The sequence below is a fragment of the Saccoglossus kowalevskii genome, chromosome 19 (assembly GCF_978046115.1).
Source record: "Saccoglossus kowalevskii chromosome 19, keSacKowa6.1, whole genome shotgun sequence".
NCBI lineage: Eukaryota > Metazoa > Hemichordata > Enteropneusta > Harrimaniidae > Saccoglossus > Saccoglossus kowalevskii.
Window position 1 is genome coordinate 6,828,195 of NC_140659.1, and position 576,716 is coordinate 7,404,910.

General features: G+C 35.6%; 14 protein-coding genes and 2 long non-coding RNA genes across 28 annotated transcripts in view; 6 read left to right on the top strand and 10 right to left on the bottom strand.

Moving 5' to 3' along the window:
* Positions 1-28,970: 28,970 nt before the first annotated feature.
* LOC100378789 (protein NDNF-like) lies at positions 28,971-100,299 on the bottom strand. 2 transcript variants are annotated; one of them, XM_006825018.3, is made up of 6 exons: positions 100,270-100,299; positions 92,887-92,992; positions 48,702-48,801; positions 40,538-40,744; positions 39,669-39,787; positions 28,971-31,985 (listed from the first exon to the last, which is right to left on the bottom strand). In XM_006825018.3, the coding sequence occupies exons 4-6, from the start codon at positions 40,729-40,731 to the stop codon at positions 30,619-30,621; spliced, it is 1,680 nt and encodes a 559-aa protein (XP_006825081.1). In that variant the 5' UTR covers positions 40,732-40,744; positions 48,702-48,801; positions 92,887-92,992; positions 100,270-100,299; the 3' UTR covers positions 28,971-30,618. The 2 variants fall into 2 exon arrangements, with proteins under 2 accessions (XP_006825081.1, XP_085350047.1); XM_085493921.1 differs by lacking the exons at positions 92,887-92,992; positions 100,270-100,299 and adding an exon at positions 55,106-55,233.
* On the top strand, positions 99,192-105,821 carry LOC100378641 (ragulator complex protein LAMTOR3-A-like). Of its 3 annotated transcripts, none has more exons than XM_085493923.1 (6): positions 99,192-99,257; positions 100,042-100,076; positions 101,298-101,356; positions 102,595-102,728; positions 103,190-103,253; positions 105,529-105,821. In XM_085493923.1, exons 1-6 carry the CDS (start codon positions 99,249-99,251, stop codon positions 105,600-105,602), a joined length of 375 nt encoding a protein of 124 aa, XP_085350049.1. In that variant the 5' UTR covers positions 99,192-99,248; the 3' UTR covers positions 105,603-105,821. The 3 variants fall into 3 exon arrangements, with proteins under 3 accessions (XP_085350049.1, XP_085350048.1, XP_085350050.1); XM_085493922.1 differs by lacking the exon at positions 99,192-99,257 and adding an exon at positions 99,265-99,393; XM_085493924.1 differs by lacking the exon at positions 99,192-99,257 and adding an exon at positions 99,265-99,393 and having other exon boundaries at positions 102,595-102,672.
* Positions 105,822-114,127: 8,306 nt separating this feature from the next.
* On the bottom strand, positions 114,128-141,442 carry LOC100369552 (long-chain-fatty-acid--CoA ligase 1-like). Of its 3 annotated transcripts, none has more exons than XM_085493914.1 (21): positions 141,382-141,442; positions 137,087-137,248; positions 136,301-136,415; positions 133,121-133,188; positions 132,511-132,612; positions 131,759-131,858; positions 130,719-130,891; positions 129,699-129,731; positions 128,866-128,917; positions 125,866-125,939; positions 124,802-124,879; positions 123,553-123,687; positions 122,232-122,317; positions 121,150-121,204; positions 120,704-120,799; positions 120,265-120,426; positions 119,600-119,716; positions 119,212-119,355; positions 118,025-118,126; positions 115,892-115,963; positions 114,128-114,989 (listed from the first exon to the last, which is right to left on the bottom strand). In XM_085493914.1, the coding sequence occupies exons 2-21, from the start codon at positions 137,237-137,239 to the stop codon at positions 114,852-114,854; spliced, it is 2,055 nt and encodes a 684-aa protein (XP_085350040.1). In that variant the 5' UTR covers positions 137,240-137,248; positions 141,382-141,442; the 3' UTR covers positions 114,128-114,851. The 3 variants fall into 3 exon arrangements, with proteins under 3 accessions (XP_085350040.1, XP_077866001.2, XP_085350039.1); XM_078009875.2 differs by lacking the exon at positions 141,382-141,442 and adding an exon at positions 140,682-140,846; XM_085493913.1 differs by lacking the exons at positions 125,866-125,939; positions 141,382-141,442 and adding exons at positions 126,271-126,344; positions 140,682-140,846.
* Positions 141,443-146,513: 5,071 nt separating this feature from the next.
* Positions 146,514-228,505, bottom strand: tcf7l (transcription factor 7-like protein). 5 transcript variants are annotated; one of them, XM_085493471.1, is made up of 12 exons: positions 228,175-228,505; positions 228,008-228,092; positions 227,707-227,819; positions 208,333-208,407; positions 163,570-163,723; positions 162,089-162,197; positions 159,142-159,171; positions 154,249-154,458; positions 153,159-153,312; positions 152,483-152,648; positions 150,771-150,843; positions 146,514-149,613 (listed from the first exon to the last, which is right to left on the bottom strand). In XM_085493471.1, exons 1-12 carry the CDS (start codon positions 228,358-228,360, stop codon positions 149,304-149,306), a joined length of 1,665 nt encoding a protein of 554 aa, XP_085349597.1. In that variant the 5' UTR covers positions 228,361-228,505; the 3' UTR covers positions 146,514-149,303.
* Positions 228,506-256,830: 28,325 nt separating this feature from the next.
* LOC102808476 (vesicle transport through interaction with t-SNAREs homolog 1A-like) lies at positions 256,831-273,512 on the bottom strand. The gene is made up of 8 exons (XM_006811779.3): positions 273,396-273,512; positions 271,118-271,176; positions 267,979-268,089; positions 266,619-266,705; positions 265,917-266,001; positions 264,173-264,243; positions 263,542-263,603; positions 256,831-261,612 (listed from the first exon to the last, which is right to left on the bottom strand). The coding sequence occupies exons 1-8, from the start codon at positions 273,487-273,489 to the stop codon at positions 261,522-261,524; spliced, it is 660 nt and encodes a 219-aa protein (XP_006811842.1). The 5' UTR covers positions 273,490-273,512; the 3' UTR covers positions 256,831-261,521.
* Positions 273,513-277,500: 3,988 nt separating this feature from the next.
* Positions 277,501-283,722, top strand: LOC100369402 (large ribosomal subunit protein eL34-like). Its single transcript, XM_002730953.4, has 6 exons — positions 277,501-277,580; positions 277,749-277,819; positions 278,008-278,021; positions 281,282-281,361; positions 282,688-282,791; positions 283,586-283,722. Exons 2-6 carry the CDS (start codon positions 277,755-277,757, stop codon positions 283,665-283,667), a joined length of 345 nt encoding a protein of 114 aa, XP_002730999.1. The 5' UTR covers positions 277,501-277,580; positions 277,749-277,754; the 3' UTR covers positions 283,668-283,722.
* A 30,337-nt stretch (positions 283,723-314,059) lies between these two features.
* On the top strand, positions 314,060-320,364 carry LOC102810210 (NAD(P)H pyrophosphatase NUDT13, mitochondrial-like). Its single transcript, XM_078010141.2, has 5 exons — positions 314,060-314,303; positions 314,990-315,147; positions 316,665-316,790; positions 318,911-319,022; positions 320,019-320,364. The coding sequence occupies exons 1-5, from the start codon at positions 314,060-314,062 to the stop codon at positions 320,036-320,038; spliced, it is 660 nt and encodes a 219-aa protein (XP_077866267.2). The 3' UTR covers positions 320,039-320,364.
* Positions 320,365-354,863: 34,499 nt separating this feature from the next.
* LOC102810422 (uncharacterized) lies at positions 354,864-365,811 on the bottom strand. The gene is made up of 3 exons (XM_006817778.3): positions 364,270-365,811; positions 363,287-363,388; positions 354,864-357,745 (listed from the first exon to the last, which is right to left on the bottom strand). Exons 1-3 carry the CDS (start codon positions 365,258-365,260, stop codon positions 357,570-357,572), a joined length of 1,269 nt encoding a protein of 422 aa, XP_006817841.2. The 5' UTR covers positions 365,261-365,811; the 3' UTR covers positions 354,864-357,569.
* A 799-nt stretch (positions 365,812-366,610) lies between these two features.
* Positions 366,611-383,929, bottom strand: LOC100367069 (poly(U)-binding-splicing factor PUF60-like). 4 transcript variants are annotated; one of them, XM_085493831.1, is made up of 14 exons: positions 383,822-383,929; positions 382,185-382,260; positions 381,435-381,541; positions 379,427-379,538; positions 378,862-379,079; positions 378,047-378,319; positions 377,558-377,685; positions 376,970-377,038; positions 376,244-376,346; positions 373,326-373,430; positions 372,740-372,902; positions 371,913-372,127; positions 370,393-370,582; positions 366,611-369,801 (listed from the first exon to the last, which is right to left on the bottom strand). In XM_085493831.1, the coding sequence occupies exons 5-14, from the start codon at positions 379,045-379,047 to the stop codon at positions 369,692-369,694; spliced, it is 1,542 nt and encodes a 513-aa protein (XP_085349957.1). In that variant the 5' UTR covers positions 379,048-379,079; positions 379,427-379,538; positions 381,435-381,541; positions 382,185-382,260; positions 383,822-383,929; the 3' UTR covers positions 366,611-369,691. The 4 variants fall into 4 exon arrangements, with proteins under 4 accessions (XP_085349957.1, XP_085349956.1, XP_085349955.1 ...); XM_085493830.1 differs by having other exon boundaries at positions 379,427-381,541; XM_085493829.1 differs by having other exon boundaries at positions 379,427-381,547.
* Positions 373,692-374,800, top strand: LOC146730249 (uncharacterized). Its single transcript, XR_014927444.1, has 2 exons — positions 373,692-373,921; positions 374,542-374,800. It is a non-coding gene; the product is annotated as an uncharacterized LOC146730249 (long non-coding RNA).
* Positions 383,930-386,253: 2,324 nt separating the features above from the next.
* LOC100366916 (SPARC-like) lies at positions 386,254-423,675 on the bottom strand. The gene is made up of 7 exons (XM_006817776.3): positions 423,534-423,675; positions 423,181-423,243; positions 408,079-408,109; positions 390,186-390,413; positions 389,089-389,246; positions 388,456-388,639; positions 386,254-388,192 (listed from the first exon to the last, which is right to left on the bottom strand). The coding sequence occupies exons 2-7, from the start codon at positions 423,229-423,231 to the stop codon at positions 388,164-388,166; spliced, it is 681 nt and encodes a 226-aa protein (XP_006817839.1). The 5' UTR covers positions 423,232-423,243; positions 423,534-423,675; the 3' UTR covers positions 386,254-388,163.
* A 2,503-nt stretch (positions 423,676-426,178) lies between these two features.
* Positions 426,179-428,734, top strand: LOC146730250 (uncharacterized). The gene is made up of 2 exons (XM_085493627.1): positions 426,179-426,399; positions 427,050-428,734. The coding sequence occupies exons 1-2, from the start codon at positions 426,239-426,241 to the stop codon at positions 428,599-428,601; spliced, it is 1,713 nt and encodes a 570-aa protein (XP_085349753.1). The 5' UTR covers positions 426,179-426,238; the 3' UTR covers positions 428,602-428,734.
* Positions 428,630-430,979, bottom strand: LOC146730251 (uncharacterized). Its single transcript, XM_085493628.1, has 3 exons — positions 430,560-430,979; positions 430,347-430,443; positions 428,630-430,212 (listed from the first exon to the last, which is right to left on the bottom strand). Exons 1-3 carry the CDS (start codon positions 430,833-430,835, stop codon positions 429,758-429,760), a joined length of 828 nt encoding a protein of 275 aa, XP_085349754.1. The 5' UTR covers positions 430,836-430,979; the 3' UTR covers positions 428,630-429,757.
* Positions 430,980-442,656: 11,677 nt separating this feature from the next.
* LOC100370948 (uncharacterized) lies at positions 442,657-500,560 on the top strand. Its single transcript, XM_002733452.4, has 2 exons — positions 442,657-443,095; positions 497,633-500,560. The coding sequence occupies exons 1-2, from the start codon at positions 442,774-442,776 to the stop codon at positions 500,335-500,337; spliced, it is 3,027 nt and encodes a 1,008-aa protein (XP_002733498.3). The 5' UTR covers positions 442,657-442,773; the 3' UTR covers positions 500,338-500,560.
* LOC146730252 (uncharacterized) lies at positions 484,231-485,231 on the bottom strand. The gene is made up of 2 exons (XR_014927382.1): positions 484,902-485,231; positions 484,231-484,408 (listed from the first exon to the last, which is right to left on the bottom strand). It is a non-coding gene; the product is annotated as an uncharacterized LOC146730252 (long non-coding RNA).
* Positions 500,561-504,578: 4,018 nt separating the features above from the next.
* Positions 504,579-576,716, bottom strand: part of LOC102802539 (NACHT domain- and WD repeat-containing protein 1-like) — a 140,199-nt gene continuing 68,061 nt past the window's right edge. Inside the window, exons 3-20 of the mRNA XM_085493593.1 lie at positions 548,387-548,472; positions 547,362-547,478; positions 545,243-545,342; positions 543,744-543,849; positions 542,393-542,544; positions 540,809-542,090; positions 526,863-527,017; positions 523,863-524,162; positions 522,973-523,206; positions 518,336-518,925; positions 517,720-517,822; positions 516,979-517,058; positions 516,046-516,313; positions 514,913-515,071; positions 513,971-514,392; positions 510,894-511,089; positions 507,957-508,178; positions 504,579-507,356 (exon numbers count right to left, since the gene is read on the bottom strand). Of these exons, the coding sequence (XP_085349719.1) occupies positions 507,106-507,356; positions 507,957-508,178; positions 510,894-511,089; positions 513,971-514,392; positions 514,913-515,071; positions 516,046-516,313; positions 516,979-517,058; positions 517,720-517,822; positions 518,336-518,925; positions 522,973-523,206; positions 523,863-524,162; positions 526,863-527,017; positions 540,809-542,090; positions 542,393-542,544; positions 543,744-543,849; positions 545,243-545,342; positions 547,362-547,478; positions 548,387-548,472 (4,823 nt within the window). The 3' untranslated portion in view covers positions 504,579-507,105. The remainder of the gene's footprint in view (positions 507,357-507,956; positions 508,179-510,893; positions 511,090-513,970; positions 514,393-514,912; positions 515,072-516,045; positions 516,314-516,978; positions 517,059-517,719; positions 517,823-518,335; positions 518,926-522,972; positions 523,207-523,862; positions 524,163-526,862; positions 527,018-540,808; positions 542,091-542,392; positions 542,545-543,743; positions 543,850-545,242; positions 545,343-547,361; positions 547,479-548,386; positions 548,473-576,716) is intronic.

Below are 576,716 nucleotides of genomic sequence, written 5' to 3' on the forward strand. Positions count from 1 at the left end.
GAATTAACAGCAATGTTCATCACAATAATTACTAAAGTTGTATGACTCAATAGTTAAATACACAATGTCCATCAATATACATGTAGCGTAAACACAACAATAACTATAGTGTTATGAAAATCTCTCGTTGGGTAAATACAACAACAGTTAACTGGTACAACAACTCAATAAAATTCTGCATGAACTTTAGTACAACGTACAGCCTAATAAAACTATACATGTCATGAATGTACCAACAGTAAAAGCCCTAACCCTAGTTAACTGATTACATGTAACCTCTAATATTCACTTCAGACGAACATCACACAGATACGCACAATCTTTGCTGTCTTGTAGGGCACAACACACGAAATTGCTAACTTTAACAACAAGCCAAACGAAAAACGTCCCTCCAAGCGCAAAGATTCAAACACACAAAAATCATACAGTCGCGCGTGTACATGTGAGTAACGGAACTGATCACTGTTCGAAATCGTATGACAGTTTGCACAAAGTTAACTTTTGTTAGTCAATAACGAGTATCAAACCTGATCTTCAAGTTCCTTACGGTAACGGCGAGTCCCTCAGTGGCGTACTGGTGTCGATCACGTCAAAATAGCGGCGAAACCCTCACAACTGTAGCGGCGGAGCGTAGGTCCCTTTGACTTTCAAATCGCCTCACGCGTGTACAGTAGTTTCACAAACTTGACAAAACCAGTTCACTTCACTCGCCCACAACTGCTTCTATCAGTCGTTCGACTCGAAATACTCAGGCCCCACGGGTACCTGTCACTCAGCAGGGACTTCAACTCACAGTCCCATCGGCGATGGCCTTTTCTGGTCGCGCTGATCGGTTCAGGCCGCGTTTCAACCAGTCAACTCGGGACGGCGTGGTTCCACTTTAACGAGCAGCCATTGTTCCCCCGTCTTCACTACGCTGACGTCATCCGTTCCACGAAGTGATCACGTGATACTCGCATGTCAAATGCATTCACTCAGGAGCAAAAATAAGTTTCATAACTCTATTACGGCTATCCCTGTTAGTATAGTGTATGCAAAAAGCACATCCACACAAATCACTGCATGTCATGTCCGTCTGACAATCTATAAAATGTTCTAATTACACAATAAAAATACAACTCAATAGTGTCAAATTTACCAGGCGACACCCTCCCTCCCCAAAACATGTCATCCCCTCTCCTCCACTCCCATAGCTAACCATAAAACAGCTAATGGGAGAGAGAGCAAGGGAGGACATGTAACTAACTAACCCTCACCGGGACCGTCTTCTCATGGTGGATGTACCACTGTACTCTTCGTCGTGGCTTTAAGTAATAGCTGAACTTCATCTTAATACAGGTCTGTTACATCATGGCCCAATAAGAGTGCATCTGCTCTTCCCTGGCAATCTGGGAGTCCAACCTGCAAGTAACCACCCTAGCAAACAAAAGTGTACCAGGTATACTCCCTCAGGAGCGAGGCGCAAATACATGCAGTTGTACAGTTACACAATCACACATGTCCACAGATATGACCAAGGGTTCACCAAGGGCGATCCCAATAAGTGTCTTTGTGTCTCCACATACCAATGACTCTGCAAATAAATACAATGTTCAACGTCACACTAGCCTGCTCCCTAGGTACATGTACATTGCACCAGTCGTCACCACTTCACTATATTGTGGTCCATCTCCCAACTTGTTGAGCCATATGGGAAGGATAATACCAACTCGAAACCTCACAATACGCTGAACTACAACGTGGTCGGAGATAATACCACATATGCGAAGTCCCACTCTCCTCTCAGGTGGGTGTTGTCATTCGGAGTTGCTCAACCAAATCCTCATCCTCGACAACCTCACTATACGACAATCTGGCGACATACATATACCCGTAGCAGGTAGGCATGTTCCAAACGTATCCCGATTACGATTAGTAACACCTCATCGGTTGTCTATCACTAACCGTCGGTAATAGTATTCCTCTCCAATCAGATACTGCTGAATTACTATCCAATGCAAGTAGATCTGTCAGGGAATGTTGCAAATTCTGTACATGTCGAATTCCATATCTCCTACAGCTCTTAGCATCATCTGGCTTACTCAACTTATCTTCTCTCGTGGTCCACAGACTAGTGAATGGGAGATGATTAGACGCTTGTTTGTTCGCTACCCTGGCTAAAGCTATCTTCCGTGAACACCCGGGTAATTCCCACGGGCACACACCGGTCTTCTCCCGCGTTAAAGGATAGAGTCGCGCCCCAAGCGGTTCACCATCAACCATTCGATCGTTCGGTATGAACGTTGGTGTGGCTGCATTCAACCTAAAATCCACGGTGTGATTCATGTCACTAAAGCCATAATACTGTGTTCTTCGTCTATTTCTCATAGGGTATCTCCTCCCTGTCGTTACATCATCTGTTGGTGCCTCAGTTGTCGTTTCACATGGCATCACTCTTTCTTCCGACATTACATCAGCAGAACCATCCATGTTCTCACTATTAGTATGTGCCAATTCAGCATCTTGGCTGGATCCAGATGCCTGGCTCGCATCCCCAGTCACGCGGTCTTGGTCATGTACTGAACTTCCCACACTCTCAAGGACGACAGTACCCTCATCCAAAGTGCCACTTCCAATACATGGCATATCAGCGGTTATAGTCCCGTTGTCACTCACTGTATTGTCAAGGCTAACAGTTACGATAGCTGGTGATGCATCTATTTCAGTCACAACTGAACTATCAACAGGTGGCATAACTGTCTCATCCTGTGACCGGTCAGTCTCTTCACTGCTACTATTAGACATCGCCTCTGTCACAGGCAAACCACTTTCGCTATCTCTCGCTCGTGTTCTCTCTAATAATATCAGATCATCAGAAGAACTCTCTATTTCGGTGTCGCTAGACTCTCTGACCACTCTATTGGTGCGCCGAGTGCGAGTCCGTCTGCAACGATTCCGTCTAGGTACGTTTGGTGTACGCATTGGACGATCCGGTGGAACTGCTGGCAGGGCATAGCATGGCATCAACAAATTACGATGAATCGTCCGGCGCTTCCCTCCACTCTCTGGCTTCAGCACGTAAACAGGGATGTCAGGATTCACTCTCTTGACTACCAAGTAAGGCTCATGTTCCCACTTGTCTGCAAGTTTCTGTTTACCTCGGATAGATACATTGCGTATCAAAACACGGTCGCCAGGTTCCAAGTCGGCTTCTTTCGCCTTTTTATCATACAGATATTTGTTCTTCCTCGCTCTGTTAGTCATCTTGCTCCCCGCTATCTTATACGCTGTCTGTAAGTCTCTGCGTGCTCTCTCTACATATGTTTCATAGGTGTCTTTGTCCTTGTCACTCGGCTCCAAACCTAGATAGATATCAATGGGCAACTTCGGATGCTGTAACCTACCAGTAATGATAACACTGTCCTCAGGACGAATAGTAACAGGTTTCTTTATCAAGGCACGAGCAGATCCCATATGACCGTTAATACCAGCAAAGCAATGTCTAGACCTCAGCTTATCATATGTCCTTTTCCCAGGTGTAGACATCTTACCAACTTCATTGTGATTCTTCTTTCTACTGTCCGCAGCAGCTCGCATACATGGCTCCAACACATTTGTACCCAATGTTATTGGTACTCGATTTCCATACTCTGTATCTGGAACTACCACTACCACGGCATCCATGGTCTGCTCTACACCATATATCGACGGTGGTAGTCCTAACTGTACTTCCAATAGTCCCAATACTGGCACAGCTTGGTCACTAGCACCCAGTATTCGCAAATCAGCAGCAGACATGTCCAAGGGAAAACCAGAGAAATGAGCATCATAAAACCACTTACTCAATGTAGTTACTTGTGAACCTGTATCCATTAGACAACGTGCGCTATGGCTGCTCACTGTGATTACTTCCTCATATGCCGGTCCTACGACTCTGCGACGAATATCTGCCTGCATCAGTTGCAGGTTGGGGGTGGAGTCATCTACACTCAGGGGTGTCCTATCATTTCTCATTCTTGGGCGGTTACGTTTCCGCTGTCGAACTCTTCTTTGTTCATATCTCGCAGGCTGGTCACGCGTCTTGCAATCAGACTCACCAGAAGTGGATGTTGTCTGTTTAGCATTATTCTCCTTTTTCTGAGGGCAATTCCTTGAGTAATGTCCCTTCTCTTTACAATAGAAACATCTCTGTGCCTGCTGTTTCTTGTCTGGACAGTCTCTGGCCATGTGGTCTGGGTCACCACACACATAACAATGTCTAGGCACTCTGGCCTTACCTTTATACTGTCTCTTGGAACCGGGGTCATCATTTTCCCGTGTAAAGCCTGTTGTCTGTGTGCCATACTCAAGCGTTGATTTGACTTTCATCTCCAACCTATCCAAGCGTTCAATAACAGACGATAGCGTTGGTTTCAACTGTTCAGCAAATTCTCTAGCTACTCCACTCACAACATCTGTTTCGCTAAACCGCGTCTCACCAGAGTTGTCTTGTGCCTGCATGGCATCATCAGTAGCCATCAGTCGGGTCATTGCGGGTTTCGACCGTGACAGGGGTTGGCATGGTTGGCGTCTCTCATTAACTTCTTCCTGAGCTTCTCTCGCCAGCCCTACCATCTCATCAAAATCATACACTCTGTTTACACGATGTCTGATAGCGTCCCTGACTGCTTCATCTCGCAAACCTCTCCAAAACGTATTTCTCAGGCGTTGGTCCATGGCCGATTTAAGTATACCACCCTTCCGCTCTACTTTGTTTAACTCTTCCTCTAGTCTGTTAGCAAAGTCAGCAATGGTTTCTTTTTCTTTCTGTAGCCCCTTACTATAAAAGTTCGCCAGAAGTGTCTCAGTGGATTGAACATCACCATAGCGCTTGCGTAGCTTTCTCAGTAACTGGTCAAACGTAACATCAGGTCCCATCCCGTCTATGAGCCGAACCGCGCCTCCTTTCAATGAGGCTCTTATTGTTCGCAGCATCGATATGGGGGACTCTTTATTACCATGTAAGTACGTCTTCACCTCCCCTTCCCACGTCAGGAAGTCAACATCAGATGTTCGACCAACATCTCCAGAAAATGTACTCAACTTGTGTCTGTCTCCCAGATATACTGCTGTGTAGCTACCATCTCTATCAGTGCAGGTATCAACCACAGCGTCATTGGTACCACACCTTCTACCATAGGGGCCCAATGACATTTTCTCATTCTCTAATTCACGATCCAAGCGGTCGATATCGTTCCCAAACAAATCTGAACGTTTAGTCTTCCCAGTACCTACCATAGTTCTAGATGACTCAAGTCGCTCTCGTCTAGTGGGTGTATTCTCTCGGCTACGCCCCCCTCGTACAGAACTATCGTTGTCACGCTCATAATCAACATCCCAGTTTTCACCAGCGAGTCTAGACTGTTCTCTATGTCTCCATTCACACTGTTCAGCTTCTCGCTGTTCATACCTTTTCTCTATCTCTTTCTGAAATTTCTCATGTCTCTCATCCTGCTCTGCATGCATGGCCACCATCCAAGCCTCTCTTTTCTGTTGTTCATCTAACAACCATTGACTCTTGGCTCTGTTTAAACGTTCGTCCTCTTTGAGTCTCCATTTTATTTTCTCTTGATCAATTCTGCGCAACACTTCTCTTTCTCCACGTATTTGTGCAAAGCTTAACGACCTATCAGCAGTGCCTGTCCTGTCTGGTGACGTATCTACGGAGTGTCTCTCGCCACCATCGCTCACATCACCCCATGCTACCTTGTCCTCCATTATAGTAGCAATACTACTCAGCACTGCAAAATGTCTGCTCCTGAAAAAATACTCAAAATGATCTCATTAACTAACAACTGTTTACCACTCAGACTGGATACTGGATACAATCAAAATCCAGTCAATGCCTAACACGTTGGGCGCCATTTATCTGTCACACCCATAAGTTGCCCAAAACTAGATTAGCTCAAATCACAGGTGGACAGATAGGGAAAATTTATATGAAGGGCAACTAACTGGTATCTCTACAATAACAACCAGGGATCTCTTACTCCGGTCGAGACAATTCGACAGTCCAGTGGTAAACCGAGGTAACGACGTACATCGAATATTATAATCAAGGAGACATTCACACCATTAATTAACGACGCAGACAGGTCAAGTAAACAACAACTTCTATTCAATATTCATAAAGGCGAACCAAAGTCAACAGTGGGCACATATAATTATTTGTACATAACACAATAATTGGCACCTCGCTCACTGAAGTATAAACTAACAATAATATGGTAATAAACACTACAAATGCATGAATTGGCAGTAATACACACAATAATAATCATTTCCGGTTAACAGAATTAACAGCAATGTTCATCACAATAATTACTAAAGTTGTATGACTCAATAGTTAAATACACAATGTCCATCAATATACATGTAGCGTAAACACAACAATAACTATAGTGTTATGAAAATCTCTCGTTGGGTAAATACAACAACAGTTAACTGGTACAACAACTCAATAAAATTCTGCATGAACTTTAGTACAACGTACAGCCTAATAAAACTATACATGTCATGAATGTACCAACAGTAAAAGCCCTAACCCTAGTTAACTGATTACATGTAACCTCTAATATTCACTTCAGACGAACATCACACAGATACGCACAATCTTTGCTGTCTTGTAGGGCACAACACACGAAATTGCTAACTTTAACAACAAGCCAAACGAAAAACGTCCCTCCAAGCGCAAAGATTCAAACACACAAAAATCATACAGTCGCGCGTGTACATGTGAGTAACGGAACTGATCACTGTTCGAAATCGTATGACAGTTTGCACAAAGTTAACTTTTGTTAGTCAATAACGAGTATCAAACCTGATCTTCAAGTTCCTTACGGTAACGGCGAGTCCCTCAGTGGCGTACTGGTGTCGATCACGTCAAAATAGCGGCGAAACCCTCACAACTGTAGCGGCGGAGCGTAGGTCCCTTTGACTTTCAAATCGCCTCACGCGTGTACAGTAGTTTCACAAACTTGACAAAACCAGTTCACTTCACTCGCCCACAACTGCTTCTATCAGTCGTTCGACTCGAAATACTCAGGCCCCACGGGTACCTGTCACTCAGCAGGGACTTCAACTCACAGTCCCATCGGCGATGGCCTTTTCTGGTCGCGCTGATCGGTTCAGGCCGCGTTTCAACCAGTCAACTCGGGACGGCGTGGTTCCACTTTAACGAGCAGCCATTGTTCCCCCGTCTTCACTACGCTGACGTCATCCGTTCCACGAAGTGATCACGTGATACTCGCATGTCAAATGCATTCACTCAGGAGCAAAAATAAGTTTCATAACTCTATTACGGCTATCCCTGTTAGTATAGTGTATGCAAAAAGCACATCCACACAAATCACTGCATGTCATGTCCGTCTGACAATCTATAAAATGTTCTAATTACACAATAAAAATACAACTCAATAGTGTCAAATTTACCAGGCGACAAATAGTTTCTCAGTTTTGAACAATCACCCAAACGTTTGAATTTTCTCATTTAACATGCGTCACCGTGTTCACCTTCTGTTTGAAGAAATCTGTTAGATTCAATGATGACGTTAATCATATTCGATGACGTAGTGCGGGTTTACAATCTAGTGTCCGGAAGAACACAACACTCAATTCACGGTTGTCTGTATCTGTGCTGGTACATATCTTTCAAGATCTTGGACGTCTATGTCAGTAATCCACTTTTGTGAATCTGTCGACACCTGCATTTGTCATAACATCGATCACGATTCGCGAACAGTCGGAAATTACTTTTTTTTTCAAGTAAACTTCCAGTATTTTCAGCCAAGATTATGGCGAGTATTTTTTCGCCATTTTTTTTAGATATACTGTTTACTATTTCAAACTGTTATGCAATTCTTGTCTTATTCTATGGGGAAACATGATTACATATAGTATTAACTGAGAAACAAAAAGATAAACAAATGTATAAACTACCTACAGATCAGATCATTGCACTTGTATGGACGATTAGTAAATCCGGTTTGGACGAAATTCGACAACGGGAATCTGTGTACTCACATCCAAATATCGTAGATACCGATTAGGTTCAGATCTCACACATACATCATACATTATGCCAAACTTGAACACGTGCAATTATTTTAGTGCTGAAAATTCATCAAAAATCAAGCATTTCTGCTATCCTGCAATCGTATGCATGAATATTTCGTTTTTCACTCGTATTTGTGTCAACCACTGATCAAGTGAGGTCATTGCTGGCTAAACAAACGCGCACAGATAACACAAACCAATTGTGAGAAATGTACACTATTCAACACCTGATTCCATGTTTGCCTGAATAGTTGATTCAGTAAATAAACATTCTACGCTGGGTTTAGTGTTCTTCAGAATGATTTAGGTCGTAATATTCAGTTACACGGAATGCGTTTAGTGTACACACATATGACTCTTTCATAATAACCAAGATGACCTCCGATCTACGTCACTAAACATAACATTGGGCGACGCGCCCATGGAGTTTGAAAGTGACCAGCTTCAGTTTTATGGCAGTGTCATTAACATATCACTCACTTTATCTCAAATATTTTACCAGCAATCACGGGCAAGGTACTCAGTATTTTAACTATGTTCTCTACACACAATCTTTGATTGATGATGCGTTACTGCATGTAACAGCTAATATGATTACCCACCTACTGTCCTGGGGATTTTTATATTCTGTCAATTTATATTAATGCATGCGATACAATGTAATTATTTTCGTGGACTTCTAAAATAATTGCATCGGTCGATACTTGTACTGTCTTCGTGCATACTTTGAGGTATCCTCGTATTAACCTCATCGTGATAGAAGAATAAATAACATTCATCTGAAATTAATAATTCCCGCACGACATAATTAGGTGCAATTACAAAAAATATCGATTTCACATTGTCATTATGCAGACCAGCATCAAGTTGCCTCCATATGGTGTCATCAAAGCGTGAAGCTTCTTATCAAACATGCAGTGGTCGTTATGGAAAATACCTGGTCGTAAATAATGTCTCATTAATATTTCAAGACAATTCTGCATGCTTTAACACAAAAATACTCACCTTTCTAATACATATGCTATTTAATTTTCTCTGGCGTGGCTTGGTCTAACATGACATTTCGGAATTTTGTCTCTAGAGTATAAATGAATCATAATGGATGAGTTACGTGGAAGTACGGGATTCAATGGACCGAACAATGTGTGCATTATTTAGAAGAAATCTATCAATGTTATTGCGAGTAATACGACACGCAAGAATAACGAGTGTCATATTTCGCGATGATTGTGGCCTGATGTTAATAATTAAATACCAATAAATGGCGCTGTATTTTACAGAATTTACAGACCTAGGTCTACAAACGGGTTATTGGGGACATGTCCCTATACAAGAATTGATATATCCTGTGTGCGCATATTTAACACGCGTTTCATTGTGTGGTGTCCATAATTTCCTCTCTAATAGCAGGAACAAAGCCGTGTCAATTTGCAAACTATAATGCTAAAAAAATATGTATGAGATCGAAATATGATACTCGAGTTACTGACACCGGATGTACCACACGTCGTAATTTGTGTGTCGCTTCAGGTTGTTGCGAAATATAGTGCTCCATTACATACGCAGACTTAGCATTTGTGTGTGATATAGCACCGGACTACTTTCAGACTGAGTGTACGCGGTCTGATATGCCACTACTGTAAACAAGTATTTTATTGGCCATGTACAACACGTGTGGTATACAAAACAAAAAACAAACATGTACCACTTTAAATTGATAATATGTCTACATTGTTATATCGTTGTGTCTATGTCAGTAGAGCCAAGAGTGGACACAACCTAGCGTATACATCTGTGTAATAATTTCTAAAATATGCAAATTAGATAAATTGCAACAGAGACGTTCAGCTCCAATAAATATATGATACCTTGGTATTCTCAATCTGGGATTCATGAATCCCCGTCTGTCTCGGACGGCTGCTATATGGAGAATCACTCGTCAGCGATGACGTCATACTTCTTTGAAATTAAAAATCGTGTCTCAACATTAATTGTGTGTTTTTTTGGTGACGATAAAATAATTTCATAATTATTCGGTGTGTGATAATAAATGACTTCATCTGATTAACGAGATTACGTTATTTACTAAACGTTGCATATCAAGTGTATAGCACACGTATGTTGTAAATTGACCCACAAATCGTTACCTGGGCGTGAGAATTGTATCTCTCTTCGTATAACAATGTGTTCAGATTCAAACATGTAATCGTAAGCAAACTTGTCCAGGTTGTTGAATTAAAATGTCATCTATCAATTATTACATATGTTTACACGCACTGTTGCTGATATTGCTGTGGATTATTCTTGATATGTTGATACTCATCTGAAATACATCGTCGAAATAAAAATCGACAGTGAGGAATCATTTGATGAAGGATTTCCCCGCCGCAAACACGCCCATAACGCGTGAACTCAAAATGATTTAAAATGTCAGGCATAAAATTATTAATGGTTTTGACAAATACCGGATCAACAGTCATATATAAACAATAATAATTTACGAATTTACACAGTGAAATTACGATCTCTATTTCCGCGTTCATTGCCATCGTCGTAAAAGTGAAACCCTCAACGTCCAAGTAGGCGTCACTGTCGCCGTCCAACAAAATTCCTAAAGCTTCGTCTTGGAGTTCATCATGTCGTCGCACACAATTTGGACTTGGCAATTTTTAAACCACGGATTTCGCGGTCTGTCAGCTTGACACTTTTAATTCGTAGCAAACGACTCTGCTACAATGGCACTCGATGCTTTTGTTTTCAGTCTGTCGATCACCATTGACCTTTAAACATCTGCTTTACTGATTGGCTAAGTCACCCTTGCACTTGCACGATTCTGTGGCACGCATTTACACGACTCGAGTCGCGCCAGTGCGCAAACTAGTCGTAAACACGCATGAAGTGTGCATAAACCCGTCATGACTGCGTGCCATGCCGGAACGAGAATTTTAAAATGTTCAAAAGTTTGGTCACGACAACATTTTTGAACTATGCGCAAACTGTTCGTGAACTCGTCAGGACGATGCGTGCAAGTGCGTGGCAGTGCGCGCCATGCCACGACTCTCACGAACTGCCACAAATAGTTCAAGAACAGCTCACGTCCGAATTGCGCAAACTCGCCGTGCCAATGCTGGAAGTGCGTAAACTAAGCGTGAACTCGTCATGCCAGTTCGTGTCAATGTGGACACTGATGGGGGGTCTTTTATCATGGAAGTTTTTCTAAAGAAAGTAAATATCCAGCGTGATTCCCAGCAGTTTCTTGAAGCTTGCTTTATTGTTGTACCCGAAAGCGAGCGATTTCTGATTGTAATGCAGTAGATGAGGAAGATCTTACAGATGCGCTAGATAACTGTCATTGCCGGTAGTTGCCCAGTGTTGATAATATGCGTGAAATTATTTTGGAGATTGCTCACACAAAGATAATACAGGAACTTATGTTTGTTGCAGACTGTTGGAGAACAATACTTCTACCACTTTTCAATACCATTTGTAGCTACAATATCAACAAGTTCTATGAGGACAAAAAGCCCACTCCAAAGAAAGTTATAAAGCAGTTACATTTTCCTGACCAAATGAGAAGATAGTGGGGAACCATTTACAGAGGTATATACGTGAAATTGATGGATCATTATTGAAGAGCTTGAGGATCCTCTAAACATCTCATTTGTCAAGCTATCTGGTATAAGCCGTCGTCCAGTACACATACCTGCTCAAATTTACTGGAACTGCCTTCATCATATGACAACTATCCTGACTTTCGAGCCGAATTTAACAACATTTTGAATGCTGGTGTTTGGGTGATGGACATTATTTAGAAAGAGAAAATGTTGCATTGCACAGAAAGTTTATTTTCACTTGCTATCATTCTTGTGATGAAATTGTTCGTATTTGGCATATTACTTTGCTTGTTTTTTGTTTTACCCACAAATAACCGATTGTTCAGTCATTAATGCAATATTTTTGTCGTTTATCAATAATCTCGGAGGCATGAGAATCATGCTATCAACACTAGAGCAGTTATAACAGTTACATTTCAAAATACTGTTGCGTTGTGTTACATAAAACGTTTATAAATCACATACTTTGCTATCAGTGACCATTAGTATTAAAGGAAAGAAGCATGCCTTACCGTTTTTTCTATTATAAATCCTGTTTTATCTACTAATATCATGTTGTTCGTTTCTCCTCTTGTTATGGTATTGAATTTCAGTGACTTTTACATAGATTCATGTCTTGAATCAGACGTTCAGTTTTAGCTGCATTTACCACATGTAGGACGTTGGTATGTTTTACTTTTACTGTATACTCTACTAAATGCGTCACTGAATTTTTAAATGTTGGTGTTTGGATATTCAAGTGTTATTTTATTTATTAATACAAATGAAATATTCGTAATTCATCTTTTCCAGTTGCGTTAGTCAGTGATGCAATCTCATATCTTACATTTTATAAAGCGAAGAACAAGTCCCAAATTCGTCTTTTGTCTATAATTATTATCAAATTTTTACCCACGATGTGTATGAATATTTGTTCAAATCACACGGTATATTATGATCACAAACATGATTTTTTACCACAAAAAATACTAATCTCTTTGATTGAATTTGTTTATATACAATTACATCAAAGTAGCTATTATTTGAAAACAACGTGCATAAATGACCACAACATCTACTCCGTCATTCGGAACAATTTGGTTGCGTGTTGGACGCATCCTATGTGCGTTCCATACTGAAACTACCTAGTCGAATTCTTCCTGGAAATAGTTAAAGACGGTATAGTATAAGTATTCTCGTAATTAAACATTACAACTTGTGTTCACACTTGCCTAGTAAAATTTAATATAATTTGACATATTCTCGATTAGGATGAATTGTCATGTTTTGTTGTGGTGATTTACCACTGAAAATGCGGTAAAAACATTAAATGTTTAAAGAACTTCAATTAAGTCATAGCTAACTCATAAAAATGAATTAAAAAAACATATTGGTTAAGAAAATCGACATAAAATGTGGAAGTTGGTGATGAGCTTCAAAATCACATTACAATATATCCATGGCTACTGTAGTTATATTTTAATACCCTCAATGTTCATCCTTACTATTTATTTTTTGTACCTGAATCATTGTAGAAAACCATTTTTATCCAATGCAGTAACATCAAAATAAAATATTCATCCAGAATTGACTGTTTTCTCTTCTCAATATTGCCCACCAGGACAACCAAGGTTGAAATAACGGGCTATCAGCTGTTCCCTGTCCATGTCAATAATGGCAGTCAATAGTAGCCGTGACAGTAAGTCGTGCACACGAGATAGTAAGTCGTGGCCACGAGATACAAAGTTATGGACACGAGATACAAAGTCGTGACCTGAAGATGGTAAGTCGTGGCCACGAGATACAAAGTCGTGGCCACGAGTTTTAAATTATTATTTTATTTTCATGTATGTTCCTAATAAGCTTTCGTAGCAGATGCAGTAAAAAAAACATGTTTGTTTTTTTAGCTCCATGGTTGGAGGCATTGCTGTTATATTACTAGAGTCAAGCTAGCGACAATTCAACCGCCGGTTCTGTATCTTCATGGCTCAACGGATACAGCACATCCTGTTCTAATCAATCAAGCCGTCCCACCAATATCGCGATGAGAATATATATTACTGACTCAAGGTTGCCTACCGTGTTGCCTTTCACAATAACTTTGCAAGTCAAAAAAACATTTATTGTTCAGTAATTTTTTATCAGTTTCCTTTATGACGTCGTGTGTATCAGCCAGCTTTACGAACGAGTGATATCATGTGATAACGTTTTCTTTTATTACACAAACAACTTCGAGTGTAAACCGACAAAGAAATCGAGATTTCACAAAACTACGCTCACAAATCCTATGTTTATCCATGCTATGAATACGACCGTCGGTGGTTTTTGAAATTTGCAGACATATTCCCCTTCTTAACGATATTTTTTCCAGTCCTCATTATTATGAGTTATTATCATTACACCATGAGTAATCGTATTTCTGTCTGATATTTTTCATCGCAAAATTGAAATAGTATCGTAGCACGATTTGGTTTTCACTACATACTATTCAACCATGCATATACCAGTGACGTATATTGTCGCGTTCAGCATGACAAATCAGTCAGTGATTTTTGACACTGAAAATTACTGCAGAGAATGATATGCATTCCAAGCAAGTGATAAACCACGTTATTAGTATATAATAACTATATATAATATATATAATAAAGTTTTGCTGCGGGATCTCGGTGTTTAGATCAATAACTCAGTTTGGTCAAATACCCCACTGTGATACGATGTTTGATCTCAATATTGGTTTCCTTAATCTCAAGTTAATTTGCTGGTACCATTGAAATATAGTCAACTCGAATTATGGATTTCGATAAAAAAAATATATTCATCAATATATAATATTTAGCTATGTACTATTTTCAATTGTCCAAGAATCCAATTTAGAAAGTAATTGTGCTTCATACTAATAGATGAATAAAACCACCAGCAAGGGAGTTCAATTTTTTCTCATTGAAATTTAGAGTTGTACAAGCAAATACAAATTCAATATTCAATACAGGCTATACTTTGGTTCGTCTAAAGAATTTCTTAGCAAAAATAAAGAACCTATATTCGTTATAAATGTCTAATAAATATTTACATCGGCGTATTTCGATAAATTCAGTTCAAATTAATATCATAATGATTTATAAAAGTCGATCCTAGTAATCTTAGTCGGGCTATTATTTGATCAGTTGTTTTGAAAAGACGTATTTATTTAAGCGGGACACGCATATTCTTTATTTGATTTACACACAATTATTGTTCTAACTGATTAGATTTTTTTTCGATTTTTCTACATTTTCAAATGAATAAATATTTTTGTTTGAACTCTGAAGACAGTGCAATGAAAAACAGCTCATGCTACTTTCGAATCGAGTAGGCGTGTTATAAGTGTGATAACACCGACATATTTAGGTGTTGTGTATCTCGTATTTACACATTTTATTTATCTTAGCCCATTCAATCGTCCCCAATGTTCAATTGTCAAATCCAAAGTTATTACATTATCACTAATTGATTGTGAATGAACCACATTCATGAAATAAACGAATGAAATTCTGATATTCTGGCATTATTTTTGTGCTGGAAGGATCTGGATATTAAAATGGGCAATCCACCGGGTTTTTATTTACATAGTTTAATGAAGAGTGGTATATTGAATAAAAGACGAAGGGTGCCGCGATCAATTGAATGAGAATTTCAGAACCCGGCAAAATAACAATGTAATTAGAAAAATGATGATATTCAAATAAATCTATCTCTATATATATTGCAGTAAACACAATTATCTGTCGGGCTGTTTCTGAAGTGTAATATCATTCATGTTATGAGTACGATTTCCCTCACGCATAGTATGTATAGAAATGCACTGAATTATTTAATGTATTGACTGGGGCTATTTAATTAAGTCATTCTCTATAATTTACTGAACATGTAATTTTATCAGTGTGTATATTTTCAAGAAGATGTGATGTAGGACAGTATAACTATGATTATATGTTATTAAGTTATAGATAACGCTCTATTTAAAGGGTGGTGGTCGTCGCGCAGCGCGTGTTCGAATGTCAAGTCATTGGTTACGTGGCTATGATTCCCATATCGAACAGGACGCGACGACCACCGTTGGTGGGTATTTCCCCTTGCTAGTGCACAATCTCACAGTCAGCAGGCGCACAAGTGATTATAAAATAAATGCGATATTTACTATATGGGGCCGCCATCTTGAATACGACATGAAACTAAATAAAGAGACAAGTTGTGAAACGCGTTTTTCAGATTCCGACAAATCAGAAACAACTACCAATCTTTCACAGCATAACGATTCATTGGGGTAATATTAAGCCAACCGCTAACAAAATTTGGCCGAATTCGTCGTTTTTGTGTGGAAAAATCTTTTGTATACGAACACCTAATTACACGAAGAACATTTTCCACTGGGGTACTAGAATTTGAAACCGAAATTGTTTTTTTTCATTATGTCAATTATTATCGGCATTATTATATATTTGAAGTTTTTATCATAAATATTTGTATTTTTGTTTTTTTGAAACATGTGGTCGGTTATACAGTGGTTGACGATGGTATTGAAAGACTTAAATCATTATTTATGAAATATCATACTGTCAAGTAATATTCACATATTTTGCCTCATACCTCAATGGGTTGGCGATTCAGATTCAATGCTTTTACAAAGCTAGTTATTAAAGTGAAGCACTACATAGTATTACGCGATGCCTTTGAGTGATTTATGATGAAATTGTTTGCACGTATCTGTTAATCGACTTAATTAGCTGATTACTAGCGAATGGCTGTGTTATGTCTGACATCGTTTAGGCCCATGCGAGGTTCTGGGCGGAACTTGGTTCAGTGATTTGGAACTAATTACGAGATAACCGTCGCTATTCGGACTACTATTTCTGACGATTGGTATTCGCAGTTATTAATATAGTGAACGATTAATCAAAAGATATGACGTGTTCAGTACTTAGTGTGATTGGCTGTATGATTGAAGGTTACGCCCTAGAGTCTTTAAACTGCTTTGTAATTGGTTAAGGTTTTGAAAGTGAATAAATTTGTTTTAGTTGGTCTTGGCGAGTACACCAGGACAGACGGAGTCTTGAGACGCAGTCTTGAGGCAGTCTTGAGACGCAGTCTAGGAGAGTCTTGGGCCAGCCTTGCGATAGTCTTGGGGACTTTTCCCCAGGGCGCTGTGTCTTATAGAGTGCTCGACTGACCGACGAAGACGAGAGTTGAAACGTATTTCGTTGTGTGTGTCTTATTTGACTGTAAAGTTTAAGTGACTTTCCCGATCCCGTACCTCAAGGGGACGCGATAGAGAGACGAGACGAGATTTTCCCCCTGACACGTGTGGAGAACCCTAGAGGAGAAGAATCCCTCCCTGATAGATTCTGAGCTGTCTAACAATATATTAGCGCCGTCTTTATATACGGTAATTAATGTTTCATTCCAGTTTGATCGTTGATGAGTCTTCTCATTGTTATCACCTATTTCAAAAAACATTAGAAACATTTACGCATGCGCAATTGCGTGCATATAGTACAGCTTTTTTTCTTATTCATTTATTTAATTTAAATTTTATTGATTTTTTTTGGTATTTTTAGCTGCTCCATAATAATACTGTCGTGGTATCATGTATATCACTTCCTTATTATTTTGGCCATTTCTGTGTACATTACGCGTAAGGAAGTTTATATTGATTTGAGTCACGTAAAACATGTTATAGCTAGAAGTATAGTATCAACAAAGTATCCTGTGGTTTATGAAATATGACAAAGATAATGTTCAGAAGTTTGTGTGCAGCAAATTGAATTAATTAGTTTTGATTATTCTGCATTTACATGCAAAAATATAAAAATATTTTCCAATAGCATAATCCCCGTCAGTCATTTTCTGTGACGAATTAATGAAAACGTTATAGGTCAAAAGTGGTCACATGATCGTTTGATGAATATTGATATTGCCTATCCCATCGTATTTCTTGCCTCTACCGGCCTTTAATGTAATAACTTCCGGGGCACCGATTGTTGTTTTCTCTCGAATTGATAATACAGTTATGGTTATTGGCTTTGGCTAATATCAAGCATTATCGCCATCAAATGGCTGTTATTGACACTTGAGACGATAATTTTTGACGTTCACCCCAGGCGAGGCCAATAACTGTATATTGTATTGCACACTATGTTTTGTTTGTGAAGTGAAAGACAATGTTTGCCCGATGTATTGTCTGATAATTGTATCCGGTGACTGGGATGATGAAAACACAGATCCAGCTTTGGAGGAAACAATAACCAGCCTAAGATTGCAGTCAATAACTTGGTACCAACAAATGTATATGCGAATGAAAGTCTATCGCTAAGCGGAAAAACTTACCTTGCACAAACATTAGTATACTCTTGTTCAAAGTGGAAGATGTAGAAATTGGTAGAAGAAAAAAAATAGTGCCTCTAGTGTTTATTGTTACAACCAAACCGAATGAGTTTTGATGGATGTCTTGTCACTTAAAGAATCGTATTGGAGAACTAAAGACCACCAAATTTGCAATGGCAATTTTTACTGGGAATCAAATGGCAAAACATCTATACAGAGACGTGTTTGAACATAATAAATATCCGGCAATACTACAAATTGGACCCGAAACTTTAGTAGTACAAAAAATTTGGAAAATTCTGGGTATCGTGATATCAACAAACAATTCGTACCATCCCAAAGAAATCCTCGGATAGAACAGATAAACCGCACTTAAATACTTAAAGGACGGTGGTCGTCGCACCGCGCATGCGCGAGATATGGGTCTCATATGAATAAAGATGGCGACGTTGACTGTAGCGCAGACCAATGAGTACAAACTGAGACGTTACCAAGCTTTACGTCGCGCCCAGGTCAAAATTCGTACTCGCGCATTGAATTGTAGAAAAACCAATGTTTATCAACACAAATGTCGCACATGCGCGGCGCTATAACCACTGCCCTTCAACTGTATTATTACACATCTACAATTGCACTCAACGTTACTGGGTATACACAATAGAACAATAGAACCGTAACTATTGTAATTGTTGTTATTCAAATTATATATATTACATTTTTGCTAATATAAAGTAGTATTGCCCATTTTGAAGAGTCGAGAATAGGAATAGGAATAGAAAATGATTATGTAACAACTGGTCGATATTGAATATGAAATGTAGTCAGTTAAAGTTTCAAGTAAGCGTGAATAAACATCGTGTTTCACAACAGGAAATGGGTTTACATGTGAGCGAATCATGTACACGAAGGATTTCTTCTTTTCTATGCATTAGCGTGGGACAGTTAACGCCCACGAACGTATTTATGAGAGTACGTTGCACTTTGCGACCAGAACGATGCTTCAGGATACTGTTGGCATGGCGTAGTTAAGCATTGTTTATCAGTAGCGCGGCGATAAAGACTTTCCGTTTTCGACATTAGGAAATTCTTTCTTGTTTATGCAGTAAAATTTATTGTAATTTGTTAAATTTAAGTTATTGTTCATACATAAGTTATTTAATATAGCAAGTTGTATTTTGCCTGTAATATTATTGTGTAAAATTATTCATGGGAGCATAGGGAATACATTTCGTTATGAATTATTCTTAATATAAATTTCAGAATTATCTTGTCAAAATCTGTTTTTTCAATGTTTTCACAATGTCGAAAACGTATCGTAGTGTTCAGTGTTGTTTTGTTTTTTTCTGAAGCGACCATTCGAATCCACATTGCAATATTTTAGTTTTTGCCCCGTAAAATATGGATAGGTTACTCATAAGTGAGGAAACGAAATTGGTGATACATAAACGAATGTTAACTGTCCGAAAGACGTGACCAGCTTTTGTCTATATAACATTGCAGATTTATTTGCCTAGCTATGTAAATCGATTTGACCAATTGTTGTTCGAGTTAAAGTATTAGAGTTAGAATATTCTACAGTCAATTAATTTTCAGAACGTAATTCAGGCACAATCCATAGTTGAGTTGCCTTGATTATGTTATTTTTCTTGCCATGTAGTCCTAAAATTGTTTATGTTATTTACTGATGCCCCGTCTGGCATCTAAAATATTAGTACCACTGGAGGTGATGTCCATGAATTCCTTTTTATTTTTCATTTTATTTTTTATGTTTGAAATCCTTCTGGAAATATTCTTATTTTAGAAAGAATGTTGTATTTCTTGGATTTCATCATTGTCATGTATTGTCAGATTTAATTATATTTACTTGTATAGGGTCGTGAGCGATTTATAGATTATGGCATGGGATTTAACTTTTGGGGTTGGACGAGGAGACTTGAGACGTAAAGAGGGCAGTCTTTGACACTAAAAGTAATATCGCAAAAGTGACGCAAATGGTTTTGACAACTGAGATTTGAATCGAAGGAACGTCGCACTGTTTGAGACAGAACTAAGTCTAGAGTATGGCGATTATCTGCATGAGTGATTGCTAATTGTGATTCGAGTGGTGTTTTTCAAAGATACGCCATTTGAAATGATGTTTGACGAATTTTCAGAATTGTGCCAAAGCCTAACCTTTGAAGAGTAATGTAGTTTGAATTCATGAACAATGTTAGGTATCTGTTTAACAGTAAATTATTTGAAAATATATTTTTTGAGACAACAGCGCCATCACCATTTAACAATAAGATTTATACATCGATGGGTATTAGCGCCGTCGAGTGTTGAGTTTTGTTATTATTATTATTATTATTATTATTATTATTATTATTATTATTATTATTATTATTATTATTATTATTATTATTATTTCTATTGAAACACCTTCCCTAATATAATGGGGTAGTGTTTCTAGTGTGAATTTACGTATTAAGAGATGAAAATTGTATTTATTATTTATTAACAGATATTTGAAATATTTTTGAATCATTGATCCCAATAGTAGTTCGATTTACATGTATTTTGTTTCTGTGCATAATCGATCTGAATTCAAATTCGTTATGAATTGCTCCACGATTTTCAAACCCGAACGTCAAATTTGCGAACAGGCGTAGATTGCGCATTTTAGTGATGACTTAGCTCAGTGGTCATAAAAAGTGTGTTATATTTGCAGCAATATCCCACTCTTTCCTATCCATGGGGTTTAATTCCACAGTAATCTTATGGTTAAACAACATTTTTATATCAAGTGTTATCAATGTCACTTGTCTGATGTAGACATCACGTTTTATACAGAAACCTTTAGATGATGATTCGGAACTCAGATGTGATAACTACATTAACTATCATTTTTTCATCTATGGCGACCAGAATTTAGTAATGAGTTTATTTAGTAATGAGTCAATTAACAATTGACAACTTAACTTAACGTTCTAATTGTTTTCCAATAGTTCTGTATATTTTGAAGTTAAGTTTTAGTTTATATCAATCAATCAATAAGTACACAAAGGAAATTAGATATTGTTTTCCCAATTACATTTTATGATGGCTGATTCTAGTTTTGAACTTGAAAAGAATAATTACTGTGCATATTCTACATTAATATTACTAGCTAGGACTTTAAAGGGTGGTATTGTTTTTCGTGTTCAGTGACACAAAATGAAAATCACACAATACAGCAGAAGTTTCATGAAGATTTATGTCCAATTTAATGGAATTTATTTCTTCTCATTTTAAATGTTGTCCATATCTTCAACTATTTGATAGATTTAGTCTGTATATCCTTTCCGTTCTTAGATTATATAATAAAACAGTGTTGTCTTGGTTATCATGTCAAGAATACAGCAAATACTTTTTCCAGATTGTGCTATTTGTTGTAGTTGGCGATGAGAAGGCACCAAGAAGAAACAAACGTGTTCCTAGTACTCCATCCAGGGTTCAGATTTTTAATAACTAGCCCGACCTGTTATGTTAAATGACATTGTATTACTATTATTTGTAATATCAACGGTATTTGTAATAATGGTCAACCCTATTTGTAATAACGATCCGTTCTATTTGTAATATTGATCAACCCTATTTGTAATATCGATCAACCCTATTTGTAATATCGATCAACCCTATTTGTAATAACGATCAACCCTATTTGTAATATCGATCAACCCTATTTGTAATATCGATCAACCCTATTTGTAATATCGATCAACCCTATTTGTAATAACGATCAACCCTATTTGTAATATCGATCAACCCTATTTGTAATAATGATCAACCCTATTTGTAATAACGATCAACCCTATTTGTAATATCGATCAACCCTATTTGTAATATCGATCAACCCTATTTGTAATAACGATCAACCCTATTTGTAATATCGATCAACCCTATTTGTAATAACGATCAACCCTATTTGTAATATCGACCAACCCAATTTGTAATATCGATCAACCCTATTTGTAATAACGATCAACCCTATTTGTAATAACGATCAACCCTATTTGTAATAACGATCAACCCTATTTGTAATATCGATCAACCCTATTTGTAATAACGATCAACCCTATTTGTAATATCGATCAACCCTATTTGTAATAACGATCAACCCTATTTGTAATAACGATCAACCCTGTTTGTACTAACAATGAGATGTGGATTTGTTCGAGTTACGAACATCGACTTACGAAAACATCGCCTATATTTTTGAAGCCACGCCCACTTTTGTGAAACCACACCCAACTTGTAACTTGATGTTCAATTAACAGTTAACAGAACTTCGAGTTACGGGAAACATACATTTTGTTTTTTGTTGAACGTCCACATTCAGTAACTCGAACTTTAAATAACAGATAACCAAACTTCGAGTTACGGGCAACATATATTTTTTGTTTTGTTTAACTGTCAAACTCGAACTTAATTAACAGTTATTTAAACTTCGAGTTATTAACTAGAATTGAAATTACCAGTTAACTTCGAGTTACGGCAACGTACCGGAGCGAAGTGTTTGAAACTGTGTCGTATTATATTTTGGCATTCTGTTTTCGTGTAGACTCCAATGGTTCATGGCAACCAAATTATTGGCACAGCAAGCCAGAAAAATCCTTCTGTATACTTTTCGATTTTTATCACTGTTAAAACCACTCCCATACGATGTTTATTTTAAAATTTTCGACACCAAAATCCTCCCTATTTTGACTTATGGTGCTGAAATTTGGGGTTTTCAAAAACACGACCACTTACATTTCTTGGTGTTGGTTGGTACAAGTACCAACAACAGCGTGCTTGGAGAATGTGGAAGATTCCCCCATTTGTCTGCATACTGCAAAACGTTTCATTAAGTGTTGAACGAAATTAATATGTATGGCCAATACTAGTTATCCAAAAAATGATACAATTTGCTATACAATATTGAACAGTCAGGTAATAGGACGAGACATACTTGAATTTATGATCTTAAAAGTTTACTTTTTACTTGCATTATGACTTAGGTTTAGTTTGCACAGGAAGTCAGCAATGTAAATGAATGTATTAATACTTCTGTGACAAGGGTTATTGTTCTTTTAACTTAAGAGTGACGGGCAGGTATCTGCTTGTTATACAAACTTGATACATATTGTCTCTTTAAATCTACCCTTTAATCGGAAAGATATTTATTTTCTGTTAAAGTCCATACCCATATACAACCTTTAGCGCGTTTGCGTTGCTCATCACATTGCCTAAGAATAGAGAGAAAGCGGAGTACTCTTGAGAGTAACCAGCGCCTATGTGAATTTTGTGATCGTAATATACTTGAAAACAAATTCCATTTTTTACTAGTATGTAGTTTTTACCATGAAATCAGAAACCGTTATATACCACATTTTTATTCTACTCCGCCGAAAGATACAACCCCAAATTAATCACTTTTACAACGTGTTGCAGCTTTTGTGTACCAGGCGTTTAAGTTTAGAAGGGTTGCCACTGAAGTATTATTGTAACTGGGAAAAAAGAATACTCTTGTGATATGTACTAACCTTTTGGAGGACCGATGGCCTTTTCTGGTAATAAAGATCCAACACATTTTCTATTATATATACTATTATATATTATATACCAATTTCAGTACATAATAATAATAATCAAAACTTTATTTACAATAAAGATAACAGTATTGGCTATTACATTTTCAACAATCATGAATAAAAATAACTATCTTTCATTTACTAACAAGTTCTGTATAGGATTAAATACATAATATGGGCGAGAATGAGTATAATTTGTAGACATTTGACTTTGGTATTATTATATTGTGTTGTTGTTATCAAAATAAAACTAAATACATAAGACAAGTACATTTAACTCAAACTGCAATGTGTTTTTTAAAACCAAAATTGCATCTGAATCACATCCTTAACAAAATTGTCTGTCTTTATTAACAATAATTTAACATAAGTTAAACGATATTACAATCTCTGATAATACAAAAACATTCTATTATGTTTTATACATTAAGTTTAAAGCTGAGGCTCTAAAACAAATTACACAAGATACTTATACGAAATGCTTGAATGCTTACACTCGAATATACCTCTAAAGTTGGAAAGTGTTATTTTATAAACTAGATAATTTGATATAATGTAGCAATAGACTTGAAAATGTTTACACACATCAATATAGCGTATCAAATGACAAAATCACAAACATGTAAATCAACTAATTTTCTGACCTGGATAACAAACGAAAATGATATGTTTACACATGATGGTAATTCTAGTTTTCATATGCAGGCAAAAAGAAACAAATTGAGAATTAGTTCGAAAAGGCTAATCTGCCAATATGATTTCTATTCACATATCAAATTAAATAAAGAGATATATTCAAGGAATTATGTAATTACTTTTATTTGAAAGATAAAAATCAAAATTTCGAGCCGCCACCTCCGATTATCAATAATAGTTTATTGAATTCAATTCCCTGCGCTCACCTGTACATCTTTACAACTTCTTGTCGACATCTTGCTGGAGCCTGAAAACCACCACAGACCGAAACAGAGGCCGGAGTCGTGATACTTCTTCATCGGCGTCATTCCATATTTTCATCATCTCCAACTCTCTTTTATCATATAGCGGTTCATTGTAAATTTAATATAATCGAAGTTATCATAACTGGTAATTAAAATTCTAGTTAATAACGCGAAGTTTAAATAACTGTTAACCGTTAATTAAGTTAACTGTTGATTGAACATCGAGTTACAATTTGGGCGTGGTTACTAAAATATGGGCGTGGTCATTTTAGTAACTCGATGTTCGTAACTCGATGTCCGTAACTCGAACAATTCTTCCATCCGTTCTATTTGTAATATCGACCAATCTTATTCGTAATACCAGTTCTATTTTTCAAAACAACCCTATTGGTATACCAATATTAACCGTATTTCTAATCCAAACCCTATTTGTAATAACGATCAATCTTATTTGTAATGACCGATGAGTTGGTTTTTATATGGTATTGTTTTTACATTGATTGTAGAAACATTTTGTAACTAAAACAAAAATGTGAGCGTAACGATTCACTAAACAATGAATCTTCTTTTTTACCTCCATGGCTGAACCACCACATTTCATCCATGTAGTCAGGCTGGTGCTTTTCAAGAAGAAGTCAGCAAGAAAGACAGAAATATTTGCAAAAAATATAGAAAATCGAGAATATATAGTTTCCCCAGATAAACGATCCTGGTAAAGATCCACTGAACGTATCTATATAGTAACTTTCCATGCTATCAGGCTGGTGCTCTTCAAGAAGAAGTTGTTCGTAAGAACGTCACAAAACGCTGGATGGACAATCACATATTTCATCTCCCCTTTGTTATCTTTGATTACAGTGGATCAAAAACTTGAAACTCTCAAATTGTTTATTTTAGTTGGACTAAACAACAATAAAATTGCACAACCTGCTCACGTTCAAGTTATTTGGTTAAATGTTTAATCGTTTCTGCTCTTCAGACCTGCTGACACACATTTAGTTCATGTAGGTCTATGCCTTTGCTATTTCATTTCAAAGTCGATTAATTACAAATACTTGGTCAAATACCAAGATGTGATTTTTTGTTTGTTTTATGTATGTAATTCTGCACTAGCCGTATAGCATGACTTGTCTGGGTGTATGATGTATGTGATATTCTAATCGACTGCGCAACCAACGTCAGTAGGCTCGTTCAAAGTTTGTTCATGTTAGGGTCGCCGTCTCTCATTCAAACAAATTCTGCAAATTAATAAAATCATTTTCAAATTTCACTGTTTCTAATCAAATATTTACCTTCCATGGAGTGATGTGATAGATATATTCTGAGGACGATTTTAGTTATTATTGTATGACTGGCTATGAACGAGACAGTTGATTATATAATGTAATCGGATATCAAAGAAAGCTTAGAAAGAACTCCCATGTGCTGAGAGTATTGGAGACACATTAAATATAATTCAAAATTACTTATCAGAGATAGTGATAGTGATGGAAAAGCCGAAAACTAATAATGCAAATCAGAAAATTAATATGAACAGATTTTAATGGAAAACTAATGAGGTCTGCGCAATGTAACAGACCATCTATGTACCAAGTTGTATTGAAATGTGATTGGAACCAAAAAAAATTATAAATTAATATGCTTATTAGGGAATTAATATAAACAGATGTTAACCCCAAACTAATCAGGTTTGTCCTAGAGCATCTTTGCACTGAGTTTCATTGAAATGGAATAATTAGTACTTTAGATATCAGTGTGATAGCTTAAAAGTGGTTAATTATGTAAATTAGTAATTAATATGTACAGATTTTAACCCACAATTGTCTATTGTCCTACAGCATCCATATACAAAGTTTCATTGAAATGTGATGATTAGTACTTGAGAAATCAGTGTGAAAATTAATTAATTATGCAAATTAGGTAATTAATATACACAATTATTTACCCTAAAACTAATCAGGTCTCTTGATAGTCCTAAAGGATCTATGTACCAAGTTTCATTGCAATGTGATAATTAGTACTTGAGATATCTGTGGAAAAGCTGAAAATTAACTAATTATGCAAATTAGGTAATTAATATGCACAAATATTTGTCCCAAAACAATCAATCTCTGCATAGTCCTTGAGTATCTATGTACCATGTTTCATTGAAATGTAATGCTTACTACTTGAAACATCAAAAGCTGAAAATTAATTAATTATGCAAATTAGGTAATTAATATGCACAAATATTTATCCCAAAACAATCAATGTCTGCATAGTCCTTGAGTATCTATTTACCAAGTTTCAGTGAAATGTAATGCTTACAACTTGAAACATCAAAAGCTGAAAATTAATTAATTATGCAAATTAGGTAATTAATATGCACAAATACTTATCCCAAAACAATCAATCTCTGCATAGTTCTTGAGTATCTATGTACCAAGTTTCATTGAAATGTAATGCTTACTACTTGAAACATCAAAAGCTGAAAATTAATTAATTATGCAAATTAGGTAATTAATATGCACAAATATTTATCCCACAACAATTAATCTCTGCATAGTCCTTGAGTATCTATGTACCAAGTTTCATTGAAATGTAATGCTTACTACCTGAAACATCAAAAGCTGAAAATTAATTAATTATGCAAATTAGGTAATTAATATGCACTGACATCACCTTAAAAACTATCAGGTCTGTGCAGTGTCATATGACATCTATGTACCAAGTTTCATTGAAATGTGATGATTAGTACTTGAGATATCAGTGGAAAAATCGAAAATTGACTAATCATTATGCAAATTAGGTAATTAGTAATTAGGTAATTTTTACCCAAAACTAATCAAAACCAAGCATTAGTTCAGAGCATCCATGTACCAAGTTTCATCAAAATCCAATGAGTGGTTGTTTAGATATCAATGGAACAGCTAAAAATTAGCTTATTATCATGCAAATTAGGTAATTATTATGCATGAAATTTTACCAAAACCTAATCAAATCTGCGCATTAGCTCAGAGCATCTATGCACCAAGTTTCATCAAAAACTGATGTATGGTTCTTGAGATATCAGTGGAACAGACGGACACACACACACACACACACACACACACGCACACGCACACGCACACACACACCCACACACACACACACACACACACACACACCCATACAGACACACTAACCGCCAAGACTCCCATTTTGTGCTTTGCACATGGGAGTCAAAAATATCACCTTATACTGAAACGACGTCTTTTGCAATTCAGTGGAACAATTATTGTCTTTTAATGTGTTCCCATTTACAAGTTGGGTTCTTAAGAGAAACAAATGTGCACGCAGCCTAACGTGACGGGGTTAATTATATCGCCCTAAATGTATGAGTGACGCATACACGTCCTAACTTTACACCCACCCTACCCCGACCACCATCAGGCAATACCAGCTTCGCCAGCTCGCATGACATTTTCCCGTACACCGATTCTCGATAAACGACGCTGTCTCGATAAAATAGAAGGAAAGACATGCTCGCAGATAAATACACACACAGGAGATTACCAACGTGTAATAATGGAACGAAGTGAAGCGAATAATAAAGTTACGAGAAGGGAAGACATGAGAAGGTTCGTTTGAAATTAAAAATAAAATATTTACCATCAAAAATCTACTCCAATGATCACTGCGATAAAGAATTAATCTATGTATTGATGTAAGGCTTGGCACATCCCGTCAAAGGCTTAATTTTTTAGCATAATGAAACCCGACTAAATGCCACATTTAAGACCCAGCGACACGTCCAACAAAGCTGACTTTGGCTAGCTCCAACTTCATTGGCCAACAAAGCTGACTTTGGCTAGCTCCAACTTCATTGGCCAACAAAGCTGACTTTGGCTAGATACAACTTCATTGGCCAACAAAGCTGACTTTGGCTAGCTCCAACTTCATTGGCCAACAAAGCTGACTTTGGCTAGATACAACTTCATTGGCCAACAAAGCTGACTTTGGCTAGCTCCAACTTCATTGGCCAACAATGCTGACTTTGGCTAGCATCAATTTCATTGGCCAATCACTGCGATGCTGATCTTACCAATATGGCGTTTTATTCAATTGTTTTACGTCACGAAATGAGATAAGTACAACATCAATAAAATTGAGTGATGTTATATCACAGTGGTGTCGTTTTTGTTTGCGGTAAATATTTAATTTGTATTTTTAAACACGACGGTTCTGAATAAGTGTCTTCTCCTTTCGTAACGCGCTTCTTATGGCTTCGCCCTTCGGGATGGAATTCACCGAATCGAACCAAGCACGTTGGGTCTACACATTCTTATTCAAGCGCAAGCCAACACACATTATCACGGTGTAAGCGCCAGGGGTATCTCTCTGCATACAACACGCGTGACATAAAAAAAAAACACAGACATGATAGGTTACTGGATTACCGACTAGTTGGTTGTATTTTAGATAATAATCCACTAAAACGAAAAGTCACATTGTATACAATGGTGGTTCGGTATACTCGAACAACCTATGTTATAAATAAGAATCACCTCTCTACAAAGTGCATTCATTATATCGGAATATTTTACATCGTGATTAACATACATGAACGTTCTTGAAATTCTTTTTTATGTGGAAAAAAACAATTCGACAATACAACGCTACAATTCGTTCAAGCGAGTGTATATTAGATTCGGATAAAGAATTCAACTTGGGCCAAAGTTACCAAAACGAACTTAATAATTACACTCTGCATACTGTATTACAACTGTCTTTATACTGGCGTAAAATAGTAATGACATTTTTGACATAGTTACTTGGTAGCGAAATGTTGAGGTCATTCTCTAGACGCACTTCTTAACACATAGATGTAGTATAACGACATAATCACTCATAATAAATACAATGAAGGAGAATACTCTTCCGGGGTTGAAGGTCGCCAAGATGGCGGGCCAAAAGGTTCATTTTTTGAAGGTAACGCTGGGATTTACTAAGCTCTGGTGCAGTCCATATCTATCGCGGTTAAATAGACTTAATAATTAATAAATAAAGTACTGCCAAGTTTACAATGACAGTGAAATATTTTGAGACCAGCTGCCCAACATAGCAAAGCGGGCATTCAGCGTGGCAATTACATAATCTTTGCTGAGTTAGGTCACGTGATTAAATGACGTCATTGATATATATGTACATCTTCTTTAAAACATGAAATCTTAATTTGGAGGGGGTTATAAATTTGCAAATGTTTGGACGACCACTCTACTGTATTCGACAATTAAGCAGTTCGTGTCTGGCAGTTTCCCTATTTCGCCAATTGCACCGCATACGGCGCTATTCAATCGCCCCGCAACATGAATCATTCTATCATCCAGTAATTGCTTACTTCTTATTTTGCAACCGCACATTTTCCATATCCGGTTGGATTACGTAGGTTCAGTGTTCTTTCTAATCATCGGATCATAAGAAGCACAGCTTCATTGAGAGCAGTAAACGCTCTCGCGATGCACCCGCGCAATGGCGCCACCTACAGTTTGTTATTGTTTTCACAAACTCTGGTGGTGTATTTGCTAATTACAACAAAATTCCCTATTGATATCTAGGTGTTCAGTTTAGGGAGGTCACATTTATAATGTTTATTCTCTCTTACTTTCTCTGATGTTTGTGTGAACGTAACACAAACGAATAGTTTTCAAAACAAGACGAATGTTTGTAGTTCTTCAGTTTCCGTAATAATAGGTAAGCATCACATACAAGTTATTACAATACACTTGGAGCGAAGTGACGCGCATTGAGCTAGGATGATTCGAGAGTAAGAGAAAATCAGATCGTTCTGAAAAAAAACAGTCCAATGAAATGGCGCCATTTTGAATTGGAATTGTCAACACTTTTCACAGAAGACAGCTGAGTAGCAATGACAGCTGGAATGCAGATCTCGGTAAACATCATAGACCTTTGTTGCCTGTCATTTGTAGTTTTCTGTCCTACTCCATGAAGCAAAATGTAAATTCAACCATATTTGTACAAATATGTTTAAAGCACTTATCCATCAGAAATAATTATGTAAACAAAAAGCATTGTTTAGCACTGGTCTTTCGTAGTGACCCAGATACTGTCGTAAGGAAGGGTCTCTGATCCATAGCTATCCACATACACATCAAACCTGTATGTCGTGCCGGGTGACAGTCCGCTCACCATTTCTGACATAGGAGCAGTTTTGCCATTGGAGTTTCTATCGTTATTATGGCGGCAAAACATTTTTTCAGTCTTTTTCCGCAGCTCGGGACCATGGCAAGTATTCGTATTCGAAGAACGTCTGGTCTCTTGCTTAATCTCTCGCTTGTATAAGCAGTACAGTGCCTTTCCCTTGGTAGCCAGCCAAGCCAGAGTAACAGAATCACATTTGCGTCCCCTCTCAAATTCTATTATTCGCGTGTCGTCTGGCATGACCGGGTAGGGGTACTTCGAAAGTCGCCTGGTAGCTAATACTTTAACTGATGTGGGGCGCCTCCTAGAGTTGGATAATTTCACAAAGTATTCTCCAGGTGTCACGTCGTTGAACGTTATGTTACTCAAATCCGCAATGTCCATACCCTGCACCATCTCGTCGTCCTTCCAAATTTCTGCATGAACTTGCGCCGAACACGGATGAACGGTGAACAACAAGTGGTCGGTGTGCTCAAAGACGCGATATCGAAAAGACTTCGGCGAATTGGACTTTTTCACAGAGGTTGTGACAAGCTTCCCGTCTTTCATGTCTATGATTTTGTGTTGATTCCTTTTCTTTGTTTTCAAGCTAACTCCAACGTACGTGCTGCTGTAGTTATTGACTCTATTCACGACAAATAAGTCGAAGTAATACTGTTTACTCGGAAGTAGATTCAAGAATGTGTGCTGCGTCTTCGTACCTACACATTCTATATGGTAATCATGCTTCCGTATCTCTCTCGATTTTTGTCTGTACCTCCGTTCGATTTCGCGATGGCGCTGTATGATTTCCATCTCAAATTCAAACCCAAACCCGAAGTTAGGTGGAAGCGCGGGTGGTGGTTCAAGTCCGTAAAAACTCTGGAACCCGCACAGCGAATCAAAGTGTGTCTTGGTGTTGGCAGTTACGCAATACTTTATGGGTTCCTGATGCAAAGCGTTCGTCGGCGAAGCCTTCCATCCAAGCGTTACACTATCTCGGTTAACCGATGCCACGTCCAACCTGGGGTCCGTGGGAAGTTCAGGGTAGGGTCGATCGGAATCAGGTGATGTCGTGGCATATATATACACATTGGTATCTGTTTCTGGTGACCGAATTTGAAGCATAAATTCTCCAGCCGGAGAATCGTGCACAAGATACGTTTCTCGCTTGAACCCAATATAACTTTTTAAAATTAGATTTGGGGAATCTGTCCTTAAATTGGGCATCTGTTCTTCGAACTCCTCAGCTATATCATCTCCTGACAAACAAACAGAAAAATAAAAATCAATTAATAAATAAATTAAAAATTATGATATTATGCGATGTACCCGATAATATGATCTGGGGAACAGCGCCACAACTCGGTAATAATCCTTCCCACGTTTTGCAAAATACATGAAAGAGCGCCACCTTGTGTCTGCTTTATGCATCCTACATGTTAATTTTCGTTGGGTATATAATCCAAGTTACGAAACAGGTGGAATACATTTTGTTTTGGTTTTTTGTTTGTTTGCTTTTGTTTTTTATTTATTGTTTTTTCGTATGAGTGAATCATTTTTGTTTTCGTTTATTATTTGTTTTATTTGCTAGCAATCTGCCTAATGCAATTAGTTCGGCATTTAATTCGGTCACATTGCAAAGGGGGTGATTAAGATTGCTAAGTATTGTTTAATCTACAACATAATAATTAATAATAATTGTAATAGTGTGTTTCAAAGTGTGTTCGTTAGTATTTTGCTAATAAGTTTTATTCTACGGTTTAGTATGTGTGACTGACGCGTCCATCATCTCATTGGATTTCGAAGTGAGTATCTAAAGCTTCTTGTCTAATACATTACATTATACTGCAGGTCAACTTATTCCCCGGTGGATCTCGTCACTGCAAATTGTGACAGAGTTCATATTCAGTTGACCATAGCGGCGCGTTGTGAACAGAATTCCAAACAGCCGAGATAAATTACATTTTTTTTATGTTCTGGGTAGATAACTCAATAATCCGCGATAAGACTACGCATCAATTATCTGTCATTTTTCGAAGGTCAATATCCGCCTTTTTACGTTGCTGAAGACATTGACCCTTTTTTTCTTGGTCGGCGGCCAGAATATCATCAGTCGATAGCCTCACTGGTTTTCTATAAATAGCACCGCGTTTGATGTTGTACGTGAACCTTCATTGTTCTGTGTGTGGCGTTCTGGGAGTCAACAGATGAGGGCAGTAGACTCAAACGAGTGTCTGATCTGGCAGTGCCTGGGAGGAAATTGTAACGATATCTACGTTGCAGGTTGTGTCGTGTTGATACAATTTTGCCAGGGCATGTGCCGTGTCGGTTCGACAGTGATGTTTTGCAATATTTTTTTACTGCTCATAGTGCATCATATTCGTAATGCTTACTGACAATAGTTTTAGAAGCAACAGTGACATGCCCCTGGGTATTCGTAGTCGGAGTCCATGAAATATATCCTAGAGCGTACAATTAGGTTTATCGCGATCATAGCTGCAGTTCTGTAGCTCGATTGGTTTCGCTGTCGCGATCAACGACATGGGGTTACAAATTCTCAACCGTAGAACGTGGAAATCAGCGAAAAAAACAGTATCATACTCTCACAAGAACTCAATATGTGAAATATCAATAAGCTAATATGTGCCATCAATCTCGGAAAATTATAAAATTGTTTTGTTTTGTTTTGTTTTTCAAAAAATACCCGAAATGTAAAACGTAAATATCCCAAGCTCGATCGCCGAAACAACCATACTACCAAAGTATGTAGTATTACGTATGTGACCTTGACTGCAATAAAAATAATATCAATGAATTTTTAAAATAATGTGACCTTGATATGAAAGTTATCATCATTATATAAAAACAAATATTTTCAGAACATCTGCTGGGTTCCCTCTACATAGTGGTTTCAAAGATAGCGATTCGATACGCAATAATGTACATAATTTATGGCAATTTTGGTTGTTATTGTTTAGTCTCGTCACGTACAAACACCCATGTAATCAAACAGACGTCTGGGATTTCCAGAATAAATGTTCTATAAAGACAGCGGCACGAAGCTTTATTGCGTCACTGTTCAAATAACGCTCAGACCATTCCATTTTCGGCTCGGTGCACTCGGTGCTTATAGTATCAGACACCCCATTCTAATTGGTATCGATCTGTCACGTGCCTTGAGTGAACGAATATGAATAAGGGTTAGACTATTACAAACAAGGGGAAGGTATATTCTGGGAATATTGCATATTCGACATCTACCCACAATAGATGTGAAGTTGATAAGCACTTTCGAATATAACAAATACCAAAAAAATCACAAAATATACCTCCATATGCCACCTTGCATCCCTCCTCGATTTAATATGACCAACCATAACTTTAGAATAGTCATCACTCAAAAATAAAGTTTGATTTGATTGGTTGTCCAAGACAATATATGCAAATCAGCTACTTAACATGCAAGTTAGTCGCGAGCAACTCAATATACGAGTTTCTGATATCATGGACAGTATTAGACGTGTCCGATATATGTAATTGGAGGAATGTAATAACACGATTAGTTACGAACCAGATAAAAAAGATGGTGGAATTGATAACGTACAAATGGGTCATAATGTGACTAAAATTGGCTAAAATCCAATCGAATATAATCTCTTGACCCCAAATGTGTTCGAAGCCAAACAGTGATAATCGGGGTCAATTTCAGTTCGGCACCCACATCAACGCCCAACCCCCAACCCACCTTAACCGGATAGGTAGCAATATCGGAATTACAGAGTGTCTGTTGTCAACTATTGAATTGCTTGATTATACTCTGAAGGGATCGGTTTTTAGTAAAATAAGCACACCAACAGACAAACCATTGCATTGATTTAATGACTGTACAAACAGAGTAGTATATATTCCCAGCCGATATGCAGAGTCATACCGTAACTAGGCCAGCCCAATTACCGTCGGATTACGAATTCGGTGAAAACCGAACACCGTGGAGACTGGAAAAATTATTAATATGAAGCGGCATTATTATATAAGCGATTTTAATTAGGACTAGTTTGGCAATATGTATTCATGTTTAAATGGTATAAAACAATTCGTATATATACTGTATGATTAGGATTTACATATCAGTGTTCAGATCCAGCCAAACTCGATGCGTATCATATATATCAAAAGCCCCGACTGACTGATGCAAACCTAACGCGCTGGTTAAGTTGTCAGCCCCGAAGATCCGCCGCCGCGTTAACGGCGATACACATATATCAGCGGGTAATTGAAACATGCGGTACGTTCACACAGTCGTGTTGCGGCAATTAAAACTGCGGTTCGAGCACGAAACCACGAGTTAGCTGCTCACAGTGTCAATGCTGCTGTCGCCACTCGTCAAACAGTGTGGGAGAAGTACAGTCTACGCCACTCCCAGAATGACAAACCAACGCTTTTGATATTCTATTAAAACATAGTGAGAATACCAATTAGGCCACAATGAATTATCATATAGTTTCTCTTTTTCCTTTTAGTTTTATTTCAGTTTTCATAGTGCGTCCGTTTTTTCCACCTTTCTTCCAATCACCTGCACACTTTTACGTTTGTGCTCCCATCTCATCGTCAATCGCTTTTCTAAAGTTAACAATAAATATATACCCTCCAAATTCACCCTCATTACACGTCACACACACACACCCGCCCTCATCTATATTATTGTTCCTATCTTTTCATATCTGTGTGGTGCGATCTTGCATGGCGGCACACAGAGCGAGGAGCGAGTGACGAAATACAACCGAGTGGGTGGAAAGAGGGGTGGTTGGATACGTCACCAAATCGGTATCATTCGATACTTAAAAGTTGAGTTAATACAGCTTTCTGCAAACACGGCAACTGTTGTCTAATCACACATATTCTAGATGAAATGCGACACTGTGAAGAATTACACAAGATAAGAAGCCTTGTAGTTTTTTTTTAAATTATATTCCATTCATGGGTTCTTCCAATTAGAAGTTATTACAAATGATAATGGGTATTTCAAGAAAAAAACACAGTTTAGATGAAGATTTAGTCGCTTTCCCGGTTTGAGGTGGCGACTATGGGTCTGAAGGAGACGCATGGTTGCGCTGATCGATTATGGATGATATGTCATCTCAATATTAAGACTAGACACCCGCTCCTCGAGCAACCGTAATTAAGACGTTGACACCTTCCAACGTTCGTACGAAAGATAAATATTACATGTACATATCCACTCAATATTCTGTATGTCAGCGGAATTGCTTTGATTTTGATAATCGCCTCAGACATTTCCCATCAATCAGTTGGCTGGTCACAGCAATATGTCTTTGTTCTGGGATTTCAGGGCCGTATGTAAAATAAATATGATAGTTTGTAGCCCAAGATAACCTTAAAGAATAAGTCCGTGCATACTCGGTGCATGGCTAAAATCAGGTAAACCTTGGCAATATGATTGTGACGGTGCGATACGCACTAAAGCAGTTTTCAAACATGCATACAGATGTAATTTACAGGCATTATTCTACTTCGCGGATCGTTAGACAAATTAACATATACATATATATATGGCGTAATTTCATTAAATACAAAATAGTCAGCCGCTGTCCAGTTCTCGTTTCAGGCTACACGGGGAGTTAAGCACATACTCGGGAGCGTAAAGTCTCATGTCCTTTGTTTCATGCCGCTAATGACCAATAAGAAATTATCTGTGATCGTTATGCTGGTGAAATTGTCTTGCGAAACTTTTAACTAGGCCTCAGTACGTGTATAATAAGCGAATAAATGGTGCCTGGCCAGACTCGGCCAAGCGACTGTTGTTTACATTTAACTAATCAGAGTATGACTCATTCTTCATCCCAGAGTTAATAGGATGTTTGTATCGAAAATCAATGCCTCAGAATGGTCGTATCGTCCCTAATGACAATGCGTCCCACGATGGCGTAATGTGAGTCACTTTTCAGGTTAAAAAATATGTTTACTCAACCTTGACTTGGTTTTCATGGATTAATGTTTCTATTCTATTCTATTCTATTCTATTCTATTCTATTCTATTCTATTCTATTATTCTATTCTATTCTATTCTATTCTATTCTATTCTATTCTATTCTATTCTATTCTATTCTATTCTATTCTATTCGCATTGATTCGCATCGTATCATATCGTATTGTACTTTGTGGTATTTTATGATATTTCATTTTATTGCAAAAACGATAACATTTTACACAGAATGTTTTGCAGTTGATAAATATTGAATGTTTAACGACCCGAGTAAGTAAAATCCAAAACTTTGCAAGTGATGAGTCATCGGAGAAAATTACAAAAACACAACGTATACAATTGGTTGACAGTAATCAATTCTGCGTCAACTGTGCTCGTTTAATGGAGATATGAGCGAGAATTGATCACAACAAAAACACAGCGAAGTAAATTGTTCACGCGATGTGATCTCATTAACTGAGTAGACAACAGTCATATGACAAATTACCGGAAATATGTTTGAATAATATTTATGCTGTTATATCGAATAAAATCCAAATAAGTTCACGCATATAGAGGCGCTCGGTAGACTGTGACGAAGTTACCACCCACGCAAGTTTTTGCTTGACATTTCATTTTTGCAAAAGCAAAAAAAAAACGTTTCCAAAGAGATTACTAGATTTTGGACATCAATCGAATGCATATCCTCAAGGGGGATCGGTCTAACAGATTTTTACAAAACACGCGGACTCAAATTTCACGGTGTAACGGCTTCATTGCACACGAAGATTTGAATGTGAAACGAATTTGTGTTCTGTGGATACTCGAATACAAAGTGTAACCGGCATAAAATGATCAATGCAATAAAATAAAATGGCTGTGTATATTTGTTTTACCAGCTTATTAGTTACACAAATTAAACTATAACACATAGTCATTATACGTTGCGGCGACACAACGTGATGTAACTAGAACCAGTAATTAGGCATAATGTATTTTCTTTTCGCTACACGTGTCTTCTGACGATTCTTGCTATAGCGTTCAGCGAGTTTATCATCTGCTGCGATTTATCGAGTGTCACTGGGGACCCGTCAACATTAATCGATTAACCTCACTACGAGCTTACATACATGACTCATGCTTTGCGGACAGCAACGTAAGTGCGCAAATCGATCTGGAAGTTGTGTCAAGTTTACACTGTTCTAGAAAATGTCCACGGACGAGGCTAATCAAATCGTGTAATTTGCATAAAACGAACCCATATGTAACTAACTATTTGAAGGTTGTTTTTTTGTTTTTTTGTTTTTTAAATTTTTTGTGCCAGGCGACAGTTTTGGACATTGAGTGTCACTGTTGTCTTTCCTAACTTTTTTTGTAAGTGCAAATTGCAAGTGCTAGTGCTGACACATAGTTCATTTTGCCACAAAAGTCATATTCATGTTTGGGACTACATGACAAGGCTGTGTGGCCATCTCTCTGTCAAATGGCATTTTTGTTAATGCGCTATACTGAAGTCAACCAGGCTCGGTCAAACACAAGCACCTGTGGACCTCAACCAAGGTTCCCCCAAAGTCGCATTCGTTAGTGAATGAATCTGAGCCAGTGGAATTGGCCTTCCCATTAGATCTGTGGCACACTCACCCAGGGTGACCCTTTGATGAGGTAGGATTTGAACTTGGGTTTACCGATCATGAGTCTGATGCGACAACCAATATGCTACCAGTGACCGGTTTGGTTTGCATGTAGTTTCATGACTGTTGGATATCGTTTTGTGAGTTGATTGGCAACACCTTGAAACGCAAATGTCCGTTAACTTGTTAATATTGCGAAAACATACATGCAATTCCAGAATCTTTCTGAACAGATGTCACAAATGGTCCCTTAACTAGTTACTATTGTTCAAGTATACATGAAATGTACAGATGTCAAAACAGGTCCCTTAACTCGTTACTTTGACCTTTCGCAGTAGCTCCTCTCTATGTGATTTTAATTCTAAACGCAATCTGATTCATACTCAAACGATTTAAGACATTGTCACACACTAAACTAATCTAATGGTGGTCAATGCATATTCCACACAATTAAGCGATCAGCCAACAAGCTTTTAAGGAATTGTTGAAAGTATAATTTTGTTCCACAAATAACAAAAAGATTCGCTAAAGCTAGAAAATTAATGACATCATCACAAAATGAAAAAACCATGACAGACATGACCTAAGGTACCTATCGAATACCAAAATCATATTTTCAAAAAGCAGTCGGAAATATAATTCTTTACAAAAATATTTGCTAAAAATATGGAATTAATGATTTGGTCACGAAATGAATGAATTTAACAACTCATGTAAAATAGCAAAGCAATCGGTCGAAAATATCATTTTTTACCAAAAATGTGATACCTGTGGTAATCGGATTTATTTTCTTTTTTATTATGGGTCAGTGGAAACCGTGAATGTGAAGGACTATTTAGGTAGATAAGAAAATGCACACCCACGTGTAGCCTTTTATGGATGGATGAACGGTTCGTGACATCGACAGAAACATTGAACTTGTGTGACCTCTTTATTTCGAGTGTACCTTTTTTTCAACTTTATCATCCAACGTTTCGGTGTAGACAAAATGTTACCCGATTCGTGTATATGTTTTTTTATTTATTTATTTTTTTTTTCGTTTATTTTAAATTATTTTGATATAACAATTATCATGTTGGTCGAAATGTAATGATGCAATTAATTACCCTAATTGGATCATCCGGGTTCTTCGTATTTAATTGTGTTAAGTCCATGTATATGTATAATGTCCACGTGCAAATACTACGCTTTATAAAGTAAGGTCGAATTGCATGTGGCCGCTTGACCTAAAAACGCCAGACATTAAAACCAGTCGATGAGTCATCCACCGCCATTTTGAATCCATAATTCGGCATGGCAATTTACTTCAAGAAATTAAAATAAATTACCTGAGGGTTCTTCGCTTTCCTCGTGTGGCAACAGCGACAATTGCCATTCTAATAATGCCGCACATGGCGTGACTGTAATGGATACCGGTGTGTTATCTTCATCAACTGAAAAAAAATACCTGGAAAAAAATTGACGAGAACGTTGTTCGAACTTCTTAATCAACCATTTTGAGATAGGCGTGCGATAACCTACGAGCATTCTACGAGCATATCACATATTCTAACATAATTATTAGCAGGAAAAATACTATTAATTGAGTTGTTAGTTTACTTGATTGCTTGACTTTTCAATTATCCTCATAAAGGTCTCACAACAAAAGTTCGAATCAACCGATATAATAAGTGTTGTTGCATTATTGTTAACTTGGGTCAGTAATACGACGGGCACGTGACGCTCCCAGTGGAATAATCTTAATGGGTATGCAACACATACAGCGATCATTAGGTTTTGCGGTTTCGACCGCAATGTGAGCGCTGTGATACGTGAAACCAAGATTAAACTCGTATAATCGCAGTTATTTTCCACCCGGGGCGATACAATTGAAAATGTGCGTAGACGATTTGTCTGCTACTTACACAACGCTCTGTACATAGTTTGTGTTACTCAGCACATTCTAATAATTTCCACCCAAAATATACCGTTTTTATTTAAATGTCTTTAGATTAGATTATTTGTTCCAGCATCCGGGAAAAATCAAAGCGCCACAGTCGTCACAACGCGTCGCGTTGGACATGGGTCGTACGCAACGTGTATAACACAACGTTTAGTCACGCGGCTTTCTAACCCGCACTAGGCGGTGATTGTGACGCTTTTAATCGAGCAACTTAAATAATAACAAATATCTTGAATAGTTATATTTATTTTTTACCTTTTAGTGGTGTCTTTAAATATATATGTTCTGACTTCAACTCCGTCAGGCACTGTACCCGTGTCGTGGACAATTTCTGCATGAGATAGGAGAAAGTGGTGATCTTTCCTCCTCGGGAGTTCTTGGGCTTCGGTTAATAAGGTGGTTAAGAAGAGGGATAGGAAAGTTGCCATAATTGCTGTGATTGGGGACATCTTGCTACAACACCTGATGGAAAGATCAAAATGTGACATTAGCCAGTGTAGAAAGTTGTTATAAGTCAGCACAGGGACTATGATGATTTTGATAATAATAATCTTTTAATTATGAAGATTTTGATTATAATAATTATATTATTATTATTTTTTCCATTAGTTATTTATTTCTTTGAGTATATATATGTGTCTGAATTTGTCCTTTTGTTATTTGGACACCTATATGTTTCTTCATTTGGGATGCGAATCATTTTCGTACATTTTTATCAAAACAAACTTTTTGTACTTTGCAACTCAAAAAACAAGTTTGATAAAGTAAAAATGTAAAAATGGTCCAATGTTTCGATTTATGTATTTGCATACTGTTTGTCATTCAACTCCACTAATTAAAAACATTCAAATTAATATATAAGTAAGTAATAAGCGTTGAAAACACAAAATGCACACTTTTGGGACAAACAAAACAAAAACATATTTTTATTCGAAATTAAATATTATTTTTAGAAACCTAGGTATGTGATAAATGTAATCTTCAATGAAATACATAGGTTTTAACATTATTGTTAATTGACATGGGTCTCTTCCTTAAACAGTTGTTTCCTTGTGTACTGTTATGTATCCATTGATCATTAATTAAGTGTTGTGTTTCTTTTATACATCAGTCATTCATTTTCCTGGTACCTATGTGTCCGCATTAGTCAATTCTTTCTTTAATTATTTATTATTTCTCGTTACTCAATTGTTTTCTTGGATACCTATGTTTCTCTATTAGTCGTTATATTTCCTTGGATACCTTTTTGTCTGTTTTTGGCATTTTATTTCTGTGGATATTTATATTTCTGTTTTAATCAATTAATTTCTATGGACATCTATGTTTCTGTGTTAATCATTTGTCTTATTTGATACTTATGTTTCTCCATTAGTCATTATATTTCTATGGATACCTATGTTTCTGTTTTAATCATTTGTTTCATTTGATACTTATGTTTTTCCATTAGTCATTATATTTCTATGGATACCAGTGTTTCTGTTTTAATCATTTGTTTCATTTGATACTTATGTTTCTCCATTAGTCATTTTATTGCTTTGGATACCTATTTTTCTGTTTTAATCATTTGTTTCATTTGATACTTATGTTTCTTCATTATTCATTTTATTGCTTTGGATACCTATGTTTCTGTTTTAATCATTTGTTTCATTTGATACTTATGTTTCTCCATTAGTCATTTTATTTCTTTGGTACCTATGTTTCTGTTTTAATCATTTGATTCATTTGATACTTATGTTTCTCCATTAGTCATTTTATTTATATTGATGCCTGTGTTTCTGTTTTAATCATTTGTCTTATTTGATACTTATGTTTTTCCATTAGTCATTTTATTTATATGGATACCTATATTTCTGTTTTAATCATTTGTTTCATTTGATACTTGTGTTTCTCCATTTGTCATTTTATTTCTATGAATACCGGTGTTTCTGTTTTAATCATTTGTTTCAGTTGATACTTATGTTTCTCCATTAGTCATTTTATTTCTTTGGTACCTATGTTTCTGTTTCAATCATTTGTTTCATTTGATACTTATGTTTTTCCATTAGTCATTTTATTTCTATGAATACCTATGTTTCTGTTTCAATCATTTGTTTCATTTGATACTTATGTTTTTCCATTAGTCATTTTATTTCTATGGATACCTGTGTTTCCGTTTTAATCATTTGTTTCAATTGATACTTATGTTTCTCCATTAGTCATTTTATTTCTATGAATACCTATGCTTCTGTTTTAATCATGTGTTTCATTTGATACTTATGTTTCTCCATTAGTCATTTTATTTCTTTGGTACCTATGTTTCTGTTTTAATCATTTGTTTCATTTGATACTTATGTTTCTCCATCAGTCATTTTATTTCTATGAATACCTATGTTTCTGTTTTAATCATTTGTTTCATTTGATACTTATGTTTCTCCATTAGTCATTTTATTTCTATGTATACCTGTGTTTCTGTTTTAATCATTTGTTTCATTTGATACTTATGTTTCTCCATCAGTCATTTTATTTCTATGAATACCTATGCTTCTGTTTTAATCATGTGTTTCATTTGATACTTATGTTTCTCCATTAGTCATTTTATTTCTTTGGTACCTATGTTTCTGTTTTAATCATTTGTTTCATTTGATACTTATGTTTCTCCATCAGTCATTTTATTTCTATGAATACCTATGTTTCTGTTTTAATCATTTGTTTCATTTGATACTTATGTTTCTCCATTAGTCATTTTATTTCTATGAATACCTATGCTTCTGTTTTAATCATGTGTTTCATTTGATACTTATGTTTCTCCATTAGTCATTTTATTTCTTTGGTACCTATGTTTCTGTTTTAATCATTTGTTTCATTTGATACTTATGTTTCTCCATCAGTCATTTTATTTCTATGAATACCTATGTTTCTGTTTTAATCATTTGTTTCATTTGATACTTATGTTTCTCCATTAGTCATTTTATTTCTATGTATACCTGTGTTTCTGTTTTAATCATTTGTTTCATTTGATACTTATGTTTCTCCATCAGTCATTTTATTTCTATGAATACCTATGCTTCTGTTTTAATCATGTGTTTCATTTGATACTTATGTTTCTCCATTAGTCATTTTATTTCTTTGGTACCTATGTTTCTGTTTTAATCATTTGTTTCATTTGATACTTATGTTTCTCCATCAGTCATTTTATTTCTATGAATACCTATGTTTCTGTTTTAATCATTTGTTTCATTTGATACTTATGTTTCTCCATTAGTCATTTTATTTCTTTGGTACCTATGTTTCTGTTTTAATCATTTGTTTCATTTGATACTTATGTTTCTCTATTAGTCATTTTATTGCTTTGGATACCTATGTTTCTGTTTCAATCATTTGTTTCATTTGATACTTATGTTTCTCTATTAGTCATTTTATTGCTTTGGATACCTATGTTTCTGTTTCAATCATTTGTTTCATTTGATACTTATGTTTCTCTATTAGTCATTTTATTGCTTTGGATACCTATGTTTCTGTTTCAATCATTTGTTTCATTTGATACTTATGTTTCTCTATTAGTCATTTTATTGCTTTGGATACCTATGTTTCTGTTTCAATCATTTGTTTCATTTGATACTTATGTTTTTCCATTAGTCATTTTATTTCTATGGATACCTATGTTTCTGTTTTAATCATTTGTTTCATTTGATACTTATGTTTCTCCATTAGTCATTTTATTTCTTTGGATACCTATGCTTCTGCTTCAGCCATTGCATTCTTTTGGATACCTATGTTTCTCCAATACCAATTTTATTTCTATGAATATTTATGTTAATTTATTAGCCCTAAATATGTCTCACGAAAGATATTAGAGGACAGGGAACTGAATACATAAATCACTTGAATGAACAGTCTCAATCCTCAGTACCAAGGACGCCCACCAATTCAACACGTGCCTGTCTGTGGCACTCAATCGTTTGCCTTGACCACCTATAAAGTTCGAATCATTTTGTTTTATAACGTCTTACACACCAATAAAGAAATATATCAATATTGCGGAAATTAATGAGCCATGATGCTCTAAAAATAAAATACGCGTCTCCAATATTCGCTCGTAAATGTCGACTTGTATCATTTGTGCATTATTAAAGTATGATTCAGCCTTCGTAATGTTGTTAAATCTCACTATATAAAGTCTATCGAACTTTTAAAATAGTCACGACTTTGCAGCGAGAATATTCCCGCCTCGACAGTGTACTCATATAGTTGATTTATGTCCGATCCCGGGTGCTCCGTCATGTGTCCAATTTTCTGAAGCGTTGTGTCACCATTTGCTGATCATGTGGAATTGCTGCTGATGTGACGTGTCACAGATAAAGAATACCGAGAAGACAGCAAGTAGACGCAAGATGCTTTTTATTTTATTAAACGTAGGTGTGGCAAGGAGGTCATGTGTCATTTAAATAAATGTATGTGCATATGGCGATTAAAAATCGATAATTTTGACAAGAACGATTTATATTTAGAATCAGAATCTGAATATTAATGGTAGCGCCTTTGGGAATCAATTGATATAACCGCGTTAATAATTAACATTAGGGTCATAAGTGGCGCATGCGCGTATGGTAATTTCACCAGAAATGCAAGCTGGCATTATTCATTCTTGCATTCATCATGATGTGTACATGTAACGGGGTTTGTTCGTTTATACCATTCATCTGTGCGAATTAAAAGACATTCTCCTTAAAATGAAAATGTGCATGTATCCATGAAAAGATAACCAGCATGAGTTCTTTTTATTAATCGTATGAACTTGTAAATGGCGACATTGTGTCGGTTGTTACGATACTCATCAACGTTAAGTTCACTGTTACTCCATCTGCACACTTGAGAAATTAACTTACAGAGTGTATGTTGCAAACGAAATTTAAAAAATGTCACAGAAACCAATACACCTTGAGCACGACCTTTTGTTGTCGTATGTAACACAGCATGCCACATCCGAAAACGGATGCGTATATCTGGCAGTGTTCTACGTACATATCTGATGGGCGAAGTTAGAATAACATTTCAGGAGACTCTACACTCACGAATAATGTCTAACACGTTGATTCAACCTCATAAATTTACAATAATATTCAAATGTGATTTGATTTCATTAATTAAAAATACTAGACAAATATTTAATCTCCTGTTGGCGTGGGATAATGAGAAGACGGCGGAAAGTCTGGTGATTGACGCGTATAACATGACGGTCGGTTACCAAGAGCGAAGTTGGTTGTCATAGTCACCAATAACAATTAACATAAAACTTGCGCACAGTATAAGCGCACTGCATACCGGTGACGTGTTATATACACGGATGGTCGGCCACTAAGGAGTTGTTCTCCTTTGTCGCGTGGCAACAAGAAAACCTGAATTAATTAGTTACATTTCGTATTAGTAATTTCAGTCGATGATGGAAATCATAGTTTGCCGCCTTTCACATTCCCGACCGTTTAACGCAAAGCATTATGGTTCTCTCGTGAAATTGAATTTACCTCGGCATTTTTATAACGATTTTCGGTTTGGTGTCGACATGACGATAGGTAATGAGATAAGTTACCATGGTAACGAGTACGCGTGTCATGTATTCAATTATTTTATCATCTGCCCGTCCAAAGAAGGAGGAGTATCAAACAAATAGCGCAAATTATTTTGTACATATGCTCATAATTTTAAAAAGTCGTTATTTTAGTTTGTTGCCGTGAGCTCCGTATTTGGGTTTCGCGTCGTATTAAAAATATATGCGTTGATTGTCTTTACTGTTTAGGTTCATTGAATGTAACGATATAAATCTCTTTAGTTCGATACAGACCCGTGATTCAGTCAAGCCGTAATAATTTTCATCAAGACTTAATACATGCGGGGTATCTTTGTTCTTGATTGATGTTCAATGTCCACTGACAGTAATCGTACAGCTGAATTGGCTAAACCAATCAGCTTGTGAATAACGTGAATTGCGCCGCGTGCGTTCAAGTTGAACACATGGGAGCCGCGGTCCAAGCACATGCGCTCGAGCACACGACTACACAGAAACTAAATTTGGGACGCCCCCCCCCCCTCCAGTGTGAAGTCAGACCTTCACATACTGAAAAGTATCGAAATGTGGGAAGCTATCCCCCCCTCCGTACATTAGTATATTTTTTTAAATCATTAATAAACAAATTTTTAAAATGTTCAACGCCTTGATCTAATAATATCATTTGCGTTTGTAAACTTTTTAGTTCAATATGACGTAACACACAATTAAAACGTGAGCCTCTCTATGATCGACATAGCTCCGCGCCACTCGCTCAGCATCTTACCTCCTATCGAAACAAATGTTGAAATTTATAATTCTGAGCATAAACCTCGAAGTTATACTGAAGCGAGATGGTTATGGAAGCGTTCGTCAAGTTGTAGCAGCGTAAAACCTTCATTCATGTATATATATATATATATATCTGATGAATACTTACATACCAAGAGCTGGACTGAGCGAAGAACTGCTTTCATTAAGCCAGATGAGTGGTCATCAACAAAACGGCGAATAACCGCGGACAAAATTGATTAGCTGGAAGCCGGAGTATTGTTTTAAGCCGCAGAACATTAATACACTCGGATTTTGTGAATTAAATGCCTATGGTATTTGAAGACAGAGACTTGCAGCCTGAATGGACGAGGCGATGAAGTTACTGTGAAAACTCCCAGACTTCCTTAGCGAAGACGACACATGATGGAAAGGCCTTTTGTACAAGTTATAATGAATGGCTTATACCAATTCAACATAGGGTAGGGTGGAGTATTTCATGAGGGTCGCGTTGACTGTCGAATCAAGGTGACATTTTCCATATTTGTCGTCTGTCCAGAACTGTTCATAACAACTTAATTAATTCAATACCTACAATTAGGTCACTCATAAGTGTCTCAGTGACGTCAAAGTAATACCAACGATGTCTCGTTGTTGGTTACCATGGGAACATAACCTGTTTAATTTCTTCGGACTCCACTTTGCCAAGTGGCACACAAACACACATATACATGTTGTCCATGGCGTAAATATATCCTGATATTATACTATTATTTATGAATTTGTCTTGAATACTCACAAACGCCGGCACACTCCTTTTATTCGATCGCGCATACAAATTGTAGCAGACATAATTAGAGATAAATATAAAAAATATCAACCAAGTATGGGCCTCGCGAAAATTATTCAGTCGTTCAACTGCAACGAACACAATTTCGCTCTGATTCACCTTTGACCCTCGGCGCTTGTTATTTCAACCTACGGATTACATTTTATTGATAGCGTCTCCTCTCAGATGCGAATGCAATAACGACAGGCGCCATCCATTTAAACTCCCATTTCATCATACAGAATATTCCGTATTTTCGAAATTCAATTTCTAACGGGGAAAAAGGACGTGAAAAAAAGCCTCCTGGCAAACCGTGCCGTGCGAAACGTGATGTTGTAAAGGAGGAATGGTCGCCTTGACGCGCAGTGTTCGACACGGGTTTTATACGACGTACACAGCGCGTGTCATATAGACATCTACACGAAACTCAACACTCCGCTTTAGCGGGTATCAGTATGACGGAGAGAGGAACACCTTCGCAGTGAGCATGCATTTTCTACTACAAATATCATTGGGTATTGGAGACACACATTTGATCAAATTACTGAGTTATAAATTACTTCCGTTTATCAAATTATGCACATCCCTAATTCGAGGTCAAAAACTCGGGGTCAAAGGTCAGAATGGTATGATACAAGATTAACTATAGCGGACAAATAAACCATATGTATGCTTTTTTTCATGATCTCCAATATTATTGCGAATGAAAGAGCAACAGATTCACTTGAATAGATGGTCTATGCCCGAGCTACGACTCGTCAACAGGAGTCAATCGAACTCAACTGAACTGTTGTCTACCCCTTGGTAAGGACGCAGCGTTGAATGTGCTGTCTGAGACGACAACTGTTCAAAATAGAGTCTGTACACCTGACAGTCTTAGATTACATCTTATTAGCATATAAACTTTCACTACTCAATCAAACGCCTTGATAGGGATAAATTGAACGCGGACGATCGGGGGATAGTCAACTTCAAACGGTATCAGTAGACTCTTTTAACAGATGTTGAAAATTGGGAAGTGTAGTGAAAGCAAATTCCGGGATAAAAATTCAACATTCTCTCAAAAATATTGGTTTAAATGTAAAATTAAACCAGAATCCAAAAGTAAATCCCCATAAACGCAACAGACGAACATATTTAGTTAAGACCGCAGAATATATTTGAAGTGTCGTAGACAGTGACTTAACTCGCCTTTAAATGTAGTGCTGTCGTACGCTTAAACTATACATTAATTTAATTAACTAAGAGATTCTAATTGTGTGTGTTTTTCGAAATTACGTCATTCTGTATCACCTTACCTTGCTTAGTAGTTCTCTTATAGTGATGATGTTCGTTCGAGGTTTCAACAATCTTACTTATTAGCCACGCATGTAATTTCGGTATAACTGTGTCCGTAACCTGAAAGTTGGAATAGAAGATACGGATTACACATTGTCAAGTGAATTCATCTCCTCCTCTTTGCGACTGCAGGTGTTTTTATTTTCCCCTGGTTGATGAGTTCTGCTGCTCAAAGCTGAAAAAGCGGTGGTGTTGCATAGCAATACACAGACAGCCTAGCTTGTACGCTTTGCCGGAATGAACAGTTGAGTTTCACAACGTATGGGGTTTTTTTCGCTATAAGATAAAGAATACACGTGGGTAATAGAAAATGGAGATTGTCAGAATGCTGCATGAACTGAGAAGCTAATTACTTCGCTAATCATGTGTTGGGTCAATACAAGTCTCGAGACGCCATGAAGAGTGAGATACCGATACTGGTTGACCATCCATCTACCCACTCGTCTTGGAGATCCAGGTGCCATCGATGCCTTTAACAGTTTTCCAATTTCCCTGATTACTTATTAGAAGGCGTCTCGGTGTAATTCGTGTAGCAGACTCCGCCGTCGCGTCAAAAATGCGACTAATTTCCAAGTTGATATCCACGCTACCGCTATCACTGTCTCTATTACTTTACACGGAAATTATAAAAAAGCTTGTTAAAGTGTCGTTTTATTGGAATAGACGGCATTGGAGCCTCCAAGGTCGCAACCGCCATCGAAAATGTCTTTTAGAGCCAATTATGGAAATTTAGTTATAATTAGCGAAGCACGAGTAACATTAATTAACTAATAAAGACTAAATTTGATAAAGTCTTACATATCAAGTGACAATTTAGGAAACACTTTATTTGTTTAACAGGGGTTTGCAGTAGATTTTTCTGTTACCGGAATCAACGACTTGTTCAGCCGAGCATCTTGCATATTGGTAATACATTACAGCCTCTATGTAGCTAATCGCGCTTGCAGCACCGACACTTTTATACAAGACATTTGATTCTACTGACGTAATACAACACATATTGGGAACCCTGGGGTGCAGTAGGCGGCTCAGGTTGCATTGTTCACTGACCCTTACCACATATGTATATTGCTTCTCCCATCATCAAGTACATTCCGATTTACGGAAACTCGAATCAGGCGATCGACTCGCGAGATGTTCCCGCGCATGCGCAGATTTCAGTAGATATAAATCATAATAGTAACATATACAACCAATATACTAGTACATGAACGCGTAGAAGACACGTCAAATTATAAATACATTCTGAACGACTTTTTAAATGGATAGCATCACACGAAAAGAACGCAAAGTTATTTATTAACTATTAGTAGACACCTTATTCCTATTCTAGACAAAAATATCGAACAGTGCAAATGTTTGCACCAATAGTAAACTGGGTGAGAGATAAAGCGTGCAGAATAGTCGTTCACCACGTACAAACTGCAGATGGCGTCGTTCGTCACATCAACGTATATATTCTTTTGTATTAGTTTGCTTTCTTGAACGATTTCTTACAATGGAGAAATAGCTGGAGCTGAAATTATCGTTATATTCTTTAGTCCCACTTTTTTCGTTGTATTTGGATCGCCATACAGCCATCGGAACACAGCTTGGGCATAACATGTGTTTTATACAAGTCAGATATTTCGATACTGTCCTGAAACGCGTTTCTCGGAACACGAGTGAATTCAGGTACATTGTATAACAGATCGATTGCCAAAGTCGATTGGCATTATGGGATATTAAATACTGGTATAATGTACGACACTTCACTAAATGTGTAAATTGTTAGTATACTGTGGGTTTACTTGCTCAGCAAAATAAGAAAATTAGTATATTAGTACATATGTTGTCTCAGTACAAATTGACATAGACCCTGTAAAATTACGATGATGAGTGTTACGCATGGGGTCCGGTTTCTTACTCCGTGGGAAAGGAGCGTGGTCCGGGAAAAAGTAGTAGTTATCAGTTCATAAGCATAACACCACAACTGAAATGCGGCATAGTAACACTGTAGTTGTTGGGTACTGAAAGTTATAAAGCAACAATGAATAAGTATTACCTTACAAAGCAGCGATGCTATCGCGTGCACTTCAATTTCAATTTCAGCTTCCAAAGTTGTCGCGTTAAAAGTAATTGCATTTATACACCTATTTTAAGGCGTGTCGCGGCACGTTCACAGTCTTAGATAGTATTACCTTCCGGTAACCACATCGGGTGTCGTTATTACGAGACAATTCACTCGGTATATCGCCGATTGACAGCTTTTCCAGTAATACATTTTTACGCAATATCGATTATGTTGTATTGGTGGGATGGCGCAATTTATCACTATTACCGCGTTTTGTCATGCGATCGCACGTAATGAATGAGGGGCGTCTGTAACGGAACACCGATTAATAACCGGAAGCTTTTAATAACGGAGTGTCGCAGAACCATTACACTTGTCACTCACACCTATATTAGAAGAAGCGTGCGGTTCTAAAATGAAAATGAAAATTACATTGCGATTTCATACTGATATGTACAGAAGTACTATCAAATACTTTAAACACGTATTCCAACCTGTGTAGGATTCGGGGCAACTAATAAATAAAGATTTTTCAAGCAGTCAGTGTGAGCTCGAATGTGGAAAAATGCCCCTCGTTTTAACTTCAACGTCTCCTATTTTGAATGGTTTTTCCCCGATCGCGATGACGTATTTTTGGGGAAGCCCTTTGGTATCACGAGTTGCCACTACAAGGTATGTGATTTAATTGGTAGGCTTCTTGTATTTTCTCATGAATTGTTGTAAAATGACGGAGAAAATTCGAATCATTTATCTCTCTACTGCAGTGTACGTGTTGTGCGTGGGCACGCCTGTAAGCACCTGCTCTTAGGTAAACTAGCCTAATTCGATAAATTAGACGGACAGAATAATTTGTTAAAGCTCACACCGGTCCGCTACCTTGAACATTTCTATTTTCAGATTATGTTCTCCCCGCTGGAAGCCACGGTGACGTAAATTGCGATAAACGTCAAAGGATAAAACGAAAATCCCTTGCAGCGACCTTTGTGAGGGGTTTGGGTTTTTTGCGTAGGCGGTGATTGATGTTATCTGGCATAGATAACGCGTTCATTCATAACGAGCCGCCCTGACATGATCACCCCGACTTAACCTATTTGAGTATTGCCTCAAAATGGTGGTGTTGCAGACTGTTTTAGTGGGGTCACGGTTCAAAAGTCCGATCTCCACGAGTAACATTTTGACAACTAGAATTGCCGAGTACGATTCTCAGCGTCTATTAAATTAAACCAATGTTCTATGAGAACATGCCCCATTTCCGGTTGTTTCAGGTAATAAAAAAAAAACGTACGCATCAACGTTCTGTGCAAAGCTGTACAAACACTACATTCAATCGGATCTCACGATTTCGTTACAGACAGGAAGTGTAATATTCACTTTTTTCATCGTTTACTTCCGTCAATTTCCTTAATAGCCAACACAGGTGAGTGCAGTAGGGACTAAAGATCATCACAATACTATCGATCTGTACGACTAATGACATTATGTCCATTCCAGTGAAAGACAATAATACGTATCGAGAATACTACTAGTTTCACTTTCGTTTTATTTTGATATCGAGTCAATTCCGTAGATGCATACATATTCATGAAGAATATTTTTACGCGTGAAAAATTGAAGTTGGTGGCTTGAGATGCGTCGCCTAACACATACGGTGCTACAGGTGTCGCCTTGTTCGTTACCTCCGATTCGTTAAAGACATATGCCGTCTTCATATTGAACTTGAAGACAATTGTGATATTAGTATTCCGTTCCGGAATAAGATAATAAAAATTATAATTTATGTTATCATTGCGTGGGTTAATTATCCGAGACCGTTGTCAGTGTATGTCACGCGAAACCAGGGAGCCACCAACGATCGTTAGTTACGCATGTCATTTCTGGTACATTTAGTGTCTTTAAAGATGGAATTTTCGGATATTAGAATCGACAATGACGGACCATGCTTTCTCCAGTAGATACAAAATCGCAAATACAAGTCGATGAAAGCATACTATTTCCCCATATCATACTATCGGAACAATCACCCATCGATTATATGTACTCAGAACAGCGAAAATGCGACAAACGAGATTTGGTGTATTCTAATAATTTGCATATCGATATATCGATATTACACGCGATGATATACCCAAACATGTGTTATACCATATACTTCACTAGTATTGCCAGTTGAATCGAATCGAAATGAAGCGAATGGCTATGTGGCTACGTGAAATACTAGTAATTATCTCTGCTTCACCTCGATGGCTACAAATAGGTACTTAATACAAGCTCCTCCTTAGGTTGTTTACATATAAACAATTTGTCGGTACGACAGTGTTCGGTAAACACTTGAAACGTATCGAATAACTCACTAACGCCATATCTAACACTAACTACATGACCTTTTAAAGAGAGTCATTTCCGAGTGTTGTTGTTTTCGCAAAAATAACAAAACGCACATCGGTGATCCGACAGTGCAGTCGGGACGTTTATTGTGGCTGACTCTCAAGACGTCACGGCTGTCTCGAGGGTTTGACCATTTGAAAATCGTGGAAACTGAAAATTTGTTGAGACAAAATGTCAAACTGGTCATTGAGGGGATGAAAAATAATTTCTGTTTAAGAAATTATCGAGAATACTCAACAATGTTTTGCACCAATAAAAACGATAGATTTCAAACTAAACAAACATAAACAACAACCAAGAACTGCGCTTCTTGTGCTTGAATATCCCCCTTATACTAGCCATTAGTACTTTCCTGTCGGTTGTCTTCCTCTGACTGACCATCCGGCCTCCACAGTTTGTTAGTGGAAAAAGGCCAACCGACTGGACTGTGCTTGTGGTAGGTAATGCGTAGTACGTCCATGTGTTTGCATGCTATTCAGACTCAGTCATTGAATCTGATTCCTTCTTTATCGGAATGAACATGAGCCCACCCAAATTGCTACCTTAAAAAAACAATTAACTTCCATTTCTCTGTACGTGGATTTTCTTAATTTATTACACTAGTTGTACCTTCTAAAATATACACTGAGCAACTATATATATTACTGCCGTCGAGCGCAGTAGGGGGCGCCTCAGCGAAAGCTCCACACAGAGTGCTCTCTTTCAAAGCGCTACTATGGAGCGATAAGAAGCTCGACCTTTGACCTTTGTGCTGTGAATAGACTAGATCGGAAATAGAGCGATGGAATTAAATCTTGAAAAAATCTATGATATGATATCGGGTATCTTTCGCATTTCTATTTTTGTGTCCGTCCGAGCCGTCTGTGCACACATTGTTTTGACCCTTGTGGCCTACGACCGTGCAAGACCCCAGCCGTGTCGTGTTCGTATTCTCAAATTTGAAGTGATACAAACCTGTCCCGGACGCCGAGAAAAGCGAACTCCCCACAAAAACACGAGCGACCTCTTTTGGTAATACTTGCTCGTAGTTTTCTACTTTTGTTTTTAGTGTGTTTTTTCCAAATGTCGCGAGGAACCATTTGAGCATATCAATCATCGCGTAATTATCGGCTTAGGGGGTCAGGTCCCAGTAACTACTGGGCAGGCTAGGGAGGAGCATAACGATAATGTTGAATGTGTGTGGCTGGGACAAATGCAAGCAGACTAGCTGTCTGTAACCGGATATAACATCAGTAAGACCGACAATTCGCAGGCTACTTACACGATTCTTCCCGACCTCGATGCATAGAAAAGGTTTGCAGAGTCAGATTTCCGACTAAGAACCGGGCAAAAAAATCTGCAGAAAAAGTGTAAGGGAATATTGAGAACCCGAATTGTAGTGATGTTGCCATTCTTTTAAGATCAGCTACTAAATTGGGTTGTTCCATGGTAACCTTATGATGTAGACACACGTCATAAGACAAAAACTACGAAATCAACTAGAATATGTAAAATATATTGGTGGAGTGAGTTTAATATAAATGCCGTTACATAGAGGTTCGATTTAGAGAACGTTACTCAGAGATAGTGTGATTGACTCTGCTTCAAAAATAGCAATGATGGCAAGCAAAGCCGATCCAGTCAGTACCCCATGGACGCGATTGCTTTCGCCTGTGAGTGTGGAACGCCATCCGAGCCAATTGATATTAATGCCAGTTATATTTAAGCCACTGGCATTAATAATCGGAGATGGGTGAAGTTGAAATTAAAGACGCTGCCAAGGGTGCCCTGACATGAAATTCTATGGTGACACCTAACTTGTAATCATACACTATTTAAAGATGAACAAGTTGTGAACAAATAATAAACGACGTTTCATACTTTTTTTTTCGTTTTTAGTTGAAAACGAAATGATATGGTCGTTCGAAGTAATTATAAATATCTCACCTGTGTTATCGGTTTAGTCACGTTATATGTACAGTCGAGAATACTTTTTGTAGCGGCCGTAAATTTATCCTTTATCCGCTACCATTTTTTGGGAACAGTTGCGTCCGTCGTACGCCATTGACCGGACAGTACAAGTGAGTCCGAGACCTTAGTTGTAGAGGTTACACGCGAGCGGAGTGGTGTTTATATCACAGCGGGGCACTCAGAACTCCCTAGTTCCGAGGGTAATTTGCCAAACACTGCTTCTAGTTTTAGCCAGACACTCTCTGAAGTGCCTCTTGAACGTTTTTAAAATACCCAATTCATCAACGGAAAAGAATTCTATAGTGCGCGTAAAAACTATCAGTGTGTTTCTGTAAAGTGGCTGGGTGTGAATTCCTTGACATCCAATGTGGGCAATCGACGTTACGCCAGACGAGTTTTCAAGTTTCTTGTGTTGGTTCGGATCTTTACGTGCACTTTTATGTTGATGTTAGAAAGCCTTTAGATAAACAATTCTTTTGATAAGTGAAAAGTCTAGCACTTCGCAGACCCTTGAACATTACACCGGGGGGATTCCCTCCCGATGTAGTTGCCCAGTCATCACGTCGTTGTTTACTTTGCTACAAATACTATATGTGCCTCTAGAGTTCCAACTTAAATCTGCGGTTAGTTACTTCCGGGTTACGGGAGACAAATTGCAAATTTAAACTTTTCAAGCTATCTTATTCAGCTACGTGAACTGCAGAAGTGTGATGCGTTCTAGGCAACTAGAAAACCGAATTGCTAGGTTTTGTGAGTTAACAACACTCTAAACTGCTATATATTCTGGGAGAAACATCATGCATCACATACATTGAATAATGTTTAGCTCCATGATTGAATAAATTATTGTTGACCTTGTTCTTGTCTTCGTATCTTTTAGACATAACTCTCGAGTATACGAGCTGAATGACAATCGTAATCTTCTTTATCGACTTTTGGAATATCTACCAGCATAATAACATTTCCAAAAACGTGCCCTGTTCAGTTTTCGGGGTTTTTTGCGGACTAAAAGTTTTTTTTTAATTCATGGGCATGCATGTCATTAACAGAGAGTATGGTACCTTGCGATCACACAATAACTCAAGTACTGAAATAACATTTCCAGAAAAGCTGTTAAATGTGTATTCATTCGGCAACGAAAACCGCATAGATGTTTTAATTGGTGGCTAAAGGGGCCTTTGATCCTGACGAAACATTTGCCGACATATTTTCTGGATTATAGATTAGAAGCGACTCGAATATACCGCACACAGATATATCAATAAACAACTTGAGTTGAATACTCAGTAAAGTTAGAGTAACTTAATCACTTGTTAATTAATTGTCTGGAACATGGCCATTATTGATCTTGGCAAAACAATGATTATAGTATCACGTTCGCCTAAATAGGAACTTTGGAAACTTCCCTCTGGGACATATTTAAGACTGTCAAGTCAGTTACTTGGCACGGGAACATCTACTCGTTAATACACAATCAGGCGCAGAGGCGTTAAAACAACTACGACTAGCTGTGATAATTAATTAAGAATAGTGCGTGTATCGTTACCCCGAGTTTGTCGCCAATTGTGTAGATAACAGAAAATGACGTCATCGTTCGTTTGTATAGTCATTCGCTAGTCGCAAAAAAAAGTGTTGTGACGGCATGTTAGCAAATGACCCTTACAGCGCTGTAATACAGAAGGCCAATACCCCCCGACAACTTGGCTGAACTAAGCAGCCTGGAGGCATTTGAACAGAAGCCAAATACTACTGTACGACAGACGAAAACAACAATTGTTTACAAACAGTAGACATCGTCACGCTACAGCGCAAATCGGCACTACGCTCTGGTTAGTACCCCAGAAGTCAATGATCTTGACGCTTGTTTTTAAACATTTCGCCATGTGTGGGTTACTTATAGTTTGTTCTCGGCGATTGTAACTTGTACCAACATTCGCTACAAAATCACCTCTGAGATGTGCGCCAGAAAGCATTATGTTTCCACACCACCTACCCCTAATACGCCCCCCCAATACTCCAACCATAGCTCCTTATCATCCAGAAAACGCACCAGGAAACCATGCAAAGTCAAACTGAAGTTGCCGTAGTCATCCCAGACATACCAAACCCACCCAAAGCACGCAATGAAGCAACCTAATAACTTAGGTTAGTAATGCAATTACGAAAAACCTGTGTGGTTGTTCTTAAATAACTACTCGTTTAATTGCAACTAATTGTATGCTTCCGAAGTTGGCATCGAGTCACATCCATTTAACTAGTGACGAGTCCGGCAGTTTTAGATTAAAATCATCGAGGTGGGTAGTCTAGTGTGTCAGGATTCCGAACGATTATAAAAGAAATAAGCGTGGTATGGCACCACACTGCGACAGGGTTGGCGATGATAGAGTAGATCAAAACATTTCTTATTGATCATAGAAGACACCTCCCTTTTAATTAGAGTATGCTGACGCCACGATCCGACATACCGACAAATAGAAATGGTCACGTTTATTTGACGTGGGTGATAACTTGTATATTGATAAAGGGTAAATGAATTGGGAAGCAATGTTACCGATTGTGGACGATTATGTCCAGTTGACGATATATACATTCAATTCTTTTTTTTTTTGTAATATTTCCTTTATTATTATATGTTTTATATGTGTTATCCATGAAGTCAGAGTTGTGGCAGTTGAAGCAGAACTCAGGTGACTACTGTAAAATGAATAATTTTCACTGGGTTTAAATTTCACTGATTTACAATTTCAGACATATTCAGTGGGTTTTAAATTCACGGTTTCGTCATTAAGATAATGTGTTCTATACTAAGTTTTACATATTCACTGTGTTTTAATTTAGCGCATTTCGCCAGTCAGCGAAATAAGCTAAATTAAAACCCAGTGAATAATTACCCCCTTTACAGTATCATAGGTGTGTGTGTGAAAGAGTACTTCTTGGTGGGTTTTCACTGACGTGAGGGCGTACAACAATTCTTATAGTGGTGGATGTGAGACATTTTGCACGTTCGGTATTCGAACGCCGTCGCCTGAATATTGGAGGCCATAATGGTGTTTTTTCAACACTAAACACTAATTAGTCACATGCAAACACTCTATTTTGGGTTAAATAATGAAAAATAATCTGGTTGAAGGGAGGCGCACACGTTATCCAATAATCCACAAATTCTAACATAGTCACCCCAATGGAAACAAAGGTGCATCCCTAAGGGAATGGTCATTCCACGTCATTGGATGGGGGAATTTGAACTTGAAATCCCGAGTTTTAACCATGTTACTTAGGGTGGGCATCGCCTTGCAAGATGTGGAGAAAAAATGCATCCAACGGAGTGCTGTCTGTGACACCATACAACTTTCTTTGATCCCCGTTTGCATGCGATGTGCACTCCGTAAACAGTGGCCACGTAGATTTCATGATTCGTGTCCTAGCCGTTGGGAACCGTTTAAGGGTGAACAGAAACCAACGACCCACTTGAAAATCATTTTTTGTGTGAAAACTGATCTTGTACGGCCTGGGTCTTGCCGCATGCGCAGTCGATATGGCTTGGAACGCCGAAGAAGACCACAATGTCGTCTCGATACGCCACCGCGAGTCCCTAGATCACTAAACTCCCAATGATCAGAATAAATGTCACGCGCAGTTTATGAATGAATGTTAGAAAGTCCAATACGCGAAAAAAAAACATTTCACCCCGATTCCACATCTTGGTAGGATTGGGTGCAATTTTTCGCCACATTTCTTCATCAGAATGCCCCCACCCCCTTCCCCCAACTCTCTCACATATCACACTCCTATCGCAAATTGTGATTAGGTGGCCGGAATTTTCTAAATAAAAGGTCCTGTCACAAAGATTCATAGATTCGTGTACTAGGGATCTGCAGTTGTAAGCCTTGGATTAGATTGACTTCTAACCCTATATAGGTAAATCTCAATAACGGATTAACAGGCGATTTTTTACGTTTTCAAATTTAGTAAATTGAATTACTTGTCGGCGTGATTCTATTTGTGCTTAGAACGTCGTTCTTATTAAAGTTATCACGACATCCACGCTTGTTAATGATGGAATCAGCGCCTCGGTGCCAGGTAATTTATCGCTTAAAAACACCGCTCTGTAAAGCGCGCAATATCAGGGACGGAGCGTTTATAGTTATGGGGTCATAAATAAAATGTATTCATATTTCGCAGCTGACTCGATAAGAAAATCAAAAACGTCAATTGAGAAATCAATATTTTGCAATGATAAGATTTGATATGTGTATAAGTTTTATGCTAGCTACATTATGACCGTCAATGTTAGCTATATATACTACTATAACTGCAATATACAGCGTTTCAACTTGAAGAGAATACCGTGTTTTTCTTAGATGGCGGCACTGCACTACATTCACCATTACCATAGAAGCACAGAGTAATGTTATCCCCGGCCGGATCTCTAGAGTTCAACACCAATCTCTCAAATATAACAAATATATATAAATTTGTTTGTATATAAAATAATATACGTTGCCTTAGTGAAGACTGGGAGTTAACAAAAAAAGGGTTATCACATTTTGAAAATGATAGCTGTATACTTCCCGGATTTACTCGAAATGATACGATCGATATGAATGAAAGAAAACCATAGGGGGCAAAGCGAAACAACTAAATGTCTGTATCTTACCGTTGTTTGCCGGTCTACTCTAGGCCACCGTTGCGTCCTTACAGTGTGTAGCTTGAACCGATGTGACACATTACGGTTGTAGAACTAAAAAACTGTTCTTATACACGGAGTATAATATAGCGTTTGTTGGTTGTCTCAGCACTTTGGTGTCGCACACTTTGAAGTTTGCTTGCGAAGTAGAACTAAAAAGTCGTCGAACAATGCTTATGAATGGATTAAAATTACCAGCCAACAACAGTAAAAAGAAATTAGCGAATAGCGTTGCAGCTTTGACGTCATCGTCGAATAACAGTAATCGGATAGAGACGCTGATTGTCCGCTGTATGAGAAGTTGCTCAGTCGCCGTCGCTGATCAGACCTCGCCATTCTCACGTCATTCCTATATAAGCCGCGGCTTAACTCCCCCACGCAATCCTGGTTACTGGCATTTTAATGAATGAAACCGTATTTTTGAATAGCTCGCTCACGAGCTGTCTCGCAGTCACGTGACTAAAGTCAATACAAGAGGTAATTTGAATCTCCCTTACTTCCTGACGACGAAATAAAGGAAGGAACGGACGAGTAATTATTTTTATTACCGGTTATTAAAACTATAATAACGATTAAATTGCTATTAGCACGGCAATTCCACGTGTCGGATAGCCATACCTTTAAATCACGCGTTTAGGTAGTAATTAAAATAATTTAGAGAATATTTCATCAGCGTTACCATGAAATCCCCTCATTCCCACAAATAATTAGAATATTACCTTATAATATAGATATCGATATTGACAACATTAACGAGCAAGTGTAATCAAATTATCTAAATAAGAGAAAATATATTTTTAAGCGGATCTGTATTTGTTAAGAAAGAAACATTCTGTCTGTATACTGTATTTGAATCAAAAAAATCATTTCATTTATAAACACGAAATAAGTGGTTAATATTGAGCGTCGACTAATCTACTTTTTTTATTTATAAAGTGTGTCCACTGCAGATTTAGATCGTTGTTATCTTTGGAGGTAAACAGTCTCTGAGTCATTTCACACACATATTAGTACGCACTGATTTGGATGAATTCGCGTCTGATGTGGGCCCGACAGTTTGCAATCTGATTGATCACTACAGTTTAACGCAAGTTTTTGGGATATTTTTTACTGATATATATTAAGCGAATATATTAATGGTATATACAGTCATATGGAAAAAATAATTGGGGTCACAAACAAAACTTTCGAGATAAACGCGATGTCACTTTAGAAATAATTTTCGAGATTTTTTCAAAACTTGAGATAATAAAACAATATGTCTGGAACTACATTTTGAAAAAATAAGTGCTGGTCTATTTGTAAAGACACAACAGTCTCAGTGATGCAAATACATTTGCGATTTAACGCGTTCTCACGTGAATAATCTTGCACTTCCACTTTGAACCCATCCACGTTCGGGAAACTTTACTGCGTCGTCTTCGATATCGGTTTCATAGCGACGTATACGACGATGTAAAGCGACATTGTTTGTTTCCATGAAATTCGACTAGGCGCTGTAAGATGGCTGAGACGCTTAAAGGTCGGTGGTCGTCGCGCTGCGTCCTGTTCGATATGGGACTCATAGCGACGTATACAACGCGTGTAAAATACATTGTATGTTTACACGGAATTTGAGCAGGCGTTGCGCGACGACCACCGCCCTTTAAACCGTAATTTGTTTCAGAGTATCGTGGTAATTATTTTTAAATAATGGCGGCTCGTAATGAGTGTTATGCCATTTCAACCCTGTGACAGTAAGTTGTATAATTACGGGGGTGTCTAATTAAGGAAAGGAATGTTGTGCACAGAGCAGTGTAAAAAGATCAACACATTGAGAAGATTTCTCCTTCAAATACAGCGAAGATGGATCATTTCTTGTCTGACCTTTTATAACTGCGAGGAATGAGAAAAAAATCATTTTAAAAATATTAAAGTGTTTGAGATTAATTTTCTCTGAGTCCATGGCAACAGGAAGTCATCACTTATGTAACGTAAATTGCTGACATTCCAGAAAAAATACGTCATCATCATGTCTGCCGGTACTTCACCAAGAATATCTTCAACCCCGAGATCAGATTTTCTCTTGCTTTTTTTTATCTAAATCCACATTTACTCAATTAACAGATATAATATAATGAGATTATTTGAAGTCATTGATCGAAGATTTTAAATTGCGATAAGCAACTTTAACGCGACGTAGATTTGTCCATTAAGAGCCCCTAGATTTGTCCCCCCAACACATACACACCCGATGACAGTACTTACAGGGTCACTGACACTTTTTAGATTTTAAATCATCAAATCCCCACCCCCAAAAAAACACAACAAAGTAAGTTGTTGGTCGACAATAAGTTTATCATCTGCGCTCTGCATTCATTTCATCTTTTTTCGCGCGCTTCGCAAAGTTCTATGTTCACGTGAGTTCTATTTTTAGTACATCGTCGTGAAGAAACCTTATTTGAACATTCTGTCACGAGAACCGTCAGAAAACGTGAGTGATTAGAGCTATCGAGGCGGAGAATTTATCGCCCCTCCGCATGAGTGCAACATCACGACACAAACAATTATTTGAACAAAAACTGAATATACAAAAGTAAGTCCACAATAAGTGCCGACAAGTTATTAACACTCGAAAATTGGAGGCGTTCTATTGCTGCTCTCCGATGACCATTATGGACAGCTCCTATCATTGTATAGACCTACAGGAAAGTATATGCGTAAACGGTGTCATCATGAAATGAACAAATCTGAGAGAGGTCCACATGTAATACCTATATATGTAATATCAAAGCAGTCAGATTTGTGGTTTCTAACAAGAAGTCGAAAATATCACTTTTTACCAAAAATGACAAAAATATTCACCAAAATTAGAGAATTAAAGATATCATCATGAAATGAACAAATCTAAGAGAGGTCTATACACCAAGTATCAAAGCATTCAGGCTTGTAGTTTTCAAGAAGAAGTCAAAAAAGTAAAAAGTTGACACGGACGACGACGGACGACGGACGCCGACGGACAGTCACTCATATGATAATCTTCGCTCGACAAATTCGAAAGCGGAGCTAAAAAAGGGGGTTCCATTCAACACGTAGAACCGATTCATACTCTTCGCGTAGAACCAGGCATTATTTAACACCTAGGGCAACTGTTTATCTACAAAGTCGTGTTTTTTTTTCTTCAAAAAATTTAAAAGTTTGATTCCTCTAGTTTATGAAGTAAAACTGTAACATATTTAATTAAATGTCATAAATGTACCCGAATTAACCACATCTATACTTGTAACATTGAGAATACCGGTTAGTTTTCGATGAAATCTCACTAAAAAATCCAAGACTTATTTTAAGGTTATTTATAAATCGCGTCATCTTTGAAAAATGTTGTGTTCATTAAACCTTGAATGGTCGGACATTGTGGATTTTCGAAATCTCGCCTCAATTTCAGACTACATAATGAATGTCATTTGTCGCAAATACTACTATTTTTCATTAGTCTCAGTCTATGCCCTGACAATGTCGTCAGCAAATAGACCATTTGAAAGTTTCAATGTAACGTGATATGTTTTGTCCGAGTATGTTATCAAATGTTACCATTTTTGTTCATCCTCGTTCGCAGTGTGTCGTATTCTAATTACCAAAAGAGTCCCCCAGTTATATATCCATCACACCAGGACCCTGCAGGTAAATATAAGATTTGAAATTCCGCGGAATTCGTGAAAATTTGTAATTATTCGGTGCAAATGCGAGCGTGCGCGTCATGAACGAACGCCGAACGAGCTTCAAACACCAAATAAGGCTGCGATAACAATAAAAATATACTGTAAAAATTTCATGCGCAATAATTGGTAATTTCAGTGTATATGAGGCGTCAAATACTATAGTGACAACTGATTCTCTCATTATCAAGTTGATCAGCCATGTAATACATATACGTTTCGTGTTATCTAAGTCGATTCGTCGATATGAAATTACGTATACTACACTTTCTTTGCGCCAAAGGCTTATGCGTCACTCAACTCCCCTAACGTCTCTATTGCATGAATTCAGAACAGGATGAGATGCATGGCCCGAAGCGGACGTACATTTATCATCACGACATTCGAGAATAACTTGTCTGAACATTGGACTTAGAATAGCACGCCGAGAAACTTCATGCAGACACTTACTTGATAGAAGCAAGCAAGAAGCATAGTAGCAAGCTGTAACATATTGTTATCGTAGAAACACTACTTTTTTTGCTGGCTTGGGGTTACAATCAATTGATAACAGATTCTATTAAGTAATTTGAAATCATAACACTGAATAATTGCAATTCATTGTGAATTATTATTTTTAATTGTTATTTTGATTTCTTCCTTCCTCTATTCATTCCTCCATTCCTCCAAATTAAAAGCCTTAGTTATTCTACTACCAATCACGTAATGATAGCATATTGTCCCTTGAAAATGTTATTTTAAAATCAATGGATATTATAGATGCGCTAGGTGTGAACACGCGCTTGGGTACAAGTTGCAATTGTGGTTTGATGGCTTTAGTGAGCGGGATGTAGAATCTTCCCGTGGGCTTCGCTGTTCAATAGAAATACGGATTCCGAAGGAAAAGAGTGATTTAAATCTACTGTGAACTGTAGGAGCACGTGGACGTCTCCTCGGAGTACAACACGTGTGCGAGATGCGATTATGCGAACGTTGGTGGAATGATGACATAATCGTCAAGCTACCTAATCAAATGTCAAAAGTCTTGATTAAATTGATATTGTATTAAGTAATTTAAAAAGTAGCTATAATTGAAGCCATATTATTTTAAGGAGCGGGGAACCACGCAATACATACATAACACAATGACGCGTTGCCTCCCCCGCCGCTTCCTTCATGTCTGCATGCGTCGATGACAACCATTCAAACCACAAAGGACAACGTACGCTAATCGATTCCGGAAACCACATTGATATGTTCTTTATTACCGCTAGGCTGAGAAGAATTTTGTGAGTGAATAATCGTTGCTTGAAACTAAATCAGCGTTCCCATCGGTAACACTGACGTATATGGACGACATTCAATTTCTCAACGTCCTATCAATCAATTAAGTCTTTATTCTCTGATTACATCACCCACGCACCCTCCGATGATTTGATGCAAACGAATACGGTGATAAATACATATACTTTTGATATCCCATGTCAATCGATGATTATTTAACCGCTTAATGTATACATATTCGACACAAAAAAGTGTATGTACTGAACACGTCACTCCACTTCCCTTTTCTCTGGTTCTCCCTGGGCCAAGTTTCCGGTGACGTGTTTTAATTTGGTTTTCCTTGCGATGTGCGTTGAGTTACACCGAAGTTATTATTGTATAGTTGCCGACACACGTTGAACTGCATACTGTGACGTGTAATGGTTGAGGTCAAAGTAACGTTTCGTTTACTGTTATCACCATTAGTCAGGTTGAATTTTCCAGTTACTTTGAGTTGTCTGTGACCGTGTATGATTGAGTTTTTCTGTGATAATAGTTGAAATTATAGTGTGCAGTGAGATATGTTATGTTTGTTATGTGCGATGAGATATGTTATTTTTGCTATGTGTAGCGAGATATTTTATGTTTGCTATGTGCGATGAGAGATGTTATGGTTTCTATGTGCAGTGAGATATGTTATGTTGCTATGTGCAGTGAGATATGTTATGTTTGATATATGTAGTAAGATATTTTATGTTTGCTATGTGTAGTGAGATATGTTATGTTCTTTATATGTAGTGGGATATTTTATGTTTGCTATGTGTAGTGAGATATTTTATGTTTGCTATGTGTAGTGACATATTTTATGTTTTTTATATACCTCCTCACGAGAGTGTAGTGCATTCTGGGTAATCACAGACAACCAGATGCGAGTGAGAAGAATTTGAGACCTTACCAAATCTTATGTCTGGGGAGAAATATAACCCACTGCATAGCTGTCTTAGTAAATGCATTTTTTTTTGTATTTCAATATTTATATAATACAGGTTTAGTGTATTAGATACACAATCTTTTCATGGGTAGTGTGTTAACGCTGAGTAGTGTATGTGCTGTCGTTGTCACGTGTTCTTTAGAAATATACATTCACGACACTGGTTTTAGTTTTATTGGTTTAGTCATTTCGTTAAGAAATAATACAGACTTAATAATCTGTCTAGGGTTTCCCTATAACCACACAATGTCAGTGGAAGAAGATTAAAACATATAAGAATCGAGAAGGTCCCTTTGATATGATGTCGTTTTTTACGACTTATGTACATTAGCCGATGTTCACTCATGCGCAAAATGGTCGGATTTACTTCTCTGCGCATGATCAGTTGCTTTTCACCGGATTTTGAACCTCGAGATAACTTAAACACTTGGTATGTGTGCGTTATTTGTATTTTTCACAGTTAACGAAAAAAAAATCAAGCTAAATATGCATTGGATATATAACATCGCTCGCCTGACAGGTGGTTGCTAGGTGTACGGTTTCCCGGATGTAGATCCTCCAATGTTCTGTCGCCGCAACACAAAGCATTATACAAACATATCGTTGACGTCACTGAGTATCGCGTGTCAACACATTTAACGTGGTTAAACAATTAATTGGCGTGTTTGGCTAATTTTGGAATCTTAATTAATTACTCGTTCCCTCCAAAATGGAATGTGTGTTTATCGCTGAATGCGTGTTGACCTGACTACGAATGTAGCGATTGCCGGAAGCGCGGTCGGTGTTACCGACTCGCTTCATTGCGCATTTCCTGTGGATATGTTTAATATACATAAAATAATTAAAGTAAAATTTAATTCTGCTTCGTGCAAGTTACAAATACCCAGACTTGATTCAGAATGTACGTTTTAACGGTTGTGTTCAGATGGCGTTAATGACGATGGCCTGATGATGATTGAATTTCTCGCCCAATTTTTCTGCATTTTTTTCATATATTCGTCAATATTTCTAGAAATGAACTCTAATTTTGGAGCCAACAGACAAAATGTGAGTTAATTTTGAGTCTTTAGTCCAAAAATGTGGCTATTTTTGTCTCAATCTTTTGTAGGAAGGTGCAGACTATAAACGGGACTATTTTGTGAATTTGTGATGAAAAGAGGGAACTGATGGTGTAAAGGTTAAATTGAATTAGAACGTTTTTGTTACATTAAATGTGAGAGACTGTGAGTAGATTGTTTCAATAAGTAATATTAGATAGCTTATGTTGCTTCAGCTTCCGGAATTAGAATCTCGGAAGTACTGACCGTGGACACTCGAGGGCAATGCATCATGGGAAATCGCACACACGTTTCAAGCTGAAAAAAAATATGTTAATTTAGGAAAGTGTCAGTTTTGGACTGGTAAGTTTTAAATATGTCGTTTCTTGAACACTTGTGATAAAATGTAATTCCACAGTCGCACGTGATCGGCGTGAATTGTGGGTAATCGAACGATGGCAAATGTTCGCAAGTCGTGCTCATGGAGTGCAACGCATAGCTGGAGTCATACAATAGTTCTCATGAAAAAGTGACGTTACAAATTATGCTAATTATTATGGACTAATGAACACGTCATGGTCAATTATTGTAATCGTTTTAGACATTATTAACTGGTTATTAATTTAATATGTTTCCTTTAAACTTTGGAAAGTAAAATAACAATAAATCAAAAAATATTCAAGTTATTCAGTGATATTGAACATGTTTAAAATTATAACCATTATGTAAACTAACCGTCACAGGATGAGAAGTATTTTTGTAAAATTATATATGTACTGTAAAACTAAATAAATAAGAAAACGTACAAAAATATCGTACATTATACATGCATTTTTATTTTATTTTTTATTTTAGCCAAACGTACGAATTTGTCCAGTCTTTATTTAGCTAAGAAGGCAACACTGTGAATGCAGTGGAGTAGCTAAATTAGCTACATCTTGATTTAGCAAAAATGCAGGCTAAATAAATTAACTGAAATAGCTTTCTGCTTTCCTAAAATATGTCTTGTTGCTTATAATTGAAAGGCGTTATAAGGCCGCCGTTTGTGTATATACTAGTACACAACTCTGTTAATAGTATAGTAAGTTTAGGATTCAATTCAATTATACTAAGATTTAATTAATGTGACATATAATGAAGGGAAACGTATGAGCAACAATTAATGTATGTTGTCATAGCGATAATTATAGTGCAATGCCTCATGGGAAATTGTAGACTCTTTGAATTTTGTCGTCGAAAATACGCGCGTGTATTTCTGTTTATTAAGTTCTAGTCAAATGCCGCATATGGCCGGCAAACTGTTTTAATTTCGAACAGAAACTAACAACGTGAATTGTACCATTCTGATGCTTCTTCTAACTTCTCCCATGGCAGACAAGATTAAACTAAATGGCGGGCTCCCCGATGGTCTTTATCTGCCACGATAAATCATTCTCCATCTCAGTCACCGTGACGTCATAGTTTTGAGTGCAAGGAGTCGGGACAGGAAATCCTGGTTTCAGCGTACATAGTCTGTATCTCCTTCAATTGCCTAGATTAAGTGTTTCCGACAATACTTCTTCACTCGCCATTTTGTAATAACGCGACAAAAAGTTGTTCACTGGGCAACGCATTGTACATGATGTCAGTAACATCTAAGTCCAGAGAATAGACCGGGCGTAAGACATTTTAGCAAAAGCAGCGTCAAATCACAAACAACTCAGTTTTGTTTAAATATGTTTTTAATACAATTTTAATTGTTCGGATTTAAGATTATAACTGAAACTGAAACAAAGGTAAGACTGTTATGTTCAAGTTGAATCACAAGTACACACATCCCAGAATGATCGTCTAACTAATATGTATGGTGCACGACCATGTTGGTTCACGTGACATTCATTCCAATTACGTAACAAATTAGATGTTCATGTTGTTTGCATTTGGTTCACAATGCACACATCGCCAGGACATAGTACCAAATTTTGTAATAAAGGATTTCAATTTCTGAATTTTGCGATATTTCAAATTGTTAGCATTCGCCTTGTGTAATATGCCTAATCTAGTGAATTTAACATGTTTAGCTGCGAACGAGGATGGAGAAACTGGGCAATCTGATGATATACTCGGACGAAATTTATTACGTGACACCCAAAACTCGCAAATATGTCTATTTAAATAACTTCAAATTGTTTGAGCGCATCGAATGTACTGCGATGTACAACTATCCTCAACAGCTGGTTAATAGTTTTTCGACTATGTTTAGAAGTTGTTGATTAAAAGATCAAACAAAAGTCAATGTGATCGTCTGCAACGCAGACGATATGTCACTGCTCGTTTAATAGCGAGTATATTGCTTGTAGACACCAAGTTAAATTTATCCCCCAGAGGTTTTTAACCCCGGTTCTGGATTTCCAAATATTTCAAATAAAAAATTCAACAAACAGTTGGCTGATCCCCCTCTCAAAATGTTACACAAGAGTTAAATACTTTATGATTGTCGATGACAGGATTTGCAAGCCGGGCGACCATGTTTGACCACCACGCGAACTTTCCGTCAGCACGTGCAAATTCACTGGAAGCTTTTTCATGAATTACGATGCTATGGCGGAAAATATGAAAAGTAAAACACCTAATTTTGGAAACAGTCTGAGACAAAATTAGTCTGCATATATAACTGTAACCAAAATATAATACCTAAACTACATAAACAGGACAATTGCCGCAAACAGTACTAGTACTCGTAATGGTTCAGTTCCACAGATTGAAACTCGGAAAAAAAGACATGTACACAAATGCGGTCAACTACTTCGGAATTTAGTGATGACGTACGTGGTCATGTTAGGTGATCGATTTGGCGTATGTGAGCCACCGATTTACCATTCTGCGCGTAGTACGGCGATGTACGCGACAGTACGCTACAGGGAAATACGATATAAATGTGTGTCTGAACACAGCGACAAACTAATAATTCTACTAATGCTCGGTAATGAATCATTATAGAAGTAGTACAGACACAGTCATTCTCCTCAATTACACTCTTGAGGGGTGACACGCAGACACATTTTCTGGTGGGATTGCATATTGACAGTTAATTTTTCAGAAAGAAAATCGTCCCACGAATCCTCATATTATTATATGTTTTTATATTAACAACAATACAAATATGAACACCAGCATTGGGCATGGGGATGTTCGATCTGTAAGCATCTGCGGCGTATATTCAGTTGCCAATAATTTGGTACATCCCAACGTACCAAACTCCTAGGTTATTTAAATAATTTGTCTTGTCTAATCCGAAGAAATGCGACCGGGACTAAGTGTCAGTCACCGCTAGCAGAAGTGCCACCAAATCACTGCTCAGCTAGACTACCAAATATTTTAAAGGGACATGAACTATTTTTTTCCATCATCGTCATCATTATTATTTATAGTATTCTTTATTCCATATGATAGTAAGAAGTAAGTACAAGTAAGAAAGCAAGTGGGTAACGTGTCAGGTCACGTGGGCCATGTCACATGCAAATATTCACAAATGAACACAATTTGACACTGTACGGTGCATATCCGGTAACATGTATATTCATAAATTGCGGATTACATTTTAATATGCCCTTTTTTTTATATAATGTCTAAATATTTCAAGATATAAATTCAATAAATGAAAATGGCCGCCGAGATCTCATTGTAACGAGATAGTCACGAGACTTGTTTTTGCTGCTCAAACAGTATCACCGCCATTTGAATTTATAAATAATAAGTTTGTGAATAATTTATAACATACATGCCTCATCTGACTTCAGTGTATTTGGTGGGTGTACACGAGTCGGTGCTTCACGGGGCAACGCAAAACAAGGCTTACAATTTGACATAATCAGATGATCACGCGCACACAGATCCGCACGTGATCTAATAAGAATGGCGAGATTTGTACGAGTTGTGACTAAGAATACACTGAGCATTTGTTTTAGACTATCAGCTCAGGCGTGCTGCACGAATAGCGTTTGTTGCGAATTGGAAATCTTACTTACTAAAAATAGAACTGACGTAACTATATTATCACGACCACAAACATCTTGTTTTTTTATAAGTATTTCGAGGTTCCAATAGCAGTTGAATTCAACCAGCCAATCAACCAGCACATAGCGCAATGACGTCACGACTTTAGCGGGAGCTGAACCAATCGCACAAATGGCTTCAGGTAACGTTATAATCAATGGGAGATTTTAAAAAGTTCAAATGTTAATAGGGCGTTGTTAAGCGCGTTAAACTAAATGTGGACAATGCACGCAGAACGCAGACGGTAACGACAATTTAAACACCAACAGATTTACTTTTTTAGGAAGTTTACTTATTGCCTCCCTAAAACCATTGCTGAATTATTTCAACGTCATGACAGTTACAAATGCATCTGTCGCTATCCTTGTTTTTGTTTACATGTGTGTCTATGTGTCTTCTTTTTCTTAAATAATTATTTACATGACGTAATACTTGTATGGCGTGTCATTGGCTAAAAGTTTAAAGCGGGAGGATCGTCACCTGCGCACGCGCGAGAATTGAGTCCCAAGTGACGATAACAACACACGCTAGAAACGCAAAGGTTCATGGGTAGACGCCTGTTTGTAAACAATGACACGCTATGGCGATCTGACGCATGCGCAGGTGACGACTCCCCCGCTTTAATAACATAAACAGGTATTGGCTACTCGTTATGTTAACAGTGCAGACATAGACCAGCAGACGTTCCACTAAGAGGATGAAACCTCCATGAAATAAACGAGAAAGTGTCGCTCAATGTGAAAGTCGTTGCTAAGAAAAGCAGAAACGATGCGACAATGTTGGCATTTTTCGGCAACACATGACTAATAAATTACCAAAAACGTTGCGGAATATATGACGGAACTGCAACCATGTTTGTGTTCGGACATCGAACGCGTACACCCGTTTAACCCAACATTCAGTTCAACTCTCGTGGGAAAATATGCAGTACAGTATTGTCAGTTGGGGGTCGACCATTTGAAATTATTCGGGTGGCTGGAAGATTTGTTTAAAAAAATGTAAACTAGACACCGAGAGAAAAAAAATGGCATGCAAGATATTGCAAGGAAAACATTTTGGCACAATAAAAAAAAAGAACATTCCGTGAAAATAGTGCATCGATCATACTCTCCCAGCCACCCCGTGACTTCAAATGGTTAACCCCTATATATATATATCTAACTTGATCCTAGCGTATAAAAAACACTTCGTTTGTTTGTAGTCAGTGTGGGGGTTGAGTTTAATTTCTCGCTTGTAACAACATCGGTATAAACTGCACGTGGTGTTTACTATACATTGGCCTTCTTCCCAGCCTGTATTCGAGCTTGTAGTGTCTTTAAAATTAGGGGCAGGACATTTGTCACAACGGGGAGCTCAGCGGCAGTAGACTTGAGAATAATAAACCGCGGATGACGCTATCATCCTGACTACCACGAAGTAAACACGATCCATCGGCTATTTTGTAATAGCGAAGAAAATTGTCTTGCATGATATCAACAATACTAATTGTACGTTGTCGTAATCTATAAATCACATGACACATATGGCTACGTCTACGTTCGTTAGATTGATTTGACTCCAAACCATGTGTACTTAAACGTGTCATTTTAGTTTCTATGATTTTAAGGTAATAGCGAACGTGAATTTTCACTAACTCAATATGTAGATAATATAGCAAATATGTGTATTTTTATAATGATACCCGTGCATGCGAGTTCAGCTATATAAACGTGTAATACAAAATGTCATACTAGTCAAGGTGTACTTGGAGAAAATACCAAAAGTGGTAACGTTTCCACAAACAATCTCCACACAAGTTTGTGCGAAAATCATTAATCATTATTATATATCCACGATTTAAAAGAAAATATTCGTCGATTTTCCGGAAAATCATTTTGTCGAATACTGGGAATTTTTTTCAACAAACTCGAAGTCTTACACCCCTGTAAAAAGTGACGTTTCCGTCTATCCCTAAATTATCACCACCGCAAATCCTAAAATGTCTAATAGCAAACACATCAGGCATCCACCCACTATATTTGCGCTGTAAGTCGGGCCCCAAAAATGGGTATGAATAAAAACCCCAGATAATAATTGGCTCGTCCCGTTGTTAAGAACAATAAAATACGAGAACACGACCTGTTCCATACTGAGTGGGCAGCCGCGTAGTATCTCTGGTGCCATAACAAAAACATGTCCAGTGAACGTAACTACGTTTTTGAAAGAGCGACAGGCTAAACAAGGCAATTATTTTGAGACGTGGGTTAAGTTGATGTAAAATCAGTAGTCAGTCTGCCAATCTAATGTTTATATAAATTGTTTATATTTACTTTCGGCAAGAACAAAAGAATCGGAACTTGCAAATTGGACCCATCTGGGAAAAATGAGTCCGCTAACTTGTCTTGCTCGTACTTCAGCCTGTCAGAGGCCAGAGGTCAGGTCCAGGTTAATAATAGAAGTTCTTTCTTTTTTTTAAAGTGTGAAAACAAAAGTTTAAGCAGTGGTTATAATGGTGTTTGACAAGTCACTGTTTCTTTCTTGATATGTCGGATTTCAATCACAGAAATATATTCAACACGTATTGTACGAATTGTTCATAAGGATTTATTGAGCATAGCCCTATGTACTGTCAACATGCACTACTAAACATTTCAACACAGCTATGTAAATGGAAGTCAGTGAATATTCACATTTATTGGCCTACACAAATAGGACACCGTGACATTGACCGAGACAAAGTCGAGTACAGTGGCAACCATGTACGTGAAATTGTGGTGTAAAACGGTTATTTCGGTGTAAATATTCAGATTTGATGACCCACAGAGAGGTAACATTATTCGAGACGGAGCCGATTTTGTAACCTATACGAGTAAGTTTATTTCAACTTGAATAAAAGTGAATATTCACAATTGTTGGCCGACAAAAAAGCCATACTGCCCAAGCCAGACCAAGGCAGTGGCATGTAAGAGTAATTGTGACCTAACATGTATATCTCTATAGAAGTGAATATGTAGATTGTTGACCCACGAAGAGGTCACATTTTCCGAGGCGGAGGCGAGTTAGTGACATACATGTACATATGGATTATTATGACCCAATGTTATCTCAACGGATGTGAATATTTCATATTTTATAAGACAGGACTTAGTCAGTGACGTTGTAGGATCACTCTTGTCATAGTGTCTTAAATATGGTTATCTCAACACTGGGAAGTGAATATTTAGATTTGTTAATTCGCAATCATTAGAGAAACATTGTATGAGACGGAGTCCATGTCATATGTGTGTCATTGCGACAGAGCAGTGACACATTGCCGGAATTACCTTGTTTATTGCACTTTCAATCGTTGTATATAGGTCGCGCTCTTCGCGAAGGGGAAGGAGAAGGGCAATGGTAACGCACGAATCATAACATACCGGCATTCAATCCGGGCGGATATCAAACATATTCTGTATCCGAGTAGTGCAGTATTACAATTAAACGAACAGTAAGTGTGTATTCATCCATCAATGCGAATCAGAAATATTTCTCAATTTAGATAGATATCATCGACATTTTTTCCAAATTATCATTGCGTTAAGTTGAGCATAATTTATTATGCCATCGCTTTTTTGTGACGTCAGTATCCCATTCCTTTAATTAAACTTTGACATAATCGGTCTCGGTAGGTCGCATATAAGATTCAAAGTTAGTTTGGCCTCAGATACTTCAGTTATCCGGGTTTTGGCATAGTGGCAATTACAGTATCGGAACAAGATTTTGGTCACGGGCAATTGACAAGATAGACCCCATTTCAACTAGCCAATCACTCCGTGCTCGGCGGTGTATCAGTTGAGTTGAGACGGATTATTGTTTCGAGAAAGAAATCTCCTAGTTGTCATTCTTCGAAGGTCACGCGACGATGCGAAAAATGTTTGGAAGCATATTTCCTGAAAGCTGTTATAAATTCCCAAAACAGAGTAGATGTTCAGAGAGTTTAATTTCTTATTTTGCCTTTCTAAATTAACACCAGCGAAATGATATCCCGAGTATGGACATGAAAGTTATTCTTGCCATCTCGACCTTTGACCCTGCGTCTGCATTCCTCCCTTTCCTGTCTCTACTTGTGAGGCAATGTCCATTAATGAGGTCACGTGATATACCAGCCAGTGAAATTCATTTTCACATACGTAAATCCTCGTGTCTCAGTTTTTAGGTGAATGTGAACGTGGAACCACGCGCCCTGTCCATGTTAATAACGAGATGCAAATCGGAAACTCATTTTAGTGATACCACAAAATAAAACATAGACATGTAATAATCACGACGCCGCCATTTGGTCGCCTCTCGTTGTGTCAATATTATGTGACACCGTTAAATATAACGACGACGGACAAATTCAAAAGCGCCCTCTATAAACGAGGGCAGGGAAACGGCGAAGACGTTCAGGTCACAGGGACGAATGTCTAGAAACGAAGTTCATGAAATGAAATATCAATTAATCTATTATGATGTGAATCTCGCTCTCCAAATAAAACTACGCGATCCCAAGCTGTAATTATTCAAACATGAAAAATGAGGGGCAATGTTATTAATCATCTACAGTCCGCGATGTTCATAAAATATCAGTCCATTTTCAAACTAGACTTAACCGAAATGTAATAGTTTAGAATTAGCATTATAAATAACACTCAGAAGCTGACATGTTATTATTGGACGCTCTGTAGGGAGGTATGATGTCTAGCCGTTCATATCCAATATAGTATGAGACAACTTTTCGAGGGCTGCTTGGTGGATACATTTAATATCTTATTTATAGTATAACTCAAACCAACAATATGCAGCAAGATATCGACAAATCACTTCAAATGTTCCAGAAAGTGAGCTAATATTTATCGAATAGAAATAAAATTACAGTCGAGCAGGTTATTATCGGTCGCTTAAATAATTCAATATCTATCAAAGAATGTCGCCGCTCATATGGTTCAATGAGATTGTTTGGATGTATTAAACTCTGAATGAACTTAATATTTCCGTCTATACTACATTTGGAGGTAATTTAAATGTTCGGGTTGCTATAAATATGATTTTAAATAAACTTTCTCAGTAATATGTATTAACAGATTAAAATTACAATGGAAAAACAAGACAGAAAATGCAAAAACTGCAGTCCCTGGAATTGACACTTTTCCCTTTAAATAACCGATATACTCGGGTGATGAGCATTGTTAAAATAGTGTCTACCAGTGTCATATTAAATATAGCGGCATATATGCAAATTCGCATCTCTGTTCTACACATGTTATGTTAACTCAGTTCAACAAGTATTACAATTGCGAATTAAAGACAGGCATGACTCCGAGTCGGCGGCCCGTATTTTCATTTCTGTGGCTAGTTTGTTTTGGAATTTTGCACACAGACCACACAAATAAATCGGATATATATGTATGTGGTTGAGGTAATTGATTACGAAGCGTGTGTCGCCTGAGCGGCACAAGAACAAACGGCTGAAGGTTTAAATGGGGACATAACCAAGTGCGGCGACAGTTCAAGGTTGACCTATGACAGCGCTTAATGATATCAGCGTCCTTGGTTCGAAACGAGTTTTTCAAAAAAAAGATGGCTCACATGTTGACTTCCAACATGGAAAAACTATTAAATTTCTTTAGAATAAACATGTCCCTAATGTTGCAGAACGAACAAAAATAGGTTCTTCTCAGTTGCCAAATATTTTGATTACGTGTTTCAATGAATCGGCAGCTTAGTCGCGCGCTTGGAGTGGTCAATATCAAATAAACATTGGTAGCACATAATTGAAGCCGTATGTTTAATCTTTTCCCGCCAAAGTAACTTTTTTTCTACTCCTCGATTACCGTCTGCGCAAACAAACTCTCGTTCTTGTCAACATACTATGTTCGTTAATGATGAAAAAGTGGAGGGAAACACATGAACTGGTGATTTCTGCAGGAGATTCAAAATAAAAGAGACCCCCTTCCAAAATAAAAGCTGGAAAAAAAACACTGTACATACATGATATCAGCGTCCTTGGTTCGAAACGAGTTTTTCAAAAAAAGATGGCTCACATGTTGACTTCCAATTTAGGGGGTAATGTTTTTGCTTCGTAAATATGGCATGCACAAGGAAATGTATAAAATAATACACTTGCCTTATTCAATACAGATTTTTTCCAATAAACTTTAGCTTAACCACTTCTCATATATTATATATCACTAATTTTTCTGCACGTGTGCGAGTTTTCATCTCGGGCCCGTCTCTCCTGAACAGTTCACCACCGGCCGGATATAATCAGTCTCGCATCGTGCAGATGCATTATGGGCCACTTCGAGGGCCATGTGAAATGTACTACAACGTGTTTACAATTCACGCCAACGTAACCTATCTGCTGAAAACGATGTCAATAAACCAGAAAATAGAATAAAACATCATATAGTCAAATTTTAGCCACTGACACTGGAAATTGTTGCGAGAAATAGTGAGCCGTAAGATTTTATGCTGGTAGTGAACAGCGATATGGCATAAAAACGGAAGAACGCTAGTTACTTCATAAAACGGAAGTAGTTAAATTTCCACACGCTCTGAACGATAAAAATGAGTATTCTCGATACTGATATGGCTAAAAACATTTTCAGCTAAAACTATGCTAGAACAAACGTTTCCAATGAATCTTTGTTTTATTAGCAAAATAACCGTAACTCTTTTAAGCAGCGCTTCCACTCTATGGATGTATATGGTTTATGTTGCGCGCAAGACGGAGAAAGAAGAGAAAAGGAGGAAAGGCGTACTACGGGAGGAGTGTTGTCAGTCAATACCCATGTATACAAAACAATGAGTCTAATCAGCAAACTGCTACCAAGTCAAGTGTAGGTCGCATCGACAGCAAAACATTAAACACAGCGACCACAAGAATGTAAAAGACCTAAGCTATGTAAATCGGCAGGCCACCTCGAGGAGGCCAGGGCAGACACGATGTACATTACGCGCAGAGAGAAAGAAAGCTCAAGTGACAACACGTCGAGACGCAGAACACTCTCGAGTAAATAAACTCACACGCCTGCGTTAGTTTATTATTTTTGCCCGTATTTGCCCAACCCAAACATGTTACACACACGCACATACATTGAGGCGAGATTGGATAAGTAGTCAGCAAAATCATGTAAGCCAAATTTTGATAGGGTAGATAAAAACTCCTTGTAGATAACTGCGAGCAGCGATTTCTCTTGAGACAGATCAAGGGGTTGGCCAAGTGAAATGGGAGAATACACAAGCATTCACAATTGTTTGTTTACACACAGACCGTGTCTTCTACACTATCTATGGTTTACACTATCTGTTTTCAATATAACGGTACATGTCTGTCCATGCCAAGTTTTAAAGAACTCGCTGTCTTATATCATAGACCCTAAGGTATATGCTCATATTAAATACCAGCTGAATCTTCTGACCATTCCCACCATATTTCAAAATGATACGGCGAGAAAAATTGATTTGAGTAACTTGCAAAAGTTCGCGCACCGAATTTTGCTCACCAAATTGGAGCTACCCACAAGATATCAGTTCCCTGATCAAAAATGGAGCGAATGGGGTTATATTCTGCCCACGTGATTTTAAATCGGGAGCCACGATCCCGGGAATTGTACCAGGGAATAATGGCATACTATTGTACTCATCTGTTTTGTGTTTCCAAGCGCTACGTGATTGGGTAACATTCAGTGTTAAAATTACATTGCGCAAATATTTCACCCTGTAAGATGCCGGTCGAACGGCCATTGTCATTTTACGACTTCTCGTAACCCATTGGACAGTTTGACATACATTTTTGGTGGCTGCTCTTATTTATTCATTATCATAGCGATAATTATAATTCTGCGTAGTTATTTCGGTTGATATTGCCGTCTTTTTTGTACAGATATAAATTCTTGGGCCACCATCAACTGGAATTGTTATTTGATATGCAAATTTCGTGAAGATAACTTCAAATAGACTTATAATGTCGGGTTTCAATGACATGTAATAATTTTGTCCATCATCAAAAGCTCATAGCTAATCTCGTAATAATCATTAACATACTAGTAATCCGACAAAAGTATCGCCTCCCACACCACTATTTGGCAGATAATAGACTTGCAGCACAAACGGCCGGCGAGGTCTCATTGAGTGCGAGAGCGCCACGGGAGTTGTTTTTGTCTCTCAGAGTGTTCCATTTTCTCCCTTTATCGCGTCTACGGTATCACTGAACATTTGCGTCTATGGTGCATTTAAAACACCAATAATCGTGAAAATTTTGAGTTGCTTGTTTGTGTTTGTTCGAGGTCATGTGCGTTATGAACCATATACTATGGAAATAAATAAACCAACCTCGAACGGGGCTACATCCTATTTAATTAATCGGACAGAATGTCTGCGTCCCAGAAACCAGCAAGTGGTGTATACCTTGAGATTGAAAATGGTATTTCACGATATATTGATTCGTCCAGGTTATGTAAGGTACAAATATTAATTATTATATATCTGATTAAATTAAGATAAATTTCATATTAATCAGGCACTGGCAGAGTAATATTACCTATACATCAGGCACTGGCAGAGTAATATTTCATATAAATCAGGCTCTTGTAGAGTAACGCATATTTGCCCCGTATTTAATCTTGAAAATAAATTGGGCCTTTAAGATTTTGGTTTTAAAATACCCAGTGAGGAACAATTTGTATAAAATCTTTAAAGTGCATTTTTTTTTCTTTTATTTCAGACTTAAGGTCAAGAATTGTTGGCATATTTTCTATATTTAACAATTTTCCCATTAACCACTTAGCGTCATTTTATTGTTGACGTGTGGGTGACCTTAAGCTAAGATTCTCACACAGCTTTGCAGCATATTAACTTTGCCACTTTGCAATTTATGGACCCTAGATGATAATGGCCGACGAAATCTCGTTGAGTCTGTGAGAGACGCGAGACTTTTTTTTGTAACTCAAATAGTGTTTCATTCTCTCCTGTTAGGGAACAGTGAACGCGATGAAAAATATGTCTCATGGCTTTCTCGTTCTCAACGAGATCTCGGTAACATTTGCGTATAAGGCTTACTAGCCTTAACATTTGTTACGTCTTGGATGGTGGAAATATCCAAATATCCAAATGATCGAAGATGGACATACTTCTGATATTTTGAAATGTTCTGATAAATTATTCCCAGTGATTGGGTATTTGAAAGTTCAAAACCAAATTTGCTTTTTGTTTTGTACTTGATATAACATTTTACTCGGGAAAATATCAATTATTTGTAGTCCTTTTAAATTTGCCTGAATTGCCGCTAGATAATCTCCTACCAGTATCATTTTTTTTTTTTGCCATGCATTAAAATTCGTATTAGAGCTGATAACTGCTAAAACACGTTTGCTGTGCGAACTGAAATGTATTTTGAATAAGTTAAAGTTAAATGTAAATCTGCGTTTTTACCTTGAAATCACAAATGTGAATACATGTGTAATGTAATAACTAAATCTACAGTATATATATAACAACAAGAAAACAGGGGATGAGCAGGTGTTTTTTTTAGGGACCAATGCGCGTTTACGTATTACGGCGGAGTGTGATTGATAGGGGCCAATAAGCGTTCACGTACTAACTGGATGTGATTGACAGGGGCCAATGAGCGTTCACGTACCAGCAGGGTGTGATTGATAGGGGACAATGAGCATTCATGTAGCAGATGGTTCAGATTGGCAGGAGTCAATGAGCGTTCGCGTAGCAGCTGGGTGTGTTACAGTCCATGATCTTCACAACGCTCATTCATTCATTCACTTTATCACCTGCGCTAGCGCAAAGCAGCGCGCAGGTAGTGCGTTCGGTATCGTGTGTATGTTCGCGTTATAGCGAAAAAATAAAACTTAATACTATGCATAGTGACAACAAATCAGGGTCAAGGCCACAGCATGTGTTTATGTTTTTACTCTAATAACTACATGGCAAAAAAGACAGCACCTTCAAAATTGGTACATATATTCCCTGTGCCATTCACAAGACCTAGCTACATTTGGAGTGAAAGGTTATGTATGCTCGTTATATAACTAAAGGAGAATTAGCTAGGGCCTTCAAACTTGGCGCACGTGTTCCATGCAACTCCCAACACTCAGGGAATGTCAAAGGTCAAGAGAGGAATAGCTAGGAATTTCAAGCATGATACACATAGTTTCTGTATGACTCACATGACCTGGTTAAAATTTTTGATCGACGACCAAGATAATAGTATACATTTATGTAATTTCGCAGTACGACTACAAGAGGAAAATAGCCATTGCCTTCAAACTTGGCACACATTTTCATGTATAGTCTACATTTTAAACCCGGTCTTCTAAACCCCCTGGATTGCACAATAGTATCCAGATGGAAAACCCCACGCTTTAGGGTCAGTATATGTGTATGTATGTATAATGAAATTCCAAACACATTTGAACCTTACAATGCATGTGGCACACAAAACCATTCAGACTCTCGGGACAAAAGGTTAAGGTATATTTTGTATACATGTAACTACGGGGGAAAGATAGCTATTGCCTTTAAACTTTGCACACATATTACCTGTCACGGTGTGATTTCAATACTTAAGTTTTAAATCAGAGCCATAAAATAAATGTGTCTAAATCGTAAACTGTGGATCTGGGCGTTAATATGAATATTGGAGAAATCTAGCACATTTTTCCTCTCCTCTGAGTGCTGTCTAGTTATTTGCTTTTTTGTAATTTTTCATTTTTCGTTTTCTTTTTTCTCTGTACAGAACTCAACTTCGCCCAAGCATGGAGGTTATAAGAATCTCCATGGCCCAAGTATCTACTGATCAACCCTCAGTGAAAGACAGAATGTTATCATGTACGGTTTAGAATAACTTGAATCATTATTTCCAAATATTTGTTTCTATAAATCCTTGAGAGAAGATGTGTTGTTTATCATTGCTGCAACAAGAAATGTGACTGAAATACTATTAATTCCTTGACACAACTATGTTGCGTAATCAAATAACTGTACATATTTGCATATAATTAATACTGCCACGAGGTCACATGTACAATGTGATTCAATCACCGAGCCGCAATAACTAGGTTACGACACTTGTAAACTAATATGTAATCTCATACTGGTATTATTTGTATACTAACTAAAATAAATGTATGCACAGTAAACACATACATCACTTGCATGGCAACAATAAAGTTACTCACTTTCCTTTCATTACTAACTCGACAACAAAATAAAGTCAGGGCCAAGGAAAGTAACGCTTATACCTTGTTATCTTCATTTTATTACAGGGTAAGAAAAGTAACCGTATATACCACGCCACCTTCATTTTACTGACGAGCCTGAAAATGTAACCACTATACACCATGTTAGCTTCATTTCACAGACGGGCCTGAAAAAGTGACAAGTATATTCCACGCTACCTTCATTTCACTGACGAGCCTGAAAAAGTAACCACTATATACCATGTTACCTTCATTTCACAGACGGGCCTGAAAAAGTAACAAGTATATTCCACGCTACCTTCATTTCACTGACGAGCCTGAAAAAGTAACCACTATATACCATGTTACCTTCATTTCACAGACGGGTCTGAAAAAGTAACAAGTATATTCCACGCTACCTTCATTTCACTGACGAGCCTGAAAAAGTAACCACTATATACCTTGTTAGCTTCATTTCACTGACGGGCCTGAAAAAATAACCACTATATACCATGTTACCTTCATTTCATAGAGAGGCCTGAAAAAATAACCACTATATACCATGTTACCTTCATTTCACAGACGGGCATGAAAAAAATAACCACTATATACCATGTTACCTTCATTTCACAGACGGGCCTGAAAAAGTAACAAGTATATTCCACGCTACCTTCAGTTCACTGACGGGCCTGAAAAAATAACCACTATATACCATGTTACCTTCATTTCACAGACGGGCATGAAAAAAATAACCACTATATACCATGTTACCTTCATTTCACTGACGGGCCTGAAAAAGTAACCACTATATACCATGTTACCTTCATTTCACTGACGGGCCTGAAAAAGTAACCACTATATACCATGTTACCTTCATTTCACTGACGGGCCTGAAAAAGTAACCACTATATACCATGTTACCTTCATTTCACTGACGGGCCTGAAAAAGTAACCACTATATACCATGTTACCTTCATTTCACAGACGGGCCTGAAAAAGTAACCACTATATACCATGTTACCTTCATTTCACTGACGGGCCTGAAAAAGTAACCACTATATACCATGTTACCTTCATTTCACTGACGGGCCTGAAAAAGTAACCACTATATACCATGTTACCTTCATTTCACTGACGGGCCTGAAAAAGTAACCACTATATACCATGTTACCTTCATTTCACTGACGGGCCTGAAAAAATAACCACTATATACCATGTTACCTTCATTTCACTGACGGGCCTGAAAAAGTAACCACTATATACCATGTTACCTTCATTTCACTGACGGGCCTGAAAAAGTAACCACTATATACCATGTTACCTTTATTTGTTACGGGCCTGAAAAAGTAACCACTATATACCATGTTACCTTCATTTCACTGACGGGCCTGAAAAAGTAACCACTATATACCATGTTACCTTTATTTGTTACGGGCCTGAAAAAGTAACCACTATATACCATGTTACCTTCATTTCACAGACGGGCCTGAAAAAGTAACCACTATATACCATGTTACCTTCATTTGTTACGGGCCTGAAAAAGTAACCACTATATACCATGTTACCTTCATTTCATAGACGGGCCTGAAAAAATAACCACTATATACCATGTTACCTTCATTTCACTGACGGGCCTGAAAAAATAACCACTATATACCATGTTACCTTCATTTCACAGACGGGCATGAAAAAAATAACCACTATATACCATGTTACCTTCATTTCACTGACGGGCCTGAAAAAATAACCACTATATACCATGTTACCTTCATTTCACTGACGGGCCTGAAAAAATAACCACTATATACCATGTTACCTTCATTTCACTGACGGGCCTGAAAAAGTAACCACTATATACCATGTTACCTTCATTTCACTGACGGGCCTGAAAAAGTAACCACTATATACCATGTTACCTTCATTTCACTGACGGGCCTGTAAAAGTAACCACTATATACCATGTTACCTTCATTTCACTGACGGGCCTGAAAAAGTAACCACTATATACCATGTTACCTTCATTTCACTGACGGGCCTGAAAAAGTAACCACTATATACCATGTTACCTTTATTTATTACGGGCCAGGTAAAATAAAAACAACAATCTTTTATACCACTATTCATTGGTATACTTTACTAGTAAACTCACATGTATACAATCATCTTTATAATATTTATAAATTTCACAATTCAAACTGAAACAAGGGGTTTTCTTTTGACGGATGGAATTACATTGGAACGTTTCCAAATGACGTCATTGTGCACTGCGCTCGTTGATTGGATGGGTGGTTGGATTTAACTTCCATTGACATTTATTGATATAGATGGAGGAACACCTATGTTGCGCCATGAGTACCCTAGACATAACTTCACATTCATAAAAACGTGCCGAGGAGCAACATTTAAATTCAAGGTTGGGTGATTTTTACCCGAGTTTCCACTCCGGACTAAACGAAACGTAACTATAGCAACTACTTGTAACTAATTAATAACTACATGTGTAGTAAAGCGTACCAAAAAAACCAGGGTGGGCTCAGGAGCGAAGTATGGCGATAAGACAGATCGGTCTCAAGTGCGATTGGACTTCATATAAACGAGTTAGTGTTACGCGCTTATGAAACAGAAACAAGCATTGTAACTGGAGGACGCCGACAGAGTTGTTAGGCAAGTTCTTTTAAACATTAATGTGTCACATATATACCTATCCTAGACACAAAACAAACACATTTTTACGCGGCCGTAGAGGAATACATATTGTTGAGAATCGTCATAGCGTGATGAATTGTGTCGGCGCCGCAAAGCGTGTCATTATTGCAAATAAAACTGTTGGAATCAATCAGAAAGCCGCAAACAAGCCACCCTACTGAAATAGCTGTCCTGTACTATGTCTTGCCACGGCGAAATGTAAACTGGTGTGAGAAAATGACTTCTTAAAAAGAGCAATACGCCGCAGACAGAGAATTTCCCACGCTCCGATGCGCTACTCCGTCAACGGGGGTGGACTTTGCTTGCCGAAGTCTACAACACACTCGTCATTCGCCGGTAAGCTAGATAACGGCGAATCCAGGAATTGGCACCATTAAAAACATGGCAAAATAATTAAAACTCAGGATAACTTTTGTTTAAATCTATTGTTGCTGAGATGGGAAATGATTACTCCTCTACAATTAGAGTCACCTTTGATGATATTTCAAAAACTCGGCATTTGCATATGGGACTAATTAATTGTGTGCAAAATAATGACTCATTTGATGAAAGTGTATTCATTGGTATTAATCGTGAACCTGTGGGCGACGATTAAGTACAATGCATTGTGGGATATATGTGAATCGACTGACTGGATTCTCGAGTTGAGCTAGAATTGAGTGTGTTCTCGAATTGAGCTAGAACGCGTTCTGGCGCCGCGCGCGTCCGCTATGATCCAAAGTTACATGCATGTACATTTTGTACTAGTAAAGAGACATTACATTACCATGGTTGCTTTGATCGGGAGAACAATGGAAGCGATGAGAATAGAAAACTATTCATGCTATCTGAAGGGCAAAAACAAGTCCCGTGGCACTCTCGCGCTCAACGAGAACTCGGCGGCCATATTAGTCACGTCACAAAATTAGTAAACCGACGTTTCTGAAGCTATTTTAGTATAGAATTACGAGTTTATGTAATTCCGAACATCGAATCATTATTTAGTTATCCCTTTACATGAACTTTCCGCAAGATAACACGTCTTCCACACAGTGTTGTCAAAGCACGTACAAACAAGCAGCCAGTCGGCTGAGATAGCTCCGCTGTTAGCAATGCACATTTCAATTAAAGAACAGAAGATATCATTAGAAAATGAACAATATGTATAGTATCAAAGCAATGGGACTTGCTGTTTTCAACAAGAATTCAAAAATATCACTTTTCATCAAAAATGACAAAAATCAAAATTAGATAATAACAAAGCCGACAGCGGAGCTAAAAAACGTGTGTAACTCCAAACCGTAATTCTAAGAGAAACAATATAGCAGACAGATGTGTATGTGGAAAATTCGTTGTGTGTTAGATGGTTGTATGTTCGGATATTTTCTCGACTACCAGCGAATTATAATAAACAAAATGGCGATGTATGGTGTACTCGGAAGAATATATTAAGTGGCATTTAAAATCCCAATTGTCTACACTTACGCAAGTGCCGGAATGTAATCGACATGTGCAAAAGTCTAACCTCTGGCAGAAACTCGTCATCAATTACGTCATTAACCACTTCTAGTAAAGGAAATTGGAATCGTGTACATCTACATGAATATAAATCAAACTAATACAATCACGTTGTTAGCACGTGGTAGTAGAATGGGAGATGGGCCAGTTTTTAAATTTGTCGCACCTCGAAAAAAAGAGAGAGAAACAAATAAAAAAAATGTGTGATACAGTGTCAATGATGACTGACCAACTATGGGTACGAGGTCACCTTGACCCAGTCTACTGACTTCAGATGTTTGAAAGTAGTTGGATTTATGAACGCATACATCATGGTGATAGCTATTACCAACGAAACAGTGGTTTTGATAGCGACTAAAATGTTCCTAGAAGCCATCCCATCCGACCACAAGTCGACTTTCTATGTTTTCATCATAATGATAGGAATATTGGGGTGAGCGTCAACGGTGAGTTCCCGGGGCTCGGTTCTGCAAGCCGCACCATGGCATAAGTCGGTGTAGCAACTTTTACCGAAACGCAGTACTTTAGCCAAAACTAAGTCGGACGTTTAAAATAAAAAAAAATAGCGTCGTGCCCTGTTTAGAAACAAGTACGGTAAAAACGACGTTTAGTAGCTTAATATCTCGCCAACTATTACCCTCGGTTGTGTATTAATTATTTTTATATATTTAGAAACTATACGGCGATAAAAATGGGACCATTACAATTTCGTCCCACGCATGTTCACGTGATCACTTTGTTCCGTTCATATTAGCACCTCGTTTGTGCAATAATACAAAACTATGTCAACATAACTATTTCAAAGCACTCCGATCCGTTGACGTTTATGGAGCTATTACACACGAGAAGTGGCCTTATACAGTCTCCAGAAAATTCACTTCGAGTAGTCGTGATAGTAAAATCTATTTTCAGTAGGATGCCGTCACTAGGAGGTCATGCTACCGGCGACACGATGCCGGCGAATCTTCGTGTTATTATAGTAATGTTTTAATGCACATAACCAATGGATACGCCACGATGAAAATGTTCTTTCAGCTCCGGAGTTCTTTTTTTTTTTAATAAATTAAATAATTCACAAATTAATTTCGCTTTGAAAAAAATACCAAGAACTACTGCTCGACTGTAATAGCAACTTACAGACGCCATCATCTAAGAAAAACGTCACCTTCAAAAGCCTGGAATGTAGAAATATCGCGGGAAAGTATTTTCGACTGAGTGGAGAAATATGCAGTATATCATTATTGCTAGACTATGACGTCATCAACAATCCGTTTAGCGATACCTATCACGTGACCTGGCATCTCTCGGTGTGATTTATGACCCGCGCGCACGACCTGACTAAAGATGACTTGTGACCTTTAACCTCGAGTGAAATTAATCCGCTACTTAGCGAGTGAGGAAGATCTGCGTCTTCCAACTGCCTGACGTCATAAAGAGCCCTGGCTCGAAACTTGTGTACAAATTGTCTGGCACCGGCGTCAGAATATTTTACACTTATTATGACAAATTGTCTCCAAGAATGAACTCTTGTCGCTGTGCTAATACATGCCAGTGTCATCCAAGGAGGAAAACGTTATGGTATAATGCTTACGTAACCTTCAAGGCCGCAAACGTAGATAGGAATGCGTCAGAGTAAAACGCAAAAGATTCGAGAAAGATGCATGGTGGGGCGCTACGAGCAGAGTCGCATTTAGTCACGGCGTAGTGTAATATACACCATCTACTGCGGTTAACTTAATACAACGTCCACAGCAACAAACTGCGTCGCATTCGCGTTGTTTAGATGTAACGCATTTTATGTACATCGTTTTTGAACAGTTAGAATGATTTCATGATGATATTGCTGTATTTTTGTGTGAATTTGTTTTTCTACTGATTATTTTTTTTCTGTAACTTTTGATTTTTGACTCCGACTTGCGACCAGTTTCAGGTCAAAAAACTTGGCATTAAGGACCATGTAACTGGTGCAGCTAAGTTATCTGTTAGTCGTGTCACTGAATCGGCTGCCATGATACTGTGTATTTGGTGACCATGGCAACAGTTTGATAGCGCAGTCCTGGTGGAGAAATTAGCCTCTCTGCGTGGTTCGCCACACAAAGCGAGACTTTTAAGTTCGTGACATCTGCATGATCGCCATCAGATGAGAATACAAATACTATAACCATCCCGGGAAATCACCACACGTTTTTAATGCATCAACATCCTTGATGGTCGTTCTCATTACATAAAGTGTGAGGTGGTACAACGAACCAGAAATTGAAGACCGGCGATCCGTTATAAACACATCCCGCGGAAGTTTGGTAAACACTTATTTTTACTGGCGTGAAGTGGCGTAAACCGTTACAACACACCGTATTGACTCATTCGTGATAATTGTTGTTTGGAAATGAATTAATCATTGGCGTTAGTGCACATATGTTAGTGAAGTTATCGTGGCGTTTGTAAAGTTAATTTTCAATACCGAACACATTACGGTGGAAATGAGAGAGTGCTTGATATCGTGACACCTCAGGCTATTGGATAGATTTAAGCAATTAACTGTGACAATGCTAAGTACTTCTTAGCTAGAACACTAACAAAATCAATATCGATACGGCAGTGTTACGACGCGGTTTGATTACTTTTCTTTGTAAAAGTATTGTACATTCTGTTCTTACCAGTGTAATGTGTCCGTTTGCCAACGTATCTTTGTCGATCCTAGAACGCAACAAATCGCTCTCTGTCCCGTCCGAGATGAAAATCGTGACAACAACGACGCATGGTGTTTACGTGTGGCGGTTTACTGGAAACAGTTCGTAAACACTCCTCTTCGGTTCACATGGCAGAGTGTTGGGACTTGTCAAACTCGCCAGTTGCCAGCAAAGTAAATAAAGTGGCAACTCAGTTAATGAAACTCGACACAGTTGTATATGTATGTACTCGAACGTCGCCGGAAGCATGCCCTTCTTTAAACATGTGCAAGTCTCTCTCCTACAAACCGACTGCTATGGCAAATCCGGCGATACAATCATATTATTTTGGGGTACATTTATTGAATGTGGAAGAAACAAAGCGATTGTTAATATACAGTGATCATGTTTTCGCAGATTTCGGCGTGTTTGTCGGTATCAAAGTGTGGCCCGAACAATGCATATTTCACCGTTAACTTTCTCGGCGATGTTGTGTTCTCTAGCTTTCTTCTATGTGCGCATAGCGTGAAATCCGCTGTACGTTTTATTGTCCTCGCCTTAACAGTTTTCTTTAAGTCAACAAATTTGATTTATTCGTTATTCTTTGTGTGTGAACCGTTCCTCTACAATTTTGAAAGCTCGGTGCTCTGATACGCGGCGGTGTCGGCACGTTAAAGAAACAAAATCGTCCAACAGGTCCTTCATGCTCATTCTAACCACTTCATATCGAGGCTGTGGAATTTCGTCAGGTCACACGAATGAACGCTCGGCATTCCAGTCTGCGTTCATTTGGAGGAGCGAGGTTTTGTACCGTTGCCTTTTTAATCCACGGCCAGTCCCGGCTTCATGGGAAGTTTACTTCTGCTTTACCAATCACTGGACACTGACGCGTTCCTGCAGTTGCGTCGCTCAAAAATGGAACACGCTCTGGTTGATTTCCAAACGTTGCCGTAGCAACGCGCTCATCGGCGTCACAAGACAGGTCCGGGGGTCATACACGGCATTCCTACGTGAACTATAGTATCGTTTCGGAAACCCATACACTTACTATTACAATCGGAATGGTTGCATTTACAAAGGACTGTGCATTCCTTCTATTCACTTGATTACCCGCACAGCAAAGAACGAAATACCGATAGCCAACTTTCAACGCCTGCCAGCCCCAAATTAGTGAAATTCCCCGGTTAGTTAAACTTCGGAGTAAAAGTTGAATGCAACAGTTTGACTAATAGACATATAATGGTAAGCATTGAGTCTGGCCATGCACAAATAAATGGTCTCTACATATGAAGTTTACGTCTTTGTTACTAGTATAATCATATATAACAACACCTACAGCCTGTTAAACTTGCCAAAGCAGCGTTCACTGCTACACAATGCAAACAACTCACGGAAATTGTGTCTCGGTAAACTTTTCACCTATCCTGGGTATTTTCCCACGTTTTGTGTGTGCTTGTTTATAAAAGACTGTCATGAAAGCGGCGTATCAGCTTTGACCCAACTGTTCAATAACGCCGCCTTCGAGAAAGCTCGACCAATAGAACGATGCCTTTTACACTAAGTTCATACTTGCTTCTGTATTATCCTTACTCATTTTATTTATTTTTTTGACTCCTACTTTCTTATTTGATGTTTAATACTAACAAACTCCGTTTCCTCCGACCGAATTCTCGATGGTTTTACTTTCCTTACAACAAGTCTCAGAAGCATGGGGACAGCCTTCAAGTTGCTCACCAATTCGTTCAAGTTAACTACTAGTACTGTGAAGACACAGTTTCTTGACAGTTGACCCAGTTTAAGCTCTTCCAGTATAAATATATATAAATATATATATATATATATATATATATACATTTCCAAGATTTCTGAAAGTTTTTGTTTCACACTCCTTTGTCGAAAAAAGGGTAGAATGTGCAATGTACAAGGCAAGGGGGATATTGTCAATTGACATTTAAACGGTCATTTCAAGGTCACTTGTTTGTCACTAAAAGTGAGACATGGTTATGAGAGAAAAAACGTAAAACAGTTACATTTACGCAAGACACCTTCAACTGGAGTACTTTCGACATGAATAAATCAGATACTACAAATGTTGCACTGACCTCCGTACAGTTGAGAATGAATCTTCCTCCGGGGGTCTACATCACTATGTAGATTCTAGTCCTCTAGGCGTGACATGGTGTGACAATATAAATCTATACGGTCGAGTAGAAAGTTTCCCGAGGATCATATGATCTATTTTAACTGCTCGACACAGGGAGTCGGATTCCTTTTATAACTTCGGAACATTGATTGAAGTTGGAGTTGCGGCTGGGCCACACGAGCAATATCAAGGTACCGGAGAATACAGAACATTTGAATTCAAAATGCATGTCTCTAAACGCATGAAAATGCCTTCCGCCGCACACGTTGCTATCTATATGAGAAGTCGTAGCGATGTGTTCGGCCAACGCAGCGTATGGTGGCCGCGGCACTGGACGACACACTGTGTGCCGATTACGGTAAACTTTACTTTTTTGGAACTTCAAAGACACCCATACGCACTAATTGGTGGAGAGTATTCTGAAAATCATTAACAGATAATTTGAACCAATGGTTTCCATGACTACGACGATCGACGCTGATTTTAATTCACTTCTATATGGGTGATCAGTAATTTCTGGTATTTGACGACCCCGCAAGATTTTTTTTATGACAGAACATAGATCAATCACACCATCCATGTAGTCTGATTCTATCTTACGACCAATCTACGTCAGATTAATTATATAAAATCCAACCTCACAAATGCGGGCTTTATTTTGAAAATAAAAGTTATGAAATCGAAAGTTTCTAAACTTTATGATAAATTAAGAGATAACGCGCTGCCTCCTCGTAACTGGAGACGTAATGACTTGCAAAATGTGCGGAAAATGACTGAGACAGCGATAACTGGAGGAGGGTCATCTTTTTTTTATTTGACATTTGAAATGGAGCTCAGAATGTGCTAAGCAGTGATATATTAGCACGCGTGTAATACGCGCACACGTCGCCCGTTGTGGAAGCCAGGGGCCTACTATGTAGAGACAGAGAGAGAGAGTCGTTGGCTTGAATGAAAGTGCACTGAACTTGTACTATAAGGAAACTCTAAAATACACTGACAAGAAAAATAATTTGGGTCACCAACACTATGTAATTTGTACGTGTATGCGTACCACACTAATAAACACAACTAACTCGATACGCCAGCACAGTCCCAGTTGACCGCCCAAGAACTCCTAGTACTCACGTGTTTTCATTTACAGGACGTTGAAACACGCGAAGAACTTGGATAATTGATTTCGCCCGAAGTACCGAAGTACAGGCGGTGATCGGGAACTGCTGGTTAAGCTGTGTTCGGGACGCAGACGGCGGTGAGAAAACGTCGTATCCCACGATGCATACACTGAGTGCGTTACAACAGATTATAATGCATGGAGGCGACCAGTTGCTGTCATCGTCGTTTTTTCTTTCTTTTTATAAACTTGTATGCAAATATTACGAGTATATTAATTGATGACGTAAGCCGGTTCTTCGCCGATAAGATGATACTTGCTCCAGTCATGTCTGTTTTAAGTTTTTTTTACTATTGTAATTCTAAATTATTCCTAATTTGAAAGACACATAAGCAAGCTAAATTTGAAATAAATAAATATCAAAGACATATTCATATATCCAAACCAAAGTAATTTGCTAAATATTATTATCATATATGTAATAATAATAACTTATACGTCGATCCTACGGCGAAGTGTAGATATGGGTCTCAAATAAGGGTTTACAGGGCGGTTCGTGACCTGATGCGACTATGCAGTGCATGTATGAGATCATCTGTCTCGTTTATATACATCGACGTTTTTTTTTTATATTTGCCTTATTACAAAATTTGGTGAGTGTTACTTCTAGTTCCATGGAGTGACAGACCGGTGCAATAATTTGATACATATAGATATGAGCAACTTAAAGAAATGAAAAATCATGGTCTTACCGTTGTGGCACTACCCCGGGGCACTGTGAAATTGTAATCAGGCGTCGACAAACTCCCAAAGCTGTCAGCAAAACGGTTTCCGCCCAGTACTTAAAAGATTACTGAACTGTAAGCAGAAACAGAGTTATTTGACTAAGTTTTCCAGGCAAACGCACATAACGCAGTGATGGCAACCGGGAATGGTAATGACCTGGTCTGCAACGGCGGTAATGTCACTTGACTTTAGATCGCCTTGACACACTCCGTCGGTTGGTACCTTCACGAGTTTTTCAATTCTGCCAGTTCGCGTGATGCTTTGGTTGTTAGCTCGCGATCGCGATTCAACAGCTCAACACGAAATAGACAACCACAATATTTCAGGGTACATGTCGTGACGTCATAGCGCACATCTCCCTGGAGTCGAAATCGGAGAAGGCTCGCCGTGAGTTTAGTGTGTTAGCAAAGTTGGAGGTACTAATGATGTAGAAAAACCTATCGTCGGCTTTCTCTAACTTGACGAGGTGGCGCTCTACATAAGACACTCCGCTATCAATTTAGGTTGGTAACTCAAAATAGATAGAACATGGTTGTGAAAGATCGCAGAATGTTCATTATTTGCATAAATCTGCGCATAAAAACAAAATTATGTAGAAACAGTCATGGCTATAATATACTAACACAAATTTGACAGAGAAAAACCGAAACATTTTGACACCATCACCCGAATAAACCCTTGTTTTGGCCCTTGCTGAGGTAAAATAAATAGTATTGTGAGTCACGTATCTTTACTTTATTGTATTTTAAAAAATCCAGATCCTGAACAGGATATGATTTCATTAAAGGCATTACTTACTTTACTATAATTCAGAGAGAAACGGCATCGTTCTGAACAATTACCCCCGCGAGGTCTTTTCTGGGGGGGGGGGCTTCTCGAATTATAAATAACCAACAGAATTTGCATGGCATTTCTGATTTTAAGGATCTGAGTAATAACAGCAATATTTAGAGGTCTTTTTGTTTTGTTTAACATGTTTGTTTTTTTACTTGTGCTAACGAAAAGTAACATTAAGCCCATTACAGTCTTAGTCCAGTGGGGTTATACTGGCACCACCCCCCCCCCACCATCCGCGTGTGATTCACAGCTGAGTACGTTCTATAAAATACGTGACATGTACGAAGGGGGCGTGGAATCTAAAGTAAAGAAGAGAACATGGGTAGATCAAACAACGTCGAAAGGCATCGACCCGCGACGAACCCTCCAGTGAAAAACTACGAATTGTAAGACGGTGGCATCTCACTTGATAGTATCAAGTATGGCGTGTATAATTGGTCATGGGAAATTAAACACCGAAACGCAAAGTTAGTTCGTGGTCTATTTCCAGAACATTGACCAAGCACTGTGCCTCGTCTTGGGAAATGAATGTCCTGCCCGTAGTTCATTTACATGATTCAGCCTACTGAGGGGGTTATTTGCCATTGGTCATATACTATCACGTGACTACTGACGTATTTCACGAAAATCCTATTCACTAAACAGTAAAGTCTACAATAGGATATGAAATCGTGAACTGGCGTGAAATTCTCAACTTTCCATTCAACTGTAAGGGCGCACCATTATAAACTCAGCGGTTACGGTATAACAAACTGTGCGAGCTTTGGGGTTTTTTTTTTCACATAGGACGATGCTGTTTCCTTCCTTCAACCAAACATGGATATTATTGAAGTTTAATTTTCCCTGTGGATTTGTGTTTTCAAGATTTCTCTGTCCAGATTTCTTTTACAAATCTACCCCACCTCTGAATTTTTATTATATTAGTATTCGGTTTACAAGATAGCTAGTGTATGGCCCGATACGGACTCACTGAACTCCTCAGATATTACGCTGCTACAATAAGACCCCACACCCTTACTCGTCTTTTCTTGGGCCAGTTATTGTATTTTATGTATATTTCCAGGTGAAACCAAAGACACTAGAAAAAGATTTTTCTAGTGTCTTTGGTAAAACGTAACTCAGTTGCATTGGTACTCAACATGGCGCCCTCTACGATATGATAGTGAAGATTCTCTTGATTATTGGTAGTATTACGAATATTAGTTATTTGATAATCAAATCAAGAAAACGACAATAACCTGTCAATCACAGAAAATATTTTTTCACCCTTCTATATCACAACTAAGATTTTGTTATCATCTGAACCATTCGTGCAATGACTCCTCGGGCGGACATCCGGGCATTTTCATGACTGCCTGGCAATCAACACGGTGAAAACAAAGCCGAAAACTGTCAAAACATGGTGCTTTGGAATAGTTGTTGAAAACTCCCCTGAATAGTGTGAAAAGATTACCCCTGCATGTACAACATATATACATTTGTTTGCTTAGGATTACTTCAAAGCTGAGTTTGTGTTGTTTTCTCGAATTTATTTGTTTTCACCGGCTCTTTTACCGGCGTTCCACAGCAGCTCACGCAGGGCCCATAGAAATACATGGTAAAGTGGTGCGCGTCTTAGCAACCTGGAACGTCTTGTGTCGTAGCCCCTTCCCGAGGATAATATATCTTTCTAGGTCGCGCTCTCTATCGATAAAGCGAAGGGAAAATAAAAGGCGGTGGTCGTCGCGCCGCGTCCTGTTCGGTAGGGGACTCATAGCAACGTACACAATGCGTGGAAAATACATTGTTTGTTTGCTCATATAGGTTGTAGAAAGCAATGTCGTCATAGAGACATTGTTTTCTTTTTGTAGTCGTTCGATATTCAGCTTAGTCCATATCTGGGAAACTGTAGATGAAAACAACATAGACTCTGTGACGGAGATGTGATCAACTACTGGCCCCGCATCTACATGTACGTCACAGAATGGTCTTGCCGCTAGAGAGCGCAAAATACTGGAAATGTTGTTTTGAATTTTCGATGGCACCACACCTTTAATTACAGTGTACATGCATAACCAATGTAACTGGTATTTAAAGCGAGCAAACTAGTTGTCGATAATGGCCTAACAATCTGACAACTCACGTAGCTACACACGACACATAGTGAACTGTTGCTTTCGAAGATCAGCTATTCAGAAATGCACTTACCTGGTCACGCAAAATGCGCAAGCGCACGAACGATAAACGCGCAAACGCTATCAATTCGGGAATCGGGAATTATAAAGCTCATTTGACTCATGTTAAAATAAAAATGGGTTTAATATTAACACTATGTGTCAAATTAAAAAGTCATTTATAACCATGGAAAATTGGTTCTGATTCACCTATTTTTATTTGGAAGTTCGAAGGAAAAACTTGTGGTTAGCAAACAATTTTTTTAATTATAAAACTCAATTGTGTGTTTTGTGTAATTATAAATTCAAAATGGCCGCATGAGTTGACCTAAACAATACGGGAAAGTCCATTAAAACCAGAAGTTCGGACACATCTCTATTCATTCGCGTTTTTCAGTTGCTTTTAGTTTTAAATTGTTTGTTAGTTTATAATAGCCGGTTATATCGTTCAATCATTGATGCATTTAATATTAAGATCGACCTAACAAGGATGGCATATGTCAGTCATCATTGTCATCACTATATTTATGTATTATTAAGTATTTATTGTAAACCATAGAATGAAATACGACATAGCTTTGCGTCTCGTTCGACTACAGTAGTGTAAGTCCGACAAGTAACAAAATGCAGACGCAAGCAATTCTTTGTGGCAACTATTTGGTTGTTAGGTGACTTACGTCATTGATTAGTGGCCAACCATGCCCACGGCAGGACAAGTATGTGACCTTTGACCCCGCATATAACCATTACACCTGTTTCTGTGAATACGATATACAGATTAAGGTGTGCCGTCTGGTGGACACTTCCCCATGTCTCGTTAAATGACCTCGCAAATTGGATCACAAAGGACGGGACGGCCTGGATTTCTGGTGAGGGCGCATTGCATTATGGATACACGTGTATGAGTAAAAACGGTTTCTTCAAGCCTTAGCTGGTTCCCGCTCCAAGTGTCATGGCGCACCAAATCATTCGCAGGAAACACCGGAAACCAGCGAATCTCCAAGCTCGAATCAAGGACGTTAGGCAAAATTGTTTGATCAGTGACACATTCTGCTTTGAAAGATTTGTGGAATAATGTAAATGTAATGTTAGTGTACTACAGCGTCAGCACCGATGAATTGTGCGCGCTTCCGCTTCACGATTGCGTGCGCGTCTGTGTTCAACTATAAATGAGAAATTCCGCTAAAAGAATGTAAAATAGACACAGCGCATTCTGTCATACACCAGAACTCCGCACAGTTCGATGCGCGTTACTTATCATCACTGCACAAAGCAGCTTTGCATAGAACTCATTTGCATATTCGAATATGTTCGAACTACAAGACCCTGTCGGTTAACAAAGTTATGCGTAAGTCACTCGGTTACTTTAATCACTTTATTGAGAGGTTTCACGCCCTGACTCTAAATAAAATGTTCAGTTATTTATACAAAATATACATGACTTGCGTTAGAAAATTACAATCCTTTCCTACATGCCAAGCACTAGTTTCTACTATAAATGACTAACTTTATAAACTTACTAGAACCTGTGTGTTCTATTGCTGTTAGACGCGCAAAATCGAACCCGTTCAAGCCAGAAATAGTATTGATATATTCACCAGAATACAAGATGAACGGAAATGTTAGGAAATTTTTTCAGTTAAATTAGTCTTTAATGTTTCCCAACTATATACGATAACAGAACGTTTTTTCTTCCAAGTTTTAGTGTATCACGTGCGCCATTTCACTACAGTAACATTACCTTGCAAAACATAGTCCGCGATAAAATGGTTCGTATTTGCGTTTTTACTGAGGTCTGACATTAATAAATAGTTCGGATGTCACATACGTTTTCCCCACTTTTTGTAGTACGTTTTCAGATCTAACAGGTACAAGAAAATGGCCGTGCGTAGTGAGGTGATTGACCACAAAATTGAAGGCTGCCTGTGGCAGAGGCACTATTGCGTAAAGCGCAAAGGCCTCTGGGAAGGAGATTGCCATACACCGTCTATTTATTTTGAAGAGCGGGTAAAAGCGTTCCACATTCGATTCGAGCGTTCTCAAAAAGCGTGAACAAATTCCATCACCGCTCGTGACCGTTCACCACCGTTTAACAGAAGTTGGCCCCGTTAAGGCAACGCCCGGGCGGCATGCCGCTAAACCAACTTTTAATGCGCGGACACCGCTCTATCAACGCTCGCGTCACCGCTAAACAAACGCTCGCTACCGTTAAAGCAGCGCCGGCTTCAGTGGTGCACCTCTAAGGCAACGCCCATGTTTTCGATTTGTTTCCCATTTTGTCCAACAAAGTTCGGGCGGTGTGATTGGGTCTTAACACACATCGTTCAAAAAAGCCTCTAAACGCGTACTTATTTTTGTGAAATTATACCCCTTTGCAAGTGCGTGCAGCAACTTAAAATTATACCCAATATACATACTAAAATCATAACCGTTTCCAAGTTGAGATAACATGAATTTATGAGATTTCTTCTTTCACACTTTATTTATATATTTTAAAGGGCGGTGGTCGTCGTGCCGCGCCCTGTTCGATATGGGACTCATAGCGACGTATACAACGCGTATACAATACATTGTTTATTTACATGAAATTCGAACCCGCGTTGCGCGACGACTACCGCGCTTTAAAATATTCAACTCTAAACGCGGTACAGGCGTATAGCGTCAAATAACTAAATCATACCCCTTTTACGCGTTTTTTTGCTTCAGCTGCTTACCATATTTATTCATGTGTTATGTCCATTGAGATGGATATTCACATCATATACGTAAATGCCAGTGCGCGTATATATTCACAGAAAACGTGTTTTTTGTGTAAAAAATCAGAAAACGCAGCTCAGTGGGAGTGAGTTCCGGTTGTTGGGTGTACAGTGTGTTTCTCTGTGTAGTTCCATGGTAGGATTCATAATGATTATATGCTTAACAACTGCAAACTGTAATTAGAATTTGTCGTTCTGTGTGGTACACGTTTCATTTAAATAAGACCCAAGTATAAAGAAAGCATTACGAGCACGGGCCGTCGGCGTTTCCTTGTGATCTTTAGTTAGGGTGGTGTGCGTCGCCGCCGCAAACACTCTGTCCTTGAAAGAACCTTTCTTTCGAAACGAGGCGGTAAATACAAAGCGCAATGGCATTCACGTTGCTTGTTTTTCTTAACCAGAAATAAGCCTCTTAATTATTATGTCGCTAGAATGACAGTGTGCGCTTACATTCAACTTTTTTGCCTGTTTCGGCATTGTTGCTTGAGTTGCTAATCAAATGCTCATGCAAGCTATTAAAACAAAAACGAACGGAATTTTTACAATTGCCGTTGGTGGCGAGAAACAAATTTCATTTCCAACATGGCGGAGGTGAGCGTTTACAGATCGAATGAAAATCTTATTTTACAACTGGGTGTCAGCCTTATGGTTATTATCAAGGATAATCGTTTATGTTGATGATTATGCATTTATGGAACTATTCTATTCTCCTCGCTTCGAGGAACAGGTAACTGGGCCAAAGTCCAGTCGTTCTTTCTGTTCGCTGCCGATATGACGGGATTTTCATTTTGACACACACGAATCACGTGTGTTTCTAAAAATGGCTATTACTAGCGACCTTTGTAATATGGACAACGCCTAAACCCGGAATCTACATTGCTCGGTAGTTTAACTAATCGGTTTGCCAGTGGTATTTACTTCATGATGTTGCAATATTGTTGACGCAGGCAGTCTGAGTCATCAAAAATTACGGTATATTTCTCTAATACAGGTGTAATTATAGTGGATCATAACAACCCCCGCTTTGCTGTAGGGCGTTTTTTTTAATTTAGTGTATATTGCCGACAGTTGCGACATACTAAAAAAAACACGATATAGAAAATGTTAGATACGTATGAGCAAGTGAAATTATCTAATAGTGTTCGACAGAACTATAATACTACATTGTATTTGTACCTTTATGGTAAATTTCGAAAGTTGGCAACTGCGCAGCGTGATAAAATAAAATATTACAAAATCGCTGCTGTGACCAGGTAACAAGGATGAATCCGGTAGATTAATTGCCAGCATCTAGTCAATTTTTGTCATCCAAAATTCAACTATACGTGATACATATCAACAGGAAACTCAACGAATCCCTTTCTTATATCTACAGGAACTTCACAAATATTTACGTCGACTGCTGAATAAGTGAGTATACTTAGATGGATATCAAACAACTGATCCAAATATAAACAATATTTGTTGCCCTTTTGAACTTACATAATGATGTCCATATGTGTTTACATATCACCTGCCTCTTCACCAATCCCCCCCCCCCCCCGGACACCCCATCCCTCTGCTTAAAATGGACACACACACACACACAAATAGAAGAACGTACCTGTGGTGATAAGTCAGTGCGGTCACTGAATTCCTGGAATATTTCAGCTATTGTACAAATGAGTATACAGATATAACCTGATTTGTGAGTTCAACTATTTTGGATGATGATACACCCCGGGCGTTGTCACATCTATATTTAGCCATCAACATTGCATGTTCATCTGTCAAGCTTCTTGGTGACTTAATTCCAGTGACTGGATTTAATAGTCTCACCAATGCCACACAACTGAATAGTCCAATTAGCTTCACAATGTAAACTTTATTTCCAAAATTGGCTAATCTCCGGAGAGATAATGTTTAAATTTAAATTCAAGCAAATTTAAATTCTCTAGTTTTCTCTGCGTTTACTTTATGTTCTTTATTATAACAAAGTCTCATGGATGACTTTTTCGGATAGATAGATAGATAACAGCTTTATTACAACTGTGTAGAAAATTTTACATTTTTAATTTGGTGCTCAAAATGCTATAAATTACTAAAAAGTAAGTAAGTGAAAAGTAAAATAAGTGTGATTGACAATTCTTTTTGTTTACAGTTACTCAAGTACATATAGACTGCTATAATAATATCTTTATGTTTTGATTGTAATATATATGTAATATATATTTAAACTCTAGTCGAGTATGCTGCAATTCCATGACACTATTCTATTTCTAGTCAAACTTTTTGACTTTTAATTTTTGAGTATTAATTTATGTATTAAATCATGCATTTTATATATTTATAATTTTAGAATTTTATTTTTGAAAAGACTTTCATGACTAACTTCTAATTAGTTTGGTCATCGCACTTTATAAAATTTTTAGAATTCACCGCCAATGACCACTACATAAGAGACCACACACACACACACACACACAAAGATGGACCCCCTTGATTGTGACATTGATGTAAATGTTTGTCGCTTCAAAGCAATCTTATCCTTTCTCTCTGGCCTCCAAATTATGCTTGTTTTGGTCTTTACAGCCATTCCTTTGGGATTTGTTTTTGTTCCAAAACAGTAACTAGAAATATTTATATTAACAGGGTGTCCGGGCTTCATGCAATTGTGATTGCCGACAGAGACGGCGTACCGGTCATAAAAGGTAAAAGCTGTAGTATTACCACCTGCTATTCTCTACAGTAGGTGCAAAACAAAGAAGTTAATCCATTTGTCTATCAGTCCTGAGTTTGGCCAATTAGTCTTCTCAAAATTGGAATTTGTGGTATGTGGCCACAATGACTACTTGACCTTTACTATTGAGCTTTATCACCGCATCTAACAGACCAAGAGTTTTCCCAGGAAAAGGTTGCAAAGGGGAGGGGCGGTGCATGCTGTTATCCTTCTCTGTGAATGGTTGATTTCTGAATGTGATTGGAAAATGGAACTGTACACCAAAATGTGATTTGTTAGTTGGAGCTACATTTGTTGCAATTTTTTTTTTTAATTTGTAGAGATTTATAATACTGAGCTAGAATTACTTGTAATATCATGCTATTTACCTTTCAACAGCTAGAAAAACAAATCCAAAATTTCATTTCAAGTAATTTGCATATTATTATACAAATTAATATGCCATGTATTGCATGCAGGAATTTTAATGAAAATCATGAAGATTGAGTCAAAATAAGAATGAGTATCAAAACAAGAAAAAATCTGTGAGGTGGAATTGTGTGTCATGATTTTACTCTCACCCCTGTATTCAGAATGAGGCAGGAAAATACCAGCTTTTTTTAAAAAAATCCCCGTGTGATGGGAGGAATGCCCCCCCCCCCCACCCTTTTAAGCTCCGCTGTCAACTTTGTCAAGCAGAGCTTATCATATCAGTGATTGTCTGTCGTTGTTCGTGTCAACTTTTTACTTATTCGACTTTTTCTTGAAATCTACAATTGTTATTGCTTTGATACTTATTGTATATGTACCTTGGGCAGATTTCTCAGATTTGTTCATTTCGTTATGATATCTTCAAATTTCTAATTTTGATGAATTTTTGGTGAAAAGTGATATTTTTTGACTTCTTGTTAAAAACCGCAATCCAATGCTTTGATATTATACATATAGGTACCTCAGGTAGACCTCTCTCAGATCTGTTCATTTCTTAATGATATCTTTAATTCTCTATTTTGATGAATATTTTTGTAATTTTTGGTAAAAAGTGATATTTTTGACTTTTTGTTATAAAAACTGCAAATCATATACATATAGTAACTACAGGTGAACCTCTCTCAGTTTTGTTCATTTTGTGATGATATATCATTGACAATGACTGTTCAAATAAATACAATAAGCCCGCTCGACATAAGGTCAGTGATAACTGCTTATCAATGTATTTTCTCTCTACAGTTGCAACTGATCATGCTCCCGACCTAGCGCTTCGACCAGGTTTCCTAGCAACCTTTGGGATGGCAACAGATCAAGGAAGTAAGTTGGGTTTGTCAAAGAACAAGCGTATTATTTGTATGTACACAACTTATCAGGTAAGTTAAATGGCCCTACTTCTGACAAAATTGACCATTCTAGGGTGTTTTTTAGCAGATCTGTAAATTGAAAATAAGACGCAGCCATTATTCTGAATTCTGGTTGTTTTGAAAACCTAATTTGTATATTTTCAAATAATCAGTTCCTAACTGGTCAAGTCAATGTAGACGTACATGAGGCTGGCTGGATAAGGCACACAATACTGCTTTAAACAGTTTGTTTACCGTCTGGGTGTGTGGTTATTACATGTAAAAGCATCCTATTTATGGAGTGGTAGAGGGTAAAATGTGTCAAGTCGTGTTGCTAGGCGATCGGTTTGTGATGTGCATCATGTCATGTATGCAGTATATGTTTGCGTTGGTTATGTATATCTCTGGTCAAGTACATGTTTTTCATGTCATCGCTATTCACAAAGACAGTTATCTAGATATAATGTCTGAATATGGCTTTCTCTGTGCAGGTTGTCCAGTTCAACAGACTTCCACTCGTAGTGAGTGTCATTGCAGACAGTGAAACAAATACAGGTGAATATTCATATTGACTATATCGTGATCATTATTCTCTGGAACCAGTCAGAATGGGATTTGTAATATTTATAAATCATCTTTTTAGCTCCGCTGTTGACTTTGTCAAGCGGAGCTTATCATATGAGTGATTGTCCGTCGTCCGTGTCAATGTTTTACTTTTTCGACTTCTTGAAAACTTGTACTATGTACCTTGAGTAGACCTCTCTTAGATTTGCTCATTTCATGATGGTATCTTCAATTCTCTAATTTTGGTGAATATTTTTGTCATTTTTGGTAAAAAGTGATATTTTCGACTTCTTGTTAAAAAACGCAAGTCTGATTGCTTTGATATTACATATATAGGTACTACCGGTACATGTGGACCTCTCTCAGATTTGTTCATTTCATAATGATATCTTTAATGCTGGTGAATATTTTTGTCATTTTTGCTGCTTGTTTTCATTAAGCATAAATATTTAGTTTTGACTCGTGTGTTGGGTGTCTTCAAATTGTATTGTCAGCAAAATTCTGTGGTATAAAATAATGCAATATAATAAATACAACAGTTGCCGTGTTTGTAACATGTTTCTTGCTGATAATCTAATGTCACTGAGCAGTTCTGTGGATTCAGTCGTGATTGAGGTTTCAGCATATTAGGGTATCATCAAGACACAGAATGTTACCCACGATTCTCTGTTTAACTACCCAAGATGCAATATTTGTGACTGAAACATTTTCCATTAAGACTGAGATGCACATCAGAGGCTTGAGTTAACCGTTATATTCCTTGCTTTTAAGTCCCCATTTAAACTACAGTAATCTAAAAATGAGGATTTATAATTTCATTTATGTATGCATGTGCATGGGTTCCCACCTGTATCTTTGAAATGCCTGGACAGGTCACGTATAAATTCTACATGGCCATATGCTTGTGTGTTTTTGTTTTGGGATCTGATCGAAATGACCAAAACATTGTTTTTTTAGTGTCCAAAAGTAATCCAATTATAAAATAAAACATTTCTGTCATTTCGGAACTATTTCTCAGTCGTGTATGGATGGATTTTGTTCATACATGATACATTGGACATTATGCATGATGACCTGATGCATGTTGCTTTGTTTTGCAGATAGGATTCAAAATGAGGCCATTTTGTTTTAATGAATACTGTTTCAGATCCAAATCTTTGACTCATCTAGAGTAATCAATCTACATACATACATCTTGGAATGCATGTACATGTACATCCATAGACTGTTGACGGCCCTCGCTTGATTACCGTCAGCATTTCACAAAGGCATTGCAACATTTAATTAAATGATTTTAGTTAAAAAAAAAACATTGGGCCAGAAGAACTGTTAGCAGTCTAGGTGCATCCATTTTGGAATCCAATTCAAGATGACCAAGTGACTACAGTTTCAAAGCCTAAATCAATGTATCATCAAAATCAAACATTTTCAGCGTTCCGAAAGCAGATCTCAGTCAAATTTTGTTCAGATTTTGTACATACAACTTTGCTGCATTTTCATTTTGATTTTTGGAATGATGCAAAATGGTCAACTGGTGGCCATTTTGTTTTTTTACAAATTTCAGAGGTATTACCTCCTATGAGATGTAGTGCAAAAATCAGTGCATGATATGATTTTTGTAATGATAACAACCAAAATATCTGTCAAATTTTAGTGATTCAAAATTTGAAGGGCGTTCAACAAGGGTTATAGCCAGAAAATAAGAAGTGTCTGTTCAAAATCTTGTAGTCGAGTTGTTATAGATGGCTATTTTATAAAAACTGAAAATTTACAATCAAAAGTTCGCAGGTTTGTATAAATTTACCCTGTCAAAACAAATTTTGTGTCTGTCTAAAATGAGGTGGTTGTCTAAAATGAGGTGGTTGGCTAAAAGCCTGCTTTCAACTAACTTTTGCTGACTTAGGTAAGCATTCTGCAACTCAAAGGGAAATTTATTAAATATGATATTCACCTTTTCACCACGAGTGACAAAATCTTGCACAAGGAATCAGCTACGAATGGTTTTTGCCTGAGCTGATAAGCCTTTGTGTGTGCGCCAGGCTTTAGAGAGCCAAAGTCAACTTTTGCCAACATTTTCCAAAATAAAACCAGTAACTTTCTCCCATTCTTTTTCAAAAACGCTGGCAAGACCTAAAAATGCATGTAAAACCTCAATTGCATTAATTTTCTTTTTTTTGGCCATGTATATACCTCTAAGCACATGTGATACTAATAAAGAAAGTACAGTAATCACTCAAAAACAATTTTTTTTTTCATTATCTCACAGGATTACTTCTTAACTTGGAACAGGATTTCGATGATATCCTTAAAGATCTGAAAGTAGCAATAGACGTAGCATAAGACGTTATTATAAAATATCTCTCTCTGACTGCTATAAAGCATACTACCGGTATATAAGTGAAAGCTACAAGAAGAACATATACTCCAGTTACTTGAAGATTGTAAATCAAGATACGACACCAAATATCAAGGACACAGATTGAAATATTTTTTTTATATTTAGTATTTTTTTCCCAACCAGATGGTCTCTAATAAAGAATGGTGTTCACCAACTGAGAATTCGTTTGAAGAATGTTTGATTGAGTAGCGGTAGTATTGTATGCTTATTAGTCTTATTAGACTTATAATTCGGTCTCCGTCCGTCCGTGCGTCCAGAGTCATATCTCAGAATCCCTCGGACCGATTCCGTTCATTCTTTGCATGTGTCTAGTACCTTATGTGCGACATATGCACATGCAGTGGTTTAGCGAATGGCTGACTGGCAGTCACCTTGTTTTTTTTTAAATGTTGTATTTTGGACATGCTTTGTCAGTTTTCATTCAAATTTAGTACATAGAGAACAAAAGAGCCGCCACGCAGAATAGAGAGGCTCTATATTTACGCTGAAATAGGTGAGATTCAGATTATTTCATAACGTTTAGTCGGATGTGGATGCTCCATGAACACATCAGAACGATTATTGTGGTGCAAAAAACGATTTCTACGTTAAACTGAACTGAGAAATAGCATTTGTTTTTGTAAACTTCCACTGGCAAACATCGTCTAAAACATTACTTAATATGCATCTGTTAGTTGCGTAACTGGAAGCTATCATCATGAATACCCTTAGATGTGAAGACTGTAGAGTGGTATCTGCGTCTGTCACCTGTTGTCAGGGTGACATTCTGTTATGTCAAAGCTGCAATGGAAAACGTTTTGGAAGTGAAATTGGTGATAAGAATACTGATGAATCATTGAGAATATCTAACACAGCTAGTGGCGTGATAATTAATGAGATGCTGTGCTTCATTGTAAATAAAATTGACATCCTTACGACCGATGTCATCGTCAAGCTTTGTACTGATTACTTTGTGGACGAAGAGGTTGTATCGTCCAAGAAAACCTTGTTCGAGTTATGTGGAAATGATCGCGCGCGATATATTAAACGACAAGGTCCAAATAAACGATCTAACAATATTCTAGATGAAGTAAAGTTGGTCCATGAGACGGATTTCGAGGGTCTCCCTAGTTTTGTTGCGAAAGACTTATCGAAATTACCACCAATCGACATAACGCATGTAGATATTTCGGCAGTTATGAAGGAAATGACAGCCCTAAGGCGAGATATGACGGAACTGAGAGATCAAGGAATGTTCCGGTTGGCTTCAAGCTGTGAAATACTGCAAGACGTGCAGAATTTGCGTCAAGAGATTGACGACCTTAAAAATTGACTTAAAGAGTCTCGCATGGAGTTGAACTGTATGACTGATACTACAAATGCAGTACCCATGGCTACTGATTGTTTACTATCTCCATCTGGTCATAAAACTAGTAAAGTAAGTTGCAATGCTGAACCTACTCAGCAACATTCCTCTCCATCGGTTACTTATGCAGGTATAGTTTCGTCGCATAAGTCTCATGAACTGAATGAAAGAAAACCTGTCCATGGCAAATTTAATATGAAATCACGTGACAAAAACAGTGATGGTTTTATCACTGTGAACCGTAACCGTAAAAATCAACGAGGCCCCAGAGTGGGTACTGCTGATCCAGACAAAGACTGCCATTAAAGTTGTTCATTACAATCCACCATTTACGGTGTTTATTACCAGGCTTTCACCTTTGACATCAACGGAAGATATTCAAAGCTTTGTTAAAAAGTCGCTTAACGTGCAACTTAACTGCGAAAAGCTCAAAACTAAGTTCGACACGTACTCTTTATTTCTTATTCGCAAGTATTACTAATAACAATGTCTGTATGAATAGTTTCATTCAACTGTCGTGGAGCAAAATCCTCTATTAACGATATTCATACTCTCTGTGACTCTCATGACATAGTGTTAATCCAAGAGCACTGGCTTAGTAACTCTGAATTAACACTTCTGGGGAGTATACATAATGGCTTTAATGCATGTGGAGTTTCGGCAATGAATGAAGAGACGGGAATCCGCGTGGGATGGTCGTACGGAGGCGTTGCCATCTTGTGGCGCAAATCTCTTGGCAATAAAATTAAAATACAATATTTAAATGATAACAGACTTATTGGCGTGGAACTGTGTATTGAACATAGTCATATACTCATACTGTGTGCATATTTGCCCACAGTATTGCACACCCATTTTCTTAGCTATTTGACTAAAATTTATTGTATTGTTCAAGATTGCAACGCTACGAATGCTATTATTCTAGGTGATTTTAATGCAAATCTAGGATCGCTATTTGGGCGCGAACTTGAACATTTTTGCTCAGAAAATAATATATATGTTTCGAACATATGTTTCCTTGGTTGTTCCACTGTAAACTTTACATATTACAGCGAGGCTCATGGTAGTACTGGGTGGTTAGATCACTGCCTTAGTACACCCTCTGCTCACAACGCAATTAAGAAAATACGTATTATGAATGATTTTATGTCGTTGAGATAGAGTGTGAGGGTCTGACACAATTTGAGCGCCAGCATTGATTTGTAAATTACCATAGAATTGTGCCGAAATAACGTACTGAGTTGTCGTGATCCTAATTGTAAAAATCAAGACCATATAATCGCTCTTAACAGTTATTATGCTGACATTGTTCAATCATTGTGGATAGCGGCTGAGGATACTATACCAACTGTCAAATTTAAACGACATCACGAGATTCCAGGATGGAATGACCAAGTTCGTGAATTTCATAACATTGCTAGGGATGCATTCATGGTATGGGTAAGTAATGGAAGACCTCGTACTGGACCAATATATGAATTGATGCGTAAAACGCGGGTAAAAATTAAGCTAATAATTCGAATGTGTAGACGAAACGATGAACAAGCGGGAGCTGATGCATTAGCTTATAAGTTATCACAGGGGAAATCTCGAGACTTTTGGAATTCAGTTAATAATATGACTAACAATGTTGGACCTCTACCATCTACTATAGAGGGTTGTGATGGGCAAACAAGCATTTGCAATATGTGGAAAAAACATTATGAATCGCTTCTTCAGTCTGTAACAAATTGTGAAAATAAAAATCATGTGATATCTGCTATGAATGTCATGAATTACCACGAAGATATGATGGTCACCTGTATTGAAATCAAAGTAGCCATTAATAAATTGGAAAAGGGAAAATGTATTGGAACAGACAGACTGTGCACGGAACATATCATATTTGCGGATCAAATACTGTGTGTTCTACTAGCCTTGTGCTTTACTGTATTCTTTGTTCATGGACACCTGCCAGACTATTTTATGGATACAATGATTGTCCCAATTGTTAAAGATAAGACTAAAGATATCACAAGAGTGAATAACTATAGACCCGTTGTTATAGTAACCGTTTTATCGAAATTATTTTAGTTGTGCATTTTAAATCGAATTGAAAAAATTATCGAGACTAGTGATTTTCAGTTTGGGTTTAAACGCAAGCATTCAACAGAAATGTGCATCTTCGTAGTGAAGGAAATTGTCGACTTCTATAAAAGTCACAACTCGCCCGTTTTTGCTTGTTTCATGGACGCAACAAAAGCGTTTGACAGGGTAAATCATTGGAAGTTATTCAAAAAAATACTTGATAGGGGAATGCCTGTATTCATTGTGCGTTGTCTATTGCATTGGTATCGAGGTCAAACTTTTTGTATCCGATGGGCTTCAGAAATATGTCTGCGTCCTTTAGAGTGACCAATGGAGTTCGACAAGGAAGCATTCTTTCGCCGACGTTATTTTCAATTTATATTGATGATCTCAGTACTAGGCTGCAACAAGCGGGTGTTGGATGTCATTTAGCTGGTAAAATAATGAATCATCTTTTTTATGCTGATGATATTTTGTTAGTTTCACCTTCTGTTAAATCATTGAAAAAGCTCGTTGAGATCTGCGAGTGTTATGGTGAGGAGTTTGACATTCTCTTCCACACTACTAAGACAGAATGCATGTCATTTTTTCCAAAAACTTGGGGACAGACAAGGGTCCCAAGCATGTACTTGTATGGTAAACCTCTGGTTTTTGTCTCAGTGAAAAAGTACCTGGGCTATATGGTGTCATCAGATGGCAAGGATGAAGCTGATATGAAGCGACAATTTTGGTGTATTTATGCTAGGGCAAATTTTATTTTACAAAAATTTATAAAAAGTTCAGAGTACGTTAAGTGTTTGTTATTTAGAACGTATTTATACAGGATATACTGTTTGAATGTTTGGTGTGATTATCGTACACAAATTGTGAATACTGTGCTTATAATAACGCTATAAGGTTGGTCTTTAGCCTTAAACGGGCTAGCAGCGCCAGTGGTAATTGCGTGAATAGGAATATTTTGAACTTTGAATCTCTTCAGCGCAAGGCATTATATAACTTCAGTCAGCGCCTACTTACTTGTACTTACTACGTACTTGTGTCAAGTCTGACAGTTTTTTCTTATCCAAATTTTGGACTAATCTTAGACGTTGTATTTATCAGTGTTGGTGTTTGTTATGTATTTAATATGGGACTTTTTTGGCCTGAAATAAAGGATTAATAATAATACTTGTTAGGATACATGTCCCTGACCGTCCATGAGTTCCTGAGTCTGTCCGTCCGTCCGTCCGTCTGTCTGTGCGCCAGTCTGTCTGTCCAGAGTCATATCACAGAATCCTGTGGACCGATCCCGTTCATTCTTTGCATGTGCCTAGTACCTTATGTGCGACATGTGCACATGCAGTGGTTTAGCGATTCGATTCAAAATGGCCGACTGGCAGCCATCTTGTTTTTTTTTTAAATGTTATATTTTGGACATGCTTTGTCAGTTGTCATTCAAATTTGGTACATAGATTATACATGTTAGGATACATGTCCATGATGATTTATTTCGCAATTGGATCAAAGATGGTCGACTGGCAGGCATCTTGTTTTTTTTTATATGCGGTATCTTGGACGTGCTCTGTCAGTTTTCATTCAAATTTGGCACATACATGTACTTTATACATGTTAGGATGCATGTCCATGACAATTTGTTTCAAAATCTGGTCAAGGATGGCCGATTGACAGCCATCTGACTTTTTGGCCTTACTACTATATTTCCACAATTTATGTACCATTTTCATTCGTATTTGGCACATACATCATACATATCAGTGTGTTTCATAATCAGATCAAAAATGGCCAAATAGCGGCTGTTTTTATTTTTGGTCATATTACTACTACACGGAACACATGTTTTGATGTAAATAAACAATCTGTTCTATATGTCACTTGGAACTCAAGTTTCAAGGACACGCTCGCGACAACCCCTCTGCTTTAATATGACAAGCACAAAGAGAACTTTCAAAAATTTAACGGGGACTGTGTCATTTTCAATGACTTGTTTATATCCACTATGAACAAAGTGTACAAAACATGCTTGACTTTTTGAAGTATTCTAATAAATTCATCAGGAAATTTGGAATTTTCTCCAAGAATTCAAATTCCGTATTGTTGTTCTTCTAAATATATGACATTAGATCTGTATTGTCGGGTTCAACATGTCACTGAGTAATATGTGTAGAAATAAGATAATAACTGAATTTGGTTATCAGGGAGGGGAGTCCTTGTATCCATCTAAACACTGCCAAGGTTTTCATAAGTAAAATTTACACTTATTATTTTAACTCCTGTGTCCGGAACACACAATGGGATTTTTTTGATCAGTGCATCTGTGTGCATGTATGTACATGTGCGTGTCTTTTTCACTGATATTACAAGAACCAATTATCAGACTTCAATGATGCTCTGGGATAACTCTCAGACCTGATTAGTTTTTTGGTTGAAAACCATGCATATTAATTAGCCAATATTAAGCCTTCTTATTTTTTCTAAACAGATTTCAATGAAATTTAATACATAAATGATCTGGGATAATTCATAAATCTGATTAGCTCCTAATGGCAATCTGCGCATAATAATTACCCAATTTTTAGCTTTTCCAGATATCTCAACCACTCATCAAATTTCAATGAAATTTGGTTCATGGGTGCTTTTGGATAATCCACAGATTAGATCTATCTTATATAAATGCTTCTCAAGCATTGTTGCAGATAATTGTGTCGTCAAACAAGATGCATGAAATATCAAGTCACCATATATGGTCATCATATATGATTTGATTGATTATTTTAGTTTATCAAAAGCACATCTGCTCAAATGTAAATGACAAAGACAAGTCTGTGGTTCAATGTACTTCAATGATTTTCCATGCAATAATGCAATTATTACACACTCCCACTGTACTGTCTTCGTGCATACTTTGAGGTATCCTCGTAATAACCTCATATTATTGCTTTATTATGTGTTTCTAATATAGTAAATACAATATTTATTATTTGTAATTCATGCTTCCTGTACCCTTAGGACATGGGAGTTCTTTCCAAGCGTTCTTTGAATATAGAATTGTTTTAAATCATGTGAAAAAAAATATATTTTATAAAAAAAAACACGATGTTACGTTAAAGCGTGGTGGTCGTCGCGCAGCGTATGTTCGAATTTCATGTAAACAATGTATTTTTCATGCGTTGTATACGTCGCTATGAGTCCAAAAAATATTGTTTTTACATTCACATAGCTAAATCTTCAGAATGTGTAAATTAAATTTAGCTTTGATATTTTCAAAAAAATAGTGAGATATATCTATGGATTCTAGTATGTCCAACAAATTTAATACAAGCTTAACACAAAATTATGCCAACAAAGGTGACTGAGTGGGACCCCCCCCCCAAGAAAACCCTCATAACATTAAATTTCTGTACTACTATAAAACATGTCTTTTTAGCGAGCATGTTTTTTTAGCGAGGGAACTGATTCACTAATTCAAGATGTCGCTAATGACTAAATTATAAATTCAAAATGGCCAAGGCTTGGGGATTTGTATACAGTAATCCGGAACATAAAAATCTGGGGTGCTTCTTAATTACTAGTATCCTTGACAGTTTTTCTTTGTTTTTATGAAGGTGATAACTGTGCATTTGTTTTGGCGGCGAAGGACAAGTATTGTGAAAACAGGTAATCAAGAGAGATTCGTTAAATCAACATTTTGCCATTATCATTTTACCAAAATTGCATATCACTTTTTTCAACATGTTTTACAGTATATTCAAACCTGCATTTAACAGTACTTGCCACATTTATCTCTTGCTGTTGTGTAACCTTTACAATGTGCCTTCCACAAGAGCAACATAGAGGGCACTGTTGTACGTCGTAATCTTGTTGAATCAAAGGTGCTTTCGAACACATTGTGTATCATAAATTAAGAGGGCGCTGTTCCATAATACGAGTACATTTAGTTTATGGTGCTTTAGAAAGGTCATATTATAGACATAGAAAGCGCTGTTCCATAAATCGAGAGGGTTCAGTTATATAATATATTGAACTCTTCCAACTTAGCGCCCTGGTTACTTAGCTTCAAAAATCAGGTGTTTTAGGGGGTGGGTGTCAGTTACATTAGAGGGCGCTGTTCCATTGTTGAGGGTGCTATAGTGGTTAGTTTTATATAGGCCTAGAGCATTCAGATATATAATATTGAACACAAGAGGGCGCTGTTACATAATGCATCATAGTTAAGGGTGTTTTAGAGAGGTCAGTTTCATAACAAATCTGGAAGGTGCAGTTCCATAATACTGTAAGTGATAGCAATGTTAAAGGAAATTGAATGCGAACTCTTAAGGTAGAAGCCTACTCATAAATTTAAAAACCCAGAATTTATTCATTTTGCAATAAATTGTACTCTAAGGCAATACAAGAATATTGATCTAAAAAAAGTTGGGGGTCACCAGCCTTTTTTTCGAGAAATTAATGGTTGTATTTTAGTGGAAAGTTGTCATTTTGACACTATTATAACACTTTTACCATAGGTTCCTATGGCAGAGATATTATGCAATATCTGAAAATCTAGCGTGGCGACATAGACTAAAAAAATCATATATTGTTAATTATGGAGTACTTTTTGTTGTGAATTATTTAAAAAATCTGCGTTTTAAAAAGTGTAAAAAATGCAATTTTCTTTAACATTGTGTTCTATGAAATTGTTCTAAAAATAGTTTTCAAGAAATATTAGGACACGTTTCTCAAAAAGTTAAACTGTAACACACAAAATAATGCTATTTCATTGTACCATGATTGTACATAATAAACTAATGAACATTGTCATGCGATTTATGACTAATTTTGTCAAAAATTATGACTAGGCTTCTACCTTAAGATAGCAAAATGTATTGGTTTTGAAATTGATGCAAGTTTTTACAAAAATGCTGTTTAATGGATCAAGTTCCTCGACACACCCAATCAAACTGATGTTGAATATAGCTTTTCCTAACATGACCACGGATAGTTAGCTTCAGTGGAACCATACAAATCAGACATTGACAATGACACTCTCAAACCAAAGTCTTAATAGACAACATCTGATTAGTGTTATAATGACGTAAAAAAAGTACAAAATCCCATTTTATTTGTTCGGTTACACACTTAGTAGTTCAAGCTTGTACAGAAAGTTTTAATCGAATGGTTAGTACCGGTAGTGAACATAAAACAGACAAATTTCTTGTTCAACTAATGCCTACTTTTCATGCAACAATAAGTAATACATTATAATTCAAAAACAAATAGGCGCGAATTTAAAGAGGCTGATCTGATGAATAACAATTTGGAGTTCTCACTTACACCAAAAGAATTCTTTTTTATTTAAAGCTCCATTCATTCCATGCATACTCACCAAATTTTTAAATTCATTCTTTCGTCAATTTAATTATAATCATAATTTTACATTAAGTTTTAATTTCATGTCAACCCATGAAACCTTCAAAACTAAAATATTATATTTAATTGTAGCAATCTCTTTTCAAATGCATAAAAAAAAATAACCTTTTTCCAAATTCCCCCACCCTAGATTTCAGTATCAAAAATATTTGCACAAATGCAATTCAATGTGTTAATATCAGATAACACGAATATCTGTACTTTAAATACAAGAGTGTTCGACATTTTTACTCAGTCAGATGATCGCTACTGAATCAAAAACACAGTGTTGAAGATACCGAGAATTCAGGCACAGTACAGACACTGATATGGTAAGTATTTGACATTTCTTTGCAACTACACGTACACTACTGTAGACACGATATTTTCCTAGTTACATCAATTCACTGTACATTCGTTGGATCTCCTCAGAGAAGTGAGCCCTGCAGAGCGCCCGCTTGACTTTAAAAGTGGGTGTTAACAGTCCATTTTCTATACTCAGCAATGCACTATGCACATAGATTGATTTAACCTATAAAGCAAAATGGAGACATTTCTGAGTCAGTATCATTGTGTGTACACTGTGCTACTGCTACTATGGTTTTCATAGAGTTTTTTAAAACCATGTGATTTGCACAATGTAACTCAAGATGTAGTAATTCAGCAAAAAGATTATTCTCAATTATATTTTAGCCTTTCAGCAACATTAACCTTTTCATCACCAGACTTTCTCATCCAAATTTAGTCTGCACTTTTTTTTTTTTATTCAATATTTCAAGTAAAAACCCGAATATTAGAGCCAACAGAAAAAATTTGAATCAATTTTCAGTTTTTACTCAAAAATTTTTGCTATTTTTGTCCCAATTTTCTGAAGGAACTTGCAGACTATAGACAAGACTATTTTGTGATAAAAAGCGAGAAATGGTGGTGAAAAGGTTGAACAGCAAATAGCTATTTCAAAATGTTTTAATAAACAACCAAAAGCTATCCTAAGTTTATGAATGATTAACCAAGGATTCATTTTTCATTTTCAAAAAATTACAATGAAGATCTGTAGCTGAAGGGAAATTATGTTAATTTTATTCAAATTTGATGAAGAATTTACAACAATTTACATAAAATTGTGCAAAATGTAGCAAAATTATGGCATTCAAATGGAAGATAGATTACTGGGAATAATAGATTTATGAACGGTAGTCATGGTTACACCACTGCAGGACTATTTTAGTATATTATTATCTGATAATTCAATGCTGCTGCTGTGGCTTGAAGTGGTAAAGATTGGTATTTAAACCTCCTATGAAATCAATACAATCTGCTACATTTAATTCATTCAAGAAACACAAAATTAATTCTCTGCTTACTGCGTGCCATCAAATACATTCTGTAATTTCATTTTTGCCTATCCTGCCTCTAGGGGGCGCTGTGACTCACCTGTTCAAAAGAATATAGTCCAGAGCTTTTACCAATTTTGGTGATGTCCTCTAATATGGCATTTTTGATTTCCTTAAAAAGAAAAAAAAAGAAAAAGATTGAGTTTTTAGATGTGTGTTTAATGTTAGTCCTGAATATAAAAAACACTATATTTTGGATTTATTTGATCAACAATGTCATACTGTAAAATACTTTATTTTCACTCATTTCACTGAAGGGATGCTTCAATGAAAAAAAAATTGTTTTCCTTTATTACATTTAACTCAAGAAAAATCAGAGAAAATAAATAAATAAAACACCCAGAAAATTAATTCCAGCTAAAATAAAGTATTTGATAGTACCACCTTATTGGCAAAACAGTGTTTTGTTTAGGATAAAGCTTGTTTTTGTTCCATATGATATAAGTCGACATTGAATGCCACTGTTGTCAGTCCTAAATTGGATTGCAGTGTTGACATTACATATAGTGTATTTTACCACAGAAACCAACATGACTTAGCTATATCAATGGCAACTATTATCTGTTGCTGATGATTTTCCTAATCCATGGTGGCTTTCAGCGGATGATATAATAAATCACTACTAGTCAGGCCAGTTCAAACAGACGCACCGGTACACCACAGCAACAAAAGATGAAAACTTTACACAAGGTACAGAAATATTGAAAATAATGATCTATGACAACCATTTATTTATGGTTGTCATTATGTGTAGGTCACATGCCACTAATCAACCAATGGCTGCTTGTAGCTCGTCAATTTAAATGCCTAGCAACAACCAATGAAATTTTTTAAATATTTTTTTTCTCAGGTGCTCCCTGTTTGAGGGCGTGATCACCTGGGTCAAAGGCGAGACCAGCATGTGGTCTTTTGTTTACTACTTAGCGACTGTGTACCTGTGAGTTTATTCTCTGTGTATTTGAATGTTCTAATCTTGGTGTTTTTCCAGTGATTTCTCTAGGTGCAATCCAAATACAGTAGGGTGTGTCATGTTTACCTGAGATTTGCAAGAGTTTGAGCTGGCCAACATGTTAGTTTTTTTCAAGTTGTTGATTACTGGTATGTTGATTTCCCATTTTTGGGCCATGTTTTCAACTTTCTTCATCATTTTCATATAGCAATCTTGTCATATGTTAACATTGTCGACTATGGAAATTCAATTAGTGGTATGAGCCCTGAAGTGAACAACATATATCAAAGTTCCAGAAAAAAAAATGGTTGTAATACTCATGAAAAGCTCAACACTTTAATTATTGAGATTTTATTCAAGCTTGCAGCAATATAACAGTTAGGTGGAGATTTGTAAATGCACTGAGCTACATGGCCCTCGATTTCATCACCTTTGACCTTTGTCCATCAGGGAGTTGTTCCTTTATTTTGCACGTTGCGTCACCTCTTTTCATTCATTCATAGTTTGCTACGCTTCGCTGGCTCTATTTCGCTATTACCGGTACTCTATTCATTCTGCGTTAATTAATCAAATCGTTTTTGTCTCCCGCTTGAGATCAGTTTCTTTCATAATGCCTAGAAGAGGTCACACATTGCACCGTACGTTCGATCAGTAACACGTTCAGCAACATGAACTCCAGATGAATTAGCAGTGGAACAAAGGAATATTACTGCAAGCATTATTACTCAACCCCACTCAAATGCGGACAGTTCACTGCCCAGAATGTTCAAGTTTCGGCTCCCGGTGCGGCAGTTGTTACTACGGCTATGTTTGCCCAAGTGCAGTCATCTATTTCTAATTTGACAACAACAACAGACTCAATCTACGGCACCCCAAAATACCGCGGTACGTAACCTATCACCCGAAAATCCAGAAACGCATTACCGACATAATCACTCATAATCACGAAACATCGGACAGGCTTCCTTAATAATTAATGAGGCAACGCACAGACAACAATGGCACGATAGCAGCCCCATCAACGCAAGTGCTGCCAAGAACTTTTTATCTCATAGCAATGTGTTTGGATCTCGTGGAGTAGCGTCAGATCAACTACCTCGTATTCTTGTGGATTGCAAAATTTCAACCTGTTTGTGCACCTATTTGAAAACCAAGTGACAGACTATCTGATACCCATCTTTAAAGCGACACTTAAATAAAAATACACATGATATTATGATATACCTTGTTTTTACAAAGTTCTTCAAATGTTCCTGTGATATCTTTAGAGTCAGCCAACTTTTGTATTGCATCAGAATCCGGAACTACAATACCAACCACACATGACTGAAAACAAATTGAAATATTACATTAATAAACGCTATAATTTCCCCATTATTACACACAATTGCTGTATACTACAATTAAACAACAATGTAATAACTGGTAATGCAGGGCTATTATAAACATAGGGCCAAATGAGTTGATTGCTTAATATGTGTACAAAAACTAAAAGTGGTTTGTCTAGTTTTTGAAAATCAAAGATTAAACAGTACCATCACAACAAATAAAAGTCTGATTCAATTATCCTGGTACTGGAAATATCAGAAAGGTTAATCCTGCTGTGTCAGTTTGCCATTTCAAAACCACAATAGAATATTCAATAGAATATTTTTGTAATGTTATGAGGTTATTACGAGGATAACCGAAAAGTATGCACGAAGACAGTACAGCGAGAGTATCTTTTCCTTCCAATGATACATCATGGGAATGTCAAAATCCAAAAAGTTTAAAACAGAATCAGCGAACTTCTTTGTATGGAGTCCGGTCAAACCCTGGTGGCAGCCATGTTTGCTTTTATTATTAGAGGATAAAAATACCCCGTAAAATACCACAAAATTATGGCACACTGTAACTTATGGCGTACCAGCGACAGATGTATAATAATACACTTTATTCGCTTATTTCACACGCATGCATTAACTGATGGGAATAGTGAACAGAAAATTTGTGTTATAGGTCAGTATTTATGTCGCTGCAATCCAAATTAAAGGCACATATACGAAAAAATAAACATGAAACACGAGAAAACTCACAACTCAACAAGTGCGTCTCCCTACTGCAAGCAAACGTACTCCCCATTACGAAACATCGCACTGCCCCAAAAACGACAGCATGTAAATATGAAACAGTATGTAGTGAATTCACTCTTACCATGACGAGTTAGACATGCACAATTTAAATTTCCAAAGTCACAAAAAAATATAATTCTGCACTCAAATAAAGCCTAGTATAATCATAGTCGAAACGACCTACCGAGTTACGAACTTTCTCACAGACAAATACGATCACAATGCAGAGAAGAGCACCTGACTGTAAGCATAACCTCTGGTAATTAACACTCGAGTGGATCATAGGAATTCAAACCCTACCTTGAGACTATCACCGTGTACAAACATTTGTGCCACGAAAGGACTTCTCATGTAGATGTTTTCAACTTTTTCTGGAGCAACATATTCACCCTGGGACAGTTTAAATATATTCTTTTTTCTATCTATAATCTTAAGCGTCCCATTCTGAAACAAATACATAATAATATACTCAGTCACCATGGCAACAAAATATGAATGTAAAACTTAACACAAGCTACAGAAATACCAGTCTTATAAAAATAAGTCACCCTTACAAATTAAATTTTATATTACCACATTGTTGTAAATATCGACAAATCAATATTTATTTATAATCGACTATGTGTATAATAAACAACTTAATATATCAAGTTCCAGAAAAACACTTGAGGGCGCTGTTCATACTTACGGGGAGCCACTCTCCGACATCACCTGTATGTAGCCAACCATCTGAATCAAGTGCTTCTGCTGTCTTTTCTGGGTTTTTGTAATAACCCGAAAAGATATTCGATCCTTTTGCACAAACCTAAACAGAGAAAAATAACATAAATAAAAACTACAACTTGAAATATATACAGAGTATAGGATTAAACTATTACCAGTACATGCCTTTACATTCACAGCTGATAGATGATTTAGAATATGTACATTTCACTGTGTTGTAGTTCAGTGAAGTTTATATACATAGTTTCTACTTGTATGGACCATTTGCTAGCATTGAAACAAATACACACATCACCACAAACTTCAAAAAATTGGATTTCCTGAGAATCAAACCTCACATAAATAACCCCAGAGAAAAGTGATACTGTAAAATACTTTATTTAAACTGGAATTAATTTTCAATAAAAAGTTATTTTGGGTTTTTGTATTGAATTTATTTTCACTAATTTCTGATGAGTTGAATGTGAAATATGGAAAGAAACAAATATTCGCTAGATTTTATTTTCATTGAATCATTACTTCAGCGAAAATAGCGAAAATTAATTCCAAGTGAAAATAAAGTATTTTACAGTACTACTGATTACATATTTGGACAGTAATATGCAGAACGTATTAAAATGTGAGACTTACTTCGCCTTGTCCATTTTTTGCAAAATAATTCATATCGGGCACATCAACTAATTTGACAACGTTACAGGAGACTGGAGGTCCAACATGGCCGACATTAGCATCCCCGGGAATGGTGAGAGTAATGGCAGAACCAGCTTCTGTTTGACCGTAACCTTCAAATATCTACAAAGTTATACACAATCAGTTGAGGTTACAATGCAGTTGATTCAATTTATTTACCTAGTTTGGTTATCAAGATATGGTTTTCCCGAATTTATAATGAGCCATGTGCTTATGCATATTAATGATGTTCCATGATCATATATGACCATCTCTTATGTTAGGTACATTTTTTGCTTGATAATTTCTTTATTTTTTTACAATTTACGCAAATGCTGTATCATAAAATATGACCAGGATGCAAACAAATTTGTTTTTACTCGCGAGACAAGACACTTACATAACAGCCGAAACAGCATCTCAGAAACGTCATCACGTCTGCTGATAACGGGGCCGCTCCTGTGATTATAGTCCTGACACGCCCACCAAGTAAAGCCTGCAGAAAAGTAGAAATTTTTACTTGAAGGAAAATTGAAAAACGATGATGCGACGTGGTTTTATTTATTCATTTTTTGAATTAACATTATCAATACCACAAAATATGTTCATGCTTCCAATTACATGCAATAAACATTGATTTAGACCCAAAAAACATCCTCTGAAACAGAAAATAAACATTTCTCTATGTGGTGCACTAGTTTGCGAAATTACACCAAAACTATGTATGAAGCAAAGGTTTCAAACCTGACACTCTACAACAAGGACCAAAACCATTTTTGTTGATTTTGACTTTTCTTAAATCTTTTACTGGAAATATATTCAAAGTAAAAATGTTGTTCCATTTACCTGTATTTTGCTGAATACCAGCTTGTCCCAAATACTGTCATTACAAACCACTCCTCTGCAAAAAATAGTCCAAACCAAATATTAGTGTGAAATTCATGTACTTTATCTTAGCGGGAACATCATTTTACATACAAAGAATAAAGGGCCAGGCAACACGATGTAATGTTTTTTGCAAAGTTTTCATGGCAAGATTTTAATTTTTTTTTTTTGCATTATGGTTAATAAAAGTACGTTTTTATAAAACATTTCAAAACTGAAGTAAACAATTTTTTTTGATTGATCTATACTGTAATGTTAAAATCACCATAACATTGCTAACTGACATCATACGATATGTTGGACAATCACTGTTGTGATCATCGGTAGCTGACTTTTCAGTGTCAAAATACACAAACGTCAAATTTAATTCAGAGAAAAACGACCTCCTGTGGAATATAGCAGAAATGAAATCTGCTTCTGGTTATAAAGTATTTCACAATAAATTAAATCTGCGTTATGATGAAGTATTTAACATTATGTATTTTTAGCTTATCAGTGCAATAATAGCGATGCAGTATAAGGGACGACGTCAAAAGATCGATGTCGGATAAAAAACTTAATTCCTTTAGTTTTTTCCCAAACCCCCCCACCCCCCGCTGAAACTTAATTGATAAATATTGATCACGGCGTCAGACTACATTCCCCATTAAATAAAAATTTATAATCGGACAGTAGTATGGCATAGCAGTTGGTTGTAAAAATGAAAGGGAATATACGCTTGCGCAAACTACTTTTCTGGGTTCTGGGCATGCTCTAGGTCTATGCCCTGAAATTGACCTCAATTGACACACATATCGGACCAAACCATTTTCTCTGGATGTTTTTTTTCATTTTCTGTTATTTTTGTCTATGATTGATTTAAAAAAAAAAAAAACTACAAATACTCTAAGGATTTTTTTACTTCATTAGAAAATAAAATCGTTTTTGTCGGATGGAAACTTTTTGAGGTCAAAACCCCCCACCCCAAACTAAAGGAAATAAGTTTTTTATCCGACATCGCTCTTTTGACGTCGTCCCTAAGAAGTTATGTAATTATACTGTACCTCAGTACTTGCCGTCTCTTCATATAAAGTGCGGTTTTGAAAAGTGTTCTTTTGACAATACCCGATTCATTCACATTTGACATAATCTGAAACAAAAACAGTTATTTTACATTGACTCATTCAATCTGAAACCTTTGAGTGTCAAAGTGAACTATTGTCATCGTTCATAAAATAAAAATTCATACCCCGGTAATTGTTTTCACAATTTTTCAAAAATTTTGATCAAGATCAGTAACTAATGGGGAAATATGTCCATCTGATTCAAATTTAATAAAAAAAATAGTAGAAAAATATGTAAAATATAAAAAATAAGCCAAAATTTGGGCAGGAAAAATTATGGCATTCGTAGGGTTAATGTACACTGACCGTTCATGCTTGTCCTTATTTATAAACTGTACATTAATGTGTCACAGTCGTAGATCATAACATGTCATGTTCAATATGGGACTTGCACTAAGTATGAAGCAATGTAACATACAGATGATTTTCGATAGTGTTCTTGCATATTCGCAAAGTATGTAATACATGCGTTTTATATGTTTCAATGCGGCAATAATCTGGCTCATATTTACGTAAACGAAAATTGATTGATAGGCATAAAATAAGAACATTTTCAAATGCTTGCAAAGAGCGAGAATTCATTTCACGCGAGACATACTTCATGGCATATCTATATATTTGTTGCTAACTGCCACAGACTAATTAAATATTAATGACCAGACCTACTTTTTGTTTGCCACGAGTGTGTTCACGTCATTCCCTGGGGGAGCCCCAAACGACTTGGCAGTAGTGACCCGTGAAGATGAAAGGAAGTAGATGTATTGGTTCGTTGCAAGCAAAATTCATGTAAAATGTATAAAATTTATTTTAAAATCACACCCACCAGCATTTTATGTTTGAGAAAATTACCTAAACACCTTTTTACCTATCCATTTTGTAGTTTGCTATCTTTTTTTCAAAGTCGCTCAGTTGTGACTTCACATAGTAGTTGAACGAAAACTTTGCAGGTGCGTCTCCTACCGCAGGATCTACTTTTCATTATTTTAACATTTTGAAAAAATTTAACACTCAATGTAAAAATATTTGATATATTTATTTTAAATAACACACATTTTTTTCAACAGAAGCTTAGGATATAAAAAACAAATTAATTTGAATCAAACATGGAATACCAACAATTTTGGTGTAAAATGTCGCATGTGGCAGAGTCTAGTTGCGGCTCTCTGTGGCTCCAGCTCAAAAACTCTGCAAGGAAAAGTATCCTTATACATGCAACTGTAATTTTGGGTATCAAACAACATTATTGTAACAAACCAATTACCTTATCATACACCCTGTTTAGAAGTCTTGGAACTGAAGGAAATATTGTCGGTCGTAGAGTCTTCAGATCGTCCATTAATAATTTAACATCTCCCTGAAAAAATCCAATTTTGGCACCAAGAGGAAACAACCATGCCTACAGAACAGAATACAATTTTTTTTTTTAATATTTTTGTGCCAAGTTACAGTTACCCTTATTGAATGTCACTGATGTCTCTCCTTACCTTCGAGTTATATGCAAATTGCAAATGCATGTGTTTATGGTAGTATAAACGCATCTTGCTGCTGAAACCAAATTCCATATTTGGAACTATATGGCATATGGCATTCTGGCAATTTAACATGATATCAACTAGATTCCATCATCAGCACCAGCATCTGTGGTCGGTGGTAAACTAAGCCAGAATAGAGGTTATCCTATATCATTGTTTAACTCTAGGTAGGTTTTGAACTTGGCATTATGGCAATTTAATGCGCTAAACTTAAGGTTCCTACAAAGTTGCATTTGTTAGTGAATGCAACTCAACCAGTGGATTTAGCATTTCCATTGAGTCTGTAGCAGGAAAGGGGTCAACCCAGGGAAGAGGGTCAACCCAGAGAAGGGGGTCAACCCAGGGAAGGGGGTCAACCCAGGGAAGGGGGTCAACCCAGGGAAGGGGGTCAACCCAGGGAAGGGGGTCAACCCAGGGAAGGGGGTCAACCCAGGGAAGAGGGTCAACCCAGGGAAGGGGGTCAACCCAGGGAAGGGGGTCAACCCAGGGAAGAGGGTCAACCCAGGGAAGGGGGTCAACCCAGGGAAGGGGGTCAACCCAGGGAAGGGGGTCAACCCAGGGAAGGGGGTCAACCCAGGGAAGAGGGTCAACCCAGGGAAGAGGGTCAACCCAGGGAAGAGGGTCAACCCAGGGAAGAGGGTCAACCCAGGGAAGGAGGTCAACCCAGGGAAGGGGGTCAACCCAGGGAAGGGGGTCAACCCAGGGAAGGGGGTCAACCCAGGGAAGAGGGTCAACCCAGGGAAGAGGGTCAACCCAGGGAAGGGGGTCAACCCTTTTTAATATTCAACCAAAGGTCGGATTTGAACTTTGATCTACTGATCATGAGTTCAATGCTACAACCACAGTGCTCCTAGTAACTGGTACATATAACCTCTACAGGGTGCATATAACCTCTACAGGGTGCATATAACCTCTACAGGGTGCATATAGAACTGAAAGAATGAAAGAGTCCAAAAAACAAATTACAAATTAATTTACCTGTGCCATTCTTTCATAAACGTGCGCCAACGGTAAATATGATATGTGTACATCCTCATTAGTAACCTTAAAAACACCCTGTCAGGTGTAAACAAATCAAAAAGAAATAAACAAATTGTGAGTTGATTCAAGTACCCGTAAGAACATACAAGACATTTTTATAATAAATAGTGCCCTTTAGCAATTTGAAAAGAATGGCAAATAATTGTATATATCAAGGATTTGTAAGATAATGCAAGTAGCTGGTGGTGATGAAGGTACTAAATTGATTTTACACGAATTGAGACATGACACAAAATTGTAAAACACATGTGAGTGTGTAAAATAACGGGTTTGTATTCATCTAAGGTTGCAAGCCACCTTCCATGTTCAATAAGCAAGTTGTTTGCATTTTTGAACAAGGAGACAATCTTGCTACCTTCTGTGTCAACAATCAAACCTTTCCAAGCGTCCATTGCATTTTATTACGCCATTGGGCAGAAATAAGTTTGACTGATGCACACATAGAACTCATGTGGAATGGGACCTTCATTACATACATGGATGGATATCAAAGTAGAGCTTTATTATAAATCCTTGATTGTATTTATATAGCAATTGATTTACGGTATTCAAGTGTTAATAACTGCCAGTTTATTTCTTGAAATATTTTCCATATTTTCGATTCCCATGTTAATATATAAGTGAGAACAAACTGATGGTACAGGTATACAGTTGACAATTTCTCTCAACAGTTATACTGTGTCAGATAATGTCAGGTCAAATTCAATGTCAATGTTTAAAATCATATTTAAACACAAATCAAACTTTTAGCAAAAATTCAGTTTTTACAAATTTAATGACAATTTCGGAAATTTGCCTGTGGACAGATTTGGAAAACAAACAAACAAACGTGTTTTCTTGTCTTTATCTGTTTGTTCACACATTTTGTAGATCATGATCACTGTTGCTAAGGACCAAATTAGAATAACTAGCCCTAGCAACAGTTGTTACTATGGTAAGTAATATAATAACCCCCAATATGCAGTGTTTATAGAGTTAATAAAGCAATTTATGCAAATTACCTCGGCTAAGAAACATAAAGATGCTGCCATAGCAACAATGTTACCATGAGATAAACAAACTCCTTTAGGGTTGCCTTGGTAACAGTAGTGACAACAAAGCAAGTGGGTGATGATATGAAAGAAAAGGAAAAAAAAGAATTACTTTCTGCTCAGTGACCCCTTATACTAGAACTCTAGTTAGTTGCTTACTAACAAAGGTTTTGGATTCTTGGATCAAAATGAATCACACTGTATGGTGAAAGTGTGAAGGTACTCTGACAATGTTACTGATGAGTTTAAAATCTCAAGTTGCCATGGAGATACTTGGAAGGTGACAGACAAGTTTAGTTAGGACACCCAAAAGCAAATGATTTGGTGAATTAAGTTAGTACAGTGTAGACAATTACATGTACTGCATACACAAACCTCCCATAAATGGAGTGCCCCGGAGACGTTTCCAATGAGCATTCTGTGTGTTAAACATACTCCTTTCAGAGCACCTAAAAAAACAGATTTGTAAAAATAAAACATAGAATTCTTAAACAACTTTGCAAATTCAACCACTCTTAAGTAGTGGGATTACCATTTTTGGTCTGCTACCTTATGGGGAATGTCCTCCTCACAGTAATCCCAACCCTGCCCCTCTAATACCCTCCTCCATTTCAATTGTATATACCCCATTCTGGGTCACTTATAATTATTTGGAGGGGCATATTTAATTACATTGGTGAGGGGCTGGAGTGTTAAGCTTAGGGATCAGGTTAGGGGCCTTAATTAACTCTTTCCAAAAAAAAAACACGTTTCTGGTCAAATTGTTTTTTTCAAAACAAAGTCAATATTTTTGTGTGTGCTAAGATTTAGCAGGTTACATTCAGTCGTCAACAGAGGGTGCTGTGCAATGCTGAAATACGTCAAAAAAAAAAAAAGATTGACCCATACTTTTTTTGGGGTGGTGTTTTGTTTACACCTTATTAAATTTAGTATAAACAGACTTCTATATTAATTACCAAAAAACAAACATTTTTTGTTTGCAAGAACCTCTGTAAACCCATGACACTTGGTCATTACAATCCCTTTGATAATGAGAGAGTCAAATAGCGTTTCATTCTCTCAAGTTATCATATCATGCATACTGTTCCAAATTCCATGGTTACGCAGGTCAGGGAAGACAAGAGAACAGTTCTATTTTTTCAGTCATGTTCAAGGCTCTGAAAACGGCAAAGTGGGTTTGAAACTTGTTTAAGACATTTAAGACTTTCAAGGACCGCAAGAAGAGTAAACACTAAACATAGTTGAACTCTGGTGACCTTGCCCTTTGTTATATAATATAATTCCCTTTATCATAGTTTGTTTCAATATAAATATGCATTGTCATAATTAATTTTGAATACAAACAAGTTTTGGGGGTTGAACAAACAGTGGGAATCAGTCTACCGAATGTCCTAAGATGTAAATATCTTACAAAAACATTGGTGCCTTATTTGTTTAATTATTTTAAGGGACATAATTTCCAGCTTTCATCAAAGTAATTCAGATATTTTAGTATAAAAACAAATGTCTAATTGAAAAAAAAGTGCTGCATTTAGATTAGAATAGATTCATAAAACATGCAAGATAACAGAAAATTTTAGCTGGCTTTAGTCCAAGTATTTTGTACAGGTGTCTGTCAAAAATTAATGATTCACTGAGACAAATATGAACTGCCCCATTGTGTGACTACTGTATTATATGAAAAGTAAAAAAAACACCCTTTATGAATAGCTATCATGTTGCTAGCTCTGCTTTGTATGCAAATCAACTTAAATAGTTAGTTGGTGTCCAGTGGAGGGAGAAGTCAACAGTACTGATGCCTCCTGAGAATCTACATCTTCAAACACTGCAACCTTTATACTGATGAATAAGGTGACCAAGTTTGATAAAGTTTGGAATAGAATTAGTAAAGTTATTATGCACACAATAACAATTATTAACGACGACAACGACGACGACGACGGACAAAATTTTTCCCTTAATATACTTTTCCCTTCCATCTTTGATGATACGGGCAAGGTAAAAAGCAATTTGCATAGCATATCAGATCTCTAGTTTGTTGACAATGGTAAATAGCACCATCTAGTGTCAGGTATTTTTTGAGTCCCAACTATTGTTTTTATATTTCTTTGCATACATGAGTAAACAGCAATCTCAGAACAAGCTAAAAACATAATATGTAAACAATTTATAATGTTTTTGCTAAGAAAAGAAACAAAATATTAATAAGTCGATATCCATCCCTAACCTTTTCACACATTTCAATTGAGAGCGCTTTATTTACTATTCATTAGACAAACGTACAAATACCTACAAAATACTGTAAAATACTTTATTTTAACTGGACTAAATTCTCACTGAAAAGACTTTTTGAGTGTTTTGTGTGGAATTTATTTTCACTGATTTTTGACAAGTTGAATGTAAAATATAAGAAAAAAGGTATATTTGCTGGATTTTATTTTCACTGAATCATTCCTTCAGCAAAAATAGATTCCAAGTATTCTACAGTAACTGACCTCAAAAACAAACAAAGCCTTCTATCTCAGTGAGTGTCTAACTCAATTACAGTAATCTGCTTATATTCATATTCTGCAGTTAAATTACCCATCCACAATTGTGACATTTTATGGTACATACTGTAAAACTATTCATTTTAACTGACATGTAATTTCACTATTTTAATGCTTTCAGCAATTTCACAGGCTTTTAAGTTCACAAACTTGGCAGGAAAACAGTAAATTCTATTGTTATTTTACATGGTCAGATGGATTTAATTTAGCAAATTTTACTTATCCAAAAAAATAGCGAAATTAAAACCCAGTGAATACCGGTAATTAATGCATGTACAGTATATTGGTCATGGAGTATAACTCACTGATTTGCAAGGTGGGAATGAAAAGTGCCAGGAATATTTTCCATATGGAGATAAATCAGTTACATTCTATGCTATGGGAGTGAAATGCACATTATTTTTAAGAGAATAAAGCTTACCTGTTGTGCCACTGGTATAGCAGATGGTTGCCAAGTCCTTAGGTTTAGGGGGCTGTAGATAATTTACAAAAGTAGAAATTTTGGTCAACAAAAAATAGCATTAATCTATGCAATCATGGGCCAATTTATTTTTCGGGTACCAAATAAACACATGTACATACTATACATATGTAAACAACACCTAGACATCTGGATATGCAAATGTGAACATCACCTAGACAGCTGGAAAGTTGTTCTTTTGTTTGAACAACAACAGTTACCTATTTCTAGCTACTCACTAGTAATATATATAAATCAGGTGTCATGACTCTAGCTACTCGTATTTATTTGACACTACCAACAAGCAGCCTCTCACCTGAGATAGCTCCGCTATTAGCAATGCACATTTCAATTAAGAAACTGAAGATATCATTAGAAAATAAACAAATCTGAGAGAGTTCCAGTTGAGGTACCTATAGTATCAAAGCAACGCACTAGTGGTTTTTAACAAGAAGGCAAAAATATCACTTTTTACCAAAAATAATCATCTAAATTAGAGAATTGAAGATATCATCTCGAAATGAACAAATCTAAGAAAGGTCTACCCGTCAAAGCGTTGATATGGACGCCGCTGATGAACAATCTGTAATATATGTTTTGCTTAACAAAATCAAAATCAAAATGGAAGCTAAATTTACTAAAGTGCAGCACATGCCCCTTTACTGAAACAGTGAAAAGTACATCTCTGTTGTTAAGATAAAAAAAAAAACAGTATGTTGGCTGTACATATGCAAAAAATGTCATCTTTCTCTAGTAAACCAATTTGAGTTGTATAAGTCTATGATTTTACTTACAACAGGGTCCTGTGGGTAATCCTGACCAATCACCTACAAGAAAAAATTATAGAATTAAAGATTTGAGAATTATTACTTACTGTACTGAAAATAAATTGTTGATGTTTTGCATTTAATTATATGCAGATTTATAAATCTGAATAAAGATGTCAGCATAGAGGCGCCCGATCTGATTAAAAATTGGGAGTGGCTTTGTTTGCTTTAGATTACAGAACGCCAGTGTACAATAACTCTAACAACATCTGACCATATAACTATGCAAATCACTTACAGTTCTCATTAAATCAGTAACCAATTATAACTTTACGTCACGCTACATCTGCTTTCCAATACGAGCATATTCAAATTGGTTGACAAATCTTGCCTGAAATGACATGCATCGTAGTTGGACAGATGTAGAAGATACAATGTACACTGGCGTGCAAAATTAAAAGCGATTAAAGGCGCTACGGACAATATAATCATATTTTATTCTATAAAAATTAAAACTAATAGTATAAGCAAGTAACAAACTCTTTCTTATTTTGAAAAACAAGTAGATAAATTGAACAGGAATCCCATCAAACTATATAATATCCAGGGAGACATGCATTGTCACTAGATTGTAAAACCGTATTTACTCTATTAGAAGTGCAATTATTGTATTATACAGGATCAGCTTAATGTTTTTTATTTCGGCTATAGACTCAGCTTTATAATTTTACATAAATAAATGCTATTCTTATAGGGAAAATATTGAAATGCTAATTTACTGTTTTGTAAAGTCCTATATTTTGTCAAAATCACAAGCAAAGTTTTGTTTACACAAATCAAAACTGTATAATTTTTTTTATTCAAAATGTGTGACAATAAGGTGTAGCCAATGACAAATTTTGTCCTTTTGTTCAAAAATAAACATTAAATTGTAGAAAAATACACAAAAAATTGCAAATTATGCACCAAAATATTGGCGAAAAATAAAATATGGTATGCATTTTTCTAGTATGATAATTTGATATATATTTACTACAATGATCTTACCTCCATCTCAGCAAACATGATGATTTCTATATTGTTCTGCTGTGCAAGTTCTTTGTATTCCTCAGGTAACGTTTCCATGGCTATGATATATTTCAGATCTGGAGTTTTACTGGCATCGTCTAAAAGTGATTTCACCTGTTTCGCTTTGTCTACAATAATGTACTTAATGTTACCTAGGAGTAAGAAAATGCATGTATTTGGTGAAATAAACGTCTTGTAAATGTTTGGTTTATACATTTCTTATACTATCGTAGTCGAACAAGACTGGAATTAAAAAATACTGCATTGATGAAAAAGCTAAATTTGTCTACATGCACCACACTGAAAAACTTTCTGATAATAGACTTTAGAAGCAAAATGGCCGCCGAGATCTCGTTGAAAGTGAGAGCGCCATGCAAGAGACCTGTTTTTTGTTCGTATATAGTATTTGATTCTCTCTCCTCATCGCTTCCACCATTCCCTTGTAACCATGGTATTATAGAACAATAGAGAGTCAAAAAAAAAAATGTTGTGACTCTCACTTTCAATGAGATTTTGGCAGCCATTTTTCTTTCTGTTTCATGTGTTGCATCATGGGAAAACTCCACTGTTTGCTATGCATGCAAGTCTGAAAACAATCTGATCCACAATATAGAGAAGTCAATAAGCAGTCAAAAATAGCCTTTTTTTCAAAAAATATTCAGTAAAGATTAAAAGAATTGAAGGTATTGTCATAAAAATGCATTCCTGGTAAGTATTAAAGATGTCGAGCTAAATTTGATCAAATAAAAACAAAATTGATGTAAAATATCAAGAATTGTCTTTGTACCAAGTTTGAAAGTAATTTGTCAATGCATGTCTAAGAAATAAACCACATGGTCATAAAGTTCTATCATGACCTTGAACAATACAATTTTTCTCATTAAAATTTAATTTTTCAATTTCCTATAATTTTTAACTATTATACTAAACATTTCCCAATGTCTACAAATGTTGATAACAAATTTTGAAAATTATGGAGGTGTGTTTTGTGATTTGAATTTGGCATCCATTTGAATTACCTTGGTTAATGATGTATGTACATGCATCAGATCCCAGTGTGTCATACAATGGTACCACAACCATAGAGTACATATTGCAGGCCTGCTCTGCAATCACCCACTATTAACAAATAGAACAAATTATAACTATACAATCTTTAACAAACTCCCCAGAGAGAGTAAATGGCTACAAATAAAAGTAACAAATTCAGAAGAAAAACAAAGAGAAAATCTGAAACAAAATTGAAAGAACAAAAAAAATCACAAGAGGGTTTGCTGTCTTGTTAAATTTACAGAAATACTGTGCTACATGAGTAATTCAATTTTTATAAAGTGTTCTCCATCTGTGCATCTGTCAAATGTGTTGACCCTATTTTGGCAACTTAAAGCAGAATTTCCTGCATGTCAGTGCTACATTCCATAAAAAAAATGAAATCTATCTTCAATACAGTTGAGTGGGATTTTAAAACGAAGGGGGCATCACCTGTCTATACACAGAAATCAAGCCTAACTGACAATAACCACACATGCTAAAAACACAAAGGCTCATGGGTAGAGCCTTATTTGTAAACAAAAACAACACACTATGACAGTCTGTCGCATATGCTGGTGACGACTTCCCAATTTGAAGCTACTAGTATATGTTTGATAGGGGTCCCATGCAACAAGTATCAAATACTTGTTTTTACATAATATTCTGAAACATATTGCATATAGTTGAAATGAATTAAATAATTGTGTTCTGTTAATTAGTGTATTAAGGCACTTCTCACCTCTGGTCTGTTCTTGGAGTATATCCCAATTAATGAATCCGGTCCTGGAGCACATCCTTTATGTATCAATGCTGATCCAATATACGACGCTCGCTGTTCCACCTGCAAATGTACAAACTTATTGTAAAACACTGAATTTCCCAGACAGTTATTTGTGAATTTCGCATATTGGAATTAATATTTGCTGAAAAGACATTTTGTCTGTTTTGTATGAAGACAATTTTCACCAAATTATATATTCACTGATTCATTCCTTCAACAAAAATGGTGAAAATAAATTCTGAACAAAAATAAAGTACTTTTACAGTATTCTTTTAATTAATAGGGAGCTGTTTCTGGCCCAGTTTTTGTAAAACTGCTGGTAGCTTTGATTTTCTAGAATTTTTCTCATGGAATTTTCCACTTATTACAATAACTGTCTTTTAACGCATCGTCTACTGGAGTCGTTTTTCACCTTTTTCACTTTTGGAAGCTTTCAGACGACACCGTGTTAATGAACAACAAGCTAATGAAGAACAGTACAGCATTAAAAATATTTAGTTCAGACATTAGAAAGCTGATTACAGAGCACCATAGCAACCAGACTGGATGTTCATACTAAATATCTCACCTCTCTGTAAGTGATCCATTCATATGGCTTGTCAGGTCCAGGTCGATATCCTAAACATGGACCGTTATCTGGATATTTAAAAACATGTAAGCAAATTAAAACAGATAATGACATCATAATTGAAACACAAAAATCAACTCATTCAAGCTATTATACTGATCGATACTATATATATTCAAGCTTGATAACGTTAAAAGGTAATATCTCAATATAGGAAGACAAATAATGATAATAATAATAATGAAGAGTATTTATATTGCGCTTAACCTAAAATAGCTCTAAGCGCATAACAAAAACAGTAAATTTCAATTTCAATTCAAATCAAATAGGTGAGTCTTCAACATATTACAACAATTTGAATGACAACTGACAAAGCATGTCCAAAATACAACATTTTCAAAAAACAAGATGGCTGCTAGTCGGCCATTTTGAATCGAATCGCTAAACCACTGCATGTGCATATGTCCCACATAAGGTACTAGGCACATGTAAAGAATGAACGGAATCGGTCCACAGGATTCTGAAATATGGACAGACTGATGCACGGACATACGGACACACGGACGGATGGACAGACTCAGGAACTCACGGACGGCCGGGGACATGTATCCTAACATGTATGATCTATGTATTAAATTTGAATGAAAACTGACAAAGCATGTTCAAAATACAACATTTTCAAAAAACAAGATGGCTGCCAGTCAGCCATCTTTGATCCAATTGTGAAATAAATCGTCATGGACATGTATCCTAACATGTATAACTTGAGTGGCGGACATCATATGGTAGATTGTTCCAGGTAGCGGGGCCAATATGAGCAAATGTGCGTTCATCATATGTTTTGGTTGAAACGCACGGTTTAAAGAAAATACGGATGTCCGAGGATGAACGAAGTTGTCTGGCAGGAGTATATAGTTGAAGTAGTTGTGATATGTCAATTTCTAATTATTAGATTCATTGCACAAGGTCTGAGCTGAAGCAGCATTGTTAAAAAATAATCACATACAATGATGTGGTGAAAACATTTTAAATTTAACAAATTTGTGAGCATTTATTTTAACACACAGACTAATAATACAAAAATAGGACATCTTATTTTCCTCAGGGTTGACCAAAGTTTAAGAATTTGGTGAAAGTTGAATCTGCATTCTGCAATCATTCATGTACTGTGTTCATTTGAAACCATTATGTGAAATATTGGATGGTTTGAATTTGCGTGAAGCATATAATAAGCATTCACATTTGTATGACTAGCAGGAAGCATGTAATAAGCATTCACATTTGTATGACTTGCAGGAAGCATGTAATATGCATTCAAATTCGCACGACTTGCGAGAAGCATGTAATAAGCATTCAAATTGGCTTGACTTGCAGGAAGCATGTAATAAGCATTCACATTTGTATGACTTGCAGGAAGCATGTAATACGCATTCAAATTCGCACGACTTGCAGGAAGCATGTAATAAGCATTCACATTTGTATGACTTGCAGGAAGCATGTAATAAGCATTCAAATTTGCACAACTTGCAGGAAGCATGTAATAAGCATTCACATTTGTATGACTTGCAGGAAGCATGTAATAAGCATTCAAATTTGCACAACTTGCAGGAAGCATGTAATAAGCATTCAAATTTGCAGGAAACATGTAATACACATTCAAATTCACACACTTGCAGAGCATGTAATAAGCATTCACATTTGTATGACTTGCAGGAAGCATGCAATAAGCATTCAAATTTGCACGACTTGCAGGAAGCATGTAATAAGCATTCAAATTCGCACGACTTGCAGGAAGCATGCATTAAGCATTCACATTTGTATGACTTGCAGGAAGCATGTAATAAGCATTCAAATTTGCATGACTTGCAGGAAGCATGTAATAAGCATTTAAATTTGCATGAGTTGCAGGAAGCATGTAATAAGCATTCAAATTTGCTAACTTACAGGAAGCATGTAATAAGCATTTAAATTTGCACGACTTGCAGGAAGCATGTATTAAGCATTCAAATGTGCACAACTTGGAGGAAGCATGTAATAAGCATTCAAATTTGCATGACTTGCAGGAAGCATATAATAACCATTCAAATTTGCTAACTTACAGGAAGCATGTATTAAGCATTCAAATGTGCACAACTTGTAGGAAGCATGTAATAGGGATTCACATTTGCATGATTTGAAGGAAGCATGTAATAAGCATTCAAATTTCATTTTTTAGGAATGCTCTCAAACTTTTGAAGTTTGCCAGAAAACCAAAACGTATTTCATTGGGGAGGGTTAAAGGCCCAATTCACTTGCCCCAGGCAAGTGTGAATTGGAGGTGTGGCTCTGCTAATGAGTGGTGTTAATCACTTGCATGGCCTATGACACATCCTGTTTCAGCGGTCCAACATCACATGACTTTGATTGACAGTAGTAATTATTCAAGATTAGTAGCGCATCCCATTCCCCGGTTCATGTTTTTTAACTTTTATCCGCCAAAATCTCAGCTCGTACACTATTTATTGTCATAAATACTACACACAGTCACAGCTGTGATATTCATAGTCACATGCATCCACTTTGGCACGACATAATAGACTTGTAAGTTCGAGAAAACGCGTTTTTACCAGAGATTGGCTGGAGCTGTTTACTACAGCATGACAAGCAAGGAAATAATCCCTATTGTTTAGAAGCGTATTTATAGTATACCTGGGCCTTTAAAGGGTTTATTTTGTCTAGATGGCGAACTTCAAATTTTTTTAGTTGAAACAATTGTTTGTTTTTGTATTTTCAGTTCGTCAAAAATATGTACAGGAGTGTATAATACTATACAAAATACCAATCATTGAACTTTCCATCAAAAATATCTTACTTCATGCACGGAAGTGTATAATACTATACAAAATACCAATCGTTGAACTTTTCAAATTTGGGAAATTCCTCTTCTACTTTGACGAATATTGGCTCTCATAACAGCATCCATATGATTGTAAGTTTGAGTTTTGTTTTCGTTAATGTTTTCAAATAGTTTTCCAATGCATTCTTGTCTGTTTTAAATTTAAATTTGCAACAATGGCAAATTCCTTGTACAGATCATCAAAGACAGTGAATAATAATCCCATTAAGCTACAGGATCTAGCTAAGACAGATACTTCAACTTCAAACAATCACATCTTACTAAGAAGACACTAATTAACTTACCAGACTCTCTAATTCCACGTTGAAAACCTTCGTATAACGTATTAACATCAGGGAAGAACGTAGAGATAACTTTTCCATCACAACACTTAGAATTAGTGTGCACATGATCAGAATCCTAAAATACATGAATTTCAATAAATGTTGATTTGGGTTTGGATTGAAATAACAATCCTACAAAAAAATTACAAAAAAAACCTGGTTTCATGAAAGCATAAATTTTTTTTTACTTAAAATATTTGTATGTAAACGTTTACTAAATTTCAAATGACAATTAAAATCAACTTAACCAATCATCTAATGCCCTATGCAAACACAGCAATAAATTGAGCAATAAATAAAAGAAACATGAATGTTTTCCTCTTTCTTCTCATTTAACAGATTAGAAATGTTAAAGTTAAAGTTTTCAGTGTCAGACATTCTAGCCATTATATTACTGTAGCCATTAAGTTACAAAATGGCTTTGATGGCCAATGGAAGCATCCTTTTTGAATGAAGCCCAAGGTTATTCTGGGGTTAATGTTTTATAAATATTTCATGTCTCATATTTGCACTGTTTAAAAATGCAAAAACAAAATTACAGCAATATCAGCCTCTTAGCTGGTGGAGAAAAGTAAAGGCACTAAGTGAAGGAAAACAAATTTGGTAAGTTTTTCGACCCCTCCCTCGCAATTTGTAACTGGCAACCCTTAATAATGATGGGGTAAACATTCACACATTTCAAGCAAACAAGTAATTCTTTTGAAAGACATCTCTATATACTAATATAAATTGGTTAAAGAAACTTACAGGTAATTCTATCGACTGACAGTTAATATCAAATGGAGATTTCACTGATTTTCGTCTCAGCAGTAGGTAATATACTGCTGCAATAGAAGCAGTTCCTATGGCAACTGTCTGTCCAGTAGACAGCTCTGATAACATCTTCAGAACATCACTCATACCAAAACCCTTTGAAAATAACAAATATGTAACTATTGATTATTTATGTAATGAAATATTTTCTGTGTCATCAGTGTCATTTTATTTCAACCATCGCCTAACTGTGGACGCTGAAAGAATATGAGGTTATTACGAGAATACCTGAAAGTACGCACGAAGACTGTACAGCGGAAGTATCGACAGACATGCAGCAGAGGTCGATGTGACCGCATACTGTCTGAGTGCATACTTTGATGTATCCTCGTAATAACCTTATTATTATACATCTTTTCCTTCCAAGGATACATCATGGGAATGCTGAAATCCCAAAAGTTTAGAACAGAATCAACGAACTGGTGGCAGCTATGTTTGTTTTTATTATTAAAGGACGCTTACGCACATAATCATTCCATATTTGAAATTTGCCTTTCCTTATATGGTAGGATAAAAATATCCTGTAAAATACCGCAAAATTACGGCACGCTGTAACTTATGGCATTATAGTGACTGATGTATAATAAATACAATTATGAAACCCGGAAGTACAATATTTTTAAAATAGAAAATTAGTGTAAAAGATTCTACGTTGGGTCAGGTCAGGTCACAAGTACAATGCTGCATAGAACTGGTCGTGCCGTAATTTTGTGGTAATGCACTGGGTATTTTCATCCTACCAAATATGGACATGTGAACTGCAAATATGGAATGATTACACGCGTAAGCATCCTCTAATAAATACAATGGCTACCACCAGGGTCTGACTGGACTCCACACAAAGAAGTTTGCTGATTCTGTTATAAACATTTTGGATTGCGGCATACTCATGTATCCTTGGAATGGGAAAAGATGTCTAATAATAAGGTTATTACGAGGATACATCAAAGTACGCACTCAGACAGAACACCGTCGCATCCACCTCTGATACTCCAGCTGTACTTTCTTTGTGCATATTTTAAGGTATCCTAATAATAACCTCATAATCTTGAATAATTAATAGCAATGAATACACCCCGGAATAGATCAGTCATAGTAATTTCATGTTGGACACGATTTAGAATTTTTTTTTTTTTATAAAATTGACATGGCTGGGCCAGGTTACCAAAGCAGATGGACATCTTGCAAGCGTAATATAAGCAGGTAAAAGTCAATCAAGTATTTCTACAACAATCTGTGTGCCATACATATTCAAACAAATACACACAATTTAATATTTTTTCTGTTAATTTTATAATTTGTTAAAAATTTGGCACATCTTCATAAACTATACTGCTAACTGTAAACTGCTGTGAAATATTTTATTTTGCGAACGTTGCAAGCAAGCAACTTTTGTAATTGTTTTTTTTATTATTAAATGACTCTTCCAAAATCGTAATATACCGGTGTGTCTGAAATTAAACAGGATATTCATGCATTTTTTGTATCCAAACTGAATTTCATTTGTCAAGGCTCATGTACAGAAATATGAAAGATGAAACGAATCATCATGGACATGTATCTCAACATGTATAATGTTTGTATCAAATATGAAAACTGAAAAATCCTGTCCACTTTTCAAAAAAACAAGATGGATGCCAGTCGGCCAACTCTGAATTGAATATGGAACAAACTCACATGAACATGTATTCCAATATGTACGATGTATGTGCTAAATATGAATGAAAATGGTCAATACACTTTGGAGATATAGTAGTATGGTCAAAAAGTAAGATGGCCACCAGTCAGCCATCTTTGATCTGATTGTAAACTTTATCGGTATATTATACCAGTGTATTAGTGAATATTTTATTGTGATTGGATAAGACATTGGTATAATTTATGCAAGCCAATAGAGATGCTTCAGGTATTGTTATCATGGCTATCATGGATTATGGTTTTCTATGTTAGGCTTAATTAACTTTGTGTGAAATGCAAGCAAGAGATTAATTTTCACAAAATGAGTGCAAGTCAAGGAAAAATTGGGAACTTTAATTGGTGTCCTCAAGATAGGAAGTCATTGACTTCCAAGAAATGTTGACCTTGAGAACACCCTCAAACGCTTGAAATTGGTTGACAACATTGCTAGCAAACTTTCTAAATATAAATAAGTCTTTACTTTTGTAGTATACCTATAGATAAAGGTCGCTCTGAGTTTATTGAACAATAACACGATTGTGATCTTTCACACAAGTGTATTCAATGCCAGACATTGATGGTGTCTGGATTGTGATGCAAATCTCGATTACTGAGTCTTATAATTCTTTTGCTGAAACTGAGTGCCATAAATTGTAGCTGCTATAGAATTAAGAATTATATGTCTTGAACTTTGAACCTACTCAAGTATTCAATTGAATGTGCTTTGGTGGGGTTGTACCAAATTAAGTAGGTACATTTAGTTTCCTCCTAGTAGGCTGTTATATATCTTTGTACGGCAAACTTTCCCCTGCCAAAATTTAATATTTCAGTTTGTTAATTTTGGAGCAAATAGACTTTCTTTTCCTTTCCTTTAAGATAAAAAATTGTTGACAAAATATCGAAGACAACACACCTTGAAATCAACTTTCAAAGAAGAGTTTCTGAATACCCCGGTATATATTTTTTTAAGTTAACCTTTTCATCACCAGATTTGTTTCTACACTTTTTTCTTATATTCTTCAATATTTCTGGAAATGAACTCTAATTTTGGAGTCAAAAGACAAAATTTGAGTAAATTTTCAGTTTGTAACTCAAAAAATTTGACTATTTTTGTCCCAATCTTTTGAGAAAAGTGCAGACTATAAACGGGACTATTTTGTGAACTGGTGGTGAAAAGGCTTGCTGAGCAAATACTGCATATTTGTTTTAGCATGTTTTATTACTTGCTGAAGTATGGAATTTAAAATTCAAGCTGCTGTAGAGAGTTATAGTGTGTTTGCCCTTTTTACAACACCTAGTAAGTCTAGAACAGGGATTTCAATTTAGTCTATTCAGGTCATTTAAGGTCATTCAACCAAATATATGGAGTCACAAATTTTAAAACAATCTTACAATTGAATATTGCTACATAGTTATTTACTTTGAGACAAGTAATTACAATTTTTTTTTTCTCCAGTATGAAATATTTTTCTGTAGAAAAATTGTTTAAAACTATGCAAAAATGAGATTTGTATTTTATTTCATTACAAAAATAATAATGTAAAGAATTTCTTAATAAATTGTGATCATAAGTATTCAACGAGACATGATTTTTTGTGATTATGTTACAAACAACAATTTACAGATATTTTGCCACAAGAACTCATGTTAAAATGTCATTTTCCCTTGCTGCTATTATTTGCCATATTTTGGCGAGATTGGCAATCATATGTTGTTATCAGTTTTTTGGAAACCGATTAAAATCTCGTTTTAACACGTCTATAGTAATAGATATACAATGTATTTATGAAATTTAAAAAGACCGTCTGCAGTTTAAAAAGTGAAAATAAATACGACTTTGTGAAAAACATACCTCGTTCAAGCTCATTATAATCACTATATGTAACAAAGTCAAGGCAAACAATATGTGCACTCTTTCCATGACCATCAATACGACCGATCAGACACCAGTGCTACTGGCTACTGCTGTTATTACAACTTGCGCTACATGGGTTGAACGTCCGTCCGACCAGCAGTTGCCACGTTAACACTGTCAATTGTATGGGCGGTATTTGCATATAATAAGAGGTGTGTGGACAAGTTTGGCCAACAAATAAACTAGACAGACAGTGTACAGTCGTTGGCGGAATTGAGGGCGTCTTGCAGATGTCGTTTCGACGCAACCGAATAGTTTACAACACAGCCGTGACTTCGCTTGACCCAGACACACAACGCTGACTGGGGAAGTAATTTGGAATCATCTCGTGTATCGATGTCACGGCTGTGTTTTTCATGAAAACATGAGAAGGCGAGAAGTTGTAATGACACAACCGGTAACAGTATCAAGCCCGCACTTATTTTAAGCCACAATGGGTGTTTATAGTTCATCAAATCATGGTCCATGATCAAATTAATTGCTTGTTATATTATTATTATGTCGTAAAAGGGCAGAGGTCGAACAAATCGACATACAAATAATCTTGTTGCATATTCGTGGAGGAATCAGATAGCATGCATATTATATATGTAATTGTTTAAAGAGAGAAATAATAGACACCGCAATGAAACCATACCTTCGAAAATGAACAGATACGCTAACATTCCCACACGCGTTCTTCAACGCTTACACGGCAACGTGTGGGTGAAACCATTTGTTAGTAGGAGACATTCCTTATAATACCGAGGGATACAAAAAAAATAGTAGCAGTTAACCAAATGAATTTGCTATGATTGTGTGTGTGTGTGAATATTATTTATTAAACTACAAAAATGAATTTAGATACTGTAATATCACATGAAATGCGACGTGCTGGCATTTGTGGGTATCACGTGACAAGTTCATCCGTTGATCCGCATTGTGTCAACACAGGTGGCGCTATTCAGCACAGACCTGTGTCTTATGACGCATAACTAGCCTCTGAAGGCTAAATATCCATCCGCTACCATTTTTCTCAGCGTTTCTGCCGCGGAACTATATAAAAGTATTTTTCTTGTTTTGAACACATCCTCTCCCGATTTTTAGCAAGATTTAATCTTTAATGAGTTGATACATTAAAATAACACACAACACTCAATCAGAATATCTTATTTTATTAACATTAAAATGCATGTAAATTGGGAGGTCAAAGGTCTAATTTTTCTCAATATCCTCGGGGGCGGAGCTACGTCACGGACGTTCTACGTTGCTAAGACGCGCACCACTGTACCACGTATTTCTATGGGCTTTGTGCGCGCTACTGTGGAACGCCGGTGGAGCCGGTGAAAACTCGAGAAAACAACACAAACTCAACTTTGAAGTAATCCTGAACAACCAAATTTATATATGTTACACACGTAGGGCTAATCTTGTTACACTGTTCAGGGGAGTCTCAACAAACATCCCAAAGTACCGTTTTCTGCGAGTTTTTGGTCTTTGTTTTCACCGCGAGGGTTGCCAGGCGGTAGAAATTGCCCGGATGTCCGCCCCGAGGATTGCATTGACACCACTGTGTCAACACAGGTGGCGCTATTCAGCACAGACGGTTGGTTTGCGGCGATCTGCGTGTCAATGGTTGATCCGATGATCAGTCACGACACCGTCCCTCAAGGGACGGTGGTCACGAAGAAGAAGAGATCAAATGGAAAGTGGTAAAAACGAAAGCTTTTTCACAGAATGCCAATAGCGGGCGACATAATTTACTACCTGGTCGGAATACTGTAAAATGAATAATTTTCACTGGGTTTAAATTTCACTGATTTACAATTTCAGACATATTCAGTGGGTTTTAAATTCACGGTTTCGTCATTAAGACAATGTGTTCTATACTAAGTTTTACATATTCACTGTGTTTTAATTTAGCGCATTTCTCCAGTCAGCGAAATAAGCTAAATTAAAACCCAGTGAATAATTACCCCCTTTACAGTATGCGATAAGCACCAACACATTCAAATGTCACCCTGAATTGTTGGCTGAATTGAAATGCACAATGTCAGAGTTTAAAATATTAAATTATTAATTTAAACCGCAAATTCCTAATAAGATTAATTCCTTCTCTTTCAGACTCCATATCACCGCTTTTTGCGTATGTTGCAATGCACCTCTCACTTCATCGGCAAAAGCACGGTTACGCAAGTCGATGCAACTTACCGACATGATACTAGGGGCGACGACCGGAAATATGGACCTAGTAGGCTATCATCTAAACACAAATGGAAAAGGGTTTACAATTATTTAACCTCTAGTTTGACATTTGTTTATTATATTTACCAAACAAGAAGTATCTCATTCCAGATGAGGATGTTGCACGACGCTTATCAAACAGACCGACTTAAATTGATCTTCTTTCAGTGCACGCACCTTTTTCGTTGTTCAATCCATCCATCTATCTATCCTCCAGATGCCTAGTGGCACCTCAGACTAGTAATACAATTGTAGTCTGAGGTGGCACATGGGACCTCCACCGAACGGCTTCATTCTGTATTATCTGCTGCAACTCTGGTTTCAGCCCATGACTCAATCCAGTCTTGTTTCTTTCCTTCTCAACAATGCGTGGCTAAGTTCTTATGGGTCTATCTAGTTTCCTTTTTCCTTCTGGGGTCCATGTCAATGCTCGTAAGGTGTGCCCATAAATTTCCATGTGTAACTTCATATTTTACTATAGCACTCAGTTTCTCCATTCCCATCCTGAAATAGTTCTTCATTCCTAACATGGTCTTGCCATTTTACCTTCAATATCCTCCTTCAGCACTTTGTTTGGAAAGTATTGAGTTTTCTTTTGTCACCTTTTGCAATCTTCCAAGTCTCAGATCCATATAACAGCACTGACAACACCAATGATTTAATATAAGTTTAGTTGCTCTCTTTTTGTTACTGTTCCATATTTTATTGAGCTGCATTATTCCATTACTCCCCTTTGAAACTCTGTTTTCCATGTCTCCCATTCCTCCTCCTGATTTTGTTAAGGTTTCACCCAGGTACACAAATTTGTTGACATCCTCGACAACTTCACCATCGATGTAAATTCTGTCAAATTTTTTTGCATTAATTCTCATTGTTGTTTGTCTTCTGTGAATTCACTTTTAGGTCAACTCGTTTAGATTCTGTAGATAACCTGTCAGTTTTTTATTGGATTTTTTTTTCTGGATGCTATCAGTGCCAAATCATCTGCGAAATACAAATCATCAAACTTCCATCTAATTCCCGTTTCACTATTTTGTACAGTCCTTCTCATTATCCAATTGACCACTATGAGAAATAAAATAAACATGACATATCAAGTTGCATCCTGTTTTGATGACAAACCATTGCGAAGTTTTCCATCGGTGTATCACTGCACATTTGAACTCACCATAAAAAGCTTTCACAAGACTTATTAACTTTTCTGGTATACCATACATTTTTGATTTTTCACTGTGATAATCACTGTACATTTCTGTATTTTGACGAGTTGCGAAGTTGTACACGCTGCATGAAAACCATATCGAATACGACGCAGAGCAAATACTGTGAAGCCTGACATGTGTATGGTCGAAGGAAGCGGGCGTATGCTCCCTGGTGATTTCTAATGAAAGTTCTGAATTTTATCCTAAATGGGGGCGGGGTCTTAGGTGTAGATAGGTTTAACTAAAAATGGAGACTCAAAGTTCTACATCTGATAAAAACTGTACAATGAAAACACGGCAAAATATACATTTGAACAAAATTCAATAATTTTTCTTGATTTCATATATACATCAAATAAAATGCACTTAATATGCTAGCTACCGGGAGGTATTTCCCAATTTTTTTTACATTTGAATAAAGTGTATAAATTTTGTTATACTTCTCATGACAAAGTTAATGTAAATCTCAGTTTAAGTTATACATGACTCTGGGAAGAGGAAATAACTCCATTGTAATAATCTTGAAAAAGTGTACTTTCAACTTTATCAAAACTGTCGGGTGTCAGTGCCCGCATAGACTTTCAATGTGTACCCCTAGGGGACACTGTAAATTATGCAAATTAGCGTGAGTGAGAATGTTCCAACACAAAAGTAATTACTTGTAAGTTCTGTAACTGCTTCGTCGAGCTGCCCGAATTTGGCCATTCTACTAAAGTTTGAGTGCCAACTTTCAAACTTACTACCGGTAACTTCCCAACTTATACAAGGCTCTTCCACAGTCCCTCAACACCGGTGTTGAGTAAAAGTGTGGCTCTTCCAAAGTTGTTATTTCAACTTGCCAACCTACTAACTTCCTAATTTATATTTCCCGTTGGTTAAAATAAAATGCTATATTTAATTTCATTCTACAAACAAAATATCTTGTTTATTTATTCCAGTGAATGCGTATCATTATAAAAACTATTTTCGTCTAGTATGTTACTGAACTGATCTAAACTATATGCGTGTCAATAGAACGGGCCCTAAGTTTAGATTGGACAAAAACTAAAGCGTGTTGCAACTGAAAGCTGCATGCCATTTTGTTAACTGACTGTCCGAATAATTCCCAGAACCCCTGTAATTTGAATGGATCAAACACTATTCACTAACTGTGTTTAAAAGGCGGTGGTAGTCGCGCCACGCATGCGCGAGATATGGGTCTCAAATGAGCAAACATGGCGACTATGACTGTTGCCCAGATGGCCATAGCGTGACATTGTTTACAAACAAGCGTCTACCCATGAGCGTTTTTAGCGTGTGTTATCATCGCTTGGTGAAATAATGTTTGTAGTAAATATTTTAAACAAATGTGCAGTTGAGTCGAAGCATATATACTAGGCAGAATTTGAAACGTCAAAAAAGTGTCTGTAAGGTGTTAGGATTAGGTAGCCAATCCATTTCAAATAATTTATAATAATTTTTCTTTTGTGATATGTTTGTCGCATATTTCAATCAGTGAAATTATTGCAATTCAGATTTATGACTGTTAATGTCTGACATTAAATAAAATACCACCTATTGTCAGTAACATGGACTGAAGTGTCTTTAGTTGATATCGGTGAGGGCGTTTTAATGTGTATTTAAATATTCTGTATGAAATGCTAGCAGTTTGCTATAAGTATAACAGCCTCTTCAATGTGCTCCAATATCTTGTTCTTTATGCTTGTATTGCAGTTCGTTTCCTTTTCTCGTCCAAGTTGACACTGTGAGGGAGGGGTCATTATTGTTTAAATAACCTCTAGCACTCTAAAAACGAAATATGTGTAAAGGTCGGGCAAGGATGTACTGTACATGTTCAGTATTTCATAATTTTTAGCGAAAACAATTTTTATTCTGGAAATGTTCCACATATTTGCAAAGTATGAATGCAACTTTAATCCCGGATACATTGAAAACCTTTGTTTACATGTAGATTATGAATAAATAAGACTGAATTATGATGCAATACTTTTTGTTTCTTTCATTCTTAATACATGGTCGAACACTGTTACCATATTTTTTATTTCATAATGGCGTTGGTCGACATGCAAAGTCTCTGTAAACAATGTATTACACTTGCTTGGTATCTGCTGTATTGGATCACATCAAACACAGAGCAATGACCTCTGCCCTCTAATCTGTAAAATTAATATTTACTTTACAATTTGAGAGTAGGCAATCTCCATCAAAGACACCATTTTATTTACAGTATTGACCAACATTTTTTACACACACACACACACACACACACACACACACACACGGACAACATCACAACATAGGCTCCCAGTTGCAGATAACTCAACTGAATGAAAACAGAGCAAAATTATTAATAGGGATGTTATCATTACTTTACTTCATTTTTTGGGCAAACATCTCCATCGGAGACATCAGACTATGTACAATGATTGGCTGAAAATCTAAAACTTAAAAGTAGTCATTGCTAAAAAAATGTCATATTTAAAAACTAGCAACACCTAAATTAGTCTGGTACACACAGTGAAAAATAACAACCTGTAAAAAAAAGAAGAAGCTCGCCGGGATAAAAATGCTTTGTATATCTCCATAAAAGAACAAGAGTTTAGAAAATGTTTTACTATACACATAGAAAAAACCTTGCATTGTGATCAGATATTTTTTGATTGACACTTTCGTATATATCGAAAGAGTTTTAGTCTTTCTTTCAGCCGCAACTGATTAATTGTTGTCCATGATTTATGGGCAAACACCCCCCTTGAATTATATGGTATGACCACAAGAGTTACATGAAGACCAACTGGATCAGGCCAAAAAAAAAAAAAAAAAAAAATTTTTGTTGACATGCAAGTACCCCCAACTAAAAATGGTTTGTTCCAATTGCCATGAAAGATCATTTTAAAATATCTAGGGCAGAGAGTAAAATGAAATCAATATTTCTACGCTTAGTTTTTGACAAACCATCAGATTCCGAAAAAAATAGGGGGGGGCACAAAATAGACACATTGAATCCAGATTTAGGGAACTGTACTGCTTTTAAAATTGAAATATTAAATTATGTTAGCAATTTTCCCATGAACAAGACAACCAAATTCAAAGACAAAGAGTTATCCCCATATTGCTGCCATAGTAACCTCGATCAGTATCCCCATATCTATGGCAACTCTGCTTTGTGTGGACAACATTGAAATATACTTTATCATATCACAAGTATAATCAATGCCAGACGAGCTGACAAAATTTGCATCTTTAAGAAATGTATATTTCTATCATAACCATACAAGGGCCCTTTAAACAGTGTGACGTGAGTATTTACAGTCCAGATGTTATCGCTTTTAGTGGCGATCCAAGGGCACAACTTCGTTTCCAATCACAATAAATTATACAATCTCATTAGAAACTCACACCGAGGTAGATTTCTTTAACCACCCATAGAGGGCCAATGTCAGTTTGCTACAACTCAAGAGGGCGCTGTTCACTTTTGTTAGTTTAGCATTCCAATGATAATATACTTCAAGCATGGGAAGCTTGGGAGAATAAATTTCTTTTTATATAAACTTTTATAAACAGTATTTACAAACCATCACTATGGCAACTGTGACTGTTTAGCACTTTGTTCTCTCGCAGTTTCTTCCACGTACCAACACTGTCACAGAAGTTCTCATTTTCAGTTATATTGATTTTTAATTCACCAGACTTGCCAAGTTAGTTTTTACCTCAAAAATAGACCACGAAAACATGCAGTATGGGAACCAATTAGAATATGAATAATCTTAGCGTTGGTTGCGTGCATGCATGGTTGAGGGATAGGATAGGACGTACTTTACATTTCTTGGACACACAAATATTTAAAAGATACTATATTGCATTTATGAATCAAATAGTGTACAAATGCTGAACTAGGATATCAGCTGATGAGAGTACTTTCAGATTATGCAGCTTTTACAGAATGTTTCAAGGTCATTGTTGCTTTTAAGTTATCAATCTAGAAAATCCAGTGAATATACAAAAAACAAGACCCCTTGTGTCCTACACACAAGTCCCTTTTGACCATATTTAGAACGAGCCTAATAAATATTTGAATATACACCCATATAAGGTATTTTAAATGAATATTCATAACAAGTGCTCCCCGCCTAATGTCCAGACCATATTTAGAAAGAGCCTAATAAATATTCAAATATACACCCATATATGGTATTTTTAAATGAATATTCGTAACATAATTACACATAACGGGTAGAGATTGTCTGAAAAAATCACCCACATGGAAGTAACTATTTGAAGATGCTGCATAAAATTGCTTGGTAGTTGTGATTATTCAACCTGTTCCCCAAACTAAATCTAGATAACAAAAAAAAAATACATTTCTAGGATTTTTGGCCACTTATAAAAATATTCTGTTTCTCTTTTTTTTCTGCTCAAAATTTTCAATTAGTCTTTTTATTCCCTCCCTGCTGATTACGGAAAAGTACCAGATTAGATCATTGCACTTGACTATTCAGATAAGACATAAAACTGTTGGTATGCCTATAATTGTGTATACAGCATAACCAATAAAAGTTGTCGACGCAGACAATGAGGACACACATTATGCCCATGTATGCCTCACCCCTGCAGTGTATGTTGATTAAAACGGGCATGAAAAAATAAGTTTTTTTTTTCACATTGCAAAAAGTTCATAATAGTGACAAAATCAAATTATCTTAAGAAACAGAATAATTTTTTTGGTGGCATTAGCAAAATATACAACTTATTAACTATATATGAATTTTCTTCTTTTCTTTTAAAAATAAAAATAAATTTCAACAAAATACCACAGGAATAATTGTTGTATATTTATCCAAATGAATCATTTGCTTTCCAGCTGTCCGGACACAACCATTGTTTGAACCCCAAAAATCTAATTATAGTATAATCTGTCAAAAATACCCGCTTCGGGTCTGTGAAGTTGAAAGGTCATGTCACAGGTCACCATCTTGCAGCTAATAGTTTCCTTATTTGGTAAGGTTGAAGTTAGCACATTAGCATAATGATTTGCATGTCTCTTGATGCCTCATTTTGAGTTCTGTAATGCTTTAACAGTTTAGCATAAAAGAGTCGGTAAACACAGAAATACAATTTTGCGAAGCACAATGTACTACGTCGTTGGGCGAACTTCAGCCCTATTTGTTGTCGATAGGTCCTGCGGTAAGGTCTGTGAAGCTGTAGAAATAGTACTTTGATTTGAAGGAGATAAATTTTGTGTCGTTGTAATTTCTGACGTTTTTGCATGGGACACCATAGGCATCTCAATATCTTGCGGCGACGGTGGATTGCAATCGCTTAGCGGTGACTTATCATCATCGCGTGTTAATGAGGACATTGATGGAGATGGTGAACACTGGTCTTCATCCATGTTTTCAGAAGTTTCATTACCAGAGACATACCTAATGCATTTTTTCTTCCTCCTACAAACGATAATAAAACAGAATTTCAACAATAGCGTTTTGACTGGATCTTTAATAAGTGAATGTTTTTTTTTTATCTCTTCATTGTCAATTAATGTTTCAGATTCCTAACTGAAAATACTGTTGTGTTCTGCATGGTTTCAAAATTAAATCTGACAAACGAACATTTACATATTTATAACGAGCAGTCTTTAGGGATCTGATAATACAATGCTGGATCATTTGAATATGACATATTTTGGTCACAGACACACCTCTGGTGTTTATATAAGTGTATGAGCTACTAATAGTGTAAATATAGTCCTTATACAAACATTCATGCATTAGCTAAGTTTAGAACAAAAATGCTGATCCTGTTTATACCATCAGTAGAATGAACACCCTACCCGCTACTCCAACCTCCACCCAGGGTAAAGTGAAATATTTGCAGCTCATAAAAATACCACACGATAACGTGAAAACGGAACGACTGTTGGACGTGACCTTACAAATGCTTATTCCGTGACTTTTCAAAAAAAATTCAGTGAGATGAAATAGTTTTATTTCATGAATACAAGATTTTTTGCTTACAAAATGAAAAGAAAATTTTAAATGACATTATGCTAAAAGAGATCAGGGAAAAAAAAACATAAACCAGACAGCAAATCATGCATGAGAGAATATATATAAGATGAGATTTCATCTTATTCAACTGTGCCACAAACGGCTCGCATGGAAAGCATTATGTCACTACAATCACCCGAATAAAAAAATAAAAAAAATATATGTTGAAATTTTACAATCGGTGTACTACTTACCAAAAAAAAAATCATTTCCGCAAAGTATCATAGCAACCCTTGGAGCACCTTTTTTTCCTGGTAAAATAGTGTGCCTGCTTTTATGTATTTTTTTTTTTTTTCAATGATTTTGGACCAGATAAAAAAAATTCTAATTTGCTATTGATCAAAATTTTCAGAAAAATGATGAAAAAATGATGTGGGTTTAAAAAGGTTTACGGGAGATTGAAAAGTGTTATGTGTGTGTGTGGTCGTAAGCTCATTCCCCAAACTATAGTCACATTAAAATTTAATAAAACACACATATGTGCTTTAGAAACCCTCATATTTGATAAATGCTAAGACAGTGAGCAGCTGATTTTCAATCATTGAATTGCCTACCTGCATGGTTTGCACCAGTGGTGTTGTTGATCTAAGCCAAATCTAGCTCGACACTTCTTTGGATTTGATGCTTCTGCTGGAAAAATAGATAAATCGAAAACAATGTTGAAAACAATAATGATATACTTGTACACAACATGGGTGGCCATTATTTTCCTAAATATTGATAGAGGGCGCCGTTTCAACAATGAATACTACTGAAGAATAGTTTATTTTCACTTAGAATTTATTTTTGTTGAAAGAAAAAAATTAGTGGAAAAAAAATCCACAATAAAATACTTTTTTCTTCTCACTGCTTCCCAAGTACGGTACCACCTATTGTGAAGCTACGTCACAGAGGGTTCTATGTTGCTAAGATGTGCACCATTAAACCATATATTTCTATGGGCTCTGTGAGAGCTGCTGTGGAACGCATATCAAGGATTTGCCAGTTATAATATAATTTTACATCTTCAAAATGAATTTAATTTTATTTAGTGCATTTTACTTTTCAACAAAAACAGTAAAATAGATAGTCTCACAATCATACAGGATCAGGTTTGATAATCCTACAAGGCACATACAATGTGTGTAAAATACATTGTTTCTGTGACATTTGGACACGCAACAGAACTCATATTAAATTCCCAATGAAAATATCTTTTTAATTATGTAATTAACCAAAAAGTTGAAAACTTACTCAGGAAAAAATTTATGCCTCTTTGGGACCTTTCTATTAATAGTTAAACAAATGACATTTCAAGCAAAGAACATTCTTCGAAATAAAGTAATTCTATTCAAAACGCTACGCAAGTGGATTGGTCACAGATATTCTCCATTTTCAGCAGTCTAGAATTTGCAAGCAATTTTTCCCCGAAAATCATTAAATCTGTCATGGCAACTGAAAATGATTTTCCATTGAAAACAGTAATAATTACATTACTCGGTATTAAATACACTCTCATGTCAGAGGTCACATACTTTTGCTTTATAAAAACATTTCAGAGCAGAGACCTCTGGAAGAAAAAACCTCATAGGTCGCATTTCTTCCCACTTTTTCATTTACATCCTACCGTTTCCAATATTTTATTCGGAGATCATTTTCAATTAAATGAACCAAATGCTAATGAGTGGAAACGAGACTTTCAGTTGATATCAGGCATTCCTTTGTGTACCCTGTCGACGGCGACTTCCTTGAATGCGACATAAGCAGCAACATCTAATTGCATGCAACACTTTTCATTATCTATACACCGTGATCAAAAGCTGCCGCAAAGCACAAATAAATATCACATAAACAAGCCAGAAATGATGTAAAGCACAAATCAAATTGAATTGTTCTTTTAGTTATTCAGTTCCAGGGTACAGAATTACATTCAACACTCATTTAACAAAGTTAATCAGCCACTAGGAGACTTTCGTAGAAAAAAAATAACTTTAAAGTAGCTGACTTTGAGGATTTCAGAATTTGAAACTTTTCTGAAAAAAAGCCAAAAAAGTTTGCCTTCGTGCAGAGAGATATTCATTAAATCATTTTTTTATGTTAAGTTGATTTAAAAAAACAACAACATTAATCACTTCACCATAATGACAAAATATACAATCCTCCATGTTTAATCTTCCAAAGCCTCCACACAAAAACGAACAAGATTGGTGTACCTTCACAAAACTGCAGAAAACTTCACACACAAATTTGAGACTGGAAAACAAATGAATAATCAAGTTGTACCTACCTGAATTGTCACCCTGAGATTTATCTCGTTTCCTCTTTTTTTTCTTGCCATGAACAGCGTAGTTATCTCTGGCACTCCACCCTGGGTAAAGCTGCATATGAAGCTGCCTTTCTTTTCTGGCCAATTCATAATATTTTGCCTGTTCTTCTCGAGTTAATGCATGCCACTAACAAATCAATCCACACACAAAAATACTGAATATTTTTATATTTAAAAAAAAAAATATTTTTAACTGCCATATAGATTGGTATGCAAATGAGCTACTGTTAATTTTCCGATAAGGTTATATATGGAAATAAAAAGGTAATCTACACAAATTAACTATTGCTCCTTTTTCTATTTAAGGTCATATATGTAAATGACCAAGAAAATCTATGCAAATGACTACTGCTAATTTTTCTATATAAGGTTATATATGCAAATGACCAAGGTAATTTATGCAAATGACTACTGCTAATTTTTCTATATAAGGTTATATATGCAAATGACCAAGGTAATCTATGCAAATGTACTGCTATTTTTCTATATAAGGTCACATATGCAAATGACCAAAGTAATCTATGCAAATGTGATATTGATAATGTTTTATATATGGTCATATGTGCAAAAAATAAGGTAATCTATGCAAATGAATAAATTTAGAGCACACAACTGATATAAAAGAATTTTGACTTACCCGCCTTCCTAATATTTGATTAATAGCCGCACTTTCCTTCAGCGTGCATTCGGCGACAACTTTGGCTCTCATTTCCTTCATATAGAGCATAAATGCATTTAAAGGTTTCTTGATATGAGGGGTTTTTTGTGGTTTTTGCTTCTCAGATTTTTGTCTGTAGGGTGATATTAAACAGATAGTTGGAACCTCTCTGAAAGTAGTAAGAAATTAATAATGTACCGATGGACAATCACAAAGTTAGTACATGTTACCATGGTGATGTGTAATAGGTTAAAGGTGCCCGTAAGATGATATTAAACAGATAGTTGGAACCTCTCTGAAAGTAGTAAGAAATTAATAATGTACCGATGGACAATCACAAAGTTAGTACATGTTACCATGGTGATGTGTAATAGGTTAAAGGTGCCCGTAAGATGATATTAAACAGATAGTTGGAACCTCTCTGAAAGTACCAAGAAATTAATAATGTAAACATGAACAAACACAGATAGTACTAATAGTTACCATGGTGATGTGTAACATATATATTTGAATGTTAAAGTTGCATATCTGTAGAAAATCTGACCCCTGAATGCACCATAAGGATTTAAAATTTTGTAAAAAACCCTAAAATAAATGTAAATGACATGATTACAGCTTTACAGTGAAAATTAAAGTTTGATTTGGGAATTAGTCATCATAATCTCATGTGCAGACTAGCTTCAGTCGTCCAAGATCTGTTGCCATAGCAACTATATTTATCATATAGTCTCTAAGTCAACATCAAATCTGATGGAAGCCTCAAAGTCAACATCAACTTAGATGGGAGCCTCCAAGTCAACATCAAATCTGATGAGAGCCCCAAGTCAACATCAAATCTGATGAGAGTCCTCAAGTCAACATCAATTCTGATGAGAGCCCCCAAGTTGATCTAATTACCTAAGAAATGCCTTTAAGTCAAATAAAACACTAAAAAGGGCCCATAAGCCAAACAAGCACCTCATAGGAATATTCATAAAGGCTCCCTAAGTCAAACTAAATTTAGATACAAGTCCTTAACTTTTTCTGAGAGCACCTTAAGTCAAACAAAATTGTGATTGGAACATCTTACCTGTCATTGTTTTGTTGCTGTAAATCTTGTTTTGCACCTGGAGTCGTAACGATAGCCGAATGAGGTATTCCCGTGATGGTCATACCGGGATGATGTGGAATTGCTGAATGACCAAACCTTGTCATATTTGCCGTATTGACAGTAAGGGCTGCTGGATAAGCACCACGGAATGCTGCAGTTGTCATGGGATACACTGGCTGACCTGGTTGCCTAGCAGCAAAAAAAAAAGTGTTATTAATCTATAACACTACACAAGGCATCTAAGCCATAAGTGGGATTGGAGTTAAGTACAATGAAGTTCTCAGACCCACTTGAGTTCAAATATGATGATAGATTTATATCTAATCCCTCTTCAAGAGCTCAAACCACCTATTTTTCAATTGTTACAGGGGACACTTCCCAGTGTTCTATATATTTATTACTATGAGCTGTAATGTTTTATCACAACATTTCAACAAATCATATAATAAATCACACTTTCCATGTTTCTTTTTAAATTTTATTATTCTTTTTCAAAATGACCAGGGCTCAAAAGTCTGCTAGGGTACCAGTTTTAAGATGTGGTAGTCCCATAGTAATATTGGTTAGTCAATCAGATTGAGTTGATTATTACAGCCATGCAAAAAAGTGTGAATCAAAATAAATAAATAAATGCACAAATTGGTTTAATGAGAAAACAAAGTACTGATTCACCAATTGTAAAAAATAATAGCCCCGGGTTAACATTTGTTAGTCTGTGTGTCCTGGGCTACTGTTAATTCCAACCATCTTATTTAGGACTTTGGTTAGTATAAACAATGTACAAACAACCATCTGACATTTCAGATGCTGCATTTTTACATATGACGCACAGACTAGAACTGCACACAGCCAGTTGGAAAAAATAAATTGCAATAAAACAACACGTATCGAGACATTTAATGTACCCCATATATGAGTGATATACAAGAAGACATAAAATGACCTTGACCATTGTTTTTCAACATCACCAGATCATAAACTGTCTTGGGAAATTCAAGTTTTAGCACCAACTATACATGCACTGCATATAGGTGTGTTGATTGATGATTGATCCCTAACTTAAATAGAGATGGGTTCATTGAAAGAACGTCAAGAAACCCCAACATGAAAGCAGCCATTATTTAATCACTCCTAAACTGTACTCAAGAGTGAAGGTTACTAATAATGCGTGAATCTGATTGGCTCATTGGGCTATGAGTTTTAATATATATTATATTATATCATACATATCACAACATACATCACAAAATATCATATTATTAAGTAGATTCTGATGTTCAAATTCATTTTTTGTTTAATGTTTATTGTGTAGTTGCTGCAAGCGGCAGGATTACACAAGACGGCAATACAGATGGTGAACCCATACGTGTATATGCACGTATTCCACTTACTTAACATGATCCATTCACAGGGTGACACACATAAAGAGGGATATCAATTCATGAGTGGGAACATGCTTCACTTTATAAGAACAGCCCATGTGTTATAACAACACAACCTATAACACAGTGCCCCTACAAACAGTGTACTGTTATCACAGCGTAATTAAAACCAAGGTTGATGGGGAAAAAAGCCCATGCAACATAACAACACAACCTAAACCACCATGCTATCACAAACAAACTTAAACGAGAGAACATTACATGCGGATAATATCGCAAACTATCACCATTACTGTGCACTACTACAAACAGTATGGTTACAACATAACTTAAACTAAGGTGGATGCGAGATGAGATATAATACCGATGCAGTATAATACCACAAATTATCCTCAATATAACACCATACTACTACAAACAGTACAGCTGTACAAGTCGGCATTATATCGACACATGCCAACTACTTGAAGAGCCACGTTCATAGTGAAGTGAGAATTCATCAGATTTTGTGACAGCAATTTTTCACACAATGTAAATATCACATGTAACCCTGCTGTAACAACTGTGATGCTAAAACAAATTTACTAATGCAGCTGAAAACTATGATAAATCTGACTACCAGTCAGTAGAAATTATCGCTATTGATTGAATATAATTTCACGTATAAAATCACTGTGACTCGTTTTTAACGATTCCACCTGAGGAATGCTATAAAAAACTACCGTAGTCAATGTTCGAATAAGGGAAAATGTTTTCATGCCAAAATTAAAAGTAATATGGACCGAAAGTATAGTAATTGAAAGTGAACAATCGGCTGGTCTTGTATGAACGGAAATTAGATGTATTAAATGACCTTTCCAAAATCAAAATTAAACAGGATATGCTAATCATGCATTTTTTTTGTATCAAAATTGAATTTCATTTGTCCAGGCTTATGTACAGAGTTATAGTAGTATGGTCAAAAGGGAAGATTGCAGGCAGTCAACCATCTTTGATTTGATTGTGAACATAATTGTCATGGACATGTATCATAACATGTATAATGTATGTACCAAGTTTCAACAAAAACTGACAAAGCATGCATAAGATACCACATTTTCAAAAACAAAAATGGCTGCCAGTCAGCCATCTTGGATTGAATCAGTAAACCATTGCATGTACAAATGTCCCAGATAAAGTACTAGGTACATGCAAAGAATGAACAGATTTGGTCCACTGGGTTCTGAAATATGACTCCGGGTGGACAGAGACCAAATTATAAGTCCCCAAAAATAATGTGGTGTACTGTATTCCAAATTGAAATGACCCCCCTGTAAATCGTACCCATGGAAACAAGTACAGTTACCCTCATCTTCTAATTTGCATTTTGTACTCCAGTTTTCAATTTTAACCATTCCCTCCCCAGTGCATTGATTACAGAATTTAAAGCATCCAAAAACATATAAAAACATATTTACAATACTAGACAGGCATAAAAATATTTAATGGGAATAATATTCACAACAGACTGTGAATCCCCGACACTAAAACCATCTGCTTACTGGGCCACCTAGAACACAGTTCTGAACAGTGAGGAGACACTTTGTATATCTGTTGCCACCTGACATGATAAGATTTCCAAAAATAAAACAAAAAAGCACTAACCAGAATGTATTTACAAGTAAAGGCAAGTTCAAGGAAATAGAACTTTTGAAAACAAAACCAAACACGTCATTGTTAATGATGTTGAAATTAGGATAAATGTTATTCATTCCAAAAATAAAGTAATATGGACCAAAATCATCGTTAATAATTTAGAGTGAATAATTGACTGGTCTAGTATCAACAGAAATTAGATGTATTAAATCGTAATATATGTCTGAAATTGAACAGGATATGCTATTCATGCATTTTTTGTATCCTAAATCCTGAATTTCATTTGTCAAGGCTAATGTACAGAGATATGAAACACGAAACAAATCATTACAAACATGTATCTCAATATCTATAATGTTTGTATCAAATTTGAAAACCAACAAATCATTTTTTTTAAAAACAAGATGGATGCCAGTCGGCCATCTTTGATCTGAGGGACTACCCGGTACTTAGTGTAGTAAGCTGTTTGTTTCTAAAAGTTGTGCTAAAAAGACACTATGCTTGGAGAAAGATTTAGTATAATTATTTTTGGTTACATAAATCAAGAGAGAAGTATTTTCATTTATGCGATGCCAACTTTCCAAAAATACATAATAAAACAACCATCTTTTTACTTGTTTAGGATTTATGATGATTTATGATTTAAATACAATTTTAAACACATTCATGTAAGGTAAATTGCACTGTCAAACATAAAATGTTATTATTACTTTTTTTTATCTTTATTTTCCCTGTTGCCTGATATTACATTAACAGTACTCATAAATTAAATTTTAAAATACAACACAAATTTAGCAAAATAGGCAACAAATTCATAAAATGTACCATATAAAATTGTTCACAAAATTACCAGACATGAGCTGTATTGGTTATATGGGTGAATTTAAAACAATATTATTATTTTTTCTATTTTTCAGATTGTTACCTAGAAACCCAAGATTCAGTCTTCAGTTTACAGCTCAGTTTCCTAACCCCAAAAAGAAAAAAAATTCTCGTTCAGATCCCATTTTTTGCTAGCACATCAAAACAAGATGGCAAACAAATAGTTTTTAATTTTTTGTACCTCAGCTTCAAGCAATAACCGAGAATCAGCCAAAGAGCATACATGGAAGAGACTATGCAATGCATTCTGGGAAATAAAATGTATAACATCAGGGGAAGACGCTATATATTAACCATGGAAAAGAAAACTTGCCTTGCTGGAACTAACTAGAACACAATGTGGTTCATTATAAATTTAAAGTTATTGTAGTTGATTTTTCTGAGAAAATAAAATGCATTTGTTTTTTGTGTTTTACGAGAAAGGGAGTGAGAACTACCTTTTTTCAAAGTGTAAAAGGATACAATAATCTATGCAAGTTTTTGGCTGGTCTTTGTCCACTAAATTTTGATAGCAGATTTTTTCATTTATGCGTTTACCTAAAAAAGTATTTTCATTCCAAGCAGTACTCATTTACTAGTTTCATTGTCCATTTACTAGGAAAAAACTTTTTCGGAACGAGCATGTTCTAGCATGATCTGAGTGAAGGGTACAACATTCCCCTCACTATTTAAAAATTTGACTGGAGCCTACATTAACTATCAGTTATTTAATATATGCAACATATTCGTGAATAAATTTAACAACTAATCACAAGGTAGAAATATTATTTGTGGTCAGAAAGAACATAATTCTTTCATTGTGGTTTTTTGAAATGCGCAATTGTCTACAATGCCATGCTCGATACGTGCCTAGCACTGCGGTGGAGAATGTGTGGCACTGCGTAAATACTGTGGGGCTGTGGTGGTGACCATCCTACTGATTTTGATTACCTGCCAATGATGCAAAATAATAATAACAAATATGTGTACTTACTGAAATCGTTTTGCATCCCAATAATTTCTCCTGCAATAAAAACAAAACAAATTACGATTAAGACATAATAAAGCACCAGTTCTCGCGTTCTGTTTGATGAACCAGTCCTCGCATCCTGTTTGATGCACCAGTCCTCGCATCCTGTTTGATGCACCAGTCCACGCATCCTGTTTGATGCACCAGTCCACGCATCCTGTTTAATGCAGTTTGTGCACCACCCTTTTTAGACTATCACATTTATTGTATCATGTTCTGTGTGATTCAGCTCCCATACGGGGCAAAAATACATTCAATGTTAACAAATAATAGGCAAATTTGTATTCACTGCGTTATGCGTGAAATCGAATGTAAAATCAAATGTTTTGCAGCGAAACTCATTGAATTAATTTCCTAAGAAAACAAAAAAACAGGTTTGGACGCACATTATTATATGATCTGTCACTACAATTTTAACAGATCAATAACAGAAATCAATTCTTATTTCCAAGACACATCAAATTGTCAACCAAAACTACTGAGGACAACAAATCAAAACTGAAAAACAAAGAATCAAGGAAGGTTTGAAACATTTGAAAAATAACTTTACGTAAAGATTCATTCAATCCAATTTTTCCTATTTCGTAGAAATACAACAATGTGGTCAAATCATCAAAAAAATGTTATGTTATCAAGATGGGCGGAAGATATTTATAAACCTCCATCTCTAAATAAAGTTCCAGTATTGCTATAGTAACGTATTTATCTGATACCCCACCCAGACTGACGTTTTGGAGAATGGGTAGCTAATGTCAACAGGAATGGTCACACCATTTCACAGGCGAATGTCTTACTTGTTTTTTGAGATGTTAAAACGTTGATTATTACCCTGTCATGACTGTAATAGCGTACCAGAAACCACCTGCTAAAGCAGCACCGATGGGCAATGTTTTTGAGGAACACATATTGGATAAATACAATACCAGTTACGCTCAAGTTAAGCTGAAGCTATTCATATCTACCATCATGTGGTGATTTGGTGTGTTCATTGTTAGTTTTTCTAGTCTAATTAATATGCAAAACATATTCAAGGCGAAAAAAAAAAAAAAAAACTTATTCACTTACTTGAAAATATGATATATTAGAATAACGAGAGGGGTATTTTTTCAGTTTTCTAAACATTTTTTTTCTGTCAGTGGTGGAGAATGCGTTGGTGTCTAATTGGTGGAGAATGCGTTGGTGTCTAACTGGTGGAGAGTATCTGCATTATTATTGCAGAGTATACATGGACATTAATAAAGATGTTGAGCATAAATGTTTTTCTTGTGAATAAAGACATCAAATACAAGATAAAAAGGAAAGACAAAAATTGTTCTATGATCAGAGCCCAGAACGGTAAATCTAAATTTTAATCTGATGTTTTAAAACATAAAAACCCATGAGTGAAAAAATAAATTTTGAAAATAACAGGGTTGGTGGTGGCATTAATTTTATTGAGACGCTGTAAATAATTCCCAGATTAGGGCATGTTCACTTTAATATTCAGGTAGGGGACTCAGGTGGGAAGAAAACGGGCACCCCTCTTCAAGGCACGAAATAACGTGAACAGTTAAATTTTAGTGACCTGGAATTTTTTTCATTTGAAAATGTAAGGATATTTTTGAATGACTTAAAAGCGTCATGGTAGTTCAGCACATGTTCAAAGTTTACAGTACCCTGAGAAAATTTTACGTCCATTCTCAGATTAACTCTTTGAGTGCCACATTTTCTGTAATTTTCACTGAATTCAATCTTAATTTTGGACTGAACAAACAAAATGTGACATTGTTTTTAGCTTTTGATCAAAAAATTTGAAATTTTCTGAGGAAAAGAGCAGAATATAAATGGAACTATTTTGTGGATGGTGCCCAAAGTTGACTTTAGCACTAAGAGAGTCAGATCCAAATCAAAAGAAATTGAGAAATCATCTGGTTTACACAGGTCTATCAAATAACTCCATGAGAATAAGTTGAATAAGTATTTACTAGACAGATTTTGGATTTATGAAGGGCTTCAGCATTTTGTTTGAAAAGGCTCTAATTCTCACAGAAGCATTTACAAATTAAATGTTCAAATTTCTCAAAAAAACATGTGAATTCCCGATAAATTGCTTTTTAACAGTCATAGAACTGACTGGCTTCTTACCCGACGGTAAGACTGAGGCAGATTCGCCTGGACCTTCTTTCAGTGGTTGCTTAAGTGGTCGTTACTTACTTCAAGAGTGTAGCAGAGAAAGTAAGTTACAGGTAAATCCACCACTTGTAGCAACAACGATATAGACAAGTAACAAGGATATGGAAATGAAACAACTTTGACAGCAACTTGGACAGGAAATATTCCTTAACCCAATAAGGAATACCACAAGCTTTAAGTAAAGAGACTGTGGACTATAACATAACCTCCCTGATACAAGGCAGCATACCCATTATAAAACATGGGTATTTTTGTTTGAAATAACCTTTTGAAAAAACTTTTTGTAAAAATAGTGTTGATAACTTTCTGTTTAAAAGAATGTTAGCAATTTGATAGAAAGCAGGGAGAAAATTTTCATAAAAATACTGGTTACTGCCAGGCTTAATTACTTCACAAATGTATTTAATAGCAGGCCATCATCCTGTAACAACAGGTCAAAAAATAAATAAAAAGGCTCTCAGCAGTGCGAAGTGCTGCAGTGAGACCAGCATAGGCAACCGGCTCTTAACGAAACCCCTGAATACAATTGGTTTTTGTTAAAAAAAATCAAAATCAAACCTATGAAAAATGTATATTTTATGAAAAACAATGAATTTTTCATTGCTGCAAAATAAAAATGAAATACTGATATAATATGTTCTGGCTGAATTATATTTACTACAAAGTGAATCAATGGTTCTGCTTAAACTGGGACGATACAAAGAAACAGACACACAGGTAGACACACAGGTAGACTCACCATTGCACTTGTGTGTAAACTTCCATCGGGTGGTGTATTTGGCCCATTTGTCCAGGTAACGGTGGATAAATTGGCGGCATTTCACCTGGATGCCTTGGTCTTGGCATACCTACAGTAATTGCATTAAATTGTTATTTTATATTATTTGCATAGCGTAATTAAAACTTGATATTGACTGGGAATATATTTAATCATTCTTTGCTCTATTAATAGAGCATATACTTATGTAAATTTGTTTTATGTGTTTCTATTGGAGATGCACTTCTAATAGAACAAATATGGTATACAATAAATGCAAATTTTGGTTACCGTGGTAATATGTTCTTCTGATGACACAAATGCAGTTTTAGTTTTTTTGTTTTTTTTTACATGCCAAATCAATGTTGCCAGACTTGAGACTTCTACCCCGGAACTGTTATAGCATGTGTTGCCATTATATAGCTATTATGACTCCATCTACTCTGCTAAACTGTTTTGTTCTTCCATCCACAAAAGAATTAGAATATGTTCTTTGTAATCACAATCCTCAGCAGATGCAGGTGTTCAAAAACCCGAATAAATGAGTTGACCATATACGGAATATCAAGGATGAAGGTGAAGGCTGGTTTTTGAATGCGAGGTACTCGCTTGTTTTGATGCATTTCCCATATATTTGAAATGATGCATGCCTTTTTAATTTACAAGACAATATTTTAACAATTTCAATATGGTAAATCTCTCCATCCAAAGACTAAATTGAAGTTTGTTATTAAAGCAAAATCATTTTCCCAATCTAGTCGCTATTTAAACTTAAACCAACATATTATTTATGAGCGAAATGATTAACGTTGAACTCATTAACAATTCAACTAATCAAATAGCTACCGGTATTTGAATTTTGTTAATGCAGGGCTGTCAGATAACAAAGAGGCTAGGGTAAATGACTACAGTCGTACACACAAAAAAACAAAAACTAATTTTTCTTTAAAAAAATGAAAAGATGAAAATTTTGAAGTCATCAAAATTTAGAATAAAATTTCAGTTATCAATTTAGGTACGAGACGATGTAAACAACAGCGTGTCATAGATGTCAAATTATTCACCATCCAACTGCTGTTCATGATCGTGCTGATATGATGTTTATGGAGATTAAAATGACAAGATGACACCGAAATGTGAAAACACATCGGTGCTTTGAAAGTGTTTGCTAGAAGCGCTTATACAAATTCACAGCATACAAAACAAAAAGGATGTGTGTTTTATTTTGAAATTCATTTTCAACTTCAACAGCGGCAAGTTGATCCCCAAACCATCAAAGATATACGACAGGGTTTGACATTACTCTCTGTCCTTATGTGTGGTTTTCAGTTTATTTTTTTTGTGATGATTTTGTCTCTTAGCAAACGCTTTGGTGTCCTCCGCCTCACAGGCTGTACACGCACGGTTCATTAATTTTAATTCATACTTCGAACAATAAAAATATTTTATATGCCATGACGTACCTGTTTTAGGGTCCAGCTCTAACGGTGAACCAGGTGGTGCCAGATGAGGTGGTGGAGTGGTACCGGGTGGAAAATGGTCATTGTTGTACATTAACGTTAGTTGGGCTAAAGGATTTGGGTGTCCTGCCGGGTGAACCACAGAAACCTTGTTTGTCTGAGAAAAAATAAAAACATAAAACATAAGCAATTAATGATTAATCAACACCAATGTCAGACCTTACTTTCTATAACTCTCCTATTTTGAAGACATTTTAATAGCGTAGCTCCCTAATCACCCACATTATTAACTTTTTTTACCACCAGATTTTCTTACCTAAATTTGTGTGCACTTTTTTCTTATATTTTTCAATATTTCTGGAAATGTACCCTAATTTTGGAGCCAACAGACAAAATCTTGAGTCAATTTTAAGTTTTTACTCAAAAAATTTGGCTATTTTTGTCCCAATTTTCTGAAGAAAAATGCAGACTATAAATGGGACTATTTGGTGGATTTGTGATGAAAAGAGGAGAAAAGAGGAGACTGGTGGTGAAACGGTTAACTATAATTTTTTTTTTTAATTTCTGTCAATTAGTATTTCAAATTCAAAGTGTTTTTTTTTTAATTTGCTTTTTCCATAGTGATCAAGGTACATTGTATCCCAGTAATTTTTTTAAATTATCCATATATAATTTTCACATCCTAATTTTTGAAGGGGATAATCACATAATCTAAACCAGTGTTGGCAAATAATTATAACGTATGGATTAATCCATATTAAAGCAGCCATTTTTTTTCAACCAAAATTTGTTTTATAAAATAAAAAGATTTCTGCTTATTTTGCAGGATTGGGAGTGGGCTGTTTAAAAAGATTTATTTTCAGCACTAGAAAATTGCATAATTTGCAACAATATGTTTCAAATTCACTGATTTACAATTTACCAATTTTACATCAAAATTTCTCGTTTACTTATACTGTCATTAATTTTTAAAATTCAAGAAAAATCCTGAAAATGTGTAGCAGTGAGCTAGTCACCGGTGCCTTTCACAAGAAGTCACCATGACTATTAGGAAATGTCTTCCTCTTGAACACAATTAAATCACAGAATCACAAATATTTATTGTTGTGACTATTCAAATTTTTTGTCGAGACATGATGTGAGATACAAGAGAAGTGTTATCAAAAGAAGTGAAAGATTTTGAAATGACGAAGAGAAAGGAAGCAACAACATTCACAGTTATTTTTTGTGTTTACTGTCTGAATTACACCTTATGGAAAAACACAGTATAATGTACTGTAAAATGACTAATTTTCACTGGGTTTAAATTTCACTGATTTAGTGTTTCAGGCATATTTAGTGGGTTTAAAATTCACGGTTTTATCATTTGGATAATGTGTTCCATGCTCAATTTTACATATTCACTGGGTTTTAATTTAGCGCATTTTCCAGTCAGCGAAAAAAGCCAAATTAAAACCCAGTGAATAATTAACCCCTTTACAGTACTGAAAAGCAGTGGCGATAGCGAAAGGCTATGTTGTAAAAGTTTTGAAAAAAAGCAGTTTTAATCAATTTTCAGCGAAGCAACAAACAATTATACCACATTCATCACGTATAGCCTGTTGAATTTTTCAAGTTTGAATTTATAGGGGCTACACAAAATAAAAATATTGGATGAACAACTCATCAAGACAGATATTTGTCATCACAGATTGGTCAAGTAATAGCATGGTAGAGTTGAAATTTGATTTCAAGTTGAAATAAAATAATTTTCATTTTAGTGAAACCTGCAATTGTTATTTTTAACGCTAATAAAATATCATATTTATTACAAATTCAACTTGAAAAATCATATTGCCTGTCATAACAGGATAATTTTAAATTGTGGCCATTATACACTTTATTAAGATCTCAACCACATGTCATGCTGACAGCGTGACAATAGCCGATCCCGTCCTCCCAACGAGCCATTCAGAAAAGTATATATTCCGTGAAAATTAACCGCCTCATATTTCAATAGAAGCCGGAGCTTGGCGCTCATGTCTTATACTATGAACACAAGCAACCATACGGTAAAGCGAATTGATACAGATTGTACCGTCTAAATCCAACATAAACGCAACAGACCCGTACATATGCCACCAATGAAAGGGCGAGCACAATGAAAAGAGTGTGCAAGACAGCAGAACAGAATAGTGCGAAAATTCAACAAAACTGTGAATGTCTGAACATGTTCGTGTTGTTCGAAAATTAATTTTTCAACTCAAATCAGAGATTAATACAGCAAAGATTTCTGTGGGTAGGCTCAAAACAGAACCAGAGTGATAAGGCTCTTTACATTTAAATATTGATTTCAACGGGATTTCCACTGACGATCTTTAAGTATTAAGCGTATTTTCTATAGTGTTATATATTTCATATTCATGTTACTGGTACTCTTAAGTGGGTAGTGTCATCAAATTTTACTGGCAATATATCAATTTTAGTTTTCTGAGAAAATATACTATTTTCTCAAACTCTGTATAAAAATTGAAGGAAATTACAAAGCGTGTTTTAGTATATGAATCAAAATATCAATGCAATCTCATATTTCTGTTGAAGACTCAACCAACAAGAGAGATTTGATACGATGAGTACGGTATACCACCTGTTCTTAACCCTCAGAAGACAAACAGAAGTCAAATTTTGTCACTTTTCAAAAAAAAAGACTTTCAAATTCTGATCAAGTTTTCTAAACAATGGAAAATTACGTCCATTTAGGTCCAAAATTAGCAAAGAAATTAAAGAAAAATATATAAAAGTGTGGAAAATGTTTTTTTCTAGCACACATATTCTCAGACACATTGTGTCACATGTAAACTATACTTTCTACTCAGATGTCTGGACCATTGTTTGTCTACACAAAAGAAGTTACACAACACCTCACGTAACACGCAGACTACAGCCACACAATCCTCAAAATATACTCAAAAAGTGTTTTGGGGCTTCAGCGAATTTATTCATTTTCAAAAGTATCAGTTAATTTCTGCCAATAATCCTGTGTACCAGTATATCATACATTTTCTTACCAATATTTTGTCAAATTTTTTGTTTTATTCTAAAAAATTTTGTTGATTTTGAACGAAATTAACATAATTTTTCTATTAGCCACAGATCTTGATCAACATTTAAAAAAAAAATTCTTTTTTTTGAGTGAAAAGTACTGAAACTATCACTTGGGCATTCTGAGAGTTAACAGCAACAGCATTATAGTGATTCCCATGAACTTCACGAAAGTCACTACGACTGATTTTCCATAGAGCACAAGTCAAATTTTCACAGATTTTGAGACAGAGACCGAGAATTACTATACTGTCCTAAAGTCCTTGGCAAGAAACAGAATTTTATTTTTTTCTGTCAGTACAATGAAACAAGCAGTCACTCAAAACAATCTGAAAACCTGAATTCTTCATTTACATTTTAATAAAAATCTACATCTTATTTTTTATAGGTTAAAGGTCAAAAATCAAAGGATATGCAAATAAGGTAACCTGAAATGACCTTGAATAACTTTAAATGAATAACCTAATTTTAGCTGGAATTTCTCTTTGGGGGGGGGGACTATCACTCCATCGAAAGTGAAAATTTAATAATGATAATTTTTGGAGATTGAAAATTAGACAGAATGCGACCATTTAGTGATGAGGGAAGCATTAAGCAGTCTTGTTTTGAAGAACCTGTTTTTACTTGTTACGTGAAATCGTTAGGCAAATAGACATTCTTATAGTGCTCGATTTTGTTCATTGAACGCTAACTTTGAATTTGTATGTGTACAGAAAGTCAAAGTGAATACATGTTTTTTTTTGGACAAAAATACATGAAGTGAAAATCCTTAGTGAGAGGAGGTCATGTGAGGTCAATTTGCAATAGAAACCCGCATCTCTATTGACTTTTTTCACTTGACAAGAGCCACAGCACACTGATGCGAGGGATCAAACCAACAAAGTCTCTTATCATTTTGCTTTCTCCCTCAGTAAACACAAACAATTGGGATGTAAAAAGGTGGTAAAAAACAACAAAGGATTTTTTTGAAACAGAAAGCCGTTATAATCCCACAACTGCTACACATTATTATTTTTTCAATCGCGCAAAAACTTATTCCTGACATACTCATTCTCAATTCCAAATTAACGCATATTCTAAAATATATTTGTGTTTTTTTTGTTTTTTTTTAGAACTTTCATAAATTCTATGAATCTGTCTTTCAGATATTTGATTAATCTGCAGGGGAGTTTGAATGATGAAGGAACAACTGTTTCATTTGTTAATACAGTCCATCCATCCTTCATAATGTCAGCTTCCCAACCCCCTCAATTATATTGCATTGAAAAGGTGCCAATTGTCAACAACAGACTTGTATTCCAAAAAAATAAGAAATATCAACCACAAAAAAAAGTTTTTTTTTTGTGAAATAATAAAAAAAAGTGTCAAAAGTGCAAAATTAAAAAAAAAACGCTATAGTAATTTCTGATGGAAAGTAGTGCATGCGGTTCTTCCAATGAGAACACACTGCAGCATCAAGATAAAAATAATAAATAAATTTATAAACTGTTGGTCAAACATTCTCTTACTTATTACCGTAGCTATCAACATTTTAGGTCTCATAATACATTTTGCTTGTTTTGTTTTGATTTTTCAACACTTTATTTAATTAATTTTTGAATGAATTGACATTATCTCTCCCATGCCTACATGTCTTGACCAAAAAAGAAATTATGAAAACATTTGTGCATGTTTTTTCTTTCTTTTTCTGTGAAAGGCGACAAAAAATGACTATGGCGTCCAAGAGAATAAAGAAGGGGACAGAGAGAGAAATATTGACATTGGCAACTTTTCAACTTTGAGAAGGGACGAGGATTTTTTTTTAGATTATTTTGTTGATGGGGGGAAAACATAACCTTCATTCCCAAAATTTAAATTTAATAATTTGTGTTGGCCCTTACTCATTCTGCTATTACATTATATAATTTTTCAACAATCTGATTTTTTCCTACACAGCAAAATTTGAGATTGCTGTTAAAACCGAACACATGGTAAAGTTTTGTTGACAAAATAAGCCTGAATAATTTCTTATTTTTTAAAATCTTGATGCAAATTTTGTCAAAATTTTGATCTACAATTGAACGAGTATATGAAAAAAATCAATAGTTTCAAGTGAAAAATTTTGGACCTCTCAAATAACAACTGATATCGATAAAACTTGTGATGAGGATTCACTAGGGCTGACTGATCCAATTTGATTCTTGAAGTTTTCCATTTTTGGTCTAGATCTGTAAAAAAAAAACAGCCCCAATCCACCAACCCCCACCCCAAAAGCACCCATGACACAATCTTGAAGCATATACATAAAATAATAATAAAGCATGGCAACTGAAAATACCAAAAGTCTCGTAGTAGCATTTAGTATTTATCAGAAATATACCCAAGACTGCCTCAGAGCCCAGATACAGGATACCAGCTTATCAATGCACTAATAAGCCAACACATGGCACCTCAATTAAATATTTTTACATGAAAAAATGGTTACATATTACACATACTAGATCACACCCAAGGAGATTATTTAATTATTATACAAATTTACATTGCAACTAACTTCATGAATTATTTTCAAGTATAGAGTTTCCAAGACAACCAACTAGAGTTGAACTGGAATCACATGGTCCAAAAAGGTTAATTTGAGAAATATATTTGTTGCAATTTACTAATTTATTTTATCACAAACACATATGTAATAATTAAATTGTTATCAAGTTTTAATTTCATAAGGTTGATGAGATCATGAATTATGAAACAGACAATTAAACAATGAAACAGGTTTAATTTTTTCAAAATGTGACTAGAAGATCTGCTTTTTCAACATTTTTTGTAAACTAAAACTAAAATTTGTTTGTGAAAAGTGTGAATTAATAATATAAATCTACAATTATAAAGTGTTATAAATAAAGCAAATTCAATATATAAATCCAGAGAATATCTTTAGAAATAAGAACAAAAAAACACATTCACGGTACGGTTGCACTCATTCACCATACTGACCCCCTATTTTGAGGTAGTGACTCACATTTCGCTTGGTGAAACACCTCCACGCAGACGTGAAACGAAGAAGCTCCCTTATTTCAGAGTCACCATATTCCCCGAGCATGCTGGAACGGCAATACCGATGGCTGGTCTGATGCACATCAACGCTGCTACCAACATCGATGGATTCCTCAACAGGTTTCAGTCCCATCATAACATTGTTTCTATGACGATTTGTTTTTTTCTCAAATAACTGTGCTCCAACTGATGGGTAAAATTATTTTGTTTTGGGGGGGAGTAGGGTCTATAACTCAAATCCCCTCAAACGATTTACAACGGTAAACTAAAAAAGTAAAACTCTGTCCCTAGAGGCTGCAATGAATTCCTTCAATTGCCAGAGCTAAGAGTGACTTTTCAATTCATAGTGCGACCAACGTCAGGTGGTCAGCCCACTAGAGTATTTCATTCACTGATCACATGACACAACAGACTGTCACTCAGACTCCCTATCTTATCAAATTTATTGAACCACCAGGAAAGCACCCCTTAAGTGTTCCTTTAAAAAAAATCTGCTTTCATTAAGCGGCACCATAAAATAAACAAGTCTGTGCAGGTTTATGTGCGACAAACACAGCACAATAAAAAAAGTGATACGCCATGATTCTCATAACACTTATTTAAAAAGCGAAAGTACAACAGTTGTCGGAGCAGATAAGCTTGCAGCCACCTGTCAAAAAACACGAAAGACGATTCCAATGAATGGCATAGATTTACTCAGTATAGAACATACCGTAATAAAATAACCACACCCTACCCCTCCCACTCGCTATAATAGCTTTTTATTAACCACATAGCAACTAAATTTACTCCGATAACAGATTTAATGATAGAAAGTGTGTGTTTCATCTGACTATTAAACAATTTTAGGATAAATTGTTTTCCATGGTGGGAGATGAATTTATTACCGTTGTTTGTCTAACACGACGAGCATGACAAGTTCTGCATTTCAAAACCATCATTGAAAGTGTCGCAAAAAAAAACATTAACTATTTACGATTACAGTAAACTTTTAAATCATTTAATTGTTTCCACAAAAAATGTTGGTGCAGGCATTTTAAAAATTTCATAAATGGTCATAATTTCTAATTGGCTTGATGATTTTTTTTTGGCCAAAATATGAAACAAATTTATTGAAGTTTAATTTGTTAAAAGTGACAGAAATTGACTTTATTGTCCCAAAGGTTCCAATAAAATATTTTCAAATAAATTGAAAAAAGTACTGTATTTGTTTTAATATTTAATATAACTTTGAATCTTTTTAATACAATTTTCAATTGTGTTTGAGTTAATTATTCAAAAATCTGAAAATACAGCAAACTAAGATTGATGTTTGATGATATTTTGACCTTACTCAATACAATGTTTTTATAAAAACAACATTAGACATGTTTCTAAATTGTCTTGATGTGAAAACAGACTAGTTCGTACAATTCTTTACAATTCTCCGACAAAGCAAATATATAAACACAAATTCATGAATGAAAAACACATGACAAAGTTGTAGTTTGGAATAAAGCTTTTTTCTAGAATTGGGGGTGGAAACATCTCAGGAATTTTAAAAATCCCCCATGAATTGTTTTTGAGCACCAATTTTGAATTTAGAAATTATATATTTTTTTTAAAAAAAGGTAAATTTCTGTAATCAATTGAAAATTAAGTTTGCTTGGTGCAAAATAAAAAATACATAAAAAACAGAGGTAACCCTTAACCTTTTCACCACCAGACTTTCTCGCTCAATTTTTTTTAACTTGTTTCTTATATTCTTCAATATTTCTGGAAATGAATCCTAATTTTGAAGACAACAGACACAATTTCATTAAATTTTCAGTTTTTACTCATGGCTATTTTTTTTCAAATCTTCTGAATTAAAGTGCAGGCTATAAACGGGACTATTTTGTGAATTTGTGATGAGAAGCGGGAACTGGTGGTAAAAAGGTTAAAAGCCATCATTTTTTTGTTTGTGTGTGCAACATTATGTACAATAAACAGTTTTTATATTTTAACAAGGCACCGTAAAAAACAAAGAAGAGTAAATAATTTGTGAATGCTTACAAAATAAAATAAAACAAAGCATTATCATATGTTAGTTGAATGCGATTATGTCAACCAGCAAAAAATATAATAAATCACCCCCACTGTCTATCCACCTTTTAATGAGTTAAACAAATCAGTATGACCATTTTTCTCAATTTACATTATCTGATTTTCAGAAAATTTTAATCAAAAATTGCAAAGTCAGGTAAACTTGATGTCACAAAAACGTATTGTGGCAGGAAACATGCATATGCAAATTACTATCAATATGCAAATAAGTGATATCTGAACTCTGATCTTATTAAACTGCATACACATAGGCACAGCGCCACCTAGTGGTCACATTTCAATACCAGACGATTTCAACAAAGTTAAGTAGAGGGCTCTGATTGGCTCCATAAACACAATCAAGAGATATCCAAGTTTAAGATCTAAAACGAATTCCAATAAAAATGTTAATGTCTTCAAGACTAGATATATCAATTCACACAATTTATTGTTGAATTTTCAAATAACAATAAAGTGTCTCATGATATCCATGATCAGAATTCATTATATGCTTTCTCGTGTTAATTTCCATGACAACATATTCTTCCCATGAATGCTTTTGTTGGGATATTGAATGAAAATGCAGACTCGCTTAACACCTTATCAGCATGCATTTTTTTATACAAGTCTTATTCTTTTGATTCTAGTCTTGCACATTACCTCCTCTTGTACCTTTGCTAAACAATGCCGATAAAAATGACGAATGATAAGAGTCCACCCAAAACGAAAGCGGAGAAACAGAAAATATCAAAATGTGTGAAATTCTGGATATAACACACATTGAAATATTTGAAAAAAAAAAAATGCATGATGTGATTGAAAAGACTGGGAGCTCACAGTGTGGGATTAGACACCATTTAAGTTTTTCAACTATAGAGGGCAATATCATATATATATATATATATATATGTCTCCTGTTAAATTAGCAGCATTCACGGAGGTACAACTTAATAAATAAGAAGGAAATTCCCCACTATCTTGTCCCACTATTATTTCCTGCCAGGCACAGTCGTCAACAGAAGCGAATAAATGTGAAAAATCCAAAGCTTAGAACCAATAACAGTATTATTGGATGTCGTTTTCAAACGGCAATTAGAGGCACCAATCTAAGTAAGTAATAGACCACTTTTGTAAAAAAAATTATTTGTTTCAAAGAACATTGGCAGCATAATGATACAGAGAATTACTATCGTAAGTCAAACAAAAAAAATTTGCTTATTGATGAACTGTTTCTTGATGTTTTCATTGACTATACGACAGGTTCAGTCGAACTCTTAACTGCGTTATCATTTGAAAAGGAATTGATAAGTTGGGAGAAAAAGGTTGTGAATTTAAATCAACATGTCAACTGTTGTCATGGTAACATAGGATAAAATGGCAATTCTGTTCATTTTTTTCAATTCTATATACTGTAAAGTGTTTATTTTCACTGCTGGAAATTTATGCGATTTCACAGCAATCATGCAGACAAAATTTTTGTGAAAGTCAATGACACTTTATGCCATAGAACCCCAGTAAAATTTTCACGGCTCCAAATTTCCTGATTTTCACCGACACCACAAAATTCGCCTAAGTGGCTTAATGTGACCATAGACTGTGCAGAATATAATACAGTCTATGATAAACTAGTTAGACTGACACAGTAAAAATGACATGTAATACAAATTAACATAAAACATGTGGTAGCAATATATCAGATCATTATTTTGCGGATAACTAAAAATTAATTGGTGTATGACCACAAAAATAACATTCCAAGTTCCAATTGTTTACTCAAAAAATCCAGCTATCTAGGTGTTCATCACTTGTACACATCACCATGAATCCAACCTCGAGTACTGTAGAATACTTTATTTTAGCTGGAATTAATTTTCGCTGAAAAGACATTCTGGGTATTTTGTATGGAATTTATTTTCACTGATTTTTGACAAGTTGTATTTTCACTGAATCATTCAATTAATTCCAAGCAAAATAAAGTATTTTACAGTATAATCATCTGATGCAACTACCACTACCACCTCCACGTCCCAATGACGAAGAAATGCAGTCGAAGTGACATTTGTTTTACAGAAATATTTTGTGAGAATGATTGAAAAGTATAGATATTATAGATTAGATTAACAACTAGTTTGGTATAAATTTAATACGTTACGAACAGGAAATGAAACAAAATGACTACTGTTCTAAATTACATCACCATGGCAACAGTAATTTTCAGTGGTATTACAAATAATAACATTCTTCAATAAAAGAAAGTGTCAATCGCAAGATGTGAACAAAATTGCAATATTCTGAGAAAATTTAAATAAGAGTTCAGAATTTTAGACTAATTTCAAAATGGCCACCACTCGTAAGGGATATTGAACAGTTAAACGTGCAGCGATTCTGTTTAACGTCTATGTTGATACGGTACCTATATTTCTATACAAGTTTCTTTAATATTCATGCAATAAATGTCACCACTCTTTCACAGCGATAAAAAAAAATACTGATTGAAAAACAGTCATGGCAACTTTGTGTGTTCGACTGCATTTGATTTTCGCATAAAAAAATAGCGCATTTCACTCGCATGTATATATGTTGCTATGTGTAGTCAGGGCCCCAATATCAAATGCACAAAGTCGTGATATCCACAGCCCATTAAGCTGAAACTCACACAAGTCACAAAATGGCTGCCACTAGCTATTACATGCATGTTAAGAATTTGACTTTCAAAATCTACTTTATGTGCCAATATATCAGGGTCACAGGAGTCACCAGTATGACCTGCAGCTTTATCACAACATTTTACGTAAATAAACATTACACAGTGACAAATACTGTGATACAACAGGAATAATTTTAGACGTTTTTATTCAGCTGTGATATCTCTCCATTTTCCTCCAAAAAAAATGGAAGGTTGCTCCCTAAACCTTTGCACACATCTACCCCAGCATTAATTTTACTACATACCGAAAATTAAATCATGACAATCTTCAAGAAACAGTTTTCATCAACAATGATGTCAGAGTTAATATTTTTTTTTCTTGAATCCACATTTTGTAATTATTTGACACTATGAGATAGAGAGAAGGTTTTGAATGATGTGTAGAAAAGTAGAATTGTTTGCAGCAAAGCATATCCCCTTTACAGAACAGCTCAAATGAGCATGGAATTTCCTGTACGATCCTATTTCCATTAGCAAATTGTAAGAAAACGGTAAAGATCAAATAATGCAAGAAAACGCGCACGTAAAACGATCTTTCAATTATTAAAAAAAAAAGAATAAAATAATAATAATAAAGATATCCAGATTCTTGTGAATTTTTATGGTTTTATCCGAATTTATATAGTTGTCATGGATACAGGGAGGATGAATATGAATTGGCTTCATTTGGTTCTTTTTTGACATGTCCCTCCTAATACTAAATAACATTAAGTTGAAAGTTGCTCCCTTTCACAATTGGAACAAAATATTTACCACCATTATTTACATATGTATGGTGTTCCTTCAATATACAGTAAAGGCATTTTGTCACTGGCTTTCGTTTCCCTTAGTTTCAAGTCCAAGAACTTGGCATCCTGCATATTCATGAGGATTTAATTTAGTGGATTTAGTTTAGTATACAATATTTGTTGTTATATTAGAAATGTATGCTTATGTATTTAAAATTACCAAGGTATGTCTATGTTGTTATACTATGAAATAATTTATTTTAGCTGGAATTCATTTTTCGCTGGAAAGATTTTTTGCTGTTTTGTATGGAATTCCCTGTCACTGATTATTGATGAGTTGAATGTAAAATATAGGAAAAAAGGTATAATCGCTGCATTTTATTTTCACTGGATCATTCCTTCAACGAAAATAAGCAAGAACAAGCCATGCATGACATAGTCCCCGTTAGTTATCAAATTTAAGATATATAGTTTTGTTTATAGTAATATAGCTGGAATATAACCATGTCAGGAATATGATTTTTTAACATTAAAATGATTGACATTTGTATCTGATCGTCAAACAGGTACTTGTCCATATTGAGATATATATATATATATATATATATATATATAACATGATGTATAATGAATATATAAAATTTGAATATAATCAGTGAAAGCAGGTCAGAGATATGGCTCTAGAAGTCCATTCATTAAAACAAAATGGCCACCAGACAGCCATTTTGAATCCGATCTGAAAAATGAATGATGTGCACCAGGAACCTGTAATGTCTAATATATGTAGCAAGTTTGAACGAAATCCATCCATAAATGCCAGAAATGCTTGATATTTGATGATTTTTTAGCACAAAAATGGTCACAATTTGGCCATTTTGAATAGGATCGTCAAACCAATATATCTGTCCATCTATGACATGATGTATAATGAATATTTAAAATTTGAACATAATCAGTGAAAGCAAGTCAGAGATATGGGACGAGAACCACATTCATTAAAACAAAATGGCCGCCAGTCTACCATTTTGAATCTTATCTGAAAAACAAAATTATTTGCATCAAGGTCACAAAATGTCTAATGTATATACCAAGTTTGAACAAAATCCATCTGTAAACAGCCGAGAAATGCTTGATTTTGATGATTTTTAGCACAAAAATGGCCGCCATTCGGCCATCTTGAATCAGATCGTAAAACAAATTGATGTGCATATGTATAATATCATGTATGATGTATGTGTGAAGTTTGATTGTGATTGGTCCAGGCACTTCTAAGATACAGGTCCAGACGCACAGACACACGGAGGTCAAAACACAAGTCCGAACGGGGACTACCGGTAATAAGTATTTTAACGATTTTCAATTTTTTTTTTTTTAGCTTATGGCACTTTTATTTGCTTGTTATTGAGGAAATATGGTATATACCAAGTGATGTTGGTTAAAATAAAATTTGGGAAAAACAAGTACTCACTGTGAACCACAAACAATGCAAAGAGGTAAAAATGAAACTAAGCTTAAGATGGGATAGTCCCTAGTGAGCCCCCAAGAACAGTCCGTGAGTAAAAAGGATAATCCCGAAAAAGAAAGCTAAAGGTTAATTAATAGTACCGGTATGAAATGGATGAAGTAGCAATAATGGCTGCTACTATATGAAAAGACAGAATCTTCTTCATGTATGGTTAAGCAGCGTGGCAGCATGATTTTATTAGAGGCAGAGATGCTGCAACCGCAATGTTTACTGGTAAAAGTAGCGTTCGCCCTCCACAGAAACAAACTGATTTTTTAATGGGGCTACTTAGCGGTAGGTTACAGAAGTTGATAATAGTGGTGAAAAGGCGTGGTAAGAATAGGTGGTGAATGTGGAAACCTCAGCCCTATCACATTGTTACGATAAGAATATCGGTACATGCATCATATCCTATTCAAATTTCAGCAATATATTATTGTTTTTGCAAAATATTATATTTAAACCATGGTACAAATGTGGTACATGTGCCGGTATCCCCTAAAATGAGAATCTCTTTCTTTTACTATGGTTTTAGACTGTAGAATTTGCAGGACGTCCTTTGAATTGTGAACTTGTATCACTTTCAACAAAACAAACCGTCATACAACATATAACTTAGATCAAGACCAATACATGTAGGAAAATTTTAAAAAACTTTCAGAAATTCATCAAATATCGCACTAAAATTTGTGCGAAAAATTTCCAATATGTCTGTAGGGGGGTAAAAGATAATGACGCTCAAAAACCGCATACTTATATGCAAAGAAAAGCAACATCAGTAGTTCCATGATCAGAGGGTCTTTGGAGAGATTTAACTTAAGACATAATAGATCATTCAACAACCCTAGCCAAGCTTTATGCAGATTAGAAACCTAGCAACATAAATGTGGAACAACGCAGCTAATGGCAATACTGCCCCTTGGCGATAAGTTCTCATTTTCACGGGACATCATTTTCAATCTATCATGCAAACCACACTTCCACCACTCCGATATATAATGTAACTTGATTTGTAAGCTGCTATTAGACACGCAAGTAACATAACCGTGAGTCGGCTGTTATAAATCTCACACAAAAAAACAGCGGAATTATTCAAGCTTAAAGCACACAACTCTAATATAGCCTTTCTCATGCCAACATTTTGGTGCACAATATTACCTATTTTTATGTACTTTTCTATAATATTTTGCTTTATTTTGAAATAATTTGAAATGTTACACGCTCCCGATCCAAATTTTGGCAAAATTAAAAAAAAAAATATATGGATTTTATTTTGTGACAAATGTTGGCATTTCAATCCACTATAACCATTTGTCAGACTTTATTTTGCACCATTTTTTTCATTTCTTATAAGAATACATACCACATATCTCGAGTATAATTACGTTGCTGGATTAAAACAGTTATAAAACTCCAGACAGCAAAATTGGGCCTCAAATCACCGGAACTTGCATTTACGAGTATAGGCGGCGAGCCCTGAATATTGATTAGAATTTCACACATATATGACAAAGTATGCACTCAGATTGAACCTTAATTGCAACATCCTCCACTGTACAGTAGTCAGTATTATCAATATATGTAGTCTTTGCGAATACTTTGCAGTACAACTGAAGTACGCATGTTTAACGTGGTACAAGACAAATTCATTACGTCATTTCAGACGAATCTATTAAAACATCAATAAATTTTATTTTTCAAAAACAAATCCTTCATTTTGTTATGGACACGATGACGTCAGAGCAACGTAATGAACAGTAATCAAGTTGCATTGCAGAAAAAACACTCCAAGAGGTTACGCGATGAAGTCGATCTTTGCAACAGTCAGTTCCCTGCATGATTTTGATACTAAGCTTTATGGACCAAACCCAATCACCATATCGACAAAATATTCAGATCCGACAAATTAATTTACGCATCAACACGAAACACTGGGAGTTCAACAAAAGTATCTTTAATGTGAAAGGTCACCATTATACGCTCCACTATTGTTAGTACGCATGTAACAAGTGAATTAGTTGATGTATGGAATTAAATTAACAACGACCACCAAAAAAACAGGTAGAACAGAAAATAAATGGTCTAACACATAAATTACATTACAGTTTCTTTCAAAATTGTAAAACCTACTCTTTACTATATGGATGCAATTCAGTAGGTGAAAATTATAGTGTTCGAAGGGTAGTGCCAATATTTTTAAGGGGGAAAAGGTAGTGTTTCAAGGGTTAAATCATTGATAATTCTAACAGTGGAAATTTAAAGGTTCACCGTAGTGCTAGTATTATTCATGTGTGCAAAGTATCACATACCCGATTACAAATCTAATTTCAATTTTAATGAACGTAATAAAGTTGGAAGGAAGAAGAGTAGAATTCAATGGTAAACTTAAATCACATGGTAATTCAGGTAATAAGACAGGTAAATTCAATATTACTTCACTCATTACTTTGAAGCACATCAATCCAATGACAAGAGAACGAAGATCAATTCGATTAGGTATCAAGCATGGTTGAATGAACAGGAGATGGGGGAGAGTTTTTTGAAAAAAGTTAAAAAAAAAGTGTTAATAAGTGAATAATTAATATTAAATACTGGCAATATGCTAGATATATGTAAAATTACGTCTAAGAGAATCATATTTGTTTTATTAGTATCGCATGCACTTAACATAAATGACAACACATGATGATGATGGAAATAAAGTATTTTTTTTTTTATGATATAGATGTACAAGAAACACAATTTAGATTAGGAGTGGATATCCATTGCAAATGTGCTTGTTATAAAAAACAAATATGGCAGTCACTTTCATATCAAAGTTGAAATAAAAAAAAAATGCTTTCAAATCACGAAAAATCAAAATATTGTAAATGATGGTGTGAGAGAACATATTGAGTCTGAGCTGTATTTTTCACCAATTTTATCATATTTTACGCATTGAGACATGTTACCATGGCAATCTCAATAATACTGGGCTAAAATGTAGGATAGCCAAGCATCTATGCAGTATTCCACTTAATATGCTCCTGGCCAAGGAACAATGCTAGTAATATATCATTACCCATGATGCAATTGTCACTATGTGACATCTAAAGCATCTCTCTACAAATATTTCTGATAACTGTATCCAGACAGCTACAAATAAATTCATATTTGTTGAAGAATTATTTTTCAGGTGTTCATGTATTGGTATTTACTTTAGGCAACTTGTTAGAGATCAAAAACCGTGGCTGGATACAACTTTCCAGGAAGTAGCACATCGCCCTCTAGTGGCAATACACAGAAAGTTTGATACCAAAGATGACAGACATTTTACCATCATCATTATTTGGGCGGGGCGTTGATCTTGATACTGTCAAAAAGATAAGTAACTATGACAAACTCATGGCAGTACTTTAATACAAGCAATACAACATTGAATTTAAATTTATAATATTTAAAAACGATAAATTGAAACAGAGATTGACATCACTCATCTCCTCAACTTTTCGTAATCCTCAAAATTAATTTTCTGAATGTCTCTTTTTTTTAAGGGATGAGTAGAATCCAGACCATATTAAATTATTCAGATTTTTAGTGATGATATATACTAATAGATCAATGAAATGGCAAACAGTTTGAAAGTCAGCAGTGATATGACATTTGCTCAAAATAGTACCATGGCTACATAAAAATTAAACTGATTGTTTGTGAATAACTGAGATACAGGGAACTGACAGCAATTTATGGCAACAATGTTTTTGCTTCATTATTATCAAACCAAATTTAGACATTGTCATCACTGGGAAATTCATAGCAGTCTTGTGCCATGTGGCATTAAGGAAAGTCATTCATAATAATGCTTTGTTCAAACTATTGCTGTAACTGAGCTCACACACCCCAATTTATACAACAAACCAAGTATGATTTATTGCAATTAATGATGTATCATCCAATTATACAAGTACGCATGGCACCGACTGTAGACAGACTTGATTTGAATCATTGTCATGGATACAATAACATTAACGTCTCATTTCAAACCAGATTTCTTATTTCTTTGTTCCTAAGCAACTAATAAACTTAGTTTTCAACGATACATGTACATAAAAAACGGCGTAGTTTCAATTTTTTATTTTTTAAAATGGGGAATAGGAAGTGGTCTGATTAAAAAAACACCAAGCAATGATATAATACAGAATTCCAACACAGCGACTTACCGATGATCTAACCAGTGTTGACAAGCAAGACAAATATGAGAGATTTGTAAAATTAGATACAAATATAGTGATCTCCCTGGAATTAAAATTTTCCCGAGAACGATTCACCTTTATCACCTTCAAACTAAAGCTCGGCTTCTTCTAGATTTCCATAATTCCATTTTAGACTTTATTCTGGAATTACAAAGCCTCAGAAATCCTAGTAAATTTCATTACATCCCAAGGCTAGACACGGAGTCTACAAATCTCTACGCTATGGCGCAACAACCATGTATTCCGGTCCCGATGAGTACGGGAAATTGGTACAGAAGAGGATTTACATGTAGACGTTTCCAAATATAGATTTGTTTTTTCGGATTATGCATGAAAAATGGATTTTTTCAAGAGCCGGTAATGATTTTTGTTCCTAGAGAAAGAAAGCTCAGAGCAATGCCCAGGTGTATAACTTGATGTGAGGAATTGGTCAACAAGAAAATTACCCCAAATTTAATTTACCGTCCAATTTCCTTGTATCATGCTTCACGCAAGCATAAGAAGAAGAATGCAACTATTCATTCGTTCATTTTAGTCATAGTTTGCTGATTTTGTTTTAACACTGTAATTTCAGACAACCATATAATTCATAAATCTTTTAAAGTAAATTTTCTCGTTTCTATAGACAAATTCAACAAAATTTTTAATTAAGCAGGCAATATACTACGAACCGTTCAATCATGACGATTTGGTGATTTAAGGGTGCTCCTAAAGATGATTTTATAGCATTATTAAGGATGATTTGATGATTCAATGGTGTTCTAAAAATGATTAAATGATTTAATGGCATTTCCAAATGTGATTTGATGATTTAATGGTGCTTTGATGAATGATTTGATGACATTTCAAGAATATTTTATGATTTAATGATATTCTGAAGATGATTTAATGATATTTCCAGAGAATGATTTAATAATATAATGATGTTTCCAAAGACATAATTTCCCAAATAAGACAAGAATGAAATGTTCCACTGTTAATAATGCGTAATTTTCCTTAAATCATGAAATTCAAAAAAATCAAGCGCTAATATTTGGTTAAAAAATAACCTTTCATGTAGAGAAAACTCAACTTCTTAACAGTTAACAGGGTATATATTTTTAATTCAAGTAATTTTGAGAAACAATTGCTTTGTGGTACTAAATGAATGCAGGTGATCCTAAACCTTTGACTGCCAAAGCCAAATTTTCTCATTATTTACGTAAACTTGTGTAATTTTTGTTCTGATGACGATTTGAAGCGAATAGAAAAAGATTTGGTAAAAAAATTATCAAAAACAATTTCCAAAAAAGCATTAAAATATACAAAATGTTGCACACAAATTTGGAAAAAAATGTGGCACTCGAAGCATTAAATGGTATGTTGTTTTTGCTATGCATATGCAAACCAGCACCTAGGCAGCCCCAAAACTGACTATAAGTTGCCGCCCAAGCCTACAAAAATAAAATTACCAGCTATCTGAATGTTATTATTGTAAAAATAATGTAAATCGTATTCTTTGGTTCAAAAAAAATATTCAGCTAATGTTCTCTGTAAAACAGTGCCTCCTGCACTTGACATCTGGAACCATAGAATGCTTTTCATTCAGTGAAAATACATAATTGGTCTCCCTAGACACACAGCCTTATCTTCCTGGCAGGAAGGGCTTGAACTTGGATGAGGCTTCCCAACAATGGGAGACAGAATGCTTCGCAATATTGTGTACAGAAATATTTAGAAGTCAATTTGACCTATTTATCTCAAAGGCTTGGTATATTGTGACAAGATTATTTTTCTAACATACACAAATATCACTACAATTTTGTTGCAAATTTTTTTTTGAAAAATTATTTGCATATATAAGAGAAAAGTGCGTATGATTTAGTGTCCCCCGAACAGATTTATTTTTGGGCAGGTTACTATGGTTACATCTTTTTGAAGGGAAGTGCCAATAAAAAATTAATTTTTTAGCAGAGAGACCAAAAAAGATGCGATCACAGCACCATTTTTTAACAAGACAAAAATCATTATTTTTTTGTTCCATCCTCAAAAGTGTCGTCATAGGCAACAAAACATACCAAATTACTAAGAATGAACAAGACTAATAAATGACAGAAGTATCAGTAACACACCTAAATATTTGTAATGACAATCAATTTCAAAAAATTATTTTATAACTTTCAGGGAATTAGACTGAAAGTTGACCTTTGACATCAAGGCTAGAAGTAAAGTATAAAGAAGAGTGTTTGGTTCTTATCAGTCTAGATAAAAGGTTATTGATTCCAAAACCTTTGCCATCTGCTGTCTTCCTGTCACACAGAAATACTACTGATACGTTACCGAGACAATCTTCTTGTTGTATTTGTGAATAGTTTAAGTGGTTCAATAATCCATTTTTTTAAAGATTTTAACTCAATTTTCCATGACTATGTCTCATTTTAATAAAGCATGCGATTATGTGAATGAATGATGAAAATTATCAGACTAAAAAATCCTATCTTCTGTGCTTCACAAAAGAGCTGCTAGAGGGCGCAATTGTGCATTCATGTCAAAAATGTGCATGCTGGGTAAAAGACATATTTTCTTTTAGTCTAACAGACAATATCTAGTTAAGATTAACCGTTTAAATCCATATTTTTTCCACTCTTTCGTATCAATTGATTATACACATTGGCAATTCTTCAACAAAATTTTTGAAAGAATCTAAAAAAAATTATGTATCGGTAAATTTATTTTGTGAGAGGTAATAGAAGTTGACCAAAAAAAGATAAAAGTCCAAAACAACATAAAACAGTTTTTCGGCAAAACTTGCTTGAATAAAATTTCTGTACATTTTTCTTATATTCTTCAATGTTTCTGGAAATGATCCCTAATTTTTAGGGCCAGCAGACAAAATTTGAGCCAATTTTCAGTTTTTACTCAAACAAGCAGCCTATCGGCTGAGATAGCTCCGCTGTTAGCAATGCACATTTCAATTAAAGAACTGAAGACATCATTAGAAAATGAACAATATGAATAGTATCAAAGCAATCGATCGGAATTACAGTTTTTAACAAGAAGTCGAAAATATCACTTTTTACCAAAAATGACAAAAATATTCACCAAAATTAGAGAACTGAATATATCATCACAAAATGAACAAATCTGAGAAAGGTCTACATGTAGTATCTATATATGTAATATCAAAGCAATTGAACTATTGGTTTTTAACAAGAAGTCGAAAATATCACTTTTTACCAAAAATGACAAAAATATTCACCAAAATTAGAGAATTAAAGATATCATTACAAAATGAACAAATCTGAGAGAGGTCCACATGTAGTACCTATATATGTAATATCAAAGCATTTGCACTTGCTGTTTTTAACAAGAAGTCGAAAATATCACTTTTTACCAAAAATGACAAAAATATTCACCAAAATTAGAGAATTGAAGATATCAACATGAAATGAACAAACCTAAGAGAGGTCTACCCAAGGTACATATACACCAAGTATCAAAGCATTCAGGCTTGTAGTTTTCAAGAAGAAGTCGAAAAAGTAAAACATTGACACGGACGACGACAGACAATCACTCATATGAAAAAGCAAAGTCGACAGCGGAGCTAAAAATTGTCTATCTTCTGACGGAAAGTACAGACTATAAAGGGGACTATTTTGTAAATTTGTGATGAAAAGAGAGAACTGGTGATGAGACGGTTAGGAGAATTACTAAATCTTATTTAAGTTTTAATAAATTGAAAGATTATGACATTTTTGTCAAGAGAAATATTTTAGAATGATAGAACGTAAATCTGGCTGATTAGTATATATATAACTGCTATGCAACTTAGATACAACTGCCATGGCAACTAGGTATCTAATTTACTGTGGTATTGAGCATTTAATATGTAGATATCTTGTTTTTAAAGGGACATGCTCAATTCCTGAGATTGCAGCAATGAATCATGGGAGACAATTTGTTGTTGTTTACATTATTAATTCTCGTTTTTTTTGCCATTGGTAATTTTAAATCAATTAAATTGTGTGTTTTTTTTATGCAAGAAAAGATTTGACTGAAATGATACTCTCTCACTTTTGGATTTATGATTCAGTGAAAAATAAAATCCAACGAATATACAATTTTTCCTATATTTTACATTCAACTAGTCAAAAATCAGCGGAAATAAATTCCATACAAAAACACCTAAAAGGTATTTCAGCAAAAATAAATTCCCGCTAAAATTATTTTACAGTAATAGGTCACACATTGACTGCGAACAAACACTGGACATCGAAACTTATCCTAGCAATCCTTGAGCCAGGATTAAGTTAAATCTAGTGTATTTGACTATTTCTAATGTTACGATTATCTTGCTAAAAATAGAACTGATGTAGCCAAACAGATCAATTGTAGACAATGCTTGCAGACGATAAGAATAATTTTAACTCCACCCACGTTACCTGATACTTTGCTATGACTTTTGGATAATTTGTTGTGAATCACAAAAAAGTTTATTGCCCGAACAAAGCCCTGGAGAAATTATTTCAGTCATACAATAGTAATAAATTCATCCCATTACGCCATGATTAGTGACGTCATTTGCAGACTACACGCTACATTTTTCGATAAAGTAAAAATATCATCAGTTTATGAAACAGATCAACTAAAAAATAAGGTGCTAAATTTGAAAAAAGGGGCAATGATCTTGTTTCACAACATCATATAAGTCTGATTTACTACAAAAGTATTCTACTGAAAGCAAATATCCATGGCAACAGGACAGATACAATCAATAAAGCGCAACATATTCGTAGCTGAAGCAATGCAAATTGAAGCGACGAATGCTTGTGAAACTAAAATAGGGATAATGGTTGTCATGGTTTTTTAAGAAACGTCAAACGAGTAGACACAGTAACCGATAATGGAATAGGTCAAATTTAATTTGCGAAACAGTTCAGAGGAAAACAAAAAAAATTGTTGTAATCATCAAATTTTTTTTAGGTAAATGAGCGATTGGAGTGACAACGTTCGTACAGAATATTCTCTCATGTGCACCGTTAATAATGAGATGTGTGTAACAAAAGGGATAGCAAAGAAATCAGACATTGCGTTATCATTTCTCAATCTCAACTGAGGAACAATTCACAACCAAATTAGGAAGAAGGGAAAAAATATTCTTTACGAGGTTTAAGTGTATGAGAGACTAAATCAACGCTCTGCACATTTTCATTTGAATGGAAATACAGTGGAACATCAATTTCGACATCTCACATAGGAAATTGAAGTTTACAGGTTCATCTCCTTTTTCTCTTATAAATGCACTTAATTTGAATTTGCAACCCCCCCCCCCTCCAACAAAAAAGAGGAAATTAAATTTGGCATACATCTGGGTGCTCAAAGTTACACCTATGATTGAACCATATTAGGTTTTTAAAAAAAAAATATTCAATAACTTGTTCAAAGTAATCATAGATGAGAATATTAAACAGATTGTCTATTCACATTGAATTTGAACATGTGTTGCATGACGACCTCTCCGGTTTAAGACATAGCAAAGAAAAACATGGATCACAAGTGAAAGCATGTCCAAGTTATCACATTTTAAACAAACAAGATGGCCATCTGTTGGCCATATTTGATCAAATTGCAAATTGAATTGACATGTACATGTATCCATTTATGACATGCTAAATATCAATGAAAATGATACATGGGTGACAGAGATTTAGTAATATGACCGAAAATAAAAACAGCCGTTATTCTGCCATCTTCGATCTGATTATGAAACAAAGTGACATGTATGATGTATGTTGCAAATACGAATGAAAATGGTACATACAATGTATATCTTGGAAATATAGTAGTAAGGCCAAAAAACAAGATGGCTGCCAGTCGGCCATCATTTATCCAAATGCGATAGAAATTGTCATGGACATGTATCATAACATGTGTAATCTATGTACCAAGTTTGAATGAAAATTGACAAAGCATGTCCAAAATACAACATTTTCAAAAAACAAGATGGCTGCCAGTCGGCCATTTTGAATCAAATCGCTAAACCACTGCATGTGCATATGTCCCACATAAATTACTAGGCACATGCAAAGAATGAACAGAATCAGTCCAAAGGATTCCGAAATATGACGTCGGACGGACACACAGACGGACGCACAGACGGACGCACAGACGGACGCACAGATGCATGGATGGTCGGAGTACATGTATCTTAACATGTATAATCTATGTACCAAATTTGAATGAAAACTGACAAAGCATGTCCAAAATACGACATTTTCAAAAAACAAGATGGCTGCCAGTCAGACAACACTCTTTTAAAATATTATTTGTGATGTACTCTTGTGCATCATTACGCAGACTCTCCCCTGAAATTCTGAACATATTACGGCCAAGAAGAAAACCATGATGTCAGTTGAGCGACAAGGAAGTGATTCACTTTGCGTAAAGAATAAGAAAATCAAAGGATTTTGGCCATTACTTGCAGAAAACAGAAATCATTTGTGACATACGTATTCATGAAAACAAATTCATAATAAGTTGCTTTCAAAGCCTTAACTCGAATGACTGCGAGAAAAGCTAGCGAACAATTGCTGTAGAAAGCGGAGGTAATCAATCGTTAAGACCAGCCTTTAACAAGTGATTGTGGTTTTATCTAGTCACGGAATCAACGAATATTTGAGCTGTCGCACATATAATTTGGTTCATTCTCAAACAAATACATGCTAGCTCACTTAGCCGTAAAGAGTAAAAACCATATCATTCCAAAAACAAGGTCACTAATATATTGTAGACTGCTTTAATTTCGCAAGTGAACATTTTTGCATATTTTGCGAGTCAGTGTAAATCACGAAATTTGGTAGCAATGAAAATGTAACAGTGAAATATTGTCCATATAAACGTCGTTAGATCACTAAATAGCAAACATTCTTCACAACGAAATTAGACAATTTACAATAAACTAATATATGATATATTTTATGAATGAATTTCTTTTTTTAAGGTCATTCGCAGTCGTTTAATAAAAATGTTCACAACCGTATCACATTATTATTAATTACAACACTGGTCATCAACTTTTTGTTGAGAAAGTTGGTAATAAATAACATAACAATGTTCACAGGTTTATTATGTAAAATCAACGAGCTGTAGTGCCATAGTAATATGAATTTTTTAATTATTCAAAATTATAATTTTTATTTTTAGAAGGCAACATAAAAATAATTTTGAGAAAACAAAAACTACTACATCAGACATGATATTTTATTTAGTCACTGTCTTACAATATTAAACATGGCATAATATCTCGCACTAAAAATCTTACAATACTGAAAAAATGGCCGCCATTCACCAAAACACACTAATTCGTCGAACTGAGAAAATTGCTAACAACAATTTAATAGATTTTTGATCGTTTACCCTATACAGCACATTTTTGTGTTATCAACACACCATAAATCCATCATAAAGAACCTATTTTCGACACAGGTGCTGCTCAACGGCTGCAAAAAACTGCCAAGATCTCATCTATTGCTGAACCTTAACACCGCATTAAGAAGCATGTTCATTTTACAATTCCAAAAAAAACATCATTTAATATATGAACAAATCATAATTTACATTAGATGTCAGAGTAATCCAATTTATTATGATATTATGATAAAGATGAATAAATTATTGTTTTGGAAGTCTGATGCACACTTGATAGCGAAAGAAAAAAATTATTGCACAATGACTAGATTTATTTATTTTTTTTCAATTTTTCTTTCCCAGCTTTCAGTACCATATTTACTCTATTAATAGCACATCTCCAATGGAAGTACACATGAAACAAAAAATGCATTTATTGTATAGTGGAACATTTAAATGAGTTATTTTGATGATAAACACACCTCTGTCATGCACTACCAATAGAATAAATATGGTACAAGTATTTGCATAAACATCTTGTATTTATATTACAGCTATTTTATTGCCATGATATTCTTTTTGGCAGAATTTTTTTGATACAAGTTTTCCTGACAACGTTAAAAATCCAAAAAGTAATACATTTTTTTTACAAGATTGTGCTTCTAATGGCCCGAAAACATATCACGTTTTCATCTTAAAAGCACTTCCACAGGGAATGTATATACAGAACACATACCATGATTCATTGTGATTTATAAGGTTACGAGAAGAAAAGGTAAATGCACACAAAAAAAAAAAAACAAATTTAATCAATAAATCAGTACATCATATATTTGAATACATATCAGATCGTTTAATAACTATTTCTATCAGTGGTGCCCTTTAGTAAATAAATGCTCCAGGAATGATGAAGACAGAAGTCACGTCTATTACAGTAATGACTTTGTTTATTTGTGTAGTGGTTTGTTAGCAGACAGTGAACCCCCCCCCCCCCCCACACACACACACACACACACAAAAACATTACTGATTAAAGATGTACACGGTGGTTGATCATCTTTTTACCTCCAGGACAAACAGCTATCCTATTAGCAACATCAATATTGACTGACCATATTTCTGTCCCCAGATCAGTGCTTGGATGCCAAACAATAGAAGAAACACGTATATATACTATCTCTATAAACTTGTCACCAAATGAAAGCGGCATTTGATTCCTCACTATCTTTCAGAATTACTGACGACAAACTCTGACAATTCATTCCTACAAAACTAGAAATATACATCAAAACCTTAAAGTTCATACGCAGTCATTTAATTATCGTGCACTGCAAATATTCAATAGCAACATCTTATTTAATTGTAATGTTATTTTTATTTTGTACTTCTGTAAAATCTGTATTAGAAGCTGCGGCTTCTATTAAAATGGTAAAATGCAACAGAGGGGATGTGGCTTCTAGTAAAGCATCTACACATATGAGAAATGATAAATTTTTGGTTCTCAATTATTCAAAAAAAGTGTGTGCATCTTCTATTAGAGATACGGCTTATAATACAGATTTTACGATATATTGTGTAAGTTTACATGTATTTTATTCAGTGCATGTAAACTCATTTATGGATACGCTGTTTTTAGATGAATAATTTACAAATTACAAGACAAATAGTCATCCTTTCACCAACACTGTGAACACTCGTCTTTTCAACTAAACGATAATTGATCATCCTTTAATATAAATAATATTTTTATTGCTTTAGGGCTCAATTTATAGGGAAGATGTATTCTGGCAAAATTTTAACTTTCAATAGTGCATCCACATTGAAGATTTATGTTAATCTTAATTTTAGGCTTTTTGAGTATCTGTGATATTTTACGCAAAATTAACACAAGAAGATTAAATTTATATCCTGTCGTATTTAGATTTAAAAAAATTTAATCATGATAATTCAAATGATAAAAGTTTATGTTACCAAGCATGCATACAGTGCATTATGGGAAATATTGTAGGATTGAAAACTTGCTAAAATTTTTTTTTTTTTCAATTTGAGACAGTATTACAAAGAATTGCAGTGTCCTGACATTATGAGCCAACAATGATAAAAGTAAGAAATAAACGAAATACCATCCCTAATTCGGTCCCAACCTCCTTGAAGTAATTGTCGGAACAATATACGAAAAGTTACGGACAAATTGCATTATGAAAAAGTAGATCGCTTTCAGAAGTCTGTTATTTATACCATGAATGATGGATAACAGTGAAACCGAGACACAGAATACAAACTTGAGAGCAATATTCATGGAAATGTGGCTGGAAGATACGGATAAATGAGAACCCATTATATCTTATCTTTCGTTTAAAATTCAAGTCTTTTTAATTTCATTCTTTTCTCGTCTTTACAATCAACGAGTACAAGATACAAGTACAGCAGCCTACGTACAATGAGTGATGACGTTAAGTAAATGGGTAGCGGTCTCAAGTGACACGATTTGCATTTATTCAACAGTTGATACGAAAGAAAGATCTTATTAACCTATGTTCGCCACTCATTTACTAACCCCCTTTCAAATTTACGAATAAACATCAGCCCTTACAGCAAATCTAAAAGAAATTAAACCTCCATGTCGCAAAATAAGTGTGAAAAATGATCCTAATCATTTAGAATCTTAGAGTTTAAAATTAGAAAATTCTTCCAGTCAAGAATCGCTATATAGAACACAAAAACCCTTCGTAAAAACACTAAGACATCAAAATGATATTTCTTGGTCACTAAACTTTCTGTTTGTTCTACTATAAAATATTAATTTGACATCTTTTTCAAATATTTTTAAACACAGTTCTCAAAATTGTTTGACAGATGAAGAGTTATTAATTATTTAATTAAAAGACATTCTCATCTGACACCGTTGTTACTGTAACTGTCTACTTAGAAGAAGAGGTCATGTTTCATTTTCTATGTAGGTTCCGAAAATTTAATGGGAAAAAAAAATCCAAAATAAATAGATGTCATGGCTACTTTAAAATGAAGCTGTATATATGTATACGATACTCCCATGGTGCATTTCATGGTAAGTGCACAATGGAGGTGTTATTGCCTGGAAGACATAAAAGTGAGCATTTTGTTTTGCTTTATCCCATTTAATGGCAGTATTTTAAAAATAGTATTAATTATTTTTACATATATCTTGTACAGTATTAAACGTGTACATGAATGTATTTGCATTGTACACTGGATTATTAAATATGACCTAATTTGACCACAGATACTTCTCTCATTTAACATACCATGAACCAAAACACTACTGCTACAACAAATAATTTGTCCAAAATAAACTAAACTTGGAACATCAGAGCAATATACTGACATTTAGTTGCACTATTTTGATCCTTTAGGCATATTCACTGGGTTTTCAAAAATTTGCCTGAGAAACTAGTTATATTGTTATTTTACATGTTCACATTGTAATTTAAAGCACACTTATCTTTGTTAGTGTTATTAGAAGCAGTACATATGCTGTCAACAAGCAAACCTGATTTGTAGTTTGTTTAATAACCAAACCCAAAAAACAACCGGTCACTGGTAGCATAGTGGTTGTCGCTCCAGACTCATGATCAGTAGACCCAAGTTCAAATCCTACCTTAGGCTGAACATCAAAAGGTCAACCCCTACCCTGGGTGAGTGTCCCACAGACTCAATGGGAAGGCCAATTCCACTGGCCGAGATTCATTCACTAACGAATGCGACTTTGGGGGAACCTTTGTTAAGGTCCGCAGGTGCTTGTGTTCGACCGAGCCTGGTTGACGCCAGGATAGCACATTAAAATTGCCATTTGACAAGAGAGATGGCCACACAGCCCTGTCATGTAGTCCCAAACATGAGTATGACTTCTGTGGCAAATGCACTTTGTGACAGCACTAGCACTTGCAATTTGCACATACAAAAAAAAAAGTCAGGAGAGACAACGGTGACATTCAATGTCCAGAACTGTCGCCTGGCACAAAAGTATTTAAAAAAAAAAGAAAAAGAAAACGGTCAACCAAACTAACATTTCTCTGACTTGACACTGAGGGCACTATGCAAGGTCACTGATGTTGTACGACAACTGAAAACTAGCTTGAATATGTGTGCATATCTTGAAGAGAGAAGGTCAATATTGACCATATGAGACTCGGGTCTTTTCATCAGGATATATTTGTAGCCAAAATCTCAACTGACCTTGTTTATATGAATATGAAGAATTATATTTTATACTAGCAACATGGGTTTAGGATTGTCCTGACAGCAGTCAGTTTTTTTTTTTATAATGTAATGTCAATTTAATGCAACTATAGTTATCAACAGATGTACCAAGGGTGCCAGTTAACACTACCTAATATACCAGAGAGGGAACACTTTAAAATACTGTAATTTTGCGAGGCAAATTTTATAAATTTCAGGGGAAAATCATGGCAGAGAAATTTGTACTGTGGGTTCATAGGCAGGTAGTTGTAAGTAGTGAAATTTCATCCTCAAGAACACTCGTCAAATTGCAAAAAATTTCCAGTGGCGGGAATGAAATGGCCGTTACATTATAATTTTATAACAGAGAATGCTTAGTTATCTTTTATCTGCAAAGAATAGCATCACTACAGATTATCAAAGATGCACCCTAACTTACGATTAAATCAATTCCTAAACATGCATCATATTTTTTAATCAAATCGAAAACATTTCTAGGGGATAAATTAAATGATTTACAAAATATCATGCACTTTTACAGATAATAAACTAGTACATTATTTTAACGAACAAAAATCCTTGAACTATGAACACGTCAAACACATAATTCGGATTTGTAATTTTTTTTATATTTACTTGCTTGCCTGTATTAATGTGTGCACAGAGCTCTTAGTGGCTTTGAAGAAAATGTAGTTACTACGTAGACATTCAATTTTTTCGGCTTACCATATGCGCTTTATGATGACTACTGCTTTAAATACTAGTACTCAATCTGCATGTACATTCATGGTTGACGCAGGACGCACTTTACATAAGCAGGAACCCTGTGGCAAAAGTGGTTGCCTGGGACAATACGGTAGTTAAATTTAAGGTACAAAGCTATTTTGAAAGTGAAGATTGATCTTAAACATGAAACATTTATTGCACTATTTGGCCATTAGCGTCAACGCAAGACATTCTACCAATAATAAAAACAATGTTTTAGTGAATTAGAAGGAAAAAATTACCACTTCTAATATCAAATATACAAAATGTCTGCTCATTAAAGCATTAAATCTGTTTTTGGCTGAGAAGCTTAGAAGATTAGGTCCACTAATGACAATTTTGATCATGAATTCCTGATGAAACCCTTCGGGGTGAAATCCATCACAGAGCTTTTATAAAAATTGGAAAATCTACCACAAGATGAAGCTCATAATTTTAATAACGACTTACAATTTTTTTTTTTAACATGTTAAGGTTTGTATTCGATAATTAATCCATTCACCTTTATTGCCATCTTGCATCAATTTCAACTAAGTTGTCACGTTCACTTTTTGTTAGTTTCACAAATATTAAAGATGCTTTGCCAAGCATTTGATAAAACCCAATAAATCTGTTAAAGCGAGAGGGTCATCACCTGCGCATGATAACAACACACGCTTAAAAATTTAAAGTCTCATGGGTAGACGCTTGTCTGTAAACAATGACATGCTACGGCCATCTGACACATGCGCAGGCGACGACTCCCTCGCTTTAACTGTGAAATCCATTTCAAATACTGTGGTTATAAGTTTATAACGAACTCTTAAAAATGATTAATACTCGGTAATACAATGATTGACGCTGAATTGATTGATTGATTTCTGAACTTTGAGTAGAAAATTTATTTGAAACCAAATGGATTTATGTTTTTGATTTTATTAGCATTTTTGACAACGACAATACCGTGCCACAATGGTCAAAATAAAATTCTGTGTAAACAAGCAATGCATGCATTGCATATGTTGTATAGGAGCCATATTTGTTGTGTGGGACCTAACTACAAGGCTTATAATAACACAAAGCATAGCTGTCATTTTATACGGTTATTTTTTTCAATTCAACACATAGCTTGCAGAAAGCCTCCACACATAGCCAGTATGAATGATATATACCCCCGTCAGCATCAACAGACGATGAAGCTCGGGTATGTGTCCAAGAATTTTTGATCAAAAATAAATAAGTAGTCACTGTAAAAGAAAGTTAGAAACAGCATCACAAAATGGGTAAATTTGAGAAAGAACAATCCCTGGTTACTATCCAGGAAGTTTATGCACTTAACGAGCACGAGGAAAACAATCACAAAATTGTAAAGTTGCAGACTACAAAAACTGGTATGACAAGCAAAAAGTGTTGGGTGTTTAAATTTGACTACATAATATCAACATTTTGTTTTGTTTTTTAGTGATGGTCTGACTTTAGTTTGTTGTCACCTGACTTCCGTATGTGATCACCTGATGTCAGTTTGTGGTCACCTGACTTCAGTATGTGATCACCTGATGTCAGTTTCTGGTCATATGACTTCAGTTACTGCAGTACAAATAGCTATTCATATGTTAACATGATAGTATGTTACTTTTAAATAACTACCATTACTAATTTTTCGATAAATCAAAGTAATATAAAAGTACAATGTTTGTAATTAGAGTGCGCCCTCTCACGAATGACAAGCCTATCAGAGGCACCAGTGCATTCAATGACACTGTCAAACTGACAGCACAAACAACCTTGAAAAGGGGAAAGGGTTTATAATCTCTGAAGTGAGTGGGGCCAATCACTAAATTTAATCATCCAATAATGGTATACTTGAAAGTGGTTCATATTAAATTTAATTGGCGATTCAGACAATGAATCAATGATGACTAAGAGGGACTGAAATGTAAAAAAAAATTAAATACTACACATTTATTTATAATTATTCAGACTATATGCTCATTATATTATATTATATTGAATTCCAATTTTACTAAAAACCCATTTTGCAGATTTTTTTGTCATTATTATCATTAGATCATTTTTATTGTTAGAAAGATGGGATGAAATTATCAGAAAAATTTGTTCATTATTATCGAATATTGCCAACTTTGATTTTCAATTTAGTGAATTTTTGAAAAATTTTTTAGTAGATCTTCATAAATTCAGTGTAATGTGAAGATGGTGGTTTTAAATCCTTTAAATCAAACATGACAACTCGGTAGAAGCATATAGAGGCCATGGTAGAAGACTACAAAAATTATCCACCAACCCACCTAAAGTCACATATCCTGTTATTTTATGAAGATGTATGCCCCATAAAAGCAATAATTTTCAATATTGAATTCAAATGAGTGTTTTAAGCTTTAAGATAAGAAAAAAACGCACAGTCAAACATGCTGAAAATAGTACACAATTAATAGAACACTACACACTGAGAATAGTGAACAATTAACAGTATATTATTCAATATTATCTAGGCAGTTAATTATAACAATTATTATGCCGTTTTTTTTTTTAGTAGTAGCTGCACATGATGTGTGTATATTATGTGTATTATTGATGTGCTTTTAATAAAGTAAATATGGTATTTGGGTTTATTTACGTTATAAAACCCAACACACTACATGTATATGAAATGGAATGAATGCTTGATGGGGTTGGGATCAGTCTTGCAATTCGAGAAACTGATTTTGTCTGCCCTTGCTTTTATCCATGAATTCACAGTGTATTAGATATTTTTGAAAACATACAACAAAACTAATTTTATATGCTCTAATCCTGCTGTTTTTTAATCAGTAACTCATCCATCCCAAAATATTTTGGCTTTGGCAACGCACTTTGCGCTTACAAACCATTTTTGCTATTTGCAACACTTCATAGAAATACACAGAAAGTACAATAAAATAAAAGTTGTTTCAAAAGATAAACCACAGGAGATGAAATTAATATCGCAGTATAGTAGCCATCTCATCTCCGTGGTATTGTGTGAGAATAAAAAACGAACTAATGTGTCGCTAATGTTGAGAGCTTCGCAGGTGGTCCTACACACATAATGGTGTGATCCATTCAGCATTTTACTCACCAAAAAAACCTTTTTCTCAGCGTTTTGCACTTCGTCAAAACAATACTCCATTCAGATTTTCAGAATCAAGTTGATTAACCCAGAATAGCCTAACGTCACATTTAAATTTGTCTCAAAAAACTTGTTTGTGAGTTTTAGTACGAAACAAATTGCTCGATTCAAATAATAAGCAGCCTATCGGCTGAGATAGCTCCGCTGTTAGAAATGCACATTTCAATTAAAGAACTGAAGACATCATCAGAAAATGAACAATATGTATAGTATCAAAGCAATCAGACTTACAGTTTTTAACAAGAAGTCGAAAATATCACTTTCTACCAAAAATGACCAAAATATTCACCAAAATTAGAGAATTGAAGATATCATCACGAAATGAACAAATCTGAGAAAGGTCTACATGTATTATCTATATATGTAATATCAAAGCAATTGAACTTTTGGTTTCTAACAAGAAGTCGAAAATATCACTTTTTACCAAATATGACAAAAATATTCACCAAAATTATAGAATCCAAGATATCATCACGAAATGAACAAATCTTAGAAAGGTCTACATGTAGTATCTAAATATGTAATATCAAAGCAATTGAACTATTGGTTTTTAACAAGAAGTCGAAAATATCACTTTTTACCAAAAATTACAAAAATATTCACGAAAATTAGAGAATTGAAGACATCATCACAAAATAAACAAATCTGAGAGAGGTCCACATGTAGTACCTATATATGTAATATCAAAGCAATCGGACTTGTGGTTTTTAACAAGAAGTCGAAAATATCACTTTTTACCAAAAATGACAAAAATATTCACCAAAATTAGAGAATTGAAGATTTCATTACAAAATGAACAATTCTGAGAGAGGTCCACATGTAGTACCTATATATGTAATATCAAAGCAATTGCACTTGCGGTTTTTAACAAGAAGTCGAAAATATCACTTTTTACCAAAAATGACAAAAATATTCACCAAAATTAGAGAATTAAAAATATCATTACAAAATGAACAAATCTGAGAGAGGTCCACATGTAGTACCTATATATGTAATATCAAAGCAATTGCACTTGCGGTTTTTAACAAGAAGTCGAAAATATCACTTTTTACCAAAAATGACAAAAATATTCACCAAAATTAGAGAATTGAAGATATCAAAATGAAATGAACAAACCTAAGAGAGGTCTACCCAAGGTACATATACACCAAGTATCAAAGCATTCAGGCTTGTAGTTTTCAAGAAGAAGTCGAAAAAGTAAAACATTGACACGGACGACGACGACGGACAATCACTCATATGATAAGCTCCGCTCGACAAAGTCGACAGCGGAGCTAAAAATTTATAACCACAACATGACCAATCATAAATCAATGCTTTTTCAAAAGATCTTTTGTGGTTTCTGCATCACAGTCGCATCTTGGACGCATCTTCATATCTTCGTATCGTATTTCATCACCCAATCACCAGAATATTGGTAATATAATGATTTGAGAGGCGAATTTCATGCTCATCAGTGTAACTTTTTGCGTGGAGAATAAAAAACAGAATATAAACTAGGGATGATCTAGTAGGCAGTGAAAATCTAGGATGTGGTGAAATTTTAATACAAAAATCTTTGAATATTACATCATTAAAATGGTTTGCCGTGAAGACGCTGATCACTAAGGCTACAACATATACTAGAAATTCAGAAAGTCAAGAAGTTTAAAACACAATGCACAAAGAATGATTAACAACTCGATCAGTGAAGCATGACTCTCTGAAATTGACATTCACCTTCAAAGTCTAATTTACCATAAAACTAATTTTCAATAGAGCGTACAAATTTTGTGCCTGGTACATGACATTATTTCTTTTCTTTTTTTTTTTTAAATTCCTAGTCACTAATGACGTAAGAACTATGAACAGAACAGAAGCGATTTAGGGAATGTCTTGTTGTGAATGGTTTTGATAACAAAATGCTACCTTTCATAGGATCATATTCTGGCAGAAAAAAAACCCAACTTAATTTGATTCACTCTGGAGTTCATTGTTCCACATAAACTACACATATTATAAAGCGCAGCAATACTGAGTATGCGCAGAACATACCAGATGCATGCTGGGTAACTCTTGAATCCACACTGATAGATTAAAGCATACATAAAACAGACATTTTGACTAGACTACCCTGCAACTAGATTTATTATTTTATTCTGAAGCAGGGAACAATAATGAAATAATAAATATCCAGCTTCATTGGTGCAACAGGCTGTCCAGTTATTGTGGATAATGTATTGTATTGCACAGGGTATTTAAATTTATGAAATATTTCATGTAACATACTGGGAAGAGGGGGGAGGCTTTTTTTAATTACGTGAAAGGACGAAATTCAATTTAATTTGAGAATAATTACATTTACATTATTATAATTTCAATCTGAATTTACAATAAAAAAATACCTTCAAAGCAAATGATTCTCGAGTGATGAGTTTCTTTTTTTATTTCAAATAAATCGTTTGGGGAATGACTTTAATCTGAATCATCCTCGTTTTAATTTGTCTGCATGTCAAAAAGATTACCATGACAACGGGGCTGTAAATTCCCATGGTTTTAATGATGTCATCTTTCATCACAAAAGTAATACCTCCCAGAGTATTTCTTTGCTATCTAAAGTTACATCAATGCTATGAATCACTAGCGTGTGAAAGGACCTCTCAGGCAGAATTCCGACTGTCAATCGGTATTCCCGTCAAACAGAGATTACTAAATATGAGAGTGTGTGTGGAGTTTTTGTTTATCTTTTTAACCACTAATTATTTTTTATGGTTTCCTTAGGATCTTTGCACAGAAAACAAAATCAATATAATGTAGACAAAACTCGTTTGTTTATACATTTGATTTTCGGTCATTCGTTGATTCATCCACTCACTCATCCATCGACCGACCAATTGACCCATCGTATCTAAATCGCTAGCTAAGATCAATGAGACAGGTGTGAACACCAGATAATGACACATAAAAGCATGAGAGCTTCCTTCACAGATGGTGATTCTTATCTGATTCCAACTCCCTCACCTCAAGGGTAAATCAGTCCACAGTCCCACCCTCTCTAAGTACCCACACAACCAGCTTTAATATACGAAATGACGTATACAAACAGAAAACATGTTGTCTCATCAGATATACGGCAAAATTTTTCGAAATTAAAATCAGTCAACTAATTATAATGCAAATTATTATTTTTCTTGGTTCATAAATGAGATTGCTCTTTTACTGCAATTACCATCAATTCTTAAAGGTCACACATCCTGGTACTTTCTGGGGGTATAAATTCGCTATCAATGAGAATTTCTCAATAATCCCCCCCCCAAAAGGTCACACATCCTGGTACTTTCTGGGGGTATAAATTCGCTATAAATGAGATTTTCTCAATAATTTCCCCCCAAAAGGTCACACATCCTGGTACTTTCTGTGGGTATAAATTCACTATAAATGAGATTTTCTCAATTTCCCCCCAAAAGGTCACACATCCTGGTACTTGCTGGGGGTACAAATTCACTATCAATGAGAAGAGTTGTTATTGAAGTTCAAAACCATTTAACACAGCAAAGTGACTGTGTAATATTGCAAATTACTACTATTAATTTCAACCCCACCACCAACCCGTAGAAGCCTAGCTACGTAGCTCTAACCCAATAGTACGCCATTTCAGCCACTATATAATATCAAATACATAACTTGCTACCGTGTGGTTAGCAAAGCTGATCCTCTCTGTAGCTTAGAAAAACCTGTTATCATGCAAGCAGAGCTCGAGATAGAAACATACATGGACATATGTCAACAAAGAATCATTTATCAGTCATCTGAATATCTCTCCGTTCTATTGATCACGGGTATTGTGATGTATGTCTAAATACACACGCACAAAGGCAATCTTTAGCGTTCACTATTGCCATTATAATCACTCCTGCACGTGTTTGTATCGATATTATTCTAATTCCGGCTCTAATGCTATAGTAAATAGATTAGAAAGAAAAAATAATTTGCACTAAATTTGGAATGTGCATGGTTTGTTATTGATAGAACGCGATTGCAGATCAGACAGGTTTTATAGTCTATCTGTATGTAGAAATCATACAACTCATTTAAAGTAAAATCCCTTTTTTAGGTACAGTTTGACCAAATGACAGTATTTTTCAATAATATAGATTCAGATACAAAATACAAGAACAATTGTTTTTACTAAAATGACAAAAATATTCACTATTAAAAATCAAAGTTGCCGTCATGAAATGAAAAATCTGAGTGAGAACCACCTTCCTGGCAAGGCCATATGCCTAACAGTTTTTAAGAATAAGATGAAAATGTAAACTTGATAATGACGGACAAACAGACCAATAATAAGAATAGCTCTGCTCAGTCTTCTTTGATGTTAGCCAGACTAACAATACTTTTTCATTGAATATATGTAGTATTGAAGAGAATGATCCAACAAATCATAATACTGACACAATATAACATTCACTCAACTCTAAGGTGGCTATGATCACATTTTAGATCATAAGTCAATCAGGTCACCGGTGTTGACAGGAAAAAATAAATTTCACTTAGATTATGGGACTGGCCTTTTAAAAAGAACTCACTTGCTGTGAATGATTGATATTTGTGCGAAGATTATTTTTACATGAACCCAATTAATTTTTTTTAAATGTTGCAATATGTATGTATATATATTTATATATAAGATAAGTGGCTGAAATGTCTGCTCAATATGACTGACTGTTCCATATATTTATTGTGTCGTTTACCTATTTGCATGTTGTTGTACTAGGAGCCTACATGAAGCTAAATCTGTTATATGTTTATCTTTCAGTTTGACAAGTACTATGTACCATATTTGTTCTAATAATGGTACATGATTGACATAAATAAGTCTGTATGGTTAAAATTAGTCAATTTCACACATTTTGAAGATTCAGTATATGTTAATAAACCCATTCAGCGTCATTGTCAACTTTTGGCAACAAAATGATTGTGTACAGTCTGCACAGGAAATGTTGATAAAAATTAACAAACATTTTGTTCAAAAACTAAAAACAATATCTTAAACTGTTCATATGGACCAAAATGATGATAAAATTTAGTTAAAATTTGGCAAAATATAAAAATATTTGCAGTGAATTTTGGGTAGGAAAAATATCTGACAGGCAAAGGATTAAAAAAGACTTTTGGTTTAAGTGTATGCTTATACTGTAGATAAGCTTCACATATTATGAATGCGTATCGTAAAATCTGTATTAAAAGTTGCATTTCAAATAGAAGTCGTACTCATTCTTTTTGAACAACTGAGAACCAAAAATTCATCATTTCTCATATGTGTAGATGCTCTAATAAAAGTCGCATCCTTTCCATTCAATTGTATCATTTTAATAGAAGCCGCGGCTTTTTAACACAGATTTTACAGTAATCATTATTCAAAACTAAGGCAGACCCCAGCGCCTAGAGCCTGGGTCCAGAATAGGTCCAGGTTTCAGAATATATCGATCTGGCTCGAACAATTCCTTATCAGTCTGTTGACTGTATACTGTGATATACTGTTCAAAATGACAAACATTTTACACAGAGACATTATGTTTCTCTAGGTCATCAAAAGTGAATATTATATTAACTGAAAGTCTGTGTCTGTCATTTTCCAAAAATGATATTGGCTTTCATCTATTTCATTTTTGCTAACACTGGACCAACAAATTTTTCCGTATGCTAGTCCTTTCGTCTTAACTCTTTGAAGTGTCCGACTAACACTGTATTCAGTGCATCTCTAAGCAACTATTTGCACATGTTTTTTTTTTTTTTGCAAAAGTACGCTATCATACTTTCGACATAACTGGAATATTTCGCTTTCTATTTTGCAGTGAAAATATAACTGGGGTTCCTAAGGTTGGTAGTCAAAGCGATTTAATATTCCAATGGATATAGTTCTTGCAAACTGACTCAGAAATTATCAAATCGTAAAAATTTTAACAAACATAAATTGACTTGCAAGATTATGAAATACAAACAATTGCATATTTGGTGGAACACATTTTACAAGGTTATTTACACATGAATACAGTATGAATAAAACTTCACCCATTTTATTGATAAAACAGAAGACGTTTTTTAAAAAAAAATTGCCAAAATGTGTTCATGTCCATAATTAAGGCATACTGACTTAACATTGTTATTGAAATGAAACAGATCAGGACAAGAGATTTATTGAAAATACCATCTTCTACGTTATAGCAGAAATATAACATGTCATTACTTGTGGACTCTGAGTACAGATAATTAAATATAATTGTTGCCTTTCCCCGTTCACGGACAAGAAAATTAGTTTCTTTGTGTGTTTAGAAAATGAACAAACAAGTCTCAACTTGTCTCACTACTTCAAGAGAAGCATTCAAAAGGGAGTGTGTGTTCTAAACAAGCAATGTGTATTACAAATATTGCTTACATCGTATGGAACCCATATTGAATACGTCTTGCAACGACCACTGCATTATTTTCCAATTTTTTTCAGAAATTAATAATGATTATCAAATAATGATTATTTGGTGCAATATTAACAAATACATAAAAAATATTACATTTGTTTTCACTAGTACAGTGTTACTGTGTAGTATTTGTAGTTAAAATTGCAATTTAAAAAAAAAAACCTTGAAAAACCCATCTACACTTTTATAAAATAATTTATCTTTTTTGAAGGACTCCCCCTACAGTGAGTAATATCTACTATAAATACAGATAGCTATCTCTTACATGAAAAGAGAGTTTAAGTTTCCAAGAATAAAGGTACTTTTAAAACTTAAGACAATAGACCATTTTCTGTTTTCTGTGAGAACCAGCATTATTCGTGAAATTGAACGTAAAAACAAGACAAACAATAGTCATAGTATCATAGTGATATCAAAACTATTCCCATAAATTCAGATTTTGGATGACTGAATTGAACTTTCTTTTACTATGAGTACTGGAGTTGTCATGGAAACAGACTATATGATGGTTCATTCTCGATAAGCTATGAAAAACTAGAATCAGAATTTAATCTACAAATATCAGACATTGGATTCTGTTAAAAAGTTTCTCTGAGAACAGTAACTAATTTCACAGTAAAGAATATACTAATCTTCCCCCTTGATTTTCGTGCATATACCAGACTTGGTACTTTTATAGTGTTGGCAATATTTGATTTTGCCCAAAATAGTATTGTAGCCCATTATTTGAGCCTCTGCTAATGACCTTACAAACATGTATATTTGTGTATTACGATAGGCTACATGTAACAGACAGTCACTTTGTTTGATGAAAAACTTGAATTAGTGATATTTGACAGAACCTTAGCGCTGTCACCTATGATGTTAAAAAAAGAAATTAAAAAAACACAACTTTTCAGTATCAAAGACCCTAACCCTAAAACATTTTTTAACACGTTCTGAAAAGTTGTTGTTAATGGGGTGCATTGATTTGATGCACATTGGACTAAATATACATAGAAAATGAAAATACTTTGAAAATAATCAACATTATGTGGCACAATCAAACATAGTTGACAACAAATATCCAAATTGAATTTTATGTCCAGCAATACAAACAAATCATTATATATTTGATATTGTAGTTTTTGTTCAGAAATCATGTAAATCTGCATAATTAAAGTGGTTTATCCTTTTCACCACCAGACTTTCTCAACCAAAAGTTTTCTGTTTTTTTCTGCTTATATTCTTAAATATTTTTAATAATGAATCCTAATTTTAGAGCCAACAGACAAAATTTTAAAATTGGCTATTTTTGTCCCAATCTTCTGAAGGAAAGTGCAGACTATAAACAGGACTATTTTGTGAATTTGTGCTGAAAAGAGGGAATTGGTGGTGAAAAGGTTATACCACAGAGTTAAATCAGCAATTGGTCTAGCCTAATATCCAGATAGATGGAAGTCAGCCACCAACAAGAGAACTATTTTACAGCATCTATGAAACATAATTCATTACCTATCAGCACCTCTAAGTACATAGTAATTAGTAAGTTATTCCCTAAGTTAGCCTTAAATAAACCCAACATGTATGGCCTGGTTAACAGCTTGGAATGTTGCCATATGCCTTTTTTTCTAGTCATAAATTTAAAACGTACAATTTTATTGCATAACATTGTAAGTAAAAGGTGTTGCGTAGCATACAAAGAAACGAATAAAACCCATTATATAGAGTTGAATTTATTGTTATGTAGTCTTACATGGCATTACTTGTTAAAAAGATGTATGGAAGTACAACTACTGTGGGTAATAAAAGCGTTTGTCCTACTGATCTAGTATGGTATGATAAACCAATGAATGATGGATGTGTTCACTATTCGGGGACACTGTTATGGTCAATAGCAGCACCAATGAACACAGTACGTGTTCACCATAATGGTTCAGTACAGGTCAATAGCAGCACCAATGAACACAGTACATGTTCACTATAATGGTTCAGCTCGGGTCAATAGCAGCACCAATGAACACAGTACATGTTCACTATAATGGTTCAGCTCAGGTCAATAGCAGCACCAATGAACACAGTACGTGTTCACCATAATGGTTCAGCTCAGGTCAATAGCAGCACCAATGAACACAGTACGTGTTCACCATAATGGTTCAGTACAGGTCAATAGCAGCACCAACGAACACAGTACGTGTTCACCATAATGGTTCAGTACAGGTCAATAGCAGCACCAATGAACACAGTACGTGTTCACCATAATGGTTCAGTACAGGTCAATAGCAGCACCAATGAACACAGTACGTGTTTGCCATACTGGTTCAGTACAGGTCAATAGCAGCACCAACAAACACAGTACGTGTTCACCATAATGGTTCAGCTCAGGTCAATAGCAGCACCAATGAACACAGTACGTGTTCACCATAATGGTTCAGTACAGGTCAATAGCAGCACCAACAAACACAGTACGTGTTCACCATAATGGTTCAGCTCAGGTCAATAGCAGCACCAATGAACACAGTACGTGTTCACCATAATGGTTCAGTACAGGTCAATAGCAGCACCAATGAACACAGTACGTGTTCACCATAATGGTTCAGTACAGGTCAATAGCAGCACCAATGAACACAGTACGTGTTCACCATAATGGTTCAGTACAGGTCAATAGCAGCACCAACAAACACAGTACGTGTTTGCCATACTGGTTCAGCTCAGGTCAATAGCAGCACATGTTCACCATACTGATTCAGTACAAGTCAATAGCAGCACCAATGAACGGTGTACGTATTCACTACTATACTGGTCAATAAAAGAACTAATAAATTGATAGATCTAAATCGATCAGTACTTTAATGAAGACACCTTAAAACATGGCAGCACTCCCATGGTGCATCTTACACCTCCTGTAGGTCTTGTTGCCAAACAAAATAATATTGCACAGTTATGTAAACATTCAGTCTTTCTAAGTAGCAATCTAAACCTATTGATAGCAGTCAAATGCATCATGGGAGTATGATAATGTATATAAACGCTTCATCTAAATCAGAAATAGCAACAGTTCCGTGACACAATGTTTCTTTTAATTAGAATTTCAGGATGTAATCACAGCAATGTTGACTTCCTTTTTTAGACAGACGCTTGAAACGTTGAAAGGTAGACACAACTCGATACTCTGAACCATGTTTACATTTCCCTCCTTGACCTTTGACATGACACTTTTCACTGACATGAGCCAATCATGATCTATGTACCCAACAACAAAGAAGTCATCTACTTAACTAACAGTCTACCCGAAAGACAAAACAAAAACCTTTTTCAGACAAGTATTTGTACCCCTTTCAAATGAGACTGGTACCGGACAACAATGTCAATAGTGTAATTTTCACCGCCTTCTTGTAGCGTGTCGTGCACAGAAAGGACTTAAAATCTACACAATCTGACACTTTTGGCACCTTTTCCTGAATTGATTTTCAGCAGAGACCTCCACATATTGCGTTATCAGATTTTCAGCAGAGACCTCCACATATTGCGTTATCAGATTTCTTTTCACATTACACAGACAGTGGAGACATTATTTTTTTGCTTCTACAAATTATTTCTGCTTAGTTATTTTATGCCTAAAATATATATCAACTAATTTCTTCTTCTTTTTTTAAAGATACAACATTCTTTTTCAAATTAAGTTTCAATATCGAAACACAGCAGTAATTAATGAAGTAATTAATGCAGTAATTATTGAACAGATGAGATGGCACAGTAAACACTCTCATGTAACATTTAGTTAAAAAATTTGGGTCTGTTTCGGAAAAGAAAATGTTTTTTGTTTTGAAATCATGGGATCATAAGGCAGGGGTTTTTCTAGAAAAAAATGTTCAAGAGAGAGCACACCTTGTTATCATTGGTAAGACTATATTTGTTATAACTGATCATAGTCTACTGACTGTTCCAGGTTTGGTAAGAGGGCGCAGCGCTCCTGTTCCCCTGTATGGAAGAACCTCTGATATTTATGTATACAGGACGGAAGGAACTTCGCTTGATTGCCTATTTCCACTCATTAATTTGAGAGACAATTATGGGCAAGGTGGTTTCATAATCTTGCACTCATTTTGGTCTGTTCATACATTTGAGTAAAAAATTTATGAAGAAAAACAATAATGCCAATGTTGATGAAAACAACATAATGTCATCAGTGTTCAGTTGAAAAACATTACTGTATTTAGTCTTGATGTTGTAGTTGCTATGGAACCTCTGTTCCTACACACAAAAGAGGACATACATGGAAGAGTACCAATTTCCTGTCCAAAAGGAGCCGGTTCTGACTCGCCTCCGACTAGCTGTTAGACTGGTTTGTTTAATGTCAACACTTCTTTTTATGAACATCTTGAGAAAATTCAAGATACCCCAGCCGCCCCATAGCAAATTAAAACCCAGAACAGTGTGTTAGTTATTTGTGAAGGTTTTTTATGACCACCCCAATAAGGCATTAGCCACATATCACTCACTGTTGCTGTCTTGCATAATAATGATGATGGAGCACATTGTACTTGTCAACTTTTAACTGCTAGAGATAATTTAAAGCCATCTTATGTGCTTCCTAAAAAAATAAACTTCAATAGTTCAGCCAATCAGCAAACACCACAAATCATGCAGGAACTAGTGAAATGCTAATTGGCTTGTATGCTCCCTGGGAAAAAAACTGCAATATTCAACCAATGGGGATCTGTTACTCTATTCGAGTAAAGCTGAATATTAACTTGGAAAGATGATCATTACTAAATGGGATGTTGGGACAACAATTGCAATCGTGATGAAATGAGTTTTGTGGAAAAACAAATTTCTGAGCAGGTGGGAGATGTGCTCGGAATGAGAAATTAAAGATAACATTTGAAATGTTCATAGAAAGATTGATAGAAAAAAAAAGGTTGCTACAAGCATAACCCATGGCAGCTGTAAGTTTCTGTAAGTGTAATATATGGGAGCAACAGTTACAGTAATACCTAGAAATGTTTTATTTTAACTGGATTTCATCTGAAAAGACATTTGGGCTGTTTGGTATGAAGTATATTTTTACTGATTTTTGATGAGTGTAAAATGCAGAGGAAAAAGTATTTTCACTGGATTTCATTTTTCACTGATGCACTCTTTCTTTACAGTATGTCGGAGCAGTTATGTCTTATCTATAAGTAATATATGGGATTAAAGTTTCTGTACAAGAATTACATGGGAGAAATGGTTTCTGTACGAGTAAATTTATGGGATTATGAGTTTTGTATATGAATATTATATGGGAGCAATGGCTGCCTTGCGATTAATATATGGGATAACGTTTTCTTTACAATATATGAGAGCAAGCTATTCTGTGCGTTTAATACACGTACATGAAGTTGAAAGGTGATAACTTTGAGAACAATAATTTACATAATTTTGATTCTTAAGAAATTAAAAATAAATATAGAAGCTGACCTGAACCTGATCTTCGAGATGGTCCAGGTAGTCAGCTGGCCTCAGAAAGTTAGCAGCAATATCAATGAACCTCTTCTACATGGGAACAAAACCAAAAAGAATTAACAACATTTTTTTATTTATTTATTCAAGTTGAACTCCACAGTCTTGGCCATTGGAGAAGTAGTGGTTGTTACCAATGCCAATAATATGATATTAATTAAACTACACAGCTTCAAATAGAGCAAAGTATGCTAATTTCAGCATAAATTTGGTATATACATAAAATTATTTATTGAGTTTCTGAAAGCATTGGGTCAAAGTTCAAGGTTGTAGTGGCCATTTTGTTTTCACCCCTCTCATTATACAAATGCTGCAAAACTATTAAAGCATAACAAGATCAAGAACATTAGAAGATAATCTTTAAAAAAAGTGTGAAGACAAGAATAGTGAAGAATACTGAAATGATGTCCTTATATAATAGAAGAAAACTAACTGTACATCACAGTTATCAAGTCATAAAACAGTTCTGTTCACTACTATTTTTTGGTCATCAAAAAACTTTAATAACGAAATTGTTGTTTCAGGCTAAAATTAACATTGGAATTTGAGAAAATTAATAAAAAGATATTTAAAACTTTTGATCAACATTTGTAAGCAATGTCAGATCAGTCCAAAATTAAACACTTAATTCAGAAAAATGTGTGGCAAGGTAAATCTGGTTTAAGGTAAAGATTCTCATTATTTATTTTTTTAATTTAATCATTATTAACCTTTTCACCACCAGACTTTCCCTCCAATTTTTTCTGCACTTTTTTTTCGTATATTCTTTAGTATTTCCGGAAGTGAAACCTAATTTTGGAGCCAACAGACAAAATTTAAGTCAATTTTCAGTTATTATTATTAAAAATTGTTGTTTCAATCTTCTGAAAGAAAGTGCAGACTATAAACAGGATTATTTTGTGATGAAAAGCGGGAACTGGTGGTGAAACGGCTAAGAGATGCTGCAACTTTTCATCTGTTCACTAAGCTTGTAGATACGGATAAAATGCTAATGCAGTGAAAAAGTCATATTTAAAGATTTTTAAATTCTTTCTACTACAAAATTACTTTTAAACATCTTAAATCAATTTGAATTTAATTTAAAACAAAATGTTTAAGCTAAATTTATTATCTATTATTGTCATAAAATTGCTAAAACCATTTCCAAAATGGTGTGAGAGTACAGTCAATAAAACTGACTGCCATGACTACAGTTTTTAAATTAAAACATTTAATGGGACTATTTTGTTACTGGTAGGAAGGAGACTCACCAACAATTGTTCAAAATAATTAACAGCAACAATTTTCGCAAACATGACGTGATCGAATGACTGCCGTTCAACAATGTATGCAGTTGAATTCTATGGCATTATAATGATCTAACAGAGAATAATCACAATGCTCATGCAACCGCCGATAATCGATACCATCGTAATAAACTTGATATGAAAGCTTGTGAGTATGTGTACCATACACCCAGTAATGCGACACCAATTGTACGATTCTGCCTACATTAATGAGTCAGGATTACTTTTCAAATTGTGGTCCATCTATTTGACTGAAAAATGAAGCACATATATCCATATTTCAAGAGCGTAATACGCAATTTTTCACAAAATTTTCATTTTAACATGTAAGGGTATATTTCCGGTCTACTGTAAAATACTTTATATAGCTAAAATCAATTTACACTAAAAGAATTTGTATGGAATTTATTTTCACATATTTTTTGTAAGTTGCATGTTAAATATTATAGAAAATAGGTAAATGTATATTCGCTGGATTTTATTTTCTCTGAATCATTCTTTCAGCAAAAATAAGATATTTTATAGTAATAGTTTTTCAAAATTAATGTAATCGCTAAAAACTGTTCTTTTATTTTATAGTTTTCCTGAAAATTGTTTTTTTTAAAAATAAAACTTAAAAAATCTGTGATGTGCACATTTATAACTGAGGACATTTAACTTGTGACATTTTTATTTGTAAAATTCAAACCGACAGAAATGTTCAAGAATACTCAATTTCAAAAAATATTTCAGTGTCTCTAAAGATAATGCCTGATTCACAAACAGTATTTTATAAAGTTGTTTTTTTGGTAAAAGGTTTTACTACACCCCATTTTATTTTGGTTAAAGCCCCAAACACATAATCAAAGTTTATGTAAATGAAACGAGGTGATGTGGCACATTAAAAGAATAGGTTTTCTTTCTGTAAAATCTGATATTTGATTAGAGGACAGAGATGAACTGCTTACATATCCCAGAAAAAAAAAAAACAGAAAAGAAAATACATTTTATGGTTCAGAACATTTCTGTGCTTGAAGTGTGATTCAGCAAAAGCTGCGTACATGTCACATTTTTAGTTTTGATGGCATGTTTAAATAGAAGTTGACTACGCAGTGCGAAACATGACAGAAAGGAGACTAAAACAGAAAATTGCACTTTCTGAGAAGTGGGAATTCTGTATTTGTCGCCAAACAGCAGGGTACTACATGCCTACGGGTTTCAATATTTAGAGTATGTTTTACTCTGTTACTCAAAAAGATTCATAGTTGCAATGTTTTTCTCAATTAGATGCTGGAGGACAGATAAATATGAGCTATTTTGACAATTAAACATCAGCGCTGCAAAGAAGTTTGCTCAGGTCTGGAAGCCATTGACAAACGAATGTCTGACTAATGTAAACATTTTGTTGTCTTTTGCAATAGGAATGATGGATCATGGGAGTATCGCCATGTTGTAGAGAAATGGCAATAGCTCAAGATCTAGGTAAGCATTTTAATGCTAACAGCATTCAGCGTTCACATATTACTTGTAAACGTGTTGGAAAACTGCCCATGTATATTGCTTTTTTTTTAACAAGTCACATACGCAGACAACCAAAATGCAGAATCAAACGTCACTAACTAAACTAATTTCTAGCTTCATTACTTTTCAATACAAAAGGTCAAATGAATTGTTAACAGTCGTCACATTTCTGTTACAGATTTATTTCAACTGTGGCTTGGGAACATATATAGCTATGCATGTTTCACATCAAAGCACAACGGCCAAGATCAAGGTTTTCAAGAAACACAAGTGAAATGCATAAAATTCTGATGCACGGCCATTAGTTTGAAAATTCCATCAAGAATTCAAAGTACTGTGAAATACTTTATTTTAGCTGGAATTAATTTTCACTGAAAAGACATTTGGTGTGTTTTGTATGAAATTTATTTTCACTGATTTTTGACGAGTTGAATGTAAAATATAGGAAAAAGGTACATTCGCTGGATTTTATTTTCACTGAATTATTCCTTCAGCGAAAATAGTGAAATTTAATTCCAAGTGAAAATAAAGTATTTTACAGTATCATTTGCAGCTTTCTGTGCATTTTTGTTCAAGTATTTAAAATAAAGCATATCTCAAGGCAAAAGTCAGAAATTTCTCAAGACAAAAAAAAAACATGAAATCTTTTCACTATTTCATTTGAGTCCTTCAAGACAACTAGTCAGTGACTTTCATGAAATGTCGTCTTCTTGAATGCCATTAAATTACAAAAATTGAAACATGTAGTGAATATTTAAACAGAAGGTGCATCTCTGCCATTTTTTTCACCAGATTCATAGCGATTTGTGTTATCATCACAAAAAATTGTCCTTTATATATCCATTTAATAAACCACAACTTTCACAAGTACATTTCAAGTACATCAACATCTTGGAAAATGTCATAATCTGTAAACTGCTGAAAAAATCCAACAATATTAAATTATTTAGCATGCATATACATAAAAAGACCACTGCCTGCCACCCGACCCCCCCCCCCCCAATAACCCTAAGCCTCAGACCAAACAGAAAACACGCATCTGGAATCAAGTACATCCACAACCAACAAACGACAAGGTTTATTGAACAAACCAGCTTGCCAGGTCTCACAAAATAAACCCACAAAATATCATTTAAACAATTTTGATTTTGATAGCTGAAAACTATATGTCTACATGGTCCACTATCAACAACAAAAAGGTACAACAATTGTATTAAATTTGCCAAATGTGGCAAACAATTTATCAAAAAAATGATGGCAGTCAAAAGGTTACGGACTGAATTAAAGATTATGTCATTTTCTTCATATTTCATTATTATGGGCTTACGCCATTACGATACAGAACTAAATTGGGGTCACCAGACAAGTATTCAAGGAACAGGAGTCATAACAAACAACAAAATTGAAAATTGTATTTTATCTTCAATCTTGTTGTATTAGTTTCTATAGCAAAAATATTTTTTAATATCTTAAGATTACGTTCGGCTGAAAAAATCAGTGACATTGGCTGAGAAAGTCAGTGACATGGGCTGAAAAGCCAGTGACATGGGCTGAGAAAGTCATTGAGATGGGCTGAAAAAGTCATTGAGATGGGCTGAAAAAGTCAGTGACATTGGGTGAAAAAGTCAGTGACATGGGCTGAAAAGCCAGTGACATGGGCTGAAAAGGCCAGTGACATGGGCTGAACAATTCAGTGACATGGGCTGATAAAGTCAGTGACATGGGCTGAAAAAGCCAGTGACATGGGCTGAAAAAGTCAGTGACATGGGCTGAAAAAGCCAGTGACATGGGCTGAAAAAGCCAGTGACATGGGCTGAGAAAATCAGTGACATGGGCTGAAAAAGTCAGTGACATGGGCTGAAAAAGCCAGTGACATGGGCTGAGAAAATCAGTGACATGGGCTGAAAAGGTCAGTGACATGGGCTGAACAAGTCAGTGACATGGGGTGAACAAGTCAGTGACATGGGCTGAAAAAGTCAGTGACATGGGCTGAGAAAATCAGTGACATGGGCTGAAAAGGTCAGTGACATGGGCTGAACAAGCCAGTGACATGGGCTGAACAAGTCAGTGACATGGGCTGAGAAAATCAGTGACATGGGCTGAACAAGTCAGTGACATGGGCTGAGAAAATCAGTGACATGGGCTGAACAAGTCAGTGACATGGGCTGAGAAAATCAGTGACATGGGCTGAACAAGTCAGTCACATGGGCTAAAAAAAGTCAGTGACATCGACTGAGAAAAATCAGTGACATGGGCTCACTGACTCTCCTCATAGGGGGCAAAGTATCAATAGTTTCAATAAACTTGAATAATGTAACAGCAATATAATAAATAAAAAAAAATCAATACTGCTAATATCATTAATTGTCCAATGAGAAATCAATAAACAAATTGTACTAATTAATTATTCACGTCAGAAAGAGAAAGATCCAACTGCAGCTAATTTGATTGATGATTACCAATTATACAGCGATTTTACAAAAGTATATAATGCATTTCCCCGAGAAAACCTGCACTTCATTCAAATACAAATAAATATGCTTTAATCAACTATAGAAATCATTTGCTAACAGCCAATGAGTTTTCATGGTTTTCACAGGCTAATTTACTGTAATACATGCATAAACAAGTTTTGATCGGTCAAGTTGTTTCCAATAAAAAACATCCATGCCTTTGTGAAATTCGCGATACGAAACTTCACTGTATTTGACTGATACTGAATTCAATAAATCATACACAGTAATTATAATACAGAATTTCTGTTATTTGATTCGCAAAAAAAAGCTGTGGCTCCTGCATACAGTAAACAAACAAACCTGATAATAATTAGACAAAATAAATCTTATCATAATACTGTAATAGACATAATAATAAATTTGCAGCATGAATGCAAAATACCAATTATTTTACGTGTAAACATTAAAATTTTACCTTGTTTAAGAAGTAAACAAAACACTATGCAAACAAGGTACAGAGTTTATTCAGTATTATTAACAAATTATCATGATCGATTATAAGGTTAGTTGGTCATACTGGATCGAATGACGGTTAGCACAAGATTCCAACCAGTCAAATCTCCACATGTCTAAACCATTAATTAGCAGCGCTAGTCTTAGAGTGCTTCAACCATCACCAAAACCAAAGAATTAATTACAACATCCTTTATAGTTAACAGCTGCATTTCACATTTTCTGGTTATAGAACAGAGTTACCGGTACAGTTAGCTTGACGAGGTCGCGGAGTTGCGCCCTCCGCGGTGCTCCAAACCCAACACACGAATGACAGAACGATGTAGTTTTTCACTTCCCACAACGAATTTTTGTCGGTACCAATCAAATTGCAGGAACATTAGATAGTGACAGCCATTAAAGACTAACCATTCACGACAGAGTTTATTTCCCCCCAAAGTTCATCATCTTGTTGAAACAGTCTGTGATTTTTGCCAACAATGCAAACACGACTTCGATTGACGGTGTTACCATGACCACCAAAATGAATATTCATTGAACTCATTGTAAGAGGACAGAACTTTGCGAATTCACATAATTGATGTTGCTGAAGAGACACACTATTCTGTCAGGCGTTAGTGAGGTCTGATGCCGTACGGCCAGTGAGGGCCTACTCATGCCTACATGTCAGGCTACGTTACAGTTGCAATGTTGTGATTTCCTTCGTAATCATATTACCAAATTCCATAACTATAGTACAAATTTTTAAGATCACTATACCAATGTATGATTTTTTGTTACGTCGGTGACAACGCTGATTTTACTTAATACTGAGGTGAAATATAATCCCCTGAAATTAAGTTGAGTCAGCTTGTTGACTGCTGAAGAGGTTGGTCTTCAGGAAAAAAATAAAATTGTAAAATTGACTAAGAAGCACAAACTAAAACTAAATTTCCTTCATATTCCCAAATTGTATTATACTAATGTACGATATTCTGGTGCGTCAATGATGTGCCACTGTAAATGGCATCATAGCAAATCTTATATGTCAGTGGCACGTCTGATTTGCTTAGAGGGGACGATGTTCTGGTTATATGGGAGACTACTGTAAAGAAAATATTTGTGCTTACCTCCAAACTAACATGTATGAATTATATACTAGACTCTTAAAACCTTTTTTTGATAATATACACACCTGTCATTTACTTATTCAAAAAAGCACATGTGCTTCTAATAGAACAAATATGGGAATTACAGCTTCGGACGAAATCGTGTGTAGAGCAAGTTAGAATGCTTTGAATCATATGACAAAGAACACTTTCCAGTTATTTCAGCAACCAGGATACTTACCACCATTTTTTACAATTTAAATTTTTATGTATTTCTGACTTTTTCACTATATACAAGTTTCTGGGCTGACTGAGAAACTTTAGCGAGAAGAATATAATAACTATGTACTCTGAATAATCTAAGAATGATGTTACCTTTAGAATCATTGTTGGAATAATTGAATAAATATGAATAAATACGTGTAATTAGAATTTTTTTTTATTAGGAAAGTGTAAAAATAATCCCTTTTTCACAGTTTACTTACTGTTTAAAACTCATTATTATATAGCAAATATGGGTGAACAATTTGCAACACATTTTAGAATGTAGAATATAATCTGTGACACGCTCATTTGTTGAATCAGGTCAGATTTTGCAAGATGCTGGAATCTCTGGATTTTGATTTCACTATTTTTGTTACATGAAATGAAATCCACCATGAACTTGTAGCATTACAATAGAATTCATTATTTAAGGAACAAATCTGTGAATATTGCTTAAAATAATAGTGAAATTAAACCCCATGACATAAAATGATTTTTACAGTACATAATAGTTTTGATTTTGTATTATCTATAGTTTTATAACTTCAGTTTTGTACCCAACATATTAGAAAACATATAAATTAAACACTGTTTGAGTGAGACTACTTGAGTTATCAGGGACACAAGAAATTGTTGACAACAACAACAACGATGATGACGACGATGTCGACAAAATTATAATCATAGGAAAGGTTTAACACCCTGAATATCATAATATTTGCATGCAAATTTTTGGTGCAAACAATTTTAATACTTTTTTTCCCCTGTAATTTGTTAATTTTAGACAAAATGATCATAATGTCGCAATAGCTGAAGGACTTGATCAAAATGTTTAAAATTTCCCATATTTGATTTTCTATAAGATAACTGAACTTGAATTTGAAGTTGGAAGGGTCAAATGTTAAATGGTTTAATCAAGAATCCAAGGAGAAAGTTTGGAGTTAAGTACATGTCCTTAAATTACGAGGTCACAAAAAGTCCTATTTAAGTTGATTTAGTATCCTCTAGGATTAGACAGGATTAATCGAGTAAGGATAGAGTTTCAGTTAGGTAGAGATGTCAAGTGACAGTTTGTTCCCATCCAAGGGACACAAGGTCACACTCAACCTGAACCTCAAATCCCACAAGGCAGACTAAAATTACATATGCGCATAACTGATAAGGTCTTGAAAGCGAAACAAATCAGGAAAGGGAAACTAAATTTTGTTTTAATCCCATGAACATTTTAATATTTTCTGCCAACATTTTGGTAACAACTTTCTGTGATAATTTCCTATTTACAGTATTTGATCAAAATTAATACAGAAAAATATGAAAATATATCATCATCTTAAAAAATTTTTTTTTGTCTCAGTTTTTATTTATCTATGATATATCGCATTGCATCGCAACGCAACGCATCACATCGCATCGCATCACATCATAATTTTAAATAATGTCCCCTCCCCCTGTTTCAAATGGTTCATTCCTGAGTGAAAGGGTATGCATTTCGGTATCCTTATCTATCATTCCAGCGTACCACCCCCAACAACCACCTTTTTGTTTATCAACACCCCTCCACAAAAAGTAAATTTATGGTGCCTAGAAACTTTACAATGTTCATTTAAAATGTATAAATTTTGTAATTCTATTTCTTTAATGGGAAATCTTAAACAGATATGTATTAACATGATACCTGTGAAATCTGAGCATTAAATAATAACAAAGCACACTTGAAAATGAACATAATAGCCAAGAGTCGGCCATTTTGAATCAAAGCATGAAAGAAAAAACTGTTAGAAACCGGTTTGATGTTTACTAAAATCATAAATGAAATCAGCATAGACATGAAATGTTGTAGATCAAAAACTTGATGAATTATAGTTTACACAATAAGATATTATTTTCATTGGAAGAATAAATTTAATATCGAAAATAAAAATCAGCTTCAAACTAGACATTATGAATCACTAATACACAAGTAAATATTTGCCCAATGTAGACAGGCATGGTGGCTCATTTGCATATCATGTGTTAGAATGTGATAACTACTTTACATTTTTAGACACTTAGTTGGTGATGCACCCCCCCCCCCCTTCAAAAAAAACCTGTTCAGCTGGAAAACGAAAAGTTTGATGTTAAAACAAATTTCCATAAAAGTACATTAAAGGAACATGATCTATATTTTATTGTCAATAGATGACAAAAAATTTTCACATACAAAACAATACCAAGAAATCATTTTCCAGCTATTTGCGTGTCATTATCATAAATACATACAGAATAACAAGACATATCATGATCATCATGTGTTTACTTACTTAGCATCACAAAGGCTCAGTATTACATAGGATGAGGAAAATGACGAAAAAAACTGTTCATGTCCCTTTGGATACAAGTACAGTTAAGGTGAAACAGTTGTCATGACACAGAATGAGAAGTGGAGTTATTCATTAGACCCAGGAGCCTTGTAATAAAAGATTAATGATAAATGACTGTCCTTGAAAGTCAAACTCACTGGCTCTGAACTACTAAAACTGACTTCCTGTCCATGATAGGTTTAAATCTTACCCACACCTACAATAATGTCTTATGTTATGTACTGTCAATAAAATTAATTTACCAGTACAAACGATGATATCACAAAGTATATTGCAATGTGATTTATTATAACTTCCCTCCCCCTTAATGTTTTTTTTTTATGAGAAAAGTGTGAATTGTAAATAACCTGAACTTGAAAAATCTATTTTGGTTTTGAGCCTCAAATCAAGTTGACCATTTTTATAACCAACTTTATTTTCAAGGGGGGACTGATTTTTGTTTTGTTTTTTTTGTGATGACAGCAAACCTCCATCACAACAACCAAGACAAACGTAAACATTGACAGCGCCAATTTACACACTACACAACAAAGCAGAAAGTCAGCCATAAGAACAACTTGTCTATAATATATCTCGATGAGGACTCAAGTGCTGTACAAAGTTTTTTTTAAATTTTATAATGTCACTTCTTTAAGCATCATCCTCACATGGGACTGTGGTTGTTATTGGCAACATGCGATGTACACAACGCATGTTTACGCAAAATATTAACATGTGTTTCAAAAATTTTGGTATTTTAATGAATACAGTAGATTTTTAGTAATTCTATGAGTTCTCATATAATGCATGAATGCTGATTGAACGTCAGTCGTAAAAAACAAATGATTTAATATTGGACTCTGAAAAATCAACGTCAAAATATGAATTATTCATAGGGAAACGTAGCACTGAGATACCCTTACTATGTACATTAGAATCGACTATTATTGAATGTTAATAGAACAATTTTGAACATGAAAATAACCAAACAAAACAAAACCGTGTTTGTCAAATCCCATGTGATGATTTGAAGCCACTGCAACGCTATGACCTTTTTTGTTATGTTTACGAACGATTTCATGTATAACACAGGATCTCAAGAAGTTCAGAAAATGGTTATTCTTGTCATACAGCGCATGTTTGGAAATTCATGTAAACAAACACGTTGCATGGGACCCATATTGAACACAGCTCGATTTGAAATCTGTTGCACTTAAAATGTCAAGTACATACAAAATAGGAATGGTATTTATTCACCATTTTCAGAAATTTTCTCCAATTTCGTTATGGAGCTATCTAAACGGAACATCAAAGGGACACAGAAAATTGTCCTGTTCTCAAAAGGTGTTATCAGGGTTTCTACATAGAGTGAAACTTGTTTAAACTGAACATCAAAGTGACAGACAGCACTGCAGGGCTTACCCAGATGTTATGTAATCAAGATAATGAAAAACAAGGCTTCAGTTTTAACAGTTGTTGTATATAGAAATACAAAGTTAACAGTACTATTGAAAGGGACGAGTAACCTGACTTTATCGTTATCTACATTCAGTGATACAAAACATCCAACCTCCTCTCCTCCGAGCGGGCCAAACAATTCTTCCACATTTGAATATGACAGAAGACTGGACAGAGAAGATCATGTGTATCTTTACGCTTTCATGAGCATTACGAACAAAAAAGACACCATACAAAGGGATGTTTATGAGTGGATACCCATACATGTTTAAGGTGTGAGGGTCGGTTCACTAATTAGGGGTGGTACACAACAGATTGACCCTATTCAGGGAAAACCAAAAGCAACATACTATAGAAAGGTAGAGGACGATGCCTTCTGTCTTGGAATTTATCTATTTTGGGGGAGTCTTTTAGAATTGCATCACTTGAGATTTTTTTTAATCAGCAGTTTGTTGAATTGAAGAATTGACCCAATTCTTTCTTACATGTTCATTTATGGGGAGGGGTTTAAAAAGTTAGGGGTGATCTGATGGAGGGGTAAGGAGGGTCATAAATTTCCATCTTTAAATTGTGTTTCTGTGTAGCACATGTTCGAATACCGTGTAAACATGCGTTTTACACATTGTATACTTCGCTATAGGTTCCATATCAAATATGCGTGGTGCAGTGTGACGAACCACATTCATTAGAAATCTGAAATGATTGTACCCTATCGTAAAACCTCAACAAAATAGACCTGCATCAGTATTTCCATTTTTTCCCTTAAAAATATTATCATAATAGAAAGAAGAAAATAATCAAAAAATCCACAAAGTTTTTAAAATATTGCACCAACATTTTAGAAGAAAAAATAATGGTATTCAAAGAGTTAGTCACATGACATCTTTTCAATTCCACTATAAACCCCCATTCTCTGAATAAATCTTTCACTAATTCTGTACATGATATCAGCCACAAATATAAATCACAATTCATATCTTAAGCCACTATCAATTTAATCCTAAACTCATTCTCAGAATTCATAATCCCATTCTAAATCTCCAATCTTACCATAACTCTTAAATAACTGATAACCCAAAACCCCTAACCCTATTCTTTCCAAATCTGAAAACCTCCTCAGACCTCAACCCTTTAGCTATTTTGAACTACATGATAGCACAAAAACCTAATCCAGCCAAAACCCCTAACCCTATCTTACATGTATCCCCAAATTTGCACTTCAGCTGAACTCTAAAACGCAGTCCCATTCTCAACCCCCACAATACCACACAATCCTGATCCAGTCAATCATAATTTCTAACCCTATTTTACCTAAATGTCAAAACCCCTGTTTCAGACTTCACAAGCTTAGCAAACTTAGCAAAACCCAATACCATTCTGAACCCCTGTGATACTGCAAAACCCTGTGCCCCAGTTGTACCCTAACCCAAACCTCTAAACCTATCTAACTTTAAATTCAACATACCCTAAACCAAAAAACCATTTATATCAATCCACCGTTTTTTATCATTGTTTTAGATTCTTAACATGTGTGTATCTACTGCTAAATATTTTGTTAACTAACTGACATACAGTTTTATTGTTAAAATGCATAATTGAAGAATATACATATTTAAGAATTTATTTCAAACATTATGACCTCTAATATAGAGCATGTCTCTGGTCACATATGGGAAATTATTTTAACAATCGTTAGCAAGTCTCAAGAACTCAAAAATGAAAACACTGTTAAAATCACTGATGAAATTCTGTTCTAAAATGACCGACATTTACTATTATTAGGAGTCAAGAGCCGAATCCCTTGGTCTGCCAAGAACTAAATTCCTGACAGGTCCATCCATCAATTCGAGTGGCAGTTATTTTGCATATGAATAAGGCTGTAACTGCTTCTTTTGTTTCACTAAATACTTAAAATTGACCTCCACTCAGGAAAGGTCTCTGTGGAGAGCACTAGTATGCTCCAAGGATAAATAAGTTCATTCCTATGAAACCAGGCACCTGCCAAGGCTGTGATTTAATTATTAATTATGCTCAATTTTTTAAACGATGCAAAGGAAACAAATTTAAATTAAAATTTTGATAGTGAATAAATCACAATCAGTAATCTGGATAAGTGCCAATTTCCAGGTATTAAGAAGGAAAATCCTGAATTTTTGTGTAACAGTATGTTCTTGAGAAACAATTATATGAAGTTTTTATGATTATATGCCATTGAGAAGTAAGAATAATATTTGATGTCTGCAAGTAAAAACTGATAAAGATTACCCAAATCCAAAAATGTCTAATGTATAATGTTATCAAATTTGGTGTGACAGAAGTGGATAGATGTGGCAAAGGACCCCAAAAGAAACTAGTTAGCATTTGCAATCGTACCTGTCCAGATCACTGCATATCTAACTGAAAAAGTAAAGAAATTACCATAGTTTTGCAAGAACTACAATTGTCAAGCCAACAAAATAAAAGTCTGCATTATAAAAACAATAAAACTGGTAAGATGCCTTGTGTATAATATGTATGGCTTTAATTTGACCCATAACAGGAAGGGAGACAACCATAACATATCCACTCAGAACACAACAGTATTCACCAATAATATGTGTCCCTCCCACTCCCACTACCAGACACAAAGTAGAACATACAATAAGTCCTTGCAATGGTCAGGAAGGAGAGGGTATCTCATATCAAAGTTTTACAATAAAAAATTACAACTACGTTTTTAACATTTTCAAAACTGATGAGTTTCATTAGCACATGCCGTCAGATGGCCATAGCGTGTCATTGTTTACAAACAAGTGTTTACCCATAAGCCTTTGCGTTCTTAGTGCGTGTTGTTACCATCGATTGGGACTCAATTCCAGCGTGTGCGCAGGTGACGAACTCCTGCTTTAATAATACAGCTGGTATAAAATTAAAAGTGAAATTGTTTAAACACAATATACCGGTTGAATCTAAAATTAATTGGCGAAAAATACGCCCCGTTTCTGTACCGGTAGTTCTGTGTACCACGTGGGAGAGATAGAAAACAAATTAATTAATGCAACAATATTCAGAGAACAGGTGAAAAAAAATTTGAAAATATACTAAGTCAGAATAATTAAATATGTACAGTCCCCCTATGCATACCCCTGTGGGTAACATAAAGAAGCATCAATACTGCAGACGTCAAGGTTTTCTAAAGCCAGGTAAATTTTACCATTAGTATGGCTTCTAATTGAGTTTAAATGCAAATTTAAGACTAACGGCAATAACACTCTCACATAAGAGTATACAGTTATTTGTACACTCAAAACAATCTGGAACTTTGAGACAGGATAGGCAAAAAGTGAGTATAAGTTTTGGCATTAATATCAAAATTAATAAACTAAATACAAATTATAATTTTTTCATTTTCACGATTTCAGATTCAATGTTTTGGGAGCACAAACCGGTCATTCACTTCTGTAAGTGACACAGTTTTGTTTTTACGACAGCACAGAGTAACTAAATACAGCCACCTTTGTGGCAAGAGATTTATGTCTTCCTTGGCCACAAACGTAAATCATCCATCTCTATGGTAACAAAGATTTACGAGTACAGTTCATTGAGTAGGAAACTTTTTGTTAAAGATATACTTGAAAGAGACCATACACAAATTAAACAAATTATTGGCTAAACCACGTGCTGTAAGTAGCGGTATAGAGTATGGTAAATCGTTAAAGTTTGCATTTGAAAACTTTCAGGATTTAAGAAAACTAAATTAAAAGAAATCCATAATGAGTATTTCTTTCCTACTATATTTGGCAATTGCCCCAAATTTGTGATATTGACGAAGATTTGAATCTTGTTACATTTCCAAGCATTTTTGATTTTATATGTGGCACATCAATATAAAGTTACTTGGCTAGTCAATTTGTTTTTTTAAATATCATTTTATGAACCACCTTGCTCAATTATAATTTGGTTATTAATCTATTTTCTAACAAATATCGATTCGTTTAAATTTAGGAATTCTTTTCACAAAATCGTACAGTTAAAAATAAGGCGTATAAATGGAATGAATTAAGAACAAAAATATATGTTATAAAAATGCAAATATGAAAAAAAAAGAATGTTAAAAATTGGTCAGGCTTAAAAGACTTACACAAGTAACAGGAAACTACTCTTTTCTGAGCAATTTACTAGTAATGGTCACATTATCTCTACTGTGGTTACACATAGTTACGACTTTCTCAAACAAAAGCAGAAACTATAAAACTGTGTTTACATACAGTTTTAACAAAATGTGACCTTTGTAACCTTTTGTGGGGCAATTTAAACTAAATTTAGATTGAAAACAAACCTTGAAAAAAAATATGAAGGCCATTTGTTGTTTCTGATTTGGGGGTGGGGGTGGGGGGGGGCACACATTTAAGTTGTCTACTGTCAAGGTCACAGGAAGCCATACATCATAGAATATCGCCTAGTGCAAGCACACAACTGACCTTCAAAGGACACGTTTTTGTTTTTTAGGAATAATAACCTGAGCAGCAAAAAAACCTAAAAGGTGTGCGAACACATGTTACCACCTGCTAAAAATGCATTTTTCGCATCAGTTCACTTTGTGTTAAAAAAAATGTAACAGTTTAATTTGAGGAATACTTTAACACCTACCAGAACAATAGCTTCATTTTATGTAAACGTTTCTTAAAAAACAATCACATTTTTTTCAAACTTGCATTTCCATTTTCTAGTTTTAATGAAACTTGACTAAACTAAACACAAAGCTCTGTAAATCAAAACATAAACTCAAATAAACACATTTTTCCAGTCCCTTCTACAAGTGTAAGACTTTTTTCCACCACATACCTCTGTAAAGCGAACATTCTTGGTCCTTTGCTGTTCTGTTTAGACAGGTTAGTTTCACAGCATAATTATTTCAAAATCTCTTAAAATATGATTACAATTATTTCATATTCTCTCTATACTTATGAACACACTGATTAAATTTCTCCATAAAAATTTGATAAAAAGTTACAATTCTTTTAAAAGAGAAAAAAAATCAAAACGTGGCATTGGGTTTATTTCAAGTTAAAGGACATTATAGTTAAGTCTATTTCACAAAACAAATAATATTAAACTAAGAGCGGATTGCCGCGATTAAGAGGATTGACAGATCAATAGAAAGATATTTCAGCTATATTATTTAGCCTTTTTCCCCTCAAATTCACACCTTAAATTATAAAATTCGATTAAAATATGAAATTTTATGAATTTTTCAGATACTAAGGGTATGTTTATTCATTAGTACAACTAAAACTAACCATTCAACATGTAGTATATGAAAATTACATTTTTTTGCTAAAGGTGTTATAAGCTGGTGGCTTAATAAATAAAATAATTCACACTCACCATGGGGAATTATTGGCCACAGCAAAAATAAAACATGTCTACACTATTTTTTCCAACCAACTAATTATTTTATTTTCACTTTTAGTAATTTAAATTGAACCCTGGAAGGCATAATCGCGACTGATGAAAATAACGCAAATGGTATCAGTCTTTGATCTATACATGACCTAAAACAAACCAAAATGCACTTAAACGACATCAGTAATATGCACTAGCAGCTACCGGTTTGCAAAGTAGTTATTCACGTCAGAACTGAAGAAATGCATGATCTTTTGCCAATTTTACTTTGACCTGTTCAAGAGTACTCTCACGGTGATTGAAATAAATAAAATTAATGTAATTCCAAAAGTATGACTGCAAACACAGTTCTCCGAATCGTGGTGTGTGTAGGACCCTAATTGTTAAATGGCCTTTTATTCCTAATTAGAAGCCTCTCTATTGTGGAGTGATAAGAATGTTGACCAATAGTTTCTTCATCTGACAAATATTACCTCATTGGAGTTTTAAATTTTTTGATAAAAAAATATAACACTGTAAAATTTTCATAACTAAAAGTTAAATGCAAGGAGAAATACGCTTAGGCAAATTAGCCAAACAATCCTGAGAACGATAAATCGCCATGGCAATTACGCAAAAACTATGTATGCACATACATCATCAAAACGTCAAAATTAACAGCAGTAACATTTGTATTTACCCAAACCTGTCAACAAATTTGTAGTCGTAATTTCTCATAAATTTTTACAACAAACCATTTCCAAAAATAACGATTTCAGTAGTTTTTATAACCTGCCAAATAATGGCAAGGTACACTAGCAACATATAATATGAGGTTACTAAGGTAAAATAAATTGACATGCAAATGTGAATTTTAATTTAAAAAAAAAAAAAACATTTTTGACAAATTTTAGGTACATTTTAAGTACAAATATAAGAAAGATTTGCATTTATGATTTGTTTTTATTTTATTTACAGCTGAATTTAAGCAGTTTTAAGTTGTATGGTGTTTTTGTAGTTGCAGTGGACAAAAACTCATAATTCACAATGCTGACAAGCTGTCAGGGTTTTTTTCTCCTTGAAAATATTTTATGTTTAATTAAAAACCTCCATCACCCACAGCAAGCCTAGTCTATCCGCCATGATGTCTATGATATCTAATGGTTAATGTAAGTTTATTCAGACAGTCCGGGCATAAACTAACTGAGAAATTCAACACTCAAGACTTCAGGAATTGTCAGCAGAAATAAGATAAACTCTCTAACCCGGCAGCCACTAATTGAAAATGAGAGTGTAATTTATGTGAGTGATCAAACACTGTAAGTACTGTCACAAACTGCAAAGGGCAATTACCAGTCCTGACAAGATGCTGGTTGAATTTTACTATTCAGACACGTAATTGTTTTGCTTGGTCATTTGCAAAATCAAAGACTAAGGTTTGGAAAGAAAGAAAAAAAACATCTATTCTATCTATCAGGTAAAACCGATTTTTTTTGTGCAAAAATTAACGTTGATTGTAGAAAAATGTGTGTGAAGGTATGTTAGAGTTACAGCATTCAGAATGCAGTGCCCCCAAAGGACAAAAAAAAAATCTTTGAATGTTACAACTTATAGGGAGGTTGTCAAATAACAACACAGTGACAGTGAGGAAATCCAATCCAAAGCAAATTGGTGTGTTTTCTACCCTTAACCAAACAGCTGGGGATATATATATTTTACATGTAGTACTGTCTCTTTTTAATCTTTTTTTTTTTAAATTGACTTCCAGCAACACTTTATGATTCACATTTAATTTTTCTCACATCTAAAATTAGATGCAGCTATAAGCAGAGAGTCAGTACAAATCACTGACACATGGAATGCTGAAGGTGGCAGTGTCAAATGAAAATAGATTCCAAGTGTTGAAACACAATGTCTTTAGCAAAACATCTCTCCAGAGAAAAAATGGGACTGAAACAGTAAAAATGTAAATATACTGCGTATATAGTCGTTGTTTTTAAAGTACAAAAATATATAGCATTGAAATATTAATATTATTGTTGCTGCTGTTAAAATTCAAATGAAAACATGTGACCAATGAACTTTCGTGTCCCAAAAGACAATAAAATGCTGTCCACGCACGTAATTGCGCCATAAACACTAACAAGCTGACATTTGTAGAGTTATTGGTAATTTTAAAGTTGCTAGTCTGTCCACGCGATACAGAACCGAGAAAGCTGCAGTGTTCTAAAGCTTCACACAGTGAACATGAAGCCAACACACATTGATAAAAACGTTGATCAGTCGTGTGACTGCTTTAGTCAATATATTTCAGAAAATTCGCGTAAAATTGTTATACTACATGAATATGTGACCATATATTCGGTCAGTCTATGGGTTATATGTTTTTTTTGTGGAATATCGAACAAGACAGAATGAATGACCTCACAAGTTTTAAGCATCGATCGTTGAGAAGACAACACAATGACCTCTCGTTTTTTGACAATCTACTCATAGACGGGGATATCCCTGTTTTACGGCCTCTCCACTTTCATAATATCCTTAAGACATACGCTTTAAAATATATTTCTCGACGTGAAGCGGTTTAATTCCTCTCTGTCAGTCGAGGAAATCCCCGCTTGTGTGAATTGGTGAACGATAGAGTCAGTGAGGTGTTTTTTTGAATGCAACAACCAAAGTCGTTAAACAAACATGTTTTGAACACAGTTGGCTTCCCAGCGCAGACATGCAGGTCAAGTTCGGGCGATTTTCAGACAATTTTACGTCAACGACGGTCTTTGTCGACGACGTTGTATTTCCTTAGATCGACGATTTAACCCCTCGTTGACCTGGTGAAATAGGAAACTGCGATGACTGATTCTAGGGAAAGCCAATCTGGGGAAAATTTCAAACGATCACTGCTTGGGGCTCGGTTTGAATACAAATCTTAACACTTGTAACGTACATGCAGTGTACAATAGGCGCAACGTCAGTAAAAACACCACACAAAACACCAAAGTTACCGGCAAATTGACTAATAATACCGTCATAATCGAAACAGAAATAAACTAGCAGAAACACCTACCATACTGGAGGGGACCATGGAACCATTTGGGGGGTAGGGGACGTGCAGATCGCCATGAAGTATAGGTATAGATCCAAAGCCCGGGGTCTTTGTCGCTGTATCAGTCTTGCTTCCTGTAGAAAAATATAACCGGGTCACCCGTGAGATCATTTCTAACGCCATGTTTTCAAATAACTGGACAGCACAAAACCGCGAATTAATTCACACCGGAACTCTACACATAACATGGGCCAAAATTTAGCCTAATCATGGCCTGCTAATACGATTGAGTAAAGTTTGAAGGTTTGAGTATGTACGTTACCTTCAACTGCTGGGGGAACTTTCTTCGAACCCCGGTCTTTCGACGAGCCTCCATAGTTTTGACCCGCGACGAGCTGCTTGTTACCCTATTTGAAAGAACACACAGAAATCAGCTACCAGCTAAATTCGCAAATCCCAAATGCCGACGCTCGTAAGAATTTCACGCACCTCCGAGGCAGAGTTTGACTGTGAACTTTCTCCTTCGTTCACTAGACTTGATTTGATATCGTTGAGGTCTGTCGAATCCGACACGCTCTCGCTCGACTTTTCTTCCTGTTCCCCTTCGTCTTTGAACGGAATAATTTCGTCGTTTGCCCCCAGATCGTCCCCGCCATCGCTGGGCTGCTGAGGCATCGTAACTCCGTGGGATCTAGCCGTGGTTAGGCTTCGGTTTTTCGACAAAAATACTCAGTGTATATATATATATTCCACTCAGTAGTCCAGCACGTTGAAACCGACTACAGTTCTAACATAACTTGTGTACAGACTCGGCGGCGACTGGATCACATCAAAAGCGTCACCGCGCCCTTGATTGACAGCCTACTTGACAGGATGTCAAACAGTCGACCAATCAGCTCGCGTGAATAGAACCTGACGTAATAATTAGGTATTCATATTATTTAATTGTGTACGTTCTTTGCATTCCTGTCAACAAGAAATATTATAATTTTTTTTGAAAGAAAAAAATAGCAAAGTGGCAGTGGTAGGCAACAAAGGGTGTAATGTAAAGGAATGGTGTTCCCTATCAAGTCATTGTGTTACTCGGCTAATTAACAAAACAAACCTATTTCCCGCGCAAATTGAATAAAAGTCGCCACCAAAAGTGCTCGACACTACAGTATGAATAAGTAAGCTGAAAAACTGAACGCGTGTTCCTAAGTCATTCGTTGCAGTCAGTCAGGTTATTACCATTTGTGATCAAGTTCCACAATTACGATAGTAACTAAAATATATTAAAAACAAAAACAAATGCGCTGTCCTGTACGATATTTGATGTTTTCTGTGTATTTCGAGCTTAGCGATAGCACACCCAACGCGCTCGTATAGGTGGCGTATAAACGTTGCGTTGGAAATATAACAATACATTGTAATGTTATGAATAATAAATTATACTGAATATGGAGAACAACCCAGAAATGGTTGGAGGTCAAGGTTCACCGCATCGCGGCTGTGATGTCATTCAGTAATAAATAGCGCCACAACCGTCACCACTCACCCGGTTCAGTCTATACGGTGCTATACCAGACACTTAGGATATTATAGTTCCGGTACAGCAAATTATTTTTCAGGTTCCTGTCATTATTTTTTTTTAACTACCGAAGTTACTGTTGATTTATAGAAAACAGTTGATGTTTTTTTGTGTACGTAATTTGAATGATATATAAAGGAAACAAAATAATAATAAACAACAAACAGCTGGATATAGTCGTTGCCTTTTCACTATGAATTTACAAATTATTTTCAGCTTTTAGAAGACTATAAATTTAAAACTTTGGTGTTTCTTTTCCTTTTATTTTTTTTTAATCAAGGCCACAGCTTCCCTAATTATCTCGGGCTATCGTGAACACTACTGTCTTTTCAATTACCGCTCATTGTTGTTCGCTCGTTTTTATGCTAATTTTACGTACTTGGGCAATTTGAAATTCACAACTTTTTAACGTGTTTTTTTTTAACGAGCTCTTTATACGTGGGTTGGATTCGATTCATTCGTGTTTGGCACGCCCTGACATAAACACTTTGGCGTTCAATCCCCCCCCACTCCCTATATATAGGGGGGCTATGCTTGTTCCCTCATTTATTTGACCCCCCTATCTAGGGAAAAGAAGAAAACTTAACCCCCCCCCCCTTTCACGGGCTTTTCCGATGAATTTCACCCCCTATCTAGGGAACTTTTCAGTCTAGAACTCCTTTTAAACCCCCCTTTTTTGTATATCTCGGGAAGTGTTTTGAAATACATCCCCTATTTTGAGAATCTCGGGAAAACAAGCAAAAAATACCCCCTTTTCTACGATTTTCTCGGGAAAATGTTCCCGAGACAGATCGTCAAAAAGTACCCTCTTTCCCGAGAAAATGGGAACGCGCATGCGGCCCCTATGGATCCTGAGTGGGGGGGGGGGGCGTTCAATCCATTCTCGTAGTCCGAGCGCTTGTATTATAATTCAGAACAGGCGCAATGGCATTTAATGTCAGTGAACTCGTTGTATACGTCGTATGGGACCCACATAGAACACGACGCGGCGTGACACCTGTGGCGTGTTAGGAATTCCCGTTTTTCGTCTACTGAAATGCCGGCCTCCGCAACGTCCGAACTAAATCTCTAGTTACTCTCCAACAACGGGCGCGTCGTGATAGCCTGGCAGTTCGTATTGCCTGATGTGCCATTCACAGTGACATTTCCCAATGTCACAAATGGGAACCAAAATAATAACACGTCTCCCAATTTCCATGATCCACCCAAGGCATATGTTTTACTCCCTGCTGGAATGTATAAGTACATAGATCATACTATATTTCCGCTGCCAAGTTAAAGTTGCAGTCGGTGTAATACAAAGCTACTATTTATTTAATTAATAAACGAAGCCGCATTCGTTTTGCAACATGGCACTACCGCGGTGCATCTTATACCACTGGCGCACGTGATCTTACTATAGGTATCTCCACACGGTTAGGTGACCGTGATGTCCACGATCTTACCATGGAACTACCATGGAGGTAAAAAGAGCCATCCATGGAACTACGAACCACTGATCTCACTGACTAGACGCGAACAATAGAGGGAAACGCCCAGAATAGAACGACAAATGAATGTTGATCAGACCCTAACTCGTCACTGTCTTTCACAGCAGGAAGTTGTATTATGCATAATAATGAGTGAGACGCACCATTTTGTATGGCGTCATTACCCGGGACTGGACGATTTTGTAAGAGAGGAAATTGCCGTTAGCAAAACTAGTGACTGTATAATGTGAAATAATGTCAAAAACCAAATTATGTTCGCCCATAAGTAAATAAATTATACCCAAAAAAATGAATTCCTCCAGCTTCCTTGTTTTCAAATAGGTATCCCATCCAATGAAATAATGTTAAAAACCAAATTATCGTCGCCCATAAGTAAATAAATTATTCACCCCCTAAAAATGAATTCCTCCAGCTTCCTTGTTTTCAAATACGTATACCATCCAATGAAATAATGTCAAAAAACCAAATTATCGTCGCCCATATCTAAATAAATTATTTACCCCCCCCCCAATGAATTACTCCAGCTTCCTTGTTTTCAAATAGGTATCCCATCCAATGAAATAATGTCAAAAAACCAAATTATCGTCGCCCATAAGTAAATAAATTATTCACCCCCTAAAAATGAATTCATCCAGCTTCCTTGTTTTCAAATAGGTATCCCATCCAATGAAATAATGTCAAAAAACCAAATTATCGTCACCAAAAAGTGAATAAATTATACCCAAAAAATGAATTCATCCAGCTTCCTTGTTTTCAAATAGGTATACCATCCAATGAAATAATGTCAAAAAACAACATTATCGTCGCCCATAAGTAAATAAATTATTCATCCCCTAAAATGAATTCATCCAGCTTTCTTGTTTTCAAATAGGTATCCCATCCAATGAAATAATGTCAAAAAACTAAATTATCGTCACCAAAAAGTGAATAAATTATTTACCAAAAAAAATGAATTACTCCAGCTTCCTAGTTTTCAAATAGGTATCCCTTCAGCAGATAGTTTGCGAGCTAAGATACTGTAGTTTGCGAGCTAAAGATGATTCATTCCAACTTTTTCCAAAATCGTGACTAAGTTCTGGAACCAATGATCATGTCTATTTGGTCTAAAATGCGGCACCTATAGCGATCGAATAGTGTGCATCACTATGATCACTGTGTTGATTTACCGCTGATTTTCTGAATAAAAATCACCATCTGCTCTTTTTTAGTTGTTTCATGACGGTACGACTTGTAAGTATAAGTCGAAGGCCATAATCTCACATCCCTGTTCCGGCAAAGTCAGAAAACGGAGACTAATAATTCCACCCCACCATGTATGTGCGCGATAGTCCGTTCATACGTCTTCCCGCACCTGCCTCTCGGACATGGCTGGACCGATGACGTGCGAACTTCATATATGCACCGTACATTTTGGGATCTGATACAAGATGGCCGAATGACAGCCATTTCAGTGATAGAAATTCATCAAAATTAAGCAATTCGAAACCAGAGCTCGGTCACGCATAGACAAATGTTGGTGTGCACTCTGAATATAAATGATACCTTGGTACATGTCATATTGTTTTACGATGAGACTAAAAATGACTGACTGGTTGTAAATTTGTTTTAGCGAATGCTGTTCCAGAGACACCGTGCTTTCACTAATCACGTTAAAAGACGGCGGTCGTCTCGCCACGCATGCAGACCAATGATTACACAATGAGACGTTACCAAATTTTAATGAGATTATTCCTTTGGTGATTGGAAGGTGTCGTCGACGATACTTAGTGCACGTCGCTCCCATGTCAAAGTTCGTACTCGTGATATCTATTAGAAGAGCGCATTGAGTCGTGGGAAAATCAATGTTTATCAACACAAATGTCACCCTGTAAACCTTCCAAATACGTCATATTTCACGCATATGCCCGTGCATTTGTTTGACGATCTAATTGAAGATTTAAAGCAAAAAGTACATCAAAAGCAAGCATTTCCACCATTCCAGAACCAGCTCAAATCAAACTTTACACATAATTTATACCACATCAATTTTTGAATCAAATTGACCGACTTTAGTTTGTTGCGCGACGGGGGCTGTGTCATGTCATTGACTTGTCTTATATTGTTTGTATGGCGTAATTATTTTTCATTCTTTTGTTTTAAATTGTTCTTGCTTATATTTAGCTGTACGTGTTGGTCTGTGTGTCCCCTGACTTGCGTGACCCACTAACTTGCTCGCCTCGTATAGGTGTGGATCCGCTACCTACCTGACACGTGGCTAACACAGTTTAAAATATGGCCGTAAGTTTTCTGCATATACACAGAAAAGTAAAAAAAGACATTTTTTATGAATATACTTTGTTGTGAACACAACTATATTCATTCATTCGAATCCAAACAAGAAGATTGGTTCAGTTTTGGTCAACTCGGCTCAAGGGTGGACGAGCATGCGCTTTACTAAAATAGTGTGTCTGGTATTGGAGCAAGTCGTTTTCCTTCCCAGAAATCATTGCGGCCAATACACCGAAAGTATATACGTAGAAATATAACTCTGCCTGGGAGATTGGGAGCGAGTATGATAAATGTGGATTCATGTTTAGCACTAAATTCATTAACACACCTATCCTACGTTTTGATTGAGTCCCCCCCCTCCCGATTTGGCTAGGCAGACACGGTCGCCCTATCTCATTTCACAAAACACGTGCGCATCAATTAGACAGAAATTAGGAACGGCATATTTGTCAGTACACGAGCTCATACAATACGTGTAAGTGCCGTTTGGGTGTACACATTTGGGGAAAACAGTTTTTCAACAAACGATTTTTAAAATATATACCTATAATATAGTCTGTATGTATTTGTACGAGGTATATATTAATTCAAATAATTAAAATTTTAAAAAATAGTATTGATTCAAACTTTCAATCAGTTTCTTTTAATTTGTTTTGTAAATTACAAGTGTACATTATTAGGTAAAATAAATATTTGATTTCAATTTGAAATATTTGAGCAATGAAATGGTTGAACATATAAAACAAAACTGCTAATACATCAGTGGCGGAGGCACAGGGGGTAGAGGGACGGTCCCCAGAAAAAATGTTGGGCCCCCCCCCAATCAATCAGAAACCGTTTGTGTGCACCTCAAAATGCAGGAAACAGCGTTTCAGAGGGTCTATATTTCTTAAGCGGGAGCATGCCCCGGACCCCCTAGTAAGGTCGGGCCTTTGGCGCATGGTTGGTGAGCAGATTTCGCCTCCCATGCAAAATGTCGTGCCGCCGCCTCTGTACATGTACTTACAGTAGAAACGAACAGTGGTCGTCGCGCCACGTTCCGACCTATAAGGGATCCGTAGCGACGTATACGACGCGTATAAAACATGTAATGTATTGTTTGCTTACATGAAATAACTACAGGCGCTGTGTGACGGCCACCGCCCTTTAATAACACCATGGATGTACTTGTTAGTACATCCATGATAACACTAATAGACCACCAACTGGGATTTCTTAAGGGGACGATCCCGGGGACGGATATTTCATTGTTGAACCTCATTACTGGTGTTCGTGTCCGTGCATAGCTCATGTACCAATATGACCATTTACCCTGGAAACACGCGTACCACGCTCTTGGTTTATGACGTAATAAGCACGTGACAGTAACTGCGACGGGTTTCGATGTCACGTGGTATATTTGCCAGAGTTTGGTATACTATCTGCTGTCAAGTTTGTTCTATCTCAGACTACTATTTTATAGTACTAATCCACAGTAGTCTGACTTGCTATATATCACATAGTTTTGAATAGGATGAAAAAGTACAAATTGCCACCAAAACGACGCTCAAGTAAATACTCTTGGAACCTTATAAGATGCAATATGAACGAGAACATGTAATATAACTACAATGGACTATGATTTACCTCGATCTGAACACACTGTTCATGTAACACACTTATGAGTATTCATTAGAAGGAACAGCGACATTATTTGATACGCATGCGTACTGGTTGTTTTAGTACGTACAATAACAATCACTGCACATGCGTATTAGTGGTTTTTATTTTTTTTAATATTGCTGCAAATACAACATTTTTAGTTTATGAGAAATCATAGTCGTTCTGGTCTACAACAATAATGAAAAAATACATGTTTATGTTTGTTTATATTGCACCTTTAAAACTCATTTCAGGGAAAATCCAACTACACTCAAAAATGTATCGAACACTCAAATCGATTACTAGTGCATATCGATACTATTTTATATTCCATACGGCGGTTCTTAATGTGACACGATATAACAATATTTTAACCCTGAAATCATAACCCACTTTGAATATTTCGTACAGCCAGACTTGCATACAGCCTCTTGTTTGTTTTTTTGTTTTTTTCCCCAAGAAAATTAAAAAAAAATATTTGAGTGCATACTAGTAAATAGCAAAAGCCGGATCTCCGCGTAATCCATGTAGGCCCGGCTTTCGCCATTTATACACTAAAATAATATTCTATTTTATTGGAAAAACACCCAAAACAACCAAGAAACTGTAAGTCTGGCTGCACGTATAAAAGGAAAACCCTTTATACACCCATGGTAATTATTGGTCAATGACCAGTGGCGGCGGCACCGGGGGACAGAGGGGGCGCCCACCCGAAAAAAAAATCAGAAAATAGCATTTCAGAGGGTCTAGATCGCGCCCCTCATGCAGAATTTCGTGCCGCCACCTCTGAATGACGTATACTTACTTCGATACATTTTTTACGTAAACTATTGTATAAAAGCTTATAAGGACGCGTCCACTATTTTCAACGAATTTAGAACCATTTGCTGACAGAATTCCGAGTCGCGCAATAACTGTGACCATGGAGCTTTTTTAGCTTTTTTAGCTTCATGCTGTGACGGACGTACACGTATCCACGTGGTTGGCGCGTGTTGACTTTTGAAACAAACCTAATCTAACAAATTAAAATAGAGTAAAAAAAAGTGACACGTATTTGATAGGTGGCGGTTCGTGTTGACGGACAATAGGTAAGTGGCCACCACACGTTGGTGTCGTGTTTCTGATGGCTTGTCCCAATAAGCGATGTGTCCAGTATGTATACATGAGAGAAGGGGTCCACTCAGCTTGTGGGATGCAGACACGTTAAAAAGAATGTATCTCGTAAGTCAGTTTATAAACCGAGACGAATGCGGTTGATACCGGTAACACGAATGGTCTGAAGGTAGTCAGTTTAGTTAATTTGCTGCTGTTTCCGATGCCGGAACTTACATCAATTGAATCAGATAGTTCGTCTCACGTGTGACTATTTTTCGGGGAGTGAAGGTTGATACACTCAATGTTGAACATGAAGCTAACCACTCATCTAGTCATGGACGCCGGGGAGTCAAGTCACATAGATTTCGAACCTGTGCATTTCAGTGCGTGTGAATACACCGAGGAATTGGGAGTAACCGATTTTCGCAATCACAAAAATAAAAAAAAAAAAGACCACACGCATGACTTTTTTTCGTTACAAGAATTGTTAATGAATTCTTCAAAGCTATATGACAATTTAGTGGAAGATATGGATAGAATATATTAAAATATTATGAGAAAACATTGTCTAATATCTTAGTTTACAACTACCGTGAGCGATGAATAGATATAATATTTCCACAAAACTCAAAATAGTAATTAATTTCACTATAATTGTAAATAACCAACTGTTGAAATATTGTGCAAAATTATACTTCAGATATTGTAAAATATATTCTTCTTCACAGACAGCTCTTCCAAGTGTACGGTACGTACGGCCCTCACCAAATAATTTTCGCACGCACGTTGGATCTAAAAAACAACACGACAACTGCATTGATCCTTGTCAACAGTGTCATCAGATGCATGTGCCTAACCATATACACCTTAAAAACTCAAACTAGATCAGTTGTCCGAGATAAGAGACCGTATAGTATACGGCTAAACACGATGACATTGGACTCGCCCATAATTTTCGCACGCACGTTGGATCTAAAAAACAACACGACAACTGCATTGATCCTTGTCAACAGTGTCATCAGATGCATGTGCCTAACCATATACACCTTAAAAACTCAAACTAGATCAGTTGTCCGAGATAAGAGACCGTATAGTATACGGCTAAACACGATGACATTGGACTCGCCCATTGAGTAGTGTTAATAATTTGGGTCAATTTCATTAATAAAGTCCAAAATATGGTGACGTTTAGGTAGAAGCCTAGTCATAATTTTTGACAAAATTGGTCATGAATCGCATGACAATGCTCATTAATTTATGTACATTCATGAAGCTAATGTCCCATGGTACAATGAAATACAATGTATCATTATTTTGTGTGTTACAGTTAAGCTTTTTGAGAAATGTGTCCTAACATTTCTTAAAAATTGCTATTTTTAGAACAATTCCATAGACTGAACACAATGTTAAAGAAAAATTGCATTTTTTTGACACTTTTTAAAACCCAGATTTTTGAAATAATTCAGAACAACAAAAAGTACTTCGTTATTAACAATATATGATTTTTTCAGCCTATGTCACCAGGCTAGATTTTGAGATCTTGCATAATATCTCTGCCATAGGAACCTGTGGTAAAAGTGTTATAATAGTGTCAAAATGGCGACTTTCCACTAAAATACAACCATCAATTTCTCCCCCAAAAAAGGCTGGTGACCCCCAACTTTTTTCAGGTCAAAATCCATATATTGCTTTGGAGTACAGTTTATTGCAAAATGAATAAATTCTGGTATAATTTATGAGTAGGCTTCTACGTTAACGCAACGCATGTTCGAAATTCGTGTCACCAGGCAAGATTTTGAGACATTGCATATTATCTTTGCCATAGGAATATATGATAAAAGCATTATAATAGTGCCAAAATGGCGACTTTCCACTAAAATACAACCATCAATTTTTCGAAAATAAGGCTGGTGACCCCCATTTTTTTAAAAATCAATAGCCTTATAATGTCGTGGGGTACAGTTTATTGCAAAATGAATAAATTCTGAGTATTTTAATTTATGAGTAGGCTTCTACGTTAACACACAATGTACATGTATTTACTCGCGTCGTATACGGGGTGCGTTCATGTTTTCTGAGCTAAATGGAACGAATAAGTGATTAGGAGACTTGATGAGAATATCGTGATAAAAGCCACCATTTGATAACTCAAATTTCAAACACTTAAATTTACTCCATAGTGCATATATATATATATATATATATATATATATATCTTCAACTCAGGCTTGTAACTGGATACATTAATTTAAAATATGTATTATGCGTTTTTTTTCTCCGAGAACATCGCGTGTCTTAGTCTGGAAGACGAACCATGATTTCACATTATAACCAGGTCTTTATACAGAAATCGTAAATTGCAGGTCTGGATAATTCAGTTCAATCATTGACTTCAGTCGCGTTTATTTTTGAGGCATGGTGCGAACATCTGTTAAAACAAGACAATACTGATTTCCGGATACGTTTGATGCATGCCGACAATGTCCACAGGTGAAACGGATGGATTACAACTAAATATACTACGATACTGTCATGCGGAGTTCTTGGAGACATTGTAGAAAATAATCATGTATTAAATTTAAAAATACATATATGAATTAAGAATGAAGAAATAAGTAAATTAATTAATTAATAACAATTTATCCGTCTTCTGATTAAATGTCAATTTTGATTTGAATTGATTGTTTGAATGTGCAAAATGAATGAAGCGAAGGAATTTCGCATGTAACACGCATGCGAGCATTTCAAGTGAAATTGGTATTTTCATTTTTTATTTTAAGAAACGTCATTCTTCAAGTTGGGTGAATCACATATCAGTAGTTGTGCTGTTACCATGGTCACATGGTGACCATTATATATAATGGTATAGGAGGTGTCCAATTTTATCATGTAAAACATCACCGCATTCTAAATCGTTACATTTTAAATTAACAATATGTTACTATGGAAACCGAATTCTGAAATACGAGGTGTATTGTTGCGCGATGGTTTACTTGGACGGGGGTTTTGGGCAGTTTTTAAAGTTATATAGACGAGTAACCGGGAATTCATTTTCACCGGCCAAGGCTCATGACTGTATAAGCGGCTTCAACGAAACTGTGCGAATCGATCGATGTGTTGGAAACAACGTGTTTGTTAGAACAGATTACTTTCCCAGCTGTTTACATGTGTATAACCTGTGCAACCTAAAGTTTAACTGATTTAACATCATGCGCGTATATTTAGTACCACCAAGCACCGTCCCTGCCGTGTTGAGGGACGGTGCACCAAGGTAATATTTACACATACACGATATTTGTCTTACTGAACAGTTAGTCCACTACTACCCAATGCGCTCTTCCGGTGGCAATCATGAATGCGAGTGTTGATCTGGTAGCGATGTACACTAAACATATACCGACTTTGACTCCTTGGAATCCGTCGACGCATTCAAATCATTTCCAGGAATTGTTCGATCTGCCCAACAAGTGAAGTCGTCATTTTTTGTGAATTGGCGACGCATATCTTGCGTATGCGTGGCGCGTCGACCGCCGTCCTTTAAATGTATAAACAAACAGCAGACACGCAGCTCATCGTAGGTCATTATCTTCAGTATCTACCCTTTGGGGAAGTATGTTTACATCGATTTCCCGAAGCCATGTGGTTGGGACAATGGATTGGTCCTTTGATTGGTCACACTTTGACCAACCGGGGATGAGTCTGATCATGGAGGTCTGATATACGCATGTTTTTGTGACGTTGAAGAGACGTAAATGTTCGATATGAGACTCATAGCGACGTATACAACGCGTGTAAAATACATTGTTTATTTACATGAAATTTCAACAGGCGCTGCGCGACGACCACCGCGCTTTAACGGCCGGTTGACTGTAGTTAAAGCGGAGGAGTCGTCATCTGCGCATGCGTCAGATGGCCATAGCGTTTCATTGTTGACAAACAAGTGTCTACCCATGGGCCTTTGCGTGTGTTGTTATCATCGCTTGGGAGCCAATTCCCGCGCGTGCGCAGGTGACGACCCTCCCGCTTTAAACAACCATGCATTGGACGGTTTTCATTACGTCACGAAAAAGCTTCTTTACCACGAAGACGCGATGTGTATCACAATTCCGGCTCACAGACAGAGTGGCGATGGAGATAATAATGGCGATGCAACCAAGCCCATGGAAATAAGTAGTCGTTTTCTCGTTACATAAAGCTCGCACAAATACATATACCGGGTCGTCATTGCAGTAATAAGCCTGTAAATTCGAAGTTAGACTAACATATTTTTTTCTTAAATTATCACTAGTCAGGAGTAAACAATCATAGAGGAAAATGTCATTACATTACCATAAAGAAATGAACAATGAATCTGACATAAATATCGATATCACACCGGTGAGCAGAAGGACACAAAAAAATGTTATTTTCAAATGTTCTTCACATTTTATATTAATTAAAATTACATGCACATTTTGTGCATAGTATGATTTGTATAATTATATTATTTATCAGTTCATTTGTGTCTGAAATAAAAAAAATAAAAAAATGCAACCGCTTGAATTATTGATATTTTTAATTAGACTATATGTAACAATGTAACACGCCATGTCACAGATTGTATACGCATACTTGACCAGAAATGACGTCACATCGTTTTCAGAGTGGCTGTGAGTCGGGACAGGGACGAGAAATGGTGCCTTCTATATAAATCCTCATGGTAGACGGATTCTTTAATAATCTCACAATGTATGGTAAAATATAGATATAGCGCAATAAAGTGGAAAGCCGTTGGCTAAAAACAATTTATGATAAGAATTATTATATTATATTATATTATATTATATTATATTATATTATATTATATTATATTATATTATATTATATTATATTATCGTTATATTATATATTATATTATATTATATTATCGTTATCGTTTTATTAGAAAGAAACTTATGGTGGCATGTGGCGGAAGGCCGCAATGACAGTCTATGTCTTGTACATGTACATGTACATGTACATACACGCCATCATTACGAACCTCGGAGGTGTCACTTGATACTGATGTCACATTCTCCCATATTTCAGTGCAGTTCCCAATTATCTGTGCGAGATGGGAAATTATTGAATATGAACTTTGCCATTTTTGACTTCCAGTCAAATTTTAATTAAAAAATCACTCTGTGTTCATGCCATGTGTCAGACCATTCTTCACGGTCGATTAAATCAACTTGCGAGTTTGACTTTTTTTGGCTTATACAAAACCGCCGTCAAATCATGCGTTGTTTTACCAGGCGTGAAACTAAATTAGGCCCGAAAAATCGTTACTGGTGTAGAAACCATAAACACTACAAAATGAAAGAATGTGTTTCGTAACTACAAGTAATCACGCAGATTATAAATTCAGAGTGCATAATTACCTAAAATGTTATAATTGTATCGATGTAGTTAGTGTTGCTATGCATGTGTGTACTACATCGGTAAACAAAGGGATCTGCCGCTCTGCACTTTTAGTGTTGCAACAAACATGTATTTTACTCCCATGATGCAGCGGGAGAAACTCTAAAAACGCAACTTGGCTAAAATATGGAACCTATTTAATACCTGGTTAATACCCAATGTGTCTCGCTGCGTTTGATGTTGTTTGGCGGTGAAAAACAAACAAAAATATTATTTCGTGAATTTATTATTCAAATTCGAGAGTCATAGTTTTGGGATGTATAGTCTACCAATAATCCCTGTCGTTCGACTATCGTATTTACAAAAGATGCTGACATCTGGATGCGAGGCGGCAAAATCGATCAACTTCAGATTAGTTGAAAATCAAAATATTAAATTTAAAAATTTATTTAATACTTTCCATAAATACAAAGGTATAGTGTAGTTATGTAGTTCTTCTTCTAGGTATTTTTAATCGGAATTTAACTTAAATTTATTTAAAGAAACTAGTTTAAAGTTAAATTGCTAACATTTTTCTCCATTGATGTTGAATGGAGTAACTGCATACAAATACGCGACAATCTCAGAATGCATATTCAAAGCGGACGAGAATTCGCCGCGAACGCCGATCATGTCGAAATGTTCTAATATATTTGATTTGCTCAGCTAGTGACGGATGATTTTGTAATAAGATTGCGAATGGCCATGAAACAAGAAAGTGAAATTGCTTTTGGCAAGCTGTGATGTACTTGCATGCTTAATACGAAAAAAACACGGCGACGGTCTTTAATAAAATGTCAAAAACAAAACAGAATCCGTGTATGTATCGAGGGCTGAATGAATACTTGTTTAGCCCCTTGTTTTTAGTATGCGAAAATGTTGGTGAACAAATTTGCATATCTTAATGTTTCTGTGATAGTTTATAAATTATTACACATATCATGTTACGCTTTCAGGGGGCGATTCCGACATGGCTTGAGAACCACATCAAATATTAGCTTTTTCACAAAAATATAAAGTACTCAGAAATATTAATCATTAAAAATTATTGGTATGCTACTTGTTTATTCTATGTGCGTCTCACTTGAGTTGGACAGGGATTAACAGATGTCACCAATATTCATCGCACTCGCCGCCCCATGATTACAGTGACATCAAGGCGGCGACGATGGAACCGCCATTGCGGCCCGGCGAAGGCCGTATATCAAAGTCGACGGCTACCATTAAAACGGATCAGCAGATTTACCTGACTTTTTTTACAGTGTAGTATTATTGGATGTTGTTGTTTACAAATCACAAATTAAAAGTATGGTCACCGAACACATTTTCGCACACTTGCAAAGGATGGCCAACCACCCATAGGAAAATGACATATTTACTAAGATGGTTCTTCTGGTACTAGCAAAAATACCACATCATATTTCAAAATTGTGTTCATACATAACACATAATAAAAATTAAAATATACTTATAAGATGTGTATGAATGGCAATTATGAATTATTATGAAATTCGGACTATTAACATTTGTTTTTATGAAATGATTTAACATGGATTCCCGTAGAAATAGCTACAAAATTTCCGATTTATACTTTTTTCTCTCCAAACAAGTATTTGAAATTCGTTCTCTTTTTAAAAAATGGAGTATTCGCTAATTACTTTATAGTTGCAATGCTACATATCTATTCAAATTAGGTACCATCTTGATCAACTTAAATGTGGCATAGCTTTAATATAAACTTGATGATTATACCAGTCTTACCAGTCCAAATTTTACGCTGAAATTGAAAGCATCCTAATCAAATAGTGAGTCGCTTAGTTCAAGTTAAAACCCTACTCGTACTGAATATAAAATACCCACGGTCTGTTTAAATTCAGAACCAAACCGAGAATACTTTGGGGTCAACAACGTTGGGGCCACGATGTAAAATTAGATCCAGTTGTCGTGTACATTATTATGAACTGAGTCTAATTATATTGGTATGAGACCGAAAACACAAACTGTTCACTTCCACCCACACAAAACCATTGAATCACTTGTTTACTCTAACTTTTGCAGAAATTTCCCCTTACCCCAAGTCTCCGCGGTGCATTATGGGTAATCGAAGAAGAACCAAATGAATGCAAACATTGCCGAGTATGTGACCATGTCGAGGAGTTATGTATGTTGCCATGGTGACACATTTTACATATATCGCTGAATTTCCACTGAATTTAACATTATTTCATGGCATTCACTTTAAAACCGCCGTCTCGATTATTCGAACTTTAAACGACACATCGAGTTCATGATACAGAAACACCGCATCGAGTATATGCGATGCTGTTGTGAAACATTGATATAATTTCTAGGTTACGGAAACAATTTACACACCGTAAATGAGATATCAACGCTTTGATTCACCGTCCAATTTAATAATTAAACAAGTATAACGAACACTATCAAGGCATTTGCAACACCATGTTATGTTTGGATACTCAATGTACTGCCAAATTGGCGAAACTCCCGGACTCGACTAGTGCGAAAAGGACAGTGAAAACTAACGTGTCGAGTTGGAAAATCAATAGGTGTTTAAATTAAATGGTTTGTCAGTTGCCGACAGGAAATGTCTCAAATTTAACGAATTGAAATTCAAGCTTGAATGTTGGCGTTCCCCGCCCCGAAATATAAGATCTAATTAAAAAGACCGGTAGACAAAATAAAATGATACAAAAAGCAGAGCTGGTGGGTGCGTCGACATAAAATCACATTCATGATCACGGAGTGGGGGAAAAGGCATCTACATATTTTGGCGGTGACTGTTAAGTTGGGCATATGCTGAGAATAACGAAAGAAAGTTTGTTTTACTCAGGGGACTAATGTCTTTTGTTATATATTTAATTTAAGTATATTCATTGGGAAAACAGTCTAGACTATGAAGACATTGTAAAACTTTGAGGACTTTGGTCCCAAAGGAAAGCAACGGCATTCAGGTATGTTTTGAAAAGCAAGAGGTAGGGTTACTATTATCCTCTGTCCCCTCGTCTACCTGTGATTTCAGTCCGGTGTTAGTAAAAATCAACTACAATCTTCTTATCGTTGTGTATTTGACAGATTTTTCAACGGAGTGATATTTGTTGGCACATCGAAAGCCTTTTCTGCTTGAAAGCTGTAGATAGTCTATTCAAGCGTCGCAAATTGCGAGGCTTGGACAGTGAAATACAGAACAGCTATTGTTTTCGTGTTTACATTTCAGTCTTTGATCTTACCGCGCTTGTTTATTAAATTCTGGGCGCGTTTAGGCCTCGGCGTTGCTATCTGTCTGACATTTTACAACGGCCCGGTTTTTTTTACAGGCGAAAAAAGGCGGCATTCCCATGTTCTAAAGTGTTGTTGTATTTTTAAACATATTTAGTTAACTGATCAGTAACCCAACGAACGCCGTCGAAACCTAGAATCCTATACTTCGAAAGTACAGAGGGCGGAGCTAGCCGGGAGGTGGAGTTGTCGGTCTCTTTGAAGCCGTAACCTCGTCGGCGAATATCCTTTATGTGACCAAATATGGCAATCGATCACTCCAAACACGTGCCTGACATTACTCACTAGTATATATTATGCTAATTTAAACTGATTTCCCACTTCCGGGTTCATGGGAGAGTGAGCGGTGGTATGAATACGGGAAATTTCATCAACTCCAGCGAGTTGCGCATTTTGACACATCGGTACTTCGAGTGCATGGCAATCGCACGAGCTAACTTTTGAAATGTAAAAACAGACAAAAAACACCCGTACGCAACTCATGCCCCGCAGTGATCTGAGTGATGTGAAACCCTTGCGAGAAACTTGACCTCGATTGCCTCAGCAGAACGAGTTACGTCATAATCAATAAGACCCACGGCAGTAATTACCATGGGAACGGTCAATTTAGAAACTTTAATTGGAGGATGAGTCCGTTAGACGAGTGGAGTTGTTTGAGTACAATTCGCTATTGTTTGCTTCAATGATCGCGGGTTTAGTCACTATTTTTCGTTGCCGGTACTAAAAGCTTTGATGACGACCTGCTAATATGACGTCGACGGAATGCCAATATTGCAAATCACACACAATTAGTTACAATAAATGAAAAAAATATATATATAAGGGAGGGGTGACAGAACTGCCATAACATATTGAAGATCAAAGTGAATAAAAACATAGTGGATGACGTACATACATGGCGTGCCTAACTGTGTATCAACACGAGTACACAATTTGAAGTCAGTTATCGCTCGGTCTATCCCGACGCGTGAAGTTTTTTTTTTTTTTTTTTTTTTTAAGTAATTTTAAAAATAGAATCCGAGTTAATTTTTATCTGTGCCATTATCTGAATTGAACTGCGTCTAAACTGGCTGGGTTTTATCGCCGCTGCATTGCAGTTATTGTGTAGTACGTCCAACAAAGCGCCCATAATGTTATTATTATTCCGTGGGATTTGCCAAATCTTGCGTAAAACTTGCTCTTGTATATAACACTATTTCTTATATTAATACAATAATAATAAATAAGCTGTTTATATTATTAATATTGGGGGATTGTGATTTACAATGAATAACTTTTTTCGCATTAATTTATGTGCAATTGACAAAAAATGCACCAAATGAACACTTGATCTGTACTTTAATGAACATGCTGGTAAATAAATAAATATCAATTTAAGAATACAAAGGTCAGCTCTACATGGAGTAAAAAATAAAGAATACTAATAAATTCAGAAAAAATACGCAATAATGAACTCATTCCCGTTCAAAGCGCTACAGTCACGGTCGTCGCACAGCGCGTGTTCGAATTTCATGTAATGTATTTTACACGTGTTGTATACGTCGCTATGAGTCCCATATACGCGTCGCGACGACAGGAGCGCTTTAATACTACGCGGACTGCCTTCAAGCTAAAAAAAAAACACCTTTTTTTATTACCAATAACTTGGATAAAAATTTTGGTTTGTAGTGGCATGTGTGATGGCGTGGTTAGTTTCATTAGTTAACTATAATTATTATATTGACAGTAGCGTGACGAGATTTATTTACCGATACAAATGAACTGTTAGTAGCCGTCTGATTACTTTAAAGGCCATATCACCTCGCTATGAAGCATCATGCGGCACACTGTATTGCCGTATACTGGGCAGTGATCAGAATGACTACGCGATGAGCCGCTCCCATGTCGGGAAGTTTGTTTTTTCCACTCCATTAACTATGAACTCTCACAGGATGGACACTCACACAGATGTCTTATTACGTGGAAACGACATTTTTAAAGTTCAACCTGAAAAAAGGCAATTCGCCACCTGATTAGACTATAAAGAAACTCATAAACAAAAAAGTTCACCACACTACATTATATTGTTTTACACTCATTTATTAATGATGAACGTTGTGAGTTCATGATCGGTCTCCACTAATTCAATTGTTTATTTTTTTGCCGAATACTACCCAGACCCTTATTCGGTTGGCGTTCGTTTCAGTAACGCACAGTGACGAACGCAGTGTTGTCGTCTGTTTACCTGCCCACGAGTAGAGGCCCTACTCCGTACCGTATTAAGTGTAATACCCCGTTTGTCATATAAGTGGAAAGCGATTGTGCTCAAATTGTTCATCTAAACAAGGTGTACATATTGCAAATACTACCGTATCCGTGGAATATGCTCAGTGTTAATGTGACGTCATGGACCAACGACCCTAGTTTTTCGAGGGGAAGCAGTAATATCGATAAAATGACGCAAGTAACGCCCCACCTGCGACGCAGAAATCTCGTAAAACGCGTTTATAGCAGAGTTCACTCCAAGTCAAGTTCCCGAAGACGATATAACTGCGTGACGTCACGCCGAGTATTTTAAAATTTACGACCACAAGTGAACTGCGGTCACAGGCGATCGCAGTAATCGCCACAGAAGCATGGAACAGTATAATGGGTGTACGTTTAACTGTCACTATTAAGTAGCGGAAATGTCAATGTCCGACGAATGTCACGTCTCATCGTTCGGAGTAATTCAGGAGATGAGAACACTCTGCTGACAAATCGCATAAACTCTCATCATACCGATCAAGCCGTGACGTTCGATGGTCATGTGAGAAAAAATGTCATGTGTCTGAATTCTTACCGAGAAATCCATTTTGAATAGTTCTCATTTTATGGTGCGCTAAATACGTTTTTATTGGCCAAGTTCGGCTAATATTTGTTAAAGGGGAATCTTCCAAACCCAGGGATTGCACCAAAGAATCACGAGACACTATTGTTTATGTTGTTTACAGTGTTAATCTATCTTTTGTTATCCATCGTAATTTTAATCCAGAAAGTAATTTTTTGTGAGATTAGGCTTAATTGGGGGTGCCCCTTTAACAATCTCGGATAGATCATTACCGTTGCATTTGTCAGCTTTAGTTCTGTAGCTCTTGGTTTCACGGCTGTACTAGATTAATTATTTTATTGCCGGCAGGGTTATTTCGTCCGTCGTGGTGTCATCGCGAAACGCGTTTCGCCATACGTCAGACAACATTTGACCTATCCCGTATTTAAAAAAAAAAGAACTTAGAGCTATAGAACTGATTACTATGAATTTGCCAAAATGGCAGGACATATGATGAAATGCGCTTTATGCGTTTAAATTGATCAAAACTCGCATTATTTTAATTCAACAGTAATATTTATATTCTTCAATGTCTTTACGTAACCCTAAAATCAGTTGTCATGAATGAAAACAAGTGAAAACGCCATGGTCACCGGATACGCGTCGTGTTCGAACATACAGACCCTAGAAGGAGAATATCTATGGTTCGATATGGGTCTAATGCCACGAGTACATCATCTACGAAATATATGGCTTACTTATACGAAATTCAAACACCGTCCACTCTTTTATTTTTAGATTTGTATATTATATTTTAATTTCACATACTAACAGTAAATGCAAATTACGAACATATGTGTTCATTTCAACAGGATGGTATTATCATTTTTAGTGATTCACGGGACACCATTGTTTATGTTTGCTCGATAAATCTGAATCTGTCTTCCGTTACAAGTTGCTGCGACAACAACAACGGAAAATATTTATATGTATTTTTTTTTCTAGTGTTTTGGTTGCCATGAGACATCAACTTAGACCACTAGTGGTTTGAGTGTGAAATGGTTGTAGTCGTGGCAACCACGGTGTGTGTTCGAATTTCGTGACCATAAAAAACCCATCAGATATCAGATATAACACATGTACACGTTGTTTGTGTAGTATGGGACCCATATAAACGCATACAGTCTGGCGTCTACCGCACTTAAATATATATTCAACTTTTCTTCAGATAGTTCTCAGAACGACGACATCGCCTTTTGTTCATAACTTCAACGAAAAGTAACAATGTGAATTAAACGCACGCGACACACTAGACATAGGTAGTATTAATTTGGTGTTGAAATATAACGATGGGCAATAAAACTTGCCCCGACCCCGTTTTTTATCTAAGTGAACAGATGTTTTAAATGGCACCCGGTCCAGTTAACACAAAATCGGTTGCATGGCTTCGGGGGAGCTGCAGGGCCAAATTGTATTCAGGGAGGATCGGAGACTCATCTGAATTTAACGGGCATACACTCTTAGATTGCCGTCATCTATCTGTTCCCAGGCACGGAGTATTTTTATCGAAACAACAAACTAATTTTATTTTTATTAATATTTATAAATTGTACAAGTCAAATTGTGCGAGAGGTTTCTATTGGCTGATGGAATAATATCGAATGACGTCTTTCCCCTCGTTGGAATCATCTGTTATTGAAATTTATAAATATTTATAAAAGGCAATGGGTTTATTGCGTAGAGAATAATACAACGAATGAGTACAATTTTAACAAAGAGTGGATAATTTTTAAGGGCAGTAGATCAAAATTTGTATTATTGCGGTGACTACTTCCAGATCAATTCGCGTGTTCGGTCAGGATGATTAGTTTTTGTTTTATTTTAAATACGTGAAAATTAGAATTTCTCGAAATTGATAACGTCACTGCAAAATCGTGGTGCATATGCAAACAAAAATATTTTTAAAAATGTTGCTATTAATTTATGATGGAATATATATATATATATATATATATATATATATATATATACAACATATCCTCGTCCATATCACAGTCTTGGTTGCATGCATTTACTTGAAACTTCTCTTTTTTTTTATAAATATAATAACAAGTGTGTTGTATGCCGAACCAGAAGCAAATTTTCAACAACAAAAAACAACACAAATTTTAAATTTATAACATCTCTATATTGTCTTAGAAATGTTCATGTATAAATTTCCAAATATGTAAATCTGTCCAATCATACAGGACTGAATTTGATAAGTCAGATTTTACGTCCAATGATTGGCTGACCGGACAAGTTTTTTAAGTGTTGTTTCCATCCAAAGAGACTGAATATTACCCTCGTTCCATGAATGAATTCCTGTGTCACAACTATATTGCTAAAATGAAAACTTATTTAAAACTGGAATAAAATAAACATATACCGTGAAAGTTACTCACCCTTTGCTCGCCATTGCCCAAGCGTCGATTGAGTTGTTCAAATTGTGTCCAAGGTTCCATACTGTTGTAAGAGTGTTTCTTAAAGCGCGTTTACACAGTAACCAATGTTAAAATTCCGGGCGAAAATTAAAGGCATTATTTGTTGGTGTCGTTGTCATGTCAATGTAACAGCATGAAAATAATCTCATGATCTTGTTTAAATGTAAGGCCTTGTGATTTCAGCACGTTTGATTTGAAACTCCATGGAAACATCCGGGAATTTGGCCACATCCAAGGGCGTTGATAACAAGCGTGACGCAACAGGGCGGGAAAATAATAGGAAAAGTGGAATATTTCACCCGACACGGGGATTAAAACAGATGTTATCGTCGGGATTTAATTAAATGTAGCTTAAACTTGGTTTGGTAATGGGTCGGGGCTTGTTATCATTCAGTGATGAAGAAAAACAAACAATGACGACTTTGTACCAGACATGATAACGAGTTTAATCGAGTCGCAAAACGCAGCTCAGTTTATTTGCGACGTGGTTTGTCTCGAGACTGCGAAACAATAATGCCGATGTGAACGAGAATGTAAAACATGTACACCAAGTAATAGTATTAGTTTACGTGTCAGCACCGGCTTGTATCACATGGGAAAATATCGCATGCATTATGTCTAACTCGCTTTCAATAATATTCAAAAATCCGTTTCAAATCTTCATTCCGTCTGGTTCTGTTTTCCCCGAAATCCTTGATTAGATGGTTTTATGTACCCAATACAATGCATGTAAAACATGTTCGTTTAGCCTGGGGGCAAACCACCTCGAAGCCGCCGTATCGGATTACTGGATACAGGCGAAAACATACGCTATGTATAAGGACCGGTCGTTACAAACGAAAGGTGGGGTGTTGGAAAGAAGGGAGATCAGAGGAGTAATTTGTGACAACGAACATCAACATTATGTCGACAAGACCTTAATTTCTGATTTCTCCTGAAAATCATTATTATATGGGCTTCAAGTTAGAATTAACACGTGACATTCTGCGATCGATTCAAACGGTTTTGGTGCAATATTTTATTTACTGGTATTTTTACACCCTTTCGTCACCTTTCACAAAATAGAATGTTATATTTTTGTCAGATGTTTTACAAAATTTTTATCTAGGGCTATAGCTAAGAGAAAACTATTTGCATTTGGTCCAAAATATTCAAAAAATATTATCGAAAAATACTTAAAAATTGGCAACAACTTTGCACCAAAATGTTAAAGGTTGAAACTGACCATTTGCCAGGAAGTTAAGAGCTGGGAAATGCTATAATTATAATGTAGCATCCGCAAGCAGAATATTGAAGGACGTTCACTTTTTGGGTTAATTTCGAATATTCCAACCAGCTTAATGAGGAGGGGATTTCCCGTAGAATCTACATTATTTTGTAGGAAGCAAAATCATGGAATGATTATGGAGAAGAGCTAACACACTGGTAAATTGTTTGCCGAGTGGGTCCCATGCGACGTATGTGAATTACGTCACGTGACGGCTAATACTAGTTTTTTTTTAAAGCGGGGGATTCGTCACATACGCATGCGTCAGATGGCCATAGCGCGTCATTGTTTACAAACAAGCGTCTACCCATGAGCCTTTGCGTTGTTAGCGTGTGTTGCTATCGTCGCTTGGGACTCAATTTCCGCGCGTGCGCAGGTGACACCCCGCCCGCTTTAAATTTTCTTCAATTGTTGCAAACACGTCACCTCGTGATGAAAACGCGATTTGACATTTTCCAACACCGAGAGATTAACTTGACAGCGGCATATTAAAGACAAAAAAGACGACCTTCCATCTGTCGGGCTGATACCAGTATATCTGTGTCGTCATTGGTATTCAGCGTGTTTACCTTTTACCGAAACGCGCTTTTTGTGGAATAAGATTTGCAGTGTGTATTTCTTTATAATTGGGTTGCTTATCCCATTCCCAGCTATTCATTCCCTTGTTGTCTGTCATTTGTATTTGTCAGGAGAATTTATTTGATGTGAAATCACGTATATAAATTCCATTTCAACTAATGAATTTTTCTAAATGTTATCGTCCCAATCTAATTAAAATAAGATCCTAGTTTGACTTTTTTTAATTTGTATTTAATTATTTATTTTTATTATACATTTTTTTACTTTATTTTATTTTAATTTGTTGTTTATTTGCTGGCAGTTTTTTAAGAAATATTGAAGAGTTTTTGGTAATCGCGAAACCCCATAAGGCGATGGTTGAACAAATATCAAATCACATAACAAGTACATCATAAAGAACAAACAAACACAAAAAATAATAAAAAATACACGCCGTACGCCATCAGATTTTAATCAGATTGTTATCGTCCTAAGTCGCAGGGATATTTCTTATTTGAAGCAATGGCTGAATAAACGACCCTTGACTTACGAAGACATTGTACTACCGCATACACATACTCCTTTCTGCTGTAAAACTATCGGTAAAAAGAATTTTCTGTTGAGCTAAAATACAGGGGAGACCAGTAAATTAATTCACTCTCATGCAACAATCTGTTTTTTTTTAAATCTTTTGTATTATATATAACAATGTTATGATAATCTTACTGGTAACTCATTTTATCTCAGCGTTTGTTTTAGTATGCGTAGAGGTAAACATGAATGCGTTGATTTGTTGTCTGTGCCTTGATACACCGAGTTGTCTGAAACAAACAAATACATAGCCGCAAGTGACAGACAGAATATTTTCTTTCTTTCTTTAGACCCTGACATTTCAAAATTGCTGGTACCATTTTTTGGAAATAACAAAATCAGGTGAAGGATGCGCAGTTTTGAATCACGAATGTCGTTAAATTGCGCCCTCTGGCGTTAGTTGTAAATAGCCAAAGATGGTAAGTACTTGTTTACCTGTCCTATGTCTGTGCGTCGATTCACTGACCATGACAACGCTTTTTACCTTGGTAAGATATTAGAAGAATCTGTTCAAATCCCATAGAAATGTCGCTATTTGTGGGGAGGGGTACGACAGTGGCCAGTAAACGGAATTAATTTACGCACAATTCTGGAATTGCCACCCAAATATTTCAGTGTTCCCATCAATATATATATGTTTTACTTCAGTAAAAAAGACTTGGTCATGAGATGTTCAGTCAAAAATTGTAAACAAATCATTCTCCGAAATCATTTTTCTTCAATTATTACAGTATTTTGCCCACCTCGCCCCTTAAAAAAACTGTCGCGCGGTCACACTAGACATGCAGACATGCATCATTTGCTTTGGCATAAGTATAATGATTTTCATCTTTACGCTGGCGGGCTGCACTGTGGCTTGGCGACCCGCAATTATTTACTTCTTGAACTAGAAAAAACACGGATTTGAGCGGAGAAACAGAAGATCAAAAAACTTACGCGAAACTGTGAAACGGTGCGAAAGACAATTTACAGTAAGCCGTTACGTTGTCCTAATATTGTCTCAGGCTGGGTCTGTACACAGTACATGTACTTGCGTTTGTGGTACAAACCAGCCAATCAACTAGCAAATTGCTTAACGACGCCATAATTGAAAATGTTATTCAGTTGGCCAATAGAAACCTCTCATTTCAGTTTGAATTGTGAAATTTGTTGCGCCGAGAATAAAACAGTGATAATCTTTAAAGTGAAAATGTCTATAATTATTTATTTCAGTTTTGATAGGCGTATGGTACCCGGAAATCTTTTGCTTAAAGTTAATCTTTTGTGTGTCGTTTTTAAGTAAAATGTAAAATAATACGCACGAAATGACTTTTTAACTGCTGTTCTATAGGCCGCAAGGAAAACGCATTGTATCATTGAAAAAAACACTAAAATATATCAGTACCTATTGTCATTTACACTTATTCTGTGAGAAACTGTCTCGCCATATGTCACTGATCAAAATTAAAAGATACTGAAGTTGTCCTTGCCACAGGAAACAATGACAAATGCAGCAACACCATCAACGCAAACTTTTACATTTCGCATATTAGTTTTCTCTGCTAATTGTATGATGATCTCATTATCTTGTTATTAAAATTCCATAATTTTGTATTCATTGAATGTAACTTTTTCAATGCTGAGTAAAATATTCTTTTATTGAAATATGTGAACAACGTCTCCCAGACGAGACCCAAAAGTTATTGACCTTCTCCAAAGTATATTGCCTTTTTACTGATCTACTAAAGATCTGATGTATTGTACGGAGTGTAACACTTTATTTCATATATATATGTTTACCATATTTATTTTATTATTTATTTTTATGTTTTTTTTATGACGTACATACTATTTTATATATTAATTTAACTACCACGCGTGGCCTTTCACGATTACCAAACTTTGAAAAAAAACGTACTAGCAAATTAATAAAAGTTAGAATAAAAATCAAATATGAAAAATCAATAATTAAATACGAATTTAAGAAAATTAAATATAAAATAAAACAAAATAAGTCCAACCTATCTGTCTTATTTAATCACTACTATTTAGGTATCACTCCTGATAAATGACCGTTGCTCTCTTTTTATTGTTATCTGAGATTATGTTTATCTGATACTAATTTTTTCAGGTTGTTGACCAACGGTTGCTAAAAACAACATAACAACTCTGTAACACGTTTTCACCAATGTTGTTAAAACCATTTATTTTCACAATTATGTTACTTTGAGCAATTTCACTGGTTTAAGTTCACGGGAAGGAAAACAGTGAATTATATTGTTATTTTATTATTTATCTAATTCGGTAGATTTTACTTATCAGCGAAAATAATTATTGTGTTTACACATACACCATTTAGTCTATGGTTTACAGTACCTTCAAAAAGACAAATGTTTGTTTATCATGCCACGGGTACTAAAAAACTAATCGTGATCATGTCTGTGTATTGGTGCGCCATATTTGTCGTTGGTGTCCAATATTGTAAGTATAATCTATAAACAGTGTCCTACTAGTATCGCCTGTCACTCAGTATATGCCAACCCGTGCATTTAAAGGGCGGTAGTCGTCGCGCCACGCATGCGACTTTGACTGTTGAGCAGATCAACCAGTACAAACTGAGACGTTAATAAGCTTTAATTAGGTATTTTTTTTAGGTGATAGGAAGGTATCGAAGGAGTCGCCGGCGGTAATTAGTGCAAGTCGCGCCCAGGTCAAACCTCGTACTTGTGATTTCCATTAGAAAAGGGCATTGGGTGGTGGGAAAATCAATGTTTATCAACTCAAATGTCGCATATGCACAGCGCGACGACCACCGCCCTTTATATGACAACATGCCAAGCGCAGTTGATACTACAAGGATATTCGCTAAATATCCAACCACGGTTACTAGGAGTGATTCAACTGAATGTACCTACAGCTTACGGTGGAAACCACAGACATTTTGTGACTGTGGTGCTCTGTATGTTGTATGGTTGCAACAACTGATTATCTATTTGTTTCAAATTATTGTCGATTACCGGCAAACTTTGTCAACAGTACCGACATATTTGCAAGTAGAAATTATATAAATATTTCTAGATCGTGATTACAGTCTGGGCGTAATCAAAAATATTTCAAAACAAAGCAGGCAATCATTTTTTTTTTCCAATCTTACAACAACCAGAACAATCTCAACGACAAAATCACGCTGGTTGTCACTGTAACAATTACAGCTCCAGATGCGGCGGCACGAAATTGTGCATGGGGAGGGGGGGGTCTGCTCTCCACCCCTTGTACCCCGTAGGCGCAAGTAGCCACGCACTGGAATTTTTTGGGGGCGGACCCCCCCCCCCGTGCTGCCGTCACTGAATTCGTATTGGTGCCTGTATGTACGAGTGCGTGGTTCAACATCATGAATCTGACGTCAAATCAGATCCATGTACAAGAGTTTACCGAGACTGAAATGTACAATGTCACACTGTGTGCCCTGAATAGGCATTACAATAAGCATGAAAGATACTCCGTTAGTACTTTCCATGCAATGAGTATCCGCCGCGTATTTGGGTCTCCGACCTCGGGACTTTTGTGAAATATTTGATGTTCTGAATTTGCGGTTTCACTTGAAAAATACGCAGAACGTTTGTAAGTCTAATATTTACCATTCTATTAACAGTCACTGAGTTTTTATTTTTTTGTTTTCATGAATGGATAGTTGGGTAACTTTTTATCCGTTTCTCCCACCTGAGATCTTAGCGATATTTCATTGCTTGAAGAAGGTTTTAAAATCGAATGTCTTTTCTACAAGTTTTAAATTCACAGAATGAAAGCTGAAAAAATCCGATGGTCTAGAGCATTTGTTGTTCATAAAACTGACACATTTTGGCAATGCACTTATACTAATACTACAAATAGAAGTAACCCCCCCCCACATATACACACATTGACTCCATTGTTTTGATTGTATGTGCTGTAAGAACGATCGAACTAGCTTCTGTGTAAATACAATTATGAAAGCGTGTTTAATTTCATGAATAATATCTTCTGGGCACAGCTGGCAGTAATCTTTAGAGATATATTGACTTGCTTTGCGGGAAATTGCTTACTTAAATTATGTAAAAGTCGACACTAGAGGGCGATATATGTAAAACGTAGTGTAATCTGCCGCAATCTGCAGCCAAAAATAACGAAGCTAGAGATAACACAGTGGGTAGATTTTTAGTGTTATTCTTTAAGGATGATGATTTTTTTAAATATATTTGATCCCATGTTTTAGGTATAGAGATTTATTTCTTATTGGCCCAATCAGCTGGTCATCCCCTTATTGGCCCAATCAGCTGGTCAACCCCTTATTGGCCCAATCAGCTGGTCAACCCCTTACTGGCCCAATCAGCTGGTCAACCCCTTATTCATATTGGTCCCTTGATAGTTATTTTTCTCTGTATGGCGACAAATTAGATTAGACGTTTGTATGAAGGAAATTTTGCAAAAGAAAGTGCGACTCACCGCGTCAATCGAAATAAAAAAATTGTTAGTATAAAACTGATGTTTTTCCCAAACTCACAAAATTGAAGTGATTTACAGGAATCTTTTCCTATGGAAAATAAATATTATTGAATGCAAGCAATGCACTTGTGTTTATTTCATTCTTATTTCATAAGGGCTTTTGTTGCAATCCCTGGGAATAAAGGTTTGGCCTTTAAAAATTAGAACAATAAACAAAGTCTTTGTAATTCTATTTTATTTCTCTGTATTTTTCTTTTATATATTTACATTTTTAATATAGTATTTAAACATCCTGACATCACAACATAAATTACGGATACCATGTCATGTACAATAGACATAAATAATGCAACAGTTGTGGAAAATATGGCTGCAGCTGGTAACACAACATGCAAATGGCAAAAACCTGGCTGATTTTTGTATGTTAATGGCAGTTGACACGTTTTGCATCTAGGTGACTGTGAATTTGGAGTAACTGCGGAGAAACACAAACTTCATGTACTCATTATCAAAAGGCAGACCAGACTTTCAGTTATTTATAACAGTCTTGTTTGTTTCATTTCAAAATGTGGAGAAACTGAAAACACTGGTATATCAATATCCAGAAAATATTAATGAGAGAGTGAGTTACCAAGTTTAGTACATTTACCGTAATTCTATTTTGTACCACCCTAAGTAATTATACAAGATGGCATTTGATTGGTCACCAAACAAGTAAGGAGTAGCATGATTGGCTAATTGCTTGGATTGAATAAATTAGAAATAACCTTAAAATAAATAACCTAACTGCACACAATTCTACATGTAATGTCAATAAGAAAATCAATTCCAATTGGGGTGAGATGAGGTTTATGACATTACCTTCCACAGAGCCAAATCTTCACAAAATGCACAGCAATCCTGACTGATGGACAGTGACGTGTGCAAAAATATGAATACCATATTTGTTTTATTAGAAGCAAGTTTCTAAAAGCAGCACACATAAAACAAAATTTGCATTTACCGTATTTGCTCCATTTGAAGCACATGTAAACAATTGCATTAATTTTATACTGAATTATTAAAATATGACCGATGGGATAGACACACATCGTAAGCACATGCACCACTAATAAGGCAAATATGGTAATTTGATTAAGATGGTTTCCGATGACAGTTTTCTCTATATAAAATCAACTAATACAAACAAAAAACACTTCATGACAGCTATTCTGACTGCATATACACAAGTCAAGGTCATACTCTGTATTTGTCACTATTATACTAAATATACTAAGAGCCTAGACACCACTAAAGACTGCTATGAAAAGAGCCTAGACACCGCTAAAGATTGCAATGAAAAGAGCCTAGACACCACTAAAGACTGCTATGAAAAGAGCCTAGACACCACTAAAGACTGCAATGAAAAGAGCCTAGACACCACTAAAGACTGCAATGAAAAGAGCCTAGACACCGCTAAAGACTGCTATGAAAAGAGCCTAGACACCACTAAAGACTGCTATGAAAAGAGCCTAGACACCACTAAAGACTGCTATGAAAAGAGCCTAGACACCACTAAAGACTGCTATGAAAAGGAGCCTATACGCCACCAAAGACTGCAATGAAAAGAGCCTAGACACCACTAAAGACTGCTATGAAAAGAGCCTAGACACCACCAAAGACTGCAATGAAAATAGTCTAGACACCACTAAAGACTGCTATGAAAAGGAGCCTATACGCCACCAAAGACTGCAATGAAAAGAGCCTAGACACCACTAAAGACTGCTATGAAAAGAGCCTAGACACCACTAAAGACTGCTATGAAAAGAGCCTAGACACCACTAAAGACTGCAATGAAAAGAGCCTAGACACCACTAAAGACTGCTATGAAAAGAGCCTAGACACCACTAAAGACTGCAATGAAAAGAGCCTAGACACCACTAAAGACTGCTATGAAAAGAGCCTAGACACCACTAAAGACTGCAATGAAAAGAGCCTAGACACCACTAAAGACTGCTATGAAAAGAGCCTAGGCACCGCTAAAGTTACATGTAATACATTACTGTAATACAATTTGTTGACAGAGCAAGCGTCACGAGACAGCGGCCTGTGACAAGTTTTGTTTGACTACAGATCCAATGAGTAAAGTGCTTAATTTGCACAGTCATTGGTGAGATGTAGTTAGAGGCGTATGTACATAGCGAACATCACCTCATATTTTAATCAGGCTGAAATTGGCAGTGAGAATGGCAAGAATAAGTTTTTGCTATTTTACCTTCAATGTAGGAAAATGATAGTACAACATACTAAGTAGTTTAAACATTGGTGATTGTGATGGAGGTTATCAGTCAGGAGAGGAGGAGCTCACAGGAGAGCTGCTTTCGCATAATAATGTACATGGAAATTTAAACATAGCACATAAATCAGTTTTTTTTTTTTACATTAGGTGTTACAAAATTCAAAAATGTTGTCTACATAGAATAAACAATTCTCATTTACTGTACATGAATGACATTAAATTACAACAGAAATAGCGCCCTCTAGAAGTAGTTCTTGACAGCACCACAGAGGGCGCCAAACAACAAAATGCGTTACAACAATCTGAAGTTTAATACTTTTCTAAAATGTATAATAGTGTGTATTCTAGAAAGACACAATCGATCAGTAAATTTGGAACAACGTAACAAAACTTTGGAAATACACTTGTTTATGTTCAGAACAAAAACTAAAAATAAAGACACCGTACCACACTAATTATTATAAAGTAGAAACGGGTACGGGTAATTACTTTTTTTATCAGAGACCGATGACAAAAGATCTTCTTGTGCATGAAAACAAATTCCCATACTCTAGAAGTAATATTTTTATTAATCAGGAGATACTCTCAAAACAAACAAAAAAACACATACAAATTTTGCTACTGACCACCATTTTTAAAGAACTGTTTGAAGTATTGCAATGGTCTGAAAACGTTGAAGCATATGTGGGTGTGTTTATTCTGTACCATGTATATCATCTGTATAAAAGTGATGGCACATAATGATAAACTACCATACTCACTAGGAAACGATTTATCTAAACTTAATGTAAGAAGTAAAACCTTGTTTAAAGAACCACAGTCGTCACACAGCGTGTGTTTGAATTTCATGTAAACAAACAATTTACTTTACACATGTTGCTATGGATCCCATACCAAAAATAACGTGGCATGACGACTGTATTGCTTTAAGTCTGAAAATCTCATTACATAGGAAGAGGTTTGTATTTGCTGTCATCAAATAACTATCAACTGTAAAGTGCTGGTTGGTGAAGTTTGATTTAAGGGAATTTTGTAACAAAATTAAATCGCAAACTTTGTAGCAGTGACTATTGCAAAATTATGTTTCAGTGAATGTCATTAAATTAACATATCAGGAAAATTAACTGCAGCAAAAATAGAGATTTTACATTCACTGTGAGTTCTCACAAAATGTGAGAAATGTTTCTGCTGCAAAAAAACGAAAGCTTTGATTCTAAACCTGAATTTCTTTTTTTCTAGTTGAATGTTGAAATGCTGAGCTTTAAGAAACAATATCTCATCAAGATACACTGGCATTAGTCGAATAGTACCCTGGCAAACAATATGCAGTCAGAATTGTCAGCAAAATGGTCCTGTTTCTCCAATCAGTCCTTAACTATTGTAATCAGTATAATTTTTACTGCTACGAATTGTGATTAGATGATGTAATGGCATTAATGATGAATGCATTTTGCAAAAGTTGCTTTGACTTAAGTCAAACAAATATTCACAGGTACAACTTTTATGATTTTCACCATCTCATGATATTCACATCTCTCACATAAACATTAAGTACAGGTAATCTAACATAAGGTATAGAGTTATCTACCATCAAATTTACTACAAGAGTTTAACTCTTCCACTTTGTGGAACTATTTTTAAACCTGATACCTTCACGAGGTTATTCTCATTCAAATGTCATTCACAAATTTACATCTAGACACAATTCACCATATTGGCAAGTCATGACTCAAACTCACTAGAAATCAGAAATCTACCATCATATGGGAAATACTAAAAGTTAGGCATCTAACTGATGATAATACTTTGAAGCACAAACAATATCAATATTGTAATCTGAGTTAGTATTGCTATGAACTTGAATCACTTAAACTTAAGTCACTATTTTGCCAATGTATTGTTCAATATTAACGTCAAGACACTAATCTGCTTTTGTTAAAATCCATTGAAATCTGAATACAACATTAAATCAATTATGCTTAATCACAACATGTAGGACATGCGCACACACACACACACGCATGCATTTAATCAGTCCAAGTCCAAGTACATGTTTCATATACAGTACAGTTGGAGCTTAGCATATATCTAGCTTTCAGCTGGCTTAACCTTTTCCCCACCAGTTCTCTCTTTTCATCACATATACAGGTAGTCCCATTTATAGTCTATTCTTACCTTCAGAAGATTTTCACCCAAATTTTATTGCACTTTTCCTTATATTCTTCAATATTCCTAGCAATGAACCCTAATTTCGGAGCCAACAGACAAAATTTGAGTCAATTTCCAGTTTATATTAAAAAAATGTGGCTATTTTTGTCCCAAACATCTGAAGAAAAGTGCTGACTATTAACAGGACTATTTTGTGATAAAAAGAGGGAACTGGTGGTGAAAAGGTTAAACACATATCATTAGACTTTTGAGATTAGTATCAAGAATCTAACTGAGTTTGCTAAAGCTACACACAAAGTGTTTTACAGTATTTCATCAATCACAACATATTTTTTCACAGAAGAACAGTAGATTAAACTTTACATGAAAATAAACACTAATTTCATAATTATTACATTTTATATAAATACTAATTACATTCATATACATTCATACAGATCATCATTGTGAGAATAAACCTTATTATTTCTTTGTCGTGAAGTAAATTGTAATTCCTATGACAGTGATCATAATTAAACCAATGACAACTAGAAGAACTCGGTTTTGAACTACCCTGAAAAAAGAAAAGAAAAAAAGAGTAATCAGTGATTGTTTTTTCATTTTTTATGATTGTGAGCATCAGAAAATGATTCAGGTGAAATTTTAAGTCCACAACAGACAACTTGTGAGATTTTAGGGTGTGTGACAGAACGATATGGTTGATAACATTGACAATCACCATATCCTGCGTACAACTCCAAGTGACTAAAAAGTTTGTAGTTGGCAACTACAAGTGATGCAATCGGATTGATATTTGAAGACCCAAATGACCATAACAAAACTAGTTATAAACTACATCGAATAAAATGGCGCAATTATGACAGAAATACCAAATGACAGTGAAACTTGCAAATAGGCAAAATTACAGTGCATATTTATATTTGTCTTTAATCAGCCTGCTAAAAAGAAATTCCTAATCTCGCTTTGTGATCAACCAGAAACAACACCACTGGCAGTAAAACTGTCAAAACTCTTTGCTCATCAAGGTATTTGCGGTAAAATTATATTATGAAAATTCAACTGATGGGGAGGGAGAAAAAATAAAAGGAACTGTGACACATGCATGACAAAAAAAAAATCACATTATACAAGACACTTAAATTATGACAGAACTGACTCACAATATTTGTCATGTAAAACTCAGGTGGATGGAAGAAACCTAGCAAAGACAATAAACAGATATATACAAAAATCAGCTCTGGGGCGAGGAAAATAAAAATGTCCACACTTGAAACGTAATCTCTTTGTTTCGGGGTTTTGGGTAAGTGGTGATTTCAATAACTGTGTTTATGTTATTTTTTCACAATTGCAAACTTTTGTTTAGAAGGTAGGATGGGGTGAAGGTTGAATGTTAAACAAAGAGACTATGTTTGTTGTGCCACATGCCCCTCAAGTGTAAACAAAAATGTGTTTCTGGTGATCACACACATGAGAATATATCACATCAAAAAAAAAAAAAAAAATGTCACAAAAATAAGTTTTGGATTACGGGATTGTAGTGATTTTTTGTTTTACTATGTTAGGGCAGAAGACTACTTAACTTCATGGATTGAGCCTTCACTTAATATTTGAACTGAATGCTCATTGCCAAAGAAAGTGAAAGAAATGATGAAAACAATTAAGATATCAAGATTGGATAAAATCGACTTGTTACAATGCCATAATTACAACCACAAACAGTGCCTGGGCACCCAGAATGCATCATTTTGGAAGTAGCAAAGGGCACCAAAGGATGGCAGGAATAAGGTAATCGACAGGGTTGTTGTCAATTTAATTTAACTTTAAAAGTTTTCAGTCATCTGACAACTGTGCATGACATTAGGACATTAACTTCTTCTGACATTTTTTTGTTGGCTTGTAAACACTCAAATATATTTGCTTAGTACATGTAGATAACAATCATTCTTCAGTCACAGCAATCAGTTTGTCTCTGCTTGACAATAACCACAAAAACAGATTTTTTTTTAAATACAATAAATCTGTAAAAACTACTGAATTGCAGCTATTGCCATCTTAACAGCATTTTTTCAAGATGAAATTTTCTCTTTTACCTTAGTGTTCAAACCTAAATAATATTTCTTAACAATTTGATATATTTATTACGCAGATTAATGGACAAACCTACATACAGATCCGGAAATGGAGAATACTCAAGGCAACCAACAGTAACCTGTTACGCATATGACACGGTTGAACATACACTGATGAGAGATGCAGCAAACATGACAACAGTTTAACATCCCCTCAAACTGGACACCATATTCCACATAGAAATGCAGAGGAGCTTGGCAAGTAGGAAAAGTGTACTATTTGTTTCACCACCGAATGAGTCAACTTGAGTAGGAGTCAAACCCGCAATCAGCTGGTCAGACACGCAAAGAATTCTAATCAACATAGAGAGTGGCTCTATATTGTGTGGAAGGATACAAGAGAACCAATTTACCTTCTCATCATTCCACTGAGGATTCGTGAACTTTTCCCTAAATCAGCATCTGTTTCACGTAACTATAGAGACAAAAAACCAACAGAATATATAAGGTATTGTTTTGAAGCATTCTTGCCACACGCCTGTAGTTAAGGCTATATCACGCGTAAAAAAATGAAGTTCACGTTTTGTTGAAAATGATGCACTGGTACGATGTGTTGCAATCTCTTGCGAAGAAAGTACATGGCGATACGAACATAATTTAATGAACTGATGTATACATCAAGTACCGGTATTTGTTTTTTTAATTCACTTTATATAAATGATTTCGACGTCATAATGTTTAAATCTTTGGAAACTGGACGAATTAATAGAGACCATGAATTAAAGGGTGTGATCTAAATTAATGTAGACAAATGAAATTATATTTTACATGCATTGTATACAACGCTACAAGTCCCACAGGACGACGACCACCACCCTTTAATAAGTTTTTGATTTTTTGAACTACAAATGTAGGCAATACAACTTCTCTCATTAGTGCTTCAAACTTCATAATCAAACTTAAAAAATAAATACATTGCATTCACCAAATTGTCTCACAAGAACCATCCATAACCCCTAACCTATGACTTTTAACCGTACTCACCCTGTCCCTAGCTCTTTCTATTTTCCGTCGATCATCCTGTAAATTATCTAATATATCTGCTCCTAGTTGTTCTGTAAAAACAGAATTAGAAAATGTTCACCTATAAAAAAATAGCTGAGTTCAACAGCAGAATAGCTGATCAATTTCCAGCACTGATTTACACAGTAGCCAGTAGACTCTGGTTTATTTTTGCAGTGTTTTTGGCACCGTGCAGTGGTGAAATAAGTGAAACACAAATAATTGCTTTTTATATATCCCTAAGATTTATATCAGAAACATAAAGTTTGAACTTTTTGGTCAGAGCATTTCAGAGTTATGGCTCCAGAACTGCATTTAATAAAACACAATGGCCAAACAAAACAATGTGTATCAAGGTCTTATAATGTCCAATGTATGTACCAAGTTAAATGAAATCGGCCCATTCACAAACAAGATCTGCTTGCAGGAATAAAGAAATGCTTGATTTTGATGAATTTTTAACATTAAAATAGCTCCCCATCGGCCATCTTGAATAACCAAATAAATAAATGTGCATATGTGTGATACAATGTTCATTTTATATTATTTTAAGTTTAAAGATTAACAGCCAGGGTATGTCAGAAATATGGCATTCGATAAAACAAAATGGCCACCAGTCATAATTTTTAATAACAAAGTGACATGCATCGATGTCCCATAATGTTTAAAGTGCTTCCTCTCAAATTTTGGCATTTGATGGTGCTCTTTAACTTTGGTGAGAGTCGTAAATCCGGAAACAGTCGACTGTTTCAGGATAGCTGGGCGTGGCTACAGCACAAGAAATATCCCAAATTTACTTGGATACAAGTAATCATTTTCAACAACAAAAATCAATAACTGTCCATTTCAGTGTAGGTGGGCATTTCACAGGCACTGTAATGTTTGAACAAAATTCGTCCATACATGACTCAGATCAGGTTCTGAAAGGTAGAAATGCTTGATTTTGATAATTTTTTACTACTTTTTAAAATGGCCACTATTCAGCCATCTTGAATTAGATTACAAAATAAATGGACATGCATATGTATCCCAAGATGCATGTGTGAAGTTTGAATGAAATCAATCTAGGCATGCTCAAGATACAGATAGAACCACACAGACACACAAACAGACGCACATAGATCAAAACACAAGTCCCAGTTTTTTGGACTTCATCCGAACGTGGTATAAAAATATCAACCTGCACCAGTTTTCCCATTTACCTATTTTTGATTTTCCAGCCAGCAGAAAACACAGAATTTTGAAAATCACTTGGAATGATAAAATAAATTTACCAACTGCAGTAAATAATTCACCTACGCTTGTTTCCATACCATCATTTCATAAATGAGAGAGTATAGAAACCCCTACTCTAAAAATTCAGTCGGAATGCTGCACATTTTCTTGGGGGGGGGGGGGGGGGGTTCACACACTGACCAGAAACAATTTTTTTATGCCTAAATCTTGTGATTCAACAAATCACTGAAACGTAACAGCGAAGTAATGCACTTAGGGAAAAAATTGTTGTCGTCTGTGCATGTTGTCCACATTTGAATCCTTCAAGTGCATTATCACATTCTATAACCTCGGTTCTATTTTTTTTTTGAATCTCTTAAACTACACTACACTGCTTTCTTCTATTGCACCTTTTTTGCAGCTGCTGAAAGAAAACTGATTACTGGAAGCTACAGCTAAGATAAATGCCATATGTTAGGCGTGGTGGTCATGTCAGAAGAAAAAAACATACCTGTTTCAACGGCAATTGCATAACCTTGCTCTAACCGTCTGCTTGTTCTGTCTAATCTTTCTGTGTTATCTAATAATCTGGCCCTCTGATGGAATAAAAAAAAAATACATTTTTGATGAATTCAAATCTAAAGAACTTGCTAAAGTGTAACTAAAGTGTAGCATAATGTCAAAATTTGAAAGTATGCCATGAGATATAAGCAGTTTAATATTTCATGTACTTAGACCATTACCCTGGAATGCATTTACGTAGCCGCCTCATGTTGTCTTGTGTCCGTTTAAACTGACACAGCTGGCAACAGGGAAGTTGGGATAAGGATGGCCGATGATGAAACTGTCATCTTCACGGTAACTAAATGATGATCTCCCCTGAAATCTAATTGATTGATCATTGTCCCAAAGGCAACCCTCCGAAAACTTCAAAAAGCGTTCACAACTTTTTGAGTGATATGGGCAATGAGAAAGAACCCTGTAAAAATTATGTTTCCATGGCAATCAGATTCAGATCTATACCAAAATAAATTGACTGATATGAGAGCAGCCCCTCCTAATGAAATTGTCATAAAAATTTGTTCACAACTTTTTGAGTTATTTTGCAACCAAACCATGAAACAAAAGCCGGGAAAAACATGAATATGATGAAGGTTAATAAGGAGTTTCACAATAATGTGGAAGTGAATACAAACTATTCATGAAAACTTACCTGGTCCTCTGATGTAGAGGCATCATCTCCACCAAGCAATTCAGATCTACCATGTTGTAAATCGCTGTATGCTATTCGAGAACGTTTCTGTCAGGGACAAAAGTATACTGTAAAATGACTAATATTCACTGGGTTTAAATTTCGCTGATTTAGCAATTCAGGCATATTCAGTGGGCTTTAAATTCACGGTTTTATCATTTAGATAATGTCTTCTATGCTAAATTTTACATATTCACTGGGTTTTAATTTAGTGCATTTTCCAGTCAGCGAAATAAGCTAAATTAAAACCCAGTGAATAATTAATCCTTTTACAGTATATAAAGTTACACAAATAAAACATCATGTGATTTCATCATTCAGATATGGACCCTCAATCAGGAAACCCTTGTGAACAATAAGGCCAAAAAAAATTAAATTAAAAACATGTATTTATATTTAAAGGGTGAACGTCATCGCGTCACACTGTCCGAGATTTGCATTGATAAACATTAATATGCCCACAATACAGAGTACTCTGTCTGGCAAGTGCAAACAAGTTATGATCTGGATGCGACATGTGCTAAATACTGACCTTGAGTCAAAGTAGCCATCTTTGTTAATACCCATAATATTTTGTGCGACAACCACCCCACCTTAAGTGTGAGCAGCAGTTTGAAAATTCAACATTATTCATTACAATGCATTGTGTAACAACATAATGATGTTGATGGAATTTGTCACGCGAACAATTTGGTGGAAAAACTTTGTAAAATTCATTGTGTTCTAATCTTTTGAATGCCATAATTTTTTCTGCTAACATTTTTTGCCCAACATTTCTATTTAATTTTCTTTCTTAATTAATATCAGGTCAAATGAACTGAATTTATTTTTGTTTTTTCTCTCAACATTTGTGTTTTCAGTAGAAAAAAAAAACTCTCATGTGAAAAAAGTTAATTTGAGCTTTCAGTGGGCTAAAGATCACTGTTACAAAATTTTGCATATTCCTAAACAGACATTTGCATTGCATTTAATAATTTGTTTACTGATACATGTATAGTGTCTGTTCTATTAGGAGTGTCTATGGTCGAAACTGAGTCATATTTTAATGATCCAATGTATGCAAATTATTGTTTTTGTGAAACTTAATTTATTTATTCACACATTTCGCTACATTTGCATTCAAGCACTGATTGCAGATTCATTCGTTGAGCGGAATAGTCAACTTTCATCACCAATCACAAAAATAATGTACATTTTTCACAGATTTTCCCACAAATGTTGATCTATACAACTAATATATTACAGAAAAATACTATAGGCAAAATATTGCACCAAAATGATGGTACTCAAAGGATTAAGATTGTGGTAGTTTCATACTTACAAACTCTTTTTCTAATTTTGTCATTTCTACTTGATAACTCTTCAGTCTATTGCTAAATCTCTGCCTGTCTTTGGAAGGAATTTCTCTGATTTCTAAATCCATTTGTTCTAGCTGAGGAGAGAGAAAGTATAAACGGTACAATGAATACTAGGTTTTTCTAACCTTTTGTCAATCGCCAATGATATAATTCATGTGAAAACGATCATAACAAGATTTTCCACAAGTTGGCTGAGATGAATTACAAACTGTGAATTTTTGAAAAATTATCATTTAAAAACATCCATATCAGAAAAACATTATGTTGCAGCATAGACAACAACTACAAATTTCAATTCGCTTCAAGATTCTGTAAACTATTGTGATCTTTCATGTTATTTTTTTCTGGTTGGCAAGTGACTAACAAGTTGAAAATGCGGTCCTACTAATTGACGTAAAAACACGCGTGGGACTGTCCCGGCACGGGCAGGGGCGAACAGGGAGAAATACCTAACGTGTGGGGCAGCGGTAGCAATCCTTGTACTGTATAATACCAGGTATTTGTTTATGCTCAAAATTTGAAACAGAGTGACAAATTCGAGCAGATATCTACACTTTTTATGATCGACGCCCCGCATTCCGGCGTAAATGAGCTTAGAAAGGCAATATAGTATCACCAACCGTGACTATATCACTGTATTTGGTCTATTAATAGCACATACACTTATGTAAATGACAGAAGTCAAAACAAGTAACATTTTAATGATCTAGCATACAATAAATGCAGAAATTCACTTTTAATACGGTAGTCCAAAAACAGTATTTTAAACTTGGAGTCAGCCCAGCAATAAATTTATAATCACACTAGCGGGTAGCGACAGTCTGGATTCTACGTAAATCAGACAAGGCTTGAAGATAAACTCAACATTACAAAGTTTTATGGAATGTAGTAATCGTTGTTCCTAGTAACTAAGAAATATAGATAAGTCATTTCAGGCAATGGCCATTCACCAGTAACACATGAACAAGTAGTACCGTTAAAATCCTATTATAAACCGCATACCTAATAGTAACTGCACCCCGATTTCGGCTTCAGTGATACAGAATTCTCAACAAAAAATGAAAACATGAAAAGTACCTATTACTAACCGCACCCCCAATCTAACAAGACCGTGACTGACTTTGTTTCAACCAGCTGGTACATTGTTCCTAATCCTATTCATTTGTTTCGACAACATGCCTAAAAATATTCACACCTCTTTATTGTTCAGTATTGTTAGGATGTCAAACACGCAGTGAAACTGCTTTTGTTCTTGCAACAACTTTTGTCAATGCTCCTTATGAGTACGTTTTTGACAATGAGCTGTTATCACCGAAAAACTATTAAATTATTTTTCAATGCTCAGTTTATCTTTCGAAAACAACTAATTTCTTGATTTAAAAAAAAAAAGTCATCTCGTTTTCTCATGGAAATCAAAGCCAAAAAATCGCATACATTATCAGTAAATCACTTCTGTGATTCGTTCTCCATAAAGTCGGAGACCTGTCATTAACATACTTAAATGAGGTAATTTGAACACGTGGGCACCATCCAGCATTTTAATTGGTTAATTAACGACTTGACCTATCCGGTCAAGTAACGTCTCGTGTGCATTCAAACTACATGGCCGATGTCGTATTGCATCGATCGTTTACATGTGACCAAAATTACGGTGAAACTAAGTTGAATTTTACTTGCATTTGATAACAATTCAATGAATTTATTTTTCGTGCGTTATTATAATCACTACTGAGTAATAATCTACAATTTCAACACTTCGAAAACAAGTAAGTTATTCACTTGTGAGCCAAAGCATGGCCGGATTGAGTTACTGTTGGCACCGTACTTTTAGTGCCGTACCATGATCATTTTCTACTAAGCAATGCATTAATGTTTGTTTTTATTTGAAACTCCTGTCAGAATATACTTTCTGTTACAAAGAAAATTAAAAAAATAAATGCATATTACATTAAATATACTGAGTATTTTTTTTTCATGTGAACAGTTATTTTGTGATGCGACGCTTATCGCTCTTCCCTCTAAATTGGAGTTACGCTTATATTCAAAAGATTGTACGGTGTATTGTTTGTTTTGTGCAAGTGATGTGGGAAAAAAATGACCACGCCCATTTAGTGATTGCAATATGTACGTAATAGAAACCGCACCCTGAAAATGAGCTGTTGATCCCAATTTTTTATTTGATACATTGTAATATAAACCGCGGTTTATAATAGGATTTTAACGGTATACCAATAATATTTATAAATCTGATGTTTATACATTTTGTTTGGCATCACTGTAGATTTATTAAAATGATGGTTACATAAAAATTACAGTAAGTGATACCTAGCAATACCTATATCTTACCCTAGATGTCAATTATATCCATGCATGTTAATGATGATGTGGCTCTTTGTTTACTACAATGTAGTACATTACATTTTTATGAAATGTCAGAAAGAACATTGCCACAGAAACAAAGACACATTGACCCTTTGAGAGCAAAGTCAACTTGTCACCATTCACAAATAAAACGCATATAATTTTTTTTATAATTTTTCCAAAATTTGTATCAAGACTTATAACCAATAGGAAATTATGTTCATTTAGTTGAAAATTATAAAAAAAAATATAAAAAAATATATAAAAACTGGCAAAATGTTTCACAAGTTTTGAGCGGAAAAATGATGGTGCTCAAAGGGTTAATATGCTGCATCAAAAAAAAAGTCGTGAGGAGCATAAAGTTTCTAAAGCGATTTTTAAACATGCATCATTAAATATCTGTCATCATTTATTTCATTTGTAATTCAAGTTGGACTTGTTTCGTAAAACATAAAAATATCTGTAACTATGGCGATATCAATACTTTAACAACAAACCTATTTCTGTTTTGTGTATTCGTAAATTTTAACTTTTGCACCAGGACTTGAACTTCACAAAGGTGTTAAAGAGCCTTGAGCCGATTGAGTTTGCTTTAGTTCCTTTCGATATTCCCTATATTATTCATACATCGATAATACCAAAGCAATTTTATAAATTTTGGTTTTGAAAATTGATGCTTTCTGACCTCCAAAGTTAAAGCCCTGGTTTACACAATGAAATAATTTTGTGTTTGGTACGAACCAATTCGCTAGCTTCATCCATATTCTTCTCAACAGAACTTATCATTGACCTTTTCTCACCTGGAAAAAAATATATATATACTGAAAATTGTACATTATAACAATAATATCCTCAACATTATCGTTATTCATTATCTTCAACATATGCAAATAGTAAAGCACAAAAATGAGCAGGTAGTAAAAAAAAAAACAGTGACAAATTTTTTTTCTAGCGACTTTTGAAGTATTTACCACGCTTATTTTTCCTATCAAAATTTTGGAGCAACATTTTTTCACTACATGTAATAATTTTTTATTTGATACAGAATTGATCTAAATTTGGGAATATATATGAACAATATTTGTGGATTTTATTTTGTGGACAAAAGCTGATGCTGAAGATTTCCCAAATGGAAGATACCATAGTTATCTGTCTTTCCTATATTTTTATTATAACTTGCTCTTGGGAGATTTCATGTCATTACAAAAAGATTGCAATCACAGTTATATGCGAAAATGGGTAAATGATCAGCCGAGTCAGTACTAAAAATAAAAATGGCTCACTGACAGACATCGATGAATTTTCATATATTTTCAATTATTTTTGAAATTCTCAATTTATTGGGGTGGGGTGGGGGGTGATAAAATCTTACTTTTTTTAAAACTGTGTCAGGAAAATAAAATTGCCTCACAAATGATCTATTTAAAACAAACCAATCAAGGTGTGAAACTTAATTGCAGAATACAAATCAATAAAATTGAATTAATACGGCTACAATCAGAGTATAGCAACTGTCTGTTTGTGTGAGTATAAGTGGCCCCAAACAGCATATGGGGACAACATAAAGGGAATTTCATTAGTTCAACAGCTTTTTCACATCTGTGACACTACGTTGAAATTGAGAAGTAGGTTTAATTAGTAAATATTTTCACTTCCTGTTTCGTCATGCACATACAAATTCTCACACTTTACCTCAAAATCAGAGATGTGCTAAATATTGAATTTTAAATATTTTTAAAAAATAATAATAAATTTTGAATAGTCCTGTTTTTAAAAAATAGTTAATTTTAATAAATACTTTTATTACAGCAGGATAGTGTACATCTTCAGAATCATGCGTATTAAATGTATTATCAATCAAAGGGATTATTCTCGTAATTTGAGTACTCTAAAAAATAAAAATTCAGGTTATTCTTGTTTCAATGTACATTAGAAACGAAAAATTTAAATATTTTAAAATCATTAACATCATTTTTACCCAGAACAATTTTTTCTTCTTCTGGATTTGTCTAATATATCATGAGACAGTAATTCTTTCATTCAAAATTTTCAATATTATTTTTAATTTCCTCAATATATATATATATATTATTAGTGATTCATGTCATTATTCTGGTAAATCTTAATCATGAGATTATACTGATCAGTGAGATTCATTCATATTTATGAAAGTGTCTAACTTGGGTTATGTGGCTTGTAAATATTGTTATATAATTTAGATTTGTTGGGGATAAATAATGAACAGAATAAATCCAACTTTCAATTATAATGTTTGTTCAAAGCTTGAGAATTCATATTAATTTATATATCTAATATTGAATTATTTGAAGCAAAAAAAATCATTTTATTACAGTATTATTATTAAGATCTATGAATGAAAGCTCCTCAAATGGTGAACTGTTTAACCTCAGTGATTTACTAACATGTGAGGTTTTTGATGGAGGCACTGACAGTTACAAAAAAACAGATGGTAATTATTACAATTATACCTGGATACAATGATCGTTTGTTTTTTTGGTGAATAAATAAATAAACAAAATAAATAAATAAACCTAACTTTCGATTATGTTTGTTTATAGCTATTTATCCTATATTTTATTACTTCTAGCAAAAATATCATCATCATCATCATTATTATTATTACATGTATTCTCATTATTATTATTATTATTATTATTATTAAGATCTATGAATGGAAGCTTCTCAAACGATGAACCGTATAACCCCGGCGTTTTACTAAGATGTAACGTTTTTGATGGAGGTACTGACAGTTACAAAAAACATAGATGGTAATGTCATACATTTAAAAAAAACAGCAAAAAATGTATAAATATATATACACAGTTATAACTGGATACGATGATCGATGTTTCAAAATATTATCGGATTTGAAACCACATCGACAGACGAAAAGCCCCTCTTCCGGTTATTAAAGTTGCAATAAAAATATCTTTATTACCGACAAATACAAACAACAACAACAAATGTAAATTGTCACAATAAATTATGCTATACTCACTGCCTGATAAATTTGGTATTTTAGCAATTTTCGTCGTAATTTCGGCTGTCAAACCGCCGAACTGATGTTCGTAGCTGTCGAGTAACGACGCCATGTTGGAGGAAAAATCGACCTGTGTGGTGGTTTGTGGAATGTTTCCTCTAAACGATTATTGTGAATTTCTCGATTGTTACTCATAGTCGCCACATGCATTTTTCAAATTATATTTTTTAGTAATTATATTTGTCATCTTAAAAATAACAAAATCTTACAAATTTCGGGGTTGACCATAAGAAACTCTGAAAGAGGATGGGTAGATTTCGAGAAAAAAAAAACCTTCACGGAATAAAAAGGTATTGTTTGTAAATGGAAGTTACAGACGAAAACAAATATTTGCATATGAACAAATCACACAATTTTGGAAAAAAGAAAGGCAAAACAAATTATAGCAGTATCATAAAAAAAATCCTCGTGACATTAGTTCTACCACCCCTCAGTCACTGTAACCCATTAGTTCCATTATTTGAATGAGGACAGTGGCGGCCCGGGGTGTGTGTGCAATAACGGGTTACACATGTAACATTCCCACCGAATCCTGTAAACACATAATAATGGGCAGGGCGAAGTGGTTAGTTTATTTCAAAAAAAATACCCCGTAATGTATATAAAAAAATGAATGCATGTATACCAGGGTTATAGCCTGAACAATGAAAATACTTCAGGCTGTCTACAAATTTTATCGAAACTGAATGAAAAATAACAGTTACTAGTCTGTAGCCGTAGACTTATAGTCTATTATTTTGTTGGTTATTTTGTAATTTACAGGGAATTTTCATCTTGGAAAATTTGACAGGTTTGTACAGAATTTTGTCTGTCAAGTGAAATTGTGTATCAATCTAAAATGACAAGGCGGACAGGCGCATGGCTCTAAAAGCCATATCGTACGCTATAGTGTCGTCAGAAATGTGTTCTCAACACAGACTAGCACGGTACGGTTACAATACGACTCCGTAGTTTGAAGTGCCGCATATACGTAAACAAAAACAAAGTTGTACGAACAACGATGGGAAAACATTATTTCAGTCGGGTTTAACATAACAAAGTTACAGACTGTCATTTTAGCCCCATGATCAAAATCCAAATGAATGAGGTACTCGTGGCAATCCAAATCAATCGATCAGTCAGATAATCAATCAATTGCTTTATTAACCCTAGGAAAACATAAAAGTAGCACACATGTGATAATATAGCCGAGCAAAAATGACAGATTAAACTATGAAGATCAAATTGAAATTTTTTACATCAAATTCACCTTATTCGCAGCTGATTTTATGCCCACATCAAGCAGATTCCGAATCTAGGAGCCTGATATATAAATGAATGCAGGCCATATTTAGTAATATTAACATATAATATAATAAATTTAAATTCTTATACTTTTAAATTCACATTGGATTGTTTTTTGAGGTATCATATTTTAATGCAAATGAGAGCTTTATTATCTAGTACGTGTATATACCATATTATATATACTATTTTGTCTTTGTAAACGGACAGTGTGGTTAACTTGGATTCCCGGGATGGAGTACTTTGAATAAAATATGGTACGCAAGCTGAAGTAAAAAAAACGCGTAAAAAGGGATGTTATTTACTTATTTGACGCGTATACGCCTGTACCGCGTTTAGGGTTGAATATTTTAAAATATATAAATAAAGTGTGAAAGAAGAAATCTCATGAATTCATGTTACCTCAACTTGGAAACAGTATGATTTTAGTATGTATATAGGGTATCTATTTTAAATTTGTTGCCCTGAAAACAGGTATAATTTCACAAAAATAAGTACGTGTTTAGAGGCTATACTTCAGCATGGGTACCACGTCTGACTTGGAGAACCTCCCCGGATTTGGAGTAGAGATTCGTGAGTAGTTTTGTAATTAAAATTGTTAATGCCACAGTTATTCCAGACTGCTGCAATATTGAATGACTGGATATTAAAAAAAAACGTAACAAAAATTAATACAATGATTAAATGCAATTATACCACTCTTTATATGTGTCCTTAAATGGGGCACTTCTAGTTAAGCCTAATCTCACAACAAATTTACTTTCTGGATTAAAATTACAATGGATAACAAAGAATAGATTAACTTTGTAAACGACATAAACAATAGTGTCCCATGATTCTTTGGTGCAATCCATGGGATTGAGCGGTTCCCCTTTAAGTTGTTCTGGGCATGGTGTTTATTTCTCGTAGAAGATATTTTTCGTCTTGCATCTGTTTTCAGCATTTACTCAGAGAGTACTCTTTTTGACAACATTTTAGAAAAGTACTTTTTCCTTCTCCAAGCAGTCCGCGTTTACTGGATTCGTTGTTCTTAATAATAATGCCTTTTTACTAGGAGATGGTTGTTTTTTGCCCTCATTTACAAGCAAGCGTTTTTTTTTCCCAAAAATATTTTATTCTAATATGATCTATTAAATTGATAGTACAACTTTTCCCATACTATTTAAAACGGGACGTTTGTTTTGAAGAGCGACACTCTGGATTCGAAGCTACGATATCTAGATCGACAAACTCTGTGGATGCATGATAGTCACTTTAATCACAGTCCCTCGCAACTGTTGAGAGCAATGCTCTACTGAATAAGCCAAGGTCGCGGTTTGTGATATAATGCAACATGTAGTTGAAACTCCTATTATTAAGAAAGCCTTCCTAATTAAAAAGTCTGTCAAAAGTAAGTGGTACAATGTACTTAACTCAGTACTGAAATCTACAAATACAAAATCTATCAGATATTGACAATAATGAACTAAAATCGTCACAAACGTCACGGATATATGACAAAATAAAAAACGTATTTATAAAGCATTGAATTACCCCCCCCCCAATTAATGATGATAACAGACAATACACTAATACAAAAAACAAACTAAGGACATACAAATTATTTAAAACAAATTAATTTTATTTTGGAAAACTATTTAATAACACTAAGAAATAAAGAAGCGAAAAGTACTTTAACTAAATTCAGACTGAGCATTCACAGTCTAGAGATTGAAAGAGGAAGACACAACAGAATCAAAAGTAGCGACATAATCTGCAAATTGAGTAACAAAAATGATAATTTATACAAAGAAGCTGAAAAGATTACCACTGACTTTATAAATCTGACACCTGAAAATAAATTCATAAAAAAATTTCAAATAATAACTTAACAATTCCCTTGGCACAATATCTAAAAAATAGCTTTGTCATTAGACCATATCACCTACATAATCATTTTACGGGTATTGTTAATTAACCGACTGTTAACGATGACGGCCGAGTAGGGGTACTCTAAACTTCAATCAGGAAATAAGAAAATCAGATAAATACAAATAGGTCTTGAGGGTTTCTATTGAATACAATAATTTGTATAATAATTTTATTGAGATAACACCATGTCTAAGTTATACAGCAGTATGGTCTCTAAATACACTGCGTATTTAATTCGTTGATTTCACATTGACGTCCGATGATTGGGCAAGGGAGTGTATGTTGACATTATTGTAGTGGCGGTTCTTGTATTCGTATGCTTCATTTTTGTGATCGGGATTTGTACAGCTCCAGCCTATAAACCAATGCCAACATGTTTCTGTTTTTCGATTTACTCTATAGTTATAATTTTTGTTATAGACTGTGACAGAAAATACATTTTGTATACCAACAGTCCCTGGGCTGTGGTATACCATAGCATGGCACCACTGGCACATGGCCGCATATTATATGTACTAGATTTACTACATGCATCTGTTGAGGGCGCCCAACATAAAAACCCATGATCATCAACTCAACGAGTAAATATTATTATTAACATTAATATCTATGTTTATATATTTTATTTTTTTAAGAGAAGTACATCACAGTCTAAATATTGACGAGAATATGTGAAAATACAAAATCAATGACATTTCTACGAATTTAACATTTCATAAATATTAACTGAAATCAAACAAATGGAAATTTAATTCCATAAAATGTTAAAACTTTTGCACTATTATGAATTACATTATGTAGATTGGAATACAACACCACGTTGAGAAAAAAACAGCATTATCTTTAACATTGTCTTGAACGAGGGAGAAACACAAACTGCTCTTCGGATGGCCATTTTCCAATCCCACAATCCACCGCTCGTTCTTTTTGCGGCCATCTTGGATAGGAGTAAGGATGTTTTTTTGTGTTGTTATAGAAAATCCGCCGTCATCGTAGCATATATACACATTACAGGCACCGAGATACTGAAATAAAAATAACACTTTTGTATTTAATGAATGCATGAGCGAATTTTTCGGAAAATACCGTAATAAATGTGATTTTTCCTTTCCCTAGTTCAACATGGGGCAGCGATTGCAGTACAGACGGCGTTTGTCATACAACACGAAATCAAATCGCAAACGAATGTAAGTTATGTGAATACAATTCGCCCGTAATACACTCGATTGGAAATTGATAACCGTTTGACCTTATATCAATAATTGTTGGTATGTTATAGTAATTATTTTTTTCTATTTTCATTTTTAACTACTTTGTTTTGGTTCACGCATTGGATGTCTATGAATCATGGATGTGTAATGTTGTTGTAATGCAGTTCCAAAACTCCTGGTACGTATGTTTAGGAGTTTTGTTCAGTTCTTTTATTCTTAATTCCACCCGTACGGGTCCATATTTAGTCTTATTTTAGTGGTTTGCCTGGGTGTACTCTGTTAACCCCATATTCTGTTACCCGGACCCACAATGTCCTAACATAACAACACAGCACAAGCAAGGTTAGGGGTAGCCCTGCGTACATGGATGTGTAGGGGTGATATTTACATTGGGCTTCTTACGCCACCCCAACACAGCCATGTGAACGGTCACTATGATTTTCTAAAACCCCACATCCCCAGCGGACGTGGCATGGAAAATTACATTTTTTTCAGAAACTTAACCATCCTCCATCAGTAAATGGCACCGATCGTTTCAATAACATTTAATGAACACTCGGTTTGTACCTTACGCATGTCTTGACAATTCTAAAGTGGAAAAATTCACGTTTTGTCGTCAAACTCGCATTTGTCAACAAACTGTGGCAGCCATCTTGAATCACGCGTGACTTAATAGACCATTTTCCGTTCACTGCGAGAATGACGCGTTATGCGTGAAATCGAACGTAAAAACAGGACAAACAAAGGTCATAGCGTCGTAGTCGCGTCAAACATCGCGTGGGATTCGACAAACGCGAAAGTATTTCGGGGACATTTCCATGCTTAATAATGTGCTGTCCACATTTGATGATAGGCAATTTTGATTAAGTGTCGAAGATCGGCCAGTCAATGTAAGCTACGAAATAAAGAAATTCTAGTGCAAAATCAAATCGTTCGATTTTTGCGGCAGACGTTCGACGCGCGTCTTTCATGCATCTCGCGAGATCTCGCAATTGTACGAAAAATCACCTATTGATTAACGGTGATCACGTGATACAACTTTTTCTTGACGTCACAGCCGCGAAAAAGAAATCTGCATGTACTTTCATCGAATCCCGTTCAACGAACACTAAAGAAACATGAATACAACTGTTCAATAAATATTTCATGAATTTATTATTCATTTATTGTGTATTTATTTTGAAAATTAACATAAATGATGTATTATGACTAAAATTTAATTTATTTTTATTTATTTTTAATTTTAAAAACCCATCATGCTGAGCAGTCTCCACCCATCTTTGATCACAGATGTTGTGTTGAGCTGTATATATTTGAGACACATCTGTAGCAGCTATAACCTCCATCATTAAGATTTAGTATACTTTTCTGCCAAGCATGATGGATAACAAAATAATATATTACTTTTTAAAATTAAAGTATTTTTTCTTGAAAATAACTGAACATTTAAACATTTTAGTCAAAAACCACAACAATTATTTGTAAAACAAGTTTTATATTGATTTTCCTCATAGAAAACGCGTTTTCGTCATTCAGCTCTGACGTCATAGTAAAAAGTTTTATCACGTGATCAATCTCGCGTGACCAAAATGGCGTCTCTGTTTATATACTTAAGTACTGTGTATACGCATTTTGGGCAATAAATAGTCTGTTTTAACATCCAAAACTCCCCTACAGTACATCAATTCAACAACCGAGTGTTCATTACAGTATGTTAAGGTGATCGACGCTGCTTTTGGTGCAAAGAGGTACGAATTCGTCCCGAAATGAGACATTTTGTATGACATGTGTAGTGTTTTTGAAAATGCCTATGGTCGTTCACAGGGCTGTGTATTGGGGCGCAGATAAGGTCCCGATGAATAGGAGCGCCTCCACATTCACAGACCTGAACACAGAGCTAGGTTAGGGGAAAGAGTTCCTTAGGGCCCCTCGCCCATAACTCTAATCTACTCCATTTTAATATTGTATATACCCCTCTTTGGCTCACTTGTAATTATTTTGAGAGGCATATTGAATTACATTGGGGGTGGGGGTGCTGGAGTGTGTTATGGTTGGAGGTGAGGGGCCTTAAGGAACTCCTTCTGCTAATCCTACATACAGTGCTGTGTTGTTGATCTGGAATCTCCTTCCACACAGCCCCATGCACTAGTATACCGTAAAAACTCGATTAATTCGTCTCTATTAATTTCGAACGCTAATTTTTAAATGTATCCTTTTAATTCGCGGCGTTCAAAAACATGTTTAAAATTGTATCCTATTAATTCGCGAGCCAGAATAAAGTGGATAACTCGGAATATATTGCATGAAGACATTAAACGTATACATTTTGTTTGAGTTTTTATGTTATTAGCACTTGATGTAGCCGCAATCGCAGATGATCTCCATCATCACATCCTTTCAGTTAGCAGGCAGTTTAGGTTCGGTCAAGATTTGACCTGAAAAAAATCATTCTCCCTCGACACTACAGATGTTGGGCAAGATTATTACTTAGTCGATAAATATCAAGTGTAACATGGTGCGTGGTCCTTGACGCAGTGCGTGCCCGACTATACGCCATGAATGTCGCTAGCCATGAGTCTCAGAGGCACTAAAACAACGTCCTGTAATCGTGTTCATTTGAAAACAAAACAAATCACTAATAAATTTATGAAAACGGCTCTTTGAATCGATCTAAAAGTACTCTTTTAATTCGCGCACCAAAAACCAATAATTTCTGTTTTGACGCTATTAATTCGTGCACTTGAAAAAATAATTATTTTTACTACTGCGAATTAATTGAGTTTTTACGGTAGATGATTACTGAGACTGATGCAACCAAATTGAATGCAGTATTGAGATGTCTCCTCCGTTAAGGTCCAGTTAAATGCATGCTGCGACGAAACATTAGTTGTTCTACTGTAAAACTGCTGGCAAAACACTATAGAATTTTAGGGGGGGCCATCCAACATACGACTTACTTAGGCGCGACTTTGCGAGGGGTCACTTTATCAGGAATACTTTTCTTGACATTAAAATTCCTGTCAAATACAAAGATTTGAGGATATTCACGATAGAAAACAAAATTTCACAAACTTCACTGTCACTTCTAGGAACCTGCTACAAAATTTCACTGACTCGTAGAAATTTGTTTGTAAATTAAAGTGTTTCACATTAGTCGATATCTCTCTGGATTAAACACTTGTATCTATGGTACACTATAATAAATGTTAACTCACACATGTCCACACTATAAGTTCATACAGGCTCCTCATCTAATAAGATTCTGAGTCACTAGGTTGTTTACTGGAACAGTTTGCTTTAAAACCCATCACGGGGGAAACTGCAAAACTAGGTTTTTCATCCCTAACTCCTTGAGCTTCTCATCTCAATGTTATTAAAATAAATTAGGATTATTATATTGGAATGCAATCACAGTTGTCTATGTTCATTTCATTATAGGTGGCAAGCTGGTATATTTATACACCAAAAAGAAGGGAACCGTACCATCATGTGGTGACTGTAAAATGAAATTGTTTGGGGTAAGTACTATGTTCTTGAATTCATGCATCTTGCAGTTTCTTTGTCAGCTGTTTTGTACAGTGTGTAGAAAAATTGTAGTCCTGATATCTCTTGGTTATTAAAGAATTCATGCCTTCAAACTTACATTTTTCCTGTTGGAATTTTGATATCCCTGACATTTCAAATTGAATGACTGAAAAAAAAAGTTTTCTCCTTGCATCTTTTATATGTATGAGCAATAACACAGTGTTAATGTAATTCAAATTTTATAAACAAAATGGTGTAAACCACAACATTATTGTTTTGACCTCAAGATACAGATAGTCAGAATTTTATTTTTTTGAAAACCATCTGACCTCCCCAGCAGTTAACAGGCTGATTCAACTTGATTTCGGAGGAGTGGGCTTTCTTATTTTGGATTAGACCAAAATTACAATATCACATTTGTTCTATTAGAGATTAGAGTCTGATTTAAGTTTGCTGTAGTTATTAACGCCTATTCAAAAGTACAGTGTTTATTGTGGTTAAGTGTGAATGGGTAAACTTCGTTTCGACAATGAGCCATTATCACAGTAAAAATTGTTAAATTCTTCTTCAACGCTCAGTTTATTTTTTTGAAAACTACTGTAAAACACTTTGAAATAGCTACATATCATTTTAGCGAATTTGACTCAATGAATGAATTAACTGAATCTTAACTTAGCTAAAGTGCCAGCAATCTCACTGAGAATATACTATATTCTAATTAGCGACATTTTAATTTAGAGAAATTGCGAATTAGCTAAATTAGCTAAAATAACATACTAGCTAAAAAGACGCGTTTTACACTAATTTCTTGATTAAAGAAAACAAATTTAATTTGTCTACATTATTATAATCACACCGAGTAATGATCAACAAGTGCAATACTTCAAAAACAAGTAAGTTATTCACTTGTGAAACACAGCATGACAGGATTGCCCTATTGTACCGTCGTGATCATTTGCTACTAAGCAATGCATTCGTGTTTGTTTTTTTAAACTGCTTTTAGAATATACTTTTCATTACCAACAAAATTAAAAAAATTAATGCATATTACTTTAAATGTACTATTTTCTTTAACAACTGTAATTTTTCAACATTTCGTCTATTTTAGAACCAAATTAAGGTCTAAATTAGAGCGACTCCCATTCAAGAGATTATTGGTATGCAAATTATATTGAAATTGTCTGTGTATTGTGCAGATATGTCTGTGGTAATGAAAGTTATACGGAATTAAATTGTCTTTTGTATTTGTGTCTGGGTGAAGTGCAAAGCTTTCTGCTGTCTGCAGCTAATAGTACTATCATATTCTTATTTGTTGACAGGTTATTGCTGCTCGTCCTAAACGCCTAATGTCTTTATCGAAAACTAAGAAACATGTAACAAGAACGTATGGTGGTTCTAGATGCAATAAATGTGTCAGACAAAGGTCTGTGTAAGATTTGTTACACTATAGCAAGGTTCTCCCTAGGTTATTATATTCTTTTTGGATAAACAATAGAGCCAATTCAGAATAACAATGAGTACAATAGACACATTTCATTGTTATGCAAATTAACAAATATTCTATTCCATTTTTTGCGGAGAACACTGCTATAGAATACAGGGGTTGACAAATGCAGTGTTTTCTTTGATGTCTGTTCAAATGTGATTTTCAACGTGTGAAGTTGCATATTAATATTTCAAGACAAATTACAAATGTCGATTAAAATTTTTGAATTTCTGAACAAAAAAAAACATGCCTTCACAACACATTATATCCTGTTGAACACATTTGATTGATACATGCGGTTTTGAGTTAGTTAATAGTTGACAGAACGCTTTCTTCGTGACTCGATCAAGCTAAATGATAATGAAATTTGGAAAATTCTAAATCATTTAATGATCATTATCCAAACTTGTTTCCTTGAAGAAAATACTGAGTTCCCTTCCACAATGTTGAGCTCTACTGCTGCAGGCATTTTAAATTGAAAATGTGCAGGGTCATATTTCAAAAATTAGTTTTTTCTAAAGACTTGCAAATAACCAGCCCCAGAAATTAACTTCTATAATATCAGGAGTCAAGTGTTTGCCTGCCTGCCTTGTCCACCTTAAAGTCAGACAGCCTTGAAGACACCAGTGAAATAATAGTGTAAAGCAGTTTCCAGTACAGGATTCATAAATTCAATTTTGTAATTCAATGCAAGTCACATTCATTTTGGCGTTTTCTTATTCCTATTTCAGGATTGTGAGGGCGTTTCTTATTGAAGAACAGAAGATTGTCGTAAGGGTGCTAAAAGCACAAGCCAGCAAGAAGAAGGCATAAACCAACATTCTTTGATTTGTAATTACATAATGTATTAAAAAGTTGCTGGGATAAATGTCTTTTCCTTGCTTTTTATTCTGCATAACACAAAGCTCTGAGTACAAGGACTCATCTGGGATACAAGTCTAACTCGAGACTTTATATCCTAGAACAGGAAGTATATAGGCTTTACCAGATTTGAAAGCTGCTGCTCCAAACCATCATCAGTAGATGTACAGTTTGGGGAAATTCTGAAGGACGTTCAGCATGTCCTGACAACTATCGGTATTCTACACAAAATTCACGCAGTGGAAATTGTTGACTAAATAATTGCATGAAATTGTGGTTTTACCTGATGGTTCAAAACAAACTGAACCAAACTTGCTTGTATTGGAACAAGCACAATTCAGTTAGAATTTGCTTTCATTTCTTAGTTCTGTGGTTACACCTAGGTCGTAAATGGAGTCGGGGAAAATTTGGCACTAAACATGTCAAAGTTAACTTTATCTTAGGTCATACAAATCAATGCATATAAAATGTTCTACAGTACATTAAAGTTGTATATCATTCACTTGTGCCGATGTAGCACTACCGAAAATTATTAATTATATTTGTACAGGGAAGTTTATGCAGATGTGAAGTTGGTGGATTTTACACCATTGTTCATGGACTAGTGCCGCTCAATTTGTGTTATCAGGTAAAAAATAATTAAAATGTGCCCAAATTTCTCTCAAGCTGTTATTCCAGCATAGAAGGTACCTTCCATGATCCCAGCAATATCACAGCACAGAGGCTTGTCAACTTGGTGTATACTAGTATTCAAAACTCTAACCTGACTACGAAGGGTGTTCTATGATGGCATAATAAAAGATGCTGTCGTGTATTATCGCAATTGAAATGTGCTGCTGCAGCAATGCGTACACTGTTATCACTGGCCCTACAATGGTGCATTTTTAACTCTTGAACAACGTACTGGAACACTTAAAACAAAGATTTGCTGTAAATAAAGTCTAGCAATGGAGAACATAGTGATTTGATTTAGAAGCATGAGATTGTAGGATTAAGGTAGCAAGACTATTAATTGCATACTTGTTTTCATCTTCTAATTGTGACTAAATGGCTATCAAAAGACCAAGGAAAGTATAACATCTTGGAATGGCCAGACTTCAAGCTTTCCAAAAGTGTTTTTCATGCCCATATCTGCATTTTACGATGTGTTACTCAAATGTAAAAAATTACCTTTTCTTTTAAAAAAGTAATTACGCATTCATGCTGGTGATAAGAAGTTGCTAAATTGAATGTGCCTTGTCAGTTTTATTCAAGCAACGTAGCATGCTGAATTTTAGTTTTAGTCAACTCAAACCACAACACGTTGGTAAATAATCCACGAAATAGTTTGTCTGGATACATTCAAGTTCCTCTTTGTTACCTTAGAGCTGTGAAAATTTGGTGTTAATCAGACGACAATAAGTAAAGTTATTTTTTTGTTAAGTCCTCTTATTTTGAAAAACAAACTTAGAAAACAGCAACGGCAATAAATTTCCAAGCTTGTTTATTGGCGCAACCAATTTCTTTTCACATCAAGGTTTGTTTTAACACTTATAGGGGGATCCCAATGTTATGAGGCTATTGGAAACAAAAAAATAAAGGAATGGGATAGCTATAACTCGGTAAAATCGGCAGATGAGAACACCATTGTGTCTGACACATTAATATGCAAATGACTAATCCGTCAAACAAACAGGGACGGGGACTAACAACTTAAGTACCGGTAGTCGTAAACACTCATTGCCTGGCAGATAGCTACTGATAACACATCGTAACATTATAGACTACATGAGATGGCGAAAGATCACAAGACCTCTAAATGCAGACTGGCAGAGTAGTTATTTAATTCTAAGGCTACAAAACAATCAAGCTCTCACAGGCAAATGCCACTGATGCTGCTATGTTTCCTTTCAAAAAGTCTACATTTTAACTAACTTACATAACATTCTGTATTTTGTTGACTTATCATTTGAAAATTTATAGTTCATTTCATTAATTTATAAATCAATAAATGTGAAAATCATAATTTTCAATACAAATAATAGTCACGCTGCCTTGAGAACTACATTCAGAAGAGTGCAATGGCCTTATCTGACTTGCACCCATTGCCGGAAACCATCTATAGATGTATAATTTTGGGAAAATTCTGAAAGCATTTAGTGAGTCCTGCACAAAATTTATAATAGGAAAGAGGGACCAAACCCCTATTTCAAATGGAATACTCTAAAATACTTTATTTTAGCTGGAATTAATTTTCGCTGAAAAGAATTTTTGGGTGTTTTGTATGGAATTTAATTTCACTGATTTTTGACAAGTTGAATATAAAATATAGGAAAAAAGGTATATTCACTGGATTTTATTTTCTCCTTAGTGAAAATAGAGAAAATTAATTCCAAGCGAAAATAAAGTATTTTACAGGAGGGTATGAGGGAACGTTTGTATGAGGGAATTTTATAATCATTGTCCTCGTATGAAATAACTTGAAAAATCATAGAGCCCTCCCAAAATTCAATGACCAAAATCATGTTCCATATACAATGTAGCTCAATGGGCATTGTTGCCATGTGATCTGTGTAAAAGTCCTAAAACACTTTTCACACTTTGCACCACTATTCCCCTACTTTGCACTCGAGCTTCAAAATTTACACTACTACCGTAAAATCTGTATTAGAAGCCGCATCCCTAATAGAAGTTGCACCCATTCTTTTTGAATGTTTGAGAACCAAAAATTCATCATTTCTCATATGTGTAGATGCTCTAATAGAAGCCGCATCCCCTGTAGCATTGTACCATTTTAATAGAAGCCGCGGTTTCTTTTTACAGTATTACACTACTTTGCACTCTAGCTTCACAATTTACACCACTATTCCACTACTTTGCACTCTAGCTTCACAATTTACACTACTATTCCACTACTTTGCACTATAGCTTTACAATTTACACCACTATTCCACTACTTTGCACTCTAGCTTTACAATTTACACCACTATTCCACTACTTTGCACCTCAGGTTCACAATTTACACCACTATTCCACTACTTTGCACTCTAGCTTTACAATTTACACCACTATTCCACTACTTTGCACCTCAGGTTCACAATTTACACCACTATTCCACTACTTTGCACCTCAGGTTCACAATTTACACCACTATTCCAATACTTTGCACTCTAGCTTCACAATTTACACTACTATTTGACTACTTTGCACTCTACTTTCACAATTTACACCACTATTCCACTACTTTGCACTCTAGCGTCACAATTTACACTACTATTCCACTACTTTGCAATTTAGCTTCACAATTTACACTACTATTCCACTACTTTGCACTCTAGCTTTACAATTTACACCACTATTCCACTACTTTGCACTCTAGCTTTCCAATTTACACCACTATTCCACTACTTTGCAGTCTAGCTTTACAATTTCACCACTATTCCACTACTTTGCACCCCAGGTTCACAATTTACACCACTATTCCAACTACTTTGCACTCTAGTTTCACAATTTACACCACTATTACACTACTTTGCACGCTAGCTTTACAATTTACACCACTATTCCACTACTTTGCACTCTAGCTTTACAATTTACACCACTATTCCACTACTTTGCACTCTACCTTCACAATTTACACCACTATTCCACTACTTTGCACTCTAGCTTTACAATTTACACCACTATTCCACTACTTTGCACCTCAGGTTCACAATTTACACCACTATTCCACTACTTTGCACCTCAGGTTCACAATTTACACCACTATTCCAATACTTTGCACTCTAGCTTCACAATTTACACTACTATTTGACTACTTTGCACTCTACTTTCACAATTTACACCACTATTCCACTACTTTGCACTCTAGCGTCACAATTTACACTACTATTCCACTACTTTGCAATTTAGCTTCACAATTTACACTACTATTCCACTACTTTGCACTCTAGCTTTACAATTTACACCACTATTCCACTACTTTGCACTCTAGCTTTCCAATTTACACCACTATTCCACTACTTTGCAGTCTAGCTTTACAATTTCACCACTATTCCACTACTTTGCACCCCAGGTTCACAATTTACACCACTATTCCAACTACTTTGCACTCTAGTTTCACAATTTACACCACTATTACACTACTTTGCACGCTAGCTTTACAATTTACACCACTATTCCACTACTTTGCACTCTAGCTTTACAATTTACACCACTATTCCACTACTTTGCACTCTACCTTCACAATTTACACCACTATTCCACTACTTTGCACTCTAGCTTTACAATTTACACCACTATTCCACTACTTTGCACTCTAGTTTCACAATTTACACCACTATTCCACTACTTTGCACTCTAGCTTTACAATTTACACCACTATTCCACTACTTTGCACTCTAGCTTCACAATTTACACTACTATTCCACTACTTTTCACTCTAGCTTCACAATTTACACCACTATTCCACTACTTTGCACTCTAGCTTCACAATTTACACTACTATTCCACTACTTTGCACTCTAGCTTCACAATTTACACCACTATTAAACTACTTTGCACTCTAGTTTCACAATTTACACTACTATTCCACTACTTTGCACTCTAGCTTCACAATTTACACTACTATTCCACTACTTTGCACTCTAGTTTCACAATTTACACTACTATTCCACTGCTTTGCACTCTAGTTTCACAATTTACACCACTATTCCACTACTTTGCACTCTAGCTTCACAATTTACACCACTATTCCACTACTTTGCACTCCAGATTCACAATTTACACCACTATTCCACTACTTTGCTCTCTAGCTTCACAATTTACACCACTATTCCACTACTTTGCTCTCTAGCTTCACAATTTACACCACTATTCCACTACTTTGCACTCCAGATTCACAATTTACACCACTATTCCACTACTTTGCTCTCTAGCTTCACAATTTACACCACTATTCCACTACTTTGCTCTCTAGCTTCACAATTTACACCACTATTCCACTACTTTGCACTCCAGATTCACAATTTACACCACTATTCCACTACTTTGCAATCTAGCTTCACAATTTACACCACTATCCCACTACTTTGCAGTCTAGCTTCACAATTTACACCACTATTCCACTACTTTGCACTCTTGCTTCACAATTTACACTACTATTCCACCACTTTGCACTCTAGCTTCACAATTTACACCACTATTCCACTACTTTGCACTCTAGCTTCACAATTTACACTACTATTCCACTACTTTGCACTCTAGCTTCACAATTTACACCACTATTCCACTATTTTGCACTCTAGCTTCACAATTTACACCACTATTCCACTACTTTGCACTCTAGCTTCACAATTTACACCACTATTCTACTACTTTGCAGTCCTGTTTCACACTTTGCAGCAGTATTCTACTAAATTACACACTAGCTTGCACCACTATTCCACTACTTTGCACTCCTGTTTCACACATGGCAGCAGTATTCTACTAAATTACACACTTGCTCCCACCACTATTCCACTACTTTGCACTCCTGTTTCACACTTGGCAGCAGTATTCTACTAAATTACACACTTGCTCCCACCACTATTCCACTGCTTTGCACTCCTGTTTCACACTTGGCATCAGTATTCTACTAAATTACTCACTAGCTTGCACCACTATTCTACTACTTTGCACTCCTGTTTCACACTTTGCAGCAGTATTCTACTAAATTACACACTAGCTTGCACTACTATTCCACTACTTTGCACTCCTGTTTCACACTTGGCAGCAGTATTCTACTAAATTACACACTTGCTCCCACCACTTTTCCACTACTTTGCACTCCTGTTTCACACTTTGCAGCAGTATTCTACTAAATTACACACTAGCTCGCACCACTATTCTTCTACTTTGCACTCCTGTTTCACACTTTGCAGCAGTATTCTACTAAATTACACACTAGCTCGCACCACTATTCTACTACGTTGCACTCCTGTTTCATACTTTGCAGCAGTATTCTACTAAATTACACACTAGCTCGCACCACTATTCTTCTACTTTGCACTCCTGTTTCATACTTTGCAGCAGTATCACACTACTTTGCACTCTATCCACTACTTTGCTCTTTAGTTTCACACTTTGCACCAGTATTCCACTAATGTATACTCTTGTTTCACACTTTGCACCACTATACCACAGCTTTGCACACTCGTTTCACGTTTTGCGCAACTGTTCAACCACTTTGAACTATAGTTTCACCCTTTGCACCACTATTCAAAAACTTTGCACTCTTGTTTCGTCCTTTCCCCTACTTTTTTTCTATTTTGTACTTTAGCATTTTGCAACAGTTTCCAATACGTTGCTCTCTAGCTTCACACATAGAACCACTATTCAACCACTTTGCATTCTAGTTCCACACTTTTTACCCCCATTTCTCTAATGGACACTCTTTTTGCACACTTTGCACCACTATTACACTTCTTTGTTCTCTACTTTTACGCTTTGCATCACTATTCCACTATTTTGCCCTCTACTTTCACTCATTGTACCACTATTCCACCACTTTGCATTCACGTTTCACACTTTGCACCACTATTCCGCAGTTTTACACGACTTTCCAACAACTCTGCATGCTTGTTTCACCCTTTGCCCCACTTTTCCACAACTGCATACATTCGCATTAGTATTCCACTAAATTACAATCTAGCTTGCACCCCTATTGCACTACTTTGCGCTCTACTTTCACATTTGGCTCTAGTATTACACTAATTTACACTTCAGCTTGCACAACTACTTACTACGTTGCACTCTAGTTTCACACTTTGCACCACTATCTCACTACTTTGCACTCTTGTTGCACCTTATTCAACAGCTTTGCACATTCGTTTCACGTTTTGCACGACTTTTCAACCACTTTGCACTATAATGTCGCAATTTGTACCTCTTTTCGACTATTTTTCACTTTGTTTTCACAGTTTGCATCACCCTTCCAGTACTTTGCACTGCAGTTGCAAGCTTTGCATCACTATTCAACAGCTTTGCACACTCGTTTCACGACGTTGCACGACTTTTCAACAACTTTAATTTGCACTATAATGTCGCACTTTGTACCACTTTTCGACTATTTTTCACTTTGTTTTCACAGTTTGCACCACCCTTCCAGTACTTTGCACTCCAGTTGCACGCTTTGCACCACTATTCAACAGCTTTGCACACTCATTTCACGTTTCATGACGTTGCAACCACTTTGCACTCTAATTTCGTACTTTGCACCACTTTTCCATTACTTTGCTGCCTAGTTTCACACTGTGCACTAGTATTACACTAATTACCCTCTTGTTTCACATTTTGCACCAGTATTCCACTAAATTACACACTAGCTTGCACCACTATTGCACTACTTTGCATTCTGCTTTCACCCTTGGCTCTAGTATTCCCCTAATTTACACTCCAGCTTGCACTATTCTACTACTTTGCACTCCTGTTTCATACTTTGCAGCAGTATCACACTACTTTGCACTCTATCCACTACTTTGCTCTTTAGTTTCACACTTTGCACCAGTATTCCACTAATGTATACTCTTGTTTCACACTTTGCACCACTATACCACAGCTTTGCACACTCGTTTCACGTTTTGCGCGACTTTTCAACCACTTTGAACTATAGTTTCACCCTTTGCACCTCTATTCAAAAACTTTGCACTCTTGTTTCGTCCTTTCCCCTACTTTTTTTCTATTTTGTACTTTAGCATTTTGCAACAGTTTCCAATACGTTGCTCTCTAGCTTCACACATAGAACCACTATTCAACCACTTTGCATTCTAGTTCCACACTTTTTACCCTCATTTCTCTAATGGACACTCTTTTTGCACACTTTGCACCACTATTACACTTCTTTGTTCTCTACTTTTACGCTTTGCATCACTATTCCACTATTTTGCACTCTACTTTCACTCATTGTACCACTATTCCACCACTTTGCACTCACGTTTCACACTTTGCACCACTATTCCGCAGTTTTATACGACTTTCCAACAACTCTGCATTCTTGTTTCACCCTTTGCCCCACTTTTCCACAACTGCATACTTTCGCATTTTGCAAAAGTCTTTCACAACGTTGTCCTCTAGTTTCGCACTGTGCACCACTATTTTTCTAATTGAAACTCGTTTTCACACATTACTCCACTATTACACTACTTTGCATTCTAGTTTCACATTTTACACTAGTATTCCACTAAATTACAATCTAGCTTGCACCCCTATTGCACTACTTTGCGCTCTACTTTCACATTTCGCTCTAGTATTACACTAATTTACACTTCAGCTTGCACAACTACTTACTACGTTGCACTCTAGTTTCACACTTTGCACCAATATCTCACTACTTTGCACTCTTGTTGCACCTTATTCAACAGCTTTGCACATTCGTTTCACGTTTTGCACGACTTTTCAACCACTTTGCACTATAATGTCGCACTTTGTACCTCTTTTCGACTATTTTTCACTTTGTTTTCACAGTTTGCATCACCCTTCCAGTACTTTGCACTCCAGTTGCAAGCTTTGCACCACTATTCAACAGCTTTGCACACTCGTTTCACGACGTTGCACGACTTTTCAACCACTTTAATTTACACTATAATGTCGCACTTTGTACCACTTTTCGACTATTTTTCACTTTGTTTTCACAGTTTGCACCACCCTTCCATCCAGTACTTTGCACTCCAGTTGCACGCTTTGCACCACTATTCAACAGCTTTGCACACTCATTTCACGTTTCATGACGTTGCAACCACTTTGTACTCTAATTTCGTACTTTGCACCACTTTTCCACTACTTTGCTGCCTAGTTTCACACTGTGCACTAGTATTACACTAATTACCCTCTTGTTTCACATTTTGCACCAGTATTCCACTAAATTACACACTAGCTTGCACCACTATTGCACTACTTTGCATTCTGCTTTCACCCTTGGCTCTAGTATTCCCCTAATTTGCACTCCAGCTTGCACCACTATTCTACTACTTTGCACTCCTGTTTCAGTATCACACTACTTTGCACTCTATCCACTACTTTGCTCTTTAGTTTCACACTTTGCACCAGTATTCCACTAATGTATACTCTTGTTTCACACTTTGCACCACTATACCACAGCTTTGCACACTCGTTTCACGTTTTGCGCGACTTTTCAACCACTTTGAACTATAGTTTCACCCTTTGCACCACTATTCAAAAACTTTGCACTCTTGTTTCGTCCTTTCCCCTACTTTTTTTCTATTTTGTACTTTAGCATTTTGCAACAGTTTCCAATACGTTGCTCTCTAGCTTCACACCTAGAACCACTATTCAACCACTTTGCATTCTAGTTCCACACTTTTTACCCCCATTTCTCTAATGGACACTCTTTTTGCACACTTTGCACCACTATTACACTTCTTTGTTCTCTACTTTTACGCTTTGCATCACTATTCCACTATTTTGTCCTCTACTTTCACTCATTGTACCACTATTCCAACACTTTGCACTCACGTTTCACACTTTGCACCACTATTCCGCAGTTTTACACGACTTTCCAACAACTCTGCATTCTTGTTTCACCCTTTGCCCCACTTTTCCACAACTGCATACTTTCGCATTTTGCAAAAGTCTTTCACAACGTTGTCCTCTAGTTTCGCACTGTGCACCACTATTTTTCTAATTGAAACTCGTTTTCACACATTACTCCACTATTACACTACTTTGCATTCTAGTTTCACATTTTACACTAGTATTCCACTAAATTACAATCTAGCTTGCACCCCTATTGCACTACTTTGCGCTCTACTTTCACATTTCGCTCTAGTATTACACTAATTTACACTTCAGCTTGCACAACTACTTACTACGTTGCACTCTAGTTTCACACTTTGCACTACTATCTCACTACTTTGCACTCTTGTTGCACCTTATTCAACAGCTTTGCACACTCGTTTCACGTTTTGCACGACTTTTCAACCACTTTGCACTATAATGTCGCACTTTGTACCACTTTTCGATTATTTTTCATATTGTTTTCACAGTTTGCATCACCCTTCCAGTACTTTGCACTCCAGTTGCAAGCTTTGCACCACTATTCAACAGCTTTGCACACTCGTTTCACGACGTTGCACGACTTTTCAACCACTTTAATTTGCACTATAATGTCGCACTTTGTACCACTTTTCGACTATTTTTCACTTTGTTTTCACAGTTTGCACCACCCTTCCATCCAGTACTTTGCACTCCAGTTGCACGCTTTGCACCACTATTCAACAGCTTTGCACACTCATTTCACGTTTCATGACGTTGCAACCACTTTGTACTCTAATTTCGTACTTTGCACCACTTTTCCACTACTTTGCTGCCTAGTTTCACACTGTGCACTAGTATTACACTAATTACCCTCTTGTTTCACATTTTGCACCAGTATTCCACTAAATTACACACTAGCTTGCACCACTATTGCACTACTTTGCATTCTGCTTTCACCCTTGGCTCTAGTATTCCCCTAATTTGCACTCCAGCTTGCACCACTATTCTACTACTTTGCACTCCTGTTTCAGTATCACACTACTTTGCACTCTATCCACTACTTTGCTCTTTAGTTTCACACTTTGCACCAGTATTCCACTAATGTATACTCTTGTTTCACACTTTGCACCACTATACCACAGCTTTGCACACTCGTTTCACGTTTTGCGCGACTTTTCAACCACTTTGAACTATAGTTTCACCCTTTGCACCACTATTCAAAAACTTTGCACTCTTGTTTCGTCCTTTCCCCTACTTTTTTTCTATTTTGTACTTTAGCATTTTGCAACAGTTTCCAATACGTTGCTCTCTAGCTTCACACCTAGAACCACTATTCAACCACTTTGCATTCTAGTTCCACACTTTTTACCCCCATTTCTCTAATGGACACTCTTTTTGCACACTTTGCACCACTATTACACTTCTTTGTTCTCTACTTTTACGCTTTGCATCACTATTCCACTATTTTGTCCTCTACTTTCACTCATTGTACCACTATTCCAACACTTTGCACTCACGTTTCACACTTTGCACCACTATTCCGCAGTTTTACACGACTTTCCAACAACTCTGCATTCTTGTTTCACCCTTTGCCCCACTTTTCCACAACTGCATACTTTCGCATTTTGCAAAAGTCTTTCACAACGTTGTCCTCTAGTTTCGCACTGTGCACCACTATTTTTCTAATTGAAACTCGTTTTCACACATTACTCCACTATTACACTACTTTGCATTCTAGTTTCACATTTTACACTAGTATTCCACTAAATTACAATCTAGCTTGCACCCCTATTGCACTACTTTGCGCTCTACTTTCACATTTCGCTCTAGTATTACACTAATTTACACTTCAGCTTGCACAACTACTTACTACGTTGCACTCTAGTTTCACACTTTGCACTACTATCTCACTACTTTGCACTCTTGTTGCACCTTATTCAACAGCTTTGCACACTCGTTTCACGTTTTGCACGACTTTTCAACCACTTTGCACTATAATGTCGCACTTTGTACCACTTTTCGATTATTTTTCATATTGTTTTCACAGTTTGCATCACCTTTCCAGTACTTTGCACTCCAGTTGCAAGCTTTGCACCACTATTCAACAGCTTTGCACACTCGTTTCACGACGTTGCACGACTTTTCAACCACTTTAATTTGCACTATAATGTCGCACTTTGTACCACTTTTCGACTATTTTTCACTTTGTTTTCACAGTTTGCATCACCCTTCCAGTACTTTGCACTCCAGTTGCACGCTTTGCACCACTATTCAACAGCTTTGCACACTCATTTCACGTTTCATGACGTTGCAACCACTTTGCACTCTAATTTCGTACTTTGCACCACTTTTCCACTACTTTGCTGCCTAGTTTCACATTGTGCACTAGTATTACACTAATTACCCTCTTGTTTCACATTTTGCACCAGTATTCCACTAAATTACACACTAGCTTGCACCACTATTGCACTACTTTGCATTCTGCTTTCACCCTTGGCTCTAGTATTCCCCTAATTTGCACTCCAGCTTGCACCACTATTCTACTACTTTGCACTCCTGTTTCAGTATCACACTACTTTGCACTCTATCCACTACTTTGCTCTTTAGTTTCACACTTTGCACCAGTATTCCACTAATGTATACTCTTGTTTCACACTTTGCACCACTATACCACAGCTTTGCACACTCGTTTCACGTTTTGCGCGACTTTTCAACCACTTTGAACTATAGTTTCACCCTTTGCACCACTATTCAAAAACTTTGCACTCTTGTTTCGTCCTTTCCCCTACTTTTTTTCTATTTTGTACTTTAGCATTTTGCAACAGTTTCCAATACGTTGCTCTCTAGCTTCACACATAGAACCACTATTCAACCACTTTGCATTCTAGTTCCACACTTTTTACCCCCATTTCTCTAATGGACACTCTTTTTGCACACTTTGCACCACTATTACACTTCTTTGTTCTCTACTTTTACGCTTTGCATCACTATTCCACTATTTTGCCCTCTACTTTCACTCATTGTACCACTATTCCAACACTTTGCACTCACGTTTCACACTTTGCACCACTATTCCGCAGTTTTACACGACTTTCCAACAACTCTGCATTCTTGTTTCACCCTTTGCCCCACTTTTCCACAACTGCATACTTTCGCATTTTGCAAAAGTCTTTCACAACGTTGTCCTCTAGTTTCGCACTGTGCACCACTATTTTTCTAATTGAAACTCGTTTTCACACATTACTCCACTATTACACTACTTTGCATTCTAGTTTCACATTTTACACTAGTATTCCACTAAATTACAATCCAGCTTGCACCCCTATTGCACTACTTTGCGCTCTACTTTCACATTTCGCTCTAGTATTACACTAATTTACACTTCAGCTTGCACAACTACTTACTACGTTGCACTCTAGTTTCACACTTTGCACTACTATCTCACTACTTTGCACTCTTGTTGCACCTTATTCAACAGCTTTGCACACTCGTTTCACGTTTTGCACGACTTTTCAACCACTTTGCACTATAATGTCGCACTTTGTACCTCTTTTCGACTATTTTTCACTTTGTTTTCACAGTTTGCATCACCCTTCCAGTACTTTGCACTCCAGTTGCAAGCTTTGCACCACTATTCAACAGCTTTGCACACTCGTTTCACGACGTTGCACGACTTTTCAACCACTTTAATTTACACTATAATGTCGCACTTTGTACCACTTTTCGACTATTTTTCACTTTGTTTTCACAGTTTGCACCACCCTTCCATCCAGTACTTTGCACTCCAGTTGCACGCTTTGCACCACTATTCAACAGCTTTGCACACTCATTTCACGTTTCATGACGTTGCAACCACTTTGTACTCTAATTTCGTACTTTGCACCACTTTTCCACTACTTTGCTGCCTAGTTTCACACTGTGCACTAGTATTACACTAATTACCCTCTTGTTTCACATTTTGCACCAGTATTCCACTAAATTACACACTAGCTTGCACCACTATTGCACTACTTTGCATTCTGCTTTCACCCTTGGCTCTAGTATTCCCCTAATTTGCACTCCAGCTTGCACCACTATTCTACTACTTTGCACTCCTGTTTCAGTATCACACTACTTTGCACTCTATCCACTACTTTGCTCTTTAGTTTCACACTTTGCACCAGTATTCCACTAATGTATACTCTTGTTTCACACTTTGCACCACTATACCACAGCTTTGCACACTCGTTTCACGTTTTGCGCGACTTTTCAACCACTTTGAACTATAGTTTCACCCTTTGCACCACTATTCAAAAACTTTGCACTCTTGTTTCGTCCTTTCCCCTACTTTTTTTCTATTTTGTACTTTAGCATTTTGCAACAGTTTCCAATACGTTGCTCTCTAGCTTCACACCTAGAACCACTATTCAACCACTTTGCATTCTAGTTCCACATTTCCCCCCCCCATTTCTCTAATGGACACTCTTTTTGCACACTTTGCACCACTATTACACTTCTTTGTTCTCTACTTTTACGCTTTGCATCACTATTCCACTATTCTGTCCTCTACTTTCACTCATTGTACCACTATTCCAACACTTTGCACTCACGTTTCACACTTTGCACCACTATTCCGCAGTTTTACACGACTTTCCAACAACTCTGCATTCTTGTTTCACCCTTTGCCCCACTTTTCCACAACTGCATACTTTCGCATTTTGCAAAAGTCTTTCACAACGTTGTCCTCTAGTTTCGCACTGTGCACCACTATTTTTCTAATTGAAACTCGTTTTCACACATTACTCCACTATTACACTACTTTGCATTCTAGTTTCACATTTTACACTAGTATTCCACTAAATTACAATCTAGCTTGCACCCCTATTGCACTACTTTGCGCTCTACTTTCACATTTCGCTCTAGTATTACACTAATTTACACTTCAGCTTGCACAACTACTTACTACGTTGCACTCTAGTTTCACACTTTGCACTACTATCTCACTACTTTGCACTCTTGTTGCACCTTATTCAACAGCTTTGCACACTCGTTTCACGTTTTGCACGACTTTTCAACCACTTTGCACTATAATGTCGCACTTTGTACCACTTTTCGATTATTTTTCATATTGTTTTCACAGTTTGCATCACCCTTCCAGTACTTTGCACTCCAGTTGCAAGCTTTGCACCACTATTCAACAGCTTTGCACACTCGTTTCACGACGTTGCACGACTTTTCAACCACTTTAATTTGCACTATAATGTCGCACTTTGTACCACTTTTCGACTATTTTTCACTTTGTTTTCACAGTTTGCATCACCCTTCCAGTACTTTGCACTCCAGTTGCACGCTTTGCACCACTATTCAACAGCTTTGCACACTCATTTCACGTTTCATGACGTTGCAACCACTTTGCACTCTAATTTCGTACTTTGCACCACTTTTCCACTACTTTGCTGCCTAGTTTCACATTGTGCACTAGTATTACACTAATTACCCTCTTGTTTCACATTTTGCACCAGTATTCCACTAAATTACACACTAGCTTGCACCACTATTGCACTACTTTGCATTCTGCTTTCACCCTTGGCTCTAGTATTCCCATAATTTACACTCCAGCTTGCACTATTCTACTACTTTGCACTCCTGTTTCATACTTTGCAGCAGTATCACACTACTTTGCACTCTATCCACTACTTTGCTATTTAGTTTCACACTTTGCACCAGTATTCCACTAATGTATACTCTTGTTTCACACTTTGCACCACTATACCACAGCTTTGCACACTCGTTTCACGTTTTGCGCGACTTTTCAACCACTTTGAACTATAGTTTCACCCTTTGCACCACTATTCAAAAACTTTGCACTCTTGTTTCGTCCTTTCCCCTACTTTTTTTCTATTTTGTACTTTAGCATTTTGCAACAGTTTCCAATACGTTGCTCTCTAGCTTCACACATAGAACCACTATTCAACCACTTTGCATTCTAGTTCCACACTTTTTACCCCCATTTCTCTAATGGACACCCTTTTTGCACACTTTGCACCACTATTACACTTCTTTGTTCTCTACTTTTACGCTTTGCATCACTATTCCACTATTTTGTACTCTACTTTCACTCATTGTACCACTATTCCACCACTTTGCACTCACGTTTCACACTTTGCACCACTATTCCGCAGTTTTACACGACTTTCCAACAACTCTGCATTCTTGTTTCACCCTTTGCCCCACTTTTCCACAACTGCATACTTTCGCATTTTGCAAAAGTCTTTCACAACGTTGTCCTCTAGTTTCGCACTGTGCACCACTATTTTTCTAATTGAAACTCGTTTTCACACATTACTCCACTATTCCACTACTTTGGATTCTAGTTTCACATTTTACACTAGTATTCCACTAAATTACAATCTAGCTTGCACCCCTATTGCACTACTTTGCGCTCTACTTTCACATTTCGCTCTAGTATTACACTAATTTACACTTCAGCTTGCACAACTACTTACTACGTTGCACTCTAGTTTTACACTTTGCACTACTATCTCACTACTTTGCACTCTTGTTGCACCTTATTCAACAGCTTTGCACACTCGTTTCACGTTTTGCACGACTTTTCAACCACTTTGCACTATAATGTCGCACTTTGTACCACTTTTCGACTATTTTTCACTTTGTTTTCACAGTTTGCATCACCCTTCCAGTACTTTGCACTCCAGTTGCAAGCTTTGCACCACTATTCAACAGCTTTGCACACTCGTTTCACGACGTTGCACGACTTTTCAACCACTTTAATTTGCACTATAATGTCGCACTTTGTACCACTTTTCGACTATTTTTCACTTTGTTTTCACAGTTTGCACCACCCTTCCAGTACTTTGCACTCCAGTTGCACGCTTTGCACCACTATTCAACAGCTTTGCACACTCATTTCACGTTTCATGACGTTGCAACCACTTTGCACTCTAATTTCGTACTTTGCACCACTTTTCCATTACTTTGCTGCCTAGTTTCACACTGTGCACTAGTATTACACTAATTACCCTCTTGTTTCACATTTTGCACCAGTATTCCACTAAATTACACACTAGCTTGCACCACTATTGCACTACTTTGCATTCTGCTTTCACCCTTGGCTCTAGTATTCCCCTAATTTACACTCCAGCTTGCACCACTATTCTACTACGTTGCACTCCTGTTTCACACTTTGCAGCAGTATCACACTACTTTGCACTCTATCCACTACTTTGCTCTTTAGTTTCACACTTTGCACCAGTATTCCACTAATGTATACTCTTGTTTCACACTTTGCACCACTATGCCACAGCTTTGCACACTCGTTTCACGTTTTGCGCAACTTTTCAACCACTTTGAACTATAGTTTCACCCTTTGCAGCAGTATTCTACTAAATTACACACTAGCTCGCACCACTATTCTACTACGTTGCACTCCTGTTTCATACTTTGCAGCAGTATTCTACTAAATTACACACTAGCTCGCACCACTATTCTTCTACTTTGCACTCCTGTTTCATACTTTGCAGCAGTATCACACTACTTTGCACTCTATCCACTACTTTGCTCTTTAGTTTCACACTTTGCACCAGTATTCCACTAATGTATACTCTTGTTTCACACTTTGCACCACTATACCACAGCTTTGCACACTCGTTTCACGTTTTGCGCGACTTTTCAACCACTTTGAACTATAGTTTCACCCTTTGCACCACTATTCAAAAACTTTGCACTCTTGTTTCGTCCTTTCCCCTACTTTTTTTCTATTTTGTACTTTAGCATTTTGCAACAGTTTCCAATACGTTGCTCTCTAGCTTCACACCTAGAACCACTATTCAACCACTTTGCATTCTAGTTCCACACTTTTTACCCCCATTTCTCTAATGGACACTCTTTTTGCACACTTTGCACCACTATTACACTTCTTTGTTCTCTACTTTTACGCTTTGCATCACTATTCCACTATTTTGCCCTCTACTTTCACTCATTGTACCACTATTCCAACACTTTGCACTCACGTTTCACACTTTGCACCACTATTCCGCAGTTTTACACGACTTTCCAACAACTCTGCATTCTTGTTTCACCCTTTGCCCCACTTTTCCACAACTGCATACTTTCGCATTTTGCAAAAGTCTTTCACAACGTTGTCCTCTAGTTTCGCACTGTGCACCACTATTTTTCTAATTGAAACTCGTTTTCACACATTACTCCACTATTACACTACTTTGCATTCTAGTTTCACATTTTACACTAGTATTCCACTAAATTACAATCTAGCTTGCACCCCTATTGCACTACTTTGCGCTCTACTTTCACATTTCGCTCTAGTATTACACTAATTTACACTTCAGCTTGCACAACTACTTACTACGTTGCACTCTAGTTTCACACTTTGCACTACTATCTCACTACTTTGCACTCTTGTTGCACCTTATTCAACAGCTTTGCACACTCGTTTCACGTTTTGCACGACTTTTCAACCACTTTGCACTATAATGTCGCACTTTGTACCACTTTTCGACTATTTTTCACTTTGTTTTCACAGTTTGCATCACCCTTCCAGTACTTTGCACTCCAGTTGCAAGCTTTGCACCACTATTCAACAGCTTTGCACACTCGTTTCACGACGTTGCACGACTTTTCAACCACTTTAATTTGCACTATAATGTCGCACTTTGTACCACTTTTCGACTATTTTTCACTTTGTTTTCACAGTTTGCACCACCCTTCCAGTACTTTGCACTCCAGTTGCACGCTTTGCACCACTATTCAACAGCTTTGCACACTCATTTCACGTTTCATGACGTTGCAACCACTTTGCACTCTAATTTCGTACTTTGCACCACTTTTCCGCTACTTTGCTGCCTAGTTTCACACTGTGCACTAGTATTACACTAATTACCCTCTTGTTTCACATTTTGCACCAGTATTCCACTAAATTACACACTAGCTTGCACCACTATTGCACTACTTTGCATTCTGCTTTCACCCTTGGCTCTAGTATTCCCCTAATTTACACTCCAGCTTGCACCACTATTCTACTACGTTGCACTCCTGTTTCACACTTTGCAGCAGTATCACACTACTTTGCACTCTATCCACTACTTTGCTCTTTAGTTTCACACTTTGCACCAGTATTCCACTAATGTATACTCTTGTTTCACACTTTGCACCACTATACCACAGCTTTGCACACTCGTTTCACGTTTTGCGCGACTTTTCAACCACTTTGAACTATAGTTTCACCCTTTGCACCACTATTCAAAAACTTTGCACTCTTGTTTCGTCCTTTCCCCTACTTTTTTTCTATTTTGTACTTTAGCATTTTGCAACAGTTTCCAATACGTTGCTCTCTAGCTTCACACATAGAACCACTATTCAACCACTTTGCATTCTAGTTCCACACTTTTTACCCCCATTTCTCTAATGGACACTCTTTTTGCACACTTTGCACCACTATTACACTTCTTTGTTCTCTACTTTTACGCTTTGCATCACTATTCCACTATTTTGCCCTCTACTTTCACTCATTGTACCACTATTCCAACACTTTGCACTCACGTTTCACACTTTGCACCACTATTCCGCAGTTTTACACGACTTTCCAACAACTCTGCATTCTTGTTTCACCCTTTGCCCCACTTTTCCACAACTGCATACTTTCGCATTTTGCAAAAGTCTTTCACAACGTTGTCCTCTAGTTTCGCACTGTGCACCACTATTTTTCTAATTGAAACTCGTTTTCACACATTACTCCACTATTACACTACTTTGCATTCTAGTTTCACATTTTACACTAGTATTCCACTAAATTACAATCTAGCTTGCACCCCTATTGCACTACTTTGCGCTCTACTTTCACATTTCGCTCTAGTATTACACTAATTTACACTTCAGCTTGCACAACTACTTACTACGTTGCACTCTAGTTTCACACTTTGCACTACTATCTCACTACTTTGCACTCTTGTTGCACCTTATTCAACAGCTTTGCACACTCGTTTCACGTTTTGTACGACTTTTCAACCACTTTGCACTATAATGTCGCACTTTGTACCACTTTTCGACTATTTTTCACTTTGTTTTCACAGTTTGCATCACCCTTCCAGTACTTTGCACTCCAGTTGCAAGCTTTGCACCACTATTCAACAGCTTTGCACACTCGTTTCACGACGTTGCACGACTTTTCAACCACTTTAATTTGCACTATAATGTCGCACTTTGTACCACTTTTCGACTATTTTTCACTTTGTTTTCACAGTTTGCACCACCCTTCCAGTACTTTGCACTCCAGTTGCACGCTTTGCACCACTATTCAACAGCTTTGCACACTCATTTCACGTTTCATGACGTTGCAACCACTTTGCACTCTAATTTCGTACTTTGCACCACTTTTCCATTACTTTGCTGCCTAGTTTCACACTGTGCACTAGTATTACACTAATTACCCTCTTGTTTCACATTTTGCACCAGTATTCCACTAAATTACACACTAGCTTGCACCACTATTGCACTACTTTGCATTCTGCTTTCACCCTTGGCTCTAGTATTCCCCTAATTTACACTCCAGCTTGCACTATTCTACTACTTTGCACTCCTGTTTCATACTTTGCAGCAGTATCACACTACTTTGCACTCTATCCACTACTTTGCTCTTTAGTTTCACACTTTGCACCAGTATTCCACTAATGTATACTCTTGTTTCACACTTTGCACCACTATACCACAGCTTTGCACACTCGTTTCACGTTTTGCGCGACTTTTCAACCACTTTGAACTATAGTTTCACCCTTTGCACCACTATTCAAAAACATTGCACTATTGTTTCGTCCTTTCCCCTACTTTTTTTCTATTTTGTACTTTAGCATTTTGCAACAGTTTCCAATACGTTGCTCTCTAGCTTCACACATAGAACCACTATTCAACCACTTTGCATTCTAGTTCCACACTTTTTACCCCCATTTCTCTAATGGACACTCTTTTTGCACACTTTGCACCACTATTACACTTCTTTGTTCTCTACTTTTACGCTTTGCATCACTATTCCACTATTTTGCCCTCTACTTTCACTCATTGTACCACTATTCCAACACTTTGCACTCTCGTTTCACACTTTGCACCACTATTCCGCAGTTTTACACGACTTTCCAACAACTCTGCATCCTTGTTTCACCCTTTGCCCCACTTTTCCACAACTGCATACTTTCGCATTTTGCAAAAGTCTTTCACAACGTTGTCCTCTAGTTTCGCACTGTGCACCACTATTTTTCTAATTGAAACTCGTTTTCACACATTACTCCACTATTACACTACTTTGCATTCTAGTTTCACATTTTACACTAGTATTCCACTAAATTACAATCTAGCTTGCACCCCTATTGCACTACTTTGCGCTCTACTTTCACATTTCGCTCTAGTATTACACTAATTTACACTTCAGCTTGCACAACTACTTACTACGTTGCACTCTAGTTTCACACTTTGCACTACTATCTCACTACTTTGCACTCTTGTTGCACCTTATTCAACAGCTTTGCACACTCGTTTCACGTTTTGCACGACTTTTCAACCACTTTGCACTATAATGTCGCACTTTGTACCACTTTTCGACTATTTTTCACTTTGTTTTCACAGTTTGCATCACCCTTCCAGTACTTTGCACTCCAGTTGCAAGCTTTGCACCACTATTCAACAGCTTTGCACACTCGTTTCACGACGTTGCACGACTTTTCAACCACTTTAATTTGCACTATAATGTCGCACTTTGTACCACTTTTCGACTATTTTTCACTTTGTTTTCACAGTTTGCATCACCGTTCCAGTACTTTGCACTCCAGTTGCACGCTTTGCACCACTATTCAACAGCTTTGCACACTCATTTCACGTTTCATGACGTTGCAACCACTTTGCACTCTAATTTCGTACTTTGCACCACTTTTCCACTACTTTGCTGCCTAGTTTCACATTGTGCACTAGTATTACACTAATTACCCTCTTGTTTCACATTTTGCACCAGTATTCCACTAAATTACACACTAGCTTGCACCACTATTGCACTACTTTGCATTCTGCTTTCACCCTTGGCTCTAGTATTCCCCTAATTTACACTCCAGCTTGCACTATTCTACTACTTTGCACTCCTGTTTCATACTTTGCAGCAGTATCACACTACTTTGCACTCTATCCACTACTTTGCTCTTTAGTTTCACACTTTGCACCAGTATTCCACTAATGTATACTCTTGTTTCACACTTTGCACCACTATACCACAGCTTTGCACACTCGTTTCACGTTTTGCGCGACTTTTCAACCACTTTGAACTATAGTTTCACCCTTTGCACCACTATTCAAAAACATTGCACTATTGTTTCGTCCTTTCCCCTACTTTTTTTCTATTTTGTACTTTAGCATTTTGCAACAGTTTCCAATACGTTGCTCTCTAGCTTCACACATAGAACCACTATTCAACCACTTTGCATTCTAGTTCCACACTTTTTACCCCCATTTCTCTAATGGACACTCTTTTTGCACACTTTGCACCACTATTACACTTCTTTGTTCTCTACTTTTACGCTTTGCATCACTATTCCACTATTTTGCCCTCTACTTTCACTCATTGTACCACTATTCCAACACTTTGCACTCACGTTTCACACTTTGCACCACTATTCCGCAGTTTTACACGACTTTCCAACAACTCTGCATCCTTGTTTCACCCTTTGCCCCACTTTTCCACAACTGCATACTTTCGCATTTTGCAAAAGTCTTTCACAACGTTGTCCTCTAGTTTCGCACTGTGCACCACTATTTTTCTAATTGAAACTCGTTTTCACACATTACTCCACTATTACACTACTTTGCATTCTAGTTTCACATTTTACACTAGTATTCCACTAAATTACAATCTAGCTTGCACCCCTATTGCACTACTTTGCGCTCTACTTTCACATTTCGCTCTAGTATTACACTAATTTACACTTCAGCTTGCACAACTACTTACTACGTTGCACTCTAGTTTCACACTTTGCACTACTATCTCACTACTTTGCACTCTTGTTGCACCTTATTCAACAGCTTTGCACACTCGTTTCACGTTTTGCACGACTTTTCAACCACTTTGCACTATAATGTCGCACTTTGTACCACTTTTCGACTATTTTTCACTTTGTTTTCACAGTTTGCATCACCCTTCCAGTACTTTGCACTCCAGTTGCAAGCTTTGCACCACTATTCAACAGCTTTGCACACTCGTTTCACGACGTTGCACGACTTTTCAACCACTTTAATTTGCACTATAATGTCGCACTTTGTACTACTTTTCGACTATTTTTCACTTTGTTTTCACAGTTTGCATCACCCTTCCAGTACTTTGCACTCCAGTTGCACGCTTTGCACCACTATTCAACAGCTTTGCACACTCATTTCACGTTTCATGACGTTGCATCCACTTTGCACTCTAATTTCGTACTTTGCACCACTTTTCCACTACTTTGCTGCCTAGTTTCACATTGTGCACTAGTATTACACTAATTACCCTCTTGTTTCACATTTTGCACCAGTATTCCACTAAATTACACACTAGCTTGCACCACTATTGCACTACTTTGCATTCTGCTTTCACCCTTGGCTCTAGTATTCCCCTAATTTACACTCCAGCTTGCACTATTCTACTACTTTGCACTCCTGTTTCATACTTTGCAGCAGTATCACACTACTTTGCACTCTATCCACTACTTTGCTATTTAGTTTCACACTTTGCACCAGTATTCCACTAATGTATACTCTTGTTTCACACTTTGCACCACTATACCACAGCTTTGCACACTCGTTTCACGTTTTGCGCGACTTTTCAACCACTTTGAACTATAGTTTCACCCTTTGCACCTCTATTCAAAAACTTTGCACTCTTGTTTCGTCCTTTCCCCTACTTTTTTTCTATTTTGTACTTTAGCATTTTGCAACAGTTTCCAATACGTTGCTCTCTAGCTTCACACATAGAACCACTATTCAACCACTTTGCATTCTAGTTCCACACTTTTTACCCCCATTTCTCTAATGGACACCCTTTTTGCACACTTTGCACCACTATTACACTTCTTTGTTCTCTACTTTTACGCTTTGCATCACTATTCCACTATTTTGCACTCTACTTTCACTCATTGTACCACTATTCCACCACTTTGCACTCACGTTTCACACTTTGCACCACTATTCCGCAGTTTTACACGACTTTCCAACAACTCTGCATTCTTGTTTCACCCTTTGCCCCACTTTTCCACAACTGCATACTTTCGCATTTTGCAAAAGTCTTTCACAACGTTGTCCTCTAGTTTCGCACTGTGCACCACTATTTTTCTAATTGAAACTCGTTTTCACACATTACTCCACTATTACACTACTTTGCATTCTAGTTTCACATTTTACACTAGTATTCCACTAAATTACAATCTAGCTTGCACCCCTATTGCACTACTTTGCGCTCTACTTTCACATTTCGCTCTAGTATTACACTAATTTACACTTCAGCTTGCACAACTACTTACTACGTTGCACTCTAGTTTCACACTTTGCACTACTATCTCACTACTTTGCACTCTTGTTGCACCTTATTCAACAGCTTTGCACACTCGTTTCACGTTTTGCACGACTTTTCAACCACTTTGCACTATAATGTCGCACTTTGTACCACTTTTCGACTATTTTTCACTTTGTTTTCACAGTTTGCATCACCCTTCCAGTACTTTGCACTCCAGTTGCAAGCTTTGCACCACTATTCAACAGCTTTGCACACTCGTTTCACGACGTTGCACGACTTTTCAACCACTTTAATTTGCACTATAATGTCGCACTTTGTACCACTTTTCGACTATTTTTCACTTTGTTTTCACAGTTTGCACCACCCTTCCAGTACTTTGCACTCCAGTTGCACGCTTTGCACCACTATTCAACAGCTTTGCACACTCATTTCACGTTTCATGACGTTGCAACCACTTTGCACTCTAATTTCGTACTTTGCACCACTTTTCCGCTACTTTGCTGCCTAGTTTCACACTGTGCACTAGTATTACACTAATTACCCTCTTGTTTCACATTTTGCACCAGTATTCCACTAAATTACACACTAGCTTGCACCACTATTGCACTACTTTGCATTCTGCTTTCACCCTTGGCTCTAGTATTCCCCTAATTTACACTCCAGCTTGCACCACTATTCTACTACGTTGCACTCCTGTTTCACACTTTGCAGCAGTATCACACTACTTTGCACTCTATCCACTACTTTGCTCTTTAGTTTCACACTTTGCACCAGTATTCCACTAATGTATACTCTTGTTTCACACTTTGCACCACTATACCACAGCTTTGCACACTCGTTTCACGTTTTGCGCAACTTTTCAACCACTTTGAACTATAGTTTCACCCTTTGCACCACTATTCAAAAACTTTGCACTCTTGTTTCGTCCTTTCCCCTACTTTTTTTCTATTTTGTACTTTAGCATTTTGCAACAGTTTCCAATACGTTGCTCTCTAGCTTCACACATAGAACCACTATTCAACCACTTTGCATTCTAGTTCCACACTTTTTACCCCCATTTCTCTAATGGACACTCTTTTTGCACACTTTGCACCACTATTACACTTCTTTGTTCTCTACTTTTACGCTTTGCATCACTATTCCACTATTTTGCCCTCTACTTTCACTCATTGTACCACTATTCCAACACTTTGCACTCACGTTTCACACTTTGCACCACTATTCCGCAGTTTTACACGACTTTCCAACAACTCTGCATTCTTGTTTCACCCTTTGCCCCACTTTTCCACAACTGCATACTTTCGCATTTTGCAAAAGTCTTTCACAACGTTGTCCTCTAGTTTCGCACTGTGCACCACTATTTTTCTAATTGAAACTCGTTTTCACACATTACTCCACTATTACACTACTTTGCATTCTAGTTTCACATTTTACACTAGTATTCCACTAAATTACAATCTAGCTTGCACCCCTATTGCACTACTTTGCGCTCTACTTTCACATTTCGCTCTAGTATTACACTAATTTACACTTCAGCTTGCACAACTACTTACTACGTTGCACTCTAGTTTCACACTTTGCACTACTATCTCACTACTTTGCACTCTTGTTGCACCTTATTCAACAGCTTTGCACACTCGTTTCACGTTTTGCACGACTTTTCAACCACTTTGCACTATAATGTCGCACTTTGTACCACTTTTCGACTATTTTTCACTTTGTTTTCACAGTTTGCATCACCCTTCCAGTACTTTGCACTCCAGTTGCAAGCTTTGCACCACTATTCAACAGCTTTGCACACTCGTTTCACGACGTTGCACGACTTTTCAACCACTTTAATTTGCACTATAATGTCGCACTTTGTACCACTTTTCGACTATTTTTCACTTTGTTTTCACAGTTTGCACCACCCTTCCAGTACTTTGCACTCCAGTTGCACGCTTTGCACCACTATTCAACAGCTTTGCACACTCATTTCACGTTTCATGACGTTGCAACCACTTTGCACTCTAATTTCGTACTTTGCACCACTTTTCCATTACTTTGCTGCCTAGTTTCACACTGTGCACTAGTATTACACTAATTACCCTCTTGTTTCACATTTTGCACCAGTATTCCACTAAATTACACACTAGCTTGCACCACTATTGCACTACTTTGCATTCTGCTTTCACCCTTGGCTCTAGTATTCCCCTAATTTACACTCCAGCTTGCACTATTCTACTACTTTGCACTCCTGTTTCATACTTTGCAGCAGTATCACACTACTTTGCACTCTATCCACTACTTTGCTCTTTAGTTTCACACTTTGCACCAGTATTCCACTAATGTATACTCTTGTTTCACACTTTGCACCACTATACCACAGCTTTGCACACTCGTTTCACGTTTTGCGCGACTTTTCAACCACTTTGAACTATAGTTTCACCCTTTGCACCACTATTCAAAAACATTGCACTATTGTTTCGTCCTTTCCCCTACTTTTTTTCTATTTTGTACTTTAGCATTTTGCAACAGTTTCCAATACGTTGCTCTCTAGCTTCACACATAGAACCACTATTCAACCACTTTGCATTCTAGTTCCACACTTTTTACCCCCATTTCTCTAATGGACACTCTTTTTGCACACTTTGCACCACTATTACACTTTTTTGTTCTCTACTTTTACGCTTTGCATCACTATTCCACTATTTTGCCCTCTACTTTCACTCATTGTACCACTATTCCACCACTTTACACTCACGTTTCACACTTTGCACCACTATTTCGCAGTTTTACACGACTTTCCAACAACTTTGCATTCTTGTTTCACCCTTTGCCCCACTTTTCCACAACTGCATACTTTCGTATTTTGCAAAAGTCTTTCACAACGTTGTCCTCTAGTTTCGCACTGTGCACCACTATTTTTCTAATTGAAACTCGTTTTCACACATTACTCCACTATTCCACTACTTTGCATTCTAGTTTCACATTTTACACTAGTATTCCACTAAATTACAATCTAGCTTGCACCCCTATTGCACTACTTTGCGCTCTACTTTCACATTTGGCTCTAGTATTACACTAATTTACACTTCAGCTTGCACAACTACTTACTACGTTGCATTCTAGTTTCACACTTTGCACCATTATCTCACTACTTTGCACTCTTGTTGCACCTTATTCAACAGCTTTGCACATTCGTTTTACGTTTTGCACGACTTTTCAACCACTTTGCACTATAATGTCGCACTTTGTACCTCTTTTCGACTATTTTTCACTTTGTTTTCTCAGTTTGCACCACCCTTCCAGTACTTTGCACTCCAGTTGCACGCTTTGCACCACTATTCAACAGCTTTGCACACTCATTTCACGTTTCATGACGTTGCAACCACTTTGCACTCTAGTTTCGTACTGTGCACCACTTTTTCACTTCTTTGCTCTCTAGTTTCACACTGTGCACTAGTATTCCATTAATTATACTCTTGTTTCACAATTTGTACCAGTATTCCACTAAATTACACACTAGCTTGCACCACTATTGCACTACTTTGCATTCTGCTTTCACACTTGGCTCTAGTATTCCATTATGTAATTTAATTGATTTTTTATCTTTTATCATTTCACATTATATTGTTAATATTGTGTACATATTTGATGTTACCTGCATTGATACATATTTTTTAATAGACAACCACCTCATTGAAATCATTTACTTTATCAAGTCACGGTCACAGACTAGACTAGCTCCTCAGAGCTATTTCTGTGACCGACACCAGAAAATTTGTTACCTACATTTGTTTCTCTTTACATATAAATAAATAAATAAATAAATAAATAAATAAATAAATAAATAAATAAATAAATAAATAAATAAATAAATAAATAAATAAATAAATAAATAATTAATTAAATAAATAAATAAATAAATAAATAAATAAATAAATAAATAAATAAATAAATAAATAAATAAATAAATAAATAAATAAATAAATAAATAAATAAATAAATAAATACAAATACACTTTGCACCACTATTTTGCTAATTGACTCGTTTTAACACTTTACACCACTATTCCAAAGCTTTGCACTTTTGCACGACTTTTCAAACCACTTTGCACTCTGGTTTTGTACTTTGCACCACTTTTCCACTACTTTGCACTCTAGTTTGTCACTATGCACCACCATTCCACTACTTTGCCCACTGTTTTCACACTTTGCACAATGATTCCACTACTTTTCCCTCCAGTTTCACACTTTGCACCATTATTGCACTACTTTGAACTCTGCTTTCACACGTTGCACAATGATTCCATTACTTTGCCTTCTAGTTTCAAACTTTGCACCACTATTCAATAACTTTGCACTCTTGTTTTCTTCTATTTTGTACTTTAGCATTTTGCAAAACTCTTTCACCACGTTGCTCTCTAGCTTCACACCGGCGTAGAACCTCTATTCAACCACTTTGCATTCTAGTTTCGCATTTTGCACCACTTTTGCATTACTTTGCACGCTAGTTCCACACTTTGCACCACTATTTCACTAATTGACACTCTTTTTCACACTTTGCACCACTTTTCCACTATTTTGCATTCTATTTCCACACTTTGTACCACTATTTCACTAATTGATACTTTTTTTCACACCTTACACCACTATTCCACAACTATTGCACTCTAGCTTCACACTTTGCAGCACCACCATTCTACTACTTTGCACTCTTGCTTCACCCTTGCCACCACTATTTCGCTACTTTGCACCACTTTCTCACTATTTTGCACTCTACTTTCATATTTTTTATCACTTTTCCACAACTTTGCTATCTATCTTCGCACATTGCACCTTTATTCCACTACTTTGCACTCTATTTTCACACTTTGCACCACTATTTTACTAATTGACACTCGTTTTTACACTTTGCCCCACTATTCCACTGCTTTGTTCTCTAGTTTCACATTTTGCACCCCTTTTCCACAACTTTGCACTCTCTTTGCATGACTTTTCAACCACTTTGCACTCTGGTTTCCCACTCTGGTTTTGCAGCACGATCCCACTTCTTTGAACTCTATTTTCACATTTTGCACCAGTATTCCACTCTAGCTTGCACCACCATTCTACTACTTTGCACTCTAGTTTCACAGTTTGCACCACTATTTCACTACTTTGCACTCTAGTTTCAGACATTGCATCACTATTTCATTAATTAACACCCTATTGCACACTTTGCATCACTATTCCTCTACTTTGCACTCCAGGTTTCCACTTTGCACTCTAGTATCGCATTTTGTCCCACTTTTCCACTACTTTGCACTTTAGTTTGACACTTTGCACCACTATTCCACTAATTTGCATTCTAGTTTCACTCTTTGCACCGCTATTCCACTGCTTTGCACTATAGTTTCACCCTTTGCCCCACTTTTCCACCACTTCATATTTTGAATTTTGCAAAACTCTTTCACTACGTTGTCTTCTAGTTTCATACTAAGCTCCACTATTCCACAGCTTTGCACTCTAGCTTCTCACTTCTAGTTGCACTCTCGATTCACGTTTTGCACGACATTTCAACCACTTTGCAATCTGGTTTTACAATTTGCTAAACGATTCTACTACTTTGCACTCTAGTTTCACACTTTGTATCATTATTTTTTCATAGCTTTGCACTTTCGTTTCATGTTTTGCACGACTTTTCAACTACTTTGCACTCTAACTTCGCACTTTGCGCCACTTTTCCACTACTTTGCACACTGGTTTTACAATTTTCACCACTATTTCACTAATTAACACTCTTTTGCTCACTTTGCACCACTATTCCACCAATTTGCATTCTAGATCCCATGATTCGCCGCATTTTCATGGCAACCTCGAAAGCAATTTTTGAACACAAAGATATGCAGTAAATATCAGTAAGCTGGATGTGTACCCTAAAGTATAAGGGAACTTCTGTACTTCTAATTAAATTGCATCTAAAAACAAACAAAATAGCATTTGTTTGATAGGAGGATATAAAATACAGTATATTGCATATCGTTCTGGAAACTGCAAATAATTTCAATGAATTCATGTTTGCAGTTATACTTATTATTACATTATCGGTACATTATTAGTTGCAAGTTGTTACATTATTGTTTTTTATTACAATATTGGTTAATGATACATTATCAAGAATTTATTACATTATCAGGTTCAACATGAGTTTCTCGTTTTCCTCAATAATTTTGTTGTACAGCTTTTACGTACATGGTTAGAGGGTTCATTTGATGTCGTTTGGCAAGTTAGGGAGTCACAAGGACCTTGACACCAATAACACCACTGTGTATTACTCGACATGTTAATTTCAATGTTTCGAGGAATCATCAGTTCATTGAAGAAACCTTGCCAGTGTAAAGTTGATAAAAGGTTCTCCAGTTTTGTTGAAAGAAGCAGATACATCGAGAGCGTGAAAGCAAATGACGATAAATACTATGAAGCAATAAATTGCACGAACAGTAGATTCATTATGTTTCATGGATCGTCAGTTCTTCTTGATAGAAAAGCGGAAAAGTATGTTGTGAACTTGAAATCTAGTGAAGGTAATTCATTTATAGTTTGATTATGAATCAATGTTAGATGTATTTTCGCTAGGTGACAGCAGATTATTCTGAAGGACGCCCTCTTCTGTTCGGAATGTTAAATAGTCAGATCACGTCTTTACGAAATCTCGTGTTTATTTGGGGTAGCCATTTGAAAACGAGAGTGGTTGGAGGTTTTGGTGAAAACAAATATAGGAAGAAGGCGCTGCTTTTAGTTTTTATTTTTTTTTGTATTTTGGCATACATTAATTTGATAAAGACAATGTATTTATAAAGTCAAGAAAATTTCAAAACAGCCAATTCTTTTCAATTTATTCCAGCCAAAATAAAGTATTTTACTTTATTTGCTCAATTAATGCATTTGCATAAATGATAAAAGTTTTCACCTTTTAATATTCCAGGATACAATAATGCAACTGTTGAAATACACTTCTAATAGAGCAAATATGGTGTATACTGTAAAATACTTTATTTTAGCTGGAATTAATTTTCATTTAAAAGACATTTTGGCTGTTTTGTATAAAGTTTATTTTTACTAATTTTTGATGAGTTGAATGTAAGATGTATTTTTTTTATTTTCACTGATTCATTTCTTTAGTGAAAATAAATTCCAAGTGAAAGTAAGGTAATTTACAGTACTATGGAAAAAATACAACATAATTCTTTTCTTCATTCACTGTCAACAGAAATACAATCATTCACTGCGGATCTTCCAAATTCGGCCATAGTACTTAATAGTAACCATGGTGACCAAAATGACAATTCTCTGACTTTTGCCTTGAGTGTTCCAAATACTAAGGAATTTGATAAAAGGAACCTGGAAAAGGAACTTGGAGGAACATTTGTATCGCTGTGAAAAGATGTATTTGTAATATCGGAATCAGATATTCATCTACTGACAGAGGTGAGTACAGTGTACAACTAGACAGCCATTGTTTATTTACATGAAATTCAACACTCGCACAGCAGAACGAACCAGACCTTAAAATTATGTGATTTATTTTTCTCCGTTAAAGGTGAACTTTAGTTTGAACACCTCGCCTGTCGACTACGTTATTTTGATTACAATTTTGGCTATCAGTGAAGACTTTGAGACAGCATTGTGATAAGGGGAGGTGATTATCACAACACATTGTCTCCCATGCATGTAAAATACTTTGTTTACAATATATTTAAGTTTACTTTGTACGCTAGCTACATATCATTTTAGACAGATAAACAAATTTAATTTGACAGGCAAAATTACTACAAACTTGTCCAATTATGATTAAAATTAAGCATGAATAATCAACAACAAAATTAATTGTAAGTCTGTGGTTACATACAAATTCAGGACTGGTATTTTCATTTTAATAAAGTTTTTAGACAGACAATTTTTTTCTATATCTGGCTATAACCCTGCATCTGAAATTTTCAAGGTATAATACTCCTGTTCATACTAAATTGTGTAAGTTGATGCCGACTATGTGCGCCTAACTGGCATTTCACTTTTGACATCTTCAACAGAATATTCTTGTCTAAAATCATCCTGGTCAATATTTCTGAAAAAAATATATATTATCACAATGGATTTACATACAGAAAATTTCAGGGATTATGTTAGGATTTTTGTGTTGGAATTCCAAATGTGAGAATTGAGACGTAATTGTTAATTCATCATGTGTATCTTTAACTCAAATGTAGTAAAATTAGGGTGTGTTTGAGATAATTACGGTTGAGGTAGCAATCCCTGATATATCATACATTGTAAAGTCTAGTCACAAAGATGGCGGTATTATACGAATGGTGGCCTAAGTACAAAACAACAAAACTACTAATTGATGACCTTGGAGTAGTTGTGATTCAAATTTATTTCTTCCGAATATAAAAAATATTGTAGGGTATTTCTTCCATTAGTAGTGCATGTAAACCAACATTGGGTAATTAAAATATGACTTAATGTAAACAGTTTAATATTTCGGTAATGCAAAATTGTTGAAAGTCACTGATACACCACATGGTAGGACCCCCTAAGAGATGTTCATTTCTACAAAATTGTGCAATTTTCTCTTACGAAATTAAACCCCTTTACAGTATTTTGACTTCACACAGATGTCATTTGAATAAGCGCATAGACTTAGTAGTGCATAAACAATATTGTGATCATTATTAATTATTTTTAATTATCTGGAGTGTATTGACAAAGTTTGATTAGACTTGGTCAAATGTTCATAATCTTGGTGAATGTTTACACAATGCATAGATTAAATTGAAATTAATTTGCATATTTAATAAAAAATTTAATGATTTGTGCCATTATCCAACCTTTGATCCACGAACTTCAACGGAGAATTTTTTCAATGATTTGTGTTAATTTCGCAGGCAACATCCTATGTGAGATGGCATGATGGACACCAGTATTGTCCTAAGTGTGGTAACAAAACAAATCACAGTAAATCTGGATCAAACAGAAAATGTGATGACTGTAATATTATCCACTTTCCTAAGGTTTGTAGTTATTATAATCAATTTAAGGTAGAGATGCAGTTTACCTGACAGGTATTTACAAAACTATATATTTTCGGAAAGCTTATTGTAGGAATTTTAAAATATTGTTAGTATTTTTTGTTTATGGACAACGTAGTTTCAAATATGCACAAAAGTTACGTTGAGTGGAAACCCCGGAAAACACTAAACCTGACAATAAAAACACTAAACCCGAGGTAAAGGGTGTATTATGGGTGTACCATAATCGTCCAGTGAATATTTGATTAAAAGAAAGCGAAAACATGAAACAGAACCCTAACCCTAATCCTAACCCTAACCCTATCCATAATTCGCCCTTTACGAAGGGTTTAGTGTTTTTTCAACAGGTTTAGTCTTTTTCAATAGGTTTAGTGTTTTTCAACTGGTTTAGTGTTTTCCGGGGTTTCCACTCAACGCAAAAATTAGCTTCTAAACCATGCTTCTGTTTCCTGTCAAAATTGGTTTATGGGTACATCTGTTTATTATGAAGAAAGTGCCGTCTTGAAAACTGTCTACCAGTTGTCAATTTTGCAGGGCGCGGCAGCTCAAATTTCACTCCTTCAAGTTTATGCATAAATTAACACCCAGGCTAGTTGTCTGTACGATTGTTGTAACACTGTTCAACCAAAAACAGTGCTCCGACTGCATTTTGAAGATAAACACATTGTCAATCATTTGTGAAAATTTCAAAACAAAAGGTCAAAGCGTCTAGGAGCTATTTCTTTTTAAAGTTCTGGGATGTGCACTAAAAAGAAGCTGAGATAATTGCTAATTTGCATAACAATTCACTCAGTAAGAAGTTTGCTAATGCTCATAATTAAAATGGCTGTAACAGCTAGTTCCAAATTTAAATGTATTATCGTTTTGTAAAAAGTTAAATATGGTGCATTATATGGAGATCCCGTCATTCCTGTTTTTCACCATGTCTCTTTTTTATTATTTATGTACAGCCTTGCTAAATCTTGCTAAGCATTCAAAAGAGAGAATGTTTGTACCTGTTATCTATATTTTAAAATCGTCTTTTGAGTATGTTCCTCTATTCACAATTCTACAAAATGTTAACAGTCTATAGCCAAGACTGTTTGATTAATAAAAAGCAAAAAAAACAAAATTCACTCTCAAGTGCATCTCTACCTTAAGCATTACAGTCCTGGTGCAATGTGATTTTGAATTTTGTGTAAATAAACAATGAATGTGACGTTGTGTGGCAACTGTAGCACTTCAAGTTACACTTGGACTGTACGGTAGTAGTAGTCACGATTGCTAATATTATATTGCAATACTTAAAAGGCAGTGGTATGTGTGTCCTATTCGATATGGGACTCCTAGCGACGTACACAATGCGTGTGAAATACATTGTTTATTTACATGAAATTCAACATTCGCACAGCAGAACGAACCAGACCTTAAAATTATGTGATTTATTTTTCTCCGTTAAAGGTGAACTTTAGTTTGAAGTTAAAATTCCGGTAAAAATATTTTTTTTTTCACATCATATCAAACATTTTTTATTCAATCGACAGAAGACACTTTTACAATCAGCTGCTTAAATCCTAAGCTTAGACAGCTGGTTAGCTGATTTTGCAATTTTTTATAAATATTTTTATAGTTAGTATTATTGTCTTCAATAATTTCTAAATATTCTTTGCAGTATTTACCTAAAAGCTAGGTTAATTCAAGACACTCTCAGACTGAAAATTGACTCAAATTTTGTCTGTTGGCTCCAAAACTCATAATGCGTGCCTAAGCCTTCAAGTGAAATACCAACTGTGACAGCCTACTTATTCAAATTAAAGGGCTTACTGGTTGGAAGATGTTGAACTAGCTCATTAATAGTAATTAGAATTCGCTATGATGTCACACCATATTGTTTCTAGGTTGGTCAATTTAAATTTTACCAGTCATTATGAAAAAAATATATTTCTAGAACATTAATAACAACTTTATGTCTGTGACCCATATTATCTGATTTTCTATACTGTATACAAGGTACCAATAGTGATGAATGTATTTGTATGATTCAAATCAATGTTCTTATGACAAGAATACTCTGCACTCCTATTCTACACTAATGTTGTGTTTTTGATTTCATATTCATGCAGGCTTCTCCGGTTGTCGTCACTGTTGTTCACCATGGCAACCAGTGTTTATTGGTAAGACAGCCGCAGTTTCCAGAAGGCATGTACTCGGCGGTGGCTGGATACTGTGACATAGGTGTGTATATAGCTCTTCCACACTTTGAAAGTCAGAATCAACTTTTGTCTTTGTTCACAAAATAAACTGGCATACAATTTTGCCCTTTCTGTCAACAATTTTGATTAAGATCAGTTACCAATGTGAAATTATGTACATCCAGCGTGGCAGTCGTCACACTGCGCATGTGCGACATTTGTGTTGAAAAACATTGATTGCCACACAATCCAATGTGCTCTTCAAATGGAAATGACAAGTATGAGGTTTGACCTGGGCGCGACTTGCACTGATAACCGCCAATGACTCCTTCTATACCTTCCAATCACCTGAAAAATACCTAACTAAAGCTTGGAATCATCTAAGTTTGTACTCGTTGATCTGCACAACAGTCGAAGTCGCCATCTTTGTTTACATGAGACCCATATATCTCACACATATGTGTCGCGACGGCTACCGCCCTTTAAATTTGAAATGAATATACGTATTGTGAATTCAGTAGAAAATAATCCATACAGACATGATCAAAAGTGTTTTAATATTTGATGCATGCAAGCTTCATGAATATGCCATACCATATTTATTCCATTAGTAGCGATGCGCTTATATGTATATGACAGGTTTATGGCCATAATAAGTCATATCAATGATTTATAAGATAAATGGATGCAACTTCTTTCATAACCATGTATAGTGATACATGATGGAAACCTCACAAGGGGTGAGCTCTCGTACTTTACAAACGTTTGAACCTGATCCCATTACTTGCACATCAAACGAATTTCAAAATAATAGCATCACTGAATGTAGTAAGCGATTAGAAAGGTTTGAATGTGTAAACAGATATGTGCATATCACCAAAAATAATTTGAGATGGACACATATTAGTTCGTACACAGACTCACTAATTTGCATTAATTTCTAGAAACGTACATTCATCTTACGATTTTGTGATAATCCTGATAGTATTTTCATAAGTGTTTGTTTATTCGCAACAATAATGTTTATCTCTCATTATAGGTCATTCTGGATACAAATGAATTAGAAGATGCAACTAGATGGTTTGACAGAGAAGAAATCAAAGAAATGTTACGCGTCCAGAGCAATGATGCATCATTTCTGAAAACCAACCCCAAACCTAAATTCTGGTCTCTACGTCTCTTGCTATTGCTCATCATCTAGTTAAAAGTTGGGCTTTCAATTTCAAGTAAAATTCAAAATATTTACTCTCATATTGTATTTAGTTGAATTAATTTATTCACAAGAATACAGTGTATGACACAAACCTGTACCTTAGTTTACAAAAAACATGTATGAATATTTGTAAATAAATTTAGTAAATATTGTGATTGGCTCTGGAGCTCAACATTTTCCGTATCCATACTGCATGTGCAAGTCTTCAATCATGATGTGATGTAGTGTAGTGTAGTGTAGTGTAGTGTAGTGTAGTGTAGTGTAGTGTAGTGTAGTGTAGTGTAGTGTAGTGTAGTGTAGTGTAGTGTAGTGTAGTGTAGTGTAGTGTAGTGTAGTGTAGTGTAGTGTAGTGTAGTGTAGTGTAGTGTAGTGTAGTGTCTACCCACTTATTCAAACTTTATTGCTGATTGGATGATATTGAAGTCATTAATTATACTATCTATGCCGTGACGACATCATTGTGGGATTGGCCAATTGGAATTATAACAGGCATTTTTAATTTATTGATGTTTATTTATAAAAATGATTATAACATCCACATGTTTCTACTATACACTGTAATGAGCATCAAAGATAAGGGTTTAAGACTTTGTTATCCATACTTGGAGATAAATTCCATGTGTGCGTCAATTGAACATATTTCTGACTAATGGCATCACAGAATGTAAGAAAAGTTTCGATTGCATAAGTGGAAGTAAGGTTATCATCAAAATGCTATATTTGTACACACTTTGTGACTTGAAGGTAGGACAATGGTATGCTGGAAAAGTTATTTGAAAAATCTTAAAATTAGTTTGTTGAGTAGAACATTAGGGGAAAATATGTACTAGATGTCTGGAAAGTTAACTAAGCCATCAGAAAAGTTAGCATAAAATACTGTCTGTCTTAAAAGTCAAGAAAGATTGGTAGTTAGGAAATGTATAAGAAAATATCTGGAAATGACAAACAGTAGTTTGTGAAGATGTTAACATTGTTATTAAACATGGCACATGGTATTAGAAGTAATGAACGTTACCAGTCGATATCTCCTCTGAAGGTCAATCTCCAAATTAATATTGTTTGATTTTTTAGGAAATTGTTCTGTTTTTCAGTATTTGATTCTATTTGTGAAATCAGTGTTTCTAGCTTTGAAATCTGACACTGAACAACTTTCTGTAACCAATGTATCATACTATCACACTAAACTGGCGTTCAAGTGATAATAATATAAATGTGATTAATTAACCGATATTTACTATATGAAGGTAGCCATCTTGAATATGGCTTGAAACTAAATGAAGTGACAAGTTGAGAAACAGGCTTATCAGTTTCCAAAAAATCAGGGGGAAATTACTAAACTTTCAAAGTTAAAACTTTGCTGATTGACTCCTGCGTTGGGTGATGGTTTCAGTTTTTCAAATACCCTAGGAAAGTGTTCCATGTTCTTCATGTAATGAGGTGTTTGCATGCAAAGGATTTTCCATGCAAAAATACCAATACAATCTAATTTTATTAGTGCTTGTTATTAGTCCCCGTTCGGACGTAGTCCGAAAACGGGGACTTATGTTTTGCCCTGTGTGCGTCTGTGCGTGCGTCCGTGATCACCTGTATCTCGAACATGCATGGACCGATTAAGTTCAAACTTCACTCATACATCACACATTATATGGGACATATGCACATGCATTTTTTTCATGATCCGATTAACGATAGCCGAATGGCGGCCGCTTTAAGGCCGAAAATGCATTGAAATCGCACATTTTCACCATTCCAGACCCGGATCTCAGTTATGCATGGACGGATTTTGTTCAAATTTGGTACATACATTAAACATAATAGGATCAAGTTTGAAATGGCCGACTGGCGGCCATTTTGTTAAGGAATTCAGTTCTGGATCCGTATCCAAGACATGTCTGGATTGATCAAGTTCAAACTTCACACACACATGGTACATCACGTCACAAATAGATATGTGCATTTGTTTCATGATCCGCTTAACAATAGCTGAATGATGGCCATTTTAAGGCCGAAAATGCATCAAAATCACGTATTTTCACAATTCCGGAACCGGATCTCAGTCATGCATGGATGGATTTTGTTCAGATTTAGTACAATGTGTTGTACATATGTAGGTGCATTTCGGTCATGATCTGCTTTGAATGTATATGTCACTCAAATATGAACGGAACGGGGACGTGTCATTGACAATGACTTGTTGCAACATATTGTTTATGGAGGTGTTTTCCATTGGAGCGTGACACTCCTGACACATGACATGATTAATCGAATATGTGTATAAACATTTGTTTATGGTCACCTATGAGCAGCAGGTTGCTGATCGGTGAATTGGGACAACACTTGGTGTGCATGTCAGACATGTACATGTTTTTTTTATGTCTCGTACATGTACATGTTTTATCACTTGCGTGATATTCCATATGACTTTTGTGTGATGCGCAGTGTGCAACCAAGTGTGTTTTTTTTTGCTTGGCAAACTATTCTTGTATGTCTGCATGTGCCTGTGAAGGCAATTTAGAGACTATTATTCTAAAATCAACATACTACGTCCATATAAAGCTGACACTGGTCAACTTCTCTGAAACCAGTGTTCCATACTACGTCCATATAAAGCTGACACTGGTCAACTTCTCTGAAACCAGTGTTCCATACTACGTCCATATAAAGCTGACACTGGTCAACTTCTCTGAAACCAGTGTTCCATACTACGTCCATATATAAGCTGACACTGGTCAACTTCTCTGAAACCAGTGTTCCATACTACGTCCATATAAAGCTGACACTGGTCAACTTCTCTGAAACCAGTGTTCCATACTACGTCCATATAAAGCTGACACTGGTCAACTTCTCTGAAACCAGTGTTCCATAATATGTCCATATAAAGCTGACACTGGTCAACTTCTCTGAAACCAGTGTTCCATACTACGTCCATATAAAGCTGACACTGGTCAACTTCTCTGAAACCAGTGTTCCATACTACGTCCATATAAAGCTGACACTGGTCAACTTCTCTGAAACCAGTGTTCCATACTACGTCCATATAAAGCTGACACTGGTCAACTTCTCTGAAACCAGTGTTCCATACTACGTCCATATAAAGCTGACACTGGTCAACTTCTCTGAAACCAGTGTTCCATACTACGTCCATATATAAGCTGACACTGGTCAACTTCTCTGAAACCAGTGTTCCATACTACGTCCATATAAAGCTGACACTGGTCAACTTCTCTGAAACCAGTGTTCCATACTACGTCCATATATAAGCTGACACTGGTCAACTTCTTTGAAACCAGTGTTTCATACTACGTCCATATAAAGCTGACACTGTTCAACTTCTTTGAAACCAGTGTTCCATACTACGTCCATATAAAGCTGACACTGGTCAACTTCTCTGAAACCAGTGTTCCATACTACGTCCATATATAAGCTGACACTGGTCAACTTCTTTGAAACCAGTGTTTCATACTACGTCCATATAAAGCTGACACTGGTCAACTTCTCTGAAACCAGTGTTCCATACTACGTCCATATAAAGCTGACACTGGTCAACTTCTCTGAAACCAGTGTTCCATACTACGTCCATATATAAGCTGACACTGGTCAACTTCTTTGAAACCAGTGTTTCATACTACGTCCATATAAAGCTGACACTGTTCAACTTCTTTGAAACCAGTGTTTCATACTCTGTTCATATAAAGCTAACACTGGACAACTTCTCTAAAACCAGTGTTTCATACTCTGTTCATATAAAGCTGACACTGGATAACTTCTTTGAAACCAGTGTTTCATACTCTGTTCATATAAAAGCTGACACTGGACAACTTCTTTGAAACCAGTGTTCCATAATGTGTTCATATAAAGCTGACACTGGTCAACTTCTTTGAAACCAGTGTTTCATACTCTGTTCATATAAAGCTGACACTGGATAACTTCTCTGAAACCAGTGTTTCATACTCTGTTCATATAAAGCTGACACCGGATAACTTCTCTGAAACCAGTGTTTCATACTCTGTTCATATAAAGCTGACACTGGATAACTTCTCTGAAACCAGTGTTTCATACTCTGTTCATATAAAGCCGACACTGGATAACTTCTCTGAAACCAGTGTTCCATACTATGTCCATATAAAGCTGACACTGGACAACTTCTTTGAAACCAGTGTTCCATAATATGTTCATATAAAGCTGACACTGGTCAAGTTCTCTGAAACCAGTGTTCCATACTACGTCCATATAAAGCTGACACTGGTCAACTTCTCTGAAACCAGTGTTTCATACTCTGTTCATATAAAGCTGACACTGGATAACTTCTCTGAAACCAGTGTTTCAAACTATGTCCATATAAAGCTGACACTGTACAACTTCTCTGAAACCAGTGTTTCATACTATGTCCATATAAAGCTGACACTGGATAACTTCTCTGAAACCAGTGTTCCATAATATGTCCATATAAAGCTGACACTGGACAACTTCTTTGAAACCAGTGTTTCATACTCTGTTCATATAAAGCTGACACTGGTCAACTTCTCTGAAAACAGTGTTCCATACTACGTCCATATAAAGCTGACACTGGTCAACTTCTTTGAAACCAGTGTTTCATACTCTGTTCATATAAAGCTGACACTGGACAACTTCTCTGAAACCAGTGTTTCATACTCTGTTCATATAAAAGCTGACACTGGACAACTTCTTTGAAACCAGTGTTCCATAATATGTTCATATAAAGCTGACACTGGTCAAGTTCTCTGAAACCAGTGTTCCATACTACGTCCATATAAAGCTGACACTGGTCAACTTCTTTGAAACCAGTGTTTCAAACTATGTCCATATAAAGCTGACACTGTACAACTTCTCTGAAACCAGTGTTTCATACTATGTCCATATAAAGCTGACACTGGATAACTTCTCTGAAACCAGTGTTCCATAATATGTCCATATAAAGCTGACACTGGACAACTTCTTTGAAACCAGTGTTTCATACTTTGTTCATATAAAGCTGACACTGGTCAACTTCTCTGAAACCAGTGTTCCATACTACGTCCATATAAAGCTGACACTGGTCAACTTCTTTGAAACCAGTGTTTCATACTCTGTTCATATAAAGCTGACACTGGACAACTTCTCTGAAACCAGTGTTTCATACTCTGTTCATATAAAAGCTGACACTGGACAACTTCTTTGAAACCAGTATTCCATAATATGTTCATATAAAGCTGACACTGGACAACTTCTTTGAAACCAGTGTTCCATACTACGTCCATATAAAGCTGACACTGGTCAACTTCTTTGAAACCAGTGTTTCATACTCTGTTCATATAAAGCTGACACTGGATAACTTCTCTGAAACCAGTGTTTCAAACTATGTCCATATAAAGCTGACACTGTACAACTTCTCTGAAACCAGTGTTTCATATTAATGTTCATATAAAGCTGACACTGGATAACTTCTCTGAAACAAGTGTTTCATACTCTGTCCATATAAAGCTGACACTGGATAACTTCTCTGAAACCAGTGTTCCATAATATGTCCATATAAATCTGACACAGGACAACTTCTCTGAAACCAGTGTTTCATATTATGTTCATATAAAGCTGACACTGGATAACTTCTCTGAAACAAGTGTTTCATACTATGTCCATATAAAGCTGACACTGGATAACTTCTCTGAAACAAGTGTTTCATACTATGTCCATATAAAGCTGACACTGGATAACTTCTCTGAAACAAGTGTTTCATACTATGTTCATATAAAGCTGACACTGGATAACTTCTCTGAAACAAGTGTTTCATACTATGTCCATATAAAGCTGACACTGGATAACTTCTCTGAAACCAGTATTCCATAATATGTCCATATAAAGCTGACACTGTACAACTTCTCTGAAACCAGTGTTTCATATTATGTCCATATAAAGCTGACACTGGTCAACTTCTCTGAAACCAGTGTTTCATATTATGTTCATATAAAGCTGACACTGGATAACTTCTCTGAAACAAGTGTTTCATACTATGTCCATATAAAGCTGACACTGGATAACTTCTCTGAAACAAGTGTTTCATACTATGTCCATATACGACTGACACTGAAAAACTTCTCTGAAACCAGTGTTTCATACTATGTCCATATACGACTGACACTTGACAACTTCTCTGAAACCAGTGTTTCAAACTATGTTCATATAAAGCTGACACTGGATAACTTCTCTGAAACAAGTGTTTCATACTATGTTCATATAAAGCTGACACTGGATAACTTCTCTGAAACAAGTGTTTCATACTATGTTCATGACACTGGTCAACTTCTTTGAAACCAGTGTTTCAAACTATGTCCATATAAAGCTGACACTGTACAACTTCTCTGAAACCAGTGTTTCATACTATGTCCATATAAAGCTGACACTGGATAACTTCTCTGAAACCAGTGTTCCATAATATGTCCATATAAAGCTGACACTGGACAACTTCTTTGAAACCAGTGTTTCATACTCTGTTCATATAAAGCTGACACTGGTCAACTTCTCTGAAACCAGTGTTCCATACTACGTCCATATAAAGCTGACACTGGTCAACTTCTTTGAAACCAGTGTTTCATACTCTGTTCATATAAAGCTGACACTGGACAACTTCTCTGAAACCAGTGTTTCATACTCTGTTCATATAAAAGCTGACACTGGGCAACTTCTTTGAAACCAGTGTTCCATAATATGTTCATATAAAGCTGACACTGGTCAAGTTCTCTGAAACCAGTGTTCCATACTACGTCCATATAAAGCTGACACTGGTCAACTTCTTTGAAACCAGTGTTTCATACTCTGTTCATATAAAGCTGACACTGGATAACTTCTCTGAAACCAGTGTTTCAAACTATGTCCATATAAAGCTGACACTGTACAACTTCTCTGAAACCAGTGTTTCATATTATGTTCATATAAAGCTGACACTGGATAACTTCTCTGAAACCAGTGTTTCATACTATGTCCATATAAAGCTGACACTGGATAACTTCTCTGAAACCAGTGTTCCATAATATGTCCATATAAAGCTGACACTGGACAACTTCTCTGAAACCAGTGTTTCATATTATGTTCATATAAAGCTGACACTGGATAACTTCTCTGAAACAAGTGTTTCAAACTACGTCCATATATAAGCTGACACTGGTCAACTTCTTTGAAACCAGTGTTTCATACTCTGTTCATATAAAGCTGACAACTTCTCTGAAACCAGTGTTCCATACTACGTCCATATAAAGCTGACACTGGTCAACTTCTTTGAAACCAGTGTTTCATACTCTGTTCATATAAAGCTGACACTGGACAACTTCTTTGAAACCAGTGTTCCATACTACGTCCATATAAAGCTGACACTGGTCAACTTCTTTGAAACCAGTGTTTCATACTCTGTTCATATAAAGCTGACACTGGATAACTTCTCTGAAATCAGTGTTTCAAACTATGTCCATATAAAGCTGACACTGTACAACTTCTCTGAAACCAGTGTTTCATACTCTGTTCAAATAAAAGCTGACACTGGACAACTTCTTTGAAACCAGTGTTCCATAATATGTTCATATAAAGCTGACACTGGTCAAGTTCTCTGAAACCAGTGTTCCATACTACGTCCATATAAAGCTGACACTGGTCAACTTCTTTGAAACCAGTGTTTCAAACTATGTCCATATAAAGCTGACACTGTACAACTTCTCTGAAACCAGTGTTTCATACTATGTCCATATAAAGCTGACACTGGATAACTTCTCTGAAACCAGTGTTCCATAATATGTCCATATAAAGCTGACACTGGACAACTTCTTTGAAACCAGTGTTTCATACTCTGTTCATATAAAGCTGACACTGGTCAACTTCTCTGAAACCAGTGTTCCATACTACGTCCATATAAAGCTGACACTGGTCAACTTCTTTGAAACCAGTGTTTCATACTCTGTTCATATAAAGCTGACACTGGACAACTTCTCTGAAACCAGTGTTTCATACTCTGTTCATATAAAAGCTGACACTGGACAACTTCTTTGAAACCAGTATTCCATAATATGTTCATATAAAGCTTACACTGGACAACTTCTTTGAAACCAGTGTTCCATACTACGTCCATATAAAGCTGACACTGGTCAACTTCTTTGAAACCAGTGTTTCATACTCTGTTCATATAAAGCTGACACTGGATAACTTCTCTGAAACCAGTGTTTCAAACTATGTCCATATAAAGCTGACACTGTACAACTTCTCTGAAACCAGTGTTTCATATTATGTTCATATAAAGCTGACACTGGATAACTTCTCTGAAACAAGTGTTTCATACTATGTCCATATAAAGCTGACACTGGATAACTTCTCTGAAACCAGTGTTCCATAATATGTCCATATAAATCTGACACAGGACAACTTCTCTGAAACCAGTGTTTCATATTATGTTCATATAAAGCTGACACTGGATAACTTCTCTGAAACAAGTGTTTCATACTATGTCCATATAAAGCTGACACTGGATAACTTCTCTGAAACAAGTGTTTCATACTATGTCCATATAAAGCTGACACTGGATAACTTCTCTGAAACAAGTGTTTCATACTATGTTCATATAAAGCTGACACTGGATAACTTCTCTGAAACAAGTGTTTCATACTATTTCCATATAAAGCTGACACTGGATAACTTCTCTGAAACCAGTATTCCATAATATATCCATATAAAGCTGACACTGTACAACTTCTCTGAAACCAGTGTTTCATATTATGTCCATATAAAGCTGACACTGGTCAACTTCTCTGAAACCAGTGTTTCATATTATGTTCATGTAAAGCTGACACTGGATAACTTCTCTGAAACAAGTGTTTCATACTATGTCCATATAAAGCTGACACTGGATAACTTCTCTGAAACAAGTGTTTCATACTATGTCCATATACGACTGACACTGAAAAACTTCTCTGAAACCAGTGTTTCATACTATGTCCATATACGACTGACACTGGACAACTTCTCTGAAACCAGTGTTTCAAACTATGTTCATATAAAGCTGACACTGGATAACTTCTCTGAAACAAGTGTTTCATACTATGTTCATATAAAGCTGACACTGGATAACTTCTCTGAAACAAGTGTTTCATACTATGTTCATGACACTGGTCAACTTCTTTGAAACCAGTGTTTCAAACTATGTTCATATAAAGCTGACACTGGTCAACTTCTCTGAAACCAGTGTTCCATACTACGTCCATATAAAGCTGACACTGGTCAACTTCTTTGAAACCAGTGTTTCATACTCTGTTCATATAAAGCTGACACTGGACAACTTCTCTGAAACCAGTGTTTCATACTCTGTTCATATAAAAGCTGACACTGGACAACTTCTTTGAAACCAGTATTCCATAATATGTTCATATAAAGCTGACACTGGACAACTTCTTTGAAACCAGTGTTCCATACTACGTCCATATAAAGCTGACACTGGTCAACTTCTTTGAAACCAGTGTTTCATACTCTGTTCATATAAAGCTGACACTGGATAACTTCTCTGAAACCAGTGTTTCAAACTATGTCCATATAAAGCTGACACTGTACAACTTCTCTGAAACCAGTGTTTCATATTAATGTTCATATAAAGCTGACACTGGATAACTTCTCTGAAACAAGTGTTTCATACTCTGTCCATATAAAGCTGACACTGGATAACTTCTCTGAAACCAGTGTTCCATAATATGTCCATATAAATCTGACACAGGACAACTTCTCTGAAACCAGTGTTTCATATTATGTTCATATAAAGCTGACACTGGATAACTTCTCTGAAACAAGTGTTTCATACTATGTCCATATAAAGCTGACACTGGATAACTTCTCTGAAACAAGTGTTTCATACTATGTCCATATAAAGCTGACACTGGATAACTTCTCTGAAACAAGTGTTTCATACTATGTTCATATAAAGCTGACACTGGATAACTTCTCTGAAACAAGTGTTTCATACTATGTCCATATAAAGCTGACACTGGATAACTTCTCTGAAACCAGTATTCCATAATATGTCCATATAAAGCTGACACTGTACAACTTCTCTGAAACCAGTGTTTCATATTATGTCCATATAAAGCTGACACTGGTCAACTTCTCTGAAACCAGTGTTTCATATTATGTTCATATAAAGCTGACACTGGATAACTTCTCTGAAACAAGTGTTTCATACTATGTCCATATAAAGCTGACACTGGATAACTTCTCTGAAACAAGTGTTTCATACTATGTCCATATACGACTGACACTGAAAAACTTCTCTGAAACCAGTGTTTCATACTATGTCCATATACGACTGACACTTGACAACTTCTCTGAAACCAGTGTTTCAAACTATGTTCATATAAAGCTGACACTGGATAACTTCTCTGAAACAAGTGTTTCATACTATGTTCATATAAAGCTGACACTGGATAACTTCTCTGAAACAAGTGTTTCATACTATGTTCATGACACTGGTCAACTTCTTTGAAACCAGTGTTTCAAACTATGTCCATATAAAGCTGACACTGTACAACTTCTCTGAAACCAGTGTTTCATACTATGTCCATATAAAGCTGACACTGGATAACTTCTCTGAAACCAGTGTTCCATAATATGTCCATATAAAGCTGACACTGGACAACTTCTTTGAAACCAGTGTTTCATACTCTGTTCATATAAAGCTGACACTGGTCAACTTCTCTGAAACCAGTGTTCCATACTACGTCCATATAAAGCTGACACTGGTCAACTTCTTTGAAACCAGTGTTTCATACTCTGTTCATATAAAGCTGACACTGGACAACTTCTCTGAAACCAGTGTTTCATACTCTGTTCATATAAAAGCTGACACTGGACAACTTCTTTGAAACCAGTGTTCCATAATATGTTCATATAAAGCTGACACTGGTCAAGTTCTCTGAAACCAGTGTTCCATACTACGTCCATATAAAGCTGACACTGGTCAACTTCTTTGAAACCAGTGTTTCATACTCTGTTCATATAAAGCTGACACTGGATAACTTCTCTGAAACCAGTGTTTCAAACTATGTCCATATAAAGCTGACACTGTACAACTTCTCTGAAACCAGTGTTTCATATTATGTTCATATAAAGCTGACACTGGATAACTTCTCTGAAACCAGTGTTTCATACTATGTCCATATAAAGCTGACACTGGATAACTTCTCTGAAACCAGTGTTCCATAATATGTCCATATAAAGCTGACACTGGACAACTTCTCTGAAACCAGTGTTTCATATTATGTTCATATAAAGCTGACACTGGATAACTTCTCTGAAACAAGTGTTTCAAACTACGTCCATATATAAGCTGACACTGGTCAACTTCTTTGAAACCAGTGTTTCATACTCTGTTCATATAAAGCTGACAACTTCTCTGAAACCAGTGTTCCATACTACGTCCATATAAAGCTGACACTGGTCAACTTCTTTGAAACCAGTGTTTCATACTCTGTTCATATAAAGCTGACACTGGACAACTTCTTTGAAACCAGTGTTCCATACTACGTCCATATAAAGCTGACACTGGTCAACTTCTTTGAAACCAGTGTTTCATACTCTGTTCATATAAAGCTGACACTGGATAACTTCTCTGAAATCAGTGTTTCAAACTATGTCCATATAAAGCTGACACTGTACAACTTCTCTGAAACCAGTGTTTCATACTCTGTTCAAATAAAAGCTGACACTGGACAACTTCTTTGAAACCAGTGTTCCATAATATGTTCATATAAAGCTGACACTGGTCAAGTTCTCTGAAACCAGTGTTCCATACTACGTCCATATAAAGCTGACACTGGTCAACTTCTTTGAAACCAGTGTTTCAAACTATGTCCATATAAAGCTGACACTGTACAACTTCTCTGAAACCAGTGTTTCATACTATGTCCATATAAAGCTGACACTGGATAACTTCTCTGAAACCAGTGTTCCATAATATGTCCATATAAAGCTGACACTGGACAACTTCTTTGAAACCAGTGTTTCATACTCTGTTCATATAAAGCTGACACTGGTCAACTTCTCTGAAACCAGTGTTCCATACTACGTCCATATAAAGCTGACACTGGTCAACTTCTTTGAAACCAGTGTTTCATACTCTGTTCATATAAAGCTGACACTGGACAACTTCTCTGAAACCAGTGTTTCATACTCTGTTCATATAAAAGCTGACACTGGACAACTTCTTTGAAACCAGTATTCCATAATATGTTCATATAAAGCTTACACTGGACAACTTCTTTGAAACCAGTGTTCCATACTACGTCCATATAAAGCTGACACTGGTCAACTTCTTTGAAACCAGTGTTTCATACTCTGTTCATATAAAGCTGACACTGGATAACTTCTCTGAAACCAGTGTTTCAAACTATGTCCATATAAAGCTGACACTGTACAACTTCTCTGAAACCAGTGTTTCATATTATGTTCATATAAAGCTGACACTGGATAACTTCTCTGAAACAAGTGTTTCATACTATGTCCATATAAAGCTGACACTGGATAACTTCTCTGAAACCAGTGTTCCATAATATGTCCATATAAATCTGACACAGGACAACTTCTCTGAAACCAGTGTTTCATATTATGTTCATATAAAGCTGACACTGGATAACTTCTCTGAAACAAGTGTTTCATACTATGTCCATATAAAGCTGACACTGGATAACTTCTCTGAAACAAGTGTTTCATACTATGTCCATATAAAGCTGACACTGGATAACTTCTCTGAAACAAGTGTTTCATACTATGTTCATATAAAGCTGACACTGGATAACTTCTCTGAAACAAGTGTTTCATACTATGTCCATATAAAGCTGACACTGGATAACTTCTCTGAAACCAGTATTCCATAATATATCCATATAAAGCTGACACTGTACAACTTCTCTGAAACCAGTGTTTCATATTATGTCCATATAAAGCTGACACTGGTCAACTTCTCTGAAACCAGTGTTTCATATTATGTTCATGTAAAGCTGACACTGGATAACTTCTCTGAAACAAGTGTTTCATACTATGTCCATATAAAGCTGACACTGGATAACTTCTCTGAAACAAGTGTTTCATACTATGTCCATATACGACTGACACTGAAAAACTTCTCTGAAACCAGTGTTTCATACTATGTCCATATACGACTGACACTGGACAACTTCTCTGAAACCAGTGTTTCAAACTATGTTCATATAAAGCTGACACTGGATAACTTCTCTGAAACAAGTGTTTCATACTATGTTCATATAAAGCTGACACTGGATAACTTCTCTGAAACAAGTGTTTCATACTATGTTCATGACACTGGTCAACTTCTTTGAAACCAGTGTTTCAAACTACGTCCATATATAAGCTGACACTGGTCAACTTCTTTGAAACCAGTGTTTCATACTCTGTTCATATAAAAGCTGACACTGGACAACTTCTTTGAAACCAGTGTTCCATAATATGTTCATATAAAGCTGACACTGGTCAAGTTCTCTGAAACCAGTGTTCCATACTACGTCCATATAAAGCTGACACTGGTCAACTTCTTTGAAACCAGTGTTTCATACTCTGTTCATATAAAGCTGACACTGGATAACTTCTCTGAAACCAGTGTTTCAAACTATGTCCATATAAAGCTGACACTGTACAACTTCTCTGAAACCAGTGTTTCATATTATGTTCATATAAAGCTGACACTGGATAACTTCTCTGAAACAAGTGTTTCATACTATGTCCATATAAAGCTGACACTGGATAACTTCTCTGAAACCAGTGTTCCATAATATGTCCATATAAAGCTGACACTGGACAACTTCTCTGAAACCAGTGTTTCATATTATGTTCATATAAAGCTGACACTGGATAACTTCTCTGAAACAAGTGTTTCAAACTACGTCCATATATAAGCTGACACTGGTCAACTTCTTTGAAACCAGTGTTTCATACTCTGTTCATATAAAGCTGACAACTTCTCTGAAACCAGTGTTCCATACTACGTCCATATAAAGCTGACACTGGTCAACTTCTTTGAAACCTGTGTTTCATACTCTGTTCATATAAAGCTGACACTGGACAACTTCTTTGAAACCAGTGTTCCATACTACGTCCATATAAAGCTGACACTGGTCAACTTCTTTGAAACCAGTGTTTCATACTCTGTTCATATAAAGCTGACACTGGATAACTTCTCTGAAACCAGTGTTTCAAACTATGTCCATATAAAGCTGACACTGTACAACTTCTCTGAAACCAGTGTTTCATACTCTGTTCATATAAAAGCTGACACTGGACAACTTCTTTGAAACCAGTGTTCCATAATATGTTCATATAAAGCTGACACTGGTCAAGTTCTCTGAAACCAGTGTTCCATACTACGTCCATATAAAGCTGACACTGGTCAACTTCTTTGAAACCAGTGTTTCAAACTATGTCCATATAAAGCTGACACTGTACAACTTCTCTGAAACCAGTGTTTCATACTATGTCCATATAAAGCTGACACTGGATAACTTCTCTGAAACCAGTGTTCCATAATATGTCCATATAAAGCTGACACTGGACAACTTCTTTGAAACCAGTGTTTCATACTCTGTTCATATAAAGCTGACACTGGTCAACTTCTCTGAAACCAGTGTTCCATACTACGTCCATATAAAGCTGACACTGGTCAACTTCTTTGAAACCAGTGTTTCATACTCTGTTCATATAAAGCTGACACTGGACAACTTCTCTGAAACCAGTGTTTCATACTCTGTTCATATAAAAGCTGACACTGGACAACTTCTTTGAAACCAGTATTCCATAATATGTTCATATAAAGCTGACACTGGACAACTTCTTTGAAACCAGTGTTCCATACTACGTCCATATAAAGCTGACACTGGTCAACTTCTTTGAAACCAGTGTTTCATACTCTGTTCATATAAAGCTGACACTGGATAACTTCTCTGAAACCAGTGTTTCAAACTATGTCCATATAAAGCTGACACTGTACAACTTCTCTGAAACCAGTGTTTCATATTATGTTCATATAAAGCTGACACTGGATAACTTCTCTGAAACAAGTGTTTCATACTATGTCCATATAAAGCTGACACTGGATAACTTCTCTGAAACCAGTGTTCCATAATATGTCCATATAAATCTGACACTGGACAACTTCTCTGAAACCAGTGTTTCATATTATGTTCATATAAAGCTGACACTGGATAACTTCTCCGAAACAAGTGTTTCATACTATGTCCATATAAAGCTGACACTGGATAACTTCTCTGAAACAAGTGTTTCATACTATGTCCATATAAAGCTGACACTGGATAACTTCTCTGAAACAAGTGTTTCATACTATGTTCATATAAAGCTGACACTGGATAACTTCTCTGAAACAAGTGTTTCATACTATGTCCATATAAAGCTGACACTGGATAACTTCTCTGAAACCAGTATTCCATAATATGTCCATATAAAGCTGACACTGTATAACTTCTCTGAAACCAGTGTTTCATATTATGTCCATATAAAGCTGACACTGGTCAACTTCTCTGAAACCAGTGTTTCATATTATGTTCATATAAAGCTGACACTGGATAACTTCTCTGAAACAAGTGTTTCATACTATGTCCATATAAAGCTGACACTGGATAACTTCTCTGAAACAAGTGTTTCATACTATGTCCATATACGACTGACACTGAAAAACTTCTCTGAAACCAGTGTTTCATACTATGTCCATATACGACTGACACTGGACAACTTCTCTGAAACCAGTGTTTCAAACTATGTTCATATAAAGCTGACACTGGATAACTTCTCTGAAACAAGTGTTTCATACTATGTTCATATAAAGCTGACACTGGATAACTTCTCTGAAACAAGTGTTTCATACTATGTTCATGACACTGGTCAACTTCTTTGAGACCAGTGTTTCAAACTATGTCCATATAAAGCTGACACTGTACAACTTCTCTGAAACCAGTGTTTCATACTATGTCCATATAAAGCTGACACTGGATAACTTCTCTGAAACCAGTGTTCCATAATATGTCCATATAAAGCTGACACTGGACAACTTCTTTGAAACCAGTGTTTCATATTATGTTCATATAAAGCTGACACTGGTCAACTTCTCTGAAACCAGTGTTCCATACTACGTCCATATAAAGCTGACACTGGTCAACTTCTTTGAAACCAGTGTTTCATACTCTGTTCATATAAAGCTGACACTGGACAACTTCTCTGAAACCAGTGTTTCATACTCTGTTCATATAAAAGCTGACACTGGACAACTTCTTTGAAACCAGTGTTCCATAATATGTTCATATAAAGCTGACACTGGTCAAGTTCTCTGAAACCAGTGTTCCATACTAGGTCCATATAAAGCTGACACTGGTCAACTTCTTTGAAACCAGTGTTTCATACTCTGTTCATATAAAGCTGACACTGGATAACTTCTCTGAAACCAGTGTTTCAAACTATGTCCATATAAAGCTGACACTGTACAACTTCTCTGAAACCAGTGTTTCATATTATGTTCATATAAAGCTGACACTGGATAACTTCTCTGAAACAAGTGTTTCATACTATGTCCATATAAAGCTGACACTGGATAACTTCTCTGAAACCAGTGTTCCATAATATGTCCATATAAAGCTGACACTGGACAACTTCTCTGAAACCAGTGTTTCATATTATGTTCATATAAAGCTGACACTGGATAACTTCTCTGAAACAAGTGTTTCAAACTACGTCCATATATAAGCTGACACTGGTCAACTTCTTTGAAACCAGTGTTTCATACTCTGTTCATATAAAGCTGACAACTTCTCTGAAACCAGTGTTCCATACTACGTCCATATAAAGCTGACACTGGTCAACTTCTTTGAAACCAGTGTTTCATACTCTGTTCATATAAAGCTGACACTGGACAACTTCTTTGAAACCAGTGTTCCATAATACGTCCATATAAAGCTGACACTGGTCAACTTCTTTGAAACCAGTGTTTCATACTCTGTTCATATAAAGCTGACACTGGATAACTTCTCTGAAATCAGTGTTTCATACTATGTCCATATAAAGCTGACACTGGACAACTTCTCTGAAATCAGTGTTTCATATTAGGTCCATATAAAGCTGACACTGGATAACTTCTCTAAAACCAGTGTTTCATACTCTGTTCATATAAAGCTGACACTGGATAACTTCTCTGAAACCAGTGTTTCATATTATGTCCATATAAACCTGACACTGGATAACTTCTCTAAAACCAGTGTTTCATACTCTGTTCATATAAAGCTGACATTGGATAACTTCTCTGAAATCAGTGTTTCATATTATGTCCATATCAAGCTGACACTGGACAACTTCTCTAAAACCAGTGTTTCATATTATGTCCATATAAAGCTGACACTGGACAACTTCTCTGAAACCAGTGTTCCATAATATGTCCATATAAAGCTGACACTGGACAACTTGTGTTTCATAATATGTCCATATAAAGCTGACACTGGATAACTTCTCTAAAACCAGTGTTTTATACATACCAGTGTTTGGATTATCCCAAAGAGTCTATGTACCAAGTTGTATTGCATTATGGTAAAAGGATCTTGAAATGGAACAGGCCGGCAGACTGACGTATTGAGAGTCACACGAAAAATGACAGTGGGACGCTGGGTGAGAGAGAAGGGTTGTGTTAACAAGATAATGCATTACCTTCTGTCGGTAATATATTGGTACATATTTATTTATTTAACCTTGTGTGAAAATTGGATGCACATATTTAAATCGTTTTATTCCATATAATAATTGATATTCAGAAAAGCGATGACAAGTAAACAAGAAATTGTAGATAGCCAGGTACTTGTATATGGGGCGTCATTGAGAACTGCAGCCATGCAATTGGGGTTAGTGGAATCAAGCACGTCAATCAACGCCTGGTATTCGGAATCATCTTCTGTAAAGCGATATCCCATGTATGATGCTTGTTGCAGGGCCCAGGTACTGTTTTTGCAGGTGGAGTAACCTTCAGCAAGTAAGGCCCATGCAGCTGTATAAGATAATTATATGTTAGAACATGTTCTTTTTCTGTTATTGAACGTAGTATGTGGTACAATGTATTTTGTATAATTTGGAGCAATAATGTAATTGATAAAAATGATAATAAATCAATATTACATATTGCTGCAGACGTGGCATCTACCTGATATCACTCTCAGTCGATTATCAAACTTACGGTACAAATAACGTATGGTACATTACAACTTTGTCATTTATGGAGATGCCCGGGTCTTTGTGTGCTTTCTGTTGAATTTTATTATTATAGCATAGGTCCAAGTGCGACAATGGTACGACAGATAGTATGAGAAGTTACAAGACAAATGCACACGAACAAATATCTTACTAGCTCTGTATCCACTTCTACAATGTACAATAACAGATCCATGTGTGGAGGCTTCCATTAACATGTCCTCATATTGATAGAAAATTTCAGCGGTGACGTCATCTAAAATGTACAATCAAATATACAATAGTAAGTAAACATACTTTACAATAGTAATGTCAGTCTTTTCTCTGTTTATTTAGTCCCACCTGTGTGTGTCATTTTACTATCAGACAAATGAAGTTTCGACAAACAATGTTAAATGCTTTACTGAAATTGTTCGTTATAATCTTGAAACAAATTCATATTACACAAAAAGATTGCAAGATATTCCTAAGTTATGTAGTTATGTAAGAATTAGATGTATAGTATATTCTTAAGGTAGTGAGAATGTTTGATTACATTTTTGCATAAAGAATTATATGTCTTGCACACTTTTGCCATATGCTTAAAAAAAGCCTGGGTACAGGCCAATTCGTATACATGTCCAATTGATAAACCGCTGCAGTATTTCTGGTTGAAATTTCGGGATACACAAAGTTTTTGTCTCGATATGTTGTGTTTTAACATAAAAGTAATATCTTGTTAAGTAGTTCAATACTGTGTAATACATTTGATAAACCATTATTCTGTGACAAAGCACCTCGACCCCCAGAAGCATTGTTTGTTAAAAGGGCGGTGGTCGTCGCTTCACGCATGACCGAGATATGTGTTTCCTATGAACAAAGATAGCGGCTTTGACTTTTGTGCAGACTAACGAGTACAAACTGAGACATTACCAAGCTTTAATTAGATAATTTGTATTTACAAATATATAAGGAATCCTCTCCTCACTTATTTTATTCATGCTGTTATGATGCGTCATGTCATTCTTCGTAATCAATAACAAATACCATCTCATTATGACATTGACTGCAACACTCACCTGTGGGTATATGAAAGTATGGAACGACTATTCCATGACTTCCATTCCATGCTTGCCTTTCTAATTGTTCATTGTAACCGATATGATCACCATATTCATCAGGATGTTGATCTTCGTAGTTTTTGTCAGATGTGAAAGAGATGTATTCATTTGGCTTGTTGGGATCAAGACGAGTTTCAAGAAGTCTTTCCTCAGACTGACGACCACCATTAGTATAAGTACCTGTGTTGTCCATTATGTTTAGCAGTGTCACCTCTTCCTGTGATGGATTATTGTCTGTTATAAGTCCTTTCCTGGCATTAACTATTGCTTGATATCCACCATCAATAACTGCAGAAAAATGCAAGTCGTTGGTTTGACCAGCTGCCCACCAATCAGTGGAAACATACTTTGCATACCAATAGCTTCTCCAGTCAATTAATTCGTTAGTTGGTTCCGTGCGTAAGTCTACTTCTGGTTCACCAGTGATCAGGGATACCAATTCCATCAGATCTTGGTCCATGTCATAATCAAATCCATGGGCACGGCCTATGTGATAGAATCCATCAGAATAAAGCTTTGGTTCAAAATTCGGGTCTTGCTGAGTCTTGTACAACAATCCAAGTAAAACCGTTGCAGTAGCACTGTAGGATGTTTCACAATGCACCAAAGTCGGCTGTGCCATTTCCTCCATCTTGTTCACATAATACTGAACACCCTCAATTGTGCGCCAGTATAACTCTTCTGGTAGAACCTCGTATTCAATCTCCGCCAAATGATCTGCAATTTGTTTGATAACACTTGTTGTGGGGAGTTCTTCTTCTCCAATATAATCAACTTCATTGAAGACAAAAAGACCAAAAATTGATTCAAAACCCACTTCAGATGCGTACTTGACTTGGCGGGATGTTAATCTAGCTGAACTGTAGAAATCCTTAGTGACGTGCTTTGCCCACCACGTCTTTTCTTCAGCATACTGTTGATCTAAAGACAGTGCTACTGATGGCAACAACAGAAGCAAACTCAGAAAGATACAACCATCGTTACCCATCTTAAAATGTGAGGTTTTCCAGAATTAAGATGTTGTTGTACGATCAGGACTGTGTATACGGTGTAACTGGCAACTCCACTGATCACAGGTCATATTAGGGGTTAACCATTCAAAATTATGGTGGGTGGAAGAGTATAACCATCGTAAATTTATTTTTCAACGTAGCTAACATTTGTATTTTTTTGAATGTGCCAAACGCTCTTTCCATCATCACCATGCACTGTTTTTGTCTCGCAGTGTCTAGCTTACAATTTTCACTAAATTGTCCAACCACCCCAATAAAATCAAATTGTCATTCTCTGACCTAGTTTTGTATAATTAACCTTTGACTCACGGGCAAACACAACAGATTTTACAAGATACATTAAGAGATAACAAAAATATTGTTCAACGATTTGAAAGATGATCATTTGGCTGTTTTATCAAGGAATAATTCTTGAATATATTCACCCAGTATACTTTCTAATAAAGATGTATGCTGAATTGTGCGTTTTCACTTGTGGGATGCAACGTATATTTGATTTGACCTTTGTTCACAGTGTAGTATACATTTGACTAAAGCCCTCTTTTGTTATTTGATATACAAGATTACGAATAAAATCAGTGTTATACATTCACACAAATAATATGGTAGACACAAGGGCTACCAACTCTTGAAAGTTAGTGGATAAAAAGTGCCAATGCTGCTACAAATCAGTATAAACAATGTATTTACTCTATATTTACTTAAATAAATGCAACACTGTCTGTAATGCGGGTTTTCCTTGACACTAATTATACATGTGATAGAAATAATACTGATACTTTATTGCTTATACTTTCACAGTGATAGTTTTTGATGTATTAATGACAGGTTTTCAGGAAGTAAAATTCATACTGTATTTTTCACGAGATCTCATGTTTAACACTAATTAAAATTACACGTCACATTAGATGCAACCTTCTTGTGCCATTTTTTTTAAAAATAAGAATAAATCATGAAAATATAGAATATAAAAATGAGTATATAATGAGTATAAAATGTCTTGCTATTGAGTTGTAGACTTATTCACTCTGCAGGGGTTTCACTTTTACATCTTTATTTTTCTGGAAATGTTGTGCTAATTGGTGACCTTCACTTTTATCCTGCTTTTGGCCCTCCTCTCGTGAGATGGATACTGCCAGTGTCTTATATTTGTAGAATTTATTTCTATATCCGAACATTCACGCCAGTCAGTAACCACAAAAAGTATTGGAGTTCGTCTTTTAGTATAAAATACGTATGTCAGCCAGGCTTAAACTGTATGTGGGCTTGAGGGGAGTTGACGCTTGAAGCCCCAAGCTCGACTAGCTGAAAAATAGGGCGACTTGAACATGTTATGATGGGACAAAGACATTGTTTTAGAGTCAGAGTGGTATAAATAATTAGAACCTCTGACGTGTATTCAGGGTTGAACTGAAGTATCATTCAATTCAAATGTCATGAGTAATTCTAGCTAATAGAAAACAAAACAAAGTAATGTATCATCTAGTCATGGTAGATCATAAATAATAAAAGAATGGCAATGCTTTGATATAACCGTAAAATAAACATATCATTAGTTTATTTACATCGGTTACTCTATGTTGCAGTGGTGTAACATCCTCTGGGGGATCTGAATCTTACCTTATTAGGAAATGCGAACTCTTGATAAGAAGCAATGATGTAATTTTTCACAAATAAGATTGCTGTATTATTGAAAGAATTAAGCCTAATACTCGTTATTTTTAACAAATTCGCCCAGTCCTGGTGTTAATGGACCAGAAGATGTATGTTATTACTATTATTACGCACTCAGACTGCGCGTCGGTCGATATTGCCGCTTTACTGTCTTCGTGCATACTTTGACTTATCTTCGTAATAACCTCATAGTATACAGATAATTAACACTTACAAACAGTATTTTGGTAGGGAGATTAATTTGGTCAGATAGGTCAATTAAAATGCAATATGGCCGAGAATATGTAATTTTGAATATTGTTGCTTGATAATGTATGTTGATAAATACATTTGACTATGATTTATCACGGCATGAAAACGCCGTGATTGCAATACACGTCTGAGTATTCGTTCGACGAAATGATTACATTGCCTATTACGCATGCGTATTCGTTGTTTTGGTACGTACGCTAACAATCACTGCATATGCGTATTGATAAGTTCTATTTCCCATCTATAACGCGTACTGTTGTGTATTTAGTTTATGATAAACCGTAATCCAATATGATCTACAATATGGAGTATCGAACAACAAAAATAAAAAATAGGGTTTTGTCCATATAACATATTTAATACAATGTATTACATCATTTAGATAAAGGACATCCATGAAGTGCAAATACAAAATATATTGTATTGATACACGTATTCAATTGTAATAAAATGACACTCACTTTTGAATTAAACGATTTTCCATCAATTTATTTCTAGCATTTGCGTTCCTTTTTTTCAGAAGATAACACAGGTCGCAAGTTAGATTGGAATCGATATTTGTTGCCATACCTGCCAATGTTATTGATTGTTGTTAATCGTATCTGAAATATTTCATCTCAACGGCTTTCAGAGGATAAGTTGAATTTGCAACAATATGTAAGTCAGTCTGTTATGCATGAGTGTGATATTTTCCCGATTATTAAAAAAAAACGATATGTCTTTTCAATGTTTAATTAAAATAACGATTTCTACTGCTTGGAACATAGCCAACATAGCTGAATATGGTAATTTTCCTGTGTTCTCAAAGGTACGTACAATTATTAAAATGACACTGACAAAATAAAATAATTTCTTACAACACTTAATATATGTTGTATTAATTAATCATTATTTATTCACACTGGTCATATATAGAATTCATTAAAAATACACTGATTAACCTCAAACATATACGATGACCCCAGACTCATTTAGATGACTTAAAATTTAATATTCATAAGTGTGTATCGATGGAAGCCATTTTAGCTATCATTTTAAATTGTGTATGTAAATAACATCTGGAAACATCTGACTATATCATTTATTGACCCTTAAAATCAAACTGAAAATCTTATCTGAATAGTCATCATGCATATTTAAATTTTCTCCAAGGCGGCATCATGTAGATTTTTAATCAGAGGGTATGTGAAAATTAAAATCCATTTAAAAAACATTAGGTAGACTACCGTGCTGTTCTATGAATCAAAAAGGTAGTATTTAATATTAGTTCACAAGCCAAAGTTCAGAAGAGCGGTGACAAGTAAACAAGAAATTGTAGACAACCAAGTACTTGTATATGGGGCGTTATTGAGAACTGCAGACATGCAATTGGGGTTAGTGGAATCAAGCACGTCAATCAACGCCTGGTATTCGGAATCATTCTCTGTAAAGCGATATCCCATGTATGATGCTTGTTGCAGGGCCCAGGTACTGTTTTTGCAGGTGGAGTAACCTTCAGCAAGTAAGGCCCATGCAGCAGTATAAGATAATTATATGTTAGAACATGTTCTTTTTCAGTAATTGAACGTAGTATGTGGTACAATGTATTTTGTATAATTTGGAGCAATAATGTAATTGATAAAAATGATAGTAAATCAATACTACATATTGCTGCACATGTGGCATCTACCTGATATCACTCTCAGTCGATTATCAAACTTACGGTACAAATAACGTATGGTACATTACAACTTTGTCATTTATGGAGATGCCCGTGTGCTTTCTGATGAAATTTATTATTATAGCATAAGTCCAAATGCGACAATGGTACGACAGATAGTATGAGAAGTTACAAGACAAATGCACACGAACATATATCTTACTAGCTCTGTATCCACTTCTACAATGTACAATAACAGATCCATGTGTGGAGGCTTCCATTAACATGTCCTCATATTGATAGAAAATTTCAGCGGTGACGTCATCTAAAATGTACAATCAAATATACAATAGTAAATAAACAGACTTTACAATAGTAATGATAGTCTTTTCTCTGTTTATTTAGTCCCACCTGTGTGTGTCATTTTACTATCAGACAAATGAAGTTCCGACAAACAATGTTAAAGGATTTACTGAAATTGTTCGTTATAATCTTGAAACAAATTCATATTACACAAAAAGATTGCAAGCTATTCCTAAGTTATGTAATTATGTAAGAATTACATGTATACTATATTCTTAAGATAGTGAGAATGTTTGATTACATTTTTGCATAATGAATTATATGTCTTGTACACTTTTGCCATATGCTTAAAAAAAGCCTGGGTACTGGCCAATTCGTATACATGACCAATTGATAAACCGCTGCAGTATTTCTGGTTGAAATTTCGGGATACACAAAGTTTTTGTCTCGACATATTGTGTTTTAACATAAAAGTAATATCTTGCTAATTAATTCAATACTATGTAATACATTTGATAAACCATTATTCTGTGACAAAGCAACTCGACCCCAGAAGCATTGTTCGTTTAAAGGGCGGTGGTCGTCGCTTCACGCATGACCGAGATATGTGTTTCCTATGAACAAAAATAGCGGCTTTGACTTTTGTGCAGACTAACGAGTACAAACTGAGACATTACCAAGCTTTAATTAGATAATTTGTATTTACAAATATATGAGAAATCCTCTCTTCACTTATTTTATTCATGCTGTTATGATGCGTCATGTCATTTTTCGTAATCAATAACAAATACCATCTCATTATGACATTGACTGCAACACTCACCTGTGGGTATATGAAAGTATGGAACGACTATTCCATGACTTCCATTCCATGCTTGCATTTCTAATTGTTCATTGTAACCGATGTGATCACCATATTCATCAGGATGTTGATCTTCGTAGTTTTTGTCAGATGTGAAAGAGATGAGTTTCAAGAAGTCTTTCCTCAGACTGACGACCACCATTGGTATAAGTACCTGTGTTGTCCATTATGTTTAGCAGTGTCACCTCTTCCAGTGATGGATTATTGTCTGTTGTAAGTCCTTTCCTGGCATTAACTATTGCTTGATATCCACCATCAATAACTGCAGAAAAATGCAAGTCGTTGATTTGACCAGCTGCCCACCAATCAGTGGAAACATACTTTGCATACCAATAGCTTCTCCAGTCAATTAATTCGTTAGTTGGTTCCGTGCGTAAGTCTACTTCTGGTTCACCAGTGATCAGGGATACCAATTCCACCAGATCTTGGTCCATGTCATAATCAAATCCATGAGCACGGCCTATGTGATAGAATCCATCAGAATAAAGCTTTGGTTCAAAATTCGGGTCTTGCTGAGTCTTGTACAACAATCCAAGTAAAACCGTTGCAGTAGCACTGTAGGATGTTTCACAATGCACCAAAGTCGGCTGTGCCATTTCCTCCATCTTGTTCACATAATACTGAACACCCTCAATTGTGCGCCAGTATAACTCTTCTGGTAGAACCTCGTATTCAATCTCCGCCAAATGATCTGCAATTTGTTTGATAACATTTGTTGTGGGGAGTTCTTCTTCTCCAATATAATCAACTTCAGTGAAGACAAAAAGACCAAAAATTGATTCAAAACCCACCACGTCTTTTCTTCAGCATACTGTTGATCTAAAGACAGTGCTACTGATGGCAACAACAGAAGCAAACTCAGAAAGATACAACCATCGTTACCCATCTTAAAATGTGAGGTTTTCCAGAATTAAGATGTTGTTGTACGATCAGGACTGTGTATACGGTGTAACTGGCAACTCCACTGATCACAGGTCATATTAGGGGTTAACCATTCAAAATTATGGTGGGTGGAAGAGTATAACCATCGTAAATTTATTTTTCAACGTAGCTAACATTTGTATTTTTTTGAATGTGCCAAACGCTCTTTCCATCATCACCATGCACTGTTTTTGTCTCGCAGTGTCTAGCTTACAATTTTCACTAAATTGTCCAACCACCCCAATAAAATCAAATTGTCATTCTCTGACCTAGTTTTGTATAATTAACCTTTGACTCACGGGCAAACACAACAGATTTTACAAGATACATTAAGAGATAACAAAAATATTGTTCAACGATTTGAAAGATGATCATTTGGCTGTTTTATCAAGGAATAATTCTTGAATATATTCACCCAGTATACTTTCTAATAAAGATGTATGCTGAATTGTGCGTTTTCACTTGTGGGATGCAACGTATATTTGATTTGACCTTTGTTCACAGTGTAGTATACATTTGACTAAAGCCCTCTTTTGTTATTTGATATACAAGATTACGAATAAAATCAGTGTTATACATTCACACAAATAATATGGTAGACACAAGGGCTACCAACTCTTGAAAGTTAGTGGATAAAAAGTGCCAATGCTGCTACAAATCAGTATAAACAATGTATTTACTCTATATTTACTTAAATAAATGCAACACTGTCTGTAATGCGGGTTTTCCTTGACACTAATTATACATGTGATAGAAATAATACTGATACTTTATTGCTTATACTTTCACAGTGATAGTTTTTGATGTATTAATGACAGGTTTTCAGGAAGTAAAATTCATACTGTATTTTTCACGAGATCTCATGTTTAACACTAATTAAAATTACACGTCACATTAGATGCAACCTTCTTGTGCCATTTTTTTTAAAAATAAGAATAAATCATGAAAATATAGAATATAAAAATGAGTATATAATGAGTATAAAATGTCTTGCTATTGAGTTGTAGACTTATTCACTCTGCAGGGGTTTCACTTTTACATCTTTATTTTTCTGGAAATGTTGTGCTAATTGGTGACCTTCACTTTTATCCTGCTTTTGGCCCTCCTCTCGTGAGATGGATACTGCCAGTGTCTTATATTTGTAGAATTTATTTCTATATCCGAACATTCACGCCAGTCAGTAACCACAAAAAGTATTGGAGTTCGTCTTTTAGTATAAAATACGTATGTCAGCCAGGCTTAAACTGTATGTGGGCTTGAGGGGAGTTGACGCTTGAAGCCCCAAGCTCGACTAGCTGAAAAATAGGGCGACTTGAACATGTTATGATGGGACAAAGACATTGTTTTAGAGTCAGAGTGGTATAAATAATTAGAACCTCTGACGTGTATTCAGGGTTGAACTGAAGTATCATTCAATTCAAATGTCATGAGTAATTCTAGCTAATAGAAAACAAAACAAAGTAATGTATCATCTAGTCATGGTAGATCATAAATAATAAAAGAATGGCAATGCTTTGATATAACCGTAAAATAAACATATCATTAGTTTATTTACATTGGTTACTCTATGTTGCAGTGGTGTAATATCCTCTGGGGGATCTGAATCTTACCTTATTAGGAAATGCGAACTCTTGATAAGAAGCAATGATGTAATTTTTCACAAATAAGATTGCTGTATTATTGAAAGAATTAAGCCTAATACTCGTTATTTTTAACAAATTCGCCCAGTCCTGGTGTTAATGGACCAGAAGATGTATGTTATTACTATTATTACGCACTCAGACTGCGCGTCGGTCGATATTGCCGCTTTACTGTCTTCGTGCATACTTTGACTTATCTTCGTAATAACCTCATAGTATACAGATAATTAACACTTACAAACAGTATTTTGGTAGGGAGATTAATTTGGTCAGATAGGTCAATTAAAATGCAATATGGCCGAGAATATGTAATTTTGAATATTGTTGCTTGATAATGTATGTTGATAAATACATTTGACTATGATTTATCACGGCATGAAAACGCCGTGATTGCAATACACGTCTGAGTATTCGTTCGACGAAATGATTACATTGCCTATTACGCATGCGTATTCGTTGTTTTGGTACGTACGCTAACAATCACTGCATATGCGTATTGATAAGTTCTATTTCCCATCTATAACGCGTACTGTTGTGTATTTAGTTTATGATAAACCGTAATCCAATATGATCTACAATATGGAGTATCGAACAACAAAAATAAAAAATAGGGTTTTGTCCATATAACATATTTAATACAATGTATTACATCATTTAGATAAAGGACATCCATGAAGTGCAAATACAAAATATATTGTATTGATACACGTATTCAATTGTAATAAAATGACACTCACTTTTGAATTAAACGATTTTCCATCAATTTATTTCTAGCATTTGCGTTCCTTTTTTTCAGAAGATAACACAGGTCGCAAGTTAGATTGGAATGAATATTTGTTGCCATACCTGCCAATGTTATTGATTGTTGTTAATCGTATCTGAAATATTTCATCTCAACGGCTTTCAGAGGATAAGTTGAATTTGCAACAATATGTAAGTCAGTCTGTTATGCATGAGTGTGATATTTTCCCGATTATTAAAAAAAACGATATGTCTTTTCAATGTTTAATTAAAATAACGATTTCTACTGCTTTGAACATAGCCAACATAGCTGAATATGGTAATTTTCCTGTGTTCTCAAAGGTACGTACAATTATTAAGATGACACTAACACAATAAAATAATTTCTTACAACACTTAATATATGTTGTATTAATTAATCATTATTTATTCACACTGGTCATATATAGTATTTATTAAAAATACACTGGTTGACCTCAAACATATACGATGACCCCAGACTCATTTAGATGAATTAAAATTTAATATTTATAAGTGTGTATCGATGGAAACCATTTTAGCTATCATTTTAAATTGTGTATGTAAATAACATCTGGAAACATCTGACTATATCATTTATTGACCCTTAAAATCAAACTGAAAATCTTATCCGAAAATCAAAATATGGTCTCAAGCAATAGTCATCGTGCATATTGAAATTTTCTCCAAGGCGGCATCATGTAGATTTTTAATCAGAGGGTATGTGAGATTTAAAATCCATTTAAAAAACATTAGGTAGACTACTGTGCTGTTCTATGAATCAAGAAGGTAGTATTTAATATTAGTTCACAAGCCAAAGTTCAGAAGAGCGGTGACAAGTAAACAAGAAATTGTAGACAACCAAGTACTTGTATATGGGGCGTTATTGAGAACTGCAGACATGCAATTGGGGTTAGTGGAATCAAGCACGTCAATCAACGCCTGGTATTCGGAATCATCCTCTGTAAAGCGATATCCCATGTATGATGCTTGTTGCAGGGCCCAGGTACTGTTTTTGCAGGTGGAGTAACCTTCAGCAAGTAAGGCCCATGCAGCTGTATAAGATAATTATATGTTAGAACATGTTCTTTTTCAGTAATTGAACGTAGTATGTGGTACAATGTATTTTGTATAATTTGAACCAATAATGTAATTGATAAAAATGATAATAAATCAATATTACATATTGCTGCACACGTGGCATCTACCTGATATCACTCTCAGTCGATTGTCAAACTTACGGTACAAATAACGTATGGTACATTACAACTTTGCCATTTATGGAGATGCCCGGGCCTTTGTGTGCTTTCTGCTGAATTTTATTATTATAGCATAGGTCCAAGTGCGACAATGGTACGACAGATAGTATGAGAAGTTACAAGACAAATGCACACGAACAAATATCTTACTAGCTCTGTATCCACTTCTACAATGTACAATAACAGATCCATGTGTGGAGGCTTCCATTAACATGTCCTCATATTGATAGAAAATTTCAGCGGTGACGTCATCTAGAATGTACAATCAAATATACAATAGTAAGTAAACAGACTTTACAATAGTAGTGTCAGTCTTTTCTCTGTTTATTTAGTCCCACCTGTGTGTGTCACTTTACTATCAGACAAATGAAGTTCCGACAAACAATGTTAAATGATTTACTGAAATTGTTCGTTATAATCTTGAAACAAATTCATATTACACAAAAAGATTGCAAGCTATTCCTAAGTTATGTAATTATGTAAGAATTACATGTATAGTATATTCTTAAGGTAGTGAGAATGTTTGATTACATTTTTGCATAATGAATTATATGTCTTGTACACTTTTGCCATATGCTTAAAAAAAGCCTGGGTACAGGCCAATTCGTATACATGTCCAATTGATAAACCGCTGCAGTATTTCTAGTTAAAATATCTTGCTATGTAATTCAATACTATATAATACTATTATTCTGTGACAAAGCGCCTCGACACCCAGAAACATTGATTATTTAAAGGGAGGTGGTCGTCGCTTCACGCATGCACGAGATATGGGTCTCATATGAACAAAGATAGCGACTTTGACTTTTGTGCAGACTACCGAGTACAAACTTAGACATTACCAAGCTTTAATTTATTGATTCATGCTACTGTAAAACATATTAATCATGGTTAAAGAAAAGTTTCAAGCGAAATGGTGCAAACTGGATAAAAAGCTTTTATACAAGTAAGTTATATCTGAAACAATGCAATACACAAATAACCCATTTGAGTGGCATTTCGGTAGAATTTATTTTTGCATTATCTGCAGTGATTCATCTCTTTTCACGTATTTACACATATATAAGAAATCCCCTTCTCAGTTATTTTAATTCTTTTTCTTATTATGCGTCATGTCATTCCTCGTAATCAATAACAAATACCATCTCATTGTGACATTGACTGCAACACTCACCTGTGGGTATATGAAAGTATGGAACGACTATTCCATGACTTCCATTCCATGCTTGCATTTCGAATTGTTCATTGTAACCGATATGATCACCATATTCATCAGGATGTTGATCTTCGTAGTTTTTGTCGGATGTGAAAGAGATGTATTCATTTGGCTTGTTGGGATCAAGACGAGTTTCAAGAAGTCTTTCCTCAGACTGACGACCACCATTAGTATAAGTACCTGTGTTGTCCATTATGTTTAGCAGTGTCACCTCTTCCTGTGATGGATTATTGTCTGTTGTAAGTCCTTTCCTGGCATTAACTATTGCTTGATATCCACCATCAATAACTGCAGAAAAATGCAAGTCGTTGATTTGACCAGCTGCCCACCAATCAGTGGAAACATACTTTGCATACCAATAGCTTCTCCAGTCAATTAATTCGTTGGTTGGTTCCGTGCGTAAGTCTACTTCTGGTTCACCAGTGATCAGGGATACCAATTCCATCAGACCTTGGTCCATGTCATAATCAAATCCATGAGCACGGCCTATGTGATAGAATCCATCAGAATAAAGCTTTGGTTCAAAATTCGGGTCTTGCTGGGTATTGTACAACAATCCAAGTAAAACCGTTGCAGTAGCACTGTAAGCCGTTACGCAGTGCACCAAAGTTGGCTGAGTCATTTCCTCCATCTTGTTCACGAAATACTCAACACTCTCAAGTGTACGCCAATCTAGCACTTGCGGTAGAATCTCGTATTCAATTTCAGCCAAACCATCTGCAATTTGTTTGATAACATTCGTTGTGGGGAGTTCTTCTTCTCCAATATAATCAACTTCATTGAAGACAGCAAGGCCAAAAATTGAGTTGAAACCCACTTCAGATGCGTACTTGACCTGGCGGGATGTTAGTCTAGCTGAACTGTAGAAATCCTTAGTGACGTGCTTTGCCCACCACGTCTTCACCTCAGCAAACTGTTGATCTAAAGCCATTGATGCTGGCAGCAACAACAGAAGCAAACATACAGCGATGAGGCTCTTCTTAAACATCTTTAAAATACTGGACTTGACGTTACTTGCTTACAATAGCAATGGCACCTCAATTGATGATTGTCATCAATCGAATGATAATCGACTGTCAATGACTATAGTTGCGTTCACGCACAGATCCTTAGCACGGGCTAAGAGGTCAAATTCCTTAGCCCGTGCTAAGCAAACGTGGTTGATGTAGGTTGTATTGTATATACAATCATAAGATTAAACTTGTTTGCACAGCAGATTACTATTTTCCTAAATTTTAAAAACATTTTTTATTTGTATAATAAGTTTATTCGTATTATCACAAGACATTTCTTGTGTCAGGTTACGATGTGTGTGTTTTTTTGATGTGATAGATGGATTGATTGGTCAATACCAAGGGGATGAGTAACATTAAAGGAATTTAATGAACTAGATTTAATCAACACATTTAGATTGGCGACCTGCTTCTGCAGTTGCTCAAAGTTCCACTCAGACAGTACGCCGTCGCATCGACCTCTGCTGCGCGTTGGTCGATACTACCGCTGTACTGTCTTCATGCATACTTTGAAGTACTCTCGTAATAACCTCATATTAACATGACTTCTTTGCATGAAACTTACTTTTCCTCATCTATCCTAAATTCGACTAGGTTTCCAAAGAAATATTGACACATACACAATATCATTATAAATTTGGCATATAATCGCCACTATAATATTCATAAAGCTCGAATGTTCAATCTCCTTATAGTGAAATATGTTGATTGTATCTCTTGACAGGTGTGCCGACATTAGTGACACTGTACTGAACATATTCTTGATTCATTCATTATAGTGACTTATTGTGCTATATTTTGCACAATGAAATGAAAAGCCCCCCCCCCCCGGGGGGGACTACTTCCACATTAAGTAGGTAAGGGTGTGAAGCCCACCTCTCGTAAACCAAACTCACTTCTAAACCATTTTTTTTCTATTTATATACCCACTTCTAAACACAAGTGTTTTCAGCGAAAAAAAAACAAAAAAACAAGTACTTGTCCATATTGAGAGATATTGCTCTGGAACAGCATTCAAAATCAGTCATTTTGAATACATGTATATATATAACATGATGTATAACGAATATATAAAATTTAAATATAATGAATCAAAACATTTAAGAGATATGGCTCTAGAAGCCCATTCATTAAAACAAAATGACTGCCAGTCAGGCATTTTGAATCCAATCTGAAAAATAAAATGACGAGCATCAGGAACCCGTAATGTCTAATGTATGTACCAAGTTTGAACGAAATCCACCCGTAAATGCTTGATATTTGATGATTTTTTTAGCACAAAAATTACCACCATTCGGCCATTTTGAATAGGATAGTCAAACCAATATATCTGTTTATCTATGACATGATGTATAATGAATATTTAAAAATATTATCAGTCAAAACAAGTCGGAGATATGGGTCTAGAAGCCCATTCATTAAAACAAAATGGCCGCCAGACAGCCATTTTGAATCCGATCTGACAAATAAATGATGTGCATCAGGAACCTGAAATGTCTAATATATGTACCAAGTTTGAACGAAATCCATCCATAAATGCCAGAAATGCTTGATATTTGATGATTGTTTAGCACAAAAAAGGCCACCATTTGGCCATTTTAAATAGGATCGTCAAACAAATATATCTGTCTATCTATGACATGATGTATAATGAATATTTAAAATTTGAACATAATCAGTGAAAGCAAGTCAGAGATATGGCATGAGAACCACATTCATTAATACAAAATGGCCGCCAGTCGGCCATTTTGAATCTTATCTGAAAAACAAAATTATTTGCATCAAGGTCCCATAATGTCTAATGTATATACCAAGTTTGAACAAAATCCATCTGTAAACAGCCGAGAAATTGTTGATTTTTAATATTTTTTAGCACAAAAATGGCTGCCATTTGGCCATCTTAAATCAGATCGTGAAACAAAATGATGTACATCAAGGTCCTATAATGTCTAATGTATATACCAAGTTTGAACCAAATCCATCTGTAAACAGCCGAGGAATGCTTGATTTTGATGATTTTTAGCACCGAAATGGACGCCATTCGGCCATCTTGAATCAGATCGTGAAACAAATTGACGTGCATATGTATAATATCATGTATGATGTGTGAAGTTTGATTGTGATTGGTCCAGGCATTTCTAAGATACAGGTCCGGACGCATGCACAGACGCACGCACACACGCACGCACGGAAACACGGAGGTCAAAACATAAGTCCCCGTTTTTGGACTGCGTCCGAACAGGGACTAAAAAACCAGCTCACAACTTTCGCAACCAGTGAGCACATCCGGGCGATGCTTTTTATTCAGCCTTTTCTGGTATTTGGCTTTGAATATAAGGACCTATGAAAAAGTAAATAAATGCTACACACTTCTAAACCAAAAAAATTAAAAATGACCACCCACTTTTGTGCATGTAACCCCCCCCCCCCTCCGGCGAAAAGCATAACACACACACTCTTACTGTGCCTTCTATTTTATCAGGTGTACCGTAGGTTTAAACAACAGTTTTACTTTTTTCATTGAAGGTTGTTGATCTATATGAATTTTGACTGATGTGGTGGTCTTACGTTACGCTGAAATATTTCACCAAAGCGTCAAGATTAATACTAAATTGTGACTGATTCATTTCTTATGATGCACCATTATAGACAAGAACAAATCAGGAATTGTTTCTAACATAATATTGATTAGTACAATTGTGCTGATATATGAGTATTCATTGTCAGCACAATTTTAGAAAGATTTCATACAAACACGGTTATAGAATTCAAATAGAATTCAATTCTCAGCAAAACTTTATTCAAGTCAAATCAATTTACATGTATAAAACAGAACAGTCACTCAGATTGTCTCAGAGTTGCAGCTAATTTGCATACTAATCAATGTAATGTACCTTTTCTTTAAAGACATTTGATTTACTGTATAGTGATAACCATTAGTCAATTAAAATGTTATATATTCTTAAAAATATATTATTTAATATCATTATTTTAATATATATACAATTTAAACTTGTAGTTTTGAAAAAAAAAACTTCTATAAAATCATCAAGAATTTAAATCATTTAATTTTAGACCCCCCCCCCCCCCCCCCCGGTAATTTGCATATCACATGACTACAGTGAAAAAAAAAACACGGTAGCTGTCTGTCTGTTCTAAACTAGTTTCAGCTCAGCTGTTTAGTACAATGTCATTTGTTCAAGTGTTGTTTATGCACGGCACATGTGGTTTCAGTGAAAATATTGCGAATGTAATTCAGCTTTCAGACATACTTCAAACAAATGAAAACAGAAGGTAAATATTGTTATCTAATTATATTAAACCTTAACACAAAATACAAAACCATTGTAGTTAGTGACATATATGATTACAACATACAATTCACAATATATTATTGTGTACATGGCATTCTGCCCAATAACATGTAGGCTCGTATAAAGTCAATTTTGGTTCATAATGCACATTTTTACTAATTGTACATGTAAACAAATTAGCCAAATGAATGTAGGATTTCACAATTTTTCAAAACAAAAATTTACCTTCCACAGAGTGCTGCAAATTATAATTATTTTTATAACTGTTTTTGAAAACACTGCAGATTAAATTATGTACTTGGGAGAAAATACCATGTGATGCGAAAGATGCAATGTTTTTTCACTACCTATTGCTTTAAAACATAAACATTGGCGATATGTTGTGGTTCAGTAAAACATGTATGGATTTGTAATTGCTACACATTAAACAGTTAGCTAATAGCATTGTAATTTAATGTATTTATAGATTTTACAAATTTAGTGAAAATTAATTTTCACTGATATTGGAAGAACAAAATTCACATGAAACTTAACAGTCATATACTATGCAACAATTGCAAGACTTGCAAGTGTGGTTGATATTATGTGCATAATTAATTGGCTTAATTAGTATATATATATATATTTTTCCCATAATGCACTTGCTCGGCGTAGGTTTTTCAGTAGATTGGTAAGAATTCTGCTTATAGTTTCGTACTTAGACTATATTTGACAGGAATTGTCATATTTTTAACTTGAAAATACATGCATGGAAACATAATTGAACACGTTTCGCAGGGCTATGTTGCAGAATCATCAGTCACTGCTGATTGTGTGATTAGTGTTTTCAATACGAACCTTGGACTTCAGTTGGCTACGAGTGGCTGTACATGTTTGTATATTGTAAATCTTTTGAAACAACTTGTTCAAAACTAACATTTTAATGGTGTTTCCCACCAACATTGTCAATCCTGGAAACACCGGAATATGATATAACAATGCCCAATGTAAGTTGTTATTGTTTGTGACATTTTTTAATTTTATTTTATGTGTATTGATTCTGTTGATGTTCAATTTATTTCAACATAAACAAACAATTTTATGGTGTTTCTAAATATTCATAGCTAACTAATTTTTTAACCTCTTACTAGACATTTTGTTAATAAATAATTAACCTTCAAACATTTGCACATGTTCTTCTGATAGCAATAATGGGGATGGTTAGTTCAAAATTAAATTTTATTTGTGCTTATTATATCAACAATGATCCACAAAAATATTAATGATGTATTTAAATTATTTTCTTCAAAAAAGCATATTATATGACTTATCTCTCTGGGTTATTTCGGACTCATTGAAAGCTAATTGGGTCAGTATGTCTGTAGATTGTTAATTATTTACTGATGGTTAATAAAGTCCTTTGCATACACAACTGTTCTAACACAGTCACCTACAATAATGGCTAATGACGAACGCAATATGTACTGTGGAATACTTTTATTTTCGCTGGAATTAATTTTTGGGCGTTTTGCATGGAATTTATTTTCACTGATATTTGATGAGTTTAATAGGAAATATAGGTAAAAAAGTATATTCGCTGGATTTTATTTTCACGGAATCATCCCTTCAGCGAAAATAGCGAAAATAAATTCCAAGCGAAAATAAAGTATTTTACAGTATATTAGAGCACATGCTATTCATTAATTTTTGTACTGTTTCTTTTTAAAGAAAGTGTTCAAAATTGTCAATTGCATTATTATAAAAATGAATATTTTGTGTTTCTTTTTTTCAATTTAAAAATTAATATTCCTGTCACTCAGTATTGAACTGATCTGATGAATAATATCTAAACATGATTTGTGTAATTATTATATTCATTGATTTTTTATTTTAGCCACAGCAAAAGCTAAAGTCTAGAGTCTCTAGTTTTTGTCAGAATTTTTTAGAAAAATAGAGAAAAATTCAGTTTTCATGAAGAATCAAAATAAAAGCGTGTATTTTATGATAATTTAAAAAAAAAATCTGTTGGAATCTGATCAGAATACAGTTGTATTTCTGTCTCTCATCATCAAAATTCTTGCAAGATTTGTGCTTGATTCTGATCAGAAATTTTTGGAAGACTGCCTTATTCTTGCAGGTATTCAGTAAGAAATAGTTGTACGACTGTGCATTTTATGGCAATGAACACTGATGTCCGCAGTTAGGATTTGCAGAATCCAGTACACCAATGAAAGCTCTGTATTCATCATCATCTTCTGTAAAGCGATATCCCATGTATGATGCTTGTTGCAGGGCCCAGGTAGAATTTTTACAGTTGAAATAACCTTCAGCAAGCAAGGCCCATGCAGCTGTATAAGGAAAGAAAGCATACAGTATTACAGGATGATACAAGTTAAGAATGAAAAGCTTAAAGGGTGGTGGTCGTCGAGATATGGGTCTCATATGAACATAACAATACGATGGGCATACATCTGTACTACTGTCCCTGAGTGTAACAATACGATGGGCATACATCTGTACTACTGTCCCTGAGTGTAACAATACGATGGGCATACATCTGTACTACTGTCCCTGAGTGTAACAATACGATGGGCATACATCTGTACTACTGTCCCTGAGTGTAACAATGCGATGGGCATACATCTGTACTACTGTCCCTGAGTGTAACAATACGATGGGCATACATCTGTACTACTGTCCCTGAGTGTAACAATACGATGGGCATACATCTGTACTACTGTCCCTGAGTGTAACAATACGATGGGCATACATCTGTACTACTGTCCCTGAGTGTAACAATGCGATGGGCATACATCTGTACTACTGTCCCTGAGTGTAACAATACGATGGGCATACATCTGTACTACTGTCCCTGAGTGTAACAATGCGATGGGCATACATCTGTACTACTGTCCCTGAGTGTAACAATACGATGGGCATACATCTGTACTACTGTCCCTGAGTGTAACAATACGATGGGCATACATCTGTACTACTGTCCCTGAGTGTAACAATACGATGGGCATACATCTGTACTACTGTCCCTGAGTGTAACAATACGATGGGCATACATCTGTACTACTGTCCCTGAGTGTAACAATACGATGGGCATACATCTGTACTACTGTCCCTGAGTGTAACAATACGATGGGCATACATCTGTACTACTGTCCCTGAGTGTAACAATACGATGGGCATACATCTGTACTACTGTCCCTGAGTGTAACAATACGATGGGCATACATCTGTACTACTGTCCCTGAGTGTAACAATGCGATGGGCATACATCTGTACTACTGTCCCTGAGTGTAACAATACGATGGGCATACATCTGTACTACTGTCCCTGAGTGTAACAATACGATGGGCATACATCTGTACTACTGTCCCTGAGTGTAACAATACGATGGGCATACATCTGTACTACTGTCCCTGAGTGTAACAATGCGATGGGCATACATCTGTACTACTGTCCCTGAGTGTAACAATACGATGGGCATACATCTGTACTACTGTCCCTGAGTGTAACAATGCGATGGGCATACATCTGTACTACTGTCCCTGAGTGTAACAATACGATGGGCATACATCTGTACTACTGTCCCTGAGTGTAACAATACGATGGGCATACATCTGTACTACTGTCCCTGAGTGTAACAATACGATGGGCATACATCTGTACTACTGTCCCTGAGTGTAACAATACGATGGGCATACATCTGTACTACTGTCCCTGAGTGTAACAATGCGATGGGCATACATCTGTACTACTGTCCCTAAGTGTAACAATACGATGGGCATACATCTGTACTACTGTCCCTAAGTGTAACAATACGATGGGCATACATCTGTACTACTGTCCCTGAGTGTAACAATGCGATGGGCATACATCTGTACTACTGTCCCTAAGTGTAACAATATGATGGGCATACATCTGTACTACTGTCCCTGAGTGTAACAATGCGATGGGCATACATCTGTACTACTGTCCCTGAGTGTAACAATACGATGGGCATACATCTGTACTACTGTCCCTGAGTGTAACAATACGATGGGCATACATCTGTACTACTGTCCCTGAGTGTAACAATGTGATGGGCATACATCTGTACTACTGTCCCTGAGTGTAACAATACGATGGGCATACATCTGTACTATTGTCCCTGAGTGTAACAATACGATGGGCATACATCTGTACTACTGTCCCTGAGTGTAACAATACGATGGGCATACATCTGTACTACTGTCCCTGAGTGTAACAATGCGATGGGCATACATCTGTACTACTGTCCCTGAGTGTAACAATACGATGGGCATACATCTGTACTACTGTCCCTAAGTGTAACAATATGATGGGCATACATCTGTACTACTGTCCCTGAGTGTAACAATACGATGGGCATACATCTGTACTACTGTCCCTGAGTGTAACAATGTGATGGGCATACATCTGTACTACTGTCCCTGAGTGTAACAATACGATGGGCATACATCTGTACTATTGTCCCTGAGTGTAACAATACGATGGGCATACATCTGTACTACTGTCCCTGAGTGTAACAATACGATGGGCATACATCTGTACTATTGTCCCTAAGTGTAACAATACGATGGGCATACATCTGTACTATTGTCCCTGAGTGTAACAATACGATGGGCATACATCTGTACTACTGTCCCTGAGTGTAACAATACGATGGGCATACATCTGTACTATTGTCCCTAAGTGTAACAATACGATGGGCATACATCTGTACTACTGTCCCTGAGTGTAACAATACGATGGGCATACATCTGTACTACTGTCCCTGAGTGTAACAATGTGATGGGCATACATCTGTACTACTGTCCCTGAGTGTAACAATACGATGGGCATACATCTGTACTACTGTCCCTGAGTGTAACAATACGATGGGCATACATCTGTACTACTGTCCCTGAGTGTAACAATACGATGGGCATACATCTGTACTACTGTCCCTGAGTGTAACAATGCGATGGGCATACATCTGTACTACTGTCCCTAAGTGTAACAATATGATGGGCATACATCTGTACTACTGTCCCTGAGTGTAACAATACGATGGGCATACATCTGTACTACTGTCCCTGAGTGTAACAATACGATGGGCATACATCTGTACTATTGTCCCTGAGTGTAACAATACGATGGGCATACATCTGTACTACTGTCCCTGAGTGTAACAATGTGATGGGCATACATCTGTACTACTGTCCCTGAGTGTAACAATACGATGGGCATACATCTGTACTACTGTCCCTGAGTGTAACAATACGATGGGCATACATCTGTACTACTGTCCCTAAGTGTAACAATATGATGGGCATACATCTGTACTACTGTCCCTGAGTGTAACAATACGATGGGCATACATCTGTACTACTGTCCCTGAGTGTAACAATGTGATGGGCATACATCTGTACTACTGTCCCTGAGTGTAACAATACGATGGGCATACATCTGTACTACTGTCCCTGAGTGTAACAATACGATGGGCATACATCTGTACTACTGTCCCTGAGTGTAACAATACGATGGGCATACATCTGTACTACTGTCCCTAAGTGTAACAATATGATGGGCATACATCTGTACTACTGTCCCTGAGTGTAACAATACGATGGGCATACATCTGTACTACTGTCCCTAAGTGTAACAATATGATGGGCATACATCTGTACTACTGTCCCTGAGTGTAACAATGTGATGGGCATACATCTGTACTACTGTCCCTGAGTGTAACAATACGATGGGCATACATCTGTACTACTGTCCCTGAGTGTAACAATACGATGGGCATACATCTGTACTACTGTCCCTAAGTGTAACAATATGATGGGCATACATCTGTACTACTGTCCCTGAGTGTAACAATACGATGGGCATACATCTGTACTACTGTCCCTGAGTGTAACAATACGATGGGCATACATCTGTACTACTGTCCCTGAGTGTAACAATGTGATGGGCATACATCTGTACTACTGTCCCTGAGTGTAACAATACGATGGGCATACATCTGTACTACTGTCCCTAAGTGTAACAATGCGATGGGCATACATCTGTACTACTGTCCCTGAGTGTAACAATACGATGGGCATACATCTGTACTACTGTCCCTGAGTGTAACAATGCAATGGGCATACATCTGTACTACTGTCCCTGAGTGTAACAATACGATGGGCATACATCTGTACTACTGTCCCTGAGTGTAACAATACGATGGGCATACATCTGTACTACTGTCCCTGAGTGTAACAATGTGATGGGCATACATCTGTACTACTGTCCCTGAGTGTAACAATACGATGGGCATACATCTGTACTACTGTCCCTGAGTGTAACAATACAATGGGCATACATCTGTACTACTGTCCCTGAGTGTAACAATGTGATGGGCATACATCTGTACTACTGTCCCTGAGTGTAACAATACGATGGGCATACATCTGTACTACTGTCCCTGAGTGTAACAATGCGATGGGCATACATCTGTACTACTGTCCCTGAGTGTAACAATACGATGGGCATACATCTGTACTACTGTCCCTGAGTGTAACAATACAATGGGCATACATCTGTACTACTGTCCCTGAGTGTAACAATACGATGGGCATACATCTGTACTACTGTCCCTGAGTGTAACAATACGATGGGCATACATCTGTACTACTGTCCCTGAGTGTAACAATACGATGGGCATACATCTGTACTACTGTCCCTGAGTGTAACAATACGATGGGCATACATCTGTACTACTGTCCCTGAGTGTAACAATACGATGGGCATACATCTGTACTACTGTCCCTGAGTGTAACAATACGATGGGCATACATCTGTACTACTGTCCCTGAGTGTAACAATACGATGGGCATACATCTGTACTACTGTCCCTGAGTGTAACAATACGATGGGCATACATCTGTACTACTGTCCCTGAGTGTAACAATACGATGGGCATACATCTGTACTACTGTCCCTGAGTGTAACAATACGATGGGCATACATCTGTATTACTGTCCCTGAGTGCTGCACAGAACAGCTTTATTTAATTATAAAGGAGCTGTTTTTCTCAAGTTTTTCATATTTTTTAATTCAAATAATACTGAGCCAAAATGAACACACATGTAGCAAAATGCTAAGATGTTCATGTTATGCACATACAAACAGTGCCTAGACAGTGTCATGCAAACACATGCAAACAACACCTAGATAGTTGGATATGCACATGCAAACAACACATGGAGAGATAGCTGCTTATGCACATGTAAACAACACCTAGACAGCTGGCTATGCACATGTAAACAGCACCTAGACAGTGTCATATGCACATGTAAACAGCACCTAGACAGTGTCATATGCACATGTAAACAGTACCTAGACAGTGTCATATGCACATGTAAACAGCACCTAGACAGTGTCATATGCACATGTAAACAGCACCTACACAGCTGGTTATACACATGTAAACAGTACCTAGACAGTGTCATATGCACATGTAAACAGCACCTAGACAGTGTCATATGCACATGTAAACAGCACCTACACAGCTGGTTATACACATGTAAACAGTACCTAGACAGCTGGATATGCACATACAAACAACACATGGAGAGATAGCTGCTTGTGCACTTGTAAACAGCACCTAGACAGTGTCATATGCACTTGTAAACAGCACCTAGACAGTGTCATATGCACTTGTAAATAGCACCTAGACAGTGTCATATGCACATATAAACAGCACGTAGATAATAACCATCAACGCCTCTAAAAAATATGTCATATTGGATACTGGCACTATATAAATTTCATTGATTGATTGATTGATTGATTGATTGATTGATTGATTGACTGATTGAAGAACTTACTTCCTCTGCGACCACTATCACAATGTACAATAACAGATCCATGCGATGATGCTTCCTCCAACTTATCAACATATTGGTAGAATAATTCACCAGTTACATCATCTAATACAAATGACATCAAAGAAATGCTTATAAATAACACAAACATAACAAAACCCAATGAAACAACATTAAAGTTGTGTTTCCATTATCAATTTTATGCACCTGTTAAAATTGAAACCCTGACTCCCTGGAGGGCCAAGATATGTGGGCACATTACAAGTAACTCCAGGATAATGTCCACCATTCCTGACACAATTGGCATATTTTTGTGGCACAGTCTCCTACTCATAGGGAGAAATAGGAGAGACACATAAACCCCACTAAATGCTATACTGTCCCAATAAATCCCAATATTTCAATACTTAACATACTGTGTTCTCTGTTAGAGTCACTTAATTTACAAGATCTTGCTTAGTGCACTGTCCTAGCCTCAAATCCCGGCCTATTTTGTCACCAATCATACAGTCTTTACAAACCCTACTAAATTTGACACTTTCCTGTCATATACTGGCTGGGAGTTGGTGGGGTTTGGGTTGAGGTGGTGTGGTGTGCTCTCCACTTGCATTTTAATTTTTCAATTCATAGAGCTTTGGCATTATTGCTGTGAATATTTAATTGTTTGAAATATGCAAATTTACTTTCAATTTTAATAAGGCTTCAAATTTCACACTGACAAGCGTTTTGGCATTCCATTTGGTTGGGAGTATGAATTTCTATTTGGTAACGCTTTTAAACAATGTTTAAACGTGTGTGGGTTTATAAAGATTCGTTTCTGTTCAAAATTATTGCACGCTGTTAAAATAAAAAAGCAGAATCCTGGTGAATCCGTATTTTTTCCCACAAAACATGCAAATTCAATCTATCAAATATTTCACATTATAGTCTGAAGAGCAAGGGAATTTTTCACATTATCTTCACATATCGTTTGAAGATGTACATACCTGTTTGTATATGGTAATAAGGTATGACCTTTCCACGACCTCCATTGTATACCCCCATTTCAATCTGTCCACTGTGGTCGAGATTGGATGTACAGCCGTCAGGATTGTCACACTGTTGCTGATTTTCAGACGTGAGTGAAATACAAGTATATTCATCTGGTTGACTTGGGTCCATATGGATTTCTGACATTCTCCCGTCAGAATCTTTGTTATGCGATTCTCTGTACATATCAGCAGCGTTTAATAAATTTGCTCTTTTATTTCTGACATTAACGATGGCTTTGTATCCGCCACTCACGATTGCCGAAACGTGCTTATCTCGAATTTTACCAGCTGAAAACCAGTCTGAGGAAATATACTTGGCGTACCAATAGTCTCTCCAGAGTATTAACTTATTTGACGGATCCGTGCGAAGTTTCACCTCGGGTTCTCCGGTTATAGAGGATACTAACTCATTAAGACATTCGTCTGCATCGAAATCAAATCCATGCGCTTGCCCAATGCGATAGAATTCATCCGAATAGATTTTCGGTTTGAAAGACGGGTCTTTTTGTGTTTTATACATCAAGCCGAGTAAGACGATAGCAGTTGCACTATATGCGGTGTCACAGTAAACTAAAGTTGGTTGTTTCATAGCATCCATCTTCTGAACGAAATACTCCACTCCCTCTCTGGTGCTCCACCAAATTTCAGACGGAAAGATATCAAATTCCATCCCTAAGCGATCTGCAATTTGCTTGCACACATACGTAGTTGGTAGTTCTTCGTCGCCAAATTTCTCTTCCTCTGTATGGTTATAGTTGCCGAAGATGGAGTTAAAACCGGCATCGGCGGCGTGCATCATCTGCCTTCCCGACAATCTCCCAGCGGTGTAATAATCTGGAACGACATGTTTGGCCCACCAGGTGACTTCATAATGTTCACTCGAAGTACTTGTGTACGGTGCAAATAGAATAACCGAAACAGCGATTATTACGAAATTTGGCAACATTGTTACGTTAAACAGGGTTTGAACGCGAACACGAACACGCGATTTCAATAACAGATACAAATAGTGGTGACGTGGTTATCGCGATTGTCAATACATATGCCAGACGATAGTAGGACGTTGACCTTACTAGTTAAAAGTGGGCGTTTCACGATTTTATGTTATAAGTGTATATTACGAATTATCAGTTATTGACGTGACCAAGGTAACCGTAATTTGACTTAAACTATTACCATTCACATGCAGGTACACTTGCGGACGGACTTCTACTGGATCTGACTTCCGGTCTCATTCACCCACATATATCTTATCAGTCAACACACGTCGATGAGCCAAACGTTTCGCCAGTAAAGAAAATACTTGATTGTGATTAATAACGAACGATCACCACTGATACCACGGTTGCTAGCAATTACATTGATACAAATTTGCGGCTGTAGTACCGGTACAACGATGATCACGTCGGCTTTGCGAGAGAAAAAAACTAATAAAACGTATCACAAACAATTCAAGGAACCATCTTGCTTGTTTACAACATTTCACTCATACCCATAGTGCTTTGCACTCTCAGCTCATATACAGGGATGGACCTTTCTGTAAATACGGGGGCATTATGACATTTTTGAATAAAGAATTCTCCGTCTGTTATATTTACCTTAAGTTACTGTGAAGTCGCTGATTTACCATTTCAGGCATATTCAGTGGGTTTTAAATTCACGGTTTTATCATTTAGATAATGTATTCTATGCTAAATTTTACATATTCACTGTGTTTCAATTTAGCACATTTTCCAGTCAGTGAAATAAGCAAAATTAAAACCCAGTGAATAATTAACCCATTCACAGTATTTGAAACGTTGATATAAAGAAATACATTTGAATGTACATGTACTAGGTAGTCATTCATTTACATCAGCATCATGTGACAGACTAAATGAGGGACATTATCAAACTCGCCATTTCCAGAAACGCCTATTATTTATAAAATTTAAGCAGAAATTAACAGGATACAATTAATGTTAAACTGGCAAAGTATAAATTATCACAACATGCATTTGGCAATTAGGGGAGTCCCGAATAAGTATGGTTCAATGCCAAATGATTAGCCCATTGTTTTTGTTCAATGTGGTTTTACATGTGGTTGGGTGAATCCAATGCTAAATCATTCATGTACAACATTTCTTGTATCAGAGACATGCAAAGAAATCTAATAATGGTTTCACAGAGGTGGGATTTTTCTGTTCAAATCTATAAGGCTGACTCTCAGTAAGCAGACAGTAACCAGATTATTATAAAACGCATGAAATGTGGGTACATACCTCAAGTCACATTAACACAAAAGACAACATACCGGTTATTTACTAAAACCTTGACAAAGAATTTATTGAAACAAAAATAGACAATTTAAGACAGTATTAACACGCATGAAGTTTTTCACTGTACAAGGAATAAACCACGAGTGTGGGGTAGATTTGCATACAGTCTCTTGTTATTTTTTGGTGTTTTTCATAAATGTATAAATGGGTTACAGCAAAATAAACAATGTTTTGTGGTAACTCAGTTTTCACCATTTATATACTCTTATTTCATTGGAAAAACAACAAAAAATAAACAAGAGACTGTATGCAAGTCTAGTGTAAGGGAAAATACGTGTAAAAATATAAATATACGTCATATACTGCAAAAGTAATTACTGATTATGTAAATTATATACTGAACAGGGTATTATAAGGATATCATTCCTTCAGTGACAATAGGTGATTTTCCGTTCAACTGCGAGATGCATGAAAGACACGCGTCGACCGATCTTCGACAGAGGAATATTGCTTTCGAATACCCTGACTTAATCGAAATTGTCTATCATCAAATGTGTAGAGCACATTATTAAGCATGGAAATTTCCCCCAAAATATGTTCCAGTTTGTCGAATCACACGCGATGTTTGACGCCACTATGACCTTTGTTTGTCCTGTTTTTACGTTCGATTTCACGCATAACGCGTGATTCTCGCAGTGAACGGAAAATGGTCTTTAGGGATGTGTTAGATGGGTTTTATGCTTGGGTGTACAGGATTGGCACGTAATTAAAACTTAATTTGTGGAAATACAGTAAACTTTTCATTAACTTTTTAATCTCCATAATTTTTTTAGCCAACAGTCCAATATATTTTTTAGTATTTTTATACAATAAATCAAAACCAAGTGGACATAATTTTGCTTTGCAAACCAGTCCTGAACATTACAACATGTGTAAATTCTGAAAAGTCACATAAGCTGACATTTTTATTTAAAGTGTTAACTAGACCATAAACATCATTTTTAGAGGTAGTGTTAACTTAAATTATTTGATTGTTAAGTGGTTGTATTATTAGAGTAATAATCCATGACAACATTAACTACATTTCTCATCAGGACAAAAAAACCAACAAGGTGACAGACTGTTTGGTAGAATATGAACGTATCATTTCCAGTCAAGTGGCTGAATTTATAGATAAAAATAAATCATTTGCCAAAATGAGATGGTCTAACTAATCAAGGTATTAGAGTACAATCAATTCGACAGTGCTGCAAATAGGTAAATGTATACACTTTAACCTCAATATAATGAACACCGTTATAATGAATTTCCTGATATAACGACAAACCCAATGTATTGTGTGCTTCAAAAAAGTGAACATTTCACTATAACAAACTAATTGCATGTTCCCCAACAGTGTATTTGAAACATAAAAAATACATGACTATGATAAAAACATCACATCAAATAACTCTGAATACCGACTGATATTTGTTCATAGATGTGTCTATTCATATTGCATCTCTCCGATAGAAGCATACATAAATTATAAACTGCACCAACTGTAACACAATCATTGAGTTCAAGTCGAATTCAAATTTTGTATTGAGTATGTTACTGCACATATGTGAAATGTACTGCGGGATAGAATATAATCAAAAACTTTTTTGCAGAAAAACTCACTAAATGTACACAAGGTTTCAGCATTGGCAGTTCTATAGGAGATACGAAAAAATAATTTCACTGAAGAAACCAATGAAAATTTTGTTCGTTGACCATATCATGGCAGTACTGAAAACAATAAGACTAATCTTCAATTTTGCTAGAACGTCTTTAAGACTTGACTATAAACACGTCATTTACAAAGTATATGCATGGATAGTAGCACAGTCAGCTGGCATCGGTGTCGCTGGGTGTATATGATAGAGGGAAGTTGTGCAACCAAATTTGCAGAGTTCGCAGTTTTTCGCTGATAACAAAATAACTAAGGCAAAAACTCGCGGTTTTTCAGCATTTTTGTAATAAGGACATTATTCTCTATCAATAATCCGCCCAAAACAGAAACATTTCTACTAATTCTGTTTTTTCGAAAAAACCTGCGATTAGGCTGCGAAGTAATGTTGAAGGGAAAATTTAAATGCAGGAATAGCAAAAACTTTAAAAAAAACTTCTGATAGCATTTTAATAAATATGAGGAAAGAATGAACTTCTGATGAAGGACAGTTCCGTTACGCATAGGGATGTTGTTTTCCACAATATCAGTAGTTATGTGAACAGTGTTTTATTACCATGTATGGAAATGCTTAGTCTCGGTATTCTAGGCTTTGTACATTGTGATGAGTGAACTGGCCATAGTCTAATAATGTACTATGTTTGAGTTTTGTGTTACCAGTGTTCTCACCAAGAAATGAACATGAAGCATTTTGTTCCCTTTATAGTGAAGACAGTGTACTTAAATGTTTATTATGGTTGAATTTTATTATGAATTGCAATTTTTTTACATTTTTGTGAGACAATATGTCTAACAAGTGTAACAAAAATCTGGGACAAAAAATTTAACCATATTGTGTCTGGTGAGAACACTAAACAATACATTTTTCAATCACATTGGACTCCATATCATTACGGCATGACTGTTGCACTATAAATACATATAATTCTGATGCAAAAAATAACATACCAAATTTCATGGAGGATCTGTAGCTGTTACCTTATTACATGCAGTTTTCATTTTGAAATGAATATGTTTCAATCGCTTGATAACATTACTCACATTTTCAGTCGTAGGACCACTTCACAAAATCTTTTCCAACAAGGTTTCATTTTGAAACTTGTGCTAACAACTAATAGCTATGTACAACATTTTCCAACTTAAATTGTGTGAAAAATAAACTCTGTCCAATTATTTACACGTTTTCGGTCTGTTTTGGACTAACATTAAAAATTCTATGATACACATCGGCGATAGTAACTGTTGCGTAGAGTTGCTTCCTTCAAATGCAACATCCTTTCAACACGCTCATCTAATCCGTAACTAACAGGCTTCATACAGTCAACAGAAGGTAGCGAACTATGCTCTGTGGAAGGACGTGTGAAGGCAATATAATGTAAATTTCTTGAGATCTGCTAAGAACTTCAATCTACCCTGATAGGTCCCCTGCATCAAATTTTGCTTGGTCGTATGTCTCTCCTTTCACTAGCCGTCCTCCAAACCACCGACCATTCAATGATGCTATTGCTGTTTCAGCCTCTACAGAAAAATAAGACAGGCAATTGTCCATTAAATACAAATATACAGTAAAGATTCAACGTTAAAGGCTCTGAGATTGTGTTTGCTATTCCTTGTAGTTTGGACCCAATGACAGGAATGTAATATGTACACATGCAACAATGGTACACCTAATCCCCAAATTAGGATAATTGTCTTAGAATTGCGGGTCTGGGAAGCAGAATTAAGGATTAATGCAATCCCGTTGATAGGGGTAAAACACAATCACACCACCCAAATCAAGAAATACATTTTTTGGGCAACTAAAATTTTAACACTCTGAACACCAAAGTCAACTTCAGACATCATCCACAAAATAATTTCATTTACATTTGCTCTATTACACAAAAATGTTGAGAAATTTCAATTCTTTTTAACAAAAATTTGGAACAATGTCACCTTTTGTTCGTTTGATCTAAAATTAATATTGAATTCAGTGAAAATTAAAGACTATGTGAGTGGGAACAAATTCTGCTCTCAAAAAATAAAACAGAAACGTTTAATAATTAAGAACTGTGTCTGCATTTACAAAACTGATGTAATTCCGAATGTTAAATCAAAAACAGAACTCACCACTGGGCAAAGAAAATTCCACAAATATTTTTATAATAACTTCAGCATCTTCTTCTTCGCCTTGTTTTTCTTGATAAATAATAACCCGACTAACATTTCCAAATTTTCCACATTCTTCTGTCACCTCACCTTCAAGTTCATCGTCTAAATCTTCTATCGAAACCATGTTCAGTAGAACCATCACCCTGGACTGCAAACAAAACATGTTTGAAACTTACTATATGAACCAGTGAGGCTAAGGCTGATTCCTGGGACCAGAACATAACAGAAAGGATGGCAGGTTTCAGAACATGCTGACCCAACAAGCCTGCTCTTTTATATGAATGTCAAATGATATTATTCAATTTGACAAACATTTACAGTGACTGTACAGGTTTTTTTGAACTACTTTATTGCATGCATACATACTTTTGTAATGGTGTCATATGTCACCTGATCACCAGAGTGTATTGATATGTACAAGCCATGCATGGCACAGTCCCTTTTAGTTATCAAATTTATGAGATATAGTTTTGTTTATTATAGCTGGAATATAACCATGTCAGGAATATGATTATGATGATTGTTTAACATTAAAATGATTGACATTTGTATCTGATCGTCAAATGAGTACTTGTCCATATTGAGAGATATTGCTCTGGAACAGCATTAATTAAAACAAAATCAGCCATTTTGAATACATGTATATATCTATAACATGATGTACATGTATAATGAATATGTGAAATTTGAACATAATCGGTCAAAGCATGTCAGAGATATGGCACTAGAACCACATTCATTAAAACAAAATAGCCGCCAGTCAGCCATTATCAATCCGATCTGAAAAATGAAATGACATGCATCAGGAACCCATAATGTCTAATGTATGTTATAAGTTTGTTCGAAATCCATCCATAAATCCCAGAATAGCTTGATATCAGATGATTTTTTAGCACAAAAGTAGTCACAATTTGGCCATTTTGAATAGGACCGTCAAACCAATATATCTGTATATCTATGACACGATGTATAATGAATATTTCAAATTTGAACATAATCAGTCAAAAAAAGTCGATGATATGGCGGCCAGTCGGCCATTTTGAATCAGATCGTAAAACAAAGTGATGTGCATCAAGGTTCTATAATGTCCAACGTATATACCAAGTTTGAACAAAATCCATCTGTAAACAGCCAGGAAATGCTTGATTTTGATGATTTTTAGCACAGAAATGGACGCCATTCGGCCATCTTGAATCAGATCGTGAAACAAATTGACGTGCATATGTATAATATCATGTATGATGTGTGAAGTTTGATTGTGATTGGTCCAGGCATTTCTAAGATACAGGTCTGGACGCATGCACAGACGCACGCACACACGAACACACAGAGGTCAAAACATAAGTCCCTGTTTTCGGACTGCGTCTGAACGGTGACTAAAAATAATATTCTGATTACACAATTTATCTTTGTGAAATGATAAAAAAATGAGAAATATGTTCTACCACGAAACTGATGACATCACATTTTAAACTCACCTCAGTTTTCCGAAGTAATTTTTGCATCACCATATGCCTCGCACTACTCCCAGATATTGAAACATTCTCCTGTTCACTAAGTGTCTGAGGGAGTTCATTCTCGGCTTTTTCTTTTTCTTCCTCTTTTTCTTTTTTCTCTTGAATGGCAGCTGCTGCTGCTGCTATTGTTGTTGCTGACGGTGTTGAAGCTGCAGTAGTCTTGGCTGGTGTAACACCTGAAAGGCAGAAATTATAATTTATTACAAGGCTATGACTTGTCAAAGATTTCAGTGTTTCTAATGCAAAACTGTAATTCCATTTATTTTCACAAGCTTGATGCTATCAGCAGGGTTTTTTCTAGAAAAAATAAACAAGAGAGAGCACACACAGGCGATCAACCTGAATACGCCATATCTGAAGGTTTCTGATCCGTTTTAACGGTGTATCTATCGCCATTGAAATATTTTTAGAGTAATTTTAGTGTATTTAGTGTCCAGACACATTGTCAGCTGGTGTTACTGGGAAGTTTTCACAGAAAAAAATATATTTGAGAAAGATTTCATGTTGCTCAAGACATATTATGACTTGAAAGCTCGATCGACAATCCAGTAAGAGGGCGCCAGCCAAGAGTATCAGGGCTCAAGTAAGTACTCTCTGAAAGTACCATTGCTTTCTGTGAGCACCAGTGCTTTCTGCGAGCGCCAGTGCAATTTTCACTGAACAACTTTAATTATAAGAAATAAGAAAATTTACTAAGATCAAATTTTACTGCACATTTTGATGAAAGTCACTGAGCAGGTTTGTGCAATGTTGTTCAGATACAACACTGTACCAAAACGTTGTCTTACCTGTAATAACACCAGGTGCATTTGAAGCTAACACAGCCTGTTGAAATAGCCCAGGAGATGAAAATCCAGATGGGGAAGCAGTGACGATATTTGGCATTAAACTTTGTGAAGGTAAAGCAGGTGGTGCTGCACTGCCAGTTATACCAGCTACTGCATCTAATGCCTGTAAAACAAAGAAGATCACATTTTTATGTTTTGATGTGGCAAACTTAACTATAATGGATAATACAGCTAATCATACTACCAGGTACCTACTAAATGTACTGTGAAATACTTTGTTTTAGCTGAAAAGACTTGAGGTATTTTTATGTTATTTATTTTCACTAATTTTTGACAAGTTGAATGTAAAATTTAAGAAAAAAAGTTATATTTGCTGGATTTCATTTTCACTGAACTATACATTCTGCAAAAATGAATTTCTAGTGAAAAACTTTTATAGCACTTATGGGTGTTCTGAGGGCACAAGAGTTTCAGCATTATTTGTTATATAACTATTTGTTATCGTCCTTTGTGATATTTACAGTAATTTGACATCAAGGACATTCAAATATTGTAGTAACTGGAGCTGGAAAGTTTCATTACTGACCTGAATTTTAGCTGTAGCAGCTGCTGCGGCTACTGCTGCAGCAGGTGGCAGACCACTTGGTCCAACTGGTACTGGTGGTAGATGCTGTTGTGGAGGAGTTATTGCCTGTAAAGTTAAAACATAGAATCATTTCAGTGTTCTCCCCACATAGAACAAAGCATGGCGACACCGCCATGCTTGGCGACCCGGCCGCCACGCTTGGGCTCGAACTGCCATGCTTACAACTTCACCGCCATGCTAATAGGATGCATTGTTTACGTCCATTTGACCCGCTCACACGTAGCACTGCATAAATTATCACCGTCTACGCCACGGCGGTTTGAACTTGCCGGGACAAATCAAACAGTCCCATTGTTAAACACGTGTGAAGTACAGACGCTGTCAATGGGGAACAAATTGTCACTCAAGTTGCAAACACTGAGATGCTATATGACAAAACATGTAAAGGAAAAAAAGGTGATGCCGCCCGGCTAAAACGTACAATCACCGCTAGCACAGCACAGAAACGGAAGCGTGTAGAAACACGGAAACGGCGTGAGGCTGGTTTTGATGAGTCGTGGAAAAAGACATTTCCCTGGTTAAGGTCAATTGTTCAGGTAAGATTTCGTAATTTTAGAAATAAAATGCCAGTGTGTGTATGTTTTGCCGATCGTAAGAACACCGAACATGGTAGGCCTACACCGATTTCAATCAACATCTTAGACACAAGGCTGGTATAGACACGACATGAAAAAAAAACATCACTCGTTACTGTCAACTTTTTTTTAGATTATTTATGGATATCTTCATAGATTAATGGGTACGCGTATGTTATAATTTGTCCAAGCAAAAAAAAAAATCAAATTTTGTAATCTTCCGGTCACATGTTGACCTGTGTAGGTATTTCCAAGATGGCGGCCTGTCAACGTCTTGCGAACGACAGCTGCTATCATCACGCGCTATGATCGATGGAATCCCGATTTGTATACATAATTCTATCGTTACGTTTTAATTTTAATTGAATAGTGACCTCATGTTTTTTTTCCTCGAAATTCCCGAGTCTCCTTGTCATTGACCTGACAAAACCAACATGTAAACAACATGTTTTGCAGACGAAATGCTATCCATACGGCACTGGGTTCCCGATCGTGGCACAATTCAATCGTTATGTTTACATTTATTTGAACCTCAATCCTTATTGTGTTTTTTTTTATTATTTATCATTTTTTCCCACTAGGAATGTTGTGCAGTTAATGCTCAAAGCACAACATGATTGCAAAGAGTGGATCTTCTTTATGGAACAAAGTCCCGTGCAAGTCTACGACGATCGAGTTTAACTACAGTAAGGCAGCCAATGTTTGGAGCACAACAAAGTCAGAAGGATTAGTTTAGACTAAGTTTTATGGAACAGTTCACATTAAATGACGATCTTGTCAAATTATGGTATATTATGTAAAGTATTATGTAATTTAAATAAAGTCTCTCATACATTTTAATACTGTCTTGTATGTTTGTTTTTGTGAGAGTGAATCCTGACAAATATGCAAATTAGTATGCAAATTAGCATGCAAATTCGACCGCCATGCTTGCCTCTGAGCCTGGGGAGAACACTGCATTTGTTATTTTGGTTCATACAGGTTATACCATAACACAAACCAACAATTGGGTAATAGCAAGCAAAAAATGTTGGTCAAATTGTTTGGCAAGTCATTGTTTTGCAAATATTTGCAGCCATGGTAGAATCAAGCCCAAAACTTACTTAACCAATTATTTATATTATTTATTGTAATCCACTACACGTGTGTGTTTTTATTTGGTAGGAATCTCAAGTTAAAATCTCCAAAATTAAATTTGGTCAGCTTCTTGACATTAGAAGAGGTCATTAGAAAAAACAAACAAGATGATATACACGACTGTATGTAACTTCTAAAGGTCCAAACACAAATGTTGTGGTATCTGATTTCCTTTATATGCACTTATCTTGATTTTAAATTATGAATTTTATCTACAGTACATTACCCATTTCAATGTACAATTTTTTTTAATTTAGTAAATGACACATCAGGAAAGGAGTGTAACTAGATAGGTCAAGAGAAATTTGTGTGTCAATGACACTTCATCTTGGCCTAGAGGGCATACTGCTTAACATGCACTAAGCAGAATGTGATTGAAAGTGTAGAGAAAATACAAACAAGCAGCCTATCGGCTGAGATAGCTCCGCTGTTAGCAATGCACATTTCAATTAAAGAACTGAAGACATCATTAGAAAATGAACAATATGTATAGTATCAAAGCAATCAGACAGTTTTTAACAAGAAGTCGAAAATATCACTTTTTACCAAAAATTACAAAAATATTCACTAAAATTAGAGAATTGAAGACATCATCACAAAATGAACAAATCTGAGAGAGGTCCACATGTAGTACCTATATATGTAATATCAAAGCAATCGGACTTGCGGTTTTTAACAAGAAGTCGAAAATATCACTTTTTACCAAAAATTACAAAAATATTCACCAACATTAGAGAATTGAAGATATCATCACAAAATGAACAAATCTGAGAGAGGTCCACATGTAGTACCTATATATGTAATATCAAAGCAATCGGACTTGCGGTTTTTAACAAGAAGTCGAAAATATCACTTTTTACCAAAAATGACAAAAATATTCACCAAAAATAGAGAATTGAAGATATCAACATGAAATGAACAAACCTAAAAGAGGTCTACCCAAGGTACATATACACCAAGTATCAAAGCATTCAGGCTTGTAGTTTTCAAGAAGAAGTCAAAAAGTAAAACATTGACACGGACGACGACGGACAACAGGACGACGACGGACAATCACTCATATGATAAGCTCTGCTCGACAAAGTCGACAGCGGAGCTAAAAAGGAGTCTGGTCAGTTGAGATGAATTTAACTGTAAATATCTTACCCTTCCAACCCTTAGGTACTGTCCACCTAAGTCAAATAAATTCATAGAAGCTATTGCATCTTGTGCAGATTGGTTTCTCTCATACTCTATGAAACCATAGCCCCTACAGAACAAAAATGAGCAATAATGACATTCAAATATAATAAGAACCAATAGGTATGAACATTGATTATTGATACTGTATCAATCAATAGCAATAGCAAAATCAGTTGTACTTTAATGATCTACATCTAATAAAATAAAATTTTTGATTTAAATATGTCTCCAATAGCACAAATACGGTACACAAACACTGCAGTTTAGATCAATTTAAACTGGTATCCTCCTATAGAACCTGATTAATTTATTAATCTAGTGAGGTTTTTTATTGTAACAATGAGAAATTTATTCGATTTCTCATCACATCAGTAAAGAGAAGCCAGATACATCAGAGGTGGGAAATGCATTGAGAATTCAGTTACCTTTAAGACTTTGTAATGGGGCAAGGCAGTATTAGTAGTAAAAGCTACTGAGATTGTTTTATTACATTGCCTGCTGATGTGGAGGCTTTCAGCAGGTAACGCGTTAAGCAAGCCAATGTAGAAATGACAATATGTTCTGTGACTATTTATCACAGATAGAATCCATCCATTCTTGTTCCTCTCTGATATTGAAGGTGTGAGAAGCAGAATCTGAGATTTGCGCAATCCCTGTTAATTACAGAACGCTGTTTTTTGGTGTACTTACTTATGTTTGGATGGAATAGAATCAGTTGATAGCATACACATCTTTATTTTGCCAAAGGCTTCAAAAACGCTGAAAAAAACAAACTGTATAATGAGAAGACGGCAAGAAAATGGATTTCCTGAGTGACTGAGCCAGTGTGCAATTTACAATCAATTCCTACAATGTGGTACCAATTAAACTAGTTAGCAGTAGTTGACAACGTATTAATGTTAGTTAGTTAGCCAGTCAACAGTCTGGTTTGATATTTATGTTGGCTAAGGTGATAAACTATTGCAATGCTCAATAAAAATCTGGCAATAAATTACCGGTACTGTAAAGTCTGTATTAAAAGCTGCGGTTTCTATTAAAATGGTACAATGTAACAGAGGGGATGTAGCTTCTATCTACACATATGAAATAAGGTGAAGTTTTTGGTTCTCAATTGTTCAAAAAGAATGGGTGCAACTTCTATTAGGGATGCAGCATCTAATACAGGTTCTACAGTTCATGGGCTGCTTCGTTTTTTTTTATGACAGGTCTATCAACTTTTTGAAAGTCCACATTATTTTGATGTGCAAAGAACATTTACAGCCTGTTTTTCATAATTACCTTTTGATATCCTCTTCTGACAGATCGTGATGAACTGATGCAACATATATCCTATTGTACTGCTTCGCTTCCTCCATCACTTGATCAATAATAGGCTGTGCTTGAGGCATGTTGCTAGGACGTCCCACCTACATAGCAACGATAAAAATCAATTTACAGAGTTTAAGACAGTGGGTTTTGGACTTGAATCTCACAGAGTCATTGAAGGCAATTGCCTTTCTGCCATTCAAATTAGCCTAGGTACCTTTCAATAGTGCCTATGTGATTCAAATTCTTGTGGATGGAATAACGTCACAAAACTTTTATTTCTTGAATGGGCACCACTGTACATATATTTCTATGAGCTCTGTGCAAGCTGCTATGGAATGCCAGATGAAAGGTCTTCTATGGCATTCTGAATGGTAAACACATCGCCCATTGATCATTTTTTTTCTATTTATTTGTCTATCTGTGGAAACAATAATTTCATCAAAATGTTAAGTGTATTACCTTGATATTACGTCCACCAATCATAACACCATTCATCTGTTCTAATGCCAACTGAGCTGCTTCTGGTAAATCATACTCAACAAAAGCAAAACCTTTATGTTTCATTGTAACTGGATCCCAAGACAGATTGATGTTCTTGATTGGACCAAATGGAAGAAATGCTTGCTTGATGGTGTCTTCTCTTAGTTCAAAATTGATGGATCCCACATAAACACGGCACATCAAAGCTAACGCACGCTGCCTCTGAGCTGCCATTTGTAAATTTGTCATTTGCTGTGGAAAAGTTAGAAATGCACTTTGTTGACGAGATTGATTTTAAAATCATTTTATTAAAATATGGCATACCAACAATGAAAGTGTGTGAAATTCAGAATTCAATGAGTAGCTCTGGGGATGTGGACATAAAAAACGTAGGCAGCTTATTTACTAGCTGGGTTTTTTTGCTTAGAAGATGATAATTTTTTAACCCAAAATGACAAATACGTTTGCTAAAAATAGAGAATTGAAGGCATCATCACAAAATGAACATGCATACCAAATATCAAAGCAATTGAGCTGGTAGTTTTTGAAAAAAGGTCAAAGTATTTTTGAGTAAACTGACAAAAATATTTTCTAAAAATAGTAAATTGAAGATATCGTCACCAAAATATTAAATCTGATAGAGGTCCACCATGGTACCTACATATTAAGTAACAAAGCAATTGTTTGTTGACTTTGATGCAGGATGACGAACAATCACTTATATGTAAGGCTTTGCTCTGTCATCTTGGATGACAGTAGAGCTCATAAAAAAAAGAAAAAAAAGTTTAACAAACCTGCTGTTGATGAGCGAGTGTTTGTTTCACCAGCACACTCTTGATACTTTGTTCCATTGCATATTTTTTGGCTTTTGTCAAGAAATCCTGCTGTCCTTCAGTCAACCTAGGTAACCCATGTGGACCATCTTTCTTGGCACCTGGACCCGCCAACACAGGCCCATTTTGTTCAGCAAAAACTGGCATTGGAGAGGGGCTTCTCCTTGAGAAGTTTGGATCTGTAAATGAAGCAAACAGTGTTAGTTTGTTTCCATGGTAATAGATACTCCATTCACACACAAATATGACTCCGACTTTGTACAAAAATATTCATGTGAAACGCCGAAAAGCGACATCTAGAATTTTAAGATATCCTCGCACTGACAGTGGATATGTGAATGAAGCACTGCCAACCAACTTGAATGATAAATCACATAGACCATGCTTCATTCCCAAATACAAGGTTAAATACCCATTAACACCAGAAATGTTACAAAAAACCTATTATTCAATAAACGATATGCAAAACAAGACTAGGTAGTGCAGCATTGATATATAGTTATTCAACCAACTTATATAAGTTTACCAAGAGTGTCATGGCATTTGTTGTTTAGCCTATTTTAGGAAGGCTAGTTGCAAACTAGATTTGTAGACCATGTTCGCCTGTTTTTTCATTCATGTTTCCTCCTTCTTAATAACTAGATCAATGCATAAAAACACACAGAAAAAAAAAGAGAATAGGTTGGGGGGGAAAAACATGAATGGTTAGTACAATGGGTGTATGTCGGTTAGGCCAATCTGTAGAATACTGTAATGAAAGGTGGGAGTGGGTGCAGTTGTGGATTACTAAGTCATGCCAGCTAGATATATGCAGGGATGAGAATGAGAATTTTAATTTTCAGCTGAAAGTAAAGTAGTCGGGGTCCAAGAACCGTAGTTGATCAAAACAAACAGACATTGTGCCTTTCCCGTGACCGCGCACTTGCCGATGAAGTCACTCAATTTTTTAGTTACCACTTCATCTTTCTTCCCGATTTGCATGGTCAAAGTCACTTCCTTGTCAAACCATGCCCAACGAAATTTGTTCCTAATGTCTTTATCGATCTCTCGCACAGCTGACTCATTGTCTTTAGTAACCAATTTCACCATTATCGCTGCATGAAACTTGTAAACAACGATCCAATGCAGCTAACAATTGAAACAATAAAATGGTGCCAATGATGAAAAGAAAAATGAAAGCTCTTCACTGATTGGCCAGTCAGAGCGAACCCAGTCAATCGTGTTAGATATTACTTCGAACACTTTGAAACCACTTTGGATTTTACGATTGCACTGATGAAAAGAGTCGCGAACATTCCGCATTGGAGACACCGTGAGTTGTCTCACGTCGACCATACACTGATACAGGCCTCTTGCAGCAACAATGACGCGCATTTACTTCTGGTGAATGAACAAGATTTCTATTCTTTGTGACACCCCCATAAATTTTTCTTTTCGGATTTAGATCTTTCAGAAAATCGATCCCTGGGGCTTAGAAATCCGTGGAAAATTCTCATCCCTGTATATGACCTGTTTAGTGGATTACTTTTAGCGACTTAGTAAAAAACAACATAATAGATCTCTGCCAGAGGTTGACTCTGATCTAGGTAATATTCTACCAAGATTGTAATTTTCTTTTCCAATGATTTTATTCACGGCTTTGGGTCAAGTTGAGTGGACAATTATTGGACTCTAACTCATTTAACGTAATTTATGAACACTTTATCTACATGGATGTAGTTTTGAATAAATAACTATCAAAAGAACCCAACCATGTAATTTCAAATACTGTAAAGGGGGTAATTATTCACTGGGTTTTAATTTAGCTTATTTCGCTGACTGGAAAAATGCGCTAAATTAAAACACAGTGAATATGTAAAATTTAGCATAGAACACATTATCTAAATGACGAAACCGTGAATTTAAAACCCGCTGAATATGACTGAAATGCTAAATCAGTGAAATTTAAACCCAGGGAAAATTAGTCATTTTACAGTATACAAGTACAGTCATCTTTCTAAATAATAACCTTAAATTCTCTGTAATACTAAAATTGATGGGGAGGATAGTCCTGGTTCCACTCAACTTGATACATGCTCTCTACGTTTCTAAATAAAACAAGGCCATTCCACGTCTAACAATGAAAACAAGCACAACAAAAAGTTCAATCACTGGTCGTACTTGGATACAAATTCTGAGAAGAAGTGCAGACCACAACTCATCCCTAGTCTGAAAGCATTATGTTACTTTGATTTATGATTTAGTTATTACAGACAAGAAGTTTTCGCAAAGGACAAAATAAAAGCGTTCAAACCAGGGACAAGAAAAAATCTACAGGCATCATCACTAGTAAAACCTCCATGAAATATTACATTATCAATTTTGCTAAAATGTCCGAATATGTGAAAGGCCAAAGAACAATGATTTTACTGAAGTATTTGCAAAAATAGCAGTTGAATTAAAACCTTCGTACAACACAATAATACCGAGAAAAACAAATCTTTGAGATTGTCTATGTAAACAATGGGGAGTCAATAATACTCTTGTAAACTAACATAAACGTGTAATAACAATGTTGCCTCATGGTGATTGGAGGGGTGGCCTCAGCAGGCACAATGTACCATAGCAAGTTGCGATTCTCGGGAAACTGCATCCTTCAAATCTATAACTTAAGAAAAAATGCACAGAAAGACAAAAAAAAAGAAAAAGAAAGAAAAACATAATTAACAATTGCATGTCAGTGATTGGGAATGACGCTTTTGCTAATGATAGGAAACCATGTAGTATTCACCCCTTGAAGTCAACTTTTGGCACCTTTCACTAAGTAAAGCTGCATCATTTGTTTTTATATTTATTCTAAATTTCAATTCAAACCAATTTGATCTAAACTCAACAATAAATTGTAGAAAAAAATTGTAAAATGACGCACCAAAATCATAGCACAAATAAAAGAGGACTTTCAACGGGTTATACAAACTGAGCAACATCATACAAACGTTAGTGATGTTGATAAACAAAATAAGCCTGGGTTAAGTCAAAAAACATATAATGCTAACCAATTATCAGTCAAAAAATTAATACATATAACAAAAGTATGGTACAGACACTGGTCTAACCAAACATAGGTTAGACAATGTCATACAATACTTAACAATGGTAGGGGTGCAAAGGAAAGGCGTTTTTACATGAAGATTGAAAACCTTACAATGTTGGTGTGGTTTCATGTCAAGTGCAAGAGAACTGACATAACTGGCACAAAGACTGACAACAATCATGTAAACAAATTTATGCTACTGTATAGTTACCTTTCATACCGTCTTCCAGTTTGATCATCTTTGCCTCTGGTTCACCAATATCACCAACACCAGCCGCTGCCAACATCTGTAACACAACAGTCGGGTAAGTTACAAGGAATGCGATAAAATTGAATAAATTTCAGTTAAATTAATTTATATACAACTACATCTGCATTTACCATAGGATCATTAAAAAAAGAACTAGAAAGTAACACTCTTAAATTGTTTAAAATTACAAAAGATAAACATGTAGGACGTAAGAGAGACAAAAATATCAACAATCAAAACTACATGCTCTGCTGACAGGAAATTTAAAAATCTCCAGTTTACAACCAAATTCCTAGTAACATGTATAAATATTCAACACACTGCTCTCAACTGTATTGTTTCATCTCGCACACTTTAAAACATATCATCATTCCGCATACCACCGTTTACCATGGAACAACAAGAAGACCACAGTCCAGGCGTTTTCCTGAGCAGTTATTTCGCCCATCTTGCACGGCAAATATCGCATATATATCTTTTAGTTAGAGACAAGGAAATAAAAAAATAGCAGAAACACAATTTGTTACAATATGAAATTGGAATAGCAGTCAGTTCACAACGATAAAATTGTTACTAAAATGATTTGATAACAATACTTGGAATTATGTGGTATGAATCGTGTGATAGAAATAGAAAAATCCAATAATTAACTAAGGTGTATCCAACAATACAGCTACACCCAGTCAGGATTTTATAATTCAACACACTCAATATGAACACTAAATGCTCATTTCGTAGACATTTTCTGTGACATAAACTACAAAATATAGGTCAAATCTGGAGACATTGTTTTGCAAAATTTACAGCAGTAGAGAAGGTTTCCCATAGAGCTTAAACTTCATGGAGAAATCAAACGCAATTGCCTTGATGTCCAAAAAATTTGCCCTAAAAAATAGATTTCCAATATGTTACTAAAATATTTTTTTAATTAAATTTTGTCTTCAAAATAGGATCTCTCAATTCAAAGTCCAAGCACTGCACGACACGAAATACTTTCCTGCTCGATAGACATCGCAATAAATTAAAACATTTCATTTTACGCCAACACGAGGAAAAAGTGGACACAAACATTTCACATATTGTGTGGAATTTACATCTACTGACTCGAGGGCACTTATTGTATCTATCTAAAGCGACACGTAATCGAATATAGTTAATAACTGAACGATAAACATTTTTTTGGCAACTGTTGTAATAATATTTACATGTGCTCATCTAACGTCGATGATTCATTCAGTCAGTCAGTGAATGAATAAATTAAAATACCATCGCCGGATTAGCATGTCTGATCCCTTCCAAATAATAGTTTAAATCAGTCGGCATCATGACTATCAGGTTAAGATCTATCTAAAACGATTAAAAAACTCGTGAACATTTATAAAAACAAGCAAATATAACAATTCGAGCCGAAACATTCCAGAAACTTGTGTAGATTTTCTAAATCCAAAATGGCGTTCACAAAAGGAAAAAAACCTGACAGGCAAATCTAATTTCTGCACGTAAAACGTTATATCAATCACGGACGAATTTATAACAATAGAATGAAAAAGCGTCGTATGATGTGCGGATGTCATATATTGGTATAATAGTTAACTTACCTGGGCAAAATCCCCGTTATGCTGTTCAAAAGACATCTGCATATTTAATTTCGTTTCGTTCAGATAGCGTCTTGTGGTAAATACAGTCACGTGACTTACCTCGCACATGGGTACTTGATGAGGGCGCTTGTTTAGTGGAGGCTTTGATATCAGATGCATTGGGTACATCACTTTACTGTCAGCAAACTAATAATGCCGCCATTATAGAAAATAGTTTTCTATATACAGAGCAACAACAAATTAAACTTATACAAAAAATTAGGAATGATAAATATGATTTTGAAAAAGGTACATTACAAATAAAAAAATATCTGCATATTTCTTGCCGGTTGAATTTGGCAGACATTCAGGGATAAGAGAAGAAAAACTATGTAAAATCCATGATTTTACAAAGATTACCTATTTCATTGTCAATTTCAATATTGATGATCTATTAATTGATTGAAATTCTCTCCAGTTGTGAAAACTTTATCCTTTCAAATTTTGCTTTTTTTTGCATTTTAGATTTGTTGTAAAGTCTTTTGCTCTTTTGGATATTACCGGTACCTTACTTTTGTTTGTGTACGTTCCCTCAGGGGACTGGATACTTGCATTGGTCATGATGCTGGCAATATAACAATGTACAATGTGATTTTTTTTTATTCTATATGTAAATTATGTTTTACTGTACCGATACCATAGTATATTAACTGTCAAGCAATTCTATTTTTCCACACTTGCACCTATCCTCACCAACAGATTCAATCGGTTGCATAGGTTTGCATCAGGAGTATCGGTAGGACATAAAATACCCGCACTTAATGCAAATCTCATTATGGGGATGTGCCACCCTTTGGAGGTCGTAATTTTTAGCTTTTTGATCTAGAATGGGATATAGATTTGCTTGCCTTTAGGTCCAATATCAGGTTTGCCTGGCAAGGATGGAGCCGGGGGACGAGGTCAGTTTTTTTAATTTCCATGTATTTACCCGTGTTTTAGTACATATACTTTTATTTACAAGTAGATTCAACCTATACTTGAATAAATTTGACAATTTGGTATCTGATGGGATATACAGAATCACCATTTGAATTATAATGGGGTATGGTTTTAAATTTTGAAAGCTGATGATCAGTATTTACAAATTTACAAAGTTTATAAATGGCAGCTTTTTACCCTTGTGTATCATTTGTTGTTTCAAGCACGTTATTTAATTTAGTAATGTCCCTCTGGTGTTATATGATTTACTGTAAAATACTTTTAAAATAATTAGTTTTCGCAGAAAAAGCATTTTGGCCATTTATTTTTTTTGATTTTCAATATTAGGAACATAGGTTTTATATTCACTTATTCATTCTTTCAGCGAAAATAAATTTACTTTACAGCATTAAAGTCATCACCCCTCCCAGTTTATTTAAAGAAAACCTGAATATTTTGGGCTTTGAGGTGCAGTCACCACTCCCAAAATTTTGTTTGTTGGAATTTACAATAGATTTTGTGACATAGAACATTTAAGTATCAAAGCAGTATTGTCACTATAGCTTAGCGGACAATATTAAATAGGAAAATGAATACATTTTCAGGTGATCCAGGAATTTATCTTGACAGTTCAAATGCCATACCGGTACCACTGTTGAATTCAAGACTGATGGATAATCAACAAAGGCATTGTGATTGGTCAAATGATATTAATTTCATTTCAAATTCATAAGAGGTTCAGGTTTATTTCACACAAAAAAACATTCATATTTTGAAAATAATTGTAAAAATTTTGTAAAAAACTAAAATTTGTATAAAAGTGCACCCAAACCATAGATTGGATATCCCCAAATCAAATATTGGAGTTTTGTGGGGGCTAAAATATTTGTCAGGGCACAAATTTCATCAAATCGTCAATAGGGCATTAGAGGCAAAATAAGTGAAAAACGAAAATCAACCTAAAAGTTGTTGTTTTTTTTGGGGGGACACCCTCACCAGAAGTTTTTTTTGGCGAATATCTCGCATGGAACATATGGACAACTATTGGTACATGCTTTTGAAATGCAGTCACGGTGTCCTTGGAAACCGCTGCAAAGATGGCAACAAATAGAAAGAGCAGTGTGCCCTCTAACAGGAAGGATATTGTAGGAATCTTGAATCAAAATGAAAACCTCAGAATAAAGTTGCGAGATTTTTCAAGAAGAAATAATTACCGGTAAGATTGTATGCAACTGTCTTCTGAGTGTGCAAACAAAAATGTTTTTTAACTCTTAAAATGTGAATTTTCTTTTACAAAATATTTCCTCAAACATAGTAAGAACATTTTCAAGGGAACTTTTTTTTCTATGTACGATGCATCAAAGAACACCACAAAAGTTTGGAGGGGGTAGCGGTAACTGTTTATGTCAACAAAAAACATTTAATTTCTTTAATACATTTAAACTATTCCAACACAAGAACCAGAGACAAAAAAAAATTGTTAAAAGACAAATTTTATTGAGATTATAAAACTACATCAAAACGAAACCATGCAAATGTTATTCTGCGAATGCTAATCTTTACAAACCTAAAGGTTTAAGAATTGTAAACTGAAAATGTACTTTCATGATGATAAAAAGACTAAAAAAACATTTTCAAAAAATATATATATGCAGCAATGCTTGTACAGGTTATTTTTATTGATTACAGCTCTTTAAAATGATTATACAATTTGCATAAAAACAAAAGATACTACAAGCACCACTAGAGGGCGATATTAAAGTAAAGTCAAACAAAGAGTATTTGATTTAAAGTAAAAAGCATTTATTTTAAAAAATAAATAGCTTCAACCTAGCACCATTTGGTCAGTGTATAAGCCATCATTAAAATGATACTTATAGTATATGTAAAGTAAAAAGAACTGGAAAAAATATATGTATACAGTATATATAGTATAAAAAAGCAAAATAAAATAACCAAGTGATTATGTGTATATATATTGACAGTGTCAAATATGAACTGTCCATTATAATCAGTTTCTGATCCTTGATTTTAGTTAAGATTGCATTATACAAGATACAAACAATAGCAAAATGATGCTGAAGTTGGCCCCCGTGCTTCGTTTATTTTCAAATTTTAACTGACAGTAGCGCTGTAATTTAGGATGTTATTTTCATGCATTGTTTCAGATTTCAGAAACTCGTACAAGATTTGTATTTTTTTTTGAAATACTGCATTTAAACAATGAATGAAAATCCGAAACCTGGTCCAGCTTCAGCTTCATAGTATAAATTCACAGTTACTATCAAATTGAATTCATACACCGGGTGTACTACAGTAAGTAAACAATAAAACAAACATTGAACCAAAACATGTTTGTGTGTGTTTTAAACAAAATGTAATACTGAAATTATGATGTTAATTATTGTCTGAATATACCGGAGTGCAACCCCATGAGTGCAACCTTCGAAAAAACTGGAGGTAGATACCGCACACCAAAAACCTAATGATGCTGCTCTTTATATGCACTGTGTCAATCATGTCATTCACCTGACCAAATTGGGAAAAAAACATTTTCTCTTTACTCATTGCCATGGTTACAAGTGATGTAGACAATATTCTCGGGGTCCGTTTCACTCATGATGTGAAAAAAATGGCTCCCTCAATGATGAATACACAGAGAATCGCACAACTTACATTTTTTGCTTCAGACTATTATGTACATTCCCATTATCTCATTTTGATTGTATAAGCAAGAGTTTAACATTATTTCATTTGTCACATAAAAATGAGACAACTTTCAGAATGCCATTCACATACAGGATCAACACATATACTACTCAAATAGTAAAGACTTTGTATAACAGCCACAGCAGATAAGACTATCCCATGATACATTGCAATTTAAGATTTTGATGTGTAAAAAGTGCATGATTCTCAAAAAAAAAATATCAAACAATGTATTATGGGATAGCTCACTATATATTGTGATTTGTGTTTGATGAATAAAAGAATATTTCAGAATTGGGTTTATTATTCTCATAAATCAACAGAAAAAATTTCATCCTTTGTGCTTTTAAAATTTGTTTATGTAAAAAAAAAAGATTATAATAAAATGTATTGTTACTAGGCAACCATGGATGGTGATGCTTGTGATCCTTGTAAGGGCTGGACCAAAAATTCTGATGTGGTGATTTGGTCAGAAATTTTTGGGATAGTTTTCTTTTTTTGTGCTAAATAGTGTGCAACTTCTCTCACAGAGAGTTTTATATGCAGATTCTGTGCGAATTGACGTTTCTGGACTTTGATTGAGTCACCTCGCCAGAATTATTGGCACATCCCTAAGACAGGTGGCTACTGTTGATTCAATTGCCATAGTAACATGGATGCAGAAGACGCAAGTTTCTTACAGTTCATCACTATCTTCATAAGATTCTGCAAAAAAAAATCAAAATAAATATTAATAACACCACTATTAATGAAAGAGTGTTTACGCATGCATCTTCTTTGATTGGTTGAATAATATACTCTGAAGCAATCGCAAGAACAAGATCTCTTATTAGAGTTGGTCTCAGAGACCTGGGAATTTGAAGATGACACAAAACTCTTACAATACATCTTCTTTCAGACAGATTGATTGGGCTACATGAAATACCTTTCATTTTTTAACAATAACTTGAATTCACCCCTGAATTTACCTGAAGAGACCTTCAGACAGTCGTACCATTCATCCAGTGTTAACTTAACATTATTGTCCACATCACATGACTTAAAAAACTCATCAGCACAGTGTTCCAAAGGCATTAGCGCATAACGGAAATCACGCAGATCACGGCGGTCCAATTTACCATCACCTTTACGATCAAGCAAATCAAATTTCCACTAGAGAGAGAGAGAGAGAGAGAGAGAGAGAGAGAGAGAGAGAGAGAGAGAGAAAGAAAAAAAATTCTTGTGTAAAATTAAACTTTTGTATTTTGACCCCACTACTTATACACACAATGTCTGATATGGTGAAAAAAATGTACGGTAAGTATGACAGAAGCACTGGTCACAGTACGAAATTTGTTTTAACAAAAAATTACTATGCCAAAGTAAGCTAAAAAATTGTTCCTAAGCACTAAAAGGAAAAAAAGATTATAACAGATATTGAAAGTATCCAAACTAATCCCAAATTCATTCTTAACGTAATTCACAGAATTGATAAGCTATACAAGAAATGATGATGTAACATAAAGAATTTGATAAAATGGACATGAATTGATGATGTCACATGAAGAAGATGACAAGACACACAAGAACTGATGTCATGAGCAAAACAGCTAACATTTTACCTTGGCAATTTCTTCTCTTTCAGCTACATCCATTGTCCTTAGTGAACTGTCCGGATGAATGCTTCCAAATTCATCGATTTCCTTCAAATGTACAAACCATAGCAACAGACGATGAGGGAACTGCATATACTCATCAGCTGAGCAGGGTTCCTGAGAAGCTGAAAAATGCACATTATATAAATGAGTGACAGGATACCCAAGAAATGATGATGTCACATTATATAAATGAGTGACAGGATACCCAAGAAATGATGATGTCACATTATATAAATGAGTGACAGGATACCCAAGAAATGATGATGTCATATGAGGAAGCTAACAAAATGAATGATGTCAACTTACCAATAAAGAAAATAAACATACAACATAGAATACAGCACTATCAAGCGTCCTGCCTTAATGTTTATTAGGCAGATCCAGTCAAATGGCAAAATTGCGTGATGTTGGTGAATTTTTAAAATTTCAATGGCCATTTTGAATTGGATCATTAACAAAAATTGTTCCGGAATTGATTTTGATGATTTTAGCAATAAAATGATCGCCATTCAGCTATCTTAAATCAGATTAAAAAACATATGCACATGTATAATTATATATCCCAATAAAGATGTACTGTAAATGTATTAATTATTCGCTGAGTTTTTAAATTTTGCTAATTTAAATAAAAAGGGAGCTAAATTAAATCCACATGAAAATTTAAAACATCAATACAACTCGTACAACTTAAAACCCAGTGAATATGCTCAAAAAAACTGTTAAATACTTTATTTTAGCTGGATTTAATTTCCACTGAAAAGACTTTTTTGGTGTTTTGGCATAGGCATATTCGCTGGATTTTATTTTCTCTGAATCATTCAGAAAATAGCGAAAATTAATTCTAAGCGAAAATAAAGTATTTTAAAGCGATAAAACTAAATGTCTGAAAATATATGGTTTTACAGTATGATATATCTATGAAGTTCAAACGGGATCAATTTGAGCATATCTTAGAACATGGGTGCAGATAGATGCATAGATAGACGAGGGAATCCAAGAAATGCACAGTGATGAAATTATTTCCGAAAAACTAACTATTGTGTTTAATGATGGAAACTCACCAATACATTTTCCTTCAAAAGCAACTGCTATATGCTTTCGCTTGCTACACGCCTGCAGATGCAACTTGCATCTGTTATCATATTCACGACCAAATACACTGCAGACTGGCTCGTACTCATCTGAGCATTCGGTTGGACAGCTACACGTAGTAGACGGTTCACCGTTTTTTTCTACGACAGTACACATGGAGCCTGGTGGTTTCTTGCACTTTACCTTCGCACATAGATCTGACAAGAACAAAAAATAACTCATTTTTTTTATATGTTTGCCATTTTCAGTTTTGTACTAATGTAGTTTGCAGCTTGATCAGTGATTTATGAGCAAAAATAAAAAGCACTGAAAATATTTCTTCCCGATCAGTGTTTATCTACTGGTACTTCAGAATTCAGTCGGCTGGTACCAACTACTATTCACAACTTTGGGGCTCTTTTAAAGAAAGGGCAAATCCAGAAACTTGAAGTCTTAGAAGGTACACATGCAAAATAAGCTCTCTTCAACATCCCAACTACTAAGAGATATGAATATTTCATCAATTGAAAAAACAAAATGGTACAAACTTATATATACATGGAATAAAGTATGTTGCAAACTTTGAAATTCAACACACCTACTCAAAGTGTTGGAGTAGACTATGCACTATTGTACAAGTACATAAATACAAAAGTATGTTCCAAACTTTGAAATTCAACACACCTACTCAAAGTGTTGGAGTAGACTATGCACTATTGTACAAGTACATAAGCCACACAGCAATGCAATCACTATGCGAGTGTTAGTGTTCATGGATATGAAATTTTGAATAGTATACAAAAAAACCTGGAGTAATACAACTAAAATAGCAGTACTCAACAAAGACTAAAGACCAGCTAAGACTACCCAGATACAAAAAAAAAACATTGCCTTACTGAGTCCAACTTGTAAATAACTAAATATGAAGAAGATACAGCTATCAACCTCAAGGGTTACAAGAACCCCCCCCCAATCACATCAGAGTGTATATACTCTACCCTCCAACTATAAACTATTAACTAATAATGTTTCAATGGTTGAAAAATCAAAGATGCTGATATAGCTTCTTTGTTATCAATGCACATTTCAATTAAGAACTGAAGATATCATTAGAAAATGAACAAATCTACAAGAGGTCTACCTGTAGTACCTATATGTATAATATCAAAGCAATCGGACTTGCAGTTTTTAACAAGAAGTCGAAAATATCACTTTTTACCAAAAACGACAAAAATATTCACCGAAATTAGAGAATTAAAGATATCATTACAAAATGAACAAATCTGAGAGGTCCACATGTAGCACCTATATATGTAATATCAAAGCAATTGGACTTGCGGTTTTCAACAAGAAGTCGAAAATATCACTTTTTACCAAAAATTACAAAAATATTCACCAAAATTAGAGAATTAAAGATATCGTCACGAAATGAACAAATCTGAGAGGTCCACATGTAGCACCTATATATATAATATCAAAGCAATTGGACTTGCGGTTTTTAACAAGAAGTCGAAAATATCACTTTTTACCAAAAATTACAAAAATATTCACCAAAATTAGAGAATTAAAGATATCGTCACGAAATGAACAAATCTGAGAGGTCCACATGTAGCACCTATATATATAATATCAAAGCAATTGGACTTGCGGTTTTTAACAAGAAGTCGAAAATATCACTTTTTACCAAAAATTACAAGAAGAAGTTGAAATTGTAAAGTTGACGATGGACAATCAGTAATATAAACAGCTCCTCTGTGTCAACTTTTGGTGCAAAAGTCTGGTAGTCAAAAGGTGAAAGATAAGTTTTACACACTTCATAAATTTTGTTTTAAGTTTTAACCGATAACCGATTGCACAGAAACTGTCAGGAATTGTATGACTGCCCTCTATAGGCAAATTTGTGATTTATCTTTTACTTTTTAAAAATATTTTTTTTTGTTCCAAGTGACGATTCGGTAAATTGTTGATGCTGTCCCTACCAATGATTATTTTGTTTAGTTTTTGGTGCTAAGTACAAGGTAAAAACAGTGTCTCCTAAACAAAATAATCTTTGCAATCATAAGTATTATCAGAGGTACATTACATGGGGTTTGCAACTACGGTGACATGATACCAAGATCCTGTTTCAATCTCGCTCTTGCATAAGCGTTCCAACTCAGAAAAATGCGAATGCCCAAGCCCGAGGTAGCTAGGATACTGAGATGTCCAGGTGGATCAAAATAGCTGCTCACAATATGACGGATTACGATATCTATATTTTCTGTACATTTTCGATGTATTACATTTTTTCACTATGAATTTGGTAATTACATGTTTTATTGTTTTATTTAATACAAAACGCCTATGTCATGTCAGAAGGTCGTAGCGTTAGTCTCGCTATCTACGAGATGAGACTTGAATGGGATCTTGACATGATGTCACCATACAGTACTATGCGCGTTGCAAACCCCAATGTATCTGTGGTATTATATTGATAACAGACTGATTTTAAAACAACATCAGATCCGCATCATTTAGTTTTATCATCAAATATTACATGAATAGAAATCAGTCAAGTAGAGTAAATGGCCATTACTTCTGGTTTTACAGTCTGGAATTTTTTTTATGAGTGGTGCATACCACAACGATGTACTTGTATGTAGACTGTGATATATGAATAGCCGCCTGTGCCTCATTAACATACCACTGCTTAGTTAACCAATGAATGAGGGGTGAGCCATCTGAACTTTAGGAGGAGTTACTTGTATCTAATTTTAAAAGACAGTAGTCGTCGCACCACGCATGTGCAAGATGTATGGGTCTCGCATAATCAAAGATGGCGACTTTGTACAAACTGAGATGTTTCCATGCTTTAATTAGGTAATTTTTAGGTGATTGGAAGGTATCGAAGGAGTCACTGGCGGTATGTAGTGCAAGTCAAGCCCAGGTTAAACCTTGTACTTGTGATTTCCATTTGAAGAGCACATTGGATTATGAGAAAAACAATGTTTATCAACACAAATATCCATACAGAGTTTTTATTTCAATCAATATAATATTTTTTAATGAAGTTTTTTGGAAGTCGACAATGTATGTTGTTAATAATGTATTTTTTGGCATCTTTTATGGAAAAAGATTTTGAAAAGAACTATTTTGAGGAAGGAGAGACATTTGAAGAGGCAGTGAAAAGTTTACTATAGGCTTTTTCACTTAGATGAATGAATGCGCTTCTAATAAAGGAAGGAATGAAAGTTTGTTTCTTCATTTGTAGATAATTTTCAGAAATGTGATTAATTCCACAACCATTGAAAGGATTTGCATTTACAATTTCAGTTTTGATTTAAGAGTGGCGCAAGTACCGTGGATCTGAAGTAGAAATGAAACACTGTATGACTTTGTTTAACTTTTGAGATTTCATCCATAATCTCGGATTGCGTGCAAACATGTCGGTAATTCTAACCCTTTCAACTCTTATCCCAACGGCATTTAAAGTAGGCCAAGTAAAGACCTCTCATACAAGTAGGCTACAGTAGCTCTTTCAATTGAATATCCACCCTTTCAAATTCGTTAAAAAGATTGAAAAGTTTTCACCTAGTCCAATTTAACAGAAGATAAACAGCATGGTGGTACCACCACAGTGCTATGACCAATCTGGTTCGTCTCTGCTACAAACTTTGTCCTGAGTGCCACAGTGGCATTGCTGACTTTTTAAATCAAATTTACAATTTGCTGAAAACTTACAACTTTAGTTGTAACAGTTTTGTAAATAAATAATTGTGAACACTGCACACTGAGTAGGGTAATCATCCACAATTACGATTTACAAAAATAATGTAAATGTTATGCAAATTAGTATGCACATTTTTACAGTCACAGTAGTTAAAATTTCTGGGAAGAAATCTGAATAAGCATGGTACATATCATCATGGAAAGAAAAATATTTCACATTCTACTGAGAAAATAAGTAGTTTTATAATTCACAATTAAATACATGTGTTCTGTCGATGTTATTCAGAGGTTATTGTACCATTGTATTTGGCCGACATGTGGTAGAATTAACATACATATAATTCTAAGAGTTCGCATATATTACGAGTGTCGAGGCCTTTACCTAGATCACATATTACTTTTCAATTAAAATAATCTCAGCTGTTATAAAATGGTTGATTAATGATATCATATGTTGTCTAGAAAAATGAACAATGGTAATATACAAAGGTTGGTAGACCTCTGTCTGAGGGAGGTAATGCTTTATACTCACTTAGTCAAATAACTGTATCTGGGGGTCAAAATGTATCATTACCCAGGGTTCATAGGGTATTTTGAATAAAAGCAAAATACTAGGCCATTCTGATGACTTAAGCTTCGTCTTGTGTAAAGAAAGCCTCAGTTTTTCCCTTCAAACCAGGAGACTAAATGTTTTTTCCCCATCGCACAATAAAAATCGTGGGACCCCCTCCCCAATTTGGGCGATAAGTCTCCAAAGCGGCATACCAAACATAAATAAATAGTCCCTGTTTTTTTGCTCATCAAATGCTTGCATTCCTTAACAAAATAGACATAATATACAGTCAAGGGGTGTTGGTTATTTGGTTAACAAATCCAAGATTATTATTATGTTTGTAGTGTTGAATACCAAGAGCAATAACTGAATTGAGTGTTCAAATTGGCTAAGCACCCACTACTAAACCTGAATAAATAAATAAAATACAGTGCCTTTCAAAGCACATACTTCATAAGCATTCTTAACTTGGCTGTGCTCCCAGCTTGTTTTTGTTCAACTTCAAGAAGTTAAAAAAATAAATTCCTAATAAATAAAACGCAGGGCCTTTCAAAGTTTGGATGTCTAAGCATTTTTAACTTTGCCGTGCACTTGTTTTTGTTTACAGACGTTAGACAAATAATCCTTAAGTTTTGTTACAAGTACCACCTGCTAGATGTTGCCATGGTTACATGTCAAATTATCCTGTAAAATGTGCTTGTAGCATTTGAACATCACATGGAAACTTTCCCATACAGTTAAATCTTAGGCTATGACCCTTGTCTATCACGTTATTTTAGTTTTATTTCACGCATTATGTGGTATCTTGCAGTGAATGGACAATGGTCTATTGGGCTGGTAGTTTTTAAGAAGAATCAAAAATAATTGTTGTTTACCAAAAATAAAAAAAAAAATAGTAAATAGTAGCTGAAAATAGTAAATTAATGAACAAATCAGAATAAGGTCATCCTAAGGCACCTGAACATCAAATAAAGAAATTTAGAAAGTAGTTTTTAAGAAGGAGTATAATTTCTGAAATGTTTACAGGGGGAGAATCAGTCGTACTGTAGACTGGACATCTGTACACAGGTAATAAATTCACGAAAGAAGAGCATTTATCGGCACAAAACAGATGTATACAAACAGTACATAACTTGTACATAAATCTTTGCTTGGATAGTAGGAGTCATCATTCCAATGATATTATGGTTAAGCGGACAGTTGAAGGGAGGTAGGTTGCCTTGTCAAGCATGTGAGAGATTTGTGCTGATAAACATTGATTTTCGTCAAGCATGAAAGCTGGATGCAATGTGCATTGAAAATCCACTCGACTCTTTGGAATATTCATTAATATGTTCCCAACACTAAAAGTCACCATCTTTTTTCATAGGGGACTCATATCTTGCATGCTTGGTGCGATGACCACTGCCCTTTAATAAAAGTATGTGTGGTGAAATTTCTCTGGTTAATAGCATTGTATACTACTACTGCTGTGTTCTTCCCGTGCATGAAGTGTTAAGAAACAATTGGTTATTAATATGTAAATTGCTTATAGTGTAGCATAATACATATTGAAATACAATAACTTTTATGATAAAGTAATACCGGTAGGCTAATTGTATTTATATAGCGTGTTAACAATTCATAAAAATAGACATTAAACTCTTCTGAGATGCATGTTTTAATGCATTTTAATGTTACAGTAAAACCTGTAAAAGACAACCACACAAGTAACTAGGGAAAATAATTCATTTTATAGAGGTGTTCAATTTATAGGTCTTTAAAGTGAAACCTGTCTAAGCTGAAGAGGTGCTTTGATTTACAGAGATCTCTATATTGAAACCTGCCTAAGTCAACCAGGTGCATTTGATTGAGAGATCTTTAGATTGAAAGCTGTCTAAACCGAACAGGTGCATTTGATTGAGAGATCTTTAGATTAAAAGCTGTCTAAGCAAAACATCAGATGATCTGAGAAACTTGTTTGCAGAAATACTTTATAGCAATAAATAGTGCAGGTTGATTTAAAAGTTTATAGAATAATATAGAAACATCAAACAAGTGTTGACAGAAGCTGTCAGTAATGTGATCCGAAATCTTAGGGAGAATTTTGTAAATGTCTTGAAGTACACATGATGTTGATAATGAATCTTGTGGGAATGTGGTCTGTAAGTGATCTGGTAGCAATCCACAGTCAAACTACACTCAGGAGTGAACTAGGTCAAGAATAAATTGCTGTTTTCCTGACAGTGAAACTTAAAGTCAGTCATTTGTAGAGATGCATCTTTTATGTAATTTAATGCTTTTAGTGCTACATTTTTTTTCCTGCCAAAAGTTTTGTTGAACAATTTTTTAAATTTTTTTCTTTTTCACAATTTGGGATTAAATGGACATCATTTTCTATTGGCTACAACAGCCTACAGGTCTTGATAAAAAATTTGAAACAAATTAGGAAAATATTATGTGGGTTTCATTTTTTTGATTGTGACAAAAGTTTACTTTGGTGCTTAATGGGTTAATAATTTATGACTTAAACTCGGTGTCATAATTTTGCAAATACAGAATAGAATACAGAGAATTTCATAAAGGCCTGTATGTTTTTTTTATTGAATGTTTTTTTATGAATAAATGTAAATTAGTTAAATGTAAAAAGTCACCTACAGAGGGTACACAAGCAAATCATAGAGGGCGCTGTAACAGGCAATTATACACTGGTACAGGCTGTATATTGAGCACAAGTTTACCTACAGAGAATACACAGTTATGTGCAGTGTTTTCTCACCAGCAATTAAATACATGGAATGGAATAGGGGATTTTCCGTACAATTGCGAGATCTCGCGAGATGCATGAAAGACGCGCATCGAACGTCTGCCGCAAAAATAGAACGATTTGATTTTGAACTCTAATTTCCTTATTTCGTAGCTCACACCGACCGGCCGATCTTCGACAGAGGAATATTGCTTCTGAATACCCTTACTTAATCGAAATTGCCTATCATCAAATGTGGACAGCACACTTTTAAGCATGGAAATGTCCCCAAAATACTTTCGCGTTTGTCGAATCCCACGCGATGTTTGACGCCACTACGACGCTATGACCTTTGTTTGTCCTGTTTTTACATTCGATTTCACGCATAACGCGTGATTCTCGCAGTGAACGGAAAATGGTCTATTGTTAACATCAGTCTAGAAAGTACATGTATGAGACAATTACCTATCCAAGTGAACGAGAGACAAAAAGGATGCATTTTGTTCTCGTAGTAAAGATTCAAATGTTTTTTTGTTTGATTTTATTCTACACTTATAAATTGTCATGTATATTGGTGAGAGTTTGTCTCAGAATAAAACACCTGGCCAAAAAATTGAATCATGAGGCAAATGTTTCATGTCTCAAGTCTGGTGAGAACAATAACATGTAAAGAGAGCACTATGCCATCCACAACATACTTTTATAAAATTGGAATAACGCTGCACACAAACATTCTTGAAGCAAAAATCAAAGCCCTTATTTCACAAGGTCTTACACAGTAGATGATTGTTTGACTTATTCCATGAGGCACAGATGGTTTGCATCTTAACCTCTCACAGCAAGAAGGAATTCTATGAGATTGCAAAATATCTTCAAATGACACCTATACACTGTACGTCACAATGTATTGTAACAATACACCCTCGCATAACGTGACCAAAGTAACAACAAAATATGTCTTTCATGTGTTCAACATTTGCCGCATAAATATAAAAATGCTTAATTAATTAAAATGTTTTTGTGATTTTATGGTTTAATAATGAAATGTTTTTAAAAGTTACTATTAAAAGGTAGTGGTTGCCACATGCCAAGTTCGACATGGGACTAATATCAACCTAAACAACGCATGTAAAATACATGAAATTTAAACATGCGCTGAGCGCCGACCACCGCCTTTAAGGGAGTTGCAACAGCAAGTAAAATCGAAAATTTTTGTCAATAAACAAAAATAATATATATAAAAATGTTAATACACGCGATTTACTTAATCCAAGTGAAATGGGTCAGCTACAAAATTATCCAAGATTTGCAAAAAATTGTTAGTCAAGAAATTAACCTTTTCACCACCAGCTCCTCGTTTTTCATCGTTAATTCACAAAATAGTCATGTTTATAATCTGCACTCTCCCTCAGAAGATTGGACAAAAATAGCCAAATTTTTTGAGTAAAAACTGACTCAAATTTTGTCTGTTGGCTCCAAAATTCGGGTTCATTTCCAGAAACATTGAAGAATATAAGAAAAAAGTGCAGACAAATTAGGGGGCAAAAGTCTGGCAGTGAAAAGCTTAATTCAATTCAATGGACCATTTTCCATTCACTGCAAGACTCTGCCTAATACGTGAAATTCAACATAAAAACAAAAAAGTCATAGCATCGGATTCAACAAACGTCAAAATCTCTGGAAGTATTTCCATGCCTAATAATGTGCTATACTCGTTTGATGATGGTTAATTTTTATGAGACAAAGATGTCTCAATGCTATATTTGCCTCAGATAAATTGGTATTTGGGATAATTGTAAAAAAAAAAAATGAATGTTCAAAATCAAATCATTTCAATTTTTGCGACAGATGTTCGACTCGCATCTTTCACACATTACACAAGATTAGTTTTTCTTTTCATGAGAAAAGGTTGAGAAAAATATTAAATTGAAAACATAAATTCCCAACTAAATTTAGATTAATATTTTGGAGGGAAAACAAATTTTGGCCAGAATCATTATTTGGCAATACATGGTTCAGCATTCAAAAATTAGTTTGGGTACCCAAAGTTTTTTCTTCAAACTTTCAAATAGCCAGACTTGGGAAATAATTTCCCAATATTTCAGGAAATTCCTGCATCTACAACCACTCAACCCTTTGAGCACCCTTGAGTCAACTTTTGCCATTAAAAATTTTTAAATCCATACAATTTCTTTTATAATTTTTCTCAATCTTTCATCAAAACATTAATTGTGCCCATCTGGACCAAATTTATAAAAAAAAAATTATGATCAATTTGATTCAAAAATTATTCAAAAACACCATGTTGCCCCAAAATGATGATGCTCAAAGTATCTCGCGACTTTCATTCTCAAAAAATCAAAATTTGGGTCATGTCTGGGTAAACATAAATAAAAAGTACTATAATCTAACAGACGATTAATCATTCCAAAAATGAGGTATCAATTTATCAGAGAGTTAAGTAGCCTTCTGTGAGACATTATCCTTGCCCCCTGGGACAAAGATCTTTATGAAGCCAAAGGAATTTCCATGACCTATATAATTTATAGCCTCAATGTTTACTTTAAAATTGTAAGAACAGCTTTGGTTAATAACCAATCTAAGGGTTTTATGTCTTCCAATTATCTAATGAGACATACCGCAGTAGTTGTTCACTGGCATTCCATATCACATTTTTTTGTTTCAGAAATGTTACATAATTGTCAATTTGGACACAGGTCACCACTTTTTTTTTTTCTCCAGTATGCATTATATTTTCTGACAAAAACTGTTGGCATAAGGATCCTCATTTTAAAGTACTATTTCATAAAAAATAAATACTATTTGTCAAAATTTGTTATAACTTTACACATATTTTTCATCATTTGTAACCGAATCAATTTGAGAATATAACTGAATTGATAAACAATTTTACCTGAGGAAATAATCTAAAAAATTTCATACTAGATATTTGACCATTTTGTCTACACTATTTTACTCAACACAAACAGTAAAGTAAAACATATTACTAGAAATACAGGATCTTAGCTCACTGGTTTAATGTGGAGGTCATTGTATGAACTACAAGATTATAAGTACACATCTGGTGAACGTTATAACAGAAGCTGTTATCAAATAGGAAGTACATTATTCGCAATAAAAACCTGAAAAATCAATTGGTTGCTGGGAAAGGGAGGGTAGCTGAGTATGGTTCTTCCCTCCAAAAACCCTGAACTAAAGTGAACAATAAGCATCTACCATATTAACTTCTGTCCAATCAGAAACGGCCTCAACCACCATAAGGTCGGCACTTGCCATTGCAACACTGTACATAGGCATGTACATGTACCACAATATATCTTTGAACCACTCTATAATACTGTGCAAAAAATACTTCAGTAACCTTACTTTTTTATCTGGATTGTGTGGGCAACAGCATAATAATAAAATTGTATTGTAAAAGTTGAGGAATTTAGGCAATAAGATTAAATTAATAAGCCACAGTTGTTGCACAGCGATCATTGCAACTCCTTGTGCGAAAACAAACGTTCTTACAAGAGTTCCGTATTTTGCATGGATATATCCACTGTTCTCACAAGGAAATAAATACTTTGGATGGAATTGTTCCATTCGTTTAGAAAGTATGAAACGATTACCCATATACGAGGAACACAAGATTCAGACACAAGTATTTTGTTTCTCTTATACATATGTACGAGCGGGAGACAGTGTCCCCAAATGTTCATTATGAAAACATGTTTAAATTTTGTTCTATTTTTATAAATTGTCATTTGTATTTTCTCACATTTTTGTGAGACAATTTGTCTCATGCGAGTAAAAAATCTGGACAAAAAAATTAACCATGCGGCAAGTGCTTCCTGTCCCATGTCTGGTGACTACACAGTATATTGAACATGTGTTGCAATGACTGTAGCATAATGAAAATCTAGAGTTGCATAAACTGGAGTCGAGCGCCAGTATGGACACAGACCTGTTGCATACAGAGCTTGGACTACAACCAGACACTTTGGTTGGAGCGCTAACGAGCGAGTAACTCAGTTTATTTCTCAACGGGAAAACAGAACCAACATGGCGGAGAATACAATAAACACACATAGTGGCGTAACCACTTATTGTCTTTAACTTGCACCATTTTCCAAAAGTCTAAAGAAACGCATGAGGAAAAATTACTCACTACATAATAATACAAAATTGTTGTTGGAAAGACACAAAAAATAATCTAAACTGAATATATAGTCTTTTAGATGTTCCGGAAGTCGGCGGTTACGGCTTGATCGTCTATGTTGAAGGGGCTGCATGACTATTGGAGTATCGTCAGCCAGGGATGTTGGTGTCGGGTCTCCAGGAGTCAACAATATTGGGTTGACTGAGCCAATACTTTGCGACTTTGTTTTTAAAGAAGTGTCAGTGCAACCTGTTGCCGGTGTTAGATCGGAAGGTTTACTTGGTGGTAATGGTGGATGTGTTGGAGATAGTGGAGTTTCGTCTTCATCAGGAAGATATAACATAGGGTTTTGATCGGTGTCTTTCGGATACGATATAACATTCCGACTCTTTGACACGGTATGACGTTTGCCTGAGTTGACTACTGCGGAACTTGCGGATGTTGCGATCATGGGCACTAGACTTATTGCGGTCACAGTGCAGATTGACGAGGTCCCCAACTTCAAGTTTGGGTGCACTGGTGGTTTTTACTGTAGGAGCTTTTGACTTCTCGCTAGCTTTATGGTTAGCCAAACGTTTCGTGTGTTGGTCTAAAATAAGTTTACGGTCGCGAATAGGAAGCTGGTAATTGGTAAATTGGTCTCTTTGGGTCCACATTTCACGTGCTGATAAGCCACTTGAACGTATGCGAGAGTTAACATGAGTGATTGCTATGGAGAGGGAGAGTGGCGTAATAGTTGTGCACAGTTGAACCTGACGGAGTATCTCATCCTCAACTTCCTGTATTGCTCTATCTGCGACAGGGTTTTTGTTGCAATTCTTGATGCGGCCGACCTCAATATTCAAACGGTATTTTCGGGTGGACCATCAAGGGGGCTCAGGTCAATGCAAAGTCGCAGTAGGGCGTTGCGCAATGTTTCACTGCGTTAGTCTTCTATGAGGCACGCTGTGGTGTATGACGTGACGCATTCTCTGACGATCAGGACTAATTGTCTTTCACGTTTAATTACATCTGCTGCATATAAACTGCCCACAGATTCTGGTGGATCTGAAGTTGATTGCTTAACAATTGTGTGAGGTACTTTGTTAAGTGAGGCACACTGGTGACAAGAGGTGGATACGTGTTGGATTGCTTTGTCCATGTCCAGTGCGAAAAAATAACGATGGAGGACCTGCTTCATTTGGTAACAAGACAGGTGACCGAGACGAATATGAATTGCTGTCAGGAGGCCATCTAACACCTGTCGAGGTACAACAATGCATTCACGAGATGGAACGAATGGATCAGTACACTTGACTACAAGTAAACCATCTTTGGCAATAGTAACAGTGTTGAGGTAGTGTTTGACGTCTTTGATGTTAGTTAGCTTTTTAGATGGACGAGTTCCCTGGGTGAGATGAGAATGCGTACGTCTTAAATCAGCGCATTCTAACCGGATAGTTTGCCACGCTGCCCTATTGGTGAATGGTAGGCGTTTATTTCCTGATGATACGTCTTCAACGGATGTGTTTATGACAACTGAGTCTTCCACACGTTCTACAAACGAACATATCTGACAGGTAGGGGTGGTACACTCTGCGGCATTGCGGCTGGCAAAGTCTGATGGAATATTGTCCTTGCCCGTCAGGTGGTGCACGTTGGCCTGGTAACGACTAACAGAAGAAAGGAATGTTGTTACGCGTGGGCTTGCTGAGAACTCACCCTGACAAAGTTTTTTGTACGCTTGCACACATGGCTTACTGTCAGTAAGAATACACGGTTTATGGTGGGACTGAATGATGTATGGACCAAAGTGCCTTGTTGCGATGGCAATAGAAAGGGCCTCAATTTCACATGGAAGCCATGTTGCCTGACGGTCTCGAAGCTTGGCACTGAAGAAACCTGCGAGGTGGAGCTTGTCACCACGTGAGACATACATGGTGGACCCAACACTGTTTTTTAATGGCTGCATCAGTGACGATCCATATCTGATCGTGCGATTTGACGATAATGCTAACTGAGCAACACGAAAGGAATCACGAAGCTCATCCAACCATTGAATTCTATCTTGGGATTGTTGTCCAATAGTTGCATCTTCTAGTGGAGCAACAAGAGAAGCACAGCCTGGTAACACTAGCTAGGACCTTATATGCGCCTATAAATGATCGTAGGTTGCGTATCTTTTCCGGTGGAGAACATGATGACAACGTAGAGATACGGTGTTGGCTTGCGCGGATGGTTCCCTCATTCCATACCCAACTGAGAATTGTGACTGTTGCAGGGCAGATGACGGTTTTTGATGGTGACAGTCTTAAGTCATTGGCTGCTAAATTACACAGGAGACGTCTCCAATTTACAAGAAGGTCCTCGATTTTATTTGCACCGCAGTACAGATCATCTGTGAGTTTGGCAATGCTACCATCCTCAAGCATGTCACCAAGTACGCGACACATTAACTCCTCCAACGCTGTCCCAGAGTCTGGCATTCCCATGGCTGAATGCACGCATACGCGGACACCTTTGAATGGGGTTACAACACCACAGTATTTTTGTGACTCGTGTGAAAGGGGAATCTGATAGAAGGCCTTAGTGAGATCGGTGGTGATGATATACTTCCATTGTGCAATTTGGCGTAGTGTGCTGTCCTTGTCTGGCATGAGGGCGGGTTGTGGCTTACTGTAGCGGCCAGGAGTGCGTCCTGTTAGAGGACGTGCATCAACTTGGTCAAAGGTGAGACCAACATGTGGTCTTTTGTTTATTACTTAGCGCCTGTGTACCTGTGGGTTTATTCTGTGTGTATTTGGATGTTCTAATCTTGGTGTTTTTCCAGTGATTTCTAGGTGCAATCCAAATACAGTAGGGTGTGTCTTGTTTACCCAAGATTTGCAAGAGTTTGAGCTGGCCAAATGGTTTTTTTTTATATGGTTGATTACTGGCATGTTAATTTTCTCATTTTTGAGCCATGTTTTCAACTTTCTTTATCATTTTTATATAGCAATTTCATATGTTAACATTGTCGTCTATGGAGTTTCAATTAGTGGTATGAGCCCTATATCTGTTCAACATACATACTCTTCCTACTAACTAGTATGCCTACATCTTCTGCATTCAATTGAAGGTAAAACAGTTGCTTAGCAACAACATGATCTGTTTCATAAATAGTCTGATCAACTTAAAAATAATTTCATATGATTTTATCATTTCTAATTTAAAGACGAGTGTAATATAACTTCAAGATCATAAAAATGGTTGACTTTTAATTATTGTAAAATACTTTATTTTAGCTGGAATGAATTTTCACTGAAAAGACATTTTGTATGGAGATTGTTTTTACTGATTTTCACGAGTTGAATGTAAAATGTAAAGGTATATTCACTGGATTTTATTTTCACTGAATCAGCCCTTCAGCATAAAAAACAGAAATCACCTGCAAGTGAAAATAAATTATTTTACAGTAATTCTAATTTCAGACTACATGTATGTAGTTTTGAATCACAGCCCAGACAGGAAATCATAACAGTCTGAGATAAAACACAAGTACAGTGTAAGGAAAGGTGTCTCATCACACTGGAATTCATGCTTGCTACCCACAGGAAAACTACCGGACAGTAACTACCCTTACATACAGACAGCTAATATCAACACTCATTGTCATCCCACTACCATCTGATTTTCTCTTTCTGCAAACAAATCAATAACACATTCTGTGTGGCAAAAGTAATCTAATTATTTCATTATGACTAACTTAGAAAACTAGAGTGAAGCTTGCCTATCTATCCTTGACGACATGAAATGGCTGTGGCAATCGCAGCAAAATCATGTGTGATGCAACGAAGAGTGCAAACCAGTAGCACCACACACTACCAGGCAGGACACTATGATGTAGAATATGATGTATTCATCTTCGGGTTGCAAATCCCACTCGCTGATTAGTGTACCCAAAGTAACCAAATGCAACACAAACGTGCTCATAATCTACGGAACAACACGATGGAAAAACCCATCAACTCATCCTGTTGCCTTGCATAGCAGATACAGACCACGTCCCTTTACGAGTTGAGTCATGTCGCGTCGTGTCACGTCAGAAAAGGTGTTGTGCGACAAGTTTAACTATTGTTTTGCCCACCAAAATCCTTGTGCAACATCGTACACCTTTTCGTGTAATATACAACTTCTTAATTTTTGACCAAATGAACATGAGTTGTCATTGGTTACGTCTTGATCATATATTGGGGGTCAGAAACTTTTGGAAACTATGTGCTTTTATGTTTCATTTGTTGCATTTTTAATTTTTAATTCCATTTTACCACTATACCTTCTAATACTGTAAAGGGATTAAGTATTCACTGGGTTTTAATTTTGCTTATTTCGCTGACTGGAAAATGCACTAAATTAAAACCCAGTGAATATGTAAATTTTAACATAGAACACATTATCTAAATGATAAAACCGTGAATTTAAAACCCACTGAATATGCCTGAAATGGTTAATCAGTGCAATTTAAATCCAGTGAAAATTAATCATTTTACAGTAGTATTGTTGTGAAATAATGTTATTATTATTCAGGTTTATTTTGTAAAAGGGGAAAATAGTTTTGAAGGAATGAAAGTCAAAATGCACACATTGTTTTGTGCCTGGAAATTGTGGAATTCTAAAGGGCTCTAAAAGTAGGGTGAACAAAATCAACATTGTCAGGCGTCAAAGTAGACTGCCTACTCCAGTAAAAGTCAACAATGCTCTGTCCTTTGTAATAAGTGTAAAAACATCCTGACAGTTGAAATACTGTGCTTAAGGGATGACCATTAGATACTATTGGTGAGGGGATGGTCAACAAATTTAATTATTTTTTTGAGCCATTTTTTTTTCTCCACAATGTTTTTTGTTTGATTTTTTTTTTCTACAGTTTTGTGTGCACATGTGGACTTTTTTTCAACATCACCCCCCCCCATGTAAATAATGGTCAACCCCTAATTTATTGTATGCCCACAGTCTACATGTTGGATATAATATGTAGCAGGATATAACCACCAGAAAACAAAAACTAATTCCAGTCTTATGCAAGAGGAATTTTGATAGCCGTATCACATTCATAATATAAACAGTGATTACAACTCTGTTATGATGGTATTAATTAGCCGGGTGGGCAACTGAGCACTGTTGAGTAACGCTTACCAGATCTGGTAGAGAAAATAATCCAATAGAGATCAAATAACATACTTTAACAGCCAATTGGGGGCTGTATACCCAGAACTGTACTGTTTTGAGAGATTGGAAGATTTAATGATAGTGGCATTTTAGTGGTAGTTTGGAGCAAACTGATAACATGCAAGTTCATTGCAGCTAGATTTGTTTTCGTCAGTTTGAAAACTTGTTTTCACCCCCTCAAATAGTTCAAGCCAACCCACCCCCAAATTTCAAATGGTTTACTCCCAAGTGTAATCAAATAAACCATACAAAGTCTGTGACCTGAAGCCTGACCTTTGACAGCATGTAGGACACCAAGCACCAAATCAATAAGATACATGAAATATGCAGATTCATTATTTAGGGACTGACCATTAGAAACTGTGGGTGGGAAGATTATTAAAGTTATTTTTGTCCCCCACCGAGTTCCAAGATTTTTTGAGAATAATGTTACTGTGTTGTTCTTTCGAATTTTTTCTGTCGTGAGTGTGCACATTTTTTACCTCTAAGTCAACCGACCTAAGTTTCTAATGACCAAGCTTTTAGGATTTAATTAATTCAGCCAGCCAACAGTGGTGGCAGGAACAGTAATGCCAAAATTCCCAATGTTGTTTGTGATGTAAGGATATTAATCTTTCTCACTCAGCAGCTGATCTTACTTAGTTACGATTAAACTTTTCGGGAAGTAAACTAGAAATATCTTTCCTTTATCGACTCTAGCATTAAAAAAATCTATACAACTACAACCATCTAAAATTTGAACTGAACAAATTGATGTTGAAATTCTAACATTTCTTCTCTAATATTTGTACAACACACTAAAAATAGGAGATACAAAATGGATAACTTTGATTAAGTGTACAAAAATTTGACACTGGACTTGAAAAGATTGAACACATTATTTATGCAACAGACACCACAATCAGAAAGTAAAAAGATGAAATGGAGAAAGAAACTGATACTCGACCACCTTGAAGGAAATGAGAATTACTGAAAAGGATTTAAAACAGTTACGCCTGAAGGTTTGTATAAGTAAACCAGGCCAATTAAAGCATGAAAGGGTCCAACAAAGTGTTTTGTATTTTGTTCCAGGTCACTTTGGGGTTGATGAGGTCAAGTGCAAATGTACGCTAGCATCTGATCTGGTTACAAACAGGAAGGAAATACTAGCGATTCCTGGTTGTTGTTGAATCGGTAATCGGTCGTACAAACTTACAGGCATGACTGAAACCAGAGTTGTTTTACAGACTTGTGTTTACACTTGAATCAAAGGTTGATTATCATGAAAACATTGCTTTATGCCAATTTATATAGACTTGAATGTAATTAACCCCTTGATTTCCCACGTTATTAACGCAACATTCTGCAATTTTATATTTTTCTCTTATAGAATTGTAAACAGATGGATTAAATTGTCTAGTGATTTTGATCAAAATTATATGTAAATGTACAATTTATTTTAGGAAGGGTGACAACAAGTTGCTTTTGATGTCCAAATAGTTAAAAATAAGAATTTTTTTTCTAATTTGCACACCAGCCGATGTCAACAGATAATATTATGCATCTTACCTTTATCATAGGTTTCTTGCCATTCTTTGGCCTGGTGATCAGAAAAAGAAAAAAAAAATTAATATAATAATATCATAATTATATCATACAAATACCAATCTAACTCTTATTATATGACTGAATTTTTCTATCATCAGTATTGAACAATTATCTCGAATTTTCTTCATTAATTTTCCACCAGAAGGACATAATTTGCTATTGGCTAAAGGTTTTAATTAATTTTTGAGGAGGGAAAAGGGAAAAAGATTAGTTTGTACAAAGTGACAACAATTTACTATAGTGCTCAAAGGTTTTAACCTTGCATCCAAATTTATTACAATTTATGTTGAGGCTGTGTCGATAGTTTGTTATGTGAACACACTGATGACAAGATATAAACATTGGTACATGTAAATGAATGTTTCTGTGACCCTATGTCAATGCGATTTAGTAGGTTCGTTTTTTTTACTTCCCTTTTGACCATTTTGCAAAAATAAACTGCTATAGTGTGGTATTACGTAGAATCTTTGGGAAAATAATGTTCATGTTTGCATGGTTTGAGATGCTCATTTTTAAAAATCCCTGTACTTTTATTTGTTTGTTTGTTTATTGATTTACACATACTCACTCCCTGGGAATGGGAATGGTTACAGATAATCTGAAAGTAAACAATATTAATACACTAAAAAGGAAGGAATAAAAATACACTAATCTACAAAAACAGAATATTAATTAAACAAGCAGCCTGTCGGCTGAGATAGCTCTGCTGTTAGCAATGCACATGGCAATTAAAGAACAGAAGATATCATCATGAAATGAACAAATCTGAGAGAGGTCCACATGTAGTACCTACCGGGTATATATGTAAAATCAAAGCAATTGGACTTGCGGTTTTCAACAAGAGGTCGAAAATATCACTTTTTACCAAAAATTTCAAAAATATTCACCAAAATTAGAGAATTGAAGATATCATTACAAAATGAACAAATCTGAGAGAGGTCGACATGTAGTACCTATATATGTAAATATCAAAGCAATTGGACTTACAGTTTTTAACAAGAAGTCGAAAATATCACTTTACTAAAAATGACAAAAATATTCACCAAAATTAGAAAATTGAAGATATCATCATGAAATGAACAAATCTGAGAGAGGTCTACCCAAGGTACATATACACCAAGTATCAAAGCATTCAGGCTTGTAGTTTTCAAGAAGAAGTCGAAAAAGTAAAACATTGACACGGACGACGACGACGACGGAGACGGACAATCACTCATATGATAAGCTCCGCTCGACAAAGTCGACAGCGGAGCTAAAAAGCATTAAAACAACTCCTCCTGTAAGAAAGATACATAATAGTTTTAAGCCAGTTCAAGCCAGTTCATGACTGGTCGCTAAAGGTAGTCTTATAGCCTGAGGAGAGTAAAATTACCATTCTGAAAACTGAATAATAACATTTTTTTCATATTTTTGTGCAAGACAAACAGTTCCAGACATTGATTGCCAACGTTGTCTCTCCTGGCTTTTTTAATGTGCAATTTGCAGGTGCCAGTACTGAAATAGAGCGTTTTGCCACAGAGACGTATTCTATTTTGGGTCTACGTGACAGGGCTGCATGACAGTCTTCCTAACATAAATGGCAATTTAATGCGCTATATGCGCTATGCTGGCATCAAACAGGCCCAGTTGAACACAAGCACATGTAAACCTCAAAGCATGCACTTAACCTTCGAGTCAGTGGTGCACTCGCCAGGGTAGGGGGTTTGACACTTTTGAATGTTAAACCCAAAATAGGATTTACACTTGAACTTGGGTCTACCGATCACAAGTCTGATGCAACCACCATTATGTTACTGGTGGCCATTAAACTCACTTGCCTTAACAGACTAAGAAATATACAAGAAACATTTTGGACAAGTAGGTTTAAAAATTAACGTCAAACACTGAAAGTATTTTGAAAATAAAAGAACAAGAAGATTTAGTATTGCGAACACTTTGATTGCTGACTCATCGTTCATTTACCAATCATAAATTTTCAATACCAGCAAAGCTATGTTCATCTTTCAGTGCCAAAGTAAATTTTTGTCATTAAAAAAAAATGTTGTATTTCAAAGAATTTTCCCAAGATCTTGATAAAGACTTGTAACCCATAGACAATTATGTCAATTTGGTCTAAAATGATTAAAAAAATTATAGAAAAATGATAAAAAATAAGCAAAATGGAACACACAAATTTTGGAGGGAAAATTATGGCACCCAAAGAGTATCAATAGTAGACATAATATAGTATCATACGTCCATCATGGTTATTTTTGTGAAATAGTGGAAGGGGAAGGTGTAATGAAGGTTGATTTCCAAGAGTTTTCCAGACCTTTTGCCAAACTTTCTGGCACCCCCCCCCCCCAAGACATTTTGATCCTTAATTCAGGCCAACATCATCACCAAAGCTCATCAAAGTTCTGAGGACATGGTAGTTCCCTGAAGAAAACTGGCCTTTCTAAAATGAATTAATAACTATAAAGAAATTTTCAAAGATTTTTTTTACAACAACTCAAAAACTTTCCAGACCTCAAAAAATCCAAAGACTTTCAAAGGATTTTCCAAACGCTATGGACCAGGCCTGTATCGGCATGTTGAATTAAAAGTACACATGAACTATCAACAGCAGCCACAACACAAATTGTAAGAAATTTGGGTGTGTCAACGTTTGTCACTTTTCACGAAATGTAAACCGCTTAATTTTTTTATTTATTTATAAAAATTCAGATAAAAACCTGTAGCCAATGGAATACGAGTGTCCATTCGGCCCCAAAAAATTAACAAAGAAATGTTTTTATGTATTTTTTTATATATATTTTTTTGATAATTTGATATCAAATGGACATAATTGCTATTTCTCTACAAGTCTTGATAAATTCTTGGAAAAATTATGTGGGGGTATAAATTGTGAATGTTGACAAAAGTTGACTTTGGCGCACAAAGGGCAGTGGTCGAATTTTGTGTATAGATATAGTACACAGGTAGACGTACTTTATTAAATAAAGGCAAACAAAAGACTGTCTGCCACTCTTTACAGGATAGGATTAGATTACAGACATCACAACCAGTCTCCTATAGACATGAATTACCTGTCTGGGTAACACCCACATGAAATACAGACCCCATATTTGGATAACCTCAATCATATTTCCTGTCAAACTGCTAACCACTAAGTCCAGTATCGGTTAAATGTTAGCTTTAGGATACACATCGAAACATAACTACAGACTATTGTCAAATTCTTTATTTTAGCTGAAATTAATTTACATTAAAAAAACATTTTGGCCGTTTTGTATGAAGATTTTTGATGAGTTGAATGTGAAATATAGGAAAAATGCTATTTTCACAGGATTTTATACCATCCTCAAAATACATGATATCTTGTCTAACCCAGTTACAGTACAAGTGGTGATAAGTTAGTTATTGGAAAATGTTGAGCAATTGAATACAAGTCGTATATTTTTCTCCAATTTCCATGCATTACCAATTTACACTCACCCTAACAGGAATAATGCAAAATCTCCAAAATTGATTGAAATCACTCAATAAGTTACTTCCATATGAGCATGCAATTGCTCTATACCAGGTATTAGCTAGGCTTCATCCTTTGCATATGTCTGTCTCATTATCAAGATCAAGGTAACTTCATACTATAGTTTCTGAACTTCAAATACTTTCCAAATTACTTGAAAAGCATGTCTATATATACTTTTATGTATTGTATTGATTCATAGTCTGGGTTTCACAAAGTTCACTCATGCGAGACAGTCTTGTGCAAAGTTATTCATGACTGGTTACAGGCTACCGATAATGGCCAGCTAAATGGAATTATTTTTATTCACTTGGTCAACCATGGGGTACTTCTTAAAAAAACTTGTAATTTACAAATGTAATGGCAATTCGTTTGATGGTTTGATTCCAGGCTACTCTCTTTAAATAATAAAATAAAAAATAATGCAAGTCTAATCCAAGAGTACAACTTGAACCAAACACTTATCATTTCATGGCTGCTCATTTCAATTGCACTGACAAGATGAACAAATTTGGTTTACACAGTTGTAATTGAGGAGCAAGAAATAAAGTATAGACAAGCAAACAATGTACTGCATGAAAAGATTTACTAGAAATGTTTAGGAAGTGCTTTGATGGTCTTTCGATATGGGACTCATTGTGAATAACACAACACATTAACGAACATTATTTTAACGAAAGTGCCATTTTCTAAACCAGTGTCAACAGTATATTTATTTTCATCTCTTCTTTTTTTTTTCTTAGAATAGTATTTCACTATGCTCTGTTCAAAATGAATGTCAATAAAGTTATTATTATTATTATATAAATACATTGTTTACATGACATTTGAACATGTGCTGTGCCATGACCACTCCCCTTTAACTTTATAGACCTTAGGGTCTAAGATTTAGTATATTCAACAAAAAAATCTATATTCACCCGACTTCTATTGCATTTTATATTCAGGTGAAATTGTTTGAATAAATATATTTCACTTCAGAGGTCACCACTATGAAACATCCATCACCACAATTACACAAACAAAGACCACACCCCCCTGGGACAAATGCCACCCCTGTGAAAAACGTGACCTAGAAAGTCATTGCAAACCCTTTGAGCACTATCATTTTTCTCAGCAAAATTTAGGAGCAATATTTTGTTCTTTTTATGTACTTTTCTATATTTTTTGATAATTTTGAACCAAAAAAACATAACTTACTATTGGCTACAAATCTTGATCAAAGTTTTTGGAAAATAATGAAAAAATTATATGGGTTTTATTTTTGTTTAAAGTGAAGTGCTTGAAACAGATAAATACATTTTACACCTCTTATATACGAACCAATATTGAATACAACATTGCTTGACAAATACCACCCTTATTATGCAAGACCAAGAGAATGAATGAGGTTCTTTGAACAGGAAGTCGTGATGAGAAGCATCCACAAATTAGTTACTAATACTAAGGAATGGGTGGACCTTGGGCTCCTAGTTGGGCTTTCCTAATTTTGATCCCTGCCTCTTTAAAATCTACTGTAGGTGTTAAAGGCACTCAGACTCAATTTCCGGCTTTTGAAACAGACTTGATTTATTTAGCCGTTACACTCAAAGTCTGATCTGTGATAACAGATAATGACCTCAAACTCAGTTACTTTGTCCTGCGGCATCCAATTGTCTTGCAGTAAAACACCATGTCTGAGGGGCAAGATTTTAAAAGTTTGTCTCAACTGAACTTACTGTACTAACATTGTAAGGCAGTTTTTGACCCATGTGAAATTTAAAACAAACAATCTGCAGTAATGTTTGGAAAATATGTTACACGGTTCAGAATCATATTCTCTGGAGCAATCCGGTACCCAACAGATATTGTATGCCAGCTTATTTTAAGTTCCAAATATCCAAGAAGCAGATTCCAAAGCTGTATTGCAATTTTTTTTTTTACTAAGGAGAATCAAATGCATGAAGGTATTTTGATATTTACATGAGCACACATGTTTAACCTAATTCGTTGGGGGTTCTAAGAAAACTAATATACAGATGTATTACCGGTACTAGGCATGGCAGTCCAACATTAAAATTTGAGGGACAAGCAGATTTTTGAATTCCTGATTTATTGAGCAAAGAGGTTTTGCTAATGGGCTTTAAATGCGAATGGGTGTTGAGATCGAACGAGACAGTCATGCATGGCACATGTTTTTGTTCCTCAAATAATGCTCCATTTATTTGCATTGTACCAATATCATGGTTACATGGACCAACGGAACAGTTGACAGAATCAACGGGAAAGAATGGTACACTATTTGAGAAAACAAGCAGCCTGTCGGCTGAGATACACTGCGGTTCTCAACAAAAAATTGAAAATATCACTTTTTACCATAAATGACAAAAACATTCATCAAAATTAGATAATTGAAGATATTATCACGAAATGAACAAATCTAAAAGAGGTCTACCCAAGGTACATACACACCAAGTATCAAAGCATTCAGGCTTGTAGTTTTCAAGAAGTCAAAAAAGTAAAAAGTTGAAACGAACAACGATGACAGACAATCACTCGTAGATGTATGATAAGCTCTGTGTGACTAAGTCGTCAGCGGAGCTAAAATAATTGTGTGGTTTTCTCACACCAATTGGGTGATTACTGTAAAATCTGTAATAGAAGATGTAACTTGTGTTAAATTGGTACAATGCCGCAAAGGGGATACAGCTTCTATTAGAGCATCTACACATACGAGAAATTGTGAATTTTGGGTTCTCAATTTGAAAAAAAGAATGGGTGCGACTTCTATTAAGGATGCGCTTCTAATACAGATTTTACAATAATTTTTTATACCATCAGTTACTATATTATCATACACAACTCTCACCGAATTTTCTCTTTTTTGCTTGAAAAATACTTTAATCCTCCCTTTCCATCTTTAAATGGATCAGCCCTAACACAAGATAAATTTGAAACTAAACATATGTCTATTTCAACCTCTGATCTTTGCGAACTTTTACAAGGATTCTGCAAAGTCAATAAATTCTGCTTTGTCAGATTTTGTCTGCAGCTACTAAAAGTTGAAGACTAAAATAAAACAACTTGAGAATGGACACAAATTACAGATAGCTTCTATTCTTTCCTTTATCTCAGAGACAAGGTATTAAGATTCCATCCTTTTGTGAGCTGATCTTGGAGAGCAATCAGCCCCATTGTGACTCACAACTAAGGATGTGGTAATGTCATTAATCAAAAGAATACAATCACAGTTGAAATCAATGTTTTGACGTTTCAAGGAGAAAGACTATTGGGGTCCATGTCACAGTTTTCATGTAACACATGTAATATAGGTAGTGGAGAAATAAGGCTAAACTTGAAACAAGTGATCACTTGTGAGAGAAAAAGAAAAGTTATATTCTAAGCTGGATCATTGAAATACGACTTATTTTGACCATCAACACATCTAGGGGACAATTTTGTAGGGATACTTTCCCTAGCCTTTCTTAGGACGTGAATCAATGACTTAAGAAAAATGTCAATTACTGCAAAATTATCAAAAAGTTTGAGTCATTTCCATAGCAATGAGAACTGAATAGTTTTACAGCAACCAGTTCAAAATTTATAAAAAAAAATTATAATTTAAAAATCATATCTAAATCTACACTTAATATTCAGTCAAAACATGGATTATTTTATATTCCTTACCACTCATGCCTTTATGAAATTTAGTGTATTTTTATAAAGATAATAACAAAATTAGAATTTTGACAGTATCAAAAAGATTGGCTCTCCACAATGTTTAGGTTGCTAAGGGATGGCTCATTTGAAATCGAGGAGGGGAATCTTGTAGAGAATAATGGTGAAGAGCCAAAATAGAAATCCAAAATGTTAGCGTTAAGTGCTGTGGTGTAGTGTAATGTCTGAAGACAAAATTTGATGATGTGAATACAATATTTACAGAGAACCATGTTCCAGCCTTCAAACAAAGTATTAAATGGTAACTCTCTCAGCTGAATCCATATAAATATCACAATAAAAGCTTAAATTTCCACCCTAACCTTTTCACCACCAGACTTTCTTGCCCAAATATTTCTACACTTGTTTCTTATATTCTTCAATATTTCTGGACAAAATTTGAGTAAATTTTCAGTTTTTACTCAACAAATTTGGTTATTTTTGTTCCAAGCTTCTGATGGAGTGCAGACTATAAACTGGACTATTTTGTGAATTTGTGATAAAAAGAGGGAACTGATGGTAAAAAGGTTAAAGGGGAACCGCTCAATCCCATGGATTGCACCAAAGAATCATGGGACACTATTGTTTATGTTGTTGACAAATTTAATCTATCTTTTGTTATCCATTGTAATTTTAATCCAGAATGTAAAGTTTTCTCTGCAACACCAAGCATGCAATTTTTTTCCCCTCGTGTTTAGCTTGCAATTTTTTTCAAACAGATCTTCCAGCCAGCCACCCTGATTTCTAACTCCTATTTAAAAGTGAATAACCGTGACAAAAATGAAATCTCAGCTATTGGCTTTATAACTTGTAATCAACTTTAATCAACACCATCCGGTAATAGACAATTATCATCTAATTTTTTTAAGTGTACATTACTTTCACGACACCTAACGATCACACATATTGGTAATTTTGTTTGTACGACAGAATCACAAAACATACACAATTACAGGGTAGGGCATTGTAAATTCACTTTGGCTTGGCTTATTATCATGTCTTCTCTTGAACTCATAATATATTTAAATATCTGAACATCACTTCATATAAACATTTACAGGCTTTGTTTTCTAAGGGTGTTTTGGAGTTGGATATGTCTACCCTTCTCTATTTCTAATGAACATGATTGGGTAGCAGCTTTACATCATCTACCAAACTGCTGTTAGGTAGTTTTCTCTCTCCTAGATTTCAGGCACAAATATTGAGAACCAACTCAGTACACCTTCCCTATTGCACCAAATATAGTAAAAGTGTATTGTAACAAAGACAAAATGAAGCAGAAGATTGGCAAATTATTCTTACTGACAAGTGGTATATAATTCATAAAAATTTAATCTGTTAGTAATTCATACTAGAGACTTGGAAATGTTTATTGTTTACAAATCTCAACAGCAGGATGGAGAGTAAATACCAGAGCACACACGTTTCATCTCTTCTCGTACAATATACTTGTACATCTTGCCAACCCGAGAGAATATTTACAAAATTGATCCAAAAAAATTAAACCTTTTATTGTTTTAAATGTGCTACATAATCGAGTCATTGACATATATGTTTGGTTTTTTTTAACCTGTACGAAATATATTTTAGGACAAAAACTGAAAACATGAAAAATGAGCCTCATTGGAAATTTTACCACAGGACTAGTTATAAATAATGTTTAGAAATTCATGTCGTTATATATGAAAGTACTAGGGTTACCGGGGTACTGTAAAATACTATTTTCACTGAAGGAATGATTCATTGAAAATAAAATCCAGCGAATATACCTTTTTTCCTAAAGTTTACACTCATCAAAAATCAGTGAAAATATACTTCATACAAAAAACACAAAAAATCTTTTCAGCAAAAATTCCGGCTAAAATAAAGTATTTTACAGTACACCAAAACTGATGCAGACAGAAAATATCGCAATATAATTAAAACTGATGCAGATAGAAATTATTGCACTATAATCAAAACTGATGCAGACAGAAAATATCGCACTATAATCAAAACTGATGCAGACATAAAATATCGTACTATAATCAAAACTGATGCAGACAGAAAATATCGTACTATAATCAAAACTGATGCAGACAGAAAATATCGTACTAAAATCAAAACTGATGCAGACAGAAAATATCGCACTATCTTATCAAAACTGATGCAGACAGAAAATATTGCACTATAATCAAAACTGATGCAGACAGAAAATATCGTGCTATAATCAAAACTGATGCAGACAGAAAATATCGCACTATAATCAAAACTGATGCAGACAGAAAATATCGTGCTATAATCAAAACTGATGCAGACAGAAAATATCGCACTATAATCAAAACTGATGCAGACAGAAATTATTGCACTATAATCGAACACATACTTCACTTACATGAAGTCTTACATGTCTTTGCACTAAAGTTATATGTCTGAGGAATCGGGTGCAAAAGTGTTATTGAAAAATAAACAAAACTTGTTTTTTTACTGAGTTGATCACGCTGAATTTCATTATAGAGTGCTTCAAGCATTGAGACTGCAAGGTTCTCACGGAGTACAGATAGTCTTGGCCCTAACCGAACAGACGTACATTAAGTGCCTTAGGGAATATTTGTTGCTTTAGTGTCAATGTCAGTATCCCCGACAAAACCAGTCTTTGTTGCATCCTTCTCTAAAGGAATTTAGCCCGCCACAATAACAATTCTGGATTCAATTTGTTGCGATTGCAGAAAGGATAGTAACGCAGTAGACGTGTTTTTTTCAATTTTACAAATGGAGCGACACACAAAGAAAACCACTGTTTCACATTACAGCCTAATGTTAATAGCAGGAACCCTATATTCTTCAGGAGGAGATTTCGACAGAATTTAAATGAGGCAAATGGTGACATGACAGACCCATTTGTAAATATACAGCTGTTCCAATAGACCACAGAACGTGTTAATTCTCATGTGAGAACCCCTGTGCATCAAGCTTTGACCCATGGCTTGATTGTTAAACTATATTGATCAACCTTGCGTAATTCAGATTAACATCACTAACATCCAAACACACAAATATGTTATGGTTTACAAGTACTTACACTTTTAGATAAGTGGTAAACTCAACCAGATCACCGAGAATGCTTAGTTCACAAAAAGCTTCAGCAAAACTAAGTGCAGGAGACAAATTTAAATTTTTTATATTGGAAAATTTTATATGTTTGTTATTAAACAGTAACTCAATCTTACAATGAAACATCAGAAGCATTTTTGGAAAAACAGACCGACAAATTTTGATCAGGTTTCTCTAACCCCAGGCGTATGTAACACCATGCTATGTGAACTTCAGTAGTAACCAACAAAATCTGATTCCAACTTGAGTTTAAAACCATGTTTCACTTTCAGTTGGAATTTATTTTCACTGAGGGGATGATTCAGTGAAAATAAAATCCAGTTAATATATTCTTTTCCCATTTTACAATCGAATCCATGAAAAGAAATTCCATACAAAACATGGAAAAAGCCTTTTCAGTGAAAATAATATACTTCACAGTACTTAAACAGATCCTAATGAGTGGTGGTGCATGCTTTTTAAACTAAGGATAGAGTTGACCAAATATTCTGCTTACCGGACCCCCAATATTAGAAAAGAACCAAATCCAAGTACAAAAAAAGATCACATTTGTACAACAAATATGTTCCAGTTCATTTTCTCATCAGGAGTCCCTACTAGTACACAAAAATGCTAACACAATCTGTTACATTTAAACTACTTGTAGCATAGGCATGCCAGTCACAGGATTTTTTGACACTAATTGTTTTATTTTGATTAAAGTACTGTTTAACTTGTATTTTTTTTATTCAGAAACTTGAATTGTTTCATTCGAAATAAGTTTAACATAGCTTAGTATATACCTGTAGTTTAGGAGAAACTATTATGTGTATAAATTTCTTTCAAGACTTTAATTAATTCAATTAAAAATTGATTAGGTGTGGATTTTATACTGGGATTTGTGCCTTATATTAAGTGTCCCTAGGTTAGACATGCGTTTCTCATTACCAGGGTAATTTAGCTCAACTCTCTGAATGCACACCGTACTCTTGTGTTGCAACAATGATGATTCTACTCATGTTACTACTGCATAGATGAGAATATCGTACATTACGTACTTCCCAGGTTAATAGTTATGTTTAGTTGCATGATGGGATTTATTGTAGTGAAAATAAATAACTTGGTCAATAAATGGTGCATTGTGCCAGCATGATTACGACCAGTACAAATCACAAATGCAGTAAATTTGATTTTTAGCCAAGTTATTCAATGTTGAAAGGCTTTCAACCAAGTTTGGTCAACATTAAAAGTTTAGGGAATTGATTACTCGTCGACGTTGCCATAATTTACAGATTCAATCTTGTGATATTCAATATTCAGAAACTATGAAAGGATTCATTTTCATACTTTTTTGGGGTAAGAGTTAAAGTACAATCCAAAAACTCCCAATCATGACTTTGTTGTTGCTATATTGAGGTCACAGCACAACTGGAGTCCTGACTATGTAGAGAATTTAAACACGAGAACTATGACTGGCAGTACTGTGGTGTCATGTCATGACACTGACATTGACCATTAGACAGAATACAGTTAACTTGAAATGCTACAGTCGCACTAAGTCATGTTCGATATGGAACCCATAGAGACAACGTATATAACGCATGCAAAATGTGTTTACAAGAAATTTAAATGGCATGCTGCACAATGACTATAGTGGCCTTGTAAAATAACCATGGAAACCTTGTTTTTAAATGTGTGGGAAACTGGGATAATAGTTGACACTAAAGACTCTTTATGTGGGGGTCAGAGTAGTAGCTTTATTGTTCTGCTCCCCAACTGATCAAGCTAATGCTAGTGCAGAGGAAACTGTCTCACCAATGAGCCTGATAAAACAGTTCTGTTTACAAAGTTATTGAAGTTAACAGCAGGTTTAAATGCGAGTTCGTACTACACTGAATCACAAATGGACCACCACAGATTTTACTGTACAGTATTGTTTGACAAAATTTTAAACCCTTTCAATGAGTAAATTGGCCAAAAATCTGAAAGTTGCGACATTCACGGGTTATACGAATTGAAACCTGCCATATTTAGCATTTGTTTGTGATGAAAAATGTATTACAAATTCAGCTCCAGGTAATTGCAACATGAGTAGAATAGTCATCCTATCAATTTAGAATTGGAAGGAATCTAACGGCAAGTAACAAATATCTAGTGTGCATCTCAGACCAATCTTAAAACAAGGGAGTCAGGCCATCTGCACATATGGTAGACGTCTGCCCCATGGGACTTCTGACTTGAATGCGTGTTGTTATCGTTGTTTAGGTCTGGCATCTACATACGTCACAACTCATTCACTATAACAGTATATGCTTCACATCTAATATTGAATATGTGATATAGTTCAACTGTCTAACAGAATATTCAACATGTGATTTTGTGGCATGATGAAATCCTTGGTACTTATCAGCTATTGACAGATATCTTACTGTTACATCATAATTGTTGCATTTATAATATTACTATTACTTGATATGCCGAATGCTTCAAACAAACAGTTGTCTGCAAGAAAAATTTTACATAAACTATAATATAATCAATAAATAAATTTTGTTGCCTCAATGTGGCTTATGAACATTTTGGGGTTTGATATGTGGCTGTGATTTGGCTCGAAGTATAGCCACTGTATACTATAGGTCGGAACAATTAACGAAGTCGGCAAGTTTCATGTCAGGATTGACATTTATTGAACTACAAAACGGGAAACATCAACAAATAATAATAACGATAACAATGGCCTGAGGATCTCCAGTGTCACATGACATGAAACTCAAGTTGTGATAGGTCGGTTCTAAAACCAATCACTGATCATGATAATAACGTCATAAGAATATGATATAATATGAATACGAATAATCTAAACTAAACTAAACATCAGAGCTATTGCTGCACAGAAATAATGCAGCAAATGAAATAATTATAGAAAACATTTTGATGTCTAACTAGACAATTCAACTTAACTAACACACCTATGATTTGCATCTCGCCCGACAAGTTTTGCAATGAATTGATTTAGGTATGCACTGTCAGCTGCATTGTGAGAAAGCCCCAATCAACAAGTGGGATTTGAAACTAGAATGAAACTAGAAGACTACAAATATAACATTGGTTACATCATGTGTGCTACATTTTTATGGCTCGACTGGTTCACCAGTCAGAAAATAGAAAGTGTCTGTCTGAAACTTTATCAAAATGAAAGATAGCAGTACCAAGATTATAACCACAGCCTTACGATCAATTTTTAGTAGATTATTTAAGGTTATTATGTAATTTACTGGTAATTTTCGATTATAATTGAACTGGTTTATAGAAATTTTGTCTGTAAAATTAATTTTTTTATCTGTCTGAAATGTGGAGTACCAGTCTAAAATGACAAGGTTGATAGGTAGCTGGCTAAAAGCCTGCTGGTCTTTACTCCCCATCATGAGTTGTGGTAATCGCACAATTTTATCTCGTTTGTGACAGTGGCTTCACATTTCTTCATGCGACAGGCTTTAAGACAAAAAAAAAGATTTTCACAAAATATTGTGAGAGTTTTCATTCAACAATGAGTTGGATATGTAATAACAGGGTCACTTAGATAAGGTGTATTCACATATACTACTTGGGCATTCTTTGAAGTACAAAAATGTATTACGATATTATTTAAATGGTATATATTATTTTTACACTTTCGAATACTTTTTACACAATTACTACATACAGACAGATCTATCAAACAAAAATAGTGGTTTGTTTTTTATACAAGAGAAAATGCAATATGCTTCAAGAACTTTCTTCTATGGATACGTATTTACACTTTATGGAGTTTTTTGTAATTGCGATGCTAATTTTGGACCAAATAGGCCTACTTGCTGCAGGTGCTGAACACAATTTTTGAAAAAATATGCTTTCAATTATGCAGGTTTTGTTTTGTGAATTGTTACAAAATCCGACACATACTGTAAAACCATTTATTTTTACTATTTTGATGTTTTAAGGATATGCACTGTGTTTTAATTTCACAAATTTGTCAAGGAAACAATGAGTTCTATTGTTATTTTACATGTTCACATAGATGTAATTTAGTGGATTTTTCTTATCAGCGAAAATAAACCCCAGTGAATAATTAATACATTTACAGTATACCGACAGATGTCCTTAGAACCCAAAACAATGTTGAACAGCTATGATTTGCCTAATGAATCAAATGAGTCTAATAAACATTATATTCACAAATTTGGGAACCAAATATAAATTTCTGTAGATATTTTGACCCAGACGCTGACACCTACAAATCTGGACTTTCTTGGTACCCAGTCATAAAAAGTGATTTACACACTTTGCATTACGTCTTATCTACGACTCGTAATTCGGTAATAGTGTGCCGTGCACTTCTCTTCAAACGGCAATCCAGCACGTTTTCGGTGGCAATAAAAACCCCATACCGTACATAACACGAGGATGAATAAATTGGCTAGGTATGTCAATGTGCTACAGCATTTGTAGACAACAGGATAACGAAAAATCGTGTAGTAGTATTCCGTACTATTTGAACTAAAGACATTTGGGCGATAGTACAATTTCAGAATGGTGTGCATACACCGGATAGGTACACCGGCGCCGGTTACCGATATCGCAAATTCCGACGCTTGTGCGCCCATGAATGACTCCACGAACAAATTTGAGGGGGGTCTTTTTTTCAACGTGAAGTCACACTGGAGGTGAAAATATTTCTCCTGTGTGACTGACGATCTGTAAATAATATCACTGTTGTTCAATATTTGAATATAATAAGTACTCACGCTTACAGCTGCAAGGCACAATAACAACATGATTCCGATTTGCTTTGCCATTTTGGTTTTTTGCTGAAAATGGGAACAGATTTTCAGGAACTTCAGGAAATGTTTGTACACGGAAATATTTACACATGGAACGGACAAATACAATTACTAGTATGCGGGCTGCATGAATTGACACTTAGAAATATACGTCTCTAGCCGGCTAAAAAGTAAAATACGAACGAGTGAGCGATTGAAACTTTTGGACTTTTGACTTGTGCGTGATTTTGCTAGCATACACAGAAAAAAACAATCAACATGCACCAGTCTAATAAAAGTAATATATCGTCTAGCTATGAAAGTATAATTGAACTCACATTGTTTCGACTCCAGTTGCTGTGAAATTATTCTACAAACACTCGCAACTCAACTCCACGGTTGGCAAAATACCAGCAGAAATGGAACAGACACAAGGTGGCCAACGAGACGTCTGAGTGCTCCGTTTATGCTAATATACAACAAGACAGTCGACTGGTAGCGAAGGGGGAGAAGGTGGCCTTAATGGGGTCATTTCCTGGCCGTCTAGTCGGTATCCTCGTGGTACAATGTAGTGTGTTGATGAGACCATAGGCTTATGATTGAAAAAAATGCAGTAAACATTTTTGTATAGAAACCGCGATTCAAGCATATGTTTCCGTAATTGTTTACCACACAGTGTTAATTAAACTTTAAAGGCGCCTTTTATTCCAGTAATTTCGATGTTGTATACCGCAGCCAACCAAAGAAACATTGTTTCAAGCCGATTAACTAAAATATCACCCGGGAATACCACGTGTCGGGCACATTCTCTTAACGACTTACGTAAATAGATAAAGTATTTTAAACTTTTGGGAATGAGCAATGATAAAAACAAAAACAAAAAACCATAGTTGATTTTGCAAGAGGGCGCTTTGAAATACTCGTCCTCACAACCCAAGGATCAATAATAATAACAAATAGCTTGAGCTTAAGAAAAGTGCAAAAAAACAAAACAAAAAGACAATCCAAAACAACTAACTAATTAACTAAACTAAAATAATTTTATAATCCGAAAAACAAAATTAGCTAATTGATATAGATAAATTTATCATTACTAGAGAAAATCTGCACAAACAAATCTTCCTCACATAAATTATGTAGATTGGGTGCATAAATATACAATGATTTAAGAAACTTATCCCTGTGCCCAGTAATATCATTATGTTTGCAGTGCATTATATAATGTATTTCATAAATATACAATGATTTAAGAAACTTATCCCTGTGCCGAGTAATATCATTATGTTTACAGTGCATTGTATAATGTATTTCATAAATATACAATGATTTAAGGAACTTATCCCTGTGCCCAGTAATATCATTATGTTTGCAGTGCATTATATAATGTATTTCATTCCCCAAGTCATCGTTGTTACATAAATTACATCATCTATTATCTCTATCAGTACGGCCTGTCTCAATAGGAAAGTGTGCTGAAATACGGCATTTAGTTAAAGCTATTCTATGTTTCTTGTTTTTAATTTCATCCAAATAGTTATCTAACTTATAATTACTTTTAAATGTGTTGTAATAAGTGCTTAACTTATTATGGCCAATTTTCTGTAAATCATTTCCCCAATATTTAATGTAAATAAGCTTCATCTTCTCTTTGAACAAGTCACAGAAATTTGCTTGACTGATATCTACATTATCCATTTGAGTAATTCTCAACAGCTTTTGTACAAAGGTAAACCATTGGTCATGGGTGTAAGCACTGCTTTTTTTGAATGCTGCATTAACCCTTTGCACACCATAGATACTTTGTTGCAACAATGTTGCAGGGCCCATTACTAATTTGCATATTTGTACTCCCATTACCCAAAACTTTTTACCAATTCAGTGTGAGCCAGGTAGGTTGACATGTACACAGGGAAAAGAAGACTAGGACACTGTAGTTTCATTTCATTTAAAAAAAAAACACACATTTTATTTACAATTCACTTGGTTTCTAATTTATGATAACACCGAAATAGGCACTCATTTCATCTCTGTCCGTTTCATACCAATGCCGGTCTACGCGCCCGGTAACTTCCTGTCTATGTCTAGCCATGGAACTATAAACCATGGTCTAGCGTATTTATTTGTTTCCCCGACCAACAAATCCAAAAAAATCGTCCGTAAAATATAATTTAAAAAAATCCAGTGGTTCCCCGTCGAAACCAACACCATGTCTTGGTCCTGAAAACTGGTCGTCATGTGCTGGAATGTTCACGTCGGTCCTTTCATTTGACCAGATGTTTGGTGTATTGGCGATGTCATCGACATCAGAGTCCGAGTCACTGTCGGCATCGGCATTCAACAAGTCTAACAGTTCATTAGTACCGATGTCACTGCCACTGCCACAGTTGGTATTTTGGCATAGCAATTCACATCTCAATCTCCCTTCGTCTATTTCTTCCACTGTAAAGCCTTCAAACTCAGTGTCTGAATCAGACTCATCGAAAAATCTCAGAATTGCGTCACGATCAGTTTGCGATGACAGCTCCGAGTCGGCCGGTTGTTGTTGCATCCCGGTACTGGGGCCCGTAGTCTGCTGTTCGCTCACAGTTTGGAAATTCATCACTGAGTTAAAACTTTAAACGTATCACACAAATAGTTGTGAATAATTGCATAAAAAATCCAAAAATACTCGACAGGAATTTAATTCGTTCGATTACAAGTCAGCTGTGTTTACAAACAAATGCAAATACGCAGTGGAGGTCAACTGAATGATCGTGTCTGTCAACCACTGAAAAACCTTGCATATTCCCGCCACAGTCAAATTAGTGTGTAATTTATTCATATATTCGGAAGAAGTATTCCTTATTTGGCAGGATTCTTTATTAGGAATATACATATGGAACAGTAGGGCGGGAATTACCGGGGCAACGACACAGTGATTGTGTTTAAATATTCAAACCAACGGTAATAGCATTGAACTGAGATACGTCATCAATACCTCATTAATATTCATGTTACGTCACTGATCGTAGTTGCGGACAAACAAGTGTACGCACAGATAGAAATGGCAGCGAATACGAACGAGATGTCTTTGACCGAGGACGATGTTCCGGGCGCAATTTTTTTATATTCTTTAGTCGAAAAACATTCTGTGGAACAACTGAAGAGATGGCTGAAATGTCGAGGACTCAAAACGAGTGGAAAAAAGAGTATTCTGATACAAAGGTGAGTTCGATGTTGCATTTATCTGTACGCTGAAATTTACTACCGGGATTTCGATTTGCCTATCGTGTGTACCAGAAATCGTATTTTTCAGAATAATTGTACCCCATTCATATAAAAATTAAAAAAATGTGCTGTTAGTTGTTTGAAAAACCTAAAATTGCCATGTTTTCCCTCGGAGACCAGACTTAATGTTTCCTGGCATGACCGGAAGAGCGACAGCCGGTTGTGAACGGTCACCATAACACAACTGTTTCTGGATGGTCTACGTTCGTTTGTACACACAATATTCATGGCATATTGTTGTCGGGATTTCTGTTTTTATCTGTTTTATTATTAAAAAGTCATTGTAGCCAAGTAAAAATAAACACGGTCACAGTATTTTTCTGTGATCGCGACCATGTTTACTTCCTACTACTAATGTACTGTATATTATCATATTGACACCCTGTTGAATACGTGTGAAAAACAACTAGGAAACATTTTTTATAACACTGTCTACTCTGGAAAACAACAGTCTGTCCCTTCAGCAAAGAAAATTTCTATTTACCCAACTGTTAACACAATGTTTTTATTAATGTTAGGTAAAACAAATATGGGTTAACTACAGTAACTATAGTATAATAATGTGGTGTTTTTAAATGTATTTACAGGTGTCAGAATTGCATAGACTGTGGTGCTTCACAGCTTATTGATCCTGGGATAGATGATGGGTATTGGTTAAAGACGAAAGAAGCTGAGGCACGCTCCTGTTCTACTGTTAGTGTTAATACTATTTTACCAATTAATGGATGGAAGCCTCTGTGTGAACTAGAAGACAATATGCCTATAATAACAGATGGTCATATATTTTATTATATAGTTGAAAGTCATCCAGCCAGCCAGGGTAATAACATAAATAATGACTCTGAAGATGAACTTGATTGCCATACAGCTAAACCCCTTAGAAGAGGGGAACAGTTTTACAGAAGTGGCCATGTGTTACAAGTATATGCAGTACAAACAAATGCGACATTTTATGTAAAGGCAAAAGTGCAGGCCAGCATGAGAAGTGTAAGCTATTTAGTTACAATTGCTGTATCTCCCAACTCTGGTTTTGTAAAAGAAGCTACTTGTGAGTGCAAGTCGTCCACCTTAGGAAGGTGTAGCCATGTAACTGCATTACTGCTTTATATCGCAAAATATGAAAAGTCGTCTTGTACCAGCAGACCGGCAGAATGGGGTAGAGGATCGAAGAATAAAAAAAATCCTATGAAAATTACTGATGTGAATTACAGCAACAGGAAAAAAACATCAGATGTCATGAACTTTGACCCAAGACCCCCCTCACTCCGCAATGATGAGCTCGATACAAGAGCTAAAAATGAGTTCATTATCAGCTTACAAAATTCCCACAATGCCTTACCATCAATGTGGGAAACTATCATTCCAATCCACTATGATGATTACACAATAACAGATGATCACATGAAACACCTTACAGCACAACGTGATTTACTGTTTCAAAACATCACAGTGAATGGCATCAACGAACTGACAGCAGGGCAAGGTGATAGATATTGGCACAATGAGCGACGTGTGAGAGTCACTGCATCTCAATGTAAGCAAATATTTATTTGTAAATCTGAGAGTGGTGCTGAAAGCATTGTTGGTGGTAAATTGTGGGAAAAGCCAGTTTCTACAGCAGCAATGCATTGGGGTCACTCAAATGAACACAAAGCCAGGAAGCAGTTTGAGGATAGACACCAGGATTTGAAAGTAAAGGAATCAGGAATGTGGACAAATAGCAAGCATCCAGGACTTGGTGCATCCCCTGATGGCATTGTGATGGACATGGATAACAACATAGTTGGTGTATTGGAAATAAAGTGCCCATATTCACTGAAAGCCAGTAAACCAGATACTTTCGAAAAAGACTTGAGTTTTAAACAAGTAAAAAACTTTTGCCTAGATTCAGAATTAAAGTTAAAAAGAAATCATTCTTATTATTATCAGTGCCAAATGCAAATGGGAATCCTGGAGACCAAAACATGTTATTTTGTTGTGTGGACACCCAATGGGATGACATGTGAACAACTACAGTTTGATGCCATTTTGTTTGCAAATATCAGCAAACGGCTTATAAATTTTCATAGAAACAAGCTTGTCCCAGAATTTTTTGAAATGAAAATACCACGAAGACTGTCAATGTTGTCCATTGATTAAGTACACAGAGATATGACCTGGGAAAGTATCACTTACAAGTATCATTTTTTTATTTACACATTTCAATTACATTTGTAAATAATGTATTATTTTAATTACATAAGTAATAAAGCTTGATATTTTTTGTGTTCAACTAATAGTGTTCTGTTTGTTTTCCATATGCAATACCATGATAACTTTTAATTCAGTCAGGTACCGGTAAAATTCATTATTTTTTTCTTGTGGCCGAGACAGACTAAATTAATTGTGAGCACCAGAATGACTGAATCAAGTACAGTGTGACACATGAAAGTTACTTTAGGAGTGGATTATAATGTGACTAAATATTATTGTGGAATGATAAATATACATTGCATACTTGTACTATGACAAATCAACTGTATTAATTAATAATACACTTTGTTTGATTCTTTCAGCGAACAATGGGCTCCTGAAAGTTAACAAGACAACCAGCCACAAACACCATTTGTGAAAACACTGGCTGTAGAGATAGTGGAATTTTTTTTTTAGTAATCTAAACTTTTTAATGCGTTCAATAGCACGCTCTACATGTATTCTTACTCTAGCAATCTGTTTAGTTTGAATCTCTTCAGCTGCTGACAATTTATCTCTATTCCCTAAGAATGGTGGAATATTTAGGTCTGCTTTTTTTTCAAATAGTAAGTCCCTGATTGTGAAACCCCTGTCTGCAAGGATCAAATCACCTTCGCTGAGCAAATCAAGAAAACCTGACTTCTGAACAATTTCCTTATCTGAAATTGACCCTTCAAAAGCATCAGACACATAAGTGATTGCCCCTGATGGAGCAATACCTATGAGTACCTTATAAGTAACATGGTTCTTATAACTAGAATACATATTGCCCTGCTGCTTAAAATGGGTAGACTGATAAACAAAAAATTCAGAACAATCAATTATTACACGAATATCTCTAAATTTCTTAAAACATGCTGGTAAGTTGCGTTTTACAATATCCCTTGAAGGAAACATATCACTTCTTAATCTAGAAAACTGCTTATACAAAAGTTGTATCCACGTTGTAACTACAGTTGTAACATGACCCTTTGAGATACCAAATCTATATGCAATATCCTGATGTAATAATCCTACCCTAAGTCTAACAAGTGTCAAAAAAAGTTCATTCATTGAATCAAGTTTACTTACGTTCAGGCCCACGACGCAAATTTGGAGATGCTTCTTCATTATTATAATCTCGTTTCCAAAACAGCAGTTTGTCTCGTGCTGGGCCCAAAAAGTTCCACAGGCTCATAAACTGAAGCCATGTTAAACCAGTATAAAATTTGCATTTAGCTTCATTACCCTCAACATCATTTACACTGAAATAACGTTTTTCCACTGAAGTTGGGGAAATGTGATCAGAATTTTTCAGTAGTGTTAACTCATTTTTGAGGACTGTGTTTTCAACTCGCAAACGGATGAGCAAGTCAATCTCCTGGCTCTTGAAGTCTGTTTGAACACCTTTATCAACTGTCTCTATTTTATTGTCCTTACTCGAATCTGGAGTGCACTGACCATTGGCAGGTTGGGTGGTTGATACAGCTAAATCACTGACTGGGGTCCCATTACAAATCGCTTCAGTAGTATGTGGTTCTATAAAAAAAATAGTATAAATTACAATTTAGAAGGAAGAAGAAACAGTTTATTTTGATTAATTTGTCTAATTGGACGTCTTGGAAAATATTATATTATGTCAAGGTTTACATTAAGACATGAGTGAACCTCACCTGTCATAGTGTCTGTAGCAAGAAGCAGTAGACCACTTGCTGCACTTGAAACATCCATTGGTTTTGGAGGTTTTCTTTTTCTAGAAAAACGCTGAATCTAAAATTTAAAACGAACAAAAGAAATGAAATAAACCGGATATGATTAAAGTACAGTGACTAACAGCTACAGTACTATTTACAACTCAGTGCAACTATTACTTTAAATCGTCGTACCTGCTCCCCATTGTATGTCGCCGGTATAGGATCAGGGTGCTCATCGGAAGGCCCATTTTCTGAAACAAAATGTTTGCTGCATATGTATGTATCTTTCTTAATACTTTCCACTGAGAAATCTTGTCGTCCACAAGCATGAACCCACGTCTTGCATTTGTCTAGGTTCCGGTGTGGCTTCGGAAATCGAAGAAAAATAACATTTTTCATGTAGTCCCGGTCACTGTATCGAGAGTCACTCTTACAATTTCCATGGCAGCAATGTTTTGTTGTAACCATAATGTCCAATAACAGTCCTTTCTTAGTAATGTAAGACGATGATTTCTGGACGATCCGGCCCTGGTCGCTTGCGGAAGCGAAGTGAAGTGGAAAGTAACGGCGACGACGATCCAACACTGCACTACATTGTCCGCAATTCAATATGGCGCCGGCGCATGCGCAGCCAAATTTCTATTTTTAGCCCTTACACAGATACCCTGATCAATGCTATTGATGACAGTGTCGTTTGGCCTACAGAGGTCATTGGATATTCCCGTTTAAAACCCCCATTTTAAAGCGATATTTGAACACTGTGAATGAAAAAAATACATGGATATCCAGTGGAAATACAACAGAGGCGAAATAAGGACTTGCAGTGAAAAATAGCAACGAAACTGGGATGCCTTTTTTACGGAACCAGCGACTACGGCAATTTTCACGTGTTGACCTCTGCTGGCACGCAAGACTGATTGCGATGACAGTCTGATTTTTCGACATTAAAAACTCGCCAACAAGGAAAAACAACATTTTATATAGGTAATTTATTTAAATAATGTTTCCAGTTCAGATGAATATAAATTTTATATGTATTATGCGTTTATTTTGGATAAAAACTGCGGTAGAATAAATGAACTTTCACCAAACATGCCGCTGTGTTTGTTTATTTATGCAAATTGTCACAGCTCTTCACAAACACCGTCCGAAAAACCCGTTGTACAAGAAAAGTACGAGGACAATTCGTATATAATTTTCAGTCTGAACGTACCTGTATTTCTAATTATTTTCATCAACAATTTATTTTTTCATGCAAAGATCATGGGAGATCAGAATCAACTTCTGTTTCAATCTATGAAATACCGGCCGTTTACGGCCGCATTGGGATTTTGACAGCGCATTAACGGGTGGCCTTTTACGGCCGGATTGGGTTATCTTTGGTCAGAAATAAGCGGCCGTATATGGCCGCATTGGGGCGCAAAGGGTTAATGATTGCATTGTTTGTTTTTTTACATGACATTCTTTGATATGATTTCATGACTGTTGTACAAATTTCTACCATAATTGGGTACCGTCCCAACTCCCCTCTACAGGCATTATTTGATGCCTTCTTATAAACCCCAAGTACTCTTTTGCAGAACTTAACATGAACTTTTTCAATTACCAATTTGTCTGAGAATAATATTGAAATTAAATTGTCATCATCAATCTCAGACTTGTTAGTTCTTGATCCTTTAAAAGCATTTGTCAAGAACCCACCCCAAAATCCACAACCATAAAGTATAATTGGTTTAACTAAAGAGTCAAACAGTTTACTTGCAAGACTTACTGAGTAACACTCATTAGTATCCCAGAGAATTTTAAATAACTTAAATAACGCTTTCTGAGCTTTGTCTTGTAACCTTGACGTTGCTTCATTAAATTTCCCATTAGTCTGGAAAATAATGCCAAGGTAATTGTAAGAATCAACACATTCTAGTTGTGTTCCATTTATAAAAAAACTTAAATTTGTCATTAAGACATTGAATATCATAATTTTTGACTTTTTGATATTGACTTTAAGTTTCCACTTTTGACAATACAATTGAATAGCATCAATACCTTTCTGCAGCCGTTCATGATGGCTGGTAGATAGTAACAGCAGATCATCAGCATATACAATACAATTAAATTTATAACCATTCAAATCTACTGGGTCAAAATGATTTACAGTATCGCAAATGTCATTCATAAAGACATTGAATAATAAAGGGCATAAATTACAGCCCTGTCTCACTCCTCTGTGTGAGTCAAAATATGGAGTTACTCCTCAGTTTAATTTAATATTGTACTGTGGATTTTTATAAATTGACTTGATAGCAGCATAAAATTTTCACACCAAACCAAGTCGAAAACCTTGAAAAAATCCACAAAACATGAAAAAAGGTAGTTACCAGACTTTCTAATTTTCTTATTTACATATTTTGTAATTGCACACCTTAGGATATAAATATTGTCAGTGGTACGATGGTTTTTCTTAAAACCAAATTGGTTATCCTTATCTCGCTTAATTTCTTTTAAATAGTTAGATAGTCTACTGTTTAAAATCATTGTGTACAATTTTGATAGGCAACTGGAAATGGCTATCCCCCTGTAATTGTTGCAATCTGCTGGGTTACCAGATTTAAAAATATGAGTAATGGTACTGCAGTTCCACAATGATGGAATTTTTTCTGATATGAACACTAGATTGAAAAGTTTAGTAATTGAGTTAACAATTTAAGTTGCACCATTTTTAAGCATCTCATTTAAAATAAGATCATTACCAGATGCTTTACCTGATTTAAGTAACCTAATGTGTTTTAGTACCTCACAATTTGTAAACTGAAAATCCAGATTGAGATTATTTTAATTTGACTTCTCCATTGTATTGATACTGCCATTAATGTAATTTGGCAAATTATCATCACCTGTACAGAGTTGGCTATTTAAACTCTTGAAATGTTCAAGCCATGAATCTGAACTAATGCTATCATTACCAGACTTTATGTCATCAAGATTGCCCAATTCCTCTAAAAGTTTCCAGAAGAGTTTAGGATTAAACTGCTTCAGATTCATTATTTTGTCACACAATTTTGTTTTATTTTAATCAATTGTTTATATTTTTTATTGATACTGTATCTTTCTTGTCTAATTAAATTGTCTCTTGGGAATTTATCAAGTAAATTGGAGCATTTAATTAGTCTTTTACGCATCACACTAATATCTTCATCAAACCACCAGTAATTATGCTATTAAAGTGGCTAACAGACTCATCTATATTGTCATGATCATGATTATGAAACTCGTTAATTTTCTCGTTCATTGAATAACTGGAAATAGCTTTGATAAAGTTTTCACTCCCATTATCGCCCCAAATGAATTTACCTGCCAATGGTAGAATATTACTGTTATTGTCAGTAACATGTTTTATGTTAGCAGATAGTGAGAGTGAAATGGGGCAGTGGTCAGACAGGTGATCGAGTGGCCACACCTTGAAATATTGAACATTATGAAGTAGCGTTGAACTAATAACCCCATAATCTACTAATTTAAACACCCCCCCCCCCATATTGATGACTGGTGTAATTTCCCATTGAATCACCTGGTACCCATCCATTTAAAATTTAAACAATTACTATTACAGCAAAGTTGAACCAACAATTTACCATAATTGTTAATATCCATATTACATTGATGATCCACTGGTATGTGGACTGGTAAGGGCAAGTGATCATTGCTATCATTGCTAATGAAATCATTCAGTTGGCCACTTCTAGCATTTAAGTCGCCCATAATTAGAACATTTCCCAATTTATTGAATTTGGCCATATCCTTTTCTAAAAGATCAAATATATCTGCCCATGAAATTGTAAACCTCTTGTAAATACTGGACCCTTCCGGAGATATGTAACAAAAGCAAACATACAAGTCCTTTAACCCCAAAAATGACTTTTCCATTTTTAACCATAACATGTCATTGTGACAACTTTTCATTTTGCTGATTCCCTTTTGTACTCGGTTTTTAAAAACTACTACTACCCCTTCTGAATTTCTACCTCTACTGCTACGTTTAACTCTATCACTACTGAAATCAGGAAAATCTTATCTACAAGTACTATCTAGCCATGACTCAACAAAGCCTACACAGTCATGTCTTTTTATAAAATTTAATAATACAGAGTCCTGTACTTTTCCCCCAATACCATGAATGTTCCATGATCCAAGTTTCAGTCTCTTGTACATTTAGCGTTATTAGTATTGCCTTGATTTCTGGTAACGGTGGTTTCCTTGTCAAGGTGGTGACTGATTAAAGTTTCCTCCTGGTTGTTGCTGTTGTGGATAATGTTGTTGATTATGATGCTGCCATCCAGTGGAATTATTCCACACATTAGTAGGATTGGTGTCATAGTAACCCCAATTATTTCGTTGATTGTCATAATGAACATTATTGTTATAATGAACATTATTGTTATAATGAACATTATTGTTATAATGTCGGTTGCTGTAATTGTTATTATATCTTCTTGGTCTATTTCTGTTATACTGTGGTCTATACTTCTGGTGGTAGCTATTCGTATGAAATCTATCAGTGTTATACTGTGGTCTATACTTCTGGTGGTAGCTATTCGTATGAAATCTATCAGTGTTATACTGTGGTCTATACTTCTGGTGGTAGCTATTCGTATGAAATCTATCAGTGTTATACTGTGGTCTATACTTCTGGTGGTAGCTATTCGTATGAAATCTATCAGTGTTATACTGTGGTCTATACTTCTGGTGGTAGCTATTCGTATGAAATCTATCAGTGTTATACTGTGGTCTATACTTCTGGTGGTAGCTATTCGTATGAAATCTATCAGTGTTATACTGTGGTCTATACTTCTGGTGGTAGCTATTCGTATGAAATCTATCAGTGTTATACTGTGGTCTATACTTCTGGTGGTAGCTATTCGTATGAAATCTATCAGTGTTATACTGTGGTCTATACTTCTGGTGGTAGCTATTCGTATGAAATCTATCAGTGTTATACTGTGGTCTATACTTCTGGTGGTAGCTATTCGTATGAAATCTATCAGTGTTATACTGTGGTCTATACTTCTGGTGGTAGCTATTCGTATGAAATCTATCAGTGTTATACTGTGGTCTATACTTCTGGTGGTAGCTATTCGTATGAAATCTATCAGTGTTATACTGTGGTCTATACTTCTGGTGGTAGCTATTCGTATGAAATCTATCAGTGTTATACTGTGGTCTATACTTCTGGTGGTAGCTATTCGTATGAAATCTATCAGTGTTATACTGTGGTCTATACTTCTGGTGGTAGCTATTCGTATGAAATCTATCAGTGTTATACTGTGGTCTATACTTCTGGTGGTAGCTATTCGTATGAAATCTATCAGTGTTATACTGTGGTCTATACTTCTGGTGGTAGCTATTCGTATGAAATCTATCAGTGTTATACTGTGGTCTATACTTCTGGTGGTAGCTATTGGTATGAAATCTATCAGTGTTATACTGTGGTCTATACTTCTGGTGGTAGCTATTCGTATGAAATCTATCAGTGTTATACTGTGGTCTATACTTCTGGTGGTAGCTATTCGTATGAAATCTATCAGTGTTATACTGTGGTCTATACTTCTGGTGGTAGCTATTCGTATGAAATCTATCAGTGTTATACTGTGGTCTATACTTCTGGTGGTAGCTATTGGTATGAAATCTATCAGTGTTATACTGTGGTCTATACTTCTGGTGGTAGCTATTCGTATGAAATCTATCAGTGTTATACTGTGGTCTATACTTCTGGTGGTAGCTATTCGTATGAAATCTATCAGTGTTATACTGTGGTCTATACTTCTGGTGGTAGCTATTCGTATGAAATCTATCAGTGTTATACTGTGGTCTATACTTCTGGTGGTAGCTATTCGTATGAAATCTATCAGTGTTATACTGTGGTCTATACTTCTGGTGGTAGCTATTCGTATGAAATCTATCAGTGTTATACTGTGGTCTATACTTCTGTGGTAGATATTCGTATGAAATCTATCAGTGTTATACTGTGGTCTATACTTCTGGTGGTAGCTATTCGTATGAAATCTATCAGTGTTATACTGTGGTCTATACTTCTGGTGGTAGCTATTCGTATGAAATCTATCAGTGTTATACTGTGGTCTATACTTCTGGTGGTAGCTATTCGTATGAAATCTATCAGTGTTATACTGTGGTCTATACTTCTGGTGGTAGCTATTCGTATGAAATCTATCAGTGTTATACTGTGGTCTATACTTCTGGTGGTAGCTATTCGTATGAAATCTATCAGTGTTATACTGTGGTCTATACTTCTGGTGGTAGCTATTCGTATGAAATCTATCAGTGTTATACTGTGGTCTATACTTCTGGTGGTAGCTATTCGTATGAAATCTATCAGTGTTATACTGTGGTCTATACTTCTGGTGGTAGCTATTCGTATGAAATCTATCAGTGTTATACTGTGGTCTATACTTCTGGTGGTAGCTATTCGTATGAAATCTATCAGTGTTATACTGTGGTCTATACTTCTGGTGGTAGCTATTCGTATGAAATCTATCAGTGTTATACTGTGGTCTATACTTCTGGTGGTAGCTATTCGTATGAAATCTATCAGTGTTATACTGTGGTCTATACTTCTGGTGGTAGCTATTCGTATGAAATCTATCAGTGTTATACTGTGGTCTATACTTCTGGTGGTAGCTATTCGTATGAAATCTATCAGTGTTATACTGTGGTCTATACTTCTGGTGGTAGCTATTCGTATGAAATCTATCAGTGTTATACTGTGGTCTATACTTCTGGTGGTAGCTATTCGTATGAAATCTATCAGTGTTATACTGTGGTCTATACTTCTGGTGGTAGCTATTCGTATGAAATCTATCAGTGTTATACTGTGGTCTATACTTCTGGTGGTAGCTATTCGTATGAAATCTATCAGTGTTATACTGTGGTCTATACTTCTGGTGGTAGCTATTCGTATGAAATCTATCAGTGTTATACTGTGGTCTATACTTCTGGTGGTAGCTATTCGTATGAAATCTATCAGTGTTATACTGTGGTCTATACTTCTGGTGGTAGCTATTCGTATGAAATCTATCAGTGTTATACTGTGGTCTATACTTCTGGTGGTAGCTATTCGTATGAAATCTATCAGTGTTATACTGTGGTCTATACTTCTGGTGGTAGCTATTCGTATGAAATCTATCAGTGTTATACTGTGGTCTATACTTCTGGTGGTAGCTATTCGTATGAAATCTATCAGTGTTATACTGTGGTCTATACTTCTGGTGGTAGCTATTCGTATGAAATCTATCAGTGTTATACTGTGGTCTATACTTCTGGTGGTAGCTATTCGTATGAAATCTATCAGTGTTATACTGTGGTCTATACTTCTGGTGGTAGCTATTCGTATGAAATCTATCAGTGTTATTTACAGTGATTTATCATGATGTATTTCCATTGTCAAAATGTAAAATAAAAGGCAAGATGGAGGTTTTCACATTCTCTGTAAACGGGCATATTAAATGAAAACAATACTTACGTTTTTGCTCTTTTTTGTTTGATATGCATCCAAATTTGTTAATAGTAAACCCGGCCTCCCCACTCAGGATCCATAGGGGGCCGCATGCATGCGCGTTCCCATTTTCTCGGGAAAGAGGGTACTTTTTGACGATCTGTCTCGGGAACATTTTCCCGAGAAAATCGTAGAAAAAAGGGGGTATTTTTTGCTTGTTTTCCCGAGATTCTCAAAATAGGGGGTGTATTTCAAAACACTTCCCGAGATATACAAAAAAGGGGGGTTTAAAAGGAGTTCTAGACTGAAAAGTTCCCTAGATAGGGGGTGAAATTCATCGGAAAAGCCCGTGAAAGGGGGGGTTAAATTTTCTTCTTTTCCCTAGATAGGGGGGGTCAAAAAATGAGGGAACAAGCATAGGCCCCCCCTAAATATAGGGAGTGGGGGGGGGGCGGGATAGTAAAACATATCGCTACTCCAATCCCGATACGGATAGTATTATTGTGAACGAAAAACTCAATATCTGGCGATATATGTCACAGTAAAACTCACACAAAATATATTCATGACGAACTCGTTTATATTTTTTCACTTCTTGAGGATACCAGACATGATCTAAATCTCATAGACACAACATTGTTTTCACACCAGGAAACCCACGTAGTTGTTGACATAACCCCGGTTCAGTATTATTTAACCTATATAGCATTTATGTGTTTAGACGGGGTTCGGAGGCGTTTTGAGTCCGGATAAGGCCCCCAGGACTGTCGTGGTCTGGGATCACCTTGACAAATTGTATAGATGTGCCGCTAGCACTTCCAGACCCGACCGTACTCGAGAAGGCCAAAATGCGAAAAGGAAAACCCCTTCCCATACAATTAAAAAATGTCAGTAATAAATGTCAAACTTGTAGACTAGACTTGTATCTTCCCAATAATAGTATACTCAAAATCATTGACATAATGACATCGTAAGAGCGCCGCCTGTGTTGACGCAATGCCATTAGGTTTCTAGTGCGCCCACGCGTATTTGGCAGTTTCTTTTTTTGAACTCTAACCTTTGCGTCATCTGCATTCCTTCTCGAACTATTATTGTTGATTTTGAGTAGCACCCCCACTGGATGTACACTTTCCAGCAGCAGTTTCTAAATCATTTTGAATATTTTTAACCCAAGATCAAACTATTTGACATCTTGTTAGCTTAAGTAAATAATGTTTTTGTGTGTTTTTTTCAAAACGACTTTATGATGACCTTTGAAGGTCACACATCCTGCAACTTTAATCATAACCAATCATATATTGTATCGGGATTCTATGTTAAAGCCATGGGTCGTCACCTGCGCATGCGTCAGATCAATCACTTAAATCAATATCTTCAGTATATTCATAAGAATTCCATGGCAATACAAGATACGATGTACACAAAACATTAATATATAAATACAAGACCCGGCCAAATCATTTCGTAATTGAATTTCGTAATTTCTAATGTATTTGTTAAGACCACGTTTAAAAAACAATAAAACTGAATCTAAAGTATTTTTAAAAAGAAACTTCTGTGATGCAATGCGATTTGCAGAAGATGATATCAATTGCATAGACGAAGATCGAGTTGTTCCGGCAGGTGCATGAATATGAATGAGGTTAATCAAATTATCAGTGAAAATACGGCATATTTGCTTGAATTTTAGTTTTTCTAGGTATAATAATACAAAATAAGAATCAGATTAGTGGGTGGGATTTTTGTAAGAGCAGCCGGATTTTGAATGCTGCGGACTCCAGGCCGGGCCGTATTAAATTTGCCCATGTTTCCGAATCAATGTAGTTGATTTTGCTTCATTACACAGATTATTATAATCCCCTGCAGAGAAACCAACTTTTTTTTCAATTTATGTGTAAAAGACAATTGTGGCGTTCAAGTTTTTACTGTATATGGAAAGTATAAATGTATTTAGGTGACATCCGCCCTCTTGTGTCAGGTTATCGAGCACGCCATTTGTTTTCGCCACATGCGGCGCTGTTCGATGTTACGTTTTACTAGTATGTGCCAGTCAATGTGAGATTGGAGCAGTTAGTATTCTAACCATTATTCCACGTCGACCCCTGGCCTGAGTTTGGAATAGGTAGGGTTATTCTGACTGCCAAATTATTGGTTAAATTAGGTCATGAGCTTACATCCGCTCGGTACGTTTCTTGGATAATAAAAAGGACCTAAATTACGGTCGGTGTGCTTACAATAATTTTATAAATGTATCGGTGAGTTCCGGCGACTGACTAGGTATCGAGCGCCTGTACATGAGCCCAATGTGTTGACTAAAGTGCCATGTACTTGAGGGTGGAAAAAAGAAGCTGGGAGCAAGGGTTCACGCTAATCTCACTGAAAGCACTAATCTTAATAATAAATTAATTAAATGGTGTGTTTCATTTCAATTCTAATTACGATAACCTGACGTCTTTGTGTGTACGTCGTCCACGTGGAGCATTACGTCATCGATCCCTGCAGTTATCTGAGATTACATATTTCAATTATTTTAAAATACGTACAATGCTACTACGTTTAGTGTAAACATGAACGAGTTTGGCTCAGTGACGTCGTGATGATAACAGGTTCATTGTAGAAAAAAATCATTGCACAAAATGAGTCATTCCTTCACTGATCACAAGTGTTAACAGCAGATAATTGTACTTCCACGTCAATATATTGAGTTTAAATCCAGATCCGACACCAGTCGAATGTCCTATTGCATAAATTTCTAAAAAAACAACAACAACAACAACAACAACAACAACAACAACAACAACAACAACAACATGTCAAATGTAACAGTGACATTAACTACAAAAATATTTATTTGTCTAAGGCTTAACCCCGAGAGCGTCAAATTCTACTTCGTCGCCATACATAAAACAAATCATAAATCCATGAAAGTGTTTCTATATTTCTTAAAAAATGTTGATTGAGACCTGTACTAACTGGCAATGTGAAGTTAAGTCCAAAATTATCAAATTAAAAAAATCTAAATTTTGGCGGGAACGAGTATGGCGTTAAAATGGTTAATTATGAGGCTAAAAGAAACCAGGAATAAAATAAATGTTGATAACTTGTAAGTATTTCAAATTAGTCTTGATAGTTAGATACTAGTAATATGTCCTGACAGAAGCGATGAATAACCTAAGCGCATGCGCCCGGGTTAACCTGTACGCACAATGTTCGCTGAGATTTTCATTATTTCATCTAACGAATAATGCGACATTTGCTGCAAAAATAATGTTTTTATTTTACGATAAATCATAACATATTGTTTTTTTAATGATTTTACATAAAAAACAGAATTATTTAAATATTCCCCAAATATAGCTACTAGTAATTTTCTTTTTAACGAGTTATGTCAATTTTTTTTCAATAGCTGGTTTATCCCTCGGCCTGACCCTGTAATATAATATAGGATCTATGGTTTTATAGAGAATTCTTATTTAGGCGGCTACTATGCTCCGGAATCTAGATAAAAAGTTTTCCACATGCACGTTTCGTGCCGGTGTCCCGGTGACGTCACATGCAAATGGTGGCTTGATCGAATTTCATAATTATAAATTGATTTATAATTTCAGAGACATTAGGTCTCGGGTGATATAAATAACGTTAGTCAATGTCCAGTAATTACATCGATTAAGCATGACCCTCCATACAGGGACTGTGGATTAAACTATGACGTTTTAAAAGGCGGGCGTTTCCAGGCAAAAAATGTCCCTCATTTGTATTTTTCATACTACCATAAATACCAGGATGTATGACCTCCGCGGGTCGCCATGCGCAATGAACAATAATAATAACCCTAAAGAGGGTACCATTTATGAAAGATTGACGAGACACGTGGTTCAGGTTGACATCACCCGAGGTCGCCTCGTATTACTTAGTACCAGCTCACAAATCAATCATATCTTGCTACGTGACGCCTTCGAGAAAGAGGGTAAAATACCAACACGATGCGAGCGCCGCCTCAATGGTGTGGGGATTCGTGATTTTTTTTTTACCATTTCTTGAAAACAAATTACACAATCTTTTCCTCAAACATTTTGTATAAGTCCCGTTTCTTCAAAAAGCAGACGCCCTCTCCGCATAGCCCGGGCGCATAGCCATGCATTGCATTCCTTCACGCTTTCTAGTGAGTACCCCCTCGGCTATTCGCTATATACGCACATTTTAGTGTGTGAATATAATGGTCAACAAGTGTCAATACTGGTAAGGTGACAAGTAGACCGCCGAAAACGATTAGTATATTAACTTCAAGTATTTTTTAACGTTTAACGCGAGTGCCTATTGTAATAGCCATTTGCAGGAGCACGTAGTCAAGTGCGAGGTGTATATTGCTGGTCCAGGTGTGAATTTAAGGAATACGCTTTAATTAATGGCTAAAACGGTTGTTTTCAGTGTTCTTAAATTCGCAAAAAACGCATTAGTATTGATTCTATTAAAGAGCGCCCTCGGGTGGTATGAGTGACGGAAAGTATAAGCCTACTGAAGCGATTAAAACAGGGGAGTACCGTTTTTGCGCATTTGTGAATCTCACTGTAATCGTCGAGGGTTTGGTGCATAATGTTTCCGTCATAGTATAGTGAAGTATTGACGGATGTAGCTGGGAGTTAACAAACTTTGTTGAAAGGCTAAGAACTTCGATTGATTTTCTTCGACCCGTGACGTCACGAGCAACTGTCGGGTGACCTGAAACTGTTCTCACCGAAACACTAGAGCGTTTCGGGGTGTCATGAAACAGTTCTAATTGTGACCGATGTTACATTTTCACGCGTCGTGTTATGGATTGATTCCGTACACGGGTGGACGCAACACTTTCCGAGTTGAACACGCTCAAATTGCGATTTTCTGTTGATCGGGACAAGGGTTGAAATGACAACGATGGATAGGAGACTGCCGAAGAACATCGAAATTGCCCCAAACTCCCTTTCGATCGTTTTGAAACCAACAACAGTTGACAAAGAGAAGCCACCGAAGACTGGTAGAGCCCTCTTTCAAGACCTCCAAAATGAAAACAAACTGAATTTCTGGAATCGCGAACTGAGTGAGAGCGTTCTGCAGCTCAATTATCTGGGATGGTTCGAACCAGATACACTGTTCATCCAAGGAGGGGACAAGGAAATGTCTGTTGTTCGGGAAGCTTATGCCCGACGCGTTTTAAAGCCACCTCGCCACCACACCATACAAATACTAGGTAAGTGTAACGCAACATCATCGGAACATGGAAACTGGTTCCCGGCACGTTGAATAATGTTTGTTTGTTCTCCTGTATTTTGTGCCAAATTCCAATAACTCTGACCTGTGCAGATAATGTACAACAAACGACAAGTTACTAAAACAAATCCGCACATTTTTAGATAAACATGCACGCTCGAGTTGTAAAAATTGACACGACCACCCCTCTTGGTTGCGAATGGTATCAATGGCTTCTCTATATTTGCACACATATATCACCGTAACCGAACCCCGCCGTTGCCATCGATTGGCAGATTTTTAAAAACTTGACAAAATCTACCTGTGTTCGACGGTATCGTTTTCGTCGGTTTATTTTCTTAGCGCGTTTTAAAGTAGGCAAGTCGTATCCGGATTCAACCCTCTTGAAATGGATACCGTGTTTTTATGAGAAACAATTATTTGCGGTCACGGTTTTGACAAATTAAGCTGTTCATTAATTTATTATTAAAATATTTAATATAGTTTATTAAAAAGCAAAACTCCCAGCAAATAGTGGGGGGGGGGGGCAGTAGCCTGTATATTTATTTCCAGGGATAAAAATCTGTCTATTACCAGGTGTAATAAATTTGAGGTGAATCCCCAGCTCCATAATAACAATTATATTATTGGTTGTCCCGTTTGTTTTAACTTTGCTATAAGTCAGCTTTCTACTATTTAATCCGAGTTTCTAAAGTAAAACATATCCATCAGTGCCATGCAATTTAAACTAGTAAAACACAGTCGAATAGAACTTGAAGTACCTAATTCATGTCTATTGTATGGCCTTGTACTGCTGATGTCTGTGATTTAGCCTGTAAGTTTTGCAAGGCGTGAAACAGGTCAGTCTTCTCAGTCCCTTATTTCTATCAACCCTTGTGGCTATGTGAAAAAAAATCAACGTTTGTGTCAAGACACCCTGGAATGAGTTTTCTGTGGCGATACCTCTTATAGGTAAACAGAGTGTCGTGTTTATTTAGTTGTTTTCAAAATGGCCTACTGGTACACTCTAGGTGAGCCGAGGTATTCATATTCAAAATATTGTAATGTCTCATGTATTGGCTGCTTTTCTTTTCTTTAAGACATCACAGAGGGGTGTTAAATACGATTGATGCAGGAACTACATGATTTGTATGTTAAAACTGCCTGTGGGCTTGTCGTACCGGAAGTGTTTTTTGTTGTTTAGCTAACAAAATTGGGCTTGAATTTGAAGATCTGTAAACAAATTGACTGCGTTCATTGCCTAACCTTGGTTTTTTTTTCCCATAAATACATGTACATAGCCTTGTCCTCAAGAACAGAAAATATAAAGTGTGTAGAGGTATTCCTCAGACATATGCATTTACAATTTTCTCATTTAATTGAAAACAATCGTTAGATTCAACAACAGTGTACTCATTATTCGCGTCAATCCAGTGCTGTACTTTTGAGAGATTTCTAAGGATCGAAAATGCCGTTGTTCGTCTAAACTCGACATTTCATATATACGCCTCAGTGACAATGTCTGCATTGTTGTGGACAGATTTTCTTCAGAACTTGTAAGTACTTATAAATCTCCACAATGCGTGTCAGTATGCACAGGACTTCGTACACATGTCGCTGTCGTTCTGTTTCTCTTCTTTCTCAACTGTATTAGAAACCTATTATATATTGACGACACCAAGACATAAACCTATTATATATTGACGACACCAAGACATGTTCTTTCATTCAGGGAGCTGTGTTTCATTGTAGGTCAATCTGTGAAACTTAAATTTAAGCAAAATATGTTTTTAGTATTGCATAGCTAATTAGCCATTAAATTCGTCCCAGAACCCTAATTAAGGGACACATACCATAATCAATTTAAGATGAGGATGTGTGTGTATATCAATTTTTTTTTTAACAAATGTCAATTTCACTTAGACATATTTAACTCGACTGAAATAACTAGTAAATGGACAACAATTCATTTTTATAGGGATTATCTGTGACATAATTATTCATACCTGATTTATGGTGCAACTTTTCCCCTCATCTTTTTTCTACAATTCCTTTGTTAATTTTAAAACAAAAAGATATAATTTCCCACTGGCAATAAGTCCTGATTGCAATTTAAAAAAAAAATATAAAAAAACAAGACATGGATTTATTTTGTGAAATCTTTTATAATTCAATTGGTCAGTCGCTACAATTTCAGTACTTAATTACTTTTAACACAGTCCCTCTATCATTAATTCATATGATAAAGGGACTGTGCTTTGAATTATGTTGTCATGTCAATTACACCATGGAGCTAAAAAAAGATTACACTTAAACAAAATCTCTTGTTATGTAAATTAGGTAATGAATCTTTTTGCTTAAACATTCCCAACTTTGTTGTTTGTAACTTTGAAAAAGGACAAAAAATTCCCAGTTCTGGTCTTTCCAGCTTATTACACCATACAAATGCAAAGAATGGTGTGTTTAGAAAGAAAATAACTGTTTTCAGTAGAGTCTATTAATCCCTGCTGAAAAGAATTTGTAAATTTAACTTCATAAATATGAGCCAGCACATTTAAAGTGTCTTTTCAAGGGCTGAAGACGAAAGTATTTTTGGGTTAAAGCACACAGTTGATTTATTTATTTTTGAAAACATTTTTGTGAATAGAATTAGACACAGAGCTGCATTGACTTTCACGAGTGTTTTATTTCATAAACACCATTAAATCATTAAATCGCGAACGTTTCCAGTGGCAAAAATTAAATGATTTGCAGTCGTTAAGGCGTATACCAAGAGATTAGAACATTGTCAGTGTTTTCAGTCTAGAATCTGTAAATTTCTTTTTATTTAGTTCAGCGTATGTCAGTAAATATCTATACAGTTTTGTTTAAAACTTTAAATGATGCAACATATTGAAATTTAATTTTGGAATGAAGATTTTATTAAAGTGCAATCATGTTATAAAAGTGTTTCAAAATACAGACAGTTGAACTGAATTTGTTGATTTTAGACTTACCTCTGATAAATTCAAAATGTTAACTACTTTTTTTCTCCCAAGACTGCAGAGCATTCATTCATGTATAACTTAACCCTTTCACCACCAGACTTTCTCGCCCAAATTTTTCTGCATTTTTTTCTTATATTCAATATTTCTGGAAATGAACCCTAACTCCTGAGCCAACAAACAAATTTGAGTCACTTTTCAGTTTTTATTCAAAAAATGTTGGCTATTTTTGTCCTAATCTTTTGAAGGAATGTGCAGACTATAAACGAGATTTTTGTGAATTTGTGATGAAAAATTGAATCTAGTGGTGAAAAGGCTTAACAACAAATGAAAAAGTGCATCTGTCTCTCTCAAATTGTGATCATATTGTTTTATTTTTTGGCTTGCAAACATCTGTTATGAAAGTGTTCTGTGAAAGTTCATCAAATAATAAAAATTACCTCCTTCCAACAATGGAAATAATTATGCTGTCTCAATAGGAAACTTCTCATTGATAAAGTAATGTTTTGATAGAGTGGAGAAAACGATCAAAACAGTTGTAGTTTCAATCAGTGTTGGCAGTGAACTTTGGAACAAAGGTCAAAGTTTATGCAAAATCCATGTTTGTAACTTGAATCTCAATCGATGGAAAATTTCATACATATTTTAAAATAGTTTTTGTTATTGTTTAAAGCATATCTAAAAATGTGTTGAAATTAACAATTTCTTTTGTTCATTTTTTAAAATAATTCCTTGCGCTGTCTTAAAGCGTTCTTGTGCCGCGCCGCGCCGCGCTGCGCCGTGTTCGATATGTGTCCCATGTGACATATACAACATTCGCAAAAGTACATTATACCTGACATAGAAATATCACCATCGAAGAACTAAAAAAAATACGATGCTCTCAGAAGCGTGGACGCAAGCAACTGAATTTCTGCCCCTCATGTTTTACAGAGACCCTTGAGAACGGTCGTATGAATTATCGTCCTATTACTTAAACAGATGGCCTTCATAAATAAAGGGTTCCCAATAGAGAACGATATCATGAAGGCGTTAACTTTTGTTTGACAATAACTCTGTATTCCCTCTGTCCCTGTATATAGAAAAAGGTGAGGTCACGCGAGAAGGTCAATTTCCGAACTCTGATGTTTTGTTGCTGCTCATTACGCTTCAATTCAAGTATACTGTATTTTTTTTTACAAGTCTGACAATTTGTTTGAGCATCTGTATGATGCCTGTCGGAAACCAACATCCAGATAACTGTCAATTGTTACGAGTACATGGCCAGTTTTTCTGCGTTGAGTGATAATTTTTATTGAAAGATTGGAACTAGGGATGTATTTGCTTACCTATGAATTGGCCTACACATCGTGAACAGCGTTGTTACGGTATATGATTTAGAATTGCTCTAAAACCAAACAAAATGGCTGATAATTCACCACAATCATGGTTAATATTTTTTTTAAATATTTGGGAAAAGTTTGCAAATTGTGTTTTTTATATAAATATGCTTTATAATTCTCCACAATATTTTTTAAAAACTTTTTTTTTTAAAATGAATTGTATCTCAATATTGTTTTCTTCATTGTTGAATTATACGTCTTCTAAAACTTGGTAAACATCTTTCTCACAGAGTGCATTTACTGTTGGTATGACATTTGAGAAAAAAAAAAACAATCAGTTTTCCCTATGCACCGACACTCCAACATATTTGTCTGTTTCTCAGTGAATACCATCAACTAAGCAAATAGTTTCCACTATTTCAAACATTTCAGTCGTCTAAAATCAATAGTATTTTCTTGATAGTAAAAGCAAAGTTGCTCTCTGCTAAAATTCCCGAGAGGAACTCTGGAAACTGATAAAATAACTGGGCTGTTACTACTTTACGTATTAAAAACTGATTGAACAACTGTCTGTATCTAGACAAAAATAAAACAGGTACTGATTGTCTGAATAGTTTTGAATTTCTTTTGTTCCATTCAGGTTTAAAACTCTAAATCAGAATGCCGTTGGCAGTGTTTATTTTGTCAATTTAGTGTTACAGCGTATCAGACTTGACCCTATCAATGCCAAAGTCAACTTTTGGCACTTTTCGCAAAATAAAACATTTTTTTCAACAATTTAAAACAATTATAGAAACTGTGCAAATTGTTAACCAATAGTTTGTTCACATTATCTATGGTATGTCAGCATGTGTGAAAAAAGAGAAGACTTTCCGGCATGCCTTGAATTTTTATACTTCTTAATAATACTTTGGTAAAAATAATTTACTCATTCCAAATACACAAGAATTATAATAAAAATAAATTAACAACATCTCTGATCTGAAAATGACGACGCTTATGTGGAGTACTGCAGATACTATAATAATGAATAAATTAAAGTAAAACCCAGGCTAAATCTTGTCGGCATGCCAAGAATGCTCGCTGGTGGAAATTGAATCTAGAGTATCAAGCGTAAAACAAACGTGGAGGATATGATTAAAACTGAAAAGCGGATATATGTACGATACTATTAAATCTTGAAACTCTTTTGTTCTTTTGGGATGGATTACACCAGGTTATTAGAAACGAGAATAAATTTCATATTTCCGATTGTGTCAAATGTAATCTCGTTTCTCGTACGCAATTGTGAGACTGTGCGTCCTAATCACACACAGAAGTGTGTGTATATTTTTTTATTGATCGTCAATGGTTGTTGAGTGGAAGTACCTAGTATTGGTAAAAGTATACACCATTATGATACATAATTAAAATGCTGATAACACTTTGAAATAAATAGCAGGTATGATTGTGTTGTGGGATGTTGTGCTGGTTTTTCTTTTCTCACCGACATAATAAAACATGTCAGGAGACATATGCATACTCTTTAGCCTGAGATAAATTTTCGATTGACAAAAGGAAAACAAATTGTTCATCGACTTTGTTTTTGAGATTTTGGTGCTGGATATCAGAAAAAAGAAATATATACAGATTTTAATATTTTTCTTTATGATGTGTCTTGGGAGATTGGGTGAGGGGTGTAGATTACTTCCTAGAAGTAAATTAGGGTGTTTGTGCATTTGGTGGCCGTTTTTTGTCTCCTGTTTTTAATTTATGAGCTTTTTATACTAATATCAGAATAGTTGAATTGTGTTTCCTTAAAACAAATTTTTTGTTATGCAAATGAAGGAATATCCCAATTTGCATAACAAATAAGTTTACACTTTGGTGACCTCAATTTTTGGTATTCCAACAAATGTCGATATATAAAATATGCTTTTAAAAATTATCAGAAACCTTTTTTTCTCAACATTTCACTTCCAACAAATGGTATTGTAGATGCACTAATTTTTCACACATTTCTAATTTTCTTCATCTGTGAAATTTAAAAAAAAAAGATGACATTTGGAAAAAGTGAATATATCTGAAATATAAAAATATTTGTAATCTAATTAAAATTAATCAAAAATGATTTTACAAAAAAATAATATTACACAGAATTTTCAAAATCTGTTTATCTGAAAAAAGCTTTCATTGTGCCGACAAATATTGCATGTCTGTAAAATAAATATTCGGCATGAACAAGGCACAAAAAGCATTGTGTAATTTGTAGACCCATATTTGTTGGTCGCTGACCTTCATCAGATGCTGGTGAAAAGATGCATCTCAATTTGCAGTGGTGCATGCGAGAACAGAGGTACGCTACTTTTTTCCGACACTGCAATTATAAAATTCCTGCAAGGATTTTTTTCTTTAAATAAAAAAAAGTTTTGTTTAGTCTCTATTTTATCAAATGTGTACAGCGAATGTGTGCATCAAGAGAATGCAAAGTAGTTTCTTTTTATGTCGGTTTGTATTTGAGATTCAATAGGTGTCTTGGTTCGAGGACACTTTACCGATGAAATGTACTACGTCTGTGTTTGCCTATGAGCTCACTCAAACAGCTCTATAACTTGTAGTGTTCCTTGTTTGTTCACCCTCCCTCCGTAATTAATTATTGTATTTGAAGTAACGTCATGCACTGTTTCAATTAATTATTCGGTATTGACGATGTGTAGCGTTGAAACAGGTGGCTATGATTTAGAAGAATTTTCGAGTTAAACGGTTCTGTGTACTTTTTATTGCCAAGAACATGTATTTTATATGATGGGAAAAAAAGTGTTATTTGTGGCTGTTTTGTGAGGCTTGAGTTCTTCGCACATTCTCGTAACCATGCCGACCTTTGACATAGTGGCTTCAGGCAGGGTCACAGATATTGCGCCCTCAATCACAAAAATAGCATTAAATCAGAAATCTTTTTATCTGGAAGACAGGCACTGCTGATTTATTATTAAATATAACGTGCAAACCGAACTTTGACAGAATGAATCCAAATTATAGTATCATTTCGTGAAGAACGAAGCACAAAAGATCTTTTGTTGGTGCAAAAAACATGAACCTATAATCTCCATCTGTCTGTCTGTCCTGTCGCTATAGCGATCTTGTCAGCTGTCAGAGGAACAATTAGAGGAGAATTTATTTGAATTGTAGGAAGTGGTCCCCTGTGGATGCTCATTAGGAGTGAGTTATGTGATGCCAAGACAAGCAGTGAGTCTAGCAGCTTAGGAGACAGCAGTGGAGTAGAAATACAGTGGCCTTTTCATCACAAATTTACAAAATAGTCCCATTTATAGTCTGCACTTTCTTTCAGAAGATTTGGGACAAAGATAGCCAATTTTTTCAATAAAAACTGAAAAGCAATTCAAATATTGTCTGTTGACTCCAAAATTAGGTTTCATTTCTAGAAATCTTGAAAAATATAAAAAAGAAAGTGCAGTCAATTTTGGGTGAGAAAATGTGGTGGTGAAAAGAATAATTAAGCCCCGAATTTTAGTTTTTGTACTCAAATTATAAAAATTCATCAACTTAAAAAAACAAACATTCTGTGACGCTAAATGTTTATTAGGATTTGTTTTTCCATCTGTCAATTAATATTTACATGCCCCAATGTTTCGACTATTAGATACTTGGGTGGTGAGTTGGTGTTAGATTTTGAAAAGAAATAAAAACACTTCACAGAGATAAATGGGAAAACAAATTTTACAAAAAAACAAACAATCCATGCCCATTCTAAAAGTCAAAAAAAAAGCCCAACATCTATGGTCTTGCAGTCAGAAAGTGTGGTGTTTTATGTCAAGACAGATCATTCTGTTCAATTCACCTCCATAATACATTCCATTGACTACTTCTAGTCTTAACACATTGAAATCTTTTACCCCAGTCCACTTGGGAGTATTACAGTCCTGGAAAGTGTTCTACTTCAAAGTTTGTGTCTGGTTATTTTTTGAATTGATGTACTGAGTGTTTCTGGCTTGGACATTATAATTAGCCTACTTAACCATGTTTCTGTGTCTCAGGTTCCCCTATTCAGTAGCAACATGGATACTACAGTAGCCATCTTTGTTGATGATGTGATTCAATGGAGGTCAAAGGTTACAGGTTCTAGATAAAAAAAAAAACATTCCATCAAATGACTGAACAATTTTTCTTTTAACTTATTTGAGTGCAATGGCAACAAGGCATCCTTCAAGAATCTGTATCATTTTGTGACCAAACTGGAAAGTGACCACTGGAGGGTGCTCACTATATTATATTATTCAAGCTTCATGCTAGAAATTGTTTTCACACGGAATGTTTTATGACAATTTCATGTGTAACAATGATACCAAATAAAAGTTATACCTTACTGCAAAATACTTTTTATTTTTAGTGGAATTATTTTTTGCTGTAAAAACTTTTTTTGGAGTTTTGTATGGAATTTATTTTTGCTATTTTAGCTGAAGGAATGATTCAGTGAAAATAAATTCCATACAAAACACCCAAAACGTTTATATGACAAAAAATAATCCCAGCAAGACACACTGGTTATTACCACTGGGAACTGTAGTAATATCCATAACATTCACCTGCATGCTTACCTCCCTTAACAATAGTATAGTAATATACCGGTACTTCTTTTTCAAAGTTCAGTGACTTTTCAATATTCAAATCAATGAAATTAGACCAAAGGTTGAAAATGTATGAATAATCTGTTGTAAATTTCTACTTTATTGGCAATTCAAACATGTAAGAACATAATTTTTGCTTCCAAAATCTTGTTATTCTGAATATTTTTATATTTCTTCTGTTTTAATTTTGATGCAAATAGATAAAAGTGTTGTTCAGGGTTTTCTAAAAAAATGTTGACAAAAAAAAAAAATGACAGTTACAGAAATAATTGTAATTTTTACAAGTTTGATGGTCATAATACTATTGTGATGTATAATTGAACTGTAAGTCCCTAAAAGCAGACTCTTTGTCATAGCAGAAATGCACTTAGTCATAGTATGAGGCTATCAGACACTCAGCTTTAACACACATCTGATTGGCAGCTAGTTAGCCAATCAGTAACTGTCTTATAAGTCACATGACTCATTTTGACTTTCACAGCAGTAAAAGTCAAACAGTTTTACTTACTGTTTACAATTACTTTGTTCACAGAATGGTTACGTCTTTGTAATTATTTTGTGAGTAAAAATTAATTTCCTGACACATTTCTCCGTTTAAAGAAGCATATTTTTTTTTAATTTTCATATTCATACAAATACATTTTCTGAAGTTAAAAAAAAAGGTTCAACGTCATTTAAAATCTGTGTTATTTCACGTTGAATGTTGAATTTGTAATTACATGAGCAGAATAATCCAATTAAATTATGAGTTGAATAGTGTTACGTCAAGGCAGATCGCGATACTTTTGTTTGAGCTAGTCGGTCAGTTATAAGAAATATTATAGTATTTTATGCTAGACTTATTTGAAATTGAAAAAAGACATGCATTTATATTTGTACATTTTGTCTTTGATCTGCTCTCATATTACATATGTCTTTGTCAGCACCAATTGTTAGTTAGGCTTTTACTACTCTAAAAGGAGGAACTTATCGCAAATCTTTGTCATTAATGTCCATGTACATTTGACGCCACACTGCACAACATGAACACAGGGATATTCTTGTTGAATTGTCCCCAAGATTTTTGTGCTTTTTACCTCATTAGTAGTGATTTTTTTTCTCTCATTTTATATGTATGTGACTCATTGTGATCCATAGGGATGTGCTTTCTTCACCTTAAAACCAGTCATCATCGGGTTTTGGGTTTTGACGTTCATTCATGCATTTACCTGCATACTACTTAACCCAGTTCATATATATGTGTCGCATAGAAACAATGGACGTTGACTCATCATTACCCTGGCATGCATGTGGTGGGAGGAGGGGGAGGAGGGGGGATTATAAATATGAAGATAAGTTCCTCCTATTTCATTTATTATTCTTCATCTCAGCTTTTGTACACTTTCGTGTAAATTTACTCAATATCCAATTATGCTAAAATGCTGTCACAAATCATTCTTTTGGCGATAAGCTTTTAATAACTGCCAATCAGTATTTAGTATTATCAGAGCGGTTCTTGTGAGGTATCTTTTTTATTCTTTTGTCTGTCAGTGAAATTCTGCTTTTGTTTTCTACGGGCACTTTTTTTTGCGAAGTCAAATCATGTGCAATCTCGCATTTCTAGTTGCCTAGTGGATCATCTTTGTTAGAGCAGTGCACACAGACATACTTTGTTATTATGACGTCATTGCAGCGATTAAATGTAAAAGTCAATTTATTCAAAGTTCACATGCAATCTCTGCCAAGGTTTTTTCTCTATTCATTCCAAAAGGACAAAAAAATTAGTATACATCGAAAAAAAAAATGTTTTCTAAATTATACCAAATTGCTCTAAAAACGTCTTGGTTTACTGGTAACTCATAGCTTATATACTCAGATAGTGATTTCATGAGAGACGAACTTTTGCGTAAAATTACTAAACTATAAATGTGAAAATTTTATTATCGATACTCAGGGTTATGTTTAGTACGTTACTGTAAAACCAGCTATTTTTTCTGACATTTAATTTCACTATTTCAATATTTTTAGCAATTTTACTGAGATTTAAGTTCACAAACTTTGCAGGATTTAATTTAGAGAATTTCACTTAACAGTATCAACGAAAATAGCAAAATTACATAAATAGTTAATACATTTACAGTGCTTGTCATTTCTCATTCTGCAAATTGTTTTTTTTTTTTAAATCTTGAAACTTGAAAATTAACATTTTCCCAATTTAATGGTTCAGCTGCATTTCCGAGGACTATAAATTTCACAAAACTCTCCTTGTTGCAATAACCAAGATGTGTTCACATCTACATGCCAAATTTTTGCCATTATCCATGATTAGGTAAATTTGCATATCTCTCTTGTGAAATTAAAATACAATCATATAGTGTTTATTTTATGATTTACACAAAATCAGTAATTCTGCAATAAAATTATGTTTGTATAATCTGTCTGTAATGTTAATCTTGTAAAATTAATTTGAGGTAATTGACAGTTTAATATGTTCTAGGCTATAACAAAATATATCAGTATATTGGTAGTCATGATTTTCATTATGCGTGGGGAAAAAGAAAAAAAAAATAGTAAAAAACAATTTGAAAATATTTTTGTGCAAATTCAACAAAAACACAATGAACCAAGATCATCCTCTTTAATCACTGAATCTTCTGTTTTTAGAAAATCAGAAAATTACGAATGCTATCATAGATTGTGGTAGAAATGCTACTATTATTTTGACTTGATTTCATTTTACATCAGAGTGACTTTAATATCATTTGATGTGCCATTTATTTTCAATTTTTCACTTCTGATAATTTCATTCCATTTCTTGTCATGAATATATGGGATAATTTTTTCTAATCAAGCAAAGTAGATTTTAATGTGAACCGCAGACCGCAAACTTGCGTCACCTTGCAACAAATCCCTGTCAACTTTCACTTAATTCCATGATGATCTTGTTTAGGTCTTGATTCTCACCCTCTTTGCTGAAAACAGTTCACGCTTTTAAGACATCTTTCATTAACCTGTGATTTCTCTCTAATAAATTGAAATTATTGTTTTTTGTAATTACTTAATTTGATTTTAATGCAATTGTATGTCATTCAGAATCAATTTACCAAATTAAATTCATTCTGTAGAATTTCTCTGCTGATAAATTTTCTGAATAAATTGCTTCAATATTAATGTCTGGTCTGGAGAAATATTTTCTTCTTTGTGTGGTGCAATTTTTAGCTCGGCTGTCAACTTTGTCGAGCAGAGCTTATCATAAGAGTGATTGTCCGTTGTCGGCATCTGTCATCCGTCGTCCATGTTGACTTCTTCTTGAAAACTACAAGCCTGATTGCTTTGATACTTGGTGTATATGTACCTTGGGTAGCCCTCTCTTAGATTCGTTCATTTTGTGATGATATTTTCAATTCTCTAATTTTGATGCATATTTTTGTCATTTTTGGTAAAAAGTGATATTTTAGCTTGCTAAAAACCACAAGTCAGATTGCTTTGATATTTACATATAAGTCACTACAGGTGGACCCCTCTCAGATTTGTTCATTTTGTGATGATATCTTCAATTCTTTAATTGAAATGTGCAATTTCTAACAATTGAGCTATCTCAGTTGAGAAGCTGCTTGTTCTATAATGTCAAGATTTCATATTACATGTTTCTGTAAAAACCACAAGTCAAATGTGTCAAATAAAATTCCATTGTTGTTACTTAAAATCATAAACTTTTACAATAATACGTTTCTAAGATCAATACTGTGAATCTAATAAAAGTTCCCATTATCTCACGGTTGCCGACAGCTTCGATTTTTTTGTCTTACAAATGACTCCCTGACTAGCTATATAACATTTTAAAGTTGATTTCATTAGTGAATCAAAAGGGCTCACTTGAAGTCTGGTAACCCATATAACTCAAAGAAAATAAACTGGAGTGTTATCAAGGGATGAGTCAATAAGTTTAGTGGAGGGTAAATCCCTCAATATATTAGGGATGAGCCAATAAGTTTAGTAGAGGGTAAATCCCTCAATATATTTTGTCAATTTGTATATCAAAGTCATCTTTTGTCACCTTCCACAAATGATCTAATTTTTTTTTCACATAATTTTTGACACATTTTTTTCAGAAATGTTTATCAAGATATGTAACTAATAGGAAATTATGTCCATTTTGTCCCAAATTAATGAACAAATTCTAGAAAAGTCCAAAAATGTAGCACTGAATTTATTATGTGATGGTAGGGGTAAAGCTGCACACACATTTGAAATGTTGGTCAAAGTACAAAACATATTTAATTGGACCATGAGGATTTTAGGTATTTCATACCTCTTCCTACTCCGCTTCTGTTTGCTGTGGAATATAAAGACCTATTTATAGAATTAAAAATTATCTCGCTGATAAATCACACTTAATCGACAAGGGATTAATGTTTCGACAACATTTTTTGTGTAATATTTTGTACAATTTTCTCAGATTGATTATCAATCATAGAATTTAAATATCATGTCATAACTTTTTTTTAAAATGATTATTAACTATTTTTCTGTTAGATTCCATCTTTACAATCAAGACGATTAAAATGCAGTTAGAGGCACCAGTAACTTTTAATTGTACTTGCTGATTTGCATAACATTTGCATATAATTTGCATAATTATGGAGAATTCACCACATGCTCACAATAGACAATAGAAAAAAATCGCTATGACAACCAGGATAATGACCAGCAGTGTCAGACCAGTGTGGCAGTAAAACAAAGCACTATGACGGGTCAGTCACAAATTCTATTCATGATTTGTCAACTAATCAGAGAATAATTTCCTTGAAAGCGACCTGTAACATAAGTTTTGATTGGTTGATCTCTCGCAAAATTAAAATGGTTTACAGTATTGAAGGAATTCCTCTTCCCTAGTCTGATTTTAGTCAGAATTAGTTGTTTTTATCCACAGTTGTTCACAGTGACGAAAGTTGGGTTTTTGAGGAATTAAGTTTATCGGTAGTGGAATTCTTTTTGTAGCCTAACTACATGTTGTATAAAGAATATTTTACCATATAGCCAACAACTAACTTTCCTTCACTGGTGTTTTTGATTAATGCACTGAATAGTCATCTCGTCCTTGATTGTGTTGAGTTTGCATGGCAACCAGTTTGTAATTCAGCAGTTACTAATGGCAACGATTATTGCCCTATCATACCTAACATTGTAATTCAAGAGACAAGGTTAAAAAGTTGCATGGTCACATGTTTAAACTTCGCATATTTCAGTTTAAGTCCAAACCAGGTGCTGCGCGCTGAGTGCATTCATACACGACATACGAGCCGAGATACAATGCACACTAAACTCAATTCAAAACCTGATGTGTATAATCAACAAAAGTTAGTCGACTCGTTTCAACTGGCTGTCTCAATAAGAAAATCGTAAACAGCTCACTTGTACAGAAATGTTTGTGACCCCCCTCATTGTCACATGATCTGAATGCCTAAAGCCTAGGGCAATTGAACATGTAGTATTTCCCCCCAGTATTTTTACTTCATGTGTTCGGTTTTGTCCCGAGTAATTCCTAACGTGAGTTGATCAATACTTGGCATGCTTTGTATTAGCTCCTCTCTTGTTTATGACTCTGTTTTATGGTTATTTGATCCGTGATTCTAAGACGACAACTTACAAAAAAAAAGGCCAATTCTTTGGACACTCAATCTGCAGAGGGTAGTTTACATTGTACAGTGGAAGTGCCTCCCATGCGTGTTTTATTTTTTTAGAGAAACGATGGGTGACACATTTTTATTGTTTCCATGTGTGACGGACGTTCACGTTTAAATTTTGCTTTAAAAAAGTAACAAAAACATCTTTCACACAATTCTTTCTAAAAATCATGTTTTTATGGTAGACATTTTTTTGAAGGAAAAAATAATCCATGGGCTGTGGTGAAATTTACATTCCTTTTCATAATAGTATGGTAATCCTGAAACAGATGTTGTCGGTAAAATAAAAACAAAAACATTTCTACAAAATTGCCTTGACCATGGACCTATTCAGAGGGAACAAATGATATCTCCAATTAGAATATTAATTCAATTATTCTTGTTTTTATAATTGACAATATAATTTGTTGAGGAAAGCTATAATATTTTAGGTCTTCCATCAGCAATATCAGTTGTAGGTTTGTTGTGAACTCTGTAGTGATTGGTCAGAAATGTATCCATGGGTAAAGTGAAGCACTCACAGCTGTCCGGTGACCGCTGCGAAGGACATAATTACATCTCATTTGGTAGTCACCTGCTATCAGAATTTGAAAATAAAATGGATTATGTTACCGGTATGTCACAACAATTTAAAAAACAAGTTAGATTAGAGTCTAACATTGTAGAATAGATGGTAGAATATAGCAAGTGAGAACACAAATCAGAATAGAATAGAATAGAATAGAATAGAATAGAATAGAATAGAATAGAATAGAATAGAATAGAATAGAATAGAATAGAATAGAATAGAATAGAATAGGAAAAAGTAAAAAAACAAATGTATTTGCTATATTAGTCATGCATACACTTTAGTGAGAACACAAACCGGAATAGAATAGAATAGAAAGTAGTAGAAAAAAATTACTGTATTTGTACTGTATAAGTAGTGCATACACTTATGTAAATGACAGTGATGTGTCTATGGTCAATATAAGTTAAATTTGTAATAATCCAGTATACAATTAATGAAATAAATATTTGTTCTAAATTCACTGCTATTCAAGTTGTGCTTCTAATAGAGACAATATGGTATAGAATTGATTAAATTGAATACACTAAAATTTAATGAAATACTGTAAAATACTTTATTTTAGCTGGAATTAATTTTCACTGAAAAGACATTTGGGTGTTTTGTATGGAATGTATTTTCACTGATTTTTGATGAGTTGAATGTAAAATATAGAAAAAAGATATATTTGGTGGATTTTATTATCATTGATTTTTGATGAGTTGAATGTAAAATATAGGAAAAAGATATATTTGGTGGATTTTTTTTTCACTGAATCATCTTTTAAGTATTGTCAAATAGAAAAGGGATAGGAAGTAAAAGAAAAATGAATAGTTGAATACAATGGAATGGACTAGAATAAAAATCATAAGGTGACTCAGCTCCTGAAGTGAAAAGATGCAACAACTTGGTCTTCTAAAACTCAGACACGACTCAGAAAATTGCACCCTTTGTTTTTTTCTGCCTTTGTTTACTTGAACTGCTAGTCATATAATATTCAATATTTCCATGACGATAAATCAAAATTGTATCTCCTCATTTTGATCATTATCAATAATGAGTTTAAGTATTAGGACAATTTTTATTTGAGCCAAATCAGGAATCCTACATTTACCTGTTCAATTACCTCAACATCAATTCTTTCCATATGAATCCTTCGGTTTTGTACCTGAAAGGCCATCATTATAGATTTAATGTCGGCCATAAGTTTAAATGCCTTTAACCATGATGTCATCAATCCTGCAATGGCTTTTCAAAATTTAAGTATCTTATTCTGTCTTGTGCAGAATTCATTTTTCGATAATCTTGTCTGAACTATGTTGAAGCCAATCTTGATCATTTATTTTATTTTTAATAATTATTAAATTTTTTGTGTTTTATCTCTCTCATTTACTTTGCATCTGGTTTACGGATTATCTTCACAGTTCTGATGTTGTAGAATTCTTAAAATTATATTTTGTGCTTTTCATCAAACAAAGCCAATATCTGAAAGTACATCAGAACAGAAAATTAATTTGTTATGTAACTGTTCCTGATTGATTTATTACATCATGCATGTGAGTAATCTTAGAAATGTTTTTTTTTAATAACATGGCTGAAAATTTGTATATCTCTTGCCAATCTTGAAAAAAGTTGTCATCGCTTTATATGACTTCTTGTCTTCTTGCGCTACACCACAGTGCTCGCCCCAGGGAAATTTTACCATTATTATTATTAGTAATTTGCATATCAATGGTGGCCCTAATTGACCTTTTTGCCATCCATTGCTATAGTAACCATATCTGTTGTATTTTTAATGCAAAATTATCAAGTTGAGTCTATCACATGTCAGTTGAAAGTCTATTGGGATCAGGTTTGATCAAATCCTGAATTTGTTCTCCTGCTCGCCAACATTTTAATTCCCTGGATTCACTGTAAAATGAGATATGATTGTAATATATTTTTTCATTCAATCCTGAAATCAGTCACTGATTTATTAAAATTAAATTTGAGCGAGTGGCCTTTTATGTCTAGAAATTGCAAACACAGAAATAATAAGTGTCTGAAGAACATGGCTCAGTTTTTTTTACTGCTGATCAAATTTTTTTGATTCGTGGAATTCACAAAATATATTTGTCAGTATGTCATAATCATTTGTGAATACTTATACAAAATATTTGAAATCAGAAATAACAATAACTGACATTTTACTTTTACTTTAGTTTTATATGTATTGTACTTTATTACTAACATTTTATTGCTGTCAACCAATGGAAATTATTTCTAAGGATGCAATAAATTCATTATTATTATTATTATTATTTGTTTGTTAGTATCTTTCGTCTGTTTCCAAACTTGTATGTGGATAACAGTTGTTGCTTCCATAGCCTCATTACTGTAAAAACTATAATACTCCAAAAACAATTTTTTTTTTTACTTTTTGCAAATTAAAAATCAATAAAAATAGTTTTAAACATTTGTTTGTTGCAAGTAACCTTATAGAGGATGTTGTTTTGCAATTATGTAAAAATTATTTCTTATTGTTAAAAAATATTCCCTGTTTGTGTCAGAGGTTATGTTATGCAAATATTTAGAGTTGTGTTTGTAATCTATTTATAGCGCAGATGGATTATGAGTTTGTTGATGGGGGTAACACCAGTGACCCTTTTTCTTATATATGTTAAGTCTTACAGGGTAGTCATACTTCTAAACAGTGACAGTGATTTCAATGATGTCTTTCAGGTTATAGAATAAAACAGAAGATCTAAACCACTTCAAATCTGATCAAAAATCGCCATAGTCAATTATCTGCCAGCAAACATTTTATAAGGTGAAAAGAAGCAAGTTTTTATATCAAAACGGTTATTTCAATGCCTTATTGTTTGTCTGCCAATTTATGGTATAGCTTTCTTGCATTGTATTTTTCTACAATTTCAATGTAAATTTTGAAAGGTGAAAAAAAAGAAGTTTTGAAATCAACTTCTCATATTTATGATACAGGAGTAAATAGGCATTTTCATTAATTCAAAACTGACCAAAAGTGTTGGTCAAAGGACAAGTTGGTGCTCTGGTGCTTTGCATCAAATCAGAGTTCAAATCACCTTGGTGCAAACTGCTGCATCCTGTTTCCATTGTCAAACTGTGCAAATAAAATATGAAATTCTATTTTGAGTAATCATATTGCACAAACAAAAGAAAGTAGGCCCTCTATGGTGAAATGCCAGCTGCTTGACCCCAAAGTTCAGTTTTCAGTGGCTTCAGTAAGTACATGATAATAATGTAAAAAGATCGCCCTAATATTTACAACATCCATGCCAAATAATATCAGTGTCAAAAATATTTGGTGTGGATTTATTGACTTTTTGTGTGACTCCCATTTAATTATGTTTTACCCATTGTAAAATTAAAACTAAAAGAAATACAGAGGAAAAGTGTTAAAAACTTACAAACACTATGAATATGCAAATCATGTGCTAATTATTATGTAAATTAGCCATCATCCTTGAACATAATCTTAGGGAGAACACTGATGCACCTGCCCATATTTCTTATTCACTCTTGATAAAAGTAGTAAAAACACGCTGAGATAAAAAAATGAAGTGCAGATGTGATCAGTGGGCAATGAAATCCCACTAAGGTATTCATGTATTTAAACCTACTCGGAATTGAAATTAAACAAGGTTTTTATGACGACAATAGAGATAAGAATAATAGACATTGATTTATGCTTAGTATTATTGGGTAATATTGTTAATAAGCCTTTTATTATATTACCTGCTGTGTAAATATTTCCCGGTGTTAGTTGAAACACCTGGGAATTTGAATGATATGCATACTTAATATATGTGACCTCTAACCTTTCATTCATGACTGTTTCGCAGGCAGACATTGATACTTGTTTTGGCTGTATTAGAAGCACAGCATTTTAGTAACAGACCTAGTTAGCATAAATGGTTCATTTTATATTTTCATTGCAATGCTTGCATCGCTATTGCACAGTTGAAAATATAGAAAATATGGTAGAAGTTTGTACGTTACCGATATGTATTGTACATAAATACTCATAGACTACATCATTTACTGTGCCTCATTTTTGGCAAAAATGCCTTAATTTTGTGTTCCCGCCAAAATTTAGCATAACACTTCGGTTATTTTTTCTGTAGTTTTCTGTGATTTTTTTTCAATTTTTGATCAAATTGACGTTATTTCCATTGTTCGCCGCTCGGACTTCAGAATTTGTGAAATAAAAAATTGCAGGTTAATGATCACTATAAATGTATGCAAATTTATTTTGGAAGGTCATAGGGAAGGAAAATCAAATTAAATTAAGACAAATATTCGTGGGGAGTAACTTCAAGTTCAGTTGAACTCCAAGAAAAAAAACTCTCCAAGATGGCTGCAAACTGAAAGTCTGCGTTACTTAAAGTCACGTGAAACGGGCGTGATTCATTTTGTAAACACTGTTCAATGAATACACAATAACCATGTACAAAATCACCAGAATATTGCATAACAAAATTTTTTTTTTCTTTCCTGTATTTTTTTTTTAATTTCCCGTGACAGTTCTTTAATATAGATATACCCAATTGAGTATTACTAAATCTCTATACATATTTCTGGAAACTGATTGCTTCAACTCAATTCTATCAACAAATTACCCCCAATTTTTCTAATTAGGGAGAGACAGAATTTAATTTTTAGGGAATTTAAAATGAAAAAATGAATCAAATTTGCATGTCTGATTTTTCAGACAGCCGAGCGTTCCTGCCGCGTCTCGGTACCGGAGCTTCGTCTCTTCATTTACTATAATTACAGGATCCGCCGACCTGCTCCAATGATGATGTGAAGACAAAACACCAAAAAGATGACATAATATGCTATGGTTGTCTGTATATTGGCTGTTTATGAGAGTGCTTTTCATTAGAGGACGAGAAATTGAATTGTACGCTTGAATTGGCCATTTAGTTAACGACCTAAATCAACATTGGTTGTCTTCAGACAGCAGACAATCTCGATGATGATAAGGAATCGATAGCAAATAACGTGGAGCCAATCAATGTAATGAAACAAAACAAAAAGTAACGTTTGCATACTCCCGCTTTGTTTCAGTTGGACCTGTGATTTTCTTTTTTTCTGACTAATTTTTATGAAAATTTTGTAACTTTTGGGTAAATTTTTCAAAAAATTGATTATTAATTATGAACAGGCAGACGTAACTTTTGGTTAAAAAATGAGTTTGAAATGAAACAATGAAAAGATTAATTTTTGCTCGATTTTTGTGTATAACATGTTTTATCTATTCGTAACTGCTTAAGTACATTTAATAAAGTTGATTTGCTTTATTTATTTGACCTCATATTTGTTTCAGTCAGTGTCAAGATTATATATGTACCTAATTTGCATATAATTAACATACCACTTTCTTATTTGCATGTCATTTGAATATCATAATTGTTCATGAACGATGAATAGAAATTTCATGAGAGAAAATTGTTTCCATTTGAGTTATTATGAGAATAGTTTTAAACAAACTTGACTTTTTCAACATTTTTTTCCTAAAAAAAAATAAAATTTACTGAATTTAATTAGAGGGTGAAACCGAAAATCCAGCGTAAACTCAATTTGCTATGATACACATTGCCTGTTCCCAATCCTATTCTGAATAGGTCAATCTGAGTTCTTTGCATGACCTCCGACCTTTAACCTTTGGAGAAATTTTGAAAATCAGTTCTAATAAATATTTTTACCTGGTTATACATATGATCATGTGAAATGCAGTACCCTCATTTGGAATCTTCATTATTATTTATCTCCTTGAAGAAAAATCTCAAAAAGACAGAAAGTGTGACTGAAATTTGTTCAACTTGTTAAAAGATCATTAAAATGCATAACATAATTAACATTATAAAAGTATCATCAGTGCTCACAAACGAAACCATCAGTAGCGTGCAGGAAAGCTCGTCGAGAAAAGATTCATGAATCTTTGAAGTGATATTCGTCTCCTCTCAGTATTCAGTGACCATAATTGAATTTTCAAGTGACTGTTTCTCACTGTCACTCACATACTTGGTTGCTGTCTATTACATTAATAGTTTAGTGACATAGTGGCTAAGACATTTCTCTATGAATGTGTCTACACTAATGCATGTTTCTATAAAAGTAACAAATTGACAGTTGTTTATTATTATTGGTTGGATTTGTTGGCGCCATCTTGCCATTGATGGAAAAATAGACTATTAGTTTATTTGTTTCTTGCTTATATCTTTTATTGTTTGTAGGGTTTCAATGAATTAAACTTAATCATACAACAACGAAAAATACAAGCTTAATTGTGATGCGTTGATTAGGTTTTTTTTAAGGGCTTTTTATGGTTATTCTTGTTTTGTTTAAAATATGACGAATATTTTTGGTTGGAGTCATTTATTTAAATATGAAAGCATGTTCATTTCAGATAATTTTCTTATTTATGACTATAGATTCTTTATAAATTTTTTGAAAAAAATTAGTTTTTACACTTAGATTATGTATAAAGATAGAAAGATCCAGGTTGGGCTGGAAAGATCTTGTTTGAGTAGGAAAGATCCACAGTCAAGAATGGAAAGATCTTTTTTGGGGCTGGAAGATCTGGTTTGGGCTAGCAAGATCCTGTTTGGTCCAGTTCAGGATGGAAAAATCTAGTTTCGGCTAGAAAGATTTTGTTAGTGCTGGAAAGAACCAGTTTGGCAGGAAAGATCTTGTTAGAGCTGGAAAAAAACAGTTTCGGCTAGAAAGATGTTGTTAGAGCTGGAAAGAACCAGTTTTGGCAGGAAAGATCATGTATACAGATTGCAAAATCTAGTTTAGGTATAGACACATTCCAGTATCTCTTGTCATTTCTGAAGAAGACTTTCTTCCATATTTGTTAACCTAACTCATTTTGAAGGTTAAAATCATTGTGTGTATCAAACTTGTTAACCTTGCTGGTGTTCTCATGCAAGGGTAATTGCTGTACAAAAGATACTATCAACCCGCCATTGTAAGCAAACTGTATACCATGTCTGCATTGTCATGTACATTAACTATTTTAATTCAATTTGCCAATTGAGATTGAAGTTTCTTTGAAATTAAATAAGAGCTAAATAGTCTATGATGTAGTGTAGAGCTCAGTCAAGCCTCTGACGATTCAACCTTTGTCACCTTTTAAAAAGTAATAATGATAATCTTTATTGAATTATACAGTGTATATCTTCATTGGAATCTGGATAAGGTTGTACATCGAAAAAATTAAAACATGCACTTGAATAAAAAACAAAAAACAAAAAAAAAAACATATTTTAAAGTTATAATAATTCTTGTATGTATAATTTTTTGTATATTTTTGCTAAAATGTTTATCATATTTGCATTTTTGTTAAATAATAAATCTATCAAAAAATGATTTTGCCTTCACTTGGCATCAACTTTGAGAAAACTTCTTGTAATAAGAATAAGAATAAATAATATTTGAAATATCGTAGTGATTGTTCCTCTAAATCCCTGCTCAGTTGAATTGACCCTGGATGAATGAACCCAACTGGCTGTGACTCATAGCAGGTATGACTTTCGGAAAACCTCAGTCAAGGTTCGCAGGTGCTTGCAATTCAGGCTAGCCTGGTTTCCGCTGCGACAAGGCATTAAATTGACATTATGATAAGATGCCCACTCTCTCGTGTCATATTCCAAATATGGTCTGTGATGACATTTGCTTTGAACCATATTAATACTTGCTATTGCACATTTTTTTCCCAGCAGAGACATTACTTTTAGTTGTTTGATTAATCTAGTGTTTTTATCAGAGTATATTAAGTATACATTTTTGATGAAGCCTAACAACTGTTATTTTCATTTCTCATTAAGAAAATAGTCCAGAAATTAAAAGGTAATTTCACGACTGAAATCCAATTAGATGTAGTTTGTGATAAAGACACCCAGATGACTGATCTAGACATTAGAATATGAAAAAATGCTTGGAGTATTATTAAATCTCTCGTCACAAGTCAAGAAATGCTGTAAGGTATTAACTTTTGATACAGGAAACAAAATTACCCGGTAGCCATTTTGTTTTTCATAAAAGAAGTCATAATTGCAAGGAAATTTTTGTAGACGTTTGCAAAACTTTCTCTTTTTGGAAAGATGGCGAGTCTGGATTGTCTTGTTTTTTGCGGGGGTAAGAAGGACAAATATATGGCTCACATTTTTGAAGTAATTAAGGTCGAAATAAAATATTTTTATTTTACATGGTTATAGGAACTCAAAATATGTTAGGCAGAATTAACCTTCCAATAATTTTTATTAATCGAGATTGAGAAACTGATTTTTTGTTGTTGGAACACCTCAAAATATTACAGACTAGAAATTTGTCAGCCATTGTTGGGTAGATGTGCAATTTTCCAACAAAAGTCTATTGGAAGAATTGTCACAAAAATAACAAGCAAAATAATTCAAAGTAGTAAATAATTTTCATTCCTTTGTTTTAATTTACATTTTATCACACTGCTACAAGTACAATATTAATGTTTGTAGTTTTCTAGCGACAGGTCACATCTTCCGTAGATCAATGTCATATAATTTTTGTTTTGAGTGTAGCCAATCTGTCAAAAATTAGGAAATAATCCAATGCACTGCAAAAAAACAATTTTGATTTTTCATATAAAATTTTCTGTGATCTCTTGTTATTAATTTTTTTTTTTTTGTATTCTTTTTATTACAACTTACAACTCCTATGTAAACCAGCTGTTGCTATAAAAATAATGTACAGTTGGTGGGAACCAGTCTTAACCAGCCTGAACCAGTTTGAATCAGCCTGAACCAGAGCAGATCTACCATATTTGCTGTATTAGAAGCACATTTCTAGAAGTAAACAACAAATTTCATCCTAAATCATTAAAATGTGACTCATTTTGCCCATTTATGTATATATATCGCATGCACTACTAATAAAGCAAATACAGTAATTGTTGAAATATTTTTTTTCTTCTAAAAATGTGTTTTGTTAGGAAATAGAGCAATTACTAATACAGCACACTTGGCAATTGTTGAAATTTTTTTTTTTTTTCAAAATCTGTTCCAAGAGAATTTACTTCCTTAATCCCAGATGAGATGCATAGATGTCACCATGGCAACTAGTTTATCCGAAAGTGATAATCATCTGCTACCTTATTTCTCAGTTTCTAAAGATGTTTGAGTTTTTTTCTATTGACTGCTTTGGAGAATGTGGGAATGAAAAGAAAGATAATAAGTTATCTGAGAAGAAAAGATGTGAATTTTCCTCTTTATTTCCTGTCTTCGGGAGAAAAATTCACCTGTTCATCAAATTAGAAAAGCCTAAAACACCTTTTTGTTAACAATGTGATTCTCCAACAGCTGGTCACCTGGTCGTGTTTGGTATGATGCTCATTCGTTTCCTAAATTTTTGGTGCAATAATCTGCAGATTTTATGTATTTTTCAAATTTTTTTGTTAATTCTGAACAAATTGAAATAATTTCTGATAGGCTACAGGTTTTGCATGACATTTGAATAAATTATACTGTTTATCCGAGAAGGCTGCAAATAGATTGCTAAGGCCATGAAATGGGATACTGTAAAATACTTTATTTTTGCTTGGAATTAATTGTTGTTATTTTCTCTGAAGGAACGATTCAGTGAACATAAAATCCAGTGAATAAATATACCTTTTCTCTTATATTTCACATTCAACTCCTCAAAAATCAGTGGAAATAAATTCCATACAAAACACCCAAAAAATCTTTTCAGCAAAAATGAATTACAGCTAAAATAAAGTATTTAACAGTAAATTATTTTGTGAATAATCGTTAATGATTATATCATGGTTGTGATTTTGAATCAAAATTATGCATATCGTCATGATAATTACATGAAATATTTGCTTCAAAATCGAAGAATTTCTATCGGTGAATTTTCAGAAACAGTAATCAGTGGATTAATTTGTTGAGCAGATTGGTATGAATGATAGAGATTCTCTGATACTGTACTTTATCAATGACCTGTTGAACCTGTCAGTTTTCACTTTGTCTCGGTTCTCGCTGTAATTTTTGAAGAGTAATGTTTGTATAGACGTACATATACATGGCCACACTAATTAAATTATTTGTTTCTTTGTCACATTTATACATTTTACAATACTGTAAAATACTTTTGTTTTATCTGGAATTAATATTTGCTGATGAGTTAAATGTAAAATGTAGAAAAAAAAGTATTTTCGCTGTTTTTTCTTTTCACTGATTCATACTTTCAGTGAAAATAAAGTACTTCACAGTAAACTATTTTGTGAACATCATAGTTGAGCTCAATATTTGGTTGATGGCTTGTGACATCTGATCTACTTAGCAAGACCCGTTAGAGATACCTGAGGAGATTTTTCTCATTGATTATTCCATTCTAGAAGATCGGCAGGAAAATATTAAGGCCACTGTTCTGAGTTTTGAATAAGAAAATCATTTTTTGACTAATTGTAAATTCAAAATGGCCACCATAATGAAAGTGTTTCTATGGAAACAAGCAAAGGACCTCTTTTTTTTCTCTATTTTTATTTTGTACACATTCCTCCTCGAAATAGTAAAATTTGTATTGTTGCATTTTTTCAATATTTCCCTAAAAAATGTTAAATGATAGATTCGTAAAGTGTTATTTACTTCAGCTTTCAGTGAGAATATTTTTGTAACGTCCCTAGGTTGCTTGAGCAGTGTGAACAGCCACACCTGTGTTTTTATGAAAATCACACCAATATTGTCACTGGATTGCCTCAGTATTTCATTATTCTATTTAACAAACATGAAACTTTGATTAAAAAAATGATAATTCAATAAAAAATCGGCAGACATGCATGCATAGCAAAGTTACATTTTCTCTGGCATAAAAGTTAATTTGCAACAAGATATATCTTTTGCATATTTCCTCAAAAAAAAAAAAAAAATCATATTTCACTTACTTGTCATCTGTCAAATTTCACAATTTTCTTAGATAATTGTGAACTGAAACGTGACCCGCTGTCTTGAGTATTAACAAAGTTTTTTCCCCGAGAATATTTAAAATAAACACAAGTTACTGCTGCAGAAAATATTACTACTCTGTGGTAGTGTACCATTGCAGTATTAACCCTATTAGTACCCCAACTGTAATGATACTTTACTTTTGCATATTGTAAAATGTCATCCCTGATTAATTATTATGATTTATCTGGGGTTGGCAAATTAGACAATATTGTATAAATATTTAATATAAAATAAAAAGTGTTTGTAATATTTTTTTTAACTGACTATTCATCTATACGAATGTATTGAGGCATCAGTGTCTGCCAGTCACAATTTTCTTGCAAAGTTCATACAAAAGCTTACTGATTGGCTACTAAATTTATGGAGATTAAATTTGACAATTCAATAGCGAGCTAGACTGTTGGTTTTCAATGCGAGATGATAATGAAATGAATTACCTGGTATATTCAGCCAGATTTCTGTTTCTCTTATCGCTATGGTAATGCTGGAATATCATCAATAGACAATTGAATGATGCATGTTGTAAAACGCTTCCCATATTGGCCATACAGAATCTTTTATGTGTTTACAAACAAGTTATCACAGAGCTCACAATGTATAAAATCATAATTTTTCATAACCGACTCAACGTCAATCTATTATTGATCGTTTCAACGTCAATCTATTGATGATTGTCGCAATTCAATTTTTTTTTCTCAGAGTTTATTGAACGATGTAAAGCTTATATGCTATGGTCTTATAGCTGTTGGTTGTCTGAAATTTTCAAAAGTTGAATTGAGATTTCAGTTTGTATTAATAATTCGACTCTAATCCTAATACCTGCATTGTATGTGTGTTGAAAAACGGCGCAATGGGAACGCTGAAAAATTAATGTCTTGTTACAAAAAAAACCCCACAAAAATCCCAAGAAGAAAGTGAGTAAAAAAGACTGCAATTTAACCTTTTTTCAAGCATGTAGAACAAAATCCAAATCAATGAGTTTTTTAGTTGAATGTTTCTAATGGAGTGAATATGGTTACGTATACCTCAATTGAAGATGCACTTCTAATAGAGCAAATCAAATATTCAAATTTCCTCTCAATTGTGGATGAAGCAAGATGTATTATTTATCGGGTCAGATGAAACTGAATTTTTTTGCCCGTAGCAATTGACGACTCATGGTAATTATAGAGGATGTCTGGAAGAAGTCCCCGACTCTCGTGTGTCATCCTTAGCGGTTCACTCTAAGTGTCAGCGTGTCAGCATACTCAAACAACACCAATTGCTGCGAACAGTAATCTCGTCAAAACCAGTCTGACTCGTTTTATTAGAAAATCTGACACCGATGGCAAATGTACTAATGAAAATAATAATGTCAAGTCGTCTTTAAGTTAAAACAAAATCATATTAGATTCAGCTGTCATTTAAAAAAAAAAAATCTCTACTCTTTGCGTTTTCAGTCGGCTTGCTGAATTCAGACTATTGTGATATTAAGTGATGAAGACATGTCTGCTGTTGCTTGTCAGGCTATATGTTGCCATGGTAACATCAGTACTGACACTTGCCATCGTGCCATGCCTCAGTTTCATGAAAACTATATTGTCTCTTTGATACACAAAATAAAAAGTTAGATGGTTGCCATAGTGACTGACAGATCGTGTTGTCATAGCAACAGACTTTAGTATCAGCCTGCATTTATGTAGTATCAAGTTTGCTGGCTTGTCTCAATTAAATATTGACACAGTGTCCAGTCATTGGTACTTTTTGAAAAACAGTTCACAACAGGAAGGCTGAGTGTATTTGTCCTAGTAGCACGTTCATTAAATATAAATATGACCGAACACTTAATTGTGTTGACTTATTCGATACAGATACATTAAAGCAAAATACTTGCGGGGGGGGGGGGGGGGGATCGTAATGAAAATAAACAATACATAAAGAGATTGGTCAATCTGCAAGGCATACTGAGTATTAAAGACTCTTTGTGCTAAGCTTCAAGGCTGATCAATTCTTTTGTGCAACAGAAGATAACCGCCTGAAAAGTTGGTACAATAACTGTCATGTCTCTCAGACTCGCCAAATGGAATCTGATCTCGTATTAGTCAGTTTTTGTAATTAATTTATTTAGTTGTCGCTGTCTGAGAGCGTCAGTGGGGATTACGAGACTGTGTTTGTAACTTTCTATTAAAGCTTATAATGAAGTGATAGTGTAAAATTAGTGAAAAAAAAAATGTTTTCTTTTTATTACATGTTTATGGATTATGTTTCCATGGCAACAAGTGTTGTATCATTCAAGAGTTCTTGTTTTGGGTGATTTTAGTAATGGTATTGATCTGTCCATTGATTCTGTCATTTTGATTTCAAAGTCGTCTTATTTCTATGGTGACATGCGTTTATAATAACGCAAACAGATATTTTTTTAGAATGAATTGTATATAAAAATGTGCCACAAATAATTGTTAAAAAAAGAAGGAAAATTGTTGTTTCATACTAAAATTTAGTCAGAACAGTATAAAATGTAAAAAAATTTAAAAGCTGGTTTATCTTGCGCTGTATAATCCTGTACACCAAATCTTAAACAGTTGAAGAAAATTGAACAGAAAATGGCATCAAAATGAAGCTAATTCATCCACCCTGATGTTTGCAGCATTAGAAAAAAATTGACCCAACCGCATGTTGCCACTAGTCTATGTTACGTTACATTATAATTTGCTATTGGAATACTACAGTACGTTAATGTAAATTGAGACACATTTAAAGATATTTCACTTACAGGTGTTCGTGACATTTCATGAAATCTGATGCTTGCTTATTTCTGTTTGGGGGGAAATAAAAAGTGTTTTATTTTTCTATTGACGAGATTCATCGATGTGTGTTTGTAATCTTGTTGGTTATAATAGCCTGGTGATACTGAAGCCATTATAGTACACATATCCATTAGCCATGATTATACACTATAGGGGTTGCGAGAACTGCAAGAACAGCCTAATATTGACTGGGGCAATTTTCCATTTACCTGTAAAGGTGTAAAATATTTGCTGTAAAACCCACAAAAGCGTGAGACGCTAAAGATTCCATTATTTCTGATTGTTAGTGAGGTGATTGGAAACTATATGCTTTGGCGTAGATGATGGACATACCTTTTGTTAGCTCAAAGACGACCCATCAGGGATAATTATGTTCGCGTCATTACATTTCAGACGTTAAATTGGTGATGCCTGAATATAGAGATGTTACAAAAAAATTTTGTATGTTTTCTGTTTTCGCCTAGGGATGAATTATTCAATCAACGTGAACTACCTAATGTTGCTCCAATCTCTTCTTAGTATTCACAGAAATGTAATGAATAGTTTCTTCTTTGTAGAATAGAATATGTAGATCATGTAAACATGGCCGCCACTTTGATATTTTGTATCCATGGTGACTGATGTTTAAAATTTATGCTTTCTGTTATGAAAAATTGGTGTGAGCATTTAGTTGAGTAAACTGAGATTTTCTTTCAAAGCTAACAGTTTCATTTCCTGTTTATTAATTTTAATTCTTTTCTCTTAGCAATCAGTTTTTAGGGCATGGATAATTGAAAGCCAGTCGTACATTTTTCAGAAATAATTATACATTACCTTAGATAGTAGCACCATGATTGGATATTGTTTGGTCACATGACATTGAAGTTTGTTTTTTAACCAATAACTTGATTCCTAAATTAGACATAAATTTCAAGAAAATTTGTATCTTTGCAAGTAGATATATGTTCGTTTTTGACCAAAAATTCTGATTTCAATCTCTAAAAAAAATACACAATAAGTCTATTTACCCGGTAGTTGAAAATTAGAGTAAAAAAAAAAATATGAAAATTGTAAAAAAAATAATAACATTTTGAATGAAACATTCATACTAAGAATACATTTTTCACAAGATGAACTTTGGGATGCTATTTGTTTTCAACCTGTTTGCAGATGAAAAAAAAATATCTCCTGACTGTCATAAAATATTCAATACATAGAATATCTTGTCAACTACTTAAAAACCTGAGGTTATAAATTTACAATTACTGCCAGATATCTGACTCAGAGCACTGGTGCATAAGTTAAGTGTTAGTCGAGTGTAAAATGTACGACAGACTGACATAAAAAAAACTTATTCATCTCTCACTCATACTCAGCTATACATACAAATTTCCAGTCTGTATTTCGTTGTAATTTCCAAATTTTGAAGAAATTTTACATTCTAATTTGTAGGTGAAGTGAGCATCGTTGTTTAAAATGCTAATTCTGTGACTATTAGGAAGTCCCTCGCCTTTACCGCAGCTGGAGTTCGTATCAGCTTAGCAACAAATTAAACTATCTCCTCGTTTTCGTAAATATTCTAAGATGTTAGTGAGGTGATTGACAGTCCCATCATGGTGTAATCTTATTTCCCAGGATTCGCCTCTCGGGTGCGTTTTGTAATTATATTTTAATGTCACTATACAAATGCTAACAGCGCTGTATGTTTTATAATCCTTCGCACACCTCTAAAAGCGCCAATTCTTTTGTATGTTATTCATTTTGTGCGTGTTTGAAATCGGCTCTCCTGGCGTTAAATGTGACAAGTGCAATTTACAGAGCCTGTAGTTCTTCATTGAATGAAGTTGTTCAGAAATAAGAAATCTAATCGTTGCGAAATTAACTCCAAATGAATCATCTTCTTTCTAGTGTTACCCTAGGAAGTTTATGCTAATTATTTCCGCATAAGAAACAATGAGTCTTGTGATAATATTTTCTTCTGGCATTATTTTTTACCCATCGGAGTATTTTTCAGTTCAAAGACATTTCAACAGAAAGTGAAACTTGCCATAGTTTATTTAGTTATGAGTGAGCATTTGAGATAAATTAACCAATCAAAAAAAAGAACACTGATTTATTCATCATTCAAACCATTTGATTGGCTGCATTGATTCTCTTGATAATTATGATTGGTTCACTGCTGAAATATAGCAGTGTTAGCATATTTAGTCGCAGACATCAGTTGAATTGAAGTGATGACCAGGTGCCGCAATGAGGTCGTGGTTCGCGATGATGGTATGCATGTTTGATTGCTGTTGATTGCCGGATGATTGTTACGACTCTGCTTGCGATCTCTGCATGTCGCTAACCGTTAATATGGTTGATTCAGCAGTACTTCCCCCGATGACTAAACTAATCAAACTTTCCCCTTTTAAATTACCGCTGTTCGATACGTTTCCATTGTCATTCCGTAAAGTTATGTGCCATATTATTTAAGTTGTTCTTGTGTTGCTATTCTTATTGGGCAGGACAAAGTTCATGTACGTAACAAAAATTGTCTGTTTTAATTTTGGTTACTAGTATAAATCAGCCAATCAGATCCCATATTTCAATTATTTGCACTGTTTCAGTATCTGACTCTATCAGCATCAAGTGAAATTTTGCTGCAACGAAGAACACTTTTGTGGAGAGCATTCGAGGAATAGTAACACCCGCAGAAATTAAATCGATGTCAAATACTTGTGTATACACGTCTTAAGTAGAAACTTGCCCTAGAAACAAATAACTCTTAAAGTATTGGCTAATCTCTCGACTTCTGCTCTTGTCAGACCATGGGGAATTCATGATGTCATCATTCAATTTACATATCCTCGTTCTAGAAGGTGACTGATAAATCGAGTGACGGCAATAACTCATACTACTGTTTACAAATGTACGTCATTATGCATGGTTTTCATAAAAAAGGAGGAACGGTAATTTGTTTTTTATTGCTTTGCAAGGGTCATTGCCGAAGGTAACATTCTGACACCCCAAAGCAATAATTTGTAGTTACTTGTTAAACTGTATTTGCCCTAGGGAGAAAAACTTGTGTCCTCTAATTTACTGGGGATTTTATAAATGAAGGCTCATCAAGCTTCTTTTATTAAAGTTGTTTGACATTTGCTTCTCTCTCATTAGAAACTCTGTCATTTTGTGACTGATTTCTGTCGTTTTCTCTGAATATTTTGAAACCATTTCCATATTTATGATCTGAAATTTTTAAGTTTTGACTTACTCCATTTATTGTGGTCATTTATATTTCTTAGTTGAAAATGATTTAAAAAAAAATTATATTTATTCATTTTGTAGAAATAAAAGGATAATTTTTGTTTTAAATTTTGTTCATATTTTGTAATTTATGTAACACTGAGCCAAAATAACCTTTGTGGTACCATATGAACACGTATAGAGTACTGTAAATGCATTAATTACTCACCGCTTTTCAATTTTGCTATTTTCATTGCTAAAATTAAAAAGAACTCGTTGTTTTCCCTTCCAAGTTTGGAAACTAAAAAGCCAGTGAAATTGCTCAAAACATCAAAGTAGTGAAAGTAAATGTCAGTGAAAATAAACATTTTCACAGTAAATCATGCTATGCATGGGCAAAGAGCACCTAGACAGCTGGCTACTGTAAAGGGGTTAGTTATTCACTGGGTTTTAATTTTGCTTATTTTGCTGACTGGAAAATGCGCTAAATTAAAACCCAGTGAATATGTAAAATTTAGCATAGAACACATTATCTAAATGATAAAACCCAACGAATATGCATGAAATGCTAAATCAGTAAAATTTAAACACAGTGAAAATTAGTCAGTTTTCAGTATGCATATGCAAACATCACCAAGTCAGCTAGAAAAAGGTATTTGTAGTCATCTAAAAAATCATTTTCTAGCTATTTGTATGTTATTATCATGAATAAATGCTATATTTCTTAGCAGTTAGGTATTTTTCCTGTATAAGCCGTTGCACTGTAACGTTATATTTTCACATTTTTGGAAACCAGGATGTGAATGTCCGATAACAAATTTCGCTCACTGATCAGCACTATCTCACGATTTCCTGTGACAATATTACCTGTATGAACAGCAACGCATACACATATATTTAGTATACAGTAGCGCACAACGCTGTTATTTTATCTTCAAGTGGAAACGACTGGTTTTTGCCAACCGGCCACATGTAGTACATGCCCAAAAGTGTGATGACCTCTACCTGGAATAAAAAATATAAAAAAATATTGATGAAACCTTGTAGAATACAGCCAATCTATTTTCTTTATTTGCACATAACTATTGTTAAATGTTAAATTTTCAATAAAGTCACTGCATTTTCTTGCCTAAAAAAACCCCAGGTGAATTTTCAACATGTGCAGCTGCAAAATTGTTGCTGACTACAATTTCAAGTTCTTCTATATTGTTTAAATGTACACTACACTCATTCAGAACTGTTATGTAACATTATCATTCTTGTCATTAAAAATTTAATGTTATAATCTAATTGTTATGCAAAATGATACTTATCGTCAAAACTGTCAACACCTGAGATTTATTAAATTGAATGACTTTTAGACTTAATTATACACTGATCGCGTCAGTCGTTATATTTGTATGCATTCGTAGTTAAACCTACATATTCACTGAAGCGTTCCCTACCATTTCCTGAAACTGTGATTCCAATAATGTACTTTTTAGATTGCAACCCCGATCAACGACTTTTCTTTCCCTTAGGCTTTTCATGTAATTAGGACTTTCTTAGCCAGGTACTCAGAAGTGGTTATGATTGCATCAACCCCACTATATCCTACTAAATATAAATAATATTATTTCACTTGATCCTTTTCTAAAGATTCAAAATTCATTTCCGGGTTTGCTTCAAGTATGTTAGTCTGAAATAGTTAAAAAAAAAAGTAATAAATGAGATTGTCCGTTGAGACATTACTTGGCAGTTTTGTTTTGGATTCCTGACATGTTCTTTGCAAGAAAATGAGCCAAATCTGTTTTGTAAATTACAAGAAATTACTGCACTCCCTCGTGAGCCATTCAGCAGAGAAATAATCTCTGTACGGTTTCTACAAAGTGCCATGAAACTCAACTGCTGAAAGCATTAAAATAGCTATTTCATTCATTCAATAGACATTCTGAATTTGTCGATGTGAAATGTACATAATGTGCAGGCAGGAATATACAAGTGTATGAATGGACTTTACTCAGACAGAAGATAATACACGGTAGCAGTCAATGCAAGCAATACAATTTGGATTTCAGTCGAAACTTTGATTTCTTACCATTGGCGTGACATCACCATGGAAACAAATTATTATATCCTGTAATTATTGATATTAAATTCTGTGGTTTGTAATGAAATACAGATTTAGGTTGCCCAGACGATGATTTTCCTACTAAGATGCTTTTTCATGATATTATTTTTTTTGTGCAAATTGTTTGAAAAATGACCATGATTTTTCAAAGATCAGATAATGTTCCTATACTGTATAGTTTTTACCTTGCCCATACCATCAAAGATGGAATAATGTTCCTATACTGTATAGTTTTTACCTTGCCCGTACCATCAAAGATGGAATAATGTTCCTATACTGTATAGTTTTTACCTTGCCCGTACCATCAAAGATGGAATAATGTTCCTATACTGTATAGTTTTTACCTTGCCCGTACCATCAAAGATGGAATAATGTTCCTATACTGTATAGTTTTTACCTTGCCCGTACCATCAGAGATGGAATAATGTTCCTATACTGTATAGTTTTTACCTTGCCCGTACCATCAAAGATGGAATAATGTTCCTATACTGTATAGTTTTTACCTTGCCCGTACCATCAAAGATCAGATAATGTTCCTATACTGTATAGTTTTTACCTTGCCCGTACCATCAAAGATCAGATAATGTTCCTATACTGTATAGTTTTTACCTTGCCCGTACCATCAAAGATCAGATAATGTTCCTATACTGTATAGTTTTTACCTTGCCCGTACCATCAAAGATCAGATAATGTTCCTATACTGTATAGTTTTTACCTTGCCCTTACCATCAAAGATGGAATAATGTTCCTATACTGTATAGTTTTTACCTTGCCCGTACCATCAAAGATGGAATAATGTTCCTATACTGTATAGTTTTTACCTTGCCCGTACCATCAAAGATGGAATAATGTTCCTATACTGTATAGTTTTTACCTTGCCCGTACCATCAAAGATCAGATAATGTTCCTATACTGTATAGTTTTTACCTTGCCCGTACCATCAAAGATCAGATAATGTTCCTATACTGTATAGTTTTTACCTTGCCCGTACAATCAAAGATGGAATAATGTTCCTATACTGTATAGTTTTTACCTTGCCCGTACCATCAAAGATCAGATAATGTTCCTATACTGTATAGTTTTTACCTTGCCTGTACCATCAAAGATCAGATAATGTTCCTATACTGTATAGTTTTTACCTTGCCCGTACCATCAAAGATGGAATAATGTTCCTATACTGTATAGTTTTTACCTTGCCCGTACCATCAAAGATGGAATAATGTTCCTATACTGTATAGTTTTTACCTTGCCCGTACCATCAAAGATCAGATAATGTTCCTATACTGTATAGTTTTTACCTTGCCCGTACTATCAAAGATGGAATAATGTTCCTATACTGTATAGTTTTTACCTTGCCCGTACCATCAAAGATGGAATAATGTTCCTATACTGTATAGTTTTTACCTTGCCCGTACCATCAAAGATGGAATAATGTTCCTATACTGTATAGTTTTTACCTTGCCCGTACCATCAAAGATCAGATAATGTTCCTATACTGTATAGTTTTTACCTTGCCCGTACCATCAAAGATCAGATAATGTTCCTATACTGTATAGTTTTTACCTTGCCCGTACCATCAAAGATCAGATAATGTTCCTATACTGTATAGTTTTTACCTTGCCCGTACCATCAAAGATCAGATAATGTTCCTATACTGTATAGTTTTTACCTTGCCCGTACCATCAAAGATGGAAGGGAAAGGTATATTAAGGGAAAAATTTTGTCCGGCGTTGTCGTTGTTGTTGTTGTCGTCGTTGTCGCCGTCGTCGTCGTTAATAATTGTTATTGTGTGCATAATAACTTTACTAATTCTATTCCAAACTTTATCAAACTTGGTCACCTTATTCATCAGTATAAAGTCTTCCCTGAGTTTGAACAACAGATGTCCTGTATGAAAATATCATGCAAAAATTGAGAAAATCTGATAAAATATTTTGACTGTTTCTACTTGACTGATCACTGGTGATACACATCAAAGGTCACTGATCTCAGTGGAAATATGCATTGTTGTATGTGTTTAATGAAGCAAATGATTTATCTTGTAATAATATCCTTGGTAATGTATCTCAGAATCCCATACTGGGTTTCAAAACCAACTCATGGAGAGATTGCACAGTCTGATACACATTTGCAAACCTACCAATAATATCTTTACAGAAAACAAGATGTCAGAAAATCAATATAAGCACTCCTATGAACTGGGTGCCTAAAATCTGTTTAGTTCAAAGTTATCAAATCAAAAACAATACATAAAAAATACATTAAAAGCAAAACATTTCATCCACATTTTAAAAAGAAAATTATTCTAAAATATATGTATTCTGTATTTGACAAACAGTTCATTCGACAAATGAAAACTCACAGGAATATGTTTCAGCTATTAGAACAGAATGATAGAGTTTTTATAATACTAGTTTAAAAAACGCACTTCAAAGATTGCAGTGTTTGAAGATGTAGTTTCTCAGGAGGCAACAGTACTGTTGACTTCTCCCTCCACTGGACACCAACTAACTATTTAAGTTGATTTGCATACAAAGCAGAGCTTGCAATATGATAGCTATTCATAAAGGGTGTGTTTTTTTTTACTTTTCATATAATACAGTAGTCACACAATGAGGCAGTTCATATTTGTCTCAGTGAATCATTAATTTTTGACAGACACCTGTACAAAATACTTGGACTAAAGCCAGCTAAAATTTTCTGTTATCTTGCATGTTTTATGAATCTATTCACATCTAAATGCAGCACTTTTTTTTGCAATGAGACATTTGTTTTTATACTAAAATATCTGAATTACTTTGAATAAAGCTGGAAATTATGTCCCTTAAAATAATTAAACAAATAAGGCACCAATGTTTTTGTAAGATATTTACATCTTTTAAGGACATTCAGTAGACTGATTCCCCACTGTTCAACCCCAAAACTTGTTTGAATTCAAAATTAATTATGACAATGCATATTTATATTGAATCAAACTATGATAAAGGGAATTATATTATATAACAAAGGGCAAGGTCACCAGAGTTCAACTATGTTTTAAATTTTGTTAGGAATAAGCTTTTGTTCGTTTATCAGCTATTTTCGTTTTCTCATGCTTGTACAAAAGAAGTATTGTATTATAAGTTGTGCCATTATTGTTGGTCAATTTCATTCAATGCCATTGAATTTGATGTAAATCAGTTTTTAATATTCACGTCTAAAATTGATAGAGTGTAACAAGATTAATAGTATAAGAGGTTCACTAATCTTTGTGCAGGGTGTTATTATTTTTGACATTTGCGGAGATGACAGAAAGTTCGACTCCTCTTCACGACGAATGCACGAGGTATAGTGCGGCTTGAAGAAGTCGACAACTGCTGACAGTACGCATGCAAGTTGATTATGACACTAGGATGTGCACGTATATGGTTTGTTCAATTCGGTTATGCCAACTCGTTGAATTGGGAATGACAAATTTCATTAGTTGCGCCACAACCTGTTCGATACGGGAATCATAGCGATTTATACGATGCGTGTAAAATACATTGCTTAAATCTAGCATAAAGTAAATCAAAGTTTAGGTTATATTTTATGCTTCATAAAAAAATATCTGTCATAATCAGAAATCATTAAAACTTGTTTTCATTCCCCTCTGATTCTTTCCTGCATCCTGTGAATGCGAAAATCACTTTAAGTCACTTTTGACAAAATAAACATAATTTATAAAAAAATTAAAGAAAAATGTACAACATGTTTGTGTGAAATATTTTACAATTAAACGTAAAAAATATTATAGCATTGAAACAATTTTCTACGTTAAAATGTAAAAAAAATGAGTGAACTTTCGTAGAGACAATTTTAAAATGATATTTCGGGGCATATAAGGAAACCAACTGAATGCTGTAAATCATCAAATTTCGGCTGCCTTATAAATGTCTGATTTCGTAATTTGGTGACATTCATAAGGATTTCATGTTTAAAAAGTTAAAATCTGAAAAAAAATGATGAAATTTGTAAAACATTTGTCATGCTATATGTACATTTTATTTGTGCGGGTGGGGGCTGTCTTAAAAATGTGTATATTCGCCTGAACCTCGCTTCACTTGCGTGACAGTTTCTCAGTGTTTCTCTCACTGATCACGAATATTCTTCGTGCATGATCATTTTAAATTTTCCTGCTGTGAAATAATGCCCTTCAGACATATTCAGTTTGGACTCAAGTATTTGACTTTTATAATAGGACCTGTTAATTATAGCCAATTTTACTAATTTAGATAGTCAAGAACTTGTCTATTTTTAAGAAATTGCTTTAATTACATCCATTTTGGTTATCCAAAGATACTTAAATGGACAGCACAATTAGAGGCTTTCAATCTCAGTTTTTGAGTACACTGATATCTGATCACTTGACTGCTAAACCCAATGTGTTACACAAAAGTTGTACAAAACGAACAGACCATATGCATAACCTTCAAACAGTCCTGTCCTGGTACTTTCTGGGGGTATAAATTCACTATCAATGAAAATTTTTCAATTATTTCCCTCCAAAAGGTCACGCATCCTGGTACTTTCTGGGGGTATAAATTCACTATCAATGAGAATTTCTCAATTATTTCCTCCCAAAAGGTCACGCATCCTGGTACTTTCTGGGGGTATAAATTCACTACCAATGAAAATTTTTCAATTATTTCCCTCCAGGTCACGCATCCTGGTACTTTCTGGGGGTATAAATTCACTATCAATGAAAATTTCTCAATTATTTCCTCCCAAAAGGTCACACATCCTGGTACTTTCTGGGGATATAAATTCACTATCAATGAGAATTTCTCAATTATTTTACCAACCAAAATTGTTTTGATTGAAGTTAAAATACAGTTCAGCAGTTCTAAAGTTGATGTTATATGATATTGGAAATTATTGTAGTTTCAAGCAACAATACAAGAACATATGACCTTTCAGGGGTCAAAAGAAAAAACGTTTGAAAATTCTTTGTAATTTAACGCAATAATTCAGCTTGGTAAAATGTGTCTACATTTATTGTGATATTTGAAGTGTTATCCAGATAACCAAAACATTGTTTTTGTCAGCAAATGAGTTTATAGAAACGTATTGGTCACGCATTTTTGGATATTATGCATCTGATACTTTAGTTATTAGTATTTTTCACAAAATAATAATGCAACACATTTTTCTATATAAAATTCAATCAAGACCTTTAGCCAATGAGAATTATGTATTTTTGGTGTAAAATTATCAAAGAAAATTTAGAAAAAAAATGCACCACCAAAATTTTGGCAGTAAAATTAATAAATTCAAAAGGTTGATAACAATTTTCATACAATAAATAGAAGAAACTTGTGTCAACTTTTTGGCGAGAAAGCTAGTCCTATTTTCTTTAACTTTGTAAAAATTTGTTGAATTTCAGATATATTCAAAATTTTGAATGAAATGTTTAAGAAATATTAAAATATGGAAGTTTGGTCCAAAATAAAAATGAGATACAGAAAAATATGAGCTATATGTTGTTGCTGTGAGGATGTTGCCATTGTGGAGAGCGCCTCTATTGGATCAATGACTTCATATTTCTTGCGTCAGTGTGTATCATTTCAATTTACAGATTTGTGTGTTATAGATGTCATATATACACACTTATTTCAAACAATTATGAGCATGGCTTATATTTTTTGACAAGTTTTTAATGCAGTGTATAATTTAATTGCTTTCAGCATGAAATGTTTATTGTATTCAATGCATACCTCTGTAGGGAATAAATTATTGTATGTGACTGACCACAAATTTTCGACACTTTCATGGAACAATAGAGATTCTGCAGATGTATATGTAATTGTCTTTGACGCTGAGCTTAGAACGCCAAGCTGTGCTCGAAAATTTTAAAGTTTTAGAGATATTTATCAAATTAATTAAATTAACCAGCATTCTTATGTCAAGTGCTTTAGATTAATTGTTATCACTATTATATAACCAAACGAACCGTCTGATTTGTCTCTCGCTGCCTCAGTTACGTTGTTTCTTGACGTACTTCCGAGTTAATCTCTGTGATTTAATAACCAAGTTGGACATGTGCATGTTCTCAAGTGACGAATAAGTGAAATCGTCGCGGAATATTTGATTGTCATTGAGAATAAGTATAGTTGTTCATTGCCAAATATGATTACATCATCTATATTAGCATCAGTCTGGCGTACAATATTCTCGTCATCAGTACGGTACGTGTAGACATGCTTGATTCTTCAAAAAACTTAATACAGTTCGCAGACATGTCAAAAAAATAAGACAAATATACAGTAGAGGTAATCTTCGCAGGATATTCTGTGGCAAGCGCCAACTCTCATTGGCCCTGTCAATCAAGTGCTAAATATATCCCATATATCACCTTCAAAGATTCTATTAAGTATTGTAAGATATTTTGCAGTCGTTTCAATTCATCAGTGTTCAGTATGAAACAGCTGCCATGTTACTTAAGTGGGGGAAAGTATGTACTATATATTTATCTTTGTCGCCAATGCATACAAGCATATTAAATAGTTTAAGTGAATAATTACTTCTACTAATGCATAATGGCTAAATCAATCTGATTAAAATCTGATGTAGTGTACGGGCTTTAATTATTTTGGCTATAAACTTATTTTAATTTTATTTTTTATTACTTTTGTTATTAATGCCTTTTTATTTTACTTTGATTTTGATTTTTTTTAATTCCGCCCTACATACATCTGATCCGACGCCTACGTAAGTCCCGTTCAAATCTCGCGTAAGTAACAGCCAATCACAGGCCCCCTTTTATAGAGGCTGTCGGTTGCTTACTTTTCAGTGTAGCGATACTCTACGGGCAATCTTTCTGTACATTATATTTTGCCCACTTGAATAAACCATTAATAGAAAATTGCTAGTATATTTTTATTTACAAAAGAAATTCCACAGCATTTTCCAATTTTTGTCATTACATTGAATATTTTGTTCACTTCCAACAAATGTGTACACTTCCTGATACATCTTCGCCAGCCAAGGTTCGTTTATTCAGTCATCGCTTCAATTTTACATCAAACACTGAGCATAATTATCTAGAATGGAAGCAAAAAAATAAGTAAATCGTAATGATTAGAACACTGTAAACAGCTATAGTAAACAATGCAAATTTTAAATTGTATAACGGTCACCGGCCCACGGCATCGACGCAGAAAATTGGAGCAATAAAATATTTCCTGATCAATTGCGATGTGTTCCAAATAAAAAATATTTTATTCCAGTCCAAATCAGCTCAATTACTTTGATAAAGAGTTATTGTATAATGTACAAAATGTTGATACATTTTGATGAATATTTACAGCTACGGCTTCAATACCGTAGACGGTTTTGACCCGATCGTCAACAAAACATCACCCGTCTCCAGGGCAAGCGACTGGAAAAAGACACCGGTGTTCGGTCGAACCGGTGGAAACAAAATCGTCACTCCCAGAATAACTACGCAAAGTAACGATCTAAACTCGAACCATTCGAGCCACAATATAAACATAAAAAAATGACTTTCGTTGCATTTGACAATGATAAACTTACCGAAAAGCCATGTTCTTCTCGGTCCTAACGTCGGTATAATCCGCCATTTTATGTTTGAGTGTGTTTGCCACCTGACTCTGCCCAGTGACGTCATCATGTGCGCTATAGAAGAAGGTCTGTGATTCGTTGACTAAAATCGTCGACAGTGGGTCTCGTTGAAATCTCGTTACATAGGCATCGGCTCAGATGTATGTAGGGCGGAATTTTAAAAAAATCACAAAATCAAAATCAAAGTAAAATAATAAAATAAAAAGGCATTAATAACAAAAGTAATAAAACATAAAATTAAAATAAGTTTATAGCCAAAATAATTAAAGCCCGTACACTACATCAGATTTTAATCAGATTGTGGCTAAATGTACTTTGAGTCAGCGTTTTCAATTCTGGATGTAAATTCTTTCGCTAAGTGGGGTGTGTGAGCAGGTGACGATATGATGTGTGATCCAATATTCATGCATTTTTTTTATGCCATTTCGTCTGTAATGTGGGGGTATTCATACTCATCAAAGTCAGGTGATACAATAACTTGATAATGATTTGTGGTTGTCATTTTCATGGAGTCACATGACTGAATTTATCCAATTTGATTGGTTAATGTTGAGCAAAGTTTTCAGAGGTCTGTCAATATAAATCCTATAATGGGTAGGTTTTTTATTTTTTTTAAAGGAGCAAATTTGGTTTTATTGCTTAATTCCTAAAGTAGTCAATCTGGCAGTGAAAGTTGACAGGACGAATCCTTTATGTCTGTGTATGACAGTAATGTTCACAAACTCTGAGTGATTTTGTAGCCTGCCAGTGACACGATGGTCTTATGATTAAGAAATATTAGCCTGGGTCACATTTATTGGCCTTTTAATACGCTTATACTGCACTACCGTGGTAATGCTTAACTTAGTAGTGTGTTCAGGTAAATAATTTGGGGGTGGGATTGTGGTTGGAAGGGAATCCACACAGTATCCCTTTAGCAAAAAAACAAAAATGGATTCCACTTTTGGAGAATAATTGTAACTCTGGTTCTTTTTTGACATTGGTTAAAGATATGACATGAGCTGTTTTTTGTCCACAGTTAATGTTTTTGTATGGCTTGAACAACACTTTGAAGAATTTATAAATTACATGTATACAATCATACAGTTTCATTTGGTGTACATATGTGTAGTGCAGATGGTTAGATGGCTCAAGATTGAACTGCTGTGACTTTGATTACAGAGCTCCATAGATCTTGATTTTGACCATTTTTGTTCTTGTTATTCTTTCTATATATTCATTAATTTCTACTTCCTAGGTTTTTGTGGGTCTCTGATTTTTTTTTCCTGTTGTGGTTCTCTGGATCAGAGTTTTCTCCGGGCTGTTATATCTGATGGTGTGATCAAAGTAGTTTGTTTTTTGTTTCTTCATCTACTAAATAAGCTTTGACATGCACAAAAGTTGCTGATTTGTTCATTTTTCAAAGCTTACATTTTCTTTGCTGCTTTCTTCATGAAAAAACCAGGACTCATTGATATTTGGCGATTGTGAATGATTGCAAACTGATTGGTTCTTGCAGATTGGTGTTGTATTCGTCACAATGTTGTGGGTGTATATGTTTTCACAGAATGTGTTCTTGCCAATGTTGGAATGCAGCGTTTATTTTTACTCAACAGCGTTGACATTTTTATTTGATGACCGAAGACGAGTATTAGTGTCAAGTAACATATTCCTATTGCTGAAGTAAATTAAACCCAGTCTGGTCAAGCGATCTTGTGTGATAAAACCAGCCAATCACTGCCAAGAATTATTGTGACTATGACTAAAATGAATCTTCTCCCTTTTCTCATTAAGAAATAATTTTGAATAACAATATTCAAAAAACAAACAAAATCTATTCATTTTTTTTTTCGGTTTCTTTATATTATGATAAAATTATGTAAACAAATATTTGAATTGAGTTGTGTGCAAGGTGTTTTGATTCAATGCAAGCAGCGACGGCATTTGCTTCAGCTCTAGAGAGTATGACTCACCGTCGACAGAGAGCTTAGTTTGTGACATCATCCGCACTTCAAATTGTTGAAACTCAACCAAGCAAAATTATCAGTTAATTAAAATTGAAAAAAAAAAATCTTTATGTGTCAGCTGAAATATATTTCATCTAGATAAGAATGTTGTAATTTATGAAGGAGTCATTTGTGTTGTGACATTATTTATATATTTGGGTTGTAGAGTGTTTTATGAGCTGGAAGTCTGATAGAATTTGGATCGTTTTAATAAATTTAGTCGTGATGACAGCATTTTTGGATTGATTTATATTAATTTGAATTTTAGCTATTAGTCTTCAATTTGATGTGGTTTATTTGTAATTATCATTTTTTCACCAATTTTGGGGGTTTCAATTGTCAAACGTGTATTTCTTTATCAAATATATTTTAATGTAGATCTATATAGCTTGTGTAAGCTTATTTCATATATTCTTCAATATTACAGATAAAATTTGAGTCAATTTTTAGATTTTAAATTTGGCTATTTTTGTCGCAATCTTCTGAAAGAACATACAGACTACAAATGAGACTTATTTTGTGAATTTGTGATGAGAAAAGGGAACTGGTAGTGAAAAGGTTAAAATAGGTCTTACCGATATTTCAAAAATATAGACATGACGTTCATGTACACAAGGTGATTGTGCTACTAATAGAGCAAATACGGTAAATGTACAGGACCTTGAATTCTGAATGTACCTGATTTTAAGATGAATTTTAACGGCAATAACTAACGATTTTGAAAGGCATGGAGGCAGTCAGGTATACGCATCCAAGGCAATGGCCTTTGTGAATTTTGTTTCTTTTTATACCCATATATCCCCTGGAGAAATCAGAATTATTTCAGTTGAAGTATAGACACCTGCTCTGAATACTGAAATCGGGGATTTCGTATACCGACCTGTCAGATATGACATGTCAATAAATGCCAAGAGCTGATCGGTAAGATTATTCCAAACTTGATGCACGGTGTTTTAATTTTTAATCAAAACTTTGATACCTCGCTGCTTCAGGAGAGACTTTGTTTACGTGACATTGATTTCATTGGATTGTATTAAGGGTTTACGTGACATTCATTTCATTGGATTGTATTAAGGGTTTACGTGACATTCATTTCATTGGATTGTATTAAGGGTTTACGTGACATTGATTTCATTGGATTGTATTAAGGGTTTACGTGACATTGATTTCATTGGATTGTATTAAGGGTTTACGTGACATTCATTTCATTGGATTGTATTAAGGGTTTACGTGACATTCATTTCATTGGATTGTATTAAGGGTTTACGTGACATTCATTTCATTGGATTGTATTAAGGGTTTACGTGACATTCATTTCATTGGATTGTATTAAGGGTTTACGTGACATTCATTTCATTGGATTGTATTAAGGGTTTACGTGACATTCATTTCATTGGATTGTATTAAGGGTTTACGTGACATTGATTTCATTGGATTGTATTAAGGGTTTACGTGACATTCATTTCATTGGATTGTATTAAGGGTTTACGTGACATTCATTTCATTGGATTGTATTAAGGGTTTACGTGACATTCATTTCATTGGATTGTATTAAGGGTTTACGTGACATTCATTTCATTGGATTGTATTAAGGGTTTACGTGACATTCATTTCATTGGATTGTATTAAGGGTTTACGTGACATTCATTTCATTGGATTGTATTAAGGGTTTACGTGACATTCATTTCATTGGATTGTATTAAGGGTTTACGTGACATTCATTTCATTGGATTGTATTAAGGGTTTACGTGACATTGATTTCATTGGATTGTATTAAGGGTTTACGTGACATTCATTTCATTGAATTGTACGTGACATCAATTTCTTGTGTTGACGGTGGAGTATGTCATTCATCCAAGCTCCTTTGCAATTATTTTGTGAAAGGGTTGCCAAATTTTATGGATTGTTTTAATGTATTTTCAGTGATTAAAAGCAATTTTCCAGGCATGCCCAGCAGTTTTCTTTACCTTTTTATAGTAAATCACTACCTGGCAAGTATTTTTCGATTTATTGTGTTGGGGCTGTGTTCTTAATCTCTATCATTTATTCTGAACTGTTTGGATTCACTGTATAAACCAATGTGTGCTACGGTACTTGCTATAGAACCTTCTTTATGATTGGCTAAATTTGTTTTATAGCTATAAAAATTTATCCATGATTGTTTAAATGTTCCTTGTTATAAAAGCTCACTTATGATTGGCTAAATGTTCCTTGCTAAACAAATTCATTCATGATTGGCTGATGAATGTTCTTTGCTGTATAAAAGCTCATTTATGATTGGCTAAATGTTCCTTGCTAAACAAATTCATTTATGATTGGCTGATGAATGTTCTTTGCTGTATAAAAGCTCATTTATGATTGGCTAAATGTTCCTTGCTAAACAAATTCATTTATGATTGGCTGATGAATGTTCTTTGCTGTATAAAAGCTCACTTATGATTGGCTAAATGTTCCTTGCTAAACCAAATGCATTCATGATTGGCTGATGAATGTTCTTTGCTGTATAAAAGCTCACTTATGATTGGCTGAATGTTCCTTGCTAAACAAATTCATTTATGATTGGCTGATGATTGTTCTTTGCTGTATAAAAGCTCACTTATGATTGGCTAAATGTTTCTTTCCTAAACAAATTCATTTATGATTGGCTGATGAATGTTCTTTGCTGTATAAAAGCTCATTATGATTGGCTAAATGTTTTTTCAAGTGTCATCCACTAATAAGATAAAAAATTACTCAGTATCCATAACTTGTGTACTTGATAGATAATCAATGTCAAGTTTAATGATTGCAGTTAGGTGCTGTCTTGGAGTCACACTGGATGTAAATGTTTGATTGATATCCTGTATGTTTGACATATGACTGCAGATATAGCATTGTGAATACTATACTTTTTAGATTTCACCGCCAAAATTTTGGTACAACATTTCACCAATTTCTTTATGTAGTTTTCTATTTTTTTTTAAATTTGTTGGACCCAATAGATATAATTTACAATTGTCGGCAAGTCCTAATTAAATTTTTTTTAAAAATATGTGAAAAATTATTCAGATTTGTTTTGTGAATGGAGACCAGACCAAATCCTGAGTCAGTTTGATGGCTCTATTCTGATTGGTTTAAGACCAGGTGTATATTTTTATGTTCAATATATTACTTTTTAACAAGGGTGAAAATATGTATATAATAATATTTTATAAATTTTGTGACATACTTGGCTTAAGTTGCCTAGGAAACGCTTATTTCAACTACCAGTGTCTGTGGATCTCTCAGCAGGGTAGAATTGTTCCCAATTAGCTGCATCTACAAGGTGGGATTAGATTTCATCTATCACTCTGCAAGGTAGTTTGTAGTTTCTTCAAATTCCAATTAGCTGACAAGAAGCCATGCAACTAATGATCTCTTCGTTCACCCAGGTTTCAGTTGTAACATTGTATAGTATCTTGGGACCACTTAAAATTGGCCTGATATATTTTCTCTGCTCTTTTTTATTTTAACGGGCAATGTTTCGTTAACAAAAAAAAAAAAATCCATTTAACTTTACAAGCTTTTAATTTCCACTGTGCTCTCTTGAAAAAAAATTGATGATTCTGCAGTATCTGAAAATGTGATTTTTATTTATATGTACCTTGGAGACGACGTGTTAACGTTGCCTTGCAGTACCACAGACTGATCCATAGTTATCCAGAATACAGATTTACCTTCAAGACACATTGCTACAGAAGTTGATCTCATGCTTCACTCCAATCTGTTATTTTGGATGTCTTGTGAGACCACTGTTACAGCGAGATAAGCGAGATTAGGGATTATGTACAGGGTAGGGATTAATTCAAGCGATCAGTCATCAAAAGACGTCTTTCAGCCATTTTTGGATTTCCGCTGTAAATCTCCATTCACAAAATTATTCTTAGAGGTAGCATAAATTTAGCTGAAAGTCGGAAAAACACTGCATTGTGGTTCAACCGACATTCATCCTAGCAACCATAATCATCTGGAAGTTTTACATTTCCATCAGGTTTTAGGAACCTCCTTTTAGGAAAAATGCAATCCTGTACATTTTTTTTCATTACAAAACTGTAATAAATTGAATTGAGTCAAAAAGTTATAGTGAATTCAGTGGCACTTTCTGGTTCATTTAAGGTCGTATGACAGATTTCTATATAGGTCTACCAGAGTCCAGTTTTTCTGATATTTTCAGTTGCGGTCCATGCTGTGGATATTTACAGACTACATGACGAATTTGAATAATTGATTATATTTGTGAGTAAGGCAGGCAATGAAGAATAGGTTAATCATTTCACTAACTCGGTAGATTAAAGACTCGTCAGTCATTTCCTGTTCGACTGACAGTCACCTCTCCTCAAGTTGTCACAATGAAACAGCTGGGAGAGCTGATGACAAAAAAACTCTTTCAGTGCTTCTATTTACGCGTTTCCCTTTATTACTACTTTGGCAGAAATTAAAATATCTTCTTGTTCCCGGTAGGTGTCGTTTTCGCTAGACATACTGACGGTAGACATGCAGCTTATAATCATTGAACAGCGTTTTCAGGGTTTTTGTGGTTTACACAAAACCAAACTATAACTGTCTCTCATTTTAGCAAATATTCATTATTGGTTTTATCTTCAATTGTCATAGAAGATGAACTACACTTTTTCATTGAATGCCCCAAATATTTATCACTTTGAAAATATTTGACTACAGTAAGGTTTCCTATTGAAATTGAAACTAATCTCCAAAAATTCATTCATTTATTGCAAAGCACAGATAAAAATATTATCAAATCTGTAGGAGAATTTATAAACAACGCCTTCTTAGTAAGAAATGAAAAACATGATAAGTAATTTTATCCACAATTGATTATTAATTTTATTTTATTGTTTATTGCTATATAGTGATAGAAAATGTGTATTTCTAAAGAACAATAAATTTATTAATATTATTATAATAGTCGATACAAATGGTGGTTACCACATTTATCAAAAAAAAACTAGTATTTATTGTTTTCTTATGTATCAGTTTGCTTGCAAAATTTGAAAAAAAATATACGAAATACACAGTAGCGTGTTTATCAGTGCCATGTGGTGCATACATTTCATGCACGGTATGTTCGTTAATCTGTGTAAAAATATTGTGATATCACATCAGTATGTCTGGTCACACGAAGGATACTCACTATTAATGATATGTGGATACTTATAAATTATTATTGTTCAACTGTTCTTCCAGCTGTCTAGGTGAATGTTTGCACAGCCTGGATTTCCTAATATTCTATCCCAGTTGTATTATAAAATACAGTTGTATTCTGCTATTTTTATTTTGACTGTCTATTTCATGTTTCAATCTTTTAACCATTTAAAATTTGGGATAGATTTTTTTTAAATATGCAAATTATTATACTATAAAAATGCAAATTGATGATAACCTACTATTCACAATAAATATGCAAATTGAGAAGTGCCTCTAGATCGTTGAGTTTAGCACCGGTTGACTTGTTCATTCACCTGGGAACTCGAAATAAAATCAGTTTGATCATAACCATCTTGTTCTTACAATGTCAGGGAAACTCAAATTGATTGATCTACTGTCTGACAAATAAGTTCTTAATTTAACATTCTCTCTGACTGGATATATTCTGCCATCATTTTAGTCACTGATCCCATCGGGTACCTTAGAGACACGTTCTTTCTGCCTGACTGACTCCTACTCGCGTCCCCGATTCCCAGCGCTGATGATTAGTTCCACGCTCGTCAGAATTCACCCTTAGAATAATAAGTTAAAAGTTTAGCTCTACGGAGAGCGATTCAGTAGATTATCGATGACGCATCTTTGTGTCAGTTTTCCACAAGCAGATTTCAAAATTGCTGAAATGTAGTCGGTGCTATAAAGTAGTTCCTATTACACAAAGAATGTTGACTGGAATATTCAGGTGTGATGGAGTATTATTTTGGCAGATTTCTTCTCGTGGAGATAAAAATTTTGAAACTATCTCCCGTCAAATTTTGATCAATGCACTATTCTTTTGTCTGATTGATTTATTCACTTAGCAACTGAAAAATCTTTGAGCTGAGGGGTCAGAATGAACTTCAAGTTCAGTTTCAATTTTATATCTACATTATTCAGAAAATGCTCCCGGGAATGTGTACTTTGTTTATTTCAAATATATCACCATGTTTTGCAGTTATGTTTTGTTTACTGCGAATTTTCTCTTAATTGTGTCCTTGCCCTCCTCTTTTATTACCGATGTTTGTTTTCGCCATTACGCAAATACGAAGTCCCACAGAGGCAAATTGCATTCGATACGTTTCATTGATACAGCAACCTTTTAACTAAAGTGGCTTTTTGTTTGATTGATTCATATGAAAAAACATTAATGTGCAAGCAGGCCCAGTAAAGTAAAACAATTCCTTTGCTTTGTAAAAGTGTATATTTTTACTATATTTCCATATTCTTCGTCAAAAGATCTTAAAAACGAGATTTACAGCGGTATCTAATATACCTATCCATATGTTGTGTCTTTTGTATAAAGAATAAACGTTAATACCCGTTAAGACCATTAGCGTTCATGGTTCATACTCAATGACCTGTATGTCACATGACCTAGGCTAGCCAATCAGCCATAAATACAAAAGGTGAGACAAGGTAAAACATCTGTATGTTGTTCATTACCGATGGAATACTCAATTTCTATTTTTTGAACATATTTTGGCGTCTTTTGACTCTTTACACGAGTTTGTCCATCTGCTCATTTAAAAATACTTGAAACATAGTTTCATACTTAAAAGTGTGCACACTAATTAATGCAAATTTTGAGGGTGTTTGCAGATACTTTAATATTGATAAATTATTATGATATCGCTTGTTCAGCTTGATTCATGAGAATATATGCACATCATTCTTGTTTTCTATTTTCTGAAGCATTATTAAAAAGAATCAGCATTTTTTTTGGTGCGTTTTTTTTCTTTTCAGTGAGTTGCCTCAAGCAAACATAGCATAGTGATGAATTCCTAGGGGTTTTACTGTCGTTACCGGGGCGCTGAATACAGGTGTTGGTTTCACTCTCTTGATGAGATGCCAAATGTCAAAAAACTACATTTATTATGAACGCAATGCCATATCACGTATATGCTTTGTGGAGGAAATGTGAAGGTTCTGGTTGCCATGGTTACTCAGGAAGAATTATATTCATGTTATTATTATCTTTGTCATATTGAGATTATGAAACGATTGGCTGACTAATCCTGGTAACAGATTGCTTTAAAAAAAAAAAAGTTTAGCTTTTGAGGCTATTGTACTAATTGTCATTTTTAAAGCATATTTTGTGAATGAAAATCTCTGTGTTTAAATGTTATGCAATGTATTTGCTTAGTTGGGATATTCATTATTATAAAGCATGCTCTTTGCAGGAAACTGGATGGTTTATTTGTTTTTTCAGACCATATAACACATTCATCGTACTCTTTATGTCATTTTAGAAAAATTCATTCTATTGCACCCTGGGTAATCTGGGAGGGGGGACTATAATTAAAAATTCAAATTAACGAGTATAAAAATATTGATATGAACATTATACTTCCATGCTGGATACAGATCAGAAAATGTGACAAATCATTCACAAATTCTTTGAGTCAGTGAAACATGAAACAGTTGCAGCGACTTTTACAGAATCTTGTTCTCATGAATGCTATTGACCTTTAAGCACCAAAGCCAACATTTTTCACATTCACAAATTTTAAACCCACATAATTTTTTTATTTTGTTTTATCAAAATTAACAAAGCAAATATAAAAAAATATGCAATTAAAGGCAAAATGTTGTGTTCTAGAATTTCTCAGTTCATTGTAGACTAAGTTATATGATGTATATTGTATGAAAAATTAAGAAATAATAAATTTTATTATATTAGTCAGTAACTTTTTTTCCCCGTTGGACTGTAAAATTGTAAATAAAAAATTTACACTAAATGTAAAAAACTGTATGTTCTGTATGACTAGATAGTAAACTATTATTTTATTTTTTCAATTCATTGCTCCATAATGTTCCCCTCTAAAACTGTTTCTGCAATGTTTTCATAGTTTGTATGTTTTTTTTTAATTTCTTTATCTATGTTTTTTCAAAAAATTGATATCTTATGTTTAACCCATTTCGGTTCAAAAAATTGTCGTTTTTCATAAATTTGTTTTTTTTCTAAGTTAACAAAAACTGATGAAAAATTATTTGTTTGATAAGATGATGCTGTCAGCTTGAGGGGTCAGATATGTCTAGCAGATAGTAGTGATCAATCTTCACCTCTGTAATTTGCACTATTCTCCCATGTACGAGAAATCAGTCAGCGACAGGGATAGTAATAAATTGTTATCGCTGATTCGTCAATAAAAACAGAATGACTCACAATAACGACCTGAATTTTTACATCCTTAATTACCACAAAGTAGACGATTGTGATTTCCATTTCAACACCTCGGGCTCAGTAATGGAAAAACATATTTCTTTTTTAGTAATTTTTTTGTTAAGCGATTAACAAACTTTAATAGTGTTTGCTCAGGTTTTCAATAAAAAACAATAAGGTAACTAAAAAAAAATTGCTAAGTTTCAATAAAAAAATAAAATAAAAAAATAAAAATTATATTTATATTGTGATTTTACATATTATCAACTGTTAAAAGAATATTTGGATAGCAGACTATAGCTAATATAAAATTACAACTTTAATTTTTTTCTGTTTTTTTCTTTCTTCCATATTCATATGGCATGAACATTCATGCCTTTGTTTATTCATACTTGTAAGAATTTCTCATCGGTTCAATAAATAGATAAAGATTTATAGAAAATGATTCATTATTATCGTCGTTGATCACGGCTCTCTCAGTTTAATTACGGTGGTCGGATACTTCCACAAGCAGCTTGAGTCAATATATTGAGTACTTGCATGAAACTGAACAATGTTTACCTACCAAAGTACCTCTAGATATATAGTTACCAGAGTCAACTAAAAAACGTTAATATGCGAGATCACGTACCTCAGCATTACACCTGTGTATCAGAATTGGCAGACGAGAAACACTGAGTGTATAAGCGTGCGCATTCCATCAGAAGGTCATGTAAAAGGATTCATTGAATGATTTGTTTAAAAAAAAAAGATCGTGGCTTGGTCTCCCTCAATTAGCTATACTCTAATTGCATTTATTTCTAAGTCACACTGTGAATAGAAGCACCAACCCTAGATTGATGAAAGTTTATTCCCACAAAGAAAAGAGAATTTTAAGACGAATAAAATCGTTTCTGTATTTGAAAACTGACGGTGTTGTTCAGTCGTCGTCAGGATGCAGGTAATGGCACAAAATTAATCCAAACACAAACGTTGTGCTTAGAATTTGAATTAGATTCAGTCGGTTCATCAGTTTTTTGGCGATATGTTTTATTTCAGTTGTATAAATTTCCAAACCAAATTTTTGTAATATTTGTATTTTGTACTACAAAGGGCGTAGCACCCGTCATTGCGCACTTTGCAGTTCAATCGTTGGTAATAAACTATTCAAATTACTGCTGTGTAATTCATTTGCGTCACGCGTTGAATGATTTCATTCAGAAAATAACACCAATAAGAGACAAATGAAATCTTTTGAATAAGCAACGCAATTAATCAAATTATTTCATCATTTATTGCAGATGATGAACAGTATTTGATGCGTTTTTTTTTTTATTAAAATTGAATTGAGTTAACTGGTTATTATGTTTCATTCAAACTGGTTATTCTAATTAAACTAATATGCAGCAGCGGCAGTAATGGTAATTTTGTGTCGGTTGCACTTGCTGAATGGTAATGCTTAAATTTCACTCAGCTCTGATGACTCCAGTCTGGCTGAGATTATTGCGGTTGTGAATTATAATCCAGCACTTCGAAACATATAAATAGACGTTGAATGTTAGAAACATACACGGATTTAACCGAACCCAGTACAGGATAATTGAGCATGTTTTGTCTTTATTCACAAAACATAATAAACGTCTCTTATGTCAAAGTTTGTTGAAACGAAAATTGGTGTATTGACGTTTGTTCAATGTTCCAGCATTGTCTTCACCAATGTCTGTAGAAAATGATACAGACCGAAAGTATGTTAATACTTGCAGCTCAAAAGTATTTTTTTTTTATGATAACCAATAATAAATACTGACAAAAATGGCAATATATGTGCATAGGCTACCGGTAAATTTAATTTTTGTATGTTACACAAATACATATTTTTTTTTTTCAGGTAATATCAAACAATGACATTAAAATATCCCAAAATATGCAATGAGTATACAAAAAAAATTTACATATATAATACAAATATTTATTATGAATTGAATAATCTAATAATAGGCTCATTCTCGTATTATGAAAAATAACAATGACTGTAAAAAAGTAATTCAATTTTCATCAAGTAATTTTGTGTGTGCTCTTAGTGCATCGACAAATGCTAATATTCTGGCATTTGCTGATATTTTGTGATAAAAAAAACAACAAAAACTGAAGTTGATTATAAACTGTTTACTCATCAGATGACAAAGGGATGAATTTGAAGAGCGCCATCTAAATGTAGTAGTGGCTTGATTTAGAAATCCTTTTGTTTTTTTACTTAGAGCAGCATTCATGTGTATAATATTGCTTTCTTGGTTCAGAGTTTTTGACTAACAAAAAGTTTTTTCGTCTCTCTGTAGGAGATGTGGAAGCCATTGAGCTGACACCCGTTCCTCAATCGCAGTTTGTCCCCCTTACTGAAGTCTTATGCCTCATTATCGCTGAACTAAACAAGAGGAAAATTATTGCTACAGTGGATAAGATTAAGGCAAAACTGGCAGATTGCTATGGCGATGTGAAGCTTCCAAGTGAGGAGATATTGAAGAAATCATTGGCTCATTTAATCAAAGAACAGAAAGTTTGTCACACTGGTGAAGGGTATTTTATAGTCACGCCAGAGGATTTCCTTTACCTTCGAAGTTGTGCTAGTTCGACTACTACGTCTGAAGTAAATGTAAGCCCTATTTCGCAAAACTCTAACCAATCAGGGCAGAGTTCGGAAGGACAGCCTCGTAAAACTCAAAAGACTGTGCGACATGCAGTTCAGATTTCTACTGAGAAAGGAACACACACAAGGAAGAAGGAACCACCATCTCCACGATCTAAGTCGCTGCCGCCTAATTTGTCACACCGGGATTTAAAAAACGGTGACAGTCCAGTGCGAAATAGATCCACGTCATTACAGCGAAGCAACTCTTTAAGAGAAAAAAAAGCGCAGGCAAGCAAATCTAACAACTTCCAGAGAGCCGGCTCTGTGCGGACACCGGTTGTAACAACTGGTACACATATGTCAAATGCATCTGACTCTGATGCTTCTAAAATTGCTGATAATTGCGGTAATGCATTTGGATTTGGAAAATTGTTTCGTAAAAGTTTTGGCAAGAAAGGAAAGAAGATAGATGACAACCGGAGAGAGAAAGAGAGGGACAAAGAGAAAATAAAAGACAAGGAGAAAGATACTGTGGATAATAAGGAAACTAAAGATAAAAAAATAGATCTCTTAACATTTTCTGCTCAATTTCCACCAGAGGATTGGCCGCAGGTTCTACAAGAAATGAAGCGGAAAGCAGCAGTCATAAAACGAGATAAAAACGGTGGGAAATACGAAACAAGTCTTGTTAATCACAATGGCGGATCTCCTAAAGCAAGTCCAAAGAAAGATCACGTAGTAATTTGTGATGAAGTTGAGCATATTCCGGGACCGTCCACTTCTAAAGACAGAAAGATTAAAGTGTATCGAAAAAAGGATGACAGCGACCCTCTTCCTGAAAGCGAGGCAGAATTTATCATACCGACAAAGATGTATGATGACAAATGCCGCACAAAAGCGGTTTCTGAACAATTACGGAAACAATATTCCAGAAAACATAAAGAAGATCCTTGGAAGTATCTGAGAGAAAAGGAAGGAAAGGCAATGAAGAAAAATACGGAGAAAGAGGCTGCTGTCAACGGAGTTAATGGCACAAGGCCAAAACGTACGAGCGCTAAAGAACGTCCAAAATCTGATCCCAGAGACATTCGCTTAAGAAGTATAGCTCAGATACGTACAGCAGAATATGTCAGCAAGCTTCCAACATCTGCGGATGTTAACGATGTACAACACTGGGATGACGATATACATCTTGATGTAGATTCGTCTGAATTTACAACCAGCGATAATAACAGGGTGCTATCACATCGTGCCAAGAGTAACCTACGATCTCCAAAGAAAGCAACCGCTGATCATGACTTTGAGTCATCAGATATGACACCTTCTGAGGATCTCAGAGGACGTCATACATCTCGTCATTATCGGGCAATTAAGCGTGACGCTACCAAGATAATACGGGATATTCAATCACGGGTGGATGACACTTCTGATACTTTTACTAGCGACCAGGAAGATTATGCGACCCATCATCATCAGTATCTCCAGCGGCCGCGCCCAAAATCTGATGGCTATATGCTGAGTAGCCAACAGCAAGATTATTATGATACTTCGACAACGATGGAGACAACAGAACAATATGACGATGATGATGACGATGAAGATAGAAACTGCTCCACGCCTCCACTTCCTGCTAGTCATGATCTTCTTGATTTGCCACTTCCAGACAGCTATCTGGATCATCCGGATACCTCGTTAGAGTCTTCAGAAGGATCAGTTCCTCTACCTGATGGTGAATATAACGGACAACACACTCCACTACGGTTGTCGCCAATCAAAGAAAGTCAAGAATCCCAGATGTCACTTGATCGCAGCAAAGCGTCGCAGCAATCGCTTGATGGAAGAGCCCAGCAGGTTCGAATGGAAGCGCCGAATGACTTCATCGAACATGATGAGTCACCTTCGATGTTGAGCATTGAGACTTCAGATTCAGCCCCCTCTACAGTCATCGGGAAAGATGAAATCTCACCGGCTAAGGAGAAGAGCATCCATCTACCGAGTGAAAGCTTCTCAAGCTCTGCTTGTGACAGTGGATTCAATTCTCCACGTGGTTCCATCGCATTGAGTCGCCATAGCAACACTCCAATTGAGCACATGACTTATGATCAACTGCGAGAAAAGCGTCTCAGCTACTGCATTCCAGAAGGCATTGAACTAAAAGATTTTGAGGCGCAAAAAGTCTCTTCGCACATTCCCAAATCAAAACACAACTCTCCAGACAAAGAACGACCCAGCCTGATTCCCACTGTCAACAACGGAAACAGAAATGGGAATGGGACAACACAAATTCCAAGCAAGCCACATTCATCAAAACTTGGAAGCACTCATTCCGAAATGAGAGTTGAAAAGGAGATATCACAAGCTAATCACAAGGAAATAGCGCAACCACGGCAACATGAAGCTTTAAAAGTCCTGTGAGGTCAAGTATGGCTGCCTTTTGGTCAAGTATGAAATACCTTTTTTGACATTGAATTATGCAGAATATTTCTGTCACTCTTTAAGGGAAAGATTATCCTATTATAAAACTCTGAAGTCTGTGTTTATATGATTCCACAACTAAAACAACATTTTTTCCTGAATTCTAAACTTAGATGTATATTTAAAATGACAGCATTTTCGGCAATTCCTTTTCTGATCAAAATATTTCCATAAATTAAGAATCATTGTCTGGCAAAACATTGGTACAAAATGGTCTTCTCTGAAAAGGTCTCACTTTTCGAACCCTATAAAAAAGGCAAATTTTGAAGAAGAACAAATTTTGAAATAGAAATTGTCAAAATTGTTCTTATAAGACTGTTGCCTTGTTGAAGATAAATTGAATGATTTCCTCATTGGACCAAAATTAAAGCATTTAAGCTAAAAATATCAAGAATTTTAATGTACAAATTGTATTTACTCGCATGTTGTTGTGTTTCACTTTTTATTCAAAGGTCATCCTGTAAACAAAGTTTTAGCAATTTATTTTATATTTATCCCTAACTTCTCGTAAGTTTGGTTACCTAAATGTAGTTTGTTTAAGTCGCATATTCAAAGTTCAAGACAAACTGTAAACCAAAATTACAAATTTGATAGCAGTAAGAATTTGTTCTTAGATATGGAATTATGTAACTTTTGTCCTCGTGTATTCTCACTGGGCGGAGCTACGTCACAGAACATTTTATGTTGCTTGGACGTGCACCACTGTACCATGCATTTCTATAGGCTCTGCGCGAGCTGGCGTTGAACGCCGGTCAAGGAGCCAATGAAAACAATTAAAGTCAAGGAAACAACACAAACTCAACTTTGCAGTAATTTTCCTGCAATCAAATTTATATATGTTACACACGTAGAGCTAATCTTGTTACACTGTTCAGGGGACTCTCAACAACCATCCCAAAGTACTGTTTTCTGGGAGTTTGTTTTTGTTTTCGCCAGTCATGGTTGCCAGGTGATTAGCACAAAGTCATCAAATGGCAAAAGTTCCGCTAAAAGATTAAACAGTTTTTAGTATGTGTTGTTTGAGGGTTGGTTACCTTTATGATATGTAATACTGGAAAAGTGTAGAAAAATTGTCGAGTTGAACTGAGTTACAATTTTGAGTTCAACCTGGTCTTTTTATTCATTTGCTATTTTCATGAAATGAACTGCAAAAAAATATGTGGGTGTGCAAAATTTCCTCACAATTAAAGAGTACAGAAATCTTATAAGATCCCCTGCACAATGAACATGTCTGATACGAGTGAATGCGTTTTTAATCTCTATTTACAGAGCAAAATTTTGAACTTTAGAAAATCAAAAAATAAAATGCCCCCCCCCCCTGCAACAGTTGCAAAATCAATATTTAAGTATGAAGGGGGATATGCTACAATTTTTTTCACATGAATATAAAAATTTTCATTTTCTATTATACATGGCAAGATATGGTCTGATTTGTCTCCTAGGGTGCCTCTAACGCAACAATTTATTTAATCAGCACAACGGTTATTACAGCGTTAATTTTAATTAATAATGCCTTTATGTGCCTAATGTTAACAAGCGTTTGCAGTATTTAGCCCTGTTAGGAAAGAGTTCATATGCTAAGGACATGCTACTAAATGGGAGGGGAAAAAGTGAGTTAGATCAGAAATGGAGAAAATTCCCTACCAAACAGACCTAAACAGACTTGACATCCATTGAGGTGGAAAGACGTGTCAGTGGCTTTTTAATATAAATCTGAGTTTTTTAAAACTTGGAGATGCATGTACTGGTATATTGAAAAAGAAAAATGTAAACAAATGGTTATGGAAGCATAAGTATGTGAAAAGATTCCCAGTCAACCAATAAATCCACTTTTCAAGGGAAAATTCACAACATAAAAACTTATTCTGGTATGTAAATTAAAGCCCTCATTTGCATTTAAATTTATTCTTGGAGAACTTTTTTGAATTTTTTTCGCTTTGGGCAAACTGAATGTAAACTTGAATGAGGCTGATTTTCATATTTTTAAAATCTTGTCTTGTTTCCTTTTTAAAAATCTTGCATTTATTTTGGCTTGGTCACATGTGCATCCATAGCCAATCGGTGCAATTCTTATGAAGCTAATTTCCTGTTTTAATAACCATGTTTCTAATTGGCCAGCAGTCAGATGAAATCTAATTTTTCTTCAATGAATGATTTTGTTGCATGTTTATTTCGTGCTTTACAATCTGCTGTTAATTGGCCAGTTTATGCAAATTTTTATTGAATTTAAAACATTTTTTGGGATGTGTTTTTGTAGTTTTTTTCCCAAAAAATAATAATTGCGATCTACTGCCTTCAATACAAACTTTCAATTTTAGAATTATGTGATTATTGTAGTGTTATAGTTGTCATGGTGACTGATACAAATTTATTATCAACTGCCATATATCCCTTAATACGGTGATTTTTGTTATTGTAATAAAAATGCATTTAAAGTCTTTGTGCTGATTTGTGATGTACTGATTAGAAAAAAAAATCATCTTTGTAGATTTTCATTCTCGTATTTACTAAAACTAGAATAAAGGGCCCACAGGATATTTATATGGTAAAGGCGCTAGTTTTAAAATTTTGTGTAAATAAGGAATGCGCTTCACCTACATGTATCCACAGTATGCTGTCATGACAACCACCTGTCCATCATGTTTATTAACGTATCATGACCAATGCACATTGTATTTACAGTTTCTAGTAACTGTGATGCATAGCGTGGGATTGAAAATGACAAGATGCTTTTTAAAGGGTCATAAGCTGTAACTTCTACATTCTTTTGTGTTAATAATAAACACATGCATATATAACCAGTATTTTGTTGCCTCATCTCGTGGCCGAATATGATTTGGGTTCGGTAGTCTGCTTTCTTGACTAGTCTCTGGAACCATTCTACGTTCTGTGAGAGGTAATGTACCTATGGTACTGTAGATGTATACGTCACACCTGATTTAAATTTATTAAAAAAAACAACCCCCAAATTTCAAAATGAAAAGAATATTGAGTTGCAGCTTAAGACCCCAGGTTTATTTTTTTTGGTATTCTGGACTGTTTGATGTATGTTGACAGCGCATTTGATCATGACAGTTTGGAAGTAAAATATCTAAGCCTCACTGTGGTATCAGAAAAAATGTGCTACCCTTTATTGTATATTTCATCTTAAATTATCATTAATTGATCACTTTAGTATCAATAGTTTACGAATGATGCAATGCATTATGGGAGAAATGCACAAACCTAGGTACTCGTGACTTAGTATTCTACATCTCAATGTGAACATGGTTAACAGTACCACTGAATTTTAAGCTTTCATTTGAAGCCATATTTAAGAATTTTTGTTTCAACTGCAAACAAGTTGACATCAATCATATGTAAAATATTGAATGTATATTTCGCTTGTAAAACTTGGAGAATTATCAATTTATGATTGTTGGGATTGTTGAATAACATGTCCATAATGTGCATTTATTTAGCTTTGCTAGATTTGTCAATCTGTATCACCAGAGAACTTTTGTATATTTGCCGCTGTGTGTTAAATAAAATGCAACGCCCTCTATTGATCATGCTGTGTCTTTCGTTTGTTTAATGAGAATGTTGAATGAATTGATTGCATGTTTTTTTTTTCGGAATATCAAACTGATTCAGCCCAGATTGTGTTTCTAAGGATACTCTTACCAATAGAGCTAACTGAAGTATTTCTAATCTCAGTTGACCTGAGTGTGATTCCGAAAATCCAACTATGAGGTTATTACGAGGATATTGCAAAGTATGCACAAAGACAGTACAGCAGGAGTATCGACCAACGCCCAGTGGAGGTCGATGCGATTGCATACTGTCAGAGTGCAAACTTTGCAGTATCCTTGTAATAACATTATCCATAACGTTTAGAACAGATTTAGCGAACTTCTTTATGTGGGGACCGGCCCGTTTTTTCTTATTTGGCCGCTTACGCACCAAATCGTTCCATATTTGGAATTTGCGTTTCCTAATATGGTTGGATGCAATACTTCAAAATTACAGCATGATGTTACTTGTGGCATTACGGTAATATATGTATAATACAGGTTTTCCCATTAAATGTCAATTTTTGCAGTCAAAAATATGTTTTTCATTGGCACAAAGTGTCTGTCCATTACATCTGTTTTTTGGTCAAAAATCAAGAACTCTTGTACAAAGAAGTAAAATACTAAAGGTTTTGCTGAATAATTAATGCATTTATTGCACAGCGCTGAAAAATACATTGTTAAAAGTTGTGACAAAAATGGCAAATATAAAAAGAAAAGATTGCACTATCTAGCCAACAGAGGGCGCCATCTATACAGTTCAAAGCGATACAAGCAGAACTGAGACTGCAAATATACATTATGCCAACATAATTTTTATTAAAATGGTCGTGTCTGATCTGTATTTGGTTATCTGCCAATCGTATATAGAATTTGAAATCCAAAAATTTCTTTTCAATTATATATAGTATTTGAAATTTAATAAAATAAGTGGGGTGAGCAATCCTTGTACAAAGTGTAACCATTCTTTCAAATTGTAAATAATTTAAATAAGCATAAAATGTTTACTATTGGACATATCCTCTTTAAATATTAAAAGTGAATTATAAGATTTGGAAATTTCATTGATAATGCAAATTGCATCATTATTATGCAAATATATTCATCTCTAGCGTTTCATTTACATAGAAGTGATAATAAGGATGTCATTTACATATAAAGTGCCATATAAGGATGTAATTTACATACATGTTGATATGTGTGTCACCATGCATCTAGAATGGTTTGTGAGTCTTACAAAGTTCGCATATATAAAATATACATCAACACGAGTACAGATTTAAGTATTTGACCAGCAAAGTAATATCTTCAACATCAACTGAGGGTTATACATTCTGATATTACTGTGCTGTATTCAACTATGTATGGATGAATTTAAAAAAAAGGAGATTGTTTCCATTCACCAAGTGAAATTCTCCACACTAAATCTTAAGCTCTATGCTCAAACAAAAACATAAAATATAAATTATTTCTTTAGAGGTTAATATATGTACATACATTTTAATGTAGAATCTATTAATAATGCACTTTTCCCAGTTTTTAGAAATATTGATTTTATACAAACACAAGCTTTAAGCTAAAACAAGTTTTCTTGGTGTATATTGAATGTCGTAAGACAGAGTCTGTCTCTGTGTTAACCATTCTATCATTAAATTTACTCATTTTTAATAAAATGTACATTTCCTTAATGCTGAAAGATCCTAGATTCCCTCAACTTTTATTCAAATTTGCTGCCATTTTTCCACGGAAATTACTTCAGTGACCAATGCTTATTTTCAAACCTAACTGAATAAATAACATAATTATTAACATTTTATGAAATTACTGGGGATCCATTAAGAATGTACACATTATTCAAAAAGCAAAAGTGAAAGCAAAAACATTTTATAGAAATTATATAGGTATTACAGTAACTAGATTTGTCCTGATTGGTTAAAGTGAGTTTGAATATCTATCATAGTGGCGAGCCTTATTTTGATTGGCTGAAGTCAATATAAACATGGAACTATAAACCCCAGGAAGAACAACGAAACTAAGAGGATTAAAAAAACCTTTGTCTTAGTTTATCTTACAGTGCTTTCGCTTTTGTTTCTACAACATTAGTCATACTCCATGTTAGTTGCCGCCGATACGCCCGTATCAACCGCTTTGCTGGAAACGAAAAACTTGAAAAAAAAAAATCATATCTGCGCAGTAAAATATTTCGTTCACTACGCATGCGCAAACAAGTCGGTCTGCAGGGTGACCTTCAGTGTACCGGAAATCATGCAACGGGTCAGAGTTTTAGCGAGTTTTCATAATTTTTAATGTCGTTTTTAGGTTACTTCTTGTTTTTTTCAACCCTTGAAAAAATAAGGTTGCGAAAGTTTGCGAAACATGGGGTTTGGTATGCTGTTTGTTGTCGAGATATCCCGACTTATTCCGTGTTTCCCTTCGATTGCCAGAAGTGGCAATGTGTTTTTTTTTCCTGTTCAATGTCGCTCATTTATCAGTGTTTTTGTCTTGGCGCCATTGTTTTTTTATGCTATAACCGAAACAACTCGATCACGTGATCTCCCGAAGTCGCCCGATAGTCGGAGATAAACGTTCATTTGCGTAAATTGGCTTATTTTTTAATGCGACGAAATAAACAGTCAAAATAAACATTCGACATCGCGGCAACTATCATAGTTCAAAGGAAACGAAGTGGTTGTTCTTCCTGGGGTTTATAGTTCCATGATATAAATATCTATTACAGTAGCAAGCCCTTTGTGATTTGTTGAAGTGAGTATAAATACCTATTACAGTAGCAAGCCCTATTGTGATTCGTTGAAGTGAGTGTAAATACCTATTACAATAGCAAGCCCTATTGTGATTGGCTGAAGTAAATATAAATACCTATTACAGTAGCAAGCCCTGTCCCAGTTAAATATAATAATATATTTTGTTATGTACACGTGATCAAATGGGTGGGTGATATATGAGGAAAGAAGACGAAACTATACAACTTTTAAACACTTTTACATCGGTCATTTTCAGTCAAAATATTTGTACTTTAAAGTTGTGGTGTAATTGCACATTTAAAATCCCACATATTCATACTTTGATTTGCTAAGAGTTCCACTTTTGTTGGTGAAGTGTTGGTCTTTGTTGCGAATCCCACATAAATCCACAAAACCTAGAGTATAATGCAAACTCCAGACTTCTTGTTTTTCTTTGGTGTTCCTTTGCTGTCTTTTGAAGTACCAATGGTGCCGCTCAGTGCACCTTTCTTATTGGACGTTTGGCCGGTTGTAGCAGTTGCGTTAGCTTTTCCAGCCTCTCCTGGCGGGATGACGGTGGATTTTCGACTTCCAGTTGGTGGGAGGACTACAGACTGCTTGTGTACCAATGGAGGTTTGGGTTTAATTGGCAACACTGGCCATGGATCTGGTGTCGATGCAAGAAGAATGGGAAACTATTAGTAATTGATGAATTTTGTTTAAAGATTTTCAAAATAGTCAGAAACAATGAAACAATTCTTGATTGGAACCACAGGGGGTAGCAGGCATTACATGTATATAACATCTCTGTACATGCATTGGTTTATTTGCTTTGTCAATGTTTAGTTATTTGATGAATAACTCTGGTTATTAGTTAAGTCTGATTTCAGATAACTAAACATTGACAAAGCAAATAAACCAAATGCATGTACAGAGATGTTATATAATGCCTGCTGCCTGCTGCCTGGTGTGATTGAAACATGATACATGTATTTACACCAACTTATCGCTTGTTCAAAAATTTAGCAATATAAATTTTCTTAGCCAATAGGATACATTCTTACAAACCAATTATAATATACTGATGGATGCTTAGAGATGTGAATGATACACATAGATAAACTTCAACTATTTATTCAGTGGGCAGTCATTACTGGTTGCTAACTCTAAAAGTTCAATGCATCATGGGTAAAGAGGGCAATGGTCACAATCTCTACAATACAGAATACTACACCAATGCATTTTGAATGAGCAAAAAATGACTAACCTTCATTAACATTAATATCAACTTGGCTTTGTGACTTTACATCTGTTGCTGGACTGTTATGAAGGCACAACAATGGAGCATGTCCACCATCAGCCAATTGTACTATGATATGACTGGCGTCAAATGACATCTCCAGGTTCACCACGCCAACGTGCATATAAAATGACGTTATCAATGTACCCCGTTGTACAGACCACACGCGTAGTGTGCCATCTTTGGACCCTGGGGAATGCAAGACCATATTATTACAATTGAGCATTTTATGTTTATTCTGGGAAAAAAATTATTTTGAATTTGAATATAATTTATCAAAATTTGATTGAATGACAAGAGCGCCCTCAAACATCACAACTATCTAACATTCTCAGTGCCCACTATAATCTGGCCATAAACAACTTTCCCGGAATTCAAAGATGCGGTGTTTCACATATGTTCACATACCGAATATGAGGTGCAACGTTAACTTGCACATGTGATATTGTACTTGTGGATGTACCAATCAACATGAAAAAATAAGATTGCCTTTCAGTCGACTGGCATATTTGTATTTAGCGTCATGACAATGGCAGGTGTTTTGCTAGCACCCTAGTCTCACTACTAATGGGAAGTAGTCTATACTCGCCTGATGCAGCAAAACTGCCATCAGTGGTCTTTCTAAAAGGGGTAGGTAAATATTTAATATTTAAATTTTAAAAGGCTGTGAATCAATTTAACATTGTATTGAAATATATGTATACCACCGCAGTAATCAAAAGAAAATTTAACCAAAACATTTCAGATACACATACATGGAAAGATTTCCCCTTTATTTCAAATTGTCAACGCTGTTGATCTGTTTCAATAAAAAATGTTGCTGACTGTTTATGACAAAAATTCATTATAAGATTTGCTGACCAAAATTTTGTTCACCCCTTATCCAAATCTAATTTTATAACTGGTGACTTTATCTGTGAGGCTATTTAGTGCCCTGTCCATCTCTTCTATATACCGCCCTCAATAATTCTAGCATACTCACCTGATATAGCAATACTGCCATCAGTGGTCATTCTAACACTAGTAACTCCATCTGTGTGACCATTTAGTGCCCTGTCCACCTCTTCGATATACCGCCCTCTATAATTCTAGCATACTCACTTGATATAGCAATACTGCCATCAGTGGTCATTCTAACACTACCGGTAGTAACTCCATCTGTGTGACCATTTAGTGCCCTGCCCACCTCTCTGATATACCGCCTTCTATAATTCTAGCATACTCACCTGATATAGCAATACTGCCATCAGTGGTCATTCTAACACTTGTAACTCCATCTGTGTGACCATTTAGTGCCCTGTCCACCTCTTCCATATACCACCCTCTATAATTCTAGCATACTCACCTGATATAGCAATACTGCCATCAGTGGTCATTCTAACACTACCGGTAGTAACTCCATCTGTGTGACCATTTAGTGCCCTGCCCACCTCTCTGATATACCGCCTTCTATAATTCTAGCATACTCACCTGATATAGCAATACTGCCATCAGTGATCATTCTAACACTAGTAACTCCATCTGTGTGACCATTTAGTGCCCTGTCCACCTCTCTGATATACCGCCCTCTATAATTCTAGCATACTCACCTGATATAGCAATACTGCCATCAGTGGTCATTCTAACACTAGTAACTCCATCTGTGTGGCCATTTAGTGCCCTGCCCACCTCTTCCATATATCGCCCTCTATAATTCTAGCATACTCACCTGATATAGCAATACTGCCATCAGTGGTCATTCTAACACTAGTAACTCCATCTGTGTGACCATTTAGTGCCCTGCCCACCTCTTCGATATACCGCCCTCTATAATTCTAGCATACTCACCTGATATAGCAATACTGCCATCAGTGGTCATTCTAACACTAGTAACTCCATCTGTGTGACCATTTAGTGCCCTGTCCACCTCTTCCATATACCGCCCTCTATAATTCTAGCATACTCACCTGATATAGCAATACTGCCATCAGTGGTCATTCTAACACTAGTAACTCCATCTGTGTGACCATTTAGTGCCCTGTCCACCTCTTCCATATACCACCCTCTATAATTCTAGCATACTCACCTGATATAGCAATACAGCCATCAGTGGTCATTCTAACACTAGTAACTCCATCTGTGTGGCCATTTAGTGCCCTGCCCACCTCTTCCATATACCGCCCTCTATAATTCTAGCATACTCACCTGATATAGCAATACTGCCATCAGTGGTCATTCTAACACTAGTAACTCCATCTGTGTGACCATTTAGTGCCCTGCCCACCTCTTCGATATACCGCCCTCTATAATTCTAGCATACTCACCTGATATAGCAATACTGCCATCAGTGGTCATTCTAACACTAGTAACTCCATCTGTGTGACCATTTAGTGCCCTGTCCACCTCTTCGATATACCGCCCTCTATAATTCTAGCATACTCACCTGATATAGCAATACTGCCATCAGTGGTCATTCTAACACTACCGGTAGTAACTCCATCTGTGTGACCATTTAGTGCCCTGTCCACCTCTCTGATATACCGCCCTCTATAATTCTAGCATACTCACCTGATATAGCAATACTGCCATCAGTGGTCATTCTAACACTAGTAACTCCATCTGTGTGACCATTTAGTGCCCTGTCCACCTCTTCGATATACCGCCCTCTATAATTCTAGCATACTCACCTGATACAGCAATACTGCCATTAGTGGTCATTCTAACACTAGTAACTCCATCTGTGTGGCCATTTAGTGCCCTGCCCACCTCTTCGATATACCACCCTCTATACTTCTAGCATACTCACCTGATATAGCAATACTGCCATCAGTGGTCATTCTAACACTAGTAACTCCATCTGTGTGACCATTTAGTGCCCTGCCCACCTCTTCGATATACCGCCCTCTATAATTCTAGCATACTCACCTGATATAGCAATACTGCCATCAGTGGTCATTCTAACACCAGTAACTCCATCTGTGTGGCCATTTAGTGCCCTGTCCACCTCTCCTGTCATCATATTCCATATAATCAATGTTGTATCCAAAGATCCAGATATTACATGTCTATTATGATCGGCTACGGCTACACACGTGACACCATCATCATGACCCGCAAGTATCTGCAACAAATAAGTTTCCATTCATATTTAGCAAAAGTATAATTTCAAATGTAAATGTTCCTCTAACAAATATCGGTAGTTCCCATTGTGAATACTCACAACCCAGGTCTCTCACTGATTTTCCAATAAAATTGTAAAATTGTCAGAACCTATAAGCCATAATAAAATCATGAAAAAAAAAATTTATTTGTGTTAATAAAAATTCTCATAATAAAAATAGCATAATAACACTATTAATCATTCATGAAAAAAAAATATTCTATTAAATCTTTTACTTTATTAACTGACCAAGGTCTGTAGCATACAAAGTACAGATGTAATTATCAGAGTAACTGGTTGCAGCGAAAGTATATTGCAGTATATTTTGATCCTGATATTACTTTTTGACTCAGAGCAGAGCTTTTCGGCAACCTTGCTTTGTCACTTCGTAATTTTGACTCAGAGCAGAGCTTTTTGGCAACCTTACTTTGTCACTTCGTAGTTTTGACTCAGAGCAGAGTTTTTCGGCAACCTTGCTTTGTCACTTCGTAGTTTTGACTCAGAGCAGAGCTTTTCGGCAACCTTGCTTTGTCACTTTGTAGTTTTGACTCAGAGCAGAGCTTTTCGGCAACCTTACTTTGTCACTTCGTAGTTTTGACTCAGAGCAGAGCTTTTCGGCAACCTTGCTTTGTCACTTCGTAGTTTTGACTCAGAGCAGAGCTTTTCGGCAACCTTGCTTTGTCACTTTGTAGTTTTGACTCAGAGCAGAGCTTTTCGGCAACCTTGCTTTGTCACTTCGTAGTTTTGACTCAGAGCAGAGCTTTTCGGCAACCTTACTTTGTCACTTCGTAGTTTTGACTAAGAGCAGAGCTTTTCGGCAACCTTGCTTTGTCACTTCGTAGTTTTGACTCAGAGCAGAGCTTTTTGGCAACCTTGCTTTGTCACTTCGTAGTTTTGACTCAGAGCAGAGCTTTTCGGCAACCTTGCTTTGTCACTTCGTAATTTTGACTCAGAGCAGAGCTTTTCGGCAACCTTACTTTGTCACTTTGTAGTTTTGACTCAGAGCAGAGTTTTTCGGCAACCTTGCTTTGTCACTTCGTAGTTTTGACTCAGAGCAGAGCTTTTCGGCAACCTTGCTTTGTCACTTTGTAGTTTTGACTCAGAGCAGAGCTTTTCGGCAACCTTACTTTGTCACTTCGTAGTTTTGACTCAGAGCAGAGCTTTTCGGCAACCTTGCTTTGTCACTTCGTAGTTTTGACTCAGAGCAGAGCTTTTCGGCAACCTTGCTTTGTCACTTTGTAGTTTTGACTCAGAGCAGAGCTTTTCGGCAACCTTGCTTTGTCACTTCGTAGTTTTGACTCAGAGCAGAGCTTTTCGGCAACCTTACTTTGTCACTTCGTAGTTTTGACTAAGAGCAGAGCTTTTCGGCAACCTTGCTTTGTCACTTCGTAGTTTTGACTCAGAGCAGAGCTTTTTGGCAACCTTGCTTTGTCACTTCGTAGTTTTGACTCAGAGCAGAGCTTTTCGGCAACCTTGCTTTGTCACTTCGTAATTTTGACTCAGAGCAGAGCTTTTCGGCAACCTTACTTTGTCACTTTGTAGTTTTGACTCAGAGAAGAGTTTTTCGGCAACCTTGCTTTGTCACTTCGTAGTTTTGACTCAGAGCAGAGCTTTTCGGCAACCTTGCTTTGTCACTTCGTAGTTTTGACTCAGAGCAGAGCTTTTCGGCAACCTTGCTTTGTCACTTCGTAGTTTTGACTCAGACCAGAGCTTTTCGGCAACCTTACTTTGTCACTTCGTAGTTTTGACTCAGAGCAGAGCTTTTCAGCAACCTTACTTTGTCACTTTGTAGTTTTGACTCAGAGCAGAGCTTTTCGGTAACCTTACTTTGTCACTTCGTAGTTTTGACTCAGAGCAGAGCTTTTCGACAACCTTGCTTTGTCACTTTGTAGTAATGTAAAAGATAATTATCAATATTGAGAACAGAAATAATTTAAAAAGACTCTGTATGATGATGTCTTGTATATGGTAATGTGTACAATTTCTTGCAAATTTGACATACAGATTTAAGTTTACTTGGTATTATGAACCAAATCCAAAATATCTAACATTTATTATTTTAAGATCTCTATTGAGTCAGTAATTCAGCAAATTAAATCATTTGATGTTTGACAGTAATCCCCAAAACAAATATTAGCATATTCCATAACAATAAAAAGTGCGTGTCTTGTGCTCATTCATTTCCTTGTTGTCAGTTTCTTGTATGGTTTTTTGTTGATGCAGTACATAGAAAACACAAAATACAAATTAAAATCAAACTTAGCTGAGATCCTAAATTGGTTAATATAATATCCAAGTATGAAAGAATCTGGATAAATACTGTTTGAGTTATTGTAACCACAAAACACAAATGTTATGCCTGAGTCAACAACGACGACAACAACAAGGACAGACATTTTCCCTATAAAACTTTACTTTTATCTACGATATTATGAACAGGGTAAATATATATCAAAACTACTTCTTACAATACCTTACATTATCTCAGCTAATTATCATTATTATATGTAATTATAATTATGAAAAAAATGAAGTTTAAAACTGGTAACACATGAAAATCAAGTACCCCCGGTAGTGCTAATTTTACTTCTCATAGGGTCTCATTAGTCACACTGTGTCCTTGATGAGTGAGTCCCATGGCACATATACAACTTAGATGTATTTAAAAATATATTGCTTGTTTACATGAAAATCAAAATGAGATGACTGTGGTGTGGTAACTTTATTTCTCATTAGTCTTTGATATGGGTCCCATGTGACATGTACAACGTATGTAAAATATATTTTTTTTTTTACATGAAAATCAAAATGTGATGACTGTGGTAATAATAAATTAGTTTACCTGCGTGATTTTTCCTGTTTCAATTTCCCAAACTTTTAATGACTCGTCCTCTGACCCTGTGATACAAAACTTGTTATCTTTGGTGACTGTGAAGCAAGTGATGGGTTTTAGATGGCTAATTGTATGAACTGACTTTCCATCACCGACTTGCCAAATCTTCATTCTCTCATCACCATCGCCGCTGATACAGAACGTGCTGCTAGGTGTCGTTGTCACAAAAGTTGACGGACCACTACAGGATAGGATCACTTCACCGGATTCAGCAAACCAAACTTTTATCGAGTTCTTCATGTCAGCTGAGAGGATTCGTTGATTATCAGATAAGATACGGACGGTAGTGATTTTATCACGGTGCTCAGAAAACGTCACAACAACGAACCCCATCATGACACTCCACACTTTCACTGTAGCATCTTCAGAACCTGAATATTATAAAGATTCAAAACAAGAAAACAAAATAAAAAAAGAAGTACTACTTCTGTAAATTCATTTATAAGAAGACTTCCAAACAAAATTTTCTCTAAATAAAAGCGCCAAAGTCAACGTTTGTCACCACCTTAAATTTTGTACCCCATAATTTGTTGCCATTTGTAACCAATAGGAAATGAGTCCATTTGGATCAACTTATCACATAAATATAGAAAAAATACATAAAACAGGCAAAATGTATTTTTCACTGAATTTTAGAGGCATATCATGTAAACATTTTTAATGGGAGTGTCCAAACCTCACTTCAACAGACTGAAGGATTGGACTCATAGTCAGCCATCAAAGTAGTGAAGAAACTAGCCGTAATTAACTATAAGTGGAAGAAAGAGCAGTAGAAGCTGCAGCCATATTATGGTTAAGCAGCGAGTGCTGTATGAAAATAGAGGCAGCAGACTAACAAGGTTAGAAGTCAGCACAGCATGGCTGCATGTGATTATTAAAACAGAAACTCACCAGAGACAGCAAATGTACAGTCCTCGGCTAGATCTACACTCGTCACCGGCTTCTCATGCTCCTCTAATGACTGGACAATCTGACTGATTTCCAAATTCCAGATCTTTAGAGTGCAATCTTTGGACCCAGTAATAGCATAGGTGCCGTCTTTAGAGATAGCTGATGGTAAGAAATTATAAAACTTGGAACTTAAAGGGCGGCAATCGTTGCGCTGCACATGTGCAACATTTCGCATTGATAAACATTGATTTTCCCACAATCCAATTCGCTCTTCTAATGGAAATCACAAGTATGAGGTTTGACCTGTGCGCGACTTGCACTAAATACCGCCGGAGACTCGTTCAATACCTTCCAATCACCTAAAAAATACCTAACTAAAGCTTGGTAACATCTCAGTTTGTACTTGTTGTTCTGCACAACAGTCAAAGTCGCTATCTTTTTTTATCTGAGACCCATATATCTTGCGCATGCTTGGCGCAACGACTACCACCCTTTAAACTAAATTAAATTAAATTAAGTACCCCCAGTATTCAAGCTTCTTGTAGTGAAATGTCTCTACCAAAAAAATGGAGAGGCTATAATCCCTTGAGTGCCCAGGTCAACTGTTGTCATCTTTCACAAAATAATATTTCCATATATTTAAAACCAAGAAAGCTTGGAAACATTTCTCGTGTACTTGGAGGCATATTTAAAATTAGTTCAAAATTTAAAAATAGCCTTTCAAACATGAAGCTTGGCAATTAATATTAGGGTTCTGTTTAAGATGCATAATATTCAATGCAATAGCTTTCACTTGTGTATGATAATACCAGGGAATGTATTAACATAAAAACAAATACCCTCATAAATAGAAAAGGACCTGTGAGGGCGGTAAGCAATGACAGTGTGTGCTAACCAAGGTAAGTATCTATTCAATGCAGAACCTTACAATTAACTTGTGTATTTATTAATCGTGATCATGATGTGTTTTAATAAAGAAGACACATATAAATAACCCATGGGTGTATGTGTGCTTTTTATACGTTTTCAATGCACGACCCCCCCCCCCCCTCATAAGGCCCCTCGATAAGTCACAGTTTTTACTGTCACCCGCGACTTATTTTAATAGAAATAAAATGCAGATTTTAACTCACCTACACATAAAACCTGGTCTTTATGATTATCAGGGTTAGGTTCATTCCGTGGCTGCTTGTCCAGATTCCAAACTTTGACTGTTTGATCAAACGATGCTGAGATCACAAAATAGTCATCCTGGGTAACTGATAAACAAGTAATTGGATGTGTATGGCCAGTGAACGTGTGCAACAGTTCGGCTGATTTCAGGTTGTAAACATGAACCATGTTATCCGTGGTGCCGACGATTGCATATGTACTATCATGTGACACTGTAATGGCCGAAACCTGAAACAAGATACAAAATATTGCTATATATAATGATATGAACATGATTGATATAACATCATGATTGAATTTTGTAAAAAGCTCAAAATTGTTAATTATTCATTTTAATTGATTCAGTACCCAGCGATCACAAGAAAAGTGAGATAAAAGAAAGCAGATTGTTGATCAAGCAAGCATTCACAGCGTGAATGAAACTGTCTGTCTGTCTGTCTGTCTGAAATGTCTCCCTCCCTGCTGAGCTGGTGATTTGTACAGATGGACTAAACACTCCTGTCACTAGGTGTAAAATTATTACTGTTTGGTTGTGTCTGTAGCTGCACAAACACACCGCAATTCCAGAGGTCATTTCTGAAGCTGGCTTTATTTTCACCTCATCCCAAGTCAAAAAATGTTATATGATATTATTTGGTTTATTTTAACGGAATTCAAACGTGTGCTGACTGTAGCACTTAACTATAGTGAGTCTCTGAATAATTTGAGACATCTTCTTTGACTTGATAACACCCAGAAGCTCGTAAAACGATCTAAAAGTTGTGGATTTTGTTGTCGTAAAATTATAACTAAAATTAAAATTCTGAAAGCAGGAAGCCTAGTGAGAGAAGTAAACAGTACAGCTGCTAATAATACAACTGAGAGGACAGTATTTGATTTTCCAATTAACTCACCTTATGCTTGTGTCGTTCAAGACAATGTATTTCAGTTCCCGTAGTCAAGCTGTTCAACTGAACCTTTCCGTTTTCACAACCTGGATGTAACAAAGTGAATCTTATATGTCAAAATACTGTTGTTTTCCAATGAATTCTTTGTTAAATTGTATCACACAGTGAATTGGCACAACTAGTTGTGTCACAGTAAATCATAAAGATTAGTGATGTGTCAAATGACCTCCGACACCTGGAATTAAGATTTCCATAAAATTTACATTTGTTATCAAAGTTTGAAAACATGGCAAAATATTTAGGAATAATACTGGTACTAACAAGAATACCACAGTAATGTGTGACCTTTCAGGGCGTCGTGTATAGTACCAGGATGTGCCACCTCTCAGGGGTCATGCATAGTACCAGGATGTGCGACCTCTCAGGGGTCATGCATAGTACCAGGATGTATGACCTCTCAGGGGTCATGCATAGTACCAGGATGTGTGACCTCACATGGGTCATGCATAGTACCAGGATGTGTGACCTTTCAGGGGTCATGCATAGTACCATGTGTGACCTTTCAGGGGTCATGCAAAGTACCAGGATGTGTGAACTTTCAGGGGTCATGCATAGTACCAGGATGTATGACCTTTCAGGGGTCATGCAAAGTACCAGGATGTGTGAACTTTCAAGAGTCATGCATAGTACCAGGAAATGTGATCTTTCAGGGGTCATGTTTATGGCCAAGTATTTGCATATCTTTACCTGACACGATAAAAGTATTGTCGTCTGATAGAGCCATGCAAATCATAGAAGAGGAAAAGTCTTCAATGCTTTCCAGTAATGTAAAGTCATCCAAATTCCAAATCTGAAAATATATAAACAAGAAACAAGATGAAAATACTTCATTGTTGACAAATAACAGGGAAAACTAACATTTTTGCAACAATGTATCACCAAAATTGATAGCAACAAAATCAAAACATTTTACAGTATTTTAAGTTCATATACTATCCCAATGACATAAAGGATATGCACACATTAATTTATAAAATCATTCCTGTCGTAAATAGTCCTACATCAGTAAAAAGTTCAAATTATCTTTTATTGATTTGAGTACAATACATTGCAGCATCCACAAAATAACTTTCAAGTTATTTTTGTAAGTTTTCCTGGAATACGAAGATCTTAACTGTATGAAAACTGCTATATACTACCTTTTGCAATATGATTGCCATCTTAGAAAAAAATGCTTTCCCAAATAAGATGGATACAGTTATCCATGCAGTGTGCCAAATTATGACATGTTATAATTTAAAATAATACAGAATGATATATATTAATAATAATAATAATGTACTAAAGTGTGACAAGGATATACCTTAATGGTTGTATCGGCTGCTGTTGATACGAGCACATCGTCATAACTATTAATGGCAATTGATGTGATTGGCTTAGAATGCTCCTTGAACGTATGAAGTTTTTCACCTGTGTCAACTCGATAAACGTTCAACATACAATCAGAAGACCCACTCATGACACGATGGTCGTTATGGGATATTGTCAAGCATGTTACCGACCCCATGTGACCTGTCAGCGTCAACAGGCTCTTCTCGGTCTCTAAATCCCACATCCGAACTGTTTTATCGGTTGACCCAGTAGCGATGAACTTTTCATCATGCGATAACTGCAAGCATGTGATATCACTCTCGTGTCCGTGGTAGTTGCGTATTCGTTGCTTAGAGGCGATGTGATAAACAGTTACGGCATTACTTCGTGTTGCACAGATCACATTCTGGTTATCTAACGTGACCGTCATCCAAGTCAAACCTTCACATGAAAGACTCGTCACGAGAGATTCCCTAGGATTTGGTAACCATGACGATAATGGAACCAGAAGAGGACGAGTATAAAGGTCACACCATTCCATTGCTTGCTGGACTAGGTTTTCTAAATCCTCTGGGTAATCATCTAATGACAAAGAAAAATCAACTTTTAAAATATTAACATTATTACCTAGTGAGAACCTAGTATAACTAGTATGAAGCTGAATTAACAAATATTGACCCAAAAAAGTAACTAGCATAAAAATATATGACATTACCAAACTATCAACTTAATATAACATATTAATCAATGGCAGCCAGAATCCACAGGAACATTAACAAGGTAATCTTTGAAAACTATCAACCAGTTATAACATGTTAAATAGTGAACACTGGAGTTCACCAGATATAATACCTAATATTTGAAAACTATCGACCAGTTATAACATGTTAACCAGTGAACACTGGAATTCACCAGATAATATCTAATCTTTGAAAACTATCAACCAGTTATAACATGTTAACCAGTGAACACTGGAGTTCACCAGATATAATACTAGTACCTAATCTTTGAAAACTATTGACCAGTTATAACATGTTAACCAGTGAACATGAGAATTCACCAGATATAATATGCTAATCTTTGAAAACTATCAACCAGTTATAACATGTTAACCAGTAAACACTGGAGTTCACCAGATATAATATGCTAATCTTTGAAAACTATCAACCAGTTATAACATGTTAACCAGTGAACACTGGAGTTCACCAGATATAATATGCTGAAACATGTGGCTGACAAGTTATCATTGGAAATTAGCATTAACCACCAACCAGATGTAACCAATTAATCATAGGAGAGTATCAGCGAGATATAGGGTAACTAGTGAAGACTAAAAGTAACACTATTACATATTTATCAGAAAGGTTTCAATTTGGTAGAAACAATGGATGGTAAATTCTATCTTTACATTTGTGCATATAGACTAAACTAGGGAAAAAAATTGTGTTTCATTTTGTATACAAGATTAAGATGAAAATAAAGCACACAGCATTGAACACAACATGCACCAACATGGGAAACTCAACACAGTGATAACCATACCACACTAACGGGTTTGGTGGTATGGCTGTCATTGAGTAATTCATACATGGGAAATATGTGAGAACTATTTGATAAGAATTCACATTTGAAATTAGAAAGTATCTTTACAATTTATCACAGAAAATAGTATGATTCTTTTATTTACACTTCATTTTAAAACAAATTGGAATCATTGTTTGATAGCTTAAACATTTGAGAACCAATTATATACCCTGCTCAAATTGGGATAACTTTGTTCAGACATTTTTTTGTAATTTTCACTGAATTCAATCTCAATTGAACTGACCAAATATGATATTGTTTCTAGTTTTTGATCAAAATAATAGCAATTTTCACAACATTCTTTTAAGCAATAAGGGAGACAATAAATGGATATTTTGTAGTTGGTGCCTGATTTTAGCACTCAAAGGTTTAAGAAGGTACAATGCATCAATGAAAGTGAGACTACAAGAAGAGGGAGCGAATAATGAGCAAGAATAAGGGAGTAAAATTTGAGTTGATGGAAGATGCTTTCTTTTCAAATGTGTTTCAGTAAAGATGATAGGACAAGAGGAGGAATAAAATGACAACATGTAAAAATGATTCTTACTTGTTCCTGCATTTTGGACAAACCATGGAAATTGAAGCAAAGAAACGTGCAACAAAATTGCTATTACAGTTGTTCTTTTATTTATGCTTTACAACAATAATCACCCCACAATTTGAAGATGAAAATAGTGAAGCAAATTGGGTTGTTGAAGATGAATTAAATGATAAATTGGGTTGAAAAAGGTAGAGTAAATGATGAATTGGGTTGAAGAAGATGGAGTGAATAATGAATTTGGTTGAGGAAGGTGAAGTAAATGATGAATTTGGTTGAGGAAGGTGGAGTGAATGAATTGGGTTGAAGACGGTGGAGTGAATGATGAATTGGGTTTAGAAATATGGAGTAAATGATGAATTGGTTGAAGAAGGTGAAGTAAATGATGAATTTGGTTGCGTAAGGTAGAGTGAATGATGAATTTGGTTGCCTAAGGTGGAGTGAATGTTGAATTGGGTTGAGGAAGGTGAAGTGAATGATGAATTTGGTTGCGTAAGGTGGAGTGAATGTTGAATTGGGTTGAGGAAGGTGAAGTGAATGATGAATTTGGTTGCGTAAGGTGGAGTGAATGGTTAATTTGGTTGCGTAAGGTGGAGTGAATGATGAATTGGGTTGAAGAAGGTGAAGTAAATGATGAATTTGGTTGAGGAAGGTGGAGTGAATGATGAATTGGGTTGAAGAAGGTGAAGTAAATGATGAATTTGGTTGCGTAAGGTGGAGTGAATGATGAATTGGGTTGAGGAAGGTGGAGTGAATGATGAATTGGGTTGAAGAAGGTGAAGTAAATGATGAATTTGGTTGCGTAAGGTGGAGTGAATGTTGAATTTGGTTGAGGAAGGTGAAGTGAATGATGAATTTGGTTGAGGAAGACGGAGTGAATGATGAATTTGGTTGAGGAAGGTGGAGTGAATGATGAATTTGGTTGCGTAACGTGGAGTGAATGATGAATTTGGTTGAGGAAGGTGAAGTAAATGATGAATTTGGTTGCGTAAGGTGAAGTGAATGTTGAATTGGGTTGAGGCAGGGGGAGTAAATTGGAGTGAATGTAGAATTGGGTTGAGGAAGGTGAAGTAAATGATGAATTTGGTTGCGTAAGGTGGAGTGAATGTTGAATTGGGTTGAGGAAGGTGAAGTGAATGATGAATTTGGTTGCGTAAGGTGGAGTGAATGATGAATTTGGTTGAGGAAGGTGAAGTAAATGATGAATTGGGTTGTGTAAGGTGGAGTGAATGTTGAATTGGGTTGAGGAAGGTGAAGTGAATGATGAATTTGGTTGCGTAAGGTGGAGTGAATGATGAATTTGGTTGAGGAAGGTGAAGTAAATGATGAATTTGGTTGCGTAAGATGGAGTGAATGTTGAATTGAGTTGAGGCAGGTGGAGTGAATGATGAATTAGATTAGGAAAGGTGGAGTGAATGTGGCTGGCATGAATTTGGTTGGGGAAGGTGAACTGAATGATGAATTGGGTTGAGGAAGGTGGAGTGAATGATGAATTGGGTTGAGGTAGGTGGAGTGAATGATGAGTTGGGTTGAGGGAGGTGGAGTGAATGATGAGTTGGGTTGAGGTAGGTGGAGTGAATGATGAATTGGGTTGAGGTAGGTGGAGTGAATGATGAGTTGGGTTGAAGAAGGTGAAGTAAATGATGAATTGGGTTGAGGAAGGTGGAGTGAATGATGAATTGGGTTGAGGAATCTGGAGTGAATGATGAATTGGATTGAGGAAGATGGAGTGAATGATGAATTGGATTGAGGAAGGTACGAGTGAATGATGAATTGGATTGAGGAAGGTACGAGTGAATGATGAATTGGATTGAGGAAGGTACGAGTGAATGATGAATTGGGTTGAGGAAGGTACGAGTGAATGATTAATTTGGTTGTAGTAGTTTGATAAAATAATAGACTTAAACTGGTTTGGGAGGTAGATTGAGTGATTGACCAACTGGATTGGAATAAGTACAACAACCAATTGTTAAAATAATGTTTAATTCAGGTAGAGGTAAAACATTTAAACAATAGAACAATATATTACTGATCAAGCCATGACAATACCACAACAGTAATTATACACATTAGGAAAACAAATAAAACTTAAACACACTGTTGTTAATAAAGAAATTGCATGATATATTATTGCACTCAAAACTTATGATGTGTCATATAAATAAGAGAAAATTAAATTAGAAATTCATCAAAAATATTAAAAAAATATCATATGATTACCACATTTGATCTATTAGAAGCACATCTCTAATAGAAGCGCAACTAAACCAAAAATTGCTATTTATTGAATCATGAAAATATGTTTTGACCCTAGAACAATATGTTTAATTAAAGTGCAAGCACTATTAATTAATAGAGTAAATAAAGTATAAACCCTGCAGCAAAACATAAATTATAACATTTTCAAAGTTTATTATTATTACGAACTACTAAAAATTATAAAATAATTTATGTCCCCTTAGACGACACATTATTTTTATGTTTAAGCTCTCTAACTGAATGCTTACCTTTCATTGGCAGTAATCGACCAATCAGCTCAGCAGCTAGTTGTAGTGGATCAGCACTCAATGCTGCCAAGGAGAGACGTATGGCATTACTTATTAATTCCAGTTCCGAATCTATCGTCTGTTGAAACATGATGTCAAAATCGCTAATAAGGTGATAGATAGAGGTGGCGTGTGTCTTGGCTAGCAAGTATTCAAAGTTACAAAAGGTGGCCATTTTCAGTCGTTTCAGATCACCTGTGAGGGGGTAAGTACAAGACAACCATATTAGCATAATATAACCTATTAAGATGGAAGCGGGTAGTTTCATAAGCTGTAATCAATTGTTTTTATTTTCATAATAATGTAATTTAAATAAATAAAAAATGTAAATTCATAGTTATGGGCAAGATGTAAAATGTAATCAGCTATTTTATTCGTCCGTAATTTGTACAAAGATATTATATTTTGAAAGCGAATAAAGCATTTTCCAAATTAAATGTCGTAATTCATACGCAATTTCCAATTCTGATTCTGTAACACAAATTATCAAAAATATTATAGAAATGTAAAATGTAATTTAATAGCTATTTGCTTTATCAGTAAAGTGTAAAAACCTATTTTTTACTGTAAATGGAACTTTCATTTTATTTCCTGTAAAACGTAAAATTCAGTTTTTATTTCCTGTAACCTGTACCAACTAACCCCCCCCCCCCCATAGAAGACAACTTTATCACCTGACTTGCCATGTCACATGACTAATAACATTGATTGTGTTCTAACAGAATTAAATAAATTTTAAGGCAGTATAAATCTATCAGATGTGTTAGATATTAGAAATTTTTAAGGTCATAATTCCTTATCACTTTGAATGACAAACATGCTGAAAATAAGATAATACATGTACGTCTCACCTGAGAATATAAGGTGATACCAGAGTTCGCTAAGACGTCTCATATTGTACCGAGTCTCGCCGTACAGTAACGGCTGAGGAGCAACTTTCCTGTTGTCATCAACTTCCACTTCTCTATTGGGCAGGTTCAACGGCTTCTGTTTGACCCATGTTTGCAGAAACAATTCAGAGAAATCACGGTGACATATGACGATATTCGTCTTAGTGCAGAGATAACGGTCTTTTGCTGTCTGTTTCAGAATTTCGTTACTCCACTTCAGTAGTGTTTTGTTGTCAATGTGGACTTCACACAACAATAAACCTAAAAAGAAAATCCAAATCTCATTATCTCAAATACGAAGGCATGTGACTTCATTTAACACAATGCATCATGGGAAGAGGAATTAAATCAATCTCAAATTTGAAGGCTTGCGAATTTAGAAATGTGTTACTTTGTTTCTCACAATGCATCGTGGGAAGAAGATCCAAGTCTCAGTATCTCCAACATAAACGCATGTGACTTTGGAACGTACGTGTTAATACTTCATTTCACATGTACAATGCATCATGGGAAGAGAACTCAGTATTTCCAATATGAGTGCATGTGACTTTGGAACATTGAAAGAAATCAACAAAATTTTATCGGTTATATACAAAACAAAGAATGCCACACCCAATTTGTATTAAGACTGATATTATCTTCCCTGCATTGTTTTGCACAATTCCTTAAAAAAAAATGTATGTGCATTTCAATTTGTGGTGCACATACCATCAGTTGTTACCTAGGTAACCTAATCACCAGACCACTAATTGATCAGATTCAAAATTATATCTGAGAATTCAATTGATATACAAACATTAACAACCACGCCGCAATGTTCATCATCATACAAGAAAATTATATTTACTATATCGATGAAAGCAGTGTCATTCACTGTGAGCATTCACCGTTCGACAATCAATCTTCTTTACAAAACAGTTGCGAGTATGATGGTTTGCACTGGTGTAACATTTCATTTAGTATTCTTTGACTTGCAAAATGATAAATAGAAACTGATTGTTTCTTTCTCTCTGAATGTTTCACAATAAGGTGGACCTTAAATACTGAAAGTGAAAATTTCTGTCTGTACATAACATATACATGTATATGCATATATAAGTGGCAATTAAACAACTACAGTAAATGTAACTTTTGTAATTTTTGGGGCAAATGCTGTCACACTATTGGTCAGAATGCTGTTTGATGACATTCAAGGATCTCTGTGGAAAGATGAATTATTGGTCATTTAGAATTGGTTGTTTTACTGACTATACCCAGAGATGAAAACAAGAGTCCCTTGAATGGTCTTCCCTACACCCATTTTAATAATAATAATAACTTTATTACACTACCGAACCATCAGTGGGTTCAGTATGGTAAATAAAAAATGTATTACAAGATTAGGACAATTCTAAATACAATACAATACAATAATAGAAAATAAGAATAAAATAGACAGAGTTAAAATAAATGTTAAAAAACAATTACTAGAATGAATATAATTAAAACAAAAACTGATCTGAATAAAGTACTAGTAATTTAGTCCCACCCCCTCCCATAGGTGAAGTGATTCATTTGGCTTAAATATTGTTTTTTTTTTTAAATTTTGACAGAGGTATACTCAATACTGTTATTTTCACTGTTGATTTTAGAGAAGATGTAGGTGTTATTATTTGTATTTTCAATGTCTTCCTTGCACTCTTGGAATAATACCTCTCTCTCTTTATTGAAGTGTGTGCTTTTCAAAATAAGGTGTTTTCATCATCTATCTCATTTTCATTACACCTTGTACATATTCTCTCCTCCAGTTGTAATTTTGGTGTTGTTCTTCTGCCTAATTCAATTCCTAAATTGTGTTCGCTCAAAGGAAATTTAGACAGACATTGAGTGAAATTAGTAATTACTGTCAAGTAATTTTCCATTTCAAATTCTTTTTAAAAAAAACAATATGTTCTTAATTTGTTACCTTGTCCAGTTGTGCCTTTGATATTTCTAATCTAATTTTTCCATGTCTGTTTATATGTATCTGTTAGCTGTGATTGTAATTCCTTTGTTAGTTAATTTGTAGGTTTCTTCATCATTTCCAAGTTCATCCAGCTTGTGTTATTTTATTCTGATTCTTTTAATGCTCTTTGTAAGTGTCATTTTATTAATGCCAAGAAAAAAATGATAAAATGAGCTACATACCTGTTCCAAGACATTGTTGTCATATAAAAATTCACATGCCCATATTAAATTTATTTCTGAGCTGTACATTAAAATTGGCGATATAAGTTGGTCAAACATTTTAATATATATAGTTGGTGATATCATTTTATTTCTTAGTATAGTGTTTCTTATTGTAAATAATGCTTTCATGGCATTTTTCAACATTTGGTTGTTGAGCTTAAATTTTCCATTGGGGGTGAAAATTACCCCCAGGTAGCTGAATTCTTTCACTGAATTTATATTTTGATTATTTATTTTGAATTTGTTATTTTTCAATAAACGATTACCTTTAATGTAATGAAGCGGGCATAACTTTAATATCCTCGGGGCGGAGCTATGTCACAAGACCTTCCATGTTGCTAAAATGCGAACCACTATACCATACATTTCTATGGGCTCTGTGCGCGCTGCTGAGAACGCGGAACGCTGAGCGAAGAGTCGGTGAAAATTCGAGAAAACAACAGGAACTCAATTTTGAAGTAATCTTGAACAATCTTGTTACACTGTTCAGGGGAGTCTCAACAACCATCCCAAAGTATCGTGTTCTAAGAGTTTTCGATCGTGATGGTTGCCATGCGATGAAAATGCCTGGATGTCCGCCCCCTAGAATAGGAACTTCCAACTTAAAACACCAAATTTTGTGTGAACAATCAATGTTTTTTTTTTCACACAATGTGTACATTATATTGTGGAACAATATCAAACCTGACTTGATGAGATGAAAGTTGTGAGTCAAGTCATATTTTAAAAATTGGAATAAATAACTGTACTCACCAAGATCATACTTGATGTTTGCCCAAACTCTGTGAGGAAATCGTAAAACCATCGGCAATTGATTTGGATAGATAGCGTTTATAACCTCATCATTGCAGCTCAGTAAATCTAATATTTCTATCTCAGTAATGCCATGGTTCGGTGCGGTTAAATACCTAAACAGAGAAATATATTATAAGGTTATGAAGACAATACCACAAAAAATTGTGGCAAGGCACATACAGCAGATGGTGACACATAATGCCAGAGTCAATTCTTAGTTTGTCGCAATATCCAAGTCAATTTGCAAGTGAACATATTGTGCTCCTACATAATGATTCCATGTCTCATTTATTTTTTAACACATAACATCCATCGGAAGAGATGAAAAGGGTAACAATTGAAAAACCATGGAAAAACTAACAACAACAAACAGATAAAGACAAGAAGAAGAAGGAAAAATAAAATTAAAAGAAATCAAACTAAGGTACATGTACATGTATTAACACTGATGAATTCTCATCAGTTAACACCCAGGCATTCTCACTGCCTGACATGTACATGTATTAACACTGGTGAATTCTCATCAGTTAACACCCAGGCATTCTCACTGCCTGACATGTACATGTATTAACACTGGTGAATTCTCATCAGTTAACACCCAGGCATTCTCACTGCCTGACATGTACATGTATTAACACTGGTGAATTCTCATCAGTTAACACCCAGGCATTCTCACTGCCTGACATGTACATGTATTAACACTGGTGAATTCTCATCAGTTAACACCCAGGCATTCTCACTGCCTGACATGTACATGTATTAACACTGGTGAATTCTCATCAGTTAACACCCAGGCATTCTCACTGCCTGACATGTACATGTATTAACACTGATGAATTCTCATCAGTTAACACCCAGGCATTCTCACTGCCTGACATGTACATGTATTAACACTGATGAATTCTCATCAGTTAACATCCAGGCATTCTCACTGCCTGACATGTACATGTATTAACACTGATGAATTCTCATCAGTTAACACCCAGGCATTCTCACTGCCTGACATGTACATGTATTAACACTGATGAATTCTCATCAGTTAACATCCAGGCATTCTCACTGCCTGACATGTACATGTATTAACACTGGTGAATTCTCATCAGTGAACACCCAGGCATTCTCACTGCCTGACATGTACATGTATTAACACTGGTGAATTCTCATCAGTTAACACCCAGGCATTCTCACTGCCTGACATGTACATGTATTAACACTGGTGAATTCTCATCAGTTAACACCCAGGCATTCTCACTGTCTGACATGTACATGTATTAACACTGGTGAATTCTCATCAGTTAACACCCAGGCATTCTCACTGTCTGACATGTACATGTATTAACACTGATGAATTCTCATCAGTTAACACCCAGGCATTCTCACTGCCTGACATGTACATGTATTAACACTGATGAATTCTCATCAGTTAACATCCAGGCATTCTCACTGCCTGACATGTACATGTATTAACACTGATGAATTCTCATCAGTTAACATCCAGGCATTCTCACTGCCTGACATGTACATGTATTAACACTGATGAATTCTCATCAGTTAACACCCAGGCATTCTCACTGCCTGACATGTACATGTATTAACACTGATGAATTCTCATCAGTGAACACCCAGGCATTCTCACTGTCTGACATGTACATGTATTAACACTGGTGAATTCTCATCAGTTAACATCCAGGCATTCTCACTGCCTGACATGTACATGTATTAACACTGATGAATTCTCATCAGTTAACATCCAGGCATTCTCACTGCCTGACATGTACATGTATTAACACTGATGAATTCCCATCAGTTAACACCCAGGCATTCTCACTGCCTGACATGTACATGTATTAACACTGGTGAATTCTCATCAGTTAACACCCAGGCATTCTCACTGCCTGACATGTACATGTATTAACACTGATGAATTCTCATCAGTTAACACCCAGGCATTCTCACTGCCTGACATGTACATGTATTAACACTGATGAATTCTCATCAGTTAACACCCAGGCATTCTCACTGCCTGACATGTACATGTATTAACACTGATGAATTCTCATCAGTTAACACCCAGGCATTCTCACTGCCTGACATGTACATGTATTAACACTGATGAATTCTCATCAGTTAACACCCAGGCATTCTCACTGCCTGACATGTACATGTATTAACACTGATGAATTCTCATCAGTTAACACCCAGGCATTCTCACTGTCTGACATGTACATGTATTAACACTGGTGAATTCTCATCAGTTAACACCCAGGCATTCTCACTGCCTGACATGTACATGTATTAACACTGATGAATTCTCATCAGTTAACACCCAGGCATTCTCACTGCCTGACATGTACATGTATTAACACTGATGAATTCTCATCAGTTAACATCCAGGCATTCTCACTGCCTGACATGTACATGTATTAACACTGGTGAATTCTCATCAGTTAACATCCAGGCATTCTCACTGTCTGACATGTACATGTATTAACACTGATGAATTCTCATCAGTTAACACCCAGGCATTCTCACTGCCTGACATGTACATGTATTAACACTGGTGAATTCTCATCAGTTAACACCCAGGCATTCTCACTGCCTGACATGTACATGTATTAACACTGGTGAATTCTCATCAGTTAACACCCAGGCATTCTCACTGCCTGACATGTACATGTATTAACACTGGTGAATTCTCATCAGTTAACACCCAGGCATTCTCACTGCCTGACATGTACATGTATTAACACTGGTGAATTCTCATCAGTTAACACCCAGGCATTCTCACTGCCTGACATGTACATGTATTAACACTGATGAATTCTCATCAGTTAACACCCAGGCATTCTCACTGCCTGACATGTACATGTATTAACACTGATGAATTCTCATCAGTTAACACCCAGGCATTCTCACTGCCTAACATGTACATGTATTAACACTGGTGAATTCTCATCAGTTAACACCCAGGCATTCTCACTGCCTGACATGTACATGTATTAACACTGGTGAATTCTCATCAGTTAACATCCAGGCATTCTCACTGCCTGACATGTACATGTATTAACACTGGTGAATTCTCATCAGTTAACACCCAGGCATTCTCACTGCCTGACATGTACATGTATTAACACTGATGAATTCTCATCAGTTAACACCCAGGCATTCTCACTGCCTGACATGTACATGTATTAACACTGGTGAATTCTCATCAGTTAACACCCAGGCATTCTCACTGCCTGACATGTACATGTATTAACACTGGTGAATTCTCATCAGTTAACACCCAGGCATTCTCACTGTCTGACATGTACATGTATTAACACTGATGAATTCTCATCAGTTAACATTCAAGCATTCTCACTGTCTGACATGTACATGTATTAACACTGGTGAATTCTCATCAGTTAACACCAGGCATTCTCACTGCCTGACATGTACATGTATTAACACTGGTGAATTCTCATCAGTTAACATCCAAGCATTCTCACTGCCTGACATGTACATGTATTAACACTGGTGAATTCTCATCAGTTAACACCCAGGCATTCTCACTGCCTGACATGTACATGTATTAACACTGGTGAATTCTCATCAGTTAACATCCAGGCATTCTCACTGCCTGACATGTACATGTATTAACACTGGTGAATTCTCATCAGTTAACACCTAGGCATTCTCACTGCCTGACATGTACATGTATTAACACTGGTGAATTCTCATCAGTTAACACCCAGGCATTCTCACTGCCTGACATGTACATGTATTAACACTGGTGAATTCTCATCAGTTAACATCCAGGCATTCTCACTGCCTGACATGTACATGTATTAACACTGGTGAATTCTCATCAGTTAACACCCAGGCATTCTCACTGCCTGACATGTACATGTATTAACACTGGTGAATTCTCATCAGTTAACACCCAGGCATTCTCACTGTCTGACATGTACATGTATTAACACTGGTGAATTCTCATCAGTGAACACCCAGGCATTCTCACTGCCTGACATGTACATGTATTAACACTAATAAATTCTCATCAGTTAACACCCAGGCATTCTCACTGCCTGACATGTACATGTATTAACACTGATGAATTCTCATCAGTTAACATCCAGGCATTCTCACTGCGACATGTACATGTATTAACACTAATAAATTCTCATCAGTTAACACCCAGGCATTCTCACTGCCTGACATGTACATGTATTAACACTGATGAATTCTCATCAGTTAACACCCAGGCATTCTCACTGTCTGACATGTACATGTATTAACACTGGTGAATTCTCATCAGTTAACATCCAGGCATTCTCACTGCCTGACATGTACATGTATTAACACTGATGAATTCTCATCAGTTAATAGTATGATTATGAATATAATTTATAATCTGTGTTAATGCTCAATTATGACATGCATTGACCAAGCTGACATCCCCCTTTCATATTTTGACACCTCCCATGCCACATTGTACTTCATGCAATATTTGCTCACATTTCGTCCTTCAGTCGGATTTACATTAATTAACACCAGACTGTTCATTCGCTTATCCGTGCTCGCATCCTCTTCAAGCATCAGTTCATTTTGCCGCACCGTACGATACACATCGTCTCAGCAGAATTCCTTGCTAAAGCATTTCAGCCATTCATTTTGTCACAAATACCAGTTTTTCTTCACAACATCCAGTTCCAACATGCCTCGAGGACGCGGAAGATCTAACACCAGCCGTGGCGGTCGCAAGTCTCAACGAAATCGTCGTACTCCAGCTCGCTTCCAAAATGTTGCGACTATAGACGTAACTGACTCACCTCCGCAAGAATCGTCAGCACACAATGGAGATCCCACTGTACTACAGTCCACGAACTTCCCCAGCGATGTCATCACAGTTAGCAGAAGCGAACTCGCAGATCTCGTTCGTAGCCTACAACAGCAAGGAAACTGTCAAACGCAGCCGAATAATATTGCGCAACCGCCGGCTGCTCCACAACTGTCGGCAAGCCTCGTGTCATCACGCGACCCAAGCCAAACAACGCCATCAAGTGGTCTACTCACGCATCGATGATGCTGTAGCCTTCATTCACAAGCATGGCCATGGCTCCTTACTCGCAAAAATCGATGTTAAACACGCATTTCGCTTATGCCCAGTTCGGAAGGAAGACTGGCACCTGCTCGGGTTTTTTTTGGGAAGGATGCTATTTCTTCGACCGTGTGCTGCCATTTGGGCTTCGCTCAGCACCATACCTCTTCAACCGCATTGCTGATGCCATTCACTGGATCGTTAGTCATCGCGCAAGGAATAAGGATTTTCTACACTACCTAGACGATTTCCTGACAGTTGGACCGGCAAACACTAACGCCTGCCAGCACAATACTGTGGAATACTTTATTTTCGCTGGAATTAATTTTCGCTGAAAAGGCTTTTTGGGCGTTTTGCTTGGAATTTATTTTCACTGATTTTTGATGAGATTAATGTGAAATATAGGGAAAAAAAGTATATTCGCTGGATTTTATTTTCACGGAATCATCCCTTCAGCGAAAATAGCGAAAATAAATTCCAAGCGAAAATAAAGTATTCTACAGTATGGATGTTATGCTGCAAAGTTGTCACCACTTGGGGGTACCCATTGCTACAGAAAAGGTTGAGGGTCCCTGCTCTGTCATCACCTTTCTAGGGGTGGAGCTTGACACTGTCAACATGGTTATTAGACTACCTAAGGACAAGCTTGCGGATCTACTTGTCAAGCTGCCAAGCTGGTTGACCCGCCATACATGCTCGAAACGTGAATTGCTCTCCCTCATTGGATGCCTCAGTTTCGCATGTAAGTGCATACCAGCCGGCCGCATCTTCCTGAGGTGCATGATTGATATCAGCATGACAGCCACCAGTCTTTCTCAAGTCATAACACTCACTGACGAATTCTGGCATGACGTTCAATGGTGGTGTGACTTCTTGCCATCTTGGAACGGCACAGCATCCCTCCTCAACCCAAACTGGATACCGTCCCCAGAATTCGAACTGTTTACAGACGCCTCAGCAACACTTGGCTACGGGGCATTCTACAAGGGTCATTGGTTCGCAAACACCTGGCCTACATTCATTACAAATGACCCTTTATACTCTATTGCCTGGAAGGAACTTCTACCAATTCTACTATCTTCCTTAATTTGGGGCCACTTGTGGTATGGTCTTCGAATACGGTTTCACTGCGATAACATATCAGTTGTCCAAATATGGAAAAAAGGCTCCTCATCATGTCCACAGATCATGCAACTTGTCCGACTGCTGTTCTTCACTGCAGCATCTAATAACTTTCACGTCATGATCTCACATATCTCAGGGTTTAATAACGATATCGCTGACTCTCTCTCTCGCCAACATATATTGCGGTTTCAACGACTGGCACCTCAGGCAGACAGGGTCCCAACCAAAACTCCGGACCTGTGCACCCTCTTAACGGCTCCGATGTGCGACGTAGTCCCGTCAACCTCACACAACAAGCCTGCCACTACATCAACCTGAGCATTGCACCAGGTACACGACGGACATATCATGCGGGACAAACTCGCTATCTTCTCTTCTGTCGCATGTATGGAATGAATCCTTATCCACTAACGCAACGCTCAACGATTCTGTTTATGACACATCTCGCAACATCGTCACTTACCTATGGCACGCTAAAAGTTTACCTCGCAGCTATCATCCGTGCACACATCGAAGCTGGCTTCACCTCATCAATACGCGACGACCTCCTGCTTCACTTCACTATGCAAGGCATTAAAAGACATCACGGGGTGCCAAATCGTGTAAAACTCCCAATCACCATTGCACTAATGCGAATGCTTAAGAACACCATTGCAAACCATCCCACTATTTGCGACCATGACAAAGCTATGTTGTGGTCTGCCTTTACACTGGCGTTCTTCGGCTTCTTGAGAGTCAGCGAATTTGTCGCACCCGCGTCAATGACCTTCGATCCACAACGCACTTTACTGACGGCAGACATCACGTGCAACACAGACCTCGTCATTGCGCTCAAGGCGTCTAAGACAGACCCATTCCGCCGGGGATGTAACATCATCATCGCACCCTCACAGTCATCGGTCTGCGCTGTGCAGGCATACCAGGCGTACAAAGCACTACATAGTTCCGTCGCTCACCTACCCACATTCCAGTTCGCCAACAGTAATTTCCTCACGCGGCAAGCTGTTAGCAGCCACATTCGAGACCTTCTCACTCACGCATCTGTACCAGATGTTAACCGTTACACTACTCACAGTTTCCGCAGTGGTGCAGCCACGACAGCTGCCGACGCAAATCTTCCGGACTGGTTGATCAAGGCACTGGGCAGGTGGCGCAGCGACGCCTACCAGACGTACATTCGCACACCCCCCAGCATCATCCGCTCAGTTCCGGGTCACTTGTCACTTGCTCTTCCTTAACTGTAATTTCGACATTGGTCTTGAGATTTCATTTCGTTTTCGTTACATGTATTTGCAGTGTATTTAGTTTAATGTTTTATCGGTCAAACCATGCTTTGTTTTATCCTATCGCGATAGACTTTGTAACACATCATCCTGCCTTTAAATTTGGGGGTTTCCACCACAGACCAAGCAGACTTTACACGGGTACCCACGCTGTCCATCCCCCTGGGGTTGTGAGTGTATCTGCAGGCTCCCGCCAGGGGGACGCCAGCCATGACGCCCGCCTGTACAGTCTCTGCTGGTGGAAGGTTGCAACCAGGTACCACGCGCTCGGCGTCATGATGCAATTCACAGGCGAGTCGCATCATGGAGCTGTTCGCTGCGACGCCTGCGTCTGCAATTCGCTCCCCCTTCCACTTTTGCCAAAACCTTGTGTCTTGTGTCATTTATTGAAGCATTAATAGTATGATTATGAATATAATTTATAATCTGTGTTAATGCTCAATTATGACATGCATTGACCAAGCTGACATCCCCCTTTCATATTTTGACACCTCCCATGCCACATTGTACTTCATGCAATATTTGCTCAAATTTCGTCCTTCAGTCGGATTTACATTAATTAACACCAGACTGTTCATTCGCTTATCCGTGCTCGCATCCTCTTCAAGCATCAGTTCATTTTGCCGCACCGTACGATACACATCGTCTCAGCAGACCTCCCACCCACCCATTCATGCAAAGGTCTCTATATACCAATTTCTATACCATTACCGATCTCACTCAAGTGTAACTCATGTTTATCTGCTCATGAACAACCTTAGCAATAAACAGGAAAGGGGGTTTCCACCACAGACCAAGCAGACTTTACACGGGTACCCACGCTGTCCATCCCCCTGGGGTTGTGAGTCTATCTGCAGGCTCCCGCCAGGGGGACGCCAGCCATGACGCCCGCCTGTACAGTCTCTGCTGGTGGAAGGTTGCAACCAGGTACCACGCACTCGGCGTCATGATGCAATTCACAGGCGAGTCGCATCATGGAGCTGTTCGCTGCGACGCCTGCGTCTGCAATTCGCTCCCCCTTCCACTTTTGCCAAAACATTGTGTCTTGTGTCATTAGTTAACACCCAGGCATTCTCACTGCCTGACATGTACATGTATTAACACTGGTGAATTCTCATCAGTTAACACCCAGGCATTCTCACTGTCTGACATGTACATGTATTAACACTGGTGAATTCTCATCAGTTAACACCCAGGCATTCTCACTGTCTGACATGTACATGTATTAACACTGGTGAATTCTCATCAGTGAACACCCAGGCATTCTCACTGCCTGACATGTACATGTATTAACACTGGTGAATTCTCATCAGTTAACATCCAGGCATTCTCACTGCCTGACATGTACATGTATTAACACTGGTGAATTCTCATTAGTTAACATCCAGGCATTCTCACTGCCTGACATGTACATGTATTAACACTGGTGAATTCTCATCAGTTAACACCCAGGCATTCTCACTGCCTGACATGTACATGTATTAACATTGGTGAATTCTCATCAGTGAACACCCAGGCATTCCCACTGCCTGACATGTACATGTATTAACACTGGTGAATTCTCATCAGTTAACACCCAGGCATTTTCACTGCCTGACATGTACATGTATTAACACTGATGAATTCTCATCAGTTAACACCCAGGCATTCTCACTGCCTGACATGTACATGTATTAACACTGGTGAATTCTCATCAGTTAACACCCAGGCATTCTCACTGCCTGACATGTACATGTATTAACACTGATGAATTCTCATCAGTTAACACCCAGGCATTCTCACTGCCTGACATGTACATGCATGTATTAACACTGGTGAATTCTCATCAGTTAACACCCAGGCATTCTCACTGCCTGACATGTACATGTATTAACACTGGTGAATTCGCATCAGTTAACATCCAGGCATTCTCACTGCCTGACATGTACATGTATTAACACTGATGAATTCTCATCAGTGAACACCCAGGCATTCTCACTGCCTGACATGTACATGTATTAACACTGATGAATTCTCATCAGTGAACACCCAGGCATTCTCACTGCCTGACATGTACATGTATTAACACTGATGAATTCTCATCAGTTAACACCCAGGCATTCTCACTGCCTGACATGTACATGTATTAACACTGATGAATTCTCATCAGTGAACACCCAGGCATTCTCACTGCCTGACATGTACATGTATTAACACTGATGAATTCTCATCAGTGAACACCCAGGCATTCTCACTGCCTGACTTGTACATGTATTAACACTGATGAATTCTCATCAGTTAACATCCAGGCATTCTCACTGCCTGACATGTACATGTATTAACACTGATGAATTCTCATCAGTGAACACCCAGGCATTCTCACTGCCTGACATGTACATGTATTAACACTGATGAATTCTCATCAGTTAACACCCAGGCATTCTCACTGCCTGACATGTACATGTATTAACACTGATGAATTCTCATCAGTTAACACCCAGGCATTCTCACTGCCTGACATGTACATGTATTAACACTGATGAATTCTCATCAGTGAACACCCAGGCATTCTCACTGCCTGACATGTACATGTATTAACACTGGTGAATTCTCATCAGTTAACACCCAGGCATTCTCACTGCCTGACATGTACATGTATTAACACTGGTGAATTCTCATCAGTTAACACCCAGGCATTCTCACTGCCTGACATGTACATGTATTAACACTGGTGAATTCTCATCAGTGAACACCCAGGCATTCTCACTGCCTGACATGTACATGTATTAACACTGATGAATTCTCATCAGTGAACACCCAGGCATTCTCACTGCCTGACATGTACATGTATTAACACTGATGAATTCTCATCAGTGAACACCCAGGCATTCTCACTGCCTGACATGTACATGTATTAACACTGGTGAATTCTCATCAGTGAACACCCAGGCATTCTCACTGCCTGACATGTACATGTATTAACACTGGTGAATTCTCATCAGTTAACACCCAGGCATTCTCACTGCCTGACATGTACATGTATTAACACTGGTGAATTCTCATCAGTTAACATCCAGGCATTCTCACTGCCTGACATGTACATGTATTAACACTGGTGAATTCTCATCAGTTAACATCCAGGCATTCTCACTGCCTGACATGTACATGTATTAACACTGGTGAATTCCCATCAGTTAACATCCAGGCATTCTCACTGCCTGACATGTACATGTATTAACACTAATAAATTCTCATCAGTTAACACCCAGGCATTCTCACTGCCTGACATGTACATGTATTAACACTGATGAATTCTCATCAGTTAACACCCAGGCATTCTCACTGCCTGACATGTACATGTATTAACACTGGTGAATTCTCATCAGTTAACACCCAGGCATTCTCACTGCCTGACATGTACATGTATTAACATTGGTGAATTCTCATCAGTGAACACCCAGGCATTCTCACTGCCTGACATGTACATGTATTAACACTGATGAATTCTCATCAGTGAACACCCAGGCATTCTCACTGCCTGACATGTACATGTATTAACACTGGTGAATTCTCATCAGTGAACACCCAGGCATTCTCACTGCCTGACATGTACATGTATTAACACTGATGAATTCTCATCAGTGAACACCCAGGCATTCTCACTGCCTGACATGTACATGTATTAACACTGGTGAATTCTCATCAGTGAACACCCAGGCATTCTCACTGCCTGACATGTACATGTATTAACACTGATGAATTCTCATCAGTGAACACCCAGGCATTCTCACTGCCTGACATGTACATGTATTAACACTGGTGAATTCTCCTCAGTGAACACCCAGGCATTCTCACTGCCTGACATGTACATGTATTAACACTGATGAATTCTCATCAGTTAACACCCAGGCATTCTCACTGCCTGACATGTACATGTATTAACACTGGTGAATTCTCATCAGTTAACACCCAGGCATTCTCACTGCCTGACATGTACATGTATTAACACTGGTGAATTCTCATCAGTGAACACCCAGGCATTCTCACTGCCTGACATGTACATGTATTAACACTGGTGAATTCTCATCAGTGAACACCCAGGCATTCTCACTGCCTGACATGTACATGTATTAACACTGATGAGTTCTCATCAGTTAACACCCAGGCATTCTCACTGCCTGACATGTACATGTATTAACACTGATGAATTCTCATCAGTGAACACCCAGGCATTCTCACTGCCTGACATGTACATGTATTAACACTGATGAATTCTCATCAGTGAACACCCAGGCATTCTCACTGCCTGACATGTACATGTATTAACACTGGTGAATTCTCATCAGTGAACACCCAGGCATTCTCACTGCCTGACATGTACATGTATTAACACTGATGAATTCTCATCAGTTAACACCCAGGCATTCTCACTGCCTGACATGTACATGTATTGACACTGGTGAATTCTCATCAGTTAACACCCAGGCATTCTCACTGCCTGACATGTACATGTATTAACACTGGTGAATTCTCATCAGTTAACACCCAGGCATTCTCACTGCCTGACATGTACATGTATTAACACTGGTGAATTCTCATCAGTGAACACCCAGGCATTCTCACTGCCTGACATGTACATGTATTAACACTGGTGAATTCTCATCAGTTAACACCCAGGCATTCTCACTGCCTGACATGTACATGTATTAACACTGGTGAATTCTCATCAGTTAACACCCAGGCATTCTCACTGCCTGACATGTACATGTATTAACACTGGTGAATTCTCATCAGTTAACATCCAGGCATTCTCACTGCCTGACGTGTACATGTATTAACACTGGTGAATTCTCATCAGTTAACACCCAGGCATTCTCACTGCCTGACATGTACCGTAAAATCTGTATTAGAAGCCGCATCCCTAATAGAAGTCGCACCCATTCTTTTTGAATAATTGAGAACCAAAAATTCATCATTTCTCATATGTGTAGATGCTCTAATAGAAGCCGCATCCCCTCTATTGCATTGTACCATTTTAATAGAAGCCGCGGTTTCTAATACAGATTTTACAGTACATGTATTAACACTGGTGAATTCTCATCAGTTAACACCCAGGCATTCTCACTGCCTGACATGTACATGTATTAACACTGGTGAATTCTCATCAGTTAACATCCAGGCATTCTCACTGCCTGACATGTACATGTATTAACACTGATGAATTCTCATCAGTTAACACCCAGGCATTCTCACTGCCTGACATGTACATGTATTAACACTGGTGAATTCTCATCAGTTAACACCCAGGCATTCTCACTGCCTGACATGTACATGTATTAACACTGGTGAATTCTCATCAGTTAACACCCAGGCATTCTCACTGCCTGACATGTACATGTATTAACTCTGGTGAATTCTCATCAGTTAACACCCAGGCATTCTCACTGCCTGACATGTACATGTATTAACACTGGTGAATTCTCATCAGTTAACATCCAGGCATTCTCACTGCCTGACATGTACATGTATTAACACTGGTGAATTCTCATCAGTTAACACCCAGGCATTCTCACTGCCTGACATGTACATGTATTAACACTGGTGAATTCTCATCAGTTAACATCCAGGCATTCTCACTGCCTGACATGTACATGTATTAACACTGATGAATTCTCATCAGTTAACACCCAGGCATTCTCACTGCCTGACATGTACATGTATTAACACTGATGAATTCTCATCAGTTAACATTCAAGCATTCTCACTGTCTGACATGTACATGTATTAACACTGATGAATTCTCATCAGTTAACACCCAGGCATTCTCACTGCCTGACATGTACATGTATTAACACTGGTGAATTCTCATCAGTTAACATCCAGGCATTCTCACTGCCTGACATGTACATGTATTAACACTGGTGAATTCTCATCAGTTAACATCCAGGCATTCTCACTGCCTGACATGTACATGTATTAACACTGATGAATTCTCATCAGTTAACACCCAGGCATTCTCACTGCCTGACATGTACATGTATAAACACTGATGAATTCTCATCAGTTAACATCCAGGCATTCTCACTGCCTGACAACCATCACCATTTTAATTTTCTATATTTTTCAAGAAGTATAACCCATGAGAAAGTGAAGTCCAAAATTAACAAAGAAACAAAATATTGGCAGGATACTTTGTGGTGTTAAAATTTAAACTTATGTCACCCAACTTTATTAGACAGTGTAATTGACGAATAAAGCATTACAGTTGACATTCAATGAGTGTTTGAATTTCATGTAAACAATATATATTATACATGTATAGATAGTGTGAGACCCACATTGGAATGTATACATAGCATGGGACCCACATTGGAATGTACCCACAGTAAACACAACAAGGTGTGATGATTACGGTGGTTTAACATAACGCCTACCTGATTGTGTGTTGAACAATAATGGAGCCATATTTCTCCTCAAGGTGTTGAAATATCCTATGTATAGCTTCCTTGCAAGCAGTTATCGGCTCACGCCCATTACCGGATGGATTAACAAACTTTGTTTCTTGGCATAATAACTTGGCAAATAGCGGCTGACAATTCTTCTGGACGGCTCTCACAAACAATTTCAGTTGCTCTGTGGTTAGTGTTCGATTACAAGCATGTAAAAACTGATTGATGATTCGTTGCAGTTCCTTTTCGGTAAGTGGAGGAACTTGAATGAAATTTGACGAGATGAGTATTTTCTTTTCGAGCGTCACTTTGAGTTGGGAATCATGGGTGATGGAGACAATGACAAATACGTTGGTCGGGAGATTTGCGGGCAACCATTGTAAATTATGCGCATCAAAGTCCTTGCGTACATTCTCTATGTTGTCGATGATTATCAACAACGGCCGTGATGCATTTGAAACTTTATTAAGAAGATCTGGAAAAAACGATTTCAAGGTGTCGAAGTCTTCAGGAATGTCCGACAGTTTCTTCTTATATGCTTTGCATATTTGTCGGCAAATGCTAATAAGGATATCACGAGCAGACTTGCTATATAAAGTCAAACATGTGAACCGTATGATTGCTACTGTGTTCTCTCCTAGCCATGAGGTGGCTGTTTTTGCTAGCATGGATAAGGTGGCCGATTTTCCGGACCCAACTATGCCTTCCAACACAATTGGATGGCTGACACGATCTGAATCATTTCTATTGGACAGTATAGAGTTCTTCACCTGGCTCAGCAGCGTTTCACGACCAACGAAATCACGACAGTACACGCTAGACATACGTACATGCTCCACGACCTCATTAAACATATGTCTACTATCCTCGATCGTTGGTCGCAATGGATCTTGACACTCGCTTGCCATACGCCTGTCTATCAATGTTTTCAACTTTTCAGAAACTTGCATGCATAGATCTTTCAGATACATTTTATGTGCACTAAATTCGGGGTCAATACCCTTCTCAGTCCACTTCACAGAGAAATTAAGAATATTCTCTCCCGGCACTTTACTAGGGATCCTTCCCTCCTTCAGCTTCTTCAGACGGTCTTGCGCTTTTTTATCAAATTTATGTTTGGGTTTCTTCATGTCTATATATTTGGGTAATTCTGGATGGTCGGAGTTCAGGTTTTGCGGTATGTCTTCCAAGTTACGAAAAACAAAAAGGCAATTTTTGGCAGATTCTTCAGAACGTGATATGGCGGTTGACACTTCAGTCTCTAAGCCTACAAAACAAAATTACAACTTGCATTTACAAAATACTGCCATCTAAAAAAATGTAATTGATTCTTTTGTTTTTATTGAAGGTATATTTATTGCTATATACAATATACTTCAAATTGAGGTCATTATTTGACTTTTAGTTTACTTTATATCAATTTTTTTCAGGTCATTATTTCTCATTTCTCTCACATTTTAAAGTCAACACCTCAAGTGAAGTTGAATACTGCATTATTGACCCATAGCTGTTACAACACAGACAAATAAATAGAGGCACATGATAAAAAACATTATTGGTAATATTCACCTGACATATAGTATTTATGCACCTCATCTTCATTTATCAGACCTTCATCAAACGCGTACTCCGAGCACTGCTGCAATAGTTCGAGTAACGTTTCATGCGTCTTCTTCCACTGTAATCTATCTTTTTCTTGGAGTTCTTTATTTTCAACACCTCTGAAGTAGTTATATTGTAAAATTCAGACAGACACACACACACAGAAAAATAAAGCTGAATATATTAGAGATGAGGATATAATAGCAAAGTTTTGGATTCACTGGTTGCTTAGCCTATAAAAAAGGCCAGCAGGATATGCAGTGTTACCGGTAGTCCAAAGATACAAAAAACTACAGGGACATGCAACCGCAGTCTTTTCTCTGGTGTAACATCTCATGGGATTCAAATACACTTTTGAATATCATAATGCATTTCAATCAAGAAATAAAAATGCCATTTGATATGTAACACTTGCTTTATCTTTTTTTTTTAACAACTAACTTTCTTTTTGTAGTAGTAATTATCACAACTAATCTTTATTGCTATTAACTGATAGAAACATTGTATTTCTAAGGATGCAATAAAGTTATTATTATTATTATTATTATTATTAAGTGCAAGATAATGTTTGAATAATCCAAGACAACTTGCATCACACACATACAAAATCTGTGAAAATATTAATTAGGTATTTTGTACAAATTTCAAAATAAAAATATGCCTACATAAGACATTAATAACAGAAATTAGTATTAGTAGAAATTAAATGAATTTGGAATACTATGTAACAAAACGGCATGGTGTTAACATTTGGCAGGGCAATGCAAGTAAATGATAATACTATTTTTTATTCATCTATTTTCAAAAAAAAAAAATTCAAGTCTTTGCCATAGTACTAATTGAGTAGCGGCATCAAAACTAGACTGTTGTAAACACACTTTATACAGTGTATTTAAAAATTGGGTGACATAAACTACTGAAAAATATGTGATAAGATTGTGAACATTTAAAAAAATGAACTTCAGTATCATTCAATATCATGTTCATTCTTTATTGTATGCACGCATCCAAGTTATCCTTGAAAATTTATTTTTCATGTGTACATTACAAAATATAGTTTTGTAAATATACTGTAATTCATCACAGAGTGATATCAGCCAAGGATTTGTATTCTAACATAATTGGAACTTATAGCACCATAAATCCTGGAAATATGATCACAATTATAAAAAAAAAATTAAGAGATGAAAATTGAAAGTTCTTGAGGATAGGTCTTATAGGCTTCTTTAAATAAATGTGTATTCAATTTCTTCTTAAATATAGATAACGAATCGCACTTTATCACGTCGAATTTTTCAATAGACTATGGTTAACTTACATGTCATAGAAGTGTTTAAGTTTCATTGAGATCGGCTGTAGTCTATAAACTTTCTTTTCAGTGCTCGTGACATCTTCCAAGTACCATTCATCAAGTAGGTTGATATCTAGGAATAAGTTTGAAAAATTTCAATTAGAAATTGTATGTTTGTATTACAAACTGACACATAACCAAGCTTTAATTAGGTATTTTTTAAATGATTGGAAGGTATCGAAAGAGCCAACGGTGGTAATTAGTGCAAGTCAAAACTCATGATGCCCATTAGAGTGCATTGGATTGTCAATGTTTATCAACACAAAAATCGCACATGCACGGCACGGTGCGACATGACGACTACCGCCTTCTAACCCTCTAACCCTCATATTTTGACTGTTTGGTCCAAAATTAAGATTTATTCAGTGAAAATAATGTGAAAACAAATTACCCTGTTTTGGATGTGAATTGGGATTGGGATTGGAAGTGGAATATTGAAAACCAGTCAGTTGAGTCAACGCGTATATACAATGCAGAATTTGATACTTCAAGAACCTGTCAAGAAACAAGCTGTTCTCTGATTGGTCTGAATGTTAGGTGTTAAAGTTGGGTAGCCAATCAGACACAGTCTTGAAGGTAGCTTTGAAAGAATTAAATATTGGAACCTTCAAGATCGTGACGATGATTCTAAAAACCATACAAGTCACTTATTTCAATTTTGTGAAACATTGGGTACTTGAATTGTTGGCTCTATGTGTGAAATAAAAGATGAAGAATAACGCTGTTATGAGAATACAGCAAACTCATACTCAGTATATGTGGTCACATGAACCTCTACTTAGTACCAGTTGATACCATACTCAGTATATGTGGTCACATGAACCTCTACTTAGTACCAGTTGATACCATACTCAGTATATGTGGTCACATGAACCTCTACTTAGTGCCAGTTGATACCATACTCAGTATATGTGGTCACATGAACCTCTACTTAGTACCAGTTGATACCATACTCAGTATATGTGGTCACATGAACCTCTACTTAGTACCAGTTGATACCATACTCAGTATATGTGGTCACATGAACCTCTACTTAGTGCCAGTTGATACCATACTCAGTATATGTGGTCACATGAACCTCTACTTAGTACCAGTTGATACCATACTCAGTATATGTGGTCACATGAACCTCTACTTAGTACCAGTTGATACCATACTCAGTATATGTGGTCACATGAACCTCTACTTAGTACCAGTTGATACCATACTCAGTATATGTGGTCACATGAACCTCTACTTAGTACCAGTTGATACCATACTCAGTATATGTGGTCACATGAACCTCTACTTAGTACCAGTTGATACCATACTCAGTATATGTGGTCACATGAACCTCTACTTAGTACCAGTTGATACCATACTCAGTATATGTGGTCACATGAACCTCTACTTAGTGCCAGTTGATACAACATTGATACTGCTTCTGTTACCAAGTCATATTTTTGACATAGTCTGGTAATACTTACTACGACCGGCTTCAAATGCACAATCTTTAATATGAGCATATTCAGCCTCTTCTATGACAGCAGGTAAGATACACTCTCCATATTTACTACCAATCAACGACTAGAAACAGAAATGACAACATTCCTATTTCATTATTCATTATTTCATAAAGTTGTAATTCTGTTAATACTTGAAAATTGCTAGTGGGTGCAAAAAACATTTCGGGGAACACAACAAATTCTACACAGTGAAGAAACTGAAGAACGCTGACTCAAATTTGACCTATTTTAATTTTACGTCAAAATTGCAAGACCAGTCATGCCCTGAGTTTGATAGTTTTATGTACTGTATGTATAACCAAATTGAATGGATAGTTCATAGTTTAATGCCATTAACTAAGGAAGTTATACCCATGAGTTTCACTGGAATATTAGATAATCTAACAAGTTTTAATTACGGTAAATACAAATGTGCAACTTTTGTAGGAGTATTTCTACTGCTGTATATTCTGATCCAAGGTATGAATAATAAAAAAGACATTTACACATGATAAAATATTATTTGCTTAAACAAATGCATTGTGGGAGTTTAAGACTGATTCAAATTTTGCATTACTGAGCACAATTACAATGCATTATGGGATAATATATAATATATTAAAAATAATTTATCATTAAAGAGGTCATTTAATTAACAAATGTATTTTTATGCATGGTAACCTCCTCTCTCCCTCTCTAAACATACCCGTTTTGATGATTTATCCATGACTTTAACAAACACACACACATTTACACATGATAAAATATTATTTGCTTAAACAAATGCATTGTGGGAGTTTAAGACTGATTCAAATTTTGCATTACTGAGCACAATTACAATGCATTATGGGATAATATATAATATATTAAAAATAATTTATCATTAAAGAGGTCATTTAATTAACAAATGTATTTTTATGCATGGTAACCTCCTCTCTCCCTCTCTAAACATACCCGTTTTGATGATTTATCCATGACTTTAACAAACACACACACAGTAATAGAATACTGCCATCAAACTATTTTCTTGGAATTTCCTTTGTTTTTAGGAACAATTTCCTTTGTTTTTATAAAACTGTCAGCAGGTCAGGAAAAGCGATAAAAGCCCAGGGATTGTCATTTTTAAACCTCTTTTAATTATAATGTAGAATGTAGCAAAATGGTATCAGATTTGTGGGCGTTCAAATTCATTTGAAACCATGTAAAACTAAGTTGGTGACTTCAGAAGTGATAAAGGAATATTTTATTTCGCCAATGTTAAAACATTGAAATCCAATATTACTGAATGGGAAAGTATTTACTTAGCACCAATTAGACTCACAATAGAGTCAAAGCTCAGGGAATTTCAATGGAAAATCAGCCACAATATCCTGGTAACCAATTCTGTTCTTTGTAAGATGACCCTCACCAAAAATTGAATCAGGAGCCTTACGTTCTGTAAGGGGCCTGATGAAAATCTGCTTCATCGTTTCTATGAATGTCCAGTAGTGAAATTATTTTGGGATACCTTCTTTGAGATATGAGCGACAAAACTGAGTTTCCCTCGGGTAAACAACCCAGAATGCTTTTTGTTTGGTGATAGTCTTCTCCCCCTCCTGTTAAACTTTTTGCTTTTAGTTGCCAGGAGGTTTATTTATATTTGCAGATGTCAGGATAAAAAAAAAAAAAAATGAGGAATTTAAGACTTTGTGCAGAAGATACTGGAAACTGAGTACTTGATTGCAAACAGAAAAGGTAAATTGGGAAAACATTTTAAAAAATGGGGAAAATTTATGAAAATTGTAGCAACGTCCTAGCATATCAACATGACTACCTGAAAAAAAATTTAATATTTTTGTGGAGACTTTGTACTTGTTTGTTGTGCAATGTAATTTTTTGGTACACATACATGTAACTATGTAGAGTGTTTATGTCAATTGACTAAATGAAAAATGTTTTAAAAAAAAAAGAATGCAGCAAAATAATTTTAAGCAAATAAAGCCATCAAATTATATTATTATTCCTTTGTTTTTATTAAAATGTTTGCATGAATCAGGACAGTATTGGTACCATAGCTTGTTATTGTCTACAATAATTATTTTGATATTAGTATATGACTAACCACAAAGAATGGTCCCTGTGATAAGCGATGTGAATCTTCAAGTTCAAGGATCCTTGTAGCTGTTGTCTCATGGTCTATGGTGATAGAATTTGATCCATACTGATGCATATCAAATAGCTGCAGAAAAAAACAAATGATTTAATCACAGCTGCAATTAGACGACTGTATACTTATGGTAACTGAGTTAATCTATATTGGGATAATTTCAGATTAATTAACAAACATATTCAACCAGTAGTGGTCATTCCATGATATACTGTAAAACATGTTGAGAAAGCGACATACTATTTTAGCGAATCACAGTGAAATGACGTACAGTAATGGTGAAATGTTGATCTCTCTTGTTTTTTGGTGATTTCCTGTTTTCACAATACGTGCCCTTGCCTGCCAAAACAAATGCGCAGCTATCACCTCCATAAAAACAAAAAAAAACTGTCAAGTGTAATAAGAAAGCGCTCCAGATTATTATGTTTTCTGTGTTGTTTACAAAGTGTGTGTGTTTGGAGAAAAAGATGTTTGGCCGCCATTTTGAATTTATAATGAAGTCGTTAGCTCCATCTTAAATTAGCGAATTAGTTCTCTAGCCAAATTTGCTAAAAAGACATGCTTGCAAAATAGACATGTTTTACAGTAAGTCATGTGTGAATATAATATGCTTTTTCAAATATGCTCTTTTCATTCATTCATTCATTCATTCATTCATTCATTCATTCATTCATTCATTCATTCATTCATTTAATCATTCATCTGTGCTGGTGATCACACAGCATGCAGTTTACACGCGATGTGTGCAACGAACATACTGCATGGGGATCCATGTCAAACGTGATGCTACGGGATGAGCGGCACATTTTCTTTTTTCTCATATATTCTTGAATCTCCATAAAACTTACGACACAAGTAAATGTCCACAAAGCAAAGTGAGAATGCCAAGAAATGTATGTCTTGAAACTACTTTGTATCAAGGTATTGTATTACACTGTAATTTATTTATGTATTCATTTAATCAATCTTGTTGATATTACCTGAAAGTCCAGTCCATACTGCAAACAATGTTCCTGTAGATCTGGATAAACATCTTGCAGCAATGCAACCCTCTCACTTTCAGTATCTGTAAATAAGCAATTTAGTTTTGTTTGTATTTTAACTTTACATGAACACAAATCAAAAAGTTACACAACTTCATCATGATGCCAAGACCATGAGAATGTCTGTCATAGTTTCTATATATTCTTCAAACAATCAGTCATACAGCAGAGTACTTTATTTTCACTGGATTTTGTTTTAAATAGTTTTTTTGTGCCAGTTCTGAACATTGAATGTCACTGTTGTCTTTTTTTTTGTATGTGCAAATTGCAAGTGCTAGTGCTGACACATTTTTGACACAGAAGTCATATTCATGTTTGGGACTACATGACAGGGCTGTGTGCTATCAAATTGCTATCAAATTGCAACTTTAATGTGCTATCCTGGCGTCAATCAGGCTCGGTCAAACACAAACACCTACAGACCTTAACCAAGGAATGCCAAGTAGTAACTAAGTGACGTAATTTGAAAATATTCTTATTAATACTTGTTTTCTGTAAACAAGTCTTCATTACGCCATGCCCATGCATTCTGCCTGTTTAGACTTAGGTATTTGAGAAGTTTCTGGCATTTCTCGCTGTTTCTGTGCAGATTTATAACAAAAGAAACAGTTTTTTATTCGCCCAACTTTCGAGAGTAAAAGGAAACCAAGGGAAATAGAACAAGCCACGAGAAAGTGTCGGACTAATCAGAATGCCGAAACTGTTACTAGTTATCAGCCTCTTGTGGCTTGGTACGCCATGACACTTGAGGCGGGAACCAGCCAAACATGTTTGCTGAATAGAATCTGCCAAGGAGTAGTATTGACGCAAATAAAGAAATTTGACTTGTGAAGATGCTTACATGGTGAAGCTTAATTTCAAACCCCTCTGGGCTCTTAATGCGACAGGTGGTTTCATTTGACAAACCAAAATCCTAGAGAATTTGCCAGCTTTTTGAGATAAAGGAACAAAACACCTCACGACAATACTAATCCGGTAGAAGAATATTACATCATTTATTTATTTCTGATTTGAGAACCAACAGCTAAAAAAAAAAATTGGACATTTTAAATCAAGATATTTTTGTTATTAACGAGAAAAGGTTTTTCATTTCTGTCTAGAGTCGTGTGGCATGAAAAATGTTTCATGAAACACTGCCATTATGAGGCAAGATTAAAAGAATCTTGTCACGTCCAGACGTGCAGTTGAGTGAAGTGTTCATACTATTGAGCAGGACCATCTCTACTTGACGTTTAGGATTTTGGACACTCTGGAAATACATCCCAGAATTCGTGTATACTGAAATATCTGTATTAGAAGCCACATGGCTGTCTGTTAAATCAATTCACTGTAACAGTACTGTGTATGATACTAATTGCCGTCTACATTCTGAGTTGGTCTGCCTACTTTAAAAGTGAAACCCCGGGGTACTTCAACACCATCAATGCTTTTTTAAAGAACATAAAAATTTGTTTGATGATTTGTCAATTCAAGTTTAAGATTTGTCAATTAATAGTTTAATAACAATATAGTCTTATTATTGAAGAATATTTTTTAGATTTTCAATTAATAGTTTATAAACCTTAGTGTAAACTGAGAACAGACTTCTCAAGGTAGAGTGAACCAATTGAGTATTGGTCACCAAATCAGGAGGAGAATAACGCACTGGAGAGGAGCACTAATGTAGCCAAGGTGTTTATTGCTCAACTGCTAGGCCTGGAACTGAGACTAAATACTCATGAGATGTTCCTTGACAATGTATCAATATCATTATGTAAATAACTAAACTAAATGTCATAGCCTCAAATCATTACACTTAGTAACCAAGCAGGGCCTATATAGTCTTGTTATGCATGCTTTTAAACAAAGAACTCAATTCCATTGCTATGGCGATAAAGAAATATATGTGATATTCTCAACATAGGTAAATATCACGTACAATGCCCATTAAACAGTATTGAAGTAGACCTTGACATTTAATATTGATTTTCTGTACTACAATGTACAAGGAAGATGTGAATCTGCACACAAACACACCAATATATTACCGGTAATTGTATTATTATATATGTACATCTGACATTAAAAACAATAGAATTTACCTGTCTGTAAAATGTTGTATGGACATGTTTGAATATGTTTACACGTTACAATGTCTTCCTCATTTTGAAAATGTGCATCATATTTAGGTCATCCAAACACTTCCCATGTTTACTTAAGAAGCGTTATCAGTGCCTGATGAAAATAGAATCCCGTCACTGAATGCAAATGTGCGTACAGAACAAAATATTCTTCTTTGTCATTTTGTGTTGTTATACATCTCATTAAATTATTACTACATGCAGGGAAAAGATGTATAATAATAAGGTTATCATGAGAATACAGCAAAGTATGCTTTCAGGCAGTACAGGATTGCATTGACCTTCACTATTTGTTGCCAATACGATCACCATACTACCTTTGTACATATTCTACAGTATCCTCATAATACCTGGTACTATGATCTGTCATTTTAATAGAAAAAATAAGGTTATAATGAGAATACCGCAAAGTATGCTTTCAGGCAGTACAGTATTGCATCGACCTCCACTATTTGTTGCCAATACGATCACCATACTACCTTTGTGCATATTCTACAGTATCCTCATAATAACCTCGTACTATGATCTGTCATTGAGAAAAAAAAAGGTTATCATGAGAATACCGCAAAGTATGCTTTCAGGCAGTACTGGATTGCATCGACCTCCACTATACGTTGCCAATACAATCACCATACTACCTTTGTGCATATCCTACAGTATCCTCATAATAACCTTGTACCCGGTACTATGATCTGTCATTGAGAAAAAAAAAGGTTATCATGAGAATACCGCAAAGTATGCTTTCAGGCAGTACAGGATTGCATCGACCTCCACTATACGTTGCCAATACAATCACCATACTACCTTTGTGCATATTCTACAGTATCCTCATAATAACCTTGTACTATGATCTGTCATGATCAAAACATTAGCACACTCTTGTTTTGTTATACTGGGTAAATCAATTAATTTTAAAGTTTATTAATCAACTCCAAAATGTTGTGACCATAAAAGCACACAATCATCGTCCCCCGCTGCGTAACCAATATAAACTGCTTCTATGAATTTGAAAGTAACAAAAAAGGCATGACAAATAAATCACCAAAAATGCTCTCAAACAACTGTTTGTTCTTTCTTGCCAGTGATTGTACAACAGAATTTAAATATACAAATTTACAAAGCGCCACCTTTTGTACCTTTAGTATAATTTCTTTCATACTGGAATACTGAAGAAAAACCATTCATGATGGTTGTGTCAGCTAAATTCAATATACCAGATGGAGGATTCACATGAAGTTGTCTACAAAGCATCTTTTACAAAAACAAGTTTTTTTTAAGCCAAATCTATAGGCACATGTAATTGGTTGCTGACAACTGGGAAAGTGTTAGCGGAAACCCAGCACGTGGAGAGAACACAAAATACTCTGTTTTCAGTGTATTACCTATAATCAATTTTTACACAGGAAATGTCATGATAGTTCACAGTAATAATAGATGAGGTGGGAAAACACTTCTATAATTATACTTTGAATATGTGACTTTTGAAATTACTGATGACAGATAGATCCTTTTCATCATTAAAGTTATAGACATGACAAAGATTGAGGAGACGAAACATGAAAGGTGATCTTAAATCAATCAAATTGGCTTATTAAGTCTGACATGCCAGGACGGCTTTTTAAGGGCCACTAAATCTTAAGATTTTGACACTATTAGAACCAGATACTTGAAAAAAAAGTATCAAATTTCCATCACAGCAAGACTGAAAATGATGATGCATTGTTCCTTCCTATGTCCGTCACTTTTATTTAAAATTTTATTTAATGCCAAATTCAGGGTTTTGCATGCTTCATGCTCATTGTAGTTTAGATTGCTTTAAATTTCAGTCACCAGTCGACAACACCTCTATTTCAGACCAAATCATATTCCGGCATCTTGTCTCTGATAGAATTTGTTAACCGACGAGAGCATGAAAAGTAGATTATAACAAAAGTTTTAATAATAGAAACTGAACACGATAGTCATATGGTCAGATGTAGTTCAGGGCATTAACACCATATGCTGCAACCAGAATTACAAATAAACATAGATTTCATCTACCTCTACCAGATTTAGATCAGACTGCTCATAATATTGAGTGTGGGTTCCCACACAATGTGTTTATAAAGGGAGATGATTGTCACGCAGCAACGCACGCAATGCAAGTAATACACATGGTTTGTTTCTATGCAAATCGAACACTGCCAGACAACCATCTTTTATATCACGTAATCTTTGCCTCATTCCCATTAATTGCTTTTTCGATAGCATTTTCATTCATAGTCCTTAAATTTGGTCGGATTTACTAGGAAAGTAATATTTCTTTGTTCTATACACTCAAAGTTTGACTGTGTTTCAGGATAAGATTATCATACATGTGTAATCTAAGAGGGGAATACAACCAAACTTCCCCTCACTCACTCAAAACCCTGGAGAACACCCTGGATTTGTAGTCATATTGATGAGCTGTGAAGATGCATCGTCTACTGAATAAGCAGCTGAACAAGTGATTTATGATGGAATGCAACGAGTGGCTGACTATGACACATACAAGACCATGTTGCAGGTGTCATTAAGTACCGGTATATGGGATTATGACCTTTTAACAGGAGAAATGTTGGCCAGTACAGTCTGAATTTTACTACATTCTGCACATGAATTGATATTCATTTTAAATACATGTACTGTACAGTGCATTGACTTCATTTAAAATTGATAAATTCGTCCTTGTATTATCAATACCAACTGTAAAATACTTTATTTTTGCTTGGAATTTATTTTCAGTATTTTTCCTTCAGGGACAACTCAGGGAAAAAAAAAATTCAGCGAATATACATATTTTCCTATATTTTACATTAAACTTTAATATCTAAAGTCAGTGAAAATAAATGTGATACAAAACACCCAAAAAGGCTTTCCAGCAAAAATTAAATACAGCTGAAATAAAGTATTTCACAGTCTTTTTGATTTGTTACCATTTAGGATGGTCACAAATTGGATGAAAATTGGATGGATGAAAAATTCAATAACCATGACACTAATTCTTATTTATCATTAAAGTTCAATGGCATGCATTTTTATAACTTGTCATCCCCAGGAACTCAACTCTCAAGTTCATAACCCCACTTCTCATTTTTGGTTAGACCAAAATGGCTTGTTGTTTTCATGTATGCTGACATGCGTTACAACTACATGTATTATTTTTATAGTTAGTCTTATTAAAGCACGGTAGTCTCATATAAACAAAGATGGCGACTTTGACTCTTGCGCAGATCAACGAGGACGAAGTACGAACTGACACATTTCCAAGCTTTAATTAGGTAATTTTCATGTGATTGGAAGGTATCGAAGGAGTCACCGGCGGTAATCAGTGCAAGTCGCACTCAGGTCAAACCTCATACTTGTGATTTCCATTTGAAGAGCGCATTGGATTGTGGGAAAATCAATGTTGAACATGCGCGACGACTACCGCACTTTAATTAATTGTTGTGGTGTTTTAAGTATTATTAGTAGTTTGTCTTGTTAGGTTGTTTGTTTGTTGCAAAACCTGTAATTGGGAAATTTGTTCCTGTTGGTCAACTGAATAAACAAACTATAACACTAAGAGAAGTAAATTTATAATGACCTTTGAATTGTATTCCAATTTCTTGCACCCTCCCTCCCTCCCTCCTAAAATGGTTTAGCCCAACAAGTTAAGGTTAAACAGCTTACATTGTGATATGAGGCATGTTTGTAAAGATGGCACGATGCTTGATTAAAACGCACCCTAAATAATATCTGTGAAGACACAATTTTTCATTCTCACATTTAATACACATTTCTTCTGAGTTAAATTTAAAGATATGATAAAGTACTATTGCCATTATATCCCAACATCATGGACACATCTCAGTAAAAATAAAACAAGCAGCCTGTCGGCTGAGATAGCTCCGTTGTTAGCAATGCATATTTCAATTAAAGAACAGAAGATATCATTAGAAAATGAACAATATGTATAGTATCAGGGCAATGGGACAAATCTGAGAGAGGTTCACATGTAGTACCTATATATGTATTGTAATAATAAAGGAATTGGACTTGCGGTTTTCAACAAGAAGTCGAAAATATCACTTTTTATCAAAAATGACAAAAATATTCACCAAAATTATTAGAGAATTGAAGATATCATCATGAAATGAACAAATCTAAGAGAGGTCTACCCAACGTACATATACACCAAGTATCAAAGCATTCAGGCTTGTAGTTTTCAAGAAGAAGTCGAAAAAGTAAAACATTGACACGGACGACGACCGACAATCACTCATATGATAAGCTCAGCTTGACAAAGTTGACAGCGGAGCTAAAAATTGATGTTTGTTAAGATTATTATTATTAAAGCTGGTGGGAAAGTAAAAAAAAAGGTTTACATAATGAAACACTCCCCTCCCCAATTTACAATTTGTTGTGGTTGAATTTTATATAAACTGACAATGTATTTTACGTATTGCGGCATCGAACACACCTATGGCACCTGTTCAATATTTAATCAACAATACTGCCACCAAGAGGTCATATGTCACGTGAGCTAATTTAAAAAAAAATTACATTGAAATGAAATTACCAATTATGAATAAATAACCAAAATATGGCAGTGTCCATATGGATTAGATTCATACATTGATATTACTGAATGAAAACACCAGTTGCTATGGAAATACTATACACTAACAATATATTGCCATGGAAATGATGATAGTCTAAAAATACTCTTCAATTATTCAAATTACTCCCGATACAAATAATGAGTGTACAGCTTCGATAATCAACCTATTAAATGTAGTATAAGTGGTCGTGACCTGAATTTTGTTATGAAAAAACGACGTTAATAATTAAAGTTTATTGCTTCTTTATATCGTGCAATCAAAAACATGATACACGAAGAAATGCGACTTTGCATCTATACTCCCTAGCTTTATGCAATAAATGTAACTTTGCATTTTAGACTCCCTAGCTTTATGCAATAAACGCAACTTTGCATTTTCAGTCAAAAGGATTAAGACTCCCCCCAAAACAACTTTTTATTACAATCTGACTCAAAAATGATGTCATTCAATGCTGTCAAACAAAAAGAAAATTATAGTTAGAAAACATAAACCAACAAAGAGATTATGCCAATCTTCAATACTGTAAAATAGTTTATTTTCGCTGAAGGGATGATTCAATGAAAATAAAATCCAGCAAAAATACTTTAATTTTTTTTCTATATTTTACACTCAACATATCAAAAATCAGTGATTAATTCCAGCTAAAATAAAGTATTTCACAGTAGTTTGGGGGCGCTATTTACCACATGAGGGCACTGTTTTATTGTTTAAGAAATTAATAAAGTACATGTCTTTCTTGACTTCAGGGTTATATAAATTTGATAACTTTGTCACGCCTTTGAAGGCCATGTTTCCTGCAAAAATTTAGGTGTTTTTTTTTTCTTTTTTTCTAGAATTTGACCTTACGTTGTCTACAGCTTTAGACCATATTTTTTGAAAATTAAGTTTAATTTTGTGACTAGCTTTAAAATTCAACTTTGCCTCTATAAGGATTAAGGTAATTTTCTACCTACAAGAAACATATCCAGAAATCCTCTAAGTCGAGCGAGTGGGTTTGGGTAAATCACTGTAATGTTCAAAATTCTGAAATTAAATTATATGATCACCAAACATGTTTTGAGTAGTTTACAATTTGTTCTTATTGGGGGAAACATTCCATCATATGTCGAAATTTTGTTCTGTGATTTATGCTAAATAAAGGTATCTAGTGTTTTATGAAGGGTTACATATGGCTGTCCCAAAATATTGGAGCATTTTGAATATTAGTATAAGTTATCTGCGTTTCTGATGGATAATGTTCCAAAATGGCTGCTTTTCAGAGTATTTTGCTTATATTTTCTTGAAAACACATCTTTCTTTCTCCATAAAAACTTTAAATATGAATCACTTGCATGTATGTGAATCATTACGCAACATTTTTTTATGATTTACTGTGATATATTTTTTTAAAGTTTTTGCGGTAGCAAACTACTCTTAACATTGTCCACAATTATAACAGATACTAGTATAAAAGCACTCGCACATGAACTTGACCCAGAACTCCAACTGACAATCTCACTTAGGGAGAAACTGCAAATGCCAGATAGTGATAAATTTATAATTACATTTATTGATACAATCATAAAATATAATTGGATCAATATCCATCCAATTGAGTGAACTATAAAGGATAAAGCAAATGTAAGGTCATCTTTACCAGGAAATGTTGCCTGAATCTAAGAAAGACCATTTAACGGTGAAAGAAATTTGAAATAAATTTACACAGAATAACATGACAGTAATAAAATAAATATCACAATTTTTTAAGATAGTTGTTTGGGGGTGCTATTTACCATATGAGGGCACTGTTTTATTCTTTATCCTTTTCACTACCAGTTCCCATTTTTCATCACAAATTCACAAAATAATCCTGTTTATAGTTTGAACTTTCATTCAGAAGATTAGGACAAAAAAAAATATTTTTGAGTAAAAACTGAAAATTTACTCAAATTTTGTCTGTTGGCTGCAAAATTAGGGCTCATTTCCAGAAATATTGATATAAGAAAAAAGTGCAGAAAGATTTGGGCGATAATGCCTGGTGGTGAAAATGACTTTCTTGACTTCAGAGTAATACAAATTTGATAACTTACAAAACTGAGGTTCATTATGTAAGCATAATGTCATCTGAAGACACATTGATGGATCTATTTGCTTACCAATTCTAATAAAATGGCAATACAAATGCATACCTCCATATTTGTTATTGCTGTCATGGCAACAGCCATCATTCAGCACATTTTTTCCATTGAGTATCACATTTTTATGCATTCTACATATTCTACAGTTCTGAAGAATCATATTGTGAAATACGACATTTATTTAGACGTTGGTTAATCTTCTTTCAGTTAGTTGAACTTTTGAATATGTATGTGAATTTGTCTGTGTACTTTAAATTTGTTTTTGTTATTTCCCAAGCTGTGATTGATTCATGTGACTATGATTTGTTTTGATATTATCCCAAGATGCAATGAGTGACAGAGTGTAAAGTAACTCCAGACAACCTATTATTATTACTTCGCATTTAACGCAACCAATCACCGTAAAATAATCTCCTATTTACGTTGTCGAACACGGCCCTCAGAATTAAGTCACATGCATAAGATCCACCACATCAGTGACCTTTAGTATCAATAAAGAGTAAAAATAAAAAATTTTGTGGAAATGTTAATAGCATGATAACATATAAGTGTAGTGTTAATGCTGGGCAACGACACCTCAGTCCTAATCCCCTGCACATGACATCAAAGTGTGCCACCATTCATATGTATGTGACCTTCCATCTCATACACCTCGCCTGTGCAATTTCCATTCACATGCATTAGCATATTCTATGCTCATGCTCTCGTGACAGTCATTTACCTAATCTTACATGTACTTGCCATGCAATCATCAAGCTTTCTTGTATCCCACTTTGCCTTAGCATAGTCAGCAAATATCCTGAACCTGTCTTCAAGGTATCTGCCTACCTGCTACCTCATAATTCAAGCATTCAATTTTTTGCATTCTATCAACTTGTATCTGCATTTCATTGTCATTACTGTGCTTGCGGGCACCACTCGGCTAACACGCTGCCATTCTTTGTAATTAGAGTCATACAGTATGCACGGAACTGGTATCTGTGATGAGGATCGGGTGGATACCAGTGGTAACTGGCCTCTAACAAGTGCTAATCTCCTCATGATGTGAATCAAATCTGCGACTCACATCACGAAGCATGTTTTGGCCAAACACTTGACAGTGGCTCACACCCATTCTACTCTCAACCAAGATATGGTCTCCAGTGTCATTTCTTAACTTTCTGATTTCATCTGGACATTTGCGAAGATGGAATTTCGAGAAAGTCACCCCCAGTGAAATGCGTATACGTTCACTACAACAAAATTCATCTCCTGTGAGATCGTGGACATCTGGTAGTGAACATCTGAGTATTTTCACTGCCTAGCAACCATCACACAGGTGAAAACCTTTAGAAAACTTGTTGAGACTCTGTTGAATAATGTAACAAGATAACACCTACATTTGCAATATATATAAATTTGGTTGTTCAGGATACCCTCGAAATTGAGTTGTAATGTTTTCTCAATTTTAGCTGTTTTCACCAGCTCTTAAAACAGTGTTCTACAGCAGCTCATGAAGAGCCCATAGAAATACATGGTACAGTGGTGCACGTCTTAGCAACATAGAACGTTCTGTGATGCAGCTTCGCCCCAGAGAATACATCTGTTATTAAATCAGACTCATTCAATCCAAACAGATTGACATCAATCATGCAAGTATACAGCACGATGTATTCATTAAAGCAACAACGTTACGAAATCAATATTGTGTCTGTATCAAATCAATATTTCAAAAGCCTTTATTGCAAATCTAGGTTATAATTAATCTTTCAGGAAAATGTGTGTATCTGTCATGAAAATGGTGATTCAATATTTTGTCTGGTTTAATGGTCTTTATAATATATGGTCAATACTGATGCTCCTCAAGGCAGTGTTTAACATCTTTTAGTCATGTATATACACTGATTGATTTGACAGTACAAAATCAAAGAAAGGCTAGAAAGAACTCCTGTATGCTGAGAGTATTGGAGACATATTAAAAATTTATTATCCTTTCAAACAAGAAGCTTGGCACTAATATTTGAGATGTACAACATGAAAACAGTGTGATCCCGTTATTGAAGTTTATAATAATAGATTTTACATTAATTGTGTCAGTCTAACTTATTCCAGAGCACCTCTACAACAAGCTCAATTTAAATCTGATTTTTTGCGATAGCAGAAAATGGCTAATAATAATTTGATAATCAATATGTATGTTTTTCATTATTAAACTGATCGTATCTGTGAAGCCAACAAAAAATAATTATGCAAATTAGGTAATTAATATGCAAAAAATCAAATCTGTACATTGTCCCAGAGCATCTATGTACCAATTAAGTTTCATGAAAATCCAATGAGTAGATATCAGTGGAATAGTCATAAAACAGCTAAAAATTATAATTATCATGCAAATTAAGTAAAACCTAATCAAATCTTCACATTAGTCCAGAGCATCTATGCATCAAGTTTCATTAATAACCAACATATGGTTCTTGAAATATCAGTTGAAAAGGCAGACAAATACACACATACATACACACTAATTGTGTGCTTTGCACACAGGAGTCAAAAAAGAAAAACCCTCTATAATCAATAGATTTTGAACAAATTCAATATACAGACAGGCATAGAGTGATTTTTGCCAACCAACATGCTGATGTAAATCATAAATAGACTAATCAACTCACATTATACTTGAATGTTGTTGTTCATAAATGACTTATTATACACATATGTAGAGCAGTGACTAACACTATGACGCTACGTCAACCAGAAGTTTATGCTTTTCAGCTTTATATTCTATTTTACCTTCACAAACTAGTAAATTTATTAATTAGTAACAATTCCTGCAACATCAAATTCATCTTTTAAACAGGTGATCTATATTTGGACATATCCACTGTAACATATTTACTATATCCTTGTTCGATTAATTGTTGTATTTTGTAAGCAGTTCAAAATTGTTAATTATTCATTTGCATATGCTTTGTTCGTTTGTTTCATTTCTCCACTGCGCATGGTTATTGTAGCTCATTCGCGCCGTTCTGCTTACATGTATTGTTTACATCGCACACTGATCATTTCTGTTATTTTCCCACCCACCCAATTTTTTACTTGTTGTCATGCTAGCTCGTTTTTCTCTCGTTTTAGTGTTAGTATCATGTTTTTTTTGTGTTCTTTATCGATTTGTCACAGTTCTGTTTTCAGGTTTGGTTTTTCCCCTTAAGCTTTCTGCCTTTTAGTGCTGTATATTGCTATATGCCAGAAATGTAATTTTAGATTCAAAGAAATAAAACTAACTTATTTTCTTTCGTCGCCAAATTTGAATCCTATTATTTTTACATATTACATATAAACAGAGATAAAAAAAAACGTGAAAGATGGGATTTCAAACTCATGCAACGGCCATGTCACATAACTTTCAGTGCCTCTCAACTGACATCAAAGACATTTATCCGTCACCACTGAGATTGAGAATCTCACCTTCATAAAGATAACAGACATAAAATGCTCATTCAGACATCTCATCTCACTTTGAAAAGGTCTTCAACAGCAAGCAGATATGAGGGTTATAGAAAGGCTTTTTTTTTTCACACTATCGAATGAGTTTAAGTATAGACGACATTGAAATAAAGACTATTCTATATCTTTCATTTCCTAATCACTGATGTCACTATAGTCATGACAACCACAATCAATGCGGGTTACTTTCACAAAATCGCTATGGTTACATGTAAACAACACGTACAACTCATGCTTCTTCAAACTAGAATTCAATAATTTCAATTTCGGTGGTGACATCCTGTTAATGGTATCCATTAAATTTAATCCAAACAGACAGTAAAGTACCAATGATTACAGTATGTTACTTAGCAACAGAGATTAAAAGTCAAAGATCAACAGAAGAATGTTCACTTTCTCTGACTTATTTATTACTCTTTTAAATTTAATTATAACAAAGTTACATTATTTTTTTTTGTCATGTGTAATAACAAGAAAAAAATTCATTTTCATGAACTGATGACCTTGAACATCAGACAGTGTAGCTATTTAGATCAGATTGGCTTTCAATTTAGCATTCGATGAATATACATAAAAATTATTTATTCAAAATTATTAAGCAAAAGCAAAAATGCTTTTTGGTTCAGAATGCATTTGCATTTGTGAGATTTTGGTTAATGTTATAATATTTCAAACAAGTGCATTATTTTAAGCAGTTGAGTTGTCTTTTTATTCAATACATGGAATGCATGTGCTTATACCTTGACTTCCTCTTAGCTTCAGCCACATTGCTTGATACTACTTTTTTTTTTCGAAGCCAATTTTAAACTGGTGTCACCACTTCGCACATGAGGAGGAATGAAAAATCACAAATTTGTCAACAAATTGAAAAGTAAAATGTGTTACTGCGACATAAACTTCATATCAAGCAAAATGTTTTCCTGATGATTATTTCACATTCCTGTGGCTGATGACAAGCTTTCAAATGATGCCAATTTTCGTATAATAATTTATAGTTTGAAATTACCATTAATGGTGAAAGTAATATTTATTATAGTCAAATCTAACCAAAATTTGCCATTGGCTACTGGCAAAGTATTTGCCAAACCATAATGTATGAGTACTTTCTACTGAATAACTAACTAAACTAATCCAACAAAATCACAACATATTGAAAAGTATCTTCATAAGACAATTTTGAATATGACATAATTAATGTATGTTAAGTGAGTATCATTTTACAGTATTTATGCCACGAGATCTCACGCTTTCTCATGCTAACACAGGGGGTCATATCTCCTGCCATTGTCTTAAGCGGCGCATTCAGATAGACAAATCTTCAGTTTTGAATATATAATCAGAAATTCACGTTTTTAGCACCAACGTACAGTTAAAAACAGCATTTGTTTGAAATGATGTAATTTATAAGCATCATGTCTTCTGACGTTCAATTCAGACAAATAAACCAATAAACAAATTCTTGGATAGCAAATGTATTTTTACTGAAGTGACGTTGAAATAATTGTTTGAAGGTTTCAACAATAAACTTTTATAGGACTCACAGCAAATCACTGAAAATCACAAGATTAAAAATGTTATCGTCTGCACACGTTTTAATTTGCTCTTTCACGCACTGTTCAACATTCTGTGATTACATCATTTCTATTTTTAGTAAGAACTTGTTATCGTGATAAGCGCTTTTGTCTTATTTTCTGAAATCAACCTGCATAGTTTTTACTTTTTTCAAAAGTTTTGGATCACTATGCATCCATAACTAGTGGGGAACTAAGAGTACTATGGCCTAAAATTACCAAAGAAATCATGAGAAAATACATGAAAATTAAAATTTTGCAGAGAAAAAAAAACTGTTCAAAGGATATTAATATTGAAGGAACCTGTGAGAATACATGTCGGTAGAATTAGGATAAAATGATGACTGATGCTAATCAATTTACTTGTCATAATGTGACTTGTATTATCACATCCACATGTACATGTATGTTGTACAAGCAAGCAAAGATGGCCACTACATTAATCTCACAATCCATGATGGTAAATTTAAGAGACAGTCCAATAGTAACTCGTAAGTCAAAAACAATTTTAACAAACAACCGATGAACTATTTACAAATCCAAACCAAATCCAAAATGTGAAGGGAATATTTCAATTTTCAAATGCTATTAATCTTTTAACCACCAGTTCCCCATTTTTCATCACAAATTCACAAAATAGTTCCGCTTAGTCTGCATATTTCCTCAGAAAATTGGGACAAAAATAGCCGAATTATATATTGACTCCAAAATTAGGGGTCATTCCCAAAAATATTGAAAAAATTTAGAAAAAATACAAAATTTTGGGCAAGAATGTCTGATGGTGTATATTGGAAAATAGCAAATGACTCACTGTCCCAAAGATAAAGGTGAAGGAAACAAACAAGTTTGAAGACTGACTAGACAAAATTAAAGTTTATCATAAATCAATATAACTTTCTCAATTTCACCTAATAGTGATCTTAATTGGGAAATTATACTGGGAAGGAGATATAGACTAAAAATTCTGTGTGAAAAAAACAGAATCTGTAAACAATTCTTAAATGTGAATGTTACGCATCTGACAGAAATACACTTTTAAAAATCTGTAATATAAAAATTGGCCATGACCTAAAAAATAAATGTTATTAACAAATAGAATTTGGAATACAGCTTTTCTTAACCAATGAGTGCCAAACTTTTGTCACAATTCACAATTTTAAAACCCATAAAATTTTTGCATAATTTTTCCAAGAATTGATCAAGAAATGTTACCAATAACAAATTATGTCCATTTGAACAAAAATTTTCTAAAAAATTATACAAATATACATAAATATTATGTCATTCAAAGGAAAAAAGAAACAATTTACAGTCATTTGTTTTGAAATGGTCAAATGCAATTATTTTGTCATTTTTTATATTTTCCTATATTTGTTCTCAGGTTTGTTGTTTTACTGTGTATAGTTATGAAAATTAAAGCAAAAGGGGTCGTCATCTGTAAATGTGCAGGAATTGAGTCCCAAGAGAAGACAACACATGCTAAAAACGCCAAGACAAGGCATATTTTTGTAAACAACGGCAAGCTATGGCCAATTGCCGCATGCGCAGCTGACGACTTTCCAACTTTAAGATTAAACCAATGGACAACTGATTAGTACGGCTAGATATATATTAACAATATTCCGATGGAAGGGGATCTTTTTGCTCTTACATTGATGAAATCTGCCACATGTAGAGAAGAGAATGTTATACAAAATTGAATTCAATGCTCGATTTAAGACCATAATGAAAGCTCCCACTCAAGAGTTATGGTGAATTCAGCTGTAACGTTAGCGGTAATGTCTTCAAATTCATTGAACCAACTGAGCCGGTATGTTTTCATCTTATTCCGTATCTACCCTAAAGGCTAGTATGTCTACTCTCTCAGACGCTGTGATTCAAAACTTTAATACTTCGCAATCACCTTATTCTCGAAAGCAAGCATCCGGGTATTATCACCACCTGGCAACCGATGAAAAGAATGGACGAAAACTCTTTAAAAAAATAGACTTTGGACTAGTTGTCAAGACTCTACTTAACAGTGTAACAAGATTACCCCTACACATGCAACATGTATAAAATTGGTGATCTCATATTTGAATTTCAGCTGTTTTCTTGACTTCAGCTGTTTTCTTGACTTCAGCTGTTTTCTTGACTTCAGCTGTTTTCTTGACTTCAGCTGTTTTCTTGACTTCAGCTGTTTTCACCAGCTCCTTGACGGGCGTTCCACAGCAGCTCACGCAGAGACCATAGAAATACACAGTGGTGTTCATTCAAGCAATATAGCATTCTTTGATGTAGCTCCATCCCCTGAGACTACATGTCATGTCAGTCTTTTCCACAGGGAGAATGTTAGTTTCTATGAAGATGACAATCCCGCTGTCACGTTCAGTATTAAAATTATGATGGAAGGATACCTGATTATTCACTAAAGTAGAAGATTGCATTAAAGATAGTTACAGCTAAGTGATTCTTTCAACTTAAAGCTTGTATAAATTCAGTATATGTACATCTATATTGGAACTGCATGGTCAGTTCGTAAATACTTTAAAACTACTTACTTTAAATACTTTTTTACTCAAACTTTATTGTATTGTTGTCTAGATCCCAAATGGGAATATTATTCCAATTATTATTATAATTATTAGAAAGAACATCATTATAATTGCCTGAGTGTGTGATGATGAGTCTCACACAACATAGCAACCAAATTAAAGATGGCCGCTAAATGGGGTCTTAATTTTGAAAATAGGACACTAGATAATAGTGTGTGCCATTTTGTGAGTCTCACACAACATAGCAACCAATTCACATTGCAAGACAGTTGAAAACACTATATCAACACAACAAACCCATTTCCCTTATTTTTATGAAGGTTTAATAAGTTACAATGGCAGTTGAATATAACCAGCCAATCACAGTGCCTGATGACATCATTTGAAAGCTTTCCAATGTTATTGAAAATCTCTCATATAAATTATGAAATTTATAAATATTTGTAGAAAAATTTGAAATGGCTTTGTTATACGTGTCAATGGTGTTAGAATTTTTCAATTTCACTTTCTACATTTATACTCTCAGTTTTATCAAAATTTTGCGCAACCACTTCACAATCTTTGAGACCTGACATCAATTCAATCATTTCAATTTACATATGCAATCACCAGAACCATGCAATCAGAGAACAAATAATTGGATTAACATTTCCTGTTAGGGATGCACAAGTGACAGTCAACATAACCCAGTCATGTTTGTACTTTTAGGTACAATGACTCCTGTTTATATTCTATTTTAATACAATATTTATACTCCTATTCATACTTTTTATACTCCTATTCATACTATTCATACTCCTATTCATACTATTTATACTCCTATTCATATTATTTATACTCCTATTCATACTATTTATACTCCTATTCATACTATTTATATTCCTATTCATACTATTTATACTCCTATTTTAATACAATATTTATACTCCTATTTTAATGTGACTATTACAAAACATTTGTAATTGTATGTTAACGCACCGAAATGTGCACTCTTTGTCTCCCACTCCATTGACTTTTATCAGTCAGCTAGCTCACTTCCACCCTTGATTATGTAACTCGTATTTACTTTATAGATCACTCCCCAGTTTGTGCTATTTTAGTTAGTATCCCATGAACCATCATGTGTTTACATTTTGCCATCTTAGCCAATCACGTTAGTGCATCCACGGCGTCCCTTAGTCTTGGCTACTCTCATCTCATCATTCAGTTCCTGTTTTCATACAGTGAGCATCGTTCAAGTTTTCAGCTACAAATTTGCACTCTTTTCCCTTGTCACCACTCAACAAATTCGCCATGGGTAAAGCTGCACGAAAGAAGACTAGTACATCCAGTAACTCCGGCGCTGCTCGACGACCTGGCAGGCCACGCCGTAATATCCAGCCGCCCGCACGTTTCACGGAGCAAACCTCGACGCAAAACCAACAACAAGCCGCTGTCCAACAGATCGTCGAGCAAACAGATTCCTTGGCCGCAACATCCGAGTCATCTTTACAGAGTATGCCAAGAAACTTTACCGAGTTAACGAACATGATTCGCATGCACTCCCAGGCCGCCGTTGCCGAGTTCCAAGCCTCCGTATCCAAAGAACCAAACAGCGCTGAACCAATCGCAACTCCACCAACACGCATTCCAGTTTTCACCATTCCCGATGACCCAGCTCAAAATCAACTTTCGCCAGCATCCACCGCCGGCAACGCAACGTACAGTTTAAACACACCCGCCGATCACAATGTCAACACAGCTATTCAGCCATTTTCAGTCAACGGTACAAACGCGCATGCGCAATTCCCAACGCAACCAACAAACAATCATACAACTTCCGCTTTCCTCAACTCCGCATCGAACCAGCCTGCGTTCCAAAACAACCACAGATCTAACCTGGTAAACAACGCAAATGGGATTTTCACGAACCAAACGCCATGGCAGACATCACCGTTTAACATACCCAACCTCGCCGTACCTCCAGAGCATTACAACCTACCATTTATCGAACAAGCCACACTAAATGCAGTCAGCACCCCAGGTAAATACATTGACCTTTCCGATTTTCACCCCGACGTAACCTTGCCGAACTCTGTAACTACAAATCGTAGCTACATCTCTTTCGACCCATCAGTCCCTTCAGCCGCCTGTCTCACGACCCAATCAAAGAAAAAAGAAATCGACACTTTTGAATCATGGATTGAATGCTACCTTGCATACGCAGCCTACCGTTCATTCTACTTCCCGGAAGACGCCATTCCCTTGATGAACTATGCTAGACTTCTTGCCCCACGGGCAGCGACCTACAAGCCAGAAGCGTGGTTAACATATGATAAACAATTTCGATTGGACGCTGGTAAACACCATGGCTCATCTACCCGGTCGTGGAGCTCTCCAAATACATTCCTGGACCACAAGAATTTCCAACAAAAACCACACCTGATCGTTCCAACCTGTTTTGAGTGCAAATATAAAGGACATGTCAAATCCGAATGCCCTCAACGTAGATCATCCAACCCATATTACTGGAGCAACCAACAACAACAACAACCTAGCAACATAAACAGACAAGTATGTCGTGACTTCAACAGAAGGTCCTGCAGCAACCCATGTACCAATGGCCGCCAACACTCATGCTCTGTCTGTCACGCACCCGACCATGGTGCCCACACCCACCAGCAGCAACCCTCCAACTCAACTCGAAATTTTTTTCGTGGCCAACAATTCAACCAGCCCAAGCCATTTCGTCCAAACGACGCTACCAACCGAAATAGTTTCAACACTGCAAACGTCAACTCCAATCAAGCTTAACGAACTAGCACTAGCCCTGCACGACCACCCAGACAAACCATTTGTGGCATCCATACTCCTAGACATTTCGCGTGGTGTAGACCTGGGCTTCACAGGCAATCGCTCTGCCAGACAAACTCCAAATGCCAAGTCTTCACTCAAACACAAAGACATTGTCTCAAAAGCCGTAATGAAAGAGGTCAAACTGGGGCACACTATTGGTCCATTCTCCGAGCCACCCTTTCTAAACTTCGTCACTAACTCCCTCGGGATCAGGCCAAAGAAGACAGGTGGTCACCGACTCATAATGGACTTGTCCCAACCAACGAACAATAGTGTAAACGACTTCATACCAAAGGAAAACTATACTTTGGTCTATGCTCGCATTGACGATGCCATCGCCATGATCAACAAACATGGGCCCGGTTCGCTTCTTGCGAAAGTAGACATCCAACATGCGTTCAGACTGTGTCCTGTGCGAAAACAAGACTGGCATCTACTCGGGTTTAAGTGGGACGGCCATTACTACTTCGACCGCGTCCTTCCATTTGGTCTGCGGTCTGCACCTTTCCTATTCAATAGGATCGCCACAGCACTTGAATGGGTAGTCAGACACCAAGCCAAAACAAGTGACATCATACACTATCTCGACGACTTCCTGGCCGTCGGCCCACCCAATCATCAATCCTGTCAACGAAGCAAAGACATAATTCTAAACACCTGCTCCACACTAGGCATTCCCGTTGCTGCCAACAAGGTCGAAGGTCCATCATCCATTATTACCTTCCTCGGCGTCGAATTGGACACAGTCGACATGGTCATCCGCCTACCAGCCGACAAACTTGAAAACATCTTATCTGCTATTCCACTGTGGGCTAACAGATATCACTGCTCTAAACGTGAACTCCTATCACTAATTGGAACTCTGAGCTTTGCATGTAAATGCGTTCCTGCGGGAAGGCTGTTTCTAAGACGAATGATAGACCTCGCCACCACTGCTTCATCAATCAACCAAATTATAGTCCTTTCCAATGACTTTCGCCTAGATCTCCAATGGTGGTGGGAGTTTCTTCCAAACTGGAATGGCTCCGCCCGCATTCTCGCAACATCATGGTGTCTGACCCCAAATATGAATCTCTACACAGACGCTTCATCTGTCATTGCCTGTGGGGCCTTCTACAACAAGCAATGGTTCACCCTGCCTTGGTCACCGGACAAATGTTCCATCAACCCTCCCCTCTCAATTGAATGGAAGGAACTTTTCCCTATCCTAATTTCATGTCTAATTTGGGGCCACCTTTGGCACGGGCAAAAAATCATGTTTCACTGTGACAATGAGGCAATCGTCAACATTTGGAAAAAAGGCTCTTCAAGATGTCAACGCATCATGTCGCTTGTGCGTGCCATCTTCTTCACCGCAGCTAATGGCAACTTCCACGTCATGATAGCACATATTCGTGGTACTAACAATTCAATTGCTGACTCTTTGTCTCGTTTGCAGATGAAACGGTTTCGCCAACTGGTGCCAGACGCAGCAACAGAACCAGTAACACTGCCAGACCTCGACAGCTACTATCCACAACAGTAACTAGACTTGAGCAACAAGCCCACCAATTCATGCTCCATCGCCTCTCGGCAGCAACACGGCGCACCTATTCATCAGGTCAGTCCAGATACCGTCTCTTCTGCCAACAACACAGGCTAACGCCCGTACCCGTGACACCGAGGCTTGCCACTCTATTCGTCACACGTCTCGCCATGGAGGGTCTAGTCTACAAGTCAATCAAAGTCTACCTTGCCGCTATTGTCAGCCTCAACGCCGAAACTGGACACACTGAGGACATTGCATCTAACAACATGCTGCGCCATGTACTACAAGGTATCAAACGCGATCACGGTGACCCCATTCGCCCAAGATTGCCAATCACAATGACACTAATGCGTAAAATCAAGAATGCTCTCAGGTCGCACCCTGCGATTCATGTCAATGACAAACTAATGCTGTGGTCTGCTTTCACCTTAGCTTTTTTCGGGTTTTTACGAGTTAGTGAGTTCACCGCCACATCAGCTTCAATATTTGACATCGATGGTACCCTTCTCGGCTCAGACGTACAGCTCACAGACGATCTTATCGTCACCATTAAAGCTTCTAAAACAGACCCGTTTCGCCGTGGCCAAGTCGTCACCATTGCACCTACGCAGTCATCTATTTGTGCGGTTCGCGCATTCCGCAACTACAACCCGGCAGCCCTCAACGCACCAGCGTTCTGCTTCACGAACGGCAAATTCCTTACGCGTCAAGCTGTAACATATCACCTTCGCGACCTACTCCTTCGTGCAGAAGTTCCAAATGTGTCTAATTATGCCAGTCACAGCTTTCGCAGTGGTGCAGCAACAACAGCTGCCGAGGCCAACCTCCCCGACTGGCTGATAAAAGTCCTAGGACGATGGCGTAGTGACGCATATCAGCTGTACATTACCACACCAACTGACATTATTCGTAAAGTACCAGCAACGCTTGCTCAACATCGCTGAACATTGCTAGAACTTAACATCTCACCAATTTTGCAACTGGCAAGCAGAACACTTGTGCTTATACACACACATGCCTCGATCTCGTCATTTATTATCTGCAGGTGCTTTACATAACCATCGCATTCATATGTATTCGATTCATTTTACTCGTATTTTCTAATTTTGTAATCTTGTAATTTTTAGATACTATTCGATCTTTCGTAGTTTTAGTTCGCATTTGATTCTAGTTTGCTTTGATTTATTCATTTACTCGAATGTTTGTGTACACCAACTTAGCCTAAAAGAAAACTGTAAACTATGCTTCCAGTGCATGCACGTGCATCCATTGCAGGCTTATGCCTACTACATCATGCTCCTTGGCATGCCACTGCATCTAATTTGGGGGGATTGTCACACAGGGAATCCATACTCTGTTTGGGCAACACGTCGCACTTGCCCCGAGATGAGTTGAAAGTTACAACTCGCCGCGGGACATAGGCCTCAATGACGCCTACACACAGAGTACCCTTAGGTGGCGCCCTCACTCAAGTACCACGTCGTCCTTGCCATGATGTTGGTCAAAGGCGACCAATATCATGGAATAGACGGCTAAGACGCTTGTACGCTGAGGCTCTCGATCCCCCTACTTTTTCTCGCATATCAGTCTCTTGTGTCATTTCTAGTGCGTTAATGTGACTATTACAAAACATTTGTAATTGTATGTTAACGCACCGAAATGTGCACTCTTTGTCTCCCACTCCATTGACTTTTATCAGTCAGCTAGCTCACTTCCACCCTTGATTATGTAACTCGTATTTACTTTATAGATCACTCCCCAGTTTGTGCTATTTTAGTTAGTATCCCATGAACCATCATGTGTTTACATTTTGCCATCTTAGCCAATCACGTTAGTGCATCCACGGCGTCCCTTAGTCTTGGCTACTCTCATCTCATCATTCAGTTCCTGTTTTCATACAGTGAGCATCGTTCAAGTTACCTCCCACCCTCCCATCATTACAGTCTCCTTCTTTATTTTGTTTTTTTTCCTCTGTACTTTTTTCATGTTTTGGTTATTTATCAATAAATACAGCTAGGGGGGGGGATTGTCACACAGGGAATCCATACTCTGTTTGGGCAACACGTCGCACTTGCCCCGAGATGAGTTGAAAGTTACAACTCGCCGCGGGACATAGGCCTCAATGACGCCTACACACAGAGTACCCTTAGGTGGCGCCCTCACTCAAGTACCACGTCGTCCTTGCCATGATGTTGGTCAAAGGCGACCAATATCATGGAATAGACGGCTAAGACGCTTGTACGCTGAGGCTCTCGATCCCCCTACTTTTTCTCGCATATCAGTCTCTTGTGTCATTTCTAGTGCGTTAATACAATATTTATACTCCTATTTTAATACAATATTTATACTCCTATTTATACTCCTATTTTAATACAATATTTATACTCCTATTTATACTATTTATACTCCTATTCATACTATTTATACTCCTATTTATACTCCTATTTTAATACAATATTTATACTCCTATTTATACTATTTATACTCCTATTTATACTCCTATTTTAATACAATATTTATACTCCTATTTATACTATTTATACTCCTATTCATACTATTTATACTCCTACTCATACTATTTATACTCCTATTTATACTCCTATTCATACTATTTATACTCCTATTCATACTATGTTGGAGAAATGAAATGACACAAACACTCAGAACATTTTCACCTGAATGATGTCATTATTACTTTAACCTTATATACAACTATTTTTCATCCCAAACATGGGATGCAACATTTTGTACCATTATGTGTATTTTTCTGTTTTAATTTTGGGCCAAATAAACAAAATTTACCTTTGGAAAAAAAGTTAGCTAATAAAAGTTGACTTTAGTGTAATGGCGTATTAATATTTTGAATGCCTAGTCATCACAAATAATCCACATTTTTTTTTCAAAACCCTTTGATTATGACTTACATGGAAAAGTTATGTCCATTTGATGAAATTGTAGAAAGTTCATAAAAATGAGCAAAATGTACAAATGTTGGTGAAAAAACTAATAGTGTTCAATAATGTAAGGATTTAGCAAGAACTCTCCTTCAGAAGTTTGGGACAAAAATAGCCAAATTTTTTTGATAAAAACTTAAAATTAAATAAAATTTTATCTGTTAGCCCCAAAATTAGAATTTATTTCCAGAAATATTGAAAAGTACAAGGATAAAGTGTAGAAAAATAGAAAAAGTTAGACTAGTAAATATTCTGTGATTGTTAGATAATACACATATGTTTACACAGTAATATTTATTAAATTCTCAAACCAATATAATACCTGAATGTACTTACTAAACACAGATAAATTTAAATCACATTGGCATTTATGAAATATAGTTTGAAAGAACACTAAATTTACAAATGTTTCTTTCACTGATAATTAACTGACGCACATTAATATAATGTATAGCCTGCAGATATGAAAAAGTGTGGATTTCACCACCATACTCTGCAGCACTTAAATTTTATTAGGCGCAAAACTGGCAGGAAAAATTATTACAATATTAAAATAATATTAATGACATTAAAAGAAAACATACTTGTTTCTATAGCAACACATAGCAGGATGATAAAGGGTCCTTTCCCTCCTTTCACTGAATAATGTAGGTCAAGTAACGGTCATATTGGATGAGAATCTCTTAAAGATAATGAACTTGTGTAGATTTAATGTTGAACATCAATGATTGTTAAGCTTGCATGAAGATGGTCTGAATGACAAGTGATCACGTGAAATACATACATACTGTACATACATGCAAGAGTATAACATCCATTAAATCCTAATCTAGAGTTTTAATCTCTTTTTTTTAAGCCATGGCAATAAAATCAATAATCCGGTAGTTCCTGTCAAAATATGTACGTATAAACAGGACTGTTATTTCTTATAAAAAATTTAAAGCAGGATAAGAAGATTATCGCGGAAGTTTGGTCAAATTACATGTACATGTACCTCTTGAAAAATTTAATGTGCATGTATGCACTAATCTGACTGTAATTCTGACATTCGCTTTTTTTTTCATATGACTCAGACCTACATCCCAAATCAACCAAGTTTAATTTATTTTGGACTAAGTAGCGAGTGAGACCCATGCACTATAAATAAAGTCAGGCAAACTGGTTTTACAGCAGAGTGTCTTGTACGGTGACTTGTTGAAGTGAAATATTAAAAGAAGAACAGACACAGTTGTTCGATTTGAAAGCATCTGTTTTTTTTATTACAGAGATGCTCCGTCTATAGAGGTGTGTGGCTCAAAGATGCTCAGCTACTAGAGAATTTTCACTTTACACATGTGTTTGCTATAATAACAAGTCTCCATGACTTGAATGAATGAATGCTCCATGACTTGAATGAATGAATGCTCCATGACTTGAATGAATGAATGAATGAATGAATGAATGAATGAATAGGAATAAAATTACCTCAGCAGGAAATGTGTTTAACGTTTTCTCTGACAACATTTCAGTCTAACAATTTTCACATCTCATTTCTTCACATTTCTATAATTCCTTTATTAATTCTGGATAAAATAGACATAATTTACCACAAACTACATAGTTTGATGAAAAATTTCAAAAATATTGAAAAATATTGCAAATTTATTTTGTGAAAGAAGTTTTGTGACTAAAGTTGACGTTAAATGAGTTAAAGCGATATCTGCTATCACTCATTTTTAAAGCGGGGGAGTCGTCACCTGCGCATACGTCAGATGGCATTGTTTAAAAACAAGTGTCTACCCATGAGCCTTTGCATTTTTATCATGTGTTGTTATCATCGCTTGGGACTCAATTCCCGCACATGCGCAGGTGATGACTCTCCTGCTTTAATACTCAGGTTCACATGAACAAATTCATATACCAAATTTACATACAATAAGAGCAATGCATCAACACTTACATACCTTGGTCAATACAAAAAAGAAAGTGGTATTATGTAACAAAGCTAATTGTTATGTTCATACTATTTATATTTACTAATACCCGGTATTATTATTTTTTTTGCACAAGCTATTTGTTCATTTTATTATTTTTTTCTTTCTTTGCATTTATTTTTTTAGTCCCCATTCAGGCGATGAACAAGTCTGTGTTACATATGCACGTAATTTTTTTTTTCCAGATCTGAAAATCCTAACTTGGTCTTTTTCAAGATTTTCATCCAAAATTACCTCTCTCTACTACACTGACAGAGCAACTCAGCATGCTCAGAATAATTGATACTGTTAAATTCAGATTCATGAATTCCTGATTCATAAGTTTTACCTAATGTATTAGAACCTAACTAAATGAAACAGAAACTCAGTTTGCACTATACATAAAAAATACAGAGCTGTCACTAAGAAACCAAAAACACTTTGAGACTAAGAATTTTGTTACAGAAAATATTCACAAAAAGTATGAAGATACAGCACGCCTTATAATCATGAATTTAAAATTATTATTACATATTATGCACCGTTTAAAATAATGAAAACTTTTTATTTTGAAAAACGTAATTTGTTTTTCCAGATCTGAAAATCTTAAGTGTTTTTTTTTCAAGATCTTCATCCAAAATTACCTCTCCCTACTGCACTGACAGAGCAACTCTCAGAATAAATAATTAGCTTTAGATTGTAATGCTATTGTTTTCAGTGATGTCATGACCTGGTCTGAATCAGTGACAGATGGGTTGTAACATTAGCAATCTCAGTGGAAAATGTTGAGGGGTGTCAGGGCTACATTTTGATGGGAATTATAGTGGTGATAATGAAACAAACCCAGGTCCTAGTAATATACAAATACCTAAATTAACAAAGAAGTCAAGTTGTTATTAAAGGTACATCAAGGTTTACTCAGATTTATGAATGCAGTTTCTTGAGCATTTATGAGACATAGTTTGGTTGCATTTGTGTACTCTGAGATTTTGGACCCGGATCAATGAAAGTTTTCAGTTATCAGATTAAGAGAAATCATTTTATGATGAGTTGTACCTGCATAGAGTACATATTAATTCAATTGTTTGCAGATGTTCCATGTATTATTTTAACATGAGTATTTTATAATTAAATAACGGGGACTATGACATTTTCTTAGAATAGCATTTGACTATATTCAATCTAAAATGAATAATGTCAATAAATTATTAAAATTATTATAAACATACAATATATTTTTAATACACATTGTGTGGAACCCATAAATCGAAAACAATACAATGCATTGACTGCAACACATGTTATTTTTGAAGGGGAATAAGTCGCATTTCTGTAAATTTGTTATAGTAGTTATTTGTTAAATTTGTATATTTATAAATATAGATAGTAATCCTGAGCCAAAATGAACTTTGTACCCCGGTAGTACCAAATAATGCAAAACAGCCGAGCTAGGAAATTAATTTTTGGTTGACTGAAGTCTGGATTTTGTTCCACAATGGCAGAAATGATTAATTTTGATTAATTTTTAGCACAGAAATGGACACCATTTGGCCATCTTGAAAGTTTGTGAAAAGAATGGAAATGCATACATTCCCCAAGGCGTGACATGTATGTGTGAATTTTGAACGTGATCCAAACAGGTATGTCCAAAAAACAGGTGTGAATATAGTAACATATAGATTCCTGTTCAAGTACTAAACGTGGCTCAATATTCACTTGTTTGTGTCAATGTATAAATTCTGGTTATTATATGGACTTTTTTTTTTACAAGCCTGCCCTCTATCTCTATATCAAAAGAGCCTACCACAGTAGAATTTGCAAAACAATGATAAAGTTAAATGAAATAAAAATGCAAGAGTTGAGCTTTTTACGACTTTCTATTAAGGTACAGGTATTTGTGGGTTTATACTTAAATTCCCAGCATTAATGAAGTAAGATTGAAAATGTTATTTATAACACTGAACTATGTGACCTATACAATATTGCTAAAAGTCAGGTACGATGCAAAATAGACTGCCACTGTGGATCAGGACTGCAAATAAATGAATTGATGTAGTAAATATAATTATACCTACTAAACTTATTATTAAAAACAGAATAAACAAGTCATTGTTAATGACATAAAACCATGTTGTGAGACAATCCATATTCAATGTGAGTTTATATCTGAGTACGTGAGTTCCCGGATAAACATGTCAGAGATATGTCTCAGGTACAACATTTGTTAAAAATAAAACGGCCACCTGCAGTTGGCCATTTTGAATCCAAACTAAAAACAAAATGACACGTACCAAAATACCCCCGGTACTATCATGTGGTATACGTGTCAAGTTTGAACAATATGTGTCTATGCATGACTAATGTCCGGTTTTGGAATGGCGGGAATGATTTTGATATCTAACATTAAAATAGATGACGTTTGACCACGTTGAATTTAATCATGAAATAATTACAGGTGCAGATGTGTGATACGATGTATGATACATGTGTAAAGTTTAAACATGATCACTCACAACTGGCATGACAAAGATACCATTATGGAACATTCATT

Coding starts and splice junctions, on each gene's coding strand:
- LOC100378789 (XM_006825018.3), bottom strand. CDS start 40,731: ATGTCCCCAATCACAGCAATTATGGCAACTTTCCTATCCCTCTTCTTA. Junction 39,788..40,537: donor TTTAAAGACACCACTAAAAG/GTAAAAAATAAA, acceptor ATTTTTTTCCAG/GTATTTTTTTTCAGTTGATG. Junction 31,986..39,668: donor GGAAAGCGAAGAACCCTCAG/GTAATTTATTTT, acceptor TTTGTTTGTCAG/GAGATGATATAGCTGAGGAG.
- LOC100378641 (XM_085493922.1), top strand. CDS start 99,277: ATGAAAATCTTATTTTACAACTGGGTGTCAGCCTTATGGTTATTATCA. Junction 99,394..100,041: donor CTCCTCGCTTCGAGGAACAG/GTAACTGGGCCA, acceptor TTATATCTACAG/GAACTTCACAAATATTTACG. Junction 103,254..105,528: donor AGACAGTGAAACAAATACAG/GTGAATATTCAT, acceptor ATTATCTCACAG/GATTACTTCTTAACTTGGAA.
- LOC100369552 (XM_078009875.2), bottom strand. CDS start 140,756: ATGGTCATGGAAAGAGTGCACATATTGTTTGCCTTGACTTTGTTACAT. Junction 137,249..140,681: donor TTATAATGAGCTTGAACGAG/GTATGTTTTTCA, acceptor TTATTTTCAAAG/GGTTTTGGTATGAGTGATGT. Junction 136,416..137,086: donor GTCAGTCGATAGAATTACCT/GTAAGTTTCTTT, acceptor CATGTATTTTAG/GATTCTGATCATGTGCACAC.
- tcf7l (XM_078009864.2), bottom strand. CDS start 228,360: ATGCCTCAGCAGCCCAGCGATGGCGGGGACGATCTGGGGGCAAACGAC. Junction 208,408..227,706: donor CCATGGTCCCCTCCAGTATG/GTAGGTGTTTCT, acceptor GTTCCCATGTAG/AAGAGGTTCATTGATATTGC. Junction 159,172..162,088: donor GTTTACACACAAGTGCAATG/GTGAGTCTACCT, acceptor TTTTTATTGCAG/GAGAAATTATTGGGATGCAA.
- LOC102808476 (XM_006811779.3), bottom strand. CDS start 273,489: ATGGCGTCGTTACTCGACAGCTACGAACATCAGTTCGGCGGTTTGACA. Junction 266,002..266,618: donor CCTCTACATCAGAGGACCAG/GTAAGTTTTCAT, acceptor TTATTCCATCAG/AGGGCCAGATTATTAGATAA. Junction 261,613..263,541: donor CTCAGTGGAATGATGAGAAG/GTAAATTGGTTC, acceptor TTCTTTTTTCAG/GGTAGTTCAAAACCGAGTTC.
- LOC100369402 (XM_002730953.4), top strand. CDS start 277,755: ATGGGGCAGCGATTGCAGTACAGACGGCGTTTGTCATACAACACGAAA. Junction 281,362..282,687: donor GTAAAATGAAATTGTTTGGG/GTAAGTACTATG, acceptor ATTTGTTGACAG/GTTATTGCTGCTCGTCCTAA. Junction 282,792..283,585: donor AATAAATGTGTCAGACAAAG/GTCTGTGTAAGA, acceptor TTCCTATTTCAG/GATTGTGAGGGCGTTTCTTA.
- LOC102810210 (XM_078010141.2), top strand. CDS start 314,060: ATGTTAATTTCAATGTTTCGAGGAATCATCAGTTCATTGAAGAAACCT. Junction 314,304..314,989: donor GAACTTGAAATCTAGTGAAG/GTAATTCATTTA, acceptor CACTGTCAACAG/AAATACAATCATTCACTGCG. Junction 319,023..320,018: donor GGCTGGATACTGTGACATAG/GTGTGTATATAG, acceptor CTCTCATTATAG/GTCATTCTGGATACAAATGA.
- LOC102810422 (XM_006817778.3), bottom strand. CDS start 365,260: ATGTTGCCAAATTTCGTAATAATCGCTGTTTCGGTTATTCTATTTGCA. Junction 363,389..364,269: donor TTATTACCATATACAAACAG/GTATGTACATCT, acceptor CATTTGTATTAG/ATGATGTAACTGGTGAATTA. Junction 357,746..363,286: donor TGATAGTGGTCGCAGAGGAA/GTAAGTTCTTCA, acceptor TTCCTTATACAG/CTGCATGGGCCTTGCTTGCT.
- LOC100367069 (XM_085493828.1), bottom strand. CDS start 383,929: ATGTGCGAGGTAAGTCACGTGACTGTATTTACCACAAGACGCTATCTG. Junction 377,686..378,046: donor TTGGTGGACGTAATATCAAG/GTAATACACTTA, acceptor GTTGCTATGTAG/GTGGGACGTCCTAGCAACAT. Junction 372,128..372,739: donor TGCACCTGGTGTTATTACAG/GTAAGACAACGT, acceptor TCTGCCTTTCAG/GTGTTACACCAGCCAAGACT.
- LOC100366916 (XM_006817776.3), bottom strand. CDS start 423,231: ATGGCAAAGCAAATCGGAATCATGTTGTTATTGTGCCTTGCAGCTGTA. Junction 390,414..408,078: donor GCAAGAAACCTATGATAAAG/GTAAGATGCATA, acceptor TGTTCTTGTCAG/ATCTATGTGCGAAGGTAAAG. Junction 388,640..389,088: donor AAAGAGAAGAAATTGCCAAG/GTAAAATGTTAG, acceptor CTCTCTCTCTAG/TGGAAATTTGATTTGCTTGA.
- LOC146730250 (XM_085493627.1), top strand. CDS start 426,239: ATGGCAGCGAATACGAACGAGATGTCTTTGACCGAGGACGATGTTCCG. Junction 426,400..427,049: donor AAGAGTATTCTGATACAAAG/GTGAGTTCGATG, acceptor ATGTATTTACAG/GTGTCAGAATTGCATAGACT.
- LOC146730251 (XM_085493628.1), bottom strand. CDS start 430,835: ATGGTTACAACAAAACATTGCTGCCATGGAAATTGTAAGAGTGACTCT. Junction 430,444..430,559: donor CGACATACAATGGGGAGCAG/GTACGACGATTT, acceptor TTTAAATTTTAG/ATTCAGCGTTTTTCTAGAAA. Junction 430,213..430,346: donor TGCTACAGACACTATGACAG/GTGAGGTTCACT, acceptor TTTTTTTTATAG/AACCACATACTACTGAAGCG.
- LOC100370948 (XM_002733452.4), top strand. CDS start 442,774: ATGACAACGATGGATAGGAGACTGCCGAAGAACATCGAAATTGCCCCA. Junction 443,096..497,632: donor CCACACCATACAAATACTAG/GTAAGTGTAACG, acceptor GTCTCTCTGTAG/GAGATGTGGAAGCCATTGAG.